The sequence below is a fragment of the Homo sapiens genome, chromosome 1 (genome assembly GCF_000001405.40).
Source record: "Homo sapiens chromosome 1, GRCh38.p14 Primary Assembly".
NCBI classification, from domain to species: Eukaryota; Metazoa; Chordata; class Mammalia; order Primates; family Hominidae; genus Homo; species Homo sapiens.
In genome coordinates, this window is record NC_000001.11 from 101,580,613 (window position 1) to 102,157,328 (window position 576,716).

Sequence of the window (576,716 nt, forward strand, 5' to 3'; positions counted from 1 at the left end):
GTAAAGACTGTGACTTCTGTCTTGCTGGCACTCTTGCTGTTTTGTTTACTTTCTCTGTTGAAGCCAGTTGCCATGTTATGATATGCTAGACTGAGAGGCCTATGTGACAAAGAACTGAAGAAATGAGGCCTTCAGTCCAACAGCCGATGAGAAAGTGAATCCTGCCAACAATCACTAAAGTGAATTTAGAAACAGATCCATCTTCATTTGAGCCTTGTGAGAGACTCAGAGTCAGAGGACCCAGTTAAGTACCTGGACTCCTGACCCATAGGAATAATAAGAGTATGTGAGACAAATAAATGTGCTATTATAAATGCTTGCTATTTTAAGCTACTATATTGGGGTAATTTTTTAAACAGTAATAATTATTTCGCCATTTGGATATACTCTTTTGTGACACGCCTATACACATCGTTTGCCCATTTTTCTGTTGAGTTATATGTTTTCTTGCTTATTTTTTTGCTTGATTATTTGTTTGTAGGAGTCATTTAAACACTCTAAACATGAGTCCCTAACATATTTATTGCATATATCTCCTCCCATTGTTGCTTGCCTTTTCACTCTTCTAATGGCTTATCAATTTTATATAGTCCAATTGATCACATTTTTTGCCCTTTATCATTAATGCTTTTTGTGCCTTAAGAAATTTCTGCCTACTTTGAGGTTATGAAGCTTTATTGTTTTACCTTTCACAGTTATATCTATAATCCATCTGGAATTGATTATATTTGTGATGTAGGCTAGGTATTAAGATTTATTGTTTCTCACATGAATATCCAACTGATCTAGGAGAATTTATTGAAAATATTATCTTTTCTGCATTGCATCAGAATATTACATTTGTTATAAATCAAGTGACTATATGTGGTAAACTGAGATGTGTTAAATTCGGTTAAACTGAAAACTGCATTTCCAAAATTTTTATTTGAAGAGTTTTCCATTAGAGCTGGCTATGTAAAAGAACTTGAACAGATTTGGAAGGAGAATATGAGAAAATGGCTATTAGTATTGAAGGTCTTCTCTGGTAGATATGGTAATAGATGAACACAGAGATGTAGGTGAGCTCTAGTTTATTCTCACTCTTCTCCATGTCTAGCTTTTCCTTCTGACTGCTGTCTCAGCTGACCAACAGTAGCTCTAGGCCCCCACCAGTGGTTGGCAGTGCACCCACAGGAGTGGTATTGCATGCAGGCAACATTTTGCCATAGATCTTCTGTTTTCTCTTCATGTCTGCAGCTGGACATGCTTGGTTTTTCAGAAAGTCCTGCAATCTTTGACTTTTTCATCCATGCAAGTGCATCAAGAGGACTCATTAGTGACTTCCTCCCTGACCCCTCCAACCAACTCCCCTTTTGACAAAAAGGCATAGATAGTTGGTGCAGGCAATATGAACAATCCTGTCCTGAGTCCAGGCTGATACAATATGTATGTGTAGGTCTGATTCTGGGCTCTTGTGTCCATACCATGTTTAGTTTTTTCTATTCTTGCATCAATACTACAATGTCTTTTTTTTTTTTTTTTGACAGGGTCTTGCTTTGTCACCCAGGCTGGAGTGCAATGGCATGATCTTGGCTCACTGCAGCCTCTGCCTCCTGGGTTCAAGCGACTCTCTGCCTCAGCCTCCCAAGTGGCTGGGACTACAGAGGTGCACCACCACACCTGGCTAATTTTTGTATTTTTAGTAGAGATGGGGTTTCACCATGTTGGCCAGGCTGGTCTCGAACTCCTGATCTCAAGTGATCTGCCCGCCTTGGCCTCCCAAAGTGCTGGGATTACAGGTGTGAGCCACCATGCCAGGTCCCACAATGTCTTATTCATTATTGTTTTATAATAAGTCTTGATATCTGGCAGTAAATTCTTCTAGCTTTGTTCTTCTGTGAGTTGGCCTTGGGTATTTTTGGCCTTTTTTATTTCTATATAAATTTTAGAATCAGCTTGTTAATATTAACCAAAAACATGCTGGATTTTTATTGGGATTGCACTGTATCTATAGAATTATTGAGGCAGAAGAATTGGTACTTTTACAATAATATGTCTTCTGAACAATATATAACTTAGAAAGAACTAAAATCAATTTTCTTCAAATTTGTCCGAAAAAACAGAAAAATACCCACTTTGAAATTGTTTTATGAGACCAGTATAACATTGATACAAGAATCAGTTAAAAGTTGCAGATTCTAATATTGGACAAAAAATGATATTTAACAATATGCTGTCTGGACGCAGACAAACTTTCAGCTCTCTGGCAGCCTAACTAGGGCACTTTCCCTTGCTCCCATAAGGAGATGACATTTATTTGGCTTAGAAATGTAAAGTCCTGCCATGACTCCAGGTTATTATAATTCCTCAGGATCACAAGTTTCTACACATCTTTCTGAACAGGCTCTAGGCATCACCATTCCCTCTGAGATAAATCCTCGGACACAAAAGTGGAACTGAAGCTTCTAGACCTGTAAGAGATGACCCGACCTCTTTAGGTGTCTCTTTTGGAAAAGGAAAGAGTTCAGAGAAGGTAGAGCCAAGGTTTCCATCTTAACCATAATAATTCATTAATGCTGAGTGAACTCACCAAGAATCCCTGGGACATGCCCAGAGGATCTTGAGCCAGAATCATCTCCCACCTCATGCTCTAAGGATCCACTGCAGATACTCTCATATGGGGACTTAACTCTTCAGTTTTTCTTCTTTTACTGTGCTATACTAGATAGATAAAAAACAAATATCCTTTCGGGCTCAGAGTTTAATATGCTATAAAAGAATGTTGTGGAAAAAAGTGAATAGGTTTTGGGAAAACAGGGGCATCTCCTTTTGAGGAACACTGGAAAAAGTTGTAGACAGAAGGATTACCCTGATTAAAAAATGAAGAGACAGGGAGAAAGTGAGAAAGTTACCACAGGGGTGCCAAAAAGCCAGTGGGCTCATCTTGGTAAAGTTGCCCAGAAGGAGAGAGGACCCATGTGAGTGTCCTGGCTAAGATCCTTGGGGTTCTTAGAAAGTTGTACCAAGCAGTCTCTTATATTTTCTGCACCCAATACCTACATCTTCTGCTCTGTCCTTGTTGAGCAACTCTCACAGATCCCCTGTGTGCTCACTGCTCACTGTCTCCTCCCTACTCCATTAGACCAGGACTTTTAAAACTGTAAATAAGTGTTCAATGGGATTGTTGTAGGGAAGTATCCTTGGGCTTGTTCTTAAGGAGTGATGAAATAAAACAGATACTCTCCGATCTGGAAAAGTAGTTGCAGAAAGTCTTATTATCTTCTCATTTTTTTGGTACGCTTACTAAGTAGTTATAATCACTGCATTCATAATGACCTTTACCACTGGAGAATTCCTTTTCATTCTTGAGGACTCAGCTGAAATGTTATCTCCTCTGAGAAGCTTTTCTTAATTCTCTCAGGCAGGATTTTTAACTTACCTCTTAGTGTTCCTGTAGTCCTTTTTGTTTGGCTCCATTACAGATTTTGTCATGTTATTTTGTAATTATTTGTAAATTTTGTTTGGCTATCTGTATCCAACTTGAGAACATCTCTTATTTGTATTTTGTATCCCCATAAATGGTACTTGACATATAATAGAATCTTAAAAACTGTTGTAGAATAAATTCATCCATGAAGAGCAGGGCTGGCTTCACAATTTGAAAATTCCAGTGCAAAATGAAAATGTGGGGCCCTTGTTCAGTAATTGTTAAGGATTTCAAGTTAGCAACCATAGAGCATTAAATTGAGCTTGAGGTCCCCCTAATGCAGGGCTTTGTATGTTCATGAAGCTGGCTCTGATCACAGGTCAGTCTTGGATTCCACAAAATGTGCAGTGTGATGTAAATTCTACCATATTTTACTGGCTGAGCTGTAGAATTGATACTACTCAATAACATTTAATTTGCTATGTAAGTGGTCATTATAGCAGAACATTATAAAGAATGGGTCTGTGAAATTTATTGTATACACATACACACATACATGTTGAATATTTCTTATCTGAAATGCTTGGGACCAGAAGTGTTTTGGATTTCGGATTTTTTTTTTTCAGATTTTGGAATGTTTGAAAATACATGATGAGATATCTTGTGACCAGAACCCAAGTATAAACACAAAATGTATTTGTTTTGTGTATACCTTATACACATAACCTGAAGGTAATTTTATACAATATTATAAATAGTTTCACGTATGAGACGAAGTTTGTGTACATTTAACCATCAATAAGTAAAGATGTCACTATTTCAGCCACCCATGAGGACAATCTGTGGTTGTCTGACATCAACATTATTCCTGACTCTGAATTTATATGGTACAAGTCCTTCAAAATCATCACCTTGTTCATCATTATCACCGAACACAGTCTCAGGCCAGAGGTTGTATCAGACATGCACAAGAGTGTCTTTCGTCACTGTGTTCCAATAATTGGCAATAGCATATAAGACATCCTTCATGACTGGGCATCATGGCCTATGCTTGTAATCCTAGCACTTCGGGAGGCCGAGGTGGGTAGATGGCTTTAGCCCAGGAGTTCTAGACCAGACTGGGAAACATGGTGAAACCCTGTCTCTACAAAAAGAATACAAAAATTAGCCTGGCATGTTGACAATTGCCTTTAGCTCCAACTGCTTGGGAGACTGAGGTTGGAGGATCACCTTAACCCCAGATAAGTTGAGGCTGCAGTGACCCATGATCACACTATTGCACTCCAGCCTGTGCGACAGAGTGAGACCCTGTCTAAAAAGAAAAAAAAAAAAAAAGAAACCTTCCACATCTACGCCTCTGTTCACTGCTGCTAGCATGAACAAGAAAGTGTTCAAGAAAGTGTTTTTATGATTATACTTCACTGATTTAAGGAAACCATGATACATAGATGAATTAATAAAGTCATATTTGAGATAAAATACATGACATAAACATTATATTATTTTCTATTAGAATTTCAGCTGGAGGATGAGCAGAACAGTTGCCAAGCAATAGCAAAATCTTGCAATCATCATGCAGTCCAGCTTCCCTGCAGTAAGCATGAGCCACTGGTACAAAATACTTGTGAATCCAATCAGATAAGATGTTCCTGGTGATCCATACCTTTGTGTTAGAATAATAATGGAATGAAAAGAAATTCACTCCTTGAAAACAGTGGGGACCCAAGCTTTTGTCTATCACAGCAAGTTTACACCTATACATGTCTGCTGCATTAGGACATCCCAGTACAGCCATTCTGTCCTTTTCACCTTTAGTTCCTCTAGGGGCTGTTCCATATGCTGTAGTCAGTGCCCTTCTAGGGCAACAATGACAAAACAGTGATGTTTAATCAGCTTTGTAACTTGTTCTGGTGTCAGATTTTCATCAGCAATGATCTTGGCAAACTCATCAATGAATCTCTCTGCCGCTTCATAATCTGCAGATGCTTTGTTACCACAAATCTTTAAAAACTTAAACCATGCCTTTTCTTAAATTTCTGCAATCAGCCTGTTTAATATTTGTGGTTCCCTTTAATTTTCAGTTTACCATGCTAGATCTTTGCTTGTTTCATGATCAGTGTCACCATTAAGTGGCATGGCATGTATTCACCATGATGCTGATGGATCCACCTTTTAGTACACAATCAAGATCTTCATTTTAGCTTTATGTGGTGTTTTTCTATTTTTAAAAATTAACTTTTGTTTATCACTTTCAGCATAGTGAAACTTTCTCTTTAGTTTAACCTTCTCTTTACTTCAGGTAATATATGGAGGTCATTTCAACACCATGCTCTTCTGTAAGATGTTTCACACTTACACTGCTGTCCGGTTTGTCCAACCGCTTGACTTTCTGTGCTACAGATAAACATAAACATAAATGCTGCTTCTTTTTCTTATCACTATTACTGATAGCTGTATCTGTAGAATGTTTTGACATTTTCCACAATATATTTATACCAGATGGCATACGAATAAGACCTATATACAGTTAGTAATGTTCATAGGTCTTGGTCCATTTGGGAAATCATGGAGAACTTGCAGCATGTCCAGCCTCCATGCATATCATTTTATTACTCTTTGTGTTCCTGCTTGTGTGAGGGATTCTGGGCATGTATGGAAAATATATATAACAGCTGAAGGGGCTGGAAGAGTATATTTTTCCTTGGAGACACAGAATAAACTATGCTGTGTGCTTGTGTTTTGACTATGATCCATCACATGAGGTCAACTATAAAATTTTCCCTTTGTGGCATTATGTTAGTGCTCAGAAAATGTCAGATTTTGGAGTAGCTTGGATTTTTGGATTAGTAATGCTTAACTTTTACAAACACATGCGTACAAATGTTGACTATGTTTTGAATGCAATATATTCCATATATTGTACCAAGGTTGTTGATTATATTAAATGTATATATGTCCTTTATTATTATTAGGAAAATTTTACTTTTAGTATAGGGATAAAGAAGAGTTGCACTTTCTTCTGAGTTACAGGAACTATCAATGAGGCTATATATTTATTCATTCTTTTGTTCAACAACTATTTATTGACTACATACTAGGTGAGAGACACTTGGCTCGATGTTAGGGATACAGTTGTAAACAAGACATGAACCATCCTCTAACAGGGATTGTGTCTAATGGGAAAGACAGACCTTAAAAAGTATTCAGTAAATTGCAACTGCTGCAAAAACTATACAAGATTGTATAACATGTGGTTCTGAGCTTGTCTAGGGTATAAGGAAGTCTTCCCTGAGGAAATAACATTTAAGCTGAGACCTGAGATGAACAAGAGATGAACAAGAGTAGATCAGAGGTGGATAAGAAGCATTGAAGTGGATAAAAGAAGCACAGAAGGAATCAGTGCAGTAGAAATGAAAGGTAAAAAGACCTGAGGTTCACATTAAAGTATGTAGAAAGCAGAAACAACATGGGGACTAGAATCCTTCAGAAGAAAATAGGAGGTGATGTGAAGGAGTAATGATATTAAATGTGATCCTGGAGTCATAATAGAATTTTGGGAAGTAGAGCAGACATAGACATTGAAAGGGTCTATGAGAGGCCTTAGAAGCAGATGCTATGCTTCTTGAATACCAAAATGTCCTAAGAAGAAACTGGAGATGTGGGAAGAACATAAAAACAATATTGGAAAAAGCATTGAGGCTCACCATTGCTGTATTATTTTCCTGTTTTGCTGTAATAAATTACTACCAATGTAATGGCTTAAAAACAAGGTGAATTTATTATCTTACAGTTCTGGAGGTCAGACATCTGAAATGGGTCTTGCAGGGCTAAAGTAAAAATGTTGGCAGGGCTGATTCCTTCTGGAGGCTTTAGAGAAAAATCTGCTTCTTTGTTTTTTTCCAGCTTCTAGAGCTTCCTGCATTTTTTGGCTCCTGGCCCTTGGCCAGCAACTACTGGACTCTGACCTCTGCTTCCGTCGTCATGTCTCTTCTGACTCTCCTGCTTCTTTCACTTACAAGCATCATTATGTGACTACATCAGGTCCGCCTGGCTAATCCAGGTTGATCTCGCATCTCAAGATCCTTAACTTAATCATATTTTCAACGTTCCTTTTGCCATGAAAGGTAACATATTCATGGGTTCTAGGGATTAGGACATTTCTGAGGATAGGGGGAGTGTATTATTCTGCCTTCCAGAATTTCTCAGCAGGATTCAGATGTTTATCTTTTTTTTAAAGTAAAGCCAGTGTAATTGGATTTATATATAGAGTATTCTGCCATATCTCAGAAAGAAGATAGAGCAAGCTTGAAATTATATCACAAAATATTTACTTAAGACAAGAAATAAATACTTCTTCACCTTTAGAGACCAAGAATCTTGGGCTAAAATCCTAGCTGTATCCTTTGTCACCTATATTGCCCCAGCATATTATTAAATCTCCCTGAATTTCAGTTTCTGGATATGATAATGAGAATAATACTATGATGTAATGCCTAAAATTAAGATTTAACATTATGCGATGCCTTGACATCTGGTGAAATTAGAAGGGCCTCAAATATATTAATTCCAAGTTCCCCTCCCCACTCTGCTCCATGGATAAGGCCCTCTAGCCAAACAACTTTCCTTATCAAATAGATATTTGAGATCTCATTTCTGCTACCTTTGTGGGTTGCAGTTCCTTGCCAGCTTGCATAATTATTCAAAGAAGTCAATCGCATCCTTCATAGGAACCAGGGGTACCTCATCCTCTTGTTACTCCAAAGCTTGCCTGCCATAGCACTTGGCTGTTCACTCTGTTCCTGAGTGCAACCCCCATGTAATCCTGTACAGCATGTGACTCCCTTCTCCACTGGGCTGAGGGTATGTGTGACTAATAACCTGCTGTCTCTCTGTCTCATCTTTTCAGTTTCTGGTTTTGTGTGTTCAGCCATCCTCATAACCCTAGGGTGGGAATCTCTTCCTCACCAAAAGAGTAAATAAGATGCTTAAAATAAATATCAATTTCATAGCATTTTTATGGGATTAATTTTTTTTAAATGTTATGCTCTCAGAAAACTTGCAAAGTCCTGCTATGTAGGAAACTCTCAACAATTGGGAGCCATTGTTGGGGTTCAGAAAATGATACTCCCAAAGTCAAGGGCTCGGAAGCAGCCTCAGAAGCAAAGTTTTTCTCTGATCTTCTCCTGACCTCCTGTTTCTCACTCCTCATTCTCCCCAGTGGCAAAATAGAAACTAGAATCCCTCTTCCCCAAAGTGGGTCAAAGAAACAGAAATCTCTTTCCTCAAAGCCAGCCATAAAACCTAAAATTACCACTCTAACTTTCCCTTGCCTTTCTGAGTAGAACTGGCCATAAAGAAATTCTCTAACCTACCTTGTTTGATTGTAGGTCATAAGACCCTCATTCCAGAAAGGATCCTGCACTATACCCAGAAGGAAGGAATGCTGCACAGAGAGGCCAAGAAGAATCTTAACAGACAGCCTTTGCTAAGGGAAATACAGGCTGGTTCTGAATCTAAGTGCTGCTCATGGACTAAAACTCAGAAAGTGAATTTCAAAGCATTCATTAAACCCAAAAGGACATGGCAAACATTGAAGGAAAATCTGTTACTAGGATGTTTATGAAAACATTTTCTTAAGCACCTGACGCAACTGGCAAAGAAATTGTTCATGGTTATAGAGTACCTGGCAGAGCCTTCCAGAGTGAAAAATGAATAAGGATAGCTCTAGTTTCTGCTTGCAATTGTGTGCTGATCAGCACACTCTCTTTTACGTTCTGTTTCATTTATGCAGGAGCTCTCGGCAGAATATTTCCATCAAGTTTTCTGTGCTGCAAACCTGCTTTCCTTTTAGAGTACAGAGAGAATCCAGCTTGTTCTTTAAGTTTCTCAGCATAGATAGTCTCCAGTTTTCATTTTTTTCTCCTCAGACCACATTTGACAAAAGCCAAATGTGAGCTGAGGTAATCTGTGGTGGCGGCCTTTTCAGATTTATTTAGATGGAGAAATGCGACCAAATGGCAGATGTACAGAGCGTATATTGAACAAAATCTGCTTTTTCTACAACAAATGTAGTTGGCTATCTTTGCATATTGAGATAAGGAAAACCGTTCCTCAGAAAAATTTTAGGGGTCCTGGGACCAGAGTCAGCAAACACTTAGATGCTTTTCTCATTACCCTTTATAGCAGTATTTTGCCATTTTTTGAACTCCAATAACCGAAGAAGGTATGACGTGAACTGCTAGGCTCAGAAGATCACCTTAAACAAAGACCCAGCATGAGTTAATGAATGAAACAGATTAAAATAACAATAATATTGACACTGTCCCAAAGTTTCTACTAAACTCTGCTCCCATATATCCAACTGCCAACCAACTGCCAGTGGGTTATCTCCTCATGGAGTATTCATCTGCCTCCTGAGAGGCATTTTAATGATTCTGGGAACTTCAAGAATATATAAAACTGAACTCCTCCAGACTGCTTTTCCGTTGAAGCCTGACTCCTGGACTTCTCAATTTACATCATGTTTCTGCCCCCTCTCTACCCCTTTCTACCCCGACACATTTAAAAAAATCATAATTATCTATTTTGTTCTACCCTCAATCATTTTTACACATCCATCTCCATCTATTTACACTTGTTCTACCCCAGACCATGTCTCCATTCATCCATTCACTCTTTTCTGGAATAACATAAGTGTCTTCCAGCTGAAATCCCTCCCTTCAGGCTTGCTCGTTTATGATCTATATTTGAAACTAAAGCAAGAGTGATTGTTCTAGAATTTGATTCATGCTCCTCTTTGATTTAAAATCTTCTTTTTTTTGTTTCCCACTTGTAATAGTCTGCTTTTGCATTGCTATAAAGGAATACCTGAGACTGGGTAATTTATGAAGAAAAGCGGTTTAAGTACCTCACAGTTCCACAGGCTATACAGAAGGCATGGTGTCAGCATCTGGTTGGCTTTTGTTGAGACCTCAGGAAGCTTTCAGTGATGGTGGAAGGCAAAAGAGGAGCCAATATGTCATACGGTGAGAGTGGGAGCAAGAGAGAAGAGGGGAAGGTGCCACACTCTTTTAAACAATCAGATCTTGCATGAACTTAGAGCGAGAACTCACGTATTATCATCAGGATGGCACCAAGCCATTCAAGAGGGATCTACCTCTGGGATCCAAACACCTCCCACCAGGACCCACTTTCAACATTGGAGATTACAATTCAACATTAGATATGGAGGGGACAAATATCCAAACCATATTATCATTGCTTTACAACAAAGTCTGAATTCTTTAAGAAATTCGTATTTTCTATTTTAGCCTGTTTTTTTCACATATTGTGTTGAAGCTGCCAATCCCTTATAAACACAACTTCTTTCACATTCTGAAATAAGCATTACCTTCATTCAACTGTTTTCTCTGCCTGGAACAATTTTTCCTGCCCTAGCAGGCCAGGCCAACTTTACTTGTATTTTAGGTAACTTATCTTGCCTCTTGCTAGACCAATGCAGGGACCTCACAAAGCTCACTGTAATCTTGTTATTAGAGCATGAACGTGATTTATTAGAATTGTTTGTTTACTTGTCCCACATTAGACCCTAAGGTCTAAAAAGGTCTAACAGGGTATCCACAAGGGTAGGTGCCAAATATGTTTGGTTCCCTATTTCATCTTTAGCTCACCTACATTCTAACCCAGTTTGAGTGTCGAAGAATAGGCTCTTAAAAAATACTTGATGGATGAGTTTCAGTCTATGTGTTGGCATGGTGCTAATTATTCACATACATTATCTTACTTAATGTTTATAACAAATTTGTGAAGTAGGTATTATGCAGATCAGAAATATGAGCCTCAGAGAAGGAAGAACTTGCCTAAATTCACAGAATAAGATCAGTGGTGAGGCTGGAATAAAAAATCAGATTTCAAGCTTTCCTCTTAAGCCTACACAATAAGAGAAGGAGATTGGTTTCATGAGTGAAGAATACTGGTTGGAGATAACAGAGAGGCTGGTAAATAAAGAGTAAAGTTCAGTACCATGGGCTACTGAACTAGTGAGGAGACAACAGTGGAGAGTAAGAGGGAGAAGAGTCTTTCATGTTCTCTCCTTAGTTCCTTGAATGCTCAGTCAGGCCATTAGCTGGGAAGGCAGGCATCCTCTTAGTATCCAAATGTTAGCACTATCCCTGCTGCCTCTTCACTTCCCCAGTTATTTAAGAAGAAAGGTGGATAGGGAGACCAAGATCTTAATCCTTGTCCACTAGAGCTGATTCAAGTGAACTTTAAAAGATGAGTTACCTGTTATTTCCTTAATACCATATTTCTATCTCCTTGTTGGGCCAGTAGAGTAAAAACTAGTTTAATTAATTACTGTCTTTGCCCTCATGTGCTTTAAAAGTGTAATTGAGGAAATTATTTATATTAAAAGAGTTTATTTACTAGTGTGCTATGTAGGCCTGTAAGATGTTTTATTCACACAATGTTTCTTTTGTGTTGCAATATTGATAATTACCAGGGTAGTACTATGTGTTTGGCCAATGTGGCCCAGAATTTACTGCTTCAATTCTGTGCCACATATAAGGTTCCAGGGGGGCTTTATACAGCAAATTTTCTTACTTTTCATTTTTCTAACATCGGCTTCTATTTCATGATATTTTTAAATTTCTGCAAATTTCACAGACAGAAAATGATTAAAAGAGAGAACATTGTCAAAATTAAAGCTGTCTTTTAGTGATTTGACTCATTGAAAATGGAGAACAAAGCAGTTTAAATGAAGAATTTTAGAATAAATCACCGTTAACCATACATGACATGTTGTACACCAACTAAGTTCTGATGCACAGTTAGTTACCTAATTAGGTTTAAAATTCATTTAAATAGATGGCTTCTATCCCTGGCCCACCCACTTATGTTTATTATTCCCATTTAAACACTGAGTACAAGTTAAGGCTCATATTACAGAGCTCTGTGGCCTGAAAAAATGCATGCTGAATGGAGAGACAAGTGCTCCATTTGGATAATCAATGAGTCAGTGTCTGTTGAGACCCATATTTTCTGGTAAATTGTATTTACTTTGGCTAGTGTTGAATGGGAAAATATCTTTCACTAGAAAATCTCAGACTATGGTTCTTGAAGACATATCAACCCTACTTTCTTTACATGGTAATTTGGTGAAACAGGAATGAATAGACAATACAGTCAAGAAAACCATTTCCTGTTGACGTATGTTTACTCCTTATGCCTATCAGGGTGCCATACACTATGTAACGTATTTCATTAACAGTAAGACACACTTTTTCACATTTTTATTATCCTTGAAAGTGGAGTGTATCTTACAATCAACAGTGGTGTCATATTTACTTTCCTGAGTTTTTCTTTATAGTAGTACATAGAATAATGGTGTGTTTTACAATCAGTGGCAAGTTAGATTCAATGAAATGTAATGTATTGCTCTTCTGGCAACTTTAAATGGAGTTTCTCAAGTTAACTCTTATATCTCAATAAGTTTACTTACTAGACAAATATTTATTCTTTCATTTCAGTATATATAATTGACACTATTTTTTGATACTAAGAAAATAATGGAAGACACTGTTACTTCTCCCTAATAGCTAATAGTCAAGGAGGGAAAATAAATATATCAAATATATGATGAGGCAAAACATTGTGGTGAGTGCTGCACTCAAGAGTAAATACAAGGTGCAGCATGGAGTAATAGGAACTCAGCATATTTTGTCCAGTTGGCCTCTTTTGTACATTTATAATTCTATGAAATGTAATTGTCTATAATTTCCTTATTTGTGGTGACACTTCATAGAGTGTTTCTCTTCTTCTTTTTTTTTTTTTTTAAGGGGTGTAAGCATTCATTTACTAGACTGAAACTCAAATTTTCGTGCATAAAGATCATTGGGACTGTTTATTAACAATGGAGGTTACTATTGTCCTTGCCAAGAGATTCTGATTCAGTAGGTAGGGAACCAGGAATCTGCATTTCTAATAAGCTTCTCCTTACTCCAAACAATTCTGATGTTTAATATGGTCTTAGGTCTACACTTTGGGATACACTGTGCTGAACAGAGAAAGTTAACATGAGAACCAGTTATAATAATGAGAATTAATATAAAATTTTACTTGTTATTATTTGTTTAAATATTCAAAATCTGATACATTTAAATGAGATGTTCCAATGACAATAAAAATTGTTCAGGAAAGGAAGCCTGTACTAAACAGATAAAAGATTTATCCTATTTGCTTACAGCAGTTTCTATCTGGCAACTAGGACATTGATCAATTACAGGCATGCCTTGGAGGTATTTTGAGTTCAGTTCTAGACCACTGCAAGAAAGTTAATATTACAATAAAATGAGTCACACGATTCTTTTGGCTTCCTAGTGCATATAAAAGTTATATTTATATTATGTTGTAGTCTACCATGTGTGCAATAGCATTATGTCTAAAGAAAACAATGTACGTACCTTAATTAAAAAATTCTTTGTTGCTAAAATATGCTAAACATCATTGGAGCCTTCAGAGAGTCATAATCTTTTTGTTGGTGGAGGGTCTTACCTTGATGTTGATGGCTACTGACTGATCATGGTGGTGATTGCTAAAGGTTGGGGTGGCTGTGGCAATTTCTTAAAGTAAGACAACAATGAAATTTGCCACATCAATTGACTTCTCCTTTCATAAAATATTTCTCTGTCATGTACAATATTGTTTAGTATCATTTTACCCACAGTAGAACTTCTTTCAAAATTGAAGTTAGTGCTAGTGCTCTCAAACTCTGACACTGTTGCATCGACTAAGTTTATATAATATTCTAAATCCTTTGTTGTCATTTTAACAATGTTTTACTGGAGTTCTTCTTTACCGGGAGTAGATTTCATCTCAAGAAACAACTTTCTCTGCTCATCTGTAAGAAGCAAATTCTCATCTTGTTCAAGTTTTATCAGGAGATTGCAGCAATCCAGTCACATCTTGAGACTCCACTTATAATTTTATTTCTCGATATTTCTACCACATCTGCAGTTACTTCCTCCACTAAAGTCTTAATCCTCTTAAAGTCATCCATGAGGGTTGGAATCTACTACCAAACTCCTGTTAATGTTGATAATTTGACCTCCTCCCATGAATCATGAATGTTCTTAATGGCACCTAGAATGGGGAAGCCTTTCCAGAAGATTTTCAATTTACTGGGCCCAGATTCATCAGAGAAATCATAATCTATGGCAGGTATAGCTCCATAAAATATATTTCTTAAATAATAAGATTTGCAAGTCAAAATTACTCCTTGATTCATGGGCTGCAGACTTGATATATTAGCAGGCATGAAAACAACATTAATTTCCTTGTACATCTCCATTCGAGCTCTTGGATAACGGTGCATTGTCAGTGACCAGTAATATTTTGAAAGGGACTTTTTTTCTGAGCAGTAGTTCTTAACAGTGGGCTTAAAATATTCAGTAAATCATAATGTAAACAGATGTGCTGTCATCCAGGCTTTGCTATTCCATGTATACAGCACAGGTAGAGTAGATTTAGCAGGATTATTGAGGGTCCTCGATTTTGGAATGGTAGCTGAAAATTGGCTTTCACTTAGAGTCACCAGGTGCACTAGCTTCTACACTGAGAGTCAGCCTCTCCTTTAAAGATTGGAAGTCAGGCATTGACTTCTCTGTAGCTATGAAAGACCTCGATGGCATCTTCCACCAATATAAGGTTGTTTTGTCTACATTAAATTTTTTTTTTGTTTAGTGTAGCCACCATCATAAAATTATCCTTGCTAGATCTTCTGGATAAATTGATGCAGCTTCTACATCAGCACTTGCAGCTTCACTTTGCACATGTAATAGAGACAGTTTCTTCCCTTAAACCTCATGAACAAAACCTCAAATAGCTTCAAACTTTTCTTCTGCAGTTTGCTTACTGCTTCATAGAATTGAGGAAAATTAGAGCGTTGTTCTGGATTAGTGTTTGGTTTAAAGGAATATTGTGGCTGGTTTGATATTCTATCCAGACCACTAAACCTTTCTCCATATCAGCAATAAGGCTGTTTCACTTTCTTATCATTTGTGTGTTCCCTGGAGTAGAACTTTTGATTTCTTTCAAGACGTTTCCTTTTTATTCACAACTTGGCTAAGTATTTGATGCAAGAGGCCAAGTCCTTGATCTATCTTGGCTTTCAACATGCCTTCTGTACTAAGCTTAATCATTTTAAAAGTTCAACTTAAGCTTTTGATTTAAAGTGAAAGACATGAGACTTTTCCTTTTATTTGAACACTTAGAGGTCTTGCACAGTTGTTAATTGGCCTAATTTCAATGCTGTTGTGTTTCAGGGAAAAGGGAGACCTGAGTAGAGGAAGAGAAATAGGGGAACGGATGGTTGCTGGAACCACAGAACACACACAACATTTACTGATTAAATTTGCCACCTTATATGGGAGTGGTTTATAGCACCCTCAAAAAATAACAATATTAACATTAAAGACCACTGATTACAGTTCACCATAACAGCTATAATAATAATGAAAAAGCTTAAAATGTTGCAAGAATTACTAAAATGTGACACAGAGACATGAAGTGAGCACATACTGCTGAAAAAATGCCACCAATAGACTTGCTCAACACGGGGTTGGCACAAACCTTCAATTTGTGCAAAAAAGCACAATAAAGTGAAGTGCAGTAAAATCAGGCATGCCTGTATTTTAAAAAGTCTCTGTAAGTGTTTATGGTGAAGCCAATGTTTTGTCAGCTTCTTTCTGGTTTTGGATGTGAGGAGGTGGCATGAAGGGAAATACCAGCAGATGGATCTAATATTTAGGAGTAAAGACGGAAGAGAACAAAGGGTAGATATTATAGGTAGTATGTACAGGAGGCATATAATTTCATGGTTTTCTCATCTCCCTCATGTGACTCCAGTTCTGCAGCAGTTATAGAAATTGCCATTGCAATGCCAGCCAGACTGCAATGGGAGGCCATTTGGATAATGAGGGGGAAGTTCACTATCCAGTCCAGGCACTCTAGATGAGCACCTGCCTTTTAATTTTAGTGGCTGGGTCACTCAGTGAATTTCATTAACTTTAAATGGGAATATTTTGCTTTCTTTTTCTGTCCAGATTTGATAATTACATCTCATGTAGATATGAAATAGCCAGGGTATGCTTTTGACTTCAGTATGTTTATTATTTTTTACCTGGCTGGTTGCAAAAAACCTTTTATGCTAACTTTCACTCACGTCCCGGTGAAGAGACCACCAAACAGGCTTTGTGTGAGCAATAAAGCTTTTTAATCACCTGGGTGCAGGTGGGCTGAGTCCGAAAAGAGAGTCAGCGAAGGGAGATAGGGGTGGGGCTGTTTTATAAGATTTGGGTAGGTAAAGGAAAAAGGGGGGTTCTCTGGTGGACAGGGGTGGGGGTCACAAGGTGCTCAGCAGAGGAGCTTTTGAGACAGGATGAGCCAGGAGAAGGAATTTCACAAGGTAATGTTATTGGTTAAGGCAGGAACAGGCCATTTTCACTTCTTTTGTGGTAGAATGTCATCAGTTAAGGCAGGAACCAGCCATCTGGTTGTGTATGTGCAGGTCACAGGGGATATGATGGCTTAGCTTGGGCTCAGAGGCCTGATATTCCTGTCTTCTTATATTAATAAGAAAAATAAAACAAAATAGTGGTAAAGTGTTGGGGCGGCAAACATTTTTGGGGGTGGTATGGAGAGATAATGGGCGATGTTTCTCAGGGCTGCTTCCAGCGGGACTAGGGGCAGCGTGGGAACCTAGAGTGGGAGAGATTAAGCTGAAGGAAGATTTTGTGGTAAGGGGTGATATTGTGGGGTTGTTAGAGGAAACATTTATCATGTAGAATTATAGGTGATGGCCTGGATAGGGTTTTGTATGAATTGAAATACTAAATTGAATAAGAGAAGAGAAAAACAAGTATTAAAGGACTAAGAATTGGGAGGACCAAGGACATCTAATTAGAGAGTGCCTAAGGGGGTTCAGCGTAGTTACTTGCTTGGTTGGCAAGTTTTTGGGCTCTATCCTTGAGTTTTTTTATGTTGTCATACACCAGACCAGATTGATTTAGGTAAAAACTATACTCTTCATTTAAGAATATACAGAGTCCTCCTTTTTCAGCAGTAAGTAAGTCAAGGCCTCAGCGGTTTTGGAGGACAACTGCAGCTAAAGAGTCAACTTGGGCCTGGAGGACTGATAAAGTTTGTGATATGTCTGTGATGCTAGCAGAGAAGTCATTAGACAGGCTACGGAAGGTCGTGACAGAGGTTAAAATGCCTCCTATTCCAGTACCGAGAGCAATAATGGAGGCAGAAAGTCCTAAACCGACAAGCAAGGGAATTAGTGGAATAACTCTTTTTTGTCATGTCAGTGTCATGAGGGGAACAGGGAGCTCTTCGGTCCCACTTGCAAATTGAATTTTAGGAGTAATGAAAACTAGTGTGCATGTGCCTGTCCAATTAGCAGATAGATACATGTAGGTAGAGGATCCACAGAGGAAGAAGAGACCTTGTGCGAGGCAAAACTTGAGATGCAAAGTAAAAAGATGAGAAGGAGTGCTGAAAGGGGTGTCTTGTACCCAGACTCCTAGGGATCCAGCTAGGGCGGCAGCCATCAGAGGTTGTAATGGGGACTGATGAGGTAACTGCATAGAGGGGGAGGCTCGATTTTCATGGTATATGAGAAAATGTCGAGTGTCTATGAGCAACCTTTCACTGTTATTTTTAGGGCTGGGTATAAGTAAACAAGAAGAGGTCTGGGAGGAGAGTCTGATGAGCAAGGGGAAGGTAGCCAAGGATGGCATGGAATACAGGGTAAGTGTCTTCCTAAGCAATAATTACTGCTAATGTTTTTATGTTTGCCAGTATTGATAGAGGGCTTGTCTGTAATACGGAGCTGGAAGGCTCCAATTGTTTCAGTGATGTGTGTAGTTGGGCTTTGGAGATGAGGAGTAAAGGAACATTGAGAAGGTGAAAGATTACCTAGGGGAATTCCAGTGGGTCTTTGCTGAGAGATACATAAAGCAGCAGCCACAGGAATAGCAGTTTGTGTTGTGAGAGGTCCAAATATGGGGGGTAGTAGAGTTGATATAAGGAGAAAGGTTTTTTCAGTAAGTGTGGAGGAGGGTGGCAGCGTGCTGATGTGACATGTCTGGGGAGGTCTTGCTGGACCTGTCTAGAAAGTAAATGAGTTCTTCAGGAGGGTAAAGGTGAGGGCTGTTAAAGGAAGTTTGGAGGTGTAGGGAGACAGGAGATGTTGCCCAGTCTGCATGTAAGGTGGGGACAGCTGTGTAGGCACTGGAAGAAAGGGAAATGCAAAGCCAGTGGTTGTTCGCTAAGGAGGGATTAGAAATGTCTAGCAGAGAATGAGTAAGGTTGATAGTGTGGTGGAGATAGCTGGGGAGAGGTAGAGGGTGGCATAAGAATGGGAATGAGAATAAGACTGAGTGTAAAAGTAAAGAATAGAACTTCATCAGGGCGAAAGTATTGAAAGGTCCCCTGCCAGCAAAGATCATCTATCCACTCTAAGAGGCAGTTAAGAGTTGCCAGTCCTGGGAAGGGGCAATCCCCGAGCTTGATGTGTAGGGAAGGGAGGGGGCCTGAATAATCCCTGAGGAGTAGTAGAATAGCAGATGGAACACTGAGAAGTGATTTCCTTGAGGATAGATTTCCACGATGGAAAGGAAATGAGAGGTTCTAAGAGGTGGGCTGGTGGCTTGTACTGCAGCATAGCCTGCCTTTGCTGGTGTGTGGTGATTAGGCCTGGTGGAACTGCCATCAATAAACTAAATGTGATCAAGGTGAGGAACAGGGAAGAAGGAAATATGGGGAAATGGGGTGAATGTCAGGTGGAACAGAGAGATACAGTCATGAGGGTCAGGTGTGGTATCCGGAATAATGTGGGAGGCCAGATTGAAGTCCGGGCCAGGAACAATGGTAATTGTGGGAGACTCAACAAACAGTGAGTATAGCTGGAGAAGCTGAGAGGCAGAAAGTATATGCATCAGGTATGAGGAAGAAAATTGATTTTGCAAGTTATGAGAACTGTAAAGAGTGAGTTGAGCATAGTCTGTGATTTTGAGGGCCTCTAAAAGTATTAAGGCAGCGGCAGCCACCGCACACAGACAAGAGGGCTAGGCTGAAACAGTAAGGTCAAGTTGTTTGGACAGAAAGGCTACAGGGCATCATCCTGGCTCTTATGTAAGAATTCTGACCGCACTAACCATGCCTAGGAAGGAAAGGAGTTGTTGTTTTGTAGAAGGGATTGGGGTTTGGGAGATTAGTCAGACACGATCAGCAGGGAGAGCACGTGTGAGAATTATGCTGAGATAGGTAACAGATGAGGAAGAAATCTGGGCTTGACTGAAGTAATGGGAGCTGTCTGTGAAGCCTTGCAGCAGTACTGCTCAGGTAATTTGCTGAGCCTCATGGTGTCAGGGTCAGTCCAAGTGAAAGTGAAGAGAGGCTGGGATGAAGGGTGCAAAGGAATAGTAAAGAAAGCATGTTTGAGATCCAGAACACAATAATGGGTTGTAGAGGGAGGTATTGAGGATGGGAAAGAATATGGGTTTGGAACCACAGGGTGGATAGGCAAAACAATTTGGTTGATAAGGCGCAGATCCTGAACCAACCTGTAAGGCTTGTCTGGTTTTAGGACAGGTAAAACGGGGGAATTGTAAGGAGCGTTTATAGGCTTTAAAAGGCCTTGCTGTAGCAGGCGAGTGATAACAGGCCTTAATCCTTTTAAAGTGTGCTGTGGGATGGGATATTGGCATTGAGCTGGGTGAGGGTGATTAGGTTTTAATGAGATGATAAGAGGTGCATGATCGGTTGCCAAGGAGGGAGTAGAGGTGTCCTATACTTGTGGGCTAAGGTGGGGAGATACAAGGGGTGGTTGTGAAGGAGGCTTTGAACTGGGGGAAAAGGTGGCAATGAGGTGTGGCTGTAGCCCAGGAATAGTCAGGGAAGTAGATAATTTAGTTAAAATATCTCAGCCTGATAAGAGAACTGGGTAGGTGGGGATAGCTAAAAGGAATGCTTAAAAGAGTATTGCCTAAGTTGGCACCAGAGTTGGGGAGTTTTAAGGGGTTTAGAAGCCTGGTCGTCAATACCCACAACAGTTACGGAGGCAAGGGAAACAGGCCCTTGAAAAGAAGGTAATGTGGAATGGGTAGCCTCCATATTGATTAAGAAGGGGATGGATTTACCCTCCACTGTGAGAGTTACCCAAAGATCGGCATCCGTGATAGGCTAGGGGGCTTCCAAAGCGATCGGGCAGCATCAGTCTTCAAGTGCTAAGCCGAGAAGATGTGGGAAGGAGTCAGAGAGCCATGGGCCAGGGTTCCAGGGGCTCTGGGAGTGGCTGCCAGGTGAGTTGAACAGTCCGATTTTCAGTGGGGTCCCGCACAGATGGGACATGGCTTAGGAGGAATCCGGGGCTGTGGGCATTCCTTGGTCCAGTGTCCAGATTTCCGGCACTTGTAGCAAGCTCCTGGGGGAGGTGGGCCTGGAGGAACCCCTGGCAGCTGCGGTTCAGTGTTTGGAGTTCTTGTGTGCTGGAGATATGGCTAGGGTTTGTCTCACAGTGGAGGCAAGGAATTGCAACTCAGAAATAAATTGCTACTTGGCTGCCTCCACTTTATTATTGTACACCTTGAAGGTGAGGTTAATTAAATCCTGTTGTGGGGTTTGAGGGCTGGAATTTAATTTTTGGAGTTTTATTTAATGTCGGGAGTGGATTGGGTAATAAAATGTATATTGAGAATAAGACGGCCTTTTGACCTTTTAGGGTCTAGGGCTGTAAAGCTTCTCAGGGTTGCTGCCAAATGAGCCATGAACTGGGCTGGGTTTTTATATTTGATGAAAGAGGCTAAACGCTAACTGATTTAAGAGAGGTTGGATAAAGAAAAAAGAGCATTAACCTTGACTATGCCTTTATCTCCAGCCACATTTTTAAGAGGAAATTGCTGGGCAGGTGGGGGAAGGCTAGTCTTGGAACGAAACTGTAAGCTGGACCGGGTGTGAGGAGGGGAGGTGATAAAAGGATTATAGGGTAGAGGAGCGGAGGCTGAGGAAGAATTGGGACTTAGCTCGGCCTGGCGAGGAGCAGCCTGGGTAGGAGGGGAGAGGTCAGATGGGTCTGTAGAAAAGGAAGATTGGAAAGAGGAAAGACTCAGCGATGCTTGGGGTTGGGACTGAGGGGACAGGCAGGAGGGAAAGAAGGAAGATTTGGGACAAGTTGCTTTGGGAACAGAGACTAGGGTGGGACCAATGTGTAAAAGAATGCCTGGATGTCAGGCACCTCAGACCGTTTGCCTATTTTATGACAAGAATTATTTAGATCTTGTAGGATGGAACAATCAAAAGTGCTGTTTTCTGGCTATTTGGAACTACTGTCAAGTTTGTATTGGGGTCAGGTGGCATTGCACAAGAAAATAAGGCATTTAGGTTTTAGGTCAGGTGTGAGTTGAAGAGGTTTTAAGTCTTTGAGAACACAAGCTAAGGGAGAAGGAGAAATGGAGGGTGGAAGGTTGCCTATAGTGAAGGAGGCAAGTCCAGAGAAAAGAGAGGGTAGAGACATGGAGAGAAGGGGTGGGGGGTGCTTGCCCCCCAGGAAAGTGGTACTGGCTGCTAAGGGTGAAGGATCAAGGCAGGCATTCCTGTGTGGTCAGATACCTCTGAAATGTGGGTGAATAATCAGGCAGGCATCCCTGCGCAACTAAACACCAAGGGAAGACTATCTTCCCAAGTCTGTGACTGGCGCCGGAGTTTTGGGTTCATGGATAAAACGCATCTCCTTTGTCTCTACCAGAAAAGGAAAGGAACTGAAATTAAGAGAAGGGAGAGATTGAAGTGTGGCACCAAGACTGAAAGGAGAAAGAGGTTGAGGGATAGTGAAAGAGGTTGGAGAAGAGAATAAAGAGGGGCCGCTTACCGGATTTAAAATTGGTGAGACGTTCCTTGGGCTGGTCGGTCTGAGGACCAGAGGTCATAGGTGGATCTTTCTCATGGAGCAAAGAGCAGAATGACAGGGGATTGATCTCCCAAGGAGGTCCCCTGATCTGAGTCACCGCACCAAAATTTCACTCGCGTCCTTGTGAAGAGACCACCAAACAGGCTTTGTGTGAGCAATAGAGCTTTTTAATCACCTGGGTGCAGGCCGGCTGAGTCCGAAAAGAGAGTCAGCGAAGGGAGATAGGGGTGGGGCCATTTTATAAGATTTGGGTAGATAAAGGAAAAAGGGGGGTTGTTCTCTGGTGGGCAGGGGCGGGGGTCACAAGGTGCTCAGCAGGGGAGCTTTTGAGCCAGGATGAGCCAGGAGAAGGAATTTCACAAGGTAATGTCATCAGTTAAGGCAGGAACCGGCCATCTAGATGTGTACGTGCAGGTCACAGGGGATATGATGGCTTAGCTTGGGCTCAGAGGCCTGAAACTAACTTCAAGGTTAGTCATGAGATGTGGAGGATTCGATTTAATTAATGCGTTTGTTGAATATTTTACTTGAATATATAAAATTACTGTCACTGATCATTCACTTTTATGTCCTGGTTTAAGCACCATAAAACAAACAAACAAAAATATACTATTTATAACAGCCAACTCTAGTTAAAAATGATGCTTATGTTCATTGACCACTTACACCCTTAAATGAACACAATTCAAAGGTACCTCTTTCACCTGCAACCATTGACCATCTACTTAATTAAATCCAGAATTTTTTAAGTTAAGGACTTTTAACTGTTTAATAATATGTAAGAACCAAGAAAGGTGATTCTGTATTGAGAAAGACTGTACATATGCATATCCCAAGAACAAATTTGCCTCTGTGTTGCCCTGTTCAGTCAATGAATATATGAGTAAGTGCTTTTGAATCTTCCACATATATCAACACCAGAAACGTGCTGTGAAGTATAGAAGGAAATGCCATGGAGTTTTCTCATCATCCATTGACTACTTGTATCCATTGAAAGGACCCCACAACTCCTACACACATCTGACACTAATCTTTAGATTATTCAGACTCTACTGACTGTGGATGCATTTTGCAAATGAAAGCTTTGAGTCTTTTGTCATTTTCTTGTTTTTAATACTTTGTTTTCTACTGTTGTTCATTACTGAGCTATTTATGTTTAAACAGATGTTTGGTCTTTTCCCACTAGGATCTCTCGTTTGGCTAATTTCACTCACTGAGGTGATTTAAATGGATTGTAATCTCCTGGGTTACCCTACATGTCTTCTATCCAGATCACTTAAGAAGGCTCTATGATGGCCCATTATTACTATGTTGATTTGTGGGAGTTTGCAAGTTTCCTGTGACAGATTGCTTTGGGGGAACTTGGGCTATTACCAAAAATAAGTAAAGGGATCTGGATATTCAATAACTTCAAAATTACTTGTATTTTTCTACATTTCTGAGCTTTCTTTCTAAATCTCCAAACTTCACACTGCTTCTTATACAGATTTAGCTCAATGATGTACTTCTCAATTCTAAGGTAATAGCTGTAGATAATACTCTACACAACAAGGGAGCTCCCAGCTAAGACTTTCAATGATAGTGGACATTTTTTATTGAGGGGTAACTTGTTACTGTGATGCTTTCCTTAATTTGTTGACAAGTCAACAGGATGATTTTCTGAATAAATGAACAAAGTTCACTTATAGAAAATAATCATTATCTTTGAATTAAACTTTCAGAGTTTGCAAGTCTTATTTTCTGCTAAGAGATTTACATCGCTTAAATTCTTCTACACTGATAAATATAATCAATCAACAGAGAACATGCTCTGAGGAATTAATTGTTGTCAGTTGATGTATTTAATGGGACATCACACTTCATTAACCTAGCTAACTCATTAAGCCTAATCAGACATGTAAAAGAAAAAGTTAATGATTGAAGTTAAAAAATAAAGCCTGAATTCTAGGAGAGTCTTCATTTGCAACACAGATCATTCAGTTTCACAGAAATGCCTTGTTTATTCCAGAAGTTTTTTTTGTCAGGTCGCATTCTGTGCCAAGGAATTATATAGAGTTTTTCTTTATTTGGGGTATGTAATGCATGAACTAGTAGAGAAGATAAAAAATAAACCACTATGTTTTATACCAATGATTTATGTTCTATATAATTCATATATTGTGCAGGTGTTTACGATTTAGCAAAGGCAATTTTAAATGTGGAAGTCCATAGAAGGTTGTACATTTCTGTGAATGCAGATATGTGGAATTACTGTGCACCTCCAAGTCAAAAGGTTTATGGAATTCCTTTTGCTTTTTCATGTTCCTTTCAGTTAATACCATTTTGGTTTCATTGCCTATTTTCCTTGACCTTTTCAGTATATTTTAACTTCAGAGAAACTGGCTGTAGCACCCCCTGTAATGACAGGGAATTGCTACCCTGCCTTAGCAGAGCCAATTGTTTCAAACCATAGGTTTCCACTGAGGCTATGCTTTCTGTAAAACAGGGCAGGCTGGAGGTGGGACAGGAAACCAGGAGCAGAGGTTATTGATTGTTCACTTCCAATATGCCTTGCTTTCACTGCCTGTCTGCAATGCCTGTTTGTGAGAGAACAGTCTGATAGGTATTCCATATGTCTGAACTCCATTATTTCCTAATGGGTCTTTTTATGCAGACAATTTGGGAGAAAACAATTTTGCCTCCACCAAGTTCATATGGCTCTGCTGGTGTTTTCAGTACATCATTACCTAGTTAGGAAAGCCCTGCTGTGCTGTTCTGGGAAATTGTATTTCCTGTTTTGTTTTTGTTTTTGAATCACCTGGAGAAGAAAAGCTAACTTAAAGTTCAGTCTAAGGATATCATTGGCTATGCTCTGCTTTTTCAGGGATTCACATCAGAGACTATATGAAATATCTTGAAGGAACCTTAGGGATTATCTACTCCAACAGCCTCATTATCTAAATGGGAAAACCAAAGGCCAGGGAGGTAAAGTGGTTTGTTGAAGATCTCACAACTAAGTGGTCTAAGGTAGTAGTCTGTTATCTGATTCTTTTAGTGAGCAGCTTCTTTTATTATTCCATACTGACTCACTGATAACAAAGCTTTCATTTACTGGGCACGACAAATATTTGCAATACCACATTAGAGAAAGCCATGTCAAGACAGATTTCTCAAAATATAGTGGTGTGGTTAATCCGGTGTTTCCTATTACCTCACTGTCAAAAAATAATTTATTTTGGAGCTTACTTGATTATTAAGATTATTAAGCAAAAAAGACCTCTTCTCTAGTAGGACTGTTTTTTATTTTTTATCATAAATTTATCAAGGACCTATTATGAACAATGTACTATAATAAGTGCTGGGGAGATAAAAATGATAAATCAGACACCCACCCTGCCATCCTGGGGCTTATAGCTCTGTTAATCTTTGAGTGCCAGTGTGCTTCAGGGCTGATGAAATAGTCTCTCAATCTCGATTAGATAGACTCCAAATACTCAAGCATAGAAGAAGGAATAGCAATACATTTAAATGGCATTCTATAAACTTCATGTGTATTTACAAATCCCAATTTTCTGCTGATATGGAGCAGCCTTTCCTTAGAGAAAGAGCATGTACTTTCCTATGGCCATCTTGAAGTATTTGACATTTTCAATGAATCTTTCTGTAATTTTTACACAGAATTTTCTTATCTTCTCATGCATTCTTCCTTTCATTGGATTTGATAGTTTCCATATTTCACTCTCCAACTTCTTTGACATATCAATTTCATTTCTCTTCCTGAATTATACAAGACTCTTGTTTAGTTGAAGATTTTATCTTTCCACTGTGCAAATTCCCTTCCTTAGCTTTCAAAAACACACTTTCTGACTGCTATGCCTTTGAGAATTCAAATGACATCTTTTAGAATTTTGTAGGTTTCAATTGTACTTCAAGTTATTTTGTCTGTTTGTATTGTGGATGTAGCCCTTAAAATGTTTTTATAGTCACTGAATGCTTATAGTTGATATAGTGTCACTGATTTCTAGAAAATAGCTTAGTACTCACATTTCTTCTTTTTACATAGAACATATTTTGCTGCCCACTTTCTGTTAACTTTGTTGTCAGAAAGAGATCCCATGGTATTTAGGTAGTATTGAAGTAATACACAATATAAAGATGTGTTATAGGCTGAAAGTGTTTGTCTGTCTATCACCTCACTCAGCCAAGAGCTAAGTGCTGTTTGTGCTGCATCATGTTACTGCTCACAGTGTATCTCAGAGGATGGAACAGCATATCTAATTGTTACTCTTCACAGTCTTGTTCTATAATCTGTCTGCCTAGAAGTCTGTCTATATCTATGGCATTACGATCCCAGCACAAAGCAGATGGGAATAAAATACTTTATTTTAAAAAGAGTTCAAATAGGGAAAATTACAAGAATAATGTAGCAAAAATCTGTATTTTCCACACCTACAATCAGAATGAATACCTGTGAATATTTTACTTGTTTTGTTATATTTTCTTCCACTTTTGTTAAAGAAATAAATTATTAGGATGAAAGTCCTTTTAAAACATTATTTGCAGTTCTATTTCCCTCCTGCTCCCGTTAAAAGCAGCTACCATCATGATTTTTGTATGCATATTTCTTATCTTTTATTTTCTTCTAAAAATTATAAAATATTTATTAGGAATAAAATTTTTTATTTAAATCAAAAAAGTAAAACTAATATTTACATCTTCTCCACCCATCTGAAGAAAGGGAACATTACCAATACCCTTGATTCTACCTGTGTACCTCTTAATCTCATCTCTCTGTCTACCCCTCAATCAAAGTAACTGGTACACAGAATGTTGTGTTTATCATTTCCTTTTTGTTTTCCTTGTTTAGCCACATACACATGCATGTTAAAACAATATATTGGGCCAGGCATAGTGACTCACACCTGTAATCTCAGTGCTTCAAAAGGCCGAGACAGGAGAATGGCTTGAGCACAGGAGTTCGAGACTAGCCTGAGCCACATAGTGAGACTCCATCTTTATGAAACAAAAACAAAAACAAAAACAATATATTGTTTAGTTTCGCTTTAATTGGTTTTATAAACTGAAATCATCTTATAGGTTGTTTTTTATAACAACTTTAGATTTCAAAATTATGTTATTCCTTCTTGTGACATCAGCAAAATGGTGAAATAGGAGGTATCTGCTTTTGTTGCCCAAGGAAAAGCAAGAAATAGACAGCTACCCATGAATGAAAGTAGCCTAGTGATATGGTTTGGCTCTGTGTCCTCACCCAAACCTCATTTCAAATTGTAATCCCCACGAGTCGAGGGAGAGATCTGGTGGGAGGCAATTGGATCATGGGGGCAGATTTCCCCCTTGCTGGTCTTGTCATAGTGAGTTCTCATGAGATATGGTTGTTTGATAAGCGTCTGGTGCTTCCCCACCCATCCCTCATCTGCTGCCATGTAAGATGTGCCTTGCTTCCCCTTTGCCTTCTGCCATGATTTTAAGTTTTCTGAGGCCTTCCCAGCCATTCAGAACTGAGTCAATTATGCCTCTTTTGTGTATAAATTATCTAGTCTCAAGTGGTATCTTTATAACCGTACGAGAATGGACTAATACACTTAGGGAGGGCTCAAGAGTCCACTTATGAAGGTGCAGCAACACATTGGTGAAAAAAACTCGCAAATAATTGTGCAGAAAGTATCACTGGGTTGTCTGACATAGCTGAGATGTTTGGAAATGGCTAAGAACAAAAAATAAGGATGGAAGGATGGGGGCTATCAGTATCAGCTAAGCAGTGGGTGTCACAGCAGTCCCCAGTGATCTGCTCTGCAGATGACATAAGCACCCTTTGCCACTGAGACACCCTTTGTCAATAGCCATTTCTTCTGCTCATGTCCAGAGAGGGAGATGCTGCTGTGCTCCACCCCCACTCCCAAGTAAGAGCTTCTGTTGTGTTACCACTGGACGACGACTGCTACATTTCTCAACCCTGTGTACCTCCCAGACCCTGGATCTGTGGCCATGTCATATATGCCTACACTCCAGATGCTGCTCCATGGTTGCTTCATGTGTGCCCACATTCCAAAACCCAGTTCTGTGGTGTTCCATGCATGCCCACACTGCAAACACCAGAGCCACTCCCTTGGCCACTGATGACCCCTGCAATCTTTGCCATGCTAATGTTAGATAACAAAGTTGCATGATGACTATGCTGCTGTACCCTCTCCAGAGCCTGGACTGCCATGCCCCACCCAGACAGCACCCTCACACTAGCCCATAAGAAAAGGGCTTTCCCTATTGAGAGTAGTTAGTAACATCTGGAAGAGTACATTTGGAGTAACTCTTCCAGATGTTACTGACTGCTCTCAGTCAGGCAACAAGAAACATGAAAAAACAAAGAAACATAACACCATCAAAGGAACAGGAAAATATTTTTAGTAACTGGCTTCAAACAAATGGAAAGCTATGAATTGGCCAGAAAAGAATTCAAAATGATTGCTTTAAGTACAGTCGTTGAACTACAAGAGAACACAGAGAGACAACTCAGGGAAATCAGGAAAACAGTACATGAAGAAAATGAGAAGTCTAACAGGGAGATTAAAAACATTAAATAGGACTAAATAGGAATTCTAGATCTGAAGTATACAATGAAAGAATAAAAAATGCAATAGAGAAAAAGCCAATAGCAGAATTGATAGAAAAAAAAAACTTTGCACTTAAAGACAATTTATTTAAAAATATCCAGAGAAAACAAAAGAAAAGTGAATGAAAAGGAATAAAGGAAGCCTAACGGATTTATGAGACAGCATCAAGAGAGTTAACATTCACATTATAAGGCAAAGAGATAAAGAGATAGAAAGCTTATTTAAATTAATAATGCCTGAACACTTCCAAAATCTGGAAAATAATCTAAACATGCAAGTACAGGAAAACCAAAAATCTCTAATCATATTCAACTTAAAGAAGACTATACCAAGATATATAATAATCAAACTGTAAAAAATGAAAGATTAAGAGAGAATCTTGAGAGCAGCAAGAGAAAAAATGATCATCAGATCATCACATACAAGGAACATCTCATAAGGTTATCTGTGGATTTCTCAGCAGAAACTGCAGGCCAGGAGAGAGTGAGATGAAAGATCTGAGACTGTAACACATTGATGAAAGAAATTGAAGACACAAATAAATGAAAAGATATTCCATGTTCATGGGTTAGAATAATTAATATTTAAATGTCCAAAGAGATCTACAGATTTAATGCACTCTTAATCAAAAGTCCAATGACGTTTTAATGGAAATAATCTTTAACAAAAAGAATAAAGCTAGAAGAATCACAATACCTCACCTCAGAACATACTGTAAAGCTACAGTAATTAAAACAGCATGGCACTAGCATAAAAACAGACATAGTGACAGATAGAATGGAATAGAGAGCCTGGAAATAAATTTGTGAATTTATAGTTAATTGATATTTGACAAAGTTGCTGAGAAGACACAATGCAGAAAATCCAGTCTTTTCAATAAATGGTATTGGGAAAAGAGGATATCCACATACAGAAGAAAGAAACTGGACCTTTATCTCATACACTATATAAAAACTTAATCAGAAAGGATTGTACTTAATATATGAACCTGTAAAACCACTAGAAGAAAACATGGGGAAAAGCTGTATGATACTGATCTAGACAATAGTTTTTTGGATATGAGCCAAAAAGCATAGACAAAGTACAATGGTAGTTGCTGGGGGCTGGGGGCTGGGTAGGGAAAATGGAATGGTATTGGTCAAAGGATAACAAAGTTATGATTAGTGAATGAATAAGCTCTGAGAGTTATTTTACAGCATGATGGCTATAGTTATAATAATGTTTTATATACTTGAAAATTGCTAAGAGAGTAGATTTTAAGTGTTTTCATCACCAAAAATTAATATGTGAGGTGATGGATATTTTAATTGCTTGATTTAATCATTTTACATTTTTAAAACTTATTTTAGGTTTAGGGGTACATGTGCAGGTTTGTTATACAGGTAAATAGGATGCATGTTGTGGAAGTTTGGTGCACAGATTATTTTGTCACTCAGGTAATAAGCAAAGTACCTGATAGGTAGTTTTTTGATCCTCCTCCTCCTCCCACTCTCCACCCTCAAGTAGGCCCTAGTGTCTGTGGTTTCCCTTTTGTGTCCTATATACACTTGACATTTAGGTTCCATTTATGAGCAAGAACATGGGTATTTGATTTTTGTTCCTGTGTTAGCTCACTTAGGATAATGGCCTCCAGTTCCATCCAGGTTGCTGCAAAGGACACGATCTTGTTATTTTTATGGCTGCATAGTATCCCATGGTGCATATGTACCACATTTTCTTTATCCAGTCTACTGTTGGTGGGCATTTAGATTGATTCCATGCCTTTGCTATTGTAAATAATCCTGTGAGGAACATACATGTGCATGTGTCTTTATGGTAGAATTATTTATATTCCTCTGGGTATAAACTCAATAATAGTATGCCAGTCAGAATGGCTATTATTAAAAGGTCAAAAAATAACAGATGCTGGTGAGGTTGCAGAGAAAGGGAACACTTATACATTGCTGGTAGGAATGTAAATTAGTTCAGCCGTTGTGGAAAAACATTTGGCAATTTCTAAAATAATTTAAAACACATTTTTTACACAGATCAAGACATCACATTGTGAACTATAAATATATATAATTTTTATTTGCCAATTATACCTCACTAATCCTAAAAATAAAATAAAGCAGAAAAAGTTTTGTTTCAAACGTTTGTTCCCATTCTTTTATGTAGCTATAGGTCATCTTTTTCTGTAATGTATAATATTCCATTGGGCAAATACACATAATTTATTTAATATTAACAATGTTATAACATATGATTATTATTTCCAGTGTTTTGCTGTTATAAAGTTTCTTGTATATGTTTCCAGGAACACAGATGCAAAGTTTTTTTTAGAGTATATATTTAGAATTGGAATCCCCAGTTTTCAAGAAATGCGTATGTTCAATCAATTTTGAAATTTGATGTTACATATCTTCACAAAGTGTTCTTGTACTTTAGGAGTATCTTGGCTATTCTTATTCTTTGATCTTCCACATAAATATTAAAGTCAATTTGCTGGCATCACTGTTATTCAATGTAATACTGGAATTTCTAGCTCTAGCCACTGCAAAAAAAGTCAGGAAAGAAGGCCAGGGGTGGGGAAAGACAGGCAGATTCAAAAGGAAGAAATAGAACTGCCCATATTTTCAGATGGTGTTATTGTTTATGTAGAAAATTCCAAGGAATTTATAAACTAAAACTGAAACAAAACTCCTAGAACTAATGAATGCCTTCAGTAAGGTTAGAAGCTAAGAGATCAACACACAAAAAGCAATTGCATTTATATATACTAATAACAAACATGTGAAAATAGAAATAAAAGATAATAACATTAACTTCCACTCCAAAGAAAGTAAAATACCTAGGTATGAATTTAACAAAACATATAAAGAATCTAAATGCTGAAAATTACAAAATGCTGATAAAATAAGTTGAAGATGTAGAGATATAGAAGACTCAACATTGTAAGACATTGTAAAGTCCATAGAAGACACAAAAGACTGGATGTCATAAAGCTGTCAATTCTTCCAAAACTGAATTGCAGTTTTAATGGCATTCCTACCACAATCCCAGCAAGGCATTTTTATAGAGATAGACAGGCTTATTTTAGAATTTATATGAAATAATGCAGGTCTTGGAATACCTAGAGTAATCTTGAAATGAAAGAATAAAATAGGAGAAATCATTCTACCTGATTTTATTTTTTTTAAATGTGGAGACTTAGTCACGTGGATCAGTGGAATGCTGTAGAGAACCCAGAAATAAACTCATACAAATATAACCAACTAATTTTAGACAAAGAAGCAAAAGCAATTCAATGGAAGAAGGATAGCCTTTACAACAAGTCATTCTGGAACAACTGGACATCCATAGGAAAAAAAATGAACATTGACCTAAACCTTTATAAAAAGTGTATACAAAAACCAACTCAAAATAGATCATAGACTTAAATGTAAAAAATAAAACTATAAAGCTTTTAGAAAAAATACAAAAAAAGTCTTTGGCTAGGCAGAGTTCTTAGAATTGATAACAAAGAAATGATCCAAAAAAGGGAAAATTGATAAACTGTATCTCATCAAATTTAACAAGTTTGCCTGCAAAAGACACTCCTAAGTAGATAAAATGATAAACTATATATAGAGAAAAATTGGTAGTATATCATGTATCTAAAACAGTACTAGTATCTTGTAAAACTCAACAGTAAAAATCCCAAATAATCCAAGCAGAAAAATGGGCAAAAGACATGAACAGACATTTCAACAAAGAGGATATACACATGAAAAATAAGCATATGGAACATTTTCAACATCATTAGTCATTAGAGAAATATAAATTAAAATTACAATAACATATCACTACAGACCTATACATATGACTAAAATAAAAATGTAAAATGTGAAATGGCATAGGCACTTGGCAGGATAATTTGGCAGTTTTTTTCAAAACAAAACATACAACTACTATATGATTCCACAAAAGTACCATTACAGATTTATCCCAGAGAAATAAAAACTTTTGTTCATTCAAAACCTCTACAGGAATGTTCATAGAAGCTTTATTTGGAATAGCCCCAAACTGGAAACAACTAGATATCCTTCAGCAGGTGAATGGTTAAACAAGCTGTAGAATATTCATACCATGGGATATGACTCAGCAGTAAGAAGGAAAGGACAACTGATATGTGCAACAATCAGTTGGATCTTGATACAATTATGCTGAGTGAAAAAAAGCCAATCCCAGAAGGTTACATACACTATGATTCTCTTTATATAACATTCTCAAATGACATAAAGAAATTGAGGACAGATTAGTGATTGCCAAATGGTAAGAATAGGGGAGTGAGTGGTGTGGCCATAAAGAGTAAAGCAAGGGATTCTTGTGGCGATTGAATTGTTTTGTGTTTTTACTGTGTTACTGTTAATATCCTGGTTTTGATATTGTGCTAGAGTTTTGTGAGATGTTACTACTAGGGGAAACTAAGTAAAAGGTACATGTGATCACTTCCTACTATTTTTTACAACTGCACAAGATTCTATAACTCTCTCAAAATAAAAAGTTTAAGAAATGAATTTAAGTTCCTTGAATGAAATATATATGTAACATATACACACAAGTATACCTATATACACATAAATAATAAAATCTGTTAGAATATTGTGTGAAATTTTACCAAATATATACATCAATTTAAGGAAAATTGACAACTTTCTGACAGTATTTTTTGTAAAGGCATGCCTATCCTTTTATTAAGTATTCAATAGTATTTTTTCAATATATTTCTAAAATATTTCTATAGAAAACTGTACATTTTTCATTAGATTAATTCCTTGGCACCTCATTATTATTACCACTATTATTTTCCTATTATAATACTAATATAAATACAATTGAAAAGCTTACGTTTTATTTTACTGGATATTAGCCCACTGTAGAAAGTCAATTATATTTTTATATCCATAAACTTGCTAAACTCTTAAAATTCTAAAATCTTATTTGTAAATTATTTTATTTTTCAATGTACATATTTATCTCATTAACAAATAATAACAGCTTTATTTTATTTTTTCCTTATGCACTTTTTCTTTTTCTTTTCTGATGAGACTGGCTAGAACTTCCAGTAAAATGTTGAATAGAAGTGGTGACAGTGGGCATCCATATCTTTACTAGATTTATGCTTATATTTCTATTGTCTTTTTCTCTTTAATTTCTGATGCATCTTTGTTATTTTAGCTTTCAGATTTCCCTTATTGAGCTTTATTTTCCTTTCCCAACTTCTGTTTTAAGGTTGTTATCGTTCTCATTATAATTTGGGCTTATTTAGTAGTATGTTTTAATTAATGAGTTATTTAACAGTATGTTTTAAAATCCGTATATATTTTTAAAAATGTCTTTGAATTTTGATTTCTAATTTATGATAAAATGTAATCTACATGAGCCAGTTCTTTAAAGTTTGTATTATAACCTAGTATGTGGTCAGTTTTTATAAACGATCCACAGGTGATTGAAAAGAATTTATGATATCTAGTTACTGGGTATGGACCAATTGCTCTCTAGGCTTGCTACTCATCTGTCATCCTGGGACTTGTGCTGTGAATTAGCTTTGCCTCTCTCCAGTTTTGTCTCTCTTGCCTCCTGGATATGATTTCTTCTGCTTTTCGGCTTGATTTCCCTGTTATCATAGAGCATAAAGAGCTTTAAGGGAAAGAGTGTGAATCCAAATATACCTTTATTCTATGTCCATATTTGACTGGAAGCAGAATTATATGTTACTAACAGTGGCCTCTCATGTTCTAAAGGCACTGCTCTAGTAGCATTTAGCTTCCGTTGTAGTAGTTAACAAGTCTAAAATAAATGTTAATGCCTGTTTCTCAGTATATGACATTTATTTTCTCTCTGAAAACTTTTAGGATTTTTCTCTTTATTTTTATGGTTCTGAAATTGTGTGATGTTGTGCTTAAAGATATTCTTTTTTTTTCCTTTTAGTCATTGTTCTAGCTCCTTCATGACCCTTTTATTTTGGAAACATGTGTTCCTTAGGCTTGGAGGAAGATTTTTCTTTTATTATTTCTTTGATACTTTCCCTCCTCCATTTCCCTTCTTATCATTTTCTACAGCACTAATTATTTGGATTTTGAATCACTTGGACTGATCCTTTTTTTAGTTAATTTTCTATTTGTTTTTCCTTTTTTTCCTGCATTCTTTGAAATTTTTTCAGCTTAGCAAGAGTGAATAATTTTTTTACTTGAGCTAAAATATTTTTATATTTATTATATATGTGTATACATGTATACATGAGTGTATATGTTACATATATATTTAATTTCTAAGAATTCCTCATTTTTTCTTTTTGTCTTCTAAATAGTATTCTGCTGTTGTTTCCTTTTTAAACAATTTCTTTTTTTCTCTACAGTTATCAATTGTAGATTTAATTTTTTAAAAGTTTTTCTGCTGCTGCATGCATTGCTCCTAAGTACTTTAGAAAATATTTGTTTGTTTTTTTCTCTGTCTTTTATGATAGAGGCTCTCCTCAACTGCTTGGTGATCTTTGGTCAGCCACTCATACTGAAGAGTGAGGCACAACAAATCTGACCGGAGCATGAGAGGGTAGCCTTTATTATCAAGTTATAGGGTGAGGACCTTGCCATTTTATTGCAGGATCATTAAGGTATGTCTATAGACCTCCTCATGCTCACTCCCTATACCTTGGACTGTTCAGTTCCCCTAAAGAATCCTTTAATCACTTACCAGGAATGGGGAAACGGATGGGTATAATAAGCCTGGCTGCTATGATTCTGAGGACTAATCAAGAATGGAAAGGGGCTGAGTATCTCACTGTTTGGTTTGCAGAATTTTGTATATATCCCTTGGTCTTTAATACAATAATTCATTTATTCCTTCAGCAGTGCCTAGTATCCACTGTATCCAGGCTTTCTGTGGTGAAATCTTTCCAGAGAGTATATCATCTAATATCTGCTTGACAGTAGGTGCGGGGTGAGGTTGGGGCTGTTGTTTGACTCATGACAAGAGAGGAACATATGGGGTTGTTGCTCTTTACATAGACTTTCAATCGATTCTCCTATTTTCGGTTCCAAGGCAAAACCTGCCTTACGAGGTACTAGGTGTTTCCATTTCCTGGAATCCTCTAAGATTCTGTGAGGTAATTGATTTGCCTCTTGCTGGTATCTGCACCTCCCTCTATTTACATAGAAGTACTAAGTTTTGGTGAAGTCAAATTCTATTTATCTCTCTTTATTTAGAGTGTGTACTTTTTGTATCTCATTTAAGACAGGTTTCCTATTCTAAGTGATTAAAGTAATTTCCTTCATTTTCTTCTAATAGTTTTATATTTTTTATTCACTTTTATTATTAATGTAGGTCTTTAGCTGGAAATCTTTTTGTTTATGGTATGAATAGAAATCTCATTTTTTCATTATGTAGATCCAATTGTCCTAACTTGAATTGTTTGATAGTCCTTTTCCCCTGCTGATTTGCAATTTGCCGTTTTATTATTCCATGATTCCATAGATAGATAGGTCTGTTTTTTTGTTCTTTATTCACTTTCATTGAGACAAGATACCCTGTGAAATTTTGAAGAACTTGTTTTGAATTTACAGATTACTTTGAAAAAAGGTAATATTGTCTTGATTGAATTTATTAATTAACATGGTCCATTTTTCCATTTATTCAGTTATTCTTTCTTTAGTAATATTTTATTATAACTATAAAGAATAACTGTAATTATAATTATTATAATTTTAGATTATATTTTGCCATTTTATGATTTAACCTTAATATCTTAAACACTTTGTTATATTGATTTTGAAATTTTTTATTATACTTGATGCATGGTGAGTGGTATTTTCCTTCTATTATGTGTTTGATTTTTCCTGTTTTCTTCACTGATGTGTCCCTGGCCTATAATAATGCTTGACACATTGTAGGTTATCAACAAATATTTGTTGACTTAATAAATAAATACGTAGTTACTCCCAATTTAAAGCAATAATAGTGGTTCAGTCTGGCCTCTCTAAATTCCAATTTTTAGATATTGATGTTTTAATCTTTGTTATTTCCTTTTGTCTTTTTATTTTTACCTTCTAAATAGTTTATCTCTTGGGAAGAATATATAGCTGAGTTTTCTAACTAGTGATTTTAGCCAATTATATTTTCTGATAATGAACATATTTGGAATTGTATTTGCCAACTTATTTTGTGTTTTGTACTTTTTATTCTCCCTTATTGTTTTTTCTCCTTTCCAATATTCTGTTGAATTGATTGATTTTTTGAAACTCTTTCTTTTTCTCTTTTGATTTGTATGTTACAATTTTAATTTATATAGCTTTTAACATACATACTTATATTTATGTTTGATTTGGTATCAGATTTTAAAGTTATTTGTGTCTAGTGTCTTTAGTTCTCACTGTACAAAACATAGGTTTCAGTATGCTTTCACTTTCTTTTACTTTTTCCCAGCCTTATCTAATGTCATAGTTATTTTTATGTGTTTAAAGAATGAACTGAAGTTATCAGGGTAACCTGGATGATGATATATACTTGACTTTGTGTCTAAACTACTCTTTCTTTGAGGGGTAGCCTTTTTTCTTTTTTTCTTTTTTCTTGACTGTGTATTCAAGGTTTATTTTTGTGATGCTTTGCTAATGTACTGATTGGTACATATATTCATTTAATATAATGTGGTTAACAGTGCCTAGAACAGAGTACATTGATCAATAAGTCCAGCTCCCTGCCTTTAAAAAATGTTGTCTAACACATTCTTTTAAGTGTGTAAAAAAAATGAACTCAAACATATAAGGATATAATTAAATTTTCAGGAATATATTTCTGAAAGGTTTTACATTTTCTTATCAAAATAAAAATATTTTGATGTTGTTTAGGAATAGCTCGAATAAAATTTAAAACAATAAAAACATAAAGTTGAGTAGTTGTCCTTCCTCAATTGTCTTTGTAAAAGTTTTAAAAATGGCAGATCAATTTGCACATTTGAGAACTTGCTTCATAGCTATTCACTTTTCAGTAGGCATGGCTCCTAATACACAATTTTAGGTCTCAGTGGTTCTGAGACTGTAACTGATTAATTCATGGGTAGGCATCCTGGGTGGGCCAATCTGGGTTTTTCTCCTAAAGAAATGCAGTTTTAGTCAGGAGACAAACAGACTGAGGGTCTTGGGAACAATATTGTTATAGATTCCGGGAGGAAAGATGATGGGAATCCAACTGGTGAGGATGTTTGAGCCCCTCTGACTCTTCCTTTCTGTAGTCTTGGCAGTCTGACTCATTCTTTCAAAACTTTATGCCCCCTCCCCGAAATCAGTGGTTCCCAACCTTTTTGGCACCATGGACCGGTTTCGTGGAAGAAAGATAATTTTTCCACGGATGAGCGTGCAGTGAGGTGGTGGGGGATGGTTTCAGCATGAAACTGTTCCACCTCAGATCACTAGGCATTAGAGTCTTATTAAGGAGAGTGCAACCTAGATGCCTCGCATGCCTGTTCACAATAGGGTTTGTGTTCCTATGAGAATCTAATGCAACTATTGACTAGCAGGAAGCAGAGCTCAGGTGGTAATGCTCTCTCCCCTGCTGCTCACCTCCTGCTGTGCCACCAGGTTCCTGACAGGCCAGGGACCAGTACCTGTCCACAAGCCTGGGGTCTGGGGACCCTGGGGGAACCCTGCCCTAAATCCAATTCTGTTCATACTAACAACACCACCACCACCACAACAATAACAAAAAATACCCCACAAATAAATGGAAAGCAATAAAAAATATAAACTAATCATATGTTAAATCTACTTTTTCCACCTCTGTTTTTTAAGAAAAATAAATATTGGTAGCTGTTACTCTTAATTACATGATTTACTACTATAACAAAAATATTCTATTTATTTATTTAAAAAATTATTTGGGTGCATAGCTCTTGGAATGTATTAGTAATGTAAACAGAAAACATTTTAACTCACAAAATTCACATTCAGGGGTATGTGTGCACATACATACATACAGGGTTAGTTGCAGATACAGATGTCATATGATAACATAATTAAGTTAATGATATTGTATGTGAAGAGGTGATCTTACATGCTATGGAAAAAGATTATATAAAGCAGGGCTAGGAGTATTGGAAATGGAGGGGAATGTGTTGAAATTTACATAGGGTGATCAAGAGTAGGTCTTATTGAGAAGGTGGCATTTGTGACTTAAAGGAAATGAGAGAGCCATGGAGATATGTGAAGGAAAAGCAGCATTTCCAATAGAGGCAACAGCCAGAGCGAAAGACCTCAGGCAGTAATCTTATATATTTGAGGATGGGAAAGAAAGCTGCTGTGCTTGAAACAGATAAAGTGAAGGGAGAGAAGTAAGAGATAATGTCAGAGAGAGAAGAGGAAAGAGGACAAATGATATAGTGGCTGGTGGTCATTGTAGGGACTTTTCCTTTTATTCTGATTGAAACAGGAAGCCAGGGCAGGGTTTTGCACAGAGGAGAGACATGAACTAACTTATGATGTGTGTGTGGGAGAGTTGGGGTAATGGTGTAAGCCGAAGTAGAAACAAGGAGATATTGTGGAGCTCTTGTAATCCAGACATGAAATGATGGTAGCTTTGACCTGGGGGAAGGAGTGAAGATGGTGAGAGGTGACCTGGATAGAGTTTGGATATAGATTCTGAGTATGGAAGTTTGAAAGTAGAGCTAACATGATTAGCTGTAAAGAATCAGAGAAATGAGTCAAGGATAACACCAAAGTTTTGGCCTGAGCAACAGAAAAGATAGAGTCACCTATAATTGACTTGGGAAAGACTGGTGGGGGACGCAGTTTGGGTTTTATAAAGGAGTTTGATTTTAGACATGTTGAGTATGAGATGTGTATTAGACATCTATTAAAATTTGCAATTCCAGAGAGAAGTTTGTATTCAAGATAGAAGTCTAGTATTAGAGATAGATTCTTTGGTATTGACACAGATTTTAAAGCCATGACTGGATTATCCCCAAAAGAGTGAATGCAGATAAGGAAGAGGAGCAGGAGGAGTGGATTCCATTTCCAGGATCTGATTTATAAACAATGTGGGGGACTCTCTGAAATAATTATGAATATAAAATTAGGGCAACAGTAAATAATGGAAAAAAGAAAAAAGCAGGTTGTATATTTTAAAAAGCTGAGAAATATAAAAATATTACCAAGTTTGGAAAAATGACAGTATTTTAATTAATTTACTGACAAAGCACTCTAACATTTTTCCTTACTGTTTTAGGCTGTCTTCTCAACCACTCTCTTTTTTCTTTTTCTGAGACGGAGTCTCATTCTGTAGCCAGACTGGAGTTCAATGGCGTGATCTCAACTCACTTCATCCTCCGCCTCCTGGGTTCAAGCGATTCTCCTCCCTCAGACTCCCTAGTAGCTGGGACTACAGGCACGCACCACCACACCCAGCTAATTTTTGTATTTTTAGTAGAGACGGGGTTTCACCATGTTGGCTAGGATGGTCTCGATCTCTTGACCTTGTGATCCAGCCGCCTCGGCCTCCCAGAGTGCTGGGATTACAGGTGTGAGCCACAATACCGGGCCTACTTATACCACTATGACAATAATTTACAAATGTTTTCATAGAAAATAGAAATAATTTCTCAAAAAACATTTTTTATCACTGATTAGTGGGATGCACAAGATGCAAGATTTTATCCACAGACAAACTCACTGTTAATACTGATACAGGTTTATACCCTACAAACAGAAGTTCTACTACATTTGATTACATTTTATTACCATCAAAAATGAAAGAAATTTTACATTTACAATTGACATACTGCATTACCAAGTGTGTTACTGACAGAAAAAAAATTTCCTTTTTTTTTTTTAGATGGAGTCTCACTCTGTCGGCCAAGCTGGAATGCAGTGGAGTGATCTCGGTTCACTGCAGCCTCTGCCTCCTGGGTCCAAGCAATTCTCGTGCCTCAGCCTCCCAAGTAGCTGGGACTACAGGCATGTACCACCACGCCCAGCTAATTTTTGTATTTTTAGTAGAGACAGGGTTTCACCATGTTCTCCAGGCTGGTCTTGAACTCCTGACCTCAGGTGATCCACCTGCCTCAGCCTCCCAAATTGCTGGGTTACAGGTGTGAGCCACCATGCCCAGCCAAAAATTTTCACTTTGATTAGGTATTAATTTCACATGTTTGAAGATTGGAAGAATTTTTTTTAGATTAGTTTATGGATCCATATATTTTAAATCATTTTTTCCTTCTACTACATATATAGTCTCAGGTGCCTCACAACACATTCACAATGCAACTCAACCTCTGGCACGTGAGTAGTTGGAGTACTGTTTAAAGCCAGCTCTTTTATGAGGTAGCTAGCATTACCTTAATACATGGAAATGACAAAACCACATAAAAATACCCTATAAAACCTTGGTTGCATTTGGCCGCATCCCCAACATGACTGCTGCTACTCTAGTAGCACCTGGATGTAAGGAAATGTGATAGAAAGAAGTGAAAAGGAGGAAAAAGTAGTCTTAACCAATTACAATTTGAAAGCATGAACAGATTTTGGGGGCTTTCCTAGACCCTTGAAATGGGCCCATGCAGTGGAGGATTGCTGAAACTAAAATTAAACATCATTAGCTTCACTGTAAATCCTCCTCTGGGAGGCAATTAAAGACTAAGTCCTGAAGCACTTCAATATAAAGAGTTTGAGAATGAAAAGTGACCACAACAGAGATTGAGAAGGAATGGGAGTGATTTGTGCAGTAGGAGGAAACTCAAGAAAAATACAGGCTTTCAGAAACTGTGAAAAATAATGTATCAAGGAGAATGCTATCAACTATAGGAAAAAGGATGAGGACTGAAAATTGATCATTGGATTTAGCAACATGGAGGTCATTTGTGACAATAGCCAGAGAAGATTTAGTGAATCGATGAAGTCAAAGCCTTAAGGGATGAGTTTAAAGAGAATTAGGGTGAGAACAGAGGTAAGCAAAAAATACAGATAACTATTTCAAAAAATTTTTCTACAAAGGGGATCCAAGATATGGAAATATAAGTAGCAAGGGTAGTGGGGTCAAGAAGAATATATATATGTATGTGTATATATATCCAGGTGGGCATGAATCAGCAGAGGATGAAATGCTGATGATATAGGAGAGAGGCAAGGGAATCTAGTGCAAAAATGGAAGATTTGGCTTTAGGTAGTTTCATCTATAATTCATCTATGGCAACAGAAGAAAGGGCCTAGTATGTGAGTGCAAGTGTTAGCAGACAGTGGAATCCATGGAAGTTCTTTTCTGATTGCTCTAATTTTCTCAGTATGGAGGAAGCAGAGTCATCAGCTTCCTACTGGGAATAGAGATAAAATAGAAGCTGTTTGAGGTGTGAGGAGAAAGGTGTGGATTATCATGTAGGGGAGTGAAAAAGTGGATAGATTAGGGAAGTTCAGTAGAATTTCTGGTAGCATTAGCAGCTCACCCTTATCTGTGTTTATTAATTCAACATATCTTCCCACATGATTGTGAGATTTTCTATAGTCATGGTTACCTGTACAGGTACAGGAGTGAAAAGAGTTGGATTTGTCTGTGCTATCAAGTGCAAAAATAAGCATGCAGATAGTGTGTTCTATAGAAATTCACAGATCCTGGTGGGATGGCCTTTACCGTGTGAGTGAATGCAGTGGTTTGAATGTGCCCTCCAAAGTTTATGGGTTGGAAACTTAACCCACACTACAGCAGTGTTGAAAGGTGGATCTTCAGGAAGTAATTAAGTCATGAGGACTCTGCCCTCATGAATGGACTAATGTTATTGCAGGAATGGGTTCCTGATAGAAGGCGGGGTTCAGTCTACTCCCCCCAGTAACTCCCCACATGCTCTATTGTCCTTCTGCCTTCTGCCGTGAGTGATGCAGCAAGAAGGCCCTTGTCAGATGTGGGCCCCTCAACCTTGGACTTCCCAGACTCCAGAACTGTAAGATAGAAATTTTTGTTCTTTATAAATTGCCCATTCTTTGGTATTATGTTATAGCAGCACAAAGCAGACTAAGTGAATTTTGAATGAACGTTTGAAAGAGAAGAATTGCTGAATCCAGGAGAGACAGATAATCTATCTTTGAAGTGAATTAAGTAATTTAAGTAATTTTCTAGGCAATGACAGACTTATAGTTTTGATGACTCAAACATTTATAAATACCATGAATATGAAATTGTCTGTTCCCAAGAGATCTGGTGAGTTTGTCTTTTGTTACTTACTTACTGGGAAGTATTTTAGTACCTCTTTTCATCTAAATTTCATGTTAACTCTCCTCTGAAGCAAAAACAGTGCTTCCAGAGCTCTCTCTGCCACCATTTATTGTGTATATTTTGTTTCTTGGCTTTTATCCTGTCTTTACAATTTTTTACCCTGAGGGTTGAGAAAATACAGAATCAAGTCCAAAGCAATGTACTGTGCTGAACTACTTTCTACTCTCAACAGCATATAGCCCTTGAAAACACGGTGTAATTTCCGCCCTTATAATGGTCCTCTGAAAAGTAGTGAGGTAACCAGGGTAAAGGGCTCCGTAGACTCTTTGGTCCTTGTTAGCACTTGGGGTTCTCTTGGTTGGAGACTCCTCTACACAGTGAATATAAATCCTCTGTGCTAAATCTTGAGGCTAAAAATGTTGTCTCAAAGGAAGGGTCTTGGTTACCAATCTTGTTAAATGAATGAAGTTTGATGAATTTAGATGAGGAAAATAATTTGGATCTTCTTAAGGTTGTTCCAGGCTCTTTTCTACAATCTTGTGATACATTTGTAAAATCACTTATTTATTTTTATATCCTAGGCATAGAAAAGGAAAACATAGGTAAACTATTAGTTAGAAATCCATATCCTTAATCCAGTATAATTTACAAATTCAGAAAGTAACATATTCTAGAAAAAGACTATAATTTGTTTCCTTGTCAGTATTTAAATACATCTCCTTCTCAACTTCAAGCATCACTTAACCCTCCTTTGACAAATAATATATGTTCCACAGTCAATACTACCTCATTTAGACTGAGGAAACAAGCTCTACCAGTGTCATTTGCTTTAGGATAGAGTCTTACACAAAGCTTTCCAGTATTTGATAAATTGATCCTTTGGATCCAAGGGACAGGAAATCCATGTGGTCATACACTCTCCTGATAGTTGTTAGGCTTGTGAAAACAGCCAGATTCTGAGAGACGGTGTTCTGTTCCTAGTATGAATTTTTGAGCTATATATTCTCTGTGGTGTGTGTGTGTGTGTGTGTGTGTGTGTGTGTGTGTGTAAGGAGCAAGGAGAAGATAGGTTTATCAAAGAACAGTAAACTGACAATAACATTGATTATTTTCAAATTGAAACATAACTTATTAGTTGGTTTATTTGAAAAAATAAAAGCCTAAAATAAACAAAATCAGTGTATCATACATTGGAAAGGTGAGAGTATTTGATATGGCTTGGATCTGTGTCTCCACCAAATTTCATGTTGAATTGTAATGCCCAATGTTAGAAGTAGAGCTTGTTGGGAGGTGTTTGGGTCATGGGAACTGTGATAGTTAATACTGAGTGTCAAGTTGATTGGATTGAAGGATGGAAAGTATTGATCCTGGGTGTGTCTGTAAGGGTGTTGCCAAAGGAGATTAACATTTGAGTCAGTGGGCTGGGAAAGGCATACCCACCCTTAATCTAGGTGGGCACAATCTAATCAGCTGCCAGCATGACCAGAATAAAAGTAGGCAGAAAAATGTGGAGATATTAGACTGTTGTAGCCTCCCAGACTACATCTTTCTCCTGTGCTGGATATTTCCTGCCCTTGAACACTGAACTCCTAATTCTTCAGCTTTGGGACTCAGACTGGCTCCTTTGCTCCTCAGCTTGCAGATGGCTTATTGTGAGATCTTGTGATCCTGTGAGTTAATATTCCTTAATAAACTCCCCTTTAATATACATCTATCCTATTAGTTCTGTCCCTCTAGAGAACCCTGACTAATCTAGGCGCAGATCCCTCATGGCTTGGTGCTGTCTCCATGGTGGTGAGTTCTCAAGAGATCTGCTTGTTGTAAAGTGTAGCACCTCCCCTACCCTCTCTTGCTCGTGCTTTCACCAAGTGAAGTGCCTGCTCCATGAGCAAAAACCCCCTGAGGCCTCTCTAGAGGAGATGCCACTGTGTTTCCTATGCAGCCTGCAGAACCATGAGCCAATGAAACCTCTTTTCTTATAAATTACCCAATCTCAGGTATGTCTTTATAGCAATACAGGAATGGCCAAAAACAGAAAATTGGTACTGAGGAGCGGAGCATTGCTATAAAGGTATCTGAAAATGTAGAAGCAGCTTTTGAACTGGTAACAGGTAGAGGTTGGAAGCATATGGAGGGCTCAGAAGAAGATAGGAAGATGAGGGAAAGTTTGGAACTGCTTAGAGACTGGTTAAATGGTTGTAACCAAAATACTGATAGTGATATGGACACTGAAGTCCAGGCCTCGGAGGCCTCGGATGGAAATGAGGAACTTACTAGGAACTGGAGCGAAGGTCACACATGTTATGCCTTAGTAAAGAGTTAGGCTGCATTCTGTTCATGCCCTAGGGATCTGTTGAAGTTTGAACTAAAGAGTAATGACTTAGGATATCTGGTGGAGGAAGTTTCTACGCAGCAAAGTGTTCAAGATGTGATCTTGCTGTGTCTAATCACCTATGATCAGATATGGGAGTAAAGGAATGGCTTAAAGTTTGAATTTATATTTATTAGAAAGCATAGCATAAAAGTCTGGAAAATTTGCAGCCTGGCCATGTGGCAGAGAAAGAAAATGCTTTTTTTTCCAGAGGCAAATTTAAGCAGGCTGTGGAGCAATCATTTTCTAGAGATATTGTGTAACTAAAAGGGATCCAAGTGCTAATATCCAAGACAATGGGGAAATGAACTTAAAGGCATATGGGAGACCATCACATCAGCCCCTCCCATCACAGGCCCAGAGGTCTAGGAGGGAAGAATGGTTTTATGGGACAAGCCTAGGGCCCCACTGCCCTACACAGCCCAGAGACACTGCTTCCTGCATCCCAGCCACTTCATCTCCAGCCTTGACTCAAAGAGCTTCAGATACTTCTTGTGCTGCCACTCTGGAGAGTACAAGGTGCCCTAAGCCTTGGTGGCTTCCATGTGATGTTAAGCCTGTGTGCACAGAAAGTGCAAGAGTGAATGAGGCCTGGCAACCTCTGCCTAGATTATAGAGGAGGTATGAAAAAGCCTGGGTGCTCAGGAAGAAGCCTGATGCAGGGGTGGAGCCCCCACAGAGAACAGAACCTCTATTAGAGCAGTGACAAGGGGAAATGTGGGGTTGGAATCCCCACACAGAGTCCCCAGTGGAACTCTCAGTGTAGCAAAGACACAGGGTCAGAGATTCCAAAGCCTTGGGAGCCCAAGCCTTGCACTAGTATGTCCTGGATGAAGGCTATGGAGTCAAAGGAGATTATTTTGGAGTTTATGATTTAATGAATGCCCTGCCAGGTTTTGAAATTGTTTGGGGGCTACAGCCCCTTTCTTTGGACTGATTTCTCACCGTTGGAATGACAATATTTTTCCAATGTCTGTACCCCCATTGTATCTCTGAAGTAAATAACCTTTTTTTTTATTTTACAGGCCCATAGGTAGAAGGGACTTGCCTTGTTTAGATGAGACTTTGGACTTTGGGATTTTGAGTTAATGCTGGAATGAGTTAAGTCTTTAGGGGACTGTTGGGAAGGCATGATTGTATTTTGCAGTGTGAGAAGAGCATGAGATTTGGACGGGCTGGGGTGGAGTGATATGGTTTGGATCTTTCTTCTCACCAACTCTCTTGTGGAACTGTAATCCCCAATGTTAAAGATGGGGCCAGGTGGGAGGTGTTTGGGAGATGGTGGTGGATCCCTCATGGCTTAATGTTGTCCTTCTGATAGTGAGTGAGTTCTCATGAGATCTTCCTGTAAAGTATGGCACCTCCTCCCACCCCCTTGCTTCTGCTTTCACCATGTGAAGTACCTGCTCCTGCCTCACTTTCTGTCATGAGTAAAAGCTCCCTGAGGCCTACCCAGAAGCAGACGCTGCTATGCTTCCTGTATACCCGACAAACTCACCAGCCAATTAAAGCTCTTTTCTTATAAAGTACCCAGTCTCAGGTGTTTATTCATAGCAATGCAAGAATGGCCTAATACAGTATTGTTGGAGGAATTTTTGTCTTAGCGCACATGCATTGGGTTGCACCATTATTTGTTTTTCTTACTATAGACTACAGTAAAAAATATTTGAAAATCATTGGCCTAAAGCAACTAAAGTCTCTTACAGAGTTTACCTCAAGGAGTTGTTAGAAGGTTCACATGTAAATGTTTACAATATGACAATAACTTTTTAATATAAAAAATACTTGGTAAGAAACTCAAAGATCAGATAGTTGTAGATATGCGGCAATATTTCTGAGGGCTCTGTTCTGTTCCATTGATCTATATCTCTGTTTTGGTACCATTACCATGTTGTTTTGGGTACTGTAACCTTGTAGTATAGTTTGAAGTCAGGTAGTGTGATGCCTCCAGCTTTGTTCTTTTGGCTTAGGATTGACTTGGTGATACGGGCTCTTTTTTGGTGCCATATGAACTTTAAAGTAGTTTTTTCCAATTCTGTGAAGAAAGTCATTGGTAGCTTGATGGGGATGGCATTGAATCTATAAATTACCTTGGGCAGTACGGCCATTTTCACAATATTGCTTCTTCCTACCCATGAGCATGGAATGTTCTTCCATTTGTTTGTATCCTCTTTTATTTCATTGAGCAGTGGTTTGTAGTTCTCCTTGAAGAGGTCCTTCACATCCCTTGTAAGTTGGATTCCTAGGTATTTTATTCTCTTTGAAGCAATTGTGAATGGGAGTTCACTCATGATTTGGCTCTCTGTTTGTCTGTTATTGGTGTATAAGAATGCTTGTGATTTTTGTACATTGATATTGTATCCTGAGAATTTGCTGAAGTTGTTTATCAGCTTAAGGAGATTTTGGGCTGAGACAATGGGGTTTTCTAGATATACAATCATGTCATCTGCAAACAGGGACAATTTCACTTCCTCTTTCTTTGACAAACCTGAGAAAAACAAGCAATGGGGAAAGGATTCCCTATTTAATAAATGGTGCTGGGAAAACTGGCTAGCCATATGTAGAAAGCTGAAACTGGATCCCTTCCTTACACCTTATACAAAAATTAATTCAAGATGGATTAAAGACTTAAACATTAGACCTAAAACCATAAAAACCCTAGAAGAAAACCTAGGCATTACCATTCAGGACATAGGCATGGGCAAGGACTCCATGTCTAAAACACCAAAAGCAATGGCAACAAAAGCCAAAATTGACAAATGGGATCTAATTAAACTAAAGAGCTTCTGCACAGCAAAAGAAACTACCATCAGAGTGAACAGGCAACCTACAAAATGGGAGAAATTTTTCACAACCTACTCATCTGACAAAGGGCTAATATCCAGAATCTACAATGAACTCAAACAAATTTACAAGAAAAAAACAAACAACCCCATCAACAAGTGGGCGAAGGACATGAACAGACACTTCTCAAAAGAAGACATTTATGCAGCCAAAAAACACGTGAAAAAATGCTCACCATCACTGGCTATCAGAGAAATGCAAATCACAACCACAATGAGATACCATCTCACACCAGTTAGAATGGCAATCATTAAAAAGTCAGGAAACAACAGGTGCTGGAGAGGATGTGGAGAAATAGGAACACTTTTACACTGTTGGTGGGACTGTAAACTAGTTCAACCATTGTGGAAGTCAGTGTGGCGATTCCTCAGGGATCTAGAACTAGAAATACCATTTGACCCAGCCATCCCATTACTGGGTATATACCCAAAGGACTATAAATCATGCTGCTATAAAGACACATGCACATGTATGTTTCTTGCGGCACTATTCACAATAGCAAAGACTTGGAACCAACCCAAATGTCCAACAATGATAGACTGGATTAAGAAAATGTGGCACATATACACCATGGAATACTATGCAGCCATAAAAAAGGATGAGTTCATGTCCTTTGTAGGGACATGGATGAAATTGGAAATCATCATTCTCAGTAAACTATCACAAGAACAAAAAAACCAAACACCGTATATTCTAACTCATAGGTTGGAACTGAACAATGAGAACACATGGACACAGGAAGAGGAACATCACACTCTGAGGACTGTTGTGGGGTGGGGGGAGCGGGGAGGGATAAATTTAGGAGATATACCTAATGCTAAATGATGAGTTAATGGGTGTAGCACACCACCATGGCACATGTATACATATGTAACTAACCTGCACATTGTGCACATGTACCCTAAAACTTAAAGTATAATAAAAAAAAAATGAAAAAAAAATACTTGGTAAGAAACTCAGTGCTTTATTTTCTAATTTACTATAAAAAATCATATTATTTTATAATAAAAGTTAGAAAAATTGAGACATTCCAAGTATTAAGTGTCTAAAATATACAAATGTGAACTTTATTTTGAGAAAAAATGATGTCTTATTTCTAAAAAGCTTTTGAGATCCCTGAGTTCAGGGAATACAGGATGTATTACATTTTCCTGGAGTTCTACCTGGCACCAATCCCTCCTCAAGGGAATCTGGAGCAAGTTCAGCAAGGACAATGGCCAGGAGGCCTCATATGATAGTTAGATATCAGGCATTAGAATTTGGCCAGAAGGATTACCCAGAGAGCTCAAAATGGAAAAAGGATGGAAAGAGGGACTTCTGAGGATGGAAGTTCAAAGAGTGGGTTCTGAGGCTGGAAGTCAGAAAAGCCAAATCTGTCTTAAGGTCTGATCATCAACATTCTTATGCCTTCATTACATCAGTGAAAATGTAAGAACAGGGCAGGGAGCAAAGGGCAAATGTTGGAACAATGTAAGAGGATCTGAACCCATAACGTCTAGATTTTGGAACATAAACTTGGGCCCAGTGTGTTGTAGTTCAAGTAGAGGGAGCTGCAGTGGCTCAGGGCAAGAGGGCAAAAGGAGAAGAGAGCAGCTATGGAACATAATAGAATAATACTCAGCAGATTCATCTCCTCCCATAAGGTGTACATGGCAATAGGCAAAAGGAGAGTCTAAGGAGCCTGATGACCTCACTTTGAATTTAGACGCTGTCACTGATTGACTGTGTGAACTGGAATTAATTTCTGTGCCTTAGTTTCTTCAATGTAAAATGAGGTTAATAAAGAGTTGTTAGGAGGATTAAGTACATTAATATTTTAAAAGTGCTTAGAACAGTGGCCGGTTCATGCTAAGTGCTACATAAGGGCTTGATACATAAATAAGTTGTCACCATAGCTTTTTACTTGCAGCAGGATAATTTTTTGATACATTGTCTTAACCTGTTTTGTGCTGCTATAACAGGATACCTGAGATGGAGTAATTTATGAAGAACAGAAATTTATTTCTCACAGTTCTGGAGGCTGAGAAGTCCAAGATCAAGTTACTAGTATCTGGTGTCTGGTGTGGTCCTTCTTGATGCAGACTCACATGGTGGAAGACAGAAAGGCAAGAGAGAATAAACATTGTATCCTCACATGGCATAAGAGCAAAAGAGTGAATCCACTTCCATAAGCTCTTTGTACTGTGATATTAATCTATTCAGGAAGGTGCAGTCCTCATGACCTAAATACCTCTAGTTAGGCCCCACCTCCCAATACTGTTGCATTGGAAGTTAAGTTTCAAAAGGAGTTTTTTGGGGGAAAGCACTCAAACTACAGCACACATTAATGCATGATTTTCTCTCTCTATATTTTCCACCTTTCCCTTCCTTCCTTTATTCAAGCAGAAGGTCAGGCTCATGGGTTTTTGGATTCTGGATGTTTTTGGCTTGCAGAAAGCAGATATTGCATTAAAATTCACTTTCTGAGTTATTTATTCTAAAGACTTCTGAGGGCACCAAGGGAAAAGAGATATGTTCTCTCTATGGGAAACAGTAGAACGTCTTGTGTGCTTTGATAGTGGAGACCCTTGTCCTGCTCTGTAACGCCACACTGGGGAGGAGTCAAGCTCTCAGGGAAAGTCTGAGTGGGGTCCCCAGGGAGTCTGAGTTCCCAATCTGGAGGCTCCAACTATCTTCAAAGTTTTTCTGACTCAAGACTCAAGGATGGCATGGCAGCAGCAAAGCTGCAGGATCTGAAGAGACTGGATGTGTCTCCAAGGGAAATAATAGGTACTAATGAGTCATGACCAGAAGACACTCCCCAGTGTATCAATTCTTTTGTAAGATTCTCAGCCTTTTCTCAATCCAGGTGGGGAGGAGATGGGATAAGGAGCAGAAGTATGAGAAATTTCCTGAAGGATAAAGTCTGAATTTTTTTTTTCCCCAGCCAGCCTGGTGGGATGGGGGCTCAGAGTGTGAAAACTTTCTTGTTTTAGTTTGAGAAAATTTTAAGAATGGTATTTTTTGTACACTGTAGTTTGGCAACTAAAAATCATACATGATATAGTCATATTTTTGATAACCTCCCTTATTCACCTGCTATTTAAGTTGTTATTCATTTTAAATACATTTCACTTGAGGAATAATGTTAAGAATGGGAAATGAAATTCACTGAGTATGCTCTCTGTGTCCCTGCCCAATCATCTCCTATGTCAAATAGGAGCAAACAAACTTGTTTTCAGCTCAGCTGTCACATCTGAACCTACAAAACCATGATGATCTGGCTTCTGGGAGTTGGAGGAGAGAAGAACCTCTCCTAAATCTGAGCTATTATGCTTCAGTTATCACCAGAAACATCTGTTTACCAACTTGTCAAGCCAAACTCTTTACTCTGAATTTAGACAGCTGCCACAAAAATAATACACTTTGCTGAGAAAGACAATAAACACAACATAACAGAAGCCAGTTGTCTCAGGATTAGCCAGCCAGAGATGAGGAAGGCCTATCAGCATTTATGCTCAATTTATAAGGTCCTCTGGCATAGTTCACTCTACTGAGTTTGGCTGGGCTCACTTCGGAATTATTTTAAACATAGCTTTAAGTCTGCACGTCAAGGTGGATTTCTGTTGCTCTGCGCTGTGTTGCCACCTTGATCACTTCATTTAGGCTCCTTCCATCACCTCAGTGCTTCACCCTGAAGATCTGCTGACCTTGCTGTTTGCAGATCCTGGATTCTGCAGCTGCTATCTTTGACAGCTGAACAGTGCGGCTCTGCCCTCAGCTGTCTTGACCTGCTGAGGATGAGATCTGCTGATTCACCTCACACACTGGTGTCACCCTCCGCCTTATGCTCAGGTCAGGGGCAGGGCACATCCTCAGTATTATTGCTTGGATTCTGAAATACTACAGAGGTTAATAGTGTAACTTTTAATTTTTTTCATTCAGTAATCTTATGCCCTTTGTCTGCTCTCAGCCCACTGGCTGGATCCTTCTTTTTTCAAGTGATTCCATCTCAGGGCTCTTTGTTCTGTATGCAAATTTGAAAGAACCATCCTCTTGTCACCACTACCTATACCCCCTACCCAGGTCCTCACACATTCTTATGCAAGTCTGAACCTTAATTGTGGATGCAGTTCAAATGTTTATCTTAGGATGGTCCTCAGCCTCCAGGAAAATCACATAGGATGCACATAGAAGTTTAGGGAAGGGGCACCACCCAACACACATTGGATATGTGTAAGACTTGTGTCTACTGTCAACTCCCTATTATATAGGCTATGTGGATGTAAGGTCCAGGAATAATAATAATAATAATGGTCAACTTTTCTTGAGTTCTTATCATGTGCCAGGTGTTGTACTGGTTTTGTATTTTCATGATTTTATTTAATCTTTGCAATAATCCCATGAAGTAGCTATTACATCCATCCATGCAGACTTTAGATAAGAACACTGGTGGCACAAAGAGGTTGGGTAATTTACTTGAGGCTCTGCAGTTAGAAAATGGCTGGATCGTGATTCAGTTTGAACTTGAATGGGATACTGAAAAACTATCACTTGTAAGCAGATCCTGGGGCTTGTACTTCTAATCATTGGCTACATGGGAGGACTAGCCTGGGAATGCTTTCTCTGGCTGTTTTTCCCACATGGCTAATGGTATTTTTTACTAATGAACTATATTTTTTTACTGTTATAAACACTGCCTAATCTTTCATTAACAAAAGACTGGAATACGCTACTCAACCCAGGTGATTCATAGGATGGTAGTTTGACTTCAAATACAGAAAGACAATTCTTAACTGTCTTTATGATTAATAATGATAATAAGAAAAACTAGAAAATAGGCCACTGCTACTTGTGTTCAATGTGCATTCAAATTTATGACATGTCTGTCCTTCACAACCCTCATTCATTGTTACTTACATGTCATACTCTTAGTTATTTTTACTTAAAAATATATCAATTGTTTTTTGACATGCTCACTTTTTGGATTTTTACTTTTTTGATAAATGTAGCTCTTGTTCTAAATATTGTGTTCTGCTTGGTTACTTGTGACTACTTGTTATTTATTACAAAATAAATGCATCTCAGACACACACTTTTTCAGATGGCACTTGCATAATATTTAACATTTGGTTAATAGCTCTGAAAACAATAAGGTGCAAGTATTGCCAGTATGTATCACCAGGAAAAGCTGAGGCTGACAACATTTCAAAATGAATGTATCGAAGCATTTGAAGACTTTTCTCCATTTGTATATAGTCAGGGCAAGACAATTGTTTCTCAAATGTTATTTATTTGTTGCTAGTGTTTTTGTGAGCAAATCTTTTTGTGGAGCTGACTTCAGTGTGACCTTCTCTTTCCAAATGCATTCAACCTTTTGAAAAATCTCTGTTTTGGAATGAAACTTTTCAAAGAACATATTTCTCATGTCTTCCCGAGTGTTGTTACTCTTGTCAGAATTTTCCTCTAGTAGGGATATTGTCATTTTTGCTATATCTGCTGGTTAAATTTTTGCACGATGGATAGACTTAGACTAGGCTAAGAGTTTCTCACAGACTAGGGCATTCCTCTATGACATATGATTCCAATTAAAAGGGGTATCGGCCAGGCATGGTGGCTCATGCCTGTAATCCCAGCACATTGGGAGGTCAAGGTGGGTGGATCACCTGAGGTTAGGAGTTCAAGACCAGCCTGGCCAACATGGTGAAACCCAGTCTCAACTAAAAATACAAAAAAATTAGCTGGGTGTGATGGTGGGCGCCTGTAATCCCTGCTACTTTGGAAAGCTGAGCAGGAGAATCGCTTGAACCTGGGAGGCGGAGGTTGCAGTGAGCTGAGATCGCGCCACTGCACTCCAGCCTGGGCAACAAGAGTGAAACTCTGTCTCAAAACAAATAAATAAATAAAAAATAAAAATAAAAATAAAAGGAGTATCATTTCACCCCCAACATGACAGTATTAAATTTACTACAATAATTGCAATGCCAATGATGTCATCCTCTCTTTCTCTTTATGTCTGGCTCAGGGGCTCTTAATCAATGATAATTTGAGAGACATATGCAGGAATATACCTTGAGCTTCTTTAAAGTTTCACTTGTCCTCTCATGAATTGTGTCATGATTAGTGAGCTCCATATGGTTGACTGGGTGACTTTCCGCTGACATTTATTATTGAGCATTTATTTATTAAAAGAAACTTGAGTAGTAACATGCAATATGATGTAAAGTATGATCTAGAGAAACAGAAACAGCTTGAATTAAAGCTGTAGATGGGGCTGCGATTCAATCATAAGATAAGGAATAACATTATAAGGCTACCAGAGGTGCGAGGAATTTACTCAGCAAACACATATTTGGGATGTTCCCTCTGCCAGAAATGATGCTAGTAATAGGAGATGAAGCAAATATGACATAGTCCTCATCCTAGAAATACTTATTCTAGTCTTGGAATGTAAATAAATATATATAGTATATGACATGCAAAAATATCACTGAATTTGGACAATAGGCGTTAAATCAAAAAATTTTTGGTGAGTGAAAAAATACAATTTTGTACAGTGGAATGAGTGGGTCTGAAGGGCTGGTTCTTAGACAAGGAGTAAATTCTCTTCTCACTTTCTGAGATTTCCCTTGGAAAAATAGTTTAAACTTATGTTTTTAGCCACTATCTACGTACCAAGCCAAATATAGACCCTCGGCCCAGACTTCCTGCTGAGCTTCAGAACCATAAAGCCACTACCCACTGAACATTAGCACTTGACATTCCGGTATTTCTAGGATAAGGTCTATGTCATATTTAGTTTATCTCCTATTACTAGCATCATTTCTGGCATATTGCCCAAACTCATGTATCCTAACTTGATTTTCCTTTATCCGCAATTCCTATTTCAGTTAATCACTACTATTCACCCAGTTTCCAAAGCCACCCTAAATTGTTCCCTCTAATTCACATGTCACATTAAATCAGTCCATGTCCCTATTCTCTACCTTCTTAATTGTAAACTTCTCTCCTTGACTTTCCTATTGATGTGATTCATGTATTTGTCACTTATCTCACAGATTATTATGATATACTTATAAATCCTCTCCTGTATCTTAATCATTTACAACTTTTCTCTTCCCTAGTGTCCTAGGTTCTTTTTTGTTTGTTTGTTTGTTTGTTTTAAATAGAGTCTCCCTCTGTTGCCCAGGCTGGGGTGCAGTGGTGAAATCTTGGCACACTGCAACCTTGGCCTCCTGGCTTCAAGTGATTCTCCGGCCTCAGCCTTCTGAGTAGCCTGGGACTACAGGCATGTGCCACCACACCCAGCTAATTTTTTTTTTTTTATTATACTTTAAGTTTTAGGGTACATGTGCACAATGTGCAGGTTTGTTACATATGTATACATGTGCCATGCTGGTGCACTGCACCCATCAACTGGTCATTTAGCATTAGGTATATCTCCTAAATCTATCCCTCCCCCCTCCCCCCACCCCACAACAGTCCCCAGAGTGTGATGTTCCCCTTCCTGTGTCCATGTGTTCTCATTGTTCAATTCCCACCCATGAGTGAGAATATGCGGTGTTTGGTTTTTTGTTCTTGCAATAGTTTACTGAGAATGATGATTTCCAATTTCATCCATGTCCCTACAAAGGATATGAACTCATCCTTTTTTATGGCTGCATAGTATTCCATGGTGTATATGTGCCACATTTTCTTAATCCAGTCTATCATTGTTGGACATTTGGGTTGGTTCCAAGTCTTTGCTATTGTGAATAGTGCCGCAAGAAACATATGTGTGTATGTGTCTTTATAGCAGCATGATTTATAGTCCTTTGGGTATATACCCAGTAATGGGATGGCTGGGTCAAATGGTATTTCTAGTTCTAGATCCCTGAGGAATCGCCACACTGACTTCCACAATGGTTGAACTAGTTTACAGTCCCACCAACAGTGTAGAAGTGTTCCTATTTCTCCACATCCTCTCCAGCACCTGTTGTTTCCTGACTTTTTAATGATTGCCATTCTAACTGGTGTGAGATGGTATCTCATTGTGGTTTTGATTTGCATTTCTCTGATAGCCAGTGATGGTGAGCATTTTTTCATACCCAGCTAATTTTTGTATTATTAGTAGAGATGGGGGTTTTGCCATGTTGGCCAGGCTGGTCTCAACCTGTCCTCAATTGGTCTCCCTGCCTTAGCCTCCCAAAGTGCTGGGATTACAGGCCAGGATTACACTGTGCCTGGCCCCAGTTTGTTTCTATTGTTGTTGACAGGATTGTCTTTCTAAAATTTTTCAGTGGCTGTCTCTAGAGTTGAGCAAATCCAAACTTCTTGTCTAAGACATAAAATATATCATGTTACTTTATATATATATGCTGTTTGCCTATGCTGTTCCCTCTACTTGCAATTTCCTTTCCTTATCTGAAGCTTATTATCTGTCACAATGCAGTTCATATGTCCACGAGTAAATGAAGCCTCCTCTGCCTCCCTCTTCCCATCATATGGCAAACTTCTTGAGGGCAGTCTTGGGAAAATTATTAAACATAATACACTCCCCAAATGTTTATTAAATAAATGAATATTAATAGTGTTAAATGATATCATTATTTTCATTTTTTGAGCGTTTACTTTTATGAAGACACTGGCTAAGCATTTTAAATATGTTTTCTCCAACAATCACAGCACTTCTGAAAGTAGTTATGATTTTTCTTACCTTATAAATAAGAAAATAGAGACTCAAAGAAGTTAAGTGAATTTTTATATCTCACATAGCCAGATTATGACAGAAGAGAGATTTGAGATCTAATCTGTCTGATTCTGAGTTTGTGAAAATATGACCTGAATTTTAACAACCTTTTATTAAAGATCAGTGAAAATAAGGTTAGCTCATAAGGATAATAGCAGGTTAATTTTCCAGCTGGACTACATAACTATGAACATAAATATATAAAATGTGGATATTATATATAGTAAAATATATAATATAAAGTATATATAATTATATTTAATATAAAACATATTGTTAATAATATAGCATATACTATCATGTATGCTATCTATAATTTTATTATATGTAATATAAATTAACATGTAAACATAATATGCTATATTCATATGCTAATGTAACACAAAACTATAAAATTATATATAATCATATATAATCTAAATTTTTATCTATCCAAAGTATAAGGTAATTAAACAGAAAAACTTCAAATAAAATGCAGCAGCTCCTTATTTCATCTTTCACCATTCTAAGTGCCATTTTTAAGATAGTATAATCAAATTTTTTTTATTACAATTTCTTGGGTAATTACTCTAAAGAAAATGAAATGCTTATAATACTGTTTCCTAACTTATGAACTTGATTTCCTATTATAAAAGATGAATATTAAGCTGATTTATAATACCTCATATCACCTCTCCATATTTTCCAATTTTGACAGCTCTAGTATTTCTCCTAATTTTGTATTGGTTAATTGTGTGCCTTTTTTGTTCTTAAACCCCCATTTCTCTCTACCAGTTTTCTATGCATCTTTTGATTTCCCTTAATGTAAAAATGATATTAATGTCCTTCCCTTCCTTACATGTCTCCCTCCCATTCAAATAATCAGCTCTGGCTATGTTTTCCTTTCTTGTTATTTAGGGCGATAACTTTTACTTTCCATTCAGTTAGAATTGTTCATCATCTGTGTGTTTGTGTGTGTGTATACATGTGCGTGTGTGTGCTTGCCTTGGAAATTACAACATGCACTTTTTACTTTCCCTGGACATTGCAAGGACATTACAACATTTCAATTCATTTATACTGACTCGTATGCTATGATTTTCTTACACATACACACATGCTAATATGGGTAAGTCTACATAAACCATGACTGTACAAAACAACAAATGGTAATATGTAAAATGTGTGTTTATACAGTATGTTTTTGAAAAGCATTATTATTGTTGTTTATACAATCACTTCTCATGTAGAGTTTCCCATATATTTATCACTTTCATTGCTCTTCTTTTTTATTTATTTATTTTTTTTTGAGATGGAGCCTCACACTGTCACCCTGGCTGGCGTGCAATAGTGCAATCTTGGCTCACGGAAACCTCCACCTCCTGGGTTCCAGTGATTCTCCTGCCTCAGCCTCCCAAGAAGCTGGGATTACAGGTGCCCACCACCATGCCAGGCTAATTTTTTTGTATTTTATTAGAGACAGGGTTTCACTATGTTGGCCAGACGGGCCTTGAATTCCTGATCTTGTAATCCGCCCACCGTGGCCTCTCAAAGTGCTGGGATTACAGGCGTGAGCCACCACACCTGGCCTTGCTCTTCATTTCTTACCACATCTCTTCTTTATACTTTCTTCTCTCTTTATTTGTATCCATTAAATTCTTAAATTCTATTGTAATATCTTCTATGGTTTAAATGTTTTTTTCCACCCTCCAAAATTCATGCTAAAACTTAATCCCCATAGCAACAGCATTGGGAGGTGTGGCCTTTGGGAAGAGATTGAGTCATGAGGGCTCTGTCCTCATGAATAGGACTAGGTGAGCTAATAAAGGGGCTTGCAGGATGAAGTTTACTTTTTTTTCCCTTTCACCGTCATCCATGAGAAGACACAGTGTTCCATCCAGAGGATGTAGCATCAAGGCGTCATCTTAAAAGCAGAGAAAAGACTCTTACTTGACACCAGATGCCAGTGCATTGATCTTGGACTTCCCAGCCTCTAGAACTGTGAGAACATATATTTCTGTTGTTTATAAATTACCCAGTCTGTGGTATTTTGTTATAACAGCACAAATGGCCTAAGACAATATCCTAAGATTTTGACTCTTTCAAACAGCTATCTATATCATGTTTCATAGTTTCGAGCTCCTTAACAAGATTTTCAAATCAACTTTCAGTTAGTTGTCTGTTATTTGTGCTGGTTCTTTCTTGAAGTTTTTGTCCACACATGTCTCTAGTTATTTTAGCTTGTATGCTGAAAATTGTATTTTGAAAAGCTAATTGCTGAAATAATTCAAGATTGAGCATTATGTTGCTTTCCTCCAAAGATTTTCATTTTTTTGTCAGGTGCATAAGGGCACTAGCAATTAGTGCTTAATTAAGTTCAGGCCTGAAAGTTTCTATGTAACCCAAATGACTTCAAGCCCAGGAAGGCTTTCCCCGGGACAATATCTGACAAAGATACCTTTCTCCATTTGGACAGAATCTGACAGAGATTACAGGTTTCCACATCTCTATAGTCCAGGCAAGTTCAATGTGGATAATTAGAGAGTTGAAAAATATTTCTCCTTGAGGGAGGTTAAAGAAAAAAATGATTCAAAAAACTTATTAAAAACAGTAAGTTCAGACTATGTTTAGGACTGCCACAATAGTATAGGGACTTTTGCAACGGGGTTTTGCAGTAGGGGAGAGAGATTGGGACCAACTCTTGAGTGCAACAAGTAAAAGCTGTTATTTATAGCCAAGGAGAAGGGTAGGGTTGGAGAGGTTAATGGATGGAAAATTACTGTGAGAATGTCAAGGGTAATGGGGGATTAGGGCTAAACTGACCTAACCAGGATTCTTTCTGAAGGCAGATCAGGGTCATCATATTCTAAAAGACGAGTAGAGGATGAGAAACTCTGTCAGATATGGAGGGTGAATACGTATCAAGGGTAAGGAACTCTGGCTAATCAAACTTGACAGGATTCTTGCTAACACCAGGTTCTTGGAGAACATACCTGAGGATGGAGCCTCATTGGGCTCAGAGGAGTCTGACTAAAATTTGGTCAAAGAGACAATCTTTGTCAGGGAGAATGAAAAACATTGGAGTTATTAATGGAGTTATTTTTCCTCAAGATGAAAAATCTAGGTGTTGATTATGGAAAATATGTGAGGAATTACTATTCTATTCTTCATATATACTCAACAAGGAATAAGAGAAAATAAGCTTGAAGCATCCCAAGCAGGGAGGAAATAGTAGATTTAATGAATGAATAATTAAACCAACTAGTGGCATACAAGGGAAATATTCCAATGTTTCTTCCTTTGTTTACCATTCTCAATGGATCTTTTTGGTCCATTCTCATTATACTGCTTTCACTGTCAGTTACTGAGGCACAGACCCTAGTAGTATACTAGACATTTCTTACATTGTCCAGTGCCCCTCTTGAAGGATTGTGGTATCTAGCTATCAATTTGGAGCTGATTGCATTTGGACACAAAATGAGAATAATAACTTTTACATTTGTATAGTGCTTTCTGTTATGTCAAAGAGCTTTCTTTTCCATTGCCTCAAGCAATATGGTGTAGTTTAAAAGCTGTGTGTTGTTGGCAGAGCGGTTTGATTAATTTCCACTGCACAATTGGTAAAACTGAATCCCAGAAAGGTTTTCACTTAAGTTTCAACTGGTGATAAAGTGTATGATAAAAGCAGGGGTTTCTAGTCTTACTTTCATCACACTTTAACATGGATGAAACATACCATGCAAAGGAATTCCAGAATTTAAATACTAAGCTTTTTAGTGAATGCAAATCCATAGTTAAGCTCTCCAAACTGCCTACCTAGTTTGCTTTAATCTTCATGTTTGACGTGAATGTGGTAGATACCCTTCTTTACCCACCTATTAAAGTATTCTCTTTATCTGTCTTCTCTCCAATTAGTAATAGTATAGCTTGATATTGTTATATTTCCTGAAGATTTAGTCTTGTAATATATTTTCATTTTTTATCCCTCTTTCCTTGGATTTCCATTCACTTCTCTTTGCCCAGTTGCAGGTAATCAGGACTTATTCCCCCAAACACACTTCTTTTCTATTTTCCTTCTAGAATGCTGGTAGCTGTGTAATTAGGCAAGTTCTTCTCTGCTATTTTAAGAAAAAGACTTCATAGAAAAGTAGGTCTCCTTTTGAATATTCACTGTATGGGATTCCTAATGTTAAAATTAATGTTTTCCCAAATATTAATTATTAAGCACATAAACAATGTGGAGATATTTAACATGGAGTCTGGTACATGGTAAATACTTAGTAAATGACAACTATTTTTATTACCAACAATAATAATAAATATTAGGCTTCCAACAACAAAGTCTGGATATGTGTTTCCTGGTCTACCAGGTTTGTATAGCATTATGAAAAAATGAAGCAATATGGTGCTGACTTAGAGTGCTCCTCTGGCTCTGGTTTGGTTGTGTACTCAGGGTCAGAGAACCCCTCTCTTAGAACATTGTTTGTGACTATGTATGCATCAGGACTAATAATGTCTTCAGTGTCTAAAAGTTAATTTAGCCACAGCTGTGTCAATATAAGAAGCATTACTTTCTGGTGGGATTAATTTCTGAAATGACATTTTAAGCTAAGGATTTCACCATCTCTATCCCTGAATTATTTTGAGAATGCCTGGAAAATGCCGTGTGGAAAAAGTTTTCTAGATGTGGCTTTTTCAAATGTGAAATTAGGTTTGAAGACAGTTTTTAAATAGATTGTGAAGGAGGTTCCGAAGGAGTGAAGTTGAAACTCACTGAGTTTGGGCATTAGAATTTTTTAAAGCCATAACCAAGATTTAATTTGTTCTGGGGGTAAATTAGCTTTAATTGGGTTGGCTAGGTTGGGAGAATAACCCTCTTCCAAGTAAGAACCCTTGTGTTTTAGCTCTTAAACATTTGATAAATGGTTCCATAACGTGAATTAATTGATGCCAATTGTGACAAAAGTGTGGAAGTTACTGAACCCTATTCAGAGACTACTAAAGCTGCCATTTTAACGTAATGTTTCTACATCAGCCCCAGGCCATCTATAAGTCAGACAAGAAGAAGGCTATACTTTGACACTGTTGATTGTAGAAGGAATTAAGTGATGCATTAATTTGTACGTGATAGAAATTTGAAAAAAGTCATCCCATTACTCATGAGAAAAACTTGTAAATAAAAATGAAGGACCCAGATATTAGCCAATGGGAGACAAGTTAGCCCCGTATTATTGACCAGTTCTATAAATATTTCCAACTCTTGAGTCTATGACAGACTGAAAGTGAAGAGTAATGCATTTTTGCTGACAGAGATACAAGAACTCCACTTAAGTCAAGGAAGGCTTTGAATGAGATCGTGATGCAAATGGTTGACGACATCAGATGAGTTAATTGTTCTGACTGGCTCTGAAGGAGAAGTAGGTGAATTTTTTCTTCTTGATGAAATCTCAGAGCTATTTACCACAAATGGCACAGGACTCAGATTTATGTTATAACAATAAAACCTAGCATCAAATTTGGTATTCTTCCTTAGAAAAATGAGCCACATGTATTTTCTGATTGTCTATGATTTCCTCATACTTGGTGCTCTACCTCAGAAAAATGAGCCATCTGTAATATTTTCCATGATTGCCCAAGATTTCCTCAGATGGCCACATTAGGCAGAAGCTGTCATGGGAGATCTGACAAAAATCACAAATGAAGGTAATGTAGTTGCAGGAGATACTTTAGAACATCCTCAATGTTGTTAGTCTCACAAGATCTGAATCATCTTTTGTTTAGATGAATCAGTTTTACTAAGTTTCTACAACAAAGCTCAATGTATTTGAAGTGTAATTACCAATATTGAGGATTATAGCCACCTAACTTGGCAGACTATTACTCTTTCTTTGGCTGACTCCTTTAATCAAGGGCATTTTCGGGGCCAGATTTGACAGCTGCAGTGCTGGAGACAGATTGCGAAAAAGGTTCTGGGATAAGTTACATTTTCTCTAGCTTTTGTGTCAAAGCAATCGACAATCTATTAGAAAGTTTCATTGTCTACATCAAAGCCAGGAAGGTGTAATGCACCATCTTTCTGGCAGGAGTAACAATGATAAAGTGATTTTGATAAAATCTCATCATAGTCACATCTATGGGATTGTGATAGTGAATATTGAGTGTCAACTTGATTGGACTGAAGGATGCAAAGTATTGTTCCTGGGCATGTCTGTGAGGGTGTTGCCAAAGGAGATTAATGTTTGAGTCAGTGGACTGGGAGAGGCAGACCCACTCTCAATCTGGGTGGGCACTATCTAATCAGCTGCAAGTGCAGCTAGCATAAAGCAGGCAGTAGAAGATGGAAGAACAGACTTGCTGAGTCTTTTGGCCTTCATCTTCCTCCCATGCTGGATGCTTCCTGTCCTGAAATACCAGACTCCAAGTTTTTCAGCTTTTGGACTCTTGGACTTACACCAGTGGTTTGCCAGGGACTCTCAGGTCTTCTGCCGCATACTAAAGGCTGCCCTGTCAGCTTTCCTGCTTTTGAGGTTTTGGAACTCAGACTGGCTTCCCTGCTCCTCAGCTTGCAGATGGCCTATTGTGGGGCTTCACTTTGTGATCGTGCGAGTCAATACTCCTTAATAAACTCCTCTACATATATGCACATCTATGCTATTAGTTCTGCCCCTTTAGAGAACCCTGACTAATACAGGGATCAAAAGGGGAGAAAAACAGCCTGTTTTTATAGGAAATAAAGGTTAGTAGTACATGGTCTTATTCCTCTGGATACTGGAAGTCCCTGAGCAACTCTGCTACATGATAGATTTGGGTTCCAAAGACTATAGGCTCCAAAAACAAACAAACAAACAAACCCAAAGACTACAGGCTCTAAAATGTCCTTCGTCAGAAATATCAGAACCTTTTGAGGAAAAGCAGCTGCAGCAGCAGCAGCAGCAGCCATGCAATAACAGTAACAACAACAACAACATGTTCTGGGTTATTCTGACTAGGTACTGCTACTGTACCAAGTTATTTTGATTTGTAACCAAATTTAAGAATTGCCAGTGAGACTATAACCGTACTGATTTCTCCTCAACTCCTTTTTTACTTCTTTTTCTCTCTATCCACCTCTTTTTCTTTCTCCCCTGAAGGTACCAAATGCAACTCCACACAATTACTTCTTTGTTTTTTATACTCCTTGGGATATATGTGATATAATTGTTATTTAGTTTAGTGCTCCAGTTGTTCATAAGGACCTCAAAGACTAATGTACATGTTTAGATATAGCTACACAAAAGCAAAGTATCCAAAGTTTAAGTCAATTCTCCATCTGAACTGCTAATTGGAATACTTCTCTGGAAAGGGAAAGATTCACATTCTCCTTTGGCTGGCAGTTGGCCAGAGATGAAGATGTGAGCTTTGGACAAAGTCAACATTCTTGGCTCCTATTGCCTAGGTTTTCACTGGACCATAGTTATAATCTCATATGTCAATGGTGTGTGGTCCTATCTCTTCTTTGAGTGTGTTTTTTATATTTTAAAAATATTTTGAGCAGGTGCATGTTGAAAGGACTTTGTGGTTAAAGATTGGAAGTTAAGTTGGTGTTGCTTATAATTAATTGAGCATGTAGTACCAGAAGGTAGATAACAATTGGGCTACAGCAGAGGTTAACTTGCACTTTTTTTTTTTTTTTACAGTTTACAATAGATATAGACATTAAAGCTAAAGGATTATCAGAATTTAACTTCTGTTCAGATAGTTGACAACAGTTCCCTATGATAACTATGCTAATTTATAATTTCTTAAATACATAGTCTTTAGCATTGGCTCACATATGCCTTCTATTTGTGAATGTACTGAAAGCACATCATCTCATAAAACTTTAAAAATAATTGTTTTGACTCTGGAGACTTAGTAAATATAATTCAAACCGAAGGATTTTTAAAAAACTTTTTTCCCTCCTTTCTGGGGATGTTTTCTTGAGTTTGAAGAAGGTTAATTGCTAATTCTTTAGCATCCAAAGTGGCAGCTTCCTTATTATAATGCTATATCATACACTGGAATGCCCCTTATCTGACATGACTGACTAATTATTAAAATACTTAATTTTTTTTCTCCAGCTGTTTGGTTTCTGAGTAAACAAATTGCTAAGTTCGATTGGCTTCCATTTGCACTTCATTGCTTCTTGACAGCAAATACTCCAAAAAATGAGTTGCCTCTGGGTGTTTATAATCTCTAAGGGCAGAAGAAACAAATGTGTGCATGATTTTGCTAATTTGAAAACTAAAAACCACCCTCATTAAAAATCTAACACACTTTAAAACTATTGCACAATATGATTTCTTAAACTTTGTAAAGACAGTGTGTGTTCCTAGAATCCCCAAATTCATTAATTTGATATTGTAAGATGTGATTTTATTAAATGAAAGCAAAGGCGTTATCTTCAAGGAATTGATGTATTGATGGCATACAAATATAGTTGTATGCAGACAATTCAGAATTGCCTTCATTCTGATTAGCCAGAGTTACATGATTAAAAAGTTAACTGGAGTACTGATTTACTTTCTAACAGATTTAGTTCAGCCTGGTGTGGATGCATTTCAGAATCTGTGAAAAATGGAATCACAATGCTGTGACAGCAGCATTTCTGCCTGTGGTATCTGTGAAGCAGGTATTGTAACACACATCAGAATTGTAATTTGGTCACAGATTTGGTGGTTTCTTCAGCTCCCATGACCAGATTTATTTGTAGAGTTTGGACTTTTTTTGTTTCTGTCATGCCTCAGGGAAAGGATGACACACAATGTAGAGTTCAATATATACCTGTCCCTTAGAATCTGTGGAGAATTAGTTCTAGGACCCCTGCAGATACAAAAATCCCCTGTGATTCTCAAGTCCTTTATATAAAATGGTATACTTGCATATAAGCCATGCACATCCTTCTGTATACTTTAAATCATCTCTAGATTATTTATAATACTAGGTAAATAGTTGTTACACTGTGTTTTTATTAGCGTTATTTTTAAATATTGTATTATTATTTTTTATTTTTCCAAATATTTTCCATCTGTGGTTGGTTGAATACACAGATGCAGAACTGGAATATGAAGGGTAGACTGCAGTTTTATGTAAGAACAAGATTGTGAAAAGAAAAAGAAATTGGAAATATACCTTAGACAGAAATGTACTTATTTCATTCTGTAGATGACAAAGTGGTCAGAAGGCTACTCTTTGAAGTTGTATAAACAACTTCAAAGATTGTTGAAACTTTGAAGATTCAAAGATTGGGTTAGAGACCCAGGGCTACCAGTTTTTAGCTCAATGATGTTGAGCAAGTTACTAGCGTGTAATAATAGTATCTACCTCCTTAGGTCACTGTGAAGATAATGTCAAATATTGCATATAAAGTGATTAACCCAGAACCTGACAGAGACTAAGGTTACAGGAATTATTTATTGTTATCATCATCATAATTATTGTTGTTGCTAATAGATGCCATACATTACATGTGAAAAGTCCACTACATGAATGCACATGAGGTTTTTCTTATTCTTTGTTAGGTCTTTAAGTATCTATGAAATGAGTGTCAGGGCTACAAACCACAGTGTCTCCATGAATTAAAGGTTAAGACAGCAGTACCAGAGTGGATTCAGGATAGGCTTTAAACTTTGGGAAGGCAAAGATTCACCTTGATAATAACAATGAAAATTCTTTTAAATTTATATAAATATGTTTTATTTCACCTTTTTTACAGCCATATGAGTTAAGGGTTATCTTGTCAATTTTTAAGTAAACTGAAGTTTTAAGATGCTAAATTACCTGCCTAAGATCATGCAATAGGCAAAGCTAAAATTTGAATTTGGATTTGGTTGACTTCAGTGAAAAGATCCTTTTTTGTTCCTTCCTTTTTTCTTTTCTCCCTATCTTCCTTCCTATCTTCTTTCCTTCTCTGTTTTCTTTTCTTTTTTCATTTTTTTTATTGATATGTAATAATTATATGTATTTATGAAGCACATGTGATATTTTGATCCATATATATAACATGTAATGATCAAATTAGGGTAATTGAGATATCCATCATCTTAAGTATTTATCATTTCCTAGTGTTGGGAATACTCAAAATCTTCTCTTGTAGCTATTTTGAAGTATACTATGCATTCTTGTTAACTACAGTCATCATACTGGGTTATAAAACACAAGAACTTATTCCTTTCATCTGACTATTTCTATACCCATTAGCCAGTCTTTCTTCATCCCTCTCTTCTCCTTCCCCTTCCAAAACTTTGGCAACTACCATTCTACTCACTACCTCCATGATATCAGCTTTTTTAGTTCACATGCATGAGGAAAAACATGCAATAATCTCTTTCTGTGCCTGGTTTATTTCACTTCACCTAATGTTCCCCAGACTCATTTGTGTTACTGCAAATGACAAAATTTCATTCTTTTCTTATGACTGAATAGTATTGCATTATGTATATATACCACATTTTCTTTATCCATTCATTTGTTGGTGGACGCAAGTTGATTCCATATTTTGACTATTGTGAATAGTGTGCTGCAATGAACATGGGAATGCAGGTAATCTTTTGACATACTGATTTTCTTTCCTTTGTATGTATAACTGGCACTGGGATTATTGGATCTTATGGTATTTCTATTATTAGTTTTTTGGGAAATCTTCATACTGTTTTCCATAATGATTATATGAATTCCCACCAACAGTGTGTGAGAGTTCCCTTTTCTCCCCATCCTTACTAACATTTTTTATTTTTTGTCTGTTTGATAATAGCTATTTTAACCTGGGTAAGATAATCTCATTATGGTTTTTATTTCATTTCCCTAATATTTAGTAATGTTGAGTATTTTTTCATATACTTGTTGCCTATTTGTAGGTCTTCTTTTGAAAAATGTCTATTCAGATCATTTGCCCATTTTTAATTGGATTATTTGTCTTTTATGTTGTTTAGTAGTTTGAATTCCTTATATATTCTGCTTATTGAACCTTTGTCAGAGGAACAGTTCAGTTTGTAAACATTTTCTCTCATTCTGTAGCTTGTCCCTTCGCTGTGTTGATTGTTTTGTTTCCTGTACAGAGCTTTTTAGCTTGAAATAATTGAATTTGTCTATTTTTGGTTTGGCTGTCTATGCTTTTGAGGTCTTAATAAAAAAAATCTGCCCAGACCAACATCCTGAAGCACTTACTCAATGTTTTCTTCTAGTAGTTTCATAGTTTCAGGTCTTACATTTAAGCCTTTCATCAATTTTGATGTGATTTCTATATGTGGTGAGATATATGGATCTAGTTTTATTCATCTACATATGAATATAGTTTTCCCAGACCATTTTTTGAAGAGACTGTCCTTTCCTCGGTGTGTGTTCTTGGTCCTTTGTCTAAAGTGAGTTGGATGTATTAATAAATAAATAAATTTATTTATGAGTTCTTTATTCTTTTCCACTGATCTCTGTGTCTGCTTTTATGTATGCCATTACTGTGTTTATTTGGTTACTATAGCTTTGCAGTATATTTTGAAGTCAGGCAGTGTTATGCCTTCAGTTTTATTCTTTTGGCTCAGAATTGCTTTGACTATTTGGGGTCTTTTGTGCTTTCTTACAAATCTTAGAATTGTTTTTTCCTATTTCTGTGAAAAATATCATTGGTATTTTGATAGGGATTACACTGATTCTCTAGACCACCTTAAATAATATGGACCTTTTAACAATATTAATTCTTCCAATCCATGGATATAGAAGGGATTTCCATTTATTTGTGTCCTTTAATTTCTTTCATTATGTTTTGTAGTTTTTATTGTAGAGATCTTTTACCTCCTGATTAAATTTATTACTAGGTATTTTTTTGTAGCTATTGTTAATGGGATTGCTTTCTTGATATTTTCTGATTATTCGCTAACACATATAAATGCTACTTATTTTATGTGTATTTTATATCTGGCAACTTTACTGAATTTGTCTATGTGTTCTAACAGTTTTTTGGCTAAGTCTTGAGGATTTTTTTAAATATAAGATTATGTTTTCTGCAAAAAAAGACAAATTGATGTCTTTCTTTCCAATTTGGATGCCCTTGATTTTTATTCTCTTGGCTAATTTCTCTGGGTAGGACTTCCAGTACTATATTGAGGGAAAGTAGTGAAAATAGAGATTCTTATTGTGTTCCAGACCTTGGAGTAAAGGCTTTCAATTTTTCCCCATTTAGTATGAAGTTAGCTGCGGGTTTGTCATATACGACCTTTATTGTTTCAATCTATGTTTCTCTTATATCCAATTTTTTGAGAGTTTTCCTCATGAAGAGATGTTGAATTTTATAAAATGATTATTCAGCATGGATTGAAATTATTATATTTTTGTTCTTTATTCTGTTAATGTGATATATCATGTTTATTGATTGATGTGTGTATGTTGAACCATGCTTGCATTCCTGGCTGAATCCTATTTGATTATGGGGAATGATCTTTTTGATGTGCTATTGAATTCAGTTTGCTAGTACTGAGAATTTTTACTTTTATGTTTGTTCATCAGGGATATTGGCCTGTAGTTTTCTTTCTCTCTTTTTTTTTTTTATGTTCTTACTTGGTTTTGCTATTAGGGTAATGATGGCTTCAAAGCACAAATGTGAAAGTATTTTCTCCTCTTCAAAGTTTTTGGAGTTTAAGTAGAATTGGTATTAGCTCTTTAAAAGTTTAGTGGAATTCACTAATAAATCCAGCAGGTCCTGGGCTTTTGTTTGGTGAGACAATTTTTATTACAGCTTTGATCTTATTATTTGCTATTAGTATGTTCAGATTTTCTATTTATTCATGGTTCAATCATGGTAGGTTGTATGTGTCCAGAAGTTTATTTGTTTATTCTAGGTTTTCCAATTTATTGGCATATTTATTGTTTCTTTATTGATTTTTTTTTTTTTTTTTTTGCCTGGATGGTATGCCCATTGCTAAAAGTGGGGTGTTGAAGTTCCCTACTGTTATTGTATTGCAGTCTGTCTCTCCCTTTAGATCTATTAATGTTTGATTTACATATTTGGATGATCCAGTGTTGGGTGTATATATACTTACAATTGTTATATTTTTATTATGAATTAACTTTTTTGTCATTATATAATAGTAATCTCTACTGATCATTTTTTATGTCTGTGCTATCAGTTGTAATGTCTCTTTTTCATCTCTGATTTTATTAATTTGGGTCTTCTCTCTTTTTTTCTTAGTGTATGTAAAGTTTTGTTGATTTTGTTTATCTTTTCAAAAAACTAACTTTTTAAAATTTATCTTTTGTATTGTTTTGTAGTCTCGATTTCATTTATTTCTTCTGTGATCTTTATTATTTATTTTCTCCTACTAATTTTGAGTTTGGTTTGTTCTTGATTTTCTGGTTCCTTAAGGTGAATCATTGTCTTGCTTATTTGAACTGTTTCTGCTTTTTTAATGTAGATGTTTATTGCTATAAACTCCTCTAGTACTACTTTTGCTGTATCTTGTAGTTTCTGGTATGTAGTGTTTCAATTTTTCATTTATTTCAAAAACTTTCAAAGTTTCCTTCTTAATTTCTTCTTTGACTCATTGGTAATTCAGGAACATGTTGTTTAATTTCTATGTATTTGTAAGATTCCTAAAGTTTTTCTTGTTATTGAATTCTGTTTTTACTCAATTGTGGTCAGAAAAGATACTTGATATGATTTAAACTTTTTTGAATTTATTGAAACTTGTTTTGTGGCCTAACATATGGTTATTCTGCAGAATGATCCATGTTCTAATGAGAAGAATATGTATTCTGTAAATGTTAGGTCCTTTTGGTTTAGAGAATAGTTGTAACTTAAATGTTTCTTTGTTGATTTTTTTTTTTTGTCTGGATGGTATGTTCATTGCTAAAAGTGGGGTGTTGAAGTTCCCTGCTATTATTGTATTGCAGTATATCTCTCCCTTTAGATCTATTAATATTTGATTTATATATTTGGATGCTCCAGTGTTGGGTGCATATATATTTATAATTTTTATATTTTTATTATGAATTGACTCTTTGTCATTATATAATGACCTTTTCTGCCTTTTTTCATAGTTTTTGAGGTAAAGTATATTTTATCTGATATATGTATAGCTTTTCCTTCTCTTCTTTGGTTTTAATTTATATTGAATATCATTTTCCATCCCCTTACATTCAGTTTATGTGTTTCTGTACAGATGAACTGAGCTTTTTGTGGGCAACATATTATCAAGTCCTTTTTTTTAAATCTATTAATCCACTCTGTGTCATTTAATTGAAGAATTTAGTCAATTTGCATTTAATTTTATTATTGATAGGTAAGTACTTACTACTGCCATTATGTTACTTGTTTTCTGGCTCTTTTGTTACTCCTGTATTCAATTCTTCTTTTCCTACTTTCTTCCTTTGTGGTTAAGTGATTTTCTCTGGTAATATATTTTAATTCACTACTTTTTATTTTTAGTGTATCTCTTAGAGGTTTTTGCTTTGTGGTTACCATGTGGATTACAGAAAAACATCTTTTAGTTATGAAAAGTAAAATAATAATGATGCGTTTGATCTAAAAAAATAAAAACAAATAATAAACTATAATACTACATATTTTATCTCAATTTCCACAACACTTTGACTTTTTGTTGTCTCAATTTATGCATTTTTAACATGGCTTATCTCTTATATTGTGGTAGTTATTATTTCTGATAGATTTGTCTTTTTATCTTAATACTAAATATATGAGTAGTTTACATATCACAATTACAGTATTAAACTATTTTAATGTGTCTATGTACTTACTTTTACCACTGAGTTTTATACCTTCAGATTTTTTCTTGTTGAACATTAGCATCTTTTTCTTTCTAATTGAAAAACTTTAACATTTCTTCTAAGACAGGTCTGATGTTGATTAATTCAGCTTAGTTTTTTCTGAAAGTCTTTATCTCTCCTTCATATGTAAACGATAGTTTTGCTGAATACAGTATTCTTGGTGGACAGTTTTACTGCTTTCACACTTTGAATGTGTCATCCCACTTCCTCCTGGCCTGTAAAGTTTCTGCTGAGAAGTCTATTGCCACATGAATCAGAGCTCCCGAATACGTTATTTGCATCTTTTTCCTTTAGAATCCTCTCTTTGTTCTTAACCTTTCTGAGTTCAATCATTATATGTCCTGAGGTATACTTATTTGGGTTGAATCTCTTTGGTGACCTTTGATTTTCCTATATCTAGATACTTATATCTTTCTGTAGGATTGGAAAGTTTTATTTTATTATTTCTTTGAATAAACTTCTGACTCCTTACAATTTTTCAGTTCCCTTTCAAAGGCCAGTCACTCTTAGATTTGCTCTTTTGAGATTATCCTCTAGCTCTTGTAAGTATTTTTCATTCTTTTTTCCTCTGACTGTGTATTTTCAAATCTCCTGTCTTTGGGCTCACTTATTCTTCTGCTTGATTAATTCTAATATTAAGATCCTTCAATAGATTTTCCAGTTTAACTTGTATTTCTTACCTCCAGTATATCTGTTTCGTTTTTAAAAATTATTTCAACCTCTTTATTAAATGTATTTGATAAATTTCTGAATTGCTTTTCTGTGTTACCTTGGAGTTCACTGAATTTCCTCAAACCTGTTATTTTGAATTATTGATCCAAGAGCTCACACATTGTCATTTCATTGGGATCAGTCACTGCCTTCTTGTTTTTTACATTTAGGGAGTTCATGGTTCCTCATTTGCTCTTATTTCTTATAAACCTCTGTTTATATCATTGCACTGAAGGATTAATCATTTACCTCCGTCTTTACTGTTTGGCTTGATTTATTTTTTCTAGTGCATGTCTCTGCATAGGTATTGTGTTGATTGAGTTCCCCTGGCCCGAGATTGCTGCCTCTTTTATGGCACTAGATGGCTCCCTAAGCCTAGGTTTGCCGTGGCTCTTGCAAAAGTTAGTCTGCCCTTCCTGAATATTGGGGGATCCCAAAGATTACCCCTGGCTTTTCGGGAAGGCTGGCTAGATGTTTGTGGCCAGAGGACCCATGGAGCATGTACCCTACAGTATTATGCTGCTAAACAGCCTCCCTGATTTTGCCAAGTCAGAGAATAGCCACCTTTTTTTTGGCCAAGTCAAACAATAGCCACCACATTTTATGAGCTGAATGTTACTAGCCCCACCCTACTCTTTTTCTCTAGCTGCCCTCAGGAATTTTTGCCCTACAGGCCATTTACAATGCTTCCCATGGGTTGTGGCAGGAATGGTTATCATGCAAAACACAAAAACAAAAACCCCAAGATGATGGGGAACTTGGCTGTCTGCCTTGATTTTACTTTTCCCAGTGTAGAAACTGGAGTGTAGGGTGACTTTTCTGTGTGGTACCTAGCAGCTTCAGGAAGGGGCATTGCAGTTAGAGTGGTCCATTTCTTTTATCATCTGCTGGCAGATTTTCGCTTCTTTGTGATCCCAGTGATTGTCACAGACTTAATTTTGAGTTCTGAGATATTTCTGGTGATCACCTTGGCACTAGGTGGTTGGTTTTGTTTTTGGAGGGGGAGAACAACCAAGAAAGCCAGATCGCTTCTACTCTTTTATTTTGGTGATCTCTCTCTCTCTTTCTCTCCTATGCATCACTGTCACTTTTGATATAGAGTTTTTGAAACTGTCTTCTGACATTGTAATTTTTCTGATTAATAGCATAATTGTTTATGTTTGATAAGTTAAAATATAGAAAAGCACAAAATGATAAAAAGATAATCTGCAATCTTAACATCATGAGTTAGTCACCCAACCATTTTAGCGTTTATCTGCCAATCTCATAATTAACTAGTTGCTCCTTTTTGATGCATTATACTTTTAGCACATAGAGAAACTAGTTTTTGGCCCCTCTGAGCTTTTCCAGACCCCCTTTATGAAACCCTTTGGTCCTCGGCCTTGGTTGTTGGTACTGGTACAAGAAGAGGCATTTTTCCTTTGTTTTCAGTTTGCAGAACATCATGCTGGCAAGTGTCAAAGATAAAGTGGTAAGGACAAATGTTTTTCATCAATAACCTTTGGTAAAGAAGAAAAAATACTGTTTTTCCTCTACCCCTCTTAGGTTCATTGGCTGGAGCCTTGAGAATTAGACTGACAAAAGACAGATAAATAAACAGATTTATCAACAAATGTATGTGCATACCCATGGGAGTACTCAAACATGAGTAATTGAAAGAGGTGGTGCTACGGTTTGAACACTTCTGTTCCCTCTAAAATTAATGTTGAAACTTAATCCCCAAGGAAACTATATTAACAGCGTGGGCCTTTAAAAGGTAATTAGATCATGAAGGCTCCACCTTTATGAATGAGTATAACCTCATAAAGGAGATAAAGATAACTAGCTTTACCATTTTTGCTCTTTGGCCCTTCTCCACATGGGGACATAACATTCACCCCTTCAGAGAATATAGCATTCAAGTTGTTATCAAAAAACATCTTAGACTTCCCAACCTCTGGAGCTGTGAGAAAATAAATTTCTTTTCTCTAGCCAGTCTGTGATATTTCATTATAGCAATATTAATAGACTAAGACAGGAGTTAGAACTTGGGCTTGTGTAGGATCCCAACAAAAGAACAATACACATTTAGGGAATTGAGAAAACAAAAATAAAAGGACATAGAGTTTCTAGAGTGGCAAATCATGAGAAGGTAAATACATGGGGGAAACTAATGGAAGATAGGGCTAGTTAGTAAAGTTTATTGTGGAGTGTCCTCTGTTGACTTCCAGCTGACAAGGGTCTAAAATAGTCTTTGGTGATTTACTTCTGTTCTTCCTGTTACAGAAAAAAGAGGGGACATCTTTATCTTTACAAATTTATATTTTGTCTTTAGGCAAATAGGAAGAAGGCAGAAAATTTTTCTTGTATCTGCTTTTTCTCAGTTGCCTTCAGTTCAAAATAATCCTCATGCTAAAGTAGCATATTTTGAAGTGGGATAGTCTTCTATCCTTCACGTTGCAATGGGGAAGAAGTTCCAGTATTAACTCAGCTTTGATTTGTACAGAGGTACTGGACATTTTTAAGGGAGAATGAGGGAGTGAGGAAGAGGAAAAAGTGGAGGCTTGAGCAGAAATCGTGTATTTAAATTGGTGCTTATCAGGAGGAGATGTGAACTTATATTTATGACAGAAGGTAGTGGTACATGTTGGAGCAAGATGCCCATCAGGCTGGGAGAGAGAGTCAGAGTTATTTCCCTGAAGTTTGCATTTCAAAGAGACAGATCTCAGGTTCTTGAGAAGAAAGTTCTAGATGGTGGGAAACATCAGTCTCAAAAGCAGAAAGAAAGTATTATATTTACAACTTCAAGCTTTCAAGAGTAACTGCCCTAAGAGAGTATTCAGAGACCTGTCTATTACCAGGTTTTGGCTGTAACAAACAATAAATTCCCCTGGAAGCACTGAGCTTTCTGAGGCAGACACCTTAAAGGGGGTTTGGGGATCAGGTCACCCCAGAAACTGTGGTGGTGTTTGTTCAAGCCTCTTAGTGTTGGGGCAGGAAAATAATGGAATCATTTGTGCTGAGAGGCTGCAGTTTTATAGCCGAATATTGAGGTCTGGCCTAGGAGGGGGTTCAGAGGATCTTGACTAGGTTTGAACAAGGAGAGAATCTTTGTCACAAGTAAGGGAATGGTTTGGCTTATAAGTACCTGTCTTTACAGAATATACGTCAATTGACCAAAGGGATGCCAATGAAAAGTTAAAAATTCTGTTAGTTAAAAAAAAAAAAACACATGTGTAGAACTGGGGAAAAGAAGAAAGAACCAGACCAGAAAATATTTCACTAAAGTCTAGATCCAATTAGCTATACTTAATTTGTCTATAGTTGGTATCTGATATAGATGATTAATTACATCATAAATATGAAAAGAGGGAATGCAGCCATGGTTGTATTGAGAATATATAATGGGAAGGGATGGGAAAGGTGAATGGTGCTGAAATGGGAAAATTTCCCTTATCCCCCTTGCAGGGTGTATGATGAAGGTGTGGCTCACTTATTTGATGCCCCGCAGCTCAAACTTCTAGGGGGAGCATGGAGATGGTCAGGTTGTGGGGCTCTGACCTCATAGCAGTGTCTAGGGGTGAATGTTTACGGCTCCTGAAGCCCCAGTGGGTGTGTGTTACAGTGTGCTCTTTTAGTTTTGCCGTGTGTAGGCAACTTGTATTAATCAGCTCAATTAGACCCTTATCACAAGGACAAAGGGCTTTCTGTATCCCAGAGTTCTTGCCTTGGTGTGCTGGAAAAAATCAGATCACACATGGGCTTGGAGAATGAATGCAAGAATTTATTGAATGGTGGAAGTAGCTCTCAGCAGATGGATGGGGAGCCAGAAAGGGGATGGAGTGGGAAGGTGGTTTTCCCCCGGAGTTCAGTCACTCAATGGCTGCACTCTCCTCTGACCACCCTGGGCAAATTCCCCTCAGCATCCACATTGTTCCACTGGTCGATGGCCTGCTGGTGTCTGCTGTTGCCTGTTGGTGTGCTCTTCTGTTCCTCTGCTCCTCTAGACGTCTAACTGCCTGTGTGCTCTTCTGCTGGTGTGTTCCTCTCGATGTCCAGCCACTTGTGTGCATGGCCACTAGAGTCTCAGGGTTTTTATAGGCACAGGATAGGGGGCATGGCAGGTTAGGGTGGTCTTAGAAAATGCAACATTTGGGCACAAAAACAGGAGTGCCTGTCCTCACCTAGGTCCGTGGGTACAAGCTCGAGGGTGGAGCCCTCGCCAGGGACCCTGCCCTTCTTCTCCCAGCATTTTTCTGCCCTTCTCCCATACCAGTGCCACTCTTCTGCAAACTTTGATGAGAGATAATTGTGGAGAATCTGTTTAATTTGGATCTTTATGGTCACCTATCTAAAGTAAGTCTGACCCTTGAAGTTAATCTCATCTCATAGGATTTGATCATTCAACAGAGAGCAAGGATCTCAGGTACGCACATGCATGTATGTGTGTATAGGCAAATGTATTCATAATGCCATTCAGTGTGTAAGTATCTATAGATAAATTATTATTTATATTTGTGTATATTTTTTGGCTCATTAAGGACCTTTTGGGGTTAGGGGACAAACCAGGCACTCTCTCTACTTATGTATATATTAAAAATTTTTTTTGTCACTTTTTTTAAAGTATCAAATATGTTGTTTCCTTTCTTTCTTTACAAAGAGTGTAAAATTCTTCTTCTTCTTCTTCTTCTTCTTCTTCTTCTTCTTCTTCTTCTTCTTCTTCTTCTTCTTCTTCTTCTTCTTCTTCTTCTTCTTCTTCTTCTTCTTCTTCTTCTTCTTCTTCTTCTTCTTCTTCTTCTTCTTCTTCTTCTTCTTCTTCTTCTTCTTCTTCTTCTTCTTCTTCTTCTTCTTTCTTTTTTGACAGAGTTTTGCTCTTGTTGCCCAGGCTGGAGTGCCATGGTGTGATCTTGGCTCACTGCAACCTCCACCTCCCGGGTTCAAGTGATTCTCCTGCCTCAGCCTCCCAAGTAGCTGGGCTTACAGGAATGTGCCACCACGCCTGGCTAATTTTGTATTTTTAGTAGAGATGGGGGCTAATTTTGTATTTTTAGTAGAGACAGGGTTTCTCCACATTGGTCGGCTGGTAGAACTCCTGGCTTCGGGTGATCCACCAGCCTTAGCCTCCCAAAGTGGTGGGATTACAGGCGTGAGCCACTGCGCCTGGCCAAATTATTCTTATTTTTTTTTCAATTTACACATTTCCTTAAAAAATGATCTTAAAGAACTTGTATATGCAGGACTTCATAACACACAGTGCTGACTGTGAGATCTGAGTGTGAAGCTAATTTTTCATCTCTTTACCTCAGCTTTTAGTCTTCTAAATCTATAAATGCTAAATGCTAGAATTTTAGTGTAGAATTGTCCTTGGGCATGGTTTGCAATTGGCTCCTACTTACACAGTGACACCTGAAATAGGGCCCAGGAAGATAGGAACATTGAATGATGGGTTTGGGTGATAAATTAAAAACTGGAGAAAAAAAAAAAAGGAAATGAGTAATGGTGAAAATTTTTTAAAAAGAAAAAATATATTTTATTTTCTTTCATCAGAAAGTATATTACCCTATATTAGGGCCAACATAGGAAGAGGAAATAATGATAACTATATAGATAAATCATGCACATTCCAGTGATATTTGATTAGTCTTAGTGTGTTTTATGGAGGATGCAGTGCTCTAGCCATCCTAGAATACTTACAGGTTCTTGAATGCTGTGTTTTCTGATCTTCAAGCCTCTATTTTCTCTCTTATAACTTCACTCATTCTTCAAAATGTAATTTAACTCCTTTAAAAGAAAAAAAACCTCTCTTCTTCTCTCTCTCTATATTCTCAAAGTTTAGCATCAGGCCAAGTACTTAGGGTCCAATAAATGTTAAAACTGTGGATAAATGATACAGAGATCAGTAGTGGTGGTGAGAAAATTCTCTTCCTTTACATTGAAGAAGGGCTTTGGGAAGAAGCATAGTTTCAGAGATGGGAAGGGGAACATGAATATTACATTCTTAAATATAAATTTATATTTAGAATCACATGAAACTAAAATTCTCATTAAAACAACTAGAATAAGGTGAATACTCAACTACATAACTATAACTATGTCTGCAAGACCAAAAAGTAAATTATTTGCATCAAGAAAAATGCAGATAACTCCTACTTTGTACCCGTTGATTAACTTCTCCCAATTTTTCCCAGTCCCAAGCCCCTGCCAACTGCTAATTCTACTCTGGACTTCTGTAAGTTCTACTTTTTAGATCTATAGATAAGCAAGATTATTTGGTGTTTGTCTTTCTGTGCCTGGCTTACTTCACTAAATGTAACATCCTTCATCTGTGTTATTGCAAATGATGAGATTTCCTTCATTGCTAATACTAAATAATATTTCATTATATATGTGTGTATATACATGTGTGCATGTGTGTGTGTGTGTGTGTGTGTGTGTGTGTGTAGTCCATTCTTCTGTTGACCGGCATTTAGGTTGATTCTATATCTTGACTTTTGTGAATAATATTGTGTTGAACATGGAGGTACTTTGAGATACTGATTTCATTTGCTTTGGATATATATCCAGAAGTGAGATTATTGAATCATATAGTAGTCTATTTTTAATATTTTGAGAAAAATACACGCTGTTTTCCATAATGGCTATAGCAATTTACATTTCTGTCAACAGTATACAAGATTTCCTTTTCTCCACATCCATGCCAATACTTGTGCTTTTGTCTTTATCTTAACCATTTTAATCATTGTGAGGTGATATCTCATGGTTTTGATTTGCATTTCCTGGATGATTAGGTATGTTGAGTATCTTTTCATATACTTATTGGCTATTTGTATGTCTTCCTCTGAGAAAAGTGTGTTCAGGTCATTTGCACACTTTTTAATAGAGTTATTTGTTATCTTGCTATTGAGTTATTTGAGTTTCTATATTTTTGGCTATTAACACATTATCAGATATATGGCTTGCAAAATTTTCTCCCATTTCTTAGGTTGTGTCTTTACTCCTTCAATCATTTTCTTTGTTGTACAGAAGCTTCTTAGTTTGATGCATTCCCATTTGTCTACTATTTTGCTTTTGCTGCCTGTGCCTTGGTGTCATATCAAAAAAGTTATTGCCTATCCTAATGTAAATAAGTTTTCCCCTATATTTTATTCTAGCAATTTTACAGTTAAGTCTTAAATTCATTTTGAGTTTATATTTGCATATGGTATAAGATTCCAATTTCATTCTTTTGACTGTGGATATCCAGTTTTCCCAGCACAGTATATTGAGGAGACTTTCCTTATTTTGTGTTCTTGGCATATTTATTGAAGGTAAATTGGCCATGAATGTGGATTTAATTCTGAGCTCTCCTATTCTGTTCCATTGATGTATATGTCTCTTTTTATGCCTGAACTATTCTGTTTTGGTTGGTATAGCTTCGTAGTACATTTTGAAATCAGATAGTTCGATGCCTCCAGCTTGGTTCCTTTTGTTCAAGATTGCTTTGGCTATTTGAATTCTCTTGTAGTTCCGTATGAATTTTAGGATTTTTTTCTATTTTTATTAAAAATGTCATTGTATTTTTATAGGGATTGCAAGACTCTGTAGCTTACTTTGAGTAGAATTGCCATTTTACAATGTTAATTATTCCAATCCATAAACATGAGAAATCTTTCCAGTTATTTGTGTCTTCAAAATTTATTTCATTAATATCTTGTAGTTTTCAGTGTACAGATCATTCAACTGCTTGGTTAAATTTATTCTTAAGCATTTTATTCTTCCATAATGCCATTGTAAAGGAGATTGTTTTGCTTTTTTATAGAGTCATTTTTAGTGTGTAGAAATGCAACATTGGTTTTTCTTTTTATTCTTCTGACTTGTTACTTTCAAATGACTTATCTTTTTGCTTGCTGATTCTTTCTTCTGCTTAAAGCTCTCTATGGAATTTTTCAGCCCAGTCATTGTGTTCTTCAGCTCCAGAACTATAATTTGGTACTTTTTTTCTAGTTTCTACCTCTTTGTTGAACTTCTCATATTATTCATTATTATTTTCCTTGTTTTGTCTGGTTGCCTCTCCAGGTTCTCTTACAGCTTACTGAGCTACTTTCAAATTATTATTTTTAATTATTTGTTGAGAAGTTTGTAAATCTTCATTTCTTTAGGATAAGTTACTGGTGCTTTATTTTGTTCCTTTAGTGATGTCATTGTTTTCTGATTATTTATGATCCTAGTGGCCTTGATGTCTGTGCATTTGAAGAACTAGGCACTTCTTAGAGTCCTTACTGACTGGCTTCAGTAGTTAGCCTATCCAGAGATTTTATGTGGGCCATTTAGTGGGTTCTACTGATTAGTCTGCTGCTGTTATCCTTAGATGGGGTGGCCTGGGTCCTGGGTCAGTGGGAAGGCAGGCCTAGCACCTGAGTCCACAGCAGCCAGCCTGGAGCCTGGGTCTGCAGAGGCTATACTGAAGCTTAAGTCTGCAGGTATGAACCTGAAGCTTCTGTCTGCATGGATAAACCTGGCGCTTGAGTCTGTGGTATGGGACTGAATTCTAGGTCCACAAGGGCCAGCCTGGTGATGGAGTGTGGCTGGAGCCTGGGTCTGAAGGGGATATCCAGGATTCTGGAGTTGTGGTTGCCTCCCCTTGCACTGGGGAGGCCACAACCCTGGGACCATGGGTGTTGGCCTGGTGCTGGGGTGGGCTTGGAGCCTGAGTCCACAGGGACCAGCCTGGCATTGGTTTACTGTCATGAACCTGGTGCTGGGGTCTGTGGGAAAGCTGACTTTTCACTTTATTCTTCTTTCCCTATGTGGATAGTATTTTTCTTTGCACTGTGCTGCCCATGCTGGGGGGAGTGGTGGTGTGTGTAATGTGAAACTGTCCTTTGTACACTTTTCAATGCATCTTTCCTTATTTCTGTGCTTCCCCTGGGTGCTGTAATCTCTCACCTAGATTTCCTAGCTGGTGTGAAGATAGTTTTATGCATAGGTACTTGTTCAAATTGATGCTTTTATAATGGGATAAGTGCCTCAAAATCTTATTCTGCCATGTTGCTGACATTTTCTATCTTTGCTTGAAAATTTTACTCTGCCACGTTGCTGACATTTTCCATCTCTACTAGTCTTAGGACTCTTAATGAGGACTAGGGACCTAAGAAGGAGGCAAAGTGGTTTAATAAAAAGAGAACAAGTTTGAATGTGTTCAAAATTGAAAACTCTTAAAATTAACTGAAAATGATAAAATGAGGCAATTTGTTGGGATAGAAAATTGTGAAATTAATTGGAACTTGGATCTATCTATAAATCTGAGATGGAAAATTATTAGTAAATATTTTCAGAACTAATTGCAAACATATTTAAAAACAAGAGACTGAAAACTAAGAATGACATATTGGGGAAGTATTTTTACACCTGAGACTGTAAAAGGAATAAATCATGGGACATATTAGTTCTGCCTCAACAATAAAGTTTATCACAGTGAAAAAATCTGTAGTTTAACTCACATAATAGTATTGGATAAGGCCATGAAGTAAGGTCTATTATTTCATGAGAAGTCAGGCATTGCTAAATAATTTAAGAGTTCAGAAGAATCAGAATTTCAGAGCTGAAATAAACCTTATGAATAATCTAATCTGGCTTCTTAATTTTATAGTTAAAGAAATTGAGGTTTAGAGAATAAAAAGAATTACCTAAGGTCACCTAGGGATTTATCAATAGAGTGGAAAGAAAGAGTCAGGACTTCAAGTTTTCAGCCTGGTGCCCATTTCTTGTGACAATATAACATGTTGAGCTATGTGTCAATAATTTCTTTACTAGAAATTATGTATGAAATTCAGCTGCTTCTTGGCTGAATAGATTTCCGTTTTTGGGAATGATGAGATACAATTACATTTAGCAAGTATTTATTCAGTACATCCCTGTGCTTGGCACTCCAAAAATTTGAAATATAGTGGAAGGTTCATTCCCTTCTCTAGTGGCATATGAAATTGCAAGTTCCTCACAAAAGTGTGAAATTTTTAGTATCTGGGTCATCTTACATTCACTGTGTTCTCAGTAATTATCATAGGTCCTGTTATATAATGGGTAGTCAAAAACTGCTCAATAACTCAACCTGGAGAAAGAAAACTGATATCTAGATCACCAAACCATGAGCATTAAATTGTTAACCAGAAAATTCTGAGCAACTGTAGTAAGAATAGGAGACATTAAAATGTGTTGTTCTTGTTTCTAAGCAATGAAAACCTTTTTTAAAAATACTGTACCTGGCTGGGCATGGTGGCTCACGCCTGTAATCTCAGCACTTTGGGAGGCTGAGGCAGGTGGATGGTGAGGTCAGGAGATTGAGACCATCCTGCCTAACACGGTGAAACCCCATTTCTACTAAAAATACAAAAAAATTAGCCGGGCATGGTGGCAGGCGCCTATAGTCCCAGCTACTCAGGAGGCTAAGGTGGGATGAATGGCGTGAACCTGGGAGGCAGAGCTTTCAGTAAGCTGAGATTGTGCCACTGCACTCCAGCCTGGGTGACAGAGCGAGACTCTGTCTCCAAAAAAAAAAAAAAACAAAAACAAAAAACCAACAACAAAGCAAAACAAAAAAACTGTACCCAATTTAGTATTTTCCTTCTCACAGTTTTTTTTTAAAGGAAAAAGATAGTGGCAATGGAAAAAAATTAACCTGGTGACCTCCACAGCATGGCAGGATACTGTGCTATGCTGAATGATAAGTAGAAGACTGAAAAATAAGCTATTTCCCAATAAAAAGTATCTGAAGTATAAAATTATCTATGAAGTATAAATTATCCCTCAGAATTTATTCCAACTTGAGGCAAGGGAGCTATATTCTCACATCATTTAGTTATTGGCTTCGGGTCATACCAGGATGACGGAAATATAAACTCCCAGGTATTTCCAGACCTCTGTGCAGTCAAAGTAGTTGTAATAGCTCAAGGGCAGCCTCTAAAGAGAACCACAATGAAATAATTTGTAGTACAAATAAAAGCCAAGGGAAGGATGCACAGAACTGGTAAAGCAATGGAATCTGAGCAGACCACAGGCAGTAGTATCTGCTATAGCAGGAGTCAGCAAACTTTTCCTGCAAAACCAAGCCATATTATATATTATCTCTGTTGCAATCATTGAACTCTGTTATTGCAGTGCAAAAGCTTCCAGAAACAATAAATGAGCAAATGAGCAGGTACGTATCCTAACAAAACTTTACTATAAATACTGAAATTTTAATTGTATGTAATTTTTACATGTCACAAGATATTATTTTTGCTCTGACTTTAAAAAGATGATTAAAAATACAAAAACCATTCTTAGCTCACAGGTTGTACAAAAACAGGCAATGATTCCAGGCTGTAGTTTGCTGACTGTTGAAACAGTACTATTCAAACTGCTTCATGTTTATTAGCTCATTTTTCTTCATAACAACTTATTGTATTATGACTATTATTTTCCCCATATTACAGACAAAGGGACTGATGCACAGATTGGTAAAATAACTGTAGGATATAATAAATTCCTCTTCAAAGGTTTTAGCCTGTAAATTCTTAAGTACAATGAGTTCTGAGATCCTCTCCAAAGACGCAATGTATCAGTATGTTCAGCTCCCCTCTTCTTTGTTCTTCATTTTAAAGTTTAACTTCCTCATTATCTTTGTCTCCTTGCCCCTAGTTTCAGTAAACAACCTCCTCCTAGCTTCTATCACCTGCTCCATCCTGAGTCACCCCTGGTCACCTGCTCTGACCTGAGTCATCCAGAGTCACCTGTTCTGTAACTGTCCTTCCGGCCAAACTACTCACCCTGCCACTCCAGCTTGTATCCTTGCTCTCTTTAAAATAGCCAATCATAATTAGCTTAGATTGTGCAGTCCAACCCAAACCCAAGCCAATAGGGGAATGACACAGCTGTAGGGGCTACCTGCATCAGGGATAAGAACGCCTTTCCCTCCCTTGTGCAGGTGTGCTCTTGCCATTGCTCCATCTGTGATGTGCACCCTTCTATAGAAGTAAAATTGCCTTGCTGAGAAAATTACATTTATGTTTGAGTGCTATTTCTTTCGTGGCACTGAAAGTTTATTTCTAACCAAGTCAACTTTTACTCAGCTAATAAGTAGCACAGCCAGGATTTGAGTACATGGTCTAGCTAGTCTATGCTCTTAATTGCTATACCACATTGTGCCTGACCTTAACAGAAATAAGCTAAAAAAAAGCAAAAATTCTATTATATAGATAACATAACCAACCTTCCTTTACTGATATTTCTAGAGCTGTATAGGAAGTGAACCTAAGAAAGAACAGAATCACACACCTTCTGGCTGCAATAACTGGCACATGGTATTGCATTAGGTCTTCACCTCAGTGTGCTGGAAGTCAATGATATGTCTTATTTTCAGAAAGCGGTTCATCTTTGGAGTAAAATAGCTTTATTGAAAGTTATGCAGTTCTCTTATTTGGAACAAAAAAAGGTATGTGGGCTATGTATCTGGAAAGGATGGAGTCTTGTCATATAAAGACAAGCTTTACTATACAACCAGCTTTACTTGAACGTATCCTAGCTTATATATTTTTTCCCGGTGCTATCATATATTGTATGGCTATTGCTTTAGGGACCTTGAGAACTGAAACATCTGCACCCATGCAGCTTTCTGTCGACATTAATGTGACTTTACTCTTCCACTGTTTCCAATTTCCAAGAAACTCTTGCCTAGGAAGACAAAAGTTGAAAGTAAATTTATTGTTTATTCCAGGAACATCCAGAAGAATTTATTTAAATGAATATCAAACTATTTAACTCTTCAATAGATAGGTTCTAATGATTGTTTAGTCTCCAAGACTATTTGAACTTGCCTGAAAAGCCTTGTCTTTGGACACATCAATACTAAACTAACACATTGTTACAAAATTTAACTAAGCTCATGAATTGAAAGGCCCACCTTAAACCAGAGTCTAAAACCCCACAAATATCCCAACTTTGTACTCCCTGCTCTGAGATACAACTATGACTTTGCTAAGGTAGTGCCTTCCTTTACCATGGTAAAATTAAACTCAGCCTTATCTTATCAAAAGTTGCTTTGATAATATTTCAGGGAGTCAGCACTTGACAATATCCTAGTTTTCTATATTTTTAATACTTTGAACTGTCTGTAGTTGAAGATAATACAGATGTTAACAGGTTCTCTGAGTTAGGAGCTCCTTCTAGGCAATGTTTTTATGAAGAGAATCTGGGAACTGAAATCTTCTTCCTGGCTGTAATGCAGATCTTCACCACTTCTGAGATTAAATGTACCTTCCATTAATGTGTAAATTACTTGGAAAGTTTTTATTAAGCAAATGGTGGTTTTTTTTTTTTTACAACTGCTGATGTTCTCTAATTGAGGAATTATGTTATTAGATTCAGTTGGTTTATGACAAAGGCCAGTGCATAGAAGAGACCATAAATGAATGTGCCCATCTTTATTTGGTTCCTGGGAAGCTAAAATTGAGGAGTTGAATCTTTCCCTCCCCATAACCTCTATTGAGAGAGATTCTGAGTGAATTCAAAATGCAGGAAGTTCACATTTTTATCAGGAAAAAAATCTGATAGTTTTGGTTAGACAAAAAGCCCTTAAAAATCTAATTAAGTCTTAGTTTTTGAAGAATAACTATGACATTTCTATTGAAGGCAACCCATGAAGCAATGTAATAGCCCAAACAGACAAAGGTTGGGAGCCTAATTTGGGTCAATTCTGGTCACAAATCAATTTTTATTTTAAAGATAGCCTGAAAATAACCTGAAATAAACTTATTTTATAAAGTAACTGTGAAAACTTATTGTTCCTTTTGCTGTATTTTTTATTGTGCTTTGGGACTTGGTTTACTCAGCTATAAAATTTTTAATAGAGTATTTCTTGCTTTTGCTTGGGAAACTAACAAGAATATGACACTTTAGGGGTTATTTGATGGAAAGGAGAAGAAAATCTTTAAAACTTGCTGAAGCAAGCTGTAGCTACTGTAGTCTAAATAAAGCTTCTCTTTGCTTTGGTTGTCTTCTACAAGGCAAGTAAGGCCCCTCTATTATTTATGTGCAAAGATTTGATGGAAGCCAACCTTTAAAATATTTCTACTCTACTAAGCTTAAATACTAACCATATTTGGGATTTGCCTAACACCTCTTCTCCAGAGGGTTTTAAATACATTTTACCGAGGATGTAAGTGATGATATACAAAACATTTTGCCTTTTTAGCCTGTCACACTCTGGGAGATCGGGAACAAACTTTTGAATACTGGAAAAAGCTATGTATGCCCTGAATTTCTAGTTCGTTTTACCTAATCAACCCAGTCAAGGTAGGCATGGGGAGTCAGTTCAAAACTCTCAATATAGTCTGTTGATTTTTTTTCATTCAAATAAGCCATGTTCCTGAAAGTCATAATTTATAATAAAATACACTTTTTGAGACAAAAGACAAACTTTATTAGTATGTCTAATTTTTTAGCATTCTTGAAAGAACTTACACTTTCTACTGCATAATGATGCAAATGTTGTTTTCTTAACGGTGGATAATTATTTGTGTTCTCTGGATAACACAGCACTGGAAAGTGGAGAGATAACTGAGTCAGGGAAGAATTCTGATGCTCCTGGGAACTCAGGGTCCAGATTTACATAAAAGGTTCTGTATTTATAAAAAAATTTATTGTATATCTTCCACATTTTCACAACTGTATGATAGGAAATAATGTTCAGTCAGCCAAGTTTTTATTGGCACGTTTCAGAGTGAAACTCAGACAATTTGCATTCATATTTTATTGACTATTCCGTAATACTCTGTATCTTTGAAATAAATAGGCCTTGGCATTCCATTTCCATCCTTATGCTAAACCTATTATTTTTCTGTTTTATTCCTTTTGGAAAATAGACTGTGACTTTCCAGAATTACTTTCTCAGTTTCTAAGGAAGCAATTTTTAAGGCTTCTTTTACTTTTTATATTTAAAGAAGTTTGTTGATGCCTTTAAACTTAAGTTCTTACAATGATTTACACTCTATACTCACCACATTTCTTGGTGGTATATAATTAACCATTTTGTTGGGCAGAGAAACACAAACTAGTAGAATGAAACTAGCTTGAGTTATAATTGCTGTGCTGTGCTAGTACCATTGGGTTAAGATTTTCTTTTTTTTTTATTTTTTTAAATTTTTAAATTTTATTATTATTATACTTTAAGTTTTAGGGTACATGTGCACAATGTGCAGGTTTGTTACATATGTATACATGTGCAATGCTGGTGTGCTCCACCCATTAACTCGTCATTTAGCATTAGGTATATCTCCTAAAGCTATCCCTCCCCGCTCCCCCCACCCCACAACAGTCCCCAGAGTGTGATGTTCCCCTTCCTGTGTCCATGTGTTCTCATTGTTCAATTCCCACCTATGAGTGAGATTATATGGTGTTTGGTTTTTTGTTCTTGGGATAGTTTACTGAGAATGATGATTTCCAATTTCATCCATGTCCCTACAAAGGACATGAACTCATCCTTTTTTATGGCTGCATAGTATTCCATGGTGCATATGTGCCACATTTTCTTAATCCAGTCTATCATTGTTGGACATTTGGGTTGGTTCCAAGTCTTTGCTATTGTGAATAGTGCCGCAAGAAACATACATGTGCATGTGTCTTTGTAGCAGCATGATTTATAGTCCTTTGGGTATCCAGTAATGGGATGGCTGGGTCAAATGGTATTTCTAGTTCTAGATCCCTGAGGAATCGCCACACTGACTTCCACAATGGTTGAACTAGTTTACAGTCCCACCAACAGTGTAAAAGTGTTCCTATTTCTCCACATCCTCTCCAGCACCTGTTGTTTCCTGACTTTTTAATGATTGCCATTCTAACTGGTGTGAGATGGTATCTCACTGTGGTTGTGATTTGCATTTCTCTGATAGCCAGTGATGGTGAGCATTTTTTCACGTGTTTTTTGGCTGCATAAATGTCTTCTTTTGAGAAGTGTCTGTTCATGTCCTTCGCCCACTTGTTGATGGGGTTGTTTGTTTTTTTCTTGTAAATTTGTTTGAGTTCATTGTAGATTCTGGATATTAGCCCTTTGTCAGATGAGTAGGTTGTGAAAAATTTCTCCCATTTTGTAGGTTGCCTGTTCACTCTGATGGTAGTTTCTTTTGCTGTGCAGAAGCTCTTTAGTTTAATTAGATCCCATTTGTCAATTTTGGCTTTTGTTGCCATTGCTTTTGGTGTTTTAGACATGGAGTCCTTGCCCATGCCTATGTCCTGAATGGTAATGCCTAGGTTTTCTTCTAGGGTTTTTATGGTTTTAGGTCTAATGGTTAAGATTTTCTGTTGCAACAAATATCAAAGCAAATCTCATCTCCTATAGAAAAATAGGCATGCAAGAGAAAAAGGGAAAAACATGGAAGAATTTCAACTTTGTTGAGTAATGTGAAGGGACTAGAGAAGTTTAGGACATGGTAACCACTTCTAAGGACCTTCATGTCTATTTGACTTCACCATGATTCCCCCCTCTATGAGTAAATTCATAATGTAAGAGTTGCATTTTGATTGGATTTGGCTTACACACTTGATTGCTCTTTGTTGACTGTTTCTTAACAGGTCACCTAGATTCAACAAATTTGGATCACATTTACTCTTGAATAAAAATATGTAAATTTCAATAGCGTTCCAGTCAAAGTTCTTTTGGTTGCAAATAGTCACTCTTTTCCACTAGTAAAATAGAGGATTTTATCATGCAATGCAGAGGATATTCATGATCCCAAGGCAAAGTTCACATTTTATATTGTAATGGAATTGGGGGCCAGGAAGTTAATTCATTCCTATTAGCTCTCTAGAGCCATGTGGTCTTTCTTATCTCTGCTTTGCCTAATGTTCTATTCATCTCTCTTTTTGCTTACTCAAAATGTACCTGGTTCAACATGGTCTCCAGACTCTGCCACTACATCATGAATACTTAGCTTCAACAACCAACATTAATTGACAACTGTCTCTGTGCATTTTGTTCAGATTCTCTTGAGGGGATGTGATTGCCTAAGCCCAGCTAACATTTGGAGAACCCTTTGTTCATTCCTAGTCCTCTTAGCTTTGGCTGGAAGACAGGTTCATATGATACAACATAGATGGTTAGTTCTGTCAGAGGCATTTGAACCAGAGCAACTCCATTTTGAGTGAGGGCTAGGAAAATGAGGCTGAGACTTGCCGGGCTGCATTCTCAGGAATTTAGGCATTCCTAGCCTCTAGATGTTTATGGTTAAGGGAATAAATTAATAATGTTTACTAAACAGACCCAGACTTAGGAATGTCCAGATATCCCAATATCTGGAAAGCAAAGGCATTCCTAATATTGCTTTAAAGATAATAATATTGATTCTTGAAAAATACAGTAATTAAGAAAGTTAATCCTTTATCACAAACCTTTGTAGCAGAGCACATCTCCCCATATAAACAAACATTGTACCTAGGGTAGATGCGTTCCTCCTGTTACTTTCAGGAACGTCCCACTCTGCCTATGGAGTAGCTGTCCTTTCACCACTTTACTTTTTAAATAAATTTGCTTTTACTTTGCACTGTGGACTTGCCCTGAATTCCTTCTTGCATGAGATCCAAGAACCCTCTCTTGGGGTCTGGATCCGAACCCCTATATTATAATAGTTCTACTACTTTAGCAGTGGCTGTGAGTGTAAACTATTTCTGTTGAAGGGGCGGCTGGTCTAGGAGGTATTGAATGGTTTGACATGAGTTAGTCTGGGTTAGCCTTTTCACCAGATCTGTCTTGATATATGTGACTTCCACAACATCTGGAAGAATATCCAAGAATAGACATTCAAGTTTGTCAAGACTCCTTCACTGTTAGAGGTGTGCCCCTTATGCTTCATTTAGTAAATATTTTTGCCAGGTGCTGACCCAGGTCCTGGTAATACAGTGGTGAAGAAGACAAGGAAAGGCCCTGTGTTCCTGAAACTTGTATTATATTGAAGGAGGGCAGCAATGCCAAATAAACAAACCAGCTATAAAATTTTATGAGAAAATGTTTAGTGCTATAAAGATGATAATACAGGATGATGTGATACAGAGTGAACGTGGGATTAGATTGGATTCCTAGGTAAGTTATCTCTGAGGCAGTAAACTTTGAGCTAATATCTAAATGATAAAGGTGCTTGCCACATTTCTAAACATTTCATATGTATTAACTCATTTTTTCTCACATTTAGCTTATGAAGTAATTATTCATATTCTCTACAGTTGATAAATGAGGAAACAAAAGCATGGAGACCCAGTCAGAATATGTAGGTTGCCTATGGTTGCATAACTAAGTAATAGAGCTAGAATTCAAACCCTAACAGTACCAATATCGTACAGAGTCTGTACCCACAATCACACCCTATATGGCCTTCTGAGTAATTATACATTACCCAGATTTAAAAGCTACTCAGACTCCCAGTTTCTTAGGTTCTCATTTGTTTTTTCTCTTAGCAATCTGCAACTTACTATTTGTTTTTCTCTCAGTGTTGAAATGTGTTTCTGTTTCTTTCCATTTCTGACCATTTAAACACATAAATAATACTACTTTTAAGCTCTTGTACACAACAAACTGTGATGTATAAAAATATGGTAATTTTATCGTGTGTAAAATAATATAAACATTTGCTACTTTTTATAATAAAATTTAATTTTTTCTACCTTTAGATGTATTAAAATATTTTATTTTGTCTGACATTATGAAATAATTCAAGCTTATTATAAAAGATGTACATATAGTGATGACCCAAATTCCCACCACCTAGCTTTCCTAATTTTTACCATTTTTACTTGGCTTTTAATTTAAAAAATCTAAAGAAAAATAGAAACCACCACAGATGAAGTCTATATATCTCTCCCTGATCTAATCTCTTCCCTTTCCTCCTAGCAGTTTATACTATCTTGAATTTATTATTTATCCTTTCCATGCATTTCTTTCATTGTTACTTTTACTATAAATATAAACATGCATAAAAAATATGTAGCATTCTTTGTGATTGCTATAGACTGAATGTTTAATGTCCCCCTCAAATCCATATGTTGAAGCCCTAATCCCCAGTGTGATGATTTGGAGGTGTGGCCTTTGGGAGGTTATTAGGTTTTGATGAGGTCATGAGATGGAGCCCATGATGGAACTTGTGTCCTTAGAAAGGAATGATAAGACCAGAGCTCTCTCTCAGGCCCATGTGAGGACACTGAGGACAGAACTCTCTCGGGGCCTTGTGAGGACATAGCCTTTGTAGCTGTCCTCAAGTGGGTGGGCCCACACTAGACACCAAATCTTCTGACACCTTTTCTTGGACTTCCCAGTCTAGAGAAATGTGAGAAATAAATGCTTATTGTTTAAGCCACCTAGTCTATGATATTTGTTATAGCAGCAGGAGCTAAGACAGTGATGTTTTATTTTTGTAATTAAAAATTATTGACTGGGTGTGGTGGCTCACGCCTGTAATCACAGCACTTTGGGAGGCCAAGGCAGGTGAATCACAAGTTCAAGAGATCCAGACCATCCTGGGCAACATGGTGAATCCCCGTCTGTACTAAAAATAAAAATAAAAAAAAGAAAATTAACTGGGCATGGTAGTGGGCACCTGTAATACCAGCTACTCAGGAGGCTGAGGCAGGAGAATCACTTGAACCTGGGAGTTGGAGGTTGCAGTGACCTGAGATCGTGCCAGTGCACTCCAGCCTGGTGACAGAGTGAGACTCTGTCTCAAAAAAAAAAAAAATTATTGCAGTAAAGAATTTTTAATTGTCAAGTCTTGTTAACTATAGGCACTACATTGTATAGCAGATCTCTAGAATTTATTCATCTTATATAACTGACCCTTTACAACTGAAGAAGAGTAGCTTCTCATATCTCTTCCCCCAGTCCCTGGCAACTACCATTCCATTCTGTTTCTATGAGTTTGACTATTTTAGACACTTCATATAATTATGCAATATTTGTTTTTCTGTGACTGGCTTACTTCATTTAGCATAATCCTCCAGTTCCGTCCATGCTGTTGCATATTGCAGGATTTCCTTCCTTTTAAGGCTGAATAATATCCCCTTGTATGTATAAATCACATTTTAAAAATCCATTCATCTGTTGATGAACATTCAGGTTGTTTACATATCTTGGGTGTTATGAACAATGCTGCAATAAACATGGGAGTGCAAATATCTCCTTGATATTTAGGTTTCAATTATCTTGTGTATATACTCAGTAGTGGGATTGCTAGATCATATGATAGTTCTATTTTTTAATTTTTCAATGATTGATCCCACATGCTGCTTTCCATAGTGACTGCACTATTTTACATTTCTAACAACAATACACAAGGGTTCCAATTTCTCCACATTCTCACCAACACTTGTTATCTTTGTTTTCTTGATACGAGCCATCCTAACAGGCATGAAGTGGTATCTTATTGTGGTTTTAATTTGCATTTCCCTAATGATTATTGATGCTGAGCATCTTTTCATATATGTTGACTTTTGTATCCCTTCTTTAGGGAAATGTGTATTCAAATCTTTTTCTCTTTTTTAAATTGGGTTATTTGGTTTTTTTGCTATGAAGTTGTACAAGGGATGTGGATATGGTTTGGCTGTGTCACCACCCGAATCTCATCTTGAATTCACATGTGTTTTGGGAAGGACCTGGTGGGAGGTAATTGAATCATGGGGGTAAGTCTTTCCTGTGCTGTTGTAATGATAGTGAATAAGTCTCATGAGATCTGATGGTTTTAAAAAGAGGTGTTCCCCTGCACAAGCTCTCTCTCATTTTTCGCTTGCTGCCAGCCATGTAAGATGTGACTTGCCCCTCCTTGCCTTCTGCCATGATTGTGAGGCTTCCTCAGCCATGTGGAACTGTAAGTCCAATTAAACCTCTTTCTGTTGTAAATTGCTCACTCTCAGTTATGTCTTTATCAGCAGTGTGGAAATGGATTAATACAGATATCTTAAACTTTATTAAAATGTCATACTATATGTACATACTCCAACTTGATCTTTTCTTTTTTGGTCAATGGTATGCTTCTGAGATTTAGCAATGTTGCTACATGCAGTTCCAGTTTATTGAATTTAATGTTGTTTTAAATAAACAAAGTTTGGCTGGGCACGGTGGCTTATGTTTGTAATCCCAGCACTCTGGGAGGCCAGGAGTTTGAGACCAGCCTGGCCAACATGGTGAAAACCCATCTCTACTAAAAATACAAAAATTAGCAGGCATGGTGGTGTGCGCCTGTAGTCCCAGTTATTTGGGAGGCTGAGGCAGGAGAATCACTTGAACCTGGGAGGTGGAGGTTGCAGTGAGCCAAGATTGTGCCACTGCACTCCAGCCTGGGTAACAGAGCGAGACTCTATCTCAAAAAACAAAAACAAAAAAACAAAGATTGTTCTCTGTTCTTTTGCAGTTAGTTAATGCTATAAGGAACCTGCTTGTACTTGTATGCTTGTGTACAGCTGTAAAGATTTCTTTTGGTTATATACCTAGGAATAAACTTACTAGGTATAGGACATGGACGTCTTCACCTTTAACAGATTTTGACAAACTGCTCTTCAAATATGGTTTTACCTGTAGTTTATACTTCTTATTATAAAAAATACTGATGAAAATATACCTGGAAACATTGAAACAAAGACTAAAAATATTAGCATTCCATATAAAACCTTTTCTCTATGCATTTTATCTATATAATATGACCCTATTGTATAAATAATGCTTGGTTTTACTTTTTACATATAAGTATGTCATTGTTGCATTATAAACTTTTATTTATGTCACTTTTAGCAACTATAAAACTCTCATGAGATGAATATACCACATAATTATCTTCTTGTTGGTTATGTTGATTAATTTTAATTTTCACCATTTAAAGTAATTTTTATAAACTTCGTATGGTTTCAAAAATATGTTTATATTATTTTGGCTTCTGTTTTCTTATCTTGATATTATACCATGTATATATTCTATATCTGCCATGGAATGCTTCAAGTCACTACACTATGTGGAATTACACAGGGTTTTTTTTAAACCTTCACAGGTAAAGAGGATTCCATACCAAAACTTAGAATTAACCTGAAAGTTTCAATAATTTGAGTCAAATGGTTAAACATTTTAATAGGCTATATTTTCTGTCAGAAGAGTTGCCATCCTTCCCTGCATTTTAACAGTTACATTTATTTTTGATATCGAAGAGCTACAGACTACTGAAATGGCTGAAAGTAGTCAAGAATGGTTGACTGCTTTGGTTTTCTTCTAGAACTGTAGCTTCCACCATTTCCAAGCTTAGCATATTGAGGGGACCATGTGCGTATGTAACAGACACAATTTCTAAACTTTTCCTGTCCTTTGTCTTTTGTAGTTTTGAAGAAGCTGTCATAATAAGGTCACAGTACAGGCTCAGCCTTATGTTAACAACTTTCTGAAGCTGAAAGAGAATTCCCCTGAGAAGGCTACACAGCAGTGTTTGGCATGTGAACAAAAAAAAAATCAAAAAAAAGAATGGCACAGTTTTCCTGTGATGGCTATACACTCTGCGAAAAAGACTCTAAAATATTAATTATAAGGTAGAGGGAGGCTGAGTTGGAAAGGATGCATAAAACACAAATGCGGATTTCTAATGCAACTGAAACAAATTAATTATCCCACTGGCTCTATTTATTTTATAATAGGCCCCAACTCTATACTTGCCTCAAGAAATACTTCTCTCCTAGGCAATTCTTTGGATAAAATGATGAATAGAGTTCAAGTGAGAGGGTGCAGGATGGATTGGCAAACTCAGTGAATTTTATGCCCTAATCTAAAATGAGATGGTTGAGAGAAAACTGATTGAAGCAGCTAAACCCTGCCAGGAAGAACAGTCTCTGAGTTGCCACCATTGCTGTGTAGCCCTAAGCTTGTTACCATACAAATGTATGACATTATCAGAGTTGGTGACAAATGTATAGTGGAGGAAGAGCAGGGGGTGGTGAATACGATACACAGGTGTAGGTTTTGCTAAGAAAGAAATTTTGCCTGTGAGGGACATAATGTGCATTAGCTCATTAAATCTTAAGTAGAATTGGAAATTTAAAAATTAGATTTTCAGTTCATGTAGTCTCATCAATTATCTCTGATTTGGGGCATAGTGTACAAGGTTCTCCATGACCTGACCGTTACCTGACACTCCAGCCTCATCTTCCCTTATAATCACCACTTCAAACTGTACCTTGGCTATATATCAGGTTGATTCTTGCTGAGATATCTTTGCTTTTTAAAATTATTATTGTTTTACCCTTTTAGCTTAAGATTTGGCTAAATTGTACTGTTTTTTGAGACTCCTTAGTCCTTCTTTCTGAGGATTTCTGAGCTTCTCTCTTGAGGATAGTGTCTATGGTAACAGTGATTTTTATCTGCCCAGTATCCTTTCCCCATATCTCACTTCTGCTACAGCCCTAGACATTCTCACTATAGTAGAAGGGACTTGGCAGAATCTTTACCAAAGTTATTCTAACAAGAACTGAAGACTAAAGATCCTATTGCCTACTGGGTCACTAAGATGAAAAAAGCCTTGCATTAGGAAAAATTAAAGACAATCATCAGAGACAAGAGATGGAGAGATGGAGTTCTAATAATTACCGAGTTCCCTTTTCAGTCCCTAATACACACAGAATGGCTTTGGTTCTTGCGTTTTTTTTCTTCTAATTGTTTGTTTTACTTCAGAATTCTAATACTCTTCCATAACATTTAATTTCCTAATGAATTGGAGATTTAATTTTTTTAATTTGTTACATGTAACCGATGGCCTAATACAATTTTTATTCTTGTGTTCTCCTTTACACCCTGGACTTACCGCTATCTTATTGCTTTCTTCATTTTGATGATGCAATATCACTATATATCTATGATTCCTAAAGACTCTGAGCTCCTCCAGAATAGGACAATATCTTCATCAGCATTTTAAAGTCAGTGTCTTGGACACATTATCATTTAAAAGTACTTAGCGGCCGGGCGCGGTGGCTCACGCCTATAATCCCAGCACTTTGGGAGGCCGAGGCGGGCGGATCACGAGGTCAGGAAATCGAGACCATCCTGGCTAAAACGGTGAAACCCTGTCTCTACTAAAAATACAAAAAATTAGCTGGGCGTGGTGGCGGGCGCCTGTAGTCCCAGCTACTCAGGAGGCTGAGGCAGGAGAATGGCGTGAACCCGGGAGGCGGAGCTTGCAGTGAGCTGAGATTGCGCCACTGCACTCCAGCCTGGGCGACAGAGCGAGACTCTGTCTCAAAAAAAAAAAAAAAAAAAGTACTTAGCAAATGCAAACTTAAATTGGACCAAACAATAATAACCTTGGAAAGTTAGTTCAGTGTTGAGCTCTTTATGGAATTGAATACCACCTTGGAATTTTATTGGCTAAAAACTGTTAAAGTGGTTTATGATTTTGATATGAGTCAACAATGAATTACAAAGAAATCTAATATGCTCACCTTGAATAAATCATAGTCAATCTTGCTGCAATATTGTTTTCTATCCACCAACATTTATCTGTGGTGATTAATATAAGAAAAAATTAATACGTTATGTATTGAAAATGAGATAATTATTTTTTCCTTTGAATGTTAAATTTTTCTTTTTAAATTTCCAGTAGCAGAAAAATTTTCTTGGTAATTCTCAGTGCCTTTGTGTTTTATATCTAAAACATATAAAAATGAAGAATTTCAACTTTGGAGTTTGTGTCTTGATTGGACCTCTTGATATTCCAACTATTGCTTGTGTTGCTGAATTGTGACATGGTGTCACATAACCTTATATAGTCTACCAAAGAGACATTAGATATTTATTCAGGGTCCCAAGGAGCAGCATAAAGAAAATGGATCTAACAATGTTGCTTAATTTCTTTTTTTCCTCATCTGTAAAATGGGTATAGCAATAGCACTGAATACAGTTAGAAGTATGATAAGTTAAAGGACTGAAGTTATTATGAAGATTAAAATAAAAAAAATCAGGCCGAGGCGGGTGGATCATGAGGTCAGGAGATCGAGACCATCCTGGCTAACACGGTGAAACCCCGTCTCTACTAAATAAACAAAAAATTAGCCAGGAGTAGTGGCGGACGCCTGTATTCCCAGCTACTCGGGAGGCTGAGGCAGGAGAATGGCGTGAACCCAGGGGGCGGAGCTTGCATTGAGCCGAGATCGCGCCATTGCACTCCAGCCTGGGCGACAGAGCGAGACTCCGTCTCAAAAAAAAAAAATCAATGGAGAAAATTTGCATTATGACTACCACATAGTAAATACTCAATACATGTTAGCCACTGTTAGAATTATTATGATTTGTTAGATGATGGATTAACAATTTACAAAAATAAGAAATAAATTAAAGCAAAATATACAGTAGTGGTGGGGATCTCAGAACTGATTAATCAAGTCCACACCCTCCCCCTACTCTAAGCGAATATTTCAGAGTATATATGTTTGTTGAATATCCCAGATGATGGGACTGAAAAATAAAACTCATATCTTAAAATAATGGACTTTTAGTTGAAAAGTTCACTGGAGGCCATTTCTTATGAGAGAAAACCCTACTGCTTTTGTTTTATAACCCCCAGTGAATTGAACTTTTTAAAGTGACAGACCATTCAATTTAATAATACATATAATTGTTAAGAAATTATTTTTATTAAATTGAAATGAAATCTAGCTCTCAGAAAAGTATACTAATTGTTATTTGTGCTATTCCTTAGGGCATATAGAAAAATGTCTAATTTCTTTTCAGCATAATATATGAGGTCAATTAAGATGTCTCACACAAGCCATCCCTCTCCTTAGGGATTCTGACTGCAGTTCATTTGCCATTGTATTGAATTCCCCCATCCTCTTACATACTCTTCTCAGCACTTAATCTAGTGTTCCAAAATCTCATTCATTCTGATACCCAAAACTATGTCTAAGTTTATTCTAATTAGCTCAGAATAGCTAAAATAGATTAATCTTCCTTGTTCTGGTACCTTATACTCAGTAATGCAGATTAGGTAGAATAATTTTGGGCCATCTCCATATTTTGAGTATGAATTAAAGTAGTACGTGTGCCTTAACAACATGTTTCTTTTTAGTGTGTATTAAAGTACGGATAGATTGTTGATTCTTATGAGTCTTGTAGAAAATTAAACCCTCAAAAGGCTATGTATGTGCTGCTATATTTTTGAACTTGTGCTCCAGATTTTTGATTTATCTATGTTAAATTCTAGTTTGATTCAGCCCATGATTAGAATTTGATGAAATTTTTTTGGGTTCCTAAATCTAGCATCAGCATGTTCTCTCTAGCTTCATTTTATCCTCCAGTTTAATTCCATGCTATAAGTGTTGGTTTGTATTTTTTTTAAATCCATATTTGTTTAAATATTGTATTTTTTAATTTTTCAAAGAATAGTTTTATTAATTACAAAAGTAATACATGCTTATTACAGAAATCAAAATATTACAGAAATTTATGATAGAGAAAAAGTTAAAGTGCCGCATTATTCCACTTCTGGAGATAATCACTATTAATATTTTGGATTATATTCTTCTCTCTCTTTTTATCTCTCCATATACTAGTAAAAATATATCTTTGTGTCTTTTTCCACACATGGAATAATACATTTAATCTTGAAACTTGATTTTTAAAAATTTCCTGCTAACTTAGCTGATCAAAACAAATTTATTGATGCATAATAATTATACATATTTATAGGATATGTGTGATATTTCTGCAGTGTTTAAAGGTTTGCAGAAAAGAATATTGGCAGAACAGAGCTTTGGACTGAAAACACAAGATATTTATGTTGACTATCCACGAATAAGAAGGTAATTAAGGGAGATGTACTTATGTTTCTGAATATATACATTTTATGTCAGAACTTGTGCTAAGTACCATACATACATTAGCTCATACAAACATTAGCCACACCATAGTCATATAAACTTAGTATTAAGTAATATAATTTTCACATTATAGATGAAGATAGTGAGAGGTGTCTAGTCCATCTTATGCTGGAACAAGAGGTCCTTTTTTTTTTTTTTTACTGAGTTTTGTTCTTGTGCCCAGGCTGAAGTGTAATGGCACGATCTCTGCTCACTGTAACCTCTGCCTCCCAGGTTCAAGTGATTCTACTGCCTCAACCTCCCAAGTAGCTGGGATTACAGGTGCCCGCCACCATGCCCAGCTAATTATTGTATTTTAGTAGAAACGGGGTTTCACCATGTTGGCTAGGCTTGTCTCCAACTCCTGACCTCAGGTGGTCCACCCACCTCAGCCTCCCAGTGTGCTGGGATTAGAGGTGTGAGCCACTGTGCCCAGCCAAGTTCCTATTTTTAAAATGTTTATCTAGGCATACCAGCATCATTTGTTGAAAAGACTCTCTTTTCCTAATTGAATTACCTTGGTGTCTTTGTGAAAAATCAATTAATTCTATTTGCAACAGCCTGTTTTCTGGACTCTGTATTCTATTTCATTGATCTAATCATCTATACTTATGTCAACTCCACAGTCTTAATTATTGTAGTTTTATAGTAAGCCTTGAAATCAGGTAGTGTGAGGCCTCCAACTTAATTTTTCTTTTTAAATATTGTTTTTATTGCTTTAGATTCTTTGAGTTCCATACATATTTTAGAATATATGTTAATTTCAGAAGAAAAGTATGATAGGATTATGATAGAGATGGTGTTAATTCTAGCTGAGGGAGAATACCATGAAGGTTAATTCTATCACCTCTGGATTTGGCCTGAGCTGTTTTGCTAAAGTACCTGCATGAAACTGACTTCTATCAAGGCATGAAACATATTATCATAATGTTTTTGCTTTGTAGTCGTGGGCCCAAGGAATTTTAGGATTGTGTGGACCAGCTTGTTAGCTTTGTTTATTGATAATAATTAGATAATTTACTATCCTCTCTCAGACAAACCCCTGGAGGGCTGTGCTTTTGGGGCTGCTTACATAGCAGAAATGCTTATGCAATCAGCAGAGTATAAGAAATCTCAGCCGAGATTCCTTTTTAGAGTTCTTGGTTCTTTGGTGTTCTCTGCACATTTTGGGGGCTCCTTATCCAAGGAGAAAGTGTGTCTCCCAGTGAACTTTAGAGACGGAGAAAAATTGGTTTGCACCTGGCTTCTCTAGGACATTTAAAGTAGACAAAAGTTCTTGAATGCCTGCTATATTATATTCTTTTTCTGCAATAAACTGTAGATTTTTAAACAGTGCCATTTTGGGTCCTGTGAACCTTGTTTAGCAGCTGCACCCTGCCTGACTGCCACTGGTAGTGCAGAGATAATCAGTATCTTAATAATACTGAGTCTTCCAATCTATGTAGTTTATCTCTTCATTTATTTGTCTTTCTTAATTTCTCTTTGTTCCTTTAAAATGTATTCAGTGTAGAGCTCTCGCACATTAATAACAATTCCAAAGTATGTTTTTTGTTGCTATTGTAAACTTTATTGTTTTGTAAAGTTATTTCTTAATTTTGATTGCCAGTTTATAGAAGGAAATGCAATTGAATTTTTTTATATTTACTAGGTGTTATATTTTTATTTTGATCTGATATCCCACAATCATTTAAATTTAAAAATTAATTACAATTGCTTTGTAGGTTCCTTATGATTTTCTACATAAACAATCATATTGTCTTGGAATGGAGGCAGTTTTACTTCTTTTCTCTCAATCATATGCCTATTTTTTTCTTTCACTTTCTTGCACGGCTAGAACCTCCACTACAATGTTAAAACAAAGAGATAAAAGCAGACATTCTTAACTTCTCTATGATTTTCGTGCAAACAAATTTATTAATTTGCCATTGCAGAAGTTAGTTAAAGCTGTTGTAGGAATACCTTTATCATATTGAGGCAATTCCTTTTGATTCATAGTTTACTGAGACTTTAATTGTTCATATTAAATTTTATCAGTTGCTTTTTCTGTAACTATTGAAAGAATCACAAAATTTTTCTCCTTAATTCTGTAATTTGGTGAGTTGGATTGATTAGTTTTCAAATTTTAACCTAACTGCACTCTTGGACTTAAGCCGTCTAGTTCTTAGAGATAATCTTCTTGTAGAAACTGAACAATTATACTGAGGAAAGAAAGTGAGGTGTGTGTGTGTGTGTGTGTGTGTGTGTGTGTGTGTATACATAGTTTTTAAAAATTAATTGGTTTTAGTTTTTCTTAGGAAAATTAACATTTAATTTGTTGAACTAGTTGTAAGACAAGAGCCTAAGTGTTCACACGGCAGAAAAGTTGAATTTAGCAAAGCATGGCTAAGTCTGCAAATGTCGCAGAATTCAGCCAAGCTGGAACGGTATTGACTTGAGAAACAATGACTAAGCACAGGCCTGTGATCTAAGAAAAATGTAACTTTCAAGCACAAAGTGTTAATAGGCAACTGGTCTACAAAGCGTTCTCCATGGAGTGGGCAAAAAATCTGCCCAGCTGTGCTGCATCAGTGTTGGGAATTGACAGAAAAACGCAAGGGCTGTCTGTAGTAACTTATTCAGATTCCACTTCAAATTTTCTTTGGTTTGAAGTAGAGCTGTCCTCCCTTGGACTCATACAATCTTCTACAATTCCTACAAGTTTTCAAGAGGGAGACTGTACTTTCTGCTAACAGAGAAGTGGTATAATATAGTGATCAGCAGCAGGACTCAGAACCTGACTGTCTAGATTCAAGCCCTTGGTCCACCACTCATTAACTGTCTCACCTTGATGTTTCCAAATTTCTATCTGACTTAGTCATTCGCGATGACGATGATGGTGATGATGATGATGGTGATGATGACAATAGAAAGCACACAATGGAGTTATTTTGAGGACACAATGAGATAATATATTTAAATAATATGATGACAACAATACCCTGGATATAGAAGTATTCAGTGAATATTTGCCATAATTAGAAAATTCTGTTATTAGTATGTAAATACCATGAGGAGAGGCATTTTTATGTTTTGTTCATTGCTGCATCTGCGGTGCCTAGAATAGTACCTGGAACAAAGAGACACTCCATAAAAAATATATTGAATGCATGAATGTAACATTTGCATCTAGAACTGATGAGTTGCATATATTGGTAACAATTAGTCCTATAATCTAGCAATTTAGTGGATTGGCCCTTGCTGAGGCGATAGCCTACTGAACTGGACAGATGGTTGGGGTAAATGCCAGTACTTGCCCTCCTGCAGGCATTTTCTGACCTAAAATTCTCATGCTTTGGTTCAATGTGACTCTGCACAGAGCAGCCATATAATTTGTATACAAACCAAACACTTTTGAGAATAAAAAGGGTTCTATTAATGACACCATGATAATAGATGTAAGCTGGGACAAACTAGGACAAACCAGGACATATGGCCACCTTACTTCAGCACCCTCACTGCCCCTGACTGGATTAAAGATTGGTGGCATTCCTAAAAGAGGTTGTCTATTGAGTAGACAGCAGCCCATGAAGTGGTCCCCAGTACATTAGGTAGGAACTGTCTAAAGCAGTAATATTCTCAATGGGGGCATTTTTAATGCAAAAATAGCCTGAGAGTCAAGTACTGATAAGAGCAGTTCAAAGAGGTAAAACAGAGGATAGCTGAGTCACCTAAGAGCACAGCACGGCTGCAGAGGGCATAAAGCGGACCAGATCTCTGCAGCTGTTGCTGTGCCTGGAGAGTCACCCGTGCTGTTCTATTCTCAGACTCATTCCAGATTTTTTCCATGATTTCAGTTCTCTGCTGACTGGGATTCTTTCTTTTCTGTTCTTGCTTACTTCCCTGATAATCCATAATATAAGCTTTGATTATTTGTGAAGAACTGGTTATATTTTTGTTAATTACAATCTGAAAAACTCTAACTCACATATGTGCAACTAATATCAGTTCTTTGTATTTTTTCCAGCATTATCTGCTGCTCTGCACTGCTTTAGTGTTAACACATTACTCGTGTTAGCCCATGATATTAAGATGCTCTGTAAGCTCTTGTCCACTATGAAATCAGTGTAGGTTTACAGATTAAATGATAAATAATTCACTTGTATTACCTGTATCATATTCAACTATGAGTTAAATGAGCTTTGGGTTTGCCTGGGAGTCTGACCAACGTTTGTAATAACATATCCATGAAAAAAAAATATCAAATTTCAACCAAGAGTGTCAAGACATTATTTGAGAAGCTAAAATCCAGGATACAAGGTTTGATAAGTATGAGTGCATTATGAAGACAATAGGGCAGAATATTTTAACTGCGATTCTTCTGGAAAGGCAGAGCTAAACGAAAACCATAAATATCAGAGACACAGGGTGGTGTTCAGCATCATCATAATAGGGATATTATGGTAGAAATATAATTTAAAAATAACTAAACTACAGTAATGTCAAATGTACCAGAAAAGAAAATATGCGTGTATGGGAGATAAGGGGTGACTGGAGGAGGGAAGGACTGTGAGAGCACAGCCTTTCTAGAATGAATCTTCTGTGAGAATTTTTAGTCTAACTCAGCAATATATGTACACACAGGAGTAAAGAGACTGCTGATGCATGTAATGCCTGTCAACATTGTTTCACATGATTAACTTTTCCTTTTTAAACTCATCTGATGTTATTGTTGTTAAATAAAATTTATAGGTGACTGTTGGTTTGAACTGAGCTCCTACACTAAGCCCAACAGATCAAACTAAAATGAAATCATTTTTGTTGAGTTCCAGCCACCAAGTCAAAACCAAGTTGTTTATCTGACCTTCTGAGAAATCAAGAGAGATAATAGCTAAATTCCCAAACAGGTCAGGTTTAGTCCGTATGATAAGGACATTCCCTCTGCTTTAACCTTTTCAAGGAAAATAACTTTGAAATGACCAATCTGCTTTTTGTTCTTGGTTTCTGCTTTCCTCAGCCCTTTTCTGTCCATAAAGCCAAACTCCTCCACTCAGCTCATTGGAATACTCATTCTATTTTACAGAATGGGGTTTTGCCTGATTCTAGAATTGCAAATAAAAGCCAACTAAGGTCTTTAAATTAAATTTGTTATAATTTTGTCTTTTGACAGCCCGTTAGAGGATCACTACAGAAGTCCCAATCATCCATTTTACGATAGTCTTTGTGTGTGCCTCCCATACAAATAAAATTTTTTTAAAAAAAGCAGAACTTCATCCTACTTTTAGCTCTTCTTTGGAGTTCTGACTAAACCCACATCCATTAGTCCTGAAGCTAATTGAGCTAATCTACCATTTTCATGTTCTTATTTAGGAAAAGAGGTCATTGACGCTTTGATATTTTGGTCAGAATCTATTTTAAAGATTTGTGTCTATTGCAGCCGAATCATTTAAATAGCTGCAAAACTGTAAAAATATTTTAAAGGTTTATTTTTATTTTTTCTGAACAGTCTTTTAAAATAGCAGTCCAACTGAGGTCAAATGAAGCAAGATCTGGAATTTTAAAATTAGAGGGCAGCCATTAGAAAAATTACACTCATTACAGTAAAGGTTAGCTGAGAGTATTTTAGAATCCTATGAGTTTACTTATGATTTAAATAGAGAGACTACCACGTATTATCCTTACACATTTCTCTGATTCTTTGTTTTCTAATTTTTCTTCAATTTGTTAAAAAGATTCAAGGCGAAAAAATGAATCAAACCCTACTTTAGTGTTCAGATTAAGATGGACTTTATAAAAGTCCTTGAGAACATTTATATTTCCCTTCCTTCCTTCCTTTCTTCCTTCCTTTTTCTCTCTTTTTCTTTTCTTTTTTTTCTTCTTTCTTTCTTTCTTTCTTTCTTTCTTTCTTTCTTTCTTTCTTTCCTTCTTTCATTCTTTCCTCTTTCTCTTTCTCTTTCTCTTTCTCTCTTTCTTTCATTCTTTCTTGTCTTGCTCTGTCTCCCAGGCTGCAATGTAGTGACACGACCTCTGCTCGCCCAGGCTGCAATGTAGTGACATGACCTCTGCTCACTGCAACCTCCACCTCCTGGGTTTAAGCAATTCTCCTGACTCAGTCTCCTGAGTATCTTACAGACATGCGCCACCATGCCTACCCCAGCAAATTTTTGGAATTTTAATAGAGATGGGGGTTTCACCATATTGCTCAGGCTGGTCTTGATCTGCTGGCTTCAAGTGATCCACCTGCCTCAGCCTCCCAAAGTTCTGGGATTACAGGTATGAGCCACCATGCCGGGCCGGAAAATTTATATTTTTTTCTGACAAGTTTTATTTGTTTCTTGATATATGTGTAATGTAATATAAAGTATATTTCTATGTTTGCAATATATATTACTGGAGATTTTTGAAACCTATAAGTTTAATTTAATATTAGACCCTAATATAAATATAAACATCCAATTAGTTAATCCAACACTGAGGAAAATATTTGTTCCTCCAAGTCCATAGTATTTAGACCATTTTATAAATATATGAAAATTTTTTCTTAAGCTAGTCATGACTCTGTTGCCCAAAAATAAATTCCTTAATGAAAGGCATCTTTCTTTGGCCTTTAAAGTTACTTTTTTTTTAAATTTCATCAGTAAGGTCTACAAAAAGTTGATTTAGACAAACACTAATTTTTTACGTTTCTGCCCTCAAAATGTTAACAGTCGATATAAATTCAACCATATTATACGTTTTTAAAAGCCAAGGCAATGCTGTCTTTTGTTATTTCTTTGCAGATAATGCAGATGAAAGGAGACATTAAGTACTGTTATTTATCACAAAATAAAAATGCCCATTCATCAAGCAAGGAGGTAAACCAGTATGATTTTTCACCAGTTTACTCATGATCAGAAATCCACAGTGATATGGCTTAGGCTATTTTTTAGAAAATGAAAAATAAAGTGTTGGATAACAAAAAATATGAAATGTGTGGCTAGAAGTAGACCAAATATGCCTTTTGGCCAAAGATGATTCAAAATTGAATCTGAAATGTTATTAAAATGTTTACTATGGTTACAATTTTTTATTAAAACTTTTGCTAGATCTATTTTTAAAGTTTGACATTAAAATGCAAGATTTATAACTTTTCAGCAAAAATACTAACTTTTAACAGAGAAAAGTCAATAATGGGACAAGATCTACTTTTTCTACCTTGTCCAGAGTAGGGTACTCCTGGATTGTGATGTTTCCACCAAGTACTTAGCTTTTCTTCTTCTCTAGCCAGAGCTGAATGTGGTGAAGGGTTAACTACTCTTCGACATTTGGGCTCTCAGATATGATCAGTGCCCTTGTGGCTGTCCTAACAACCCAATCTCACACTTAGAAGCTTCCCGCATTGATGGAAAACCACTTTGTGAATATTTTCAGATGCAGACATATTGTTGCTTTCATTTCAATATTTTTATTCTAATGTATTTGCAAGCATTCACTGCTTTATATTGTCTTATGGGGAAATTTGTTCTTAATCTTGGAGCTAGAAATGTAACAAGGGAGCAATGTGATTGACTTTCAAGTTACTAAACTCTTGTCCGAATTTCTATCTGCACCCAGCTTTTACTGTCTGCACTCCCAGCATCTTTTAATAGAATGATAGGAGGATATTTTTAGCAGAACTTATCAGTAAAGAAATGGTTGTAATCTCAAGGCACATAGTTTGCCTGATTTAGTATATAAATAACTTTCTCTACAAACAACTGTTGTTTGTAGAGAAATACTTTATTATTCAATAATTATTATTGGTTGTTAAGTAAGACTTGCTATGTTGGAGATTTTCCCCCTTGCAACATATGGTATGGTATTAAGGCTTTCTTTTATTTAAGCAGATTTTAATATGTGATGGTTACTTCTCCATCTAGTTTGGTTTGCAGTTCCAAAATCTCCTGTAACTTTTGATTTTTGCCTTTGGCTTAAAAAGAATGAAAATAGTGGCCCAACAATTCTCTGCATACTGCTAGTAATTTAGTTGTATTGTGTTCTATAATAATTTTTAACCATATAAAAATATAAGCTTTTATCACACTGTCAATAAAATTGCATGCAATTTTTGTTAATAATTTATTATTCAATAATTATTATTATTTAGTCAGATACTGTTGGCACATGTGATTGCTAGAAGTCTAAGATAGCCCCGAAGTCTCCTGCTTCCTGATGTACACACACTGTATAACCCCTAAAATTACAAATATGATGTTTATTACTCTCACGATTATGTTACATCTTATGGCCAAAAAGAATTTTGCAGGTGTAGTTGAGTTCCCAAATCAGTTGACCTGAAGATATCAGAGATTATCCATGTGGGCCTTGCCTAATCACATGAGTCCTTTAAATCTGGCTTTAGAAGTGGGAGACAAAGAGGATAAGCAATTTGAATCATGATAAGGATTCAACTTGCTATTGCTAGTTTGGAGATAAAGAGGAAATCATGTGGCAAAGATTATGAGTGGCCTCTAGGAGCTGACAGTAGCTCCCAGCTGACAGCCAGCAAGGAAACAGGGGCTTCTGTCCTATAACTAGAAGGAAATTAATTCTGCTAATGACAAGAATGAGCTTGGAGGAGAAATTTTTCCTAGAATTCAGTCTGGTAGAAAAATTGATTTCAGTCTGGGATACTCTGAACAGAGAACTTAGTTATGCCACACTAGACTGCTGATCTACAAAACTCTTAGCTAATACGTGGAACTTTTTTGAGTTGCTAAATTTGTGGTAATTTGATATGCAGCCATAGAAAATAATACAGCATCAGACCCAGAAATATTTTGCCAAACAGGTACATCAGAAGCACTGTTGAGTTCAGCATGAGTCCACCACATTAGCAAAGTTAAAAAACAATTATCCATATAGGTTTCTTGATTGGATGGTTCTGCCTGCCCATAAATCAGATGTACTAGACATATAAGTATCACATGGTACATTATCAGTAACCTTTCAGTGCTCAGCAGAGTATAAGGAATCTTTTTTTAAACATCATTTTCTATTAAAATTTATCTTATTTATTTATTTTTCAAACTATCCTATTTCAGAAAGTTTCCTGCCCATTTCTAGGTCTCAGTATCCCTATATATGAAATGAGAAAGCAAACTTGAAGAATATAAAGAACTCATTCAGGATTTCTGAGTCATCCTTTTCTCCTCTCTAGAGACTCTCCTGGAAAGAGATAGTTGGGCAGGTCCTTCAGCTAGGACCTCTTGGTCTTCTCCTTCATACCATCTTCTCACCCTTGGTTATTCCTAACCCTCCATGATGCACTCTCTTCATCTTTCTCCCCCAAGCGTTTTGCAACTAAAAGTCGCCAGGATGTAATGTGCATTCTGCAGGACGCATTATCAGAAGCCACCCTACTTTCTCTTCCAACTGAAAGCTTTTAGTTAAGTTCAATTGATATATAGACCTGGCTATTCTATGAACTCAGAGCCATGCCCAGTCTATCTCATATCTGACTACCCGGAAGTTACTTTGGATTGGGGTTCATAAATGCTGTCGTTTCAGATTTCCAGAAAATTATCTCTGATTAAGCAAAGACTAGAAGTTGGAAACCTGACATCTCTACAAAACATTCTGCAGATGAGTGAAAAACACACAGCCCATCACAGAGAACTTGCCATGGTTTACTCAAATTGATTAAGAAGATGTTGCCATAATAATTCACCTGCTGTTATTTAATGAATTCACTTATAAAAACAAAAGAACAACAACTCTTACTGAGGCCTTCTATGTCTGTGTGAATAACAGGAGTCTCATTTTTCAAATTCAGATCGGAATTGATACTGATTAAAACCGGAATGATGCTTGATAATAAATGAGAATGGCTATCATCTGCAAGTGTAAATGATTTAAATGAGTGCACATATTTTGTTGGAGTCAGTAAATGTTTAACATAGGAATCTAAATTTTACCTGATAAAGCTTATGTGATCTATGACTTAAGTCTTTTTATATTACCCCACCATTCTTTCTCTTGGAATAGTTCTCTCTTATTAGGTTGCATATGGAGATAATGTGGATTATTGAGAGCTGATGGTATTTTCCAGCAAAAATACAAAATAGAAAGTCCTGAGAATCGCCCATATTTTGTGAGATAAGGCATAGAAAAATGATCCCATAAGGAATACTAGAAAGGAACGGCCAGAGAGGTGGAGGAAAACTCAACAATATATGGCTTCACAAGACTGGGAGAGCAGAACAGAGAAGGCGGAATAATGCTTATCAGATTTGTCTAATATGTAGCAGTGAGGATAATTTCAGTGATATAGTTGAGGCCGAACCAAGTTGCAGTGTGTGATAGATGGAGTAGGAAGCAAGGAACTAAAGCCAGAGGGTTTCAATGCCTCTGTTGACAGGATTGCCATCTTCATTACACTGTGTGTCCCTCCTAGGCAGGGACCTCTTCCTGATTCTTCTTCATATTCTCAGTATCCACACTATAGGCTCTGGAACAAAGAAGGCCTAAGGATCACTTTGGGGGAATGCTTCTTCCCCATACTCTGTGTTTCCTTCCATGGAGGACATCAATTATTACAACATTCCTGGCTTCGCTCTATCTTTTAAAAAGCTTCATTCCTATGGGGAGAAGGTGGTTTGGAAGGAGAAACTAGACCTTCAGCTTACCCCCTTTTAAAAGCTTCTCTCTCTCTCATCTCCATGCTCTAAGTTTTAGGAGCTAATACTTTTGAGGGGGGCGGGGAGTGGGGGAGCTGCCCTGATACGGTTAACCTGGAAAGTAATATTTTCTAGAATAATTTATAGCTTTAGTATGTCACAAAAAGTATTGTGTTCATCTACTGAAAATAAACAACAATCTATAAATATCTTCCAAAAAGATTTTTGCAAACCGTGGATACAGATTTCCTATACTCACAACTTTCACAAATGTCTTTTTATAGCATTATGGTAATGTCTCTTATTTCAAAGTTTAATTAATGAGGATATTTGGAATGCTTCATTTTTCTCTCTTCATAGTACTTATATCCCTTTTTATGCATGATTTAAGGAATTTTTTATGGTTAATCTTATGGATAACTTTGAAGGTTTTGTCGAAATAAAATTTTGAGGGGGTGAGCAGGTATTGCAACCTGAATTTGTCCTCAGAAGTGAATTATTTTGTAATAAGACTTATTCTCAAAATACTTAGAGCATAAATTGAATTAAACAACTAAATATTAAATCTAGTTCTTATGTTTCATTTTGTCTAATATTAATGATAGCACAATAAACAATTCTACAATAAGAATTAGATATAATCTCTACTTTCTGCTTTGTATTAATATTTAAATTTTCATAATTTTTTTACTCAAATAATAAAATAAGTTTTAAAGTTATCTAGCTAATGACTCTTTGTATTAACTGTCATTCTATTTTACTATTTAGTTATTTGGAATTTTTAAATAATTTTTTTGTATGTAAACATAGCAGCTTTCACAATGAATTAATTATTGACGCAATTCGCTCATGCAAAAATACGCATGGCTGCATTTCAACTGATTTATAGAATTTCAAAAATTTGAGGAATATGAGGAAATTTTTTACTTCAAGTTACATCCAGAATGCTTTCTTATTCAAAAGTGAATATGAAGTGACAACTGGTAAATGTAAATAATGGGCACATTTTGTATTAGTAAAGTTGTTATTTTGATTAGCTATGATGGAAACCTATGGGATGTTTGTTATGTTTTTGTTTAAGTTATGTTTTTATTCTTTTGTCCTTGTTTTTTCTCTTAATTATCCAAAGGGGTTTATCAATTTTGTTGATCTTTTTGAAAAACAAAGTTTTTTTTTTTTTTTTAATACTTTAAGTTCAGGGGTACATGTGCAGAATGTGCAAGTTTGTTACATAGGTACACATGTGCCATGGTGGTTTGCTGCACCCATCAACCCGTCATCCACATTAGGTGTTTCTCCTAATGCTATCCCTCCCCCATCCCCCGACACCCTGACAGGCCCCATTGTGTGATGTTCCCTTCCCTGTGTCCATGTGTTCTCATTGTTCAACTCCCACTTATGAGTGAGAACATGTGGTGTTTGGTTTTCTGTTCTGTTTGCTGAGAATGATGGTTTCCAGCTTATCCATGTCCCTAAGCAAAAGGAACAAAGCTGGAGGTATCATGCTACCTGATTTCAAACTATACTGAAAGGCTACAGTAACCCATACAGCATAGTACTGGTATCAAAACAGACAAATAGACCAATGGAACAGAACAGAGGCCTCAGAAATAACACCACACATCTACAACCATCTGATTTTTGACAAACCTGACAAAAACAAGCAATGGGGAAAGGATTCCCTATTTAATAAATGGTGTTGGGAAAACTGGCTAGCCATATGCAGAAAACTGAAACTGGATCCCTTCCTTATACCTTATAAAAAAGTTAACTCAAGATGAATTAAAGACTTAAATGTAAGACCTAAAACCATAAAAACCCTAGAAGAAAACCTAGGCAATACCATTCAGGACATAGGCATGGGCAACGACTTCATGTCTAAAACACCAAAAGCAATGGCAACAAAAGCCAAAGTTGACAAGTGGGATCTAATTAAACTAAAGAGCTTCTGCACAGCAAAATAAACTATCATCAGAGTGAACAGGCAACCTGAATGGAAGAAAATTTTTGCAATCTATCCAACAGACAAAGGGCTAATATCCAGCATCTACAAAGAACTTAAACAAATTTACAAGAAGAAACAAAGCCCTATCAAAAAGTGGGCAAAGGATATGAACAGACACTTTTCAAAAGAAGACATTTATGCAGCCAACAAACATATGAAAAAAAGCTCATCATCACTGGTCATTAGAGAAATGCAAATCAAACCCACAATGAGATACCATCTCACGCCAGTTAGAATGGCGATCATTAAAAAGTCAGGAAACAACAGATGATGGAGAAGATGTGGACAAATAGGAAAGTTTTACACTGCTGGTGGGAGTGTAAATTAGTTCAACCATTGTGGAAGACAGTGTGGTGATTCCTCAAGGACCTAGAACTAGAAATACCATTTGATCCAGTAATTCCATTACTGGGTATACACCCAAAGGATTATAAATCTTTCTTCTATAAAGACACATGCACACGTATGTTTATTGCGGCACTATTCACAATAGCAAAGACTAGGAACCAATCCAAATGTCCATCAATGATAAAGTGGATAAAGAAAATGTGGCACATATACACCATGGAATATTATGCAGCCATAGAAAAACAAAGTTTCAACTTTGTGAATTCTCTTTATTGTTTTCCTATTTTCTGTTTCATTGTTTTCTCCCTACATTGGATTTTCTTTACATTTCTTTATCAAGCTTCTTAAGGTGGAACTTCAGGCTACTGATTTTACACCTTTGTTTTTTTCTTATATAAACATTAGAAACTATACACTTTTCTGTAAGTTCTACTTTAGTTTCCCCTTAAGTTTTAGTACTAATACTTTTATTATTATAGAACTTGAAATATTTTCTAATTTTTCTTGGATCATTTAAAGTTATGACTCTTGGGTCATCCTTCTTTTACTGGGGGAAAAGAAAAGGCTATCCCCAAAATAATCACCGGGTTATTTAAAATTATATAATTTTTTTTCCAAACTGTGGGATTTTTCTAGATATCTTATTGTTATTTATTTCTATTTAATCCTATTGTCAGAGAACACGTGCTATATGACTTCAGGCTTTTTTTCTTTCTTTGAGATAGATCTCACTTTGTCACTCAGGCTGAAATGCAGTGGTGTGATCTCGAGTCACTGCAGTCCCAACTTCCTGGGCTCAAGCAATCCTCCCATCTCTGCCCCCCACAGGTAGTTGGCACTACCAACTACTTGTTTTCTCCCTACATTGGGTTTTCTTTGCATTTCTTTATCAGGCTTCTTAAGGTGGAACTTTAGGCTATTGATTTAGGCTATTGATTAAAACAGCACGCACCACCATGCCCAGCTAATTTTTGTATTTTTAGTAGAGAGGGGATCTTGCTATGTTGCCTAGACTGGTCTTGAACTCCTGGACTCAAGAGATTTGCCCACCTCGGCTTCCCAAAGTGCTGGGATTACAAGCCTATACCACTGCGCCTAGCCAACTTCATTTTTTTTTTTTTTTTTAGTTTATTGACAATTATTTTTGACCTAGAGTATTTTCTGTCTTGTTGACCATACCATGTGTGCTTGAAAAGAGTGTTTTCTGCAGTTGTTGGGTGTAATGATTTATAAGTATCAATTATGTGGCCAGGTGTGGTGGCTCATGCCTGTAATCCCAGGACTTTGCAAGGCCAAGGCAGGCAGATCACTTGAGGTGAGGAGCTGGAGACCAGCCTGGCCAATGTCGGGAAACCCCATCTCTACTAAAAATATAAAAATTAGCTGGGTGTGGCGGCACACACCTGTAATCCCAGCTACTCAGGAGGCTGAGGCACAAGAATCCTTTGACCTTGGAGGTGGAGGCTCCAGTGAGCAGAGATTAAGCCACTGCACTCCAGCCTGAATGAGAGTGAGACTTTGTCTCAAAACAAATAAAGAAAAAGCAAACAAACAAACACATACACAACTACGTTAAGATGGAAGTGCTGTTCAAAACTTTTATGCCTTCGATGATTTTTAAAATTAATTTTATCATTTCCTGTGAAGGGGTGTTAAACAAATTTACAAGAAATTTCCAAGAAACTTCCAACCACGACTTTGTCTATTTATCTCTTTAATTCTGCTAATTTTTTCTTCATGTATTTTGAAATTATCTTACTAGATGTATATGTATTTCTGATTGTTATGGCTTTGGTATGAATTGACCCCTTTGCCATTGTTATTATCATTAGGAGCACATTATCTCTGTTAATGCTCTTTGTCTTAAAGTTGACTTTCTCAAATATTGGTATTTTATTTTATATGTAACATTAGTATATAATACATTCACTAATTTTTATTTAAAATAATTTTAAAAGTAATATTAAATTCATGTACCTTTAATCTATCTTTGTCTTTATACTTAAAATAAATATAATTGAGTCTTGCTTTAAAATCTAAGCCAACAACCTCTGCCTTTTAATTGGAGAGTTTAATCCATTTATAATATATTTATTATAGTTATTAATATGCTTAGGATTAAGTCTACCATTTCAGTTTTTGTTTTCTCTTTGTCTCATGTAGGTTTTTCCTCTGTCTCTCCTGCCTTTTTTCTTGTTTTAAATTGAATAAACATTTGTATGAATTAAATTTTAATCTATCTATTGACTTTTTAATTTTTTTTTTTTTTGCATTATTTTTAGGAGTTGCCTCCGGAGTTATACTACAAATATTTAGTTTTCACACTCTATCTAATTTGTATTGTGCCATTTGTAAAATGTAAGAGACTTGCAATCTTACAAATCTTTGGTTCTCTTTTTTTTTTTTTTTTCTGGGATTTCCCCCCTCATCAAGCTGCCATTTACTTTGAGCTCTTTCGTCTAGTTCTTCAAGTTGGCAAAACTATGTATTTCTATCCAATATTCAGCCACCTGTGTGGAGTTGAATGGGGTGTTCCGTCAGATAAAGAGCCACACAAATGGGAAACTCAATGCTGTTTCTCTTTTTCCATGTGTTGACTCCTGTTGGATTCCTGTCTTATACCTTTATGAGAGTTATATAGTTTTGTCTGGAAGAATTAGTACAATAGAAGAAATCCCACCATTTCAAAAATCTCTTCAAACCATCTCCTTCAAATTTAAATTAAATTTAAGCGTTCTTTTCCTTACATCCTCTTTATTTTCAGGCATCTAATTTTTTACTTGTATTTGGAAACTCACATTTTCTGTGAATAAATTAAAGATCTCGAATTGCTTACTGATAACTGAGTCAGACAAATCTTGACATTTTCTTGAACATTTAAACAAAATAGAATTCTGCATTCCTCAAGTGTACCGAATCATGGTATTTAGAGTTAGTTTTACGAATCTCTGTTAAAGAAATAAAACTTACCTGGTGATTCTGACTAACCTTTGAGACAGATGTTTGACTTCTAAATTAAACAGAAGTTGTTACTAATTTAAAATATAAATTCTGATATTTTAATTCTGTAGAAGGAAGGCAAAAAAAATTGGAGAAAAGAGGAATCATCAGAGTTACTTTGGGTGCAAAAACTATATTACATGGAATTTATAATAATTGTCTTGTATTTCCCAATTATCCTAAAATTAGAAAATAAGAGTAATATAATTTTGCAAGTAAACTTCTTTGGGGACATTTTGTATGCTCAATGAAAATTTATATTAAATTTTTCTTAGAATTGAGGGTTATTAACAATAATAATTTGCTCAGTTTGTAATCTTATTCTTTGTTAAGCACATACTTATTAATGATGTAAAATATCACTATTCTAAACCATAAAATATGCTATATGATGGAAACTCTTGTTTCAGATAAAGATAATTAAAAATGACCTTCCTAAATTTAGTTTACTTGAGCCTAGGTTTTTCATAGGTTTCCCCACTTAGATTTCTCATGTAGAAATAATTGATGAAAAATGATATTATCAATCTAATTTGAAATAAGAACAGTTCTGGAAGTCATAATTAATAAGCTGTCTTCCACACACACGTGCATGTACACCCACACTTACACACACACACAGTCAACTCACATTTGCAGGCCTTATGAACCTGATCTATTAAAAAATAAACATGTAGGCAATTTCCTTCCGTTAGTTTCTATGTGGGAATCTAACCAAAAGAGTGTCAATTAAAAGAAATTAGTGTAGAGTCAATGATTAGGCATCTGTGTTGTAGTTTTCCAGTTTGCTACTTGGCATTGCTTTTGCAGTGTTATTGCAATGAAAGAACTGAAAACATCAGACTTGAGTATGAGAAAATCAGCAAGAAAATATAGTAAATAAAGAATATGGAGCAAAAGCTGAAATTTTACATAAGTCTATTTTATTAATATCCCATGGGAAAGAACAGCTTTATCTTCACTTACTTAAAAGTGAATGCCTTACCTGGGAAGAAGCAGAAAGTAGGACAGAAACAGGCAAAGAAAAGAAGATTTGGCTTAATGGCAGAGTTCACAAGTTGTTTAGAAATCTCAAGGCATAAAATTTAATAGGTTCTCCTTACACAGGGTTCAGGGAAAAAGCCTAAAGGTGTGTGAAACAATAATTAGTCTTTAGAAAAGAGTAGGCAGTAGAAGACAGTCCTTGAGGCTGTTGCTTTCAGTTTCTCAGTTCCCACTCTGACTGCAGTATTATGGAAGACTCAAAAGCAGTCGTCCCTGACATTTTTCAGTCTGCAAATCACTTTAAAAACCCCAAGAGGGAGATATATGGTAGTGAAATATAGTTAGTACTTGGAGCCAACCATGATTTGAGCTTTTGGCATAGGCACAGCATAAAGTAGCTTTAAAAAATACTGCATTACTTTATAGCCCCTTGTTGATTTATAGATTGCTATGTCTTTCAAATTTTGTGTTCATTTTCATCTCCTATTTGTTTTTGTGTATGCTATGATAAAGCCAGTATCTGGTCTGAGAATAGTTTTATTTTGTGATTTTCTGAGTTCACAAAGTAGAGAATACACACAATTGCCAATAGTTTGCCCCCAAATAAAATATCCCCCTGAAATTTATAATTGATGCCAAAATATTTTCTCTCAATCTATGTATTTCAATTATAAACTGAACTACTTAGGTGTAGGTTGCAAAATGATGGAGAGCTACAGCTACCTAAAATAACCACATAAATTCTAAGGATTCAACAATGCTGCTGGAGAGTACATTTCCAATCAAGTGTGACTTTGCAACTTAACAAGATAGGCTAGGAATTAGATTTTCCATTTCCTGAAGGCAGATCTGGTTTTATATGTGGGCAGAGTAAGTAGCTGCTTCTGTATTGGGATTTGAGGCACACTAAAATTCTTTCCCTATCTCTGATGCTAAAGTATATATTTCATCCATACTCAGAATCTTGAAGGTTTTGTAATCCAACTCTCAAGTTTTAGAATGAGGAAACCGAGATCCAGAGAGGTCAAATAACTTGTTCAATCTTGTCTTTTTTTCCAGAAGTCTAAAATGATACAGAAAACCAACATAACAAGGAGACTATATAGATTGGGGTAAAAAAAAAAAAGCCAGAAATAATGTTAACATGCTTACTGTAATGATTTATTTGTTACCTGTTTAACTGAACACATTTTGGAATTTTTTAACAACTTAAGAAACAAGGAAAATTGAGTCATATCATTCACAATAGTCAGAAGAAAATTATTATTTATTTATTTTGGCAAAGTACAATTAGCAGTGAATTTTATATTTTATATTCTCACTAGAGATATATATTTCCTAAGGAGTACTTCATAAAAAGGACTGCTCGTGAGGCAATAAAGAAACTTCTTTACAAATCCTGAAAATGGGTGTAACTATACATTTCAGAGAACCCTTCCTCATAATCTCCTTCAATATAAATTGCTGGCCACATACCAAAGTGCAATTAAGTGAAAGGAATTCTGTTGGGGACCAGGACAGTGGTATTCTACTCTCAACTTGTCTGTCTGGATTTAGAAATCTAATAAGATATATGCTTAGCATATTTAAAAAATGGTTTTTACTAAAATCAATAAAATATTAACAGTAGTTAGCATGTTTGACAAGCTGTGAACTTCTTACATCTTGGTGTAAGTCAGATGCTTCACTGAAAATGGACAATTTTAAAATTCATTTTAAACAGTTGTATGCATTGTGCACAAAGAAGAATAGGAATTCAACTGCAAGAGCAAAAAGCTCAAGAGAAAATGAAGATCGAATATTTTAATTGGCAAGAATCTTGAGATTAGGTTTTTTGATGAAACCAGTGAAGAATTATGCATTGAGAATCCAATATGTTACCACATATGTTCTGAGAGGTTTGCATTTTCATTTAATGCTGTAGGAGTGAAGCAGATGAAAATGCAAAACTCCCAGAACCTTCCAGTAAATTTCATTTTAGAAGAGATTGAAAGCAAACTCTTAAAGAGGTTAACCTATACTCAGCTCATTTGGAGACCTCTAAGCATATTTTTTTCTTAACTCAGCAATACAAAGCAAAAATAAAGCTCACAACACTATAGTCCATGGTTGCGTAGTTTTTTTATCAATAAAATTTAAGGGTTTTTTTTTTTCACACAGAAATAGCTCAATGACCAATTCAGTGAGCACTTTATATCCTAGAACAGGTGCTAATGCTGTATGATGTAGTTCCTTTAACATCCCGAATATAATTCATCAAGAAGTCTTATTGGCGCTGTCTTGAATGACTACCCAAATCTGATTACTTCTCAACATCTTTACTGCACTCGTGAAGTCAGCATCATCTCTCACTTTTACGACAGCAGAAGTCTCCTAACTGATCTTTCAACTGCCACAACTTGTCCCTATCCTCCAAACCACAAAGCCATTTTCCAATCAGCAGCCAAGGAGATTTCCTTACAATGTATATCAAATCATATTTACTTCTTTTTGTAAAAACCCTCCCAAGATTTTCTATTTTCATTGGAATATAATCTCACAATTTTATCCTGTCCTTCAAAACTGCATGAAGAAAGAGGCATGGTTAATGGTTCTTTCCTTTTTTAAAATGCTGTGCCATTTTACTGCCCTCACTGCTCCTGACAGTCCAAGCATGTACATTTCTGTCTGTGAACTTGCGGTTTGCTATGCCTGGAACCCTCTTCTCTCCGATGTGTTATACTGTTTCACCATTTAGGTCTCAACCTGCCAGCTCTTCAGAAGGACCTCTTTTACAACTTATTCTTTATGAATAAGTTCCTAGGGGAAGGGAAAACGTCTACCAAAATAACTCCAAGGAGATCCTATGCCTAGAATAGCCCCTGATAAAACTGTGATGTCAATGAAGTGTTTACTTGGTACCCCTAGCTTCTTCTTACTGTGTTATTTTCTCCTTTTTATGGTATTTGCTCCTCCTTGTTTCAGCAATTAGTGTCTCCCCCTTCTTCAATAAAACCTCAGAAAAAACTCTCTGTCATTCTTTGCCTCTTATTTTGCATAGTAGTTAAAACGTTAAATTATGAAGAGCATTCAACAGTTTTTCATGACCATATTTTGTTTGCTTCTGAAGTTATATCATTTGCTTGTATATGATTGTTGTCTGCCTCCTCCTAGAATACAACACTGATGAATACAGGGACTTTGTCCTGCTTACTTCTGTATATACCATAGAACAGTGCCTTGCATCAGCTAGATAATGTTGAATGAATGCATGGGTAAAAAATAATGCTCTTGTCATATAACCATAACACTGCTGATTTAGAATTAGTAGGATATGTATAAGATGCAATCATAGGAAACAATCATAACAACTTTTGTCTGTGTTCCATTGTCACCAAACACCGCGTGTTCTCACTCATAGGTGGGAATTGAACAATGAGAACACTTGGACACAGGAAGGGGAACATCACACACCGGGGCCTGTTGTGGGGTGGGGGGAGGGGGGAGGGATAGCATTAGGAGATATACCTAATGTAAATGACGAGTTAATGGGTGCAGCACACCAACATGGCACATGTATACATATGTAACAAACCTGCACATTGTGCACATGTACCCTAGAACTTAAAGTATAATAAAGAAATAAAAAATAAAAAACATATTTCAAAATGATTTGATTAAGGTTTTAGCACAGTGTAAGTTTGGGAAGGCATATAGCTCGTGGCCTTGGCATCCATTTGCCATTCTCTCCTCAGTGGACCCATTACTAGTAAGTGAACCTAAAATTGTTAAGATAAGTAAAACAGTTAGGAGTATATTTTTATATTTCTGGATACCTCATCTGGTTATAGAAAATATTATCAGTGAAGAGTAATAACAAAACTGTCATTAATATTGGATCATATTAGGATTTGAGATCAACGTACTCCGTGTTGATCTTTACTAGGACTGAGCACTGGCCCAGGATGTAGTTAACTCCTGGTCTCCTTCCTGATATTCTTCCTCTCCATTTTCTAAAAAAGGAGGCTCTTGAGTCATGGGATATATAGCCTAGTGAGTTCCTGATGTTGATTTATGAAGCTCTAAGATTTGCAAACCACTTAGGAAAGCTCTTGTTGTTGAAGGGAAAATAGAGTATTCTTTATTTCCGTGAATAGCTTATTTCTAATAAAGCATTTTTAACAATTTGGCATTTACTTTAGAAAAAAAATGGACATTAGGTATCACTTAAAATTTACATGTGTTAGTATGACAGAGTGTAATAGATGTTCATTAGCCCTAACTGCAGTCTTTAACACAGATAACAGACAATTTATAAAAAATGGTTACACTATATTTATTTAGCACTTTCTAAGATGGATTACGTTATAGACCAATAAATTATCAGAAAAGGATGTTACTTAGACTAAAATGCAGTTTTAAGTAAAGTGCTAGCTCAGTGCTGAGGGGGAAGAAATCTTGTGACTAGATGCCAGGTGGTCTCTTTTATACACTCTGTTTTTATGAATAAGTTCCTGGGGGGTGGGGGTAGAAGTCTGACAAAATAACTTCAAGGAAATCCTGTGCCTAGGACAGCCCCTTGATAAAACTGTGAAGTCAATGAGGTGTTTATTTGGTATCTCTAGCCTCTCTTTCTTTTTTTTTTTTTCCCTTCCTCTCCTCTCCCCTCCCCCTCCCCCCCCTCCCCACTCCCCTCCCTCTCCCCCTCCCTTCCCCTCCTTTCCCCTCCCTTCCCTTCCCCTCCCTTCCCCTCCCCTCCCCTCCCTTCCCTTCCCTTTCTTTCTCCTTTTTTTTTCTCTCTCTGTCACCCAGGATGGAGTGCAGTGGTGTGATCTTGGCTCACTGCAACCTCTGTCACCCAGGTTCAAGCAATTCTCCTGCCTCAGCCTCCCAAGTAGCTGGGATTATCGGCGCCCATCACCATGACCTGCTAATTTTTTTTTGTATTTTTAGTAGAGATGGGGTTTCACCATGTTGGCCAGGCTGGTTTTGAACTCCTGACCTCAAGTGATCCACTGGCCTTGGCCTCCCACAGTGCTAGGATTACAGGCGTGAGCCACTGCGCCCGGCCTCTAGCCTCTTCTTATTGTTATTTTCTCCTTTTCATGGTATTTGATACCCCTTGTTTCAGCAATTTGTGTCTCTCACCTCCTTCAATAAAACCTCAGAAAAAACTCTCTTGTCAGTCTTCATCCCTTATTTTGCATAGTAGTTAAAAACAGAGATTTGAGGGCTAGACTATCTGGATTCAAATCCCAGATCTACCACTTATAGTGTTGTAATGTTGTGTTCGTAACTTACGTTTTCCATAACTCAGTTTTCTCTTGTGTAAAATGAAATTATAGTAGTTTTTCCATCAGAGGTTTGTGGTTTTGGTTTAATGAGTTAAAATATGAAATCCATGATAATCTTGCCACGTAGCAGGTACTCAGCAAATGTTAGCTCTTACAAGGTATCTGTTTCATTGCTAATTTTGGGAGAAATAATTTTGTCTTTTCTTGAAGGAATTTTAGGCAATTGTGCACAGAAGCAGTTGACTAGGTAATCTTTGGGGTTGGAACTCTTCTATGTTGGTCCTGAAATAATATAATGAGGTCAGTTCTTACTGTGAAGGTCAGCAGAGCTTCCCTCAAAATTTCAAGGATTAAATGGCCGCTACAGCCAAAACTGTCCAGGCTCCAGGATTTTATGTATGGCTGATGGAATTCTGGAGTTGGAAATAGTTTACAACTTATATATTTCTTATGTAACAAGTGAGATGCTAGTAGTATGCTACTAGATTTCAGAGATCTTTTCTATAAGATGTTTAAGAAAAAGGGATAGAGAGCTGGGAGTGAAGGCTGCTGTGATGTTTCTGTTTACTTTGAAGGTCTTTATAAATTAGCATATATTGTCAATCCACTCAACTGGTGTCATTAAATGATATTTTGTGCTCAATACCATGAGCATAATCTTTTTTCTGCATGAAATATGGAGAAGGAGTAGAGAAACAATATAAAAGATTTATGCCATAACAATATGTGTGAACATTATTTATGGAACACAATTCTATATGCCAGGCAGTGTTCTAGGCACTTCCATGCGTTTTCTCATTGTGTCCTCAAAGCTGGTCTACAAAACAGAGTTTGTTCTTCTCATTTCGCTGTAATAGATGGAAATGGCAGAGATTAAATGTCATGACTGTGGCCTACCTGCTGCCCAGAGGTAGAGCTAGGATTCATTCCAGGCCTGTCTGTGTCTAACTGGAGCTTGTCCTCTTCATCACTGCATTCCATCATGAACTACACATATATCTGCTGTATTTCATAGCAATGAAAGACTTTTGCTCTGAAAGCTAATAAGCAAGGTTTATCATCCTTGGGAATTTCCCAGAGGTCTGATATTGATCCTAAGACTGGTTGAGTCAGAATTGCTGTATTTGTTTGCTCAAAGCTTCAACAATGAAATGAATCTTGTGTTCATAATTGCCTATTATGTTTGGTCTATTTTGCACTGCAAAAACTTAAGAACAAGAGCTCACAAAGATGATTCCAGACCTTTTAGAATACTTTCAACTAAAGCAGTTTCAGTTTAGGTTATATCTCTGTTGAAACCAGCATAGAAAAAAGATTTTGGATCTTGTAGAGAGAGAGAAAAGATCATTCACTCATTTCTTGCTTTATTTGGATTAATGTCTTATATACAAATATAAATGATAAAAACTATTTGCTTCTGAGTCTGCTAAATGGATGGTAAATTCATGGATAATTGAGATTTGGGCATACATAATTCCCAACCCCATATTTATAAGTATTGTTTTAAAGTAAGAAAACTCAGGAAGTATTAAATGAAAATAAAAATAGAGTTCTTTAGATTTCTGAGGAGTGAGGGATGTTAGCAAAAGTCTGCTTCCTTAACAGGGAACTAAAAACCATATGTACATAAATGTTATATCATTTTCCAAAAGATGAAGTGAGTTAAGGCATATAAAACAGTTAGAACAGGGCTTTGCCTAAAGCAAGAATATTACTATTCTTATTCTATCATATGTCCAAGAGAACAAAGATGGGATTATATTCATATATCTATAATAAAAAAACACATCAATAAAAAACTACACGTTTCATATTGCTGAAGGATCATATACTTAATGAAAATACATCAGTTAACTTAGTCTGATATTGATTAAGGGAAATCCAACATCTATTTTAAAATACTAAACATTTTAAAATTCACTTTGAGGTTTTAAATCTCAATTATATACAAAGCAAGCATATGAGGACTTTTGATATGTTTATTATAAAACAACCCCAAGTGATAAATAATTATAAATGTTATATTTTTTACTAAACACTAATAACCTGGATTCTAAAACATTATAATGCTCAAAGTATATGTTTAAACATGCTATTTCGTCATCATTTAGCAAGACTAACCCTATTTTCTTTCCTTAAACTATAAATTTGTGGGTGGGTTCTGACAATAAGGATAAAAAATTCCTACACATGGTAAATCAATCCCTCTTTTGGCCCCATCATATTCAAATTTCATTTATCTGAAATCCAAAAGATTTAAAAGGTCAAAAACACCTAATTTCTACTCTAATGTCTACCACCCCAAATGAGGTAATTAATGTCCAGAGAAGGAAATTGACCGGTTTTTTTGTCTGAGGAATGGTGGAGGAGAGGAGTGACCAGAACTCAGGCTTTTAGCCTCCTTTTTATGAAAAAACATAACATTTAAGTAATGTTATGAAGTTAGTGTAGAGATAGCCTAACTTCTTCCAACTTTTTAATTTACTTTAAAAGAAAATAGATGTTCATAGTACATTCATCAAAATATTATAAACTGTTAAAATCTTTGGAATTATCAAAGATTACATTACATTCAGAATAACTTTAATGATAAGTATTTATTTTAATTTTAGTACACTCTATTTGTTTTCTAAAAGGATTTGCATTGTTGTACAATAATAGGACATACACCTTAAGGTTAATAAAATAAGAATAGGTGGAAGTCAGGGAAACTAGTAAAGGGTAAAATGAAGGCATTTCATATGCTAAATTCTATGCATTAGCATAAGTCTTGTGTTGGAGAGTAAAATTTGACTGTGAACCTCCATGTTGTCAATGCAAAACAGTTATACAACCCTTGTCAAAAGGAGGAAGTCTGTTAATTCTAAAAGGCATAGAAACTGTCACCTGACTCTAAATTAAAGGCATAGAAACTGTCACCTGACTCTAAATTCTTAAAGGAATTCCTAACCTGACCTTTTATATAAATGAGACTAAATGACATTATGGACATTGTGTTAAGTTTTTTTTCATTAAATACGTGAGGATATTTTATATGTAGTGCTAAGTACATTTTTTAGACTTGAATTTTCTAAGAATGTTTAATTGAGACTCAGGTAAATTCAGAACACTGCTACCTACCTATTCATTCAGAACAAATAAGAGTTTAACATATGATGCCCATATTGCCTTCAAAAAGTTTGAAAGGGTTCTTTGTACAGTGGGTATATGTATTTTTTTTACTTTGAAGAGTCTGTTTTAAATTATGAACTTAATGATTTAGATGCTGTTTATAATGGTTTAAAACGTTTCTACAAATTCTTTGACATTTTCTTATGGAGAAGCTGGGCTGGCCTTAGTGACTCATTTGTAGCTAATAGAAATTAATGGAAGTTATGCTGGGTGACTTATGAGGCCCGGTCATAAAAAAAAACGATGCACACATGGAAGAAGTCTGAGTACGCTGAAACTGCCACGTTGTTAGGAAGTCCAGGACAAAAGGAGAGGCTGTGTGTAGGTACTCCCATCAACAGCCCCAAACCAAGCGTCAGATAAGTAAGTGAAGTCACCTCTAGATAGCTCTGCCCAAGTTCTCTACCAAGAGATCTAGTCATTCAATTCTTCTCAGCTTATGTGCCAGATATTGTGATGCCAAGAAGAGCCAGTCACATTGTATACTTCTGAAAGTTTGGACTTACAGAATCCTTGTTAAGTTAAATAAAATGGTTGTTTAAGCTGCTAAATTTTGAAGGGATTTTTTTTTTTAACACAGTAACAGTAACTAATGGATTGTTAAAATAAATTCTGCATTTACCATGGAAAATATCTACTGTGAGAATTTCAAAAATGAGGAACATGAGGAGATCTGAGATTAGATAGTTTCATTTCTGTAAATCTGAATAGTGATTTAGGAAATTTATTCACATTTCTGAATTAAGAAGAAATACAAACAATTTACTTTTCCTGAATGAAAAAATTTATGTAGAGGTGCCAATTTATTTTTTCTGAATGAAATAAAATAAAACTAGCTGATGTTGAAGAGGTTGTTGAGGTTAGAACTACAGCACAATTCCCAGAGTGTGAAGACTCTTAGGCCCTGATATATTAATAAAGGTGGTTCAGAGATCCCTTTCCTTGAGTATTTTACCTCTAGATCTATAACACTAGAGTCCATCCACTGCATTCTTTATGAGCATAGTGTTCTCAGAGAGTTCCTTTTCATTTTATCACTTCAATAATGCATTATGGAAGGAGCACTGTAGACATTGTAGGCATAACAGATTGTTGCACAGACCACTTGCTGCCATCTGGTGTGCCACTGACTGCAAATGAGTCTCTTCTGGGGCAGCATAAATATTTTCCCTTTTGTAGCCAAACAAAATATTTTATTTTCAACTCATGACTCTACAGTGGGTCTTAATTATGATTTCCAAAGAAGAAATTGAAACAGTGAAAGAAGTTTTAGAGACTATATCTATCAATATCTCTATTTGTTTATTTGTATTAGTTATCTAGCATTTATTTTTATCTATCTATTGATATGTAATCCTGAAGTGTTAATTGGCTATATGCAACATAATGGTAGACTGTTTTTCTGCCTTTTCTTTGAATGTGTTCTACAATTGGACTAAAAACTATTTTATTTCATGATTGCAGTGAGTTCTCCTTTCCTATGACTTTTGCAGAATTAAAATTATAAAACGGTTTCTGAAAAACTATAAGAAACAAGAGAAATAATTTATTGTAACTTCTAGTTTTTTCTAGAATAATCTCCAAATTTCCTCCTTCTTACCCCATCACAGAACCAAATAAAACTTGTGCCATATCCTAAAACTGCCAACTCCTTTTATAATTCCATGATTTCTATATGCTGCATCTATAATTAGAAATCTTCCCATCCCGTCCCCTTAAAAAACATTCTCCTTCAAATCCTAAATAAAATGTCATGTCCTCTATGAAGCCTTGTCAAAGTTAGTTGTTCATATACAGCACCTTGGTTTACCACTCTTCTAAAGGATTCATCACATTGAACTGCAATTGTTTATTTATCCATTGTTTCCTGCATCAGAGCAACCTGAACATAAGGAACTGTGTCTAAGTTACTTTTGTACTTGTAGTGCTCAATAAATTTTGCTGCAGAAAATACTGTGTTGATTGGTGGCACTAAGGTTTTAGGGTTTTACTTTCATCTGGGCCCTCAGAACTACTCAGTAGTTCTTTATTCATTCCCAGTTGTACCAGGATGTTCCTGGGCCTTTCTCCTTTCCTCCTCCTCACACCTAGTTGACAATTTATCACCCTCTTCCTAGGAAAAATATACGTGGAATTTATTTAATTTACTCCTCTCTCTCCAAAAATGTATGCATTACAGTTATCATTTCAACTTATTTCATTTGTTCCTTTACATTGCTCCATTCCGAGGCCAAGTCTTTCACTTTGCACTATCCAATATTCTCACAACTGCTCTTATAATCAATCAACTCTTCCACCTGTTTTCTCTCCCTTTCCATTGACAATATACTTTCTACATCCATAAAGCCAAAGAAAGCAAATCTTCACAATGAAAATAAAGGTCTAATTAAAACCCAAACCATTCATTTAACTAAGCACCACCTTCAAAGTTCTTCCCTATCTCCCTCCTTCCTTCCTGCACTCTTTTCCTAAAAATACCACCTGCACCTCCTGTATTCACTTTGTCAGATTCCCCATTCTCTTCTGAATCTGTTGAACCTGGCTCCTGTTCCCATCATTTCCATGAAACTCTTTTGATCAGATCAATTATAGTCTATGCATATCCAGAGTGTATTCTACATGATCTTGCAACTTTTAGATGCTGGTGACCTTGGACTTCTTGCCATCTCTCCTTATCAGTATTCTTTTCTGGTTCTCATCTCTGACAACATCTTTTTTCTTCTATTCTTATCTCCTTCTCTTCTGCTTGCCCCTGAATGCTACAACACTGAGGGTTCTGTCCTCCTTCATCACTTTATCTCACCCACTCCTATGGCTTCAGTTTATCATCACTGTGTTGATAAATTCCAAACTGGATTCTCTGGCCCAGATTTTTCTTCTTAGTTCTAGATCTACATTTCCATTACTTACTGAACTTCTACAAGCAAAAATGTATCCTTTTTTCTATAACCAAACTTACTGTCTAGTAGCAGAAACTTTCAGATTAGTGTCAGTTGATTCATAGTTTATCCCTCAGCCACTTATCTCTGAGGTTGCCTTTAAGTTCCAGGGGCATAAATGGGTATGGTGAGAGGGAGAAAAATATGAGGTTCTCTGTAGTCTATGGCTATTCTTGCTGTTACCTGTCTCGCAGCCTCATAAATGTTGGTTCCTTTTCATCAGAGCATGTCCTAGTGATCTGAGATAGCTATATTTCTATCTAGTCTTCGGCATTCACTTAGACAATTTACTCTCCACTCATTTGTAACATGACACAGCTCTCCTGGCCCTCAGTCATTTGCTTCTGAGACTCCCAGTGTAGACATGAAAATATTCTGATTCTCTTTCATGCCACCCTGGGGACTGGGAGATTGATGCCTTTAATTCTGCTTGCCTTTAATTTAATTTAATTCTGATGCCTTTAGTATTCTGCTAATGCTAAACCAAACATGCAGTGATCTCTAGGTCTATACTGTTCTTGAGTTTCCAGTTGTGTAATTTGTTGTCTTTAATACCATTTCTCCTACCAAAAAATTTTACTTAGATTTGGGGGTCTACCACTCAGAGTCCCATATAGGTGTATAAAAGTTTCTTCTCTGACTTTTTGTCTTCACCAATTCAAGAGAATTTTATCTTTTTTTCTGGTAGGTAGGAAAAAATTAGCTCTGACCAAGCTCAGATATTTCTGTGCTTATTATTTAAGGCTTAAACTTTATGCCCCTTGTTATTTAGAGATCTGGCTTTTAATCATCAAAATTTAGAATTTCACAGTTTAACATTTTTTTCCATTAAAAACCTTTGTACCATACAATGCAAAGTTCTGTTTTGAAACAAAAACCAATTCTCTTTTATTCTCTTTGCATTTTTGCTCTAACAATGCAACTCTGAGTGAAGTAGTGTAGATGCCCTTACTGCATCCTGATTGCAAGAAGAAATGAGTGTGAGATTAAAAGAAGCATGACTACTGTTGCAAAATATCCTCCAACTCCAGTTTCATTCTTGAACATCCAGATTGTTTCATTCTACTGTGTCTTTCAATAATAGCATCATCATTTACCTTGTTTATTGTTTTATTGCCTCCTCTTTCTTGACCTTCCCTTTTGTCCCTTCTCACTCTTACTGGAAATGAATGTGACAATTATATCTAGAAATGTTGCTCCAGTTAGTCCTTTCTTCCACATCCCTTTCACCTCCAATTCAATACAGCTTTCATAAACTCTCCTTTGGACCACTATGGCAGAATCCTGATAAAGTATGTCTGTCACCAATTTCTGTTTACTGCAGCCCATCCTTTAACTTACTGTAAATGATGTTTCTATAAAAGAAAAATAACTATTTTACTCCTGTTTAAACACCTCTGTTACATCCATTTCATATAGAAAAATCCAAATTCAAATTTCTTAGTTTGCATGGAAATTCCTTCATAATATAACTTCACACAACACATGTGTTTATATGCACATTTCTTTGCTCTTGCTGTTACAGCTGTCCCCACATTGAATATCTCTCTGTTCCCCAGAGCACTGGGCTCTTTCACAACTGAGTGCTTTAAGGAGTAGTTGCTGCCTTTATTAGGTATGAATAGTCTCTGCTTCCACCCTCTACCCCTTCTTTTTGTAAAAAAAATAAAATAAAATAGCATTGCAATTCTTCAGAACCACTCACCTACCATAGAACTTATGCTCTGTTTTAACTGGCTCATCATTTGACTTTAAATCTGATTAGACTAATAAAGACCAATAGAGCATGTACTTATGTACTTTTTCTGCTTTTTAAACATTATGCTGCCAATATGAATTACAGTGTCACTCCACAAATATGTATTAAATGAATAAACATAGGCCTTTCATGCTCCTATATCACTCTGTTTTTATTTATTTTATAGCACTGCATTGTATTACTGTTTTCTTCTTTACATATCAATATCTCCTATTGGATTTATAATATTTGCCATCTGCATTGTATTTAGCATAGCTGGTCCCCATGCTTTTTTGAAAGACTCTCTTCTGTTCCTCTCGTGTTTTTGGCCACTGCTTCTTAGTCTTCTTTAAAGGTTCTTTTTCCATTTGTAAAATATCTACCCCCTTATCCCCTACCATCTCTTCTTCTCCCCCTCCCCTCCTTCTCATCTTTGAACACTCAGTGCTAACTTCTGTTACATTATCTCTATCTATCTATCTATCTATCTATCTATCTATCTATCTATCCATCCATCTAATCTATCTATCTATCTGTCTGTCTATCTATCTGGTAATATCATCCAAACTCTGACTTTCTTTACCAGTAAAACACAAATAACATTAATTTATAATTCTGTCCAAGATCTTTCCTTTGAACTCTAGATCTATATATCCTGTTTATATAATATGTTCATGCATTTTCTCACAGTCCTTCCCCAAAAAAGCATGATGTTACAGACTGAATTGATTCCCCCCAGTTTCATAAGTTGAAGTCCTAACACCTAAGATCTCAGAAAGTGCCTGTATTTGGAGACAGGTTCTTTAAAGAAGTAACTAAGTTAAAATGGGATCATCAGAGTTGGCCCTAATCCTATGTGACTGACATCCTATAGAAGAAGAGATAAGGAACATAGACACATAGACTGAGGGGTGTTCGTGTGAGGACACAGTGAAAAGGGGGCCATCTGGCAAGCCAAGGAGAGATACCTGAGAAGAAACTAAATCTGTTGGCACTTCGATCTTCACCCCCTAGTCTCCAGAACTGTGGGAAAATTAATTTCTGTTGTTTTAACCATTCATTCTGTGGTATTTTGTTATGGCAGTCCTAGAGAAATCACATACATGCCTAAATATTGAATTCATTTATTTTTCTTCAAATCTCCCCTTCTCATCTTTCTTATTTTAGTGGATAGCACCATCATCCACCCAGTTATAGAAATTTGAAACCTTAATTAGCACAGTAGTTAATGTAGATTGATACGTATTCAATCTTAAGCTGCACCTTCATTCTAAATATCTCTTCATCTCCACTGGTGCCTCCCAAGTTAAGCCACCATTGCCTTTTACTGATATGGCAGATATAGCCCCTTAAATTCCTTCTTCCATTTTTGCTTCTATTCTACATTATCTGCACTGGAAATTGTTTTACTTAAAGTAAAAATATAACCATGTAATTTTCACAATTAAAACTCTTAATAACATCCAATTGCATTAATGTCTAAAACCCTTCAGGGCTTGCAAGGCCTTTTTAGATGTGGGCACTGCCTACCTCTCCAGGCCAATCTTTCATTATTTTTCTTTTCAGTTTCCTCAAATGTACTGTTTCCTTTCTCAGGACCTTTGCACATGCTCTTCCCTCTTCTTACTTTTCTTATCTTTCTTTCTCCACATCTTTTAATAAATGCAATTACAGCTAGCATTTTTCTGAGCTTCATTTTGTGCCACTCACTGTCCTAAGCACTTTAAATATGTTAGCCTATTTAAATCTTACCATAAACCTACATAAAAAGTTTTATTATTTTTATTTTGCCAGTTAAAAAACTGAGGCACGGATAGTTTATTAAAATTAAGTGACTTATTCGAGATTCCAAAGCTGGAAGTGGAGCTTGGATTTGAAATTGTTTGAGGACAGGGTAGCTCTAAAGCTTAGATTATAATTAAGAGCAAAAGCTTTGATTCTCTAAATTAGGTCATGGCAGTCAGTATGCATGCTGTTAAGTCTCATCAGAGTTGTAATGAATAATTGTGTAATAAATTGCTTAGTGCCTATCTTCTGGATCAGAATGTAGTCTCCATGGGATCAGAGGCAATGTCTATCTTGTTGCCATTATGTCTCTAAGTACCTTGTTTATGCTGCCATGATGACATGATGACATGATGAGGGCATTCACAAATATTTGTTAAATAAATACACTGTAACTTTTCCTAGAACAGGGATGCTGACTGTACAGCTTTGGCTCCCAGAGAGTCCTCGCCTACAGAAAATGCTCAATAGATATATGTTTGATTAACTATCACCAGTTAGTTACAGATCTGCAGTAGAGTTTAATTCCATGTTTTGCTGTCTGCCTGTATTAGTCCATTTTCACACTGCTGATAAAGACATACCCAAGACTAAGCAATTTACAAAAGGAAGAAGTTTAATGCACTTACAGTTCCATGTGGCTAGGGAGGCCTCACCATCATGGTAGAAACCCAAAGGCACTTCTTCCATGGTCGTGTCAAGAGAGAGAATGAGAGTCAAGTGAAACGGGTTTCCCCTTATTCAAACCATCAGATCTTGTGCGACTTTTTCACTCCCAAGAGAACAGTATGGGAGAAACTGCCCCCATAATTCAATTATTGCCCACCCAGTCCCTCCCACAACATGTGGGAATTCAAGATGGGATTTGGGTGAGGACACAGCCAAACCATATCACTACCCTAAACAACTGGAAGCATTTTTATCCTAATAAAGGGATGATGATGCAGATGGTGGGATGTTGGTAAGTGTAGACAGGGGGATTATCTGAGCTATTTATCCCTATTTTTATCCTCCAGACCAATTTTCATTTTAATTTATGTTATAATTTACTGCATTTGAAAATCTTAGGCATATATTAAATACATCTCTCTTTGTCTCTTTGTCTTTCTCTCTGTTTCTGTCTTTCTCTCTGTCTCTGTCTCTCTCTGTTTCTCTCTCTTTGGGTAGGCTGTGATAGTTACTTGTTTTGTGTCTTTTTTTTCTAGCTCTCGTTTTCTTCAAGTTCAGTATTTTTCATTTTAATGCAATGTAAACATTATGGACACTATGCCTGTCTTGGAGTCATTTTTGTTATTGGAAGAGTTTCTGACTCCTCGGAGATGAGTACTAGATAAGCCATAATTGTACTAGTACAGAGTTTAAAGGCATGGCAGTACTATGATTGGGTTAATACTTTACTACCTTCCTCCTGCTTCTAATTCATTTCTCCCAAAACAATTAAGAAATGTCTCAGAAGTCCTATTCATACATCTTCACCATCCTAGTAGAGGGAGAGAGAAACAGTAAAAAATAACTAAAATGGTTCTACCACTCTGCACTTAATGAGCATCTGTAAGAAATATTTAATATTTGAAGAGCTTTTAAATAATTTTTTTGGTAGAAAAATATCCAGAATCTTCTTTTAATAAGCACATCTAGAGAAACAGCTCATTGAATGGTTTTCAACAGTTAAGGTTTTTCTTTCTTAAAAGAGATTTATCATAATTAGTATGTTCAAATTATCATTGCAGTAGAAATTGGCATCTTCACACTGAACAACATTCATATTTCATGTAGATTAGAATTTTTTTTTCTTAAGATCAACGTGAATTAGTGTTAAAATTTGCTGCTTGTATTTTGTAGGTATATAGTCCCAGGGGTAATTAGTAAGGCAATCACAATCTTAACCTCACAGACCATAAACTTGAACCTATTAAATGTGTGTGTGCATGCGTGTGTTGCACCCCTAGTTTCTCTTTCCCCATGGCAGAGGGTGGTGGTGGTGGTGTAAGAGGTTAACATGAAGGGAGGAAGGTGGGACCTCAAATGGATCAGATTGTGGAGGACTCAATCAATAAGTATTATGCACAATTAAAACACTCAGTGGTAACCATTGGGAAAATTTTTGTTTTGCTAATAAAGTTATTGTTAGGATTAGTGCTTAAATTTACAAAATAATTCCCTTAGACCTTGAGTAAAAGGAATAGTGCTGTTCTTTTAAAGTTGTATTATAAAACCACAAGTTGTTTTCTTTTTCCTTCCCAAACTATATTGGCAACTTACAGCAGTAGCATAAACAATATTATTAGCAGGTATAAAGAAAAAAAGGTAGTGATAGAAGACAGTCTGGCAGCATTTAAAAAAAAAAGAAACCAGACAGGAAGAATCCAGTTACGCTTAGCTAAAAGAGAGTGTCCCTGTGGTAAAAATATTTCACAAATTCTGTTCCCATTGCCAGGCTTATCCAGAAAGTGGCAAAGACTCCCAGACTATCTTATTTGGGTATTTTTAATAAGACTGTCTAAATACTTTTAGTACTAATTTAGACCATGTAAATTTAGGATTATCACAGCCTTTTTTAAAAGTTGGATTATAAGAGAAAGAATGCTTTAGATACATTCTCTAAAATTCAGGTCTTACAGCAATTATGTTTCTCATAATTAATAAATTACATTCCCGTGTCTACTTCAATTTTCAATGCATTTTAGTTGGCTTAATGTATGTAATAAAAAATCCCATGAGCCTTTAAAGCATAGACTTAGTTTTTAGAATCCAACAAGCTAACTAATGCGGTTCCTGGTTTGAATCAGCTTTCTCTTGGCTCAATCATTTGTATTGTTTTTGGGGTTAAGGTCTTCACTTTGCCACTCTGAGGAAGACTATGCAATCTCTCACTAAATACACACACACACACACACACACCTCCCATAATTCTATATATTCTTTCTTTGTATACAATTTCAAAGGAATCTTGGGACTCTGAAGCTCACTCATTTGCTTGAGAATTAGGAACTTTCTACCTCACTGTAGTTTGAGTTTAAGCTTCTCTCTTGCTCCATTTTGTGCTACTATACCAAATACCTGGGGTTGAGGAATTTATAAAGAAAAGAGGTTTATTTCTTACAGTTCTGGAGGCTGGAAAGTCTAAGGTTGAGAAACCCAGATCTGGTGAGGGCTTTCTCACGTGTCATCCCATGGTGGAAGACAGAAAACAAGAGAGCTCGCACAATGTTGTGGGGGGATTGGGTGAGGGAAGGGGGATGAATTCAGTCTTTTACTAGAAACCCAGGTAAACCCAGCCCTCATGAATGAATCACCTTTTAAAGAAACCTGTCTACACTGTTGGCTTTAGGGATTAAGCTTCCAATGCATGAATTTGGGGGACACATTCAAACTATAGAAGCTTCTAAATGATGCTCAAAGTTTGATTTTATGCCCAGCCACCCCAAAGAGGAGAAATGTTCATCCTCACTAGCCAATAGTCCCTGGTGATTGGATTTCCAAAATGATTGAAACGTTAAGCACATCCATCCATTGATTGGATTCTTTCTTTAGCCTCTTTGTTGCAAGTAGCTGAAATGGAAAGGGCATCTCTCTTTTTCTTGCCAGAATTCTTCTCTTTTTTCCATGAGGTGGAGAAGGTAAGCACTGCTCCATTCCTCCAGTCATCACATACTCAGTCATTGGGATATATACCTCCAGCTGTTTTTTTCTCTTTTCCTTTGTCTTTTTTTTTTTTAAATCTGTGTGTATTCTTCTCACTCGTCTTTTTATATTTTTATTACAGATATATGTAATCATAAATAATAGCCAACATTTATAGTACTTTTATTATACCAGTCAGTTGTCATTATTCTGATGGCACACACACACACACACACACACACACACCCCACACACAATTTAGTCTTCACAATGATCCTCTGAGGTAGATACTGTCATTATTCCCAAATTAGTTATGAGAAAACTGAAGCCCAAAATGTTTCTTGCCCAAAATCACAGTTAGGAAATGATGGAGTTGTCTCCAGATTTTATATTCTTAATCAATATGTTTTTGTTTTTTCATGAAATATGAAATCATGAATGATATTTATTTATTTATTTATTTATTTTGCCTGAAGTATCTCCTTTAACATGTCTTGTAGTGCAGGTTGCCTGGTGATGAGTTCTTTCATCTTTTGTATGTCTAAAAACACTTTACTTTGTCTTTATTTTCTGCTAGGCATATTCATTGGGTATAGAATTCTAGATTTACAGTGTCCCCTTTCCCAATACTTAAAATATACTGCTCCACTGTCTTCTTACTTGCATTATTTCCAATAAGAAATCTGATATGATTCCTAGGTTTGTTTCTTTCTGCATAACATGTCTTTTTCTCCGGTGCTTTTATGATTTTCTCTCTATCACTGCTTTTAAGCAATTTTGATTAAGCTATACATTGGTATTGTTTTATTCATGTTTCTTGATTTGAGTTTCATTGAGATTCTTGAATATGTGGATCAACATTTTCCATCAGGCCTGGCAGGGCGGCTCATGCCTGTAATCCCAGCACTTTGGGAGGCTAAGGTGGGTGGATCATTTGAGGTCAGGAGTTTGAGACCAGCTTGGCCAACATGGTGAGATCCCATCTCTACTAAAAATACAAAACTTAGCCAGGTGTGGTGGTGGACACCTGTAATTCCAGCTACTTGGGAGGCTGAGGTAGGAGAATCGCTTGAACCTGGGAGGTGGAGGTTGCAGTGAGCCAAGATTGTGCCACTGAACCCCAGCTTGAGAGACATACTGAGACTCTTGTCTCAAAAAAAAAAATTCCATCTCCATCAAGTTCGTAAATATTTTGGTCATTATTTATTCAAATATTATTTTGGTTCTCCAATCCCATCCTTTGAGGACTTCAAATGAAATTGTTCTATAGCTTTGTGATGCTCTTTGTATTTTTAAAAATGTATTTTTAAAAATGTATTTTTCTCTGTATGTTTCATTTTGGATGTCTATATTTATATACCTTCAAGTTCCCCAATCTTTTATTTCACAATGTCTAATCTACCACTAATCCTGGCTAATATACTTTAAATTTCCAGCATGGTCATTTGCATTTTTAGAAACTCAATTGAATTCTTTTTTTAGCATCTGCTACGTCTTCTTTTAACTTCTTTTAACTTTTTGGACATATGGAATGTCATTATCATGAGGGTTTCAATGTCTTTGTTTGCTAATTCTAATGTCTATGTCAATTCTGGGTCAATTTCACCTAATTCATTATTCTCCTTATTATGGCTTATGCTTTCCTAAATTTTTTACATGCCTGGTACTCTAATTAAAAGCTAGATATTGTGAATTTCACCTTGTTTGGTGCTGGATAATTTTGTACTTCTATAAATCTTTTACAATTTGTTTTTAACTACTTGGAAATGGTTTGATCTTTTTGGAACTGGTGCATTATAAAAATAATTTGTCAGTAGCTTAGGAGCACTGTTTAGTCTATAATTAATTTTCAGCTATTGAGGCACTACCTTCCTGGGCACTCTACCCAGTGTCCTGTGAAATCAGAGGTTTTGCAGTCTGGTTGGTCAGAACACAAACATTTCTTGGCCCTATGTGAATGTTGGACCCTACTTATTCTAATTATTTTGGACAGTGTTTTCTAGCCTTGGACAATTTTCTCACACACTTGCTTTGATCTAGTGATCTACTGATCTACTGCTGAATGCCAATAAGGGTGGGATGTGAAGGTGGAATGTGGCCCTCTACAGAGGAGTAGGGGCGTTTCTCTGTACAGCTGTATCTTCCTTGGTTAACTTTTTCTTTGAACACTAGCTGTCTTAATTCTCCAGGAATCTCAGCTCTGTCTCTTCACCTCATGGAGTCTGCCAGGTTTCACCCTCAGTTCCTTCCCTGTCATAGTTTAAAATCTCTTTCAAGGCCAATAAGATGGGGCTCACCTCATTTGTTTTTTTGTTTTTGTTTGCTTGTTTTTTCAATTGTTTAAGGAGGGAGGGTGAGGGGTAAATTTGATCTCTGTTATTCCATCTTGGCTGAAAATGTATGACAATTATATATTTTTTTAATTAAAATATTACCTATATGTTTTCACTTTGTACATACTCTTTTGAAACTTACTTTTTCTACTCAATCATATATGTCAAGATTTATACCTCCAGACTCATTAGTGTATTTCATTTTAACTGTTATTTAGTAGACATATTATGCTAATACTTGTTTTCTTATCAATAACTTTGCATATTTTCAACCAGTTGCCATTATTATAATGGAGCAGTTCACATTACGAATTTTCAGATTTTTTATCTGTAAAATGCTGATAGCAATAGCAGAGTTGTTATCAGAATTATAAAATGTGTCTTATGTTGTTCAAAAGGAGCAAAAGTGCACAACAGATACTCAGTAAGTTTTAAATTATTCTAAGATGGCTTTCTCTCCCTTTTTTTCCTATTAATCTAATTCCTCTTCTCTTTCTTTCTACTTTATCTTGCCTTTTTGGATTGATCAAACAAGGCTAACTAACTCATTAAACCCAGTAAGTAATTACAGGTCAACAGTCATTTTATGAGCTACAGGAATGAGCAAGAGAGGCAATCCAAGTGACACCATGTGAATTGTTTTGACTGAACTTTTTGGTTTTTAAAATCCTGGCCTTCTAGGACTCAACTTTTCTCCTAGTAGCAGGAAATATAAGGAAGACCTTAGGGAAAGGCCACAAATAGTACTTCAAAGCACTGTAGTTCCTTGGAGAGGTAGGAAGCAGGGCACTAAATCGTGTTGCCAAGGTGTACAGAGATTGCCTTTCTCTGTATCTGCCTAATTTGCTCCTGGAGGAGCTAATTCTTTTTACATTTTGGAAATCAAAGCTCCATGGATAAATACTGCTTTTTCTGACCTTATGTTTTTTTTTCTAGACTTCATTTAAAACATCTCAAATCAGATCAAAGGGAACACAAGGCTGTGCATTTAGATATCCAGTTGAAGTCATTTTCTTAGTAGTTTTCCTACCACCTATGTTTTCCTCCTCCCACTATCTGCATTTTGCTGCCAGGCTCATCTTCCATAAGTGAACTTCACAGACATGGATGATTCCCCATCGTCTCCTAAATGGAACACAATAGTCTCAACCAGCTTTCAATCCTCTGCACACTGTGATCTATAAGATATCTTTTCATATTTATGCTCTGGTGATACCCTTCCAGTACCCTGCATTTCAACTCCATAGGACTGTTGACTTATGGCTGCTGTAAGTGGCTGTGCAGTAGTGAACTGCACAAAGGCAGAAGGGTAAGGGGACTGAAACTCAGCGTGCGCTCTGGCCTAGCTACACACTTTCAGAGTTGTGTCCGCGCAAAGGAGGTGCTTTTTTTCTACTCTGAAGGAAAACGAGATAAGGCCGAGTTTGTCCTGTTAACTCATGGTCCTGTTAACTCAATGCTCACCAAACACAACTTAAACTATTTCCTGTATCTGTCTGTGTCTTTGCTCATGCTCATTATTTTCTGTAGATTCCCAACCTCTTTTTTCGTCAATAAATTCTTTTTTCATCCAATCCACTAAAGCTGTCAAAGCGTTACTGCTGATCTGATACTAGTGCTTATGGTTTTAATCTTCTCTTTGGTAATTTTTTGGTTGACTTCCCTCTTAAATCCCTCTTCTTTTGGTTTCTATGTCATGTCACTTTCCTTATTTTCTTTTAAATATCTGACTAGTCGTATTTGGGCTTTCTTGGATTCCTCTCACCCCACCTCATTTCTTGATTCTTAAGTGTTATTATTCTTCAGGTTTTTGGTCTTTATATTTATTGTACCTGGCCTATATGTTCTCCCTGTTTGATCACATTTTCTAGCATGTCTTCAACTCGCATCTATGACTTGACTCTCAAATCTTTCTTGAGCTCCAGACCTACGTCTCCAACTGCCTGCTCAGGCATCTCTTCTTGCATGTATCCCTAAATCAATGTCTAAAACAGTATTGAATGTCCACTTTCAAAGTATCTCATCAACTTGTATTTCTATCCCAGTTCCTGGCAGCACAATATACCAGTTTCCCAAATTATAGTTAGGTAATTCTTTCCCTCCTCTCTACTCCTGACAGTCAACCAATTTTCAAGGCAATTCTACCTTTGAATGTTTCTCATCATCCCTTCTTCTTGTCTATCCCAACTGCTATTGCTTTAGTTCAAACGTTCATCTTCTTAAGGCTAGACTATTACAAAACACTCCTCTTTTACATTTCTTGTGCTTCTTGATATTTCAGCCCATCCTGCACATTGCTGACCTAATTACATTTCTAAAACATTGATTTATCATGTCCTCATCCCATCCCCTGGTTTAGGATCAAAATACAAAGCACCAATTAATTGAAAGCCCATTCTCCTAAACACAGTGCTAAACACTTCACATACGTTTGTTGTCTCATATAAAGTGCACAGTAATCCTGATGCAAAGATAATATTATGTTAGAGATTAAGAAAGCTCACAAGTACAAATAATTTTCTCACACAGAAATGGCAAAGCAGTGTTTCAAAGATAAGTTACTCAGATTACAAAGCCTCAATCTGCCTTCTAACCCTTACTGCCCCTTCCGAGATTTGTACCTTAACGTGACTATTTCATGTTTGGATAGCCTTGTCAAGTTACTTAGTATAATAAGAATAATGACAATATAAAACTCATAGGAATTTTTTTCTTAAGAAAAATGAAATACATATGAAGTACTTGAAAATAATAAGTGCTATGCAGATATAAGTTATTATTACAGACACTTCAAGTTCCTGATGGTAATTTTCTAAAAGTTTCTTGATTTGCCAGGTTGAATTGATTCTTGTTTCTTTCAGTGCACTCATTGCTGTTGGTGCCTAGCTCAGTTTATTTTACTTACTTACAATTTTTTCTCTGCATAACTGAGTTTTTTTAGAACAAAGGCTGTGTCTCCATCATTGCTATATACCCAGGACCTATCAAATTACCTGACAGAGTAGATTGAACACCATCTGCCAGCCAAAATGAAAAACAAAAATCTTAGTTAAAATTCATGCAATAGCTTGAAAAATATTTAAACCCAGAAAGATATCCTGTTCACTTTCAAAGTCAGTAAAGGTTTATAGAGAGCAGAGACTGAATTTCAAAGAGAAGATTTGAGAAAAGAAATAAATAGACAGATTAGATTCTCAATTCAAATATAAAGCCTTTAAAATATTACTGTTGTAGATCTTTTTAAATAGCCCTTTCAAATTGTCAAACAACAACAATTTATTAAAAGTTAAGAAATAGACTCCCTGCTACTTCATCTGAACCTGCGGTAGAAATAATATGCTGTTGGTTCCTAGATTTTTAAGGGTCTATGAATGTGGATGTAAAATTCTAGGGTGTTTTTAATATTTTAATAATCTTCTTGAAATTGCTTAATTCCCTGAATTAGATGGTCTGGCTAACAAAATATGTTTTCTTTTCTGTGGGCTAGAAGTAAAGCAGCACATTTTGAAAGTAATAGGTAATGATTGGCTTCTGATGATATCACAGAAATTATTAGAACAAGTTAGGAGATTAAACACTGTGACTAGAACCCCATGAAATGGTCACTGTAATGAACTGAACATGTCCTATGTGTGATAAACCTTGGATACAAACGCTAAGTGACAGTAAAAATGAGCTACTGGTAGCACTGAAAAATGCTAAGTGTCTGTCAACTTATTTATTACTTCTTAGTATTACAACTAACTTGTTAAATCATAAAAATATTATGAAATCACAAATACAGAATGTAGGGTTAAAATCTGAATAAGTGTAAGAAAAGATAGGGCTAAACATTAATAAATATAGTTTTGTAAGCAGACAAATTCTTTCAGATTATGTTGTCCATAAAGCAATAATAAAAGGAAAATTTAGTGATGAAAACATTGATACATTTCCATGAAAATGCATAAATTTTAATGGTATAGTAAACTTATTCTTACTGAATGAATGTACCAGCATATGCACCTAAATGAAAATATAAAACATTACTTGCATCTCAGGAAACTTTCTCATAGGTGCTCCCAGTACTTACGCACTGAGCCCCTGTCCCAGCTCTGGCAAAAGGTAACCACTATTCTGACTTTAATACCACATATTAGATTTGCCTCTCTATGTACTTTATGAGATCAAATAATTCAGTTTGTATTTTTGTCTTTGACTTTTTACACTCTGTATTATGCCTGTGGTATTCATCTGTGTGATGGTATATTATAGTAGTGTGCTCCTCATCATTGTTATATGGTGCCCCATTGTTTGAAAACACACTGAAAAATGTTCTCCTGTTGATGGACAATTGGGCTTTTTCCAAGTTTTAGCTATTGATGATAATGCCGCTATGAGCATTCTAATATGTATTAATATCTGTATGTATCTGTTGCTGCATATCTGTACACATTTTGGTTGAGTATATAATTAGAGTGGACTTGTTAAACAATATGAATGCACGTGGTCAGAGTTTGTATAATAGATTCTGTAAGTTTTCCAAAGTGGTTTTTCTACTTTTATTTCAACTAGCAGGGAGTGAGAGTTCCTGTTGTTCCATATCTTAACAGTTAGCATTGTCAGATTGATGGATTGATGGATTGATGGATAAAATTTTATTCATTCTAGTGGGTAGGTGGTAATATCTCATTTCAAACTCAGCTATAATTCTTTTATTTATCTCCTCTTTTCACAGATTGTGGTTTAGTATTAATGATGTCTCGTAGTTCTCATAGTGTTATTGTTTGTTTTCTTATTTTTACCAGTTCTATTTTGTTTAGTCCAATTTCTGCTACCAAGTACCACCGAGTATTGTTGTTGTTCCTGAATTTTATGTTTATCATAATAAAGACATCAATTTTCAATTTCTTTGCAAATAATTTGTTCTTACTCATTTGGCATGTTATTGATCTAATGAAAATTTCAGAGTAAAGAATAGGGGGTTGTGGGGTATATGCTAATTTGGAATGAATGCCCTATGCATATTTTCCCAAGATAATTCAAAGATTTGAATTTATTTTCCTCTAGCACTTCTGATTGATGTTGAGTCAGAGAAGGCTAGCGGACACCAGTCAGTGGCTGCAGAACCAGCAATAACCAAGCCCTTTATACAAGCATTTTTATGCTCTCCATGAAATAGAATGGTTAGAATGAATTTTTAAGAAGTAGATGTGGCTTCTTGAATTTATCTTTCCCGTCCACTAACTTAATACAGATCAACATGGTGACCTTGGAAGATGGTGGTGGCATAGGTAGAAGCAACCTACTTTTCTGAGTTACTATTTGGAGGGGAGTCTTCCACAGATTAGGAGCATTAGGACTATGTAGGAGTGAGTAATAAACTTCTAATGTGTTTGGGCCACTTAAAATTTGGGGGTTTGTTTGTTACATCATCTAGCTTTTAATTAATATAAAAATTGGAACTTTGAAAAAGAGTTATTTCTCCAACAAATAATTAAAATATGTGGCATTGGCTTGATAATCACTAGAGGGCAAGAAAATGCATATTAGAGGCTGGAAAAATGACAATCTATATTTTGCAGTGACAAAACATTTGGTAAAACTGCAAATCACCTGGAAGCTAATCAATTGTTTATAGGTCTGTAACTCTAGGAGTACAGACACCTGATTGTGTACTAGTTGCTTCTTATAGCACATGGAAATGTATTATTAAAACAAAACAAAAAGTATAAGAACAACTGGCAGTTTGAAAGCAGAAATGAAACGGTGTAGAACGATTCTGAAAGCTTTAGGGCTTGTAGAGTTGGAAAAATTGTCAGCTTCTACATTCCAAACAGCAAGAAATGAAACTGAAAACAGCGTTGAACAATAAGAAGTTATTAATATTTTTCAGGTAAACAGCCCTGGGACAAAGAACAGACTACGGGTATTGCCTTCTTAATCAACAATAAAGTATTAGTTGGCTTCCAGGCAGACACCACTGACTTTCAAGAGAAAGGCACGGGAGTAAGGAAGTAAAGAATTCAGGTAGGCTTGAAAATTATACTCAAGAAAGAAAATTGGTCCTAGTTACTTGTACATGGAAACAACTGGAAATAAATAAATTAGAATCTACTAAGATTTTGAGGGATTCTAATTGTTAAAATCCTTATGAACTGGCCAAGAAAAAGCCTATGACTATAATACTCTTTTCCAGTCCTCAAACTTGCACCAGCAGGAAAGAGTTTCTGGAAGTTGTATAGGTCCCCAAAACTGGCTCACTCTTCAATATTCACAGAAGATAAGGTACAAGGACAAACTTCTCAGGGCTGGAACCAGAGACAAAAGACAACGACGGGCAAGAGAGTTTTTTTTTTACCAGGCAGCAGGTTTATAGTCTAATCTGTGAATATTCTCTACTGACAAATAGGAGAACGCCTACCCAGCAGGAGTTAGCTATTTCTGTAGAGTTTTACTGTTTTCCCTTTTCTTTTCCAGTTGGGAGTTTTTAATTATAGTCCTCCTATCCCTCCTCCTCTATCATATATTGAGAGAAAGACAGAGAGAAGCGGGGGAAGGGAGGAGGATGTGGAAGTAGAAACTGATTTGTCTGTTAATGTGTAGGAGCCATTAGGACCTGGTGAAGAAGGCTGTATTTCACCAGGACATTCTCAACTTCGATTTGGTAAAAGTTTCTTGATGGGATTTTGGAAGATCTCTCTTGGCCAGGGCTTGACTATGTCCTATGTGTGAGGGAAATAGATGGCCAGAGGGGTGGACTATTTAAAATAAGACTAGTAGAGCCCTTCAAAATTGTGTGTCTCCTTCTATAATGTCCATAATGTGGAGTTGTTGCTAAGATGTGGTTTCCAATCCAGCAAATACTTTCCCCTACTTTGTTTTTTTTTTTTTTTTTTGTTTTTTTTTTGAGACGGAGTCTCGCTTTGTCGCTCAGGCTGGAGTGCAGTGGCGCGATCTCGGCTCACTGCAAGCTCCGCCTCCCGGGTTCACGCCATTCTCCTGCCTCAGTCTCCTGAGTAGCTGGGACTACAGGCGCCCACCACAACGCCCCGCCAATTTTTTGTATTTTTAGTAGAGACGGGGTTTCACTTGTTTAGCCAGGATGGTCTCGATCTCCTGACCTCGTGATCCGCCCGCCTCGGCCTCCCAAAGTGCCTACTTTACGTTTTACTTTTCAGCTAGATTTTTAAAGAAGCAGGTGTGCCTTTTTCACTGGCTTTTTCACCTTCTCTCATCTTGGTTTCAGGGAGCATGACAACCCTGTAAGCCACATATTGAAGATGGCAGAACCATAAGACCGAAGGAGTTTGTGTCCTTGAATTATTACTTTAGGGAAAGCTTCCAGTCAATCAGGAACACCTTTGTTTTTTAGAGGAAGAAATAAAATTTAAATGTGTATGAGCTGTTTTTAGATTGATTTGTTACAATAAGCTAATGTTACTTAAATAATAAGGCATGATTTTGTGTTTATTTTTAATTTTACTATAAGGAAAATGTTACAGATAAGAAGTACTTTAGTGACATTTAGGTGGTTAGGTGCCAGGGTGAAGGGAGGTCTGTAGTGATGTATCCTGAGATCCTGTCCTGTCTGACTTGTATGACATGCTTTGCAATTATGTTGCAATTATTTGACTGGAAACCTATAAAGAAGTCATGTTTGCAAGAGCTATCAACAATGAAAATTAATTGATTACAAATTGATTATAATTTTATTTTTATGTGAGAAGTCAACATACTTAAGTTTCACATAGGAGAAAAGAAAGATAATTGCTGTTTTTATGTTTAACAAGATGAGTAAATACAGGATGAAGAACATGTGACTCAACAGCAGTTCATATAAAATATCCTGAGGTTTTTCATTGGCCACAAATTCAATACAAACAAAAAATACCATTCAGTTGTTAAGAAAAGAAAGTAAACATCCCTTTATATTTTTGATGAAATAGAAATCGAGGATTTAATAGACACATTTTAATAAGGGTCGATACAACCACATCTGCGTATTCAGTTCCAGACCCTGTATTTTAAAAATAAACATTTTGATGTAAGTGGGGTTGTGGCTACATTGTGGAAGTTTCCCTAGCCTTCTCATTTTACAAACATTTGAGAGAACTGAAGATGTATGTCCTGGAGAAGCAATAACTAAAAAAAGACTTAATATCTGCATTCCAAGGTTCAAAGCTATCACATAAAGTTGTATCTACTGTGGCTTCAAATGCCAGAAGTTTCATCAATTCAAAGAAACTGGAGGGGATCTTTTAAACTTTTTTCTCTGACAGATCTTTCAAAGAGAGTTGTTGTTTCATAAAGTACTGAGGAATCTGTCATGGAAAACATACAAATAGAAATCAACCAGCCCTGTGCCAGAATGATTGCAGCAAGCATTTCTTTTTGAGTAAGTTAGACTATGTATCTCCAAGGTAGTGGTTCCCAACATTTTCCAAATCATGGCACAAAAGAAAGAAATATTTGTGTCTCACAGTGTGATTAATTGTGATAGGCCATTTAAAGTGAGACACAATTGGCTGAAGCTCAGCCCATCCCACTCCCTGTTGGTGGCTGGAAAGCTCTCTCCACTCACCTCTAACCTTTTCAGAGTACACCATTGTGTTGTGGCACATGAGTTGGAAGAACTTTACTCAAGTCATATCCAACTCTAAGACTGCATGATTCTCCATTAGAGGATGGAAAGATCCTTTGTTTTCCCAGCAAGAAATGGCTTCCATTTTAGAAACTAAATGGCAGGAAATAGAACAAATGTAGATGAAATGTATTCTTGCTTCTGATTCTTATATCATTGCTACAGGGTTCTGATCCTCAAATCTGAAACTGGGCAAATAATTCTGGATTTTTATTATTCCGGGAACTTGTCTCCAAAACCAGGGTACTACTTCATAATAAGTCAATTACTTATTCTGTGCAAAGAAGTAAGGAGAAACAAATCAGAATATTTGATCTGTAGCAAAGAAATAACAGCTTCTGCAGAAGAAAGCATATTGAGCAGAATGCTAGAATAACAAATGATAATGTCCTTTTCAAAGGGAGCTAACAGAGCTGCAAGATCTTGGACTATGTCCATATTTAGTTTCCCATGTCAGTTCTGAATTTTTAGCTGCTTAGATCTAAGTTTTATTTCAGCTGGAAGGATTGTAACTATTTATGTCATATTGAAGATATCAAGTGGGCAACCAATTTATGACTACATATCAAGGGAAATTATATTATACATTTAGCCATGAGCTCAATTTTTTCCACTAAGAAAGTCTTCCTTGCTAGAGGACTACTTGTCTTTTTCAAAAACACGGCTTCTTGGATCTCAACTCTTTTGTAAAATCTTTAAGATGAGAGAAAGGGATGAAGGATCTTGTCAGAAAGAGAAAACAGATCTCCCATGTCCAATACATGTTTGTTCTGGATTTTCATCATTTAAAAATTTTTGTCATTTTATACAAATAATGCAAATTAGTAATAATTTGCTAACAATGTTATGGTTATTTCTTATTTTCCATTTTTTTGGTAACAACTGCTATAGTTTGGATTTCTGTTGAATTAATATTTATTTATTTCTTATTTCTCACAGATCACCCTCTTAGATTATTTCTAAATGTTAGGACAACTCTGATACCTGCCCTCTGAATCACTCGCCATCATTTCTCTGCCCTTTCAAACAAGAGTAATCAATTTATCCTTGCATTCTGCCAGATCCTGTTTTTCATTCGTATGCTCTTTCACACAAACACCTCCTTTGTTCTGTTTTTCACATTTTCTATGTTCCTACTAATTTATTTTTGTCTGTGTGATCTATGAGTTATTGGAAGATGTATATTAAATCTTTTGATAATGGATGTATTAGTTTATACTTGTGGGCGTTTGTGTTGGTTTTTGCTTTACATACAGTCCATTCTCATTGTTTTTAATAGTTCTGTTTTATAAAGTTGCTGTGAGTACTGAAATAGTGAATGTCGAACCATTATTCTGAGGGGAAATACAGGGTTAGGTTCCTGTGAGTCTCTGGTCAGAATATTTCCATCAACTGACCAACACATAAGTTTGTGTGTGTGTGTGTGGTTTTATTTAAAGGTACTTTATTTAGCATACATTGTTGATTCATTAACACAGAATTTATGGCCAACGGCATCATAAATCATGCTTGAACAAAGCTTATCTAATACAAGTATTTTCTTTATAAGGTACATTATAGCCTGCTTATGAAAACTAGACAGAATTTCAGCATTACACTTAGGGGCCGTTTTAAACTGTGAAATCACCAAGAAAAAGCACAAATGTGAAAGACGCAGAACTACATAGACCGTGAAAAGAACACCTGGTTACAGTGTGAGAGCTGAAACAAGAAAGCAGAACGTCACTTTCTTCAGCCTCAACTGGGAAGGTGCATTTAGGGCAACTCAAATGTTTTGCTACTCTGTACATGTCTGAAAATGACCACAAAAGTCCTATGACTATTGCTTTTGGGGTTAGAAATAAATTTCAGTGAGTGGGAGAATTTGCAAATATGGAAACCCCAAATAGCGAAGATTGCCTGTATTTGAAACTGCTATTAGGTGCATATAAGTTTAGAATTATTATACCTTCCCAGTGAATTCAACCTCTTATAAATAAGGAGTGAATTTCTTATTTCTAGTAATGTTATCTGCCTTAAAGTGTATTATATTTGGTATTAACTCTGTATCAGCTTTCTCTTGATTAACATATGCCAATCTTTTTTACATTCAACTTTCCTGTCCTTGTGTGTTTTTTTTAAAGATGTATCCTCTTAAACATCTTTAATTGTACAGTACATAGACAACACCACTAATTTGCATGTCATCTTTATGCAGGAATCATGCTAATAATTCTGGTTTTTGTATATGTGCTGTCCAAGTGAGCACTGTACTTATGTTTTAAGTCTTCCTTTTAAAAAGAGCTTTTGGATGTACTTAAAAAAAAACAGTCTTTAAAAGTAAAAAACCTTCTGTCTTTCATTGGAAATTTTAGTCCTTTTATAGTTACTGTGATTAACTATTTGGATTCATTTCTATCCTATTATTTTGTGCTTTCTGTTTTTCCCATTTGTACTATATTTTTTCTTTCTTTTTTTGTCTTTATTTGTATTGATGAAACTTTTTCTTGTCTTCTATTTTTTCTTCTAACTGCAGAAAGAATTTTTAGCTATTGACTCAATTTATCTAATATATGTAAGACCGATCTAATTTCTATTTTATCTTGAATCAGTTTAGAGACTATGTTCATTTCTTTTCTTGCAATGGTTATCACAGATATGTTAGCATGTATATTTTATTTAGGGAAAATCGAATGGAACCAGGCACCAACATTTGAACATTACTTATATTAGAATTATTAGCTCTAAGGAAATTTACTTCATTATTTGTGGAGAAGAGTCTAATGATTTTTTTTTTTTTAGGGCAAACGTCGAGCTTTCCTCTGGGCTCCAATGTAAAAGAAGTGGATAGCGGCTGACTAGTGTACATATTATGTATGCAGACTTTGAAGGAATCCCCCTTGTTTTTAGCTGTTCTTCCATTGCTCCTGGAGACTCTGAGCTCAGAGATTTTCTAGGCTCTGATGGGCAGAGTGGCTCGTTTCCTCCCTGAAGTTTCCTTCATGCCACATTCTGGATTACAACCTCCTCCAAAGAGTGTCATCTGTCAATATAATGTCATCTCTTGATTTCTCTGTTTTCTTTTCTTCACTATAATAGGTAATTCTATGTTTTAGCAGAGCTAAATACATCGCCTTCATCTTCAATCCTGGAGACTAATTCCTTATTGAAAACAAACTTTACTATTTTATTATTTATTACTATTATTATTACTAATAATAAATATTACTATTTATTATTAAAAAAGTAATAAGGTACATTTTAGTTACTTGGACTATAGAGAAATTATAGAAAAAATTAAAAATCCACCCACAATCTTGTAATCTAGAGATTACCATTGTCAATATTTCTGTATTTCTCTAGTATTCCTACAACATACATTTCAAGGTGTCTAGGGTGAGCCAGAGCTTAGATTTTAAGAATAGGTTGACATGTGTACTGGAAGGTTTAAAATGTTAGCTTCATCAATAACAAGGTGTATGGCTTAGGGTAAATCTCTTAGTCATTCTGGACTGTTTCCTCTCCTGTACAATGGAAATAATAATATCTAATTGGCTTATTGTAAGCAATACATGAATTAACACATGTAAAATGAGTAGAAGAGTGCCATGCACAAAATAAAGACTATATAAATGTTAGCCATTTTTATCCCTTCTACCCATGCAACTGCAAATGAGAGCTTTGTAAGTGAGGAAATTCATCCATCTTTATATGAATCTTGCCTACCTTGTTATAGCAGCTGGTTTTGGCATGGCCAGTTGAACCTAGTGGGAACCATCACATTAGTTGCTGACTTGGGAGAATAAACTGACTAGATGAAGAGAAGAGAGAGAGTTTTTGTGGTGCTAGCTCCAGTTACCCTGATACTTTTTGCACTCTTTGTGCTTCTGTATCTTATCTTCTTGTGGCTCTGTTAGGTGAGCAAAATCTTCCTTTTGCCTATCCAATTTACAGTATTTTCAGAGTCAAATCAAAGAGTCTTGAAGAATACATTTATTTTCCTGGATATCAATATTTTCCTGGATATCATTTATTAGACAAACATTTCTACTATAAATATTAAAGACTTTGCACACGTATACCCACCTAATGTTTACCACAGTCCTATGTAATATGTATTATAATCGCCACTTAATATTCAAGGTTACTGTGACACAGAGAAGTTAAGAAACATTCTAAAGCAGGGAGTCTAGGTCCAAAATCTATGTTTTTAACTGCTATGCCATGTTGACATGCCCCAGTCACTTGGACTACACTCCAATTTGCAATATGCAAAGAGAATGTAGATTCCTTTGATAGAATTTACACACCAAAGAATCTTATGAACCAACATCAGTCTGCTTACCAACTCTCTCTCACACACGCACTGAGTAGAGATGAATCACTAAATTAGTCTAATCCAGTAAAATTATTCCTTCCTAATATTTTAATTAGTGCCTTTATTTTTTTCCCTTGCCTACCATCTCCTCCAGGTGACATCTGATTGTATAAAGGATATTTATTTATTTGAGATTTTGTCTCAGAAGCGAGTCCAGAAAGAAAGGAGCTCTGCCTGGGGTTTCCTTTTCTGCCTGTGTGGGTGATGGTATGTTTGGGTGATGGTATGTTTGGGTGATGGTAGGGGCAGGACTCCTGCGTACCAGGGTTGTAGTATGGTTCTTAAAGCTGATCAGCGACTTTTTTTTTTTATTATATTATACCTTTCCTCTACTTACTTGAGAAAATAAGCTTCATATGCTAGGGGACATGCTTTATAGAAAAATAATATTTTATAAATTATTTTTATTCTAACTGTAATATGGCCATTCTAGTTTTCTGTGGGTATTCTTTTATCTAAAATGTGTATTTTTTTTTTTTTTAAGACGGAGTCTCTCTCTGTTGCTCAGGTTGGAATGCAGTGGCATGATCTCGGCACACTGCAACCTCCCCTCCTGGGTTTAAGCAATTCTCCTGCCTCAGTCTCCTAAGTAGCTGGGACTACAGGCGCATGCCATCATGCCTGGCTAATTTGTTGTAGTTTAGTAGAGACAGCATTTCACCATGTTGCCCAGGCTGGTCTCAAACTCCTGAGCTCACGCAATCCACCTGCCTCGGCCTCCCAAAGTGCTGGGATTACAGGTGTGAGCCACCGCACCTGGCCATTCTTTATTTATTTATTTTTTCCCATCAGTTTGATTTAGTAAGTTTCTTATAAGAAACCAGCTTTATTTTGTTTAAAACCCCAAGTCATGCTTTTGCTTTTTAATTGATATGTTTAATTGCCAGAGTGTGTACAAGTTCTCCATTAATTTTGCCTGTGATTTGGTGGGATATTTTGATTTTTAACCTTAAGCCAGATCCTTTTGTATCTCTGCTGTCATGGCAGGCCATTCCCTTTTGTCATATACAGATCATGCTCTCTTAAACATCCCCACAAATTTTCTTCTGTCTTTTGAAGAAGACGATTTTCAGTGATATGTTTTTCTTCTCAGACTTCAAAGCAAAGGCTACTTCTCCTTGATTTTAGGTATCTTTTCAGAAACCACATGACATTTTTCTGTTCCCTCCACTCACTCCTGAATAAAAATTTTTCATTATCCAACAAGTGGATGGGTAATGACTGCAGTGTTCCTAGCCTATTTTAATGTCCACTTGCGTGCTGGCATCTAGCTCTGAAAGACACTTTTGTGTTCTTGACCCTTAGCTCTATTTGTTGAGTACCATGGCCATTTGTATACAGAGGCCTGCTAGGGGGGCTTCTCTCTGCTTCAGTTGTGGGTATCTTTTCCTTGTTAAGTGGATCATATGCATTAGCTGTTCTGCTTTATAAGTGAGGAAAATGAAAGACTAAACACAGTAATGATATCAGTGCTTCTATCTCTCCTTTTAATATTCTTCTGTATATAACTCAACAGTCCTGCATGCAGTGTGCACAGCCATGCAGTTCCACTTCCTGTCACATTGTATACTGGGAGTTTCAATCTCTGTCTGACTTTGTAAATAAAGGCTCTGACAGGGGAGCGGCTGAGAGGAGGACAAGGTTCAGAGTTAAGTTGCTCGTAATTCCAGTGCAGTTGAGGTAGGTCTTTTTTAAATGGTTGGTGTATCACTTGCATTCTGGGATTAGTAGTACATGGCTGGAGTTAGTCAAAATGTTATATCTAACAGTCTTAGGGTCTTCTGTATTCTGATGAGGTTTGTGGAATATATCCAGACCTTTCACCCAAGTCCACTAAATATCACCATCAGTAAAATCGTAGTTTAAATAAGAGAATATGGCATTCCCAAAGCTTTGATTTATAATGCCATTAAAAATTTTCATCTTTTGGCCAGGCATGGTGGCTCACGCCTGTAATCCCAGCACTTTGGGAGGCCAAGGCAGGAGGATCACGAGGTCAGGAGATCGAGACCATCCTGGCTAACACGGTGAAACCCCGTCTCTACTAAAAACACAAAAAAATTAGCCAGGTGTGGTGGTGGGCGCCTGTAGTCCCAGCTACTTGGAAGGCTGGGGCAAGAGAATGGCATGAACCTGGGAGGCGGAGCTTGCAGTGAGCCGGGATTGCGCCACTGCACTCCAGCCTGGGCGACAGAGCGAGACTCCGTCTCAAAAAAAAAAAAGTTTTCATCTTTTTATGTCTCTTTGTGGATTGTTAGTGTAGTGCTTTATTGCTATTCTGATAACCTGTTAACATGAGGACTTACCATCTCATCTTTATTCTCAGTCTGATTATATATTTACACCACCTCCTCCTTGAAGGATATAGTACCCAAAGCATGAAAGAATGTATTTGGAGAACAATTGGATATATGGAGTTAACAAATCCTTGTTTGGTAAATTTATCTATCAGTTCATTTGTATATCAATTTATCTACCATCAGATATCAGAAGATTTAATGGTCTTTTAAGTTGAGAGAAAGAGCATGTGCAAAATTGGGAAACCAACCATCACATCACATTCCATCATGTAATAAGAATACCTAGATGTTTGGTGCTGCTTTAAATGTGAACAGAGTAATGGGAACTGAATTTACTAAGGCAGGATGAAACCAGACTTGCTAAGCTGGTGTTTGGACTTTACCCTGTTGGCAGTGTGGAAACAATGAAGGTAATTAAACACCAGAGTGACTTGGTTCAGATTTGTATCTCAGGGATTTAGCAACTGAGGCATCCACTGATCAGCTGGAAAGTGCAGGGACCACAGACAGGACTACCAGCTTGGAAACTGTTATAATAACTTAGGTGAGAGTTTCTAAGGGCCCACATTAAGACAGTGGTCTCATGAAGGTTGGAGAACAGCGGAGGTGAGAGATTTAAGAAATACTTAGCTGATAGACCAATTAGATTATGGATTTGATGCGATGGGGGAGAGAGAAAGAACAGTCAAGGATTATAGTTGAGTACATGTTATTTGGATTAATGGATGCACATTAATTTCTCACACATTAAGGCATGTGGAAGGGGCAGCAAATATCTGGGGTTTGACCTTGTGTTATTTTAAATTTGAGGTATCTGAAAGACAACCAGGTGGAAAGAAATTAATATTTATTAACCACCTACTAAGCACTTGTACAGTGTTGGAAATTACACATGTTGTTTCATTTTATTCTCCCAATAACAACATTAAATTTAATAATTTTATTTTACAGATAAGGTTCCTGCCTTCTGTACAACTTAATTAAGTTGCAAATTCTTGTTGATAGTAGCAAAACTTCCTGATTAATGTAGTGTAGCCCAGAGTTGAACCCAGTTCTAGCTGTGTCTTATTCACACACTTCCAGTGATGAAAGGCTAAAGGGTATGGGGTGGGGTTGGAGAGCAGTCAGTACAAAGACCCTGGAAACAGAGTGCCTGGTTCATATCCCACCTCTGCAAGTTTTAAGTTTTGTGGCCTAAAGTAAGATCTTTAAGCACCCTGTGTCTTATCTTCATCTTTGATTAAATAAAGGACAAAACAATAGTGGTATCTGTTGCATAAGGTTGGTTTTTGAAGTTTAAATGATATGAGTGCATATATGTGTATGTGTATTATGTATATATCATGTGTATATATATATATATATATATACATGAATAAGTGCATATTATATACACACATAGATATCACTCAAAAACAGTTTCTGGTATGTGTTTGCCCTAGGTAAGTGTCGATAATTATTATTACTATTATTAGTGTTATGACATTTGCATTTCATGTGAAATCATCTCTTAGAGAGTTGGAGATATAGGTACAGAGGCCAGGAAGAAAGGTTATGGATCAAATATTTTGATGTAGGTCATAATTAGAGTCAGTGAACTGAAATGATTTTTCTTTTAGTTTTAAAAGTTATTTTGAATATTTAAGAATCTGACTTTCTGGGAGAGAGCTTTCTTTTGTAAAAGGAGACTTATATTTATAATATAACAATAATAATTCAACCAAAGCACATACTTCAAAAATCTTCACCTGTGCTTTTCTTTTAATATGTTAAAATCCCTTTGGTGTGCTTGATAAATTAAATTTATCTAGGTTTTCTAGAAATGCTTTTGGGATTTTAGTAAGGAGGAAAAAAAGCAGTTTTCATATGTAAGTGCAAAGTACAAAGCAATTTTTTCAGAGTAATGTAATAAGAAATCCACAAAAGTCCTGATGGATTCAAACTCCAATTCTTGCACAGTATTTCAAAAGAAAATTATGATAAAGGGAAAGTGTTCCACAGATACATGAAGCTGAGATTTGTTTTCAAAGTAATCTTATTTTGGGTTTGAAACTGGTAACTTTCTCAATTGTTCCAAAAATTCTGAACCTCTGCCCAATCTGTTATTACAGCAGTTTGTAAATGCTTAATTTTGCTAATTTATTCATTGATATGTCAGATATCTTTTGATCTCATATAGGTTCTAAGGACTGTGTTAAGGATTCAGATATATAGGGCTGACTAAGGAACAGTTCTCTATGACAAGGAATTCACAGTCACATGGGAGAGACAGGGAATGGATTATTAAACGCAGGTTATTATGGAACACAAAATAGACAACTAACATTGTTTGGGGGAAGAAAGTTTTTCTGGAGGAAATGACACTGAGCAGAATCTTTAAGGATATGTAGGGTGAACCAGGTAGAAAGGAGGAGAAGGGGGAAAAATGTTCTAGGTAGGGGGAAACAGCAAGAGTAAAGTCGTCCAGGTGAGGTATAGCCTGGTGAAGAAAGAAAACTCCTACTTAGCCCTGCAGTGCTGCTGGAGCATAAAGGGCAAGGCCTGGCTGCATTCTAGGTAAGTGAGTGATGACTTTAATTAGATCAATGGTGAAAAAGATGGAGGCAACAAACATGGTCACATTTTATGACTATTTACTCTTTCAATGAAGAAAACTTTCTCAGCTAGATAGGAAATCCAGAAGACAATAAAAAAAGTTTGGGAAACTTGACCACATGCAAGTGACAGATAAAGATGTAAACTTCTTGATAGGTGAATTACTAAGAAATCAATAAGGCATATCCATATAGAAGACTGTGTTCTTCCTGCAACTGGTAGGATAGAGTCTAGTCCTTTTGAAGATTCAGACTCTGAGAGAAGCTTCTCTGCTTGAGCTGACTCTAACATGTCAACAGCTACCGTATGTCAGCTGGTTAAGATCATAACTTTCAAAACGATCCCCCAAGCCCATTACAGACAGCAGCAAAGAAATAATGGGAGGTATCTATCTCTTAGCTTGTCTGGTCCTCTAAGCTGGGTGATATATATAAGATGATGTGCAGAGTGACTACACATTTAAATATATCAACCGTATAATGTATTAAGTAAAAGACTTGTAAGGTTTTTGAAAAGACTAACTATACATTTAGTCATAGGAACTATTAACTATATCTGTAACCTACAAAGACCCCTTACACACCAATAATAACACTCCTCTCATGGGAGCAGAGTTTTTCTTGTTTAGCAAATATATCTATATTAAAATGACAGAGCAATGTCCTTTTGGGGGAAACTTCTCTTATAAACTGATATCAACTGACTTTTGAAATTTTCAAAATGAAATTTTAGTCTAGAAATTGCAGAGGTGTTTTAACTCTACCTCATCTGACACCTGGGCAAATTGACCCACTCATAGGCATAACTCAGAAGAGAGTAAGTAGGCCCTGTTCTTAAATCTCATACATGGTTTAGCTTGTCCTTTTCTCCAATAGAAGGAATGGGCATCTCCCTCATTCTTCTTCATTCTCTAAATCCTGAGATTAATCTGTTAATCTGAGCTGTCTGTGAAGACGGATCCACAGATAAGGCTACTGCCTTACTGGATTTTCATGGCAGGGAGAATTTGTTGGAACTATATTTACATATATTTACTTGTTTTCCTTTTTATAAGCTATTAGGTGCACTTTAATAAAGGAGATAAATTAGAAAAGGGTATAGAAGAAAACAAAACACCATGTCCTGTTGCACATATTGTATAAATTCTCAATATCTTCTTGTTCCCACAAGGGTATTGAGTCCCTAAATCCTATTAGAGAATACAGATCGAGTTTGTAAACTGAAAGATCTCTGGAAATAAGTTTGGTCATAGTTTATGAGTTTAACTCAGTTATGTATTTCCTAAACTAAAATCAATTTCATTTTTATTCTTAACCACAGAAACAAACATACATATTTGAAGTCTTATTTTAGACATACTTGATTGAAGTGGTCAAATTCTTAAATTTAAAAAAAAAAGGCTTGTATTTGAAAAAGGAAAATAAAACAACAACCACAACAAAAAGACAAGACAGAAATACTAAGCAACTTTATTTCATCCAGGTGCTGCTTGAAAATACAACAAACTGTCTTCAGAATACTTTTATGTGTTGTTGAAAGAAAGCACTGCAGCTAATATAGCTACAAAGGAGAAACAGTTATTCTTAAATGTCATCTATTTGCTGGACCTGAACAGGGTAAGGATTCAGACTTGATTCATTCAATTACTATTCCCAGCAGTGTTCTCACCAGCATATTGCTTTTTTGGCTGCTCAAGAAAGTTGAAATAAGATTGGGTTGTATGCAAGAAAGACCTTAAAGAAACAAAGAGCAGGTTATTGGCTTTAAAAACTAAAGAAAGTACATTTTATATTTTATGTTATTTAAATGAATTGAAATATAATGTATTTTATTTTTTTAACCTCAGAAAATGAAGCTTTTGGAGTGATAAAATAAATATGAAATCCAAAACATGAGTCAAAATGTTGTCTTTCGTGAATTTCAAAACTTAGCACTCTAGTTTTATGATAAATGTATTCTATTTATTGCAGTGTACAAAAATGCATAAGTTAAAAACTAGTAGAATTAGATAAACATATTTTTCATCACTATTATGTCCATTTTCTCTTTACAAATCAAATGTTTGAAAAAGATGCCTTATGCCTCAAAGCTATTTCACTGTATTCAAAATATTTGCTGTTACTAGAAAATGATTTTCTAAAGGAATCCTGTTTATTGATTTTTGTAATAAGCCTAGCCCAGTATAGTTCTTTTTAAGTACATTTTTAAAACTTAAAAATAAAAATTGTATATACTTATAGTTTACAACACAATATTTTGAAATATTCATACATTGTTCAATGGCTAAATCAAGCTCACTAACATATCCATTTCTTCACATACTTATTTTCTTTTGTGGTGAGAACACTAAACATCTTTGAGCAATTTTTATGTATGTAATAAATTGTTATTAACTGTAGTCATCATGCTGTACCACAGATTTTTAAATTTCTTCTATCTAAAATCCTGTATCCTTTGACTATGTCTCCCCACTGACTAGTGTAGTTCTACATATGTAATATGTTCTCATTTTGCACAAATCTGGACAAAATGTAATCTTTATGGCCTTAGACATCTAATCATATATTAAATTTAAAATTAGCACCATAGTAAAAATTTTTTGAACATTATTTGCAAATTTTAAAAAAATTACCTATTAGGAAATTATTGCCTATGGATTCACTAGATACTTTAATGAATAACATGAATAATATTTTTTCATTCATTTAATGAATAATTACTTGACATTTTTCCCTAATGAACTGAAATATTTATTTAAAACAGCTATTTACTTGTAACTTTAATAGTAATTAGAATACTCGTCTTTAAGTAGAGTTCACTGGTAGTACAGTGTTATAGTTGATGGATTTAATAATGTTGAAGTTATTGTACTGGCATCTTATTTTCAAGACTGTACCAACAGAACAGCACATTTTGAAGGAATCTGAGCCATTTTGTAATAGGAAAATACCTCATATGAGTCATTTCCTATTATATTTTGCTGTAGTGAGTTTTAGAATTTCATAATTTTAATGAAGCAGTTTATAGAAGCATGTTTCCTCAGAGGGTTTTTAGTAATACATGAGAATTCTACAGCCTTTGACAAATGAGTTTAAAACATAAATATGAGTAAAATGTGGTATTATTTATAAAGGATTCTTTTCTACCTGGTGATTTTTTTTTTTTGGAATGCCTCTTTTCTAACTCAGCAATACAGAATTTCTTAGTACCTAAAGCATATAGAGTTGAACCTTGTTTTTTTATTCATCTTCTGATGGATTGCAGATAGAATTACATCTATTAAAACAAAACGAGATTTAGTAAAAGCTGCTACAAGTCACAGGTAGACCATGAAATGAATATTAATCTTTCCTCCTCAACAGCCATCTTATCAAAGTATTCCTTAGGTGGGTGGCTAAGGTAGAAAAAGACTGATGTATGGCCTGTGATATTTTCCCCATCGTGCTCTCAGGAAGGACACCTGTTGACCTTCAGGTAGTGCTCATTACCAGCCCTAGTGCATCCCGTTGCTGTCTGATATGCTGCTGCCTTGCCCTGTGGCCCCAAATTAACCAGCCTAGCATAGATTACTTTGATGGGTAATTTCCCGACATTACATTAATTCAGTTCAACAGAGTAGAAGAAGACAGGCTCTATTTATCTGAAACAGTTAATGAGGCTTCATAGTTAGCCGCCATAGCCCTCAAAGTAAGCCAGCGTTAGCAGACTGGACAATTGCTCCAATTCCTTATGAGAACTGACCCAGCATTTGATGTAGTATGATGTCTTCATTCATTCTACAGCTTTCCAGGAACACCAACCGAGCTTACAGAATGACAAAAGTTTATCCATAACCACAGCATATCTATGTTTTTGATTTTATTTATCAATAACCACAGTGACTTTATGTCTGTGATTTTATGTCACAAATGATTGCAATTAATTGATCCTTATTAATATTTTCTAAATGTATTCCATAGAAATAACGTTAAAGCATGTTTCTGTAATCAAATAATTTTGTTTTTTGTGGTGGTTGTTTGAATATTTCATCAGGGATTTGAGAATTTTTATTATGCTCCTATACATTGTGATTCTCCAAGCTTTATTTGGCCATAAATGTTTTTATTTTATTTTAATATTTTAAATTAAGATCATCCTTTTAGTTGAGAATCTTTTCTATAAACAATACTCTTTTCTACTCTTGATGTGGGTAATAGTGTAGTTGTACACATAGCACAATTGCAGATTTCTGAGGCATTGAAAATAAAGAATTCATGATCCCACATATTGACTGAAGTAAAGTTTGTGCATCTGTGGTTTAAGCATTACAAACCACAATGTTAACAATAGATTTTGCATATTAAAGAGCATTCTCGTAATGAACTGTGTGTTACAAAATATTGCCACAAAGCTGTCTTTGTAATTCTCTGTTAGGGATTTGGCTTCATTCTTTCCTTAAGGCCAAACTTCATCTTGAGACTTGGAAAGTGTCCTCATTATGCTAGGATGCAACTGTTCTTATAGTTATACAAAGAGGCAATAAACATTGCCAAGGATCAAGGTAACAATTTTATAGTATTATGCCATCCCAGCAGAGGTCATCTGAAGTTGATAAAATAGCTCCTGTATGATCAGAGACCTTTGACTTAATGAAAATGGTTATAACAGCTCCAGAAAATTGACTCACTCAGTAAAGCTGTCTTTTACATAAAATGACATATTTTTTTTCTGTTTGGAATGATCTTTTCTGCTGAATACTGCCTTAAAGTTTTAAATGAGCTTAGGCCAAAAACCTTACAAAACAAATGAATTTGTAATACTTTTGACTCACTGGCCTATAGTTCACCTTTGCAGAAACTGCTAGTGAAGCACATTTGCTGCATCTTCAACAAGGACAGGGCTGACTCTGCCAAATTGCAAATGAACGTTCTTCTATGCCACTTCCTGGAGTCCTTGCCTTCTCTTGTCCTGTCTTACTTGGAGCGTCCTCTTAAAACCTCTGCTAATGACAGCATTTCAGGCAATGTAATAAAGCGGAGATGGAGATACTTGTGAGATGAAGGCCTGCCTAGAGTTCCAAATAGCACACTGCAGAAGCCAACACTGATTCAATCTGTCATCAGGGTTACCTGAACCGGGAGGCTGGCTAGCTCACTTTATTTTATTATTTTTTTAATTATAAATAAACTTTATTGGTATAGTAGTTTGGAACATGATCTGTGTAGATTATTGACCTCCATCTTGGTAAAATAGGGATAGTAATAGTACCTCATGAGTTTGCAAGAGTAAAACGAGTTTAAAAACAGATAATGCTGTCCGGGCATGGTGGCTCACGCCTGTAATCCCAACACTTTGGGAGGCCGAGGAAGGTGGATCATGAGGTCAGGAGTTCGAGACCAGCCCGATCCACACGCTGAAACCCCATCTCTACTAAAAATACAAAAATTAGCTGGGTGTGGTGGCACATGCCTGTAATCCCAGCTACTCAGGAGGCTGAGGCAGGAGAATCACTTGAACCTAGAAGGTGGAGGTTGCAGTGAGCCAAGATCACGCAACTACACTCCAGCCTGGGTGACAGAGCAAGACTCCATCTCAAAAAAAAAAAAAAAAAAAAAAGATAATGCTTAGAATAATATCTAGCACATAGAAAGTGCTCAATAAATATTCATTATTGGTGTTATCATTGTTTCTACTTCTCACATCCCAGAGCTTTTTACACTTACCTCCCAAGTCATCCACCATTTGGTTCTGTACAATACTGAAGCTCTTCCATTTACAAACTTCCAATTAACATAATTTCAGAGACAGACAAAGCAATCCTCCAGGAAAAAAGAATGCAGAAGCTGCATACACTATAGATGGTGACAGTGGCCAATGACAGACTGTCATTTTGAACTAGTGACAGATTAACTTAGCAACAGTCTTTCTGAGACTAACCTATCCCAGGAAAGATTAGCTTTCTCTGTTTTCTTTTTTCTTTTCTTTTTTTTTTTCACTAGCCAGCACTAGATTTATTTTTAGGAGGCTAGCTCACTTTAAATAGAAGGGCAGACTATTCTCTGCAAGCACCTTTTTAGCAGCAGCCTTAATATTCAAATTACTCTTGTGTTAATGATAGCTAATTCACCTTGGTAGAGTAAAGCACTAATGAAACTGTCTAAGGTGATGCAAATGTATTCTGTGAGTCATGTCAGTTGGTCGGCCAGGTGAAACAAAGGTGAACTGTGAAAGAAGATAAGGAGAACCACAAAATGCAAAGGTAATTTTTTGTCAGAAAACGGACCAACAGAAAAAGTGTTATACTTCCCAATAATGCCCCTTTCATCCCTGTGGTACTCATTTATTCCACTTGTACTTACAGAGGCTCTGGGTCTCCCTGCCCTGTGTATCTCTGCTCCGTATGAGTTTCAGTGGTGTGACCTTAGCACTTCAGAATGTTAAGGTGACCTATAGTACCAGTTTGCCCAGGTTGAGGGGTTTCCTGGGACACAGAAATTTTAGTTCTAAAACCAGGGCAGTCCGAGGCAAGCCAGGATGGCTTGTCACCTTCGTTAACAAGCAGATAAGTGCTTTTCAGGCCACCTTCTCTCTCCCTCCAACTTAGATCTGCAGTAGTTCACAGGAATGAAAAAAGCATGGTTTTAAAATGAAAAGGTCATCGCTTAACTTATTTGTGGCTAGGCAAGATAGTGAACATTTTTCACCCCATGTTTTTACATTTATAAAATGAAGATAATAAAGTTTATCTCACACGATTGCAGGAATATGGAAAAACTTCTTACAAAGAGCACTAAGTCAATGTCAGCCTCCTCTAATTTTCACAGGTGTTTTGGTCCTTGAAGACTGTAAGCCAATACTTTTTACAAAACACAGGTATTCTAAATTTTTGCTGTAAAACTGACCTCCTCAACACTTACATGGAGCCTTGTATTTAAGAACTTTATTTTACAGTCCTTGAATATATCTGAGTATTCCAGATGACTCACATGAATATTCAAGGCCATTGAGGTGTTATGTTACATTAGGTGAATATCTTCTCTAATAAAGTTGTCTACACAACGTCAGGTAACTTTGATTTGGTCAGCTCAGTAGGAAAAACTCAACTACTGCTTAAACTTATGTGTGGTTCCTGATTTAACTTGTAATTTTGGTCAAAGTGGTAGATCTGGTAACTTTAGGCTGACTCCTCATGAACTATAAAGCAGCTCTGAGTTGGATATGGCACATTTCAGCAGAGGCATGTCATTTTACCTCACTTCATCCTTCCCTGCTTTCTGGGACTGGTCTAGACTCACTAAGTCTCAAAATATAGCACTTTCTGGTATTGAAAAAAACAAAAATATATCTGCTTTGTGCTTTTAAATATTTGGTCATATATTTACAGCTCAGAAACTTAGGCATTTTTCTCCCATACTTTGTTGATCATGGACTTCAAGGCAACTTTTGCACATAATTGAAAATCTTAAGCTAAGGAGAGAAGGTAGAGTGTGAGCTTATTTCACTAAAAAGTAGTGGATTTGTCATTTTTTAAACATGTCTCTGTTTCTATTCTATTCAATATTTACTATTATTAACTCAACATAAATGTTACTATTCTCTAAGGTCAGAGATAGGAAAATCTGTGTATTAAGTTGATGCCATTACTCTTAATGGCATAAGCCACAATTACTTTTGCACTAACCTAGTAATATGGAGGGCCATTTGAGGACCACTCACAAACTCTATTGACTCAATAGACATATGTTCTGATCATAAAACTTTAAAAAACACTATGCTCATCACTGCTTCTATACCTTTGCACATGTTGTTCTCCCTTACTAATATGCCCACATTACACCCTCTTAATTATAGTGTGGGGTATAATGGGACACTTATACTCATTAGTTAATACCTAGTTCAAATGAACTTCAATGTATAGCTTTTTGGAAAAATTTATGCTGTAGCTTCCTGTTCACATACCTATCTCCTTAATAAACTGATCTCTATAGCTCACTTAATTCTTCTATCCCCAGCTCCTAGTGTAAGTTCTGGCAGTGCATATTAAAATAAAATAAAATTTTGTTGAAAGAATTAACAAATAGATGAAAGATGAGTTTTTAGGTTAAGTTTGGCCATTAACTTACTGTGTACACTGGAGTAAGTCATTAGCCTGTCTTTGGGACTCAGAAACTGATACCCCCAAATGAAGGCCTTCAAAGCAGCCTCAGAAGCAAGAGTTTTTCTGTGACCTTCTCCTGCCCTCCTGTCTCCCCATCCCATTCTCCCCTGACGTAAGCCTAGAAATGAGAATCCCTCTTCACCGAGGTGGGTCGTAGAAAGCAGAACCCCTTTTCCCCAACGTCAGCCACAAAAACCTAAAAATATTACTCTAACTTTCCCTCTGTCCTATCTGTGTAAAAGCTGGCTACAAAGAAATTATCTGACCTAACTTTCTTGATTATAGATCATAAGACCCTCACTCTGGAGAGGGTCCTGCCTCATACCCAGAAGGAAGGAATACCTGCTCTGAAAAGCCAAGAAGAATCTAGACAGACAGGCCTTACTGGGTTTCCTTACTCAGCCTATTAGCATTAGAACATGCTCTTTTTGTCCAATCATCTTTCTACATGGCAGACCGTACTTTGCTGAACCTAAGTATAAAAATGGACAATTTCCCCTGTATCTTTGGGTCTTCATTTGGTAGGTTCCCATGTATACACGTTAAATACATTTGTATGCCTTTTCTCTACTTAATCTGCCTTTTTTTGAGTCAATTTGTCAACTAACCTTGAGAGAGCAAATCCATTGGCCCCTTCACCATCAAAGTTTCTTTACCTATAAAATAAAAGTACTAGATTTTATGGTATATCACATCATTGTACCCAGTCAATAATGCCCCTTCCCTGTCCCTCAAAGTGGACTATACAGCTCAGCTCAGTGCCAGGCAACTCCCAGTTCTTCCTGTAGGTAAAGTATAATTCCCGCCCATGATCAGAATGCCAAGGGAAGTAACAGTGTTTCAGTTTTGAGGAGAAAGTGTTTCAGTTAAGAGCCTGAATTAGAGTTGTGGCTGATGTGTAGCCTACATATATTATGAATGAGACTTAAACAACTGTTGTAAACTATTTGAATAATTCACTCCTTAAGTTTTCTTTCCTGGTCTGTTTTTCCATAATATTACTAGCATTTAATAAAACTCTCTCTACTACTAATTATTATCACTTGGGATTTTTTTTTTGGAGATGGAGTCTCACTCTGTCGCCCAGGCTGGAGTGCAATGGCACAATCTCAGCTCACTGCAAGCTCCACTTCCCGGGTTCACACCATTCTCCTGCCTCAGCCTCCCGAGTAGCTGGGACTACAGACGCCTGCCACCATGCTCGGCTAATTTTTTGTATTTTTTAGTACAGACCGTGTTTTACCGTGTTAGCCAGGATGGTCTCGATCTCCTGACCTCGTGATCCACCTGCCTCGGCCTCCCAAAGTGCTGGGATTACAGGCGTGAGCCACCACGCCTGGCCTCACTTGGGTATTTTAAATATATTTAGAAAAGATGAGCTTAAGAAGTGTGTGAGGCAACCTTAAATTCATGAAATACATCTTCCGACTAGTTTGTCACTGATCTTTTAGGTTAGCTTGAGCCATCTTCTAACAAGCACTTGAAAACCAACAGAAGTTCATCATAGTTGTTCCAGCACAAGTTCTGGCACCCAACTGTTATGGGAGGCAAAGTCTAAGTTGGTCCCCCAATAATCCCTACATGCTAGTAATCAAGGCCTTTCATTGAGTAACTTACTTATAAGTAATACAGTACCTCAGTGTTGAGGGGATATTGCTTCTATCATTAGATCGCAAAAGATTCTGACTTTTGTGTTGGTAGCAGACTCTCTCCTTTGCTGGCTTTGATGAAGCAAGCTGAAATGTTGAGAGTTACATATGGCAAAGAACTGAGGTTGGTCTCTGTCCAGTAACCAAAAAAAGACTGAGGCTTTCAGTCCAAAAACCTGTGAAAAATGGAATCTTGCCAACAATCACACAATCTTAGAAACAGATCCTTACCATTCTGGCTTACAAATGAGATGACAGCCCTGGGTGACACCTTGATAAGAGGCATGTGAGAGAGAGACTCTGAAGAAGAGGACCCAATGAAGCTGTGCAGGGACTCTTTACCATAGAAGCTATGAGATAATAAATGTGTGTCACTCTGATCCTCTAAGTTTACAGTAATGTTTTACACAGGAATAGATAACTAATATAACTGTGATTTATTAATTCAACCATCTGTTCATTCTACAAATGTTGATGAAGTATTTATTATGTACTAGAACAATGTTGGCACTGGGGATATAACAATGAACAACAAGCAGACATGGCTGTTGTCTTTTTGGAGCTTATTGTTTAGATGGGAAGACATACGGTCAAATTTGCAATTTTAATGAAGTGTGGTACAAGTACAGAATAGGGATCATGAGACACTGGGAGTCTAAATGGCAGAAAAGCCTGACTAGTAACGTTGGTGTTGGGAGGGTTTATTTTAAAAAGTGTTATTTTTGAGTTCTGAAGAATAAGACATTTATTACATGAAAAATGAAGAGAATGCTCCAGGGAGAGAGAACTTATGTACGATGACCTAGAGATGAGAGAGAGTTTGAGAAAAGGGTAGAATTTCTCTATTTTGAATCTGAGACAGAGAAGCCTATTTAGATGTGTTGAGATAACATGAAGGCCTGGTAAATCATTTTCAGATTTAAGACTTCATGCTGAAGAAAATAAGCTACAATTACTGGTACGGAAACAGACACACAGACCAATGGAACAGAATAGAGGATCCAGAAATAAAGCAGCACACCTTCAATCATCTTATCTTTGTCAAAACCATTAGAAAAAAACAAAAAACAAACAAACAAAAAAACAAGTGATGGGGAAAGGACTCCCTACTCAATAAACGATGCTGAGACAACTGGCTAGTCATATAGTCATATGCGGAAGAATGAATTTGGACCCTACTTTTCACCACATACAAAAATTAACTCAAGATGGATTAAAGATTTAAATGAAAGACTTCAAACATTAAAAATCCTAGAAGAGAACCTAGAAAATGACCTCAACATCAGCTTTGGCAAACAATTTATGGCTAAGTCCTCAAAAGCAATTACAATAGAAACAAAAATTGAGAAGTGTAACCTAATTAAATGAAAGAACTTCAGCACAGCAAAAGAAAGTATCAACAGAGTGAACAGACAATCTACAGAATGGGAGAAAATATTCACAAACTATGCATCCAAAAAGTGTCTAATATCCACAATGTATAAGGAACGTAAACAACTCAAAAAGCCAAAAAAGAAAATACAAAAAAAAAAAAACCCTATTAAAAAGTGAGCAGAGGACATGAAGAGATACTTCTCAAAAGAAGACATGCAAGTGACCAATAAACATATGAAAAAAAATGATCCACCTTACTAATCACAGAAATGCAAATCAAAACCACAATAAGATAATGTCTGATACCAGTCAGAGTGGCTGTTATTAAAAAGTCAAAAAATAGCAGATGCTGATGAGGCTGCAGAGAAAAAAAGAATATTTATACACTGTTGGTGGGGATGTAAATTAGTTCAGCCACTGTGGAGAGAGGTATGGAGGTTTCTCAAACAACTTAAAACAGAGTCACCATTCAACCCAGCAATTCTATTATTGTATATATACCCAAAGAAAAATAAATTATTCTTCAAAAAAGACACATGCACTTGTATGTTCATTGCAGCACTATTCACAACAGCAAAGACAAGGAATCACCCTAGATGTCCATCAACAGTGGACTGGATAAAGAAAATGCTGTACATGTATACCACAGAATACTATGCAGCCATAAAAAAGAAAGAAATCATGTCCTTTACAGTAGTGTGAATGCAGCTGGAAGCCATTATCCTAAGCAAATTAATGCAGGAACAGAAAACCAAATACTGCATGTAGTCACTAATAAGTGAGAGCTGAACATTGGGTAGTCATGGACTTTAAGATGACAACAATGACACAGGGGTCTACTAGAGGTGGGAGGGAAGGAGGGACAAGCACCGAAGAACTACCTATTGAATACTATGCTCACTATCTGAGTGATGAGATCATTCATACCTCAAACCCCAGCATCACACAATTAACCCATGTAACAAACCTACACATGAATCTAAAATAGAATCTCAACCCACTGAATCTAAAATAGAAGTTGACATTAGAAAAAAAAATTAAAAAAATAAACTACCACTGATAACTTTTAACAGATGAAGAACATGGTCACATTTTTGTCTTTGGAAAGAACATTCTGCTTGCATTGTGGAGAATGGTTTTTCTATTGGTTACATTCAGCTGAAGCAGAGCTATGGTGACTTTAATATTAGTGATTTACTGTAGGAAATGAGCCTTATAAAATGTAGGAGAATGAGGGATGCAAATGTCTGGAAAAAGAGCATGAAGATCTAAAAGGCCAAGCACATCCAGCCTCTGGAGAAAACCTGAAGGAGTTGTTTGTGGAGAGGTCTCTGACAAGCGGTTGCCTCTGTGTGGCTACTTCCTCTGGAATCCACAGATATGAATCTGATGGTGAGCCAGGGGTTGCTGTTGGCAGACCAGAAGCTGGGAAGATAAGCTGCGCATGCTTCTACTATGCTCTACATTTTCTTTTTTCTGTAGTCTCATCACCTTCCAACTGACTGTAAAATTCTTTCCTTTGTTATATTTATTGTGTCTCCTAATTAGAAATATAAACTCCATGAGTGTGGGAATATCTGAACATTATTTTTATTCCTATCCATTAATATTTATTTCTATTACTAAGTAGCTTAGATCTATCCCGAAACAATGCCTGGTTCATCAGATACATATAAAAAATAGAAAATTTATGTAATTTTGGTTATAAAGGTATATATATTGGCAGGTGTTTTGTGATAATTCTTCAAAGTTATTAATTGGCTCTATTTTGCTTATGTTAAGATAATAAACAGTTTATCTCAAATATAATTACAAATGTTTTAATGTTTCTACACCAGGATTGAGGCGTTTTATTTAATTCTTACTTTACTCCTTACTACAGAGATGGAAATCAACTTAAATGAATTCTAATGATGATGATTGAATAAATTAACATTGGAGGAAATTGTGTTCATAAATGCATAGTCACATGGGGACATAGATCAGTTGTCTTTTTCTGTAATATTTATCTTCAGTTCATATCTGATCAATTTATTTTGATGATTCACTTTCCAAATTATGGAGCTTTCCCTGTGGTTCTGCATTTTTATATTATTGGACTGTTCTAAAAGTGGCAATTTTTCTAATTTCTAATCCTTGTAAAGTCCTTATGCTTGTTCTTCACATTGGGACTTAGATTAGGAAGCAGAAGATTTCTGTTTCCATTAGAGATGATGTCTTGTTAGATAGAATTGATTTCAGTAACTTGTTCTCCTGAGATAAAGTCACTTTCAAGTTTCTTGAATAACTTGCCATCAAATTTCTCATGATTAGTACTCAACAATTTCTCAGCTTAAAAGTCTTCTTGTATATTAATGTTGCAAAACTCTGCCTGGTTTTGATTCATAGATTCAGGTGTGACAGTTCATCCCTTGCCCCCTGGGAAACCCAGTGAAAAGGTCTTTTTGAATATGAGCTTGTTTTCATATATATACAGTGACTTCCTGGGGCTGTTTGTGAAAGTTTGCTGGAAATGAATGCAGGCATCTTGGGGTGAGGGTGGGGTATTGTACAGATTGTGGATTCTACTTCTACTTTGTATCTTTCTTTTTGTTTGCTGTATCTTCTTTACTTCTACCTCTATCCGACTTCATTTAATCCTGGACCACAAATTAGAACACTAGAGGGACATTATAGAAAGTGGCTTTAAAATGTGACAGGGTTTGGATTAAATTATAGCTGTGCTAGCCACGCCATTTACAAACTACATGGCCTTAGGCATTTAACTTAGTTTTGTCAACCCCTGATTTTCTCATCTGTAATATAGATAATTTCTTTATCTCAAAGTTGTATGAGAATTTAAATTGTGTGTGTGTGTGTGTGTGTGTGTGTGTGTGTGTGTCTGCAGTTTCTGGCACCCTATAGGTGCTCAAAAATGTTATTTACTGGTATTAAAATTGAATTAAAAACTTATATGTACATTCAACTAGGTTTTTTAGTAAATGTGGAAAACCAATCCACAAAGGATGGAAATTTAAAATGTAGGTTACATGATCTTAAATAATCAAGAATCACTTTTCTAAATTAATTCGCTTTAGTTTTTTCTTTTTCTTCTCTTCCTTTATGCTATTTTTTTCCAGCTTTTTTAAGTATAATTGACAAATAAAAGCAGTTTATATTCAAGTTGTACAGTGTGATGATTTGATATACCTACACATTGTGAAATTATTACCTCAATCAAATTAATGAACACATCCATCACCACACCAAGTTACCACTGCGTGTGTGTGTGTGCATGTGCATGTGTGTGTGTGGTGAAGACACTATAGCTCTTTCTAGGCACATTTCAAGTAAACATTACAGCATTACTAACTAGAGTCACCATGCTGTTCATTTGTCCCGTGACTGATTCATCGTATGTGTGCTTTTTGAACAGCATCTCCACATTCCTCGCCACTCCCCTCCCAAGCCCCCATCAAACACCATCCTACTTTCTGCTTCCATTAGTCCCACTTTTTTAGATTCCATGTATAAGTGAGATCATACAGTATCTGTCTTCCTGTGCCTGGCTTATTTCACTTAGCATGTGTTCTCTAGGTTTACCTATGTTGTCACAAACAGCAGAATTTTCTTTTTTAAGGCTGAATAGATTTCAATTATGTATCTGTACCACATTTTCTTTATCTATTCATTGACGATGGAAATTTAGGTTGATTCCATAGCTTGGCTATTGTGAACACTGCTGCAATGAAAATGAGAGTGCAGATAACTTTTGGACATAATGAGTTCATGTCCTTTGGATATATACCCTGAAGTAGAATTGCTGGTTCAGAAGGCAGTTCTATTTTTAATTTCTGAGGAACCTCCATACTGTTTTCCATAATGACTGTATCAGTTTACATTCCCATCAACAGTATAAAAAGTTTCCCTTTTCTCTACTCACTGACCTTTATCCTTACCAACATTAAAACCATAATATTTCATTATAGTTTTGATTTGCCTTTCTCTAATTAGTGATATTGGGCATTTTTTCATATACTTTTTGGCCTTTTGTATGTTTTATTTGAAAAATGTCTATTTAGGTTCTTTGCCCATTTCTTAAACTGGGTTATTCATTTTTCTGCTATTGAGTTGCATGAGTTTCTTATATATTCAGGATATTAATTTCTTATTAGATATATGTTTAACAAATACGTTATTTCATTCTGTGGGTTGCCTTTTCTTTTTCTTTTTTCTTTTTTTAATGAAGTCTTGCTCTGTTGCCCAGGCTGGAGTGCAGTGGTGCGATCTCGGCTCACTGCAACCTCCACATTTCAGATTCAAGTGATTCTCCTGTCTCAGCCTTCTAAGTAGCTGGGATTATAGGTGCATGCCGCCATGCCAGGCTAATTTTTTTTGTATTTTAGTTGAGACAGGGTTTCACCATGTTGCCCACGCTGGTCTCAAACTCCTGAGCTCAGGCAATCCACCTGCCTTGGCCTCCCAAAGTGCTAGGATTACACACGTGAGCCACTGCACCTGGCCTTCCTTTTCATTTTGATTGTTTCCATTGCTGTGTAGAAGCTTTTGTTTGATGTAGTTTCATTTGTTTATTTTTGCTTTTTTTGTCTATGTTTTTGGTATAAAAACCATTGCCAAAGCCAATGTTAGACAGTATTTTCCCTGTGTTCTTCTAGGAATTCTATGGTTTTAGGTCTTCAATGTGAGTCTAATCCACTTTGAGTTATTTTTTGAATATTTTGGATTAGCTCAAGTTTATTCTTTTGCATGTGGATATCCACTTTCCCAACCCCATTTATTGAAGAGATAATTTCTCCATGTGTACTGTGTGCTTTTGTCAAAGGTTAATTGACCATATATATGTGGTTTTATTTCTGGGCTCTCTATTCTGTTCCATTGGTCTATGTGTCTCTTTATATGCCAGTACTATACTGTTTTGATAACCATCAATTTGCAATACACTTTGAAATCAGGAAGTATGATACCTCCAGCTTTTTCCTTTTTATTCAAGATTGCTTTGGCTACTCAGGGTGTTTTGTGGTTCCATACCAATTTTGGGATGTGTCCTCTATGTCCATGAAAAATTTCATTGGAATTTTGATAGAGATTACATTGAATCTGTAGATCACTTTTGGCAGCATGGACATTTTAACAATATTAATTCTTCCAATCCATGAACATGGGATATATTTCCATTTATTGGTGTCTTCCTCAATTTCTTTCATCAATGCCTTATAGTTTTTGATGTATAAATATTCCACCTGCTTGGTTAAATTTATTCCTATGTATGTATGTATGCATGTATGTATGTATTTGTTTATTTATTTATTTATTTTGAGATGGAGTCTCACTCTGTCACTCAGGCTGGAGTGCAGTGGTGCAATCTTGGCTTACTTCATCCTCCACCTCCCAGGTTCAAGCGATTCTCCTGCTTCAGCCTCCTGAGTAGCTGGGACTACAGGCATGTGCCACCATGCCCAGCTAATTTTTGTATTTTTAGCAGAGATGGGGTTTCACCATATTGCTCAGGCTGGTCTTGAACTCCTGACCTCATGATCTGCTCACCTCGGCCTCCCAAAGTGCTGGGATTACAGGTGTGAGCCACCATGCCCAGCTGTATTTTATACCCTCTAATAATATTGGAAATGGGTTTGTTTTCTTAATTTATTTTTCAGATTTTTTTATTAGTGTATAGAATTTTTTGCATGCTGAATTCAATTTCTGCAACTTTGCTGAATTCACATATTACTTTTTATTTTTTAATAAAATTTTTAGTGTTTTCTATATATAATATTATGCCTCTTGCAGACAAAAACAATCTAATTTATTTCCTTTTGACTTAGATGCTTTTTAGTTTTTTTTTTCTTGCCTAATTGCTCTGGCTAGAACTTCCAGTTATATGTTGAATAAAAATGATAAGAGTAGGCATTTTTGTCTTGTTCCTAATCTTAGCGGAAAAGTTTTAAGCTTTTCATTTTTAAGTATGATGTTAGATGTGAGCTTGTCATATAGGGCCTTTACTACGTTAAGATATATTATTTCTATTTTAACTTTGTTGAGAGTTTTTATTGTAAAAGGATGTTGAGTTTTGTCAAATACCTTTTCTGCATCTATTGAGATCATTGTGTACTTTTTTTTCTTCATTCTGTTATTGTGGTGATAATATCTATCGATTTACATATGTGGAGCCATCCTTATACATCAGAAATAAATCCCATTTGATCACAGTGCTTATTCCTTTTACTGTATTAATATTTTAAAGGAAGTATCTCTTGTTGGAGTCTATATACTTAAGTTAGTCCAAACCTCAACTCGTTTTATTTTTAAAAATCTATTGTGGGGTGATCTAAACTATTCTCAATTTTTCTGTTAAAAAATATAGTTTCCCTCTTCTCACCTGGCAATCACTTAGTTACTAAGGATTTAATCATTATCTGAAATGTGCTTAGAATTAATTAGCCAGAAAATGCTGCCACTGACTTCCAATCAGATAAACAACTTTATATGTTGGTTAGCACTGAACTAAGGAAGGACTAGGAGGACAGATTAACTCAAAGGTCTAATGGAGCCTACAATACACATTTGTTGTTAATGCACATTCATTTTTAAAAACATACCTAGTATAATTCTCATATTCTCTAAATACTTGCTTGTTGGTTGCTTTCACAGCCAAAGTTTCCAGAAGTGCTTCCTCTGTAGTTCAGTTGAATTTTAAGTAAATTCAAAATTTGTAAATTTAAAATGGTATGGTGTAAGACACATTACGAACATACTTATGTGCACAAAATTTGAAGTCATTCAAATCACTGTAAATGAAATGTTAATCCAGACTCATACTAATACAAAGTTAGTGAGTAGAGTGAGATGTAAGTTCTTATGCTATCATCATGTGGCAGTACTACTTTTTCTATGTACATAAATATTCACCTTATTTTGTCAGAATCTAGAAAGTTTTATTCTCATAATGATCAACCACTCTTTCCTCATTGTCTTTGTGTGTTCACCATCTCTCATCACCTTCTCTCCATATCATGTCACTGAAACAGCTCTTTCTATGACTTCTATATCATTAAAGCTAATGAACATTTTGCATTGTTAAACTTCCTCTCCTTGGAACAGCGTCTTTCCTGGTCATTGTGTACTTTCTTTCTTTCTTTCTTTCTTTTTTAACTTTCCTTATTTTAAGTTCAGGGGTACATGTGCAGGTTTGTTACATAGGTAAACGTGTGTCATGGGGGTTTGTTGTGCAGATTATTTTATCACCCATGTACGAAGCCTAGGACCTATTAGTTATTTTCCATTTCCCTAGCTATATTAGTCTCCTTTACAAGCTCATTCTTCTATAGCCTCTTCTCTTTCCACATTAAATCTTGCCTTGGGCAATCTCATTCATGTGTAGACTTTAGTTATTATAGGTAGGAAGAATTACAAATATGTTCCTCTATTTCTCAGCTGATATGAAGTTTTGTCATCTTCACTCATGATTTTCTCACTTCTTTTCTATTCAGCCTCAGCATACTTGTCCAAGTTACCATGAAGTCTTAACGTGGATCATGTAGTAGTTTTCAGATTGGTTTTCCTATATTTATTCTTGCCTTTTTTCCAATTCAAAACACAGGAGCCACAGCGATGTTTTTGAAATGTAAATCTCATTTCTTCCCATCCATGCCCCATTAAGTAACTTTTTTGGCTTTTCATGATTGTCAGAATGAACAAAAATACTTATTTTCTCTACAACCTTGTATGGTATGTCATGTAAATACCTCTCCAGGCCACTTCGGTATCACACTTTCACCCATTACTTTTGGAACACCTACACTAGCCTTTTAAAATATATATTTTTTGTAGGTTTTCTTCTTCCATAGGCTATTCTTTCCGTCTTCTATACTTGTCCTGCCTTAACACAATGTAGCCTAGCTAACTTACTTTCTTCAACTTCCAACCCAATGTTCACTTATTCAAGAAGTAGTCCCCGTTATCTTAAACCAGATCAGTTGTCCTTACTGAAAATTCTTATAGAACCATGTACATCTCTCTTATAATGTTAATGGCCATTGTAAATTAACATGTATGCAATTTTTAAGTCCTCAACAAATGCTTTTGCTCTGTGAGTTGGCAAGGTTAACCTTGTTTGCTGTTCTTGCTGTTGTTCACCATTTAACTTTAGCACCTAGCACACAGTATCTCGAATAAAATAGCAAAAAATACTTTTTGCATGAGTGCCCGAATGCATTAAGCAAACACATTTAGATTCTACTTCTCAATTTCTAGAATAGTAAGTATAAACTCCAAATCTCCCTTTATGTTCAAAGCAAATGAAATAATAGAAGTGTTGGAAGAAAGTGTTAAAAAGAAAATGATGACTGGGCTAGATGTCAAGTGATAGAAGTTTAGATGTTGAATCTTCAATTTCATACTTGTGCCCCTTTAAGCAAGACTCTGCCTCAATGTCATTTTTAAGATAGAAATAATAATAATAGTAATAACTAGGCTAAACTTTATGATGAATTTGCTATATGCATTAGATAGCTGGCTAAAGCATGTAAAGACATGTCAGTTCATCCTTAGAATTCCTATGAAATACATACTAATATAAAAATTAAAACAATAACATCTAATAATTATATAGTACCATATGCCCAGCACACTTTCAAGCCTTTTACATTCATTATTTCATTTACTCTTATGTAACAATGTTGTCAGGAGGATTAGACAAAATATTCATGAGAAACATTGTGTATAGTGCACATCACAATATACAGGTGTTAATTATTATATCTATACAATCTAATGAAAAGTATACTTCTGTGTAAAATGGGGATTAGTTATGCTATTTTATGGCCAGTACTATGCTTCTTTACTTTCTGCCAGGACTATTTTTCTTTCATGACTCCTTTTGCAGTAATCCATTTTTAGTCAGTTTTCACCTGTGAGAATTTTGTCATATTTGACATTGCATATTTGGTATTTACAATTCTCTAACACTGCATGGCCAGAGGAAAATACTGTTTTGCATTCTTATAGTGTGAGATAACTGCAGAGAGTTGATAAATTATTTTTATATTCTTGAGGCCTATACAATCATATTTTAAATATGTTTACAGGCTTAAAAATCAGAACTATTACATATGATAAACAGGTTTTTCAATGTATTTTTGAGATATTTTCTTAAATTAAAATAATTATTTATTTCACAAAACTGAGATAAATGAGACAAAATATCTAAGGGCATTTCTAACAATTGCAAAAAATAATATAAATACTGGCATCTAATCTTCGAGTATATAGCATATTACATTTAAGTTGAATATACTTTCCTATTATGAACTAAATAAAATTCTGTATAAAATCTTATGGGGAATAAGAATAACGGATAAAAAGTATTCAAATAATGGATAAATTTACTTGAATTTACTTCATCCAAGTAAAATTATTTATTGCATGAAGCCTGCTTTTCTATTTTTTTAACGTTAGAGGTGTACAGATCTTTCTTCAAAACACAGGTTCTTTATTTACTGTACGTGTGTTGGTCAGTCATAGCCCTTGAGATGTTAACTTCAGGCATTTCTGAATCTTTTCTTGTTAAAATAGATTTTTCTAGCTCATTTTTCATACTCCCAAGTAGCCAATAGCAGTAATAATAGCATGTAAAGTTATACAAAGTTGACTTCCCAAATAAAGACAATCCGGATGTGAGAAACCAGATCCTAGTTCAACTTACAATGGGGCTTCTGTTTCATTGTGTGTAATGCAAGAAATTAGGACTAGAATTCCATTCATTCATCATTCAAACACATATTTAAGGTACCAGGCACTGCTCTAGATGCTAGAAGACAGACAAAATTTATTATGAAGCTTATATTCTACTGGAAAGACAGCAAAAAAACGACTTCATGATTAAATAGCATTTTGTTATTAACATTCTTTTGCAGAAATATTTTTAAGCTTCTCTATATAAATAGTACTTTGTTTATAGTTGTAATTTAACTTAATAAATTTTGTCATATTTACTGGCTTATATAGAGAGTTCCTTTGTGGGAATTCCTCAAAAATTGAAATAGCGTTTTAACTTTTTTTAATAGGTTGCAATACTTTCTACAACTCCTGGAACATAATGCCTGCTTAATGATGGTTTGCTAAGCAGATGAAGGAATACATAAATAAATTAATTAAAGGAAGAAGAAAGGAATGAGTAAAATTTTTGGAGCCTAGATTGAAGCTAAGGTGTTCAATAATCTCATTTGGGCCAGAATCTCTGTGTGTGGAAGCCAAAGTTACATTCCCTCACTATACTCTCTTAGGAAAGTGGAATGGTACACTTCAAAGAACTTCTCATCCAAATATGTAACTATCATTCACAGAGAGGTTACAGTATTTAATTATTAAATTAAATTTAAATTTATAGTATTATAATTACAGTATAAGGTTACAGTATTATATATAATAAATACAATTAAGGGACATTTGAAAGCATGTAAATTAGAAGTGGGTTTGAAGAATTTGCTTTGTGAACAATTAAAATCAATATTACAAATAACCATTCTCTTTACTTGGAGCAACAGAAATTGAAATCTGGTGGTATGCATCAACCAGGCAATGGGGCAAAGTCATGCTGATGTTCCCAGGCCAGAAGAAAGAGCTGTAATAAGGAAACATCAAATGACATGCTAGAGGGCCTGGAAATCCTCTGTAATGAACAGTGAAATATTTCAAAAGAACATTATTAGACATTTCCATTCCCTTACATAGAGAGAAACTATACCTCTCACTCTTCACGTAGTAGTCAATGCTGTCTAAGATAAAACGGATTAATGTCTCAGTAGTGTTAAAAGTTGTAAGAAAAGAAAAAACTTAGGTAGTAATTGCCACTAATTTTTTTAAAAAAATAACATTACTTATTTCTCATCTATTAAACGCAATTGGATTAGTAATTTTATGACTTTTATTTTGATATAAAAAATTTTACTCTATCTTTTATATATGTGGATAAGTGTGTGTGACTTTTCATATGTATATAAGACGTATATTTATAATGCCTATATTTACTTCAAAAATATTTAAAAAGATGTACTATAGATGATATGCAGAAATCTTTTTTTATCTGCGGTATAGCCTTCTCTGACTCAGTTACTTGAGATCAATCATGGTCCCAAAATATTAGATGAAAAATTCTAGAAATATACAATTCATAAGTTTTAAATTGTGCACTCGTCTGAGTAGCCTAATGAAATCTCACACCATCAGGAAGGCTCGGTCCTTCCTGAGTCGTGAATCATCCCTTTCTCCAGGTATTCTGCTGTAAACTCTACTCGTTCATTAGTCACTTAGTAGCAGGCTTGGTTGTAGGATTGACTGTTGAGGTATTGTAGTGCTTGTGCTCAAGTAACCTTTGTTTTACTTAATAATTACCCCAGAGTACAAAAATAGTGATGCTGGCAATTTATATATGACAGAGAGAAGCTGTAAAGTGCTTCCTTTAAGTGAAATGTGAAAGTTCTCAACTTAATAAGAAAAGGAGAGAAATCATATCCTGAGATTGCTAAAATCTGTGGTAAGAATGAATCTTTTATCTCTAAAATTCTGATGAAAGAAAAAGAAATCTGCACATACTATACATAAGGTTCGGTACTATCCGTAGTTTCAGACATCCACTTGGGGTCTTGGAATGTATCCCCTGAGGATAAGGGAGAACCACTATATTCCTAAATATTCTGAGTTAAAGATTTTCTTAAGCAGAGAAATTTAAAATATAGATTATTTTAGCCTTTTCGGACTCTTATCATAAACGTGATTAAAAGCAACTAGTAACATAATATTAAATTATTATTGAAAAATACAACTGTACACTTAAATATGAATTCCTCTTAGTAACATTTTAGCTTTTCCGTATTTACAAATCATCTTTTAAAAACAAATTTTCCTGTCTAGTATTTAAATTTTGGCTTGAATATATTTCCTGAAATCTAGACTTTGGTTATAATCTCAAAATGAAATCAGCAAATGATCTGGAATTGGCAGGATCATTTTTCCTAGAACTACGTTAAAATGTCAGATTTGAATGGTATTATTCATGAAGCACAATGGTACATTTGAGCTTTGCTGGTGCCCATGGAATGAGATTTTATCTGAGGGATATATTGTCATTGAACAATTCCAAATGCCAATCAGCAAAATCCAAAGTCCTTTTATAGTGACCTTGAGCTTGCTTCAAAACATGATGAACAACTTGAGAGATTAATCTAGTGAAGCAAAAGCTTCCAGGCAAAGACAATACTCACCTTATCCAATTTGTGGTTCTCATACTGTATAGATTAGGACTTTTATGGGCAGTTAGGGTGGTAGATAATAACTAATTATTTCAGAAATGAGAGCTGTCAACACATGATATCCAGAGCTTCAATCAAGTAATCTATCTTTTTAAAAAGTATTAATTTGTATTATCAATATTAACTTATATTTATTCACATACCCATTCTGCTACTCTTTATTTCTTATAATGTGTCTGGGTTTCCATCTTGGATTATGTTGTTACTGATAGTAAATTCTTAAATATATTCTGTGCTGGTTTACTGGTTCATTATTTGAATTCTTCTTGATTGGTTTATTTGTGAAAATATATTTATTTCGCCTACATTTTTGAAGGCTATTTTATATGAGTATAGGAATGTAAGTTGGCAGTTACTTCTCTTAGTACGTTAAAGATTTTGTTCCATTTTTGGTTGGATTCTGTTATTCTCTTGAGAAATCAGTTGTAAAATTAATTTTTGTTACTTTGAGTAATGTGCCTTTTAAAATTTTATTCCCTGTTTCCAGATTCTCTCCTTTTGTATGAGATTTTCTTCTGTAATGTGATTAGGTGTGTTTTTGTTGTTGTTGTTATTGTTTTTATTGCATTTAAATTTTCCAGTGCCTCTTGAATATGTGGATTGTTGTCTTTCCTGAGTTCTGGATTCTCCCCTGTCTTCTCTTCAGATTTTGCTTCTGCTTCATTTCCTTTCTGATTTGTGTTTGTGTTTGGGGCTATATCTACATTTATGTCAGATATTTGACTGTGTTACACACAGCTCCTTTTTTTTCAACTTTCCACTTTTTTAGATGTGCTTTTGTTTACATATTTTGACTATCTGCTATTAAATTGTTTAAATTCTCAACACTCCTTTTTTTTCATGATATTTTTCTTTTGGGATAATTTTTTCCCTGACAATAAAAATAAAAAGTTTCCTGAAACATTAAAAAATACATTTAGTGAGGGTTTTTTTAAATGATTAAACACTTACAGTTTGTATTTCTACATATTTAAAACTTATCATCATCCTCAAATGATTATTGTGAAAGTTTGTAATTACAGGTTAGTGATTATATTCTCTCAGCACTTTAAAAATATTATTTTACTGTTTTCTGGCTTCTATTCTTGCCATTGCTGAATATCCTTTTAAGTTAATCGTCATTCTTTTAAATACAATCTGTCTTTGTTTCTATCTTCAAGGCATTTTTTAAGATCTTCCTTTTTTTTTTTCTTCTTTGGTTTTCAAATGATGCTTTTAGTTAAATTTTTTTCTTTAACCTGTTTAAGATTTGTTGTACTTACTGGACATGAGGATTTGTGTCTTCAATAATTCTAGAAAATCATAAAAATTTTAAGAACATTTTGTTGAAGTATAATATGCACTCAGAAAAGTGTTCACAAGTGTACAGTTCAATGAATTTTTGCAAACCACACATATAGATCTAACCAGCCCACAAATCCAGAAATACAATATTTGTGGAACTCCAGATGCCTCCTTCATGTTCCCTTTCAGTCATCTTCTACTGCCAAGTGTTACAACTGTCTGGAATTCTGTAACCGAAGATGAGTTTTGCCAGTTGTTGAACTTTCCATAAATGGAATTCCATAGTACATATGATTTTTGTGTTGACTTATTTTGCCCAATGTTTATTTTAATCACTGAGTAGCATTTTATTTTTCAAATCCAGACATTATTTTTTTAATATCTCTTAAAAAATTGTCTTCTCAAAAACCAATTACCCATACGTTAGACTTTCTTATTTTCTTTCATATCTTCTATCTTCCAGCTCATTGTTTTACTGGCTTGTATTATCAGTAATTTCTTTCTTCTTTTTTGAGAAGAAGTCTTGCTCTATCTCCCAGGCTGGAGTGCAGTGGCGCGATCTCGGCTCACTGCAAGCTCTGCCTCCCGGGTTCCCACCATAATCCTGCCCCAGCCTCCCAAGTAGCTGGGACTACAGGTGCCCGCCACCACACCACGCTAATTTCTTTTGTATTTTTAGTAGAGACGGGGTTTCACCATGTTAGCCAGGATGGTCTCAATCTCCTGACGTCGTGATCCACCTGCCTCGGTCTCCCAAAGTGCTGGGATTACAGGCGTGAGCCACTGTGCCCAGCCAGTAATTTCTTAATACACATCTTTCAATTCATAAATTTTCTTTTGAGCTATTCATAACCTGCTGTTTAATCCGAACATTGATTTCAATCTGTGTTTTTAATTTTAGTAATAACTTTTATTTCTAGAAATACTATTCACTTACTTAAAAATATGCCTTATCTTTTAAAAAATATCTTATTGATCTTTTATATTTTTATTCCATTTTAAATGTATTTAAATATTTAAAGATACTTCTGTCATATTCTGAATCTTATGGTTATATTATCTGATGTCATCAGATGCCTAATTATACTATTGGCTGTTTCTGCTCACTCTCCCTAGTGGTATCTTATGTTCCTGAAGTGTTTTGTGATCTTAAGTAATTAGATCATTTGTAACATGAATTTTTTTAGAATCCCAGCAGTTATTGATTTTTTATGCTACTTTTTTGAGAATACAGTATTTGCCTTTGATTCTTCAGGAGGCTACTATTAAGTTAATTTTCTCTTGGACCTTGCAGATAGTATAGATTAGCATTCTCAGCTTTGTGTGACTTGAAATTTCCAGGAGATTTTTTTTCATCTGTATTTCACATAAAAGCTAAAATTTCCTTGTTCTCCCCTTATGCCAACATTATTTTTTCTCATCTGTAATTTTACTAAGGTTATAGACCTCTGAGGCATACACTTTTATGTAGAGAGCTCCTTTCTAACACTCTACCTTATGTGACACTCAAGGTCTTGCCACTTATTCCATAATTGGCATGAAAGACAAAGTCTATTTTACCGAGATTAATACATCATCTTAGATTAGCCATGCCTTTTGAGTAAGCTCACTATTTATGTTTTCAGTTCCTCCTCTATTTTGCCTCTGAGATTTTGTTTTTAGTTCTTATAAATTCAGCTATGTCTTTAAAATGATGTTTGCTATACAGTATAGATCATTTTCAAATGCTTTGTTTTGGGAGTTTTAAAGGCATCTATTCTGCCATATATCTGAGTTAGAGGATTTCCTCTTTTCTTTAAAAAACACTCACTTTATTTTATTGGGTGGCTCCCTCAGTAGTTAACAATGACTTTGGGGAAGTTACTTTAGTTTTTGTGCCTTGTTTTTGTTTGTAAAATAAAGATGATAAAATTATCTATTTCTTGTGATTTTTTTGGATCAAATAGTATAATACATGTAAAGTGCTTTCAATAGTGCCAAACACATACCAAGTTGTCAGTAATTGTTAGTTATTACCACTAGCACTATTGTAACTGTTGATGACCCCTTTGAAGATATCGATTTCTAAGCTTTCAATTATTATATTGACAATAATAATTGATAATTTAATATTTATAGATTTCCCATGCATGTCATATCTTTTATGCAAGCTTCAATGTATGCTGCCAACTTTTCCTTGAATAATAGTTTCTTCAGAGTTTAAAGTAATCCAAGATGTTATCTATTCCAAATTTCAATGTATTTGAATAATGTCAAACAGATTACCATCCAGGCTGTCTTGACTCATACAAGGATGTGGAACTCAAGGAATGTATTTGATTTGTAATTCCCTCTTTCTTATAACTCATCATCAGCTTTCCTTCTTCCTTCTCTGGCTTATATAAATGATATGTACACTGATGTAGGCCATACATAGAGAAAAAGAACATGATTTCTAATGCTAACCATTTGACCCTGACACATCATTTCCTGGGAGAAGGGAGAAGAGAGTTCAGTAAAGAAAAAATAGTGACCTAGTTCAAGATTATATGTTATTTCTTTCATTTATGTTTGGACTTTTTCAGGCAGCAGTTCAGAATGGTTTCTAGATCCAGAGAGACTATATGCCTGAGGCTCTTGTACTTATAAAAGATCAAAAAGAAAAAAAAAAGAATGGTCATGAGTGTTTCTGTTGATTCATTTAAGATTCTTTTTGATTTAATACTGTGGAGACCAGGATTAAATATCCTTTGGGACTATGTTCATATAGATATGGCATGTATTATTGAATTATGCTTCCCAGGCTAACCTAGTGAAAGTGGTGTAGTTTTAAGCCTGATAAGTTTAGGACAGTTATAAAATCTAATATTTTTATTTCTTGTTATGTTATCCTTACAGTGGCATTTTCACTGCTTTGCTTTAAAATATGAGAATGAAAATGATAGATTCTATTTTATTTCTATCCTTCTGGCATAATTTAAAAACCATCATAAAATAATCAGGGAAATTGTCTCGATGAACAATTATGAAAAAAGCTATTCAAACTGAATGCCTCTAAGTGAAGCTTCAAGAATGATGTTAATTTGTTGTAAGATACGTTTCTGATGAGAATTATTATAAAAGGAGGAAAAAAGGCATATCAGAATTCTAGAAGCCCTAAAAACTAGAAGCACACTCATACAACAACTTCTTTTTCCTCCTCTGCCTCCTTTACAAGTTTGAATGAAAAATACATAAAGTGCCTCATTTTCACTTATTATGTTTGCAATGGCATTCTCAGATGAAGGCTGGTTCTTTTAACATCAAATTCTCCCTTTAAATTACAGCAGAGATGAAGCATGTCACCTTTCTTTCAATTCTAGCACATAAAGAAAACCTAAGTTTTTTATCTTAGCACTTCAAAATTTCTATTTCCTGGCACAATATTATAAGATTTTTCAAGAACTAGCAACATTATTGATGGTATCAAAAAAGAGGGAAAGTAATTTTTTTCTTACATAGAGCATATCTCTAGTAGTAGTTATTTTCTTCTTCTTAGGAAATCACATTGATTAGCCCTTATTCACAAACGATTTAAAAATCTTTAATTTTGGAACTGCAGATCTATATGCACAATGAACTAATCAATCATCTGAAAGTTGCACAACCTTTCTAAATTTGAACTCCTTATTTTTCCCCAAACGCTATTCCTCTTATGCTAAATGAATATTCTAAATTAAACATACTTCCCCAAGCCTCACCTACTAAATGGTTCTCTCTGCTTCCTATCTCCAACATAGACTTAACCTTCTCTCTATAGTGACCTACTCAAAGTTTACTATATAGAACATGTGGCTCCAAATGTCACAACTTTCTCACACTCTGCTCCCTTTGCCTGGAGCACAAGTCTGTTGGGCTTCCTTCATGTCTCCACCTCATCCTAACTCTCCTAGGAAGTGATGATACCTTAAGAAGCTCTCAGTTTAGAAGGAGAGATGGGAAGCCAAAAGAATACTTTAATATAAAGAAATGTGATAATAGAAACTTCATTACAATAATTTGTTTATATGTCTTTATGTTGTTAAATTACAATCTTTTTGAGGTCATGGGTTATATCTAATTTATCTTTGTATTGTTAGTGTTTAGCATAATAACCAATAAATATTATTGTATGTTTATTAATGAATAGATGCTTAATAAATATTTACTAACTATATGTAGTTCTCATGACCTACAACTACAAAACCATTATTATACAAGTATCAGTAACTTTTTTCATTCTCAAATAAGCTCTAGTCAACAGCTCACTGACAAGATTCAGATTTACATGAAATCATAAATTCTGAGACAAAATCCCAGGTGTCTTCCAAACTTGGCATAATATAGTTTATACATCATATTGCAGATTGTGCTTTTGAAATGCAAAGGTGCAGCATTAAACCAAGGGAAATATAAGGCCGTTAGAAGAAATTTGTATGAGCAAATTATTTTCTCACCATGCAAGGTGACTTCTTTCTTCAGCAGGATCTATATAGAATTCTAGTCTGCTATTGGTCTAAGGATCAGAAGACCTGGTTTATGAGGCCAGTTCTGGTTCCTCTGTGAGCTAGCTATATAATTTATACATTTTTTGAGGCTTAGTTTTCTTATTTACAAATGTGGGTGATAATACTTGCCATGATTACCTCACATAGATAAAACAAGGCCCAAATGAGCCAATGCACATGAAACTATTTTGAAGCATACAGGTTACTGTGAAGGTGTAAAATATTATGATTAGATAAAATGTATTAGTTTGTTATGATTATATAAATAGAGAGGAATGTTGGAGTGTAAAAAATAAATTTCTGGTCATGAAGTGTTTGCCCATGCCTATATCCTGAATGGTTTTCTTCTAGGGTTTTATGGTTTTAGGTCTTACATTTAAGTCTTTAATCCATCTTGAATTAATTTTTGTATAAGGTGTAAGGAAGGGATCCAGTTTCAGTTTTCTGCATATATCTAGCCAGTTTTCCTAACATCATTTATTAAATAGGGAATCCTTTCCCTATTGCTTGTTTTTGTCAGATTTGTCAAAAATCAGATGGTTGTAGATGTGTGGTGTTATTTCTGAGGCCTCTGTTCTGTTCCATTGGTCTATATATCCGTTTTGGTACCAGTACCATGCTGTTTTGGTTACTGTAGCCTTGTAGTATATATAGTTTGAAGTCAGGTAGCGTGATGCCTCCAGCTTTGTTATTTTTACTTAAGGTTGTCTTGGCTATATGGGCTCTTTTTTGGTTCCATATGAAATTTAAAGTAGTTTTTTCTAATTCTGTGAAGAAAGTCAATGGTAGCTTGATGGGGATAGCATTGAATCTATAAATTACTTTGGGCAGTATGGCCATTTTCACAATATTGATTCTTTGTATCCATGGGCATGGAGTGTTTTTCCATTTGTTTGTGTCCTCTCTTATTTCCTTGAGCAGTGATTGGTAGTTCTCCTTGAAAAGGTCCTTCACATCCCTTGTAAGTTGTATTCCTGGGTATATTATTCTCTTTGTAGTAATTGTGAATGGGAGTTCACTCATGATTTGGCTCTCTGTTTGTCTGTTATGGGTGTATAGGGATGCATGTGATTTTTGCACATTGATTTTGTATCCTGAGACTTTGCTGAAGTTACTCATCAACTTAAGGAGATTTTGGGCTAAGATGATGGGGTTCTCTAAATATACAATCATGTCATCTTCAAATAGAGACAATTTGACTTCCTCTCTTCCTATCTGAATATCCTTCATTTTTTTTCTCTTGCCTGATTGCCCTGGCCAGAACTTCCAATACTATGTTTAATAGGAGTGGTGAGAGAGGGCATCCTTGTCTTGTGCTTGTTTTCAAAGGGAATGCTTCCAGCTTTTGCCCATTCAGTATGATATTGGACAGCAAAAGCAATGGCAACAAAAGCCAAAATTGACAAATGGGAACTAATTAAACTAAAGAGCTTCTGCACAGAAGAAGAAAAAAAAAACTATCATCAGAGTGAACAGGCAACCTACAGAATGGGAGAAAATTTTTGCAATCGATCACAAAGGGCTAATATCCAGAGTCTACAAAGAACTTAAACAAATTTACAAGAAATAAAACAAACAACCCCATCAAAGAGTGGGCAAAGGGTATGAACAGATGCTTCTCAAAAGGAGACATTTATCCGGCCAACAAATATATGAATAAAAGCTCATCATTACTGGTCATTAGAGAAATGCAAATCAAAACCACAGTGAGATACTATCTTATGCTAGTTAGAATGGCAATCATTAAAAAGTCAGGAAACAACAGATGCTGGAGAGGATGTGGAGAAATAGTAATGCTTTTACACTGTTGGTGGGAGTGTAAATTGGTTCAACCATTGTGGAAGACAGTGTGGTGATTCCTCAAGGATCTAGAACCAGAAATACCATTTGACTCAGCAATCCCATTACTGGGCATATGCCCAAAGGATCATAAATCAGTCTACCATACCTAGATACATACACATGCATACATATATTTATTGCAGCACTGTTCACAATAGCAAAGACTTGGAACCAACCCAAATGTCAATCAGTGATAGAGTGGATAAAGAAAATGCAGCACATATACACCATGGAATACTGTGCAGCCATAAAAAGGATGAGTTCATGTCCTTTGCAGGGACATGGATGAAGCTGGAAACCATCATTCTCATCAAACTAACACAAGAACAGAAAACCAAACACCGTATGTTCTCACTCATAAGTGGGAGTTGAACAATGAGAACACATGGATACAGGGTGGGGAACATCACACACTGGGGCCTGTCAGGGAATGGGGGACTAGAGGAAGGATAGCATTAGTAGAAATACCTAATGTAGAGGATGGGTTGTTGGGTGCAGCAAACTACCATAGCACGTGTATACCTAAGCAACAAACCTGCACGTTCTGCACATGTATCCCAGAACTTATAGTTAATAAATAAATAAATAAATAAAGTCCTGAATTTGAAAAAAAATAAATTTATCTTATCTGAATTTATTTGTTAAAAATTTTTCTTATCAATAATTGTATTACTGTAATAATTGCTAATTTGTTGAGTGTTTGCAATGCTCTAGAACCCATGCAGATTATCTCATTTACTTCTAACTACAAATCCATAAAGTAGGATTGATTATGATCATCCTTACAGATAAGGAAGATGAGACTTACAGATACTAAGTTACTAAGTGATAAGGGTATTCTATACTATTGCAGAATTTCAGCATCCAAATTAATTTTACTCCAATTCCTAAAGTGCTCCTTGTAAAGAAAGGGAAAAAAATGTTCTAAAACATGAGTATACTCTTGCTAGTCAGTGAGTTATTTACTTTTCCCATACTTTCCCAAGAATTATTCTAAGATGAACAGTACATGAAATTACTCTTAGCATGTTTACCTAGGTCTATTTTTTTTTAATTTTTATAATGACATTATAATAGCACATGGTATTATACCAGGAGGGTAAAAAGGAATCTGTATGAGATGCTAAGCTTTTTCTGTAAACATGCATTTTCCCCTGAGACATTTCTTTATCTAAGTTCCCTAAATCAGGAGATATCAGTTAATTATCTACCGTTTGCTCAAGCTAGAATCATTGGTATTATATATTTTTTAATTTTAACCTTTATCCTTCATCCCTACTTCCCTATCCTTATTTCATTTAATCAATTGTCATGTCCTGTCTCTTCTACCTTGACTGTATTTCTTGATTCAGTTTTCTTCTCTTCATCTCCTTTCTACCACATTAGTCCAAGCCAAAATGCTTCTTTGCTTAGAATACAGCAAACATCTTTCAACTGGTCTCAATGCATCTATTTTACATTCCTTTTAATTCATTCTCCAATGGCTAGACTGATCTTTTATAATGCCAATTCAATAATGCTATACCTTTGTCTGAAATAGTTTGTGAATTCCAGTTGTTCTTCAAATAAAGTTGAAAAGCCCTGACATGGATTTTGAGTCTCGGTATGATCTGTTTTACCTAATCTCATGTCATACTATTTTCCCCTCCTTTTACACCTAGTAGCCATATGGACCTTATTTCACTTCAGTCAATACCCATGCTTCTTCCAGCCTTGGAAGCCTGTACATATTAGTTCCTCTGCCTGCAAAGCTTGGTCACCCTCACCTGCCACCTGGATACAAATAAGTCATTCTTCAGGCAGCACTTTACATGTCACTTTCTAAAGGAGGCATTCCTCCATCTCCCATAGATTGGATCAGAGTCCCTGTTAATTGCTCTTATGCGTGCTGTTTTTCTTTTTTTAATAACCTGTATCACAGTAATTCTTCATTATGAAAGAAATTATCTTTGTAACTCAAACAAACACAGAGTTTTTGTTTTTCTTATACTTTTGTCCTTATAGCTGAGTAGTGTAAAAATATTTGAGATCCCTCAGAAAGTGAGATGGCAAAAGATCATAAATAGCTATGCTCTAAAATTTCCCCTGTCATACCTGTTTACTGCTTGAGGGCAGGATTTCTATTTTGTTTATTGCTGTACTGTGTGACTCTGGCACAGAGTGGGTGTGCAATGACTATTTGGTAAGTGAGTCAATATATGAAGTTTCTCTATGGATCATCTAGAATAAAATAAAATATAATTCAGTTCTTACTACTCAGATAAATGGAAACTGCCCCCTTATGAATCTCTTCATGGAATCAAGAAACTTTAGCCTAGCTAAATTTTTATATATTTTTTTACTTTGTTATCCTCGATGCCTAATATATTTCTTGATTTTTATTACTTAATCTTAGAGACACCAATCTGAGCTGAATGCCATTATTCTTATTTTTATAAATAAAGAAACTAACTGTGGTAGTCTTCTAGCCACCCTGCAAATCCTTTACCTCCTTCCATAGTAACAGGACTCTGGCTGGCACATAGTTTGACATTTCTCTGACTTTCTTGCATTAAGATATGTCCTTTTGGCGAATTCTCTCCCATCTTGTAAGAGAAACTATGTGTGCCTCTAAGCCTGAGCTTTTCAGAGGATGGATGTGCCTTCTCTTCTTCAAATACTTTCTCTCTTCCTCTAACTAACCCTGGGCATGGCAACTCAGCTGCATCTCTGACTCTCTGTGAGGAGGAGAACATCCTTTGCGCTTGGAACATACATGTAAGCAGCAAACAAATGTCTATTATGTCTGACCTGTTGCAATTTGGGGTCCAGTTTTTAAGCAGTTTGCCTATATAATCAAGGTACACTCAGAAACGTATTATAATATTCTCTATGGCCACCAGGTGGCTTCCAATCTCAGGACTGCTTGGCTCAAAGACCATCCATCGCCTTCAAGGACATCTCTGGGGAACAAAATACAGAAATGTCTCTTTAATTTGTGTACTTATATAACCCTGCTTCATCTATCCTAGTTCTTATGTGATTATTTCCTCCAATTTCTTTTTTAGGTATTAGTGTGTTTCAATCATTCATCCAGTAATTCTTTCAATTAACTTTTAATGAATGCCTACATTTTTGGAGTAGATTCAAAGAACAGTTAAATCTCTACTCCTGAGAAGTCTGTTGGTGGTCAAAAAGACAGGAAAGGAATACTTAATAAATAAAATAGAACACAATTTTAAAAGTGGTGCATGTCATAGAAATGCGAATACAAAATTTGAATGCTACAAGGAGAAAGTGCTTGTCGTGTTTCTGTTAATATGAGCTGACGACTAATTAGCCAATATCCTGCTTAATTTATTTTCTTCCTTACAACCCAGTAAGGTCAGAGCACTTCTGACATCTCTATTTGAACTAGAGTAGACGAGAATGAAAGAGGAGTCCTCTGATGAGATTCTAGCCCTTTATCTCCTTTTAACAGCCCTTATACATTGAGTTGCACAGTTTACTAATAAACTCTAAATTGTGTCATTAGGCAGGTAGTTTGGCTTCATTATCACCAATTCTTTCAAAGTGGCACTGCTAATCTTTCCTATTAGCCAAGGAAAATCACTGCCAACCAATCAGATAACTGGACTGGTGAAAATAGGTTACCTGGAAATGGCTGGCTTGAAACATAATAGTGTGTTCAGAAAATATTTTGGCAGAAATAGTAATTCCAAGGGGCAGGGAACATACCTGGACACAGACTGCTTGAAAATAGTTCTGAGTGTTGGGTTAATCTGTCTTTGAAAATTCACAAAATAGTCCCCGGTGTGTGATGTTCTCCTTCCTGTGTCCATGTGTTCTCATTGTTCAATTCCCACCTATGAGTAAGAACATGCGGTGTTTGGTTTTTTGTCCTTGCGATAATTTGCTGAGAATGATGGTTTCCAGCTTCATCCATGCCCCTACTGGGGGGAGTGGGGAGGGATAGCACTGGGAGATATACCTAATGCTAAATGACGAGTTGATGGGTGCAGCGCACCAACATGGCACGTGTATACATATGTTAACAAACCTGCACTTTGTGCACATGTACACTAAAACTAAAGTATAATAATAATAAAAAAATAAAATAAAATAAAGAAAATTCACAAAATAAAAAAATATTTTCAGAAGTTTCATAAGTTATCTTATTCTTCAAACATTTTAATCTTTTCTGATTACATAGGTATTCTGTACCATAGATTGTTACCCCCCCACATGTTCACTTCACATGCTTACATATACACTTTCATTTTATAATGTCATCTGTATTTTCAAGAGAGCATTGGTTCAGCAAGCCACATTTCAAACACATGTGTTTTCTTTTATCTACATATTTAAAATTAAACTAAATTTTATTTTAATAAAAAAGTAGAGGGAAGAGTTTCATACCAATTGCCTATGGTGCAACTCACAATTTATCCTTTGCTTTTCAAAAGAGAACATAGCAATTTTGAATCAATCAAAATCTTTATAGTGAATTCCAGTTAAAAATACATGTATGGCCCTTGATGTGTCTGGTTGTAATCAGGCTGTAGAACCTTCTAAGTATACTAGTTCTAGGGACAGCTCTTATTTAATGGTCCTAATGTCAATAAGACCAGTGGCTAATTGTTGCAAATAATAGAAGTACAGTTCTTATAATAGACTATGTTAGAGAATAAATTTCTCTTGCTATGAAAATAAATATGTTGAATTTCTTCAGCATTTATATATGGCAGGAGACCATTTGAATAGGTAAAATATTTTATAGCTTTGACATTAGTTTTTGATTTTACTGGATATTTTCCAAATACAAAATAGAATTTTAGATCTTGAGTTTATTGTACATGGAATTTGAAAGAAACAAGCTTTACTATCTGAAAATTAATCTTTTTTTTTTTTTGAGACAGAGTCTTGCTCTGTTGCCTAGGCTGGAGTGCAGTGGCATCACCTCACTATAAACTTTGCCTCCTTGGTTCAAGCGATCTTGTGCCTCAGCCTCCCAAGTAGCTGGGATTATAGGCGCACACCTCCATGACTGGTTCCTTCATATTTTGTTTGTTATAAATTATGAAAAGTTAAAATGATGACAGGTGCTATCACTCACCCCTTGTCATCCCTTTTCCACTTTATTTGGGTTGCTTCCCTTAAATCTTATTATTCTGTTACTATTTTTTAAGTTGTCCCTTACCTAATCCTTGCTTTGTACTATGTGCCCTTCTATTGCAATACAGGCTATCAGAGTTCATTCTAGTAATAGTAGTAAGCTAAATTTCATATGCCTTAATATTATTAAAATTATTTTATTTAGAAAGGGAATCTTTAGAGTATGGTCTTCAATATCACCTTAGACTCATCTTGGATTAACTTTTTGAGAGCCAACAAGTTACTTATTCTTTTGGAGCAGAACAAACTGGGGAGCACAGGTTACTTATCCCTGTAAATATAATCTTTTCTGGTCTTAACTATCTGTTTATGCAAATATCCTATCTGTTCGATATGTTTATTCAGAGAGTTAGAGATGATTGAGAGATAATAGGATTTGATGATATTAAGTGACAACTTTAATGAGAACCCTGAAATCAGACCAAGAGATCCGATGGGAATTTCTTCCAAGAGATATATTTAATTGGGGCTTGAACATGTTTTAAAAGCCTGGATGAATAATTCTATTAAGAAAAATGCATCTAACAAATAGAACTACTAATTGAACTGTAATGCTGACCTTTAAAAATAACAGACATGATTAAATGCATATCATCAGAGTGGTCTTTCTGTCTAGATATAAGGCTTTTAAGTGTTTCTTTCCTCTTTGCTTATTGACTTTGGTTAATATATTCTGTGGATTTACACTTGATGTATTCAAGAAAGTAGAAAATAATTAACCACCACTTAGGTTACTGTCAAGAATGATGAAGTAACAGAGATCCACTAGGCTTTCATGGACTGCTGGACTCACAATATTTTAAATCTTTGGGATCTCATTAGTAGTACTTCCAATACTGTATCTTTGAAAATGAGTTTTATTTCTAGTTTATGAAAGAGACACATGATTATCTGGTAAATTTAACTCAATAGGAACAATCCTATTTTTTTGTCAAAAATAGGATTTGATCAAGAGTTTTCAGCTAAACACTTGAGAGACACAAATGACTGAACTCCATGAAATGAATGATTGCTGTATTAGTCCTTTTTCATACTGCTATTAAGAAGTGCTAGAGACTGGGCAATTTATAAAGAAAAGAGATTTAATTGAATCACAGTTTAGGTGGCTTGGTAGGCCTCAGGAAACTTACAATCATGGCAGAAATCAAAGAGGAAGCAAGGCACCTTCTTCACAAAGTGGCAGGAAAGAGAAATGCTGAGTGAAGGGGGAAGAAACCCTTAAAAAACCATCAGATCTCATGAGAACTCACTCACTGTCACAAGAACAGCATGGGGAAAACTGCCCCCATGATTCAGTTACCTCCACCTGTTCTCTCCCTTGACAGGTGGTGGGTTTTATGGGGGTTATGGAGATTATAATTCAAGATGAGATTTGGGTGGGGACAGAAAGCCTAACCACATCAATTGGTAAGATACTACAATTTTGGAAAACCAATGGATATGGGAGGGGAGAAAGAAAGTCTCATGACTCTTCTTTGGAATATGAGTTGACTAATGATGTCTGTAAGAATAAGATAAACACTAGGGATAAACATTTAGCAAATAGACTTCTCAAAACACACTATGAAGTAGTAGCTATTATTATCTAAATTTAATGTGAAAACCTTGGCTCGAATAACTTTCTTAAAGTCACAATGCTGGAAATCAGCTACAGTCTGTGTGGCTCCAAATGGACTTTAAATTTCATGATTGTTTGGAAAAACAAGGTGATAAATTTTAAGGAGTGAAAAAGAACAGGGTTGTCACTTGGTGAGCAAAAAGATAGAAACTTAAAAAGAAGAATATCCACAAGAAGAACATAAAGCAGGAGAAACTTTGCTACTTGAGATTTTTTGAGGCTCAAATGAAGTGAGAGTATTTTCTAAATAACCAAAAAACATAAATTTCAGTTTTTCCAGCTATGCTCCATTTATAAAATGTAAAAATTCTGAATAGCTGCTTTTATTTTCTACTTAATGTTCTAAGGAGAGACACACTTATAGTCAAGTGTCAAGTCAGACATCAATCAGCCTATAATTATTTTATATGTATTGACTAGCTAATGTTCCTTAAGTCCCTTCTTATTCATTGCATGATTTAACATTGCTCTTTTTTATATAATTAAAATAGAATTCACTATGGAGCTCATACAACTACCACCTTCAGCTATTAATCAAGGAGTCATTCAACTGAGAAAGGGGAGATTGAGATGTTGAATCATTTCTCATTCTGTGAAGTCTACCAGAATAACCCATAAAGCAAATATCAACCTATTTCAAGTGAGTTGTGCAAGAAAATTATTTAGAATAAAATGATAGTTTGTTTTTTCAATTCACACATGTCTTGAAAACTGGCTTGGGTGTGACAACAGCATTTCACATGACACTTTCTATAGGTTAAAACATCAAAACAATTTGCCATAAATTTGTTATTTGTTGCTGTAATACTTATTGTTGAAGAGCAGAAGAAATAATTGTGCACACTGCCTCAGCCAAGACCTTACTCATGGCTTCTCAATTTACTCATATGTAAATTAGCATAAGAAATAAATGAGAAAATGAAAATTTCTGTTGACTTTTACTTAGATCAGGAAATAGTAAAGTTTTTCTCTTACAGAGCCATGTAGAAAATATTCTAGGCTATGATTGGTCTCTGTTACAGTCACTTGGCTCTGCCATGGAAGGGAGGCAGCAACAGATAAAATGTAACAAACGGGTGTGCCTGTTTCGGTGAAACATTATGCATAAAAACAGGTGGTGGGAGGATTTGGCCTCTAGGCTGTAATTTGCTAATCTTTTACTTAATTCAACAACCTACCTCTGGGAAAAGTATGGAAAATAAGAATCAGAGTTTTAGAAACATACGGAATTTTAGAGGTTCTGTGGCATTCCCCCATTCATTTTAAGTGAGAAAACTGAGGCCAAAAATAAATAAGTGAATTGCCTGGAGCATCACAGGTACGCAGTCACGGAAAAAGAATCCTGGTCTCCCAGGTCATTGTTCTGGCAGGATTGTTGCCTTGGTTGCCCAGAGAATTGCAGAGGAAAAATGACCTACCTGGGAGTGTGGAAGGACACTTTTTTGGTAGCCTGGTGGTGCATCTTTCTGTATGTCAATATATGCAAATATATGCTAATTCAAATGGGATATTTGGCAAGCCTTAGGGATCCCCATTTAGCTGCTACTAAGGAAGTTATCCCCAAAGAATACAAACTAGAATAAAATTGTTCCAAAGCCTGATTAACTTTTTGTGGTCTGTGTAGAGCTGCCTGCTCATTTCTCCACTTCCCTGAACTGGGTCTCCTCTGTGGTCATCTCTTCATTTTTTGCAAAGATCACCAGGCAAATATACTCAGACTCCTCCTTTTCATATAAGCAGGAGCCCTGGCTCACTCTGGCTTTGTCGACCATGGTGCCAGACAGATGCTGGAGATCCTTTTAAACTGAAATTTTTCGTGTTTGGTGATAGACTGGAGTTGAGTGATTTTAACTTGGAGTGAGTTCTGGAGATTAAAGCAGGTGGTTGACTTTGGAACCAGACTTCTTTCAGAGTAGGAGACTAAAACTGGGAGCAACTTTCCTGCAATTTGTTTTTGCAAAGAAAGTGCTTTGAAAATACCAAAAGCAAACTCACAGTTTTGTACATTAGAATATGAACATTAGGTAGAAATTCTTTTAAGAGGATTAATAAACATTGCTCTGATGAAGATGATGATAATAATAACAAGAAATTATAGAGGGCTTACTACATGACATAAACAATTCTAAGTCTTTTCACATGTATTAAATAATTTATATTATATTATGTTCTGTATAAAACCCCTCCAGAGCTCTCCATTATATAGAGAATAATTCCAGAATCCTTAGCATCTAGATCAATACTCTCCCACATACTTTTTAGTACTTTCAATATTCTCCTGCATGTATCATATGCCTTAGACATTTGGTGCTACTTGCTATTTTTTAAAAGCTTTTTGTTATCTTCTCTGGACTAGACACTGCTTAGGTGCTGGGAATACAGAAAACAGAATTCCCTTTTTACTTTTGGGAAGCTTACTCCCTAACTGGGGAAATGGCGTTCAGCTAGTTCTAGATTCTATAAACCTAACTGGAAGGAGGGGGCGTTAATAAAGCCTTTGTTGAACCCCCAACTAGTTAACTAGTTAATCACATAACTATGTTTATTGCATATTTTTATCCTCTCATTCAAATATTAGATTCCATTTATTACTTGAGTGCTTTCCAAGGTACTGTTGAATAGAAAAATATACAGTAGAAAAATATCAGTTTCTTTAGCTTATCTACATTTAGAAAAAGGAGAAATAAGTTTCTCTAGAGAAGCTATTATAAATGTAGGGGGAAAAAAAAGCCCAGGGTTGGTTATTTGCATAAAGGAAAAGAGAACAATCAGAATAAAAATACAGTAAAAAAAGAAAAAGGTCAATATCTTGAAGGTCAAGATGTTGAAAAGGGTCAAAGAGAATGAGGACTGAGAAAAGGCCCTTTAATTTGTCAAGAAGGAGATTACCAAGAATGCATATTTAGTAAAGTGGTAGTAATAGAAGCCAAATTTCTAGTGGCTAAAAAGAAAACAAGTAAGCAGGGTCTAAAAAGTAATCAGGTAAATGCTTTGCATTGAATGGAATTACCTCAATCGTAGCTTTAGAAGCAACAGAAGCTTGAGAAGTCTAGATTTTTAGAATATTTAGTTACCTGTGTTATCCATTGGAAGAGATCTATAGGCTTTATTTATATTAATGTTTCTATATGAAGGATTTTTATTTTTAAAATTTCTTACATTGATAATGTTGAAGATATGAGGGTCAACAGAAAGTGTATGTTTAAGAAAATGAATCCTGCTAGACTCTTTGAAATCACCTTGAAACTTTGGCTAGTGATCTAAAACCAGCTGTCTTTAGGGATATGCAAGAGCTGGAAGCAGTTTACAGAAAACATAGAAAAAACGATGGGATTATTTTGAAGGACCACTCTGCCTTCTTTTTTTTAGTGTTAATATACCAATAATTCTTTGGATGAAATTTTGGTTACAAATATAATTGTTTTTAAAAAATTATGTTCTTGCTCTATTTTTAGTTACCCTAACTAAAAAAGGGTTAACCCTAACCCTTTTTTAGTTACCAAACACAGAGAATAGCAAGTTTCAAACAGTACCACCTCTCGAATTAGAGCATTTTTGTCCTATGTAATCATAGTCTGACTTAGAAGGCAGTGCTGGAATTCTGGTTGAATATTTCTTTCTCTTCTATTCTCCCAATTTTGGTAGAAGTAAATTAAAATATAGCTCACAAGCAACAATCTATTTGGTAGCAGGGCTACCCTTGTATTTCAAAACATTGGGAAGGGGAGTTTACTTGACATGTTTGACTAATAGTGAAAAAAAGTTGGCCTTCAGATGTCTGAATAGTTGAGGAAAAAAGCAGCCATTTGGTATATTGTCTTTTTAGCTGCTTAGATGTCCAAAGAATCTTGTGTGACTAATGAATAGGTGCCCTGAAAGTTTACTCATTGTTAGACCCTGTAGTCTACCGCAGTGGTTTCTAGCCTTTCGGATCTGAAGAATTTATAACTTTTTTTAAAAAGTCGGCACAATTATACTGCATGGTCAATATACTGTATTAGCAAGACTTGGGCACAGCTGATGTTTTTGCTTAACTCAAAATTATTCACTTTTTATCTGGTAACAGCACTCTGATTTTTTTAGAGGATCCAGCTCTTCCTCCTTTTTACTCCATGTTGTTCGTAAGGATCTGATTCTATCTCTGGGCTTAGGTATGGACATTTAGACCATTAAACCCTCTGGCTACAATGGTTTGTTCAGGGTTGGTTATATTATCTACCCATATCCAGTAAGAGTTTTGTTGAACTATTAGGAAAAGTTTTCTTTCCACTACTAGGATTAGAAATAAGGATGATGTAAACCTGACTCCTATGAGATCATTATGTCAAATTTGAGGATAAAGCCCTTTAAAAAGCAAAGTAGAGCCAATAAATGGAGAGAGACCAAGTCCTGAAAACGTCAATTGAATCATAGATGTAGACATATTTGCAACTATGACAATGAATTTTTTTCATTACATGAGTCAATAAATTCTCTTTTAGTTTAAGCCAGTTTGGGTTAGGTTTTAAACATGTGCAACTGAGACTAATATACCAAGAAAGACCATTTAGAAATGCAAATAACGGCCATCGTTTATCATAAGCATTTGTTTATTTTTATTTTTAAAAATTGTTAAAATTTTCGTGGGTACAAACTAGCTGTATATATTTATGAGGTACATAAGATGTTTCAATACAAACATGCAATGTGAAATAAGTGCATCATGGGGATTGGGGTATCCCTTCACTCAAGCATTTATCCTTTGAGTTACAAACAATCCAATTACACACTTTAAGTTCTTTTTAAATCAAGTTATTGTTGACTATAGTCACCCTGTTGTGTTATCAAATAGTAGGTCTTATCCATTATTTCTAACCATTTTTTTTTGTACCCATTAACCATCTCCAGCTGTCTCCCAGGCCCCTACTACCCTTCCTGGCCTCTGGTTATGGTCTTTCTACTCTCTGTGTCCATGAGTTCAATTGTTTTGAATTTTAGATCCCACAAATAAGTGAGAACATGTGATGTTTGTCTTTCTATTCCTGGCTTATTTCACTCAGCATAATGATCTCCAGTTCCATATTGTTGCAAATAACTGGATCTCATTTTTTTAATGGATGAATAATATTCCATTGTGTATATGTAACACATTTTCTTTATCCATTCATCTGTTGATGGACACTTAGGTTGCTTCCAAATCTTAGCTCTTGTAAATAGTGTACAAAAAATATAGGAGTGCAGATATTTCTTTGATATACGGATTTCCTTTCTTTAGAGTGTATACCCAGCAGTGGGATTACTGAATCATATAGTAGCTCTATTTTCAGGTTTTTGAGGAACCTCCAAAGAGTTCCCCATAGTGGTTGTACTAATTTATGTTCCCACCAACAGCACACAAGGGTTCCCTTTTCTCCACATTCTCTCCAGCATTTGTTATTGCTGTCTTTTGGATATAAGCCATTTTAACTGGGGTGAGATGATATTTCATTGCAGTTTTGATTTGCATTTCTCTGGTGATTAATGATATTGAGCACTTTTTCATATGCCTGTTTGCCATTTATATGTCTTCTTTTGAGAAATGTCTATTTAAACCATTTGCCCATTATTTGATCAGAGTCTAATAAGATTTTTCCTGTAAACTTGTTTGAGCTCCTTATATATTCTGGTTAACAATCCCTTGTCAGATGGGTAGTTTGCAAATATTTTCTCTTATTCCGTGGATTGTCTCTTCATTTTGTTGATTGTATTCTTTGCTTCACAGAAGCTTTTTAAGTTGGTATAATCTCATTTGTCTATTTTTGGTTTGGTCGCCTGTGCTTGTGGAGCATTACTCAAGAAATCTTTGCCCAGACAAATGTCCTGGAGATTTTCCTCAATGTTTTCTTGGAGTTGTTTCATATCTTGAGGTCTTAGATTTAAGTCTTTAATCCATTTTGATTTGATTTTTGTATATGGTGAGAGATAGGGCTCTAGTATTATTCTTCTGCATATGGATATCCAGTTTTCCCAACACCATTTATTGAATATACTGTCATTTCTTCAGTGTATGTTCTTGGAACCTTTGTCAAAAATGAGTTCACTGTAGGTTTGTGGATTTGTTTATGGGATCTCTATTCTGTTTTATTGGTCCATGTGTCTGTTTTTATGCCAGTACCATGCTGTTTTGGTTTTTATAGCTCTGTAGCATAATTTGAAGTTAGGGAATGTGATACCTCCAGTTTTGTTCTTTTTGCTTAGGATAGCTTTGGATAAGGGTCTTTTGTGATTACATATAAATTTTAGGATTTTTTTTTTATTTCTGTGAAGAATGTCATTGGTATTTTGGTAAGTAGTTCATTGAATCTGTAGATTGCTTTGGGTAATATGGACATTTTAACAATATTGATTCTTTTAATCCATGAACATGAAATACTTTCCCATTTTTTGGTGTTCTCTTCAATGTCTTTCATCAGGGTTTTATAGTTTTCATTACAGAAGTCTTTCGTTTCTTTGGTTAATTTCTAGGTATTATCTAATTTTATGTGTGGCTACTATAAATGGGATTGCTTTTTAATTTCTTTTTCACATTGTTCACTGTTGGCATATAGAAATGCTACTGATTTTTGTATGTTGATTTTGTATCCTGAAAATTTACTAAATTTCTTTATCAGTTCTAATAGTTTTCCTGTAGAGTCTTTAGGTTTTACCAAATATAAGATCATATCATCTGCAAATAAGGATAATTTGACTTTTTTGTTTCCAATTTGGATGCTCTTTATAACTTTCTCTTGTCTGACATCATCATTTAATTTTAAAAAAGAACATCTTCATGAAAAAGAAAGAATAAAAGGCAATCCTTTGAAAAAGAAATAATTTAATTTTATAAAGTCATTGCATTTAACGTTCTTATTTCTTAACAGACAAGTGAAAACCTTATCAAAAGACAACAAGGAATGGCTGGTCCAATAGGACAGTGACTAAACTGAGGCTCAAAAGACAGCAGTTTGAGTTTCACTTCCACCAGTTAGTATTATAGATTATTAGGCAGTTACTTTGGTTCCTTGCATGAGTGACCCTTCAGTTTTTAACTGGAACAAATGATTCTTGCATACTGTCCCATATGCTAGTTATGAGAAGAACAGTACAAGCTAGTTTATATAAAAAGTTCAAAAGTTTAATGTCAATATAGCGCACAATTTATTAATTTCTTACCTGTGATTATGACTTGAGGGCTGGAGAAATTTTAGTTTAATCTCTGAATGACTTTGGTAAATTAAGCTGTATCTCTACATGTATGAGGAATCTTTGAAAGCTTAAAATATTTGTAACAGTCATTACAATATATGGTTTCAAATTTGCTAACATTTTGGGTACGATTTAACTCAAATATTATAAAATGCACACTCATTGAAAATGTTAGAGTTAAATTAAATAAAGTGATATTTTTCAAAAATGCTCACATTATGTGAAGAAATGAACATCCGTTTTATGGGCTAATTATGTGATGTGTAGCAAGCACTTTTTGTTCATAGTTCTGTTTTGAAGGATTGGTCAACGAGCCATATCATAAACACTGTTAAAATGGGACTCTTGTGCATGAATAAATCTGTGTTCTTTTCTGTACTCTCAGCAGATTTTCTTTTTTAAAAGACAGACTTGATTTTTAAATGAATTTTATGGCCAGAATGAAACAACTGACTTTAAATCATTTTAACAGGCAAAAAATCTGATTTAGTGAAGTCCAGGACTTCTTTACCAGGAGACTGTTCTCTTTGGCTTTGTTATTTCTAAAGTTCTGGACATTAAGCTGAGCTTCTGTGAATTAGCAGCCAAAGGAGAGAAGTATGGTTGTTTTTCTATAAAAAGAACCTGCTTCATAGTCAAGGATTTGCATCACATCTAATCACATTTGGCAGGAGAAAGAAGAAAAACCAGAATTCAGATAAAGCAACTGCTGACTGCTCTTGAGGCTACAAAACCCTGTCCTTCCCTAATCCTGCACGGGTGTGTGTCGATTTAAATGGTCTGTTCATTGGCAGCTTGCCATTCAGATGAGTGGTTCTTCTTCTCCTTTCAGTCTGCCTTTGAAGTTTCCTGTTGCAGGGACCAGAGGTAATAGGCCATTTTGCACAATTTATAGGAGCAAAGTGAAAGCAGCAATTTCTCCTTCAGAAAGCTACTGAAATGTCACCTGCAGTGAGCATATGTTTGGCAACAAGGTCAGGTACTTGGCGATTTAAACAGTTTGACCAAAACCAAAAGGCCACAGTGTTTTGAAGTGCTACAATTTCACTGGGGGCATTATGACTTGGCCCAAATATGTCAGCACCTTTTCAGGTTGGCAACTCTCAGTCAGGTTTGCACTATTTCATTTCAATATTGTCCTGAACTGACCTGATTATTAATTTTACCAATGCTGTATGCCTTCCATAGCTGTGGCTTTGCTAGATAAAATGGGTTTTGCTGCTTCTAGGCTTCAATGATAGTGTGATAGATAAAGCACATGGGCTCTGGAGCTAGACTATCTTGAGGTTCAAATCCCAATTCTGTTACTAATTAGCGTATGACTTTGGGAAATTTACCTACACTCTTTGTGCCTCAATTTCCTTCTATGTGAAGTTGGGGTAGCTACCTCAATTGTTTTTTGTGAGGATTAAGTAAACTATTGTAAGTAAAAGTGCCTAGCATATTTTAAGTACTTCATCAACATAAGTTATTATTATTATCATCATGGTTAAATTTTGATACTTTATTGAATCCTCTTATTTTTTGCTGATCCAGAAAAACTAATGATATCGCACAACTGAGTCTGGAATATTTACTGACTATATGTACTTTGTTCATATCACTATCATAAGTGCTGTTGATGAAGGAAAACCAGATGATTAGCTCTTAGATGACTTATGTCAATATCTGACATAGGGATAATTATGACAGAGAATAAAAACTGGTAGTTTTTAAGGGAACTTTGCCATTTATTTCGATTGAATTAGTTAAGTAAGCAAGCAAAGCATCCACAGCCCTTGGTGCTACAGTGAAGATACTGGGCAAAGCATTAGAGGGTCAAATAAATAGATTGGGAGTTCTTTTCCACAAAAGGACTTGAAGCTTGTAGAGATTTTGTGTCTCATCCCTGAGTATTTAGGTTTAAAATGAATACAACACCTGGCTCCAAAGACAGCGCTTGACACACAGTGAATATTTTTTCAAATAACTGTCCTTTCACTTTATGAAGCAATTTCACATACACCTTCTCATCCAGGGTTTCTCAGGCTCAGCACTATTGGCTATTTTAGGCTAGATGGTTCTGTGTTTTAGAAGACTGTTCTCTGCATGTAGAATGTGTAGCAGTATTCCTTGTCTCTACTAACTGGATCCACATTCCTCACTCCCCCCACCCCCAGTTATGGTAACCAAAAATGTCTCCAGACATTGTTAAACTTTATGAGGGTCAAAATTACCTCTACCTGAGATCCATGAATTCTCACTTGATCTTCAAACTTTTTTGTGTGGGGAATGATAGTATTAGGTTTCAAGTATATAGCTGAGAAAACAAAATTTCAAAGCATTTAAGTGACTTATGCAGTGTTCTCTGGCTAGTGACTGACAGAGTCAGCACTTGAACTTGGCAGGTTTTCTTGAATCCTAAGCCCTTCTTCTGACTTACATTACTGTACATGGCATAAAATCCAAGACTGAAGCAGGTGGAATTACAGGGTGAAATAGCATGCAAGGGCAGTTGGCTGATTCAGTTGGGCTGGTTAGAGTAGTGAGGACTCAGCAACTCTTCAGTTATGTTTCTGTTCTCCTGGCCATCTTTGAAATAACAACAAATGGCCACAGTGATAGTTTCTGGGGTTGAGTAAAACTCCCAAAAGGAACGTGCTGTTTACTTTATATTATAGAGCAACAAAGTGTCTATCTTATCTAAAGAAATGGAAAGAATAGCTTGGTCAAATTTTCCTAGCCATGGACACAGCTTATTGATATAGAAGGACATAATGATTTTGTTTATATTTGTGAGGGTCTAATTTAATTTCCTTTTCCTTTTTTTAAAGAATAATATATTCAAATCTTTCTTGAGGGGAAAAGTAGGAAAAAGAGCACCTGATGTCTAGAGTGTGCTTTAAATCATTCATGCAGACTGGCCTGTGAAATATAATTGCTGTTGCTTCCAGGCGGTTTTAGAGACACAAGAGATCTAAATTTTACCTAACTGTGAAAATAAATTAGGGCCTTTTCCAGATGATGCTCCCTGAACTATAAATCTCCTTTGCAGTTTCAAATTCTGTGTAAACAAATTGGCATTAAAATTCATTCAATAAGATAAGCTGGGCTAGCACAGGTGTAAGCAATGATCACTATTAATATGAAGAGGCCAGAGAGAAAGAGATAAAATGGAAGCAACAGAAAATGGAATGAGGGAGCTGGAAAGAATTTAGAGGACAACATGAAAATCAAGACATGAGAATGATTTATATGAAGAATTTAGTGAAAAAAAGAGAGATGAGAACTTTCCATCATAAATCAGATCTCTTTGTATGCATTGCAGTGAACATAAGGACACCCAAGACAGATTTTAGTTAAGAAAGTAGATATTGATGGAAAAGAGTTTGATGGTTTATCATTTCTTTCTAAAGAAAGAGTTTGATGGTTTATCACTTGTTTCTAAAGCTATTATTAATGTGATCAATGAAACATTTATTCCATGCAGGCCAAAATAAATGGATGTGAAGCAGATTGGACTCAAAGCATTGAAATCAAGACTTTGGCATTAACTAACTCTGTGTGTTTAGACAAAATGGAATCATCTTGAAGAACACAGATTATCAGGCCTTACCCTAGAGTTTCTTACTCAGTACCTCTGGTGTGAGAGCACAAAAACTGGCCTTTATAACAAGTCCTCATGTGATGCTGATGCTGTTAGACTGGAAGCCACGCTCGTGAACCATGGGTTTAGATATCACTGGGACCCTCATGGAGCCCATTTTCTCAGGCGTAGAATGTGACTGAAGACCACTTACCACCAAAGAATTTATCTGGGAGAAGTCCTTTTTAAAAGCATATACATATTTTTTTTAATATGTACACATTCTTAAAAGAATTATTTTCAGTTATAATCTAGGACCACTCCACTGATCTGACTACTTTATGAGAAACATAATCAGATTATTATAACATATGAAGACTGTCAGTGGTACATTCTAGTGTCACCCTGGATATTATATTATTGAAAGTAAATGGAATTATGGGATTTTTGGGGGGTGGGGAGTGACAGAATATTTGCTTTCATTACTTTTAGGATGCCCCATCTATAGCTATTCTTTCCTCTTGCTTTCTGGTATTCTTTTGACAGTTAGAAAAATGAAAAATACTGATACAGCAGACGAATTCTGGAACTAACACTTCCACAAATCATTGATAATCCATTTTCCAACTTCTTCAAATTCCAGACCATCAACAAGTAAGTACTATCTGTCTAATAGTGTCATGTTTTCTATTCATATTCTAGTTTATAAATCCAAATCCTTTTCAAATGTCTAATGATGTCCTCTAATTTAAAGAATGACTAAACTGAATTATATGGAGTTCTAAAGAACAAAATATTATTTAAAAAGTAGGGGTCATTTGAATACTTTATTACCCACTCCGTATTTCTGTATGTAGTTCCGTAAAAATGATGGGACACTTTAGACATTTAGGGAAATAAAATTATTATTTGTAATTTTGAAGGAATCTTTACATGTTTAAGCACTTTGAGTCACATCATGTCCTAGGCATTATACTAACTGTTGGAGAAACATTTAAATGAATAATTGATCTTAGTTTTTAAGAAGTTTACAATATATGAGGAAGACAACTTAAAAATAACTAAAATATAATACAATTGAAAGCTGCTGCAATAGGGGTATATACAAAATAGTATGAGATCATATAAAAGAGAGTAGAAAATGCAGTGCATTTAGAAAACTATTTTTAGAAAGAAACATCTCATGAATGACCTAAATTCTTTAAAATTATTTAGGCTATTCAAAACAATAAATGTTAATAGTTTTGGTGGAGTTAAGCAGCAGAAGTTAAAAGCATTGTGGAAGACAGTATGGTGATTCCTCAAGGATCTAGAAGCGGAAATACCATTTGACCCAGCAATCCCATTATTGGGTATGTACCCAAAGGATTATAAATCATTCTACTATAAAGACACATGCACACATATGCTTATTGCAGCACTATTTACAATAGCAAAGACTTGGAACTAACCCAAATGTCCATCAATGATAGACTGGATAAAGAAAATGTGGTACATATACACCATGTAATACTATGCAGCCATAAAAAGGAATGAGATCATTCCCTTTGCAGCGACATGGATGAAGCTGAAAGACATCATCCTCAGCAAACTAACACCAGAACAGAAAACCAAACACCACATATTCTCATTTATAAGTGGGAGTTGAACATTGAGAACACATGGACAAAGGGAGGGGAACAATATACATCAAGGCCTGTTGGGAGGTGGAGGGTGAGGTGGGGGAACTTAGAGGACGGGTCAATAGTTGCAGCAAACCACCATGGCACATGTATACCTATGGAACAAACCTGCACTTTCTGCACATGTATTTCTGCACATGTATCCCGTGTTCTTTTTTTTTTTTTTTTTGAAATACAGAAAAAAAATTGCCAGTAACTTTTTTTTTTTTTAGAAACTGATGTTTATTTTCCATCAACCATTTTTCCATGCTGCTTAAGAGCCTATGCAAGAACAGCTTAAGACCAGTCAGTGGTTGCTCCTACCCATTCAGTGGCCTGAGCAGTGGGAGCTGCAGACCAGTCTTCCGTGGCAGGCTGAGCGCTCCAGTCTTCAGTAGGGAATTGCTGAATAGGCACAGAGGGCACCTGTACACCTTCAGACCAGTCTGCAACCTCAGGCTGAGTAGCAGTGAACTCAGGAGCTGGAGCAGTCCATTCACCCTGAAATTCCTCCTTGGTCACTGCCTTCTCAGCAGCAGCCTGCTCTTCTTTTTCAATCTCTTCAGGATCTCTGTCGAAGTACAGATCAGGCATGACCTCCCATGGGTGTTCACGGGAAATGGTGCCACACATGCGCAGAACTTCCCGAGCCAGCATCCACCACATCAAACCCACTGAGTGAGTTCCCTTGTTGTTGCATGGGATGGCAATGTCCACATAGCACAGAGGAGAATCTGTGTTACACAGCGCAATGGTAGGTAGGTTAACATAAGATGCCTCTGTGAGAGGCTGGTGGTCAGCCCTGGGGTCAGTAACCACAACAAGCCGTGGCTCCCGGAAGGCTGCCTGGATCCGGTTAGTGAAGGTTCCAGGAGTGAAGCGGCCAGCAATTGGAGTGGCTCCAGTGGCAGCAGCAAATTTCAGCACAGCCCTCTGGCCAGTATTCCTGGAGGATATAACACTGACATCAGCAGGGTTTTCAATGGCAACAATAGCACGACCTGCCAGCAGAAGCTTCTCCCAGGTCCTCTTCAGATTTATGATATAGATGCCATCACTTTTCCTTTTATAGATGTACTGTTCCATCTGGAAGTCAAGATTGGTGCCACCTAAGTGGGTTCCTGCTGCAAGGAACTTAAGGACATCCTCCTTCATTTGCAGGACATCAAGGGCTCCGGACATTGTGAAAGTTTCCCTTTAAGTTACGACGGGAATCCAGAACAACGCCGTATGGACCCCTCTGCAGGTAGCAAGGAAAAGCGCCAGTAACTTTTAAAGGCTTGTTTTGCATATTATTCAGGCCTAAATCACGGTTCTCATAAATTGATTATCATGTCCCTTTCATCTGTCCATTTATGCTTCTAAATGGTTCTTAATGGTTCACTATATTTGAAGGCCATAACCATTTGCTGATGAGTTACTAGTTTAATTTGTCACTATTTCTCCAATACATATATGTAAGTGCTTATCGTCTTTTAATCCTAGATATTCTTCTGGAAGTAATAATAAAAGTTGAAAGCTGGAAGGAAAATAAGTTTAAATGGTGTTCTTGAGATTATATAGTGTCACTGAATGTCAGAGCTAGGACTAAATTTCAGATATTTTGATTTATAATATGATTAATAATATGAATAAAATTTTTGCCACATGACATTACTTGCTTTTGAAAGTTGAAATGGAGCTATGTTTTGAACATACTGAAAGAGAAATAGGCTTCAAATGAAGAGTTTCCCAGGCCTGGAGTGGCAGTTGTGTTGATGAACGGGGGTGAGTGGCAGAGCAGATTGAAAAGTGGAACTTGAATTAGCAATTAGCAGAGGACCATGGAATTTGCCTTCTTTTAAAGTAATAAAGACTTCTAAAAATTTTTGAATACATGCCACTTTTAGAGTGTTAAATTATGTCTTTTCTGATCAGGGTCATCCTTGCGTGTGAGAGTCCCTAAACATAGCAATGGGCCGTTTTCTTCTGCTTAATTGACTGAGACAAAAATTAGTTATTATAGACCAAATTGTTACTTCCCAAAATGTAAATGTTGAAGTCTTACTCCCTCCCTATTGTGACTGTATTTGAAGATAGAGATTGTAGGGAGTTAATTAAGGTTAAATAAAGTGAGATTCTAACCCAATGGGATTGGTGTCCTCTTAAGATAAGGAAGAGACAACAAACATCCCTCTCTCTCTGCAAACGTAGAGGGAAGGTCGTGTGAGAACGCAGCAAGTCAGCAGCCATTTGCACGATAGGAAGAGAGGCCTCTCCAGAAAGCAACCTTGCTGGCACCTTGACCTTGGACTTCTAGCCTCTCGAACTGTGAGAAAATAAATTTCCATTCTTTAAGCCACAAAATCTGTGGTATTCTGTTGCAGCCCAAGCTGACTAATACATTACTTAACGTGAAGAAATAGTATATCTTTATTTTATTCATTTGATCTCACTGGTCTCAACATCTCTAGAATATTATGTGATTAGCTGAGACTAGATGGACTTTTCTAAAAATATTATGCTTTGAGAGGGATGCTAGGCTCCTTGGTTGAAAGGTAAGAAAGCAATGGTAAGAAATTGACTTATGACAAAATTAAGATAATTCTATATAGTGATTTAATATAATGATAAACTTTTGCCCTTGACAATGTCTGCATATTCATCCCCTGGATAATGAATACTTCCTGCTATATTTTAACTTTATTTGCTCAATATATTCCTTAAATTCATGTACAGCATGTACTGTGACTAATACAAACAGAGCAGCCATGAGATCCATTTCATTAAGAAAAGATTAGGTAGAGATTTTGAAAATTTCCTATGAAACTTTGAAGCACAATTCACTCCTTAATTAAAAGCAAACAGCTTTGCTTTTTGGGATTAGGCTACCTAATTATACAAAAAAGAGAGAATATGTTGATAGAAAATGTTTGACTGAAAAGGGAAGAAAATATTACCAGAATTTGCTGCAAACGAATACCATTCCAGAAAGTAAGATACAAAAATGAAAATCTAAAACATTTTTGTAAATTCTATGCTTCAGTTTTCCCCAACTAATGAAGAATTAAAATCCTGCACTGCTCCAACCGCAAGCAGAAGTTAAGCCAATGGTACTGAGAGATTGTCAATCTATACTATAGAGAACAATCTTTCTGAGATTGGAGCATTTATTCTGACCTCCCTACTAATTCACAGTGTAACCACAGGCAAGTTAGTTAATCTTTCTGTGACTTCATTTAAACCTTTGTCAAATGGAAATAATAACACTTACTTCATGGGAGTATTTGGAGGTTTAATTAAATTAGTTCTTTGAGCTTCTTAGATGAAAGTGGCTATAGAAATGCAAAGTGCAATTATTAAAGTCATTTTTTCCTTTCCTTATGGAACAGGATGATTGAAACACATTTATTTCAATTAGAAAACTGACTAATTGCCTAATAGAAACCCTTCCTTGTGGCATATAATAGGTCAAATCTCTTTATAATTAATTGTATCATAATCTAATTCTTTATTTAGTAACAACAAAAATATAACTGCGGCAAAAGAGTTTATGTTGAGAATCATGCAATATATAAAAATTCTAATACCTTAAGGTAATAGCAATGGAATTTGGCTTATAGTCTTTTCGTGAAATGTGGTTTCTTCTACACCACCATCTATAGGGTTGATGCAATTCCCCAGCTTCTTTGTGTGATGAATTGATTACTTTTGCTTTTTGGTAAAAACAAAACAAAACAAAAAAACAAAACAAAAAAACAGTGTTATCTAAGTAAGGAGGATGCTAATTCTCTAAAAAGAAAAAGCTTCCACAAGAAAAGCAATCTGTGTATACATACTCTTATCTGGGGGTACGACCACATGATCAGGTAGTTTAGGATTAGGCCACCAGTCGGTAGGTTAAGGAATTGAGAAGTGCCAGTGTTGGAAGATCATCTGCAGTAGTAGTGTTGGAGACAGCAATGATGAGCCAGGATGCAAAATATTGGAAAAAAGCGAGTGAGATCTGAAGGTCTGCAGATGATTCTACAAAGAAATTTAATGAATGCTGAAGCCTGACAACAAGAGACTCAAAATTGAGCAATGGTGCTGTTGGAATGAGTGGACAGTGAGTGGCAATGAAGAGCATAGAGAACCCAAACTCACCTCTAGACCCAGGTGTATGAGGGCCAGTCAGAGAGGAAATAGCCTTCTTTGAAAGAGAAAGTTATGTCCCTTGGGGAGAGCTAGTTTTCCATTAGACTCAGTAGAGGTTCTCAGCATTGATAGCTTACTAGAAACATTAACGTCTCCTCAGAAACGCTAAAAGCAATACTGCTGCTGGGCCCCATCCAAGACCAAGTCAATCAGAATCCATGAGGGGTAGATTCTAGAGAACAGTATAAAAAGGCCAGTGAAACACACAAAGAGAGTCAGCTGATCTTTGACAAGGAAGCAAGGTAATGCAATAGTGAAAATATAATCTTTTCAATGAATGATGCTGGAATAGTTGGGCATCCTTCACAAAAACTAACTCAAAATGGATCAGAGATCTAAATGTAAAACATAAAACTGTAAAATTCCTAGAAGATAACATAGGAGAAAATCTAGATGACCTTTGGTTTGGCAATGATTTTTCAGTTTCAACACCAAAGGCACAATTTATGAAAAAAATTGATAAAAATTTATTAAAATTAAAAATCACTGCTTTGTGAAACACACTGTCAAAAGAATGAAAAGACAATCCACAGGCTGAGAGAAAATATTTGTAAAAGACATATCAGATAAAGGATTATCATCCAAAATATACAAATAATTCTTAACACTCAACAATAAGACCACAAACAATCCAATTAAAAATGCGCCAAAGACCTTCACAAACACCTCACTAAAGAAGATATACAGATGGCAAACAATCATATGAAACAATGCTCCACATCATATGTCATCAGATAAATGTAAATTAGAGCAGCAATGAAGTATTACTATACTATTAGAATGGATAAAATCCAGAACACTAACAACATCAAATGCTGGTGAAGATGTGAAGCAACAGGAATATTTGTTTATTACTGATAAGAATACAAAATGGTATAGTCACTTTAGAATACAGTTTGGCAGTTCCTTATAATACTAAACACACTCTTACCAAAGGACCTAGCAATTTTCCTCCTTGGATTGACCCAAAGAAATGGAAAAGTTTTGTACACCCAAAACCCTATACACAGATGTTTGTATCAGCTTCATTTGTAATTGTTAAAACTTGGAAGCAACCACAGTGCAATTCAGTAGATGAATGGATAAATAAACTGTGGTGCATCCAGAAAATGGTATAGTAGTCAGTGCTAAGAAGGAATGAATTATCAAGCTATGAAAAGACATGTAGAAAATGTAAATGCATATTAATAAGTGAAAGAAGCCAATGTAAAAAGGCAACATATTATATTATTCCAATTACACATTACAACATTCTGAAGAAGACTACATTGTGGAGACAGTAAAAAGATCAGTGGTTGCTAGGAGTTAGGAGGGAGGGAGGGGTGAATAGGTGGAGAACCGGAGATTTATAAGGCGGTAAAATTACTCTGTATAATGCTACAATGGTGGATACATGCTGTTATACATTTGTCCAATCCCATAGAATGTACAACACCAAGAGTGAACCCTGAAGTAAACTATGAACTCTAGGTGATAATGATGTGTCAGTGTAGTTTCCTCAACTGTAACATATGAAGCACTCTGATGCAGGCTATTGACAATGTGGGAAATTTTGCCTGCATAGGGACAGGAGGCATGTGGGAAGTCTCTGTACCTTCTGTGCAGTTTTGCTTGGAACCTGAAACTGCTCTAAAAAAGTCTGTTTTTAAAAAACAAGCAAAAAGCCAACAGACATTTCTCCAGAAAATTGAGGTAAGCTTAAGAACTGTTACTGTAGGCAGGTTTCCATTAGATCAAGATGAAGGGAGCTTTTGGAGCAGAGGTTAGAAAGGTGGGGGATATTGTTTATGACAAATTTTAAGTTCCAGAGGACACACTGGTTGGGAGTCAAAAATCTGAAAGTGGATGTACATGTCATAGGAAAGTAGACTGAACTCTAGTTTTAGGTTTCTTGGACCAAGGGTATTAGACTAGATGATCTCCGTCTGTGAACCTTGGGTAGTGGGATGGGGAAACAGGAAGTTCTTGTCAAGAACCGTCAGAGTTCTCTTGCTTCCCTTTTACTCTTTACCATGAGACACAGGGAAAAGGAGAAGGAAAATTCGATTCTTAACAAGTAAGGTCTTCCTTTGACCTTTGCCATTAGGAGTAGTGATGAATATAAACCACAATCCAGATTACCTTTTTTTTCCCTTCATTTTCCTTTTTTAGTAGCTACCCAAAATATCAGCCTTATTGGATGTCTTTGTTTTTAAAAATAGTTTTGATCAACATACCTTATAACGAATCATGCATTACTATTTCATGGTCATTTCTCATGCTTAGAAAACTTGTATCTCATGCAGATAAGCACTTTAGGCTTTGACAAATGAAGGACTTAGTACTAGCCAGTTAATAGATGGCATTCAATAAAAATGAAATCATCTTAACACAGCCTGACTGTTAATAACAAGAAAGGTAGAAGCAGCTTTCTCTGCTGGGGACTAAAACTCAGCATGATTCTTCTGAGGATTAAAGTCTGCAGTCTGGCCCCTTGACTATCTGAAAGTTGCTGGTAAAATGAGACTTTACAACTCCTGTGGTTCTGAGGGTCTAAGTTATAGAAAATAAAATGTACAACATCAACATGATCTGAAGACTATGTGGTTTGATTTAAGAATTTTGGAAGTCAATAAAGTGAAAACACAGTTGTTAGATGTAGGAGACCACCTGGTGGACTTAACTTTTCTTATTATCTTTTTATACTATGACACTTCTGTGGCATTTGGGGAAAATAGAAATGGGAACATGGGCAAATGGCCCAATACATCTAATTTAATCGGATTCCATTCCTATGTCATATGCAGCACTGCAGTCTTTATGCTTTCTTTACTCAACTGTATTCTGTTTCCTTAGACCATTACATCAGTCTTGCGAAGCATTTATTTTATTTTTCTGGCTGAAGCAGTAAGTGTGGGCAAAGTTCTGTCTGCAGGATGTTCTGGGGAGCCTCGAAAGGCAAGATACTTATGACTGCAACAGATGTCGATGATTTTTAAGAAAATGCTGACTTTATACTGTGGATCTCTACCTCCCTTAGGGAAAAATAAGAAGTTTCCAATTGCCTGCAAGCTATAAGAACAGAAGGGCTAAACGGCCTAGCTATAAAAGTGGAACACTAAAATTCTGATGAGGAACAAAAATAACAGAAGATTTATCTCAGTTATTATTAGAGGGGAAGAAAATTTGTCTCTCAGTGGTTCATTCTTTGGTTATGGTTCCACAGATACGATTAAGAGGTTAAAAAATGTAACCCTACATTCCGAAATACTCATCTCTGTTTCAATATGATTTAAAAAAAATTAAGCTGACCACAGAAGTGCAAATATTCCCTACTGTTAGTTTAGTATTATTATTAGTACGAGTAGTGGTGGAGTAGTAGAAACAATAGTTGTACAAAGTCTTAATCATATTTTTCCACTGTTACCACATTATAGGTAAAAATAACTGAGGCATTTGGTTGGTGTTATTGCAGACTCCAGATTTGAGGTTTCTTTTAACCTGCTACCTAATAACTGTGTTTAGGCAAACATGTATTTGATCCTATTAGGTATATGAACACAAAAAATTCAAAGCAATTAAAAAATGAATAGAGAAATAAACAACTAAACAATATCAGATGTTGAGATATACATGTTGGAATTCTGACTTTGAGATAATGGTTTTTTTTTTTAAAAAACAATTGATTGCTTCATTCTTTCATTTGTTCATTCATTTTTTCAACATTCATTGGGAAACCTCTATATTCCAGGCACTAAGCTAGGCACTGCAACTAAAAAACATGAATAACACAGCGATAGTCTCTGTCATAATGGAATTTACTTGCTGTTTGGCAGTGTACGAGAATTAGAGAAAATAAGCAGGTTCAAAAATATGAAACTGAGTCTTGCAGCATTTAACGAAGTGACCAATAGAGAAAATAAGCCTACAGAGCACGCGGTGAGAAACAGAGATGTTCTCCTAGGTCATCAATGGCTCTTATGAAATTCCTCAAGCACTGTGGACTGCAAAGTTCATAAAAGAAGCCCATAAGTTTGCCTTTAATTAGTTTCTGTGTCCACAGTAACCAACATCTAGTTTATTTAGTAGTTACCCTTGGTATTTTTTGAACACACCATAGATATTTACTGAATGAAGGAGTGAATTGTTTCAACTCAATCAACTTGTATATAACTTAAACTTCTTTTTTTAATTCTTACTAAAAGCTTGACTTTATCTTCTTACATTGCCTTTATCTTTTCTTTATTATTCATTTATGATCTAAACTGATTTTGGGGATCTCCCTGGTTTTGGTGAAAGTCAAACATTAAGGTGTCAAGAAGCTTTCACTGGACCTAAGAAGCCTCAAAATCAGCCTAAAGAAAGTCCCAGAGAGGATAAAGACTCAAGGAGGAATTTCAGTGTAGTACAAACATATTTATATAATACTAAATACTCCAATTCCCTTTGGAGAGTCATTAGAGGAGGCGTTGCTTCTATTTCTTAGAACCACTAGAAATTGAATCATTCCTCCAGAGTAATGAACCTAATATGAGTTGCTGTGGTGAAATCCTTGTTCAAAAACAAGGTTTATTTGAGCAGATTTTATAGCACCATTAGTCAGCTTCTGACAGAAATTGGTCTGACAAACAGCTCACATATATTTGGGAAAGTAATTAATTGTGCTATTATGTCAAGGACAAGGTTTTGTTTGTTTGTATAATAGATATGTGAACTTGCTCTTTCCTGAAAATCATTTCACCAATATCACTGTATACTCCTGCAGAAACCAAAAACACATACTTTCTTGTGAATTTGTGTGACTCTTGTTTTACCTTTCTTTTTAATTTTGATGCTATATACAGAATTATTTGGCCTGAGTAGGCGTTACATTGGTCTGGGAAGCATAAGTGAAAATTTCGACAAGAGAGGAAAGATGACATTCAGAATGTGGATACTAGATAAGCTTAGAGGAAAGAAGTCTGTATTGTGCATTTGTTGACAAGGATGGAGACTGAATGACTGGATGAGTATTTGGAGAATAATGAAAATTAAGTTCTAAATGTCCGGCGGATACTGCCAGTACAGCTTAAAATTGATGTAATGGGAAACAGAAAGCGGTTTGTTGATGAGCAAAGGTGTGTTATAAATGTTTTATGAATATGAACCTGATGGAATAATGCAGGTTCCATTTTGTGTGGAGAGAGAGTGGAAGAAATATCTGTCAGCAGCATATTGTAGTATATTTTCCAGATAGAAGGTGGTGAAACCTTGTGTCACTTGTAGTGCTGGTGTGAGTCAGTAAGATTGAGGAGAAAGTCTTTTGGAAGAAGAAATAACAGATTTGTGTATTTTAGTAAGAATTTGGACATAGGGAATGAAGGTGATGGAAGAGTTAAATGTGTCCAGAAGAATAGTGATATTATTTATCAAATATAATGGTTTAGCTGGTCAAGTTAGCAACATATAGAACCTACTTAGCAGAAATCACTATGTTAATATAAATGTTGTTCTTGACTCCAGGAGATTCATAGTCTAGGGTGGGAAGTGGACAAGTAAATAGATATTTATTTGTAGTTCAATTGCTGTGATAGAGATAAGTACAAGGTAATATATGACAGCACACAAAAAGGAGCAAATCACACACCTAAGGGAATAGTTAGGAAAGCTTCCTAAAAGAACAAAAATTTAAGATCATCTCTGAAACAGGGGCAAGAAGTAACCAATTAAGAAAGATATGACAGACAGTGTTATAGGTAGAAGTGACAGCAGGGAGAAAATGAAGAGGAGTGAAACCTAAATTCTTATTTGTTGAGGATGATGAAGGGTTGTGTATAAGGAGGTGTATAAGGTTGTGTTTAAGGAGATTAGACTTTGTATCCCCTAAGAAGATGGTGTGGGAGAGATTAGTCCATTTATGGAGATATTACCTTGAAATTCATTGAACATTTGCATGCAGATATCATTTAGATAGCTAGAAATGCTAAAATTGCAGATGTGAGATGAATTTGGAAGTAATTCAGTAATAGCTGAAGAAAGTGATAGGAGGAGTTCTTAAAAGTAGTGTAATGAGGAAAGAGCCATAGACTTTTGAACTGAGGTGTGGGAGAGAATATTCCTAGGTAAGTAGCAAGTTTAGTCAAATAATAGCAATATGAAATGTTTGTCTTTGTTTTAACATAATGTAGGTAACTCTCCAGAAACTACTTAAAAACTTTTGGAAACTGAATTGGTAAACTTTTATTTTATTTCTCCTTTCCCTCTGGTATTTTCCCTTTCAATCTGAGCTACAGAACCATGAGTTCCAGTTCATGCACAGTCTTTATTGATCTTTTAGAATCACAGATTAGTAGAAGGTTAGAGAAGGAAGAAAGCTCGGAGACCATCTGGTTAAGTGGTTTTCATACTATTTTTTTTAAACCACAAAATGTTTTCTGACCAAAAAAAAAAAAAAAAAAAACCCAACATAGAAACATTTTTAAAAGTAGATAAAAGTAAGGTTGTCTTTATTGGAGCTGATGAAAGAGTTTGTGATTTATTATATTGTCTCAATTAGGTTCATCTATCCTTTTATGGTAGACTCAGAAGAAAACCTCAAGCTCGAAAGAGCAGCTTTTGAAAACTATGCCCAATATTTTCATTTACAGAAAAAAAACTTTGCTCAGAGACGTATCATTATATTTAACTTTAAAACAAATATTCTGCCTTCTGGAAGAATTGCTTACATTATATAAAGAATTGTTCTTCACTGATGTTACTTAAAAGGCTTTACCAGGTGCCTTTACTTAGAAACTGGACTGATTAATGAACATCAGGCTTCTTGTTGGTGTACCCCTTGAAAACATGGGCTAAGGAAGGAGGGGGTAACTCCTTCATCTTTCCCTGGCCTTGGTAGTACATGTCCCTTTGATAAAACTCTGTCTGTTCTGCCAAAGACAAATCATATTTCTATGAAAAGTTTTTACTTAAAGGAGAAAAGGGAAAGTCGGGAATCAAATGTTGAGTGGGTGAAAGTTAAAATGTTTTTTTTATTTTAAAAACAGGTATTAATGAGAAAAATAACAAAAATAACTATGGGAGCCCTTTTAAGCTTTTTTTCCCTGGAATAAAATGTACTGTATCAGGAAGGGGCCCACTCACCCAAGAGAGCAAATTAAGCCTAGTTTTACCTTCTTGACACTTCTTATGTTTAGAATTTTACCTTAGTAAGATATAGAAATATATTTCCAATAAAATAAATTTGGAAAAGTTAATTTATCATGATGTTTCCAGAATGAAACAAATATTTTAGTGTTTTTATGTATGGTAAAGAGGTTACTTGACCACTTATACTTCTTTGGTTACTAACACTTATTTTGGTTTTACTCTGTCAGACACTTTGCCAGGGGCAGGTATGTAAGGCAAAGATCCATTGACCCCACTCTTGAGGAGTCCACACTAAACATGAAGGAAACAAATCATTGCAATGTGGTGTGATAATTTGATAATACAAAATCAATACAAAGGGAACACAAAATAATGATGTTTCTATATGAAATAAGATGATGTCTTCAGTAAATTCTAAAAGATGAATCAAAATTTAATGAAAGAGAGTTCGCGGTTAACCTTGAAGTGAATTATGAGGGAGAGTATATACCTCACTCTTTCATCTGAGTTGGAAAATAATGGCTTACTTCGTCAGGGAACATTTCATAAAGCAGTAGCTGATGGCAGTACTCCTTGGCCAAAGGAAAAAGTAAAACTGGTTATACAGGAAAGGTAACAGAGGTCAGTAAACAAAAGAATCATTTCGAAACAGGGCACCAAATTCTGGGCATAGAGATGGAGATCGGGAAATTGATTGAATGACAGCTGAAATCACTGAGTGAACAGAAAAAATTGGAAGATACTTGCTGAGAACAAATACTTGGAACAGGCATTTATTTACATGATTAGATTTTATCTTTTCATAAAAATCTGATAATGTAAGAAATTGTTCAACTTCTTTTTCTATGTATACTTCATATTCCAAGAATAGTTTCTAATGAAGTTTAATAAAGATACTAGAGAGAGAATGAAAATACTTATTTTTATTATTTTTGGTTTACATTGAAATGGAAGCTAATGGGTAAGTCTTCTCAAGTCCTTTATAAGAAAAAGTCAAAGTAAACATCACTGATGGAAACAGCCTCAATTCTGTACTCAACATGACTTTATCTGCGTGTGACTGCAGTTTTTTTAATATAAACATTTTTAAAAATCCTGAAGCTATAGATTATGCGCACGTCAACTACCATAGTTTCTAAACCATGGCAAGTGTTAAAAGCTTTCTCTTTGCTGTTTATATGTTGCTGCAGTAGCTAATTTCAGAAAAGGAATTTGCAGTTAAATTTGATGGAGCACACTGCATCTGCTCAATTGCAGTCAGAGTCTAATGGTGCTGCCAAAAGGCTGCATTAGCATTATAAGACAATGTTCTCCAGACTCAGATAGATGTAGGACAGACTTCATAATAGAGACTCTTGGGTCACTGAATCTAACAAGAATGTGCCTGTAAGGCTCTGTCACAGAAAAATAACTGGATTCAGTCATATATCTATATAATCTCCTCAGAGGTTTTACAAGGAACAACTTCATCTTGAGTTCTTATGAAAACAAAACACAAAAAATTACTGATACTAGGATGTTGATTTCTTTTCTTTCTGAATCAAGCTGAAATTCTTGAAGATTGCAAGAAAGATGACAGCCATTCAGTGCTTGTTATAAGGATATTTAATAAATTTGGGATTAAATTAGATTAAATTGACATAGTAGTGGTATTCTGGGATATGGATTTCTTTGGAAATCTGATGAAAACTGGAAATCCTCTACCAGAAAGAGTACACAACCACATCTATATAATAAATTTAGCGTACATTTTCAGGGGGTTCAGCCATTCCCAGAAGGGTATTTTTGGATTTCAATTTAAAAACAAAACAAAACAAAACAAAAAAACTTCTGTAACTGAGAAATGTTGGGAATATTTGGTCCATGGATTTCTAAGAACAGAAATAAAGAGGACAAATTATTTTACATGGAACAAGTCACGATGTTTCATTCTTTGAATGAATTTACCATGGCAGGCTTCTTCTAAGGGAGACCTCCCTTGACTATCTCCTCTAAGCATTATTTCTTATCCCACCTTACCCCTAGCAAAGGCAGTCACTCTTTATCATATATATTTTTTATTTTTTCACAGCAATTGATACAACCAGAACTTACTTTTTATTAATTTTTTGTTGCAGCAGCCTGTTCCCATTAGAATGTAAGCACATGAACACCTTATTTGTCTGTTGACGGCTATAACCCTAGCATCTAGAATGTCGTCTGGGAATACATAATGCAGTAGCATGTGGTTGTAAAGTTGGCTAACTACCCACTGGTAATATATATGAATTCATGTTAAGTCAAGAATGATATGGACAAACAGCCGGCTGGAAATATATTACTGTAGCATGATAAGCTTCCATAACACACTTAAATGGTCAGTGTTTCTTTTATTCAGCTAATTTCTTGCTCCATTTAAACATTTTTTGTCACAAAATATTAATTTTCTTAAAATGCCTATTTATATGCAATGTTTTCAAGTCTTAATTGTGGTAGGGAATATATATTATGGCACTAATAATATAAATGACTCTTAGTCATTTATAAAAATCAGCTGCAAGCTCTTCCGGGCATAATATAACATTGATAGGGATGAAACATGACACTGAACTGCATAGATGTGTATGGTTTACTAGCAGACTTCTCAGGGCACCAAAATATTCCCAAGAACTTTTCCATGTTCACCATATCACTTCATATCTTTAACTACGAATAATTATATTTATATTATTTTTTTAGATTGTCCTAGATATAAAATATAAAAGTTACTATATCCTCTTAGCAACGTATAACTTTATTCCTTTCTTTTATGTCACTTTTAAGTCATGTTTAATAATAATTTATATCTGTAAAACCTATTTGACACTTGATAAACCGAACTTCAAAGGGAGTAAGTTTTATGCCAACCAGTTTGACATTTTGGAGACAAGGCAGGCTCCAAACAGGATTAAAATTCCACTATGCCTGGTAGATCAACCAGAAGAGAAAAACTGCATATCATAATTTTAAGATGTAAGTCAGATAAATCAGTTTGGTAAAATCAGTTGGGGGAAACATTTTTTTTTCTGATTGGCTAACTGCTAGAGCAAATAGTTTTCTATTCTTTATTCAGGAGATTTTCAAGATTTGCATTCATCGTTTCTTAGAAAAATAATGAAAAAATTTTCATGAAGTTGTTTTTTCTTCCATAAGTTAGTGCTGTCATTATTTTATTTTCTAGTATAAGGCCAACAATGCAAAAGAACAGATTTTATTAAGTCCCAGACTTTCTCTGAATCCACTAGTGATGACAAATTGTTAGCTAATAGTTTTATGCTGAGTTTAGTTAACTTTTAGAATGAGAAATGATTCTACAATCTTGATTTCAGTATGGATACTGCTTGCTGAGTGAATATTTATGACTCTGGGCCTTTCTATAAATAACTGTTTAAAGCTATAAACATTAAGTAATGAAGGCTTTGTTTCATCCTATAGAGTCCGCATATAATTCATGCTCCTTTCCTAGAACACTAGGTAGACTATTTCATAGTAGCTTGTCTCATGTTCTACTTATCATCTGATGATGGAGAAAGTGAAGTACACTTTGTTTCTAGATGTCCATTTTTTTTAAGCTTATAAACAACAGAAATGTATTTCGCACAGTTCTGGAGGTTGGGAAGTCCCAGCTCAAGGTGCCAGTACATTCTGTGTCTGGCGAGGGCCCTTTTCCTGCTTCATAGATGATTCCTTCTTGCTGCAGTGAATAGAGTAGCTCTTCTTCCTTCATGAGCATCCAACCTTTGATCATGTCATGGGAACTTTATCACACAGAGTACAACAAAGAATATAATCATAACTACTCTAACAAGTCAACAAGATGACATTTTGGATTCTGTTTTCCAAAGTATTATATTTCTATAAAGCTTGACTTTTAAATACTCTGCAGTGGCTAAAGTGATCAGATAAGTTTTTAAATTTTTTTGTAAATTATTCTTTAAGGAGAATAACACTAAAGAACTATTACATGTAAAACTTACCTTAATAGGGAAATAATTGGTTTTATTTTGAAATGAACATAAGCATAATTTTATATAGTTACATTTTTAAAATAATTTTGCTGGTTGAAAAATTCATACACCTAAATTTGGTAATTATTTTAAGATATAAAAGCTTGTTGTTTCTTATTAAAAGAAGAAACGATAAGAAATTAACATTATTTTCTGAAGAGAAGATCTCATCAGAGAGAATAATACTGACTACAAAGGTGAAATGACTCCATGAGTATGGAGACACGAATCAGAGATTCGGAGTTTGTAATGAATCTTAACTAATCATAGTTCTATTTATATAACACATCTGCTGTTCTTTTTTCTTTTATCTCTACATATTGGAAACATACTGAAATACTATCATTATCTGAACTCGTAGATGTAAGTTTAGGTGCAAATAATAAGCATTGTGATTCAAGCGCCACAAATAACACACAAACACAATCAGACCATGAACATATTATTATTTGAGTGATATGAAAGCTTGTTAATGTTCTGGCCAATTCAGAAAATATCAGTTACGTAGTTCAGTTAGGATTAAGACTTTCTGAGCTTGGATTTCTCCAATGCTTTGATTATGTGCGTGATTTAAAAATACTCATTATTTCCCTCGTAAGATTTATTTTCTTTGTTGGAGATTAAAAAAACAGTGAATAGAGTAGTTCTTATTTATTTCAGGCAAAAAACTGATAATAATTTATTAAGAAAAAATGCTTTTAAACTGTAAATGTTTAATGATTATCACATTTTAAAATTCATGTTTCCCCACTTCTAGTGACAATAATAATATCTGTGCTTGCTCTAGCAGCACATACACTATAAATTGGAAATCATGATAAAATCTTACATAGAAAACAATAAAGTGGTTTGCAAGTTTCATACCTCATGAATAAGCTGTGATCAGCCAAATTGTGAATGTATGTGGTACCATATAACATCATTTTAAACAAGTAATGATGATCCAGATATCTATTAGAGGCTATCTACTTAAAATTTCATTCATTTTTAAAATTAAAGTGACTTTCTTTCCTCATACAAACTCAATATATGGAACACAGACTGGTTGTTTTTGTGGTGTGTGTACAATGACAAGTGAATCTCTTAAATTTTCCAACTCCCAGTAGCAAACCAGAGCTTATGTAAACTCGTTAAAAAAAGAATAAAATATTGCAAAAGGACCCAGAGTAGTCATTCAATCATGTTAACTTTTTGTAGGCAAAAAAAGAAATCATTGTTAAACCTTGACAGTTTCAAGATTGGGTTATTTAATTCTACAATTTTGACAGTGAGATATTTGAGGATGATGCTTTACTTGTGACATTTGAAATGAATTACACTTAAATGTTAGGATTTCTTTACATGATGCTTTATCTAAATCATTACATCCTTATCTTTCAAAGAAAATCATGGTACTATGTATGTGTGAAACTAAACATTTAAAACAATTTGTTTTATTATTTATTATAGAATATACTTTTTAAATTGTAAAACCAACCTATATTAGTTTCCATAAAGCTGCCTTAGGGAACTATTTTTTTAATATGTGGAAAATACATCCAAACTCAATGAAATGTTTGATATATAGTTAGCTTATATGTTTCATAGAGTTATTAACATAAGTATTATTAAAGCTCTTCCCTTTTGGTTACATTATTTTTCCACATACAGTGAATCAAGGTAACAAGGGGTCGTTTTTCCATTTTGTTTTCTGAATTGGTTATTTACACTTTTGAAACCACAAAGACAACTCCCAAGTCTCCCCATATTTTATTTTGCACAAATCTTGCCAATAACTCCTCAGGGCTCATAATCTAAATCTAGAGGACATTACAGAATTTTTTTTTTCTAAGAGTTTTCAAATGTGCTTATTTTCAGGGTCCTGACATAAGGAATTTCATTATTGCAAGTTGTATGTAAAATATAAATTAAATGCTAGTACATTTAACTATGAAGAACAAAATTTCTTTAGTGTATAATAAATGAGTAGAGTCAACTCAAATCCAATATTTGGAATCCAGATGCACCTTGTGCAAGAAACTATATGGGTTGCATTCAGTGGAGTGAACAGAGTAACTCAGTTGTATGAAATCAGTTGTTGCATTCAATGTCAGTGGCCCAAAAAACTTGGGGTAAAATAAAGACTCTATGTCAGGTGTCTGGTTTGGTTTTCATTTTAGTTTATAATGCTTATGTAAAGGGGTAAGCCAAGAAGATTATTCTTGACCACACTTGAAAATGGACTCAATTACTGAGGTTAAATTTCAGTGTATTTTATAAAAAATATTACTTTCACAGAAGTGAAGAGATACAATAGCACAATGGTGGTTACAATGGTAGAAATACATACTGCCAATAAAATGTTAGCAAGAGATTTAAAAATGACTGTACAGCACCGCATCAGAGAATTGTGTTAACAGCAAAATGATTAATATTATTTTTCAATATAAATGAAATCCTTACATTTTTTAAAGAAATAAATGGGATAAAAGTGCTTTTTGTTCTCCTAATTCCTACCAAAATATTTCCTGATATGGAGCAAAAGACAGTAAAAAATGACAGTTTTAAAAAAAAAGACATTCGTGCATTTAAGCCACCATTAGTCTCTGACTCTAATATAAGGCAGATCATTAATCTCTTGCAAAACTATGACTTTAGCCACTTAAACTCTTTTTTTTTTTAGTGCTTTTCATGACAAGGACATGATAGGCCTTGTAAATTTAGAAGTTAAGATGTGTTTCCAACATGGTAAGTTAGACAAGCTCAGCTATGTTTTTGAAACACCAACTTTACAATAAAAATGCTTTGCTTTGGAGAAATGATGAAAAATAATAGTGAAGAAAAAAACGGAAGGGGTCTTATAGAGTTTATCACAAATCACACTGTTTAAATCAATGAAAACATGTCACATTTGCCTATGTGTCATCCTCTGTCTTGATGATATGGAAAAGGGTGACATTGAACAGCACCTGGTGGCCATTGTTCCAGGCATAGAGAGCTCGATCTCTTGCATTGTAGTCAAGCATGGATATGTGAAAGTATTGGTTATGGAAGGGAATGTCTGTGTACTCATATGTGGAGGTTTTGGTGGAATAGGAATAATACACCTTGGCTCCAGTTAAGTGGGAGTTGGTGACATACAGTGTCCCACAGATCATGAAAGATTCCCCTGCACTTCTCTTGGGGTAGCCAGTGCTCCAGCTCTTCATCACCTCCAAGGTATCTTGGTTAAGTTGGCTGATGACAATATTGCCTGCATTCTGGTTAGTTGCATACACAGCCCACAGCCCGATTTCATCAGCCATTAGGTCGATGTCAGAGAATCCACCCCATGTGTAGGGGTAAACATTATGAAAACCAGCATACTCCAGGCTTCGTTGGGCAAGCACTCTCCCCATATCAAAGCTGTATTTGATGATGATATTACTCTGATACTTGTTAAAATAGAGTGAGCCATTGTAGACAACATGGTTAGTTCCTGCCCACTTGAAAGGAAGGTTGTATGTCCTTGATTCAGCCCCACTGACAAAGTCTGCAATTGATTTGTATTCACGAACAATTTTATTGTTAGTATAACTGTCCATGTACCAGACCTGAGAAGAAGGAAAAAAATAAATGGAGTGACTAAATTCTGTACTTTTCTGATAACCCCAAAAGAAAGACAGTGAGAGTCAACACTTATTATAATTCTCAGGCTCTGGAAGCCACACTATCTTACTGCTGACCTGCCGCAATGTATTTCAGGCTTTTGTAAAAATATTGCTATGGTCTGTCCATGTGGAAAAGAAATAACTGAATTTACTACCTTGACATTAATTTGCTTTTTTGCTTTTTCTCTCTTTGTTTTTTAAATTCCTGACCATTTGGTGCATATCACTGAGTGAACCAATCATATGTCAATGCAAATTACACCTGATAAATAATGCCATCAGTGAAAACTACAGCAAATACAACCTTCAGCAAATTACATTTATTCTATCCCTTGCTCTGAAAAAAATGTATAGTCTAGTTTTTCGTATTCAATTGAAATAAGTACCATAGAATCTTCTAGAAACACTTGTTTATTGGGCTAGCCTGTAAGTACAACTACATTTTAAAGAAACCATTTTACTAACTTAATAACTAACCTCATTTAGAAATAACCCTAGAGAATCTTAATTTTTACTGAGTTCTGTAATAGGACATAAATAGAGCTATGGCAAGTTTCTAGTATATTGATTTATATAGCACAGGCATTGTCAACTTATGAAAATACCTCCCAGAAGTTTCAGCGCTATTTCTTTTAAAATTACTTCTAGACTCCAGGGATATTTAAGCTTATTTAGTAAATTGGTTTTGCCCTTGAGTTTTTCACTTATTTAGTCCTATTTTTTCATACTAAAGAACATATTTTAGAAAGAGTAGGCAGGGAAGTTTGCCCTTGAGTTTTTCACTTATTTAGTGCTATGTTTTCATACTAAACATATTTTAGAAAGAGTATACAGGAAATTAGCCCCTTTCAAGCATAAAACATGACTAAAATCAATAAAAATTAGATTTGCTAAAGTGATGAATTGGAAGATGGAACATTTTACTAAAATAGATTTGTCATTCTTTCGTAGATATGTTAATATTATCAAACAGAAAATATTTGCAAATTATGTACCAGTTTTCAAGTACAAACAAATATCCCTGAAGAAAATGAATAGTCCAGAAGAGAAAAAGTGTAAGCAGAACTTAATTCTAAGCAAAGGTGTTTGTGGGAGAAACATACTCTGTTGTTTTTCTCAGATGCTAAAGGGTCTGTCATCCAAGCACCAAATCGGGTTCCAGATGTCTTGACTGTAACTGGGCCTGTGATTTTCATCAGTTTGCCACATGCTGAAATTAGAGAAACACAAACGTGTTAGGTGAACGCAGCCAATGATTCCAATACGCATACTCACACTAAGAGCAAAGAAGGGGATCATAAAACTAAGCCAATCCATGGAATTAATATCACATTTCTGAATAAATGATTATTCACAATGGGTGCTGGGCCTTTAACCAAACATTGAACCATGAGGAGTTGCTTTTTCAATGCTCCAAATTTTAAACATAAAAATTTAAAGTGGGAAATGATTTGTACAATCCGGAAAGAAATAAATGAGGAATATCATTATCATTATACCAGTTCAGTGGCTGCTACTTTTAAGTAAAAAGTTAGACAAATGAAGCAAATTGCCCATAGACCTGTTTAGTTGATGGCCAGAAACTCCTTCCCTTCCCCTGTCCCCATGCTTTGTGACTATGGATAACTTATACCAGCCAGAAAAACACTACCAATTGATTTTCATTCTGTTTGGCAAAGAAGAAGCCCCCAAGAAAGATAACTTTACAGTCTATAAGAATAAAACATTCAATCACAGTCTATAAGAAAGAGGTAGAGATTTTAAAGGTAAATGCCTTATACAGCTAACAGGTCTGACAGGGCAGATATGAACACACAAAGAACAAAACCCCCAAAACTCAAACCTTCAGACCCTGAAGTCACATACAGATGAAAGATGAAGAGATGTAATACGTGACAAAAAGACTTTAATGAAAAAAGTTGTAATATTTTTATCAGCCCAGCCCACCTGTGAATAAGATCTTAGAAATAGCTTGGACTTCATAAATTCCAAAGCCAAAACCAAACAGAAAGCTAGACATTTTTGTGAGATTTTAAAAAAAGATTACTATAAAGTTTTAACTGTATTTTAAAATAATGTTTTTGTCCCTTTACCTGGATTATATTAGTTTGGGTCACTTATTATGCTTATCTTTCTTTTTTATTTATTTTAAGTTCAACTTTTATTTTAGGGATACATGTGCAGGTTTCTTACATGGGTATATTGCACCCAGGTAGTAAGCATAGCACCCAATATATAGTTTTATGAGATTTTTGAACAGCAAAATTTAGAAGTGATTTATTAATCATACACATTGTGAAAGGCAATATGACTGCCTATAAAATGTTGGGTTTTGGTCTAAACAAAAGTCTTCTTTCTTGTCCATTTATATCATGTTATTTTCTTCTATTTCTTTTCTTAAAACTCTTTTGGGTCCTACTTGTTCTACATATCTTCTTTCCTCCTCTGACTATTTAGAATTGATCAATTTCTATTAGTTCCTGTTGGTTCTTGTTTTTTTGGAAAGAAAAGAACACATACCCAAAGCAAATCAAAGACAAACTAACTATAACTTGAAGCTTATTTTGGCTCAGTTTTCTCTATATGTGCTTCTTATAAGAATAATTTATAATTGGCAGAATACTAAGCTTTGCAGTTAGGAAGATGATGAATGGTAACATTATATTTTGCACTACTAGTTTAGTGATAACTACAAATTTAATAATCTCTAGCATTTCATAAAACTTGAATCGAATATATTTTTCCCTTTTTGTAAAAGAAATCAAATGTGATGGCATCATTATATCCATAGTGTGGGTTACTTTATGATTTCCTCAAATCAGTAAAACTGGACCAATAATTCAGAAGACTTTATGACATTATCTATGGAATTGCAAGACCTTGCATTAAGCCTATTTAGAATATATAAGCTCTACTTGGTACAAATACATAAACAATATATGAGTAAAGTAGTATTGGTTTGAACTAGAAAATGTTAATCATATTCTGAATGGTTCTAGTTGAGTATATTTTCTGAATGCAGAATAAGTAGAAGTAGTATTATTTTTAATAATGTCCTATATACATTTTTTAATCAACTGATGATATGAGCATAACAATTTCAAGTGTAAGTAGAGTGTAACAAATAGAAGGGCCTCTCTTTTCCCCTAAAAACGTCATAAAACATGTGATTTTTTTTCTAAGCATGGAAAAGTAATTCTGACTTAAGATGATGGAGTGATACATGATTTTATCTGCTTTCATTTTCTATGATCTCATTAAAATAATAGTAAAGGAGTAAAACATGAGGGGAAAAAAACAAAAGAAAAAAAGCAAAGCAAAGGTACAAGAGCCATTAGTGAAGAAGTTTTAACCAATTTCCAGAAGGCAGGGTTGATGAAAAGTGGTCATTAAAGATGAAGATGGAATAAGATGCATTTGTGTCTATGCAGAGCAAGTGAGACCCGAGGAGGGAGATGATCTGCCTTGAAGAGAAAAAAGAAAGGAGTCAGAAACATAAGTAGAAAGAATGCTAGGAGTGAGATGGGACTCTGAAATCAGGCACACCACTTAAACCATGCCTTAAGAGCAATTGATTACATCTTCATCTGTAGATGCGGGACTGCAGAAGGCAAAGGAAAAAAAATATGAAACTGTGTTGGTGATCTGAGTATACCTAGGGTGATTAATACAGACATTGGAGGGCCAGAAGAAAGCCTCCTACACAATGACGTTGGTGGTTTCCCTGCCTACTCACCACAGAAAGAACTGCCAAGCCCTATCTTAATAACAGGAGTTTCCAAGCACATTTATTGTTCAAAACTTTAAAAATATATGTATAACCGAGGATGGCCAGATATTTTCAAAAAGTTTGTAAGAATGACTGATGTAAATGTTCAGAAAAACCAGGGCTCCCCACAGAAGAGATAACTCAGAGGATAGACAAGATCCTAGTACCTTCTAAGAGATTTGTATAATATATACTGAGTATTGTAAAAGGAAAACACAAAAGAACTATTAGAAAACAAAAATATAATTATATTAAAAAATAGATTGCAAGATAAAAAGAGTTATCTCCAAAATAAAGCAAAAGAGATAAAAATGAAAATAAGAGAAAAAATATGGAGGCATCTAGGATCAATCTAGAAGCTCCAACATCCAGAGAGCAAGGTTTCTAGAATGAAAGGAGAGAGAAAAAGAGGGGAGAAAATTATCAAAGAAATTATACAGGAAATCTCCCCAGTAACAACACCTAAATATTCAGATTAAAAGAACACATGATAATGAATGAAAAAAAGATCTACTAAAAGTAGTTCTAAAAAACTACTGTGAAATGTTAGAAGATTAAGAGTAAATTGAAATGGAAACTTTTTAGAGAAAGAATATGAGCTTGTCACATGCAAACAGGTAGAATTAGACCAGAATTGGGCTTCTCATCACCAATACTGGATGCTAGAAGACAATGATGAGGGCCTTTATATTTAGGAAGAAAATCAGAGGAAAACAGAATAAAGATATTTTTTAACATGTGCACTTTCCAAAAATTTACCTACAATGAACTCTTTCTTCAGAAATTACTTGGGGATATATTGCAGTGAGTACACCAAGACAGGGGAAGACATCAGACAAGAAAATAGTGACTTCCTGTCCCAGAATGACAACTATGCAGTGGGCTTTGAGAATAATCAGCCCAGAATGGAAACACAGTTCCAAGAGGGAGGTCTCAGAAATAAGTGGAATTGATACATAGATAGACTGTATGAGATCCTCTAGAGAAACTGGGTAATGCAGAGGCATTTATTGATGTATACAAAATAATTCACTTGAATTTAACTCTGGTAATAGCCTCCATTGAATGGAACAAATATGACATTGGGCTTAAAGAGGAAGGAAATGTGTCTAAGTCCACCACTTAGCTCCCAAGGAACAATATAAACATTGCTATAATAATGTAAACACTCATGTCTAACTTGTAGAATCAGCCCATAAACTAATTACATAAAACTTCTTACAGATCTCATCTGCTCTGTGATTACAGGAAAGCCAAAATGTTTCCAACCATGACAACATGGAAGAATAGGTAAAGTCCACGTTGTTAGAGAATTAAACATTGGGAGAGGAAATGGAAAGAAAGATGGGGGTGTAACTGTCTTCGTATTTTAAAAATATGGAGGTAAGAGATTTTTCCTATTGTTGAAAAATAATGAAGATTCAAATCTAAGACTTGAAATTACAACATTGATAGGGTTGAACTGTGAATAGTCATGAAATCATATTAGGAGGAAACATGAAAGAAAGCAGAGTTGGAGAAGTTATCTAAATCCTCATCTTGCAGAGCAGGAAGTCAATAAACAATGTCTAAAACTGTAAACCAAAATAATTGAAGAAAAAAAGCATGTTAATATAAATATAGACATAATCACTAATAGCCCTAAAATTAAACTGTTAAATGTGGTTGAAACTGCGGAGCAGAGCTAAAGAAGGAGACTACTGCTTTTTATTCTAAGCATACAATTTTCCAGCTACACGCATACAATATTTAGGTTATAATGTAAAAAGTTGAAATAGCTGCAAAAATTTAGTAGCCTTTAATTTTATAAAGCAAAAATCACATTTATATATTCCCTTTTGAAAAATCATTTCCAGGTTTTACATGCCATGCTTCCTTGGGACCAGGAAGTAGATGAAAATGGAAGATGTGAATAGTTTGCAGAAGTGGAAACTGTGAATATTCTGCATTTTAATTTGGCCTTTATCCTGTAAGGAATAGATTGAAACTCTGTTCTTTAAACTTTTAACTCTTACTATTGACATAGCAATCTCTTGCTCTTTAATTCTTTCAACCTTAAAAAATTAGAATTTATATTATGAATTATAATATTTATCACTTAATATATATATCAAAGCTAATAAATTTACAGTGGTTAGTAAATGTGCAGGAGCTGTAATAAAAGATACTGTACATATGATTCAAGTATGAATGATATGCATTTTCAAAGTAGTTAAATGATTACAATCTTGGAAAAATATACTCCTGTTGAAGATCCACTAGTTAAAGGAGAAAATGTTAGTCTAAAACTTAAAAATATTTTAAAAATGTGAATGATTTTTATTATTATTTGAAAAAATATACATACACAGGATCTCAGAAGTCAGTTGAGTCCAATTTTGTTCTGAATACAGATTAATACAATGTCTCGAATATGAAACAAACATAATGTAATGTGCATTCCCACAAAACTTTATACTCAGAGGAAATTACCAAGCGGAAACACAATCTGTAAAAATTTATGGCAACTTCAAGTTCTTTCTATTGTCCAAGTGAATACAGATTTTGTAGTTATGGAGTTTGACTTAACATTTTAGATGGCCAAACTAATGACAAATGGGATCTAATTAAACTAAAGAGCTTCTGCACAGCAAAAGAAACTACCATCAGAGTGAACAGGCAACCTACAGAATGAGAGAAAATTTTTGCAATCTACTCATCTGAAAAAAGCTAATATCCAGAGCCTAAAGGAACTCAAACAAATTTACAAGAAAAAACAAACAACCCGATCAAAAAGTGGACGAAGGATATGAACAGACACTTCTCAAAAGAAGACATTTATGCAGCCAACAGACATATGAAAAAATGCTCATCATCACTGGCCATCAGAGAAATGCAAATCAAAACCACAATGAGATACTATCTCACAGCAGTTAGAATGGCAATCATTAAAAAGTCAGGAAACAACAGCTGCTGGAGGGGATGTGGAGAAATAGGAACATTTTACACTGTTGGTGGGACTGTAAACTAGTTCAACCATTGTGGAAGACAGTGTGGCGATTCCTCAGGGATCTAGAACTAGAAATACCATTTGACCCAGCCATCCCATTACTGGGTATATACCCAAAGGATTATAAATCATGCTGCTATAAAGACACATGCACACGTATGTTTATTGCGGCACTATTCACAATAGCAAAAACTTGGAACCAACCCAAATGTCCAACAATGATAGACTGGATTAAGCAAATGTGGCACATATACACCATGGAATATATGCAGCCATAAAAAAGGATGAGTTCGTGTCCTTTGTAGGGACATGGATGAAGCTGGAAACCATCATTCTCAGCAAACTATCACAAGGACAAAAAACCAAACACCACATGTTCTCACTCATAGGTGGGAGTTGAACAATGAGAACACTTGGACACAGGAAGGGGAACATCACACACCGGGGCCTTTCATGGGGTGGGGGGAGTGGGGAGGGATATTATTAGGAGATATACCTAATGTAAATGACGAGTTAATGGGTGCAGCATACCAACATGGCACAGGTATACATATGTAACAAACCTGCACATTGTGCACATGTACCTTAGAACTTAAAGTGTAATTTTAAAAATATATAAAATTAAACTTCAAAGTGAAGTTTGATTTACCAGCGAAACTGCCTCCTATGGTATAGGTACCTTATTGCCAGACTGAAGCATGATTTGTACAAAGCAAGAAGACACAATTCTGGTATTTGTCTCAAATGTCTGCATATTTCAGATGTTGAGGTGTGCATAATCCGATGTTGATTAGTTGAAACCTGAACAAGAACTGTCCTTGGAGCTCTGAATCATACCATGAGCCTTATCTAATCGACATTTCCAAACAACCCACAGCACATCACTGGCTTGGGGTGTCTTTGGCTTCGATGGTGCTTGAATCTAATCCAGCCTTGCATCTCTATGGCAAAGGGATACTGCTGAGTCTTAGGTTGTTTCGGCCAAAACTTAGGACAGAATTTGTACCGGAGGTTAAAAGCTTCTGGCTCTTAAACTAAACATTGGGTGACCATGGTAAAGTGGTCTTTTGGCTAGTTGACTCTTTTATTTTGTACCTGGTTTTGTGAGGAAAATTGATTCTTACTCCAGTCAATCATACCTTAGAAAGCAAACTTTACTTTCTTGTAGCACTAAGCATTTCTCTGAAATATGTTAGAGGGTAAAAACAATAGTTACTATTTAAAGATATAATAATTAATTTATTCATTTGACAACCATTTACTGTGAACTTATTTTGTACCAGAACTATTCTAGGTGCTGAGAATACAAAGGTGAACAGGGAGGCAAGTCGCGTGTTATAGCTTCCCAAAATACTATTGCTTATGCTTCTCCTTTCTGTTGCCTTTTTTCTTCTTCTTTTCTCTTTTTTAAATCAACTGGAAAGGAAATTTAAAGAAAGAAGTTATATTGGACCAAATCTGTATTGAGAAGAAAAGGACATAGCAATGAGTGCACTAAATATTTGTCAATATTAAATAAAAATTATTGAAATTCAGTCATGAGTACTGTACCATAACAGCATTCCGTTAAGACAGTCTTCTTAGATAACCTGAAATATATCTTATGTTTAGCCATATTTGCCTCTACTCTTCTTCCACAAAACATACTCATAAGCTGTCAACATAGAAACAAGCAAATTAAACTACTGTTCCATGTTTAGTGTTTATAAAAAATGAATATGTGTGTCTAGTAAAAAAATCAAATATAGTTATATTTCACCATAGCTCACCGATTTGTTCCTGCACACGTGTCTTAAAGGTAGTTGTTCTGTCTGTACGATGGAAACTTATCCCTATAATCAGGAAATCAATATATATCTAGTGTTGGCCAGGGAAGGTCTTATGAACACTTATGAATTTAGTGTTTTGCATTATTTGATTCTCCTCTGTGTAATCTTCTCTCTGTCAGGTTGCTTCATGTCTGTCATCCATTAGCTATCTTCTCTCTGACCAGTGACTCAAAATGCCCAATTGCAGGCTTTGTCTTCCTGCTATTACTCTTTATTTGACCTCAGTCCATCACAACTTTTATTCCTGGAGTCAAATCCTTTGGGTAAACTAATATTTGTAGTGTTAATCTAAGAAACATACTTTAAACGAAGAGTTAATGTCCCAAAGCATTAACAATTTAAAAATAATAACTGCATCTTCGGTTTCTTATTCTGAAATAGTGAATACATTAAAAATATTACACTCCAAAGCAATACACTTGCTTAAAACCCAAGGTAGGTATATGATAATTATGTATGAAAATGTCCTTTACTTTTCACTGAGTAGGGGACAAAGTGCTTTGCATAAAGTTTCTCCACATTTGATGACCATGTAAAGTGGTCTTTTGGCTAGTTGACTCTTATTTTTACCTGGTTTTGTGGGGAAAATAGATTCTTACTCCAGTCAGTCTTACCGTAGAAAGCAAACTTTTAGGTGGTTAAAAGAACAGCTTTTGTATGTGACCTATGTGCTTCATTCATTTATTTATTCATTCACCCAGCTAAGGTTTTTTTTTTTTTTTAGCAGAAAGCACTGTTCCAGATACTAGAGTTAACAATAATGAGAAAGCATGACACCTCTGTTCTGGTGAAGCTTACATTTTGGTGAGAAGACAGAAAGAATAAATTAAAAAACAAATAAACAAACAAACTAAACATATCATACAGAAATAAATTTAATGCCAAGATTTAAGTAGGGCAATTTTATAAAGAGTGACTGGGGAGCTACTTGATATTGGGAGGGTAAGGAAGACCTCTCAGTGTGTGACATTTAATTTGAGATCTTATTGACAAGAGAAGGACATTTAGGCATTTAGTTTATTTACTGGAGCAGTTGTTTAGTGGATTTAGCCATTTAGAGAATAGCTAGGGGAAGGCAGCATCTTAAAGTGGTTGGGGACATGGGTTAAAGAGTCGGCCTGGATTTGAATCCTGATTTTATCCCTTATTCGCTGGAGACCTTGAACAATTTTCTAACCTCTCAGTGTTTCATGGGTAACAATAGAAATAATATCGTATCAAAGTGTTATTGAGAAGATTAAATAAAAAATATGGCTACATGTTTAAAATAGTGCTTGGTACATAGTTAAGTACTTAAGAAATAATAGCTATTATTATTGTTATTGCAAAGGCCTTAATACGCTTGATGAATTAAGAGGAGCAAATAAACAGAAAGAAGATCAATGTATTTAGAATACACTTGGAACAGAAGAAGACGAGATTGGAGAGATGAGTAGTCCAGTAGTCCACATTGTTTGTAAACTTTGTGAAGACAAGATTTGGATTTTATTCTACGAATGATCGAAAGTCATTGGATTATTTTAAAGGGGGAGGGGAATGACAGAATGTAAGCTGCACCTTAGAAAGATCTCTCTAGCTACTGTATAGAATATTAATTGTAGAGTGGATAGAGTGTAAACAGTCTCATTAAAAGGTTATCAGTTTTGGGAGGCTGAGGTGGGCGGATCACAAGGTCAGGAGATCGAGACCATCCTGGCTAACACGGTGAAACCCCGTCTTTATTAAAAATACAAAAAAAATAGCCGGGCGTAGTGGCGGGCACCTGTAGTCCCAGCTACTCAGGAAACTAAGGCAGGACAATGGCATGAACCCGGGAGGTGGAACTTGCAGTGAGCCGAGATCGCGCCACTGCATTCCAGCCTGGGTGACAGAACAAGACTCCGTCTCAAAAAAAGAAAAAAAAAAAAAAAGGTTATCAGGCTGATTTAGGTGAAAGATGATGGAAGCAGTTGTGGAGATGGAGAAAAGTAGATGGACTTGGGGTATGTTTTTAGAATAAAGTGGATAGGACTAGGCTTTGGATTAGATGTGAGGAAAGGGAATTTAAAAACTCAAAAAAAAATAATCAAAGATAACATCTAGATTTTTGGCTTGTCCAGCTAGACAGATTGTAGTGTCATTTACTCGGATGAAATGACTGAGGGAGGAATGGGTTTGGGAGCAAAAATAAAGAATCCAACAGGGATAATTCTAAGTTGTTCATGACTATTACACGTATCAGTAGAAACAGCATATAAATCTAGGGAACAGATACTCCTTTGAGTTTTGACAAAACAGTTTTGATGGTTTTTAGCATAATGATGACAGTGAAAGCCAGGGGCTACATATTGCCTCAGAGGGAAGGCATACACAGAAAAGAGAAAGGTATCTAGCACAGAACTCTGTAAATCACAATATTTATAAGACTCATCAAAGAAGCCCAAGAATAAGCTATAAGTTGGATAGAAAAAATAACGTGGTATTAAGAAATCCAAAAGAAGAAAGTGTTTTAAGAAGGATATAGTACTGACCTGTGAAAAACACCACTAAGATGTCTAGCAGCATAAGATCAAAGAAATAACCATAAAATTTGGCAGCAAGAGTCACTGCTGATTACAAAACTCAGAAAAAGTGTGGTGATCCCAGAAAATGAATCGAAGTTGGTTTGAAAAGAACGTAACCAAAGTAGCAGCTATAAAAGATTCTTTCAAGGGAAAAGAAGCAGGGAGACAGGAGTAGGAAAATATGAGATTACAGGAAGTTTTTATTGTTGTGCTGATGATGGTTAAGAAAGGTTTGTTTATAAAAATAATCTAGTAGGGAGCAATACGCTGATGTTGTGAAAGACAATAATTAAATAAATGAATCCCATGAGCAGATGGTAGTTTAATCTGTTTAGTAACCATGAGTAATCATGTGCCTATCTTTCCTTTTATAATTTTTGTGTGTGAGTGTCTGTCTGTTTTTACTCCCATCAATTTCACAGGAAATGTTCTTAGAGTGGTATATTCCATCCAGGTTTGAACACTGAGGCATGAGTTAGGAAGCCTGGTTTCAAATCTAGGCCACAGCATTCAATCATTGTATGAAGTTGGACAATGCCTTATTCTCTGGAGTGGAATTTCCTCATCTATAAAATGAAAATTCTGAAGCTTGACATTTTTTCATTTTAACTAAGGGAACATTGAATAGATAGTGGATCAATAGCATGTATATGCTGGTGGACAGAAGGTGGTATTTGTGGTTGTGGTCAAATAAACACCATCAGCGTTATGTTTATGATCACCATCATCTACCCTTATTCTCAGGAAGCAAAAAGCTGACAGAGCTCTCGATGTTGATTTCTTCTTAGTAGATGCTTCCCTTACAAATGGTTATTGATTTCCTAAGCTAGAATTCATCTTGCCAAATGAAATTAACAAAATTAAAGTTACAGGAATGTATAAAACTGGCAGTGTCTTTGTTTATAATTTTGTGTACCTTAGTGTTAAGTAACATAGGTATCTCCAGATTCTAATGGAGCATAGATACTGTAAAATGTGGTAAAATAAAATAAACAATAAGAGTCATTTTTTACTTCTCAGCTTCCTCACACTAGCCTTTGTTCAAATAAATCATTATCTTTCTCACTTTACTCTCACTTTTTATGAGGACAAAGGGAGCCAGACAGAGAGGATAATTTTCCCAAATGCCTGGAAGACAAATGTTCCTGCAAAGGTGGATGGCAAAGAAGGAAGTTAGGAGTCTTGCTTCATTGATTTTCTCCTGCTATGCTCTTCTGTCTGCAGTAAGATATGAAAACATTAGCATTTATAAAATATTGTATGTGCACATTGCATATATTCAGAAAATGTACTGAAATATACATCTTACCAAATGCAGTAATTGAAGAAAGTGACCGTGACCATTTTATTTCTATCATGACTTTTGGACTTTAAATTTCTTATAGTCAGTTACAATCCATATTTATCAATCAGTAGCTCAGGAAAAGATATCATTTGGGATTCAGCAGGAAGATCAGTTGTTTGGACTAACGAAGTGTAAAAACCATCTGTCCTCTCTTTTATTTGTTTACATATATATAATTATTTCTTATATAATTGTACTCTGTAATATCCTGCACTAATAGCTCTGGATTTGAATCCTAAGGCTATGCCCTTATAAACAAATTAAATGGATTATTGAATATGTTTATGGACAGAATGTTATTTCTTTTTACTTAAGGCCATTAGAGAACTCATGCATTAAGAAATACTTCTGATTTGATCTTTAAAGTCTACCTATTTAGGTACTTAAAATAAGTTTGTCTGTACCATACATTTGGTAGTAAAATAAATTTATATTATTTAAACTTTTATTTGCATGTCTAGCCTTATGAGTTATATTTGTGAGGTAAAGGTAGGGATAAGAATGGATATTTAAAATGTTGTATTGGATAGAGCACCGGAATGAGTTTCTAATGGTTATCTGGCTAATGGGATCAAGAATAATATGAACATTCTAAATAACCAACATTTTTCAAAGTTAACACAGTTTCACCTTTTAAATTATTTTTGAAACTCCCTTGACTCTTCCTTTTACCTTTTCTGGGATTAAGCCTAATTATGAACATATCTTTAAGGAGAAGCCTGTTCAGCATTCAAACTGAATGACAACTTGTGTTATGAAATCCCAACTAATTTTACAATTCCTACTTGACTTTGGAAATACAGGTTTTATATTATTAAGAGGCTCATAACTTAGTTATAATCTAGAAAAATGTAGGAGATAAGAGGAGGATTAATGATAAATAAATATATGATAAAATTTACCAATTACCAAAAATATGGCTAAAATATAACTAAGGTTCCAGAGTTCCAGAAGAAAGAATAAAATGCATAGCAATGGAGACATTGCCATTCTATTTTACAACCTAGAATTTTGGGAAGAGCAAGACTGTTTTTGGTAAATGACTTATTTGAAGATTCAATTTAATTTAAAGGAATAGTCTTATAAATTTCCTCCATTGCATTTCTGAGTCAAATCTCCCACATCTCTACCTCAGGCACACAGCTTGACTTTTTTGTTAATTCCTGCTTTCACTGAGATCTTTCGTGTCTCTTGCTTTAAGTGCTAATAAAACAAAGTATCAGATGTTTTGGAATGAAATACTGCATTGCCATTGAAGAGAGAACAGTTGGCAATGACAACAAACATGAAAAAAGGCTGTGCTTTTATTTTCCTTCCCCCCAAAAGCTTTTTGGCTTTGTAAAAGATATCGATGTGTTTTATATTTGACACACATTGATTTATTTCTTGAAAGCAACTTAAAGCTTTTGATTTTACAAATCAAATTTGCTCTTGACCATTCTGCAGATACTAATTTTTGTCCACTGTGTTTCAGGTATATTGCAATGGTCTCCAGAAATTCAACTAGAACAAGACATTGATTCTGATCTCTCAGTGCAGGGAGAATTTATCTATAAGGGTGTAAAGATTTAAAACAGAAAAACAAATGGGCATTTTCTGTAAAATATGTTAATGTACTAAGTGTCATGGGAGAGTAGGGGAGGTGGTTGTGGGAGACCATGCCAGGGGACTCCAACCACATTAAGGAAAAATCATGGAATAGTTAAAGTGGGAAGGAAGGGTGTCCCATGACAAGGGAGAGCAAGTTCAATGTCAAGAAGGTAAAGAAAGCATGCGCAATTGAGAAACTGGAAGATTAGAATGGTTAAAGCTTAGAGTAAGTGCATGATGAGAACCTGAGAACTCAAGGCCTGGAGAATCAGGCAGAGCCCATTTCATGAAGACAAAGCATGCAAAGGTGTTTGGATTCCATTTTAAAGGTAAACCACTTGAATACAGGTGTAATATAACAAGATTTGTATTGGGGAAAGATCACACTAAATATTTTTTAGTGATGGAGAGCCAAAACAAATGATCAGGAGGCCATTTGAGTAATTCAGTTGAAAAATCATGAATGACACTCTGAATTCGGCTGGTGGAAGTGAGGATGCAGAAGAGCTGGTTTTGAGAAATTGGTGAGGGGGAGATAAAAGATGTGGCGATTGCATGGCGGTGTGAAGTTCAGAGAAGAATTAAGAATGAATCTAGCCTCTTTTTTTTCTACAACAATTGGGTGGATGGTGGTTCTAGTCATTAAATTAAAGTTATTGAGGTATCTGGGGGGGTCTTTATTATTTTGTACTCCACAAAAGACATTATGTATGGGGAAAGAAATCTCAGTCTTTGAACTCAGAAGGACTTCCATGTAAAGTGATTGCCTCTAACATGAATCTTTGGCAAGTTAATTTAAACTTTCTGAGTATCTGTTTTAGTGAAGTTGATACTAATGCCTAACCCAGAGTTCTTGCATAGATTTGAAATAGCACATGCAAAGCAGCTGGCCTAGCGCTTGTCAAGCAGTAGGCATCCAATATTGCTGGAGTTATTGACTTATGTGTCAGTTGTCCCCACTAAAATATAACCTTGACAGGAAGAGGAAGATGGTCTCCTTCCCATCCTTGTATCCACAAATACCTAGCAAAGTGCCAGCACACATTAGAGAGTCAATAAATAATTGTTAAATTAAAATATTAGCCCATAGATACTTTGGTTCTTGTTTAAAAACTAATTTGGCATAAACGGTAAAGACAGTAACTCAAGTCTCTACTTGTGACCTTAAGTTTCTAATCTTCCTTCTGTTAAACATGAAGTCCCAAAGCTGTGTAATAGAACCTAATGCTTCACTAGATGGCACCAAACCATTGCCCTAAAACAGCACTAACAGGAGGGAGTTGGGGCAGAGGACTGGAAAGCTGGAAAGCCTTATTATAATCTACATTAAATATCTATTTGGTGTTCTTAGGGGTGTGTACAAACTTCAATCATGTTTTTTCAGTCAAATTCTCACATCCATACAATTACATTCTGCATATCTAGAAATGTGACATGATTCAATTAAGAACAGGGGACTTTATCCTATTCCATCTTTCATTGGAGTACATTAAGAACTTAGAAAAGGACATTACTGTACCTCATTCAGGCCAGAGGTCCATCGCTGTTGAGAGATTTTCCTAATTTCTCCAAACCTTTAATTTTCTAGTAGAAATAAGCAAAATGGTGCCCATGGTGCCCCAGTGGTCTTGATGACTTATGATTCCTTCGGGATCTTATTTACTATTTGGGGGTAACCTAGATTTTGCAGGCAATAAGACTAGCTTGGTTTTTAGCATCTTAAAATTCATGTGATGTATGCTGTGACATTTATTTAAAAGCAAATCCACTGAAAAAGTGAGGGAAAACACATTCATCATTGTTGTAATTTTATTGTTTCTCTCTAATCCATTTCTACCCTCTACTAATTGGCTGTGTGGGTTGAGAAGCATTTGTGTAGAGTGAAGATGTCTTTGATGAATAAGCCTTCTTGCTGTTGTTACTATATTGCTGATTCTGTAATTATCCAATGTCCCACTCTAGATCTGAGCAGCATAGCAACTGGATTATAGGCCCTTTTGGAACAACTGAACCCCTGATATGCTTTTCTTTCTCTACCCTTTCTGTTAATGGTCCTGATGTTAACATCAGTTTTCTTCCCCAAGTCTATGCATTCTGATATATGGATAATTGGGTATTTGTTTATGTGATAATATTAGCCTTGGAGTTCAAGGGTTCTCAGAGATGAATTGATCCAAACTGTACCAATTGCCAGGAAATGTAAATACTAAATTGAGTGTTAATCAAACTATAACCTACTGCTATACTAAAAGTTATATATTTGATTTCTTCTGCAATTGTCTATATACATACATATATTTATGCACTATATATAATATAACAACATATATAATATATACTACCACACATCTTCTTTCAAGTAGAGTGGCTCTTTTAAAAATAAAAATATGAAGTTTCATTTATTTATTTTTTCAGTAACCATGTGGCTTTATACTTCACTGTATAATGACTGTATGGCTCTGCCTGGACGTTTTCTACATTGTAATTAAGGGTTGTGGTCCAGCGGATAAAATATCCTCTTTGCTCAGGAGATGCTCAATAAGTGGTTAATTGACCTAAACATGTTGGGATAGTAAAAACTAACCAGTTATTGAGATAAAAAGCATGAAAGAGTTACATTCATTGTTTGTGACAATGGCCCCTCTACTAAGTAAATAAGAAACTGAAGGCTGCTAATAATCTATGAAAGCATTTATGAAATGTGGGAACTATTTTCAGTATTTTATAAAGTCATCTCGATTAACTTATATAGCAACCATCTCATTAAATAAGAAAGTTGAATACCGATTTTATTGCTATTTGATATTTGTATTATACTAGTTGCCAAGTTTTGTTTTAGATTAGCTAAAATAAAAATAAATATTGATTAACTAATGCAGTTTATTTGACAATCAAATTCTTTCTAACATTGTGGCCCACTGGATAAAATTAATTAAAAAGATCTGTGATGTTACAGATATTAAGGATCAAGTCCTAAGCATAAGGATGCTATAGAAATATTATGCAAAGTTCAATAGGAAGAATAAAAAGGATGAATGCGTGCCTACTTAGATTAACTATCTTTGTCCAAAATATCGGAAGAGGCTATATTTGGGGGGTTACATGTGGGTTAGAAAAAACAAACAAATGGGGTTAAAAAAGAGCTGAGGAGAATATAGAACTACCCAACTGCAGTACAAATTATTTCCATCTAGGTAAACCAGACAGAATACCTGTAGAAGGAAAGCTCATTTATAAAATTGAGCAAATCCCAGAAGTTGTTTTTTGTGTTGTTCATTCAAAAACATAACTGACATACGTTAGGTTTCAGGGGGTTTACTAACTAGAATCATCCTATTGCCTGTCCTTGCTTCAGTAGAGTGCATTTGTACTTAGCAGATGCCGGCTCACTACATGCAATGCCTATGTGCTTGGGTTTATTGTGACATGCTAGGAAGAGTGAATTGATTCTCAGGGTCTGGAACGGTTGGTTTCTCTATAACAAATGGACCTCCTCCTCAAAAGCAAGTCAAAGCCCTACACAGACAAATCCTACAGATTGTCACTTGCAGAAAATCTTTAACCAGATATTTTATGAGCTAATAGAAAATGCATCTGGATATTTCTTTGTAAACTTCATATTGTTGAGGACACTGGGTAATTCTTCATTTGAGATTTACTTGTTATCTTATTTTATGGAGACACCATCTGGCAAGCCCTGTCACTAATATGGGCATTAAACTAAAGATATTTCTTAATATAAAAAGAATCAAATATAACAGCAGAATTTCCTTATGTAAGCAATGTTTACCTATTGTATATTAACCATAAACTCCACAACTTGAATTATAAAAGCAGAGCATGTAAAATAATTATTTAAGTGCTATGTTAAATAAATAACTTTTCCCTTGCTTAGTCTTATCATGCCCTGCCATTTTGACTCAAATAGGATGTGGCTAAAAAGATGCATTTCTTGTTATGAGTAAAATAGATCATTCTCTGCTACTTGAAATAGGTAATATGGTTGAAAAGTGTAGAAATTATTCCTATGACTCCTTATAGAGTAAATTTATTCACCAGATATTTATTGAGTGACTTTTCTTTGCCAGGTAGTTTTCTAGGCATTGGAAGATACAACATGTAGAGTGAACATGATAGACATTGTTCTTGTCCTCGGAAAAAAAGTCTAGCAAGACACATTATGCTACACATGCAATGATAATGAAACAAGAGAAGTCCAATCATTAGTGAAATATCAGGATTTGGAAGTGCCTAGCGAGGACACCAGCTTAGTCTGGGAGGGCAATGAATGATTCTAGCAAGACACAACATTTAAACTGAGACCTGACAAATGAATAGTTTATCACATGTGGCAGGTGAAAGTGCGTTGATGGAGGCAGGGTACATAGGGGAAGGAGTGTTTCAGGAGCAGGAACAAACAGCATCTTATAACAACTCCATGGTAAGACATTGTAAGGCACACATGACTGGGACTTAGTGTGTGAGGAGAGAAGTGGCAAAAGCTAAGCCTGGAGAAGCAGAAGGGGCCACACATGAAGGGTCACATAAGCCATGGACTGTATCCTACAACATAAGGAATCCATAGGAGATTTTCAACAGAGCAAAATAATTTCAGATTGATACTTCAGAAAATCCCTTTGGCAATAATGTGTACAATGAGTTAGAGAGGAATGAAAACTGGAGTCACAGAATCTATTATATATAGTTGATTGTTAGAAGACCAACTGTAAATGAGAAAATGTAGACTGTGTTTGAGGAGGAATAAAGAACTGAGGATTCTTGAACATGTGTTTCGGCCTTCAGGTTTACCTTATTTCCTCCTGATTCATTTTGTTGGATTCTCTTAGAAATCCTGGTATGATGACAGTGGAGCCTCCGATGTAGCAATTTCCCACACTATTTTGAGGCTGTGATAACTGAATGCAACATTTTGCATTTTGGATTCCTTTTTATCACTTGAAGCATATTTGTAAAATAGTCTTTACAATGTTCTTGTAAGCCACTCAAATTTTATTTTAAATGTTTACATTTATTCACTGAAGTTTTCTTTACTAGAAATTAATCTTTTGTGTGTGTGTGTGTGTGTGTGCTTTACTTCTCTTCCCAATTTTCCTGATCCACAAAAGAATTTATTTATCTTGAGAGAACACTTTCTATGGGTATTGACTTGCCCTCCCTGTCATATCGCATCATGTCAACAACTAAAATACTGATCCTAAATTAACTTGTAGCTCCTCCTTATTCAATTCATAGCCACTTATTTATTTTAAATTCAAGTTGCAGACTAGTCCCATGTTGACTTCAGTTAAATAATTAGCTCATGGATATCACGAAAGAGTTTGTAACTCAGACCAGATTGGACCACACATTTTAGGAGGTAAGAAGTAGAGTCCATGACCCATGCATGTCACATGCTTGACTCTTTACACAGTGGTGAGTACCTATTTAAGTAGCTGCCACCTTTTCATTTCTTGAGTAGATCAGAGCAGTTGATGGCAATTCTGTAAATTGGAGGAATTATTTCCATTTGCTTTAATAATTGCTGTTTGACATTTGGTCCCAGGGTAACTTTCCTTTCTCTAGTCTCCAAATTTCCCCACTAACCAAACAACAACAACAACAACAACAACAACAACAACAACAACAAAAAACAGTTTCTTTTTCCACTAGCCAAGCAATGACTGATATCACATATTGGAAAATAAAATGTATATCCACTAGTGTAGTCCATAGAGTTGACTGTATTTGCCAGATTACTTATTTGAAGCCACCAAATGGTAACACAGGGCTCTAAAAATCAAGAAACCATTAGTCTAGCACAGAGTACCCAGACATGCTTAAGTCATTAGGGGACACTTCACACTTAGAAAATGGGCTCTGATTTCTTTACAATTAGATATTTTATGACTCTTTATAAAACGTAAGAGCACAATTTTCTTTGAAACTATATAAAAACGTAACTTAGACAAATTAAATTGTCATACTCACTTAGCTTTTTCATGCAGTCACGAAGTCTTGTTTCCAAGCTCAGCACTCTTTGGTGTAGTTCCTCGTAGTCATAGGCACCAATTTCCTCCTGAATACCAGTGAGGACAGCAGACAGATTCCTTATTTCCTCCTTGAACTGGGTGATTAACTTAGCATCTGTTTTGTACTGTTCCAGCACGGGGATCAAAGGCAGGAGCTCGTCCATTTTCTCTTTCAACTCCTGTGAAAAGCAGCCTATTGTTCCTGAGAGTCATTTAAAACAGATCATGCTGCTCTGTTCTTTTTATTATGATACTTAAAGGAAATTATTAAAACAGCTTCAACATTTCTTATTGATTTTTGGTTGAAATTAGGTATTTTGTGAAAATTTAAGCGGTCATGTGATTATTACTAGTAAGTCCATTTATTTCAGCTTTTCCATATGAGAATCTTTCTTTAATGCTTAGTTTTCTATAACAAATATATCCTTATCATAATTAGAAAAACTTCCTATGGTAGAAACTAGGACTATATACTATTTCATTTTCTGGTAACATTTTATATAGTGAACAATGTATTATCTAGTTAGGAAATATAAGCAGAATCCATCTTCTAATTATGAATTAAGTTTGAATAAAGTGATTGAAAATAGGTCAATACCCTATGATTGTTCAGTTGAGTCTAATCATCCACCTACTAAGTATCCATGTTATGGGGCACATACAGAAAATTGTGGACTCTGGATCAGCTTTTTTCTGACACTTAGAATTTTTCCATCATGGCCATCAACCAACTTTGTTTTTCCTTTGTGCTCAGGTATTCCTTGAACTTTTAAATATCAATTTTAGCACAACTTCATTATGAAGGTAAGTTCAGTAAGTGTTATAAATCAGATGAAGTGTCCCAAGGCTCAAATAAAGGTATGTTACTGTTTACTATTTTGAATTATTACCTGTACTTCGACTCCATTTATCTTACCATAGATAATTTAAAGGTCGTTATGTATGGCAGAATTGCTTGCCCATGTGGCGAATTAACTCTTTAAGAAACCAAGGTGTGTAGTTTATGTAATAGATGAGCCAGTTACACAGAGTTGTTTGAAACTGAAGCATTGACTTTCGTCAAACACACACACACACACACACACACACACACACACACACACACACACAGTGTATGTTGTCAAGCAGTATCCCTCACCCCTAGCCGTAACAGGACTGAAGCACGCCTACAGTTTCACCTTGGGTTTCTAGACATGTCACCGTTACTTCTTTCTCTCTAACTTCATAGTAGTGAAAATAGTAGTGAAAATAAATAAATATTTCTTTATTTATTTCAGGAGTTTGATTCAATTGTGAATTTATTGGAAATAATGTCATTTGTGGAAAGAGCAGTCCCTCTTATGATTATTTGAGAATAATACATAGATGCTGTCAGAAATTATACTGTACACTAACTGATTTAAGGAGCTGAAAATTGCATTTTTAAATTACATTCAGGAGATGTTATTACTATAAATGCATTAAAATAGCAGGAGCTCCCATTGCTGCCCTGATTTATGGGTTTGAGTTTCTTGTGGGGAAATTTCCACTTGCTCTGTAAGTTCAGAATCTTTGAATTTGTTCACATGTACATATTGAGTGGGAGGCTAAGGAGAGACTTAATAATGAGAAAGATTCATAAATATCACAGTCAAAGGCAGAATTGCAGTGCTTTGCTCATTTTGTCAGCTCATTTGGAAATAGACTTATTAAAGTATCTTGTGGTATCCCTAAAGGAATACACAATTGTTTCATTAGGATTTTAATGAAAATATTTCTGTGGTTATCATTTTCTGCACATTATAACAACTGTTACAATCAAAGGTTTTACATTCTACTATGGGCATATTTAAAAGAGAGCAATTCAATGTCAAAATGTTGGTAGCTTTTCTTCTCCCTCAATTCAAAACTAGATATTTATATTTTTTAATCTTTTCAACAATTCATAATTTGATTATTAGCGATCAATTGTGAAACTCTGAAAACTTATATGAGAGCATTGGAAAGTCCACCCAATGCTCATATCAAATACTTAAAAGATTACAGTAGAATAGCATAGACCTGTGTTTGCTAATCTCTTCTAGAATCTCACTTTCTACTATGCTGCTTTTACATCCAAGTTCTTAGCTAGAGTAGAGCCAACATCAATCTCTTCATATAAGAATGTCAATCTCAAGTATAGTAGTTGGCATAAGCTTTCTATCTGAAAAAGTGTAGAAGACAAAACCTACTTAACATTCTTGATACGATGGAAATTGTGTAACAGAGGAAGAATTTTTTTTTTTTTTGAGACGGAGTCTCACTCTGTCACCCAGGCTGGAGTGCAGTCAGTGGCGCGATCTCGGCTCACTGCAAACTCCACCTCCCGGGTTCACGCCATTCTCCTGCCTCAGCCTCTCGAGTGGCTGGGACTACAAGCGCCTGCCACCACACGCAGCTAAGTTTTTGTATTTTTAGTAGAGACAGGGTAGGAAGATTTTTTAAAAAGTATTCTTCAATATTGAATTTACTTTGGAACGTTCCATTTCCTCTTTTCAAGTATAGTACTAGCACCTAGAACAAAATCCAACTCATGGTAGGACTCAAGAAATAAATAAACTCCACAAATATATGTTGAGCACCTAATTATTATTATTTGTAATTCAGAGACCTAAAGTCTACTTGGAGAAGCAATGCAGCATTAGTATTAGAAGGTACAAGTTTGGAATTGGACTTTCTGAATTTGAATCTTGGTTCTCATGCATATTAGATATACGACTCTGGATAAATTACTCAACCTCTTTGATATGGTTTGGCTCTGTGTCCCCACCTAAATCTTATCCCAAATTGTAATTCCCATATGTCTGGGAGGGACCAGGTGAAAGGTGATTGTATCATGGGGGTGGTTTCCCCCATGCTGTTCTGATACTGAGTGAGTTCTCATGAGAGCTGATGGTTTTAAAGTGTGGTACTTCTGCATTCATGCTCTCTCTCTCTCTCTCTCTCTCTGTCTGTCTGTCTGTCTGTCTCTCTCTCTCTCTGTCTCTCTCTCTCTCCTCCTGCCTTGTGAAGAAGGTGACTGCTTCCCCTTCCATCATGATTGTAAGTTTCCTGAGGCCTCCCCAGCCATGCAGAACTGTAAGTCAATTAAACCTCTTTCTTTCACACATTACGCAGTCTCAGCACAGATCTTTATAGCAGTGTGAGAATAGACCAATACACTCTTTGTGCTCCAGTTTCCTTATCTTTAAAATGGAAATGAAAATAGTGCCTGAGTTACAAGACTGTTGCGAGCATTATACAGTTAATATACTGAAAGTGCTCAGAACTATACCTTGAATATGTATAATATTCTGAAAAATCATTATTGTTATTATCATTACTGTTATTTGGATTTTGACATATAACTTCAGCGTATACTTGGATTACATGAACTAGGAAAATCCAAGCCATTATGTCACATGGTGCTGCTGCCTGAAAATTGTTTTCTTATTAGTAGCCTGGCTGATTTGCTGCTAGGCAATTTATAGGACTAGGTACATTATTTCTTTGGGGTTTATCTCAATTTTGTATCCTTTTTGTTTCTTAGTTTCCTGTCTTCTCGCAAAAGTTCCCAAAGATGAACATGCTTCATCATGCATTCCCCAGCCCTGTCAACCCTGACACTCTCAAGCTGTCCTTTGGCTTTGCAGAATTCTCATTGCATTGTCCATCTACGCCAAACAGTCTGAACTCCTCTCCTCCTGACTAGTTCCTTCTGGGAATGCTCTTCCCACACCTAAGGTGCCAGCTTACTATTTTCTACTTTGCCGATGACCTCAGCATTGGGTTCCCATTATTATTTTACCATCTACACTCTAACCCTGAGAATTGAAAATTGACATAGTAAATCTTTTGGTTTTCTTGATCCCCCTATAATTTAATAGTGGAGGGGTAGGGTCACTAGTACGAAACCAGCTCTTCTCCTGGTCTTTTTAAATCAAAATTAATTTCTCCTCCCTTTGTGCTCATAAGTAATGTTTATGCCTCTATTCACCATCAATTCACCTGCCTGTTAGTTGTCTTTCATAGAAGACAGATTACGTATAATACATCCAGCAGAGGGGCCAACCGCACCTTGTATATGGTATGTGCTCGATAAATACTGGCTAAAATTAATTCTTTTGCTCTTCATCCTCATATTCTTCTCTGTTTACCATTTATCCATAAGTTTCCTATTTATCCAGTTCACTCACACTCTCATTTTCAATAATCTTTAAATTTAAGTATATTCTAAATCTTGCTCTAATTTGTCCTAATTACTTAACCTGCTGGTTTTGTGTACTTCTCTCTTCAATTTAAACCTCATGATTAATCACTTCAGTCCCCTCTCTTTTCAATACCCTCAACTTTCTTGCCCTCTTTTTCTTCCTTTGTGACCGTCTGGGTAAAACTTTAAAACCAATTCAGGGTGTAATGTTCTTCTATACCTCTCTACTCAGTCTCTGGAGTACCACTGAAGAAAATTACAAAACCATGAAACTTTCTGCCACATTCAAATGTGTTATGCAGAGACTCGGTTACATGTTCCTCACTAGCTCCCCACCAGCCACCACTATGTGTAGGAAGCACTCCTTTCCTTGCCCAAGGGCTTGAGTTCAGATCCACTCCCTCAACATCAGCAGTGAATCTCACTTCCTAACTGACAAGAAAACCAGAGGCTATTAAGTGGGCAACCACAGTGTTTTATGAACTATGTGCTATGCCTAGGTAAGGCAAGTGGTTTACTTTTAATGGGAGCTGAGATTGCATTAGCAGACCAAGAGTTTTTTCTTTTCTTTTTTTTTTTGAGACGGAGTCTCTCTCTGTTGCCCAGGCTGGAGTGCAGTGGCGCTGTCTCGGCTCACTGCAAGCTCCGCCTCCCAGGTTCACGCCATCCTCCTGCCTCAGCCTCCCGAGTAGCTGGGACTACAGGCGCCCACCACCACACCCGGCTAATTTTTTTTTTGTATTTTTAGTAGAGACGGGGTTTCACCTGTTTAGCCAGGATGGTCTCAATCTCCTGACCTTGTGATCTGCCCACCTCGGCCTCCCAAAGTGCTAGGATTACAGGCGTGAGCCACCACGCCCGGCCGAGTTTTTTCTTAAAATTCATAACTCTTTCATATATAGTTAACAAAAGTTGACATAGCATGATTTTTTTCTCCATTTTCAGTATTTGTAAATAATTGCCAATACAACACTTAAAATCTAGAAAAATACTTTATTTGGATAAATTTATGAAACAACTCTCTCCACATGCTCATATTAATGGCATAGTTTTCTCTTTAAATAATTTATATCATCTACATCTTTCTTCATATTAGCAGGGCATAAAACCATTAGAGAAACATTTATAATTTAATTATTAATTTTCCTTGGGGAAATTTCCCTTGTTTCAGAAACTCCACCAAACTCTACAAGAATGAAGCTTTTTCTATAGCAAGACTTCCATGTCTTCCTACCAGCTAATGGTCAGTTTCAGTGGAGAGATGACTGAAATCCCCCATGAGTCTTTTACCTTGCACATATGGGCCAATGCACATTCATTTCTAGCTGAGTGCCCCACTGCTGTCCATCCCACTCCATGTCTGATTTGGATTGACAAGATTGCAGAAGTCAAACCTACCTGAAAATGCTTGGTCATAAGTGTCTTTCGATCATCTTCAATCTGCCGAAATTTTGCCTTCAGCCCTTTCATTTGGGTTTCCATTTTTAAAACATATTGGAAATCTCTCTGAGTTCTCAAGTTTAAGACTTCAATAGACTGGGACATGTTCTGAACCTGTTGAACAAGAATATTGTCTGTACATTATTATCTGTTTGCAGGTTTGTGCAATCACTAAGAAATAGCAAAAATGCCGTTAACATAAAAACTAGAAGTGCCAAATTCATAACTGGGTTCCCATATGACACATTTTCAGAAGAACAATTCTTCATTATAAACATTTAAAGAATTCAGCAAGAGAAAATTATACCTAGACAGGAAATTTAAAAACGGGCATTCTAGCATTAGAACTGACTGAATATAAATGGGCTTAATACATTAGAAAAATAAGCTTTAAAAATAGAATTTTCATTTTAAGGCTTTGTAAGCTAATAACATCCCAACCTGTTAAATGTCAAAATAAGTTGTTTCTGTAAGTACTAATTCTGACTTCTTAAATATTTAGGATGTTTAGCAATTGTGGATGGTAGTGAAGTGTCGAAGAGGCCTAGAATGCATTCATTCTAGCTCAGTAAGTTCTTAATGGGTCTAAAGTACTCCCAGGGGTGAGACTGAATTGACTAAGACAAGTGGTAGCAGTACTAGAACACTCCCTAAATTGGACAGCATAGTGTTTGAGGGACCTGGAAAAGGGTAACTGCATCAAGTGCTTGGTAGACAGGACTTAAACACATTTTAAGCCAATGGCACCATCCCAGGTTCGCTGAACCCTGGGCTATTTGGAAGTAAAAAAGAGGTAACCTATAACGCATGCAGAAATGAGAGGAAAAAATGACTGGTCTAATTTTTGTAGCAACAAAAATCTGAAAACAAAGAGAAAGCATCTAATAACAGGGGATGTGTTAAATAGAGAAATAGAATATGAATGACCCGTTATAAAGATTAAGATAGATCTCTATGCTGTTAGTACTCAAAGCAACAATTTTGGTATCACCTAGGAGTTTGTCAGAAATGCAAAATCTCAGAAATGCTCATCCAGAACTACTGAATCAAAATATACATTTATCAAGATTCCCAAGTGATTCCTATGTCTATTAAAGTTTGAGAAGTACTGCTCAATATAGAAAGATTTCAATGAGAAAAGCAAATGTAAAGATCTTCATAAAATTTGATCTTTTTTGTTGCTTTTGTTGTTGTTGCTGTTTTTTGTGAGACGGAGTCTCGCTCTGTCACCCAGGCTGGAGTGCAGTGGCATGATCTCAGCTCACCACAACCTCCGCCTCCTGGGTTCAAAAAATTCTCCTGTCTCAGTCTCCTGAGTAGCTGGGATTACAGGTGCACGCCACTACGCCTGGCTAATTTTCGTATTTTTATTAGAGTCGGAGTTTCATCACATTGATGACTATCACCTCAAGTAATCCACCCACCTTGACCTCCCAAAGTGCTGGGATTACAGGTGTGAGCCACTGCGTCCAGCCAATCTGTTTATTCTAAATCAAATACAAATACATGCACACACATATAATCAGTAAAAAGTTATTTTCATTGAAAACATGTGATTTACAAAGGGATGACTTGTTCAGACACAAATTTTTGTCATCAGATAAAGTGGCAATGCTAAATGGATCAGCCAGCTGTAAAGTTCCCATAGTTGATACATTCCTTAGAACTATAATATTGGAAAAAGGCAATGAATACTGTCTTGGCCTGCCTCAGTTCTTTGCCTTTTTTTCACCCTTTTCTGTTCCCTCTGCTGTCTTGATCCATCATCTTGCCCTTTTTGGATCCTGTCCTTTTAGGACATATTACAGTCTGGCTTATCTTAAAACTAATTGTGTTATGTGGGTGTGGAGTAGGGGCAGGGAAGTAGCCTTCCCTTTGTGAGCTCCATGAGGTTAGAAGCTGTGTCTTACTCATATCTTCCATTTCCAAGACCTTACACGGAACCAGGCACAGAGTAAGTGTTCAGTGAATATTTATTGAGTAAAATTATCTTGGGTTTGTAATAGTAATAATAAGTATTTAGAATTTTAAGGAGAGTCTTCCTACTCCTGTCTCTGGTTAGGCAACAGCATTATAGGAATGTAAGTATTTCTTAATTTACTAAAAGTTTAATATTCCGAAAGCTTTATTTTTAATTTTCAAAATATTTAATCTAGCACAAAATTACTAAGACAACATTGGAAGCATGGTAACGCCATTGTGGATAAATGCAATGCTTTCAACATAACTTTCTAACTTCATTTGTGGTTAAACATGTATAAGGAAAAGCCATTTGCATTAAAAAAAACTGTCTACGTATTTAAATATGGCATTTGTCTGTGAGGACACCTATCATTAGCATGGCTGATATCCTGGTAATAATTCTATGTACCTGGGCCAAGTCTATACAATTAGAAAATGATGGGCAAGATAAGGTATTCTGGATAAAGTTAAAATAGCCTGTCTTTATTTCTGCCTTTGACTCACCCTATAAGGTTAATTTTCAACTTCATTTGTGTTACAGGAAAATGCACTGAGATAATTTTTGCTAAGGCTTGATGGTGACCTATATTGCAGAATCATGTGTAATTAGAGGAGCTACATTTGGGGTAATGGCTAGAGCTAGAGCTGTCTAATTGGCCAGGATTTGGCTTCAGGTGGTCTTAAGCATCTCTTGCTGGTTATAACTAGGATTGTTTAGTTTCCCACTGGCTATAGAGGCCTACAGAGCATCAGTTTCCTGATGACACGGGAGACTGAATACCCATGACGACATGAGTAAGGAAGGAGAACTGTCTGCTATGTTCCCTCTTTTTGTTGGCTTATCTCTGCGGTTGTTCTATGATTCAGCTTTCCAGAGGTGTTTCTGTGATTAGGATCTCTCAGCATAGTTTGGCAAGCTCATTGTCGCCCTTCCTGGATAATTCTTTTGGAATTTTTATTTATTCTGGTTCTTTGTATAAATAAGATATCTGGGGCTTTTCTGGACTTAAACACAAATTAACTTTGATTTTCACTCTCACTCATAATTAGTGAGGTGGTCACTTGAAAAAAAAGGTCTATTAATTAAATACATTTGGATAGCCTTGAATTTAACACATATAAACCGATTTCTTGACTGTAGGACTTAACAAAAACTTTAGTAGTAAACTGTGTATTAGAAATCTTCAAGAATGAAGTATCATGTACAATGTTTCTTAAACTTATGTCATTGGTGAGGATGATGGCAGTGTCCTATTAAAAAAAATCACACTTTAGGAAATATTGACTTAGATAATACAAGACATCTTTAACTGTACAGGGAAGCTACATAGTTAACAAACAAATAATTTTTTAGGTGAGCAATTTTAGTTTTGGCATACTAAGACCTGAAATACTGTGAAACCAATTATATTTTTTCTAATATTCAATAATATAAATACCTGTTAAATGGCAAACAGAGCATCACTTAAATAAGTATGGATATACCAGTGGGATTTTGTATGACACTGGTACAGCATTGAGAAAATGCAAACGGATCTGTTAGAGCCACAACTTACTGATTGAGTGACAATGGAAAGTTTTCAACCTAAAAACCACCAGTTTTCTTTTACATAAACTTAGAAAGATAACTATCCCTTCTATAAGGATTTAATGAAGTAGATACAAAATATAATACAAAATATACTAATAATGGGAACTATTGTTGTAAATATTGTCTTTATTAACAATATTCCCTTATATGTGACTAAATCAATCTTTTTGGTTAAAAGTGAAGGAGGTGCTTAAAGGTCATGCTCTTGTTTGCCCTTTGGTGCCTTGGATATATGTGAAACTATAGAGAGATAAGCAAGGGACTGGCTCAGTCTGAAATACTGTGATATCTCAGACATCTTTTCTTTGGATCAGTGCAGCAAACCAGTGCTACTTAACCTCCTTCAGGCCACTGTAAAAGAGTGCACACAATTTACGATTCCTCTGTTGCTCTAAAACTACCATATGGTAAGTTTAATACATCTGCCTTGTGGTGACTCCAATTTTGTGAATAAATTTTGTTTTTTGTCATTTATGTATTAATAAATTTTTAAAGGTATTATGTTCTAGAATTTCTTGAAAACATTCAGACAAATTACATGTTGGATGGATGGAGTGGTCATATTAATTTCTATTATTATTTTCAACCAACCAATATAATGCTTTCATACATTTTTGCTTTCTTCATCTTTCACTACTTCCCAGTTTTATCATAGCTATGAAATACATTTTACTTTGAACCTGTAAAGGGAATTATCCACTTTCTGACATTTATACTTTATTTTAATTTTTTCAACTGATTTTTGAAGAAATGTTTGAGTGTATGTGTAGGTGTGAATATGTAATGCTGTACTGAAAAATAGCAACACAGAAGATAAAGTATGGTGTCTAAGAAAATCTCTCACCTTAGTTTATATAGAAAAAAAGATATTTCTGGGTAGAAAAGAAGATTTGGTGAAGAACATTGATTATCTGAAGGGAAATACAATTTAACAGGAAAGCAAAATTGGATGTAAAAGATTAGATCTTTTTACTAATGTAAATAATTTCCCTGGTAAACAAACAAAATATATATTTGAATTTTTATATAAATAAAAAAATCAACTTTGGAAAATAAACTCAAGAATAATCATAATTCTTGCTCTGTCACCCAGGCTGGAGTGCAGTGGTGAGTTCTCAGCTCATTGCAACCTCCGCCTCCCAGGTTCAAGAGATTCTCCTGCTTCAGCCTCCTGAGTAGCTGGTATTACAGGTGCACACCACAATGCCCAGTTAATTTTGGATTTTTAGTAGAGATGGTGTTTTGCCATGTTGGCCAGGCTGTGTTGCCAACTCCTGATCTCAGGTGATCCACCTGCCTTGGCCTCCCAAAGTGTTGGGATTACAGGCGTGAGCCAGCACACCTGGCCTTGTCATGGTTTCTAATAGTTAGATGCATGTTAGCTGAAGTCATTATTCTGAATGAAAATGACATATGCTCTTGTTGGATGACAGATATTGAGGGATCCGAAAGGATGGGATCTTGCCATAAAAGGAGGCTTAAGAAGAAAGGGCCAATAGGTGATGATAACTTCAAGCAGAGGGGAAGGAGAAACAGACTAAGCTTTATATAAGCACATGAAAAAATCCTAAAATCTTAGAGCATCAATATACTTGCAAATAATATATACAGAGGAAACTTATTTTCACTATGTAGCAGTGGAAGAAAGTCACCATGGCAGCCTGAAATTGTGTAAATAATGAGTGTCTCTATTAAAAAACTTGATTTCATTTTTCTAGCTTCTCTTCATTTTTTGTTAAAAAGTTTCTATTCAATGCCATAAATGTGTGGGTGATCATGAAAATGACATCACACAGAGTCAATTGTTAAGCATGATGTCCTCTAGAACACATACTACCTAATTTATCTTATTATTCCTAATGACATTTAGAATCCAAACACGTCATCTTTCCATAATCTGGCCACTCCAGCTGTCTTACTACATTTAGAGCCCAGCACAGTGAAAGTCTGAGTGAGAATATTTGACAGAACGATTCATTGGTTTTCCTCCCTCCCAACTAAACATAAATAACCTTTCATGAGCTCACATTTATGTGTAAAAGAGAATAAATCAAAGACATTCTGCATTTGATTGTTATGAATCCATATTAAGTAAATTATGGAGAGAATGGTATTGAATGAAATTGAAGAGCTTAATGTTAAAAGGAATCACTTAGAGAATGATGATAAACACTTGGAATTATTCATTATCTGTCCAGATAGCTTGCATATCACATGCAATTATTTTAACTTTATTGCAAGGTTGTTATGGGATTCAAAAGTTTGAGCTCCAAGAGTCTAGTGTGATCCTGAGAGTGGAGCTGAATTTTTGGCATCAGAATAAGATGCTTTTTTTTTTTCCTTAATGAGATATCAACTAGAGATTAAGATATATGGTAGAGAGCCAGTCTTAAGGTGGCAAGGTTAGAAAAAGTAAAAAGTCATAGAAATAGGACAAAGACAATAGCAGGAAGCTTGAGGTAACCCTTTCAAGGATCAGAAAAAAAAGCTTATCTGAGAAGGGGGACAAAAATCAAAAGAATCCTCTTCATTATTATCGGCTCTACCATATTTCCTTTTGAAAGAATGGTCGATTTTACTAAAAATATGCATAGGGGACACAGGACACCTACCTTTTCCAGTAGTTGGCGAAGTTGCCTGCTTTTGGCATCCCGGGAACACAGGTTTTGTTCTGGAGCAACAACTGTGCAAATGCACCGCCCATCAGGATCCTGAGCTGAGCTGTACACCTGCCACCCTTCTTTAGGACTAATCTGAGTCTGAGGAAACCAAAGGGAAACATAAAACACAGACTCCTGTTATAGGATAAAAAGAGTGTTGGTTTGTAGCATTTCAAGTAAAACACTTTTTTGATAATTTAACTTTGTGTTTTCAATCTTTAAAGTTAGCAGAGAGATATTAAACAATTTATATAGGCAGTATAGCTTCATTCAGTATACCCTCCTTATCAATGTCCAAAACAAGATCCTTTCTTGTCTTCAGGTGCCATATTAGTAACTGATTTTGATCTCATACTATTTCCCAATGCTTTTTCTATTTTGTGACATTTTAATGCAACTTTAGAAGCATCTAGTAACTACTTAATCACATATGACTCGTCTTTCTACATAAGATCTTCTTAACAGTAAATGACAATTACTAATATTAATATATTATTTTCTAATTATAATTCATGTGTGATATTCTGAAACAAAGTCCTGTTTCAAGGAGGTTTCCCATATATTGAAGCCTTAATTATTAATAAAGTGGAAAAGAGATCATTGACGACATAGGTTAAAAATAATTAGACCAGCACTATTTTGCACGAAATGCAGACTCTTAGAGGACTTAGAGTTTTTGGCAGAGTCTGCCAAATTGATTTTCCCAAAAACTTCTGTACACTTATCACTCTACCTTCTTAGAACTCAAGTGTGAAGGGGTGGTATTCCAGTTCTACTGTAGTTTTTCTGCAATTTATGCTTCTAGATTTATCTTCTGTACCATCCAACAGAAACCTTTAACCAAATCGGTCTGTGTGCGTCGTGCAAGCATGCCATGTTGATTCATGTCTTTTTATGTCGCTCATTTCATTTTTCCTGCTTGGAATGCCTCCTTTATAAACCATGAATTTATTCAGCCCTTGTGATTTCTACCTGTTGTGAAGAAACTGTCTGTACTATTCATTAGGTATTTAATGTATATTTTCTAGAATTGTCATTTGCCTTTCACATATCTCATTTCAACAATTAGCTTATATCCAGCTATTTTTTTTTATATATAGACAAAACCTCACTCTGTCACCCAGGCTGGAGTGCAGGGGTGAGATCACAGCCACTGCAGCCTCCTGGGCTCAAGCAATCCTCCCACCTCAGCCGATATCTCAGCTCACTGCAACCTCTGCTTCTCACGTTCAAGCGATTCACCTGCCTCAGCCTCTTGAGTAGCTGGGATTACAGGCATGTGTCACCATGTCTGGCTAATTTTTGTATTTTCAGTAGAGATGGGGTTTCACTATGTTGGCCAGCCTGGTCTTGAATTCCTAGGCTCATGTGATCCAACCGCCTCGGCCTCCCAAAGTGCCGGGATAACAGGCATGAACCACTGCAACCAGCCCAGCTATTAGAAATGTAAATATTTCCTATTTGACCTATCAAGTAGACTCTATCAAGCACAAAGATAAGCATTATTATTTTTTATGAAATCATTTTTCAGCAAGAACATCAATAGACTTCCAAATAATGTACACCAAATTTATTTTCATAAATAAATTTCAGTGGAAGAAAGTTACCACATGTAGACTTGAAATTCTGTAAACTAGAAGTGTCTGTATTAATAAACTTGATGGTTTTATTTTTCTAGCTTCTCCTGATATTCCATTAAAAAGTTCTTTTCATTATACAGATAGAAGCTATTTTAGTAGAGTTGGATCTCGCCATGCTGGCCAGGCTGGTCTCAGACTCCTGATCTCAGGTGATCCGCCTGCCTCAGCCTCCCAAAGTGCTGCGACTAAAGCTCTAAGCCACCGCGCTGGGCCAGGAGCAAATTCTTAAAGTAACTAAAGCATGAACCAGGTTGACTTCTTTCTCCACAGATTTACCATAGTAGGTGGAGTCTTCTGTCTCTAGAATTCACAGCAGAAGAGACACAATCTCCCGTATACTTTGTCCTAGGTTCTAGCTCATCACATACCATAAACCACCACAAAGGTCTTTTTCTTCTGAAAGCTTTAATGATAACTACTTCTAGGTGCCGATAGGCCTTCCAACAACAATCATGAGCAAATATTGGGGATGCTAAAAATTATAAACTCAAGAAACTCATGATGATACCAAGTCATCATCCTTGATCTATTACGTAAAGGAAATGGTACCAGACATATCTTTTGAATGTCTTATTTTCTAACTCCTTTAAAAAAATTAATTCATAGATGTTTCCAATGCTGCCTTTTATTTTTGGGGGTCAGACTCGTTAACATTCTCCCCATCCCTTCTTTCTAGCTCTTATGCTTGAATATCCAGTTAGGATGGAAAGATGTACTTAGAATTATACATTATTCAAATTAGATAAGATCTTAGAGATTACTGGGTTAGTCTTTTAGTATTATTTTTTAAAATGCAGACTACCCACAGAATGGAAATAGAAACAGCTTACCAGAGTAATTTCAATGATATAATTAGGTTCAAGTTGAGTAACAGTATGCGATTGATGTATCTGGACATAAGCCCTGCAGTTTTAGCTGGGCATCTCCTAACATTGGACGCAAATCTAAAATATGCCAGAAAATTGAGGCTTGTCACTAGGATAAATTAATCTATTGGACAAAGGATGAGAGGCCACCCAATTATAATATTAAAATATTTTAACAGCAGTCCAAACACTGATTATTAAACCTGGCAGCATTAATATTGACGTGCACTTGCCAAGTGTTTGGCTAACTAGTGTGGAGCTCATCATGACAGAACTCCATGTCAGTTGCTCTCTGGAACCAGGGAAGTGGGAAAGGTGAAGAGGGTTTAATGTTCATTTAGCATTTCCCCTGAAGTGTCAGTTCAATAAAACTAAAGACTCCAGACTTGTTTGTACTTCCAATTGTCTTATTGTAAGAATCAGTGAAAAGAGCCATGACCTTCTCTACTACAGAGTTACTTTGAATGATTTAAACTATAAAAAGCCAGCTTTTTGACAAGAAAAAGGTAACTCAAAAGAGGAAAAAACCTAATAGAAAAGATGAGTGCTTGACAGTCCTGTGGGTTTTGATAGAGACCTCTGTGTTGGGGTCAGTGATAAATAGAAGCTTTATGAGTGTTTCTAGTGTTCTCTTTTAGAGAATCCATGCTGGCATTGAAAAGAGAATCAAAATCAAACCAACTAAGATCTCGGATGGAAGGACGTATTTAGAAGTTTTTTGGAAAAGACTTGCTCCAATTTTAACATATAAGAACAATTATTTAGGTGTCAATAAAACATGCAACAGGAATAGCAATCATTAATGGAGTTCTATTCATTACCTGGCAGTTCATATGTGCTATTGCTTTCGAATATTATAATACACCTATGGACTAGGTGGTGGTATTCTGCCCATTATACAGATGAGGAAACAGACTCAGAGACAGGAAGGAACTTGTTCAAAGTCATGCAGGGAGTATCAGCCAGTGAGTAGGGAGATTTGTGTAAATCTGCCTTTTAGGCAGACCTGGGATTTGTACTGAGAGAGTCTTATTTCAGAGATTTTTTTTTTTTTTTGAGACAGGTTCTCGCTCTGTTGTCCAAGCTGAAGTGTAGTGGGGTGATCTCAGCTCACTGCAACCACTGCCTCCTGAGTTCAAGTGATTCTCCCACCACAGTTTCCTGAGTAGCTGAGACTGTAGGCACACACAATCACGCCCAGTTAATTTTTGTATCTTTTTTGGTGATGGGGTTTTACCATGTTGCTCAGGCCTACCTCGCACTCCTGGACTCAGGCAATCTGCCCGCCTCGGCCTCCCAACAGAGAGTGAAATTTAACCACCACACTACACCATCAATTATTTTAATACCCTTTCATACATAATGATTATAACCTTGGTAGCATTTTCTGAACTACTGTGAAGCTCAGTGCTTAGACCTGGAGGGTACATATAGTTTAGTGGTACCCAAAGCATTAATAATCACAGTGATTACTGATGCAGTTCTCTTTGAACCTTTCGTGTTAATTGGAAGAACTAAATGAAGTATTGAGCAGTTTTTAATATTGTAAAACTCATAAAATATTTAAGAATGCTCTAAATAGGAGAATTAAAATTATAGTTTTAACAATTGTATTACAAATCTGGATTATTTGCTTATAACTTAATTACAAAGCTGTGCTTTATAAATATAAAGCTAGTATATGATAGTTCTAAGGCTTCAGGGGCTTTGTAATAGGAAAGAAGGATCTTGAGGCTTGACAAGTAAAAGTAAAAAATAATCAAACTACCTTGCATTTCAATAGATTTTTTGCTTATAAAATCCCTGCTATTGTTTTAGTCTCACTTTTCTTGAACGAACTATCCTTAGAAATAGACAGTATTTAAATTTACTTATGAGGAAACTGGAAACCAATACTCAAAGAACTTAAACATGTTTTATAAGTCATCCATTTTGTTAATGCCATATATAGGACTTATACCAGCTTTCCCCAGTTTTTAGCCCAGAGCTTTTTATGCTCATACTCTTTGGATAAATGTAGATAGATCATCTATGTCCATTCACCAGTAACCATAAACACTGCTATAGAGAAGACAGGCCCCACTGTAGTTGATGAGAAGAGATGCACCCAGGCAGGTAGAGGGCATTATCCAAACAGCATGGAAACAAGTAGCCATTGGTGCCTCAGAGGAACAGATAGCAGTACAGGCTCTGCAATATATAGTCAGATATTCCTGTGGAAGGCACGGCAATCATTTATCAGGGTCTAGATGGAGGGACAGGCAAAGTAAGAGAATTCTGATCCTTTGAACAGAAGAAAATCAACTGATCGAATATTGCTAGATTTTTTGTATTATCCTGATTTTCTGGGTATTTCATAAAAAGGACAAAAAGGGATATAGCTACTGAAAGTGTTGTACAAATGGAGGAAATAAAGCCTAAATAAATCTGTTTATTAAAACTTACTTGATTTAGAGTGGAGATACCTGAGTGATGAAAAATCCCTGATAAATTTTCTGTCTGAAGATAGGCTTGGTCCCAGAGAGTGACATGTGGTTTAGCATGCTAATGGCTTCAGTTGTGGAGACAAGAAAATGTGAGGACAGGAATTAGACAGATGTCGACAGACCACGCCAAAAGAAGCTGTGTTCTGGAGGATGTTAATAAAGATGTCACTGCATAGCTGTTTTCTTGCTATTACTTATAATAATTCTTAGGACTGAATAAGAAACGCGTATTCTTCACTGAAGGAAACCTCCAGGCTTTAAGAAAAAACAACTATAAAAGCAAAAATAATAATAATAATAATGAATAAAAACCAAAAACATTATCAAATTTAGGTTAGGGTGCAGTGGCTCAGGTCTATAATCCCAACACTTTGGGAGGCTGGGGCAGGTGGATGGCTTGAGCCCAGGAGTTTGAGACCAGCCTGGGCAGCATAATGAGACCCCCTCATCTCTAGGAAAAATACAAAAATTAGCTGGACCTGGTAGCCTATAGTCCCAGCTACTCAGTGGGGTGAGATGGGGGGCCGCTGAAGTGGGAAGATGGCTTGAGCCTGGGAAGTCGAGGCTACAGTGAGCCGAGATAGTGCCATGGCACTACAGCCTAGGTGACAGAGTGAGACTGTCTGAAAATAATAATAATAATAAATTTAGGTTGGTCACCTCTGCTTATGCCCTTTGGAAATCACAATGACTTAGACTTGGGGAGGTCCTTAGAAGTCATATTTAGTCCCATGTCTTTCCACACAATGGAACGTCTACAAATTCTCCTTGTGTTTCCATTAGACCTCTGCATGAAAGGGATTTCACTGCTTTACAGGCAGCCCCCTCCACTGAAGAAAAGCAGGGGGCATGAGCCGAACTCCTCTCTCTGCAGTTTTCCTTCTTTGGCCCTACTTTTGCTTCAGGCACTCAAGCTAGAATAAATCTACTCTCTTATTCATGTGAGGATTCTTCTATAAGAAAGCAATGATCATATTCTCTGTCACCATCAAGATTTGCCATTCTGTTCTCTCACCTGGCTTCCCTCCTTAATTTGTTCAGTTGCCCTATCACGAAATGAGCATTACCTAAGAGTTTAGGGAAGGAAAACAGAATTTGGGGGGAAAAACAGTCATATACAAATCAGTTAAATCAGATATCTTCATCCAGGACTAAAACACATTGGTTAATTGAGGTTAAGAAGCTTAGAAGATATTGACAGTTCATTTCAGGGGATTCTACTCATTTTATAGAACTTTAAATTGACTAACTCATCAAAGTAGTTATTCATGAGGAGAAGCCAGCTAGACCTTTGAAAATGTACCAAAACAAATGACATGCCCACAGGTTCCTTCGAGGCCTCTTCCCACCACAGCAGTAGGGCTATTTGAGAACAGCGGGTGTCTGCTGAATGTCCTCAACTTTTTTAATTGCTCTTTCCCAGGGTCTTCCTGGTGTGAAGCCCACAGCGTGAGGGATTTCTCAGAAGCTCAGCCTCTAGGGGAAGTTACTCTGCATTCAAGAGACGCGCCAGAGGGAGCCTGAGCCTTCTGAGAGCTGAGGCTTCCTCTGCTCAGAAACCAATGCCTCCAAAGGCTGATGGGCCCAGTGGATAGATTGGAAGGGGAATAAAAAAGAAAGAAAACAGGGCCAACAAGAAGGATAAAGGAATGTTTCAAGATTCTGAGAAAAACAAGAAGGAGCTTATTCCCCTAATAAGGAGCTGTATTTAACTACTTACTAATAAAAACATCCTGGAAATTTTAAAACCCCTTTCAGCTTTTGAGATAATCAAATGTGTCCTGTTTCAGAGGCACCTGCCATAAATTGATTTAATTGCCATTTAATGATTTAAACTCTATTTTTCCTGGTTTTCTTTTTCCAGGTCATTTGAAACTATCATTCTAAAAAAGGACTATGATCATATTTGTGTAAATCTGCTTTTCTTAAACCATCGTATTTATGTTAATCTGTTTTTTTAACCTCTGCGTATTCCATGAACATTCAGATTTCAAGACCTGCGTGTGCGTGTGCGTGTGGTATATTGCAAACTCATCCCATTCATACTGTTTAAAGTGAGAACATGGAGTGAGAACATTGATGAGAAGAGCTGGTTTACTACTTTACAGCAATACCTAGTGAGCCAGGGAGCTGTCAACCCTTCCATCTAAGGGAAGAGTTTTGCTGGCCCTCCACATGGAAGCAGCAGTAAGGGTCCCTTGGAATTATTTGAGAGGCAGCAGGAAGAATCCCCTAAGCAAAAGAACCTCTTTCACTGCTTTGTCACATGCCTAAAATGCCAAGAAAGGAGGATTTTTTTCTTCTTTATAAATGCAAAACCTTTGGGAATGGTTATGACATAATTGAGAGTATAGCTTTTCTCCAATTCTATGAGGCCAGGGAGATGAGAAAACATACTTTAAAGGATGAAGGTGTTGGTGTGTAGGAGGGAAAGAAGAAGAATCCAGGGACATGGAAACAATCTGAGCAGGGTAGTGAGAACCTAGTGGGGCACCAGGGACCAAGAGGGCCAATGACTGGCAAAGCAATGGTGAAATAGCTTTGTTGAGTAGGGAGGTAGTCATGTAACTTGGTTCCACACTTGCCTCTGCCATTAACCAAATGGGGGAAATCTGATTGGTGGCTTAAATATTTCCAGTTAGTCTCCCCATTTGTAGAATAATGAGGCTGAATTAGATCAGTCATATTTCCAGCTAAAGTCTTGAGAGCCCTAAGATTTCTAAGGAGATATCTTGACTGAGACAAGCAGTTGATTGTGTGGGGAGATAACACATGGTGGAGGCCCAGTAAATGCCTCTCCCAATCATTTATTATCTGACTTAAGACCTCTTTTATGTTTTGAATTTTCATTTTGTTTTATTCAAAAATATTTATTTAGCACATATAAGATTTAATTTGCAAAAAAAAAATCTGCTGCTAAAAATAGTATGAACATAACTGGCTTGATGGTTTCTAAGATCCTTTCCACCTTTCTAGCATTAACATTTTATGTTCCTAGTCTAAGAGATACTGATGCATTCATTCTTCACCCCGGGAATCTTAAAGTATGAGCACTCATTTGGATAATTAGGGAAATGTCATAGACATTGCTCTTCTGGAAAGCATACCTAAAATAAAAAAAAGAAACATCCAAAAAAGGTTTTCTCCATTCCAGTGAATACCATTTACTGGTTTATTTTCAGTAGCCATAGTGAAACCTTTTCTACATTTTCTGCTTTTGTTCTTCTTCTTATTATTATTTTCTTCTTCTTATTATTTTCTTATTATTATTATTTTTTTTGCAAAGGGGGGAATCAAAAGTAAGAATTGTCTGTGTCAAAACATATACAGACATACAGCAATGCTTTATATTTTTCAACTAACAATTTTTCAATCAGTAAGTAAAGATATTTAATTTACTTGTAAGATAACTAGAAATCCTAAGAGAATCATGTATAATTTTGGAAATTTCATTCTCATCAGTCAACAATAAAAAAAAACCAAGCCAATGTCTATATACACAAAAAATATACATGTCAGAATCAAGGTGCAAAGTTTGAAATATAACTCATTCATTAGTACCTCAGTTTACATTCATTATCCTGCAAGAGTTAATTCAACAATGATGTTGTTGAAATCTGGTACTTGGACATTGAAAAAAAAATTGGCTCAGTAAATATTAGATAATATAAGTTTATGTTTTGTAATTGTTTATTGATGTCTATCTCTTGCTTTCTTTATAACTCCAAATCTCTTTTACATCCTTCCTGCCAGGCCACTTCATGCAGGTAGGGAAGAGGATCTCAGCAATGGAGGCTCTGGGGTTCCATAAGTAACCTAAGGGAAATGAAAATGTAAAAGCAGGTCAAAGTGTGGCTTGTATGTGCTCTGCTGGTGCCTTAAGCACTGGGAGAATCTGGAAAATTATTTAACTTTTTGGTCAGACTATACTCAGTTGATTAACATTGGTTGATAGATTATTATTAGTAACAGCAAATAACACTTGGAAATGGAGGGCTACTTTTCTTTCCATATCTGACTTTTTCTGATCCACTGGAGTAACCCACATGAAAGTGAAAACCCCTAGTTTTGCTTCTGTACCTTTTATTTCAGGGCAGAGGAATTATTTTCTAAGAAATTCCTTTTATTTGAATTTGTAAATTTCTATTTCAAAAAACAATAGTTTTCATTTTTCTTTGAAATATCAAACATGTTGCTCACTGAACCTTGCTTCAAACTATCAGGAAATACTTTGTTAGAAAGTAGGGAGGATTAAAAAGCCATTAATTTTAGATGAATGAAGATTATACAAGACAGTCTTGTGATAGGAAGTCTTCATAAAATATTAAAAATACAGGAAGATGTTTTTATCAAGTAAGTTTTCTATTGCTCATGTTTCTTAGCTTTCTTAAAGGAATTTTGGGCAGGCCTTAAATTGGCGAGTTTTTTCATTCATTTATGCTTAAAAGATGTTAGTTTCTTTGAGTGAATTCATTGCAAATAGTCACAGGCATTGCATTCCAAGGAAGAATCTGCTGTAGCAGAACTAGATTTGACAGAATATACTTTGTAGCTTACTTTGTGGGAAAAATTATGAAGATTTTTACAGATATTAAAATAAGTAAAAGAATAAGAAACAAAACATATATATATATATATTTTTAAGAATTGCCCAAGCTTCCAAGTAATATAGTTAAAGCTTTTCACCCTTAAGAATTTAATGACTCTGGTATTCTCTTTCATAGCTCATTTCTCAAGCAGTCCATTTTTGGGGTATAACTATAAAGTGTTTATAAATAAATATGATGAAAGTTACCACATAGTTACTACATTTTTGAAGCTGACCTGTAAAGGCAGAAGCAAAATCTTAGCCTTTGCAATTTACAAAACAAAGCCCACTAAATGCACTTACTTCTCAAGATGGCCAAACCCACCGCAGTAACTTACTAAGGTATCCGGAGTCGACAGCCTCGTGGTGTTCAGTCCCACCAAGGATGGGAGAGTTTGGGACATCCAGTTTGAGATCATTGCCATGGTACTAAGCACAGCGCCAAGCTTCAGCAGTGGAGGACTCATTGCTGTGGAGCTAATGAGTTTTCATAGTGACTGATTAAGATCCCGGTGCCGGGCTGGCAGCGGGAGGCGTGACTGCAGCGCGCCACATCTACAGCATGAAAAGAGATCAACTTCCCCAGCTCTAATCACCCAGGAAAGCTTCGGAACCTCCTTCCCCCATCCTCGTGGGAAGTGCCCTGCCCTTCTTTTTCCTCCCTTACCAGACATTTTGCTGGATCATCAAACAAAATATTCTTGATAGGCTTGGTTGGTAATTATCAGAGAGCAGAGGTTGGAGGGAGGCGGAAACTTGAGCTTTCCCAGCTCCACTTTAGTTAGTTACCATCAACAGAATCCATTTCCTCTGGGGTTTGTGTAAGTATAATCAGCTACTCTTTATCTTTCATTAAAAAAAAAAAATACACCTTTAAATGGAGGTCTGCCAAAGTGCACATTTCAAACACCAAACTTAATATCTACAGATTTCTCTGGGCAAGGACAGAGTGCTTTTAGGAAGAACATGAAAATAAAGTCTGCAAATAATTTTCCAGATGATCATATTGAGAGTAGGAGATAATTTTTTTTTTTAGAAAGTAACCTAAAATTAGCATCATTGCTTTAAAAATATAGTCAAAGATTAATAGCTACTGCTTGTGGCAAACATTACCTTTAGGCATCTTACACCTGAACAGACAGAAAAGAGAAAAGACAGCCTTGCAGAAAAACTTCTGTTACAGAAATTTTATATGTGTTTCCAGTTTTGCTTTTGAGAATGAAGGCTTTGCTTCGTAGGTGTTCAGTCACACAGGAAACTCAGTTAACTCTATTTTCAGTTTGTGAGGAATGACGGACTGATATGGAAAGTCTGTATCTTGAGAGAACATGTGATTTAGTATAAAGGGCACAGGACTTGGACTCAGGAAGTCTGGGATCTAGTATTTGTTCTCCTCTAGTTAGCCATATGACTGGCCGGTGACAAGATTCCTTGGCTTCAGTTTTTTCTACAATATAAGGATGTTGGAAAATATGCTCTCCAAGGTCCCTTCCAGCTCTCAAATTCAATGATCTGTTTATTAGATTACATTAGCAAGTGTGGTATATAGAATCCAGGGTTTATGGGTAACTTTATTATATTGTTTTCATAAATACTATAAATTTTCCACATCCAAATCTCAGGTTCCAAATGAAAGAAATCAGAGGTCTTTGTCTTATCCAATATATGTGTTTTAAAGTAAAAATATAAAGAGAAGACACAAAACAAAATATGGATGAATGAAAATTAAATGAAAAGAAATTGGTTACAAAAAGGAAAAGTATTGTTTTGATTTCTTAGGAGAATTCTGGACTTGTTTGTATTTGGAATCTTCAGCCAAAGATATATATTTTTCTTAAATAGTTTTGGCAGGAGAAATAAATAAAATGTCCTTAATAAAACTGAAAGAGATACATATTTATAGTGTGTGTATATTTTACTTTCAAAAACAGCTTTAAACTGGGGTGGATGCTAAAAGACTCCTCAAATCTTCCTTGCAACTATTAGCTTAGAATCCAGGCCATTTTTTTTTTTCAAAATATATCCAAATGACTTTAATCAACTCTTATTTTTTAACCACAGTGCCCACAAAACCAAATATTATTACTTTTCTATTCTTTCAAAAATCATGCCATATGAAAAACCAATAAAGGCACAATATTTTATGTATTAAACTTAGCAGAAAGCCCTGTGAAATTTTACATTAGTATTACAATGTGTTAATGACAAAAAGCAAAGTGGATTTACAAATCTAATGTTGAAAAATACACCTGGAACTCTATCTTACTTTAATAAAGAAGGGGGGTGTCTTTTCAAGAGCTTAATTTCCAAAATTGAAAGAAAATATACATATAATTACTAGATAATTTAAGAAATGAGGTGGCAGATGGTAATTATACTTATTATTGAGCTATCAGCCTACAAAATAGTAGCATTTTTAGAAGAATATAAGATTGAATGTCAGGGGAAAACAGTGCTCTGATTTGCAAATTATAAAGAAAGGAAGAAATAGAGAAAAACAATACAAATGGAATGCTTCTTGTAATTTTCCAGAGATGCAAATTACTACACTAAAGAATTGAAGTAGAACAATGGTAAAAGTTTATGATTCGGCGATGTTTATGAACAACATAGAAGCTAAACTGTGTTGTTTTTAGAACAGGTTTAAATGATACACATTGAAGTAGAAAAGCTCAAATTACAATAATTATTAGTTGTGGGAAATTAAAACAGCTGCAATTTGCAAAGAGCTAAATAGTTTGCAGTACTCTCATAGTCTACTGAAGTGATATCCATTTGAAAAGTTGAGTCCTAGTTTGTAAGTGGGAGAAAGGATTAGTCTATTGAGAAGTAGCGGACTGTGTTTAGGGCAAGCAACCCAGTAGTTGCAGAAGTTCCACAAGCATAGTGTGAATGGTAATGATATTACCACTGGCAATGAGATGAAGCTGGAAATGCTGGCTGTGACCAGCTCAGGGCTTCAGGGTCACCCAAAAGTGTTTGGACTTTATCTTCTATGTAATTCAAGAGTTTAAAGCAAAGCAGTAAGATCATTAGTTTTATGTTGTGAATCATTGCTTAGTCATTTTTATGATGCAGGATAGGCAGGCAGGGGCTGCAGAGAGTGCAAAGCATATCAGAGACAAGAAGGTCACTTAGAGGTATATTCTCACGGTTTGGGCAAGAGATGATGAGGTCCTGAAATAATAAACTGTCAGTGAGGTTCAAAAGGATGAATTCCATAAAGGTCTGCACAACAATTGGCAGTCCTTAGTGACTGAATAAATGTGACGCAGTGGAAATTACCTGGGAGAACGTTTAGTTTGGGGGTTTGGATGATGAGCGTCAATCATCAGAATAAGATACACAGGTAGAAGCATAACTTTATGAAGAAGATAGAATTTATTGTCAGCTGATATGCATTACCTGTAGTACAGAGGGTCACTGGATGATAATGTGCCCCACACTTAGAGTTCAGAAAAGAATTAATTTCCCTAGGCTGCAACAACTTAATGGACTAGTGAGAATAATGTGTCCTACATGTATGAAAAAAATGGTCAACGTAAAAATGCAGTTTTAAAACTACCACAATTTTCATTTATTCAATTCATGGTAAACTATAAACTTAATTACTTATACAGTCCTTCAAAATAACAAACCAAAATCTATCACTAGTAAATAGTGAAATATTACTAAATCTAATAATCTCACAAAAAATGTGACCTGACTACACACTTATTTTCTTTGTGGAATTTCATAGTGGATCAATAACTATATAACCTACAATTGTGCATTATTGCTCATGGAATGCTGAAAGCTATTGATTAATATATTTATTCATTAGATTTTTTATAGTAGCCTGTCCTTTTTATTACCCAGAGAGTATATTTCATGATAGACTTATATAGTAAATAATAAATAAGCAAATAAATATTGAGTGAGAATGACTCATAGGTAATTTATATAATATTAGCATGTTCTGTCATTAGAATTTTATTTTTTTCTTTTATTTGTAGAACAAAAGTTAAATGTTGTTTTAATGACCCTACACAGACATATAATCATATATATTTCCTAGTTTGGGACTGTATGTATGGTAGATGTGGGAAGGTTTCTAGAAGACACAACCTAGGTAGATATGAAAAATCAAATACATGAAAAAAACCTGATGACCACATAAAATATGGTAGAAAATAAACAGTTAATGAGGTAATTGTGACCTAAAAGTTTGACTTTAGGTAAAATGAGAAGAGACTTAGATTGCTTGCTAAACAGTAGAAGCTTTAAGAAGAAATAGTGTACTCATACTTTATTTTTATTATTTAAAACAAAATTTAAATTTGTAAATGGCTTCAGGCAGAGGGGAAAGTGGCTTATTAGATATAGTTGTAAAGGTACAAATACAGGGCTGAAGAAATTATTGAAGAAGGAGGAGGAGAAGAAAAAAAGAGATAAGAAGGAGGACAGCAATTGGGTAGAACATCGAAAAATGAACTGTATTGACTGATTAAACCAGAGTGACCTCTAGAAAAAAACAGTGGGCTCTTGTTAGCAAGTTAAGTAGGAAAAATAGGAAGAGTAACATAAAATAGAAGAAGGTGGAAGACAGAGTACTTGTGTTGAAATCACTTGGGGAATGCTGGATACCCTGGATGGGGTGTGGTTTGAGAGTGACCAGGTACATAAACCGCTCTCCACCCTCTGTGGCACCTTAAAAGCAGTTTAGTGGATAGTCCTCCAGATTCTTCCACTTACTAGAAAGATACCATTGACTAAGTAAGTCTCTCAGTCTCCATTTTATTATCTGTAAAATGAAGATAGAAGCACCAATGTGAAATGGTTATTTGAGAGACTGAATGAGATGACATATTTTGAAAGTGTCTATAGTATGTCAAATGCAAAATAAATGGCAACCCTATTTTTGACAAGAAATACCACGATTTGAGCCAGCCAAAAGGAACAGACCAGCTGAAGGAACAATCAGGCCTAGAGAAGGTGGAAAGTTTTGCAGCTTTGCAAAGGGGTAGCTGAGTGCAGCTTGGAGTATATGCTGTCTTGCAATTCAGTCACCTTGGGTGAAGAGAATAATACAACTTTGCTGGATGACACCATCAGTCTGTGGCTCTGGGGCTAATAGTCCAATTCAAAGTAGAGGAAAGGGACTGATTGCTATTTTTGCTTCCCTCTTCATTGAAAAGTCGAGGTAACTACTAGAAAACTTCCATAAGGTCCCATTACCATATCTGCTTACTTCCTCACCTGTGCCCACATAGTGTACCTTCCTTTTGGTTGCCATGGATAAATTGATTGTGTTCCTAGATAAGGCAGAGCTCTCCTCTGTGCAATAAATCAGTTGTTTTGGACAATCATGCATAAGAATTACTTGCAAGCCTGTTAAGACCCAAATTTCCAGGTCTCACCTGAGTCTGATTTAGCTTTAGGACAGGACAAAATAGTTTGCTTTTCTAACAAGCTCCCAGATGATGCTGATGCTGCAATTCTTGGCCCACCCTTTGAGTAGACAGCCCTAGGTTATATCTCTCTCACCTACTCAAAGACAACTCTTATTTCCTCTTTTTCCAACGTCGATAAATTTTCCCTCTTTAGCAGATCATTCCCAGCATCATAAATACCACCATACTTTTCCTACTTTAAATGCAAACAAACAAACTTTCTTGATCTTATTTTCTCTCCAGGAATTCCACCATTTCTCACTCTCCCTTTACAGCATACCCTCTGAAAGAATTGTTTATACTTACCATCTTCAATTTCTCTCTTCCTAATTGCATTTTTGTTTACACTTCTCCACTCTGCTGACACTGCTTTCATCAGGCTACCAGTTACCCCTAGATTGCTAATCTAGCAGTCAATTCTCAGTCCCCAACTTTCTTAACCTATGGGCAGCATTCATGTGAATTTACTTTCTCCTTTTTGAAATAGTTTTTTCACTTGGCTTCCAGGATGCCACACTCACTAGTCTTCCTCCAATTTTATGACCTCTCTTTCTTAGTGTCATTTGCTGATTCTTCCTCATCTATATGCTAATGATTCCCAAATTCATTTTTTCCCAGCAGACCTCTCCTATCAATTCAGAACTGCATATCCAATTATCTACTTGACATCTCCACTTCAGTGTTTAACAGACATCTTAAATTGAGCACATTGAAAAAGTGAGATCCTGTTATGGCTCCCCAACCCCAGAAAAGAAAGCAAAACAAAAATACACCAAACAAATAAACAACAACAAAAATACACATGCAGCCATTCCTGCAATCTTCCCATTTCAGTTAACTGGCAACACTCTAGTTAAGTTGCTCAGGCCAAAAAGTCAAGTTTCAATCTTAATGTCTTTTCCTCCACATCTCTTATCAATTCAGTCAGCTAGTGTCTACTCTCAAAATATATCAACATTCAAGTATTTTGTACCATCCCAGCTGCCACTGTGCTGCTTCAAGCCTCCATTGTCTTTTATCTGGATTGTTACAAAAGTCACGAGTTATTGACTTTGTATCACTTGTTACTTTGTACCATTTGTTACTGCTGCACACCAACATTATCTTCTTAAAATATAAATCAAATTATGTTATTCCAGTGCCTAGATTCCCATCTTTCTCATGGTGAAGGTCAAAATATTTAGCTTGCACTATAAAGTTCTACATAATCTGGCCTCCTCTTATCACTCTGATTTCATTTCTTTCAGCTCTCCCCTTTGTTAACTCCTCTGGAGGCACTCTGGCCCCCTGGCTGTTTCTCAGAGATGCAAGGCAATCTTTCACCTTAGGGACTTTGCACTTGCCCTTCTCTTGTGGAAATTACAATCTCTCAATATCTTCTCACTTCTTTTTCTCCTTCCTCCCAAGATCATCTCTCATAAGATCTTTTCTGGCCACACTATCTAAAATGTCTACTCTTGTCACCTGGTTGCTTTATATTGTCTTTTGCTGCTTTACTTTTTTTCTCCTTAGAACTAGGTAGCATGCTATATATTATATTTATACATCTTGCTTATTATGTTTTCTCCACTAGAAATCAAGCTCCATGAGGGAGAAATGATTCCTGGTTTCTTTACTGGGGTATTCTTAGCCTAGAAGAGTGTTTAGCACACAGTAGTTTCACAATAAATATTTATGAGATAAATGGATAAATGAATATGTTACTATTTAATTTCTGGCCTGCTCTCAGATTAAAAAGGAAACCATTTTTAGTGTGAATATACAGTACAGCTTATTCTTGCAAAACAAACCAGTACAATGTATTCCAGTATTGTGTTTTGCATGTATGTTTTTATGTGTGCATGATGGACCTATACGTGGGTAATGGATAGTGAAAAGTATTGAAACATTATGCTTATAGTTACATGTATTTTTTCCTTCCATTTTTCACATGTAGAATGCAAGCACTTTTGGTCTAAGCCAAGAAGTACTAACTCCAACTTTGATTCTGTCTTCTATTGATAAGCTTCACGGGTCACTGGAACCCTACATAAATATGGAAGCAATCTTTTCTTCTTCTTGCCTTTGGCTAGCCAAATTTTTCTCTAATAGCATAGGGGTGGCAGAAGGGACGTATGGTATGTAGAGAATATTTTTAAAAAACCATTTCACTATCTATATGTATATCAAGTATCATGTTGTACACCCTCAATAAATATGATAAAATTTAAAAAGAAAAGACAGATTTAAAAAAAAATGGTTTAGAGAAGATAGAGATCTGAGTCTCCTTTCACCCAAATCTCCTTCAATTTGGCCCTTGGCAACCAATTAGGGACCATTTGTAGGTCCTAGAATCAGTGCTTTGCCATTTTTGCCTTGAGGTTTCAATATTGTCTTAAAAGTACTCACTAATGAAAGAATGAATTTAGAATGAAAAACATTTGCAAAGTTCTTTAAAGGAAGGATTTCTGTCTTCTCATCTTTGCCTTCATCTGTGAAGCTGACTGATGCTCTATAAGCCCGGGGGATCCTCCGTTGGCAGCTGTTGTTGCTACTTCAAAGGAGAAAAAATGGATGTGTGGGAGAGAAATATATTCAGGGCAAACATTTTTTTTTCTCTTTCTACTCAAAATTGAAGAAGTGGGAAAATATAAATCCAGGATTAGTCCAGAAATAAAAACGAAGAATGCAGAGTGGTGTGACAGAAACCTTCAGCTTAGTCACTACCTTGCTTTGGGTCTTAGGTTCTTCAAATAGGAAATAAAGATATTAAACAAAATTTCCTATCTAGCCCCTTTCATGATATAGTGCCACTCTTAAGAGCTCAGTCTTTATCCCTGCAGTCTCACGTGTACCCTTTCACTCCCTGTTCTGGCACTAGTAGATGACTAGCCATGTGACCTCCCAGAGCTGTGGTGTTCTCATGTGTAAATTGGGGATGATAAGAGATACTCTTTGGTATTTGTGAGGATAAAATAAACTGCTACATAGAAAGCCCTGTTATAGGGCCTGGAACATGATCAGTGCTCAATCAATGTTTGCCATCACTATGCAAAAGAAATGTATGCATCTTCTACCCATCTTCATGGAAGAAAGCATAAGCACAAATGTTAGTGACAAGCGAAGTTCATCAAACTTTGGAGTAAATTAACAATATAAAATTTATCTTTAGAGTTTAAATATTCATCTTTCTAATATGGTTTGTTCATATGGATTGACTTCAAACATTCTAGAAAGTATATAAAATGTGCCTGTCCTATGTTTTATTGAGAAGCTTCCTTATTTAAGCCTGTCAGCCAGGCACTATTCTAAGAACTTTACATGTATGAAGTCGTTTAATCCTCAGACAAACCCGATGAGGTAGTATTGCTATCGTAACCAGTTTATAGTTAAGGAACAGAGACACTGAGAGGTGAAATATGTTCGCTGAAGTCACACAGCTAATAAATGACAGGGCCAGTATATGAACCCCCATAGTCAGATCCCAGATAGTGTGTTGTTAGTTATGCTATCTCACTGTGTCTCATACACACACTCACCTCATAGGTATGCAAAAAAATAGCCAATATTGATTTCAAATTTAGTCTTTTTAAAACAATTAGAATTATGTGGGTGAAGCATTATAGGTTAGTTATTTGCATGCTTTATCAGTGAGTGCTAAAAGCTAAGCACAAAAATTAAAAGCAACATGTCTTCACTTATTGAGTTTATCTTTGAATGTGATGGAGCAAAGCTCTCACCAGGGAGGCATTGACACTCAGGTAAGGGCTTGGTCCCCCTGCTTTATTTTCACTGCAATCTATTTTCAGACTTTTCTAATTCACCCAACTCACTAGGGCAGACTGAAGTGTTAAATTATTGCCAAAAGCTTTTCTGGAAGAAATTGTTTAGAAAGATAAATTTTAAGGAGATTGGGAAATTGCCTGGTGATCAGAAAGGAGACTGTTTCAGTGGTTGTGTGAAAGAACAAAATTGGATCTTCAAATGTGCAATTTTCTGAAAAGTTGTTATGAGTTGTTTCATAAAGCTTATCTCCCTCATGGCATATAAAATGTATGTTTAACAGGTACCAAAAATCTGGTGGTAGTAAACAACCCCAAACATCAAAGTATGAAAGAAGATTACATCTGTAGTCTGCTTTTTAACAAATTCATGCAAATAGGAGATCTGCAGAGTAGGGTTTTATGTAGCAGCATAGTTACACTGTTTGTCATCATTGTCCTCTCATCAATATGTGTAGTAAAGGTTATTTTGTGTTTTGAAAGCTCTAGGCAGACAAATACGGTTAAATATAAACCTCTAAAGATCTGGTGTTGAAATAAGTCAGGCACTATTTATCACTGAAAGCATCCTAAGAGTTATACAGTTTTATGAGAGGTTGACGGAAACAGTTAAGTCTGGTTCATTAAAATAACCACCACATAGATGAAGCCATATAAACCCTTTACTTCATTAAATTGCGCTTTTTGGCTTCAATGCAATTAAACACTTTTAACCTTATAAAAACTGTTTCAGGAGGACATAAGTAACTCAATTGAAAAACAACTCCCTTTGCAAATACTCATCTGAAAAGAGACCAGTGACTTACGTCTGAACATAGCAATAGATAAGTAAAGGAAAAAAATGTTGATAAAGGTTGTCTCTTGTTATTGAAATCAAATAGCTGATTTTTTTCTGCTACTTAATATTTTTTTGTTCTCTCCACATTTTCCAGCTTAATTATGTATTATTTTCTGTTGTCAGAAAAACATAAACAGAAGTATGTTATGTCTCTCTCACTGACCTTTAAAGGCACTGGTCTATTAAACATTTATCAAGTGCATTCTTTGGGGCAGGAACTGTACTATTCTGAAAATTTAAGATTAATATGATACAGCCTTCTGAGTATTTCATCAAACTGGGATTGTAACAGAATACAAGTGATTATGTATATTGGATTCAAATAGTTCCACACTTGTAAGTACCTATAGGGATATAATGGAGGAGAAAAAGAAGAGGGAATTAGTACCACATAGTGTAATGGTCAGGAAAGACCACAGTGGAAAAGATAATGCTTGAGTTAGTTTTATAAATTCAGATCTAAATTTCTAGTTCACTCAGAGAAACTGACAGTAAAATTTACTATGGGCCCTGAACACAAGATAAAATGTAAGTCATAGGGATCTTGGTCCTATACTCCAAAAGACATTTATGTATGTTAGCTCTTTCTTTGTCAATGTACATCTGTTTCCCCAGTACTTTACATTTTCATCTCTCTTTTCATTAATAAAATAAAGTAGTGATATTTACCTAGAACATAATATAGGGCTACTGAATGTAAAGAGACTGTGAAAAGGAAGTAACTGTTGTCAGGAAAACAGTATTTTCCTTGGGAAGTATAACAGACACATAGAAATATCTGAGTTCTTGGAGAACCTTGCATTATCAAGAAAATAGATTCAAAATTACAAACAAACATTATTCAACAAGTAATTTGGATTATAAATTTACACATAATGAGTCATAATGTACAGAGCTAAAACTGTAAATCTAGTGTAGAGGCTTCTTATCAGGTCTCTGCAAAGAGACATATATACATTATATAAACATTGTAACGTGAGGAGTGTTAATATATTTACCATACTGAAAATGGATCAGCTTTGCAAAGCATTCCACCCGCTCCCCATGCTCTCCTTTCCCCCCTCTCCTTTCCCCTTCTCTCTTCCTGCCTTCCTTCTCTTACATTCTTACTTTCATCTGTCTTTCCTTCTTTTCTACCTCTTTGTCTCCTTTTCTTCCTTCCATATTTTCTCCTTTCTTCTCTTTCACTTTCACCAAACTTTATTGAGTCCTTTCTAGGTGTTCTGCACTGAAGTAGGATTTAAGTATGGTTTCCAAGAATTCCCCAGGTAATTTTGATGTGCTCTCATTTTTAACCATTGCCTAGGCCGTATGGCTGCAATTTAAGCACAGATCATTGTAATATTTTGCACTTCATATTTGGAACATTTGATTTACCTCTCCACTCATTCAACACTGTTTTAAAACAAAACAAAACAACTTTTTTCTTATCTGAACATTGAAAATGCATGTGTAGGTCACAATTTACATTTTATTGCAATCCATAAGGTTTTAAAGAAGTTATTGATCTTAAAACTGGAAACTCCTCATAACTGGTATTTCATAATCATAGTATATTATTCATGTGAACCTCATTAATAGCTTTTTCTTACAGGACTGGTTAATAAATATGTCAATGATAAAAAATAAATTTTCTCTCATATATTTTCCCTTTCAATAATATGTGTACTAATATCTATTAAAGTATCCATATAAGTGAGTTAATATTTTTCTACCAAAAATATATGTAGAATTATTTGAGGAGCAAGGTCTGTTTCACAGTGAAACATGAAACCTGCATTTATGCATTCAGGAAGGATTTATTGATCATCCTCTATATGCTAGACACTAAATGCTAGAGATCAGGAACTAATGCAATTAACTCTGACTCAAGATCTCCCATTCTAGTGGGATACTGACAGGAACAAGAAAGAAATATAGCTGTAAGTATAATTTCAATATAATGGGACCCATAATGTGTACAATGTGCAATGGGTCATTGATATGGTTTGGATTTGTGTCCCCACCCAAATCTCGTATCAAATTGTAATTCTCAATGTTGGAGGAGGGGCCTGGTGGGAGGTGATTGAATCATGAGGTGAATTTCCCCCTTGCTGTTCTTGTGATTGTGAGTTAGTTCTCACGAGATATGGTTGTTTAAAAGCATGTAGCACCTCCCTCTTCACTCTCTTCCTCCTGTGCCAGCCATGTAAGATGTGCCTGCTTTCCCTCTGCCTTCTACTATAATTGTAAGTTCTCTGAGGCCTCCCCAGCCATGCTTCCTGTACAGCCTGAAGAACTGTGAGTCAATTAAACCTCTTTTCTTTATAAATTACCCAGTCTCAGGTAGTTCTTTATAGCAATGTGGAACAGACTAATACAGTCATTAACTGTTAGTGATTAATTCCATTTGGGTGGGATAGAGGAGGCTTCAGAGGGATAGTGGATTTCCATGGCTTCAATAAATTTCCCAAGAAAATCAGGAAGGAAAGGCCATTTCAACACTGGTGACAGCATGTGAAAACTCATTTCTGAAGTGTGAAAGATCCCATGTTATTTAGGAGATCTGAGTAGCTTGCAGTGGGGGAAGTGAAAAATGCATGATAGGGGGAAGGAAGAGAGGAAATAGAGTTGGAAAGGTAGCAGGAAAAAGAGGTAGCAGAAACATGTAGCTCTCCAAAGAGAAGATTAAACATTGCTACCACTATGTCTTTATGGAGTTTCAGGAAGAAACTGATGATACCAAACCAGTTTGTTATTTAGAGGAATATCATTCAGAAAAGATGCAATAAATATTAGGGAGTGGGCGAGGAGTGAGAATGCCAGCTGAGAGAGTAGTTAGGCGGCCATTTCAGCGTCAGCATAAGAAATAACAGAAAGACTGGGGAAGAATAAGACATGGGCTAGGCACATTACACAGGATTTTGTGAATAATTAGATGCAAAGACAAGAGAGAGAAACAAGACAAAAGCAGCCTCTAGATTTCACAAAATACAATACAAGTTAAATGTCTCTTATTTGAAATGCTTGGGGACAGAAGTGTTTTGGATTTTGAAATATTTGCATTATACTTACTGATTGAGCATTTCTAATCCAAAAATCCAAAATCCAAAATGCTCCAGTGATCATTTCCTTTGAGTGTCATGTTGGTATTCAAAATGTTTTGGATTTTGGAGCATTTCAGATGTAGATTTTCAGATTAGGAAAATTCAACCTATATAACAGAAAGTGTTTAAGAATTGTCTAGGCCAGTGCTTCTTAAATGTTAAGGTGCAAATGAATCACTTGAGGATCTTGTGAAAATGTAGATTTTGATTCAGAAGTTGGGAATAGAGTGCTCGCTTGAACAGCACATATACTAACATGGAAATGATACAGGGAAGGTTAGTGTGGCCCCTGCCCAAGAAATTGGGGATACAGTCTGAGATTTTATATTTTTAACAAGCTCCCAGAAGATGCAGAAGGAGCTGGTAAACAAAACACTTTTTGAGTAGAAGGAGCCATGGAAGCCAGCTCAGAGACTGTGGAATTAAGTGAAGTGCTAATGTGTGTAGACAATAAGGAGGCACAACCAAAGTGGGGTTGCGGGAAAGGCCAGCTATGTAAGAGAAGTGTGAGTGAGGATTGCCCAGAGGCACACATGCTTCTTATCAAGAAAGGGGGTCCAGAGTTCTTGTCATCCAGAGTTAATTGTTAACAGAAAACATTTAAAAGTAATCCACTTTAAATAGGTACCAATATTTCTTAGAAGTAAAGAAAAGCTGTATTTAAAAATTTATCTTGAACTAAAAAAATAAAAATAATCTTATCCTTGTTGTGAGGATGTATTTGCAACTGCGTGTTAACTCAGCATGAATAACAGTCTTAATTCATATATGTGTGTGTTTATGCAATTATTTTAACAATCTCATTATTTAGTTTCATTCCACAATCATGAAGAGATATGTTTTTGCAAAACTCTTCAAGGAATTCCATAATTTTTTCAGACCCTCTTTTATTCTTTTGATATCCATATCATTGTCTTTTGAGGAGTCCGCCCCATAAATTTTCTCTTCAATCGTTAAAGAATGTATACCTTCCAGCTACTGTTTAGTAATCCCTTTGTATTTGGTCAGACCAGTTCTCTCATAACACTTCCATCAACTTCATGAAATCATGTATGTGTCTTTTACATGATATTAACTTCCATCATATTTACAATAAATAGCATTAGGTAGTCTTAATATCCAAAAATCAGTGGCTCAAGAAGGATTCCACTGTTAGGCAATAAGGGATACTTTAGTGGGATTGAGAGGTAATTCATTAAATAAGTGGCTTGGAAAACACATACTTTTGATAACTTTAACTCAGGGTTGTCAAGAGGCTTAAACATAATAGCCAGTCACCCATATGCTCTGACTTTTTGATATAGGTAGAAAAGACAGAGAAGGATCATGCTTTCACATAATTCACTCATTTTAGGGACGGATCCTACTAACTACATGCAGAAGAGTTAATGCATTGTGTTCTCAGCAGCTACAGAAATCTGAAATGAAATAGTTTGATTTGATTATATTTTTTTTTGAGACAAATTCTTGCTGTGTTGCCCAGGCTGGTGTGCAGTGGTGCGATCTCGGCTCACTGCAACCTCTGCTTCCCGGGTTCAAGCGATTCTCCTGCCTTGGCCACCCGAGTAGCTGGGACTACAGGCACCCACCACAGCACCTGGACAATTTTTGTATTTTTAGTAGAGACAGGGTTTCACTATGTTAGCCAGGCTGGTATGGAACTCCTGACCTCAAGTGATTTGGCCGCCCCGGCCTCCCAAAGTGCTGGGATTACAGGCATGAGCCACCGTGCCCGGAGATTTGATTATACTTTTGTCTGTCAGAAAGAAGATGTTCAGAAGATAACTGCATCACTGGCTGCTGCCTAGACATTACCAGTGTTTGTAGTATCTACGTTACTACTGTCTCAGTGAGGCCCAAGTGTCCAGGAAACACCATAGAAGGTTCAGGGAAAGGGGAAAGCCTGAATAGTTGCTGATTGGCAGCTGAACAAAGATAAAGCTATTCCCATATGACAGTGGATTGGAAGGTCACGATAATGGAATTCTAGTCTTACTGTCCATGTGAAGTTAGCAGTATGGCATGCCTTAGTTTCTTTTGAAGCTTCAACATTCTCTGACTCTATGCATTGTGTTAAGAGCATGGGCTTTGTAGTCATGTAGACCTGGGTTGGAATGCCAGGTTTGTCACTTACTGTGTGATCCTGTGTAAATTAATTATTTTTCTGAACTTCATTTTACTAATCTTCAAATTAGAGATTATAATATCTACTGATGAAGCCCACCTGACAAGGTACACCAAAGGCATACTTATAGTTCAACGAAGTTAGATTTATTAACTTGTTGTATGAAGGGAGATTGCACAGCAGAAGCATGGAGCATCCAATCAGGCAAAGGAAGAAACAGGGTTAAAAATAGGATTGGGGGAAAATGGTGTTTAGGCATACTTAAATAAAGAAGAATCGTGATAGTGCTAAAAATGAGCAATGCTCAAAGTAAAGAGATTAACATCAGGCCAGAGTTAAGAAGTGGACTCTGGATTCTGTTTCCTTGGAAACTCCAAAGTTAAGACACATGTTGAATATTGTATCTGAAAAACCCTTATCTGAAATTTTGCACCTGGGTTGAAAATTGAGGCTGTTTCTTGGTGTCAGTGACTCAAATCTTCCAGGCAAGTGTAGGTTGTTCCATTTTTACTGATCTGATTTCAAACGGCAGAGTTTCTAATAGTCTGTGATTTTAGAGAACAAAGTGTCTCAGTGTTACATCCTTTGGTAAAGTAGCAAAAGCAGTATTGAGAGGTTGACCTCATAGGCTTGTACAAATAAAATGAAGCAATGTACATGAAGTACTGAGCACAGTGCTTATCTTATAAGCAATTGTTACTCTTACTATTATTGTTTAGCTGTACTTTCACAAATAAATATACCATAATAAGACAGGATGCTGACTTAAAATGACTAAACTTTAGTTACTGAAAAGCACAATTCTGAAAACTTAGCTAGCCAATAAATGGAGGAATTCATTCTTATGACCTTAGATACCCCATGCTTTCAAGAGGAGTCTAGGTGCAGCACAATCACCTGTTGCCTTTGATAATACTGATTTCCTGATCCCACCTCACCAGAAATGTGATTCAATAAACAGACTTGCAGAGAAATATGTATTTGCACTTTTCAAAAGCTCCTGATTTTGATATGCAACCAAATTTCAGAAACACTCATATAACCAAATGACCATGAGGAAGCATTTCAATACATAAACTATTCCCAAATGATCAGAAGTAAAAGTTTAGAACATTAAAAATAGGCATAAATATGATCTTGTACAGATTTCACTCAGTGTTGTAATGCCCTTTGAAAATCTCTGATACATTGATTTTTCAAGTTGAATACCTTCAGTATTGGTAAAAATAAATCCTATGTAATTAGTTTTTTTTTTTTTTTGAGACGGAGTGTTGCTCTGTCAGCTCATTGTAACCTCCGCCTCCCATGTTGAAGCAATTCTCATGTATCAGCCTCCCAAGTAGCTGAGATTACAGGCATGAGCCATCACACTTGGTTAACTTTTGTATTTTTTAGTAGATACAGGGTTTCACCATGTGGGCCGTGCTGGTCTCGAACTGGACTCAAGCGATCCACCTGCCTTGGATCCGCCTGCCTTCCCCTCCCAAAGTGCTGGGATTATAGGCATAAGCCAGTGTGCCTGGCCAGTAGCTGCTTTTGATATTGGATATTTCCAATCATGAATAAGTCCTTGCTATACTCATACTCCATTCATTGTCTGAGTTCTGCTTTCTGCTGCACCAGCCAAGATTTACTTCTTTCTGCTACATAACAGCCCTTCAAATATCAAGCTACTTCAACTTGTATGTTTTAGAGAAGAATACAGCCCAGATTTTTGACCATTTCTCTTATGATATGCTTTCAGAGCTTCCCCCTTCCTGGTTATTCTCATCTGCACACATTCTTGCTGGTTAATCTTACTAGACTCAGTACAGAATCATATACTCTGAAACATTGTAGGTTTGTGTGATGAGCCTAGATCAGGAAAGTAAGGACGCTTATTCGTAAAAATATCAATATATTTTCCCTTATAGAATTAGGAAAATTATCACAATTTAAATATATTATTTTTTTCATGAAGAATTGTGGTTATATAACTGACACAAAGAAAATATTTTTATTCTAAGCCAACAAACGCTGTCTGCTAAAGTGAAGTTCCATTGCAGAAGACATGGTTATTTTTCAATTATGATAATATATATCTCAGTGATAAATCAAATTAAAATTTCCTCATCACTGCACATAATGATTTAAGATATATTCTTAAATCTCATTAAAGATTCACTATCCCTAACTGCTATTGGCTCCCAGACAATTGTCTCATAGGATGGATCTCTGAGCAACTTGATGCTTCAGAAATGGGCTGAGACCCCATGGGGAAAACAGCTTAGAGGGCGCCAGTGCCTCTTCTCTTCTGCTTCAGGGCTTTGAACTTTAGTTTCGAATTTAGCCCACTCACCCTTCTCCTAACTCTCCTAACAACTTCAGTTGTTACTGAATTAGCTCATATGCAATTGGTTAATTGGGGAGTGATGTCAGTATAATGTGAATTTGTTCTGGTTCATATCCTTTTTTTTTTTCCAAAATCTTTAATATTTTATACAAAAAATAACAAGCAAAGTGTATGATCATAGCTGAAAGCAGCAAGCTGCAGTTACGTAGTCCTTTACACAATGATAATTTGCCTACAGTTATTTTCTTGAATTGATTTGGACATGTGTTGCCTGTGTTACTCCCTAATTGTGCCTTTTCTCTTGTCTCTGTAGCTCAGCTACCTCAATCTATCCTTACATCCATTTTTGTCAAGTAATCTTCAACTTGAAAGTTAAGACCCTAAACAGTATTTACTGAAGTATTTTTATTTATTAGCAATATAAAATTATTTTAGCTGTGTTAGTATGTAACACAATTACTGTTTTTTGTTAATTCTCTAACAAAATTGTATAGGTTTGAGGGGTATGCCATAACCCTTCTTGTTTATAATGCATGATTTTGGAAAGCATGAGGTTTTCTTGAGGAATGTGTATTTTGCATTTTATTAGCACCATGATCAGGAGTCTCCCAACCAGAACAGATCAAGAGACAGTGTGGTTGAGGGGGTTTTGTGAGGCTGGGGTCCTCTGAACTTCACTCATCTCAGTGGCTGTAAATCCTTTACCTCAAACACTTGTGGTCAACTTCAATACCAGTGCCAATATGTCTCACTGAATGTGAAAAGTTAATGGCTGAAAAGATATTTTTATCTCCCTGTTCAAGGCTTTTAAGACATGCCACACTACCACAAACAGAGGCCCATAAAAACAGTTTCTCAGGATTCTCCCATTTCTGCCCTCATCTTAATGACTTCTAGCCCATTCCATTTGGTTTTATCTATTAGGTTGGTGCAAAGGTAATTTGCTTTAGCTTAACTCCTTGGCTTCAATTTCTTGGCTCAGACCTTCAAAGTTGATTAGTATTTCTGCCTCCTCCTTATGTAGAATTCACTTTGGTTTCCCTCAGCCATTTGTACCATGGACTTTCTGAGTGGTTTCTTGCTTATTCTGTCTTCCCTGCTCCAGTTTTGAGCATTATGGAGCCCCCTGCACCAGGGTGATTTCTCAGCAGTGCTCCTAATTGGAACAGCCCTGGCCAATCCTTAAAATGAAGTTGATTTAGTAAGATTGTCATGAGAGAATATAATGGCATTTTTGATCCTGCGGGCTTACTTTCAAAGTCACTTTACCTTCCAATAAGGCTAAGCCTTTTCAATCTTTATAACTGCAAAAGCAATCTAGCTATTAGCACAAACCCAGAGTAGAATTCAATCTACACTGCAGACCCCTAGGCATTTACTTCTCCTTTTATAATGTTTTTAAATGCTGTTTCATATTCTGGTAGCTTCTCCAAGTATGTGACATTACTCCACATGTGGGAGGATATTGGAATAGAAAGTAAAGACACATTGATTCCTTCAAATCAGCAGCAGGTCATTCAGCAGCGCTTTGTGCCAATGTACCATATAACCACTTCCTACTCTACAATCATTAGTATCTATCCTAGCATATCCAATAGCCCCAGAAAGTCACAGCCTGGACAAGTCCTGGGAGACACTGGCTGTAGTGCTATCATTCAAAGTCTGGTAATGCCCACACCGGCTCAGAGTTGGCAAATTCAAGGACTACGAGGTCAAAATTATGTAACTATAAAATTATATAACATTTAACTCTACTAGATTTGCTTTAAAAAGGAAAATAAAGAATTTGTATTAACATCTTAATGAATTTACACAGCATAGCTATTTGGTTGAGTGTTTATTTTATTTGATCAGAATCATTCTTAAGGAGAAAGTTAGGCCAGTGATTTTCATTATATGCAACAAAGCTGTTTGCCTTTCCAAATGCATACAGAAGAGAAAACAGCAATCATATTTCATCAGCTGAAGGAATCTATCAGTATGTAGAGCACTAATGACCATTCATTTGTATATTTAAAATACAGCCAGATGAAATAAAATGTCTCGAATTTCCAGAAAGTTGTTTTCTTCAGTCAAATGTATTTAAGGAAACACTATGTTTAGTAATATAAATAAATATAATTATTTGTACATTAAAATGTAATTGCTGTATTGGAATTAGAAGATCACTACTTTTTTATTTTAGTTGAATCATTTTGAATAAAATGTATTTTTGAGTTGGTATTAAATCAAATAAAACTGCTTTAAATATATCCATTCTATTTTAATTTTACCAAAATAAAATATCTTCAATATTATTGTTCAAACACTGCAATTTATGTATTGAATCAATAGATGATAAAATCCTAAAAATACATAATGCCACATCTTTTTTTAGCTTCAGTGATTAGTACCTTAATTTAAATGCTTGCTTCATAAAAGCGTAAGTAGTTTGTTAAATGTCAAGGTATATTAGGAATGTAATGTGCATTTTAAAATCTGGTTAATGTTAATTTAAAAAATAGCTATGAAAGAACATAGAAAATTAAATAACATTTAATAGTACTTAATATAAACACGATAAATTACTTAAATAAGCATTCATCTGCTCATATTACTGTTTTTACATATGCATTCTACATAAAAATTTTTGCAATTTAGGTAATAATTTAAATGCAATATGTAACATCACTTATCCTTTATTCAAATATTTGCAGGTTTTTAAAATACAGATAGTAAGTATGACTCGGTAATGGAATGTAACATCTCTAATTTCAAGTTTTATGTGTGTGTGATTTAAAATATTTATTGGTTTTACTACATGTTGTGCCTGAGAGAAGAGCAGAAATATTATATTTTAATGGAGTCAGAGGATACAGCCATTATTTAAACCCCAAACACTTGGCTCATTGCTGACATGGACAGTAGTGACTTACTGGTCTGCACCTTTATGATGCAGTCAATGGGGCAGCATTATGATACTACATTTAAACAAGCACATTACTTTACAACCTCTTACAATCAGTTATATTGCCTATACGTTAAATAGGCTTTGGTGGTCAATTTGCATTGCTATACTTATTTTAATGATGAGTAATTGGTGTGGCCAAGGAAGGCTAAAAACATGACCATTGTTGCACAGCAATGTAACAGGAAAAGTTGAACCTCTGATTTACTTATCAAATCTGGAGATAATCTTTACTAGTAATTCTATCCTTTGTGATCTTCTAAGACTGAAGCATTTTGCTATAAGAACCTCATCACTAACATAAATATTATAGACTGCGTTTTCAATATTACAGTGGTGTCATGTTCTTAGTATCTTAATTGTTCTTAATGTTCTTAATATGGAGAACTCCTGAAGGATTGTTACCTTCCTTGTCAGCCACACAATGTTTATAAAGTCAATCTAGACTAGAATACTATTCCAAAGTCAATCTAGACTAGAATACTATACCACAAACCAGTTGTTTTCCTATTAGACAGTTTTCTGTTTTCTGAGGCAGGGTGAATTTCATGATTATTTATCCCATTAGGTCAGAATAACTCAGCGATGAAGACCTTGTACTCCACGATTAGCCATACCTAGATGTGAATTCTGCCTCTACTACCCAACAACTGTTTGACTCAAAGAAAGTTATTTAATTTATAAATATTTCATTTACCTATGTCTATAACAGGAACAAATAATAGTTTTTGCTTCATAAAGTCAGCATGAGGGTTATGCTATGGTTTGGCTATGTCCCCATCCAAATCTCATCTTGAATTGTAATTCCCATAATCCCTATGTGTCGTGGGAGGGACCTGGTGTGAGGAAATTGAATCATGGGGCAGTTCCTCTATGCCATTCTCATACTAGTAAGTTCTCACAAGATCTGATGATTTTATAAGGGGCTCCCAATTTGCCCAGCTCTCATTCTTCTCTCTCCTGACACCTTGTGAAGAAGGATGTGTTTGCTTCCCCTTCCACCACGACTGTAAGTTTCCTGAGGCCTCCCCAGCCCTGCAGAACTGTGAGTCAGTTAAATCTCTTTCCTTTATAAATAATCCAGTCTCGGGTATGTCTTATAGCAGTGTGAGAATGGACTAATACAATAAATTGGTACCACTGAGAGTGGGGTGTTGCTGTAAAGATACTCAAAATGTGGAAGCAACTTTGGAATTGGGTAACAGCCAGAAGTTGGAACAGTTGGAGGGCTCAGAAGAAGATATGAACACGTAGAGAAGTTTGGAACTTTCCAGAGACTTGTTGAATGGCTTTGACCCAAATGCAGATAGTGATATGAACAATGAAGTCCAGGCTGAGGTGGTCTCAGATGGAAATAAGGAACTTGTTAGATACTGTAGTAAAAGTCACTCTTGCTGTGCAAAGAGACTGGTGGCATTTTGCCCCAGCCCTAAAGATCTGTGGAATTTTTAACTTGAGAAAGATAATTTATGGTAGAAAAAATTTCTAAGCAGCAAAGCATTGAAGAGGAAGCAGAACATACAAATTTGGAAAATTTGCAGACTGTCAATGTGATAAAAAAGAAAACCCCATTTTCTAGAGAGAAATTCAAGCCAGCTGCAGAAATTTACATAAGTAATGAGGAACCAGATGTTAATCACCAAGACAATGGGGAAAATGTCTCCAAGGCATGTTATGGTGGCTCTTCCCATCACAAGCCTGGAGGCCTAAGAGAGAAAGGTTTCATGGGCTGGGCCCAGGCTTCCCCTTCTGTATGCAGCCTTGGGACAAGGTTCCCTCTATCCCAGCTGCTTCAGCTCCAACCATGGCTAAAAGGGGCCAATGTGCAGCTCAGGCTGTTGCTTCAGAGGGTGCAAGCCCCAAGCCTTGGTGGTTTACATGTGGTATTGGGCCTGTGTGTGCACAGAAGTCAAGAACTGAGGTTTGGGAACCCCTACCTGGATTTCAGAGGATGTATGGAAACACCTGGATATCCAGGCAGAAGTTTGCTGCAGGGGCGGTACCCTCATGGGGAAACACTGCTGGGACACTGTGGAAGGAAAATGTGGGGTCAGAGCCCCACACAGAGTTCCCACTGGAGCACTACCTGTTGGACCTGTAAGAAGATGGTCACCATCCTCCAGACCCCAGAATGGTAGATCCACCAACAGCTTTTACTGTGCACCTGGGAAAACTGCAGGCACTCATGCCAGCCCATGAAAACAGGCTGAAGTGGGGCTGTACCCTGCAAAGCCACAAGAGCAGAGCTACCCAAGGCTCTGGGAGCCCACCTCTTACATTAGTGTCCCCTGGATGTGAAACATGCAGTCAAAGGTGATCATTTTGGAACTTTCTGGTTTAATGACTGCCTTTTTGGCCAATTTCTCCCTTTTGGAATGAGAGTATTTACCCAATGCCTGTACCTCCATTTTATCTAGGAAGTAACTAATATGCTTTTGATTTTACAGGCTCATGGGTGGAAAGGACTTACCTTGCCTCAGATGAGACTTTAGACTTGGACTTTTGGGTTAATGTTGGAATGAGTTGAGATTTGGGGGAACCATTGGGAAGGCATGATTGTGTTATGAAATGTGAGTACATGAAATTTGGGAGGGAGCAGGGGCAGAACGATATGTTATGGCTGTGTCGTCACCCAAATCTCACCTTGAATTGTAACTTTCATAATCTCCACATGTCATGGGAGGGACCCAGTGGGAGGTAATTGAATCATGGGGGCAGTTTTCCCCATGCTATTCTCATTATAGTGAGTGAGTTCTCACGATATCTGATGGTTTTGTAACCATCTGGTGTTTTCTCTCTCTTGCTGCCGTGTGAAGAAGGACATGTTTGCTTCCCCTTCTGCCATGACTGTAAGTTTCCTGAGGCCTCCCCAGCTTTGCAGAAGTGTGAGTCAATTAAACTTCTTTTCTTTCTAAATTACCCAGTCTCGAGCAGTTCTTTATGGCAGCATGAGAACAGACTAATACAGGTAATTATGAAATAATTGACCAGCTAAAATGCTTAGTGTAATGCCAGAAATATATTAATGCACTATTCAAAAATATTAGCTGTTAACAATATTAACATTCCCATCATATTTATTTGTTAAATAGTCCCAATAGATAGCATGTAGTTGATGGAAAATTGTGAAAATTTACTTGGTAATTACAAAATAATTGCTTCACCTTCCCCCTATAATGTGGATATATCTCTTTGTAGCTGAAAAAAAAATCTCTGAGACATCAGTAGCTCAAGGGATGTTGTTCATTACCTTAAAATTTTTCCATAATTCATCAATAACATCATGCTCACCTTTCTCCCTCATAATGTTCCCAGACAGTTTTAGCTACAGTGCATGGCAATGACTTCTGGTGTCATATTTTTCCCCACAGCTATCACTGGGACTAGTGGATATAAAAGTATCCACCTTGAATTAGCTAAAGACAACACAGTTGCCTTGCAGTACCAGTATTTGAGATTCCTAACTTTTCATAACACCTTTTCAATCTTTGTCTAGCTTTCCAACTGCTTGTTCTACTTCTTCCTCATACATCCCAATTGCTACGTTTCTAATGCCTCTGTACCCTTAGATATTACAGACTGTTAATGGTCTACTAACACATCCAAATTAAACTCAAAATTCATTTCCTCTCAGAAGGTTTCTCCAACTCCTGGCCTCAAGCAAACTTAGGAGATAATGGGGGTCTTTTTTTTTCACAGTGGCTTCCTGTGGGGGTGTAGGCAGAAAGGTCAGAATTATAATACCTAGAGAGCTTTTTTAAAATATCCATATGCTGAGGGCTTTTCTTCCCCACATGCTGTGGGAATGAGTGCAAGAATGTATAATATAAAAATTTTCCAAGCTACCTTTAAAATCCAGTACTTCCTTTTCCTATGACACTACACAGAAACATTGATTCTTGACTTTATAACTCTTTTTTTAAAAAGAAAAAAAAAGAAAAAAAGAAAAGATCCTGTATTTCTAATTCTAGTAAGAAATTTAGACAGAGCAGAGTAATATGTTGACTTTATAACTCTTGTACATACTCAGTCACTGTGCAGTTACCTTATTTTTTAATAGTTTAGTTTTATATTTATCACCCTTACCAAACTCCTTGACAGCAGGAATTTTATTTTTTTAATCCCAAGAAAGTATAATGCTAAATACTTGACAAAAATCAGTAAGTGTACTTTTGTGCTGACACAGGAATGAATATGTTTTAAGACCATTTTACTTATTGTCACTTAACTATAAATCTCAAGTAGAATAACAAAATGCGTGTTGAAAAAAAGTTTTTTTAGATCCCAACAGAGAAAACACAGTCTAAACATTAAAGTTCAAATATTTTGTTTTATAAGAAAGCCCCCAGGTCATCATTCACTTTTACTGTAAACAAAATTATAATAAGGTTAGTTTTACTTTACTAGTTAATTTACTCATAGTAAATTGTGTAAAAATATTGAGTGGTTTAGCTGACATCTTCCACAGAAAGATGCATCATCAGCAGTAAGAATTGATAGCTTGACAGACTATCAATAGACACAAACCCTAAAATAGACACAAATCCTAAAACAGTTGAGAACTTTCATGTATTTTAATTTAACAATAAACATCTCCATAGATAAGTCACTCAGGCACAACAAAATCGAAGCCAAACCAAACAAATCATATTTATAATCTAAATTGTATCAAAAGAGTTAAAATTTTTGATATTTGATACCATATAAATATGATTTATAATATTATTAAATACTTTGAAAATAGAATGCACATAAATATGCATTGATATACTTTGAAAATACACTGAAACTAGAATTTACATTAAAATTATTTAAAACATATGTATTTTAGCTACTTATGTGATAGAACTTAAGTACCACAGAGAGAAGTGGTCACATTATGAGTGCATAATATGATGAACGTTGTCATAGAAAAATGAATTATTACTGTGTGATCACAAAGTCAGCTACTCACTTTGAGTTAAAGATTTATGAAATATGTTAGAGAGGTGTTAACTGAGTTGAGCGTTAAAGAATGGGTGGCAGTTTTGCAGGAGTGAAAGCAGAAGCTCAGAGAACCTGGTGTGTTTGAGAGGAAGGTAAGAAGGTTCATGTCCTTGAAGCATAGGAAGGTGAAGATTACAGATAAGTTCAGAGATGTTGAAAAGAGATGGAAAGCCTCATAGGCTATATGTGCATCAACATATTGGCAACAGGGAGTTAGCAAAGGTGTTTATCAAGGTAGTGGCATGAGAAAATTTATTTGTTTCTTTGATTTAGTCAGAAAACCCAAGTGGTTGAGTGGAGAATAGATCTGGTAAAGTTAGGTGGCTATGGCAAGAGTTCAGAAAATTTATTTTTAAAGGTCTGAAAAAGGCTAAAGATTAATGGTATATTAAAAAGGTATTTAGGATTGATTGGATAGGAGAAAATTAAGAGATGAGTGGAAGCTTTAATACATACATGTCTGATTGAAATAAGTGCTATACTTTTCCTTAGAGGGGATTTGTTTTCAAAATAAAAATTATAGCTTACTTTTCAACTTTTAAAAACAGTGTCTGTAAAAACTATTTATCTAGCTTCCCTGGAAAGATCTCAGTTGTTCTGGTTCAATCTCATTTCCTCAGAAGTTAGACTTTCCAAGTTAAATGATGATGAATGATAATTATTCTGTAATGAAACCTCAACTTGGCATCAACGAACAAGACAACATGAAATGGGGATTAAAATTTTGCATCTAATTACTATATTTTAGTAATGAAGATGAACATTTTGGTAGTTTTTAGATTTCAAAAGGCTTGTTCTATCATTTTTGCTTCTGTAGAAACTCTATTGAAGATTGTCTAGCACTCTATATCTTAATGGGTACAATGCAAAAAATAAGTTAGTTTTAGGAAAAAAAGGTATTAAATTTTAAAATCTTTAAAAACAAATCAACCTAATTTTAATTACATGATTGTAGGACATTTAAAAGCGGACATCAGCTGAAAATTTATGTTTCAGTGAATACTTAAAATTTTGAGAATATACAACTTACATTTTCACAAACTAAGTGAATTGCTAAAATAAGATGAAGTCTATCAAAATGTCACCATAAAATATAGCTACCTTAATATGAATAAACATGAAGAAGAACTGAATGGCTTCATAGAATGTGATAATAAAAACATGAGCATGAGAAGAGTGCCGTGTCCCTTTACATTGCTTCCAAGCTTCCCTTTTGTTGCTCTTCCTTCTGCATATGTATATTCATTTATAAGAACATAAGCAGGAAAGAAGAGCCTCAAGAAAATCCCAAAAATGATTTAACATTGTATTCTTGCTGTTTTATATATCACAATTTATTTTGTATGGTGGAAATTGTCTTCAATATATGAAATTCAGGCTCATAAAATGATGGGCTAATAAAATGCAAGCTTTTATATTAAAAATAGATAAACATATACATTATAATACTATCATGTTAGTCATTTGTGGAAGTTGTACAAAATACAGCAACCCTGTAAGGCCTATAGGACTTTAATTTAAGGAAAATGTAACTGGCTGGGGCCCAGGTGGGGGGTGCAAATATTGCAACTTTTTCATGGTTATGAGTACTATGTGGTAGATCTGAGTTTAATTTTTTTTTTATTTACAATGTATTTGTTCTTCCCTAGTATAAAAGAATAGTTGAGCACAGAGGAGTGTTAACCATATGGCCTGTGTTCAAATTCTATTCACACCATTTTCTAGCTTAGTCAAGTTACTAGATCTTTTTTCAGTTTTCTCTAGTGTAGAATGAAGAAAATAATGGTACTCTGAGAACTGTTTGGTTTAAATGATGCAATACTTCCTCATCATTTAAATTTTGCCGGACCAATTAAACACTAATAAATATTGACTTTTATTGTTATTCTCCAAAAATTTACATTTTATTTATTAAAATAATTAATCTCCAACTTCAAGATCTAGCAGAGAAAATATTTTGACTATTAAAATGTAATATGGCTTCAACATTTAGTTATTAATTTCTTCCTCTTACCTACATGGCTTATTATCAGCAGACTGGCCTAAGAGCAGGAATAATCATCGTAGCTTTGTAGTCCCCTAATTCTATAAGTTGGAAAAATAGTTAGGGAACTTTTTAAAATATATAATACTTTTACGATTAATAGTGATTTTTGAAAAAACCTTTTCTGCCTCTTGACCATGTGGTTTTCAAAGATTGATTATATTTTGGATGATTTCACATTAGATAGTAAATAGACACATGTCAAACTAACCCAGAGGGAAACTGGGAGAAATTCCAATGAGTATTAGTTGAATTGAACATTGTCCCCATCACTAAAATGCTAATTTACATTGGCTGTACAGCTAAAGCTATCCATGTCAAGAATGGAAGATCTAATATGTATCTTGATCATTTTTTGCCTGAACTGCAGTCAGCTGTTGCTATGGTCAATTTCTTTTCTGTATCTTTACAGTATAATAAGAATTCTAATAATATAATAATAATAATAATAGTAACAGCAGTGACAAATATTTATTGAGCATCTGTCAAATGTCTGGTACTATGTATATAATTTTGATATATACTAAATAATTTGATCATTACAGATACTGAGGCAAGTGTCAACTTGTTACTCACATTCAGTATTTTTAAGTAAGGAGTTTGAGGCTCAAAAACATTAAAATTCTTGCCCAGGGTCACACAGAATAACTGGTATTATTTTATCTCAAGTGTTAGATCTGTTGTTCTGTGTTGTGATACTGTTTGAGGTATTGAATGGAAGGAGAAGGCAGATTATCTGCAAATCTAACTTTAAGAAATAGGGGCATGGATCTAGTCTCATCTTCCCCAACTGGCTAGGTAGTTTCCAACTGGCCAGCTGGAATTTTCCCATCCTGATTTAAGTAATGAGCAGACATTACACTGAAAGTCATTGCAGAATTCTAAATCCCAGCTTCTCTTATTTGTGGATTAGACTCTCTGAGTCACAATGACTATGAATCCTCTCATAACTAACAATTTCATTAAGTAGAATTATTTCTGACCTCATAGTCCTGGCTAAAATCCATTGAAAGATATTAGTTTATGAAAAAAGTAATTAAATTCACTGTTAATGAAGAAAAATTAAATGATTCTGTATAAACAGAATTTTAAAATAGATAATCTCCTCTAGATTGGGAGGAAAAATACTGAGATGGCAGTGAGCAATCTGAAAAAACAATTAAAATACATTTCTATTAGAGCAGTGAAGCTATTTTATATGATACTGTGATGGTGGATATATGTCATTATATATTTGCCAAAATCCATAGAATGTACAACATGAATTCTACTGTGAACTGTGGAGTTTAGTTAGTGTTAATTTTTAGTTAGTGTTAATGGGTTAGTATAATGTTAATTAGTATTGGCTAATCAATTTTAATAAAGGTACCATCTTAATGCAAGATGTAAATAATAGGAGAAACTATGTGCATGTCTGTGGAATAGAAGGAAGATATAGGAACACTACTTTCCGCTCTTTTTTTGTAAACCTAAAACTTCTCTAAAAAATAAAGTCTGTTAATTAAAAAAATAAAATGTATATTCTAGGACATAAGATGAGTTAAATAGAAAATAAAATGTGTATACAAGAAGTGGTTATCTACAGTCCCTATGCTGAACTTTATAAAAGTGTCATTTCCAATATTCCATTTTGTCTGTCATCAGACCACTTGTCTCCATTTCAAAGCCATATCAAGAGCTCAAAATATGTATGCATGGAATTGAGTTGGAGAATGTCAATTCTCATACCTAACTTCCAGTAATCTTGCTGGAATGGCCCTGACAGTTTTAAAACAGCTACAAGGAAAGACTTCAACACTGTCATTTAAGTGGATGTCACAAAGTAGATTTCAGTTAAATAACAAAATGATTTAACTTTCCTTGAAGAACAATTTGCACAAAAAATGAGGAAACTATTTACATAAATGACTGGCTTGCTCATGCTAAAAGAGAATTTATCAGAATTCTCTGGCAGATTCAGTTTTGCACTCTTAATTTATTTACAGTACTTCAGATTAAAGAATTTCACAACATAAGAATGTTGTAAATATTTAAGAGATGATGCCTTAGATCAGCAATTCCTAAGGACCTCTCTGTTTAAAATTTATTTTTCCCTTATACTTAAAATGAAGATTGGGATTGTTTATAAATATTCATTTCATGGATATCTTCCCACAACTCTCTTCTTACAGCAGGAGCCACCTGCTCTGAACAGCCTTAGAGTGCAAACCATACTAAAGGGAATTGGTGAATGCCAGAAGACAGTGGTGTTAAGTGTTGGCTGGCTTCTTAAGCTCCCTCCTCCATACGGCAAGTCCAAAAGTGCCTAGGCAACGAGCACTCAGAGAAAAGATGGCTATTGGGCCACTACATACCTATACTCTGTAAAGTGCTTTTACAAAATTACTGTTACTAAGCATTTCTATATCTCTGGGATGAAGAATGTCTAAAAAAATTACTCTTACATTCAGAAATTTAGGGCAGCCAATTTAATAGCTCTAGCTCTGTTTGTATTTGTTTGTTTTAGAATAAAAACAAATTTAAGCCTGACCAAAATAAGAGATAAACAATAGATTTGTAAACAATAAAGTAGTATGCAAATAAGAGATAATTTTAGCATTAAAATTCCAAATTAAATATTGTAATTTATCTAGCTTATTAAGCTTTTTTATACTTCATTTTTTATTTTTTAATAATAATCACCCTACCTGAATTCTATATGTTAAAATCATTTAGAAGACTGCATGGTTTTTCCAGGGTTTTAGTATAGGTTGTAACAAGTCACTGTGTCATGTAATTGTGTTCATATTGTCTTGTAAATGACAGTGTCCTAAAGTGGGATGGACACAAGATTTGCAATCATCATATCTCAATTCCTTATCTAGCTCTGTCACCCTCTTAGGTGTCTGACTTGGGTTATAATTTCAGTTTGTCAACTAGAAGAAGAGAGTCCAACCTACTCACACAATATCTGAAACATACTTGTTGGTGAATGGATCCTTCACTGAGCCATTTTGAAGAACAAATGAGCTTACATATGAAAGTTTCTTTGTAAACAATAAAGTGGTATGTAAATATGCTGTAAAATATTCAGATAGTTGCAATATCTGACTATAAATGATACAAACCATGGTTATTTCTAATTTGCTGATCATTTGAAGAAGTCTGGATTCGCAAGTTGAAACTTTTAACCCAGCTGTTCATTTATGATAAAGCTTTAAGAGTGACACCATCAGTATATATCAGGATAACCAGATTCCTCTCTTTCCATTACTTCCTCCTCATTCCTGAAGGACTTCTTGATACCAGCAAGTTATTGTACCTTGACTACTATTTTAAAAGCTGGAGATCAGGAGATCAAAATCCAGAACATGAATTTCATTTTGATTAAATATGTTCCAATTTTGTTGACACTGATATTACATATTAAAAACCAGTTTTTCAATGAGCTATATTTCCAAAACAACACTATTACATAAAATAAACAGCATCATCAGAAGTTACTTTTGTATATTTTAATTTTTGTGAGACAATGTTGCATAAGAATTTTGGAATAGGAGAAGAAAGAGGGAATGATAAACAGGTAAAACCTACTTTGGGCTTTTAGTGTTTTGAGTTACTTTCATTATCAACCTGTTTTTTTTTTAAATAAATGCAAAAAATAATTTTAGTATGTACGATCTTATTAAAAATGACCTTAGTCTAAGTATTTAAAGTCACTTAGATGTTAACATTGTGTTTAAATATTTGGTCTTTAATGAAGCATTTTTTTTTCAAATTTTATTTATACAACATATTTTTTATTAAATCTTAGTTGTAACTTTAATATCATTGTAATAAAGCCTTAGTACTGTTCAGATTCCCTTAGAGTTTGCTAGATAAGTTTTTTTTCTATTTAATACTTATAAAACTGGCTTAGGATATGTATGGCTGGTGGCATCACCTTAGATACAGCTCACAAAGTGAAAGGACCTCAGGAGCATACTCTTGAGGCACAATGGGGATTTAAGTGCCTTCTCACCCGCATGTCCTAGAGAAGATACACCTGGGCACTAAGACTTTCATTTTAATGCAAGACCTTGAGACTCTGAAAGTGGAAAAATCTTTGGAGAGACCCAAAGCTGGATTTATGTCTTAGAGACATTTATCAGAGAAGTGTGGGTACTATTTTTTTAATTAAAGGGATGGTGGTTAGATTGTTTTATCTCCATTGTTGTGTTAATGGTCATATGCTTCATTTTTGGATATTGAGTGGTAGACAATGATGGTGCAGCACACCTGAATTAACTTCTCCAAACTGCTCTGTGTGGACCCCATCAGTGCCAGAGGAAGCAGATGTAAGCTTACTATGTAGAGTCCACAAAACACATAGGCATTCATATATGTTGGGTCACCCATTAAACTGGTCACATCAGAGGGAAGGTGACTTTCATAAGCTGATAAATTTATATTCTACATCAGCTACAGTGATGAATACTGATGCCATCTGTAGCACGGAGGCTCTAACACTGGCTTGAGATTAGTGGTTATAGGAAGCAGTAGGGGTAGAAATAATGGAGACAAGATTCTAGTATTGACCTGGGCTCATGCGGGAAGCCATTACCTGTGAGCTGGTGGCATCCTTAGTTGCCATGCATCTTCTGGGTCCATCTTTTGAACAATGGCAACAGAGTTCTAGGAAGCAACTCATGATGATGGCAGAAAATCTTACTAGACAGCTTTAGAAAACAGAAGCAACCACAGTCCTTGAAAACTAATGAAGAATTAGCCTTGGTACAAATTTGCGCAGTTCAGATCAGCTATAGTTCAGTTGGCAGAGAGCAGTTATAGAAATAGCTTTTAGGTGTATCTCATCACAGACTACAACCAGTAATCACTGCCCCTTAGAGAAATCATATGAGCTGCAAAATATATGTAACTGAACCACATTTGGTAACATATTGACCACCAATGCTTGTGAAAGTTCTGAGGAATATCAACAAGGGAGGGAAGCAGAGAAGGGATAATTTGGAATGAACTGAATTATCACCTCAGCTTTGAGATTCTAACAAAGTTAAAGAAAAACTATGAAACTTCTTCAGAGGATGCCACAGAGTCTCAGTGGATTGTGGCATCATCCTTTTGTCAAGAGCTAATGAGAATCCATTTTTTTGCTTAAAGCACAGGAAACATGGATTGATTTTACTAAACACTACATTTTTTTCTTTTGATGTCTGTATGGCATTATTTATATGTGCTACTGACTACACAGTATAGTTTGAATGTTGAACTTCCAAATGTATTTATAGTTCTTCTTATTCTTGATCATACCACTATCACATAAATGAGAAATTATTCCTTACAATAATAATTTTCTCTCAATTCAATGTTTCAGCTGCTTTGCTATATCTTAAATTATTTGATGCTGGGCTCTATATCATTTCACCTTCCGTTTGTAAAAGATTTTGATTGATATTGGTTTCATATTTTATATGTCTTACTGTTAATGAGCTGTTTTACTTTTTTGATGCAATACATTGGGTCTGGGTCAAAAATCATGTATTCCTATCTTTTAACATGGCTGGAATATTACTAATTCACTTAATATAAGTGGATTTATATAGAAGCCTAGATTTAGCTATGGATTGATTGAATGCCATTTTGGTAAATGTAATTCTGAATAGCAAATAACCAAATATCTTTTATTCTGTATTCAGTAAATTTTAATTTAAAGAAAAGTGATGCAAGGTTTACTTGGTAAATGCATTTTCTGAATTTCATAAATATTCTGAATCAGTAGTCACTCCTTTATGAATCTGTAAGAGGCCAAATAACACCCTAAAATAAAGTTTCTCTTAAATTGCATTCTTATTGTAAAGAAAAATAGCATATAATTGATGAAAAAGCTCACAACATTCTTTCCTCCATCTCCTAAAATCTGGGATTATAAAAAGAGCAGCTGTACAACAAGCATTCAGGCCTTTTACTATTAGAAAGCCCATCTGTTTTTCTGTACTTTTGCCTAAATTTTTAATAATTATGTCTAGACATGTGACAAAAACACATAGAGATTAACTATTTCTTCACTGATTACAACTTTAGAAATGAACCCCATGAAAATTCACACTACATAATTTAATTAGTTTTATTTTAAATACAGAGAATGAAAATTTCATCATGAACAGGGTTTCACCACGTTGGCCAGGCTGGTCTCAAATGACCCTCCTATTTTTAACTTGGATACCTGCTATTCTGCCAAAAGACAGTTTCTAGAGTAGTTTTGAATGGGTTGATTTCCCCCAGTCCCACAAACTCTGAAGCCAGTGTCTAGCTTACTAAAAAAAGAGTTATACATAATATTTAAGATGCTGAGTATTTCATAGGAAAGCTGACTGCTGCTGTAAAGTGCTCTTTAAATCTTTTTTTTAAATCCCTTTCTAATGAATGAAACTAGGGGAATTTCAGGGGACAGAGATGGGATTTGTTGTATGATAAACTGTATGTAGTTTTCAGTCTTTCTGTATTGAGAAGCCGTGGTTGGGGCATTTTTAAGATGGCTGGCTACTCTTGTTTTCCCTCATGATAATAAATTTGTCATAACTCAGTAACATGGACTTGCCCCTAGAGGTAGTTGTTAATAATTTTGAAATATTAAGGTCTTGCCAAGCTTCTGATGATTCAAACCTGTACTACTGATTATTAAGCAGGACAGACTGAGCTTTCTGCTGCAAATACCTTGGAGGAGAAAGTAATTTCTAAATATACAGAGAGGTAACTTGACTATATATGTTGCATCCTGTGCCTCCCTTCATATTAATATTTGATAAAGATTTTAATTCATATAAAACTTCTAAAGCAGAATCAAAGCTCCTCTTGGGGAAATGGCAAGTCTTTAGGACAGGCGAGACCCTGTATGCATAGTACCAAAGCATTACCACATGGTAGAGAACACACTCGATTAAAAATGTTAAGCTATCTGAAAAATAAAATATGCAAGTCTTCAGGATGGCACAAAACAAAGGTTAATACTTTTTGGGACACATTTCTTAGCGGGCTTGCTGAGTGTGTAAATATAATCAACTTTTGTTTGTGTTACATGACTTTGATGACTTCATTGAAAATCTGCACAATTCAGTTTCAGCTCTGGATAACTTCAGTTGACCTTTGTGAAGGTTTTTATCTGTGTAGAATGGGTGTTTGACTTGTTTTAGCCTATTAAGTTTTTATTTTCTTTCACTCTGTATTAAAAGTAAAATTTACTAAAAGAAAAGAGGTTTGTGTTCACATTAAATGGCTTTGGTTTGGCTTATTTTAGTCAGGCTTTCTGAACATTGAGATATCCTGAACTTAGAGCTCTTCAATCCTAAGATCTTCATGAAAAGCCTCTCACTTGAACCCAAACCAGAGTACTCTTACTGCCTCTTTTCTAAATGTTCAGGAAAAGCATTGCCAGTTCAGTCTTTTCAGAATGAGGGAGAAACATTTGCCTGCCGTATAATAATAAGACTCAGTGCTTATTTTTTAAACTGCATTTTAAAAATTGGATAGTATAATAACAATAAGGAGTAAGCCACCTTTTATAGGCACCCTGTAGTTTTATAGTTCTTAATCTAAATATTTTATATTTCCTTCTTTTGGAAAAAAACCTACATGCTACAAGCCACCATATGCACAGACTATACAGTGAGTTGAGTTGGCTCTCCCACAGTCTTTGAGGCGAATTACAAAAGTCCAGCCACTGTCATCCTCCTGAGTTATTTTGAAGTGATTTTTTTTTTTTACATTTTGGCTGCAGTATTGGTGGTAGAATATACTATAATATGGATCATCTCTACTTCTTTCTTTATTTATTTATTACTAGACCTCAACCACAGTCTTCTTTTTCCTCTTCCACCTCTCTTTGCCTGTAGGGTGTACTGTATGTAGTCATGTACTTTGTATTAATATATTAGAAATCTACAGATCTGTTTTGTACTTTTCATACTGTTGGATGCTTATAATCAAAACTTTTACTAGGGTATTGAATAAATCTAATCTTATTAGAAAAGAAAAAAAAGAAAATTTAGTCATGAAATACACAGACACACACACATACACACACACACACACGACATTCATTTGATTTTAAAATACCATTGAGTATAAGATGCGACATTAAAATGAAGATTAATGGTGTTTTGGAAAACTACATAAGTATTGACTATATAACAATCAAATTTTCAAAAATGTTATATCCAAAAATTTATGTATGTCAAAATCAACAAAACAACACTATGTTATTTCTACCCTTAATATAAGTGCATATATATATATATAATATATATATATATATATAAAGATTAAAAGAATTCTGCCAGTTCTGATATTGTTATATAATCATATATAGAATATCCATATATATTGGATTAGGGTGACTAAAAATTACCAGGCAAATCTTTAACTAAGCCATCTTTCATGTCTATGCAAACCCAACTCAGTATAGGTTGCCAATCCTGCAGCCAGGGCTGCCTATAAGATAGTATTGATCTGGATCCCTGAGAACTCCTGGAATCTGGAGAACTGCTTTTTCTACCGGGACAACACTGATGTAAGCATGACAGGGCATGAGAAGGTAAAGTGAGAGATGGTTGCTATAAGTTTGACATCTGCTTCATTTTGGTGCAGAAGACCACAATCTAGATAGACTCTTGGGCAGTACCAGATGACACTGCCCCAGATGTAATTGCCAGTAGTGAGCAAACCTATGAAGATTTGACCAACCTCAACAAGGCAGGGACAGCTGCCAAGGATGGTGAAGTCCAGGAAATCATCTGGTGTTTTATGAAGTCCGGTCTCCTGAGAAGGAGCCTGATCACCTGTTTTACAGTAACAACAGTAAGGTTAAAGTAGACATGAAAAATAAAATTGTCTCCCATTTGACAATTTTATCTTTCATATCTACTTACCCCAAAGAATCTAGTCAGAATGTCTCTGGGCATAGTTCCTTAGTTCAAGGCTTTGGGTAGTGGTCTCTTTACCAAAGACCTTCTTGAGTGAAGACAGGAAGGAACTAAGACGTGACCAGTGAAGATCAAGTGAGCCTAAGGTTACTTCTATCAGCCAATCTTACTCTGCAAAACTGTCCCAGGTAGCTGTCATCTTTCCAGTGAAATAGAAGATGAAGGTAACCAGTATTACAGTTTTAAAAAAATCAATGTTTTTAGCTTGACTCCTGGAGGATCCTTGTTAAGATCAAACCTGAATATTTGTCTGCTTATATTTACAGTTATATATATACTATATATAATATATATACACACATATATACAATTTATATACTCTATATATACACACACACACACATATATACACATATACAATTCAAAAATGTAGAAATTCAGATTTCTACTTCCAAATAAAATAATATAGTCATAAAATATTTCAAGCCATTTCTTATTCCACTGTGGTATAAGCTCCCCAAGTGGTAGGAGGAGTACCTCCTATTGTATATTTCAGAATCCGTTCCTTCCTTACCAATGTGTGTCTGTGACATACCCTTAATGTCCTTGATAATGTCCAATTATGTCTTTCACTGCATCACCTTCCTAAAGCATGTTCTAGTTACTTGGCTTTTCCACCTGGGAACAATATCAATTTTAGTATAATTACCTGTCTTTCTCTTTTTTTGCCAGAATAATATGAAAAAGAAGTGACACGCAATTAACAATAATTATTATATCTACTTACATACATATAATTGCATTTTTGTATTCTCAAGAACGTATACTTTTAGAGTTACAGGTTACATGTGTAAAAGACAAACAGCTTCAGAGTTAAATACATCCATGACATTCATAATATTTAGATAAGAAACATTAAGAGTAAAGGACAAGACAGCGGGTTCCATCTGGCCTTACAAATGGAAATAAAAAACTTACTATCTTTTTTTTTTAATCCTGGTCTGTATTGATTCTCATCTTTTAAGCCACTATCACCAAGAGTCTTAAAAATAAGAAAGAATGTTTAGGTTTATTTATCAACATTTGTTCACAGCACCATCAATGATCTAGAAGAATCTGCACCTTCCTTGACTTCTTAGATCATCTGTTTTCCAGCCCCTTCTATGGACTTTCTGGAGCCCCAGACCTCTCCCAACATCCTCTCTATTTTCCTGCTCCCCTTGGCATTTCCCTCTTTACTTTTTTCATGTTTAATATGTTTTATAAAAAAGAAAAGTCATTATATGAGAATTTAAAGTAATACGAAGGTGAGGAATCTAAAGCTGGATAATTTAGTGCCAGCAAAGGATGGTTTAATGTTTTCCCAAAGAGATTGACTTTAAAAATGTCAAGATAACAGGAGAAGCAACCTCTGTTAACCAAGAGGCAGCAGATAAGTTCCCAGGCACCATTAAGAAAATTGTTGAGAAAAAAGGACACCTTTCTGAACCTGTTTTTAATGCAGGGATAAGTGCCCTATTCTGAAAAACAAAAACAAAAACAAACAAACAAAAAAAAACAGACAAAAAATGCCACAAGGGACATTTATTAGTAAGGAAGAGAGGCGAGCACCAGGATTTAAGACAGAAAGTAATAGGCTAACTGTAATATTTTGTGCAAATGCAGTCAATTTATAATCAGGACTGCCCTATTAAAGCCTTGAAAGGAAAAGATAAATACCAGCTGCCAGTCTTTTGGTTGTACAATAAGAAGGCCTGGACAATGAGAATCCTTTTTCTGGAATGGTTCCATTGATGCTTTGTCCCTGAAGTCAGGAAGTACATTGTTAGTAAGGGCTTGCCTTTTAAAGTTCTTTTGATATTGCACAATGCCCCTGGCCACCCGCAACCCCATGAGTTCAATACCAAAGACCTCAAAGTGTTCTACTTGCCCTGAAACACACGTTTCTAATTCAGCCTGTAGATGAGAAGGTCATAAGAACCTATAAGGCTCATTACACATGTTACTCTATGGGAAGTATTTTCAATGCTGTGAAAGAGAACCCCAATAGACAGAACACCAGGAAAGTCCATTGAAGATGTCATTGTTCTTATAGAAAAATCCATGAAAGCCACGGAAGCCATCAGATTCCTGCTGGAGAAAACTATCCAGATGTTGCACATGTCTTCACAGGATTTACAACAGAGCCAGCCAAGAAAACTATGAAAGAGATTGTGGATATGGCAAAAAAAGGTGGCGAATAAAGGGTTTTCAGATATAGATTTTGTAGAAATTCAAGAGCTAATAGACACCACACCACAAGAATTAACAGAAGATGACTTTATGGAGATGGGAGCTTCCAAACCAGTGCCAGAAAACAGAAAGTATCTGATTATTCAAGAATTCCTTTGCTTTTTATGACATGGTCCCTTCTATGATACGAGCACTGAAATAAAGCAAATGATGGAAAAAGGATTGGTACCATATGGAAATATTTTTAGATAAATGAAAAAGCAAAAGTTAGAAAGAAATTATGATGTATTTCCATAAAGGTACATGGAGAGTGCCTGCCTCTCCTTTCTCTCCTTCCATCTCCTTCACCTCTTCTGCCTCTGTCATGGAGACAGCAAGAACAGCCCCTTCTCTTCCTTCTTCTCAGCCTAATCAATGTGAAGATAATGAGGATGAAGACTTTTATAACGATTCACTTTCATCTAATGGATAGTAAATAAATTTTCTCTTTTCTATGATTTTCTTAATAACATTTTCTTTTCTCCAGCTTACTTTGTCATACAAATACAGTATATGATACACATAACCACAAAATGTGTGTCAATTAACTCTTTATGCTATTGGTACATCTTCCAGTCAACAACAGGCTAATGTGCCAATCAATGCTTTATGCTATTGGTACATCTTCCAGTCAACAGCAGGCTATTAGTAGTTAAGTTTAGGGGAATCAAAAGTTATACATGGATTTTTGACTGCACAGGGCGTCAGCACCCCTAAGCCTCTCATTGTTCAAGGGTCCAGTGTACATGTATAGATATTAGTGACAAAGGAAGAAGTGTGTAAACACTCAATTAATATCTTATAATAAGTGATATAAAACCTTCAGTTGAATTTTTGAGTATTCAAGCTTGAGCTTAATTTGGAATATGGGCAAGAGGGAGTACATACAAAAACAAAGGTGTTTGTCTTTTAAAAAAATTTTGAGTTTTTCCTTTTGAGTTCATGCAAAAATGAGAAGGTTGCACCCTCTCCCCACAACCACCCAAGATTTGAAATGTGTAAGAAAACAGAGGCAAGGGAGGAGAAAACATACATGGTATGGAAAAAAAAAATAATAGAAAAGTGGAAAGACTTAAGTTAACTAATACTTAATTTTAAGTTGTTCATTTTGTAGAAGTGCAGCACAACTTTTGCTCAGACATTATGCAATGATACATAAAAGTCTTGGGAAGGGAGGAGGCCGGCTGGTAGGTAGGTGGAGGGTGATAATTTTGTATGTACATAAAATAAAGTGGTGATGTTTCTCATATAGTTCAGTCACAAAGCAAAGGAAAAAAGTGAAATGAGACTGGAGGGGGAAGAATCAGGATCCAAGGCATAGCATGTTAGCTTGGGGGAACCAGCCCCTGGCTACTGCAGCCATTCCAGCTAGAACATCAGACACGTGAGTGGGGACACTAGTTAAGACGACTCCAGGTGTTATCTGACTGCGGTTGCATGAAAGACCTCCAAATGAAACCACGTAGCTGAGGCCCACCAACCCACAGAGGTGTGAGACAGACAATTAAAACATCACCATATGAAGACACTAAATTTTGGGTTTGTTGCACAGCAATAGATTATTGGAACACACTCCTTTACCAGATTACTAATGAGACCATATTTTCTCCTTGTTGATTCTTTCCAATTTATTCATTAAACATTTATTAAAAGTCATCTCCTATGACAGGCTCTGGGTATAATAAGGTAAATAAAACATCATACTTTCCTCCTATGGACTACCCTCAGTTATATAATTTCTTCTCTTGAAAAATCTTGAGGGGAATTAATGGATATTTTAGTATTTGCTATTAGAACAATTAGCTAATACTCTGTAATAAGTTAATTTAGACCATTTTTTCAAATTAGCTGGAGAAAATTTTGTTTTTTTAAATAAATTATAATGCATAAAATATAGATACAGGTGAAATATTTGTATAACCTCCTGGTGAGTGAGGTTATACAAATATCAAGAAACAAAAAGCCATGAATCAAAAAATTTAAAGAGTTGACTCCATGAATGGAAAAAAAAACTTTATTGTGGCAGAAAGCATAATAAACAGAATAAAAGAACAAATATTTGAAAGAAAATAATTGTATACCTATGACAGAAAAAATGTTAAGAATGTTTAATATTAAAGAGCTCCTAGATATTTATAATAAAATGGCAAACCAATAAAATATGGAAATGCAATTTATGGAATAAGAAATGAAAATTAGAAATGAACATATAACATATTTAAAATCATTAATAGGAAGAATAAAATTTGAAAGAAATTCTCCTTAAGAGAATTTTTTCCAGTAAGATCTTAAGGTCAATAATGTCTAGGACATCTCTTAATTCAGTTTCATACAGGGAACAGGCAGTCTGTTATGCAACTTGATTGCTAAAATCTTTTCTAAATTCAGTATTATTGTACTTTGTGTCCAAGTAGTAATATAATCATCTTGGAAAATACTTACTTTCCAAAATAAAATCATCTTGGTAAATACTTATTTTCCAAAATAGTTACAATGTAGTATAAAGTGAAAAGAGGATAATCTTTGTGTATAAGTAATATAAACAACCTTAAAATTGTCTGTTAAAATTCTACAAATCCCACAGCTGAGCACATTATACAGAAAAAAAAAAGCATCAGTATATGTGGATATATATCTCATGCTTACATTTGCATTGTTTGAAAAAACATAAATGCCAATCAATAAGAATTGTTAAATAAAAAAGCATATATTCAAATTGTGTAGTATTATAGTATGCAGCTATTAACATGTGTGTTTCATTTATAATTATTGACTTGGAAAAATACTTATATTGTTAAATGGGAAAAATTAAATGTGAAGTAATTATGGCATGATTCATTTTTACTGCCCAAGGTAATTTACAGATTCAATGCCATCCCTATCAAGCTTCCAATGACTTTCTTCACAGAATTGGAAAAAACTACTTTAAAGTTCATATAGAACCAAAAGAGAGCCTGCATTGCCAAGACAATCCTAAGCAAAAAGAACAAAGCTGGAGGCATCACACTACCTGACTTCAAACTATGCTACAAGGCTACAGTATCCAAAACAGCATGGTACTGGTACCAAAAGAGAGATATAGACCAATGGAACAGAACAGAGCCCTCAGAAATAACATCACACATCTACAACCATCTGATCTTTGACAAACTTGACAAAAACAAGAAGTGGGGAAAGGATTCCCTATTTAATAAATGGTGCTGGGAAAACTGGCTAGGCATATGTAGAAAGCTGAAACTGGATCCCTTCCTTACACCTTATACAAAAATTAATTCAAGATGGATTCCAGACTTAAATATTAGATCTAAAACCATAAAAACCCTAGAAGAAAACCTAGGCCATTCCATTCAGGACATAGGCATGGGCAAGGACTTCATGACTAAAACACCAAAAGCAATGGCAACAAAAGCCAAAATTGACAAACGGGATCTAATTAAACTAAAGAGCTTCTGCACAGCAAAAGAAACTACCATCAGAGTGAACAGGCAACCTACAGAATGGGAGAAAATTTTTGCAATCTACCCATCTGACAAAGGGCTAATATCCAGAATCTACAAAGGACTTAAACAAATTTGCAAGAAAAAAATCAAACAACCCCATCAAAAAGTGGGCAAAGGATATGAACAGACACTTCTCAAAAGAAGACATTTATGCAGCCAACAGACACATGAAAAAATGCTCATCATCACTGGCCATCAAAGAAATGCAAATCAAAACCACAATGAGATATCATCTCACACCAGTTAGAATGGCGATCATTAAAAAGTCAGGAAACAACAAGTGCTGGAGAGGATGTGGAGAAATAGGAACACTTTTTCACTGTTGGTGGGACTCTAAACTAGTTCAACCATTGTGGAAGACAGTGTGGCGATTCCTCAAGGATCTAGAACTAGAAATACCATTTGACCCAGCCATCCCATTACTGGGTATACACCCAAAGGATTATAAATCATGCTGCTATAAAGACACATGCACACGTATGTTTATTGCAGCACTATTCACAATAGCAAAGACTTGGAACCAACTCAAATGTCCCTCAATGACAGACTGGATTAAGAAAATGTGGCACATATAAACCATGGAATACTATGCATCCATAAAAAAGGATGAGTTCATGTCCTTTGTAGGGACATGAATGAAGCTGGAAGCCATCATTCTGAGCAAACTATTGAAAGGACAGAAAGCGAAACACCGCATGTTTTCATTTATAGGTGGGAATTGAACAATGAGAACACGTGGACACAGGGTGGGTAACATCACACACCAGGGCCTGTTGTGGAGTGGGTCAAGGGGGGAGGGATAGCCTTAGGAGATGTATCTAATGTAAATGATGAGTCAATGGGTGCAGCACACCAACATAGCACATGTATACATATGTAACAAACCTACACGTTGTGCACATGTACCCTAGAACTTAAAGTATAATAATAAAAATCATAAAATAAAAAAGTGCATGTAATAAATTTGTATATTTGGATATACTGATCTAGCATAGATAACATATATAAAAATGTACATAAAACTTAGCAGTATTTGACTAAGAGGTAAAAGATTAAAAGGAGTTAAAGATGGTTACGTTTATTCTACATATATTTGCCATATTTAAATATATTATTTTTCTACTTTTAAATATCTTATTTCTCATATCATTTGAACCTATAATTCTACTTCTCAGAAGTCGTCTTAAGGAAATGATAAAAAAGTCAGAAAAGAGTGGAGAACAAATATTGTAATCCATATTATATAAATTGACTAAGTTGAAAATACCCAAAAAATTCAGCCACAGGGAACTGATTAAGTAAATCAGGTTGAAGTCTTAAATATGACACTTGTTCACATCAAAAGTATGTCTTTCAAAGACCTTTTAATGATCTTGGAAAATAATAGCTTTTAATGATCTTGGAACATAATGATCTTGGAAAATGATATTGGAAAATAGTTTTAATGATCTTGGAAAATATGATAATTGTTCATGTTAAAATTATGTCTTTCAAAGAGCTTTTAATGATCTTGGAAAATAGCTACTAATCTTGGAAAATACTTGGATGTAGTATAAAATGAAAAAAGGAAGATAATCTTTGTGTACAAGTAATAATACGAACAACCTTAAAACACAATTATGCCTATAGACACACACACACACACACATACACACAGAAAGAGGAAAACAATCTAGAAGAAAACTATTGTGAGGAAATCTTGCCAGGACAAGGAGTGATATTAGTTTCATTTTACTTTTTAGACTTTTCTATAATTTCTGAAATTTTTATAAGTGTCATTGGTTTTCTAATTCTCCCAAAGAATATATCAGAGCCAACATGAAAATATCACAATGAGTCAGGAATTTTGTGAATTCTTTAAAAAGGGATTAGTTGATTATCCTTCTAATTAAGGTAAAACTTTGTTTCTGATATCTGCATAAAATTAATTATTTCACATGCTTATTCACCAAGTTCATTATGCATAAAACAAAATTAAACAAACAAAAACGACTCCATGAAGTAGTACTGAATATAATGAATATCCTGAATTCTAAAACTCAATGAAAAAAGAACTACTTGATTCATTGCTTAAATAATTATAAAAATGAAATTCAAGAAATAATTTGGGAAGATTTGAGTACTAATAAAAAGAGGTAATAGTTCAGCAAATTGAAGACAACAGAATGAATTAACACTGTTGGAAAAAAATTTGCCTTCAGACAGCAAATATTTCCACTTTTCCGCAGAGACCATAGTCTTTCATGCCTTATGCAATATAGCCTAACCAAATATTTAGATAATCTGGGAATTCAATTTAATGAAACAGCCTCTTTTCCAGTACATTATTAGTAATACATTAGTTTTCACAGTGATTTAGCAAATTTATCTTTCTAATTATTTTGGTTGAACTAACGTCAGCACCCTGTAGACTGTTCTTGGTGCAAAAGAATATTTCTTCCACTCAGGTCTCAGAGTTTGGAAGGATTTAGCTAGAGATTTTAAATTTGCACTAGTTAATCCATCCCATGAATCATTAACTTAGTATAAAAAATAAACAGTGGCTTGGGTTAAGCATAGCAATTTAAATATTTTGCAGAGATTCAGGAGGAAATTTAAAATGGTCAGTAGTTTTGAAAGAAATAATAGCGTACTTTGTCAAGTATTCCAGATAAGGGAGGTAGATACTATATGAATAACATGCTAGTTATTACTATATGAATATTAAAATAAAAGCAATAAAAATAAAACGTAAGCACTAGAGGAATAAAAAAATATTGATGAGCTGCTGATCACTATTACTCATAAGAAGCATGGTTTTGTTTGTTTTCTTAAAATTTGGACCATCCTCTCATTTTTGATGGATTTTTTTTTCCCTTAGGTTCAAAAGCCCACTGAATGTTTCATAATGTAATAAACATTAAAAACTAGTAATTATATGCATTAGATTATCTACAGTAATGTCAATTCATTTTTTGTAGACAAGCATGGTGCTTAGCTATTAAAGAAAATAAATGTTAGTGGCCAAATCTCCAATGTGTATATGCAAAGCTATCTACATTTAATATTCACTACTGATGTTTAAAATTTCAGGTTTAACATGGACATTATTTACCATGAAAATCATAAAATGTAGTTATATTTCACTATGTGTTTGTTAGAACCATATGGAATTGCCATTTTTAAAAAATATAAATGTTGAACATGGCCAATTTGATATGCATTTACCTAATACTTAGTTCTCCCCAGATCTTAAATTCGTCTTTAGGTACACTACGGATTGTAGAATTAGGCATACTGAAGACAACATTTTAAATTTTTTAATGTGTAAACTTAATTGTATAAAGCTTGAAGTTCTTTATTAGTTCAAGCTTCATATTTTCTGTGGCCCTGCTAGACAAGAATGAGATGAAACTCTGCCCTGTGTGAGACTCTATCAATTTTGTTAATAAATGATTCTGCAATTTATTTTTCCTGTTAACACTATACAGGTGTGCCAAGCAAGAGATGTATTGTACTGGTTCTAGTCTCAGTTCGGTATCAGAATGACTAGAGCAGCCTGGGGAGATAATAAAGCTTTTGTATTCTCCATAAACCCTTCTAACAACAAGCTGGTGAATATAAGAGACCCCAGCAGACAGCCAGTCAAATTTAAGCTTCTATACAAAGACTTCATCTATAGAAGCTTATGAGCAGCAACAACTGAAGAGCAGTCTTTGAGATTTGCGCATGTATCTAACAAACATACTTTTCCTAATTCCTTTTACAAAAATTAAATCTTAGTAGAAAAATATGGTCACTCTTTAACAAATTTTTAAAAATTAAACAATTTGATTTACAATATGTTTGCTTCTCTTTTCTCCTCCTTCCTCCTCTCCCATTGCCACCCTTTCCCTCCCTTTTCTTTGTCCTTTTCATTTTAATGTCCAAGGCTATTAAAGAAACTACATGATTTTCCTTACTCTTACTTTAAAAATGGTGAAAAATTTGCATTGAATTCAAAGTTTAGCCACCATTGTGGCTGATGCCCAACTCTTCTTTTCTTCTTTACTGTAAGCATTATCGTAGCCTGGGCAAAGAAATCCACAGGGGCTGGCAAACAGGCTCTTTCCAAAAGAGAATGTGTTTATAAACAAGTGTTTGTCCTCTCTATTCAACCTTTACCTATTCAAGGAACAAAAGCTAACTTTATTCATACTTTGCTATAATTTTTCCTCTTACTATTTTTGGTGAAGGGTAACAGGAAAAGTAAGATTTGAATTTTTTCAAGTAGATTGTATGGTAACATTTACATTCATTCATTTATTCATTCTAATCAACCTCAGTTCCTGAATCTTTGATGTCTCTTATAGGTGAAAGGATTTTTAATGCACCTGTGAGCCAATTTTTGGTTTCTGAAGAGGAGGAAGGATGCAGAGTAAAAGGAAATGTAAAAGTGTTGTACACCAGCTCTCAGTAACCTTAGAAGATTTATATGATGCTGCAACAAGAAAACAGGCTCTGCAAAATAATGTGCTTTGTGACAGGTGTGAAGACAGAGGTGGGGAAAAAAAAAAGGAACAGTACAGTGCTGTCATAATTGCCAAGGTATTGGAATGCAAATAAGAATTCATCAGATAGAACCCGGAATAGCTCAGCAAATTCAAGCTGTGTGCATGGAGACCCAGGGCCATGGGGAACAGATCAGTCCTCAAGATAGATGTAAAAGCTGCAACAGAAAGAAGATAGTTTTGGGAGAAGACGATTCTAGAAATTCATATTGACAAAAGCATGAAAGATGGCCAGAAAATAACATCTCATGATGAAAGAGACCAAAAACCAGGACTGGAGCCAGGAGATATTATCATTGCATTAGATCAGAAGGACCATGCTGTTTTTACTTGACAAAGAAAAGACCTTTTCATATGTATGGATATACAGCTGGTTGTAGTATTGCATGGCTTCTGAAAACCAATATCCACTCTTGACAACTGAACCATAGTCATCATCTCTCATCCAGGTCAAACTGTCAAGCATGGAGCCATCAAGCATGTGTTAAATGAAGGCAGGCCAATTTATTGTAGACCACATGAAGAGTCACTTAATCATTGAATTTAAGGTAAACTTTCTTGATAATGGCTTTCCCTTTTTTGACAAACTCCTTGCTGGAAAAACTCCTACAAAAGAGTAAAGAAGTAGAAGAGACTGATGAGATGAATCAAGTAGAATTTGTGGACTTTGATTCAAATCAGGAAAGATGATGCTGATGCCACTACAGTGCAGAAGCAAATGTGGGACCATTACAATGGAAAAGCATGAGGATGATAAACATCATTTCAGAGGTGTTCAGTGTCAAACATCTTAATGGGACCAGTGATAATACTCGCTGCTGGCATTTTATGGGCAGTAGTGAATGAGCAAAGGACTGTAATCCTAATATGCTCACTACTTGCTATTGTTTTGGTTTTACTATTCAACTAGAGTAGTGTTTTAAAAATTAAAGGAAGAATAAATACAATTTTTTTAAAAGTTGACAAGGATGAGCATGGCCAACAAACCTCTCTCCACTTTGGCAACAAATAGTTTTAAATTTGGTTTCCAGAGTAAGTTAATAGAAGGTATAACACAGAGAACCAGAAATACAAAGTGCTCTATTAGTGAGATATCAGAAGTGATTATTGCTGATTATTATCTGATATTTTATAAAACAATCTCTTTTGAGATATTAAATATATACTGAGATTCATAAAACGGTAGATACCTAAATTATCTCATTTAGTAAATCAGTGGGGCTATTTAATCCAGATAATTTAAACCCTAAGAATAATTTTATTTTCCAGTAGATTGACTTTTACTTATTTTATTTATTTTCTTTTACATAAACTCAGAGGGAATTACACTTTTTAAGACCATGTCATTTAATATTTCCAGTTTTAAAGAGAAATAGAGTATTTGGCATAATGAATGCCTATTTTACTATTTGTCTTTATGTCATATGTAATTTTTCCTCTTAAATTTTATTTTAAATGTGTTTCAAAGTCCAATAAAGGGAACACTAATACAGATTGTAATTGTATTTCAGTAATTTAAACAATTCATTCTATAACTGTGTAACTTTAAGCATCTTTACACAAATTATATATATGGAAAGGACAGGTTCCTTCTTTAAGCTTTCCAGTAGCATGTTTGGAAATATTTTCCCTACATGGAGCTTAAACATGTTATTTGTGGCATGGAAACACCTGAGAGATTTCTTTGGTTCACAACACTCAGGATACAGGGGACATGATCCCAGTAATGAGCTGTTTACTTTGTATAAACAGAATGAATACAATACTCATAAATGTAAACACCCTGCTTACTTTCAGGCCAGCTGGAATTGGAGTGACTGAATAAGACAAATGGGCTTAGGTTTAACATCTTTATTTTTAAACCCTTTCTAAGAGTAATTATGCCCTTGTACATGCTGTATAACCTTTATTTCTAACCACAATGGGACTTATTTCTCCATCAGTTTTACCACTGTTTTGGACTAAATTCCTCTATTTGCTTATTTATTTACAATTCATTGTCTTTTTTCTGTTCCACTCTACTAGAATCCCAAACCTCCACTTACCTCTGTTGCTAGAGATAAGTTATGCGTATCAGCACACTCTGACAAAATTACTCTTAAGCTAGGATTTTGACCTTAGACTTATGTGCTATTCTACCTTGGTAAAGCTCAAGAATACACACACACACACACACACACACACACACACACACTCACTCACATTTGATTACATTAAAATACACCTAAATTCCATGCTTCATTAATCATTTTCCATGAATTTTATATTAATCCTGTACATTAATGAGAGCTTTTAACAATTTCCTTTTCTACTGTTGAAACTTCAGTCTTCTATTTAACCCATTTTTGGACCTTTGATCCATGTCAAGATAGCCTGTGAAGACTGTTGAACTGTTTGGCAAGATCTCCCAAGCAGTGGTTTACAAATTGTGTGGCTTCACTACTATTAGGCTGTTCAATTAATTCAATGGGCTATGAACAGATTTATAATTGAAATGGAAGAGAATAAAATACATCAGATTGAACTTTATAATTTTTATGTTACACTGCAAATGAAAAACTTGCAAAATTTTCAGTGTTTGTATGAATGTGTATGTATATGCTTGTGGTAAATATATTACTTTTATTACTTACTCTGGTTTTTATTTGAAAAGTTTTAAAGCCTAGAGCAGGATTTCTCATGCAAGAGTTACCAAATAATCCATTTAAAACATAGGTAATAATAATAATAATAATAATAATAATAATAATAAAAGTATGCATAGTATTTGCTTATATCGATTTATGTAATAAAATATACACGTACAAAGATATGCAACAATAATTTATAAAGATTAGGAATAAATTTATTATTCATTTTACTTTACGTAGTAAAAATGCCAGAAAGTTCCAGTTAAATAATACAATTTAAATAACATTAACATGGCACATGCACCTGCTTTCCTGAATTTAAACTGACCAGGTTGTGTTTAATAATATGAAGCTGTATTAGCACCTTTTAATTTTCAGTTGCTATTGATTTTATCTTTTAATATTAAGAATGTTGTGTCGTCCTTGAATCACTGTGAAAGTCATTCAGTTATTATGCACATTTGCCATGGCACTTGTTACTAAAAACTGCAGTAAGCTGATACGTTCTAAGAGTGGACACAGTTCGTGCACTCACAATTTGAACATGATATTTACTGCAGTTGTGCAGGACGTTTTTATTTTTCAATTTAGCATGCTTACACACTTTTTTTTTTTTTTTTTTTTTTTTGAGACGGAGTCTTGCTCTGTCACCCAGGCTGAAGTGCAGTGGCGCGATCTCGGCTCACTGCAAACTCCGCCTCTCCGGTTCACGCCATTCTCCTGCCTCAGCCTCCCCAGTAGCTGGGACTACAGGCGCCGGCCACCACGCCCGGCTGATTTTTTGTATTTTTTTTTTTTTTTTTTTTTTTAGTAGAGACGGGGTTTCACCGTGGTCTCGATCTCCTGACCTTGTGATCCGCCCGCCTCGGCCTCCTGCTTATACACTCTTAACCCATACAATATTTCCATTCTCTGATCTCTTTTCTATCTGAACTGATGCATAACTTTTGTTTTATATCATTCCTTGGCTTCATTTGACTCTCACTCAGAACAAATGCAGTAGAAAACAACAAGTAATTGCAAACAACAAAATTCTTAGGAGAAAAGATGCTCACAAAATGATCCAGAACACGAGTGGATTAATTCCCTTTGCGCTTATCTTTGAAATACAGAACACAAAACTTAACATCTGTCATAGAACCTTCCAGAATGTATTCATAGAGCTTAGGATGTCCATAAGTGCTAATGTGGAAATCCTGATCTAGATAATTTCTCCACATTTTGTAACTGCAGGTGTGTGTGTGTTTCATATGTACCAACTACCTGTAGAAAAGTAATCTGTGATAAGAAAAATATTGAAAGAAATCAAATGTTTATGCAGGAATTATACATATTCAAAATTAATACTATCTCTATGCTAAAAATAAATAAATGCCTATAAAATATTTTAAAATAGATACCATTACTAACACAAGACAGCAATTATACTGTACTTATAACAAAATATTCTTTCTAAAACTTACTAGAATTCCGACAATTCTAGTATGTATACAATGAGCTTTGTAAAATGGTTAAGTTTTACATGGCAGGAGAACACTAAATTGCAATGCTAAGTGAACGCTACTCCCTAATTTTAGGTTGTGAATGCCAAATTATAATGATCTCTATTTACTCTCTTGAGAAGTTACTAGTATAGCCCTCAAGTGAACATAAGAGTGAAAAACAGTGTAAATTAATGGTACTAGAGTGCATATTTTTTAAAAATCAGTTTGCAACCACAAGAATTCATGTGGGTAATGAACCATACATTATGAAACATGGCACTAAATGTTTAAATATAATATTAGAAACAGCTATGATTTACCAACTTTTAGAAAAGTAAATAACATTGTTCTACATTAAAATATGAAATAAATCTAGGTTTGATTTAATCTGGGATACATTGCTGAGGATATTGATTAACATAATCCAAGTAACTCATGTGATGCAAAGTGGAAAATAATGATTTCTAGAGTAAACAGAACTTTTAAGATTATTATTAGAAATACAGTTTGTAAGATCACAAACAAAAACACTTCCTTTTTCTAAGGCAACTTTCCAAAATTTCTTATAAGTCATATAAACAATTAATATGTTTTGACTGAGGATTGACTCTTAGCTTGAGGTACCATGTGTCTGAAGGCAATTTTTATTATATTCTCCTTCTAGACATTTATTTTATTTATTTGAATTGGGATAAGAAAAATTTTTAAAAGAAATAATTCACCCTTCCTTAATATTTACCTACAATAGAATTATCCATAGCTTACTGAAAAAAAGTGTTTTGGAGAAGTTATCTCATATTTTCAGTTTTAGAAGGATGAGTTTAAAAAACTGATTATTTTTGAGCAATCATTATATAGAATATAATATTGAGTGGAATATCTGAGTTGGGTAATATAATCTCCTTTTGACTGATCAGGAAACTGTGGTTATGTAGTAAGGTTGAGCAACTCACCCAACATCATATAACTAGTAAGTGGCAGATTGAGGATTTAGTTTCTGATGGATTCCAAACGCATACAGCTTTATCGTGAAGTGTATCAAAACTTTGAAATTATAGTGGGTGGTTAAACATAACTGTAAATGGTGTTCAGACCTGACTTCTCCATGTTTAAGGGGTTCTATTTAATCTTGAGCAGTTTGGGGAACTAATTTATATCAGCAAGTATGCATTTCCCATAAAATAAAAAATAGAATTGAGGCCGGGCATGGTCGCTCATGCCTGTAATTCCAGCACTTTGAGAGGCCAAGGTGGGTGGATTACTTGGGGCCAAGAGTTTGAGACCAGCCTGGCCAACATGGTGAAACCCTGTCTCTACTAAAAATACAAAAATTAGTCAGGCATCGTGACATGTGCCTGTAGTCCCAGCTACTCAGGAGGCTGAGGCATGAGAATCACTTGAGTCTGGGAGGCAGAGGCTGCAGTGAGCCAAGATCATGCTACTGCACTCCAGCCTGAGTGACAGAGCAAGACTGTGTCTCAAAAACAAACAAACAAACAAAAAAAACAGAATTGAATGACAGCAGTACAAAATCTTGAACATGTATTTAATTCACTTATTCAGCAATTCATTCATTCATTATGCAGGTGGCATGCAGTACACAGAAAAAAAGCAATTATATGAAGTATTTATTGTTGTGTAACAAAGTACCCCAAAACTTATTTTCTTTAAACAACAAACATTGATTATCTCACAGTTTCCGTGCCAGGAATCTGGGTACAGCTCAGCTGGGAGGCTCTACCTCAAGGTCTCTCACAAGTCCACAGTCAAGACTGGAGTTGTGATCATATCTGAAGGTTCAAATTGGGGACGATCGGCTTTTAAACTCAATCACATGGTTATTGCTAGAATTCAGTTCTCCACTGATTGTTGGACTGAGGTGTCATTTTTTTCACTGGCTATTGGCCAGAGGCTGCCCTTAGTTTCTGGCTATGTAGGCCTCTCCCTAGGGAAGCTCACAACATGATAGCTTGTTTCCCTCCTGGCAAACAAAAGGGAGAATAAGAGCAGATGAAAGAGGGAGAGGAGGGGCAAGACTGTAGCAAAAGTGTCTTTGAAACTAATATTTAAGGCATAATTTTATCACTTTTGCATATTCTATTCATAAAAGGGAGTTACTAGGTGGACCCCCACACTCAAGCAGGTAGGATTCCACAAGGACATAAATACAAGGAATTTGGGAGATAGTGTAGAAATTGCCTACCATAGCAATTAACATGTGTTAGTTGCTGGTAAACGTTTGACATTTGAATTGCATAACTTTTATATCATAAATTCAATCTATAGGAATTTCCTCGCAAAAATAACTAGAAAGACAAAAAATTCTAAACATTCTTATGTAAGAATAATTTGAATTGTAAAAAAATACAAAACTGTTTGAACTTTCAATAAAAATGGAATGAATAAATACATTTAAAAATTTAATATGTAAATAAATAATTTAAACTGGAAAATTTATATTTTTTAATTTAACATTTAACACATAAGTTACTTATTTAGCTTCATTCTTTGTTTTAATGTCAGCTCTTTGTTCTAATGTTAGCTTCTTGTAATGTTATTTCTTTGTTCTAATTTTAACTTCTTAAGGAACCCTTTTCTGTCATATTATTACCCTAGAATTATAGGTAAGGTAGTGGAAGTTGAATTGTCACAAGAAATTACAAGATCTTCACTTGAAATATTATAGGATATTCCCTTATTCTGCCTAATTACTTTTCCTATCACTTATCATAGCCTGACATTATATTAATAGTACTCATGAGTTTATTTATATGTTTGATGTTTCCCACTAGAATGCAAATTCTAGAATGGCAGGAAGTTTGTTTGCTTTGTTCATTTCTGTGGTTCAATCATCCAGACAAGTCCATGAACACAGACTTGAAAAATATTCTGAAATTTTTCTGAAGAAATGAATGAAATCTATGGATAGACTCGTATGAGAACACAGAAGAAAGGTAGTTAATGAGCCTGCAAGCCCTTGGCATGTTTGATTAACAAAGTTTTCCCAGAGGAAGTAATATTTGAGCTAAAATGAGATGGAATAAGGGAAAGGGAAGGCTTCCCTGAAGCAATAGAGATATCAATCTGTACATATATTTGATCTCATATGACAGCTCATGATCTGGCATAGAGAAGGCATTCAGTGGTTTGAAAATTGGCTATTGGAGATAAAGAGAGACAAGCTAATTTAGTGTAAAGGCAAGAAAGTGTTTGGCCTGGACAAATCATGGGGTCAGAGCTAAAAAGTGAAAGAAGTGAATCTAGGAAGGAGCTGATAAAGTAGAAAAAAAATGGTAGAGTTAGTGGATTGGAAAGCTAAATAAAGTAAAGAAAATATATGAAAGAGTTGAATTTGGGATATGATATTATGATTGAGATGTAAAGGATATTTGAGGTGGCAAGGCCAGAATAAGACATGAAAATGGGTGGCTAAAGTGGATTGGGGATAAAGGTTAATGGCATCTATTTTGAGAACATCCTAAAATATTAACTTTACAGATTTACTGCAAATTTAGAAATTCCTTTCAGAAGCGGGTGCCTATATTTAAATAAATTGTTAAACCTGTTCAAAAGTAAAGTGAAATGCAATAATTGGTTATGATATTTTTGGATTCTCTATGACCTTTCTATTTATCTTTAATCATATTCCTAGTAATAAGTCAATTTCAATAATATAATTTATTATTGTTCCTCAGAGCCTACTATATGGTATGAGAGTTACAAAGAAAAATGAGATTTCCTCACTTAACAAACTGGTTAAGACTACTACTGGCTAAGACCAGCACCCCTGCTGGTTTTCTAAGAAGTTTACATTCTAAGAAGTTTACATTGTTTGGGACATGCAAAATAAACAGCTGTCATACTGTTGGAAGAACCAGGGAAGACTTCAGAAAAATTGTATTTGAGTGGGTCTTGAAGAATACATAGAATTTTATCAATCATATAGGACAAAGTAGAATTTCAGATGGAGACAAAAACCTAAGAGAAAATAGTGGAGACAATCAAATGAGACAAGCATTTGAGAAACAATGAGTACTGTACATGGGACATGGAATGTCCTTACATATGGGTATAGAGATTTAGAGCTGGAACGGTGATATAGAGAATAAGGCTACAGGAATAAGAGTCGGGACTTAAATGAGTCTGAAAGTTTTCAAGATGACAGGGGACACTGTCAGCAAAACGTAAAATGGAAAAGGAAGTAGATTAGATGCAGAAATACCAACTAGGAGGCTATCGAAAAAGTCCAGCAAGGACTAATAAGAGCCTGAACTAGAATAAAGGAAGTATGAGTGGGGAAGAATGTGGACATGAGAAATATATGGTGATTTACAGACCTGACAGATAATTGACTATGGGGCAATTGCAAAGGATGGTGTTAAAGATGACGACTAAATTTCAACTGGGAGAACAGTGGTACTTCAATAGAAACAGGAGAGTCAGTGGAAAAGTAATAGGTATAATAAATTGATATTTTCTGATTTGATTTAAATGCTACAGGTAAATCAAAGTGGAGAGGTAAAACATTCAATTTAAATTTTGAGCTACAAATTCAGAAGTGAGGTCATAATAAGAATTTCATATTCAAGAATCATCTGCGTGGAGATGAGATAAAAAAACTTCAGAATGAATGAAATTATTAGAGAGCAACAGGGTTAAAAATAGAACTTGTCTCTGATGAGAGATATTACTATTGAAAGGTGAAAGGAGGAAGGGGAAATAGAACTAGATATAGAAAAGGAATAAATTTCCAAATAGCTATGAAAAAAAGAGAAGTAAATGATGACTGTATGACGTGGAAGCCAAATAGGGAGGGAGTGCAAGAAGGAGGGCATGGTTGGTGAAGGACAACCATAGTTAGGAGAGAATAATTTCAAAACAATATTCAAAAGATCTATTCGATAGAATAAGTCCACACTGAATCCTGATTATAATGGTTAAATTTGAGAAGTAAGTACTTCTGAGAAAGTGGTGACATCAAGATATGATCTATTTCCATAAGCTTGGCAGCAAGACAGGGGGACAGATGGTGTGGAAGCTTGGAATAGTAGCATCACAGAGAGGAAATGAAGAAATTGAGCATGTTTGCCACCCAAAAGGGAAGGAACTAAGTAGTAGAGAGGGAGACATTAAAGATGGAAATGAAACTAAGAGGAACTAGGAAATTTAGAATAATCAAGGGACCAAAACTACACATTAAAAGAGAAATGTTTATAAGAAAGATGGTCTCAGTCAGGTGTACAAAGAAAAGAAGTGGAAGTTCTGTAAATAATTGATATGTTAAACAAACACCACTTGGTTGGTTCTAACTGCAGTAATCAATTTAAAAATAGCTACTATTTGTTTAGGGGTTACTATTTTCCAGGAACTGTGCTTAACAGCGTACGTATACTATCTCATTTAATCTTTCCAACAGCTCCATGGAGTATGTACTATAAATACCCCCATTTTAAATGTAGGAAATTGTATCATTAGAGAATGTAACTTATTCAAGGCTGTCTGTGAGAGTTATATCTGTGAATCAAACTAAGACTGGCTCCCAAGCCCATACTCTTGACCACCTTGCTGGGTGAGTGGATTGAAATATGAAGAATCACCACTGTATGAAGGATAAAAGGGATTTTTCCAGCAGCAGTGGAAATCCACTTGACAGCTTGGCTTTCTAATGTGTTGTATTTAGTGTGGTTTTGTGAGTACTTCCAGAATGTGATAACAAAGATAGTAGATAATTTCATGACTTGGAAACAAGCATTATAGAAGGGCAGGGAAAAGAAAATTTCAAGGTGAGAGTTGTCATATGTTTTAAATGACTGACACTGGAGTCCAGTCTGAATGGAACAGAAGGGAAGCCCAAAGAGAGTGGCTAATTGAAAGCACAGGGCATAAGCAAGGGCCTGGGCAACACAAGAACAAAGACAATTGTTAGGTAGAAGAGAATAAAGAACTGTATTAGAGAGGAGTTTAATTCTTTCAAAAGTATTTATATGTCAAACTGATGACACTAGGATAAGCTTAGGATATTCAAAGGTTAATTAGACATAGTTCTGCCTGAGAGAAAGATTTAATACCAAGGAAAATGAGTGGAAATTGGGGTTGCTGCAGTCATGGAGCTAAGGAACTGAAGCCACAGATAGGCAGAAATTTTAGTCCGTGCATGATGTTAACTGTTGAGTTTGTAAGGCTTATAATATTGACTTTAGTAAGGTTGTATGCTATATAGTTTTTATTGCTTTTGCTATTTTATACTTTGTTTATGATTAGTGACACTTAAGAACTGCTTGTTTACAGATTCTGCTAAAATCTATGTTTCCTGCATGTCCTATCAAAGAAAAACAATCCTTGAAACCATTTTGTAAAAATACAGCTTTATATATTTCAATGCACGTCCTTCTTAAGGAAATTTGGTATCTGAAAAACTGAAACAAAACATTGTGATATTTTAAGCAGAAACAAAGATTTTTTTACCATTATAATACTTATACATGGCAATACATTATTTTTAGTTATTATTTTTAAATGACTGATTACAATAAGGAAATATGATTGTGTTTGATTTATTAATATGATACTGGACACCTCTAAATTTATTAACAAAGTAATTTTTATTACTTTTTTATTCAGAGTGCTTTGGATACAGGAACAAAGTATCCCTTTATTTCAACAAAACCAAACTTTTTCAAACCTTGCCTTTTCCATAACAACTATTATTTACTAGAGAATATGGGCAATTGTAGGGAATTTTTTGTTGACTCAGTCATCCTTATAGTTTGCCAAGTTATAGTTCTTTATATTGAATAGCCCACAATAACGCACTTTCTTGAAGAAACTGTTTAAGATCATCAAAAAATAAATGGAAGAAGTTAAAAGAAAATGTTCTTGAATGATTGAAGATGGGAGAGGATATGGTCAGGGTAAATTGGAACAGAACTCCAAAACTAATCATGTCAGGCAGGAGGAAAAAATATCTTGACTTTATTTTAGGAACGAGTCAGAAGTTATTTGTAACATTTAGTAGGGTGGAGGAAGAGAGAGAAGTTCCATTTTTCATTTCTGAAGATGCAGCTGCTAGTGCTAGCCTGACGCATGGTCCATAATTCTACAGAAAGAGTGGATGAGAATGAGTTTGTCAATACCTAACTTTTAAGTAACTTGGAGTATATTGTTTATCCTTTAATATGTGGAGGGAAGCTAAATCTGTTTCAACACATGAATAAGTGGTTGATAAATACATGAAAACTGCAATACACAAAGCTGTGAACAGAATTGCAAAAAGCTGGTGGCCAGCAATACAATTCAATGATGACAAATGACTGTTTTCCAAAGAGATTTTCTTCCTGGAAGGTGAAAACTGATGGCAAACAAATCAAGGCAATAACTTTCTCCCTATCACTGAGAATAACTCTTACAATTATGAAAAACAGCCATCCAGAAAACATAAAATGCTGAGATGAATTCTCCTCCCACCTGTTTACCTCTACTCCCCACAGTCACAGCAAAACCAATGCCCAGCTAATGTCTCAGATAACTCCCTTTCAGCATGTGGTAGACAGACAAAACTGGTAATCTTTGGGCACAATAGAAGGTAGAAAGTGGTAAGGCCTGAGGAGTTATTTGTCAAAAATTATTGCTCTAGGGTAAGATAAAACGAACCTTTCCAAAATTTCTAAAAGAAGGTTTTGGTAGTGAGGTTGTGGCAACAAAGGATTTGATAGATGTGTACTCATCAGAACATATATTTTGTATATTTTTTAGTTTTTGTTTTTCATTAGTAAGTCTTCAATCAGCTACTCTTACTTCTGTGTACATTCTTGGACAGTCAATACCATGCCTCTTTCCATATTGCAAAACTCTAATGTAACTGTGCAAGAAAACACCTCCCCCAGTTTTGAAGCAGTGAGAGTAATGTGAAGACACGGAAACATTCATTGGATTGCAATTGACTCAATGAAACTTCCTGAAACATCAAAATCTCATTAAAAGCAGCTATTGAATAAAAATATCACTTAAGATACACTCAATGATGGAGTCAGGCCAAATGTAATTTAATACTCTGTATCCAGACTGGGTGTGAGAAACTGTTAACTCATCCTGGTGCTATATTGCCAAAAGAGTTGTTCTACTTTAGATCTATTTACTTCTTGGAGAAAGCCTGCAATTTGCTCTGTAAGGGTTCCACTGTAAATTTAAGGAAGTTGTAAAGTAAATTTCTCAGTGGGGAGTGCTCATCAAGCTAACAGCCAGTTTCCAGGGAATAAATAAAGCCTCTGAAATTGAGATGACATCACAAGGGGAAGGCGCTTTAAACATTGTGAACACTGGCTTTCAGAATTGTGATTGGTCATTAATGCCTGAAATCACAGCTGCAGTCAGTGTTTTCAAGGCAGAGTTACTGGCAGCAGCAAGGATCTATGAAAACACACACCGATTGGCCCAAATTTACCTTTAAAGTTGAAAGAATAACTCAAAACCCAAAAGAATCTGCCTCTGACTTGAAGCAGAGAACCACAATTCTCAGCAATGCAACCAGGAAATGATCTACTCTTATTGTATTAACTTTGTATGGGCTTCTTTTCTCTTTACTATCTGGTTAAATCACTAGCAATCAGTGAAGATGAGGGAAAACTCATTTTCTCACATCTCTTCCCTTTTTTAAGAAAAGCTGTAATAGGGCTGAATTTCGAATGATTTCTTTTTGAGGAGCCAGGAGAGAAATAGCTATCCTTTTCTCCACAAACTGAAGATGTTTCCTTGACTAATAAATCAATTCCATAGAAACCAGAGTCTAGAGTCTTGGAGAAATGCCTTTTATAGCTCCAGTTTTTTTTTTAATGTTTGATGATACTTTACTCTGATTTCTTATATCATCACTAAATTATTGAATTGGAACAAACATCTGTTTACAAATGACACAGACCTAAGTTTAATTTTATGCCTAGACACAGTGAGAAAATTCAAATATCTGAATAAAAATGGTATGTCTCAATATTTTCAGCTGTGCATTGCCTCTTAAGTATTCTCATATTTTATTTCATATCTTTTATGTTACCAAAGAGATTATCTTAGAAATAATTTATTTTAATGCCCTCATTGTACATGTAAGAAAACTATGGCCCAATGAAGTTAAACTGATTTCCATGATTAGAAAGATAAATGGTCAAGGACTTAAGTTCCTTTGATTTTAGCTTAGTAATCTTTTCATAATTATAAGTAAGTTCTGTCATATTTGAAAACAAAACAATAAAACCATGGAAGAACCTAAGATTTTCCAGTGCCCACAAATGTAGAGCAAGTATCACTCTTTTATCCTAAGCAACGGCAGTCTGTAGATGAAGATTACACAGTCTTGACAAAAGCTAAAATGAAATGGAAAACTACTACAATCATTTGGAAATCTGACAGCTAGACTCATTCAGTGGACTATCATCATCAGTGACCAGATTTTATACATACATGTATGAATCATTCACATACAAGCATTTCAAATATGACACACATGAATACATATATGCACACATACACAAACATGCATGCATACATATGTATATGTTACTCTCAAACTAAGCTAGGAGAAGTCTTTGATTAGGATAATAAACCATTATTTGTCGTATTTACATTTTGTATTTTTCATAAGCACTTAATTTTGAAATTAAAATGTTTAATTTTCTAACTGTTCTCTGTGACAATAAAAAAAGATTAAAATTGAGCTACAAGATAAATGTGACTATATGACATGTGCTCTTAGACCAGGTTTCCATTACAATAGCAATGAAAGATTTTAGCATTTTTTTGCCATGGGATTCAAATAAAATCATAAACTTAATGAGATATTTGGATAATCATTTACATGCAGTAAAAGGAATTTTAAGTTTTCATCTCTGTAGAGAATATGTTTAAAATACACAACCCACATATACAAACATCAATCACTCATCAATTATTGGGACTATTTATATACAAAACCATTTTGATGACAATGCCATTCTCTGCTCTGGAAGAGCCAGGTGGTATTAAATGCAGACAATGGGATACTGGTTTCAAAACTCTGCCTCACTCCTGCTGACAGCTTGACCTTACTTGATCTTATCTGTGCAGGCTATAGAGAAAAATAACCAGGACACTCTGACTTTGATAGCTGTTTCTGTGATGCTAATTAGCAGAATTGCAGAAGCGACCCAGGACACCAGGTAGGGATAGCAAAGAGGGGACGGAGATGATGTCAGAGTATGTTCCAAATTGTACATTTGTAAATATTCATTTTAAAGTTTTCAACATTACATGTCATTAGCATTACTGCAATGCCAAAGCTCTTTTGAATACTGTCTGCTCTAAGGCTAACTTGTAATGAAGAGACAAAAGTCGCTAATCAGTCTGGGATATTTCGTGGTTACCTACTTTGAGTTCAGAAGATTCTTTTTTGCAAAAGGCGAAAGGTACTTGGATTATTTAGAAAGCTCTATTTCCCTTAAAATAATCACTCAGACACTTGGAAGTAATAGTAAAAAACGTATAATTTTTTCCAGTTCAAATTAAATTGTCTACATACCTATTAGCCTCTACTCACGTATTATTATCTATATGCATCCCCAAAATATGTTAATTGTGAAAAATGTTAAATGGAGATATAATAGTTAATATTTGTGAATCTATTTAGCATTTTTTCCTCACTAAATATGTAGATACAATTCAAATTGTAACAAATACACTTTATTTTTACATTGTGTTTTATGTGTTACTAATGGATCTGCCTCCATAATTTCGTTTAATGATAGCACATGCCTGAGGAAAAAACTTTTTATCCTTATTTTACAGATGTGAGAAATGAGTCATAGGCAATTTAAGTGATTTGACCAGTAAAATGGGATAACATCTTAGTAAGAGGAATTAAATCCTTTCTCAACAGCCATATTGTTCTTGATTATGCCATATGTCAATAGCAGAAAAAATGTCTATATCTAAAAGAACAAAGGCAAAGCATTATGAGGAACAGTCCAAACCAAATTAGTAAACAGTGAGGGAGAGTAAATTATATGTGCTAAAAGCTCTTGAAATTTCACACCTTTTATTGGAAAGGTGTAGACGGAAAAACTAGGCAGACCAGGTGGTTCTCAATGGAGCAATTCTGCGCACATAGATGCATTTTGAATATTTGTAGGAGTGTTTCTGGTTGTCACAATGAGGCATAACAAAACCACAGCCTGGAATAGAAGTGGGTTAAGTGGTGACCCCCTAAAAGATATGTACATGTCCTAGACCCTGGAACCTTATTTGGAAAAAGGATCTGTGGAGATGTAATTAAGTGAAAGATCTTGAAATGAAATGATCCTGGATTATCCAGATGGGCCCTAAATCCAGTGATAAATGTTCATATAAGAGATATATAGAAGGAGGCAGCCACACAGAGAAGAGGAGGAGCCAGTGTGACCCAAAGCAGAGATTAGAGTGATTCTGCCACAAGCCGAGGAATGCCTGGAGCCACCAGAAAGCTGGAAGAGCCAAAAAATAAAGTTTCCCCTACAGGGTTTAGAGGCCATACTGTCCCCTGGATTGCAGACTTTTGGTTCCAGAACTATAAAAGAATAAATTTCTGTTATTTTAACCCACTAAGCTTGTGATAATTTGTTACAGTAGTCACAGGAAGTGAACATACAGGTATATCCCACCTTCATATTTTTGTGTCCCCCCTTCACTTTGCTTACCTTCTTTCTTTAGCTGTTGCTATGAATTTCCTGTCTCCACTCAGTTATACAATACATTTCTCACTCTGCCCTGGGGCTTCTCTGCTGCCACTTGGACATCTCTGAGAAACCACTCAGCTCAGTCATTCTGATGGCCTTGAGTGGCTAACACACACAGAGGCCACAGGTATTGCAGATCTAAGGACTGCCTCAGATAGAAAAAACAAAAAATCTCCTGAATTCCTCAAGACATTCAAATGCTTTAGGAGACATTCACATGAGCAAAAACTCTATTTGTAATTATTTGATTCTATAAATAACATTTTTTGTACAAATGAAAAGTATTTGGGCAGGCTTATAATAGACACTGAGTTTTCCATGAATATATTCATCATGTAAATTGGGGGAAGATAGATTATATTCTGTTTGGGCTGGAACTTAACTAAGACCAGTTCACTATTTTAAAAACCGTCTATGAACAAATTTAGTGTGTTTTGTTAGCAACAATATGCAAATTACCCATACCACACACTTGATTAATCTTCATTTGAAACTCTCACATTTATGGTCATTCTGCATATAAGTGTGAGCATCTAATTACTTAATTATATCTTTTAAATATTGAAGTGCTTATTATTCCATTATAATTACTTGTCATATGTCTCAATTATATTACAGTTAGATAGTTATACTGAGTTTTTAAATTTTGATGCTGGTAAGTTATGTTATTTTGAGTGTAGGCTGGCAGGTTTATTTATTTATTTTCTGAAATAATTGCTTTTGGGGACATTAAAAATGTTTGTAATTAAAAGGGTGTATACTGGTTTGAAGAATATTAAGATTTCCTGAGCTAAAACGCTATCTTTCAAGGCAGACTTGGTGTCCAGGTAAACTATAGACTCATCCAATAATCTTCAAGGTACCACATAAGCATAGCCAGAACACATCTCATCTTGCTTTATAATATTAAGGTTATTTTTCCTCCTCCTCACCTTTCCCCTCCATTCTCCTCCTCCTGCTTTCCTCCTTCTGCTTCTTCATATCCCTTGTCTCAGAGAAGCTTCAGCTTTACAGTTAAATAATCCTCTTCATCATCACAAGATGTTTATCGAGTATCTATCATGTTAAAAAGCACATTCTCGACCGGGCGCGGTCGCTCACGCCTGTAATCCCAGCACTTTGGGAGGCCGAGGCGGGCGGATCACAAGGTCAGGAGATCGAGACCATTCTGGCTAACACGCTGAAACCCCGTCTCCACTAAAAATACAAAAAATTAGCCGGGCGTGGTAGCGGGCGCCTGTAATCCCAGCTGCTCAGGAGGCTGAGGCCAGAGAATGGCGTGAACCCGGGAGGCGGAGCTTGCAGTGAGCCGAGATCACGCCACTGCACTCCAGCCTGGGCGACAGAGCGAGACTCCGTCTCAACTGAAAAAAAAAAAAAAGAAAGAAGAAAAAAAGTACATTCTAAATAGACTAAAGAGTATAAATTCAGACTTCTGTCCTCAAAAGCTTATCAACATGAACTGAAAAATATATGCGGTATACATAAAATATACTTAAAATCATGATTAGCTGTGTCAATTTCCTGGCTTTCTTCTCCAGTTGATATTTTGCATGTCTTTTTATGTTTTTCCTTGGCAGTACTTGCTTAGATTATAACGTCCTGAGGGGTTGGGATCCTATTTAAATAATTCTCTTTGTACAGATCCTAAAATAGCACAATGAAGAATTAGTACTTTAAAATTCTTTTTGATGAGGGAGTGAAGCTATGCCTAAATCCCTGATAGAAATCACTACTATTTCCAGATTACATAACAGCTATATTTAAAGCTTCTGAAATAGAGCCATTGGTAAGAACTAAGATTCAGTAATTCTTTTGGGAAACTGCATTTTTTTTTAGTCACAATCCAGAGAGGATATTCACTCAATAGAGTTATTAGAGTTATTTAGCATTGTAATGTTAAAATATTTGAAAGGAAAACGGCACAATGGCATAGTGACTCAATGGTAATATTTTATGAATTTCGTTATTATTTCATGCATAGCTACTCTGTGAGTAAAGCCATCATAAATCTAGTCATTGAATTACTAAGGAGCTCAGTGGTACCCTTTGAACAAAATGGAAGCAAATATCTGGTAGGGCAAAGGCATAATCTTCCATAACTTAAGATAAATATGGTTATATTTGGAAAAGGACAATAGAAAATAGGAAGGAAGGGTAGCAGAATATTAAAATGAGATTTTTAACTTACACAGAAAAAGTAATGAGAATTTAAAATGGAGAGTCAATACCAGAAAAGCAACATTCAAATTTAGACTCTGAGTTGAGGCCCCATTGCAAATTCAGTGGTGAGGTAAAATAGATAAATGACTGAAACCTCATGGGCCCCTTACTTGATTTTAGAAAGTAAGAAAGGGACTTACTTTAAAGATTGTGATGACATGGCTACCTATTATAATAATAATACTCTAATACAGTGGAGGAAAATAAGTGAAATTAACATACTCTGGGTCTCTACTTTCACAAGTTACCCAAGTTTAACCTCGCAACAGTCCCCAAGATAGTCAGAAAGACAACAAATACCAGTTGAGACAGCAATGAGCTTTACACATACAGTTAATGTTTTAAGGGGCTAATACATGCACAACAAAAATGTAATTTCCCAATTCTCAGAGAGGAGGAAATCCAGGCTAAACCAGACTAAGAAGCTACCACCAAACCACCAGTTTGTAAATTGAAGAAGGAAGATTATTAATTTGAATACAGGCATTTATATGAGTCTTCACACTACCTTAAACTTACAAGATTGCAAATTACTTCTTTGAACTTTCTCCCATATCTTGAATCTCCAACCTTATTTAAGTAGGTAATTGTGAAAGGAGTTTATTTAATAGTTCAAGTTGCTTTGTTATTTTCATATGGAGTACGTAAGTTATTAATATTAAAAATATCACAAGTAGTGAAGCTTTGGCAGTGAGGCATGACAGGTCCTCAGCCAGGAGAAGAAGGGGGTTTATCGAGCATCTCTGAGCTCTGTCTGACATGCCCTTGGCCCACATGCTTATTCTCGGCAATGAGCTGTGCTGGTATAACCTGACAGCACTTTTTCTTGGCTCTATCAATCACATGCCTTTTCGGGTTTCTGTGCTTAGGCCTTCTCTACTGCTATCTTTTGGAATACCTGTGGGAACCCAAGCAGACATTTGAATTCACGTATGTGCAAAGCTGAAAGTGCAAGGAGTTTAACACTTTAAATCTCAACTAATAGGAGATCTGGGCCAGAGGATAAATACTCCCCTTTTAATCATTTTATGTAAGCAGTCTGAGGTGCATTCAACATGGCTTCTCTGAAGGTCATCAGCAATAACTCCATTTGCCATCCATGGAATCTTTACAACAACCCTATGAGATAAATTCCGTATCTCTGTTTTTAAAATGACAAAACTGAAGTTTAGAGATGTAGAGCAAAATTCCAAAAGTCACGCAATTTTTTAATGAAGAACATGAGGTTTGAACTACACTTATTCACAGCAGAAATGCTAAGGGGATATAAGACAGAGGTTGAGAAAGCTGCAGAGACGCCTACAGGGAGAGAAAGAGAATCATACGATTGAGGTACTTCAAATACGACGTCTTCCAATTTGGAATGATTTGGAGAATATCTAGATGATGCCTTCTACCTACAATCTCTTATGATATTATCTAAATTTCCTCCATTAGATATTTGTTAGGTCTTCAAGATCTGTTCAAATGAAAATACCTTTTGGAAAAATTGCTATAAATTTAATGGTAAAAAGGGCTAGTTGTCAGCTGTTTGAGAGCAATAGCTTTGAAAGAGTATAATCCAGTCCTAGGATATAAAAAACACAGGGAAGGAAGTGAAATTAAAAGAGGTAAAGGAGCTACAAAGTCAAATTTCACTTTTATTTATTTTCTTTAAGGTTTGTCCTACTAGTAACTATAAGGAATATGAAATTTCAAAGCAAAAAAAGATTAATTAGTAGGAAACCCTTTTTATTTAAAAAGTCTTGAAAGTGTGTAAGGAGCAAAGCAATTTCTAAAGCAGTGCTCCATGTTTAGCTTTCTAAGTTTAGTTAGGATATAAAGAAATAATTATACATCTGACTTAGTCATAATTGCACCATCTTCCCTCTCATGAAAGGCTACAGATTATGTAACTGCAGCTATTGATTTTCCACATCAGACATTTTAATTGAAAGGTTAAGATGAAACTGGATCAGCAAAGTTTGAGGTTACTAATTCTGCATTAAATAATTTGGGACTTGAACGCCCTCAACAGACAAGAGGCTAAGAATGTTATAAGAAACATTGCACTTCTTGGAAAAGGAGTATTACTATTACCAGTTAACAGAAAATATTTAAAGCTTGGACTGAAATAAAAGACATGAACTTCAAATAACCTTAGCTTATGAGTGGGAACGTTCTGCCATTATTGGATTTGCTGATTGTGATATAGACTACTACTCAAAGCCTACTTCCACTTTAGAACTGACATCATTTTTATTGACATTGATGTTAACATTTGAGGTATTTAAGTAAAGAAGATAATGTCAGAATGATCATTTAGTAACTATTGCCATCCAGAGGCTGAGTTCAAACCTTAATCCTAAAAGCCCTACAGAAAAAAAAAAAAAATCAACACTCACTATTCAACTGTCAAAAAGACTGATATCCCTGAGGCCATTAAGTGGCAATAGTAAGCAATAACCCCCATCATCATTAAGACTGGAAATCATCTAAAAATTTATCAACAGAAATACAATGATTTAAATGCTTCAGAAGAAGAAATAGATTAGGTAAATTAATATGAAATAAAAGGGACTAGGGAAGATCAATATGTTACTAAATCTAGACCTTGCTCAGAGAACCCATTGTAAAACTCCAAATATATTACCTGTATATTGAGCTAATTAATGCTACACTTGAGGCACAAAACTACAAATTAGACATGTAAAACTAAATATTTACAAGGAGACTTTCATAAAGAATTTTAATTATTTTTGTTAATATTTTCTAAGCATATCCTTCCCTTTTCAGGTATGGGGACATGCATAATTAATTATATAAACCTTAAAATGTTTATTATATGTTGTAGTGAACTAATATCTAACAGTTCTTAGTCATCCTGCAAGTCTGCCCTGACGACCCATCATCATGAAGGCATTCTGGATCCTTCTGGATAAACTGAATTGGGTTCCCATCTCTTTGCTCCTACTGTGTACTGCCCACACCCAATTTCTTAGGGCTTACCACATTGTTTTTGAAATTGTCTACTTAAATATCAGTCTCCGCCAGTAACTGGGAGCATAACTGAGGGTGGTAACCATGTTTTCTACAACTTGCTAATACTCTGTTGCCTCAGCATTGCTTTTTAGATGGCTGTATACAACAGTAGTTCTTAAACAAGTCTGAGTCCCAAATTCAGAGCTTAACCTGACTTATTTCCCACCTAAATTTCTCAGTTTTTAGAATACTATTTCAATATTATTAAATTAGCTCATTGCTTTGGAGTGATATTGCTGTGACCTGTGCCAACATAGATGTTACTTCTAATAGTGCTATAATGCTGGAAATTGTTCAAGAGTGAGAACATGATGAAGTGGGGATAAGTGCCAGAAATTAATGCTGTGTAGGTATAGCCAAAGGTGGCAAAGCCTGCATGCGGCTCTTTCCAGCCTTTAATCTGTTGTAATGGTCAAAACAATAAAAGAGTTTTCAGTGGTCTGAAGGAAAATCATTGAAGTTAAATACATGCATACTCATGGAGTCCATCTATAAAAACATATTTGACAGAAAGAAGAGGTTGGGAAATTTCTTTGTAGAATGGTAATTTAAATGCTTGACAGTTTGGCTAATGTTTGCATTATTCATCACTTAGTACTTGATGAAGATACTTCACTTTTTATCTTGATTTCATTCCTCACTTGCCCTACTAAAGTATGTATATTTCAAGTAAAGTCAGCAAACATTAACAATTTCAAGAGCTCCAAAAATTATATCGGTACCAACACTACATAAAGTAGGTTCATACTAATGCTACATTGCACACATTCAGTGTACGCAATACAACATTGCAGAAAAAGAAAGTCAATTTGATTTTTAAGCTGCAAGATATTACGCTAATATCAAATTTCATGTATAATTGGGCCATTATGCTCTTAAGATACAGAAAATACCTGAAATTTTTTGGAGTGCTTTATTTAACCAGTGGGAATTATTATTTAAATAATATACACTTCTGCTTTTTAAAAACTTGCTATAAATAATTGTACATTTAATCCTCTTGGGATTTAATCTGTTAAAAAAAAAAGCATGTTTAAAACAAGTAAAGGGCACCAATAAATAAAGTTGCATTATTTTAAGCTAAATGAAGTATCGTGCTATTGAAACAATGAAGCACTTTATCTTAAAATTCCTTATTTTTAATAGCTAGATTCTCTGCTCTTGATGAAATTAAACATAATGATAATCATTTGATACAGCTAAAATACAATATCTCTCCTCTCTTAGTAGAAATAGTTCAAAATTTCTAGAAAATAAGTTGGCAAATATTCAAAACACGAAGAAATTGATGAATGTTAAAATAAAGTAATAATCATCTTTGCAAGGTAGAATGGTTTCACGTCCTATCGCTGGAAACCACACACAGCTGAGGATATTCCAACCTTGGCATCCTTTCAGAAGTTATTTCCATATACTTGCCAAATCACTGGGAAGTTTCTATTCTGAAAATAGATCATTGTAATATCCTTAGTAAGAAGGCCCATTGTTGAATTAATGCCAGATTTATCTGTGCTGTTAAAATTATTACCCGTATTAGCACAGCTATTAATAATACTACCCTGTGGTTTTCAAAGAGCTTTCATTTGTACTGCCTCATTTAGTTATTTCAGCAACTCTGCGAGGTAAAAAGGACTAGTATTATTATCCCCATTGTATATATGGGAAATTGACACAAAAAGACCGAATTGACGCTACAAGTTACACAATGGGAAACTGTGACTTACAGATCAGGAATCTTTGTAATTTAAAAAGTAGTGGAAATATTTATTAAACATTTGTTATGGGCAGTCACTTTCATCTCCTAATAATAGTTATTGTGAATTGTGTGTTTTCTTTGTGCCAGATAATTTAACAAACCCTATCTTTAAAAGTTCAAACTTTCAAAGACAGATATTATCATTCCCCTCTTTCAGGTGAGAATGTAGTAGCCCAGTGGTGGCATAATAAATTTTAAATTCAGGTCTGTCTGACTTCCAAGTTCAAGGTCTTCCCTCTGAGATATTACTTCATTTAAATCTTACATTATCACTTTGAAGTAGGTATAATGTCTCTCCTTTTTTTTTAATTTTTATTTTTTAAACAGACCTGGAAATGATCTAAGACAGTTAATGTTACAAGAAAAGACTGGTTGAAGAATCAGCATTCTGGCTGGCTGAATTTTCAATTTTTGTGATTGTTGACAATTTTTAAAAATATATAATTAAATTTCCTGCCTTACTAGGAAGAATACAATTAGAGCAACTGTAGTTTTTGTTGAAGATGGTAGCCTTTCAACTGCTAAGGACAGTATTTTAATCTCACTTTGCAAAACATTTGTGTAAATATTGAAAGCAGCAGATGGGCTTGAATCTGTACTGATTGTCATATATGACTGAATATTCTTTTTAAACATAAATCATTAATGTCAAAGAGTTTTTGTGATTGTGAGATCTGGGTAATTGGTGTATTATTATACCCCTACTGTGAGCCAGATACTAAGCTATAGCAAAGGGGATAGACGTATGAGCGAATTAAGCACATGAATTAGATTTTACAATACTGAGAGCATCAGAGTTCTGAACAGGATAAAATTAGATATTTAATATATTTTAGGCTTAGTATGAGGAAAAATGCTGCACTAAGCTATAAGCAATTTAATATTTAATCATAGCATAAAGAAACCACAAACAGGAAAGCAGTACAACAGATTTACATTATTTGTTAAATATAAAATAATCATCTGGATATTTTTATTTGAGGCTATTTATGTTATTTATGATTTAAGAGTACAATATTCTGTTATGTGTGCCAAGAAGAAGGTCAGAATATTTTAGAGTTAAGTCAAGAGTTAAGATCACAGTGATTATTAATACTGTTCCTAAATTGCAGTATCATCTGTTGTAGTAACAATATTGCAATGAAAGGTTGAAATAAAATACTGCATAGTTTATGTAAATAAGCACAGATTTTGTTTTGTGTAATAAGCAAACTGTTTTCAGAAAACACTATTTTAAATAGACAAATTGTTGTTAGTGTTTCTTTTTGTAAACACTGCACCAAAAATAAAAATAAAAGCCATAAATATATGGCCATATATATATATATTTTGAGACTGAGTCTTGCTCTGTTGCCCAGGCGGAAGTGCAGTGGTGGCATCCCTGCTCACTGCAACCTCTGCCTCTCAGGTTCAAGTCATTCTTCTCCCTCAGCCTCCTGAGTAGCTGAGATAACAGGCATGTGCCACCACACCCAACTAATCTTTATATTTTTAGTAGAGACAGGGTTTCACCATGTTGGCCAGGCTGGTTTCAAACTCCTGACCTCAAGTGATCCACGCATCTCAGCCTCCCAAAATGCTGGGATTATGGGCATGAGCCACAACGTCCAGCCCATAAACACTATATTTTATAAATCACAATCATTATTGTTGAAGTTTTTTAAAATATTGAATTATCTTATTACTTTTCCCATAATTAAAAATATACAAATCCTAGAATGCAATCATAGTACAAACTTGGAGAAATCAAATAATGTACTTTTCTTCTAATGTTCAGCCATTACAGTGGTATTCTCCTGAGCAGAAAAGAGCACGTAATTTATAATTATTGAGGTTTTCTTTTATTTATGTTGATAAATGTATTTATTCTGGAAAGAACATTGATTAAAAAAAACCACATTTTATCGTTCTTCCCTTTGGGAGTTTCTTTCCACAGACATCTTTATAATTACTGTTCTGGTTTTGACATAATACTTCAATACTAATTAAGTCGTCCAAAGAAATTCAACGATCATTTATTGAACAACCACTATAGGCAAGGTGCTGTGGAGATCTGTAAAAAATAAAGAGATGAAGGACATCACAACTTGTCTTCAAGGAGTTAAATTTCCTGAGGAATCTAGAACAAATTCAGCAATTGCCCTAATATATAGTGTGTTAGTTCTCTATCGCTCCTGTAACAAATTACCACAAATTTAGTGACTAAAAAGAACACAAATTAATATCTTAAGTTGTTTTGGTCAGAAGGCTGAAATAGGTATCGTGGGGCTGAAATCAAGCTATTGATGCATGAGTTCCTTCTGGAAGCTCCAGGAAAGAATTCACTTCCTTGTCTTTTCAGCTTCTAGAGGCTGCCTTCATTTCTTGGTTTGTGGCTCCCTTCCATCTTCAAAACCAGCAATTGCATCACTCCAATCTCTGTTTCCACCATATGTCTCTCACTCTGACTCTCCTTCCTCCTTTTTTTTTTTTTAACTTATAAGGTGCTTTTCCATTACATTAATCCCACTCAAATAATGCAGGATAACCTCTCCATCTCAAAATCCTTAACTTAGTCACAGCTGCAAAGTTTTTTTGTCCATGTAAAATAACATATTCACGGGTTCTGGGGATTTGAATGTGTAAATATCTTTTATTAGAGGTGGCATTCTTCTGCCTATCACACTTGTCTAAACTATGGTGAAGCCATAAATACCTTACATTTTAGATGTAAACACTGACATACTCAAAAATCCAATATTTAAGTTGTTTTAACCTATTCATATTAAAACATTTAAATATTAACAGGGAAGATGATAAGGCCAAAAGTTTATCATATGCAATTAAGTAAGCAAGAAAAATTTCCCATTTCAGGTTTCAAAAGAAATAAGCAAATCTATTGATAATGCATAGATTAAGTCTTAGTGAATAAATTTACATTTGTATTTTTAGTTCACTGTTACATATCAACCACCTAACTGTACTTTAATTTTATTTGAAAAATCTTACTATCAGAAAGCAAAAACAACTGGACAGTAGAACTTAATTTGGTTCTACAGAAATTTCTTGCGCTGACTTGTAAAACAATGAAATACTAGTTTTGAAAAAAATAATTATTAAATTATTTCATAAAAATCTTTAAATACTTTATAAAATCTTTTTATTTCACATATCCCTCTATTATCCCATTTCTCTGTTCCTTCTTAAAACAAAATGACTTGAAAAATTTTTTTGAACTTTCTATTTCCAATTTTTTTTCTCATTCTACGTTTAACCTATTTTAGTCATATTTTGCTCCCGTTATACGGAAACGTAATTTTAGTGAAAGTCACCAGTGATCACCACACTGCTAAATCAAAGATCAAATCCCAGTCCTTATTTTACTGGACCTCTCAGTAGCATTCAAAGCAGATGATTATTCTCTTTTTGAACTTCTTTCTTAATTTGACATTCAGAACCTCAACTCTCTTGATTTTCATACTATTTCACCATTCAGTCCTCAGCCACATTTACCTCTCTTCTTTAACCCCTTAACCCGCGATGATGGGGTGCCCCAGGGATCAGCCTTCGGATTTTTACTTTTCTGTGTTTCTTCTACTCATCCTAAGTGAGATTATCTAGTCTTGGGGATTTTACTATTATTTGCATGGTATTTATTCCTAAAATTTTATTTTCAGTCTGTATCTCTTCCTGGAGCTCCACAGTCATTTACCTAAACTCCCTATTTAATATGTCCAGTTGGATCTCCAGGAGACTCATAAACTCAGCATATCCTAAACTGAATTTATTATTTCTGCCCCCTTCTCTTACAGGAACAAAACAAAATTGCACAAGTAATGTTCTCTATCTCAGTAAATGGCAACTCTATTCTGGCAGATGTTCAGGCCTAAAGCATTGTAATTTACCTTGACTCTTTTCTGTCTCTTATATTTCATAACCAACCTGTCAGCAAATCCTGCCGATTGTAAACCTAGTTCCAGAATATGAACCTTCTCACCACATTCATTACCACCATTTATCTCTCACTTAGATTATTTCCCTGATTTCCTAATTGGTCTCTCTGTTTGTGTTGCTTCCCTACATTACATTTTCAAATACAATATGCAGAGTGATTCTTTAAAAATCTAAGTCAAATAATTTACCTGTGCACAACCTTATACAATTTTCCTGACTCAGTCTGAGTAAAATCCAAAGTCAGGATAGTGGCCTATAAACTCCTGCATTCTCTGGTTTTCTGTTACCTACCTGAGCTCAACTCACAGGTTTTCACATGCTCTATCTCCTTCTGGAATGTTCTTCTCTCCCATGAAGGCAGGGTATTTGTCTCCTTTATATTTTCAGTTTCAGAAATAGATGCTGGCACAGTGAAGGCACTCAGTGAATGTTTGTTAAATAGGTGAACATATTTTGTCTAAAACTAAATGTGAAGTAAAATATGTTCACTACTTTTCCTCTTAGAAAATCTGATGACAGCAAAAATGCAGAGGGTTTATTTTTCCTGTTTGTGTTTAGTACCTGATTCCAAAGGAATTTATAGGCTGAACAACAGTATGTAACCAGTGACTTGCCTGTATTTTTCAAATTAAGGATTGACAAGTGATAGAGGTATTGGGGTTAAATAAATTTCTGCTTCTGCCAGAGCTCTTGTATCAGCTGTCCTCAGAGTTGTCTCTGGTGCTTTAGTAAACAATAGAGACCCATTCCCACTGCTTTATTCACTGTCAGTCTGGCTGCTGCTAACAGCAACCAGGCAGGTCCTGCTTTTCGTTTGTTTGTTTTATATGTGTATTGACTTTCTCAAACATCTGAAAGCTATTACAATTTGTCTTTGAATTTTTCTCAAAAGTTTTTTCTTTGTGTTTTTATTACTTCTACTGTTATAAGTACAATATTCTATTAGGTTGTTTGCATCATTCACCTTCTGCTGCCCACCTTCTCCATAAGCCCAAATATAAATGTCTTGACTACTTTTCCTATTTCACTCAGTATTTTAAAGATGCTCAATGGTGAGTGGAAAATGTAATAGTTAATAATAATTACAATAAAATGTCTGGTAATCTCTTAATTAGATATATAACAATTAAATTATTAGATAGTTGACAATCTATTTAAGTTTATACACACACACACACACACACACACACACACACAAATATTCCTTTCTTTCCAACCTCTTATAAGGCTGGTGATTATAATGATCCCTTGATTCAAGCAAGGTTCTTACAGCAGAACAAGAGTAAAAGAGTCAAATCCTTGTCTCTGAGATATAAAATCTAAAGTTCAGCCGCAAAAGAAACATATTTTGAAAAACAGAGGCTGCTGCAAGTATTTTCACCTCCTCCCAACATAAAGCTCTTCTGGGCTAGAAAGAGAGGAACTTCAGTCGGGAGGTATAGTTAAAGCTGGTGTAGGCTCCTTGAGAGGAGGAGTGGTGCTAGAATCCTTGGAGAAGCTTGGCTTGAGTAAAAGGCACTTGGGCTCATTTCCATTTGGGACCAGTGAGTCAGTAAGTCTTAGAGTTCTATCCTCAACTACAGAGGGGTAAATCTTTTACCTAAGAAATTTTTTTTGTTTGTTTACAACAAAATTTTTTGAGCATAATAAATGCATTAAAGGTGCTATCTGATTTATCTCTACAACTCTGTATGAACTGATGAGAAAACTGAAATTCAGAAAGTTTAAGAAACCTGCCAGGCTGGGTGCAGTGGCTCACGCCTGTAATCCCAGCACTTTGGGAGGCCAAGGTGGGCAGATCACTTAAAGTCAGGAGTTCAAGACCAACCTGGCCAACATGATGAAACCCCACCACTACCAAAAATACAAAAAATTAGCCGGGCATGGTGGCGGGTGCCTGTAGTCCCAGCTACTCGGGAGGCTGAGGCAGAAGAATGGCTTGAACCCGGGAGATGGAGGTTGCAGTGAGCAGAGATAGTGACACTGCACTCCAGCCTGGGTAATAGAGCGAGACTCCATCTCAAAAAAAAAAGGGAACCTGCCTAAAATTGTACCACAAGACACAAGAGAGGGTGTGGTCTCCACAGACAGATTGCCTTATGTGAAACCAACTCCATTTCTTGTGAGTTGTGTGCCTTGGGAAAGTTACTTAGTGCTTTTGTGCTTTCTTTCTTCATCTTTAATACTAACAATTATAGCTATTTATATGGTTCTTATTATTACTAAATTAGTTAATACATGTAAAGCGCTTTAGTTTAGTAAGTGCTTAATAAATATTGGCTCTTAATTTATTATGCAGCAGAGTTAGGAGTATAACCAAGACTCATCTGACTCCAACCTGTGCTTTGAACACCGTACATACAGGCCCATACATACAGCTGATCTCATTATTATAAGGACTGGAGAGGAATGGGATGCAGTTGACCTTCAAAAATAGCATCTCCCTGATTCTAGCTAAGCAGGGCTAATTGAGGCCCAAGCTGACAGGTCAGATGTTTCTTTCATAAGGATGTTCCTCTGTTTGACTTTGCCTCCTCATTTCTTCATCCTTCCTATGGATTAAGCCATTTAGAACCAATTATTCCTATGAATACCCGTCAGAAATCTCTTGTATTTGTGTTCTCTGAAGTAAGAATGATTAAAATTATAATAAAAACTCTCCCACTCTACCCTAAAATGTGTTGTAACCTGGAACACCTAAAAATGTGTTGTTAACCAGAATATTTTCCCTCAGAGGTATCACAATGTGCCTATGAATATGTAAACTTGCCTTTTAAATCAATAGCTGTGAAAATGTGAAGAATATCTTGTGAAATTAAATGGAAGTAATTGCTAACATATTTAGAGTTTATGATGAGGGGAGTACTGTACTAAGCAGCTGACATCCAATAATTCATTTAATTCTATGGAAGCTCTATAAAGCAGTTGCTATAATTTCTCCCAATATAAAGATAAAAGAGTGACTCAGTTTTAGCTCAAACAAGCAAAGTCATAGCATCTGAGTGTTATCCAGGCAGTCTGACTACAGGGCCCTATGGCTTAACCATGAACCTCAGAAAATTCTGTTCAGACATTTTCTGGATGCCAGGTGGTCTTATCCAGCAGACAATGCCCTTTATTTCATAGGCATATCTCTGTAGAGTGACTGATTTTAACCTGATTGCCCCAATGCATGTAAATTTTAAAATTTACACAAGGATATATTCCTTCCGGTGTGACTATTCCTTTGCTTTTGAATATTTGCTCCCGAATATAATATAAGATATGGTAGAATTTATAAATATTTTAAGCTTCTCCTGTGGCCTTGTCCTTTTAAATCTGTGTATTTATAATTTCAATCCAATTACTTGTTTTTAACTTACATTTTTGCACTAAATTCTACAGGGGAATCTAAAACACTTCAGCATTTCTGAATTCTGAGCAACCTGAAAATAGGGATGTCTCAAGTTATATTCTTAGCTTCATCTTGCTAGTGGAGTAATTAAAGCACGGGTAAAATCTGTTTAAAGTTTAATGTAATTAGCAAAGCTTTGGGGTAAAGTCTTACTAAATTCTAACAAATAAAATGTATATGGATTTTTTTTTTACTTATTCTTAAAAGGTGACAAGAAAAATTGAGTTATCAGAAAATCTAAGTCTCTAAAACTTCTTTACTTATTTTTATCTTCTCAACTTATAATTCTCTTGACAGTTTCTTCAATTTTCTAATTCAGTTTATGTACATATGTGCAGAACTTAGACAGTTACAGTTACAGTGGTTTCCCTTCAATAGGTTGGGACTGTGTTTTTTTCTAAAATATTCTATATCATTTCTTCCATACATATTTTTTAAAAGTCTCTAATTTACTTTTGTATTTTCTCCACTTAGAAATATAACTGTGATAACAGAAACTTTGAAAAAAATAATAGTTGAGGTTAATGTATTGAGGATTAAAATTTCTGATCCACATTTGAGGCCTGAATATTGCTTTAAGTGCAGTAAACCATTGTTGAGAACTGAAAATTATTCCCATTAGCTAAGAAAAAACAGAGGTAAACCACATTAACTTTCTCTCCACAGTCTTCAGTGAAAATGCTTTCATTGTGCATATTTTGCTTAGAAAATGAACCAGCTTCGTTAAATTTAAACATCAATTGACACGATTCTATCAATTTTGCACTGATTATGAACACTTTTATAGTGAATTATTTGCACAATAGTGGATACAGAGTGCCACTGTGGCCTTTTCAGTACGTTTGCATGGAAGCCAATAAGCTTACTATCAAAACCAGAGTGAAATTCACAGTTCTTATGGATTTTATTTTTATTCTTGATTCTAAGAATTCAAGTATATTACTTTTGTTTCGACATTGAATCTGAACTAACAAAGGATGAAATGAAGCAAAAGTGAAATAGAGTTGAAAATAAATCTAAGCAGAGTAATGTGTGTTCAACCTATCACTACTAAAGTTTGAATTCTGGAAAATTAACCCATTGTATTAGATCCCACTTGCATGATATAATATTGTATATTTTTACAAAGGATGTTTGCTTTCTTCATTAATTCTCATTTGTCTTTCTGACAATTCTATGCAACACTGTCATTCCCAATAAGCCTAGTGAAATATTTCCACTTGCATCCTCCAAGTCACACCTAACTGGCTGCTTCTTGGGTCTCTCAATTTAATTCCCATAATGGTTAATTTTAAATTCTTTTATTTATTTACTTAAACACTACAGTTCTGGAAATGCAGTATCTCCAATCAGATCAAAGCTCTTCAGTAACAGGAGAAAATTATTCAAAATTCAATGAATGTTTATTTAGTTCTTGAGATAGGTCAAACAATGTAGTAAGAAGCTGAAAATTCATAGATGAATAAGCTACCCAAGAATGTTGAAGGCAATTTGTAAGAAGGACTATAGTGTGGATGTGCACAGAGTGTTGTGGATCACAGGGGAATGAATAAAATCTAGGGCTGGAAAGAGGTTAAGAGACATGAAATAAAATACAAAACATTCAATTTATGTTTAAATTAATGAGTAGATGCATTTCTCATGAATAAGGAGGAGGAAGAGACAGAGAATAAGACCAGGTTATGGGTTTTCATAAAACATGGCCTGCTTGGGAAGGAGAATAGAATAGTTGTATATGGTCACAGGGTGCCAGAGAGGGAATAGTGGGAGATAATGTTAGATAGATGGAAGGCAGTCAGACTGGGAAGGGCCTAAATATTTGTCTTTTTTTTTTCTATAATATTTGTATTTTCCTTGTAGGAAATGGAAAGACATTGATCTATATTACATTGGCGTTTTTTTTAATGAAATATCACTGTCTTTAAGAAGCAGTATCATACTCTGCACTTCTAAATTAGATGCCTTCTTATGTATTCCCAGATTTCATAGTATGCTGTACTTAGTTCTACCATAGTACTCATCATAGTTTTGTAATTGTGTATGTGAGTGTGTGTGTGTGTGTGTCTGTAGTCTATTTTAATTTTTTATTTAATTAATTTATTCTTACAGACAGGATCTTGCTCTGTCACCCAGGCTGGAGGGCAGTGGCATCATCACAGCTCACTGTAACTTTGAGCTCCTGGGCTCAAGAAATTCTCCTGCTTCAGCCTCTTGAGTAGCTAGGACTACAGGAACGTGTTACCACTCCCGGCTAATTAATTAATTCTTTTTTTTTTTTGGTAGAGAAGGGGTTTCTGTATGAGTGCCCAGGCTGGTCTCAAACTCCTCGGTTCAAGGCATCCTCCTGTCTCAGCCCCACAAAGTGCTAAGATTACAGGCATGGGTCACTGTGCCTGGCCTATATCTGTAGTCTATACTAAACTGCAGGCTTCTGTAGGACGTTGACATACCTTATTCTCAGTTATATGCTCATTACCTAGCACTTGGCTTAGCCCATGGTGGATTCTTAGTAAATATTTGGTGAATATATTAATCACATTTTTAAGATGAGAACTCTGACATGAGTGTCAAGGATGCAGAGAAGTGAGATGGGATAATCAAGGAAAGTGACAAAGTATGAATTTAACCCTGAGAGATTATTCTGAAGTATATGTAATGAATATGCTATGCTTTGTTCATTATAAATAGTCCAGTGTTTGAAGCCTTAGGTTAATTTAACTAGATCATTAAAATATTAGAATTTTCTAACTATAGGCTTAAGCCAAGTAAGCCGTATTCAACCACATTAAACTATTTTGTCATATAGCTTATCTTCTTTCTTTCTACGGCAACAGAGATGGTACTATGGGGATGATGATATTGAATCTATATCTAATACTGTAGTCTATATCACAGGCAAAATCATATTTACACTATCTTGTCTTAACTTTGACAGTATGATTCAGTATCCAAGCCATTTCTACTTATCTAGGCTGCCATTATATTCACGCAAGCCTTTGATAGATCAATGGAACAGGGCAGCCTGGTGGAGCAAGAAGAACCCTGTTTTAAGACAGAAGTCTTTAGGAAAAGTCTCCATCTTGCAATTAAACTGTCTTGTGACTTTGGACAAGTTATCAGAGCCTGGAGCTAATGCTTCTGGTTTCAAATTTTAGCAGATATAAGTGAAGTAAAGTATACAAAGTCTCTAGTACAATAACTGGCATAGTGGAATTTTTAGGCTCCTCCCTGGTCACCTCCCTGAGTTTCTTCACTTACTAAAGTAGGAGGTTTAGTGGCAGTCATTTCTGATGTCATCATGAGTGTATGATTCTATTACGATGAATTATAAAACTAGTTGTTTACACTTCACAATAGGGTAGACAATTGTCTCTCAAATATGGCAGAACATTTAAAAGGTGAAACTGAACAAAGTTTTCTAACACTGGATTTTTAAAAGGCTTACTATTTTTAATGCATTTCTAAAAAAGAAGTCCCTTACTACTAGCATTACCTTCTGGGAAACAACAGCAATAAAAAAAGAATTGGAAGAATAATACAATCGCTTTTTCCTATCCATAAATGAATGAATGATGCAGCGCTTCTAGAACTGAAAAGCATTTGAGAGCCATGCTTAGCTTGAAATCTTTTTAGAATTATTTAGCCTTATTTCTAAGGAAGAGTCACTTTTATTTTTTACATATGACTACTTCCATCTTTTATAAAAATAGAAGAGACTGAAAATGACTGTCTTCTATAACCCTATGCTGTAAAGGCCTAGAGGGGATTGAGAAAAGAAGTAAAAACTGCTTGAAATGGTTTGATATAAAATGTCATTTTTTTCTAAAATGATTCTGACTTGTCTTTCGAATATTTTGAATGAAACAGAAAAGAACTAGCTTCCTATTAATCTAGAATATAGATTTTTTATCATTCTTAAAAAAATAATCCATTCAAACATTTCTTGGCAATATGGAGGAAGACTTGTCACATCACTCGAAATTTTCTTTAAGAAGCCTTGTCTCATAAAGTCAGTCAATCTCTTAAGATTTGAAGAATAATGATTATCTGGTAAGAAGATAATCAGGTTAAAGCTAGCAGCACTATGGAAAATTTTCTTTCTTGAGTCTGAAAGGACTGTTTGGCTTTTCTAAAGCCTAAGGTCTTGTTCCCAAACCTCCTTACTTTAAAGCCAAGTTAATGAAATATATTAACTACTATCACTTAGTCATTATGCTAAATATTAACATTTTAATAATATACTGTTTTTGCAAAAGCAAGTATATATATATGTATAATTATACAATTTTTCACTTTTATTATATTTATTTTAAATATTTAAAGTTTTAATATAATATTCTAAAAATATTATAAATATTTTTTCTATATATAAGAAAAAGTGGAAAAACACATACCAGACTATTGGTGGTGGTAGATTCACAGAGAATATATGGTACAGGAAGTTTTCTTTCTATGCTATATCTCTTGAATTTTTGATAAAAACATAAATATCTTTGGTAATTAGGAAATATTTCCTAACAAAATTAGTAGATGAACATATGAAGAGAATGATATGTCAAAGAGAAGGTATAAACCCCATTAAGATAGGCTCTGTTTCTGTCTTGTTGAGGATTGTATTTCACAGTGCCTGCCTCACAGAAGGCACTTAATAAATATTTTTTGAATGAATGAATCAAAACATTAAAGAAGCTGCCGCAACTAATTTACAAGCTGTCTTTAGAGACCACATGAAATCTTTCTTCATATGGGAACATTTGCATTGTTAGACTAGGATAATACATCTTTGACCACTGCCGTGGGAATACATGCCTTGGAAATACTTTCAGGTGCAAGTCTTTGGAAATATAGTCATTCAGCGAGAAACAAACAAACAAAAAGTGTGTTCATTATGTTTGCTAGAATGGCTCTTTTTGTAGGATTATAGAGGTTTATTGTGCATGACTTAACACATTTTGAATTTGGCAAGATCTACAAAATGAGAGAAATAGATCCTGACTCCTTCTTATCTACTTGTGTCTTCTTTTACTAAGAGAGTGTTTTACTGGCAGTCTACCCAGTAACACTAGCACAGAATTCATATTTCCTTTTACTTTCATTCATAAGCACTTTTCCACTTTCTAACAGAGAACTTGAGAAAACTCATTAAGTCTTAGAATTTCACTCATTCCTGGTGAACAAAATAAAGTTTCTTCCTTCACAGAGATTCTAAGGGTGTGATAAGGGGTAATATTTTCCTTAGATATGTCTACAACAACTATAGATGCAGCAGCAACTACTATGTCCTGAAGACCTACTATGTGTTTGGCACTACATACACTTTCTAATGTAGTTTTTCTAAAAACCTTTTAAGTTAGGCATTTTTATATTCATTTTTAGAGGGTGAAACTGAGGCTCAGAGATATTAAATGTACTCAAAAGAGGCTTGTATTAAAATGACTTGCCTGAGACTCAATTCTGGTAGGTCTGGATCTAAGGATGTTTGATGCTGTGGCTGTTTTGTTTTGCAACTTTCCTATAATCCATTGTTCTTACGGCTTCACTTGAGAGCTGCCCCTTCTATGTAAAGAGCATGCATAGCCTGGGAAATTCTGATGAAAATTAGAGTACAACCCTGAAATGCCAGAACTTGGATTGCACTCAAACTGTCACATGCTTTCTAGCTATGATAAATGGGACTGAACTCATTAGTGATGGATTTCTAGCAGCAGCAATTGCACAGGTAAAACTTCTTAACTAAGCAGATATTCAATCATTCTGGCACTGTAAAATGTCATAAGTGCTCTCAGTGTAATCATCTTTTTGTTTCTTTGCTACATTTGGATGAGTAAAATCAGGAAGCATTAGAATACTGCTAAGTCCTTCCAAAAGTATAGGCCAAATGCAGAGGTATTTTGGGAAACCCACTTCTTGTGTCATACTAAGCTTTCTTGGATCTTGATTATTTAATGCCAAAAGTGCTAGTTGAATTACAGTCTTGTACACTTGAATGCAGAAGAGTAAGTGGACTCAGCTCTTGGTGGAAGTATACCTTTATTTCCTTTCTCCCCACTCTGGCAGATCCTCATCTATCTCTATCTCTCGGGCTCCAGGAGTTTGGCACTTTGCCACCCAATTAGCTCCTGAGACAGCATAATGAAAGTTAATGGACCTCCAATTCAGGTAATTCACATGAATTAAAAATAACTTAGGAAAGCATTTAGGGCCCTATAAAATCAAATTTAGAATACTACATTTAGAGGTCATAATAGTCCAGTTCAAACTTTCTGCCACACAAAATAAATTAAATTTATTTGAAATATCTAAAAATTATTAAAGTCAGAGAGAATAGAATTTTTCCAAGTCTTTTGCAAAATAAATAATCCCAGTAATGTTTTCTTGCTTGATTAGTTCTAAATGTTTTAAGATCTGATTTAAAGATTGCTTACACATTTTAAAGTACATGTAGAAAAGACTTGTAGCATATAATAAACTTACATAAATTATTTTATAATTTCTAAAATTCTATAAAAATTATGGTCCAATATAGAATATAGACTATAGAGGAAAAGGGTAGTATTTGTGCAGAAACCACATAAATTATATGATAGATGAAAGAGAATGAAAAGGGACCTTGAATTTGCTTTAGAAGAGGCATAATAAACTTACTGCTGGAAACCGTTTAATCCTTTCCTTTGTTACAGATTGAGCTTCACTTAAACCAACCCAGAGGGACTGCTGAAATCTCTTCAGGAGCTAAATTTTTCAATTCCACAAATATTTATTAAACTAGGCATTATGAATTCAAATATAGAGGTCAGTAATGTGCTGTCCTATCCTTAAGTAATCTACAGTTTAGTTATTAGATAAGGCAAGTACTGGCATCTTACAGTGCAAGGAAGAATATAATAGTGGCCATAGGCAAAGCACAAAATACTCTGTGAGTTTTTTTGAAAGGAAACTAAATCATGTTGAAGTCTGCATGGTAGAGTGAGAAAATATAAAACTGAGGTTTAAATATGGTTTTTCCACCTTCTAATTTTGGGTCCTAGGAAATTAAACTTTTGGAGCTTTAGCTTCTTTTGAATAAAATGCACTTCATAAGTGTTTTTTACAAGATTTTCTCATTATATGTTTATTAATTCATGAAGAAGTATGTACTGATTGTTAACTGTTTGCCTGGTTCTATAGCTGTACAGTGTATAGTATAGTTGGGTAGCAAAAGTATGGTAGGTGCTATGATAAAATGGATATGCAGATTATAGCAGGGCTTTAAAGAAAAGTGTAGTCACTACTACTCAAGGGAGATCCAGAATCTCTTGTAGAGGAGCTGCCGTTATGATCTTTCCTTTGCAGATGAGAAATTGAAAGCTAAGAACATTTGAATAATTTTACCCAGGGTGGACAGTTACTAAGTGGCTGAGCCAGGAGCCAGGGCTCCAGCATTTTTACATGAGGCAATCAATTCTGTGTTAGCTTTGAAAAGGATTATCAAAATAATGGGACCTAAAGGAATCATTTACATCAATGGGAATGTGCATACCTCAATATCTCAGAGCATTTTAAAGAAATTGATATTTTGCCTAGCAATTATTTTTAAAATTAATGGTGACATATACTCACTCATATAACTGTTATGCAAAGCAGGCTTTTGAATAGTATGTGGAAATATTTAAGAAGTCTTCTAGTTTCAGGTTACTTTCAAAGAGTTTTTGTTTCCAAGCCATCTCAATGGAAGTAAAATAAACTGTCTCTGTAGTTCAATAATAAGCTCTCATGACCTCACCAAACTCATATTTTTATCCTATGTCAAGGCACTATTCTTTTGTACAAATGCATAAGGCCAAAAAATTGTTTTTTTCTCATTACTTAGGACATTCATATAAATTAATCCTCTCAAAGGGGAGAAATCTATCTTGTACTTTCTCATTCCTCCCTGCTTTCCCATTGCTCTTGTAGAGGGTGGGAAATAAATGCTGGTGACACTTTCCCCTGCCATTTGAAGGCACTGCTATCCCATGGTATAGCTGCTGAGGAATTGCTAGAATTGATCTTATAGTAAGTGACTCTCAGTAAGTGCCTTTGTCATTGTCTTCCTCCCTTTGCCTCCACTGTGGATGCAATAATGGTTCATGTATTACTGCATGAGCAATCACAAAGAGAATATACAGCAAAGTCCAAGTTAGTGTTTACACAGAAAATGAGAATAGGGTGCCCATAGCTATACTGAGCAGATGCCTGATTATTAATGGGAAGTGGGAGAAGATAGAAGGCTCCTCATGCTTTCCAGAATCCACAGGTGTTTTGACTTGTGTCACCAATATAGCTGTGGGGAGCTCATCAATATCATCTCCTAATAATAACTGGCAATCCACTGGGGTAACCTGAATTTTCCATCTTACAGGCACAAGAATCTTTCTGTAGCTTTGTGGGTAGCCAGATAAATGGAATCAAAATACTTATGGCAATTTATCTTTGACAAAAAGGCAACAGGGCAGCACATCACCCGGGACACACTCATCTTGTTCTCACATGATCAACTAAAGGTGACCTACAATAATGAAATAATTGTTTATTATAGGGCATGAATGTATTAAATAAGTTGGAGAATCTCATGGCAAAATATGCATGGCTCTGGATTATTTTACTTAAGATGAAGATAAAAAGTGTAGAGTGTGATTTTTTCCCCCTGCTATACTGTAAGGCTTTATTTTTTCTTTTGTGGAAATACTATATTCTCTGTATTGACTAATTGACTAGTTGCAGTGGTTTTTAAACTTTAGTGTTCCCAAGAACTTTCTGGAATCATGTTTAAATTGAAATTGGTGGGTTCATCTTCAGATATTCTAATTCAGTAAGATTATAGTGAGACCCAGGAGTAAGCATTTTAAAAGTGGATTTAGACTGAGAAAAGTATTACATAAAATGAATGACTGGATGCAGCCAGGAGAAATAGCTCCTACCAATAGACCACGACATTGGGAAGACAGGCACACTATGAGCAGATCTTCGGAGGAAAGGCATTGAGGGTGGATAGAGGGAGGACATAGACACTGGGCTGAAGGGGGAGGAAGCTGGGAACCCTGCACAGGGCTATTGAACACTGGGACTCATTCCTAAACCCTGGTGACACTGTGGGAAGAGAAACAAACCCAGTCAACTGAATCCACCTTATACCACAGTGAAATCCCTAACGGCATGACAGAAGATAAAAGCAAAGCAAAGCAAAACAAAACAAAACAAAAAACATGGAAAGAATAGCAACTCCAGAGACTGAAAGAACATCAACCCACACAGATGACAAAGAACCAGCATAATAACTCTGGTAACTCAAAAATCCAGCGTGTCTTGTTATCTCCAAATGACCACACTAGTTCACCAGCAATGGTTCTTAATATGGCTGAAATGACAGAAATAGAACTCATAATATGGATAGAAACAAAGATCATCAACATTCAAGGGAAAGTCAAAACCCAATCCAAGGAATCTAAAGAATGCAATAAAACAATACAAGAGGCCGGGCATGGTGGCTCACACCTGTAATCCCAGCACTCTGGGAGGCTGAGGTGGGCAGATCACGAGGTCAGGAGATTGAGACCATCCCGGCTAACACGATGAAACCCATCTCTACTAAAAATACAAAAAATTAGCCAGGCATTGTGGCGGGCACCTGTAGTCCCAGCTACTTGGGAGGCTGAGGCAGGAGAATGGCATGAACCCGGGAGGCGGAGCTTGCAGTGAGCTGAGATCACGCCACTGCACTCCAGCCTGGGTGACAGAGTGAGACTCCATCTCAAAAAAAAAAAAAAAAAAAAAAAAAAAAGAGAAAAAAGATGAAATGGGAATTTTGAGAAAGAAACAAACTAGTCTGATAGAGCTGAAAAACTCACATCAATAATTTCAGAATACGATCACAAGTATTAACAGCAGAATCAACCAAACTGACGAAAGAATCTCAGAGCTCAAAAACTGGTTCTCTAAAATAACTCAGTTAGACAAAAATAAAGAAAAATCAAACGAAGAAGAATGAACCAAACCTCCAAGAAATATGGAACTATGTAACGAGACCAAATCAATGATTCATTGGCATCCCTGAAAAAAAGGGAAAGAAAGCAAGCAACTTAGAAAGCATATGATAATATTGTCCATGAAAATGTCCTCGACCTCAATAGAGTAGCTAACATTCAAATTTAGAAAATGCAGAGAACCCTTGTGAGGTGTTATAGAAGACAACCATCTCTAAGGCACATAATCACCAGATTCTCCAAGATCCAAATGAAAGAAAAAATGTTAAAGGCAGCTAGATAGAAGGGGCAGGTCACCTACAAAGGGAACCCCATCAGGCTAACAGTGGAACTTTCAACAGAAACCCTACAAGCAAGAAGAGACTGGGGGCCTATATACAGCATTCTTAAAGAAAAAAAAAATCCGAAGAAGAATTTTGTATCAGGCCAAACTAAGCTTTATAAGCGAAGAAGAAATAAAATCCTTTTCAGACAAGCAAATGCTAAGGGACTTCATTAACACCTGACCTGCCTTGCAGGAGGTCCTTAAGGGAGTATTTAATATGGAAAGGAAAGACCATTACTGACTGTGACAAAAATCACATGTAAATAGATTAACTATTGATACTATAAAGCAATCATACAATCATGTCTGCATAATAACCAGTTAAAAACATAATGTCAGGATCAAATCTGCACATATGAATATTAACCTTGAATGCAAACAGGCTAAATGTTCCAATTGAAAGACATAGAAAGGCTAGTTGTAAAAAGAAGCAAGACCCAATGGTCTGCTGTCTTCAAGAGACACATCTCTCATGTGATGATACTCACAGCCTCAAATAAAGGGTGGAGAAAAATCTACAAAGCTAATTAAAAAAATTAAACAAAACAAAGAACATGGGTTGCTATTCTAACCTCAGAATAGTCTTTAAACCAACAATAATCAGAAAAGGCAAAGAAGGGCATTGCATAATTGTAAGGGGTTCAATTCAACAAGAAGAGTTGGCTATCCTAAATATATGTGCACATATATACACACAGCACCCAGATTCATAAAGCAAGTTCTTAGAGATCTATGAAGAGACTAAGATAACTATAGCATAACAGTGGGAAATTTAAACATCTTACTGACCATGTTAGACAGATCATGAAGTTAAAAAACTAACAAAGATATTCAGAACCTGAACTTGACACTTGACCAAATAGGCTTAACAGACATCTACAGACTCTACCTAAAAACAACAAAATATACAGTCTTCTCATCTGCACATAGCATATATTCTAAAATCAACCATGCATTCAGCCATAAAACAGTCCTCAGTAAATTAAAAAAAAACAAAATCACACCAAAACACTTTTTGACCTCAACACAATAAAAACAGAAATCAATACTAAGAAAACCACTCAAACTCATGCAATTACAGGGAAATTAAACAACATATACCCGAATGACTTTGGGGTAAGGAATAAAATTAAGGCAGAAATCAAGAAATTATTTGAAACTAATGAGACCAAAGATACAACATACCAGAATCTCTGAGACACTGCTAAACTGGTATTAAGAGGGGGAGTTTATGGCATTAAATGCCCACATAAAAAAGTTAGAAAGACCTCAAATTAACGACCTAACATCACACCTAGAGGAACTAGAGAAACAAGAGCAAACCCACCCCAAAGGTAGCAGAAGACAAGAAAAAACCAAAATCAGAGCTGAACTGAAGGAGGTTGATCTTTTGTATAAAAAAAAATACAAGACATCAACGAATCTAGGAGTTTGTTTTTTGAAAGAATAAATAAGATTGATAGACCACTAACTAGACTAATGAAGAAAAAAAAAGAAGATCGAAATAAATGCAAGGAGAAATTACAAAGGGAACATTACTACTGAACCTAGAGAAATAAAAAAAAAAATCATCAGAGACTACTGTGAACACCTCTATGCACACAACTAGAAAACCTAGAAGCAACAGATAAATTTAAGGAAACATACAATCTCCCAAGATTGAATCAGGAAGAAATTGAATCCATGAACTGACCAATAATGAGTTCCAAAATTGAATCAGTAATAAAAAGCCTACCAATCAGAAAAACACGAGAATCAGATGGAATCATAGCTGAATTCCACTAGATGTATAAAGAAGAGCTGCTACCATTCCTACTAAAACTATTCCAAGAAATTGAGGTATAGGGATTCCTCCCTAACTTATTTTACAAGGCCAGCATCATCCTGATACCAAAACCTGGCAGAGATGCAACACAAAAAGAAAACTACAGGGAAGTATTTTTTATGAACATAGATGCAAAATTTCTCAACAAAAATACCAGCAAACTGAATCAAACAGCACATCTAAAAGCAAATCTACCATGATCAGGTAGACTTTAACCCTAGGATACAAGATTAAACATACACAAATCCATAAATGTGATTCATCTCATAAATAGAATTTAAAACAAAAACCACATGATCACCTTAATAGATGGATAAAAGGCTTTCAATAAAATTCAACGTCCCTTTGTGTTAAGAACCCTCAACAAACTAGGCATTAAAAGAACATGCCTCAAAATAATAAGAACCATCTATGACAAACCCATAGCCAATATCATTCTGAATGGGCAAAAGCTGGAACATTCCCCTTAAGAAATGAAATAAGATAAGGAGGCCCACTCTAACCACTCCTATACAGCATAGTACTGGAAGTCCTAGCCAGGGCAATCAGGCAAAAGAAAAATGTGAAGTGCATCAGAGAAATAGAGAAACTCAAACTATCTCAGTTTGCAGATGATGATTCTCTACTTAGTAAACCCTATAGTCTTTGCCAACAAGCTCCTACGTCTGACAAACAACTTCAACAGTTTCAGGATACAAAATCAATGTACAGAAATCAGTAGAATTTCTATACACCAACAATGTCTAAGCTGAGATCCAAACGAAAAATGCAACCCTCTTACAATAGCCACAAAAAGAATAAAACACCTAGGACTACAGCTAACCAGGGAAATGTAAGATCTACACAATGAGAATTACAAAGCCCTGCTCAAAGAAATCAGAGATAACACAAACAAATGGAAAAACATTCCATACTCATGGAACCAATATTGATAGAAAGACCATACTGCCAAAACCTGTTTACAGATTCAATGCTATTCTTATCAAGGTACCAACAACATTCTTCACAGAATTAGAAAAAATGATTTTAAAGTTTATATGAAACCCAAAAAAGACCTTGAATACCCATGGCAATCTTAAGCAAAAGGAACAAATCTGGAGGCATCACGTTACCCAACTTGAAATAATACTGCAATGCTAGAGTAATCAAAACAGCATGGTACTGGTACAAAATCAGACACATAGACCAATGCAACAGAATAGAGACCCCAGAAATAAAGCTGCGCACCTACAACCATCTGATCTTTGACAAAGTCGACAAAAGCAAGCAATGGAGAAATGGCTCCATATTCAATAAATGGTGCTGCTGGTGGTATAAGTGTTTAGCCACATGCCGAAGAGTGAAACTGGACCCCTTCCGTACATCATATATGAAAATCAACTCAAGATGTATTAAAGACATAAATGTAAAACTTAAAAGTATAAAAATTCTGGAAGTTAACCTGGGAAATACCATTTGGGACATAGGCCCTGACAAAGATTTCATGATGAAGGCACCAAAAGCAATTGCAACAAAAACAAAAACTGACAAATGGGACCTAATTAAACTAAAGAGCTTCTGCACAACAAAAGTGTTTACTCTTCCCAATCAGAGTGATCCCCAAAATCCTTAAAGGGCTTGCAAGGGCTACATGCTTTTTACCCCACCCACTCATACATCACTGACTGCATTTCTTACCGGTCTGCTCCTGTATCCGTCTATTCCAGCTGAAGTGACATTTTTGCTGTTCATAAAACAATACAAACATGCTCCAGTGTGAGTCTTTGGCGTTCTCTGTTCTTTCTTCCTGAAATGCTCCAACCCAGATGACATGGTTTGGCTGTGTCCCAACCTAAATCTCGTCTTTAATTCCCACATGTTGTGGGAGGGCCCCGGTGGGAGGTAATTGAATCATGGCGGCCGGTCTTTCTCGTGCTGTACTTATGACAGTGAATAAGTCCCACAAGACCTGATGGTTTTATAAGAAGGAGTTTCTCTGCACAAGCTCTCTATTTGTCTGCTGCCATGCATGTAAGACGTGACTTGCTCCTCCTTGCCTTCTGCCATGCTTTTGAGGCCACCCCAGCCACATGAAACTGTATGTCCATTAAACCTCTTTTTCCTCCCAGTCTCAGGTATGCTTTTAAAAGCAGCATGAAAATAAACTAATACATCAGATATACCAAAGTTCACTTTTACATTTTCTTCATATCTCAAATACTTTCTTATCAAAGGTATCTCCTGACCACCCTATACATATACAACATCTGGTTCTCCTTAATTGCATTATCATTATTCTAATCACTTATTCATCCCTTACATATTATAGATTTTTCTTGTTTACTTCCATATTGGTTGTTTCTGCCCACTAGAATGTAAACACCTCAAGGGCAGGATTTTATGAGCTCTATTTATTGCTTTCCCTTGAGCTTTCTGAACACTTTGGCATTTAGCAATGGCTCAATAAATATTTATTGCATGATGCTCTTCTTGCTTTCTGTTGTGAGATATAGCAAATTTAACGTAGAAATCAAATATTTTTCATTGTAACTTATTAACAAATTACTTCAATACTCTTCAGAACCATGCTTTCTTTCCTCAATATTTGTTTAACATCCTTTATCAGAGATATAATTCCTAAACAAATAGGGCCCACTATTGTGCTTTCTATTTCGCTGAGCCCTCTCTCTATAATCTATTGCTATTTGTGCAATCTTTTACACATAGGCAACCCTAGCACAATCCATGACCTGAAACACCAGTGTAAACTAGAACAGGACTTTACCTCTGAGTTTCTATCCTGGTGAATCTTTGGGGGATACTCCAAGTTTTTCTAGTCCCCTGAAATGCATGCATGAGTCCTTAGGAGACCATGAACACATTCTCCACTTTCGCCTTCTTTAGCTTATCTTTGCTGCCTTCTGATGTTCTACCTTGTGCCCCGTTATTTACCTGGCCACCAGATGGTGACATAATTATTGCTATTCCCACCAAGATCATTAGCACAAATGTCTCTTAAAGTTATGCACATCATAGCACAGGCTGCTTTTGCAAGGAAAGGAGAGAAGCTTTGGCTCACTTGTGTTAAAAGTTATTGGGGTTCCTGCTGAGCTTTCCCATTTGCTCAGTTTTGTGTATTGCTTCCTGGCACATACTAGAGGGATCTGTTAGGCCCACTCCCTCAGTTTCTTACAGCTGCCTCTCTCAAGGTATTTGTAACAAGTCCCCCCGAGGCCTGGGAAAATTGGAGTGTCTCTATCAAGTATTCACCCAAATCATCTTCCCATGCTGAGAATCAACATGTTTGCTAGGATAAATCCCAGATGGTTTGTGTGTCTCTATCTAGGGCAAATTTCCCACCCACCTGGAGTCCTTGTTGAGAGACTGGGACTGAAGAGAGGCAGTGGCTCTTTCTTTCTCTTTTTTGTTCCATAGTCTTAATTTCAGTATCTTTTATAAATTCTCATGCTAATGTGTAATGTAGGTCTCACTTGGTAAAATCCCTGCAATGCTTAAAAAAAAATCCATAAAAAACATTCATTAGAAAATAAGCTATTTCACAACTAGCACAAACACCATCCAGTGCTACAGACAGGTGAAGAGAAAGATTGTAACTCATATACTAAACTTCATAAGTTTTATTCCCCAGAAACTAACGTCGCTTGCGTTTCTACTTGTTGTTTGCTTAAGCACTTCTTTGGTAACTAAACTTGGATGGCAAAATGTTAATGTGTAGGAAAGTAAATGGCTAAACATAATTTATATCAGAATGGTATTTTGAAAGTGGCTTTTTTTTAATTCATGTGTTCATCCAACAAACATGTTCATTGCTCATTAGTGGTCAGATGTGTTGAGCCCACAGAGATGAATATACACAGTGTGTGCCCTCAAGGACTAACAATAGTAGATATAAAAATCTAAATCACTCTCTGTAAGAGGCTTATGGACAAACTTGAGTGTGTCTTCATAAATGTGATGATACTGTTGAGGCTCTTTGGAACACCTGAGAGAGAAGATAACATTCTGGAGGCCCAGGATACTTGTCTTCAAGGAATTGAAAGTCTATCATATGGACAAAGGAGTAGACTCAATGTGTGTGGCTTCAGAAGGGAAAATTAAAGCGATGCAGGATTGAGGACATTGAGGAAAAACATGTACCAAGTAGACTGTTTAGAAAATATGGGCTACCTTCAGAGGAGCAAAGTGGTGGAAGTTTTAAACAATTGTAAGGGAAGTCTTTTGTTTTTGCTTGTTTTTTGTTGGTGAGAGGTTATACTTACATTGTTTTTAGGGTATTTTGAGTGATCAAACTTTATGATATTATCATAGCCTCTACCCACACAGTGCTTATCCTTCCATTATATTATTTTCATCTAGTTCATAAATCAGTAATCAGAAAAGAGCATTAATTCAGAACCTATAAAATTATGGTGAAAAAATATAACAATTTCACATTTTCATCTCAATTTGATTTAAAGTTCATAGTTATTTACTAATGAATGTGGGAATTCATATGGGCCAGTAGGAGTGTAATAGACATAGTCTGAGTGTGTTTGTGATGGGCAAGTGCATGCATTCTCCCTAATATTCTGAAGGGAGAAGTTATAGAGAGATGTTTCCAGCCAGTAATATAGAACAGTGATACTGGGTCAGTAAAAAACTGATGAAAAAAAGTGGAACTTTAGAATATTTTCTTGTTTCTTGAGTTTGACTGATTTTTCAGAACCACAATAGAGCTGTGCTATTCTCAGGATCCATGTGCTATGGAAATGTTTTGGAACATTTTTTTTTTTTTTTGGCTCTGCATTCAGGTTCTTCTCACATCCCTCTCTTTTTGAGCTTTGAAAAAAAATCTAGGCCTTGATTTTTTAAAATTTTTATCTATCTATCTTTCTAATCTATTATCTATCTTTCTAATCTATTATCTATCTTTCAATCATCTATCTCTGTCTACCTAATATATCATCTGTCTATCTATCTATGTATCTATCTATCTATCATCTATCTACATTTGTGCTACAGCAAGTCCCAGCTATGATGGAGGCAAATATGGGTATGTGTGGTGGGTGGAGTCAGGTGTCACACATTCCTTGATATTCCCCAAACTGTAACTACCCAGCTATATATATATATCCAGTTTTATATATATATATATCTTTGTATATATAGCTTTGTATATATATGTATGTATATATATTCATTTGTGTGTATATATATACACACAAATGTATATGTATAGCTTAACTATGTAGCTATATCCAAATACATATTTATGTCTATACCTAATTTATTTAAATCTAACTGAATCCAACTATCTCACTATCCAAGCCTAAGAAATTGGCACTGAAAAGTGATATTTGAGGTTACAACACAGTGTCTTATTTCCTGAATCTGTACTGGTGGATACATTTGTACCCTGGGGAACAATAGGCTGTAGGTAAAATGCAAGGAGTTGCTTCATTAAATTTTGCAGCATTGTGAGGCTAAAGGAACCCTTCTGGACCATCATAAGAGAAGGAAGTGTGTTGTTTCCCATTTTACTTCACAGAAAAGTGCGAAGTGTGATGGCACCAGCAGATTGGAAGCACAGGTCCCCAAGGTTTGACGGAGGTCCATCCGAGAACAGAGCAAATAAAGATCAACCACGGCAGTGGCAGAGTTACTGGCACCTAGGTCCTGTGGATTGTCCAGGCAAGGCCCAAATTGCAGCATTACAGCAGGGAGACTGAAAAGCAGCAGTATAATAATGGCAGTCGTGGCTCAGGGTGTGGCTCAGCAGGGAAGGGTAGAACAGTTGGTTTTCCTGGATGGAATTTCTGAATGTGGGAATCTCCCAGGGGTCTCCTGGCAATATGCCAGCAGAGAGGTCATTTTTAAAGGTAGAACTGAGAGATTATAGTTATATTCTTTGCGGAAAATAAGTTCATGAATGTGACCTCATTCATGTCCATGAATGAAGCTGGTGAGACAGTACAATTTTAAGTTATTTCTGTTACCCTACTTAGTTATGATATTGACTAAAGATGAGGTAATAAAAGGAAGGGAAATCTAGAGACATCACAAAATTAAAATTGTAGAAACATTTTAAAGAATTTTAAAAAGCATATGACATTTCAGAAATTATAATCAGAGGTTGCTTACATTTTAACTCAGGTATCTCTTTATCCTTGCTAAGGGAAGATGTAAGTAGCCTCTGCTAAAACTGAAGCACAGCCTAGGTTCAAACAAGTGGGGCATTGATATTAGCCGCTTCTCAAGGCAGCTGTGTAGTAACTCCAGGCTGTCAGAAAGAGTTATCAGATAGAAGACCATGCTCTTAAAAAGATACCAGTAAAACTAACTTACGTAAAACACTTTGTAATCTACAAACCTCATTTATTCATCATCTCATTTATTATTCATAATAAAGCCTTTTCAAGAAAATGTTTTTATCCCAATTTTGTAAATGAGGAAGCAAGGTTCAGAGATATGAAAACACACCCTAGGACGAAGGGATTTTGAACTTAAGTATTTGGATTCTAATTACAACTGTCTAGCTATAAGTATAAAAGCCCAGAGTGCATCTTAATCATTTTGGGGTAATGGAATATTTGAGAATCAAAAGAAAGTGGTAAACCCTCGCCCCAGAATAGCTACATAGATATACACATATACAAAATTCAAATATTCTTTCAGAAACACTTCTGAAACATATTCAGGGATATGCTACATGTCTAAAGACCACAGAATGAAAAATCTAGGCTGAAAGTGGAATATTGGGGTGCTGTAACAATCAGGTTTAATAACTGAAGAGTTTATGTGAAAAAGCAAACTCAAGAAATTTAATTTTGTAATTGCAGTCTTATGTTTTGGGTCCCATGGTGATATTACTAAGGGTTTTCTCCTAATATAATTCATATATTCATACTGGGGGAAAAGGTTTCTGTAAATGTAGTTCTTATTTCCCTTCTGTATGTTTCTAAGACACCTCTTTGTATTTCTCTATTCCTGTAGCAGTAATTCACATCATTGTTATATAGAACAGTACTTTACAGTTCTATTATTTTATGTACCTGCTAAGGTTTTTTCAATTACTACTAGACAATTGCCTGTCCTAATTGGTAGCCATGAGGTGAACTGATCTTTGATGCATGTGGTATACAATATGAGGGCTGTTCACTTATTTTTCTCCCACAGTTAATGAATAAGTTACTGGAGAGTGACATTTGAATAATAGCATTGCATTAAGAGAAGCCAAATTTCCATTCTTGCTTTGTTCTTACAAAAACAGAGGGAAAATAAATCAAGAATGACCTTTAGCCTTTTAGCAATTAGATCATAATTTTTTCTTTGGTTACTAACGGTGACTCCTGAGAGTCACTATTTACAATTCTATTTATTTCATTTTACCTTAGAGTTGAATGATTTATGAATGTCTGAGCTCAGATGCATACAGGACTAACAAAACTCAGCTTTCTCGTCTCCTGTCTGCTAACAGGATAATGGGGCATCGTGATGGTCTTTTAGATGTGTGAACTTGGCTAGGGTATAGCCTCTAGTTAGTCTTTCAAGCATAAATCTAGGTATTGCTGTGAAAGTTATTTTATAAATTGTATTAATGTTCATAAAAATTGACATTTAGTAAGGCAGACTGTCTTAAATAATCCGGATGAGCCTGAATCAATTGGCTGATGAACCTTAAAATTAGAGATGAGGGTTTCTTGAAAAAGAAGAAATGCCACCTGTGGACAGCGGCTTCAGCCTGGGCTATGAGCTTCAGCATGCCCTTTTTGATAGCTTGTCCTACAGATTTCAAATTTGTCTAGCCAGCCCCACAATTTTGTAAGACAGTTATTTGCAATAAATATCTTACATACCTCCTATCACTTCTGCTTTTTTGGTTGTCCATTTACTGGCACAAACGTATATGCAAATATCAATTGAGTTAAAGCAATAACTTCAGGTACCTCCTTATTTCTCAAAAAATATACAAGTTAAACACAAGGAGTTACCCTGAATTAGAGAGAAACGTGATGATTCTCTTGAAGATTTCAAAACATTGAACTAGTCTAGATCAGAATGTTGCTATTCTAGATGTACTGTTATCTATTATTTTAACTTAATTTGCCAATATATTAATTATCAGCTTTAGCTGGAATGTTTTCTTAAATAAAAATGTATAGATGTATGTATCTATATATTTATAGTTCACCTATTATCTATCCACATCTCTAATACCATTAAGTGTGTATTTGCACAGGTATATCTAAAGGAGGATTACTGCTGTTATTGTATATTGGTATATTTAATAACATCATATCTGATTAAATTCATAAAACTCTAGAAATCCAATAGCCTCTTATTAATATTCTGTTTCTGATTGAAATAAAAATGTTTGCTTCTTGCAACATTGCCTAATAACTTATGATAAAATAACCCCAAAAGAATATTCCGTTGAAAGTTGTATTCCCACTATATATATATCCATATCTAGGTTGTATATATTTTTATATATATATATAGTGGGAATACATATATATACATATATAATATATACACATACATAGCAGTAACTAGATTACTGATGGACCAATGATGTTAAATAATCTGTGCCTACTTCTATGTTATATTTTATTATCACATATAAATTATGTTTAATTATTGCCAATGCCTAGGAAAGTAACCTCTGAAAATTAAGAGCTTACTTTACATTAAGGTCAAGTTACCACAGACCAGAACATACACTAAAATTTACACCTAAAGGCTCTAATCCTGCAAGAATTGCATATGACTTCATTGTAATAATAATCCAGAGGAGGGATGCAGAAAATGAAAAGTGGTAGTTGGTCAGGAAAGATAAAGGAAAGAGCCAGAGACAAATTTCAATAGTGCCTATTCAAGCAGTGCTTAAAGGAGGGGCTTAACTCCTGGAGAAAACCATTCCTAACCTAGATATGGATAAATCTAACTCTCCTCATTTTGATTCCACATGTGCACCTGCCCATCTTCCTTCATTCATCAATCTGAGACATTCAACCTGCCATTAATAGTACCTGGACGCCAGGTGCAGTGGCTCATGCCTGTAATCCCAGCACTTTGGGAGTCCGAGGTGTGCAGATCACCTGAGGGTAAGGAGTTGAAACCAGGCTGGTCAACATGGCGAAACCCCATCTCTACTAAAAATACAAAAATTAGCCGGGCATGGTGGTGGGAGCCTGTAATCCCAGCTACTCAGGAGGCTGAGGCAGGAGAATTGCTTGAACCCAGAAGCCAGAGGTTGCAGTGAGCCAAGATTGCCCCACTGCACTCCAGCCTGGGCGACAGAGTGAGACTCCACCTCAAAAAAAAAAAAAAGTTCCTGGGCATGTGCCATTGTGAGGAAATTACCAGATGCCAGAGAAGATGCTCAGTATTATTTGTCATTGGGAAACAGAAATTGAAACTACAATGATATACCACTACACACATTTAGAATACATAAAATTATAAAGATTGACAATATCAAGTTTTGGCAAGAATGTAGAAAAACTGGAACTCTCATACACTGCTTGGAAACAGTTTGGGAGTTTCTTAAATAAATAAATATACATATACCATATTAGATAGCCATTTCACTTCTAGGTATTTATCCAAGAGAAATGAAAGTCCAATACAAAAGACATGTACATAAATGTTTACATCAGCTTTATTTGTAATGACCAATGATGAAAACAACTCAAATGTCTATCAAAAGGTGAATGAATAAACGAATGTGATACGTTCATACAATGATGTACTATTCAGTAATAAGAAGGAATGAACTATTGATATACACAACAATATGAGTGAATCTGAAAATAATGCTGAGTGAAAAAGCCAGACATAAAGAGTATATATGGTATGATTCCATTTATCTAAGATTCTAGAAAATATAAACTAATTATAGTTGCAGGAAGCAGGTCAGTGGTTTCTGTGGGAGGAGGGTTAGGAAGAAATGGGAGGAAGAGATTACAAAGGGAAAATTGGAGTGGTGATAGATTTTTTTTTTATATTGGTGATAGTTTTATGAGTTAATACATATGTTGAAATTTATAAAACATAAAACTGTACACTTATCTTAATTTTTTTTGAAATAAAAATAAAAATCTGCTGGGCACAGTGGCTCACGCCTATAATCATAGCACTTTGAAAGGCCAAGGTAGGAGGATTGCTTGAGACCAAGAGTTTGAGATCAGCCTAGGCAGCATAGTGAGACACCTTCTATAGTAAAAGAAATGTGTTATCCCAATAAAGTTATTGGGATATAATTGACAAAACAGAAACAACAAACACAACAGCAACAATTAAAATTTTTTTAAAAAGAGCATAAATAAATATTGTTATTATAATGATTATAATGAGGTGAATGTATTTCCTGTTGATAATGTTGAGGCAGGGACATGGCAAGAGTCTGAATGTTTTAAAAATGGAATCATGTGCCAAAAATGTTGTCTTGTGAGAATGCTGTTACTGAGACTATCATTTCAGAAAATGCCTGAGGTTAGCGTGTTCCTAGCACTAGCATCAAACCTCCACTTGGGTGCCTTGGTCAGCAGCATTCTTAAGTTTGCAGATCACTGAGAAATACTGCAGAAGGTAAAAGAGAAAAGCAGTGTAAAAATGACTGCTTAGACATTTCTCTAATCAGAATCCAATTTGATTCAATATCTGTCAAATGATAAATAATGAATTAATTTTCTCTGCAAATGTGAATATGTTAATGACACAAATAACACTTATGTGTTAGACATAATTTATTTGAGTATCACGAGAATCCTTTGAAAATCTAGAGACAAAGATATGTGACTTGAACAACAGAAGTGGTTTTCAAAGTTGTTAAGCAAGTCAGAATGTTAAGACTTTATCTGGTTCCAACCCTTTAAATAAACAGGCAAGCAAGTAAGTACCTAAATTATTTAAAACTTCCTATCAGAATTGCTTGATAGAGTCATTCAACATATATTTTTAGCGTACCTATAATTTGAAATGAAAAGTCAAAAAGACGATAAGTGGCAATCTTTTACTCAATTAATGAATTATGTTCTTAGTCATTCAGTTATTTAGGCATTAATGTAACACTGTTTATACTGAATATTTATATTAAATAGTGTATCAGGCACTGCCAATAATGAAGAATGCAAAGATTAAGGATATAGCTCCCATGGCCCAGGAGGTTCTACTGAACTCTATAAACTTTTTTTAGTAAATAAAATGGAAACTTTAGTAGATAAACCAGCCAATAAAATCTACAATATCATGTTGTAGGATCGTATATTTTAAATAAGTGTATACTTACAATGATTGAACAAGTGAAGCATAAATACATAGTACACAGTGAAATTAAAAATGCAGTTATTCTGTTTTATTGCACATAGTGAAGTAAAAAACAAAATGCCTTTTGGAAGATAAAATTAAGTGCTTTCGTTAATGTGAAAGAAAATGAGAAAATTTTAAGTGAGAAAATCTGGCTGATTGTCTATTCAGCAATCAGACAATTGCATGGTTTCATTTTTCCTTGAGATGCTTTGATAATTATTTGCTATACTTTCCTAAGAGAATTTCTATTTCAGTTTTAAGCATATTCTTAAAGTTTGAAAATTATAATTCTTATGAATTACTTTTTAAAATGTTTAGATCATTCATTTTAATACCACACAATGCTTGGTTTGTTGCAAAAATATAATTTTAAAGTTTCACTCTATGATTTGAATTTTACCAGGAGAAAATCAACTGGAATATCAAAATAATTTCATTTCCTTTTTGCAGTTGGTGTTAACTCTTCATTATAAACACAGTATTCATGTAATTATAGTTGAAGAGTATATACAAGCAAAGTTCAAGTGTGGCATCTAATTTGTAGAAGTTCCTAGTTTGTTTAGGGAGGTAAGACCAAAAAAATAGCCATTTAGAAATAAAATTGTTTCTAGTTTACCAAGTGTGTTGGCTCACACCTGTAATTCCAGCTACTTGGGAGGCTGAGGAGGGAGGATTGGTTGGGGCTGGATTTCAAGTCCAGCCTGGACAACATATTGAGACATAGTAATTTTCTTAAAAAATATTTTTCTAAAAATAAAGATAAAGTGTAGTATAGAATTAAGTTTCAATATGAGTGTTGCAGGTATAGAAATGTTCATAAACTTTTAGTCATTGATAAAAGTGAGATAATGTTCCACAATGGTTCAAGTCCCAATGCCATCACTTAATAGGCATATGATTTTCGGTGAGTTATTTAACTGCTCCACGGCTCTTTATATGGCATATAGATAATAATAGCTGCTAACTTATATGAGCTTTTTCAACAAGACTAAATCAATTTCTGTATTAATTTACTTAGAATGATTCCTGGCACAAGTAAGAGCTCCATGTTGTCAATTAGTGTTATTTAGTGAAAGGGAAGGTGGTTGACCAAGCCAACTTTTGCCACCAGTGTGTTTGGGAAATCTTAGAGGCCTGGAAATTATCACAATAGATCTGAAAATTCAAATGAAAACCAAAAGATAACTGGTCTAAAGATTATAAGCAAATTATTAAAATAGGGAGATGCAAGCCTTTTTAACATTGAAACAAGGTTCTCATACTTGAAAAAAAATACAATTACTGATAAAACAAAAACTAAGTATTTGAAATTAAGTTGATCTAGATTTTAATGTCAGTTCTGTCCCTTATTGTCTGTGATACTGATAATAAATTGTTCAAATCCTGTCAGCCTTTTTTTTAACCTATGAAATTTATTACATTGATTAATTGGAGATAATGAATGAGCAAATTTTCAGAAAATGAGTTTTCTTCCCATTCTTCCTTCATTCCTTTTCTTACCAAATCAATTATCAGAGAAGATTTAAGGAAGTAGATGACACTGTCTTTTTATCCTGAATATTTGTGTTAAGACTTGTATGAGAGAGAGAGAGAGAGAGAGTTTTCGCTTAAGACTTGAGTCAGATTTGTTTAGGTAATTTTTTTTGCCAATTATTTTTTAGTTTAGTGCTAAATAAATGTTATTTGGTTCCTTACATTATTGGTGATTTCTCTAAACATTCAATGTTCACATTTCACTTTTGTTTTCTAAATTTTTGTCTAAATAAGTCTCACTGAAACACATTTGTGAAAACATACCTCCATTCCCTGTTGCATCAAATTGGGTACTAAAAGAACTGGATGTCAAAACACTCAGGGTTTTCTCTTTTTATTCTCCTCTGCGTAAATACTGATTTCATATCTCTAGTTATCTTTAGTAAAATAGAAATGAGTCTTTTCTCTTAGCAATGCTGTGACTATACATAATATTATGTATTTTTATATATTATATATTTATATATTTTTTATTGTTATAGATATATATTTTATGCTTATATATAATAAAATAAAAAACAACAACAAAAAACAAAAGCAAGCCTGCCATTTTCGCACAAACTATGCAGGAAGTTAGGATTGTAAAAAAGTGATTGCTAATTATATCTTTTAATGTCACATATAAAAAAAGTTCTTCCTATGTATTTGGAATGAAATTATATATCTTATATTTTGCCTGTTTTTAATTGTATAATATATAATAACACTATTCCAATCACATCTGAGTTTTACAATAAATATCCAGAACTTATTTCTTCTCAAATACTTTTTTTGCTTGGTTTCCAAAACACCACTGTTTATGTTCCCTCCCTACCTCACTGCAAGCTCCTCTTCAACCTTCTTTGCTGGCTCTTTTTATCTTCTTGACCTCTGAATGCTGGAGTGCTTAGTTCTTAGGCCAAGAAAGACAGAAAGGTATTTTTATTTTCCTGAATTCACTCCCTAAATGAGTTCATGCAATCGTATCATTTAAAATATCACGTACATGCTGAGGTTTCTCAAAATTGTCTCATATACCTTATCTCACGGTAGGTCAGCAAATGATATTGGTGCTACTCTCAAAATCAGAGCCACCCTCACACTTTGACTTCTATTCCATCTGTACAAATATACATTAGTATATATTCCAATTTTTTGGACCCCTACATCTCTATCTTCCTATTGTCTCCAGAGTAGCAAGAGTGACCTTTTTATAACAAAAGATTTGATCAAGCCATTCCTCTATTAAAAAGCCTCTGATACGGCCTGGCGCGGTGGCTCACGCCTGTAATCCTAGCACTTTGGGAGGCTGAGGCGGGTGGATCACGAGGTCAGGAGATCAAGACCATCCTGGCTAACACGGGGAAACCCCGTCTCTACTAAAAATACAAAAAATCAGCCGGGCGTCGTGGTGGGCACCTGTAGTCCCAGCTACTCGGGAGGCTGAGGCACGAGAATGGCGTAAACCCGGGAGGCGGAGCTTGCAGTGAGCCGAGATCGCGCCACTGCACACTCCAGCCTGGGCAACAGAGCAAGACTCCGTCTGAAAAAAAAAAAAAAAAAGCCTCTGATGCGGAGTTTGCAGTGAGCCGAGATCGTGCCACTGCACTCCAGCCTGGGCGACAGAGTGAGACTCCGTCTTAAAAAAAAAAAAAAAAAAAAAGAAAAAGCCTCTGATGGCTGCAGTTTTTACTGAGGATTCAATCTAAAATTTACTTACCATATTTAAGGCCATTTGGGATCTGGTCTCAGCTACTTTCTTAATATCATCTCTGATCACTCTCTAATCGCCTAGAAGTAAGTTGGTCTCTTTGGTGTTCCTTGAACTCACCAACATGGTTCACCACTAAAACCTTTTACTATCTCCATCCTGGAACACCCATCCTCTTGCTTTCTTCACATTTCTGCTCAAATGTCATTTTAACAGAGGCCAACCATGACTTTAGAGTATAAAATACGCAGACCAGCTGAACCCTTTACCCTTTATCCCTTGATGTAGGTGGATTTCTCACCTTACCACACCCATATTACTAGTAATAGATTTATCTGCTTTCTTTCTTTTTTTTTTTTTGAGACGGAGTCTCGCTCTGTCGCCCAGGCTGGAGTGCAGTGGCGCCATCTCGGCTCACTGCAAGCTCCGCCTCCCGGGTTCACGCCATTCTCCTGCCTCAGCCTCCCGAGTAGCTGGGACTACAAGCGCCTGCCACCACTCCCGGCTAATTTTTTTTTTTGGTATTTTTAGTAGAGACGGAGTTTCACCGTGTTAGCCAGGATGGTCTTGATCTCCTGACCTCGTGATCCACCCGCCTCGGCCTCCCAAAGTGCTGGGATTACAGGCGTGAGCCATTGCGCGCGGCCTTGTCTGTATTTTTAAAAATTTACTATCTCTGTCTACTAGTATCCTCTATAAGAACAAGGGCTTTGTCTGCTTTATTCATTGCTATATTCCTTACAAAAGTGCCAAGCTCGGAAAAGGAACTCAATAAATACTTATTGATTGAACAAATAAATGAATTCCACATCTGCCACTTACTGCAAACATGGGCAAGTAATGTAAACTCTCGATGTCCCAGTTTCTCTATTTGCCTAGCAAAAAAAGAAAGAAAATCTAACTTACATGGTCTATTTAAGGTTAAATGGCACTATATGCTATGGGGATACCTGAGCATGTAGTAAATCTTAATGAATGATTTATATTGCTTTGACAGTCTAGCCAGGAACTGTTTGGATTAGCACAGATTTTTAGCACTTGAATTTTCCTATTCTAATTTATTTATGAGTCCGTTTCACCTGACAAAAATTAATGACCATCACAAACATATATTTTGGAAGATCAAATGAGATAAATACACAATATTTGAATTAGTAATTGTGAATGCTGTATGATAATTTATAACATTTTTCACTGAAGTTTGTTTGTTTATGTTGTGGTATACAAAGGAAAATCAAAGTATCAACCTACATTTTTGGCAAAATATGTTAAATGAAACACAATGGTCTCATTCCTATCTCAATATTCCTGGTGTATGTAGCTTAGCCCTCATAATAAACTGAAGACTGACTTAATGAATCATTCATGATTAGTTTGAACTAATCATCGGAATGATCAGATGTTGGCAGGGGTTCCTGTAATGAAAGGAAATGATCTACCATCTGTAAGTGCCTCAGAATTCTGAAGGTTCTTAGGTTCTATTTTTTCCCTAATACTTAGTCATTTTCTGTAGCCATTTATCTTGAATAAGCCAAAAAAAGGAAAGGTCAGCCAGATTCAAGATTTCAAAGGTGTCATTTCTTTAGCAAACATGCACTATTCTTGATAGACTTTGAAATATTTTGCATCTATAAAGGTTTCATTCAGAATCGTAAATTATAAGATATTCCAGTCTTTAAGATAAGGGAGTGTTTTGAGCTTGAATCAGCAAAACCATTCAAACTCAACTTTCTTTGTTTCAAATAATGAAAGGATTGCCACTGCTGAAACAAATATTGAATTTTTTCAATTTTTCTATCTTTATAAAGAAGGTGGATTGTAAATGGAAAGGTGTTGATTGGGATAATTTTTCTTTTAAATAAAACTAAAATATGTAAATATTTAAAGTTTTTCAGATGATCTGAAAAAACATTACCAAATATTTAGCTAGTTAAAAGTTACCTATCTAACTATCTGATTAACTTTCTCACTGGTACTTTTGATCAAAAGTCACTATTTATTAACTGTACCCTGGCTTTGCTATTTACCACCATAAACAACTGATTTGTCTTGGAAACACATACCCAGCCTTCAGGACTTAGTTCAAGAAAGCCTGCCTCTATAAAGAAAGTATAATTTCTTATTTTCTCCTTTTTTGGACTGACTTGTTTACATATAGGTTTTCTTGGCTAGTTTATAGAATCCTTGAGTTATTTAATCTTCTTTTGTTTTAGTTTCCTAGTACTGAATACAATTATATTTTAAAGCTCAGAGTTATTTAATCTTTAGTGTTAGTTACCTAGTACTGAATACAATTTTATTTTAAAGCTCAATTATCTATTTTAAAGCAACAGAAACATTTTTTGTGAGTAGATGGTATATATAATGACTAATAGAATCAATGCTAGTAAATAGATTTTTTGCATCTCTCTGGGATGAAATAAGAAAAAGAGATGTAGTATTATAAATATATGTAAGACATGCATATGTGTATATGTATTGCATATGTTTATAAAGGAGATATAGAGTTATAAACATATCCAAGACAAAATCTTTTTTCTAAAAATATTATCTAAAAATAATGAAACTACTAAGATAAATAAAATATATATAGCAGGAGATGATACAACCACTTACCAATGAGCATTCATTCCATTGTTCATTCATTCATTTATTTATTCACACAAAGGCTTTGGAGCTAACAGTAACAAGATCTTCCTGAGCTATCTTTTTTAAAAAAAAATTGCTGCAATTAAAAATCAAAAGGACTCTGGACATCACAGGAGACTGACTACTCTCATGATCTCATTCATGGTCTGGAGCTGCATATTTCATTATGATAGCCACTAGTCTTCAGTGGCTATTCAGCACTTGAAATGTGTCTAGTCTTAATTGTGGGGTGCTGTAAGTTTTATTCTACCTTTAAGTTTTATTTCAGAAATAACATGAGTAAAAGTACAAAAATGCATGCTAGTTTCCAAGACTTATTAATTTAAAAATGTAAAACTTCTCAATATTTTTATTAATGAAACATTGAAATGATAGCATGTCGGACATACTGGGTTAAATGAAATTTATTAATAAGCTTAATTTCACCTGATTCTCAACTTTTTATTGTGACTACTAGAATATGTCAAATTACATATATGGCTCACATTGTATTTCTACTGGACAGCAGTACTCTAGGACCGAGATGGCAAACTTTGGCTTGTGGGCATTCGTCCCTCCACCTGTTTTTGTAAATAAAATTTTATTGGAATACAGCCCCACTCATTTGTTCACATATTGTTCATGCCTGCTTTTGTGCTACACTGGCAGAGTTGAGTAGTCACAATAGATACTGTATAGTCCACAAAGTCTAAAATATTTATGATTTGGCACTTTACAGCACAATTTTAAAGACTCCTACACTAGATGTTGTTTTCTCTTGATATCTCTGCTTCTCTTTATCTGCCTTTCTGCCCCTTCTTGCTATGAATCAGGCAAGCCCCTTTGTAATAACCATGTTCTAGAAGAAAACAGACTTTTTGGTTTATCCAATTACCATTAATCCTGTTTGTTCAGAGTATTTTTGACCAGGCTGTGTTATCCAACCTATAGATCAAATGTTTAGTTCAGTCCAGTAAGTGACTAGCTTTGGGCAAAAAATAAACCTAATATTTTTACCCTTCACATACTTTTGTGAGCAGGTAGAACAGGATGCTGGGCCCAGCAGGTACTGTGACCCATGTGTCCAACATATTTAGCACGGGCTGTATTAGTCCCTGGGTAAAAAAGATAAGAGAGTGACAAATATAGATTCATGTTAACAAGAGACAACTAGCTCAGATTCTGGGTTATGAGGGAGAGTCTTTAATGGAAAGCTTTGAGGGGAAAGGAAGCATTGGTTGACAGCTAAGAATGTAAGGAAAATTATTCACATTTCTGATTTATTTTCTTGATCTTTATGAATCACGGTGCTAATACTTTATTTTAAATGGAGTTTACTTGTAGTATAGATTCATATCTGAGTATCAATATTGAAATATGTATTCTAACATAAATTTAAAATGACCTTTGTATTATCCATTTAAAATTATTTTAATGATACTACCATATCTTTTATAATTAAGAACTGACCAAATTGCCCAACAATTTAAACAGAATTATAACCCAAAAGCAAATTGCTTTTCTATCTTATGTCACAGAATGAAATAAATTAACTTGTTAACTTTCATTGTAAAAGGATTTACTTCAAATTTACATGTAGGAATGTATAATTTCTTCTACCTATAAGTTTTATTTCAGAAATAACATGAGTAAATGTGCAAAGTTGGCTAGAACAGATGGATATATATGACTATTGTGAAATCAAAGTGGATTTCATTCTATTTCTAGAAACATGACACACTGTTTCTTGCTTGTAATGAACATGTACCCTAGAATGTTTTAATTTAGCTTTAATTTTAGCTTTTGATAATTTCATAGCTCTTCTAAGAGGTGTACTCACCTTGAGTGTCAATAATAACTTTTGGCTAAAAGTAATAACTCTACTTTCAACATTTCAAACTAGATGTGTCACCTAAACCTGAAGATAAAGTAAATTAAAAGGCAAATAACAGTGTTTCTAATGTTTTATCAATAAATTCCTTTCCTCAAGAATGAAGTCCATCCTCTTTTATTCTATCCTAGAGGAGGAGGAGTGGTGATTGGGGTTAGTCAAAATTTAAAACATTTAATTGGCTATTGTGCTAATAAGTGACATTTTCAAGTGATGTTAGATAGCTAAGTATGACTATTTTCAATGTTGTTCCTATGAGAATTGTCTTCCTCCCAATTATGCTTTGGGTCAAAATACACAGAATTTTAAGTGTATGGATATGTGTAACCTTTCTGCACACCAAACTCAGTTTCAACAGTTTTACTGCTGGAGAGGGAAAGGCTGAGCCAATCACACCACCTGGTTCATTATGAGGCTATTTCAGTAGACGAAGTATTATGTAAAATAAATTCTCCATATGGTTCATTTTGGCATGCTAGAATTCTACATTGAAAGTTTGTAAGATAGAATGTTAAACTGTTTTTCTACTATGGTACCTATATCGTCATTGGAGATCCAAAGAGGAAAAAGAAGTAATTGGATTTAAGGAAGGATTTAGGTACCCCCTAGGTTTGCTGAACATTATCATGATGCCAGCTGGAATTGGGAGACAGACATTAATCACATTTTAACAAAATAATCATTCTTATCCAAGGCACTATCACTCTGGGCTATTCTTACTCAAATTATGATATATCTAATTCTTTGTAAAAGTAAGAATTTAATGAATTGTCAAGCCTACTTGACATCTTTAACCTTTCTTGCTTTTTTGTGGACAAAACTTTAGCGTTTTAAACACCCTCATAAACACCATATTCGATAACCTATTTTCAGCACTACTTGACTTCTATGTGAAATTTATACTGCTAATGCCCATCCATCTTCTACTTCTTAAAGTTTTCTTCGCCCCATGATTTCTAAGACAATTCTCACTTCTGTCTATTTTTTCTCATCTCTCTGGCATTAGTGTTCAGTTCCCCTTGCTGAAGTCTTCTTCTAACTTGTTGAAGTTCAACACATTTTGGTTCCTTATTTTCACTTCTAACTATATATATTTTGGAATAATCTCATTTACCCAATGGTTTCAACTATCTGAAATGTGTTGATATCTCTCAGATCAATATCTTCAGTCTTGAATGCTATACATAGTTACATCTAATTGCTTATTGCACATACCACAGGTTCCTCAAATACTATGGGTACCAAGGAGTACTTTCATGCTTTCCCTTTACCACCACCTCCAAAGTCTACTCCTATTCTTGTATTCTTTACCTCAGTTAATGGCATCACCATCCACCATCAAGCTACAAGTCACAGAGTTATTACTTTATTCTATTTCTCAGTTTATACATTACTGGTCACCAAATTCTGTCAGTTTTACTTTATGATTTTTTCTTGCATCTGTCATATCTCAATTCAACACAATAACAGGTTTTTTTTTTTTTTTTTAAAAAAAACCTTTACAGAATTTTCTTGGAATTTTCTCCCTTCACTGTTACCAACATTTTTCTATACCAGTCTAAACTTTACAGTGCTACCATAGCAATCTTACTAAAAACAAAATCTGCTGAAAATCCTCTTCTAGATATTTGATTATAAAATAAAATAAAAAGCCTCTAATGTGCCACATAAAGGCCTTTATAATATGTCCTGATCTACTGAGTTAGTCCAGTCTCATCTCTTATTATTCATTCCCACCCGTCATCATTTGTCTTTGATTCCAGGTATACCATACTTTCCACTGGACCCACAAACATCACCTATTATTTAAAAAAATCCATACCTTTTTCAATTCTGTTTTCTTGCTGGTAATACTCCATCTACCCTCACCTTCTCTTCTTAGGAAATATCTATTTCTCTTCCAATATTCAAATATCCTTTTTGTTCTTTGACACTTTGCCAGAGTTCTACCTTCAATGGGCTAGTGAATACCTTCAACATTAAATATAAATTTGGCTTTAAAAATTTTGAGTCTGTAAGTATAAGCTTATTATAAGCTTATTCATTTTATCTAGACTTACTATAATGTCAATGGAAAGCTTGATATTTTGAATAGCACTTAGTAGTTCTTCAAATGTCTGTTTTGAACATTTAGTAAAAAATAAAAACATGTAACTACAACTGGACAGATTTCCCCAAACATAATCTATAGGGAATGAAAGAAAGAGAGATGGTATCTTTTGCATCTATTTGGTTTTTGACTGTCTTAACTCTGTGTCCATATATTATGACATGATATAATAACTAATGCTTTATTACTCCTCTATCTTCCTAATCAGATCACGAACTCCTCCAAGATAGAGAATGTCCATCCTAGGATCTCTAATAGCAGAAACAATAAAAAAAAAGTGGCTGTAGATCAAACTTTGGATAAGATAACTTGATAATATCAAAGGAGAATCATCAGAGAAAAACTCAGGAATGCTAAAGTCTCAATCTTTCTTTTAGTTCCACAAGACCTCTCTTGGTATTCAATGTTCATTGAGAGGCCAAATAAAACCAATTACATAGCTATGGTTTTAAAGACATCATTTGGGAAGGGCTATGATGAGAGATACACTTTTTGACTTTTGGAGTCAGTCTCATATCTATATGGCTTAATCCCAATGTGTGGGGATTTTGTGATTGTTTGACATTTTGTCCTTTTCTTCCCCTTCTTTCATTAGCCAAAAACTCTACAAGTCAATTTATATTTTACTTACTTTTTAATTATCCACCTTTAGCTCACTATCCCTAAACCAATTTGTGCTGCTGGTGTTTTGGATTAGGATGGGATGGCAAAAATGGGAAAAAGCTGGAAAGACAAAAGATATTTGGAAGGCAAAATCAAGAGAAATGGAAAGGGACACAACACAATTTTCAGTTAAAACATCACCTAAAAATCTAAATGTTGCTAATTTCATAGCCAAATGTGACTGAAATAATAATGTGCATGATTGGTTATTGCACAGGAATTAAATAACTGCTAAGTTACATGTGCTTTCTTTTTCTTCCTTGAAATTTAAGAAAATTATAAAGACTAGATGTTACATAAGTGAGGTCTCTCTGGGAAGAGGCTGAATAATTAGGAAGTAAGAGAGTAACAGTGTGGCTTCTTAAAAGGTTAGAGACTATTAAAATTGACAAATAACCAATTCCAAGCATCAGATATCTAGCAATAATAAGGAAGTGAGAATGGAAATTAGAGAAACTGTAGACAATACTTTCTTCCTAAGTGGATTTAATTCTGAAAATATCCCAAGGGATAGGGAGGGTGATAACATAATGCCTGCATTTAACTGACAATCAGAGCAAAATGTGAGTGCACAGCAGAAAGAGGTGCAGCAACTGTGGATTGTGCTATGATTTATGTGGCTAAATGAATGAGCTGTAGAGTTGCTACTGCATTCTGAAGACATTGGCAAGTGAATGGCTTATATCACCTATTCTGTCTCTAATTACTGAGCCTGTAATAGCTAACCCAATTTCCCTGAAACATTGAAACTTTTAAAGGCATAGCAGGAAAAAAGCCACATTATATGCTTTACTCAGTACTGAAGTTTTGAATTACATATTAATTGTGTCCACTGTTTTTATTAGCTTGAAAGTTTTTATTAAATTTCACATTTAAAAATCTTTGCAATATTAGAATCTTACAGATTCTTCATTATTTAGCCCATCATACCTTTTCAACTAAGTCATTTCAGTTGTTCTTTTCTACACTGTGAGGCAGTAGGTATGACTGATGTTATTGATCCTGTTCTACTAGGAGAAAATAGGCTCAGAAATGTCTAATGCTATTCCCAATTCATATAATTTATTAGTGTTGAAGTCAACATTATTCCACTATTTGAGAGTTCTGTCTACAATACCACATTGTAGATTTGGGGACTAGCAGAGCATACAGATTAGCTGCATCGTAAGTTTCTTCAGAATATGCATGCTTTTTATCATCTTAATTTTAGAATGTAGAGGTGTTTGTGATCTCCAATCAGGCGATGAAAAGCGGATTTGGAGAAGACACAAGAATAATTTCCTGTATAAAATGTATGAACATGAGAGTGGATTCTTGAGTTAAAGTGATTTTTTTTTCCTCTCAAATAGAGTGGGTATAGTCTCTTAAATGACTTTATTTTTAAAAGTTTATTTATTTTCAGTTGACAAATGAAACTTGTATGTTCTTATGGTATACAAAGTGATATTATATATATATATATATATATATGATTAATGTAATTGGCATATCTGTTACCTCACATACTTATATTTTGTGGTGAAAACATTTAAAATCTAGTTTCTTAGCAATTTTCAAGTATACATTATTAACTATAGTCACCATGCTGTACAATAGATTTGCAGAACTTATTCCTCCTAACTAAAACTTTGTACCCTTTGACCAACATCTCCCCATTCCCCGCTTCCCACCCCGGTCTTAGCCCCTGGTGTTAGAAAACAATTTTAGATAAAATAGTTACAAAACTTTTGACCAGGAGGTGTTCTGGACTACCTATAAACTGCATGTGAGGCTGCAATGCATGCAGGCATATCATTTATACTGCATCCTAGTTTTCAATATTACAGAATAATGTTTTATTGTTGAATATGTTAAAGGTGATAAAAATATAAAGCCAAACAAGATAGGTCCTAGACTTTGGAAAAATACATATTTCTAAAATGTCAACAGATTCTTCTTTCCTCCCCTCCTTTTTTTTTTTTTTTAACTTTTTTACTTTCACTTTCTAAAGCTCTGTTGAATTTGGAGGCATAAGGATGAGAAAAGACTGGCCCACAACTTGAGTGCATTGTTCACTGTGAATCTTGATAATAACAGGTATCCCTCATCAAGCACTTCTACATGACATGCACTGTGCTCGGCTTAAAAAACATCTACAACAACCTTATGCAATGGGTATTTGGATATTATCAGTTCTTAATGCAGAAAATTAGTCTTAGAGAGATCTTTAAATTTGAATTTAGATCTGTTGCCGTTGGGTTGCAATACTGAAATTAGACTTTTAAAAAGGCTGCAGGGCAAGACAGAAAGGTGACTCAATCTCCAATGAGGCTAGATAGCTGCTGAGTCAAGACCGTATAAGGCAGCATTAATCTATGTAAGTTCCTTCAAGTTCAGAATCTGTTAGTGATTGGACATGACTTAACTGCAGGTTGCTGATATGTCAACCAAACTCACAAGAAAGTGGCATACATAATAAAAATGCAAATTTATAATTTCCCACGAGAAATATGGCAAATGGATTAAATATTTTCTTTATACTGACCCCTAATTATCAGAAAATAATCTGTGTAAGAATGCCTCATCATATAACACGAATAATACCACTGTCTGTATCCTTAAGTCTCTCTATAGAGGATAAAAGTGTTTCTTTTGCAACACGACACTTGCATTCTTGAAAAACCCTGTATTCTGCAAAACTATGTACTAAAAATAAAATTACGAGGCTTATGGAGGAAACGGGGCTGGGGCAAAACCTATGTAATTGTGTACCAAAAGCACTAGCAAAAACAGTGGTTGGTACCTAGAGAGATTACTTGAATAACTTGGAAAGAGAGGTCAAGATAGCTGGGGTTTGCACCATGAAATATTATAAAGGCTGAAAGCAATTGAGTGGAAATACTGACTTTTAAGCACTGGGACAATGCAGAAGACAGCAGAACTCAGACGCATTGTGACTGCTCTTTAGATGCACTCTGCAGTGACTGCAACATGCCGGGAGCTTAGAGCAAGGCAGGGAGTGAGGAGACCTGCAGAGGGTAATCTAGGTCAAGGGCTCATTATAATTTCACTCTCACTATTCCAGCTCCACTTGCCTAGAAGAAATTATCTATAAAACCATACAACATTTCTGTTCTACTAGCATTATTGCTGTATTTGCCAATCATATGAGCTACCTAGTGTTACAGAAGATATATTGCAACAGAGCAGTCTGGCTATGTTGTCCTAACAGAGTACTCTTAGCCCTGTGTAGTTCTTGGGTGAGTATTGCCAAATTGCCTTATTAATTCTCATTTTATATTTATAGATGACTGACCACTCTCTCTTTTGATTGGCACATTCTTAGGCTTTATAATATCTTCAGTCAGGGTATCTCAACCCCTCTACAGACAGAAAGGATTAGAGTTAACTAGAACTCTAGAGTTCTGCTAGTCCAACTGAGAAAAACCTCACAATAGCATCCATCGTTAACCACTCTGCTTCAATTCTTACAGAGATAGAAAGTTCACTGACTTCTAAGATGGTCCATTTATTCATCTACTTATAAAAAACACATATGATCATAATAGTTCTAACATTTTGAGTGTTTAGTACTTAAATAAGTCTTAAGCTTAAGAATAAGTTGAACAGAAAGAAAATTCTGATTTAGAGACTATGATGAGACTATTTGGATAACATATGTAAATGTTCAATGGCTCTAGGAGATGTCTTTTTAGATATGGCAATTTACCATAGGAATGCTTATCTATAGAACTGGTAAGAAAAGATAATGGGGAAAATAAAAATTTATCAGAAGTATATTTTTAGAGGATTAATGACTTTTGTAAATTTCTCAAGAAGTTAATGATAGATTGTTGCACATAAAAGCTGAAAGAGAAACTAATTTGTAATTATATATAATGTTACATTTAATTTGTAAATGGAAAATTTAAGTTCAGTAAACAAGATGATCAAAGTCATTTGTAAATTATAGTAACATATTTAAAATAGATACTGTATTTAGTAATCTATCAAATTTTGCATTTTATATTTCATTCCTAGAACTTATTATATACCACATTTAAAGCCTTTTTTGTTAGTGAAAAAGAGTAGAGATATTTTTTATTAAAAACTTTTTAAAAATATTTAAGTCTAGTAAATAAAATTAAGTTAGAGATAGAAAACACCTATAGAAATCCCTTTCCTAATGATACAGATCCTTGACAGACTAAAGGACTTATATAATAAAAAGTCATCAATATTGTTCTGATTTCTAATCTTGTAGTATTTCAAAACAGAGGAGATAGCGATTTACTGCAGACAGCGAGGAGAGACTATGCATTAGAAATAAGCAAATTATCAGAATAGGTCGCAAGATAACCAATATGTTTTCATGACTGAAAGATATAACTTATGAAGTTATTCAGGACACTGGACATGAAGTTTTCACAAGAGGTAAGTTACACAGAGCTAGTATGTTAAAAAAATCGAAAGAAAGAAAACCATATAGCAATGTGTACCTTGAAGGGTACAGAGAGTTCTGAGAAGATCTCAGGGTTCAGCTACTTAGCTTCCTTTCCTCTCTTCTAGCTATCTTTTCTACCACCCACAACAGTTTCCTTTTCATCTGTTAACACTTCTGTCAACATTTTTCATTTTATTCACCAAAATCTTCAAATTACTCAATTTTTTTAAGAACAATTTCCGCTTGCCGTGTAATAGGTGTAGAGGTGTTTAGTGAAGCTAAATTAAAAGTTTACTGTTAGTCACTGCTCATTAGTTATCAGCACCTTTTTCTTTTTGGGAGTTCAGTGTTGTAAAAAGAAGGGGTGATGGATAGAACTGTAGGGATTATAAACTTCGTGGAGTTCTGCAATTCAATGCAATAAACCTGTATGGAGTGTTGCCTGAATATTATACATCCCACCCCCTTCAATCTGGAGTACCTAGCAAAACTCCTTCCTTCTAGTGGGGATGTTGATGAGATTAATTAATGTAAGTTATAGTAAAGTGGGCTTTTTGTTCCTTTTCCTTTATAAAATACAGAAACACCAAATAAAAGAAAAAAATCACCTATGATATTTTTTAGAGAATTGAGCTTTATTCTCTAACTGGATTGTTGAGTACAAATGATGCATGGATTATGACCAAATGCAACTTTCTTTTTGATTTTTATTGATCCTTGATAATGTATCCAATGGGGTGAGTTTCTCTGGCTCCCAGTGAAAACTCTAGGAGGTTCCATGGCTTTTTACATTTTGATCAAACTAACAGCTTTAAAATTACTTCAAAAAACAAACATAGTCTTGATTAAGAAATTATCTTGTCCCTTATAATAATCAAAGAACAGAAAATATTCTGTGTTAAATATTCTTCCTCTTTCATCTCAGTCTGGCTTCAAACTGAAAAACCTGGAGCATTACTTGTAGTTTTCTTTATCATTTCAACCTGTTTGTCTCTGCTTTTCCTTAATAGTTAACTCACTGCCAAAGTTGATGGTCCAGGGTGGTGTATAGAGAGGAGCAGACGTGGAAAAGCCAGTTCTTACTTGCTTGAATATTATTATGTTCATTGGGCTGCTAGTTAAATTTGGCAACCCTATGTGGTGTTCAGTTAATTGAAGCTAACCATTTCATTGTGTAACTTTTCGGGATTTTCACGAATTCCCTAGTGGGCTCTCTTTCCTACAGTTCAGTTGATACTAGTAGATGCACCATGTGCAGAATGGAGCTCCTTTCTCGCACTGGACACCTGGCACCACACCTTCAGATTCATTCTGCTGGGGTCTCTTCAATGCTTCTGGGTCGCCCTATTGGGCAGGACTCAGAGCCCTCGTTATGCATTACTCCCCCATTGCCACCCATGGTGTGTGGGAAATTCTTACTTATTTCTTTTCCTGACAAACTCGAGGAGTACAGGCACCTCCATGATCACTCTCCTTGTTCTGCTTCCAAAGCAGAAAATCAGCTTTTCCCTTGACCTCTAAATTCTTTTCAGGTGGGAGGGTAACCCCTGACTGCAGTAAACTTTGACTGGGTCCAGTATAAGTTTTATGTGTCTAATTGCAGAAAATCCACTTCAAAGTTCTGCAAATGGTTCTTTTGAAGCCCTCTTCACTAAGATTTGTATCAGAAGGTAGCACCACAGGCATCTGGGGTGAGGAGGCTGAGACTTACAGAGACTTACAGCCTGGCTTGACTCTTTTAGGAGAAATGTCTCCATCATTTTTGTTTCTTTCTCTTTAAAAAAAAAATCTCTCAGACCACTTGTCTTTGAGTTTAATGAGAGATCCAAGAGATGCAAACAAGTTTCATTTCACCTCTTTGTGAATTCCTTTCTATCCTTTTTATATCATTGGTTTTGATAAGGAGACCAAAAGAGCTGGGGGGACATTTACATTCAACCCTTTAATAAATTCCTCATATGGGACTGGAAATCTACCCCATTATCTGTTCAAAGTGAGGAAAAGAAGAGTTTCATTTTAGGTTTTGTTTTTTTTTCTTTTACACTGTCAACATAACAGTTATTAAATGTATTGTAAATACTGATTTACAAATGAGTCTTTTCCACCAAAGATAACCATGTGCTAGAAGGCATGGACTCTCCTTATTCATGTTAATATCACAGTAACTAGTGCAGTGCCTGGGGCATATGGATATTCAACAAATAGTAGTGAAAATAAACTTTATGCTTATATTGCACAGCTTTCACTTTCATTGATATGTCTGATCATTGATTTTCTTCTCAGTTCAGTTAACACTGAGCAAAGCTTTATAGAAGAGATTCCTAAATTAGTCTTGAAGCAGATTGTAGGTGGTGATGGTGGTTGTATATGTATGTGGAAGAAAGTTTAAGGGAAGCATGGCCAAGAGAACAGCAAGTACTAAAACATGGGGGTGGGAGGAAAAGCATGTTGGGAAACGTTGAATATTGCTGGAGTGTATGGTAGAATGAAAAAGGCAAGAAATGAGATTAGAAAACAGCATACGGGTTTTATATACCACAACAAAGGGTTTGCAGTTTATCTTTTGGATAATGGGATTTTGAAGAATTTTCAGTGGAAAATACATTAATTGAGAATAGAATATGTTTTTGCAAATTTATAAGAGACAGACTGAGAGTAAAAAATTCAATTGAAAGTGCAGTGTGTTTTAAAATATTCAGCAATAAAGCCTCGTGTTTCTGTTGATTAGCTATGTAGGACTTTAAATGGATCTTCACCATTATCAAGCAGTTTTTACTTTCTAAACTTTATTTTTAGGGAAAAAAAAGAAATTATTGTTTAAACTATCAAAGTTATTGCTATTTTCACCTCACAATCATGAAGAAAGGGACCTGGGAATTTTGTTCTTCACTCCTTGCAAGTAGATTCTTTCAACAAGTGTTCATTTAATTCTGAGTTAAAGAAAGTAAAACTCCATACAAGAATATCAGCATGAAAGTATACAGGAGAAATCCATTTTTATTTTAAACAAGTTGGTACAAACCAAGGGAAGAAAGTAGAAACTGGGTTAGATGAAAGGCAGTGCTTCAAGGGAACTGGCATTTTGCCATAACCTCTCTCATTTATTTGAGGGTATGTCCTGTCATGTGGGTAAAGTATAAAGAAGCATTTCTGTGACAGCAAATTAGTCAGTATAAGAAACTCAAGTCTATGTTCTGGCTTAAAGAGGGAAGATCATTCAAACCTCTTTAAACTGTGATGAAGTTTAAAAGCAAAGAAAATAGCACCGACAGCAACTCTTTTAGGAGAGAGCAACATTGTTTAAAGGGTACTAAAGGACCCCAGGAAAATACAGAAGGAGCCACTGGAATTTCCTCAGTAACAGTGCTTTTGTTATTTTTGGCAAAAATTAACTTCAAATAACCTGAATAAATGCACAATAGTATATAAACCCCCAGGCTAACGGGAACTAACCTTCAGGGCAGAAAATAATCAAAAGAAGAATAAAATGTTGTAGAATTAAAATGCGGGCTGCAGAATAGGACAAAGATTTCGAAGGAAGGAAAAAAATGTGATATTTCTGGAGAATTAGCTATTAAGTCATGCACATTTATTGTAGCCAGACTTGGCAGTACAACTGCTGGTAAAAGAATGTCAGAGGTTTCAATATAAAACTCCTATTAGAAGCAGTTATTGTGTAAAATTAGCTATCCAGATCTTTGAACATCCCACACCATCTGGCAGAAACGTACAAGCCCAGATGTCCTATGTCTTTATGTAGAGTTTAGAGTCACTGGGTATCAAACCAAGAACCATAAATATCTCATTCCAGGGAAAAGCTAAGATATTGTTCATAGGTTCAATTTACTCTACTTTGTCATTAGTTCAAATAACACAACACATTTATTTATAGTACCCATTCTACTATAACCAAATGAAGAGGTTATATATTTTCTGAATATATTCTGAAGAGGCATATATTTTATGTACTGAAGAGTCATATATTTTCAATTTGCACCTCCAGATCCATTCTTCACCCTTCACCTCCTGCAATGTGTTTGCAGGGAAAGGGGCTGATCATTGCCTTTTGGTTATATTTGGTAAATGGGAGATACTGGTAGAACATCAAAGACAGGAGGAAAATGAAGTCCATATATTTATTCCCTTCATTCTCGGCCTTTGCCCAAAGTCCTAGTTTATTTCGCATGAGCCTTTCCAAGGTGTGTATGCCTCTCCAGTTTAGATAGCTAACTCCTCTTCTTTCATTAGGCTTGGGATAGCAGTTGTTCTCTTCTGCTATTAGCCCCATGGTACTGTAACATTTCTTGTTGATTTTCTTTAACCTTCTCATATGTTTTTTATTTTTCTTTTTTATTTTTATTTATTACTTTATTCATTTTTGAGCCAGGGTCTTGCCCTGCTGAAGTGAAGTGGTGCAATCATAGCTCACTGCAGCTTTGGTCTCCCAGGCTCAAGGTATCCTTGTGTCTCAGCCTCCTGAGTAGCTGGCACCACACCTGGCTAATTTGTGTGTGTGTGTGTGTGTGTGTGTGTGTGTGTGCGCTACAGATAAGGTCTTACTGTGTTGCTCAGGCTGGTCTCAAATTCCTGCACTCAAGAGAGCCACTTGCCTTGGCCTCCCAAAGGGCTGGGATTACAGGCGTGAGCCACTGTGTCGGGTCCTTCTCATACTTTGGTAAATGAATCCTTTATTAAAGTTCTTTGTTCGAATTTGCCATTTGTTCCCTTCCAGCGCACTGATTGATAAGTATCCACTTACTAAAATGTAAATGGCTTAGCTTGTGGGAAAATGTTTTCATGTTATGTGCTGATCTAGTGTTAGGAAAATGTACGAGATGACAGAAAACCAATCAGTTAGAGCTAGGGAAGAGAAAGTAAGCCCTAACATTCTATTTGACACTTACCAAAGCATCTGGAGGTCTTTACTGAGATCCTGGCTTGGCGTTCTCCTTTTTCTAGTTAATACACTGATATGGTCTTTCTGAATTTTGAAGGGTCTATGTGTATTTAAAATACTTTTCCTTTTTTATTGTTAGCAGTTTGGGTTTGATATATTTCTTATATCTGAGAGTTGGATAAAATTCAGATATAAAAAAATAAGTACAATGTAAGCTTCCTGAAGGGAAATATTCTGAATATCTACTATAGAAATTAGGGCAAATGTGGTTGTTTCATTAGCATTTTATTTCTCTACTTCTCTGATTGTTTCTTTTGTCATGTTTGCTCATTAACCTCCACCAGTTGCTATTTATATTAAACTTCCTCCAGGCTGTATATTGACCTTCACCTTTTTATCTTTTATACTACCTATCTCTTTTAGGATCTAATACACACCAGGATTTCAATATACTATATCTATATTTAAATCACTCAGTAATTTGGGCTTCTTGTTTATATTTCTGAGTTGTAGTCCAACTGCGTACTCATGTCTACCCTTAAATGTCTTCCCTATTCAAAACTCTGACAATTTCTCATTTCATTTTGGCCAAAAAACAAAAAAAACAAATACCATGACCCCTGTGGCTATAAGTGATTTGCCTTCAACTTTACTGTGTTGGAATGCAGTCTAAGCTGCTGTAGCAAAAAAAGAAAAAAAGTAACATAAAAAACAATGGCTTAAGAAAGGCAGAAGTTGATTTTTCCCTTATGTAACAGTCAAAAGATCAATTATTCAGGGCTGGTCACAAAGGGTTCTGCTAACCACTTACATAACACTTTCATTTTGGGATCCAAGGTGACTGCTCGAGGTCCTGCCTTTTTACTTCCATCCTAGTCAGTGAAAAAAAAAAAAAAAAAAAAAAAAGGAATAACTGGAAGACGAAAGGAATGAACACCAATCATTTTAAGGACATGGTCTGAAAGTGGGAAAACTTATCAGCGGAAAAAGAAATTGGTTTGGGAATTGTGTTATACAGTCATACCATGGAGGTGCAGACCACCTCCCGACCCTGGACTGTGTTTCTTTACCCTGACGTATCCTGAGAAACAGGAATGGTACAAACTAACTTTTTTTCCTTTAGAGGAGTTGGGGGAGGTGGTATGTGCAGGCATTCTTCAGAGTATTCTTCCGCCCCCAGCACCCACTCTCATTATTTTCCCTTTTACCACCGACTCTTGTCCTGAAAGGTTGGTTGCCTGTTATTTTTGGATCAAACATACGAAGAAAACCCTTAACTTCTCCTTTTGGAAGTTTCAAGTTTCAGGAAGCCACCTAGCCAGTTGGTTTATTTTCTTGACCTAACAGTAGTTCCATGATGCATTGGTTTTAACAAGGCAGCTGAGGCAACAAAACGAGTGGCTTACCATTCTGCCTAGTCACCCTAAGCCTGAGTACTAGAATGAACAGCACATAACTTTGTGTGAGTCCACATATTTTAAAAATCTCCTAATCCTATGAGTTCATAGCTTCTCTACCTACATGATGCATTTGGCACTAGTTTGAATGGTCCCATCACATCCTTTTTACAATTGCTCTCCTCATCCAGAAGAAAACTTCACACCATAAAGAATTATGTTGCAAGAGATTTCCAAGTCAGAGAAGATAGCTTTCACAGAAATCATTTTCCAAAGTGAGCTTAGGTTTTCCAATTAACCCACAGAATCATGTTTAGTCCATAGTGTAGATGATGTGTAGCACTATTTTCAATTCTGGATCTTAGGAATGGGGTATCATCTAGTAAAGGAAACTTAAATGAAAAAGAACTTCCTCTCTTTTTGTTCTGAAAAAAAAAAAAAAAAAAGGCATTAGTACCCCTTCCTCATGTATCCCACAAGTATTCCATTATACCCTTGCCTTTTCAAGGCCACTTATATGGAAAAGGCAAAAGAAAACCAACTTCTATTCCACTACTGTGTTTTCTCATTACCTTCAAATTAGCTACTCACACTATATAAAATTGTCCCTGTCTCTCAATGACTTCAGTCTGAGAGGAAGAATGTTATACGATTTAACAAATTCCACTAATATGTGAACAAAAAGCAACAGCTCCTTAACATTCTCAGAAATCACTGGAGTTTTTAAAGAATGATGATTTTATTGTGAATTTTTTGATTCATAGAATTTTAGGAAAGATAACAAGGAAGTCAAGTGAAATCAGGAAGTGCAGAGATTAAAAATGGGAACATTCCTGCTTGAGATAGCTCCATAGAGCCTTTCCTGCCTTTTTCTTCCTTCTCCTATCTCTACTTCAATGTTTACAGATTCTGTGAGATTTTCAGTTGCTTTCCTGGTGATGACATTAGTGACCCAGAGTGAACAGCCTTTGCATGGCAGGGCTATTTGTCTTATTATTTTACTTAGCTGGATTACAAACTAACTAAACCATGTCTTACATGTATTTTTACTTTTATTTTTGAGACAAGGTCTCCCTCTGTCACCCAGGCTGGAATGCAATGGCACAATCAGAGCTCACTGCAGCCTTGACGCCCTCCAGGCTCAAGCGATCCTCCTGCCTTAGCCCCTGAGTAGCTGGGGCTACAGGCATGCAACACCACGCCTGGCTATTTTTTTTTTTTTTTGGTATTTTTGTATTTTTAGTAGAGGCAAGGTTTTGCCATGTTGCTCAGGCTGGTCTTGAACTCGTGGACTCAAGTGATCTGCCCACCTCAGCCTCCCAAGAGTGCTGGAATTACAGGTGTAAGCCACCATGCCTGGACACTTGTCTTTTTATTATCGTAAAGAGCCAAAGCATTAGGTACTCAATAAAGATTTAAAGAATGATGGTGTCAAAGTACATAGACTTTTTCCTCTATTTAAATAATCAATTTTCTTCCTGTGTTATTCAGACTTTAATAATATGTAACCAACTCCAACACATTAGGTGAGATTTTCTATTTCTATGTCCAGCAATTCTTAACATTGTCCATGAGCACAAATCTTTTCTAGATTTGCCTTCTTACTGATTTTTTTTCCCTCTTTGGGCTTTTTTTCCCCCGTCCATACCATCACTAAGATGTGTCCGTGTCTATGTCAGGAGAAGGATGTCAATCAGAATGGTGGTGAGGATAAGTGAGTCGGCACTATGAGAAGGTACTGGAACTAGGGTAAAGGAAGAGGTATTTCTAAGTGGAGACTTGATTAAAAAGGGGAGCATCTTATACCAACCAGCAAGTCAGTGGGGGAGGTCTGGAGTGATTAACTGACACAGGAGTTTCCCCTAGGTCCCCTCATGCCCTTCAGGCTACAGGTTGCCATTTTGTAATGACAGATTTTTTTTTTTTTTGAGATGGAATCTTGCTGTGTTGCCCAGGCTGGAGTGCAGTGGCTTGATCTCAGCTCACTGCAACCTCCACCTTCTGGGCTCAAGCAATTCTCTTGCCTCAGCCTCCCTAGTAACTGGGACTACAGGTGTGCACTACCACACCCCGCTAATTTTTTGTATTTTTAGTAGAGTTGGGGTTTCACCATGTTGGCCAGGCTAGTCTTGAACTCCTGACCTCAGGTGATCCACCCGCCTTGGCCTCCCAAAGTGCTGGGATTACAGGCATGAGCCACTGTGCCAGCCTTTTTCTTTTCACTTTAAGATTATTCTTGGCATTTATTTACTTCAGATATAGCTATAAAAATATTTCAAGTAGAGAATGGGGAAAAGTGAGGAGAAGATGAAGACAAAGTAATTTGTCTAAACACTACTCTCTCCTAATGAATTAATTCTTTTCTTTCTCCCTTTCATCTACCCCTCCTTTCTCTAATCTTTTCCCCCTTCTTTCCTGCTTTTCTTTCGTACTCCTTTTACAAATATTTACTGGTACCTACTTCCTGTCAGGCATTCTGCCAGGCTCTGGGGATACAGATAATGAAGACAGGGCTCTGATTCTTGTCTTTTAGATCCTCACCTTCTACTGGGGAGACAAACACAAACATAGTTAGGAAAATCATAATATAATTAGCTTTTGTAATGATTTCCCCAAATACAAAAGGAGAAAAGGACCACCCTCCCCTGACCCGATTTCCTGCTGGAGTACACTTCATACATGAGGAACAATTTGAGTTGAAGCATGGGTGGGAGTTTGCAAGGCAGAATAACATGGAGAGGAGGATATTCTCATCCTGAGGGATAGCGCGTACATAATAGATTGCGGCATGACAAAAATCATGTTTTGAATGTTAAAGCACCTTACTGCTGTGTATAAAATGCACGTAGCTGAGTGATGGCAGATGAGCAATGTACAGCCAGCTTTTGAAAGCCTCTATATGCCATATAAAGGAGTTTAGGTTTTGTTCTGAGATAATGAAACTGTTTTGATGACTTTTGAGTGGGATTCTGAAATAATTACATTTTTAACCATTGTTGGAAAGATTACGCTCACAGCAGTGCTGATGGCCAGGTATTATTAAAAATACAGTATAAGAGAGAAGTGGGCATCAATTGTTCTGGTCTGGTGAGAGATGAGGATCTAAGCCAGAGCAGTAATGAAAGAATTGGAGTAGAAGGGCTGATTTAAATTTGATTATTGGTGCAGACACGGGGATTGGTGATTGCTTGAATGTGGAAGGTGGAAGATACTTGGAATAGTTTTTGCATTGGAATTTGGGGTGGCCCTACGCTTTTCTTTTCAGCTGGTTTCTGCCAAATGTGAAATTGCAATTTACATAGAAAATTTTATGAAGACTTCAGAATGAAGAAGTCTGCATTTTCAAGTCTTCTGGTAAACTCATGTTCTTGTTGCACATCTGAGAACAGCCCCACCTGTTGACAGATCTTTGATGGCAAGGCTACATTTTTGATGGTTTCCAAAGATGGAAAAATTGCAGAATAAAGTTCAGAAAACATGGTGAGCTTAAATGAATAAGTTATATTTAATTGGGTATATGGTATTGTTTTCAATATTAAAGATATTTTGAGGCCCAATTAGACAAGACTTTACTGACCTGAAGATGTCTAAAATTATATTATAGTTCAAGAACAAGAGATGATAGAAATTTGGTCAGATCATTTCTTAATTTCTCTTTGTTCACTTATTATTAATCACGTTGTTAGGAGTATGGGGACTATTCCTATGAGAACTAAAGGAATCTTTTTTTGTTTGTAGTTTATGTCCCAGTAGGTGGATAATACAATTTAGTTTTGCTTTAAGGATTTTAGGATGCATATGTGTTTGTTTTTATGTATTTTATATATAGTGTATATACACATACTTATGTATTATATATAACTATAATATATAAGTATAAACTTGACTTCAAGATAATTTTTTAAAGTAAACTTTTAGTTCAAAATTTATTTCTTTTTAAATCAGATCTTTTCACCTTTGTACATATATATCTGTGGCATAACTAATATTTTTTAAAGTTTATGTTCAATTTCTTTCAAGTCTTTGATGTTTGATTTTACTGCTTTCATCTTCCTTTGTGAAAGTAATGATAATGTGGCACCTACTGCTCCTTGAGCAGATTGAATGTTTCTGTCCCATTAGGGAATAGTCTTGTGATATTTCCAGAAGGATATTAAAAATCTCACTTTATAGTAGAAATTATCCCTTTGTGAATACTGAATGTCTTTATCATAATGCTGTCAGTTCTGCTATTTTTCATACATTTCAGTGGCAAAAACTGAAAATTAGTGCATTGATCATAATATTAAAAATGCATCCCTTTCTACTACTTGATCAATAGTACTTTCCAGTTGATTATCTTGTCTGGCTGAAATGTCTGTTATCTTTCATTGGCTAATTCTCGAGAGTAGACTTTAGGATGTTGGTTTGGAAAACATTTTAAAAATGATTATATCTAACTCCTTCAATTTTCGGATAAGAACATTGAGTCCAGAGAACTCAATGATGATAAATATCTTAGATAACATTATAGACCCAGGGCTAGAACTTACAGTGCTTTGAAGCACAATCTAGCAGTTTTTCAGGTGAAGTCTTGATATAAAAGATTCACAACTATAAGAAACAAGACTTTATTTATTCTCAACAGGTCTCCATTTTGCTTTTTAAATGTAATTATTTTCTAAAACCATCCCTATGCTCAAAAGCTTAGACCCTCCTCTCACTTGTGGAGTAAGCTGCACGGAATATTGAATATAGACTGCATGTACCACAGAAAGTGGGTTTATAGATCTATCAGTCTCAATTCCTTCCACAACCACTTATTGACTAGCTACAGTGTGCCTCCTCTGCGGCAATGGCAAAAATAAAATGGATTGAATTTCTGGCCTTGAGGCGTTCATGAGAGAATTGGATACCTACATAAATGACTCTAAAAAAATAGGCTGTTTAAATGTTTTAGAAAAAATAAAAATATAGTGCTATGGGGCTGTATTAGGGTCTTCAGAAAAACAGAACCAATAGGTATATATAGATATATGAGAAGTGATTGTTTATGGGAACTGGCTCATATAATTATAGAAGCCCAAATCCCCAAGGCATGCCGTCTGCAGTGGAGAAATAGGAAACCCAGTGCTGTAATTTAGTCTGAGACTGATGGCCTGCGAACCAGGTGGGGTGCTGGTGTAACCATGGAGGCCAAAGGCCTGAGAACCAGGAGATTCCATGTCCAATGTCTGAGGCAGGAGAGCATAGATGTTCCAACTGAAGAGAGAGTAAATGCACCCTTCCTCTTTTTTTATTCTTCTGGGGCCTCAAGGGATTGGACGAGGCTCACTCGCGTTGTCCAGGGTAGGTTTTGTCTACTGAGTTTACTGATTTAAATATTAAACTTTTCTGGAAAAATATTCACAAACATACCTAGAAATAATGTTTTGCCAGCTATCTAAGTATCTGTCTGTCCGGTCAAAGTGGTACTTAAAATTAACCTTCATAGAGGCCATGGAAAGAAAAGCCAATTCTGCCTGGGGGAAGAAGAAATAGTTGAGTGAAACCATGAAAAATCAGTAGGCTTTGAGAGTTAAAGAGTAGAACAATTGGTCTTCCAGGCAAAATAAATATTGTAAAGCAAAGGAATGAAGACTCCAAAGGCACAGATGTGGGAATGGTAGTTTTAATAGGCCTATAGTAGAAAGTATCAAGAAGGACAAGAAAGAGAGATGAGGTCACAGACTGAAGGATTTTATGTGGAATTTTTCATTTTTTTCTAAAGCCAATTTCTGATTATTGGCAGTTTTGATAAAAAGAGCAGAGGAAAAATAAACTTGCTTTCTTTCACTGTTTTCCCAAGGATTTTGAAATAATATAGCTTAGACCATCCACCCTTAAAAAAGATTATTACAGTCTGAGGACTTTGGTTCATTTGCCTTTTTTTTTTAATTTGATTAGCTTCAAGACCCCATTTACAATGCATATATACAAGGTTGTTATTGACTCTCCAGTAGTTAGCTTTTCTCATTTCCCTAACTCGTAGATAACACTAACAAAAAATTTAGTGGCTGGATCACGGTGGATGCTAAAAAAAAAAAATGACAAATTTAACAACTATTTTCACCCACTATTGGGTCTATGTTTAATGCTTTGTTTTTTGCCAATGACTAGCACTTTACACATTCGTGTCTGTGGAAGAAATTAGCGCATGAGAGGGTAAATGGATTTTCTAGGGTTTTGAGTATTTCCACACAAAGTATATTGTTTGACATCAACCTGCTGATTGCTAATTATTTTTAGTAGGCTAACTAGGCTGTAAATATCTTTATATCATTCCTCAGATCAATAATTTCATAGTTACTAAAGGAGTGCCTTAAAGATCCTGATACCTTAATTGGACCAGTTTTACCCTCACTTTTTAGTTTTAGACATTGTAACGGTGGCTCTTCTTTCATAATTTTATGTCACTGTGAAGATGCTATAAACTTCCTCTTATCCAGGTTATAAGGACCCATAGTGTCCTCTCAATGTATTGTTGTGCTTCTGCTGGGTTTCTTGAAAAAAGCACTGCTTTAACCTAGTTCTGACAGGGTCTACTAATGCTACATAACCCTACAACCAACTGATGCCTGTGCTCTGAACCGGGCTTGTGGCAGACAGCTTGCAAATACTAGATAGTTTTGACATTTGCTTATCTACTTTTTTGTTTGGTCCTGGGTTCACAACTACAGTATAAGCCCCATGTAGTAGGGATTGTTCCTGATACATTTCTGAGCCATGTTCTCTAGAAAAAGGTGCAGGTTAAATTGGGAATGTGAAACATTTTTTTTGTTGTTGTTCTTCAGGGTTCTTTATTCCATCTTTCATAAAAGAGATGTCAGAAAAACTGTTTCTCAGTCACCTTTACCATGGCATTTGTCTTCTGAGTTGATTACGACTTTAATTCAACAATGAGAAGCCAATATAAACTCATCAGTTCATGGTCTGTGGAGGCATGTGCTTTACAGATGAAAGTAAATCATATAATTATCCCTGCTCCACAGGAAGCAAATTATTTCAATTATCTGAAATTAACTCTATATCTAGATTTCTCCCAGGTAAACAATTGCTGTTTGGGTACAGTGGTGCGGATATTGTCAGAAAACATTTATATTAACACTTAAAGTGACACAGTAACACACCTACATAGTCTCATGGATAGAAAGTAAATATCTGGCTAAATCACACACATGCATTTAGTTTTAGAAATGAAATTAAGTTTATTATCTGTATGCTGATGCTTTTACTTCTATGGAAACGTAACAACATCCTGTGGACATTAGATAATGAATAGTAAAACATTAAAACAAAGGTTTTCAGTTTTTAAAATATATCCTTTTTTTGCGGCGGGTAGAGAAATCTTCAAAACATAAGAAATAGTTGGCTGTATTCTTTTAAAGGAACAGGGTTTTTTGGCAGCTGACTTACAGCCAGTCTTTTCTGCCAAAATATCAATGTTTTCTTGAGGATAAAAATAGTCTTATTGCAGCCAGCAAAATGTCATTTGAAACTACAAGTGACCACTGTCACAGAAAGGTATTATTATTAATGCTTGCAACACAACAAGGAGTACAATGATTTCGGCAGAGATTGCTATTTCCACACAGCTCAGAGTTATCAAAAGAGATAGCAGAAGTAAGGGGAAGGTAGCAGAATGTTAGCCCATTGCACAGAGGCTACTATCTTGAGGAAAGAATATTCAGGAGACACAGGGAGCAACGCAGCGTAATACCCACACACAGAGAGTTGAAAAGATCAGGGAAACAAAGAATATGCAAAAATCAAAGAAAGAGCACGAAAGAAAAGCAAAGTAAGAAAGAAACGATGGAAGAAAAAAACAGCCAACTTTTAAGGATTTTCTGCAAGTTAACAAAAGCCTAGCTATACTTAAGTGGACATTATTAAATTCTAATAGGAGATTTTAAGCTCTTTGAATAATTAATAAGGACAGAATACAAAAGAACCTAAGATTAAGACATGAAAGTCTCCAAAACACTCCAAAACGATACAGTCAATTTGCAATTGGTGATGTGTGGGTATTTTTGTTATTATTTTAGAGTAAATTTACCAAATATATGATTAAATAATTTTTTTTGAGACTGAGCTTCGCTCTGTCTGATTAAATAATTTTAAATTACTCCATTTTGTGTTTAAATCCCATGTAAGGAACTCTGACCTGGTATTATCAGTAGCTGAACTGCATTGTATCCAGGTAGACTGTAGTGACCATCTGGTCCCTGGACAGCTGCCCGAGACTGGACAGACTATTGCTGATTTTTAGCTGCATCCATGCCTTTTTCATCAAATGGAGAGGACTTACATAATTGGTACCCTAAAAAGAGACAATTACACACGGATACAAATACTAATACAATAATAGAATTAGCTATCAGGCTATAATTGGTATTAGTGTTTTTGGTTGTTTCTGTCTTGCTGTGTTTTAGATACCGACAGAAACTATTATGTCATGTACTTCCCACAATAATCTTATAAGTCCGGCTTCATCTTTTCCCTAAATTTGTATATAAGTAAACTGAGGCTTGTAGAAGTTTATAATTTCTCAAGATTCTACTGCTAATAAGTAGATGCTCAAAAAAGTTCATCTCCATATCATGAGTTTTTAACCACTTATGGTATATTCTGTAAATTAGAAAAGTAATTTGAAGTCTTTACCATATGCTGGACTCCAAGAAAGATAACTTTTCTTTTCTTCCCTTCTAAGAATCTAAATTACTCTAAGAATCTCAAAATTCTTAACACATACATTAATAGATGTACTTGGTTTGATAGTAAGGTATATTTTACTAGAAGTGATACAAAGTGGGAAGGTGAGTTATGGGAGTGTATATCCCCCTAGCTCATGGACAACTTCAATATTTAAAACCTTTTCTGAATAATTTGCCCTAAACAATGCTTTCAATAAAAATTAGGTGATAGTAAACTAGAAATTTTACCCTCTGGAAATCTCAGTAGTAGTTATACAAACTATGAGTCTTACCAATTTTTCAAAGGTAGAATTAACATCTTTTATTAAAATGGAAGAGTATAAAAGCATTTGTAATTAAATAAAATGAATTTGGAGATTACAATCAACACTTTCTCATTCAAAACATTTTCCCCATAGCAGTTGGAGAAACTTTTCACATGATTATTAAAATGGTCATTTTAAATTAATTTTTGAGTTTTTGGAGATATTCTACCTTGTTTAAGAGTTAGAACAAAAAGTCAAATTTAGATCTGTTTGTATTTCTCTTTTCCTTCAGTACTAACTGTGATTATGAATAAATACCAAATGGCTCATGAGTACAAAAAGAGCGTAGAGAATTGGAACAAACTAGAATCACAGCATCTGGGAGACCTGAACTGAACATGTGCTCGGCAAAGATTTGTTGGATTAAAATACATTTCAGAACTGGGAGGGACACTAAGGATCACTAGTTAGTTCAATTCTATCCTACTTTATGCAAAAGAATTTTTAATACCAGAAGTGATGTTGAAAAGAACAGAGATGATCTGTAAGTGAGTAAAGACAGAATATTTAAAATGGCGTCCTTTCACCTCTCTTTAGTCAACTCTCATGGCAAATCAATGGTTGCTATTTTTTTTTAATAATTGTGGCCAAGATTTATTCCATCAAATATAGCCTTTTATGTTTAGAAGGGTCTTTGTGGTTTCTTTTTTCTCTTTTTGTCCCATGAACATAAACACTTTAACACCATTGCTTCATAAATTAACCTGAAAACATTAAACTTTATGAAGAGGGATTAGGAACAGGTAGAGAGTTTATGAAAAATAATATGTTTATACTTTGTTTCTTTCTCATAACATATACTGGAATCATGTAAAGTTGAGTAAGATGAACTGAATAAGTAGCATCAGGTTATAGATTAGTACATTAGTTACAAGGTAGAACATATAGCATGAGCAATATTTTTTGAAGACTAATCTACTGAAAAATAAGTTAGTTTATCTAGCATTTACTAAATGCCAGGCAGTGGATTCTGTTCAAAATGTTATGTGATTTCATGTTTATGTAGTCCCTTGAGGGAGGTATTATTTTCCCAATTGTATTATGGAGAAATGTGTGATTTGGAGAGAAGTAACATGCTTCAAGTGAGACAAGTTGTTTATTGCAATTTCAAACAAGAAGTTATTTATTATGATTTTGCATCATTTGAACCATATAATAATTCCCACAAAGATTAAAGATAAGATACGGAAAAGAAAAGGTATGAGCGTTCTTAGAGTAAATGAAATTTTCAGTAGGACTTTAAATTATATGAAAAAATAATTTTAAATTGTTATGTTTATTTAATTGATAGGATAATTTGAAAGTCTTCTCATTCAGTTTTTCAATTAGTTTTAAGAATCTGTTTAAGACAACAGCTCAAATAAAATTTGTAGAATTATCTTAGGTTATTATGTAATTTAGAAATAATAAAGTGCATTTAAAAAATTATGTAATTTATGCCATTCACTTACTTTTTCTAGAATTAATGTAATTAGTTTTGATCATTGAGGTTTCACTCTTTAGTAGTAACCAGATCAAACTCTTGCTCTTTTACACCAAACATATATATGCTCACACAGACAGGCGCTTTAATTTTTTCATTTTCAGATTTGTAGCTCAACAACATTGCAGTACTTTATGCGCTCCTTTCATTCTATTATATCATCCCATAGCAAGGGAAATGGGAAGAATGTCACATAGGTCTTTTTTTTTCTTGCTTTAGTCACATAATACTAAAGTTAACATTTTTCTTCCTCTATGTTTGTTGGATAATTAGACATTGTATAATAGATTAAGAGCCATATGTGATCCCTGTCTCCTTAGGCATATGCTAGAGCAGAAATAAATTGCTAAATATAACAAATAACAAGTTTATTTCCATTAACGTAGTATATTGAAATTAAATTTTATTTTTGGTCTTAGAATTTTTGGAAGGAACAAAAGTGAACCCTATTCTTCTGTATGTCTTGTGGGGGGGCATGCAGAAATAATACATTCTCTTAGACATGGGTTAATTTTTACATTGCTTTAAAGATGTTCCAAGGGAATTTTCAGTGTGGAGTTTTGACTAAATATTGTTAAAACTTACAGTCCCACCTGCTGTCTACTCTGCCCTTCTTTCATAGTTATATCATATCCACCTCTAACACTCAATGGATGAGTTTTCCCTTGAGTAAAATATGACCACCGATATGGTTTGGCTCTGTGTCCCCACCTAAATCTCACCTCGAATTGTAATTCCTATAATCCCCACGTTTCAAGGGTGGGACAAGGTGGAGGTAATTGGATCATGGGGGCGGTTTCTCCCATGCTGTTCTCGTGATAGTGGATGAGTTCTCATGAGATCTGATGGTTTTATAAGCATCTGGTATTTCCCCTGCTTTCACTAACTTCATCCTGCTGCCTTGTGAAAAAGGTGCCTGCTTCTTCTTTGCCTTCCACCATGACTGTAAGTTTCCTGAGGCTTACCCAGCAATGTGGAATGATTTCAGAGAATGTATGGAAATGCCTGGATGTCCAGGCAGAAGTTTGCTGCAGGAGTGGAACCCTCATGGAAAACCTCTGCTAGGGCGGTACAGAAGGGAAATGTGGGGTTGCAGCCCGACACAGAGTCTCTACTGGGGCACTACCTTGTGGAGCTGTGAGAAGAGGGCCACCATCCTCCAGCCCCCAGAATGGTAGATCCCCCAACGGCTTGTACTGTGCACCTGGAAAAGCTGCAGGCACTCAATGCCAGCCCATGAAAGCAGCTGGGAGTGAGGCTGTACCCTGCAAAGCCACAGGGGTGGAGCTTCCCAAGGCCATGGGAGCCCATCTTTTGCATCAGCATGACCTGGATGTGAGACAGGGAGTCAAAGGAGATTATTTTGGAAGCTTAAGGTTTAATGACTGCCCTTTGGATTTCAGAGTTGGGTAGGGCCTGTAGGCCCATTGTTTGGGCCAATTTTTCCCATTTGGAATGGGAGAATTTATCCAATGCCTGTACTCTCATTGTATCTAGTAACTAACTTGCTTTTGATTTTTATTCTCATAGGCAGAAGGGACTTGCCTTGTATCAGATGAGACGTTGGACTGTGGACTTTTGAGTTAATGCCTGAATGAGTTAAGACTTTGGGGGACTGTCGGGAAGGCATGATTGGTTTTGAAATATGAAAAGACATGAGATTTGGGAGGGGCCGGGGTGGAATGATATGGTTTGGCTCTGTCTGCACTAAAATCTCACCTCAAATTGTAATCCCCATAATCTCCATGTGTCAAGGGTGGGACAAAGTGGAGGTGACTGGATCATGGGGGTGGTGTCCTCCATGGTGTTTTCATGATAGTGAGTGAGTTCTCATGAGATTTGATGGTTTTATAAGCATCTGGCATTTCTCCTGCTTGCAGTCATTCTGTCCTGCCACCCTGTGAAAAAGGTGCCCACCTCTCCTTTGCCTTCTGCCATGATTGTAAGTTTTCTGAGGCCTCCCCAGCAATGCGGAACTGTGAGTCAATTCAACCTATTTCCTTTATAAATTATTCAGTCTTGGGTCTTTCTTCATCACAGTGTGAGAATGGACTAACACAACCACCTAGGGTAAATATGGCCCAGAGTGAGAGGGAAGGGAGTGATACATCCTCCCACTTTCTATTATAATTTGTGTCGAATGCCCTCCAACTAGTTTATGGCTTTGTGCATTTTCCACATCAGAAGAGAACTGGGCTAACTAAACCTTTTCATAGGGTCAGTGAAAAAAAATAACTAGTTCCTGGGGAAAACTCAGGCTTGTCTTTCAATGTATATGAAAGATTCATTATCGATTTAGTCCAGACTGCAACAAGTGAGGAACTCACAATCAATCATTAGTGACATTTCCTCATGTCTGCTCATTTCTCTGAAAATGTTTTTCACCTTTTAACTTTTACTGAAATCTGATTCTTCTCTGAACACTCAGCTGCCCCGAAAGAATTCTCAAGCCCTTTGCCACACTTCTCTGTCACTGTGAGCCTGGCAGTGTGAAAAGCTGTCCTCCTTGCTGCTAATTGCAGTTTTCAGGACATTATTCTTTTCTTCTCCCTACACATAAGTCATCCTCCCTCTCAGCTGCTGACCATGCTTCCTATTTCACCGAGAAAATGAAAGCAACTACAAGGAAGCTTCCATGCACTCACACACTCTCTTAGCTGAACTTCCAACAGCATTTGTATCATATACTTTGTCTTCCCACCTGTTCTAAAGGAAGTCTCTGCATTCCCATTTTAAAACAAATCTCTCATGTATCATTCCAATCAGCATCATAGTAGAGTGTTATTTCTTCCATTTTAGACATTAACAAAAACAAACATGTCTGATGCCATATTCTCCTCTAGGTATACTTTATTTCTCATTTCTTTTACAGCAAAACTCCTCAGAATTCTCCAGTTTCATGGGCTTAAATACCGTCTGCACACTAGTGATTCTCAAAATGATATATGCAGTTCAGACATCTCCCCTGAACTTCAAATAACAGCTGCCTACTCTACAATTCCACTTGGATGTCTCATAAACATTTCAAACTTACTTACATGTTCAAAATCAAACTCCTGATCTTCTCTCTCATCTACCAAAATTTCCCATCTTAAGAAACATATTCCCTTCCAGTTGGGAAAATTTTGGGAATTATTTCCCTGTTAGCTAATGTCAACATACCAACCCATTACACATGATTTGAACTTTTGCCTCAATTTTAGCATTAGGATGGAGTTTTATTTTATTTATAGAATGAGTAAAATAATGAAAGAAAGAATATGAAGAAGGAATAAAGGAAGGAAGCAGGAAAGGGAAGAAGGAAGGAAAGAAATGGAAAAATAAGAAAGATATGAATAAAAGAATTACTTTTAGCCCAAGATGAATAAACATTGAAAAAACACTGGTCATTAGAATCTGAAATCAAAATGACTAAAATGTTTTAGGTTATGCTAAATTGAAGGCCAGTTTAATCAAGCCAGAGTCATCTATAGTAGAAGATTCTTTATTTGGGGGAAACCTCCCCAACAACAGACTTATTATAAAAGAATTTATACAAATTTAAATAATTGATTAATATGCATGTGTGGCGATGGTGATGCAATCTACAGTGCAAAGAATCTCCACTTATGATTATCATAGGGTCCAATCAGCATAATTTCAACAAGCAGAGACAATCACAATGAAATCATGGAGACCTTGAGGTAAGATATGAATTGGGATTCTTCTTAGTAATTTTTGTTTAGATGATTAAAATAAATAGATCATCCATAGCTAGCTAGGTAGGTAAACACAGACAGAGATAGGAATATAAAGATAGAGAATATAGAGACACTTAGATTTTTTTAAAATGTATTACTACTGTGATGGTTAATTTTATGTGTTAACTTGACCAGGCTATGGAGTTCCCAGATATTTGAACAACGAATATTTTGCATGCATACGTGAAGTTGCTTCCAAAGGAGATTAAAATTTGAATTGGTAGGCTGAGTAAAGTAACTTCCCTAATGTGTGTGGGCCTCTTCCAATCTGGTGCAGGCCTGCATAGAACAATAAGCCTGAGCAGAAGAGAACTGCACCTTCCTGACTGCTTTTGAGCTTGGCTATCCCTTTTTTCCTGCATTCATACTTGAGCTGGAACATTGGCTCTTCCTGGTTCTTCATCCTCCAGAATACCTGACCAGAACTATACCCTCTCCTTGGTGTCCAGCTTGCTAAATGAAGATCTGGGACTTATCCGCCTACAAAATCATGTGAGCCAATTTCTTATAATGAGTCTCACTCTCTGTCTCTGTCTTTCTTTGTTTTTACACACACACACACACACAATTTATATATTGGTTGTTTCTCAGGAGAACCTCGAATAGTACAACTAAATTGTATGTTTTTTAAATTCGATCTTTCACCTTGTTTGGAGTTAAGATAACTAAATTCCAGAAATATTTTTAATCTGGTACAGGTTAAGTCCTGAAATATTTGGATAATTATATTTTTATCATTTTAATACCACCAGTGGCTCTCTTTCTTTTACATCTTCATCAGCCTCTTTGCATCTCACATAATTAAGGATAAGAAAAACTCAAGTCATGTAAAAAAGCTCTTCAGTAGCTCTTCAGTGCTTCACAGGCTTGTACATCTCTTTGACTTCATACATGCTGTTGCCATTTACTGGAATATCTTTTCATTCTTCATTGTCTAGTTAACCTTTCTTTAAGGATTCCTGTCCCCAGGGAACTCTCTCTTATCCTCCATTCTGCTATAGGTCCCCCACTCTCAACCCTGCCACATTCTCTCCTTGTGTCTTATACAGGTTTCTGCCATGGGACATGTCATCCAGTACTATAATTATTAATAAATATCTTTGGGTCCTCCAGTAAAAAATGTTAAGCACTTTAGAAGGGTAGAAACTGTATCTTTATAAACATGTTTTATGTCCAACTCCTAAACTAGTGCCAGCTGTAAGTATTTATTGAAAAAGTAGTTACCACATAAATGCCAATAGTCCAGCCTATCCCATGTGATAATTTAGAACTCTGAGAATCTTAAATATCTGAACTAATTATATTCTTCTTTAATAATTTTCTTTATACATTTTCTTAAACCTAAAAGCAATTCTCAATTATTTGCAATTAAATAAGCAAACTATACAACACATTTTTTTCTCAATTGCACATGAAAGAGGAAACCCTGTGTCACTAAGCAATCATCATTTATTTGTCTGTTCTATATGAAATATGCATTGGTTTTCTAAACAAAATTGCTTTCATTGGAAGACTTGCCATTGCCTTTGGTAGCTCACGTTTTGACTGATGACAGCGATGGAGAAGGAAAAAATTGAATCATAGTCATCATTGTATTGAATCACGGGTAGCCTGCGGCTCACACCTGTAATCCCAGCACCATGGGAGGCCAAAGTGGGCAGATCACTTGAGGTCAGGAGTTGAGGCCAGCCTGGGCAACATGGCAAAACCGCAGCTCTACAAAAATTAGCTGAGCGTGGTGCCACACACTTGTAATGCCAGCTACTTGGGAGGCTGAGGCCCAGAATCGTCTGAGCCTGGGAGGCAGAGGTTGCAGTGAGCCAAGATGACACCACTGCACTCTAGCCTGGGCAACAAAAGGACAAACGCAAGACTCTGTCTCAAAAAAAAAAAAAAAAAAAAAGTTCTTAAATTGCAGGTGAGATTTTATGGGCAGATTTTTACCTAACAACAAAATGATTTATTTTTTATATTATAAATGTCAACCAGGGAAAACCTAAACTTATCATGTAATTCAGTTAGGGCTGTGTGTAATCCTTTGAAAGCCTTCTTCAATAAGCAGTGCTCTGTCGCCCAGACTAGAGTGCAGAGGCGCCATCTTGGCTCACTGCACCTCCGCATCCCAGGGTTCTAGCAATTCTCCTGCCTCAGCATCCCAAGTAGCTGGAACTACAGGCGTCTGCCGCCATGCCCAGCTAATTTTTTTGTATTTTTAGTAGAGACGGGGTTTCACCATGTTGGCTAGGCTGGTCTCAAACTCCTGACCTCAGGTGATCCACCCACCTAGGCCTCCCAAAGTGCTGGGATTACAGGCTTGAGCCACTGTGGCCGGCTGCAATTTTTCATTTCTATATTATCTATCTTCTTTTATAATATTTAGACCACACTGTAATTTATGTCTATGGTCTTTCTAATTTTCATATTCACAAGCATAGACTTTAGCATTATTTGGCTGATTATGTTTGTTTGTACACATTAATAAGGTAATTACCAATTATTACTAATATATATAAGCCAATGTATTAGTTTCTATTGTTGCTGTAACAAATTACCACAAACCTAATGGTTTAGAACAACACAAATTTATTACAGTTCTGGCAGACAAAAACCTGAAGAGTCTTAGGAGCTTAAAATCAAACTGTCAGCAGGGCTGCATTCCTTTCTAAAGGGTCTCTGGAAGCATCCATTTCTTTTGGCTTTCCAGCTTCTAGAGGCAGCCTGCATATGTTGGCTTGTGCATCCTTTCCCCATTTTAAAAGTGCATCTCCCCAATCTCTGCTTTTGTCATCCTTGCTTCTTTTTCTGATTCTGGGCCTCCAGCCTTCCTCTTAAAAGGACCATTTTGATTATACTGAGCCTACCCAGAACATCCAGGATCATATTCTTATCTCAAGATCCTTACTTTAGTCACATCTACAAATTCCGTTTGGTCATGTAAGTTAACATATGCACAGGTTTTGCGAATTAGAAAGCAGACATCTTTGGAAGGATATTATTTTGTCTACCACAGTCAATATACAATTTTTATTATATTTTGCCAAAAAACCATAACACAGCAGCAGTAAATATCATTAGAAGGTGTAACTCAATATAAAAAGAAACTTTCTCATAATTATTTCTGATTAAAAGTAAACCCAATTTCTTGAATACTGTTCTACTCCCCACTATCGGAAACATATAGACAGAAGCTAGATAACCATCCATCAGCTCTGTTATAGATTTGAAATAGAGGTTCTCTCTATTTTCTTATAATTTTAGCCATCTCTTTTGCTTTAACTTTCATAAGATAAAGACAGTAGAAACAAAAGGTAATTTACTCATTTATCTTTCAATTAAATTTGCAAAAACTAATGGAAGGGAAGATACAGAATAAATCTTAAATAAGCCATAGTGCTTGGGATGTGAAATAAGCTTATATATTTTTGTACTTAATTTTGTGTGTGTGTCACTATATGTATACAATGAATTGCAGTGATTTTTCTCCAAGACTTTAATTCTAATTTTCAGCAAAATGAAAGCAATATACATTTTTACCTTTAACTTAACCAATTTGAGAGGCTATGAGCAGAAGTAAAAAGAATGAAAAAATGATGAACTACATTTTTTTTTTTTTTTTTTGACACAGAGTCTCGCTCTGTCCCCCAGGCTGGAGTGCAGTGGCGCGATCTCGGCTCACTGCAAGCTCCGCCTCCCGGGTTCACGCCATTCTCCTGCCTCAGCCTCCCGAGTAGCTGGGACTACAGGCGCCCGCCACCACGCCCGGCTAATTTTTTGTATTTTTAGTAGAGACGGGGTTTCACAGTGTTAGCCAGGATGGTCTCGATCCCTGACCTCGTGATCCGCCCGCCTCGGCCTCCCAAAGTGCTGGGATTACAGGAGTGAGCCACTGAGCCCGGCCTGAACTACATTTTTGAGAGATTGATGTGCCCCATTTCAGGATGACCTACCAAAAGTATAAGAGCATTTGGTGGTTCAACATACTCATCTTGTACATGAGGAAATGGAAATCACAAAACTTTACTGACTTGCCCAGGGCCATACAACTAGATAATTACAGAGCAGTTGTAAGTTCCCTGCTTTTCTAACTCCTAATTTGGTACTCTGTCCACAATACTATCAACTTTTCAATATCCTATTTAGTATATGATTTTCTCTGATTTGGTATGATTTCTCTTTTCCTTAATCTCCATTTTGTATGCTAAATTAATATTATTTAGGTTGAGTCGCTTGAGAGGGAAATAAGATCTTTTCCAATATCATTATGTACAAATAGACAAAATGCAGTCAAGCTTGTTTCTTCTTTCTCTGCAAAGTTAAGACGTAAGTAGGGAAAGAAAAAGGAGCTTAATGATGTTTTCTTGCCTTTTCCTTTCTTCTATTTATTCTTTCTAAGAAGTATTAAGATTAGTTGAACTAAGAAGATCTTGTTCCAAAGTTGAATACCAGCAGTAATAGAAGGGTAACTAGGTCTCATATTAATTAATATAATCATTCTCTGTGTAGGGGTTGGGGGATGTAGGAAGCAATAAAGTTAACTGAAATATTTAAATACATATTGACAAATGAATCATCATCTGTAACAACTTAAACCATCCCTGATACGTAAACAAATAGCTTTCCTCACTGTTTTTCTTTTAACTGTATTTGAATGTGCTCACCTCCATGCTACATATAAACTCATTTGTAATTTTATCAAAGTCTTATTTTATTTTTGTTTTAGAACAAATATTTAGATATGGAGTCTTACCTTGATTTGACCGACAAAGAGGTCATGAAGCTTTGGCATCAATGAGGGTTGCAATGAATAAACAATGAATTAATTCCATTCACTTGATTCATTACCCTCAAATGTCTTCTGCTCAGTTTGGGGTCATTATATTACAATAGCTATCTCTTCAGCGTAAGCTTCGCATTACTCTTTTTACATTTCCTTCTGCATAGTCCTTGAGTACTTTAAGATCAATCAAATGAAAGTCATTTTATTCTCTGTTTCTAGTACCCAACTTATAAAGAGTAGAATATATCTGTAGCATCTATAAATAATAAGTATAATAAGAGGTCTTTAGAGAGTCTTGAGCCAAATAATATTTCAGTTTGTTTTTACTACAGTGATATGTATGAAGATTTCATTATGACACAAAACTTACGTACATGTAAAAATAATGACTGTTGGTCCTGATTCCAGATAAATAATTCCCGATGCAGCCGTAAATGTAGATCACTCCCAGAAGAGATGGCATCTTTTGTAAGTCATATTTTACCAGTGACATTTTGGTGCTAGTTAATCAACATTTCCAGTACTGATTCTCTATTTGAAGAAATCTTGCCATCTGGAATTGGTCCCTCTAGTAATATTATTTAAATCATCAAGGGGCAATTCTTCTTAATCATCTTCAACTTAGTTGGAAAAATTAATAGGCTTGTCTATTCAATTTATGTCCTCCCTTTGGGGTTATATAGATGTCTGTTTATTTGTAATATTTAAGCAACTTTATTACTGACATTTTTTCCAGAGCATTTTAACCTACAAAGTTAATCATACAAAATATTTAATTTCTGATACTATTTAGAAGTTAAAATCCAATGAATCTGACTCCACTATACTTATATTTGTTTTTAATTATTAAAAATTATTCTTGATGGTGGTGCTATGTTCTTGGAATAATGTAGTAGAAAAATGGAGGCAATATGGCTTTTCTTTATATGGCACAGTACCATTATAAGTGTATATACTAAGATAATAATTTAAACAGAACCTTTAGATACTTAAAAAAAGGTCAGCTTTTAAAAAGAGTTGGAAAAATATAGGTAATATATGAATTTATCAAATAAAGCTAAGACATTACATACAATAAAAGTAGTCAAAACAACATGTACACATTAATGAAATGTTTGGACTTATAAGTCCATGCAAATGAAATGGACACTAAGAGGATATACTAACTTTGCCACCAAGCATCATGAAACACAGATAATTCACAGGAGTATTGAAGTTGCAGCAACCTAGAGAGCTACTACAAGTCAAAAATAGCACTGAGGATAGTGGGGTGTGCAGGAAATTAACAAGAAATTTAAGGAAAGCTGATTTTTGGCGTAAGTCAAGATAAGTAACCTGGCATAAGAGTTCTAAGTCTTTAAAGGTTCTTAAACTCAGTCTTACTTCACTGCCTCAGTATCTTGTCTGATGGAAAAATGGATCAAAAACATAGATTATATTCATGAATCATTTAACCCAGGATTTCAAGTTTATTAGGTGTTCCTTGACTTATGTATTCTTCATATATTCATTTTTTCATGCAAAAAATACTTATTAAATATCTTATATCAATAAGACACTGTGCTAGCTGCTAGATAGGAAAGAATAGGATAGTGCCCAAAGCACTGAACCTGCCCTTATAATTTATTAGAAGGGATAAAATACAATAAATGAATACATTACAATTTAGTAAGAGAGATACAATAAAATAACTACTAATAAAGTAAGAAAAGCATGTGTACACTAAATACTATTTCAAAAAGAAAAGAGTGATTAGGAATTGTTTTGCAAATTTGGGGTAGGGAGGAAATCCAATTCAACTTTTGTTCATGAACAACTATTCTGCATCAGACACAGTACCTGTAGCTAAAGATACAAATATAAATAAAACATCATTATTTTATTCTAGGGGTTCTTAGTTTATCAGGATTATCCACTCTTGGGGTGCAAGGAATGTCAGGGAAGAATTTGTGGAAAAAGTTGTACTTGAGTTGCATCCTAAAATATAGGTAAAATTTTGACATATGGAGAAGAGGGAAAAAAGCTTTCCAGGGAGAGGCAAAACCATGAATACAACAGCATCTGCAATCTTCTCTCTAAACTTATTTTTATACTTCTGAAGGCTTGGTATGAAAATAACAGAAGGCATAGCTCTGTGATACATGCTTTACAACACCTTGTTTTTAAAGCAAAAAAGAATCAATGTTCTTGGAAAAATCAATTTTTTATTATTTCAGCAACATTTTTGAATGTTGCCATTGAAATTACCTGGCACTGTAGATAGAGATGGTCTTATGCTATTTCTGTATTTTAGATTCCCCCAAATAATCTGCAACCTCTTATAGAAAGTAACAGAGATAAATTAAACCTCATTATGGTATGGTGTGTAAGTATTTTTAAACATTTTTAAAATAATAGTTGTTCGTGAGTGGGGTCTATTCTAGATATTACATATTTCCTTTTGTATTTTTTTTTACCCTTCATATTATTTGCATGTTGAGTATAGAAAAGAAAAAAAATTAACTCATGAGCTACTGAGGTGGATTTGCTACTGGATGAGTAACATCAGCAGAAATATTACAATAGCTAATTGAGGGTCAAGGTCTTTTGAAAAACTCTTTAGAAGTCTCTACTGAGAAGAGCAAGAAGATCAATATAAGCAGAGGGACAGAGAGCAATCCAAGGGAAACAGTAGAGAAATTATATTCCTAAATGCGGTCTTTTCTCCATGACCCTCTGCCTTGATTGAGTAACTTGAGAAAATCCCTTTTCTGACCTTCCCTCCTTAATATTATTTTTGAATCTTCAAAAGAATGTAAACTACTTTCTCATTATCATAGTTTGTGAAGACATAAGAAGTCCATACTTTGCACACTGGCCATAAAAAACAGTTTTATCTGTTGGTAGATTCTTTGTTTAAATATATCTTTCCCCTATGTGATCTCTTCTCCATGATTAGTTTAAAAGTTCTTTTCTTGATGCAGTTGGGCTTTGATATTATGAAGCCACTCTTCGTGTTTTACATTTTTTCCTAAGAAACTTGTAAAATATGCCTTTTTGGATATAATTATGATGTAAACTTGTAAGGTGACAAGTTTAAATTGGAGCTTTGACCAAAATGATGGGCTGGTTTTGAGAAGCTATGCTGATAACTTTATACAATATTCATTTTTCACAAAGCTGAGAAGAGGAAACAGCAAGAGTGAAGGAACGTGATAAGCCTTTTTTATTATTAGGAGTCCTTAATATATGGTCCGCAATAGACTTTAGATTTGGTTATAGGTTGATTGATGTAAGTGGAATATTTGCACTAAATTTTATGGTTTAAAATATGTTTTCACATGTATTAATATCATAAATAATTGTATAAGCTCCATTGCTGTTATATTATTTCATTGTTATGAAAACTGAGCTTCAGACATGTTAACTCACTACGGAAAAGTTGTACTGTTAGAGCTGAAAGCCACTTCTTATTTCATGTCCAGCTTCTGTTTTTACACTGATTTGGAAGTACAAAATTTAAAAGTGTATTTAAAATATTGTCATAATAGCATTAGTTTCGTTAAAAATATAGTTCATGGTGGCCGGGCGCGGTGGCTCACGCCTGTAATCCCAGCACTTTGGGAGGCTGAGGCGGCAGATCACGAGGTCAGGAGATCGAGACCATCCTGGCTAACACAGTGAGACCCCGTCTCTACTAAAAATACAAAAAATTAGCCAGGCATGGTAGCAGGCGCCTGTGGTCCCAAGATGCTCAGGAGGCTGAGGCAGGAGAATGGCGTGAACCCAGGAGGCAGAGCTTGCAGTGAGCCGAGATTGTGCCACTGCACTCCAGCCTGGGCGACAGAGCGAGACTCTGTCAAAAAGTAAAAAAAAAAAAAAAAAAAAAAAAAAAATATATATATATATATATATATATACTTCGTGGTTTTTGATTGGTAAGTGGGCATAGACTGAGTAGATTAATGACCAGTGTTAGGTGAACTAAAATGTTCAAGGACCACCATTTCAACATCATATTGTAGATTTAAACCAGGGTAATGAGTGTTTACAGAGCTTTGATGTTGTCCTAATACTTGAATGCTATCAGGAAGTAATATCACTCAGATATATGGAAATGTACAGATAATCCCAGTGATTCACTGTAATTAATTTCACATAACCTACCAAGACAACAGTCTGGTTTTGTATCTTTCCCCAGTTTCACTACTGCCAATTAAGTTGTGTTTTGTGCTTTTAAGTAAATTGATGTTTAATTAATACTTAAGTAAATCAGATGCAAAGTCTTAGTTTCTTAGCTGAAGGTTTATCCAGTCTCGCTTTTTTCTTTATACATTTTCTTAGTACAAAAATTGAAGCTTTAAAAATAATTGCCAGTCTAAAATCCTCAAGGATGTGTCTGCCTAGAAGAGTCAGTAACAGAATATGTGCTACGTTTTATATGTAGCCTTCCCAAATAACCTTTCACATCTCTTTAATACATCCAGTAATTCTTTTCATATGGAAAACAAGTTTTTACTTTACATTTCCCTAGATGACTTTCAGTTAAATAAAATACTTATGGCTGAAGTAGGAAACGTGTTGGTTTTCAGACATACTAGATTAATGAATGATCTCTTCAGGGGAGCAATGTTTGATAGGTGAATGGATTGAAGCCTGAGTATATGGATTGTGTATATGAATACAGGGAGGGAAGCAGAGTGGTGAGGTGGAAAGTAGAAAATTGAAAGCTTTAAAGGCAAAACCGAGAAGATGAAAACTGCATGATACTATCCAAGGAAGCTTGTCCTCAGGTCTCACAAAGTTTATGATATTACTAACTAGACCCTACAAAAGAATTGGTTAATTTTTGATAAATGGTCAAATATTATTAAAAATTCATTCTAGAGTTTAACAAAGTTTTCAGAACATCTAGGCTCCTCATTCTATAGGTATGGGCATGAAAATCACAGCTTCCCCAAAGTCACATCTATGTATATCATCAATAGAAGAGGTAGGGTCTAGAAATGAAGGACCTTGAATCCTCTGTTTCTCCCACTTGTGCTGCTTTCCCTCCCAACAGAGCATCAATCATCACAATTGCCACTTTGTAAAGAGAATAGTTGCAAAGCTATAAGCAGTAAGAATTTTAAAAGAAAAATGAAGAAAGGTGATACCATTTAACTGTTTCTAGTTGCCAAGAGAAAGAGTGAGAAAGAATATTTACTTCTTCCACAATAAAAGTTTAATTAGGTTAAGGAAGATGAGAAAAGATGAGACCAGGAAGCTATTTGCTCCATCAAAACATAGACAGGCTGCCTTGAACTCTTCAGTTTTTGCCACATCAGGGTTTACTGGTGCATAATTACAGGTCCTTGCCAAATGTCATCAATCCATATTTTCTGTTCTAATTTGAGTTGATCCTGTTATGAAGAGGATGTCTCTAGCGCACGAGAGAAACAGGAAAAGACAGATTTTTAAGGCGAATTTTAAAGCAAGTAGTAATCTCAGTTTATTTCTCTTGCTTTTTTTTTTTTGGCTTTTTCTCAGTTTCATTTAAAAATAGTAAGAACAAGAACTTTAATTAGATTTATGTATGAAAGCTACACTTAGGCAGTTTAAGTCTGATTATTTTCTTTAGCAATATCAAAATTGTTATGGTATATTACATTATGAAACATTCAACAATATAATTATTAAAATATTCCTACTGCTTATCATGCCTATAGGGCTTTAAAGCAATTATGTTATTTAGGGCAAGAGATCTAATTGCCTGGGTTGCCTTGGACAGAAACCACAGTTTGGTGATGGAGATTATTGCTGAATCATTGTTATATTTTATGTCTGTAGTGTGAGAAAGTATCATGAAGATAAGTTTAACATATTTCTACATAAGAAGACAGTAAATGTTTCCTCAAACTCAGCACGGTTCCCCTGATAGGGCATTTTCTGATATATTTATGAGACAAGTATGACTCATCTAAAGTTTAGCAGTCACAATGGTGTGCAGATATGGCCATGTCACCTCTTTTTAACTGTTCCCCAAATATGTAGCTGGCTCCAGTGTCAATGTTGTGTTTGAAACCTGCTCAGTCATATTTATATCCTCCTATCTTTATAGTTCAGAGCAGAGAAATTCATGGTTCTGATTCACAGGGATTACTGTTTTGTTACAATGTTCAAATAATGGTCCGCTAAAAATCTTCCTGCAACAGAAAGAAGTCCACTCTTCTACCATCAAGGTCATTACTGAAATCAATGCCTTCAGTTTAAAAGCACAGAGATGCCATCTAGCAGCCGCCCTCAGAAATTCCCTACACAGAAATAGTTCTTTCCCTATAAAATTGAGCAATAATTGAATTCCTACAGGCTTTCGGTGTTTGAAATTTTGCTTACAGAATGATGATTTGGCATGTCGTCTATAATTCAAACACTCCATTACAAATGAAATTAATTGACATCTCTTAAAATAGGCAGTGATATACATCTGAGTTTTTCTAAAAAGAACTGGAAACTTACTAATTATACTTTAATTAATAGAAAGTATTTCAAACAAATTTCCTAAAAGAAAAATTGATCATCTGTCCCTATAAAAATACAAATAATTAATTAGTGTGGATTGCCTTCCTTTGTTGGAAAAGAATACCAATCTTGCCAATTTTTTGATACAGTAAATGAGAGAAAAGAAACTAAGTACATGCTGAAACTAAGCTCAGTCTATGAACAATGAATCTTGGCCATTTTTAAAAACCTGAAAACAATACTGACTTTCAAGTAACTTATCTTACCATAAGATGGCGATACTTAAGCACTTTATAAAATGCCATATAAGACCTGTAAGCTTCAGCGACAGAAAAAAAAAAAAAAGACACACACCGCATTATAAATGTAAACATTATATAGTCTTCCATGAAATAGAATTGGCACTGTTGTTAGAAAACCCAGTTGTCTTCAGGTAAACTAATATATAAGAAGTACTTTCTAAGATGTAGATTTCCAGTATTTGATATATGTAAAATCCTATACCTAAAAAAAATCTATTCAATTTTAAGAGCTTTCCCATTTTGCCAGTTTCTGTTTATCCATGTGAGGTATATATATTATATACATATATAAAATAAACAAAGTATAACAATATAGAATAATACTTAAAATTATTTGAAAATTTGATGATGACCCATATCACTCCAAATGTATTAGTATGCAAAAAGGCAGTTGGTTAGCATTTCTGTTCATTTAAGTGTTATCACAAATTATTTCTTATTTGTCCAAAAACTGTATTTTTTGTAGTACTATATTATTGGATTTTTAATTTTAATTTCACCATATATAATTTGCTTTATGAATCCTGACTTTTAAAATCTAAGCCCTTAAGTAACTAGTAGAATGAAAAATAAAATTTTACAAAATTCTTAGTTTATAACCTAATTGACAATTCTTTTGAGGACACAATGGTGCCATCTGTAATTTTTTGGGGGGGAGCAATATAAATATATATTATATAAATATAAATATATAATATTAATACAAAAGTAGCTTCTCTTCATTTTTTAAAGCAATGTTTTGTCTAAAAGTCCTAAAACTTTTTACAACATTAAAATTACTTGTTTTGAAAGTTTTAATATTCTCTGTAATGTCTATGATATAGAACAAATATCGTCTTTTAAAAAAATCATCTTTTGTTCTTTGCACACTGTATTGCAGTATGTGGAAGCTGAGAAGGACAGTTTGAAAAGTTAATGTATGCCTTCCCTGGATTTTTCAGCTCATTTGTAGCAAATATCCACAGCTCATTCTGAAGAAAGTAAAAAGTTTTGTAGCATTGAATACACACAAATAAACTCACCAAAACTAGAAAAGATTATATTGACCAAAGATGCATTGCTTATTTTAAAAATGTCTTCATATTTAACAGAAAATTATCTACATATTTAATTTTGGAAAGAAAGGGGTGCAAGCAGTGAAGATATTTATGCATCAAAGATAACAGACAAATCAAATCACACACAAAATTGTTAATGAAGCTCTACATTTCTGAATTTATTTTAAAGAAAAACAAATAAAACTCACTTTAAGTCAAGTGACTTTTTCTGCAGTAACTTAGTGATTAACTTTGCTTTTAGAAAATGTTTTACCAAGAATATTCCCAAATCATATGGAATGTATTCAAAAGTTTTAAACAATATCATATAAAAAGAGTGGCAGTGGATAGAATGTGTCACTACAGGGTGCAGAGTCAAGAAGAAAAAAAATTAAATATAAAAACAAAATCAACACTTTTTCCTAAGTGTAAAATGCTTTAAAGCTACACCTTAGTATATAAAATATGCCTTTAAGATTATTAAGATGACATTCACACAGAGTGAAGCGTTTACATCAATAATACCAGTACAATCAAAGCTTTAAAATAAAATGAATTTATTCTCATCAGGTCCTTCTAAATATGAAAGAGTACAGAAATAATTACAAATATATACGACATGATTCTAAGTTTTAACTGTATACTATATTAGGCCTACAAATATCACAACCACAGTATTAAATTATGCTTGGTTACATCTTAGTTCTATTCAGTAATGAAAGGAAACTTAATTTGTCTACACTACACACATGATGTAAAGCTTTAAAAATAACTTTATAATATTCCAAAATATAGCTTGTATTAGTTTTATAGCATGGAATCATTCTTCCTATATTGTCAAATTGCTGTTGGCCAGTTAAATAAGTAAAATAATAAATTGTATCTCTTACTCTTTTTCACCAGGTGGCTTATCTCTTATTCCCTGTCATTATGATTTTCTTAGAAGGCTGAAGCTTTCAAATTATCTCACTTTGTCATCAAGACTTTTCTCAGACATCGTTGAAAATATTTGTCCATATTTTCCTGTCTTTTTATCAAAGGAGTTTAGCGTTCACTTTCATTGCCAGTACTAGATAATTTTCAGAGTTCAACGTCTATGAGTTAACTCATCCTTCCTATTGCCCTCCTTAGTTTGTTAAGGTTCTCACTTCCTGTTTCTTAACACTGATAATCAGAACTTCCTCAGTGCCCCCTAATTTTCTTAATGAAAAGGAAGAAACAAACACAAGCTCCTTTCACCAACGCCTCTCAGCCATGGCAGAGAGTATAGCTCTGCTGCTCTGCCATGTGTTTTACAAGCAGCATCCCAAATGTTTTGGACACAAACCGCAGCACGTCTGCGATGGGAGTATTATTGACCAGGATCAGCTGGAAAACGCTTCCCTGCTTTCAACAAAGAAACGGTTCACCATGTCCTAATACATGTTTATAAATTGCATTGTTTCTACTGCAAACTCCTTTGCATTACCCGTCCGACTTCAAAAGAGAGCATTAAGCAGTTGGACACGGAATAAGCTAAATTCCCCGGAGAGCCGCATTGCCCGCTGCCCATGCACATTATATTTTCTCCTAGTCCCTCCCCCCGCGCAGTAGGACTCTACCTTGAGGAGCTATTCCTCCGGTAGTTCACCTTGTTATGTTCCAAGCAGTGGGGATACGCCAGACACCATAAGGTAGCTGAAAGAGCTGTCTCTCGTCCCGTTTTTGACATATTTATTTGCATTTCTGTTAGGTTTGTTACATATTGCACATTTATTTCAAACAAGACTCAAAATATTGTTCATACCTTGGAAGGATCTAATCCGGCAAACAAAGACAGCAGCAGGAGGTTGAGAAGGTTGGACGTCGCCTGCATTCTGATCTGGGTTTTTGCCCCTCTTTACTCTCTTTTATGTAGGCTCTCCACTCACTGCAGAGACCTTTCCCTCGTCAGTTGCACTTTCTGCCTGCCAGTCAGAGCCGAGTGGAAGCAGAGGCGGCGGCAGCAGCAGTAGCAATAACAGCAGCAGCGGCAGCGGCGGCAGCCGCCCTGGGGGGCGATCATTCCGCAGGCATTCTCAGAGCTAGGAGTCCGGGAGCTCTAGAGAGTGGGTTGGGCTGCAGTGGGCGCTGGCCGCGGTGCTGAAGCGCCTCCAACCCGCGCGCCCCAGTTTACCCTCTCCCCCGCTGCTATATAGCTAGCCCACCTCAAAAGTTTTGACCCAAGGAATAGATAAAGGGATTAACTGCTGAGAGAGGTGTGGAGACCTGGACAACGGATATGACATCACTACAGCTCCTGGGGGTTTCGGGGGGATATTTTGCGGGGAATTTGTTAACCAAACAAGGATTGACTCTCGTGCTCCAGTTCAGCATTTGCCGGCAACTTGAGCTGCAGAGAAGTAAAGAGTCAGCTAAATACAGGATTATGAAACAAATAGTGCACTAGAACCTTCTGCTGTCATTGACAGAGGACTTGATATTGTATTTAGTGCTTTAAACAAAGTTTGCAGTGCAGACTATCAGTGTGTGTCATCCAAGGCACACGATTTTCAGCTGTTATTGATAGATGAATGTGGTAATTTATAGATATGTGCAGTCATTTATGAATAGCTTATTAAAGTTATATGTTTTGGTTAGGTATTAATGTGTATCTATCTATCTAGGGATTTGGTCATCTAAAAACACTATGCATAAATAAATAAAGAGGCTTATATTCTTCTTTTAGTTATAAATGGTATATTCCATTAGTGATCCCCCCAGCTGAAATATCCCCCCCATATGCACAGCCATACCTGGAAATATAGTTTTTCTATCAGTCTGACTTGTGTTTTTACTTGAAGAAGAATTCACTGATAGATGGATAGCGGGATGGGAAGAGTGTTTATTTCTAAGCTTTCAAACACTTCTGTAATCTAGGGCTCAAGAAAAGGCAGAATAGCTGCCTCACAAGAGCAAAGAAAGGGTAAATGGCAAACTCTCTTACCCTGCATCATTCAACCTTACTGGAGCAATTTCATTTCTTTGAATATGGAAAAAGTGTTCTCAATAATATAAAAAGGAAGAAGTTGGTAGCCACCCTGAAACATCCCTCTCGTACAATTATGCCTGTAATATTTCCATCTTCTATTGATTTTTCTAGAAATTATAATTCCTAAGGGTTAAAATATATAGATAGACTGGGTCTGTGGACATTGCTTCCTTTTACTTCGACATTTAAAAGACAATGAATTGAGATATCAGACACATACCGAGTATGAAATCTCCATCAACCTTTCACTGAAAATATATCCTATTTTTTAATATAAGAAATCTCAATTAGGACTCAAATGCATTTGAAAGTTATTGTCCCCAAGAATTTACATCATATTGCATCTGTTTTAATCCTAATATTATAAATGTGTGTATAGTTACTTGAGGTCTTTATTTTCTATAAACATAAATGGCATGAAGTTCACTACATCTGATAATTCTTTTTGAAGGAGTGGATCATACAAAATAGAGATTGCAAAATCATAGAAAGAAAGTGAAATTACTTATAATGGTGTTAATTTAATAATCTTAACAGCCATAACCATATTTAGAAGTTTCCATTATTTTGAGGTAATAGATAAAACTATAGAGTTGTACCACTCTCTGGGGTAACTTCCTAGAACATATTTGTCAGAGTTTTTTTCTTTTTACATTTGCTTCTTAACCTAAACTTTTCTACCTATCAACATCTACATACTTATCTATCTATGTAGGATAAAATCAGCATAATTTTTAAAAAATCACACATAGAAATTGTTGAAAATTCTGCATCCATTTTTAAATATTTCACATGACTGTGCAGATTGAAAATGAATTTGCAGAGGTGTGTTGGCTGAATGATTATAATAATACATTTTTATTATCCATTCTCTAAATACATTTTTTGTTATTTGTATTTACACATGCTTTTCCCTCTTCCCAAGAAGTCTTCTACCATCTTTTTTACATCTCTACCTCTCAATTAGCAGACAGTAGTACATTATACTTGTTTGAGTAGAGGAAGCTGTATTTAACAGACACACACAGTAATATGAAAATATAATAATATCAATTTTATCACTTCAAGATAAACAGATATTCTTATAATGAAAATAATGTTTTTTTTCTGGAAACAGAATTATTCTGATCTCATACATGGTTTACAATATTAGTGACTGTACCAAAACTTTTATGTGGGCACAGTTTTTTTTCTCTTTAACTCTCCTTTTTTATGGCACTGGAATGTCATTTGTAACAAGAAGTTAATAAGAAGGCAAATTCTAATTCTATGAAATCTTGTCAGAAAAAATGTGATGGAAGAAGATGATAATATTTAGAGATCCAAAATAAGTAATATATGGTAATTATGTTACAAATGAAAACAGATGATCTTAGCAAACTTACAACATATTTTCCATAAGAGAAGCTTAGTCATTTGTAGAGAATAATCAAGTTCAGTAATGAATCAAAGCTGTATTAAACATGCCACTGAAAAACACAAGCTGTAATCTAAACAGTATAAATTCACCAATACTCTACTACTTCCTCTATCTCTCTTCTAAAATAAAACAATACAGTTGCATAGCTTCTCTTAAAGATAACTATTGGTTTTAGTTAGTCATTTGCTTAGAAATAAAACCCTCTTATAATATATTTCCATACAGTCAATTTAACAACATTGTAGGTAACATCATATCTTATTCATACATTGCAATCCATGGAGCATTTCTCATTGCAAGAAAGAAATTCCAAGTAGTTCTTTGTATCTTGTGTCTTGCATTAGCTAGTCAAAAGAGTTCTACTAAAAGTAATAAATGGTGCATCTTTTTGCTTTTGTTTTTACTGTCACTTCAGATTTGTAACTGTAGTTAACTGAAAACAAAATTATACATAATTATATATAACATAACAAAATTATACATAACAGATTTAGAAATCTTGCATTTTTGAATGCATGCATAACAAAGTATTTGATAGTTATGTGTCTAGTCAAAGTTGGCCTTCTTAAGCTTATATGAAGTTGTGGTACAATACAACACCTAGAACAAATGATACAAATTTTTAAAATATTTGTGCCTTATGTTACAAAAGTTCTTAATTCTATATTTGATTATAGTGTTAGCTAAATGTTTTATGCATTTAATTTTCTTTTGATAAGAGACTGTATGATATACAGTTGACGTTTGAATAATGTAGGTATTAGCAGTGTTGACCCTCTGCATAGTTGAAAATTTAAAAATAATTTTTGACTCCCCCAAATTTACTACTAATAGCCTAACTCTTGACCCAAAACCTTATGATAACATAAATAGTTAATGCATTTTTTTGTGTTATATGTGTTATATACTGCATTCTTATGATAAAACTAGAGAAAAAATGTGATTAAGAAAATGAGAGAATATATTTACTATTGATTAAGTGAAATTGAATAGTCGTAACCATCCTCATCCTTGTCATCATCATGTTGAGTAGACTGAGGAAGAGGAAGAAAAGGATGGGTTGATCTTGCTGTCTCAGGGGTGGCAGAGGCAGAAAAGATGTAAGAGATGGGAAGGGAGACAGGAGATGCAGGCACTATTAGTGTAAGTTTACAGAAATACATTGTAATTTCTGTTGACTTTTTACTATTTTCTCTAAACATGTTTATTTTTAATAAGTTGACTATGTAGTACTGATCTTTCTTTCATCATTTGCTTTTATTTCAGTGCCCATATCATAGAAGTGTCCATGTCACAAAAGAAGTCAAAAGTAGTCTGGAATAATTGGAATCTTTCCACTAGATTGTCTAATGTCAATTTGTTTTCTGGCACTGTGTCTTCTATGTCTTCCTCCTCATTGTCTTGGCATTGGTTTGGAGGTACTCATCTCCATCAAGTCACCTTCTTTTAATTCCTCTGATGCAGTACCTATTAGCTCTTGAATTTCTTTAAGATTGATACCTTGAAACCTTTCACCCCTTACTTTCTTTTGCTATATCTACAGTATCTTTCACGGTTTCCTTAATTGTCTCTGTCGTAAATCCTGTGAAGTCATGAACAACATCTGGACACAGTTTTCTCCAGCAGGAATTTCTTGTTGTGTGCTTGATGGCCTTCAAAGCTTTTTCTATAACAACAATGGCATCTTTAATGGCATAAGCCTTCTAAACTTTGATCAAGTTCTCTCTATGGAAGTTCTCTTCGATAATGTTGAAAATCCTTTCTATAGAGTACATGTGTAATGGAGACTTAAAGGTCCTTATGATCCCCTAATCTAATGGCTGAAAAAGAGACATGTTTGGGAGCAAGTGGACCACTTGGATGTTTTCAGTGTTAAACTTTTGGGGTTCTGGGTGACCAGAGACATTGTTCGATATCAAGAGAACTTTTTAAAAAGGAGTCCTTACTGACAAGGTACTTCCTGTCTTCAGGGGCAAGGCATCGATGGAACCAGTCCATAAAAGGGATTCTCATTGCCCAGGTCCTCTTGGTGCACAACCAAAAGACTGGCAGCTGGTGTTTATGTTTTCCATTCAAGGCTATGTGGTTAGCAGCTTTATAGATAAAGGCAGACCTGATCATAAACCCGACTGCATTTGCACACAACGGTAGAGTTAGCTTATCCTTTCCTGCCTTAAATCCCAGTGTTCCCTTCCCTTCCTTATTAATAAATGTCCTTTGTGGCATTTTTTCCCCCAGAGCAGGGCATTTCTGTCTGTGTTAAAAACTGGCTCAGGAAGATATCCTTTTCTCTCAATAATTTTCTTAAGGGTGTCTGGAAAGTTGTCTGTTGCTTCTTGGTCAACAGGAGCTGCTTCTCTTCTTATCCTGAATTTTTTTTTCAAGCCAAACCTCTTTCCAACCTTATCAAACCATCTTTTGCTGGCATTATATTGTTTAGCTTTAGATCCTTCACCTTTCTTTTGCTTCAAACTGTTATATAATAACTTCGCTTTTTCTGGAATCACATTAGAGTCTATAGGTATGCCTTTCTTACAGGAAATCTTATATGTACACAAAAGTTATTTGGCAAAATATGTGCATGCTGACGTAGCTGCAATGATGGCTTCAAACATTTCCTTTTCTTGTTTTTATAATCATCCTTACATTGAATTCATTTATGTTAAAATAATGGGCAGCCACTGCTTCAGACCTCAAGCTATGGTACAACGTTTTCTTGTAATGTCATGAATTTTCTTTGCTTCTTGGAAGGACTTCCAGCATTGCTAGTGGCACTTCATACAAATGCCATAATGTTATTCAAGGGTATTGTATAGAGTGTTTTACTAAACATTATGAAAAGTACACGAGAACCACAAGAGTCACTTTTCACTGTGACATGCAATTTACTAGATAGACAAAAGGCTCACTGGAGATTAGTGTCAAGTGGATACTGGAAACTCTTGAGCTCACTGTAATAGCAATAGGAGGTGGCTACAACATTATTACAGTAGTACAATATGTAATACAGTTAAATTAATGCAGTTATGATTTAATACTGCATCTTTATATTGTTTATATTTCTTGGTATTACAAATGGCACCACTTACAGTCTGTTCGTTTGTGCAAGTTTTGATAAATTTTAACTTTTTAATAATTTATTTGTGTATATTTCATCATAGTAAATGATAAAATAGGCTAGTATCTACATATATTTTATGCACTCATGACATAGCTCATTTTTTCTTAACTCTGTCAATTTTTCTAGGCTATGCAGTTGGTCTGAATTTTTTAAATTGTTGCAAATTTACAAAAATGTTTCCAATATATTTATTGAAAAACATCTGTGTATAAATGTACCTGTGTAGTACCAACTTCAGTTGTCCAAGGGCCAACTGTACTTTTTCTCATACATTTTATACTTCCTCAGCTTTTCAGAGATATTCCATTATGTTAAAAAATGCTGTTCCTTATTTTGGTTTCATCTATAATTTATCATGGAGAGACCTAGTTAGTTTAGAATAAAAATAACAATAACTAAGCATGTAATATAAACTCCTTGAGCAACTCTTCATCTTTCATTATGTAGATGAAAATTGCCCTTGATTCATTTCCTAATGTCTGTGACCTGTCAGAGGACTGCCAGGATTTCATTTCCTGCCTGCTGCTCTTCTACTCTCTTTCATGGTGACTTTTCTTCCTGCCTGCTTTTAAGCCATTTTCATCTAGATCCCCTACCTCTCCTAAATACCCTATCAAAAATAATACCCCAATTATTCTCTATTTATGTTTATGTCATTTATTTAATGTCTGTTTCTCTTATTAAAATGTATTCTATGAAGGGTCTTTGTCTGTATGGTGTTCTACCTTAATTCAAGCATCTAGAACAGTGTCCAGCACCTAGCAGTCACTTAATAATGGTTTCATCAATAAATGAATGAATGATTGAATTTTTCAACCTTAATTTCTTCATGAATATTTATATACCCAAGATTTACTAGATGTCACTATGTAATTTCTTCCATCGCAAACTCAGTATTTCAAATGAATATCTTTCCTAAATCGTATTAGTTTGTGACACAATTTTCTCCCCATTGCAAAGCATGAAGCATGGAAATCACACTTAACTTCTCCCTCATTTTATCTCTTCATTCAATGGATCAACAATACTGTTAATTTTATCTCTAGAATATCTCTAAATCTATCCTATTGCTCCACATACACCTAGGTCAGGATCTTATTAATGTCATTTGAAGTATTAAAATGGTTTATTTCCTTGCCTTGCCACCAGTTTTTGTTTTTTTGTTTGTTTGTTTTTACTTCTATTTTCAACTTGCAATTTGTTTGCCACAAAGGACTTAATTGATTTAAAGACTAATTTTATCTTATTGGTCTCAGATTAAAGGCCTTCAATGGCTTCCTAACTTCTGCGTGATCAAGTGTGGAGTCCTTAAAATGGTTCATGCAGACTTTTGCATGATATGGCCCCTGCCTTCCAATCCAGTCTCATTTCTAACCATTGTCAACTAATAATTGGAATCCGGCAAATGTTTGGTAATTGTACGTCTTTTAACTCTGTTTTACTGTGAGATTAATAGTTCTTCTTTTGCCTAAAAAGTTCTTATTCTGCATTTGAATTTCACTTTAAATGCCATCTCTTCTCTTTATTTGACCCTTGGTATCCTCCCTCAAGGTGTCTCTTCTCATCATGTTTTCTAATGTCTTGTGTATGCTTTCATCATTGTATTTACTATGCTTGATTATTAAAATCTACTTTTTTGTCTTTCTTCACTTGATTGTAAAGCTTTTGAGGATATTTAAGTTATCAATTGCTCTATAACTAACCATTCCAAAATTTAATAGTTTAAAATAAAAAATATATTATTAATGGTCATAATTTTGCTACAATTTCTTACTTAGGATTTTGTATACAGTTACAGTCAGATAGAAGGCTATACTTGACTAGATATTCAAGATGGCTCACTCCCATGGCTACGGTTGACACTGGTTGTAAGCTAGGAGCCCAGGTGGCATTATTGAGTGGATCACCTCTGTGTCATCTTTCTGTGTTGCTTGAATGTCTTACAATATGGCAGCTAGGTTTTCAGAGAGCATCTTAAGAGCTAGTATTCTAAAAGACCTAGGCAGAAACTGCGAGAATTCTTATGACTTATACTGAAAAATCACATTATGACCTACATTCAGAATTCATGGCCGGGCATGGTGGCTCACACCTGCAATCCCAGCACTTTAGGAGGCTGAGGTGGACAGATCACTTGAGCCCAGGAGTTCAAGACCAGCTTAATAACAGTGAAACCCCATCTCTACAAAAAATGCAAAAATAAAAAAATTAGCCAGGCATGTTGGCACACGGCTGTAGTCCCAGCTACTCGGGAGGTTCAGGTGGGAGGATCACCTGAGCCCAGGAGGTCCAGGCTGCAGTGAGCTGTGGTCTTACCACTGAACTCTGGCCTAGGCAATAGAGCAACAGAGTGAGTCCCTGTCTCAAAAAAATAAAAATAAAAAATAAGAAGGCAAGTATTTATATCGCTTTTTTTTTTCTTAAGCAAGTAACTAAAACAAGACCAGATGTAAGAGAAAAGTAATTGGACTTTATCTCTCAATGTAAAGCACAGCCATGTGCATACAGGGAGGGAAGAAACTGAGGGCAGCCATATTTGAAATTATATAACAAAAGGGATTATTTCACACACTCATTTAAAAATATCCATGTTTCCCTCACCAATCACTAACCTAGCTGAGTTGTATTTTAAAGGTGGATTTTGATTTGCGTATACTTTGGCAGTATATGCAGCTTTTTTTTACTAAAACAATTTAGTAAAAATTAGTAAGAAATTAAGTTAAATATATATATTTAAATATGTATATTTACAAATATATATTTAAATACATATATATATTTACAAATAAACACCAATATTACAAAGGACTTGTGCTTCTAGTAATGCAAGGCTAAATAATTTGGACCAAGTCTCTTACTGAGAATGACTTTAAGAACCAGAAAAAATATGTAAATACAACTGCTTGAAGGCATTGGATAACAGCAATGTCGGTGATGAAATATGGGATCAAGGTCTGAGAGAGCAGAGAAATAAGAAGACAGCCTGGCTTTTAGGACCTCTTTTCCATTAAGAGTGGCTATCATCTTCAGAAGAAGCTACCTAAAGACTGAGAAACTTATTGGAGCCTCTGACCTCACAGGGCTAGGGGAACACAAATTAGAATTCCAGGTTTTTTGCCTAAGTAAGAGCCCTGTCCCCACTCCCCCTCTTCTTAATTTGAGTAGAGATGTTTAAGTGCTAAACACCTGTAAGTGAGGGTGAAATCAAAATAAAACAGTCTTCACAGGGGCTTTTATGACCAGCTTCTGATCATCTCTTTCCCTGACACTATAGTAAGATGATCTGGAATTCCTAGTAACCCTAGACTTCTGAAAAAGGTGATCTGACAGAGGTTAAGGGAGATGTTATTGCCTGGAAGAGAGCAAAAGTTGGTTTTGGAGGGAAGAAAAAATTTATACTGTATAATATTTTGTGGCCCTTCTGAAGCTTCACATTATACAACAAAATCTTATTTCTTAGTGCTTAATTACAGTTGTTAAGAGGAATTTAAACTTAATTTATTCTTCTCCTGGGCAGAGCAAAAATGAAGTTGAAAACCACTGGTTTATAGTCAGCCCTAAGGGGTCCTGCAGGCTTTTCAGGGATGGAGATGGAAGAAGAGCAAAGTGAATTTTAAAAAGACTAAACTGTATTAAGAAAAAGCTAGCCAAGGAGGCATCCATGGTTCCTGAGTTCTACTTCATATAAACTTGATGAAAAGAATTAAGATATGTTTGTATTATTTTTTGAACCCTGGATAATTCCATAATTATTTAACAGATTTTGTTTCTGGATATGAATTGTACCTGGATGGATTTTTAGACATTGTGGGCATTAATTAAATAAGCAAATCAAATCACTACTTATTTAAGCGTCTGTTCTGTACAGAGCATTATGTTGTGGATGATACAAAGACCTCAACATTTTTTTTATTTTTACCTTTTGTGGGTACATAATAGGTGTACATATTTATGGGGTACATAAGATATTTTGGTATACGCAAGCAATGTATAATAATCATATCATGAAAAATTTGTTATTCATCTCTTCAGGCATTTCTCCTTGTGTTATGAACAATCCAATTATACTCTTATCTGTTTATTAATGTGCAATTAAATTATTATTGGCCACAATCTCCTTGTGCCATCAAATACTAGGTTTTATACATTCTTTTTATTTTTCTTGGTACCCACTAATCAACCCCTCCTCTCCCCTACCCCTCACACTACCCTTCCCAGCCTCTCATAACCATTCTTTTTTCTGTATTTCCATGAGTTCTATTGTCTTGACTTTTAGATTCTACAAATAAGTGAGAATGTGATATGTTTGTCTTTCTGTGCCTGGCTTATTTCACTTAACATAATGACCTCCAGTTCCATCCATATTGTTGCAAATGACAGAATCTCATTATTTTTTATGGCTGAATAGTACTCCATGGTATATATGTACCACATTATCTTTATCCATTTGTCTGTTGATGGACACTTAGGTTGATTCCAAATCTTGACAATAACAAATGCTGGTGAGGTTGTAGAAAAAAGGGAATCCTCCTACACTGTTGGTGGGGATGTAAATTAGCACAACTACTATGGAGAGTAGTTTGGAGGTTCCTCACAAAACTAAAAATAGAGCTACAATGCAATGCAACATTTAAGAATTATAGACTCATGTTAAAAAAAACAGGCATTAATACATAAAAATTAAATATTGTATAAAGAGATATATATTCAGTGCTATACAAGATTAATTATTGAATAAATTATTGACTCATAAAACTCTGAGTTTAGATGAATAAAAAAATTTTAACTTGACTTTAAAAAGACTTAATTTGCCTTTTAAAAGATGTATAGGATATAGATAATAATTTTAAAATGACATAGAGAAGATATTAAATTAAACTACTTCTAAAATATATTTACTTCTCTAAAAATATCTTGACTATTTTAAAGAACTATTTTAATGGGGTATTGGCCATTAAATATTATTTTTAATGTTCAAAATTACAGCTCTCATAGAAAATAAATATTTGTCAAAGATTTTATTTAACTCTTTAGTTAACGAGAGAATCAGAAAAAAAAATGTATAACTAGTAAGAAGAAGAATCCACAGAGCAGACATATGCAGAGGCCATTAGAAATCCTAAAATGAATTTGCTTAATAGATTCAAAACTGGCCTCTCCTATTAGGGAAACAAAATAAATTGAACCTCCACCAGACAGACTGCATTTCTATGAACAGAAATTGCTTGCATAGATATGTATTTTCTACAAATTAATTTCTATCTCTCTAAGGTTGGAAAATAGGCTAGTCAAAACAATGAAAGGCAAAGATAACCTATAAGGTTGACTGGATATATTCACTAATACTTCTTTACAAGATAATTGAGAAGTTGCCTTTTAAATTTTAAAAGTTTATTATAAATACTAAGTGCCTTGCAGCTTTTAAACTGATTATTAATTGTTTTGAATTAAATGTTGAGATACAGTTTAGAATACATACTCCTAGATATGTATGGGAAAATGTCCAGTGGAAGGCAGGACCAAACAAGTCATAGAGAGAACATCTAGCCATCTATTGGATTACTTAGACATGCAATCCCAAACCCAAGAATAATTGAACAATTAAAAACTTCAAAAAACATATTTACATCTTTTAAGTATACAAGAATTTCAATAAGCTGAACTTTTTCTCCTCTTTTGGCAGTATGTGCTTGTACGAAGCTAATATGTAATTTCCTTTCAGCAAAACTATTTGGAGTTCCATTATTTTAATTTTCTGAAAGCACAGGCTAAAACAAAAAATAGATACATTGAACTTCATCAAAATTTTAAATATTTGTCTTTCAAAATACAATGTCAAGAGACTGAAAAGGCAATATTTGCGATCATATGTGTGACAAGAGATTAATATTCAGAATATATAAAAACTACAATTCAACAGTAACAAACAGCTTGATTTTTAAAATGGGCAAGATACTAGAATAACATTTTTCCAAATAAAATATACGAACAGCCAATACACATATGAAAACATACTAAACATCACTAATAATTAGAGACATGAAAGTAAAAACTATGATGAAATACCACTTTACATCCATTACAATGGGCATTATCAAACAAAACAAAAGAGAAAATAAGTGTTTTGAGGATGTGGAGAAATTGGAACCTTGGTGCCTTGCTGATGGAAGTGTAAAATGACACAGCCACTGTAGAAACGGTGTGGCAGCTCCTAAAAATGTTAAACATAGAATTACCATATGATCCAGCAATTCTAGGTATATATCTAAAAGAATTGAAATCAGAGACTGAAAGAGACATTTGCACACAGATGTTTATAGCAACATAATTTACAATAACCAAAAAGAGAAAACAACCCAAATGTTGATAAACAGATGAATGGATAAACACAATGTGGTACATACCTGTAATGGAATAATATTCAGACCTAAAATGGAATAAAATTCTGATACATACTATAACATCTATGAAACTTGAAAACATGCTAAGTGAAATAAGCCAGAAACAAAAGGACAAAGATTATATGAATCCACTTATATAAGGTACCTAGAATAGACAAATTAATAGAAACAGAAATTATGATAAATGTTACTAGGGTTAAGAGAAAGAGGACTTAATGAGTACATGGCTTCTGCTTGGCATGATGAAAAAGTTCTGGAAATAAATAGTGATGATGGTTGAACAACAATTTGAATGTATTTTATGTCAATACATTGTATACTTAAAAATGATTAAAATGATAAATTTTATGTCATGCATATTTTTTGACAATTTAACAAATAAATAATAATTTGGAGAAAACTAACAGCCTGATGAACATTCTTTTATTTGAACATAACATTTGTGAATATTGACATGCCATCAACTATAAATGTTTTCTCAAGAGAGGGTGTATTGACCATTCTTAATGAGGAAAAAAAAAAGGCTATATCATTATACATAGTTAGATAGAGAAATTAATGTTTTTGTTTTCAATGTTCTATGATCTTTTGTAAGTACTGCCTTTAGATTTTGAGAGCAAATCAAATGGACTTTCATATCTGGTGCCACAAACTTATATTTGGAGCCCTCAAAAAAGTAAAGCTGATCTATTCTGTTAATAGTGAGAAAAACATTTCTATAGAGAAGGTAAAATTTGTCTTTTCCTTTTAGGGAATCTACTTGCTGCTTTAGCGGTATTGGCAAATTGGGTTCAATACTTGAGGTTTATAATCTCTTAAGTGAGTTTGAGCTTGGAAAGGAAACAGTAGGGAGGCTGGTCACTGTGCAATGTAGCTTAATGCATTAAATTTAATACAAGTAAACAAAATGAAAAAAATTAAAAGAAGGTAGTTTTTGTATTTTAACCAAATTCTGCTATGTAATGCTAGAAAAAGTTTCAAATACATTTGTTATGGTTATACCTAGCAGGTTTCTAGTACTTTCTAATAGCCTTAGCATTTTGATTTGAGATTATTTTCCATGTTTGACTGTTATAAAATGTGACTTAAGGTTTAGATATGTTATTCAACCTGGAAACTTTCTTAAGAAAAGGACCTTTTAGCAACCAAACAGCTTAAACAAAAATAAATGTACAAAGAAACAAGAGGAGCAAACATTTATTTTTATAAACTTTCCTTTAAAAAGTCCTTTAAAGAAATCAAGAATAAGATAATTTAAGATGTGGGGTGATGGTTGAGGAGAAAACTGATATCAAAGATACTCAGCTATTAATGTTTTATTTATAAATGTTAATTTGAGCAAATAAATTTCAATTGTAATCAAGCAACCAAATCTGAGCTATTCTGTGATTAGAGGCATTTCATTTTAGGGGTGGAAAGAAAACCACCCCTTTCTTCCCCATTATAAAGGTCATGGCTGACACCCCTATAAAAAAAAAGCAGGTTAACAAAAGTAAAGCATTGTAGTTTTAAGTGACTTGAGAATCTTCAGAATGAAGACACAAAGATACAGGGATAACTGTTCATTTTTATACTTAGGTTCAATTAAATATGGACAGCCATGTTGAAATACAGTTGGATAAGAAGGATCTGATCTAACGATAACAGACTGAGTTGGGGAACTCAGCCAGTCCTGTTCCAATTTTTCTTGGACTTTCTGTGAAGCATTCCTTCCTCCTGGGTGTGGTGTAGGACCTTCTGGAAAGAGAGTCTTAATTTCTTTATGGCCAGCTGTTGCACAGAGAAGTGGTGCGGGGGATGTTATTATGTTTTTAGGCTTTATGGCTGGCTTTGGGAAAAAGATATTATGGTTTTTATGACCTACCTTGGGGAAGAGGAAATCTAGTTTCTATGGCTTGCCTAGGGGGAGAATGAAAGGCAAGAGACAGGAGGTAGAATAAGGTCAGAGAGAGACTTTGCTTCTGGGGTTGCTTCTTAGGCTTTTATTTTGGGATATCACTTTCTGAGCCCCAACACATTCTTAATAGATAAATTTCTCCTCTAAAATAACCTAAATCCTTTCATTTATAGGAACGTTAATGTCATGCCTTTCAGTCTTTCAATTCCTTTGCTATTACCTTTGAGAATTGAAGATTATTACAATACTCCCCCACCCTCTAACAAGTAAGAGGCAAAACTAATGCATGTTTTTCCCCTTTTGTAAATGAGCTTCTTAAAACTTTTGAAGTTACAGAACTTACTTCCATTTTTAACTTGATGCCTAGAAAAATATGAGAACAAATCATCAATCAACTTTGAAAAGACCTTGATGACTTCAGGTACCAGATAATAATAAACATTGTGTGCAGAACAAATCTTGTAAAACCAATATAATTTTATCTTGAGAGAGGATACTGGACCTATTAAAGCAAAGAAAAAAATGTTGATTTTGCTAACGTTTTGATTAGGACTCAGATGACAAAGTCATCAACTTAGAAAAGATAGTCTAGGTTAAGCATATTGCAGAAACATAAATCCATAGACCCACCATAAAACTTACTTTTTATCTACCAACTTTGGTTTAGCCAACATTTATGTCCTCTTCCACCCTATGATAGTCCCATAACGTCGATTTTTGTGAAGGGACTCACAGCTTGATATTTTAGAAGTACTGAAAGAAGTTAAAATATGCAGAAGTTTGGTGTAGATCATGTAGCTTACCCTAGGAATCGTATGGAAGTTTACTGATTTTTAATAGTTCTTGGAGCTTAATGTCCAGTCCTTTAGCATTTAGTCAAACATGACAGAAATGTGACAGGTAAATTTTTAGGCTAATGAGGCTATTCCATGGGTCCTTTCTCTAATTAACTTTAATCTTTTGCAAATCCATGAATTTAGGTTCAGCAAAGAGATTATCATTTATATAATCACAACTGAGCGTTTAACAAGAATGTGAAGATCCCTCTAAAATGCAAATCTGATCCTTCTGAAAATCCTTCTGTGGCTCCCCATTGACTTGATGACAAAAGTATAAATCCCTTACCATGGCACGCAAGGATTTTAGCATTTGGACCCAACCCCCTCTAGAATCAACTCTCTAATTTTAGGAGAAAATCATCTAGTTATATTGATTTAATTGTAAGCCTTCCAAAATGCCATGTGCTTTTATACAACAAGACCTCTACACAAACAGCACCTTCTACCTTCAATTTATTTTCCCAACTTTTGTGTTTGATTTCACATCTCAATTTTCTCTGTTATCTCCTTCTGGCTGTTTTAGACAGCCTTTTTCTAGATTTCTATTATATTTTAAGCCCGCTTCTGCTATGGCATTAATCGCATTGAGTTGTAATCATGTGTCTGCATCTCCGTGTCTCTCACTATACACTGAACACCTTCAGACCTGGAACTGTACCTTTTTTTTTTTTTCTTTTGAGACGGAGTCTTGCTCTGTCACCCATGCTGGAGTGCAGTGGCACAATCTCGGCTCACTGCAAGCTCCGCCTCCCAGGTTCACGCCATTCTCCTGCCTCAGCCTCCCGAGTAGCTGGGACTACAGGCGCCCGCCAGCAGGCCTGGCTAATTTTTTGTATTTTTAGTAGAGACGGGGTTTCACCATGTTAACCAGGATGGTCTCGATCTCCTGACCTTGCGACCTGCCTGTCTTGGCCTCCCAAAGTGCTGGGATTACAGGCATAAGCCACCGCGCCCAGCCAAGAGTTGGTAATTTTAATTCTTATTTTACATTTGAGGAAAGAGAGATTCAAAAAGAAGGAGTATTCTTTTTATTACTTAAGGTGACATAGCCAATGAATGGCAGATTCAGGATGCAACACAAACCCTCAGATTTTAAATAATGCTACCCCCCAAATAATCCCTTCCAATATGTGCCCAAGTAAAACTGATCTGTGTAAATTCCTCATTACCCAGTTTTTGCCATCTAAAAAGCATTGATTATTGAAAGAAAATCAATGCAATTGTTTGAATTTGGTAAGTAAAAAACAGTATTTGAAAGCAAAGATGGTTTATCTTTTCTAAATATCAGCAACATTAACCATATCTGAGGCAGAGACTCCATGATTATATATTAATTAGTTTTCTCTGCACTAGTATACAGGTATCTCAAAACACACTATTTTAAGTACTGGCTTCCATTTGAAAAATTGTTCAAGGAAAATAGGGGAACAAACTATTATTTTCTTTGGAATATTATTAGGTCTTTTGATTAAGAAAGGTAGAGGACAAGTTGGATTTTTAAGAGAGAGATGAAGAGTTATATATTCTACATAAAATAAAAAGAGAAATTTTTAGTTTTTATCTAGTGTCTCAGAGGAAGATACTAATCAAAGATGGGAGTGAGGAAGAGGCAAATTTCAAGATGAGAGAAGATTAAAAAAAGCATTTCTTCAGAAAGAGTAAAGGGGATTACAGCAACATGCCATAAGGACAGGTCCCTCCCACCTGTTGTGAGAGGGACCCAGTGGGAGGTAATTGAATCATGGGGATGGGCCTTTCTCATGCTGTTCTCATGACAGTGAATACGTCTCATGAGATCTGACGGTTTTATAAAGGGGAGTTTCCCTACACAAGCTCTCTCATTCTATTGTGCCTGCCGCCATGTAATACGTGCCTTTCACCTTCTGCTATGACTATGAGGCTGCCCCAGCCATGTGGAACTGTGAGTCCATTAAACTTCTTTTCCTGCATAAATTACTCAGTCTAAGGTATGTCTTTATCAACAGTGTGAAAACGGACTAATACAGTAAATTGATACCAGGATTAGGGCACTGCTGTAAAGATACCCAAAAATATGGAAGCGACTTTGGAAGCAGGTAACAGGCAGAGGTTGGAACAGTTTGGAGAGCTCAGAAGAAGACAGGAAAATGTGGGAAAATTTGGAACTTCCTAGAGATTTGTTGAATGGTATTGACCAAAATGCTGACAGTGACCTAAAGAATAATGTCCAGGTTGACATGGTCTCAGATGGAGTTGAGAAACTTGCTAGGGACTGGAGCAAAAGTGACTCTTGCTATGTTTTAGCAAAGAGACTGGTGGCATTTTTGCCCCTGCCCTAGAGATTTGTGGAACTTTAAGCTTGAGGAAGATGATTTAGGGTATCTGGTGGAAGAAATTTCTAAGCAACAAAGCATTTGAAAGGTGAGTTGGGTGCTGTTAAAAGCATTCAGTTTTAAAAGGGAAACAGAGCATAAAAGTTTGGAAAATTTGCAGCCTGATGGTGAGATAGAAAGAAAAACCCATTTTCTGAGGGGAAATTCAAGATGGCTGGTTGCAAAAATTTGCATAAGTAACAAAGAGCCCGACTGTTAATTGCCAAGACAATGGAAAAAATGTCTCCAGGGCATGTCAGAGATCTTTGTGGCAGGCCCTCTCATCACAGCCCCAGAAGCCTAAGAGGAAGGAACACTTTTGTGGGCTGGGCCCATGGCCTCCCTGTTATGTGCAGCCTAAGGACTTGGTAGCCTGTGTCCCAGCCATTCTTGCCATGGCTAAAGAGGCCAAGGTACAGCTTGGGCAGTGGCTTCAAAGGGTGCAAGCCCCACATGGCAGCATAAAAGTTTGGACCACGACGTGGTGTTGAGCCTGTGGGTACACAGAACTCAATTCTTGAGGTTTGGAAATCTTTGCCTGGTTTTCAGAGTATGTATGGAAATGCCCAGATGTCCATGCAGAAGTTTGCTGCAGGGCAGAACCCTCATGAAGAACCTCTGCTAGGACAGTGTGGAAGGAAAATGTGGTGTCAGAGTCCCCACACAGAGTTCTCACTGGGTCACTGCCTAGTGGAGTTGTGAGAAGAGGGCCATTATTCTCCAGACTCCAGAATGGTAGATCCATCGACAGCTTGTACTGTGCACCTAAAAGAGCTGAAGACACTCAAAGCCAGGCTGTGAAAGTAGCCAGGAGGGGAGCTGTACCCTGCAAAGCCAAAGGGGCAGAGCTGCCCAAGGCTGTAGGAAGCCACCTGTTGGATCAGAGTGACCTGCATGTGAGACATGGAGTCAAAGGAGATCATTTTGAAACTTTAAGGTTTAATAACTTCCCTATTGGATTTCAGACTTGCATGGGGCCTGTAGCCCCATTGTTTTGGCCAATTTCTCCCATTTGGAATGGGTGTATTTATCCAATGCCTGTACCCTCATTGTATCTAGGAAGTAACTAACTTGCTTTTGATTTTGCAGGCTCATAGGTGGAAGGGACTTGCCTTGTCTCAGATGAGACTTTGGACTGTGGACTTTTGAGTTATTGCTGAAATTAGTTAAGACTTTGGGAGACTGTTGGGAAGGCATGATTGGTTTTTAAATGTGAGGACATGAGATTCGGGAGGGGCCCAGGGTGGTATAATATGGTTTGGCTGTGTCCCCATGCAAATCTCATCTTAAATTCTAGCTCCTATAATTCCCATGTGTTGTGGGAGGGACCTGGTGGGAGGTAATTGAATCATCAGGGTGGGTCTTTCCCATGCTGTTCTCATGATAGTGAATAAGTCTCATGAAAGCCGATGGTTTTATAAAGGGGAGTTTCCCTACACAAACTCATTCTATCTTGCCTGTCACCATGTAATACGTGACTTTCACCTTCTGCCATGATTGTGAGGCTGCCGCAGGCAAGCGAAACTATGAGTCCATTAAACCTCTTTTTCTTTATAAATTACCCAGTCTTGGGTATGTCTTTATCAGCAGTGTGAAAAGAGACTAATACATCCTTCAGCTTCTTCCCACATTACTACTCACACCTAGTGATCTGTAGAAATATTGAGAAGTGCACTGTACCTACTGGAATTTTGTTGGGGTGGAGTGGAGTTTGAGTGATTCTTTTTTCATACTAAGAAACAGTTTTGACTGGGCACAGTAGCTCATGCCAGTAATCCCAGCACTTTGGGAGGCCACTTGAGTCCAGGTGTTCAAGACCAGCCTGAGCAACATAGTGAGGCCTCGTCTCTACAAAAAGCTAATAATAATAAATAGCCAGATGTGGAGGTGCATGCCTGTAGTCCCTGCTACTTTGTGGGCTGTGGTGGGAGGATCACTTGAGCCTGGGAAGTTGAGGCTGCAATGAGTCATTATTGTGCCACTGTACTCCAGCCTGGGTGACAGAGTGAGACCTTGTCGCAAACAAAACAAAACAAAAAAATGAAACTGTTTTTCGGTAGGATGAAGTTATTTGTAGTAGACAAAAATAACCCCACACACTTAGAAAACTTACAATGGCTTGATAAACTAAAAAAGTCAACTGTTCAAATATAGCTGAGAGTTGCTTTTAAACACTAGTTAATAACCTATAGCTCTTTTTCTCTTAGGGTTATTTGCCAATTGTGAGAGTTAAGAATTTGGGCTTGGACAGATGTGGTAACAGAACGGAGAAGCCAGCAGAGCTTTTGGCAGTCACATGAATTTGAAGTGACAAAATGGATTTGAGTGGAATCAACAAACAACTGTTTTCCCCTGCCAGGCATTTGCCCAATTCAAAAGCTCTGGATAGTCAGATAAACTGAAGATTTCTGAAAAGAATAACAAAATTTATTGTAGTCTGATGGTGCTCAAAAGACCAGGAATCTACTGAAAATACCAGTTGAAAGCAAAAGGAGTGACATTTAAGAACAGGAGAAAATTAGGAGTACTCTTGGTTTTAGCATATTTGCAAACTGGATTCAACTCATCTCAGTCTTTATTTAGACTAAAATGCAACCAGTCCATCAATGCATTTGCTTAGCAGAAGAAAGGGAGAACCCACTTTGATGGATAATATTATATGGAACCTCTAGAATTTGTATATACTATGCCTAGCATTCAGTCAAAACTTATTAGGCATACCAAGAGAAAAATAGATAATAGAAACAGATTCATATGGTTAAAATATTAGAAATAGTAGATACATACTTTAAAATAACTTTTATGAGTATTAAAAATAGAGAAAAATAAGATTAAAAAGAATTAAAAGATACAGAATTTCAACAAAAAATTGAACCTATAATAAAATTAAATGGACATCCTCAAACTTCAAAATTACTATGTCCAAAAAGGGAGAACCCACTTTGATGGATAATATTATACGGAATTTCTAGAATTTGTATATACTATGCCTAGCATTCAGTCAAAACTTATTAGGCATACCAAGAGAAAAATAGATAATAGAAACAGATTCATATGGTTAAAATATTACAAATAGTAGATAGATACTTTAAAATAACTTCTATAAATATTAAAATAGAGGAAAAATAAAATAAAAAAGAATTAAAAGATAGAATTTCAACAAAAAGTGGAATCCATAAAAAAATTAAGTGGGCATTCTCAAACTCCAAAATTACTATGTCCAAAATAACGATCTCATTATGTGAGATTAACAGCAGACTGGAAACAGCAGAAATCATGTTAGTAAATTTAAGGCAGTTTAATGGAAATATGTATTCTGGGGTAGAAAAACAAAAATGAAAAGAATAAAAAAAACAGATGAGATCACAAGATACATGTGGGACACGGTCAACTATACAAGTATTTGAAGATCCTAGCATATATGTTACTGGAGTCCCAGCAGGACAGGAAATAAAAAAAGTGGCAAATGTAATGTTTAAAATAATAACAAAAAATTATATCCAATTGAAAGATGATATCAACCAATAGACTCAAGAAGCTCAGTGAATCTAAAGCGAATCACAGTTGAAATTGCTGACAAAGACAAAGACAAGAATCTTAAAACTAACCAAAGGGAGAAAAAAATACTTTCAAAGCAGCTACAGTATTCATCAACGCTAAAGATAAAAGGCATATGACAATAAAATGACAACTTCAAAATGATGAAACTATAGCATTCAGGTTAAACTATAATTCTAAATGCCCCAAAAAAGACGCATAAAGTTTAGCCAGGTGTAGTGGCTCACACCTGTAATCCCAACACTTTGGGATTATACTAAAAGTCGGGCATGGTGGCGCATGCCTGTAATCCCAGCTACAGCTACTTGGGAGGCTGAGGCACAAGAATCACTTGAACCCTGGGAGGTGGAGGTTGCAGTGAGCCATGATCATACCACTGCATTCCAGCCTGGGTGACAGACCAGACCTGTTTCAAAAAACAAAAAACAAACAAAGAACAAAAAACATACTCAGAAAGTTTGAAAGTAAAATGTTAAAAAAAAAATTGCCAAGCAAACTCTAATCATGAGAAGGTTCATGTAGAAGTACTGCTATAAGGCAAAGCAAAATTTAAGTTAGGTCATACCACTACAAATTTCCAGAACTTTAAAAATTTATTAAACAGTCATTTTGCCAGTTATCTTACTGGCGAAACAATTAAAATCTATATCACCCAGTAACATAGTTAAATAGATAAAACAGCATCTGACAATTAAAAACAAAAACAGATAAGGCCATAATCAGAATGGGAGAATTTAACATATAATTGCTGACAGGATAAAATGGTGAAATCAGTGACTTTTTGAAAATTTGAAAAACACAATTTATAAACTGACCTAATTGATATATTTAGAAACTGAATCCCACAATGACAAAAGTCATATTATTCTCAAATCCTTGTGTAGCTTTTACCAAAATTGATCGTACTTTGAATTATTAAGGGCATCTCAAGAGTTCAGAGTATATTTTCTGACCTTAGTGAAATGAGTTAAAAATCAATAATGAAGTTCTCAACTTCTTGGAAATTAAGGGTTGCACTTCTAAATAACCCATGGGTCAAAGGAATAGAACAATGGAGATTAGAAAATAGTTTGAACCTAACTGTACTGAAGACATTATCAAACTTAGGCACAAAGATAAAACATTTTCAAAAATGAAATGATGCTCAAGTGATGTGTGCACAAAAATATCAGAAATCACCACTAAAGATCTTATTCATGTAACCAAACACCACCTGTTCCCGAAAAAACTATTGAAATAAAAAATAACTGTTGATGGGACTGTAAACTAGTTCAACCATTGTGGAAGTCAGTGTGGTGATTCCTCAGGGATCTAGAACTAGAAATACCATTTGACCCAGCCATCCCATTACTGGGTATATACCCAAAGGATTATAAATCATGCTGCTATAAAGACACATGCACACATATATTTATTGTGGCACTATTCACAGTAGCAAAGACTTGGAACCAACCCAAATGTCCATCAATGACAGACTGGATTAAGAAAATGTGGCACATATACACCATGGAATACTATGCAGCCATAAAAAATGATGAGTTCACGTCCTTTGTAGGGACATGGATGAAGCTGGAAACCATCATTCTCAGCAAACTATCGCAAGGACAAAAAAAACAAACACTGCATGTTCTCACTCATAGGTGAGAATTGAACAATGAGAACACATGGACATAGGAAGGGGAACATCACACACTGGGGCCTGTTGTAGTGTGTGGGGAGGGGGAGGGATAGCATTAGGAGATATACCTAATGTTAAATGACGAGTTAATGGATGCAGCACACCAACATGGCACATGTATACATATGTAACAAACCTGCATGTTGTGCACATGTACCCCAAAACTTAAAGTATAATTTAAAAAAATAAAAAATAAAAAAAAGAATGAAATGAACATATTATTAAAAAGTTAAAACCAATTATTTCAATTTTTATCTCCAGAAGTTAGAAAAAGCATGGTACATAAAGTGCAAAGGCAGTACAATAAAAGAATAATAAGGCATAAAAAGGAATATCTAATAGAGAATATCTCCAAGCCCAAATTATATCCCTTCAAACAATTAATAAATTTATGAATTCCTGCAGGACTAATTTTTAAAAATTAGCAAATTTAAAAATTAGAAATAAAAGGAAAATATATGAATCTAAAACACATCATAGTAAAATTGCTGACAAAGACAATACAGTGTCTACAATTGTTCAAGTGATAATTAAGAGGTAAAATAACTTTACATCAGTAAATTTTACAATTGAAATACATTTCAAAATTCTTTACAATTCAAAGTTTTCCAAAACCAATACAAGAAATAAGAAATATGATTAGTGTCTGATATATTAAAGAAATGGAAAGTCTTATTAAAAACTTTCACACAAAAAGTTCCAGTAAATATTTAAGGAAGAAATAATATCAATCTTACAGAAACTCTTTCTTAAAATATAAAATACAAGAGAAAATTTCTAACTCACTATAAAATCCAACATATACAGAAAGCATAATAATGAACAAGAGGACTTTATTTCAGTAATGCAGGGGTGGCTTTCCATTAAAAGACAGTCAATTCAGAACAATAGTAAATGAAGAGTGCCTTCGAAGACTGGGCATGGTTGCTCACATTTGTAATCTCAATGTGAGATTGGGAGGCCAATGGGGGAGGATTGCTTGAGCCCAGGAGTTTGAGACGAGCCTGGGCAACACAGTGAGACCCTATCTTTACAAAAAATTAAACAATTAGCTAGGCACAATGGCATGGGCGTGTAGTCCTAGCTACATGGTAGGTTGAAGTGGGAGGATCACTTCAGCCTGGAAGGCGGAGGATGCAGTGAGCTATGATCACCTCTGTGCACTCCAGTGTGGTTGACAGAGTGAGACCCTATCTCAAAAAATAAAATAAAAAAAGGTGATTTCAGAAGATCTATAAATTTGAAGATATTTATTCACATTATAGAAAATGTACAAAACTTACTCTCAAGTTAGTCATAGTTATTATTTAAGCAGATATGTTATCATCAATATGATGATAAGGGCCGTAAGGAAGTGACACCAACAAAGAGCTATAGCGCCCATTTTTTTTTTCTGGAAGAAATTAGAGAAGACTTTATCAGAGGACAGCATTTAAGTCATGATTTCCTTTCTTTATTCAGCCAATAATTTTTTTTTTGTTACTGCTCCTTGTGTAGCAGGGCTACCCCATAGGCAGTGTGCCCAGAGTAGCCTTATTCAGCCAATAATCGTTCACTGATCACTTTATGTGATTCAAGCATTGATTAGGCAATGGAGAAGCAGAGATGAAAAAAAACAGATTTAATATAATTCTCTGTAGCTATTATTATCACACATTTAATATTCACCTTTATTCACAGAATATAAGCTTTTTCAGAACAGAAATTCTTTCTAATCTGTTCACTGACTGATATGGTTTGGATGTCCTCTCCAAAACTCTTGTTGAAACTTAACCCCCAATGTGGCAATATTGAGAGGTAGGGTCCTTAAGAGGGCTCTGCTCTTATGAATGGATTAATTTTTTCACATATTCATAAATTAATAGGTTAGTAAATCAATGGGTTATCATGCAAGGGCAACCAGTAGCTTTATAAGAGGAGGAAGAGAGACCTAAGCTAGAATCTTAGCTTACTCAATACCATCACCCTGTCCCAGGCCCTGCTATGACTCAGGCCTCTGAAGAGAGTCCTTACCAGCAAGGAGGCTCTCAGCAGATCACTCCTTGACCTTGGACTTCTCAGCCTCCATAAGTGTAAGAAATAAGTTCATTTTCTTTATAAATTACCCAGTTTCAGGTATTCTGTTATAAGCAACAGAATATGGACTAACACAGTGACACATCTCCAGGACCCACTTTAATATCTAGCTCATTAAAGAAACACATAATAATGTTGTACCACCTAAAACAGGTGTTTGCCCAAAGTATGGTGGGCCACATCACTGGGGATTTGGGGAAATAATATATGACATATTTTATATATGATATAGTGACAAAAATTCCAAGGTAGAAGATTTAACCCTGGTATAGAGAGGGTGAGAAAAAGAGAAAACAGCAGGAAAATTTATTCCAGGCAGAAGGAGCTTAGAAACCAAAATGAGGGGATGAGAAACATCTCCTCTATTGGCTTATTAACTGTATTTGTTTTATGTTTTATGGTTGCTAGACTTACAATATATAACCTTAACTTATGACAATCTACTTGTAAAACATATTATAGAATTATGTATCATTAAAGAATCTTGTAGACTGTATTTCCATTTCCTTTTTGTCCTTTGTACTATTATTATAATACATTTTACATCTGTACAAGTAATAAAGCAGTCAACATATTGCTATTAATTTTGCTTTAGTCTAGTATTATTTAACAATATTAAAAATCAAGAATTATTTCTATCTATATTTACCATTTTTTAAACTTTGCATTCAGCCTGAAAAATGTTTTTTAGCTTTTTATGTAGTGTTGGTCTGCTGGCTCAAAATTCTCTCAGGTTTTGTTATTTAACAATGTGAATATTTTATTTTTATTTTTCTCAAATGCTTTGCTGGATATAGCATCTAGCTTGAAAATTTTTTAATTTTTATTCAGTACTTTAAAATGCTACATTGTCTTTTGAACTGTATTCTGATGAGAAATAGATGTTATTTCGTGGTAGTTTCCCCCATCATATCTCTTTTCTTTTTATATGTCACCTCCAATTATACATATATTAGACTTCTTGATATTACCACAAGGAAACTGAAGAACCGTTTTGTTCCTTTTGACCTACTTTTTTCTGTGCTTCATTCCAGGTAATTCTATTTCCCTGTCTTCAAATTCACTAATCCTTTCTCATCTTTCTCTAATTTTTCCATAAGCCCACCTAGTGATTATTTCATTTTAAGGTTTTTTTTTTCCTTTGGCACTTGAAGTTCAGTATCTTAAATCTCCATGACTCTTTTAATTATGTTTATGCTTTCCCTTAAGTGCTTGAATGTTTTAACATAGTTCTTTTAAAGTTCTTGGATGCTTATTCCATCTTCCTTGACATTTTTTAGTCGGTTTGTATTGACTGATTTTTCTTGTACTTATGGATTACATGTTCCTGCTTCCTCACATGGCTTGTAGTTTGTATCAGCTGTTGGACGTTTTACTGTTATGTTGTTGAGTATCTGAAATTTACAACCTTCCTATTGAGAATGACAAATTTTGTTCAGAGTATTAATTGATTTATTTGTAAATCAGCTTATGCCTTTTGAGGAAAGTTCAAAGACTGTAAAGTTTTAACTATTAGTTATTTTATCTAGATAATTATTTTTTATCTTATCTAAACAGTGACTGTCAAACCCCAAGATGTAACATAATCTCAGTAGAATGCATGTAAATACAGTATTTTCAGGAAAATAATTAACTTCAGATTCCAGATCTTCCTGGTACTGATGCCTGACAATGACGTATCTGTCTGATTGGGTTTGATCTTTCATGGTTCCTTCCTACCTCTCTGTATCTTTGGGTGTCTGCCTTTATTTTCTCTTTGATATTTTAGCATTTCTAGCTTTTGATGGTCTTCAAAATATTCTATTATTTTTACCTGTATAATCTCTATACATTCTAGATTTTGGATTTCTCATTGGCTTCATGATCTAATATCTTTTCTGACTGTAAACTTCCAGGGTTCTGGCAAGAACATAATGACAGATGACTACTGAGTCTTTCACTTATCCTCCTGAGAACTAGGGAGAGCAATGAAAACACTACTCTTTCTACCAATTTCCTTTTCCTAATAGCATTAATACTTTTGGAAAATAAGAAATAGATTTCACATATATATCCACTTAAACAATTTGGGCTCCTTGAAGTAATGACTGATTCTAAGACATGAGCAAAAACTGAAAAAAGAGAACAAAACAAAGAATATCATGTCCCAAGAAGAAGAAACTTTTCAAGGACTAATGTGATCATGTCAGAAGAGCCTAGGAGCCCATATAACTAGAATCTCGCTGGCCAAATTTGGAGCAATAAGAGAAATGTAAATAATTATTGTAAATGAATGACAATTTTGAATTAATAAAAAATAAGTTTGTCTGTGAGACCACTTAGAGAATAAAAAGTCCTTTCCTCTCCCCAAAAAGTAGAGAGAAAGCAAAATACAAAATGGTACAACTAATGCTGTTACAATATTCATAGGTATTGAAATGTTACTAATGCTTTTATTTTATTTTCATAAAAATTTATATTATTAGCAATTCGAAGCTATAATTATTTTAAATTGTATTATCTAATATCTTTGGGGCATAAAGTGAACTCTTTATTATCACCTTTGGTGTGTTTGAAGGTGTGTTTGAACTGAACATGTTATAACAAAAAATTAACACTCAAAGAAAAAAAAATAGCCAACCAGTTTATTGGGGGTAAACTTGCATTCCCTGACAAATAATGTATGTAATCTATTGCCAAAGGATAATAAATCTGCATATAAAACCACTATGATGTTTACTGTACTATATGAAATGTGTTAACATTTTAAAACAGTTATCAGACATAGTAGTAAATGTGTGCTGATATTGCATCAGAAATAATTTTAATCAAGCAGATAGTTTATTCTTTGGTTTGCTTTTTAAGTTAGCATTTATTTTTATAACTGATAAACCCTAGTTGCAAGCAGTATTTATAAGACCCAACAGCTGGCATTATGAGTATTGGTTTATGGAAGCTAAATCTTTTTTAAAAAATCAGTTAGTTTGTTAAATTATAGTTATCAAAAATGACATGATTAGATAACCTTCTCATATTTTGTAACTATTTCTGAAGTTTTGTTCCCAAATAAACAAACTGTATTTAATGACTGTATCAGCTTAATTTCTAGAAGCACCTTGCGCATTCTTGAAAGGAACAAATGGATCAAATCAAAGTTTGTGTCAAACCAAAGTTCCAGAGTAATAAAAAATCCTTACACCTCTCATTTTAAAATTTTTGTTATATTTTCTTAGTTTTTAAGAAATTGTGGATTTACTCTTTTACTTTTTCAATCAAGCTTCTCGTTATGGAACAAGTTAAAGACAGAAAACAATGGCTGCTCTGCAATCTCAGTGGTTACATTTGAAAGTCTGTCTACAAAGAAGAAAAAATATTTCACTTCTTCAATTCTTCAGATATGTTGTAAAGCTAGAATTTTTGAAAGCACCATAGACAACAAACCATTTCCAAAATACACTTTTATTCATTGGAGGACTATTTTAAATTTTTCATTGTACTTTTTATATTTCCAAATTCTAGAATGCATCATGTATTTGCATTTCTCAAATTAAACAAATAACATTAAATCATCTTAAAGTGTCTTTGCCATTATTACATTGAGAACTACTGCTTCTATTTGATAAAAATTGAAAGAATATCACAGAACTACCAATTTCCTATTGTAATCTAATTTAATTTGAAGCATACAATCAAACATAATGATGTTATAATATCAAATTTCAATTAAATTATGTTTGTGTTCATTATATAAGCCAACACAATTTTATTGTAAAGAAGGGTATTGTAGTGAATTTAATAAAGCTAAAAACATTGTCTCCAAGAAGCCACAGCTACAGTGAAGGTATTACAATATACATTTGTCAACACATATACATTTGATAAATAAAAATGTTTTAGCAGCTCAGAGGTAATAAAACCTGTGTTTTTTATATGAATGGGGCCTTGCAGGGTGAGAACAACTAAACAGATAGAAAGACTGAGGGTGGATAATCCATGGTGGTTGTATAGGTAACAAAAAAATAGAACATTACAAAACAAAACCAGATATTTTAAAGGCATTTTGAAATTTAAAAAAAAAAAAAACCTAGTTTGTCACAAAAAGTCATACCGGTAATATGTTTAAGGATAAGTTTGTGAAAAGAGTGGAATATTAGGTCTGAAAACAGGAGGAGATAAAAGTATTGAAAATCACAAATGGCACACTGAGAAATCTGGAACTTATCCTACAGGTAACCAGAAGCCATTGCACATTTCAGAACAGGTAGAAAAGCACTGTTTGAGAGAATGGAGACAATGGACGAAGTGTCAGTGCCAAAATGGTAGTAATATTTGAGGTATGAATTGGAAGCTCTGGACTAGGTTAATAACACCAAAAAAAAAGGACAGTAAAAGACAGGTAGAAGAGAACATATGGATGAGATATCTACTGGTTTTGGGGAAGGATAGATGAGGAAAGAGAAATTAAAATGGCTTTACGTTTTAGCAGGGGTTACTAGGAGACTAGAAATGTAGATGCTTGCCCCACATAGAATCTAAAATCATATAAAGCCACAGTCTTTCATATGCACATAATTCTTCTGTATGTATAAAGTGTAGACACAAACTTGTGTAAAGGAATTATTTCTATTTCTACCAGAATTGACAACTGAGTGGGTTTTTGGACACATCATGGTGCATCACATATATAAACATTTAAAAAGTCTTTGAGTTAAGTGATCCCCCCTCAACCTCCTGTCAAATAAATTATCCCATTAGTATAATACTTCGTTCTGGGATCCAAGAATCTCAAGACAAAAATAACTAATATGTTTTCCTTTTGCTTTGTTACTTTTGAAAATAAGTTAAAAATTAGTTTTTTTTATCCAATTCAGTTTACACTTCCCCAGTACTTAATGTCACTGAGCAACAATAAGAATGTTTTTCTTCAATATCTCCCTCTACAATTAAAGTAGCATTATGAAATTTTTATCAATATTTAAGCAGACGATGGGGTTGTAGTTACTGTGAATATTTCTCTAAATACCTCGCTTCTCTGTCAAAGAAATGTCTATGACAATTACTTGCATCTTCTTCTATTTACACTGAAGCCAGGCGTCACAATGGCTTAAAACAATCAAAGCCTCATTTCACAGCGCTCATGTCTTTAATCCTCTTTGTACTTCTTACCTTACTCCTCTTTTCTCTCTTCTCTTTGCTCTCCACTTCCCTTGTCCTTTGCTACCACTTTTCTCTTTGATTCTCTCTGCCCCATCCTGGTGCTGCTTCTTTTTTTCTCCTTTATCATTCTCAATGACCATTGGCCGCTTGCTTTGAATCTCTGGAGCTACTCTTTTAAGATTCATAAGGTGAAAAAGTGAGCACCATATCTGACTATGGAAATAGATGTCGATGTATCCTCTGCTATTTTGGAGAAGTATTTATATTCAAATATAATGGATATATAAAATGGACATACATGGATGTCTTTCTCTTTGCTCATCCTCCTTTCCTCCTGGATCTGCTCCACCCCTACCTACCCTGACCCTCTCACATGTTTGGCTTTAGGAAAGCAAAGAGTTTGTGTTCTGAAATCCTGTCCCTGGGCCATAGCTGTTTGGCCCATGTTTGGGCAACTGTCCCAAGCTATGTGAATAAAATTGTTTTTCTAATATTTTTACTTTAGGACCTAGAGAATTGAGCCATGCTCTCTTCAGTTGGTTAAAAGAGTCAAGATTTACATTTTGCAAATTCTTATTAACCATATTCCTTTGTCATGTGAAGAAAGCTGGTCTACAGAAAAGGAGAATAAAGACAGGAAGAAGAAAGCAGCAACACCGGAGGGAGTGCATTTGATGTGTTCCAGTCTTTGGTTGGTCATTATTTAGCCCCAACCTAGTCTTTGGGTTCAATGAAACAGCCTAATATTTTTACAATGACTTTTTTGGGTTTCCGTTTTGTATAACCACAAGAGCAGGGGTTTCTATAAAAATCTTAGCAGTTTCTGAAGTATGGCAGACCATTTTATATTTGTCCCCGTTTAATAATTCTCCCTGCTTACAATAACCACTTTTCAAGTAATTGTCTAATTATTTAAATATCAGCTGAAATTTATTCTTATGTAACCTAGTTGTAGAGGTTAGTCTATGTATTAGTAGTCTAACTCTTTACACTAGGACATCTATGAATGGTAAATATAAGATATCACTATAAACTAGATTATTAGAATATACAATACACTTCATTTAATAACCAAGTCTAAATAAATTGGTATATATTAAAGGATTACTGATAACAAACCTTAAGTAAATTTTAAAACAAATGATTTTTAATACTTTTATAATATTTCCTATGTGCCAAGATTTTTTCTAACTGCTTTACATATAGTAGTCATTAAGTTTTTGAAATAACCCTGTGAGGATTTGCTGTAATTTTCTGCATTATGCATATAAAGAAACCGAAACATAGGGAGGCTAATTAACTTGCCCAAAGATAGAGAGCTTGTAAGTGGTAGAGTCAGGATCTGAACCAGTGTGTGGTCCTTCCAGAACTGTTTCTTATAACCAAGATGTTATGTTGCTACCATTAGAACAATTAGCTTCAAATACAAAAACGTAAAGATCTATCACTCAGCAATATTTTGTAAATCAGAAAAAAGGGTAAGCACATGTGGAAAAATAAATGACCTGCCCTTTATGACTCAGATCGTTAGTGCTGGATCTAGGACAGACATGCATTCTGACTTCAGGTTGAACATGTTAGTCAATCATTTATTTAATAGATGGTACTATATTTATATCTGTCTTTTGTTCTCTATTAATAAGGGAGTGGTTTGATAGTGATTTGGTTTATTTGAAAGATATGGACATAAATAATCTGAGATAGGACACAATACAAAAATTTAAATTTATATAAATACTGAAGAGTACATTCAGAATTTCAGCTGTGGAAATATAGATATTCCACTATTGAATCTTTACTCTTGACAGAGGTAAATTTTTATCTGATAAGAGAGGTTTCACAAGGAAGAAAAATAATTGAGTGTCTTAAAATTTTATTTACTTCATTTGGAAGATATTCTTAAGTGTCTATGACTGATTCATGAAAATTATGCATATCTTTTTGTAAGTGTAATCTGGTGTAACAACAAAATCATTTGAAATTTGAAACTGACCAAGTCACCGGCATTTTAATATACTTAACGAGTTAGGATTTGATATTATCATCTTCCCATTGCATCATATGGAACTTGTTCTCCTATGGTATGAAAAAGTAATGAACAGAAGACTCAAAAGAGGAGAAAAGCAGTCTTTCTTCTCTCCTTTGGAAGAAAATTAGTTGGAATATAGATAGCAAAAGAAAATAAGGTCTAAGCCATCATCTTTGAATTCTGCAAGAGTTTGATGTAATTTAATGAGTCAAATCATTGGCAGTAAATAATTCAGAATATAATGAGTTAAAAAGTAGACTACCCAAAAGATTATAAATCAGGCTACTATAAAGACACACGCACGCGGCACTATTCACAACAGCAAAGACTTGGAACCAACCCAAATGTCCATCAATAATAGAATGGATAAAGAAAATGTGGCACATATACACCATGGAATACTATGCAGCCATAAAAATGGATGAATTCATGTCCTTTTCAGGGCCATGGATGAGGCTAGAAACCATCGTTCTTAGCAAAATATCAGAAGGACAGAAAATCAAACACTGCATGTTCTCACCCATAAGTGAGAGTTGAACAATGAGAACACATGGACACAGGGAGGGGAACATCACACACCGGGGCCTGTTGGGGGGTTTGGGGGGCTGGGGGAGGGATAGCATTAGGAGAAATACCTAATGTAAATGACGAGTTGATTGGTGCAGCCAACCTACATGGCACATGTATACCTATGTAACAAACCTGCACATTGTGCATATGTACCCTAGAACTTAAAATATAATAATAATAATAATAATAAAAAGTAGACTACAAAAAGAAGTCTGTATACATGTTAAATGTATACAGTATACATGTATACAGACTGTATAATATATACAGTCTTTATATGTGTTAAATGTATACAGTCTGTATACATGAACATTTTATTTTAATATATCTCAAGACTAACAACATTATATTGGTTGGTCCTTCAAAACTGTCACCTTTCAATTTTTCTTAGGACAAATTGATTCATTAAAACTGGAGTATCTAAAAGTATTCAAGTATGGACACTCTGGCCCATGACTTTAATCCCAGCACTTTGGGAAGTCAAGGCAGGAGGATTGCTTGAGCCTAGGAGCTGTAGACCAGCCTGGGCAACAGAGAAAAACCCCTTCTCTACGAAAAGTACAAAAATTAGCTGGGCATTGTGGCGTGCACCTGTGGTCTCAGCTACTTGGCAGGCTGAGGTGGGAGGATTGCTTGAGCCAGGGAGGTCAAGGCTACAGTGAGTCTTTATTGCACCACTGAACTAAAGCCTGGGTGACAGAGTGAGACCACATTTCAAAAAAAAAAAAGGGTTCATATGAACATTTTAAAGATATTAATTTAAAAAATTTTTTCTATCTTCTAAATGGTTATTTACCTGTTAGGTGCTGTTATCTTATGGCTAACACAAGCCATAATTGTCACCCTCTTGTGCCAAATGCCTGTGGATATGTTATGATATATGGAAACACAATTTTGAAGATGGAATTAAGGTTCTAATAAGTTGATTTTAAAATAGAGGGATTATTCTGGATTAGTATGTGGGCCTTTACAAATAGAAGAAGGAAGAAGAGTCAGTCAGTGAAGACTTGGCAGAGAAGACATGTCAGAATAGATGACAGAAGAGATGAATTATGGAAGGACTTGAATCATGATGGCTGACTTTGAAGATAAAAGGGCCATAAGATAAGGAAAGCAGACAATCTCTAAAGGTAAAAAATGATTCAGACCTTTAGCCAGCAAGAAAACAGGGATTTTAATTCTATAGCTGCATGGAATAGAATTCAGCCAACAATATGCATGAACCTGAAAGTGGATTCTTCCCTAGAACCTTCAGTAAGAAGCACAGGCCTACAGACCCTTGATTTTAGCTCAGGAGCCTATGTTGAACTTTTGATCTAAAGAACTCTGAGATAATAAATTTGTATTGTTTAGAACTACTAAGTCTGTCATACTATGTTATTGTGTCGATAGAAAATGAATGCAATTGCCAACTTCATGTCAGGTATTTTACTTGAACTTCTGCAATTATCTTTAGGAGGGTTTATATAAAAATAAGCTTACAATTTTGAAGGTACTTTTAAAATGCAGAGAATATAAGGAGGACTCAAAGATAAATTAATTTACATAGTTATTTTTTGGTTGTAGTGAGAGATAAGAACTGCTGAGGACGCCAGACAGATACAGAGAAATTGTACAAGAACAGGAGATCAAATATATGTAAAAATTCTGTAGAAATGGAAACATTTAGAGAATTACCAAAAAACAGTATAGCGTATCATTAATTTATTAGTTATCATGCAATTAGGCAACCCTAATACTATACAAACACTCTAGAATTTTCCATTTCATGAACAAGCATTTATCAATGGTGTCTAATTTGATCCTCACAACAAATTAAGTAGATATTGTCATTGTAATACAGCTATAAAAATACTACCAGAACTTGAATTCAGGTTTTATATATCAAAACATACATTTTAATAAATACAATGGCATTGTTCCTATTCTATTGCCACTGCTCCTAAGAAATTTCTGGACTGGGGAATGACCTGTTAGGAACCAAGCTGCACAGCAGATGAGCAGCAGGCAAGCAAGTGATGCTTTATCTGTATTTACAGCTGCTCCCCATTGCTCTCATCACTGCCTGAGCTCTGTCTCCTGTCAGATCATTGGTGACATTAAATCCTCATAGGAGCATGAGCCTTATTGTGAACTGCACACATGAGGGATCTAGGTTGCATGCTCCTTATGAGAATCTAATGCCCAATGATCTGAGGTGGAGCTTAGGCAGTGATGCTGGTACGGGGGAGTGGCTGCAAATACAGATTAACATTAGCAGAGAGGATTGACTACACAGAGACCATAATAAATCAATTGATTGCTGACTCACATCAAAACCCTATCAGTGAGTGGCAAGAGACAATTAGTTGCATAGTGGCAGGCTTTAAGTCAGAATCCAGCACTTATTATAGTCTGCCCATTATTTTATTTACCACTTCAATCCACACCTCTTTCCTGAACTGTGCACTTATTCAGTCATAGTTTTGGTAGGCCCACAAGCTAACCCTAGCCAAAATGAGTAAAAAGCAAACATCACTGGAGAGCTTCTTTGAAAAGGGGGAAAGACCAAATGATGAGACAGCAGAAGACTTGAAGACTGCCAACAAAAAGAAAGTTGCATTTAAAAGAAAATACCAAGAGTCCTACTTAAATTATGGGTTCATTGCAACAGGTGATTCACATTCTCCAAGCCTGCTCTATTTGTTCATTTTCACACTGCTATAGACTGAATAATTTATAAACAAGGGAGGTTTAATTGACTCATAGGTCTGCATGGCCGGGGAGGCCTCAGGAAACTTACAGTCATGGTGGAAGGTGAAGGGGAGGCAGGCACCTTCTTCACAAAGACGCAGGAGAGAGAGGGAGACTGCACAAGAAAGCGCCACACTTTAAAACCACCAATTCTCATGAGAACTCACTCACTATCATAAGAACAACATGGAGGAAACCACCCTCATGAACCAATCACCTCCTCTGAGGTCCCTCCCTTGACAAATGGGGATTACAATTCGAGACAAGATTTCGGTGGGGACACAGAGCCAAACCGTATCACTTGCTTTGTATAATACTTGGCAACCGCCTATTCCATGACACCATGAAACCTTCAAAATGGCTTTGCCACATGGAGACCAAACACCCTGCCTTAAAAGACAGGTCTTTGGAGTTTTTCAAAAGAAACAAATATCAACACAAAGAACAGAAGCAATTATTGAAGGCCACCACTTCATCAAATGTATTTGCACTGAGAGCATCATTCCTAGTGGCTAACTGCACTGCTAAAGCTAAGAAGCCCTTTTCTATAGGTGAAGAGTTGACCCTGACTGCTGCTAAGGACATTTGTCATAAACTTTTAGGAGAGACAGCAATTAAAAAGGCAGCACGTGTTCATCTTTCAGCTAGCACCATAACCAAATGAACTGATAAAATAGCAGAGGATATTGAGGCACAATTGTTAGAGAAAATTGAGTCATTGTGGTACGCAATCCATATTGACAAGTCTACCAATGTCGACAACAAGGCAACAATGCTTGTTTCTGTCTGATATATTTTTCAGGAGGATGTTCCTGAGGATATATTACGTGCATTCTTGTTGCCAACCAACACCACAGCTGCAGAACTATTGAGTCTTTGAATGATTACATATCAGGAAAACGAAACTGGTCATTTTATGCCAGTATTTGCATGAAGTGAGCGGCTGCCATGACTGGATTGCTTTCTGGTTTCACTACTCAGGTCAAAGACATCGCTTCTGGATGTGAGTCTATGCACTGTGTCATTCGTAGTGAAATGCTGGCTAGCCAACAAATGTCACCTGAACTTAGCAACGTTTTGCAGAATGTGATTAAAAGTATTAACACATTAAAGTACATTCCTTTAACTCATATCTGTTTGTGCAGCTGTGTGAGGAGATGGATGCAGGGCACACATGTCGTCTCTTATACACGGAAGTGAGACAGCTTTCTAAAAGTAGATAACTAGCCAGAGTTTTCAAGTTAGGAGAGCCACTCCAGAGATTTCTTTTAGATAAACAGTCATCACTGGCAGCACATTTCAGTCACACAGAATGGGTCGCAAAACTTGTTTATTTGTGTGACATGTTCAACATGCTCAAGAAATTCAAACTGTCAGTTCAGAGAAGAATGACAACTGTGTTTAAGTCAGCAGATAAAGTGGCTGCCTTCAAAGCCAAACTGGAATTATGTGGGAAATGAGTGAACATTGGGATTTTCGATGTGTTTCAAACATTAGCAGAGATTTTGAAAGAGACTAAGCCAGAGCCTTTTTTCTCCCAGATGGTGCATGATCACCCATCTTAACTTTCAAAAGAATTTGAGCATTACTTCCAAACCACAAAAGACCTCCGAACTGGGAAGGAGTGGATACCTGACCCATTTGTTAATAAGCCAGGTGAATCAACTTTGTCCATGCTGAAAGAGGATCAACTGCCTGAGATGGCAAATGACAGTAGCATTGAAAGTATGTTTGAGATAACTTCTAATGTCCATACATTCTGGATTAGAGTCAAGGTGCAATATCCTGAGATTGCCACAAAAGCACTCAAAAGCCTACTTCCATTTCCAACATCCTATCTTTGTGAAGCAGGGTTTTCTGCAGTGACAGCAACCAAAACAAGATTATAGAGTAGACTGGACATAAGCAATACACTTCAGATGTCACTGTTTCCCTTCTAGTTGCAGAAAAACAAGCTCAGGGCTCCCACTGATTGTATATTATGGTGAGTTATATAATTATTTCACTATATATTACAATGTAATAACAATAGAAATAAAGTACACAATAACTGTAATGCACTTGATTCCATCACCTGCAACCTGTTTCGTGGAGAAATTGTCTTCCACCAAACAAGTCCCTTGTGCCAAAAAGTTTGGGGACCACTGTATTTTTGGTTACACAATTGCCAGGGAAATCATTTCACTAGACCCAGATACGAATAACCTTGGTATCAAAGGCCTCAATTTTATTATTTTTTGTTTTATTGTTTGTTTGTTTTCTGGAGACAGGGTCTCTCTCTTTCCTCCAGGCTGGAGTTCAGTGGTGCGATCCTGGCTCACTGCAGCTTCAGTCTCTCGGGCTTATTGTCCTCCCACCTCAGCTTCCAAGTAGCTGGGGCTACAGGCATGCACCACCATGCCCAGCTAATTGTTTTGCATTTTTTTGTAGAGATGGGTTTCACCATGTTGCCCAGACTGGCCTCAAACTCCTGAACTCAAGCCATCTGCCTGCCTCGGCCTCCCAAAGGGCTGGGGTTACTGGTGTGGGTGACCGACCGTACCCAACCAAAGGACTCAGTTTTATACAGGAAAGTTTAAAAAGTTTAAAATATTTTAGAAAGTAAAGAGAAGCATATCCAATTTTAGTGTAGTCTCAATCACAAGTATGTTTACCCTTTTCTCAAGCCACTTAAGCCTTGCTTGGTGTAAGTTATTTTGCTGTGAGATTTATTGAGTGCTCAGATCCAAAGCAACTCAGCTAAAATGTAACTACTTCATTAAAAATGAATATAGATCAATTGTCTTTTTGTCAGCTGGAACCTCTTCTGGTCACTTCTAAATCTTTACTGGATGCTTATGCAAACTTTGTTTATATATTTTCTTACTCTCCGTCAGTTGGTAAAGATCAAGTTTTTCTCACATGCCACCTTTAGTCAGATAGATACTCTTCATATAAAATCAAGAAATATATGATTTGAACTAATGACTTAAGAAACTAGAACAAACTGCTCTTAATTTAGGGTAAGCTATCTCTTATTTTAGGGTAAGCTACACAGGAGAAAGCAAACACTAAAAATTGCGACTTTCTATGGTCAGTTCTTCATTAGTCTGTTAAAGAGTAAAAGATGATTCAAAACAGCTAATTATTCAAAACAGCTAATTATTCAAAACATCATGCCTATTTGGATTTGGTATTTCTTTGTGTGCATGTGTGTGTGTGTGTGTGTGTGTGTGTGTGTGTTTACATTGGAAAATAATGATAGAAATCTAGTTCAAGATGGAAGACTGAACATATGCATTTATAGTTTTTCCCTCTAGTTATACTCCCAAATGTATAGGATATGAATTTTTTAAAGAATGTTGCATACAGAAAAGGAAGCAGAAATTGAGGTCTCAATAAATCTGTGCCTCAATAAAAGACATTGAGGTCTCAATAAATCTGTGCATGATTAGTTATATAAAGGAGTTCTAACAGTGGAAAACAGGAGAAAAAGCACAGCCTAGAAGAGTAGAAACCAGAAACAGTCTCCGGTTGGCCAAGGGAGTTCTTCTGCCTGTTGGAACGCCAACGGTGGTAAAGAAAAGGGATTAATTAAAGATCTGCATAGAGAACATGAAACTTTCTATTTCTCTCATGTATCCCTGGCCCACTGAGCAAAGGAGCCAGATTATTACCCTCAGGACAAAAACAAACAAAAAAAGAAGTTCTCTTAAACATTGAAATGCATCTTGGGAGAAAGAGTGAAGTTAATGTGAGCGTTAGCAGAAGAATTAAAGCCTCCTTAGTTTAGCCCTTCACACCCCTCCATTCCTCCCACCACAAACAACACAAGAACTCAGCTCCCCACACGCTCACTGTAGGGGCTGACACTCATGCATGAAACTCCTCGTTTTCCTATTTCCTTATTATTTTTCAAAATAACTTTGTTTTTGGAATATTTGATATATATATAAAATAATAAACATAATGAAGGTAAATAAGGTACAACAAATAATAAGACAAGCTAAATAGACACAGTTACATAGAATATGATGGTCTGTGCTTTTTGCCACTTCCTACACCTTTCTACTCCAAGAGTAACCACAGTTCTGAATTACAGCTTGTTACGTTTCTGTTTTTCACAAATTGTTTTGCCATTTTAATAGTAAAGCAAATATATCCAGAATTTTCTCTACTTTTATGTCACTGGCATCATACTGCACATATTTGTTATTGTCTTCTTCATTCACAATTATTTTATTTTTGAGATTCAGTCATACTGATGCAAGGTTCTATAATAACCCCTTTTATTTAATTTATAGTATGTCATTGCATAAATATGTCAGAAGTTATCATTCACTTATGATGGAAATTTGTATCACTTGAAGTTTTTGCTATTACATTGTTGCTAGTGAATGATTTGTATATCTCTATTGGGGTATCTGCACAAGTACAAGACATAAAATTATTGGATCACGTGGAATAAGCATTGGCAATTTTATATCCTATAATGTAAAATGTACTGATACATGCTTCATTCTTGTTTATTCATATGTTAAATTAATATTACTCGAGAATAAATGATATGCCTGTCACTGTTCTAGGACATTGGAAAAATTAGTGAACAAAACAAACTAAAAAATGTATGCCCTTGTGGAGCTTTCATTCTATTGATCAACAGCAGTATATAAAAGATTTTATGATTATGGTGTTGCCTGTTTTTATGTTTTGCCAATCTAGTTAGTATAAAATAGAATGCCATTTTGTGTTTTTAAACAGAAGAATATATTGTGTTTTAAAATATTTTATAAAATAGCTTTATTCATAAAAAATTTACATGTATTTAATTGCACATATTGAAAATGTGCAATTTGATAAGCCTTGACAAAATTATACACCCATGACACCACCACAACAAACAAGATAATGAACATATACATCACACTTAACATTTCCTCATGCACCCTTGAAATTCCTTTAGGCCACCACTCTCTACCCTCTCTTGATTCCACTATTGATAAGCTTCACTATATGATAATTTGCACATCCTGGTATGTTATATAAATGGAATCAGATAATGTGTACCTTTTTTGTCTGTATTTTTTCACTCAGCATGTTTTTGAGATTTATCAACATTGTAGCATGTTTCAATAGTTCATTCCTTTTTATTGTTGAATAACATTCTAATGTATGGATATAATACTTTATTTATTTACCCATTGATGGACATTTGAGTTGTTACTAGATTTTGTCCATTACCAACAAAGCTGCTGTTAACATTTTAGGTGTAAGTCTTTGTATAGACATGTGCTTTTATGTCTGTTAGTAAATAAATAGAAGTAGATAATCTGGATAGGTTATACAATATTGCATGTTTATGTTTCCCTTTTAAGAAACTGCCAAATTGTTTTCCAAAATGGTTGTACCATTTTCCATTTCCAACAGTAGAGCACAAAAGTTCAAATTCCTCCACATTCTCACAAACACTTGGTGTTTGTAGTGTGGTCAGATATTTTAAATTTTAGACTTTCTACTAAATGTATAGTGGTGTCTCGTTGTTTTAGTTTGTATTTCCCTAATGACTAATTATGTTCAGAATCTCTTTATGTGCTTGTTTGCAACTATATATCTTTAATGAAGTTTCTGAATCTTTTGCCCTTTTTTTAACTGAGTTGGTTATTATCTTATTATTGAGATTTGAGTATTCTTTGTATTTTCTGAATACATGTTTTTTAAATCAGATATATCCTAGCAAAATTTTCTTCTGTTATTTAGCTTGTCTTTTTATTTTCTTAACAGTGTCCATAACAGGATGTTTAAAATGTTTTAATAAAATTTAACTTACAAATTTCTTCTTTTAAGGATCACACTTTTGGTATTTAAAAACCTTTGCCTAACTTAGGTATTTCTCTATATTTTCTTTTAGGGATTTTATCATTTTATGTTTTACATTTACGTTTGTGAACGACTTGAGTTATTTTTTGAATTAACTGTGTAATATGAATTGGAGTTCCTTTCTTCCTTTCTGCTTTGCTCCCTTTCCCTTCCCTTTCCTTCCCTTCCCTTCCCTTCCCTTCCCTTCCTTTCCCTTCCTTTTTCCTTTCCTTTATTTTTCTTTCCCTTTCTGGGTGTATACTTCTGTCAAGACTTATCAAATTGTACTTTAAAATATGTGGAATGAAATGCATATAAATTGCTTCTGAATAAAGCTATTTTATAAAATATTTTAAAAACACAATATATACTTCTGTTTAGAAACAGAAAATGGCATTCTATTTTATACTATCTAGATTGACAAAAAAATAAAACAGGCAACACTATAATCATAAAAGCTTTACAAGGGCATACATTTTTTAGTTTGTTTTGTTAACTAATTTTTCCAAGGTCCTAGAACACAGACAGACACATTATTTATGCTTGATAAATATTAATTTAACATATGAATAAACAAATTAATGAAGTACATATCAGTACACTTTATTTTATAGGATACAAAGTTGACAATGCTTATTCCATATGATCCAGTAATTTTATATGTCTTATACACCAACAGACATGTACAGAAGCACTCACTAGTAGCATTGTAATAACAAAACTTTAAATGATACAAATGTCTATCATAGATGAATAATAACTCATGACATATTCATGCAGTGAAATATTATCAATCAAATAAAAGGATTTGTTACTGAACCTTGCATTATAGATCACACATTTCTGCTGTGTCCTCACACAGTAAATGGAACAAACAAGCCCTATGGGGGCTCTTTTATATGGGCACTAATCCGATTTGTGAGGGCTCCACTCTCATAATCTAATTGGCTCCAAAGACCCCACCTCTTAATGCTGTCATATTGGAAACTCGGTTTCAACAGATGAATTTTTGATGGACACAAACATTTAGAGCATGGCAGGTAGTTTTTGTCCTTCAAGAAACGTGTTCTTTTGATATAAGTTGTTGTAATAGTCCATTCTTTCATTGCTATAAAGAACTACCTGAGACAGAGTAATTTATAAAGATTAGAAGTTTAATTGGCCCACAGTTCCACAGGCCATACAGGAAGCATGACTGGGGAGCCCTCAGGAAACTTTCAATCATGGCAGAAGGTAAAAGGAAAGCAGGTACATCTTACAGGGCCAGAGAAGAAGGAAGAAAGAGAGAAGTGGGAGGTGCTACACACTTTTAAACAACGAGATCTTGTGAGAATTTACTCACTATCACCAGAACAGCAAGGGAAAAGTCCACCCCCATGATCCAATCACCTCGCACCTGGTCCCTCCTCCAACATTGAAGATTACAATTAGACATGAGATTTGGGTGGGGACGCAAATCCAAACTATATCAATTGTTAAGTGTATTGGCATAGTTTTTCATAATATTCTCTTATTTTATTTCTATAAGAATTGTAGTTTCTCATTTCTAATTGATGATTATGTCTGTCACCTCTCATTTTTCCTGGTCCAGTTAGATGTGGTAGATTGCCTCTAGTGTGGCCTTGGTGATCTGCACCTCCTGGTACATACACCTTTGTGTAGCTTTCTCCCATTGAGTATGGGCTGGGCCTAATGACTTCTTTCTAATGAGTAGAATGTAACAAATGTGATGAAATGTCACTTTGAAGATTAGCTTACAAAAAAGCTATGGTCTCTGGCTCTCATCATTTCTCATCATTTTTCTCTCTCTTACTTTCTCTCTTTCATCATTTCTCACTCTCTGTCACATACATACACACACACACACACACACACACACATACACACTCACTTTTGATTCTGCTCTATCATACCTCATTCTAGAGGAAGCAATATACCATGTTTGGCCCTATGAAGAGGCCTGCCTGGCAAGGAACTGATGTAACTGACCAACAGCCAGTGAGTACCTGCCTGCCAACAGCCATGTTAGTTTTCTTATAAGCACATTCTACACATAAAGTATTGAGAAGATGGCAGTTCCAGCCAACACGTAGATTGTAACTCTGTGAGAAACTCAGAGCCAGAGGCCTTTTGTTATGCCATACCTGAATTCCTGACTCCAAAAACACTATACGATAATGTATATTTGTTGTTTCAAGCCACTATATTTTGGAGAAATTTTTATAGATAATTAATATAGATTTTGGTACATGGGGTGACACTCTAACAAATACCTAAATATACCTAAACCCCATCTAAGTATGTGGGATGGCTTAGGAATCAGGCAGTGGATGGAGGCTGGAAGAAATTTCAAGTGAGTGTTAGATAAATAATAATTGTTTTGAAAAGACTGTTAGTAAAAATATGAAGGTTGAGGAAATTTACCAGGACTCAAAAGGCAATAAGGAACATGCTATTGGAAACTGGAGGAAAGGGCATACTTGTTAGGGAGAGGCAGAAAGCTTAGCAATAATATAATATCTACTTCTGGAAGATAAAATATAGGAAGTGTGCCTAATAAATTGAGTAATATAGCTAAAGAGATTTTCAAGGAAAGTGTTGAAGATAAGTGTTGAGACCACCGTTGGGTTTGCTGTTTTACTAGAAGGACTCAAAGGAATTAGAAAAGGCTGTTACACTCACAGTTACAATTTATTACAGTGAAAGGATGCAGATTAAAATTTAGCAAAAAGAAAAGACATATGGTAAAGTAAAAGCAAGTTCTAAAAGAAACCATGCATAAATTTCCATGCATCCTCACTCCATGGTGTGGTAGGCACATACATAACTATGCCTGAGGGCTTAAGAAGGGCACCTTAGTAGTCTTATCTAGCCTAGAATCTTATTTAGATGATGAGATTCTGGACTTTGAGCTGATGTTGTAGTGACTTAATGAGATAACATTTGGGGGCCTTATGGAGAATTTTTTGTTGTTGTTGTTTCGTTTTTGTTTTTTTTTTTAAGATGCAGTTTCACTCTTGTCGCCCAGGCTTGAGTGCAATGGTGTGATCTTGGCTCACTGCCACCTCTGCCTCCCAGGTTCAAGCGATACTCCTGCCTCAGCCTCCTGAGTAGCTCAGATTACAGGTGCCCACCACCATGCCTGGCTAATTTTTGTATTTTTAGTAGAGACAGGGTTTCACCATGTTGGCCAGGCTGGTCTTGAACTCCTGACCTCAGGTGATCCACTCACCTCAGCCTCCCAAAGCATTGAGATTACTGGTGTGAGTCACCACGCCCAGCTGGAGAGTGTATTTTATATGAGGGAGGGATTGAGTCATTAAAAGACAGAGAGAGGACTGTGGTAGACAACCTACAGCAAGGCCTCCAGTGATCTTAATTTGCTGATATTCACAGCCTTGTGTAATCCCTTTCCCTGATGTATGAGCTGGGATTAGCGACTCAATTCTAGGAAATAGGATATGGTAAAAGTGATGGGGGCATTTCTTTAGAGACCCAGATCCAAAAAAGACTCTGGCTTCCTTTTTTTCTTCTTTTGGTATCATGTTCTTTCTATCTCTGAACCCTTGCTGGAAGAAAGAACAATAAGATAGATATAATTTAGAAGTCCCAGTTGCTAAGGGAGAACAAACTTAGGACCATCAATTTTGCAATATAAGGGTTCCTCAAACTCAGTACTGTTGACATTTGAAGGTGATAATTCTTTGTCATCAGGTACCGTTTCATGCATTGTAGGATGTTTAGCAGCATCCTTGGTCTTTATCTCCTGGGTAAAAGTAGTAACCTCCCAGTCGTGACAACCAAACATGGCTTCAGGTTTAGCCAAATGTCCCCTGGTGGTGTTCCAGCGGTGGGCTGGGGGATGGGGGAGAGATGCAAAATACCCTTGGTTGAAAATCCGCTGATTTATTTGAAAGCCAGAATAGCCAGATTCATCTTAGGAGTGTTATCTTAAATAAGGAGCACCAAGGGTGAGATTTTCTCTATCATATTTTCAGATTATAAAGCAGAAGAAATTAAGGCATTGTGGTATTAACACAGGGATATACACAAACCAATCAATGAAATAAAATGCAGTGCCCATAAACAGACCCATACACACAAAGAAACATCATTTGCGGCGAAAGTGGCTTTGAACATCAGTGAAGAAGTAACTCGTGTAAAAAAAAAGTATAATCAGATCCCTATGAAGTGGCATTCTAAAAAGGTTAATATTAAATAGAAAGTAAAATTTTATCCTTTTCAGAAAGCAACATATTACAGCTTGAATTATTTAGATGAAAATTTTCTCTGACTTGAATACAGAAGTCCTCACTTAAAGTCGTTGATAGGTTCTTGGAATACTTGGCTGTAAGGGAAATGAAGTAGAGCAGGTCCTTAAATAACATCATTTTGCTTAGTGTAGTTTTGTTATAATGTTGATGGAAAAAATTGGCTTTGTTATATGTAGTTTTGCTTAAAGTTACAGTTTGCAAGAACCTATCAATAATGTTGAGTGAGGACTTATTCTATTAATAAAAATAACTATCACTTGTGAAGCATTGGTCATGTACCAAGTATTTCACATATTCTCTCCAGTCTAGCAATAACTACCTGAGGTAGGAATTCTTATCTAAATTTCAAAGTCAGAAAACTGAATTCCAGTGAGGTAAAGTGGCATTCTCATAGTTATCCTCACGGTAAATGATCTAGCACAGATTTAATTTCACTAATATTTGACTTGGAAGAGTCTACTCTTGACTATTTCACATATGGACCAAAATCTCACCAAGCTTAATACTATTTTTTATTTTTACACCAGAGTATCAATTGTCTAAGCTTTGGGATTAATTCTAACTTCAACAGATATTGTATTAGAAAGTTATTGGTTTGGTTAAAAGCTTGACTAACAAATAAATTATTCTTGCCTACTGATATCTACAGTGGTTATTTAGATTACTTTCTTGAGTTCCTTATTCTCTAAAAATCACATTCCTGTTTAAGTCTCTGGCATTATTACCTTACCTTCTTGCTCCTGCTGCTAGGTCTAGTACCACTATCATGTTTTGTCTGTCCTTTAATTTTTAATTCATTAATTTTCTTAGTGTTCCTACAGCCTGTTGTATTCTACCCACCATCCAGCCATGTCTCCTGTGCCCTGTTTACCAAGGAACAACTCCTATGCGTAGTGCTTCTCTTCCATGTTCACCAATGTCAGATTCCATTCTCTCTGTTGACTTCCAGATACCCAATGAATTCAAATTTATTACCCAAGATTTACTTTGACATTTTGTTTGGTTTTGTTTCATAGCTGTCTTGTATCAGAGTCCTCATTGCTGTACTCTTAGAAATATTTCCCTTTTTTATCTAACAGTATGCCCCAAGAATTTACCTTAATCATGGTCGCAGTCATACACAAAAGAGAGGTAAATAAGGATCTTTAGAAACAAAAACAGGCTGACTAAATTTAATCTCAAAACAAGTCCACACTGAGAAGCAGAACACTTAAAATAGTAAACAATATTACTTGTCTACCAAAGTAGTCTTCAATTTTTAAAAATATGTTCTATCAGATAAACAGAGTACTATATATTACACCAGGAGCTGTAGGTTACTTAAAGAGACTGCAGCCCCAAGAGAGTGAATGTGTCTCCTGACATTGGGAAATGTAACTAGCATCATTAGTTATCATTTCTAAGATCTTATGACTTTCACTAATTCTAATTCTTAGCAGCATATTTGGGTGTGTGTGTTTTTTCAGGATAGAATTAGGAATCATTACATCAGTTGAACTGTGTTAATTCCATATAAATTGTGCAAGAATTAAAATAAAAACAAAATAAGGTACCACATGTAATAAATTCTACTGGCATCTCATGGTGAAATCACTTTTTTACAACTCAGCATTCTGAAAATTAAGTACTGTTATAAACCTTTTGCTCCTGCCTATTAAAGTTGCCATTGATGCTGAAATCATGCTTACTTATTAACACTGGATAGGGTAATTGCAGTGAACAATCTTGTCGTGGGCCAACTAAGTTGGAAACCCTGAGGACAGTTGAGGTTAAGACTCTCAAAAATGACATTAGGAATAGACATAAATGACAAAGATTAAGAAGGAAGAAATGCACTACAAAATAGCAAAGTACATGTCAAAATATAGAAATATTCAATGTAACAAGTCATTTTATACTTGAATTCCTCTTCCATTTATGCTGAATAGTTTTAAAATGTATTCTTTGAACAATGGCAAGTTGGATATTGTATGACTAGCCATGTGGACATTACATTTTTCCTCAGATGAGAGAGAGAGAGAATACATGTTCTATTAAACTACTTGAGAAAATCCGAGAGTATTTCTATCATGCTCTTAGCAGTATATTAACATCTTACAAATTATGATTGATATAACCTATATTGTAGTTTGCGATTGAGCAATATAGTTGACATTTTCCTGGTGACATAGTGCTGCTGATTTAGAAGTAGAGGTTGGTTATATAAATTTTCAGAGACATTTTTTTCTTTAATCCTAAATGATATTTAAAATTAACTTATTTTTCTCAGAAAAAAAGCAGCAAATATAAAAAAAAACTAGCAATAGTCATATGAAGACAGAACAAAACGTTACCATCAAATGTTACCATTTTCAACATACCAGTACAATTCATATCTCATTTCTAAGTATTTTCCACATCACACACAGATTTAGGTATCCTTATTTTATACAACTAGTAATAACAGCTAGTATTATTGAATGATTTCTGTGTGGGTCAGACATGCTGCAATCACTTCATATGTTTTACAGCATTCATTTTTCACTACAACCCATTAAGTACATAATGTCATTTTTTTTCATTTTACAAAAAGGAACCTGGGGTACAGAGAAGTTGAATGACCCATTCAAGTAACGTTACCTAGCTAACTAGTGGCTAACTGGGATTGCGATCTGCTCCAGGGCCTCTGTGATGCTGCCATTTCAATTACATTATATTACCTGCTTTTTAAACAACTTTAAAATATGTTTCTAAATATATTTAATGTATTTAGCATAATTTAATATATTAATGCAAATATGCACAGTTTACCTAATCAGAACTTTATTACTGAAGATGTAGTCTATGTTCAATTTGCCACTATTGTAAATAAGATTTCAACAAAAATATTGGGCACAAATATTGTCAGCATTTTATATTATATTTTAGAATAAATTAATAAAAGTAAATTTAATGTATCAAAGGCTATAAACATATTTAACATTTTTTTAAACTCCTGAATTACTTTCCAAATGCTTTCTCTTTCCCTTCTGCTTTACCAATGTTACAGCACAATTTGAAGAAAGCTGGAGATTTTTTTCTGTTTCTGCTTTGCAATAAGAAGGCTTGGGGGCTGGGCGCGGTGGCTCACTCCTGTAATCCCAGCACTTTGGAAGGCCAAGGTGGGCGGATCACGAGGTCAGGAGATCGAGACCATCATGGCTAACACGGTGAAATCCCATCTGTACTAAAAATACAAAAAATTAGCCGGGCGTGGTGGCCGGAGCCTGTAGTCCCAGCTACTTGGGAGGCTGAGGCAGGAGAATGGCGTGAACCCGGGAGGCGGAGCTTGCAGTGAGCTGAGATTGTGCCATTGCACTCCAGCCTGGGCACAGAGCCAGACTCCGTCTCCAAAAAAAAAAAAAAGGCTTGGGTTTCTTTTCTTACATTTTGTTTGCCTGTGAAAACCTCAGAGAAGAAAAAACAAGCAAAACATTAAGGTAGGAGTACTTTCTATTTAGAAGAATGTCAACTAGATGGGGGAAAAACATCTATTTTTAAAAATAAAGTATGATTTGCAGAATATAGAGATTCATGTTAATTGGCACTGACTCCCCAATATTTCTTACTCTTTGAGAGAGATATATATATATATATATATATATATATATATATATACACATATATATATACACACACACACACACACACATATATATATAGTGGGATTGGCAAAGAAAACTAGTGATTGGTAATGAACAGTCATATTTTTTCATAAAGACTACTGTGTTTCTGACACACACTCCCTTGTGGAAATGGTGACAAAATTGTGCAAAAAGCAGTAATGCTGAAAAGACAATGAGAAATGAATCACGGTGAGTAACTTGTGTATTTCTTCATAAGTTAAGATTTGCTTGCCTTCAGTAAGTTTGGATCTTCCACAGCTCCTGAAGAGCATGCACACAACTTCAGCAAACACACTGCACATGTGGCCTATCCCAAGTGCTGGCAGGCAGCAATTGAGCAACAGCTTGCCCCTAGGATGGGATCAAGGGAGGAAAAGGAAAAAGGAAGAGAAAAAGCCTGAACCAAGCCCATCCATAAACATCCCAAGCCAAGGGCTAGGCAGGGCACTTGATTTCTCAAGTTGCCTGCTTGGCCCTCTTCCAAGTGTACTTTGTTTCTTTAAATAAACCTTTGCCTCTCCTTTAAAACTTGCCTACTAATTCCACCCAATGTCTGCAGATAGCCAATTTCTGCTCTACGAAAGAATAGATTCTATTGGACCAAATTCGAACTTCTCTTTATTGAACGAATCGAACCAAGGGAGCTAATCAGGGCCAAACCCCATGCACTCGAATCTTGGCTGGCATAATTATATTTACCAGCTACTTGGACATGTTGGGCAGCCTCAGGATTTTCTAAACCTGACCTCACTCCCTTATTTCGTTTTGACATCTCTATTTATCTTAGACCGGGGAGCCTTCTATATGAGAGCCTCCCCACTAACTGAACTAGAACTTGTACCATAGGCTATGTATCCCTGGACATCTTTATAGCCCCTGGCAATTTCTCCCTTCCAGTATCAATCTACAGGCATTCCATGTTGCCCAGGGTGAAGACGGCTATCCAATTAATTCCCCTTCTTGTGGGACTCTGTATCACAGCCAGTATGGGAGCAGAAATCACTAGTCACACAAGCCTCGTTAACCTATAGCCAACTGTCAGCAGAAACAGCCAACAGCATTGATGCCATGGCTAAAACCTTGACAGCCACAGAAGAACAAATCAACTCTTTGGCAGCCATAGTCCTCTAAAATCGCCGAGGACTATATATGTTAATGACGGCACAGGAAGGGATTTGTTTGGCCCTAGATAAAAGTTACTTTTGGATAAATTAATCAATAAAAAAAGTACAAGACAGCATCAGGCAACTCATAGTTCAAGTCCCCCATCTACTGGAACAAACCTCTCTGGGTTGGTAAGGTTGGGAAGGAAACTGGAAATGATTCTCCTGGACTCTTCCCTTTGTGGGTCCACTTGTTTGTCTCTTAATTTTGCTCCGTTTTGTCCATGTCTTCTGAATCTCATAACCCTATGTGTCTTCTCTTGCATTCAGGTTGTCAAGCTCCAGATGATCCTCAGCGAAGGATACTGTCCTCTCCGTATTCCAGTGTCACCCTTCTACAGGGGACCTCTGGACTGCCCACCAGTGGAACATGACAGAGACAAAATCTTAGCTAGTAAGAGGCTGATACCCATGGGGCAACCACTGCTCCTCTGTCAGCAGCAGTTACAGAAAACTGACCTTCGCTCATTATCTCTAAGAATTGGATCTTGGACATTTGAGTGGGGAAATGTTAGAGTAGTTAGTTAGACAGATATTAGCAGGGCAAGAGAGGGCACCCAGAAATGGTAGGCACTCATTGGGTGATGGTCAGGTGACCATAAAACTATCCCTCTGAAATGGTAAGTGGCCACAATTGGTGCAAAGAGGGAAAGGAGTTTCCCAACAAATAGAAAACACCTGGAGCCAGCAAACCACAATTCCCTGTTAAGTTTCTAAGCATGTGGACTAGGGGGCAAAATGGCAAAGTTTGACTGGTATGTGACCTTTCTCTGGGGGCACTAGACCAGGAAAGGAAAATCACCCCAAGTGAACATGCACACAACTTCAGTAAACACACTGCACATGTGGCCCCTCCCAAGTGCTGGCAGGCCACCGTGCATGTGGCAATTGAACAACAGCTCTCCCCTAGCAGGGGATCAAGGGAAGAGAAGAAAAACCCTGGGAAGCAAGCTAATGTATGAAAATCCCAGGCTTGGCATGGTGGCTGATACTTGTAATCCTAACATTTTGGGAGGCCAAGGCAAGTGGATCATTTGAGCCCAACAGTTCAAGACCAGCCTAGGCAATGTGGCAAAACCCTGTCTAGAAAAAAAAAAAAAAAAAAAGTTAGCCAGGTGTCGTGGCATGTGCTGCAGTCCCAGCTACTCTGCAGACAGGTCAGCGGATCATTTGAGCCTGGGAGGTTGAGGCTGCAGTGAATTGTGATCATGCACTCCACTTCATGATTCACACTCCACTGCACTGCTCTCCACCCTGAGTGACAGAATGAGACTGTCAAAAAAAAAAAAAAATCCCAAGCCAGGAGTTGGAGGAGGCACTAGATGTCTCCAGTCACTCTCTTGACCCTGTTCCATGTGTACTTTGCTTCTTTTAATAAACTTTGGCTCTGCTTTAAAACTTACCTAGGTCTCTCAGTTGAAATCTTTCCTCTGAGAAGACAAGGGTCGGGATTGCTGCAGGCATACCATAGTGTTGCGAACTTGCCATCAGTCACAATACCATAAAAGTCTAATAGTTAAACTTCCAAAGGCTTTAAAGAGAAAGAAAACCAATTATCTTTTTCCGTATATTTCTTCCTTTGTTTAAATAATTTATATGTCTTTTTGACTTTATGTGTAACGTTTTATAACTTAAGGCATCTGATTTTGGCAAATTGTATATTTATTATTTTTTAAATAATCATTTTCAATTCTAAGCAAGCTGTGGTTTGTTCAACATCCATTTTATGCATGGGAGACTTGTGGTCTTACTAATAGTTTTGTTTATTTACACCTCTGTAGGTCAACTATCAAAGGTTGCATGTGCTTCTTAATTTCCTATTGCTCTTCTGCAGAATGATACTTACTTGTCACTTTTTACTAAAAATAGAAAAACATGAAAACATTAACTTTATGTTTTTAATTTTCTGACAATCTCTCTCAGTTGTCTCCTTTCTGTTATGCCAGTCTTTTGTTATAATCACCTTTTCAAACAATTAATCTTTATCTTTGACATTTTTAAGTCATTTAAAATATGGTCTAAATTGAACTATGTATATCAAAGCAATAATGGAAATTAGGGTTTTTTTTTACTGTTTACATTAGTTATTTGAGATTCTATATAGAGTTAAACAAATAAAAATGTGACTATTTTTATAACATATAAACACAAATTTTAATTTTTATTAAAGCCCAATAAAGTTACCTTTTTCTTCTTGAACAGTAATATACAGAAGTAACACTTGTATGTTCAAGATGCTAAGTACTAAGTACTATAAAGTACACAGGAAGTTCCTCTTCTTAGAGTTGGCTTTTATTTTTATTTTTTAATATAGACATTATATTAAGAAATTTATTAGTTAGAATGATTTGTTAAACAAATTGGTAAGTGTTCAATTAAAGTTTTTTGTATTGAATGTAATCAGTGCACAAAACCACATTTGTAACACTCTACTTCTAGCATAGACTTAAAGAGATACTTCGTGGGGTGTGTTTTAAGTAATAGCTGCTAGTTTATATACTTGCCTGACAAATAACAAAATACTATGAAAAAATGAAAAAGAAAATCTTTTGAAACTCTTATGGAATTCGGTTTGTGGCTGGTTAACTCAACTGATCGTCATAACTTAGATCCCTTGGCAAACATCTTGATATCAAATTTTTATGGAGCTACTGATTTTATTCTTTCTCTGTCCATGCACAGTCATTTTACTAATGAGGGGATATTGAAAAAGCAGTGCAAGTAAGTCAACTATAAAATCTAGAAAAATATGTGGGCTTCCTGTGCTACTGATTGAATGGTTTTGTGTAAAAAGTACACAGATTACTTGAAATTCAGGTAAAGCCATACATGAGGTCAATAAATGGAAAAAGGATTAAAACAGATTTTTTGGTTGGTATCTATGTGTTTTCATATGTTTTATAAATATATTAAAATAGTTATATACTATATTTTATGGATTTATATTATATATTATTATATTTACCTTTATAATACATCAAAATTTTTAGACATAAAATCTTTTTTAATTTTACGGCAGCCCTTATAAATGTGTGACCATTTGTCTTTATGCTCTAGTCTAGTTTGAGATTGAACTATATTTAAATGTGGTAATCTATGTCACTGTGTATAATCAATATAGCAGTTTGTGGTACTGTGATGCCATTTCTAAAATGTTCTTTATTCACTCTGCTTTATTTCTATGTCTGTGATGTTCAAGATTTTGAAAGAGAAATAGAATTGTGGTTGGGATTTGGCAAGTTATAAGATTGTAATCTAGAGACTTTAAACAGAAAGAAATATGCTTATAAATTATAAGCTAGAATAGGAAATGCATGGTCCATTACTTCTCTGGATTTGCTTAATTTACCATTAACTTGGCAGATTCATAAGTGTTGTATCTAAGGGTTTTAAGGCCTCAAACCTCAAAAGCCATATGCCCAAACTTTTAATTTTTTATGACAGTCAGCAGCAAAATAAAACTTATTCCAAGTATTCTTTCTTATTTTCAGTAGATCAGGGTTTTTTTTGTTTTCTTACTTCTTTCTTTTAATTTCTGTTTTTTTTTTCCTCTTAAAACACTAATGAGAGTAATGAGGGCATTTCATGAATTGGTAAGCTTTAATATTTAACTGATAGTCGTTCTTTTTTACTCACTTCCAAACATGTTCTCTCTAGCTTCTCCTTCATGTTTTTACTTCCAGTTTTCCTTTCAGGGGGTCTTGTGTCTGTATTTCTCATAGGAAATTCAAGTCAAAGCATTTAGGCTCATAAAGGTAAAATAATGCCAAATCAACAATTAAGATATTCAACTGGTCATGTTTTCACCACCAACTATTTTTAAGTAAAACAGCAATATTTTGCAGTATTACTTTGTGCAAAGCACTGTGATAGGAATTTCTAGTTTAGGCTATGATGGGATTTGAAAAAACTGTTTACTCTTTTACTTATACAAAAAAATAGTTCTCAGATATTGGACAGAAGACACCTCAGGACTATGCTCACTAAGAGAAGGGACACAACCAAGGTAAGCCTATGATTACTTCAGCTTCCTGCCTAGAAGTAGCTTTCAGTTAACAGTGCAGGAAGTGGGGACATAAATAAGTCTTGACAGTCCCTTGAATGACGGAGACAGAATCAGAGTTTGGGGAAATAAATTTGTGGGGCTGAATTAAGGGAGGAAGAAGTTACAGAGAGAGCACTTCAAAGATCTGCAGAATGGGCCACTGGAATCTCAAGCTGAGTACTACCTGTGTGAGTGGATACTAATCAAGAATGGATGAAGAAACACTAGAAAACAACAGGCTGAAAAGTCCCCAAGGATTTCATAAGACTAGAGGAGTTTGCCTTCCCACTAGCCACTGTGTAAACACCTCATAATACCAGGACCTCATGCAGAACCTTCAGAAGGCTATTGCCTGGATATTGGGACACAATAAGCCATAGAATAAAAGTCTTTCTAAATGTACCCTAATAAAACTTAAAATCAAATCTGAAAAGGACCCAAATTGATTTCAAGTAACAAACTATGGTCCAGAAGAAAACTCAGCAATATTTAAAAGAATATAACATTGAGTATCCAATGATATTAAATTTGTAACATCTGGAAACCAAATAAAAATTACCAGGTATGGCGGGATGCAGTGGTTCATGCCTATATTCCCAGCATTTTGAGAGGCCAAAGTGGGGAGATTGCTTGACCTCAAGAGTTTGAGACCAGCCTGGAAACATGGCAAAATCCTGTCTCTACCAAAAAAAAAAAAAAAAAAAAAAAAAATTTAGCCTGATATGGTGGTGTGCTCCTGTGGTCCTACAAACATAAAAAAATTACCAGGCCTTGGAAGAAGCAGCAAAATGTGATCCACACTTAGGGTAAAATAAACAATCAATAGAAACAGACCCACAAGTAAAAGAGATGATGAAATTAGTGATATGGATGTTAAAACAGATATTGTAACTATATTCCATAAGTTCTAGAAGGTTAAGGAACACAAGAATAAAATGAGAAGATAAACAAGAGGCAAATTGTATTTCTAGTGATGAACAAATAAAATAAAGTTGCAAATACACTGGATGAGATTACAGCAGTTAGACATGGCAGAAAACATCAGTAAATCTAAAAATTTAGTAGAAGAAACTAAAGTCAAACATAGACATGAAGAAGACTGAAAAAAGTGAGTATCAGTCAATCTTAGGACAATATGAATCTTAAAAGTAGTCAGAGAAAAGCATCAAGTTAACCATTGATTGGGCTTCTTCTATGTGCTAGATTCTGTGCTAAGCACTTCACATATATTAACTTATTTATCAATAAAGAGGTGGGTACTAGAATTGTCCTAATTTTTATGTAAGGAAAGTATAAAATCATTACAATAACTTTAAACAAATGTTCAATTATAAAGCAGTACCTTTTATTTGTAAAACACTTTAAAACTTTCAAAGGTGTTTGTTTTCATTTAAAAATTAAAAGCTTAGTAAGTCTTTGAAGTTCAAAATAGATCTAGATAGTAAGCTGGGTAAATATTAAATATAAGACACTAAATGTTTTATTTAAGGTCATATAAGTAGAACTAAAGATAGAAATCAAAATTTCTCACTGTCTCTTATTTTATGTTTCATTGTAACGAATCCTGCCATTATCATAGCAGATCAAAAGGGGGAAATAATTCTGGCTAAGGTCAGGAAAGCCTGACTGATGATGTCAGATAACAACTGGGTTTTAAAACAGCAATCAGAATTCCACTAGCAGAACAGGTTGGAAGGCACTGCAAGCAGAGAACACATTGAGGAAAGACATAAGAAAGAAAACTCACCAGGTTCATTTAAGAGGCATCAGAACACCTAAGTTGGCTAAAGCACAGATTTCATAGAGGGACATTTAGAGAAAAGCCAGAAATGTAAGTTGAAAACAAATCACCGGAAATCTTAAATGTCACAAAATATGATATAGATGCATTATGCATTTAAATCTCAACTATCTGAAATCTGTCTAAAGAGCTTTTAGACACCAAGGAAACCCCTAGCCTTAAAAGTCATTCCAACAATAACCTCAAACATTTGGAGATAGTTGGGCTTTGTTAGGAAGATTGTACCTATGTCTGATAGATCCGATGACCACATAAAAAGAAATATCCACTCTATTTTATAAATTTTTTAAAAAATCTGACTATTCTATCTGTAAACCTGAAAGAATGAGAAGTGACACTGGCAGGAGAGACAAGCATGTACAATTGAAGAGCAGAAGGGATATGGGACCAGTAAAGGCATAAATAGAAGCCACATTAACATCACCATTTATTAGAAACTGATGTTTCTCTTTTTGTTTTTCAAAATGGAGGACGAGAGGCATTGCTAGCATATCTCTCCCACTTTGAAGAACAAAATAGTGTGTAGAGATTCACACTGTGAACTTTTTTCTAAGAAGCTATGCAAGAGCTAAACAGGAAAACTGAAGGAATCTACAGACCCTTTTGAAGGAAGCAGGAGGTTGCAGCCTACACTGTGAGTCAGGATTGTGAGAAGGAAAGAGATAGCCTCTGACATATACACCCCCAAACAGGGACCCTGGAAGTCCAGGCCATGGTGGAAGGCCTTAACCCTACCCAGTCCCGGAACTGACTTGGGGAGGGTTGTGGAATATAAAAGTAGAAGCAGTGATGGGAAGACCATTACATGCACTCCCAGATTCCAGTGTGGACTAAGGGAAGTCAATTGTTACTCTTTGTCAGAGGAGACCCTGTGGAAGACAGCCAGAAAATTCAGTCAGTGTTCACAGGTTGAAAGAAGCTCCGACTGGGGTTTCATGATATATCAGTGGGTGGGGATGAACTTCCTTGGCCAGAGCTGGAGCTGGGGAGAGTGAAAAGTGGGCTACAGACAGGAGGGCAGGAGCCACAAGTGCAGAAGCCAAGAGCCCAGCTTTGCAGCCAATGGGGAAGGGAATGGCCTGAAAGACGCAGTTGTTACCGCCATGGGGAAAACTTATGACCCAGGGTAGTTGCAAGTTCTGAGTGCAAGCTGACTGGAACTTAGCTTGCTGCTACCAGTGGAACACTGCAGGAGTGGATCTGCCTTGCCAAGTGAGTGGGATCTGTGTGTGGCTTACTGCTGCCTGAAACTCCCTACTCCCTGCACAAATTCTGTGCATCAGAGGCAGCAATGCTCCTCTTTGGAACATCAACCCAGTGGCCTGAGATCTGCTCCTATCCCTCAAGACCCACAGGGGGGCTGCTGCTTGCACTGTATGTAGAGACTCAGACTGCAAACCCACCTGACCCAGCCCCAACCTGGCTTTGCCATACCACCCACCCTAGCAGCTTAATATAAACAACATCATCTCTTGGGAGCTATATGGTTCTACCCATTGCCTGAGAAACTAGAGTATCCCCACTGGGCAACATAAGGCAAGCAAAAATCCCACTGCTACTACCACAGCTGATGCTCTTTTATACGCACCACCTCCTGGCTGGAGGCCAACCAAGAGTTCATTACAGCATTTATTGGTAGAATCACATTATGCCCAGGAAGAAGATGGCTGTGTGATTTCAGCCATCGCCACTGCCTGCACCACTCTGTCTAACTAGGAGGTCCTGAGTGCGTCCACATGACCAGTTCATTACTACTATAACCAGTGTTCACACTAAGGCTATCAATAACTAAGGAATCTCACAGAGTCTATGTCACTCCCCTGCCACCCCCATTAGAGATGGTGCTGCTGCCCACTGCTGGGAGACTTGGGGACAGGTCACATCACTGGACACCTTGCAGACATTCCCCAACATCAGCCTGGAGTGTGGCAACTTCACTGGGTGGCTAGACCCAGAAAAGCACCAACACTCACAGTTGTCTAGCTCCCAGGTATCCCCACTCCTAGGGGACTGGGAAGGGCATCACATCAAGGGAACACCATGTGGGACAAACGAATCTGGATGGCAGGTCTTAAGCACCAGATCTTTCCACTGGTGGGAAGTTTCTTTTAGCAGAGGCACATTTGCAGTGCAAGACTCAGAAGGAAAGTCTTCAGCTCTAACCCAACAGTCAGATAGTCCCAATGTGCATGAAGTGTCTTGGAGAAGGGAATGTCTTTTCCCTCTTGTCCACAACTGCAGGCACAGTTAGGGCTTCTACCATGGGAACTTGGTGTGGGTACAACTATAATCTTTCTGGAACATGTCAACGTGACTACATCCCCGCAGGAGGAGCACCCTCCATTTTCAGGCTTCCATGAGAGACAGAGTCACAATTCTTCTCTACTTGGAACATCAATACTTCTACAGATGAAAAGAGGTGCCTGTCTGATCTGAATAGCTAAAATACTGGGACAACAGTGTGTCTGAGAGATGGATAACTTTCCTGCTGACCTGGGAAGGGAACTGAGGTGGGTGCAATCCTTTCCCCTGGTAAGACCTCAGTGTGACTCACTGAGAGCTCCTCCAGTCACCTGTCATGGCTAAGACCTCTGCTCACCATTGGGTATTACATTTACTCACATGCTGTAACCACACCTGTTCATACCCAGGGACACTTCTTCTACTGGCCTGAAGTTTGAACCATCAAACCAGTAAATAAAATACTGGGGAAAAATCATTTAAAACGTGAACACCATAGGGGAATGTGATAAGCCTTAAAAGACCTCTACTATTCCAACCCCATAGGAGACAGTGAACTTGTTCACACCCCAAGCATATTGGTACCACAAGCAGCATATAAGAAAGCCACATACAAAAACTATTTCTAACCAAGGAACTCTTACAGAGCCTTCACCCCTGAAAGCATTAAATACCAAATTAGGATGTAGTTGACTTTAAGCATTAAAGTCACATCCTTAAGGGGAAAAAAGAAATTAAAGAACAAACAAACAAACAAACAAAACACAGTCTAGTCAAGTATAAATTCAAGAGTAATTAGAAGAAATAATCTAACTAAATGAAAAGGAACCAGAAAACTAACTCTGGTAATAGGACATAACAGGGTTCTATAACACCCCTGAAAGATAACACTAGCACTCCAGCAATGAATACAAACCAAGATGAAATCTTTGAAATACCAGATAAGGAATACAGAAGGGCTATTATTAAGTTACCCAAGGAGATATCAGAGAAAGGTGAAAACCATAACGAAGAAATTTAAAAAGCAGTTCAGCATATAAATAAAAAATTTTCTAGAAAGTTAGATATCATCAAGAAAAAAATCAGAACTTCTGGAAATAAAAGACACACTTAGGAAATTACAAATTGCAGTGGAAAGTGTTAACAATAGACTAGAAGAAGTAGAAAAAAAAGAATTTCAGAGCTCGAGGCAAAGCTTTTGAATTAACCCAATCAGATAAAAAAAATCAAAAGAAATGAATAAAGTCTTCAAGAAACATGGGATTATGTAAAATGGCCAAACCTAAGGACAATTGGTGTTTCTGAGGGAGAAGAGAAAACAATGAGTCTGGAAAACTTACTTGAGGTGATAAGTTGAGGAAAATTTTCCTGGCCTGGCTAGAGATCTAGATATCCAAATCTAAGAAGCTCAAAAAACTCCTGGGAAATTCATTGCAAATAGATCTTCACCAAAGAATATAGTCATCAGGTTATATAAAGTAAACATGAAGGAAATAATTCTAAGAGCATTAAGACAAAAGCATCAGCTAACCTGCCAAAGAAATCCTATCAGACTAACAGCTGACTTCTCAGTAGGCACTTTATAGGCAGAAGAGATTGAGGTCTTATCTTCAACCTCCTTAAACAAAACAATGGTCAGCCAAGGATTTTGTATCCCATAAAACTAGATTTCATAAATGAAGGAGAAATAAAATCATGTTTAGACAAACAAAAGCTGCGGGAATTTGTCACTACCAAACCAGTACTACAAGAAATGCTAAAAGGAGTTCTAAACCTTGAAACAAAAGCTAGATATACATCAGAATAGAACCTTTTGAAAGCTTAAAACATACAAGGCCCATGAAACAACAACACAATGAAAAAAATCTAGGTGACAATTAACATGATGAAAAGAATAATCCCTGTCACATCTCAATATTAAAGTTGAATGTAAATGTTCTAAATGTTCCACTTATAAGATACAAAATGGCAGAATAGATAAAATCATCACAATCCAAATATCTGCTGTCTTCATTAAAATGGAAACGAAAAGAGAATAGGAGTAGCTATTCTTGTATCAGACAAAACATACTTTAAAGGAACAACAATAAAAGACAAAGATGGTCACTATATAATGATAAAAGGATCAGTCCAACATGAAGATATTACAAATCTAAATGTATATACACCTAACAGTAGAGCTCCCAGATTCATAAAACAATTACTACTAGACCTAAGAAATGAGAGAGGCAGCAACACGATAATAGTGGGAGACTTCAATATGCCACTGACTGCATTAGAAAGATCTTCAAGTCAGGCAGTCAACAGAGAAACAATAGAGTTAAATGACAAACTAGAACAAATGGAATTAATACATTTTTACAGAACATTCTACTCAAGAACTGCAGAATATATATTCTTCTCATCAGCACATGGAACATTCTCCAAGATAGACTATATTATAGACCACAAAATATCTCAAAAAATTTTTAAAAATCAAAATTATATCAAGTATCTTTTCAGACCACAGCAGAATAAAACTAGAAATCAACTCCAAAAGGACCCCCCAAAACTATACAAAATACATAGAAATTAAATAATCTGCTCCTAAATGGTATCTGGGCTAACAATAAAATCAAGATGGAAATTTAAAAATTCTTTGAATTGAATGATAATAACACAAATTATTGAAAGTTCTGAGACAGAGCAAAAGCACTATTAAGAGGAAAGTTTATTGCACTAAAATGACTGTATCAAAAAGTCTGGGCTGTGCACAGTTACTCACATCTGTAATCCCAGCACTTTGGGATGCTGATGTGGGCAGATTGCCCTGAACTCAGGAGTCTGAGACCAGCCTGGGCAACATGACAAAACCCCATCTGTACCAAAAAATAAAAATAAAAAATAAAAAATAAATTATTTGGGCATGGTAGCATGTGCCTGTAGTCCCAGCTACTTGGGTGGCTGAGGTGGCAGAATCTCTTGAACGTGAGAGGTGGAGGTTGCAGTGAACCGAGATTGCACCACTGTATTCTAGTCTGACAACAGAGTGAGAATCTGTCTCAGTAATAAATACATAGATAAAAATAAATTACTCTTTGTTTAAAACTAATGTCTGAGAGAGAATACAATTGACAACCTAATGTCACACCTCAAGGAAGCAGAGCTATCAGAACAAACTAAACCCAAAGCTAGAAGAAGAAGAGCAATAACAAAGATCACTAATGCAGGGAGGGGCCAAGATGGCTGATAGACACAGCTGTGATCTATGGCACTCACAGAGAGGAATAAAAAGGGCAAGTGAATACAGCACCTCCAACTGAAATATGCAAGTTCTCGCATTGAGACTGATTAGGGAAACAACTTGAACCACAGGGAATGAAGAAAAGCAAGGTGGAACGATGACCCACCTGAGAGTGACACACAACAAAGGGAACCTCACTCCCAGCCAAGAAAAGCAGTGAGTAATTGTGGGACCCAAGGAAACCATGCTTCTTTCATAGGTCTTTGGAACTTGCAGATCAGGGGATCCTTCTGTGAACCCGTGTCACCAGGGCCTTAGGTCCAACACACAGAGCTCTGTGGAGTCTTGGCAGAGCAGGTGCTCAGGCATGCACAGACCCAGGAGGTTTACATACTTCAGCCACGGGATTCCCAGCAAATGCATCTGCAACTCAGAAAAGGTGAGAGGTCCACATATTCCCCTAGGAAGGGGGCAGAATACAAAGAGTCAGCAAGCATTGTTCTGTGGGCCCCACTTACACAGCACCTCACAATTTAAGACCCACTGGCTTGGAATTCCAACCAGCCACTGGCCACAGGATGGAGTCTGTCTGAGACAGCACAGAGCCCTTGGGGTAAGGGGCATGTGCCATCTCTGCTGTTTAGTCAACTCAGCCATTCCAGCCTGTGAGCTTTGGAGCATCCAAAGGGTCCAGATGAGTAAGGGTCCCTACAGCACCACAGGACAGTGGCTTTGCCAAATTATGGCCAGACTGCTTCTTTAAGCCAGCCGTCAATCCATTTCTCCTCACTGGGCAGGACCTCCAAGGCAGGTCATCCAGCCATGCCCACCTGCAGAGCTCTGATCTTTGCCTGGGACAGAATGCCTGGGGGAGGAGGGAGCTGCCACCTGGGCTGGTTGGACAACTCTGCTTTTCCAGCCTATGGCCTTTGGAGAGTCCAAGCTGACAGGGGCACAGATGGTTCTCCACCACAACACAGCTGTTTTGTCAAGGCATAGCCAGACTGCTTCTTAAAGCTGGGCCCTGATCCACTCCTCCTCGCAGGGTACATCCTCCCAACTGGGTCTTCCCAGCTGGGGCTTCCAGCCACCCCCACTCATGTTCTATGAAGCTGAAAAAGCTCTAATTTCTCCCTAGGATGTAATGCCTGAGGGGCAGGGTAAGCTGCCACGTTGGCCTTTTTGGGCTTCTCAGCCAGTCCAGCCTATGGGTCTTGGAGAACCCAAACTAATTGGGGACTGAGAGGATCCTCAACACAACATAGCTGCTCTACCAAAAAGCAGCCAGACTGCTTCTTTAAGTGAGTCCCTAAGCCTGTTTCTCCTGACTGGGTGAGACTTCCCAACCTGGGTCTCCAGCCACCTTCTACAGGCACATTCAGGCCAGCAATAGTCAGCTCCCTCCAGAACCAAGCTTCCAGAGGAAGGGGTAAGCTACCACCTTTGTTGTTTTGCAGACTTCATTGGTGATACCTCCAGATATGGGCAAAACTGAGGCAACTAGGGTCTGTAGTGGACCCCTAGCAAACTGCAGCAGTCCTATGGAAGAGAGGCCAGGCTGTTAAAAGAAAAACAAACAGAAAACAACAACAACAAAACCCACAAAAATCCCATCCAAAGGTCAGCAACTTAAAGACTGAAGGTAGATAAGCCCACAAAGATGAGAAAGAATCACCAAAAAAAAGATAAAAACTCTAAAAACCAGAGTGCCCCTTTTCCTCCAAATGACCATAACACATCTACAGCAAGGGCTCAGAAGTGAGCTGGGGTAGAGATGGCTGAAATGACAGAAGTAGGCTTCAGAATGTGGGCAATAATGAAATTCACTGAGCTAAAGGAGCGTGTTGCAACCCAATGCAAAGAAGCTAAGAATCATGATAAAACAATATAGAAGCTGACAGCAAAAATAGCCAGTTTAGAGAAGAATGTAACTGACCTGTTAGAGTTGAAAAACACACTACAAGAACTTCACAATGAAATCACCAGTATTAATAGCAGAAAGGACCAAGTAGAGAAAAGAATCTCGGAGCTTGAAGACTATCTTTCTGAAATAAGACAGGCAGACAAGAATAGAGAAAAATATGAAAATGAAAGAACAAAACCTCTGAGAAATATAAGATTATATAAGGAGACTGAATGTCTGATGGATTGGAGTACCTGAAAGAGATGGGAAGAATGGAACCAAGTTGGAAAATATACTTCAGGATATCATCCAGGAGAACTTACCCAACCTAGCAAATTAGGCCAACATTCAAATTCAGGAAATGCAGAGAATCCCATAAGATACTCCATGAAAGGATCATTCCCAAGACACATCAGCATCAGATTCTCCAAGGTTGAAATGAAAAAAAAAAAAAAAGTTAAAAGCAGCCAGAGAGAAAGGCCAGGTCACCTAAAAAGAGAAGCCCTTAAGATTAACAGTGGATCTCTCAGTGGAAACCCTACAAGCCAAAAGAGACTGGGGGCCAATATTCAACAATGTTAAAGGAAAGAATGTCCAAGCCAGAATTTCATTTCTGGCCAAACTAAACTTCATAAGTGAAGGAGAAATATCCTTTTCATACAAGCAAATGCTGAGGAAATTTGCTACCACCAGACCTGTGTTGCAAGAGCTCCTGAAGGAAGCACTAAATATGAAAAGGAATAACCATTATCAGCCACTCCAAAAACACACTAAAGTACTCAGATCAATGATGCTATAAAGAAACTGCATAACTAGTATGCAAAATAACCAGATGGGATCATGATGACAGGATCAAACCCACACATAATAATGCAATCCTAAATGTAAACAGGCTAAATTTCCCAATTAAAAGACACACAGTGGCAAGCTGGATAAAGAAACAAGACCCATTGGTATGATGTCTTCAAGAAACCCATCTTACATGCAAAGACATACATAGGCTCAAAATAAAGGGATGGAGGAAAATTTACCAAGCAAATAGAAGACAGAAAGAAGCAGAAAGGCAGGGTTGCCATCATAATTTCTGACAAAACAGACTTTAAACCAACAAGGATCAAAAAAGACAAAGAAGGGCACTACATAATAGTAAAGGGTTCAATTCAGCAAGAAGAACTAACTATCCTAAATATATATGCACCCAATAGAGGAGCACCCAGATTCATAAAGCAAGTTCATAAAGACCTACAAAGAGAATTAGCCTCCCATACAATAATAGTGGGAGATTTTAACACCCGATTGATAATGTTATATGTATCATAAAGACAGATAATTAACAAAGATATTAAGGACCTAAACTCAGCTTTGGATCAAGTTGACCTAATAGATACCTACAGAACTCTCCACCCAAAAACAACTAAATATACATTCTTCTAATTGCCATACAGCACTCACTCTAAAATTGATCACATAGTCGAAAGTAAAACACTCCTCAGCAAATGCAAAAGAACTGAAATCATAAAAGTCTCAGACCACAGCAAAATTAAATTAGAACTCAAGATTAAGAAACTAACTGAAAACCACACAACAACGTGAAAATTGAACAACCTGCTCCTGACTGACTCTTGGGTAAATAATGAAACTAAGGCAGAAATTAAGAAGTTCATTGAAACTAATGAGAACACAGATACAATGTCCCAGAATAACTGGGATGCAGCTAAAGCAGTGTTAAGAGAAAAATTTATAGCACTAAATACCCACAATAAACAATAGAATAATTTCAAGTTAAGAACCTAACATCTCAACTAAAAGAACTAAAGAACCAAGAGCAAACAAACCCTAAAGCTAGCAGAAAACAAGAAATATCCAAGATCAGAGCAAACAGAAAAAGACTAAAACACCAAAAAAAACTTCAAAAAAATCAACAAATCCAGAAGGTGGCTTTTGGAAAAAAATAATAAAATAGATAGACCGCTGGCTAGACTAATAAATAAGAAATGGGAGAAGATTCAAATAAACACATTCAGAAATGATAAGGGGACTATTTCCACTGACCCCATAGAAATGCAAGCAACCATCAGAGAATACTAAAAATCCTCTATGCACAAAAACTACAAAATCTGAAAGAAATGGATACATTCCTGAGCACATACACCCTCCTGAGACTGAACCAGAAAGAAATTGAATCCCAAAATAGACCAGGAACAAGTTCAAAAATTGAGGCAGTAATAAACAGCCTACCAAGAAAAAAAAAATACCCAGGACAAGAAGAGACTCCTTTCTAATTCATTTTATGAGGTCAGTATCATCCTGATACCAAAACTTGGCAGAGATACTACAAAAACAGAAAACTTCAGACTAGTATCCTTGATTAACATCGATGCAAAAATCCTCAATAAAATACTGGCAAACCAAATCCAGCAGACATAAAAAAAACTTATCCACCATGATCAAATTGGATTCATTACTAAGATGCAAGTCTGCTTCAACATATGCAAATCAATAAACTTAATTCATCACATAAACAGAACAAAAGACAAAAAAACACATGATTATCTTAACAGATGCAGAAAAGGCCTTTGATAAAATTCAACATCCCTTCATGTTAAAAACTCTCAATAAACTAGGTATTGAAGGAACATACCTCAAAATAATAAGAGCCCTCTATGTGAAACCCACAGCCAATATCATACTGAAAGGGCAAAAGCTGGATGCATTCACCTTGAAAACCGGCATAAGACAAGAATGCCCTCTTTCATTACTCCTATTCAACACAGTATTGGAAGTTCTGGCCAGAGCAATCAGGCAAGAGAAATAAATAAAGCATATTTAAATAAAAAGAGAGGAGGTCAAACTGCATTTTTATTCAAAAACAACAGGCAAGCTGAGAGCCAAATCATGAATGAATTCCCGTTCACAATTGCTACAAAAAGAATTAAATACCAGGGAATATAGCTAACAATAGAATGAAGAACGTCTTCAAGGAGAACTACAAACCACTGCTCACAGAGATCAGAGATGACACAAACAAATGGAAAAACATTCCATGCTCATAGATAAGAATAATCAGTATTGTGAAAATGGCCTTACTGCCCAAGGTAATTTATAGATTCAATGCTACTCCCATTAAACTACCATTCACATTCTTCACAGAATTAGAAAAATCTATTTTAAAATTCATATGGAACCAGAAAAGAGCCCAAATAGCCAAGATGATCCTAAGGAAAAAGAACAAATTTGGATGCATCATGTTACCTGACTTCAAACCATACTACAAGGCTACAGTAACCAAAACAGCATGGTACTGGTACAAGAACAGACACATAGACCAATGGAACAGCATAAAGAACCCAGAAATAAGATGGCACACTTATAACGATCTAATCTTCAACAAACCTGACAAATACAAGCAATGGGAAAAGCAATTCCTTTTTAATAAATGGTGCTAGGAGAACTGGCTAGCCATATGCAGAAAACTGAAACTGGATCCTTTCCTTACACCATATTAAAATAAATGAACTGAAATGAATTAAAGACTTAAATGTAAAAGCCAAAAATATGAAAACTCTAGAAGAAAATCTAGGTAACACCATTCAGGACACAGGCATAGGCAAAGATTTTATGATGGAAGCATCAAAAGCAATTGCAACAAAAGCAAAAATTGACAAATGGGATCTAATTAAACTGAAGAGCTTCTGTACAGCAAAATAAATTATCAGAGCAAACAGACACCTACAAAAGAAAGAGAAAACTTTTGCAATCTATCCATTTAACAAAGGTCTAATATTCCAGAACCTACAAATTTACAAGAAACAAAACAAACAACCCCTTGAAAAGAGGGCAAGTGACATGAATAGAGATTTCTTAAAAGAAGACATTTATGTGCCCCAAAACATATGAAAAAAAATCTCAGCATCATTGATAATTAGAGAAATGTGAATCAAAACCACAATGAGAGACCCTCTCACACCAGTCAGAATGGCCATTACTAAAAAGTCAAAAAACAACAGATGCTGGCAAGGTTGTGGAGAAAAGTGATCACTTATGTTCTATTGGTGAGAGTATAAATTAGTTCAACCATTGTGGAAGACAGTGCGGTGATTCCTCAAAGACCTAGAGGCAGAAATATCATTTGACCCAGCAATCCCATTACTGGGTATATACTCAAACGAATATGAATCATTCTATTATAAAGATGCATGCACATATATGTTCCTTGCATCATGATTCACAATGGCAAAGACACAGAATCAACCTAAATGCCCACCAATCATAGGCTGGATAAAGAAAATGTGGTACATACACACCACGAAATACTATGCAGCCATAAAGTGGAATGAGATTATGTGTTTTGCAGGGACATGGATGGAGCTGGAAGCCATTACCCTCAACAAGCTAAAGCAGGAACAGAAAACCAAATACCGCATGTTCTCACTTATAAGTGGGAGCTGAATGATGAAAACACGTGGACACACTGTGGTGGAACAATACACACTGGGGCCTGATGAAGAGTGGGTGGCGGGAGGAGGGAGAGCATCAGGAAGAATAGCTAATGGATGCTGGGCTTAATACCTAGGTGATGAGATGATCTGTGCAGCAAACCACTATAGCACACATTTACCCAGGTGACAAACCTGCACATCCTGCACATGTACCTCTGAACTTAAAATAAAAGTTGGAAATCATAAAAAAAGGAAAAGACAGGAAATAACAAAGATCAGAGCAGAAATAAGTGAAATTCAGAAAAAAATACAAAAGATCAATGAAACAAAAAAGTTCGTTCTGTGAAAAAATGAACAAAATAGATAAACCATTAGCTAGATTAACCAAGAAGACAGAAGATCCAAAAATCTAAATTAGAAACAAAACTGGAGACATTACAACTAACACCACAGAAATACAAAAGATAATTCAAGACTACTACGAACAACTTTATGTGCACAAACTAGAAAACCCAGAAAAAAAAAGGGTAAATTTCTAGAAACATACAACCTTCCTAGATTAAATAAGGCAGAAATAGAAACCAATATCATCCTGAACCAAGAATGGATTATCCTGATACCAAAACAGTATCATCCTGATATCAAAACCAAGAACAAAAAATACCAAGGACACAATACAAAAAGAAAACTACATGGTACTGTTACCAAAACAGAGATATAGACCAATGGAGCAGAACAGAGGTCTCAGAAATAACACCACACATCTACAACCATCTGATCTTTGAAAAACCTGACAAAAACAAGAAATGGGGAAAGGATTCCGTATTTAATAAATGGTGCTGGGAAAACTGGCTAGCCATATGTAGAAAGCTGAAACTGGATCCCTTCCTTACACCTTATACAAAAATTAATTCAAGGTGGATTAAAGACTTAAATGTTAGACCTGAAACCATAAAAACCCTAGAAGAAAACCTAGGCAATACCATGGAGGACATAGGCATGGGCAAGGACTTCATGATGAAAACACCAAAAGCAATGGCAACAAAAGCCAAAATTGACAAATGGGATCTAATTAAACTAAAGAGCTACTGCACAGCAAAAGAAACTACCATCAGAGTGAACAGGCAACCTACAGAATGGGAGAAAATTGTTGCAATCTACTCATCTGACAAAGGGCTAATACCCAGGATCTACAATGAACTCAAACAAATTTATAAGAAAAAAACAAACAACCCCATCCACAAGTGGGTGAAGGACATGAACAGACACTTCTCAAGAGAAGATATTTATGCAGCCAAAAGACACATGAAAAAATGCTCATCATCACTGGCCATCAGAGAAATGCAAATCAAAACCGTAATGAGATACCATCACACACCAGTTAGAACGGCGATCCTTAAAACGTCAGGAAACAACAGGTGCTGGAGAGGATGTGGAGAAATAGGAACACTTTCACACTGTTGGTGGGACTGTAAACTAGTTCAACCATTGTGGAAGTCAGTGTAGCGATTCCTCAGGGATCTAGAACTAGAAATACCATTTGACCCAGCCATCCCATTACTGGGTATATACCCAAAGGATTATAAAACATGCTGCTATAATGACACATGCACACGTATGTTTATTGTGGCACTATTCACAATAACAAAGACTTGGAACCAACCCAAATGTCCGAGAATGATAGACTGGATTAAGAAAATGTGGCACCTATACACCATGGAATACTATGCAGCCATAAGAAATGATGAGTTCATGTCCCATGTAGGGACATGGATGAAGCTGGAAACCATCATTCTCAGCAAACTATCACAAGGACAAAAAACCAAACACCGCATGTTCTCACTCGTAGGTGGGAATCGAACAATGAGAACACATGGACACAGGAAGGGGAACATCACATACCGGGGCCTGTTGTGGGGTGAGGGGAGTGGGGAGGGATAGCATTAGGAGATATACCTAATGTTAAATGATGAGTTGATGGGTGTAGCACACCAACATGGCACATGTATACATATGTAACAAACCTGCACATTGTGCACATGTACCCTAAAACTTAAAGTATAAAAAAGAAAAAAGAAAACTACAGATCAATTTCCATGATGAACATAGACGCAAAAAAATCCTCAACAATATGTTAGCTAACTAAATCCAACAGCACATCAAAAAAGTTATCATAGTCCAATGGGTTTCATCCCAGGGATGCAGGGATGGTTTAACATATGCAAATCGATAAACGTGACACATTATATAAACAGAATTAAAAACAAAGTCCATATGATGATCTCAATAGATGCAGTAAAAGCATTTGACAAAATCTAGCATTGCTTTATTATAACAACTCTCAACAAACTAGTCATAGAAATGACCTACTTCAAAACAATAAAAGCCCTATATGACAGACCCACAGCCAACATTTTACTGAATGGGGAAAAGTTGAAAGCATTATCTCTGAGAACAGGACCAAGACAAAGACGTCATTTACATCACTCCTATTCAACACAGTTCTGGAAGTCCCAGCCAGAGAAATTAGGCAAGAGAAAAAAATAAAAGGCATCCAAATTGGAAAAGAAGGAGTCAAGCTATTGCTCTTTGCAAATGATATGACTGTATACTGAGAAAATCCTGAAGACTCCTCCAAAAAATTCCTAGATTTCACAAATTCAGTCAAATCTCAGATTAAAAATCAATGTACACAAATCAGTAGCACTGCTATACACTAATAATGACCAAGCTGAGAAACAAATCAAGAACTCAATACCTTTTGCAAAGCTGCAAACAACAACAAGAACAACAACAAAAAATCAAACAAACAAACAAAAAAAAACCTAAGAATATTTTTAACCAAGGAGGTGAAAGATATCTACAAGGAGAACTACAGAACGCTGCTAAAATTATAAATGACACAAACAAATGGAAACACATTCCATGCTCATGGGTTGGAAGACTCAATATTGTGAAAATGACCATACTAACCAAAGCAATCTACAGATTCAATGTCATTTCCATCCAAATAGCAACAGGATTTTTCATAGGATAACGAAAAACCAATCCTAAAGTTCATATGGAACCAAAAAAAGGAGCCTAAATAACCAAAGCAATCCTAAGCAAAAATAACAAATCTGGAGGCATCACATTATCAGACTTCAGATTATACTACAAGGCTATCATTAGCAAAACAGCATAGTACTAGTATAAAAGTAGGCATATAGACCAAAGGAACATCATAGAGAACTCATAAATAAAGCTAAATATGTGCGGCCAACTGATCTACAACAAAGCACACAAAAACATAAATTGGGAAATGGACACCCTATTTAATAAGTAGTGCTTGGAAAACTGGCAAACCACATGCAAAAGAATAAAACTGGATCCCTATCTCTCACTGTATACAAAAATCAACTCAAGATGGATAAAAGACTTAAATATAAGACCTGAAACTATAAAATTTCTAGAAGACAACAAAAATTGGAAAATCTTTTTTAGATATTGGCCTAGACAAAGAATTTATGACTAAAACCCCAAAAAGCAAACACAACAAAAACAAAAATAAATAAATGAGACCTAATTAAACTCGAAAGCTTCTGCACAGCAAAAGAAATAATAATCAAACAGACATCACACAGAATGTGAGAAAATATTTGCAAACTGTGCTTCTGACAAAGGACTAGTATCCAGAATTCATAGAGAACTCAAAGAAATCAGCAAGAAAAAAAAAACAAATAATTTCATCAAAAAGTGAGCAAAACACCTGAACAGACATTTTCCAAAAGAAGATATACAAATTGCCAATAAACATGAAAAAAATGCTCAATATCACTAATTATCATGGAACTGCAAATTAAAACCACAATGAGATACTACCTTCCTGCACAAACAGCCATTACTAAAAAGTCAAAGAAAACAATAGATGATGGCATGGATGTGGGGAAAGGGGAACACTTACACATTGCTGGTGGAAATGTAAATTAGTACCACCTCAATGGAAAAATGTATGGAGATTCTTTAAAGAGCTAAAGGTAGATCTTTCATTTGATCCAGCAATTTCACTACTGGGTATCTACTCAAAGGAAAATAAGTCATTATATGAAAAAGACACGTGTACACGCATGTTTATAACAGCATGATTGCAAATTGTAAAGATGTGGAACCAACTGAAGTGCCTATCAACTAATGAGTGGATAAAGAAAATGTTGTATATATACACCATGGAAAACTACTCAGCTATTAAAAAGGACAAAGTAATATCTTTTTCAGTTACTTGGATGGAGCTGGAGGCCATTAATCCAAGTGAAGTAACACAGGAGAGGAAGATCAAAAACCGTATGTTCTCATTTATAAGTGGGAGCTAATCTATGAGTATGCAAAAACATACAGAGTGATAAATGGACTTTAGAGATTCAGAAGGGGGAGGGTCATGGGGAGAGAGGAATGAAACATTACACATTAGGTAAAACGTACACTACTCAGGTGCACTAAAATCTCAGAATTCACCAGTATATAATTAATATATGTAACAAAAACTACTTGTACCCCAACAGCTGTTGAAATAAAAAATTTAAAAAAAGAAACTGAGACAAGACATAAGCAAAATTATTGCAGGCAGCAGGAAAGAGAACATGTTATAAAGGGACAAAGGATAGAAGAGATATGGTGGTAAGTAGAGAGTCACTATATTTCAGCCATTTAAAAAAATTCTTCATGGGGCTATTAAATAAGAAATATAGAAGTGTCATGGAATGTCAACTGTTTTTTGCCTTCATATAAAAAATAGTTGAAAATTTTTTCTTCCCAAGTTTTTATCCACACTCCAACTGAGAAATGTCATACTTAGAAAATATATTTCAGCTATATGCAATTTAATACTTCCAGGTATTCTTGCATCAACATCATCCCTAGGGGAAATACAGGCACTAACCACAATTCCTTTTTTTTCTAATGCACTTGGGAATTATTTCCTATCGTCATGGCTGTGAGGTGGACCTTTATTATCTTGTCCCCATGTATTCCTTAAGAAAACTTTCATTGCCATTCAATATTGAAGCAACAGGTTAAGTTGAGGTCTCGCTATGTTGTCCAGAATGGTCTCAAACTCCTGGTCTCAAGCAATCATCTCATCTCGCCTTGGCTTCCCAAAGTGCTGGAATTACAGGCATGAGCCACTGTGCCCAGCCATGAAACACCAGTTTTGAAATATCGGTATTAGTCAGTTTGTTCTCTCTCTTTTTACTCACTCCTCCACTTAAGAGTAATTATTAGATTATTAAATTAAAGAGAATCTGAGCTTTTTTGCTGCAAGTTCTTACTTTAGGCAGGGTGTAAAAGAGCAGTTCTCTTATGTAGTCTTTCATTCTTTTTTTCCTTCAAATCAACCTATTGGTCTTCTTTCCTTCAATTGTCATACTCAATGATTCAGCCTACATTCCTACAAGGAACGACTAGAGTAATTGAACTGCCCATGTAATGTCTGTATGTGTAAGAAAATCACTCCAAAATGGTAGTAGAAGATTAGTCAAGGTACCTGATTCCATCTGAAAGTTATCATTCTTCTTAAGCTCCAAGTTAAATCTATATACAATTCACTACTGCATTTGCTTTCAAAGAATTGCCTGGCCCCATGGCATATGCATCTAGTTCCAGCTATTCAGGAGGCAGAGACCAGAGGACCCCTTTAACCCAGGAGTTTTAGGCCAGCCTGGGAAACACAGAAAGATCTTGTGTCTAAGAGAAAAAAAAATGTGGAGGACACTGTTCGTCATGTAATTCAACGAGAATTTCCAATTTTCTCTATCAAGTTCTTCTTGAGAATGGATTAAAATTTCACAGTGAGAAAGTAAATGTTTCTCATGACCAAATGGTATGCTGCTGTTTCCATTGTATAAACAAAACATCATAACAAATTGTTTCTTTTTTCATTCCCCCAAAACAATAAATCCAAATTTGAAACTCACCACAGAAACTAAGTTGATATGTATTTTAATAGTTTAGTGTCCTCCTTTTCCATGATTCTGTTTTAATATTTCTATTTTGTCATTTCATTGTTCATACTTTTGTTGTAAGCCACCTCAATTCCTTTATGGAAAGGCACAGTGGACATAAATGTGATTATAATTCAAGTTATACCAAGTGAGAGCCCAGTTGATGCCAGTCATTGTCCTGGCCATTGGGGAATTGAAATGTAGAAAGTGGCTAGGTGTGGTGGCTCACACCTGCAATCCCAGCACTTTGGGAGGCCAAGGTGGGCAGATCATAAGGTCAGGAGATCAAAACCATCCTGGCTAATATGGTGAAACCCCTTCTCTACTAAAAATACAAAAAATTAGCCAGGCCTGGTGGCACGCACCTGTAATCCCAGCTACTTGGGAGGCTGAGGTAGGGGAATCCCTTGAACCTGGGAGGTGGAGGTTGCAGTGACCCGAGGTGGTGCCACTGCACTCCAGCCTGGTGACAGAGCAAGACTCTGTCTCAAAAAAAAAAAAAAAGTAGAAAGTGTTGACTCTGATTTTATGCAACTTTTAGTTCAATGGATAAGGTAGGCATGGAAAATTAATAATCATAAGGCATTATACTAGGATTATGTACAAAGTTTTATGAGGTGGAACCAAATCTAATTTATTTTCTGGGAAAGTTTTTCTAGGAATAAGGACATTTTATCTGAGTAGTATGAGATAAACAGAAGCTGCATAGGTACAAAAATTTGAGAAATGTATTTCTAAAGAAAGGTATGTATAGAAGAAATAGATTTTAAGTATGTGGAGATTTGAGGGCAATGAATATAATTTTGAGTCTCTATGTTGTAGGATAGGGTAGGATGGGATTGCAAAATACAGCCCACAGACAAAATATGGTCAGTGATCTGTTTTTATAGGGTTATGAGCTAACAATTGTTTTAAGGTTGCACAACAAACAACGAAACAAGAATATGAGCAATCATATATGGCCCACAATGTGTAAAATATTTAATATTTATTTAACATTTACAGATAAAATTTCTGAGCCCCTGATGTAGGATGCAGTTTGGTAGGGGTATAAGAGTGGTAGAAAGACCAGAAAAAAAATTTAAAGCCTCATAAAATGTGCCAAAATGTTTGTACTTTAGCCTAAGATAGTAGTATGTCATATGTAGTGGCTTTGTAATGTCTCAAATTGGCTAGACTAAAATATATAACCCTCAAGTTTTTTCTGCATATGTTTTCATTTAGGGTAGGCTATAATTGAGAATTTCATGCAAGATTTAGATGGGGAAGTGAACAATGAGGCATTTTCTAGCACACACATGTTGTCATCAACCTGCTGGCTTACTTTATCAGTCTGGGGCAGCAGCCAGTTTTTAACTGTTCAGTCTTTCCCTGAAGGATGCCAGCTTCTGTGAGGACATCCATATGAACAAAGTCAGGAGAAGTGAGACCTGACACAGAGTTAACATCCATGTGTTTTCCAGCTCATGCTTATAGGTGCCAAATTGTTCTCACTCTCTCCCACTTTACATCCATCACCATTGTGAGCTTACCTGTCCTGCAGACTTCAAGCTCTAGCATCAGATGCAAAGATTGCAGTCCTCTTACAGGGACTGCTTAACCAGCCCCCACAGTGGTGTGGGAGTGTGTGTGTGTGCATGTGTGTGTGTCCAGTAGTTCTACTTATTCGATTAAACCATGACTGATAAATCATACGAGGATCTCTAAGGAGAATCAAAACCATATTTTAGGACATATGTTTTTCCTGTGTTGCAGAATACATAGTAGATGTAGGAAATATTAGAGATTAGAACAGCAGTTAGCAGAGAATTAAAATAATCCTAGTGAAAATGATGAAAATCTAAATGAAGAGAGTGGCTAAAGTAAGCGAAACGAGGGGGCTACTAGGGAGGAAACTTTATTAGTTTAAATGGGAAGGAGTTGGTGTTTTGTGGGACAAATAAACCATTTACATCTATATATCAAAAAAGAATTTCAATATGTCAGACTTTTTGTTTCTGGACTTACATTAAATGTCAAAACTAAGGAATAAATACTATGGCCCAGTGTTACAGTTTGAATGTGTCCCCTTCAAAATTCAGATGTAGCCAATATAACAGTGTGAGGAAGTGGAAACTTCAAGAAGTAATTAGGCCATGAGGGCTCATCTTTCATAAATGAGATTAAGGACCTTATCAAAGAGCCTTCACAGCATTCAGCAGCTTGCCCTTCTGTCTTCTGCCATGTGAAGACACAGCATTTCTCCCCTCTGGAGGACGCAACATCCAGGTGGCGTCTTGGAAGCAGAGAGCATCCCTCACCAGACAATGGAACCTGCCAGTTCTTTAATTTTGGACTTCTCAGGCCCCAGAACCATGAAAAATAAATTACTATTTTTTATAAATTGCCCAGTCTCAGGTCTTTTTGTTATAGTAGCACAAAATGGACTTAGATATCCAATAAATAATAAATGTATACATAATAACTATATACAAAATGTATAAATAATAAATGTATAAATAATAAATGTATACAAAATGTGCCCTTCTGATGATGAAAATTATGAACATTGAATCATGTTTTTCTTAATAAAATTTTCAAATTCTTGAAATAGTGAAATTACCAGTTCTCATAACCATGGTCAGACACGTTTCATGTAACCTACAATGATGAGTTCAGGCTCTTAAGAAGGAGCTCGCTTTCCATGTGTGTTCTATAAATCAGAAGCTATTAAATGGTGTAAAGAGTTGAACAAAATGACAGATGTTATCAAGCGGAGTCAATAAATACATAAATAATAGCAGATATGCAGGATAAATAAATCTGGAGATCTAATATACAAAATCAGGGCTAAAGTTAGTAAAAGTGAATTGTATTAAAAATTTTTGTTAAATAAGTAGACTTTAGCTGCTCTCATCATGAAAATAGTAAAAAGTAACTGTGTTTCTTCATTGCTTGAACAGATAAAAAAGAAAAGTAACTGTGGGATGATAGATATGTTAATCTGCTTTACTGTTATAACCACTTCACTATCTATATGTATTATATAACATGATGTTGTAAACTTCAAATATACACAATAACATTCATTTTATTTTATTTTTTTTAATTTTTTTATTATTATTATACTTTAAGTTTTAGGGTACATGTGCACAATGTGCAGGTTAGTTACATATGTATACATGTGCCATGCTGGTGCACTGCACCCACTAACTCGTCATCTAGCATTAGGTATATCTCCCAATGCTATCCCTCCCCGCTCCCCCCACCCCACAACAGTCCCCAGAGTGTGATGTTCCCCTTCCTGTGTCCATGTGTTCTCATTGTTCAATTCCCACCTATGAGTGAGAATATGCGGTGTTTGGTTTTTTGTTCTTGCGATAGTTTACTGAGAATGATGATTTCCAATTTCATCCATGTCCCTACAAAGGACATGAACTCATCATTTTTTATGGCTGCATAGTATTCCATGGTGTATATGTGCCACATTTTCTTAATCCAGTCTATCATTGTTGGACATTTGGGTTGGTTCCAAGTCTTTGCTATTGTGAATAATGCCGCAATAAACATATGTGTGCATGTGTCTTTATAGCAGCATGATTTATAGTCCTTTGGGTATATACCCAGTAATGGGATGGCTGGGTCAAATGGTATTTCTAGTTCTAGATCCCTGAGGAATCGCCACATTGACCTCCACAGTGGTTGAACTAGTTTACAGTGCCACCAACAGTGTAAAAGTGTTCCTATTTCTCCACATCCTCTCCAGCACCTGTTGTTTCCTGACTTCTTAATGATTGCCATTCTAACTGATGTGAGATGGTATCTCATTGTGGTTTTGATTTGCATTTCTCTGATGGCTATTTTATTTTTTAAAAAAGAGTTGAATATTTGAAAATAGCCATTGGAGAAAGACGGCTTCAGCCTTTGCTTCTCCAGTTAAAACTATGAGCACAAACACACAAACACAAACATACACACAACGATGTTATAAAACTTAGCAATTAATGCAACTGCACATTCGTCAATCAATACTTTGCAGAAATTACAAAAGAGACAGATTGACTTCTTTTTTTTAAGAAATCAAGTTTTAGTTACCATGATAATTGCTAAACTTTTAACACTATGTATAACACCATTTTTAGCTGAACTATTATATAACACTTCACTGCAGTGCACCAGAATAACTAATAACTTAATGAAGACAATGAATCATAAAGTAAAAGCTATATTATATGGACTCTCTTAAAAATCCTTTACTTGGTTTTCCTTTTAGGAAGGAAATGTGCAGTGGATTTTACCATGATTTCTCCTCCGTGCCTCAGATGAGTCATTAATGAAGGATTTTTGCATTGCCAAGATTTTATTTTACATTTCACTTAATTACTTAATTCACTTTTAGTCACCGGATACCAAGTCATTAGCTTTGTAGATTGGTTCATGTTCTTTTCATAGCTGGAAGTAGAATCTCTGCAGAAATACTTCATCATTTCTTCTACATCTCTTTAATGGCACATGACAATTTATTTCTAGAATTTTAATTTGATGTTAAACCATATTCTATTTTTATATTTACATTCTTGTCCTAGTACCCACTCAACCTGTGAAATTCTTGAAGTGATAGGATCATAAGCCCAAAGCAAAGGAATTTGCCATCCTCCATCTCTACAGATTCTCAGTGTGGAACTAGACAGTTTTTCCTGTAATTCTTCATCCTTAAGGATGTCAATGCAAGGTTAGAGTTCCCTTGGAAATCAGTGGGAGCCCTGTGTTTAGATGAACTTAATGAGAAAAGGCAGACTGTACAGCCTCCAGGGATCTATTTTTCAAACTATGGGATTGCTTTCTTCTTACCCTCTTGCCAAACTAATAAATTAAGTGTTGATACTCCCAGAGTAGTTCTCCTTTCCTTCAAGATCACTGCTCATTAAAATGCTATCTTTCATTAAAGGATAATGTCTATTGGTTAAATTATGAAGCATGAGATATTCCCTTCTTCCATTCGTGGGTCAATGTGACTACCAGCATTACAGACCTGACAACTACAGAGCATCTTCAGGGTTTCAGTAGCTATTGAGCTGAGCATCGGTTTAGACAATTTGGATCATAAAGATGTTGATTTAATTCACAATTCTTAGAGTTTCACACTTTAATTTTTATAACTTCAAAATAATTGTGAGGCATTCCCATCCCCACATCTGAGATTATTAAATCCATACTTTGCAATTGTATACCTTCCTAAATTCCGCAGTGAAGCAAGAAGGATGTAAGAGGCTCTATTTCAAGCTATGACATTCAGAATAGCCATTTTTGTCAAATTTTCAGACTTGACCTTATTATTTTTTTAAGTGTAATGTTAGAGAGAAAAGCATCTGGCTTTTTTCAAATGCCAGCTCTCTTCCTTGTGAATTTATCTTGGATATTTCATTTCGCCCCTTTTGAACCTCAGTTTCATCATCTAGAAAGTGGTGATAATAACAACAATTGTGCAGGGAATACATTAAAAAATAATAAATAATATGTGTCTTTTTTCCATTTCAATTCTTTGAATTATTTAAGTCCATAATATTAGACCTCACATAAAATCAGTAAATGATCCTAGGTTTACCTTCTAAATATATCTATTATTTGACCACCTCTTAGTACCTCTAACACTACCATTTTGGTCTAAAACTTTATATTCTTCCACTAGATTACTATGATAGCCTCAAATATATTTATCAGCTTTAGCTATTTCCCCACACGTAGTATGTTCTGCAGATAGCAGACAAACATAAGTCAGGATACATCATGTCTCCCCTCAATGTCTTCCAAAGACTATCTGTGTTACTTAGAGCAAAATACCTTAAAATGTCCTTCAAAGCCATATGTAACTTCGCCACATTTTATCTCTCCAGCTCTCTCTAATCATCCTATTTAAATTGACTCACCAGTCCCTGATCTTTCCATCCTCTTTTCTTGCTATGTATTTTTCCATATACATGTCATAATTTACCATATTGTACATTTTGTTTATTGTTTATCTTTCCCCTGTAACAACCACCTCTTGTGTGTGTGCTGTTTCAGATTTGCTCAACCTCCCCTGTCTTACATTAGTCACTGCTGGATTGTTAGTTCTGCATGGGCTCCAAACAGCTTCATGTAGGGACCACTCGGAAGTTTCTTATCTCAGGCCTTACCTCCTTAACGTCTAGTTTCCTTTTCCTTGCATTTGCTGGCACAGGCACAAGGCTCTTGGTTCTCACACATATACAGTTGGGAAACGGGAATTTAACACTCTGTGGGATGACCAGTAGAGAACGGGAACCAATAGGGAGATATTCTCTCCTTTCATCATTATGATATACTAGTCTAAGAAACCTTTTCAATATTCTGTGAGGGCCAGGTGTGGTGGCTCATACCTGTAATCCCAGCACTTTGGGAGGCTGAGCCAGGTGGATCACGAGGTCAGGAGATCAAGACCAGCCTGGCCAACATGGTGAAACCCCGTTTCTACTAAAAATACAAAAATTAGCTGGGCGCGGTAGCACTTGCCTGTCATCCAACCTATTTGGGAGGCTGAGGCAGGAGCATTGTTTGAACCTGGGAGGCGGAGGTTGCAGTGAGCTGAGACTGCACCATTGTAGTCCAGCCTGCATGACAGAGTGAGACTCTGTCTCAAAAAAAAAAAAAAAAAAGAAGATTCTGTGAGATTGAGTAACTAGTTGCCCATAGCATGGCCTATTCACTGTGACCTTCTTGTATTGCCTCTCTCTCTGTTTTGCCTTTTCCCCCCATCCCTCACTTCTGCTTCCTGGATTTTCTTCACCTGTAAATTACTTATATTTAACCTTCTATTTTAGGTTTTGCTCTGTTGTAAAGCCCATGTTAAGACAATAGTATCCATAGTTGCTTAGAAAGCTGAAAATTTGGAAGTTGATTATGATCGGTCATATGGCAATAAGAAACTGTTGGTGTTAAGTGGGGAGATGAAAAACCCTGAGATGCATACCCGTTTTACAATTCCTATAATTCTTCCTTGTGCTGGACTGGAATGAAGTATACGCAGAAACCACATTGTGCTATATTGTAGCTGAGACATTTGAGAACTGTGGAGGCAACAAATATTAACATTACAAAGGTTATGGAGAGGCTGGCATTGAGATCCTTGAGAAATAAAAATTACAGGTTAAATTATATAGCCATCAATTGGAGAGTGATGAGTCTCTATGACAATATAAGGAGAACTTCATCTCCTATTGTCTCAAAACAGTGCTGAATGTCAGACCAGAATCTAAGTGTAAGGAAGGCAGAATTGCAAAGAAGATGAATCTATAGCTTGAAAAGGTGTGTTTTTTTTTTCTTTTTCCCTTTCTTTTTGTTTAAGGCCTTGATAGCAAGAGTCTGAGAATGAGATGGGGACATTTTGATGAATGATTCTGTGGAACTTGGACCACTAATTCCCTCAAATTTTTATGTGTTATAAAAAATTTATTTTCCTACTTTTTGACAGAGGACAGATATCTCCCCATTCTTTAAGATTCTGCAAATACCTCAACCAGAAGATGGACTTTCAAATATAATGTTTGAACATCACCTGCACCGATTTTTATAATTTTAATCACCCGAATCATGTTTTAACACAATGGTGTGGAAATATAATCTGTGTTTCAGGATTAAAATGATTACACATCAAATGGATCATAAGGCTTAGCTATCAGGTATCAGAAGGGGAGGAATCCAGAGGAGGCAGTGATTTGTAAAGTGTTAGACCAAAAAGATAGGGTAGAAGATTAACCTCTATCTGAAGTAATTTTCTTAGCTAATGACAGTCACCCATATCTCAAAAAATTCAACGTTCTGGTGAGGACATCCGGAGATGGTGTTAACATGTTGATGGAATAGCTATTTCAAGCTAGAATATGATTGTCTTTGAGTAAACAAAGCAAAGATGTTGGAAATTTTGTAGCACTGAATAAGAGTAAGAAAACATGGAAAAGTAAAAAATTAAATGAGATTTATTATATCACCAGAGTATATTACCTAAGAGGGCCCAGACAATACTACCTCCTTTAAGGCAGAAAATAAAAAATAAATGAGATATGTCACAGCATCTTGAGAAGCTCAGTAATGGCTGCCTTCTATAAGTTGGGAGATGCTATCATGCTACTGAACTCTCTAACATATATGAGATAAATAAAATTAGGGAAAGGCAGAAACTAAATGGCAGCATTTAACTCAGAGGTAAGGTGACCTAATCACTGTAAAAAGTAGCAAGATTGGTATAAAAATCAGGCTAACTTGTCCGACAGGTTTCTGAAATGATAAAAGAATCATGGTCATCTTAATGGATAGATAGAATGCTGCTCAATTTTTATATTAAATATTGACATCTTACATTTAAAACTTTAATCCATCTTGGGCTAATTTTTTATGTAATGAAAGGTAGTGGTCCAGTTTCATTCTTCTGCATAAGATTAGCCAGTTTTCCCAGCACGATTTATTGGATGGGGTGTCCTTTCCCCATTGTTTATTTTTGTTGACTTTGTTGAAGATCAACTGGTTGTAGGTAAATGGCTTCATTTCAGCGGTCTCTATTCTCTTCCAGTGGTTTCTATGTCTATTTTTGTACTACCATGCTGTTTTGGCTACTGTAGCCTTGTAGTACACTTTGAAGTTGGGTAATGGGATGTCCCTGGCTTCGTTGTTTTTGTTTAGGATCACCTTAGCTATTCAGGCTTTTTGTTTGTTTGTTTGTTTGTTCTACATGTATTTTAGAAAAATTTTTTCTAATTCTGTGAAAAATGACATTGATAATTTGGTAAGAATGGTGTTAAATCTGTAGATTACTTTAAGCAGTATAGCTATTTTAATTTTATTGATTCTTCCAATCTGTGATCATGGAATGCTTTTCAACATGTTTGTGTCGTCTATAATTTCTTTCAGCAGTGTTTAGTAGTTCTCCCCATGGTGATCTTACACCTCCTTGGTTAGGTGAATTTCTAGGTATTTAAAATATTTTGTGGCTATTATGAATGGGATTGCATTTTTTTATTTTGCTCTCAACTTGAATGTTACTGGTTTATAGAAATGCTACTGATTTTTCTACATTGATTTTGTATCCTGAGACTCCTGAAGTCATTTATCAAGTCTAGGAGTCTTTCTGTGGAATCTTTAGGGTTTTCTACATTTTCCAGGTATGGATTCATATTGTCAGTGAAGAGAGATAATTTGACTTTCTCTTCTCCTACTTGGATCCCTTTGAAGTCTTTCTCTTTCCTGATTGCTATGGGTAGGACTGCCAGTACCATGTTGAATAGTGAGAGTGGTCATCCCCCAAAGCAAATGCAACACAATCAAATATAGACAAATGGGACTTAATTAAACTAAAGAGCTTCTGCACAGCAAAATAAACTCTCAAAAGAGTAAACAAACAGTTTACAGAATGTGGAAAATGTTTGCAAACTATACATCTAGCAAAGAACTAATACAGAATCTACAAACAATTCAACAGGGAAAAAAAACACATTAAAAAGTGGGCAAATGACAGATACTTCTCAAAAGAAGACATACAAGTGACCAACAAACATGAAAAAAATGCTCAACATCACGAATCATCAGAAAGATATAAATCAAAATCACTATAAGATACCATCTCACACTAGTCAGAATGGTTTTTATTAAAATGTCAAAAGCAACAGATATTGGCAAGAATGCAGAGAAAAGGGAAGGCTTACAGAGTATTAGTGAGAATGCAAATTAGTTCAGCCACTCTGGAAATCAGTTTGGAGATATCTCAAAGAACTAAAATTAGAACAGTCATTTGACCCAGCAATCCCATTAGTGGGTATATAGTCAAAGGAAAATAAATTGTTTTACAAAAAAGACTCATGCACATGTATGTTCATTACAGCACTGTGCACAATTATAAAGATGTGGAATCAACCTAGGTGCCCATCAATGGTGAATGAATAAAGTGTGGTATATATACATCTGAAATACTATGCAACCATAAAAAAATAAAATTATATTATTTGCAGCAACATGATGCAGCTGAATGCTGTTATCCTAAGCAAATCAATACAGAAACAGAAAAACAAATATTGCATATTCTCACTTATATGTGGGAGCTATATCTTGGGTACACACAAATATAATGATGGGAACAATAGACAACGGGGACTCAAACGGAGGTTGGGGAGCAAGAGCTGTAAAACTTCTAATTAGGTACTATGTTCGCTGTCTGGGTGACAGGATCAATAGAAGCCCAAACTTCAACATCACACAATATACCCTTGTAACAAATTTGTACATATACCCGCTGAATCTAAAATAAAAATAAAAATTAAAAAAAAATATGGAGAGTTGGCAAGCAAAAATGTGACATCTGCCATTGAAATGAGAAATCACAGTTGTTTCCTTGGATTTTAAATATGATTAATTTCACAAGCCTAGAGCCAGATGATTGAAGAAGAATGACTCAGAAATAATGCTGTATGTGTGACAAATGTTTCTTCAATCCTTTCCCCCAAAGGAAGTTGCGCATTGGACAATGAGAAATTCTGAAACTTTATTAGAACTGTTGGATATAAGGTCTGAGTTTATCTTAATACCAGGGTGCACAAAAATGCCATCAAAATCTTCTCACTGAAGTAGGAATTCATGGAAGAAAGGTGATAATAAATGTATTTCTGGTCTTAGTCCACCTCATAGTGAATACTGTGGGTGTATAGAACAACTGTATGGTGCCTTTTACAGTTCCCAAACGTATAATTGGGATAAATATGCTTAGCAGTTGGCAGAACTTTTGCATAGGTTTTCTGACCTATTCTAATAAGAAAAATTAAATGGGAAGGTTCAAGTGAAAGTCATTCCAACAAGTCAAGATTATAAAATGGAAGCCATACCACATTATACCTTCCTCAAAGACTTAAAGAAGTTATGGAAAGCGGTCATGATGTTTTCATTTCTACCTGTTTGTCCCTGGTAAAAATAGATGAATTGTGTTGGACTACTGAAAATTTAATTAGATATTCACTTGCATGCTCAGTTCAGTATTTTGACTACAGCAGATCAACACAGTTTCTGGTACTTGTTTTTTGTTTGTTTTTTTGTTTTTTGAGATGGAGTCTCACTCTTGTCACCCAGACTGGAGCTCAATGGCATGATCTCAGCTCACTGCAAACTCTGCCTCCCTGGTTCAAGTGATTCTCCTATCTCAGCTTCCTGAGTTAGCTGGGATTACAGGTTCCCACCATCACACCTGACTAATTTTTGTATTTTTAGTAGAAATGGGTTTTCACCATGTTGGCCAGGCTCAACTTCTGGCTAGGTCCAAACTCCTGACCTCAGGTGGCCCGCCCACCTCAGCCTCCCAATGTGCTGGGATTACAGGCGTAAGCCACCACGCCTGGCTGTCTGGTGCTTGTTTTGCCAATATTTACTTTGTCAAAGCATTTTTACTAATCTCTATCACCAAAGAGAATCAAAAGCTATTCACATTCACTTTGAAAAGATAGTGTATGTTTATTCTCTTGCCTCGGGGTTCTCTGAACAGTACAGTCCACAGGACATTGATCATCTTGCCATTCCACAGATCAAAATGCTGGTGCCACATCTTGCTAATTGGACCTGATGGAAAAAAAATGCCATGTAGCCTGCAAGCCTTAGGAAGACACAGGTACAACAGCATGGGCTCTCCTGTCTGCCACATTTGTGAACTTTATAGAAATCCAATGGTATGGAACATCCCCTAGGATTTTCTGGAATAAAAAAGAATATCGTTGCACCTTGTGAAAAAAAGGTGTAGTACTTAGTGGACATCTTTGGATTTTGGAGACAACATACAACTTATATGCTATTAATCTTCAACCTATTATTAGTGACTCTAAAATCTGTTCATTTTAAATGGATCCAGATAAAGGGAGGACACTGCAGGAGATCCAAGGTACAGTGACAGGCAATATGGCACAGCTAGGGATAATTTTAGTGAATAAAAATATAAGAGTTGTAGCATAGACCTTGAGGATTCTATAGGAAACTACAACTTCTGTGTTAGTATCATTAGAAAAATAAGTTTCTGATATGCTACTGAGTACTATAAAGATTGAATACCTAGCCACCATGTTCGACAAGGTTTAGTATATATATACACACACACACATACACACACACACACACACACACACGTATATATTGAATCGTATCTTGTATTTTATCTCTTACAAATGAAGGCTAATGAAAGGGAAGAATGTTATGGCAGCAGCCTACTATTTTAAAGCAGGAACTACAACTGAAATGCTAACAAACCCACTCCATAAAATAGGAATCCCTTCCTCAGGCCATAATGGACATCTATTTAAGTTTCTGAATACTGAGATTTGCTATATTTAGTTCCACTCTTTCATCAGATCAGGCAGGTATAACAACAATCTATTCTGCACTTGAAATGGTGCATTTCAAGAGTCAATTCAAAAACATCCAGAAGCACCAAGATAATTAAATGATCAGGTAGCCTAGATTCCTACTGAAGCCCTTTTTCAGACCAGATTTAGGGATTCATGGGATCTTGTCTGTGACCAACTGACAGAGAGCTCAGTCTGGTTTCCAAGTGAGAAGGCATAATATATTGATATGTGTCACAGACTGTCTCTTGGGAAGCCCTAAAATACTATGGAAATTCTCCCATTTGGTTTGGGAGATCATATTGAGAGCTTTGGGCATCATATTTTGTCATTCACTTTGTATGAAGACAAAAAAGCGGCCTAAAATATGAACTGATATGCACAGACTACTGGGCAGAGGCAAATGACTTTTCAGATTAGTCAGAGATCTGGAAGGAGTTAGGTTCGAAGATTAGAGAAAAGAAATTCTAGGAAGGAACACAAGCACATACCTATAGGGCTAGGAGCAAATTGCTTATATCTTTGCGTATTAAGTTAATGTCCACAAAAGAGAATCATCTACTACAAAGAAGACCCTTAACAACCAGGTCGAGAGGGTGACCTGTCCTAGGAGTGACAATTAACTTCTTTCCTTTGTCATCACAGTGTTGGTGTGTGTGGCCATGACAGCAGGGTTGTGCAACCGTCTCTCCAAGGCTGATCTATGGCCACACTGAATGTGCACACTGCATTTCTTGAGAGCATTGCTGAGCTCTCATGGCATCAATCCTTAAGGAGACTAGCCTGCCATTGAATGGCAGGTTGATTGCATCAGATGCCTTTTACTCTAGACAGTACAGATTATAACCCTAAAAAACACAATCCAGAACTCCATAATCCTGAATGTTGAAATACCAAAATATGAAAATCCCTGAAGTTTAAAATCCCTAATTTCTAAAATCCTGAAAATCACAATCCTGAGAAAATGAAAGCCTGAATGTCAAAATCCTGAAAGACAAATTCTGAAGAAGGGATTAATGTGTCTTTGGTTATACACAGGACAGTTGTATTAATAGACAGGACTATTACCTTATTATTGTCTTTATTTGCATTTGGCACAAAATTTAGATGAGTGGATTGGCCACAAGATACAGAAATAATGAAAACTTCAATTCAAAAATGCTTCATTTGCCTGCACTGCCATACATTTTACCTGATGAAATTCTAGAAGTATTTAATGAATGAAAGCTGCATTTGCTTGAAGAAGCCAACAAAATTATTACTGGTTTAAAAATAATTGTGTGTACAGCAAGATAAGAAGACACAATGTTGTTTTTTGATCACCAGTATTGTTTCTGCCAAATATGTGGTCTGCATATGAGTGCATGCAGAATGGATTTCAGCATAATTAAAACAACATAGAAACATGAGACAGAAAGTGGAAAAAATAAGGAAAGTGCATGTTAGTGTAAAACAAATCATAGAAGAATTTCAAAAAAACAAGTGCTACATAGAAAATGAATGTGAACATATTCTTTGAGGAGAACCATGCCCTAGGACAAAACAGTGCTATTCATTAAGATGCTGACTTCAATATATAGTCAATGGCTGGGCACGGTGACTCATGCCTGTAATCCCAGCATTTTGGGAGGCCGAGGCAGGCAGGTCACCTGAAGTCAGGAGTTCAAGACCATCCTGGCCAACATGGTGAAACCCCGTCTCTCCCGAAAATACAAAAGTTAGCCAGATGTATGGGTGGCTGCCTGTAATCCCAGCTACTTGGGAGGCTGAGGCAGAAGAATCTCTTGAACCCAGGAAGTAGAGTTTGCAGTGAGCCAAGATTGCACCATTGTGCTCCAGCCTGGGCAACAAGAGCAAGACTCCATCTCTAAAAAAACAAAAACAAAAACAAAACAGAATATAGTTAATGACTGCGAAAATTGGCCATCTTTTAGACACTCTGTGTAATTGCTCCAAATCTATCCCTGTAATATACTTTTTCATATATCAAATTTTCTATTTAGTTTTTCTGATGGGAGGATTGGTTTTTTGTGTGTTCTTTTCCAATGATTTTAAACTTTCAGCAGTACTTTTTACAATTTGCTATGCTATGTGTTTCATCTTTATATCATTTCCAATACTGAAGGTATACATTGTGTAAAGAGTTTGGGAGATTTCTAATGCATTTTACACATTCTCCAAAGTTGACTTCATGGAAGTGCATTATCACAACATTGACTTTGTGTGTAAGCAATGTACACCTATGTAAAAATGTTGAAACTTCCTGACTAAATGAAGAGATGTTCTTCCTGTATATCTGCATTTATGAAAGATAACATTACATATGCAGTGGTGACTCATCACAGTTTTTTATTGATCTCCTCAAAAAATTTTGGTTATACATCACAATATCTCAGATGACAACCATTACAGAGCTGAGTTCATGCAATTACTAACCATAGTGATATGTATTTATATATTTTACTTTTTGACCTTTTTAAAATGAATATGATACATCTGGTTATAACTATTATACCTAAGCAACTGTCATATAACTGAGTGTTTATGCTTGCAAAAACATAAGAAAAAAGGAACTCAGAGGTATCTGAGCTATTTGAGGTATGCAAAATGTATCAGGCCCAAAGAAACATGAGTATAGGACTTTAGTTACACTCCTGCACACACGCCTTGGGGCAAATGTTAAAGGTATTCTTGTTCCTGACTAACATCCTCACCTACTATCTTCATGTTCCAGGAATTTGTAATACAAAATACAATTGATAGCCAATAAATAGCTTATTCTATTTAAATGTAAATTCTTGGTGAACAACTTAGAACTGCCTCTTCTTTTTCCTAAAAACCCACTTATAATGTATATTCAGGGCAATTTGAATCTATGATCCCAGGTGGCCATCCTCAACTTTTGTACTTGAATAAACTCTCTTTAAACTACTCTCTGACCTTTTTGATTATTTTAGGTTGACATTTTGGTAATCAAGTAGGTATCTTAAAGCAAGCCTCCAGAGATCTCCCATTTTTGTGTACATTGAGGGCCTCAGTACCAGCATTGTTAAAAACAAGTGCTCAGTGCCACAAAGAAGAACCAGCACTGAAACAAAGGATTTCTCAGCAAGACAATTTAATTCTGCAGAAGGGTGCTGCCTGCATCAGCCATGATTGCAAGAGTACCCCGAACAAAGGAGAGTAAGGGTTTTTATTCCTAACACAGTCCCTGCGTCTATGTCATTCCCCATTTGGTGGAGTCAGACCACAAAACCTGAACTAGTCTTGATTGGCTAAACACTTAAACCTTCTAGATAAGGTAGGTGTGTGATGGGGGAGATGGAGCAAAGGGAAGAGGACAGCCTATAGAGAATGAGAAGGCTAACTTTTTCCAAATAAGGAAAGGAATGTAGACTGAAGCTGAGACATGTCTGAGCATATTAGCACACAGCAAGAGTGGGAGGGCTGTATGCAGGCTAGAAACAAGAGAGTGCAAGAAGGTTGAGCCTATGAACAAAGAACAAGGACATTACACAATTAAACCCTTTGAAGAGGAATTCATCATCTCTGGCAATTCCCTCCTTTGTTTTATTGATAACTATTTCTCTTCAAATTTTTCTAACATGATTTGGCTTTGCTGTTCTTCTTGATCACCTAGAAGCAAGATTTTATTTGAATATAGAGGAGGAGAGGTAGGGGAAGTTTTTGTGAGAACTGTTTCTATAAGCCTTTGTACTAGGCCTGGGGCACAGGGTATGATACCACATCCTACAAGAATAAGCACACCTATTATAATGGCAAGAGAAGTAAGGATTGAGGACATAAGTTCTTTCCATCTGCCAAACCATTTTTCCATTAAATAAGTGAAAGGATCGTTCATTCCTGAATTCTTAGCTAGTTCATTGGATAAAGCAGTTAAGACCTTGTAATGCTTTTGTTATGGTTCCACTGGGAGACGTATTATTAGTTATAAAAGTACAGCATTGAGTTCCAATCATGACACAGCCTCCACGCTTTTCTGCTAGTATCATGTCTAATGCTATTCTATTTTCCCAAGCCATTTGGCTGGTGGGTCCTAACTGTTTAGCTATCCCTTTAATAGCATATTTAATATAGTTAACAAATCATTACTGATTATAATAGATGTAATTTATCGAATTTACATTTATATTTAGAGTTAACCACAGGAATAGTATGGACTCAAACCCTGCAATTATTTGATTTTGGGCCTTAAATTCATCTGGCACTCCCCTCGGGACTCCAATGGCATCTATATAAACATGAGGATCAAAGGACCCATGAGGGACACCTCTTGTTTTATGACTATTTGTTTTTATCCTTTTTGGTTGATGAAGTGCCAGAGTGAAAGGGATAGACAATTGGATGAGAGTGCAAGTGCCTCTCCAGTTACTTGGCAGAGTGTCCAGTAATGGTCTGCCACAATACTACTATACATCCGCTTGGGGATGGATCAGGACAGACTGATTGGTTAGCTCTCAGAATGACTTAAGCTCATTGCATCCCTTTAGGTCTCCAAGAAAAGCTAAGTTTTCCCCTTGTCTTGAGAGACACGAGATAAAATTGGCATCAGAAGATGGAAGCTGGATGGCTCTCGGGGGCTGACCCACAGGGTGCCAGACTTTGGAGAATAGCAGAGAGAGAGCTTGGGATAATTCATTACTCCAGGCTGTGGGGTGTTGGAAGAGAACTACCAAAAAATTAGTGCCTGGCCTGCTGGAGGACCATCTGAGTGGAAAGGGGACAATTTGGGCCTCTGTCCTGTCATGCACACAAAGTAACAATCGCTTTTGTTTAGAGTACAGATGGAATATTTAATCCATTCCAGCCAGGCATCTTCATCTTTGTACCCCATCTCAAGAGCTATAGTTTGCCTTAAATCCTTTACCTCTACAACTGCTACCTTAGTTGGGTCGTTCTGGAGATGGGAGGAGATTGCTGAGCCTGATATGTTTGGGAGGAACGTTGGGTCCCATACATTCTCTGGACTCTGGATCTGGATTTCTTTATTTTTTTTTAGCTGATGGTTTAGCTAACCTCAGATAGAAGATTTCTATGGGGTCCCATCCTGTAACATCTGCTCCTAACCCATACCATTCGAATATGGAGGGTTCTTGGGTCATTCTTTGGGGATTATCTATAATTAGCAATAAGGGTTTACACTGTAATGACTTACAATTTGGTGGGGTGGGACCACAAATAAGTTAGAGCTTCTGTTTTAGTCCTCGAAACTTGTTACAAGAAGGGGGCCTGATTGTCCACCCTCCATATTGGGTGGTCCACCAAACATCTGTCCAGTCACCGCAGGGACTTTTTAAGGCTCCATACTTATACTTGGTTGACTCACTCTGGTATGGACATATACACTTACCCACATTTGATAGCTGCCTTTGAGCTCATTCATCTTCACATGAGATAACTGAACAAATGTCAGACTGGAGGGTTAAGGGATGATTAGTTTGTATCACATTGATGAACAAGTGATTATTAAGCCCTTTTTAGAGTTAATTTGGTGGGGGTAGGCCCTGGGGTGACGGCTCATTTTTCTCTGGCTGTAGAAGTCACTGCTTTCACTCACATGTGGTGTGTCCCTTCCTTTTCAGCTGTGCGGACAGCGGTTTCTGTAGTCAGGAGCACTAGATGGGGTCCTTCCCTAGCCAGTTCGAGTTTTCCCTCTTTCCCGTTTTGATGTGATCCCCAGGCTGGTGCTGATGTGCTGGGAACTCCAAGGGTGGCGTCTGGGGTGCTAAAAGGCCTTTAGTTCTGAGCAAAGAGGAAGTGGAAGACAGACCAAGTATATAGCTTTTGAGGAATTGATCTTTAGTTTCTAACATAAGAATACCAGCAGTGGAGTGTAAATAAGGTAACCCATATAGCATTTCATAAGAAGATAAGCGAATATCTTTTTGAGGGGCAGTTCAGATTCTTAACAAGGCAATGGGGAAGCATTTAGTCCATGGCAACCGAGTCTCTAGGACTAATTTGGTTAGGTGGTTCCTCAGAGGCCGGTTCATTCTTTCTACTCTTCTTGATGAAGGTGGGTGCCAGGGGGTATGGTATTCCTATTTTATTTCTAATGCTTGGCCTAGCTTTTTTAATAACATGTACAGTGAAATGAGTCCCATTATCTGAATCAACATTTTCTATTAATCCAAACCTGGATATAATACTTTCAATTAATGCCTTAACTACATTATTAGCAGTCACTTTTGTAAAGGGAATAGCTTCTACCCAGTGAGTGAGATGATTCACTATTACTAAATGGGTATTTCAGGTGACCAGTTGGAGGCATTTCTGTGTAATCAACTTGAACACTTTGGAACGGTCTTAGTCCTGGATTTCTTCACTCAAGGGGTGATTTTCTTAAGGTCTGCTTATTAGGTTTTTTTTTTTTTTTTTTTACATATTAGCTATCTGTAACTTGTTAGGCTAGGGTATAAATTTCTGTACACCCATAATCTCTAAGGACTGTGTCACACATAGCTTGGGGCCCCCAGTGGGTCCCTTGATGCAGCTGAGAAAAGACTTCCCTCATGAGGGGTTTGGATAACATTTCTCTTTGATCTGATAATACCCATTTTCCTTCTGGGTTTTCTTTAGCTCCTAATTTTATAAATTTTTCCTTTTCAGTGGGAGAGAAAATGGAGACTGCAGTAGGGGGAGGAAGACAAGGGGTTAAGTGAAAAACAAGCACCTTAGAGGAAATAGCAGCCTGTTTGGCTACCCAATCTGAAAGGTTATTTCCCTGACTTTCAAATGAAAAGCCTTTTTGGTGTCCTGGGACATGGACAATAGCTATCTCTTCTGGTAACTAGAGATTATTTAATACTTGGGTGATTAACTCTTTGTGGACAAAATCTCGGCCTTTGCTGTTAATAAGACCTCGTTCAGTTCAAATTTTCCTGAAAGTATGAGCTACCCTAAAGGCATACTTAGAATCAGTATAAATGGTCCCTTCCTGGTTTTGCAAGTATTTTATAGCCTGGCTCAATGCAAACAGTTCACAAGTTTGAGCAGACCAATTATTAGGCAATCTTTCTATTTCTGCTAAAACTTCTCCATCTGTTATTTAATATCTATTATGTCTTTTTCCCTCAATTACCTGGGAGCAGCAATCTATAAATAAATGCCACTCCTTTTGAAAGGGGTCTCTCCTAAATCTGGTCTGATTTTGTTTGGTAGTCAATTAAATCTCAACATGTGTGATCTCTTTTAGGTTTGGATTCCTTGTTAAGAAACCTGCTCGGTTGAGTGAGTTATCAGTGGTTAGTGTTAAATCATCTCTTTCTAATAGAATAGCTATGTATTTTAAGATCCTTGAGTCAGTGAGCCACCTCCCTGACTTTTGGTTTAAGATAGTTCTAACTTGATGAGGCATGCTTACCATTAACTTTCCCCCAAAAGTTAACTTCCTGCTTTCTTTAGTCAATAACATGGTTGCCACAATGGGTTGAATGCATTTGGGCCATCCACATGTCACTGGGTCTAAAATCTTTGATAGAAAGGCTACAGGCTGCCTGCAGCCTCCATGTTCCTGGGTAAGCACTCCCAAAGCCACCCCATTATTCATGTTAACAAGAGTGGAATGGTTTTTCTAGGGAGGGTAAGGCTAGAACAGGGGCAGATATAAGCATATGTTTTAATTCTTCAAGTTGATGAATTTCTTCAGAAGTCCACAGAAGATAGTCAGGTTTCCACTAGGTAAGTTTTTGGTATAAAAGTTTAGTTTTTAGAGCATATGAGTCAATCTGTAAGTGGCAATATCCAACTAATCCTAAAAATTTTCTGAGCTCCTGATTAGTTTGAGGCAAAGGTAAGGACACGATTCCTTCTACTCATTTGGATACTATCCTTCATTTACCTTTACTTATTAAGTGCCCTAAATATTCAACATCAGGCTCTACAAACTGGAGTTTTTATTCTGAAACTTGTAATCCTTCACTTTGTAAATGGTTAAGAAGGTATGTAGAGAAAGCAGCTACTTTCTCTACATCTTCACCAGATATGAGAAGAGCATCCACATACTGGAGCAGACATATGTGTTTTGGGGTATGAAGTTGTTCTAGAACCTGCTCTAAAATTTGGCCAAAAAGGTTAGGGGAATCTGTGAACCCTTGGGGCGAAAGTGTCCATTGGTACTGTTGCTTCCATCCAAAATGAGGATCTTCTCATTTGAAGGCAAATATGTCCCGACTGTCCTCGGCCAAGGGACATGCCCCAAAGGCACCTTTTTAGTCTATTACTGTAAACCATTGATGGTCATAGGGGATTTTGCTGAGGATGGTGTAAGGGTTAGGGACAATGGGATGAATAATCTGGACTATTTGGCTGACAGATCTGAGGTCTTCTACTAGTCAGTATGACCCGTCTGATTTCTTTACAGGCGGTATTGGGGTTTTATAAGGGGACATGCAGGGTTCAAGGAGCCCATCTTGAATAAGACTTTCAATTATGGGCTTCAAGCCTATTCTGCCTTCTAGGAGAATGGGATATTGTTTTCTTCTTACTACTTCCCCAGGGGTTTTTAGCTTTATGTGTATCAGAGGGACTTAAAGTCGTCGATTTCCTTCTCTTGAGCAGACATCAGGATGGATGTATTTTTCATCCACAGTGGTAAGTAGGTTTAGTGAGATGAGGAATCCATCTGGGCCAACATGTAAACCTATGCCTAGTTCTAGCATTGAGTCCCTTCCTAATAGGTTAATTCCTGACTCAGGGATTAATAGAAGCTTGATATGATTTGACCAGTTTTTATACCACCCTTCTGTTTCTTCTAAGATTTTTGCTTCAAATTCTTCTCCCTTTACCCCTGAGACAGAAAGTAATTCTGAGGAGCAGCTGATATCAGATGGAAGGAAACAAACAGAGGAGTGGGCTGCTCCTGAATCTACTAAAAAGGTTATGAGTTCATATTTGGTTCCCACCTCTAAGTTTATCAAGGGTTCTTGGTGGGACTTGAGATAAAAGAGACAGAGCCCCTGACCCCCCACTATTCTTCCTTGAAAGTCATGAGTGGAAGGACTTCTTTTTCTCTTTCCCATTCAGGACATTCCCTCTTAAAGTGACCTGTTCTTCCACACTTAAAACATCTATCCTGTCTTTCCTCTGTTTGAGGATTCTTGGGCTTTGCTCCCCCATGTTCTTTATAGGGTCTTGTAAACGAGGTCCCGGATCCTTTAATAGGGGCCTTCGATTCTCTAAATGGAAGTTTGGGTCCTTTATAGTTTTTGGCCCCCTGGGGGCTTTGTTTAGATATGTATTGATTTGGAGCCCCCTCTTGACAGGTGGATAGCATGATTTTTGCTTTCTGTTTTTGCTTTTCTTCATCTCTTCTCACATACACCTTTGGAGCTTCTCTGAGAAGTTCACTTCGAGGATAGTCTTTCCAATCCTCTATCTTTTGTAATTTCTTGGAAGTGTCCAGCAAACTGTTAGTAACAAATGAAGCTTTAACATTCCTTGTTCTAGGGGATCTTCTAAATCCAGGCCTGCATATTTTCTCATTTGCCCCTTTAACCTGTTTAAGAGTTCTGCAGGCCCTTCATCCTTCCCCTGTTGTGTGTTAAATGCCCAGGACAGATTCTGAGTCTGGGGTACTGATTCTCAAATTCCTTTTATTATCATCTCCCTAAGGTCTTGCATGTTTTCCCAGTGAGCTATGTCGTTATTGTCCCACTGAGGATCTTGGGCAGGGAATTTTTGGTCCACTGTAGGAACGTTTTGATCGGTGGGGGGTGGGGGGGCGGTGTTCACATTCCCAAACTACCATAGCAGCCCTGTGAATCATGCCCCTTTCTTCCCCTGAAAAGAGGATGCCCAGGATGGACATTAACTTGGCCCAAGTATATAAGTAGTGTCTTAGAAATTAATTGACCTGATCTGCCACTGCATGAGGGTCATCTAACAGTGGCTTGAGTTCTTTTTTAAAGCTTCAAACTTTTGAACTGGTTAGAGGAGTATTTATGAAGCTGATAGCACCCCCTCCCTGGGGCACCTCTTTTAAGGGGAAGAGAATCAGAGCTGATTCCCCAGGGGTAGAGAGGAAAGGGAAGTTTTGAATATTCTTTTTACATTGCTCTCTACCTCACTTTGGAGTCCTTTTAGGGCTGTTTGCAGGCTAGAAAAAAGAGAAGGTTGAGCCTCTGAACAAAGAACAAGGGCATTACACAGTTAAACCCTTTGAAGAGGAATTCATCATCTCAGGCAAGCATGAACAAACCTTTGATCACCCAACCTTGATGAGCTGGAAGGGGTATCTGTTGAGTCTCCTCTTGGATTTCAAATCTCCCTGATTTTTTGGTTTGAGATCCATACTATATTCAAATGACCTGACTTCATGCTCAAGGGGGATTAAAGTTCTACTTTAAACCTTTAAGGTAGGAATTTTGTTTGTTATTCTCTAGAGAATTGGCTTACTGCAGAACTGTGATTTTTACTTTTCTTTGAGGTTAACGTTTTGTTGTTTTCACTTGTTGGAGTTCTCAAGCTTTTCTCTTGTTCAAAATTTGGTCAAAGAGAAAAGAGTTTCTCTTTGATAAGAGAAAGCAAAATTTTTGTAGCTTAAGGAACAAAATATATATTTAGCTTAAATATATAGCTAAATTATAAATATATATTTGCTTAGGCTATACATAGCTCATATATATAGCTGAATTATATATATATAGCTGAATTATATACATATATAATATATACAATATATATTATATATTTATATATGATATATACAATATATATTACATATTATATATACAATATATAATATATAATATATAATATTATATATTATATATTGTATATAATATATATTATATAACATTATATAATATATAATATTATATATTATATATTGTATATAATATATATTATATAACATTATATAATATATACTATTATATATTATAATATATAATATATAATAATATATAATAGTATATATTATATATATTGTATATATTATATATAAATATATAATATATAATATATATTATATAATATATATTATATAATATATATTATTATATATTATATATTTATATATAATATATATTATATATATTATATTTTATATATAAATATATAATATATAATAATATATAATTTAATATATATAATATATACAATATATAATATATAATATATTAATATATATAATATATACAATATATAATATATAATATATAATATATAATATAAATTATTATATATAATATATATTATATATAGCTGAATTATATATATATACATAGCTTATATATATATAGCTGAATTTTATATATATATATATATATTTTTTTTTTACAACTGCCCAGAATCTGAATCTTGGTTCAGTTGACAAATCTAAAACTATTCTTTTTGAGATGCCAAAATAATATATGGCTATTTATGAGGCCCACTAGGATTTTGGCCATTCAGGAAAGAAAATCTAAATTATGGGCAATTGTGCCTCTAAAACCAAATTTTCTTGCTTAAGAAAAAAATCAACCATTATAAACACCAGCTGGATTTATGTTAAAAACTTACAAAATCTCTAAATGCAAATATTTAGGAAACTGGTTATGTACAACTCATAACCTCAGATTACAATGGCTAAAATGTGGTTCCTTTGAAATACCTACGTTAATTTATCTGTGTCCACAATTAGAAAAATCTTGTTTTAGAACAAGACAAATTGAATGGGAGGCTTACTTCCAGTATCACCTAGAAGCTTCTAAAAGAATTCTGAAAGAAAAACATTGCCTTCATTAAAGAAATAAACAAAAGGATATTTGGAGCTATTTATAAATTTAAAAAGACTTTGAAAGCTTTCTGCCTTTGAAGCCCACATTGCAAAATTATTAAATATAACTGAGAAAATTATTACAGTGAAAGAGATCTGATCTAACCAACTCCATCTCTCTTCTAACCTTCAACTTGTCCTTCCTTGTTCATTCCTGAGTATAGGTCAAACTAATTGGGGAAGGATCCTTTGAAACAAAGATTATAATAGCTCTTTCCAAAAACAAACCTCCTTCCTGCTTGAGAACTAGACTGCCTTTGCAGGGCTAACAAATTAGCCACAAGTTTAGAAATTATGGATTAGCGGTCATGCAGCTGAAGGCCACAAGATTTTCTGACCCACCCAAATTGCTCCCGGGGATAACATCACTATTGTAAAACCTAAGATCAGTGCTTGAAATATTTTGCAGACCCTGTACTTGATAGATTAGCTAGCACCAACCAGATTAATAAACTGGCTCACCTAGTCTTGTGCCCCACCCCCGTGCCCCCCGACCCCCGGCCAGGAATTGCCTTAGTTCAGGAGGATGGCTTCCAGTCCCTATGATTTCAGTTCCAACCCAACCAATCATGACTCTTGACTTACTGGCTCCTACCCATCTAATTATCTTTACAAGCTTTGATCCCCAAATTCTCAGGGAGACTGATTTTAGTAATAATAGAACTCTGGTCTCTCATAAAGCCAGCTGTGTGTGAATCAAACCCTTCTTCTATTGCAATTCTTCTGTCTTGATAAATCAGCTCTGTCTAGGCAGTGGGCAAGGAGAACCTACTGGATGGTTACAAATTTGGGTGCTCATCTGGGATGACCCTTGTGGCCAGCTGCCTGTGGTTCAGTAGCCCTCTTCTGGTGATGGATCCAGAAGACAGGCCAAGTGGCCGCCTAGTTCTCTTGGAGTAGGGGCTGTCTCTGGCATCTTCTCTACCAGTGGGCTACTGTGGTGCCAATGTGCATGGATTCAATTTCAATGAAAAAATACTCTTGGGGAGAGTCCCATAACTATAGCCCCATCACCAGGTGTCTGTCTGTAGCCCCGTCATGGGATGTCTCTCTGTCGCCCCGTGACTGGATGTCTGTTCTAATTGGATGGAGAATAGAGGACTTATTTGAAGGAACACTCTTAGTTTGTGATTTGTCTGGAATCTCTGTCTGGAAAGTATTCTTCTTGTCTTTTTCACTGTGTGTGTTTGTGTATGTAGAGGAAATCTCTGAAGAAATCGTGGATGGAAATCCTGGCCAGTTACATTCACTGAACCTTGAAACAATTGTTACAAGAAACTCAACACGCCTGACTCAGGGTTACTGTTCATTCTTCTGGAAGCTGCAGAGAAAGGGAACCTGGAAACCTGGTATGCCATCAAAAAGCATAAACATTTCTTACCAGCCAGGTCTCTGGCCTCTGTGTGTGTGTGTGTGTGTGTGTGTGTGTGTGTGTGTGTGTGTGTGTGTGTGTCATGGTAAACATCACAGTTTGCCTCCTCTGCAAAGGTTTGGTTAATAGAAGAAGGGATTTGTGAGACTGGTCTTAGGTTGTAGAAAATCTTGTGTGCTTTGTTCTATAAATTTGTCTTTCTGTATTGTTCTGTAATAGAGAGATTGGTATCACAGGATAGAATATGGGCTTAGGATCCCTATACACACCTTTTCAAGACAGCCCAGAAGTCTGGGCAGTTATAAAGTTTGATGAGGTTCTCTGAAACCAATACCAGAATAAGTTTCTCTCTTGTCTTGTTTTATGTCCTTGAGAGCTTAATCTTGTGATAATGTAGGGAATATTTTCTTTTAATCTCTGCCATCCAGAGGACAGGAATTTTGGAGGTCATGTCATAGGTAGTCCTAAAAATTATCTTGAGCTGTTAAAAGTATTTGCAAGCTCAAAAATGACTGCCTTAGACTCCTGGGGAGAGCAGCAGTAAACAACCCCGTGTTTTAGCTCAGTAGCTAAAGCTCTGCACCTTCACAATAGTGGCTTGGGTTCAATTCCCAGCTTATGAAACAAATACTTTTTGGTTTATTATTTGTGTAACTTTTGCCAATTATTGATTCTTTTTACCCCATGGACAGCTTCTGATTTGTCTTGAATTTTCTTTCTCTGAACTACCTATGGGGAGATTTTAAATCTTGTAAAAAAAAAAAAAAAGAAAGAAAAAGAAAAAAGAAAAATGAGTATGTGTGTGTGAGAGAAACTGCTTACCATCTCTTTGAGAAAACTTATACATCCATGGTTAAGTTATTATTTTGTGCAAATAATCAGGCCAAGCATAGTAATACTAAAACTTATTTTGCAAGTAAATTCATCCCACTATGATTTGTCTTTAATAAAAATGGGGACTGGAGAGAGAAAAATTATGTTGCAAAAAAATTATAGTACACCTGTTTTTAGTTGTTCTTCTGTTTTTATTATTTTCTGCAATTTTGACTAAATCCTAAATTCTTTGTGGGCATTTGTGTCCCCAAACTAATGCTTTCAAATTTTTACTTTTAAAACTGGGAATTTTTAAATCCTTATCCTAGGCCTCATTATTTTACTTATAGTATGCTGTTTGTGTAAATTCTGTACTAAAACTATAGATGAGAATACTAACGTGTTTGTCATGAAAGTCTTACAATCCCAGCCCAACTCGCATGAGTATAATCAGAGAGCTAGCTGCAAAGAATTTCTGCTCTTCTCACCTTGGGATCAACTTCTATTTCCACTCTGCCCCCTTTCAGCAGGAAGAAACCAGAATGATCATCAGCCTTTTCCCATCTTCATAGTCCACACCTTAAGAATGAGGTGTTATAAAACCCAAAGAGAGGGATTGAAACTGCCATTGAAAAATTATAACTGAGAAAATTATTACAGTGAAAGACATCTGACCTAACCAACTCCATCTTGTTTCTAACCTCCAAGAAGTCCTTGTTCATCCTGTGCATAGGCTGAATTAAATTTGGGAGGAACAGAGTTTATAGTTTAACTTTGAAATAAAAATAATAACGGCCCTTTCCAAAAACATATCCCCCTCCTGCTTGGAAACTAGACTGCCTTTGTAGGACTTACAATTCAGCCACAATATTAAAAATTATGGCTTAGCAGTCATGTAGCTGGAGGCTACAAATTGCTCATGGGAAGAACATCACTGTTGTAAAACCTAAGAAATATTTTGCAGACTCTACACCTTATGAATTAGCTGGCACCACCCATGAGGGTAAACTGGCTCATCTGGTTTTGTGGCTGCCACCCAGGCTCAAATCACTAAGGTTTCATTGTCAACCCAACCAGTCAGCACTCTGGACTCACTGGCTCCTACCCACCAAATTATCTTTACAAACCTCAATCCCTAAACTATCAGGGAGACTTATTTGAGTAATAATAAAACCCTGTCTCCCATATAGCCAGCTGTGCATGAATTAAACTCCTTCTTTACCTCAATTTCCCTGTCTTGATAAATTAGCTCTGTGTAGGCAGTGGGCAAGGAGAACCCATTGGGCAGATACACTTTTTGCCTGCAACTGTCCCCTTTTCTACTTGTTCCTTGGCTTCCACACATCTCTTAGGCAGAGATTTTTGAAATTTCACAATACACATATTTCCTTCTCTCAAAAGGAGGAAAATATATTTAAATTTGGAAGAGAGGGAACACATGGAACAACTACAGAATTAAACTGCTGAGATTATAAATATATAGTTTCAACAATTATTAAACAAACACTAATATAAATAACAATGATTTATTGACCTAATATCAGACAATACGCTTTAAATTCGCCCTGCAGTTCCTTGGAGATACACATCTTGTTTTTGAAATGTGAACATCCAGGAAATTAGCTAAGTAGCATTCCAGCTGAGATCAGATCTGAAACAAGTTAAAATCCTTTAAATGCTCAAACTGCCTACTTGAGATACCCTGCAGAATTTACAAAAAAGTCCTCCACACGGTGGTCTAGTTGCTAAGATTCTGTGCTTTCATGGCTATATCCAGGTTCAATTCATGCTTTGAAATACAGTCTCATTTGTTTTAAATTATTTACTCGACCATTTGGAGTAAATATTTGTTATTGATCCCTTTCCCTTCCAGAAACAGTTTTTGATTTCCTATTTTTTTTCACCTGTGGGGCATACAGGGCTTTTGGGCTTCATGTATAGGCACTCAGATAGGAAGCTGAGATCCTAGAAAACATCGCCAGATGAAAACGTGAGTTGTACTCCATTTACGACTAGCAAAATTATTTTTAGCCTGCTTTTGTGGTGGTTCTGCATCTTGTGAGGACTGTGTTACACCACTTTGGAGATGCCTCATGCATCCCTGGTTAAGTCATAACCTTGGCTAAGGCTTATTGATTTTGGTGAGTCACTTCAAAAGGTACATTTTGTTTAAAAAAAAAAAAAGGTGGAAGGCAGGAATATAAGCTGTTTTTCCAGCAAAAATCTGACAATAAAATATTTGAAATGATTTTTTTAAGAACTCCATGGTCAAAGGTCAGCTTAATTAAAAGCTGATATTCAAGCTGCTTCTTCCTCTTTTCTGTCTACAGTAACACATGAAGAAATTTAGAGATTTCTAAAGACTCAGACCACTTAACACACAAAAATGTACCACTCACCCTCTTTTTGAGGTCTTCTGTTTTCCTGTGGAATCTAAAGAGCCATGGACAGGTTCTTCTCAGGTCTAATACTCTGTTCCCTTTTGCATTATGTTACTTGATCTCTTTGGCTTTTGGGGTGCCAGGGATTAGTCTGAGAGAAAACCACCTATATGTGTTCGATGACTGGTGTGTAACTGGCAAAGGCTGTGAAACCACCTTTGCAAAATTATAACTGAGGAAATTGTGACAGTGAAATATATCAGACCTACCCAAGTCTATCTTGCTTCTAACCTCTAAACTGTCCTTGTCCATTCCTGGGCATAGGCTGAACTAGCCTTGGGACGGAATTTAGCTTACAGTTTAAATAATAGCCCTTCCCAAAAGCTAAACTGTTCTCCTAAAATGAATGAAAGGCCACCAGCCACCAAGTTAGGATGAGAGGGGCTGGAATTCTAAATCTTACCAGCCATTATTCTGGAGGTTATAAGAATTGCAACTTTCCCAATCACTTTTGAAGATAACAATACTATTGTGGACCTAAGATTGGCCTTTTGAGATGTCTTTTCAAGTTTTTGCATTTCTGAAAACTGGATGACCCCACCTGGACCTGCCAACCGGTTCTGTTGGCCCCACCCTAGAAATGACCAAGCGTAAGAGGAGAGCTTCAACTGCCTATGATTTCATCACGAGCCAACCAATCAGCACTCCTGACTCATTGGCCCCCTACCCACCAAATTATCCCTAAAAAGTCTGATCCTCGAATTGACCGATTTGAGTAATAATAAAATTCCAGTCTCCCACACAGTCAGCTCTGTGTGAGTTACTCTTTCTCCGTTGCAGTTCCCCTGTCTTAATAAATTAGTTCTGTCTAGGAAGTGGGCAAGGTGAACCTACGGAGAGTTACAGCTGCAGTTTTAGAGTTGACTGACAGAGATTGCAATGAATGGTTGTTACTTCAAGGGGCTACTCATTTCTTTGCACATTTAGATATAAAGGCAGGTTTGAATACTTGAAGGCCGTGAGATTGTTACCACCAAGGATAAGACTCCTCTTGGCAACAGGTTAATTACAGAGTAGGCTGATTCTCATGGGCGGCCAACCAGCCTTGGAGAAATATCTTCGTAGTGAGGTATACTGTGAAAGCTTGTGTGGCCCAGTCTCATGGTGTTTCCCTATTTGGGGGGACCTGGGATTCATTGTAAAAGTGAGATCCTTGATTTTTAAAGATCTAGTTGTACTGTCTTTCAGTTGTGCCTGGTTTTCTTATATTTAAACACTAGGCTCTGGAAACCGCAAAAACGTTCTTTGCCTTATTCATAATGGCTCTACCCTGAAGTCAGTAATCTAATCAATAAACAAGCTAAGTGGAAAAAACCACCTATTAAGCTAGATTGGTCTCCAATAATATGACATTCTGGCATTTACAAGGCTATCTTGTAAAAGAAACTTACATCTATAAAGAAAATCTCCATTTTTAAGGATATCTTCCTGCAACCAAGCATCTAGAAACTTTTACAATAGAGAAGACATTAGCTTAAAGTTTACATGAAAATCCTTACCTTCTCTTCCTGAAAATCATGGCGTTTTTGTTTTTTTAGAGATAGAATGTCACTTTCCCTTAGGTTGGAGTGCAGTATTGCAGTCATAGGTCACTGCAGCCTTGTCTTGGGCTCAGGGGATTCTCCCACCTGAGCCTCCCAAACAACTAAAACACAGGTGTGTGCCACCACAGTTAGCTAATTTAAAAAGGTTTTTTAACAGATGGGGTCTTACTATGTTGTTTAGGTTGGTCTCAAACTCCAGGGCTCAAGAAAGCTTCCAGCATAGCTCAGGTTACAAGAGTGAGCCACCAATCCCAGCTGGCAACCTTGTGTTAACTGAGCTTTACTTACCCCCCTTTTTTTTTGTCTCAGTAAATAATGAAATTTAGATCCAAATTCTATGCCTTTGAGATGTAAATTTTATCCTAAGAGTCATCCCTTTAGAAGTGCAAATTTAGAGTTGTCTAGCTAACAATTTTCTTAAAATTATATTTATTTTTTGTAGAGACTAGGTCTTGTTATATTGCTCAGGCTGGTCTCAAACTCCTGGGCATAAGTGATCCTCCCACCTCAGTCTGCTAAAGTGCTTGGATTATGGGCATGAGCCACTGCACCTAGCTGGCTAAGAATTGTTTAGAATTTGGTAAAGAGAGAAAGAGCAACTATTTGAAGATTGGCAAATGAAGAACCTTATAAATCCACAAAAATCTCCTTCTGTCTATGCATCTGTATGTTTAGATATGTAACGTATATGTGATATTTCATTGCCAGAATATATCAAAGCATTTTAATTAATTGGCTTACATTAAAAGGAAGCACTTAAATACTTTATCAGAAGAGTAGAAAGTAACTCAAATGCCTTTGAGCTAGTGACTTAGATAAATCTTTGGTAAATAAGACTAGTGGATATTGTCAGTTTAATGAAGATAGCTGTGTCCTCAGAGTAGCAAAATACTCATGTATTTAACTTTAGGGTTCTTGTTTAGGTGGCTCCTTTCTAACATTTACATGCTGCAAAAACAGCCCAGAAATAATTAAAGATAATGGCTAGCTTTATTCAATGTCTCATAAAATTGTAATGAGTAGTTTATATGGTTGTTAAAAATAAGTAAATCAGGCACAAATACATGTAAACAAACTCTTCATAGTTTCAGAAATCTTTTTGGTAATTTGAAACCTTAAAGTGAAATTACATAATGGATACTTATTGAATGTCGAGGTCATTTATAAATAAAACTATTAAAACAAACTATAATAACTATAATACATAACTTTATAATATAAAACATTAAACATACTTTAAAGTTTATATACATCTTTTTTTATGTGGTATTGTTGGGGTACAGAAAATTATTTCCCAAAATATGGTGCTTAAGCATGCAGAGTGCTTTAGAAAATTAAAAGGCCTCAGAAATAAGCCTCAGACTCAAGGTCCCCTTAACCTTGACTTATTCATCTCTGCCCCAAGTACAGGGGATAATTCCTTATAGAATTTTCTAATTTAACCAGGAAAGCTTCTTTCTAAAAGCTACATGATTTCCTCTCCCTGAAATGTCATGATCTATTTAGGAAAGAATACTGAGGAACGCAAGCACACCTGGATGTACTTTTACATAAGATAATGCCTGTCTCCTGTACTCATTTAAATCTTAGAGACGGAATGGGCATGGTGGCTCAAAACTGTTATCTCAGCATTTTGGGAGGCCCAGGTGGAAGGATTGGTTGAGGCCCTGAAGTTCACAACCAGCAAGGACAACAAAGCAAAACTCAATCTCTACCAAAAGAATTAAAAATTAGCCATGCATGGTGTTGTGTGCCTATAGTTCCAGCTACTCAGGAAGCTGAGCGGGGATAGATTGCTTGAGCCTAGGCGTTCGAGGCTGCAATGAGCTATGATTGTGTTATTGTACTCCAGCCTGGGTGAGAGAGTGAGATCCTGTGAGACAAATGGTTGCAATCTTTTGAGTTTCAGATTAGCCTTTCCAAAGGAGGCAATCAGATATGAATGTATCTCATTGAATAGAGGGATGACTTGACTTCTCCCTTTAGCTTAGTGGAGAATGACCCCCTTGTTAGCACTCAGTAGGTTTTATGGCACCTCTACTTGCCAGAGTTTATGTAAAATTGAAGTAATATGGTCTTTGTGCACATTTACATAAAAAAAGCCCTAAGGTCCACATGCAAACTATAGAGTTCCTAAGTTCTCTTTTTCTCTATTTTCCTTTCTATGTGGTTTAAATCTGCTGTTATTTTTCTATTAATGTAAAACTCACTGTTTGGATCCAACAAGTTTTTTTTTGTTTGCAAGCTGGTGAATTTGTATTTATCTCATGGCCAAAGTTGTGACATAAAAGCTATAAGATCTTTGTGTGTGTGTTTATGTGTGTGTATATATATAGATATTTTAAAGGCCTTTATAATTTCTATAATTTATATTTAATTTGGCAATTAAATCCCTTTTAATTTTGCTCTAGCACACTAGACTTTTTCTCTTCATACTTTATGAGGTAAATTTTGCTATTTGATTTTCACCTGAGTTGTTTCTTTTAATAGCAAAATTAAGGCTATTTAGTTGACAACTGCCTAGGGTTATCAAGAATTGATACAGGTTACCTATTGAAACAGGTTATCCAGAAATTGAAAGTTGTAGATGGGAAAAAAAGTTTTTTGTGAATTTATAAGATGTACTTCTATCAGCATACCTAATACATCTACATATTTATGTGTTGTATACACAGTGTTGCATTACTGAAAATATATAGAAGAGCTCTCATTAATTGGCTTAAGAAAATGAAAGTGCTTAAATCAAATATTTTATCAGAAAAAGAGACTAGTCAAATGCTTTTTCAAGTTCATGTAACTTAAGTAAAATCTTTAATAAATAAGCTAGCTTTAAAATTATTGGTAAAGTATAATAATATTAGAAATGTCTTAAGAATTGCCAGCATACATTTTTATTTGCATTTATAAATCAAGCAATTTTATACTTATCTATGCCAAATACTATAAGGTGTCAAAAGTTGGCATAGGGGTTACAAAACTGTAAACCCAGCACCAAACAGTGATCTTTGCTTGTGTAATTTTTAATAAATAAGACATTGATATTGACGTAATGAAAAAAGCTACATCTTGAATTATTTAGTAAAATTACTATAACTTCTAATCTTGTGGCTTTAGGTAGTACAGTCCATAGGCAATAAGGAGGTTTGTTTGGGAAAGGCTGTTATCGTCTTTGTTTCAAAGATAAAATATAAACTAAGTTCCTTCCAAAGTCCAGGAATGAACAAGAACAGCTTGGAGGTTAGAAGCAAGAAGGATTTAGTTAGGTCATGTCTTTTTCACTGTCTCTGAATTTTGCAATGGCAAGTTTTATAACTTTCAATGATGACTATCACAGTTTCCATAAATAATCTAGGTAAACAAGTAAAGTGAAGTAATTCAGTAAATGTAACGCGATAGATAAATACTTGTAGACAAACTTGTCATAATTTAAAATATAAAACTATATTAAATTCAATCATAGATATGTTATTATTTGGGTATTTTCAAATAAAATATTATAGGAAAACATTATTTCTAAAAAAAGTCTTTTTAAAAAGGTGAACAATTTTTGTCTAATTTAAAGCTTATTTCTGGGTCATTTTACCTTGTTTTATACAGGTCTCTGATAACTTTAGAGATCATACCATTGGCCTAAGACTTCCAGAACTCTATTATAAAACTGAAGTGTTCATGAAGATTGCCAACCCGACATCAAACAGTACAAGAATTGATTACCTGAGACTGAGCTGATAGAGGACTAAAGTGATTTCATAATTTTTTTGTTTGGAACATTGTTGATTCTTATTATTTCCAGAGTCAAACAAGTTTTTCGTTTTGAGTTACTTATAGCTTACAGTAATTGAGTAAAGTATACTTTTGTGAGCAAAATTGAAATATTTACCTTTCTCTCTACCTGAGTTATGCAGAATTTGAAAACTATTTATAAGTATTCTTAATTTATGGGAATATAGTTATTTGCAAAAGTTCATTAAAAAATCTGTTTTCATTTGTAAATAGAACTAAATTAGATACGCTGGTTATTTTACCAATGCTTTGGCTGAAGTGGCATATTTTCAGATATAACAAGACTGCTTTAAGTAGTTGAGTTTGACTTTTAGAGCCAATAAAATACTCCTTGAAAAGACTGGCCTGGTGCCTTTTCTACAAAGTTCCCTTACAACATTCCTGACCTTGTTGTAGTAAAGAATGTCACTTTTTGAGAGGACCAACTATTTCAAGGTATTTTAAGTCCTCAAGAGAAAAGGAATTTACCCAATTTGTACAGCTATTACAGCCATATTCTGATGACGAATTCTTGGTTTTGTTTCCTAGTCTCAAGCAGCTTTAAAAGTCTTATCTAAGATTACTTGTAAAAAATTTTTAGCAAAGTAGGGGCTGGGTTAGGTGGCTTATGAGTGTAATCCCAGCAGTTTGGGAGGCAGAAGCAGGTGGATCACTTGTGGTCAGGAGTTTGAGACCAGCCTGGCCAACATCGTGAAACCCCACCTATACCAAAAAATACACACACACACACACACACACACACACACACACACAAAATTAGCTGAGTGTGGTGGCATGCCTATAGTCCCAACTACACAGGGGGCTGAGGTGGCAGAATTGCTTGAACCCAGGAGGCACAGGTTGAAGTGAGCTGAGATTGTGGCACTGCACTCCAGCCTGGGTGACAGAGTAAGACATCGTCTAAAAAAGAAAAAAAAATCAGCAAAGCCAACATAAAAGGGCCTATGTGGCCATTCACTATTCTTGTTGCACTTTATGCAAATAATCAGGCAAAGCATAATAATAAATGTTATTTTGCAAATAAATTTGCCCTACTAACATCTTTCTTTGGGAAACTGGAGAGAGAAAAATTATATTTCAGAAGAAAAATGTAGTACACCAATTATTAGATTCTAACTTTGTCTATCGTTTGAGTTTTTATAATTTTCCTACAATTTGGACTAAATCTTGAATTATTTCTTGGCTACAAGTCTCTGAAGAATGACTTGGTTTTAATTTTTTTGTGTGTGTGATGGTTTTAGGTGATTCTTAGTGGAATAGTGTGTGAGTGTGTTTTGTTTGTTTAGAATGCAAATTGTTTTTGTTGTAATCCTTATGTGCATTATATTTCTACTATGTATCTCTTGTTGTTTTACTTCTTTAGAAAAAAAAAACTATACTCACGGGATCCTGAAGACTAAAGATGATTTGACAAATGACAGCAGTTATTCATCAGTGACTTTACTTATATCTTATTTTTTTTGCCACCCTGTGATGCTATCGCAATTTGGTTTTTGTTGCTCTTACAATTCCTTACTGAAACATATTCTCCCCAGATTACCCATGTGGAATAGGACCATCTGAGAATGAGTTTTTCTAGTGATGTGGGACTAAGCTCCTGAACATAAAAGGAGCCAAAATTGTTTGAGTTCATCTACAATGCTTTCTTTGAAAAACCCTGATGAAAAGTGGGGAGAGGATAAAAGAAAAATCTCTCGGAGCTGTCTGAGGTATTTGAGGTATGCAAAATTTATCAGGTCCAGAGAGACATGAGTATGGGATTTTAATTATATTCCCGTATCCATGCCTGGAGGCAATTGTTTAGAAACATTTTTATTCCTGAATTGCTGCCTCACCCGTTATCTTCATGTTCCTGGAATTTGTAATACAAAGAACATTGTATAGCCAATCAATAGCTTATGTAAATAAATGTAAACTCTTGGTAAACAACTTAGAAACATTCTCTCTTTTTTTCCTCAAAAACCTACTTATCAGGGCTGCTAATTGGAGTGTGTATTCAGGGCAACTTGAATCTATGCTCCCAGGAGGCCATACTTAACCATTTTGCTTGAATAAACTCTCTTTAAACTAGATTCTGAAGTTTTGATTATTTTAGGTTAACAAATATGTATATTACTATTGTCTATCCTACTGTGTGAAGTGGCCTATGAAGTTTTCTCTTGTGTTTTTATGTATTTTATGTTTTTCTCTTGTGTATTTATGTATTTTATGTATTCCCTTTTACTGATAAGAACAGATACTATACTTGATCTTAGCCAAAAGGCTGAGAAGTGATTACATCTCCCTGTAAAAATGTAAATGAAGGTCTTTTAAAACAATTTTTTAAAATAATTTTTTCCATAACTATGTTTTTCAAATTTTGATATTTTGGGGTTGTAATTTTCAGATTTTTAGACTTTAGAAATTTTGATCTTTCAAAATTTCAACATTCAGGGTTATGACATCTTCTGTGATTATGGCCCAAACCCCACCCTAGAAGGGACAGGGATTATACATTTGACATCTACTTTGTATTTGGGTTTACCTTTCTTTACCATAGTACCACTTTTGTCTCTAGCATGTTTGACTCTGCTAGAGTGAACTTCCTGGTTCCTGAGGATGTGGAAAATGCCTCTACTGGGGAAATCACTCTTTGTTATATGGAAAATTAACACTATCACCTGTTCACTTTGGTTTTTTTCATTCTGGTAGACTACCAGTCAAAGAAAGAAATTACTATACTATCAGGGATAATTGACTCTAATTAAAATGAAGAACTAGGATTGTTGTTAAATAATGGAGGAGGAATATGCTGGAATCCAAGATACTCTCTTCAGAGTCTCTTGAGGCTTTTAGGACTAGTGATAAATTTGAATACACATTACAGCAACCATAGGCTGACAATGGTAAAGCCAAGAAGAGCTGATACTGTTTGGAAATTTGGGTCTTGTTACAACTCAGAGCAGCCAAACTGATGACTGAGGGTGAGTGAAAGTTAGAAGGATGTTGAAAATTATATCTAATAAATATTAAATATGACCTAAAGATCAGTGGCTGCAGTGTCGATTGTGGTTTACTTTCTTGCCACAAGACTTTGCAGATAATTTGTTACAGGACCACCAGTTTCATCTGCCCACTGCACAATAACAGACCAATATATTGAATAGCAGGGGTTGCAACAGAAAAAGAGTTTAATAGTCACTGAGCAGCCAAACAAAGAGATGGGAGGAGCCCTACAATCCATCCTCCTCAGGGGTTCTGACCTAGGGTTTTTAAGGTGATTGTTGTAGGCAAGGGGATAAAGAGTTGGGGGTCATAGATCAGTCAGGGTGAGGGGGAAGGGATCATTAGGATGTGAAAACTGCATTCTTCAGTTGCGTTAGTGCCTCAGTGAGGGCCCTCAAACTAGCTGGCATTGGTAGTTTCACGGGAATGAAAGATCTAAAAAATATTTCAAATGGAAAACTTGAGGTTTCTCAACATTAAAGATGTTATCTATAGAAACGATTAAGGGAAATTAGTACCTTGGGACCTTGTCTGTGTGACTTACAGGCAGTAAGAAACTAAGAAAGTAAACTAAAGAGTAAGTTGGTTAATGGTTAATGCTAAGCTGTAACTCTCTTCTAAGTCGATGTTTTTGTCAGAAACTTCTGACAACTGATTTTATTAAATTTGTGAGGATGTATTAATTTTTGTGAATCATGATCTTTACAGTGACTCAGTGTTGGATTTAAGGGAAGAAACATTTGGAAAAGTGTAGTACAAGGGGTTACCTGTATCAGATAATGCTTGTACATGACATCTTTATTTATTTTTTATTATATTTTAACTTCTGGGATACATGTACAGAACATGCAGGTTTGTTACATAGGTATACACATGCCATAGTGGTTTGCTGCACCCATCAACCCATCATCTACATTAGGTATTTCTCCTAATGCTATCCCTCCCCTAGCCCCCCACTCTCTGACAGGCCCCAGTGTATGATGTTCCCCTTCCTGTGTCCATGTGTTCTCATTGATCAACTCCCACTTATGAGTGAGAACATGCGGTGTTTGGTTTTCTGTTCCTGTGTTAGTTTGCTGAGAATGATGGCTTCCAGCTTCATCCATGTCCCTGCAAAGGACATGAACTCATCCTTTTTAATGGCTGCATACTATTCCATGGTGTATAAGTGCCACATTTTTTTATCCAGTCTATCACTGATGGGACTTTGGGTTGGTTCCAACTCTTTGCTATTGTGAACAGTGCTGCAATAAACATACGTGTGCAGGTGTCTTTATAGTAGAATGATTTATAATCCTTTGGGTATATGCCCAGTAATGGGATTGCTGGGTCAAATGGTATTTCTGGTTCTAGATCCTTGAGGAATTGCCACACTGTCTTCCACAATGGTTGAACTAATTTACACTCCCACCAACAGTGTAAAAGCTTTCCTATTTCTCCACATGCTTGCCAGCATCTGTTGTTTCCTGACTTTTTAATGATCGCCATTCTAACTGGTGTGAGATGATATCTCATCGTGGTTTTGATTTGCATTTCTCTAATGACCAGTGATGATGAGCTTATTTTCATATGTTTATTGGCTGCATAAATGTCTTCTTTTGAGAAGTGTCTGTTCATATCCTTTGCCCACTTTTTGATAGGGTTGTTTGTTTTTTTCTTGTGCATGGCATCTTATGTGATTGTTCTCGTTTGTTTTTTACTCTAGTCATGGTTGTTGTGAATCAGCTCTGGATGTGCTTTAAGAGTATCTCACATGAGTCCTTTGTTGTGCTTTCTATTTTTCTGTTCTTTACTGTTGTCCTACTCAAGGATAACACAGTAGTGGTTGCCAAAGTGGGGATGCTACAAGAAACTTCTTGGCATAAACATTCTGGTGGTGCAGCACAGTTTATCCTTGTGGGGTGACTCACAGCTCCCCATGGTTGAAGAGGCCTCACAATCATGGCTGAAGGTGAATGAAAAGCAAAATCACATCTTCCATGGAAGCAGGTGAGAGAGCTTGTTCATGGGAACTACCCTTTAGTAAACCATCAGATCTCATGAGACTTATTTACTATCATGAAAACAGCATGGGAAAGACCCATCCCATGATTCAATTACCTACCACCAGCTCCCTCCCATGAGACGTGGGGATTATTACAATTCAAGGTGAGATTTGTGTGGGGACACAGCTAAACCATGTCATTCTGCTCATGGGCACTCTCAAATCTCATGTCCTCACATTTCAAAACTAATCATGCCTTCCCAATAGTCTCTCAAAACCTTAACTCATTTCAGCATTAACTCAAAAGTCCACAGTCCAAAGTCCCATCTGAGACAAGGCAAGTTCTTTCCACCTATGAGCCTGTAAAATCAAAAGCACGTTAGTTACTTTCTAGATACAATGGGGGTACAGGCATTGGGTAAATACACTCATTTCAACTGGGAGAAATTGTCCAAAACAAACAGGCTACAGGCCCCATGCAATTCTAAATCCAATAAGAGAGTCATTAAACCTTAAAAGTTCCAAAATGATCTCCCTTGACTCCATGTCTCACATCCAGGTAATGCTGATGCAAGAGGTGGCCTCTCATGGCCTTGGGCAGCTCTGCCCCTGTGGCTTTGTGGAGTACAGCTTCCCTCTCAGCTACTTTCATGTACTGGCTTTGTGTGTCTACAGCTTTTTCAGATGCACGGTGCAAGCTGTCAGTGAACCTACTATTCTGGGGTCTGGAGGACAATGGCCCTCTTCTCATGGCTCCACTAGGTAGTGCCCCAGTGGGGACTCTGTGTGGGGATCCATCCCCACATTTCCCTTCTGCACTGCCCTAGCAGAGGTTCTTCATGAGGGTCCCACCCTGCAACTAACTTCTGCCTGGACATATAGGCATTTCCACATATCCCCTAAAATCTAGGAGGAGGTTCCCAAACCTCAATCCTTGAGTTCTGTGCACCCACAGGCTCAACACCATGTGGAAGCTGCCAAGGTTTGGGGCTTGCATCCTTTGGAGCCACAACCGGAGCTGTACCTTATCCCCTTTTCACCATATCTGAAGTAGCTGGGATGCAGTGACTCAAGTCCCTAGGCTGTACACAGTACTGGGGGCCTGGGTCAGGCCCACAAAATCATTTTTTCATCCTAGGCCCCCAGGTCTGTGGTGGGAGGGGGTGCTGTGAAGATTTCTAACATGCCCAGGAGACATTTTCCCCATTGTCTTGGTGATTAACATTGTGCTCCTCATTACTTATGCAAATTTATGCAGCGGGCTTGAATTTTTTTCCCAGAAAATCAGTTTTTCTTTTCTATTGTATTGTCAGGCTGCAAATTTTCCAAACTTTTATGCTGTACTTCCTCTTGAACACTTTGCCGCTTAGAAATTTCTTTTATCAGAAACTGTAAATCATTTATCTCAAGGTCAAAGTTCCACACATCTCTAGGGCAGAGGCAAAATGCCACCAGTCTTTTCGTATAAGAAGAGTAAACTCTACTCCATTTCCCAACATGTTCCTTATCTCCATCTGAGACCACCTTAGCCTGGATTTCATTGTCTATATTACTAGCAGCATTTTGGTCAAAGCCATTCAACAAGTCTCTAGGACATTCCAAACTTTCCCACATTTTGCTATCTTCTGAGTCCTCCAAACTGTTTCAGCCTCTGCCTGTAACCCAGTTCCAAAGTCACTTCCACATTTTTGGTTATCTTTACAGCAGCATCCCAGTACCCAGTATCAATTTACTGTATTAGTCTATTCTCTTGCTGCTAATAAAGACATGCTTGAGACTGGGTAATTTATAAAGGAAAGAAGTTTAATTGACTCACAGTTCCACATGGCTGGGGAGGCCTTGCAATCATGGCTGAAGGTAAATGAGGAGCAAAGTAACGTCTTACGCGATGGCAGGCAAGACAGCATGTGCAGGGGAACTCCCTTTTATGAAAGTATCAGATCTCGTGAGAGTTACTCACTATCATGAAAAAAACCTTTCCCCATGATTTAATTACCTCCCACTGGGTCCCTTGCATGACACATGGGGATTATTATAATTCAAGGTGAGATTTGGGTGGGGACATAGCCAAATCATATCACATTGCTAAAAGAATACCTGAGACTGCATAATTTATAAAGAAAAAAGGTTTGTCTCACAGTTTTGCAGGCTGTATAGGCATGGCTGCAGAGACCTCAAGAATCTTACAATCATGGCAGAAGGCAAAGGTGAAGCAGGCACATCTTACGTGGGCAGAGAAGAAATAAGAGAGAGAGTGAGGAGGTGTTACACACTTTTAAACCACCAGATCTAATGAAAACTCATGTACTATCATGAGAACAGTAAGGGGAAAATCTGTCCCTATGATCAATCACCTCCCACCAAGCCTCTGCTTTAACCAATGAGATTACAATTAGACATGATATTTGGGTGGAGATGCAACTCCAAACCGTATCAACTCATATACTTTATCTGATTCTCATAACAACTAAGAGACTCTTTGAAATAAGCCAAATGTCTTTTTTTAAACTTATTATAGAATGATCATATTTTGTACATGCTTCTAAGTTGATATAATGTTTTCCAAATGTATTCTCTTATTTGATCTTACAATAATCCTAGGGGATTTAATTGAAGAAATATAAGCTCAGAGAAAACTGACTTGAATGGTGTCAGCTGGGAAAAGAATAACAGCTGTGTAGTGTGTTTTTTCTTTAATTTTCAAAGCTTGTACATGTTTACTTTTTTAAACAGTCTTTCTTTGTCCTGATTGTAGTCAATTATTCATTTACAAAATTAAATGTATTTATTATATTTATATGTTCTTCCCAACATTATCAGCTAGGTAGAATGAGCTGGGCCAATAGGACAGAGATATTTATATGCATATGACAAATTTAGCATAATATACTTTAGTTCAGTAACATAGACAAAGTGTTTATCTTCAGGATTATACTACTTTTTATTCTTGTAAAACATGTATTCTTTTTCATTGTCTTATTATGAAACATAAAAATACATAAAAATGAACAGAATTTGAAGTGAATATCTTGATTCTATAATTAACATTTTACTATGTTTATTTATTGCATATCTATTGCATCTCTCCATTTTGCTACAATCTGACTCCATCTTCCTTGAGCAGTTATAATTGTGTTTAAAATTCTGTCTTTGTCATTCCAAAATTTAGTTCATTTTGTTGCTCTTTATTGCATTGATTCTTTATTTCTTTTAAGAATGGGTAATGTTTTCTTGTTTCTTTTTGTGACATGCAACTTTGAATTATTTTTTGGGTGTTGTGAATTTCATGTTGTTGAGAATTTGGATTATGTTAGGTTCTACCAAAGTATAATTGTGTAAACAGCATTTGTCTTTGATAAAATAAATTGCAATTTCTGGCTCCCCTTCTGTGGTTTCAGAATGAACTTTCGTTCAACTTATTAGATTTAGTTGTCTGCTTGGAGTCTGCCCTGCGCATGTGTAGTTCAATGGTCAATCAGATATTTGGCTGTTATCCTAATTTGAATTTCCATCTTCTGGCTTGCTCTTTTCAAAGATTTGTATCTTCTTCATTTTCTAGTGCCTGTGATGCCTTGAACACTGTCCTTTAATTCTGCCAGGTAGCATGACCTTGTGTTTTCCATCAGAGTTTTAGCCAGCCAACTTACGTGGTGCATACTGGAAGGCCTAAAATTTGACTAAATGTGATAAAATAAGAAAACTCTCAAGTTCTATTCTCTTTATCTGAGTCTCAACTTCTCTCTAGTCCTGCCTTTATTAATTTAGTCTCTAGTGGCTTCAGGTACCTCGGAGGATTTTGTTTTCCCTAAGTGTTTTGTCAAGAGTTTATTGTTATTATTTGCTGTATTATTGTTTTGTTAGGAGTTCATGGCAGTGCTGGAAGCAGAACTCTCATGGTCATCTTTTAACTCATTACATTTGTGTAATTGAAATCTTTCTTTGATTTATGTGATTTGTAATACTGGATCTTAAAGATCTATTTAAAGCATGTAGCTTATTATACATAAAAATTTTTAAATGTTTGCAGTTTCACTTAAACTGGGTCTCCTCTAATAAATAAATTTAGCCTAAATTTATGATAACCCAAAGATACAATCAAGAACCATTCCCATATTTTATCTGAAGTCTATGAGAAATGCCAATTACAACATTCATAGAAGTGCAGAGGTACAACAAAGCTTACGTATCACTTGCTAGAGGTGATATGTACAATTGGACTGAATGTTTGAGTATTTGTTTATGGCTGCAGCAAAAATATCAGAAAAAAGCATTCTTGGCTTTAACCTGGTGGCTATTTACCTATTTTACACTCTTTCCTGGTGAAATAAAAGATAACTAGCTTTCCAACATCATCGCATCTTTAAGTACGGTGGTCATTCAAAACATTAAAGTCAATTAGGTCAAAAAGATCATTTATTGATTTGACATCTCATTCAGATAACCTCACTTATTTCCATGATAGATATTAATAGTGTGGTTCTTATTTTGATTATAGCCGACTCTCCTACATTCAAAATACAGCTAAACTATAGACCAAAAAGAATTAATTACGTAGTCTCCATTGGCTAACATTTATGCTAATATTTTCTAGCCAGAATAAGAAAGCTACTTTGGCATGATTCTTTAAAGTTAACCAACTTACTCACTAAATCATATAGAAAAAGAATTTTTTAATCATTTAAATGTAAGTTTATTTACCATATTTTATGTACTTTATTTCATAATAGAAGTCCAATATTTTAACACAATATAGTAGAGGAGATATTAAAAAAAATGAAAAATATCTCTGCTGGCCTATCAGGTGAAAGCATTTACAGAAATTCTGCCTATGAATAACAAAAAGCTTTGCAACAGAACATTTAAGTAATGTGTCTTTATGACTATTTGAAAACTAGTTCGCAGACATGTTTTCTGATGATTATGAATCTTGGGCACAGGTTTATTTCAGCATATTCCAAATGGCAACAGCTATACTGCAAAAAACAATTTTTGTCCTGTCACCAGTTTACTAATCAAATGTCAGTCTCTTCTCAAGATCTCATGTCTTATCAACAAAGGCCTAAATGAATTACTGTTGCAAATGCCCATCATAGTAAGCATCTGCTTGTCTCAGTCCTATGTCTGACGAGCTTAATCTGAAGCATGCCATTTCTGATAGAAATCCAGGTGACATGAAGCTTCTGAAAAAAAATGTACTTACACATAAGACCAAAAATTTATATATTCACATTTTAATAAAAACATACTTGTAGTTGGTTATTCAGATCTCATGATAACGGAATGTTGCCTTATATGGTCATATCCTTTAGGGAAAAAATAGGGATTATGTACAAAAATTCTCTTTCTTAAAAATATGGTTCTCTCCCTAACCTTGGAAATAGAAGTAAACACCTTTAAACTTGGTTCATGCCTTGCATATAGGAATATTATGGCCAGAAGTGAGATTTTATATATGAATGACTTTTAACTCTTTTTCCCACTTACATAGATTTAAAGGTTCAATTTCAATGACAATTGACCATTTTACTATATGCAATAAAACATATATCTAAATTTTTAAAAACACCTTGAATTCTTAGAATGCATTTTTAAACAATGAATTTTTGCATAGACAGATTTTTTGTCTATATCAAGACAATTTCTAGATGAAGCAAGTGAAATAATGATTTTGGAAGATGCTTATATTTGTATCAAACACAAACTTAGATATTTTCTTGAGTTACTTAAAGTGTAAAAATATTCTCCTTGAATATATAGAAAACTTGTAGGCAAGATAAAAATAACACTAAGTATAGAAAATATGTTTTATTTTTTCAATATGATGATTAAAGTGTTACAAAATAGTACCTTGGTCTGTCCTTACTCCTTTCTTATGTAAATTAATTAACCATTTGGAAGTGGGTGCACCTTTTTCTCTCAACTTCTCTGTTGTTACCATGTGAGAAAATACAGAAAATAAATTTCTATTTTGGTAAAAGAAACAGTCATGGAACTCAGAAGCTAGGTCATGCTGTGTTGATGTCAAGCAATGTCAGATGTCTGAATTAATATATATTCTATTTGGAAGCAATGTGGGTATAACAGTATATAATAATAGATCTCTCTACTTTTATATTTCATAGTTGATGTGGAATTTGCTGCAAACCATATTAATTCTGTAGAGAAGGCATTGTGCTCTTAAATCACATAAAATTTTTATTGCCTGTCTTACCTAATATTTCTTTTGCTCTCAAAACACTATTGGCTTTAAAAAAAAAAGAGAGAAAAAGAAAAAAATCTTCTGCACATTTCTGCCACTGTTGAAATTAAACATGGTTTCAACTAAGGGCTATAATCTTCTTTATTCCAGAATAATGCCTTAGGTAACTATAATTGAAAGAAGTGAAATATGCAAAGAAAAATCATTAAAAGGAAGCATCTTTCAGAACTGTAATTAAATAGATTGGCTGTGAGGAATAAATTAAGGGCAAAGAAAATTAAAATCAGTATAGTATAGAGGAGACACAACAGAATGCAAACCATGCAATCAAAAAGATAAATACCCTTGACCCTTTTGTTATATGAATACGCATGTATTTTTTTTCTAGTGATTTGCCCTTGGAGCATTTCTGTACCTTGGTCACATTCTACACAAAATGAGATTGAAATAGATTGAAGTTTTTAAAGAACATACTTAGGCCAGTCTCCTCATTGTAGAATGGCCTCAGAGGTGGCAACACAGGAGCTGAGTTATTGTAAGTGGTTCCTCTAGAGATTGGTTTATTTTTGCTGTGACAAGCTTTATTCTGTATTCAGCACCCTTATCAAGTGGCTAACCTATACTAAGGATGACCATAGAAGCAAAAAACAGTGTCTTAAAGACATTTCTATACCAGCATACTTTTAAAAAACCTCATTCAGTGGTTTTGTGTATAAAAGTATATCATTTTAAATTTAGTCTTTCCAGGCTAGTATTTTATCTTTTTCAATAAATCCAACATAATCTTAATGGGAATATTTGTTGATATTTTCTTCATATTGTCAAACTTAAAAGTGGTAACTGTAAAGTTTCTAATCTCACTTAATAGATGTTTGGACTATAATAGATGCTAGGACTATAATAGATGCTAGGACTATAATAGATGCTAGGACTATATAAGCCCTACTCACTTTTTGTGTAATGCAACAAATCCTGAAGATAGTATTAACTATGTTTATGTATTTTTTGTAGAGACAGGATCTCACATGTTGCCCAGGCTGTTCTCAAACTTTTAGAGTCAAGTTAAACTCTTGCCTTGGCCTCCCAAAGTGCCGGAATTACAGGCATGAGACACTGCACTCAGCCAACTGTTTATTGTAATAAGTCCCTTTATTTAGATAGATCAACAACCATATGACAAGTGTTTGTCTTGTCTTCTAACTAAATTGTTATAAAGGAGCTCTATTTGACTTTCTTACACTATTATAAAGCAACATTGCTGGGCCATTGAATTTTGGAATTGATTTACAAGTTTGTGCTGTCCTTTCCTTTCTATATCATAAATTTATATATAACTCCATGTAACAGAGGTATGTCATAACTGTCTCTGGCATAATTGTAAGTGATATTCTATTTACATTACTTATGTAGAAATGTCATAGACTGGTTCTTAAATCAAATTACATAAAATGCACAAAAATTAGCAATTATGGAACCAATTTCAGCTTCATTATATGGATAGATACGGATTTAAGTAATGGAAAAGCATATTTGGGGAAAGAAGCTCCTCTATTTCCAATAGTATCAAGCCTGTAAATTGTATTTATCAGAGAATATTTATGTACAAAATTCCATAACTCATTATTTCTTATTATCCAGCCAATGCCATTTAGTCTATTGATCAAGGGCACTAATGGCCCTTTAAATGTCCTCTTAAAGGTGTTGATTCTGAACACCTGATATTACAAAGATGATTTTATGTATATCTATGTGCAAAATATTTCTTATTGTGTCAAGTTATGTAAATTTTAGTTCAAAGGAAGAAGACATACCTATCTTTAAAGATGTGTAGAATACACCAAAGTTGTAGATCATGCTGTCATACTACAATAGATCAAATCTTAGCTATATATTAAATTTACACATCTACATTAAGCTGGCTCATTTATTGCAGACAAATAGTCAACATGAATCTGGTTATTTGGCATGTTCATCTACTGCCTCAGAATGACAGAGACTGTTCGAGTGAAATCACTAGTGTTGGCTATAAAACGCTCGATTAATTTATGTCCAAATGATCATTAACAGTCAATACACAACTATGCTACTTATATTAAATATATGTAACTTCAAAAGTTCTAAAACTATTTTGATATTTATTGCTTATCCCTATACTAAAGTACTTTAGTTTTAAAATACTGTGGAGAAATACCTCGAGAGTTCTTACTGCTCTCTTAAAAACATTCAATGAAATACGCCTATGACACACATAATAATACCTGTTCTAAAAGGAAGAGCTCAGTAATACTGTGTTTCAGTTACATTAAAAAGCCCTTTCTCATTAATTCAATTTTCTTTTGTAAAAATGTTCCCACTACTGCTGGAGTAATCAGCCTTTCAGATTTATGAGCGATTTTTATGTGAGTGTTGGCCTAAAAGATAAAACACCTTGATCAATTGCCAGGTAACTCTTCCAGTCTTCCTTCAACACCATGTTAATCCAGCACATTAAATTATTTTTAATTAGGTAATCATATAACCATGAATCTCTTTTTTAGGAAATAAAGAAAAAATTTATAATGTCTTCTAAAAGAACAGAAACGGGAAATTATACATGTAGGAGATACTGCAGAAACTGTTCCCATCACTTTAGAACAGCAACAACAACAACAAAAAGAATTCTGAACTAATCTCTTAGTTTAGCAGTATAGCCTCCGATTCCAGTTTTCTTGGGTTTTCATTGAAGCTTTATGACGTCAGCATTCCTTCCCCCAGGGAGTAGGGTGGGACCCTCTTAAGATCCACTATCAGAAAGGCTGGGGAAGATTGGAACAAGTGAAAGGAGGGTAGGGGAAGGTCAGAGAGATTCTGTTTACTGAGGCCTGTCTCTGAGGTTTAACATACCCAACAGTGTAACAAAAGACTACAACAAGGGCTAGTGGAGTTATAAGCCAGGGGGCTTATATACATTTATATATTTGTAAATATTTATATATACAAAAACAATGTATTTATCTAATATATATTATATATTAGATTATATTATGTAAATTATATATTAGATATATTATTATATATTATATATAAATATGCTTGTTTTTATTTTCTGTGGTATATAAACAACAGAACGTAAGAAGAGCAAGTGACTAAGAGAAAAGCAGAAAAGTAAAGGCATCTTTTTTTCAGTCAAATAGAAAAAATTCTGAATCAAGTTACTGAAGTATTCACTAGAGCCTCATGAAACATCATTTTCCAAACCCAGACTAAATTCATAAGGCTCAACTGATAAACAAAGACTTTTTTAAGAATTAAGAATTAGGTAAATGTTTAATTAAAACAACTTCAATTAAAAATGCTACATGTTTTTATATTTCTCATCTTTTATCCCTGAAAGAAGGTTGTTCTAACTCTTTCAAGAAACATTAGCAAATTTATAAAATAACAAATCTTAAGGAAAGAAATTTTTAGAATCCATAAGAGTACAGGCAAGCAATTCATTGTGCTTAAGAGTATTTGAACTTAAACTAAATCTTAGTATCTACATGGTGGATTATCTTTTTGACTATAAAATGATAATGATGTACATTAATAATTTAATAGCAAAAAAGTTTAAAAATACATTATATGACATGTTGAATTTATAACTTTAAAAATTATTATAGTTGAATTTACTTGATTTCTAATATGTTATCAAATTTGCTTGACTTCAAATATAGTCAAATAAATGAAAGCCTGCTGTATTTTAAGGGGAAACATCTAGAAAACATGATCTGAAACTATGCGTCCAAAAAGCTCACAACTAAAATAATGTTTACAGTAATGAAGGATGCAAAAGTGTTTGTAAGACAGCTTTTCTTTAAAATGAAAAAAAAAAAACATAATTTTTTAAAGCTGGCACTATTATTCCAAAGAGGTGGTTCTGAAAAAACCATTCCTAACACTGCTTTCAACCAAACCAAAAGTGACAGAAACCCTAATTATTGGAGCTTTGCCTGATTATTTCAACAAAATTCATTTTCCACAAAGCAAAACCATTAAAATGCAAAGTACTTTTTCTTTTAGTTAAGTTAGGGTTATATCTGGAAAGAAATATAGTCACTACAATTGTTGTTCTATTTGTAACCTTGAATGGACCAGTGATTTGAAAATAACCTTATTGTTTTCCATCATCAAAAAGAAAAAAGATAGATTATTTTTTAAAAGCAAAAAATATTGAGGTTGTATTTTTCTCGATGAAAGAAAATGCCTTTTAGGAACAAATTATTTTTTTCTCCGGTATTTCTCTAATAAAAGCCTATGTATTATTCTAAGTTCAGATCAAATGCTATTTCTTAGAGACTTCTCTGATTTCTTCTGCCCAAGATTAGAAGGAAGAAATACATTATAGATATGTATATAATGAAATACTGTTTAGCAGGTAAAAATTAATGAGCTGGGGCTATGTGAATGAACATGAGGAAGTTATAAAATCACAATTTAAATTAAATAAAACAGTTTATAAGGCAATATAAATGACATTTATATAAATAATATATATTTAGATATGAATATATTTCTATTTAACCTAATATTTAAAATACGGCTATTGTTTAAAACCTTGAACACATATAGTAAAAGTATAAAATCTGGATGATACTTTTAAACTTCAAAAACAGGATATTGGTTATCTCTGGAGAGAAAGAAATAGAGCTGTAACTGTGGAGTTGAGGCAGGAATTGAGGAATTTCTACTAACCATGCAATTATTTTTACAAACCATTAAACATGATTGGAAGTTAATATGGCATGAAGTTAAGATTTGACAGTTGATTAGTAGATACGTGGACATTTGTAATATTATCCTATATACAATAATTTAACCTGGGAGTATTTCTTTTTTTTTTTTTTTAAGTGTAACATAGTGAATAGGTGTATGCTTCAGGGATATAAAAACGCATCTTGAAAACTAACGGTAAAACAATAATCAACAGATGCAAATAATCCACCAAGGTCAATGTATATGAAGACTTCAAGATGGCTTGCCAAACGTATCCGGTACTCACCTCCCCCATAAAGAAGAACCAAAAGAAATCACACTTCCAATAGAGCACATAAGAGAGAATGCTGAAATTCAGTAGAGAAATCACAGGTAATGCCTTAGGCAAGGGGAGAGCGAAGCAAGGCAGCCTGGTCAGCCAGGATTTACTGGGAGCCTGGGGAGGCTCTATGATATTGGGAAAGGGTAAGTGAGTAACCCCCAGCAGTTCATGTTTCTATCTTGTATTTCTTGTGTGTCTTCTAGCTACAGGAGAGCCCCTCAACCTACATGGGCCCTGAGACTAACGTAGAGAGCTGCCTGGAGACTGTGTGTTGGCAACCCATGTAGCCTCCAGTCCTAAACAGCTATAGCGAGGCACCATTTTGAGAGCCTCACCCTGAGGCTGCATCCTGTTCTGAAGCCCAGCAGACCCTGAATCTCCACAACCCTGTAGTTTCATTGACATGCCCTGCCTGCAGCCACGGCCAAAGCATAAGCCATTGGCAGCAACCCTGCTGCCCCTGGCAACAGGGCCACTGTGCATTTACAAGTGCTCCGAGGAAAGGCTTCCCCACTTGAAGCTGTCACCTGGGACTGAAATGTGTACTCCCCAGCTGCCGGTTTATAACTGTTGCCACTGAAAGCAACCCTGCTCTTCTCTGCAGCAGGGTCACAGCACAGAAGCTTGTACCACACAACCAGTCATGTTGCCAGGAGCACCTGGAGGTCCAGGAATTGGCCCATCTGAAACTGCTAACATTGGTGGCAGTGTACGCTAACTCTGGGGCCCAGGGATAGGCACGCTCAGCCTGCCACTGCCACCTCTGGGCTCTGAGGACTGACCCATCTGATGTCCCTGTCCAGCAAAATTACCACAGCCTCCACTAAAAATTATGCCCTAAACCCCTGAGGATATCACAGACACTATTCATGCTGTTTATAGCCAAATAAATCAAATGAAGATTACTACTGCATGTACCCAGAATCAAAGCCAAATTATGCTGCCCAACCAATACCACAGATGCATCTTCAGGAAAGTCCCCTCCTACAAAAGCAAATTCAAAAAAATGGAAAGACATGACTGTTACACCAGATGTGCAGACATCAGTGTAAAAATACAAAAAAAAAAAAAAAAAAAAAGAGAGAAAGCAAGGAAATGTGACGTCTCCAAAGAATCACAATAATTCTCTAGCAACAGATTCTAAAGAAAAACAAATTATGAAATCCCTGGAAAAGAATGAAACATAATGATATTAAAGAAGTTCAGTGGCATACAAGAAAACTCAGAAAAACAATACAAAGAAAGCAGAAAAAAAAGTCAGGATGTGCATGAGAACTTTACCAGTGATCGGTATCATAAAAATGAAACCAACAGAAATTTTGGAGCTTAAGTAACCATTGAATAAAATACAAGATACATTCAAAAGCTTCAAAAATGGACTAGATGAAGAAGAAATAATTTTAGAACCTGAAGGCAGGTCTTTTGAAATAATCTAGTCAGACTGAAACAAAACAAAACAAAACAAAAAAAGAAATAACAAAGTCTATGTGACATATGGGACACTATAAAGCAACCAAATATCCAAATATTTGGTGTCCCAGAAGGTGAAGAGAATATGAAAACAATAGAAAGCCTATTAAATGAAATAATAGTTGAAAATCTCCCAAGTTTAGCAAGAGGCAGAAGATTGCTTGAGCCCAGGAGGTCAAGGATGCAGTGAGCTATGATCATACAATTGTATTCCATAGCCTAGGTGAGAGAGGGAGATTCTGTCTCAAAAAATAAAAAGAAAAAAACAAAAGAATCAAGCTATGTCCATTAATGGATGAATGGGTAAAGAAAATGTGAGGCCGGGCACAGTGGCTCACACCTGTAATCACAGCACTTTGGGAGGCTGCGGCAGGTGGATCACTTGACCTCAGGAGTTGGAAACCAGCCTGTGCAACGTGATGAAACCACACTTCTACCAAAAGATACCAAAATTAGCTGAGTATGGTGGCATGCACCTGCATTCCCAACTACTCAGAAGGCTGAGGTGGGAGAATCGCTTGAACCCAGGAGGCGGAGTTTGCAGTGAGCCGAGATCGCGCCACTGCACTCCAGCCTGGGCGACAGAGCGAGACTCCATCTCCAAAGGAAAAAAAAAAAAAAAAAAGAAAGAAAATAAAATGTGGTATATATACACAATGGAATACCATTCAGCCACAAAAAAGAATGAAATTCTGTCATTTGCAGCAATAAAGATGAGCTGAAGGTCGTTATGTTAAGTGAAATAAGCCAGGCACAGAAAGACAAATATTGCATGTTTTCACTCATACGCAGGAGCTAATAAGGTTGATCATATGGAAGTAGATAGTAGAATGATAGTTACCAGAGGCTGGGAGGAGTAGGTGGGTGGCTGTGGCGGTGAAGAGAGGATGGTTAATTAGTATAAACATACAGTCAGAAGGAATAAATTCTAATATTTGAATTGTAATATTCTAATACAAGTGTAACATGACTATAGTTAACAAAAACCTATTGTATATTTCAAAACAGAAGAGAGGACTTGAAATGTTCCCTACATACAAAAAAAGATAGCTACTTGAGGTGATGGATACCTTAGATTTGATCATTACACATTCTATGCGTGTAACAAAATATCACATGTAACCTATAAATATGTACAAATATTGTGTTAAAAATACATAATATGTGTATTAAGGAGAAGATAATGTTTAACAATTAATATAATAAGAGGTATACCACAAAGATTAACACAATAAAAATATGTAAGTCAGGAATCAATATTATTCTTAAAAAAAGATAATTAGTAAAAAAAATCTTTGAAAATAGAATAAATGAATATCTTTTTTACTATTATTTAACTTTATAATCAAAATTTTTTGTTTGTTTATTTTATGAGACAGGGTCTCACTCTGTCTCCCATGGCGGAGTGCAGTGGTGCAATCTCAGCCCACTCCAACCTCTGCCTCCCAGGTTCAAGCAATCCTCCCCCACCCTCATCCTCCTGGGTAGCTGGGACTACACGTGTGCACTACCACACCCAGCTAATTTTTGTATTTTTTGTAGAGATGGGGTTTTGCCATGTTGCCCAGTCTGTCTGGTCTTGGACTCCTGAGTTCAAGTGATCCACCCGCCTCAGCCTCCCATAGTGCTGCAATTACAGGTGTGAGCCATTGCACCCAGCCTCAAAGTTTTAATTAACATAATTTTTTGAAACATTTGTAACATTATATTTTCTTTTTCAATTTTTATGTCTTTTTCTTAAAATACATTATCATGCAAATAGTTGCATGTGCATGGGTGCACAGATGTATGTATTATGAGCCAAAAACCAAGTCTCAGTAATTTTAAAAGAAATCAAGTGAAACAATTTATGCTCTCTGATCACAATTGAATTAAATTATAAATTATAAATCAACACTAAGAATAAATGGAGAAATGTTCTCTATTCATGTGTGTGCAGACTCAATAATGTTAAGGTACCAATATCTTCAACTTGATATCTGGATTCCAAGTAATCACGATTATAAGTCACAATGCAGGGTTTTTTTTAAGAAATTAATATAATTTGTATATAAGTATAATGAAATGAGAAGAGCCACAATAACAAATAATAAAAAGATGAAAAAAGATGAACAAAGTTGAAGGACTTACAAGCTCAAGACTTCTTATAAAGCCATATTAAAAAAGACAGTGTGGTATTGGTGTAGACAGACAAATGGTCAAGGAAGAAGAGAACCCACACATGTATAGACAACTAACTAGCAACGAATTTGCAAATGCAATTCAGCAGAGAAATGAGTCTCTTTAACAAATTGTGCTGGAAAAGTTGGATATATGCAATAATGTGAATTTTGATCTATGTTTTGTATCATATAAAAATAATTAAAAATGGATCCTAGACATAACGTAAAACCAAAAACTATAAAACATCTAGAAGTAAACCTTAGTGACCTTGGGTTAGGTAAAGATTTTTTATGTATCACAACAAAGTCACAGTCTACAAAAGAACAGATTGATACTATGAACTTCATCAAAATGAAAATTTCTGTCTTTTAATAGATATTGTTAAAAGAGTTGACAATTAAGTCATGGATTGCGAGAATGTCATCTATGTGATATCATCTATGTGATAAAGGATTTGTTCCTAGAATATATAAGTAACTCTCGGAACTCAATAACATGAAAATAACCCAAGAAAAAACCTGGCAAAATACTGTTATACCAAGGAAGATATATGGAGAGTACATAACCATGTGAACAGAAGCTTAATATCATTCATCATTAGGAAAATGCAAGTCAAAACCAAAATGAGAGATTATGATATCTATTAGAATGGCACAAATTAAAAAGCTGACCATACCAAGTATTCGCAAAGATATGGAAAAAAACTGGAATTGTCTTTTTCTTTTTTGACATAGAGTCTCGCTCTATCACTCAGGCTGAAGTGCAGAGGTGTGACTGTATCTCCCTGCAGCTTCAACTTTCCAGGCTCACAGGATCCTCCTGCCTCAGCTTCCTGAGTAGCTGGGACTATAAGCACATGCCACCATGCCTGGCTACTTTAAAAAATAAAATGTAGGCCGCGTGCAATGGCGCATGCCTGTAATCTCAGCACTTTGGGAGGCTGTGAGTGGATCACCTGAGGTCAGGAGTTCGAGACCAGCCTGACTAATATGATGAAACCCTGTCTCTACTAAATACAAAAAATAAAATTAGCTGGGCGTGGTGGCACATGCCTGTAATCCTAGCTACTCAAGAGGCTGAGGCAGGAGAATTGCTTGAACCTGGGAGGTGGAGGTGCAGTGAGCTGAGATGGTGCCATCGCACTCCAGCCTGGGCAACAAGAGCGAAACTCCGTCTAAAAAAAAAAAAAAAAATTAGTAGAGACAAGGTCTCTCTATGTTGCCTAGAATGATGGAATTTTCATACCTTACTATTGAAAATATAAACTGCTATAACTACTTTGAAAAATAGTTTAGAAGTTTCTTTAAATATTCAATATAAACCTAGCATGATTAATCTGTTTCATTTCTAGCTAATGTCCTTGCAAAGACTTGTACATGAATGTTCATGGCAGCTTTATTTGTATTAGTCATGACTTAGGGTTATCAGACTAAAAAAGTGCATATAGTTAAATATGAATTTCAGATGAACCACAGAAAATTTTCATTGTAAGAATGTTCTGTGCAACATTTGGGAAATAAATATACTAATGGTTTTTTTTTTTTTTTTTTTTTTGACAGAGTTTTGCTCTTGCTGCTTAGACTGGAGTGCAATGGCATGATCTCAGCTCACCGCAACCTCTGCCTCCTGGATTCAAATGATTCTCCCGCCTCAGCCTCCCGAGTAGCTGGAATTGCAGGCATGTACCACCATGCCTGGCTAATTTTGTATTTTTAGTAGAGACAGGGTTTCTCCATGTTGGTCAAGCTGGTCTTCAACTCCCGACCTTAGGTGATCCACCTGCCTCAGCCTCCCAAAGTGCTGGGATTACAGGCGTGAGCCACTGCACCCGGCAATACTAATGGTTTATCCAAGTATCTGCTTATCTGAAATTCAAATATCACTGAGCTTAGCATTTTCAACAATGTAGATGATCATAGAAGACATTATGCTAATTGAAAGAAGCCAGTCACAGAAGGACAAATACTGCATGATTCTACTTACCTGACTTATCTTAAATAGTCGAAATCGTTGAAGCAGAGAATAGACTGGTGGTTGCCAGGGGCTGAAGGGAAGGAGGAAATGTGGAATTGTTGCACAACTGGTATAAAGTTTCAGTTATACAATGTGACTAAGTTTTCAAGCTCTGCTATACAACATTGTACTTATAGTTAACAATATGGTATTATGTACCTTAAAATATAAAGAGAATAGATCTATTGTTGAGTATTCTTACCACAAACAAACCAAAAACTTACAGAAGAACACAAGAACATTTTTGTAGGTGATAAATAGGTTGAGTAGCTTGATTGTGGTGATATAGTGAGTATATGGTATATGCATATGTCCAAACTCTTCAAAATGCATATATTAAATATGTACAATTTTCATATATTAACTATATACTAAAAGCTTATATATATAAATATAGCTTAAGAAAAATATTGCATTTCTAAGTTTTGTTAGAAAAATTTCAATTACTCATAGAGGTACTAGTTTCACTCTTAATTATGTGCAGTGTATTTTATTATCCATAGGATACTATTGGAGGCTCACCAACTCTAAATTGTTCATGCATAGTTCCTATCACTACCATTTTCAAATACCAAGTAGAAAAGACCTACATGAGTGATGTATTAAACAAAGAAATAAACAATCCACAAACATTTCTTGAGTATCTATTATAGAAACAGCATCCAAGGAAATAATTGGATAAAGAATAGGAAAGGTTTTTGTTTGTCGGTTTGTTTTTATCTTCCGGATACATAATAAATTACTTGTCAGTTTTCTGTCAAGAAATCTATTAAGCCAAAAGGTTGTAAGAATGCACTGAGTTGGTTGTGAGGGTGGTAGCAAATAATCTTACAAGAAAAATTTTAAGACAAAATAGAAAGAATGAATGGCAAATTTACAAATTTAGAGATTGCTTAAGATTTGTTCCAATAATGAATAAATAAAAGTAAATTAAAATGAAAGTTTAAAAACAAAACAAATTTAACTGGTTACACTGTTTTATTTTTTTCTCCTAATTCTGGCAACCCTATGCCCATTAATAGGAAAATTTGATATTTTTGTGCATTGTATCACTACAAACGAATAAAAAGAATAAACTATTGATATATTCAATAACACAAATAAATCTCAAAATAATTATTGAGTGAAAAAAGCCAGAGAAAAATCAATGGTAGTATAATTCTATTTACATAAAATTCTATGAAATGAAAAGTAATGGACAGTGACAGAAAGCAGATTAGTGGTTGCCAAGGAATGGGAGAAGGGGCATAGTGCAGGTGCAGATAGTTATTACAAGGAGAAAAAAAATTGGGGGGTTATTGGTATGTTCATTATCTCAATTGTGGTGCTGATTTTCACAGGTGTATACCTATGTTTAAACTCATCAAATTATACATTTTAAATGAATGCACATTATTTTATGGCAATAGTCTCTTAAAGTTAGTTTTAAGTAAATAAAAATTCAAAAAGAAGAAAATAAAAATAAAATTTAAAATTCAATAACATTCTTACTTGTTAAAGGTAGGTAAAGAAAGTTAAAAACTAAATGTATATAAATAAAGAGGTGTGGTTTTTATATAAAAATACACATATTCTCATATAAAATAAATAATTTAAATGAACACATTACTTGTTCATGAAAGGGAAAAGGCATTTTGTAGTTTAATGTAAATTTCAGCAGCCCGGCATAGTGGCTCACGCCTGTAATCCTAGCACTTTGGGAGGCCAAGGCAGGAGGATACCTTGAGCGCAGGAGTTCGAGATTGGCCTGAGTAACATAGGGAGATCCTATCTCTGTTAAAAAGTATATAAATAAATAAATAAATTTTAGCAGAATAATTATGATTTTTTAAAAGTTTAAATTATTCTCAAATCTGTTTATAATACCAAGTGTCTAGAATTCTAAAATATTTGTTCAAAGAAGAAAAATATGAAGTATACAGTTAGAGAAAACAAGATGTTAAATATTTTGCAAGAAACTAAGTAATAATTTTATGTTTTCATTTAACACAAATACATTAGACATATATTATTTGACAGTTATTCTTGGAGTCACTGCTACAAAAATAAAAAATATGTCAAAGTTACTTTCTTGGGCTCATATTCTATAGGTGGTAATAGTAAAAAGTAAATTCAAGAAAACAATATAATTCCTGACAATGTACATTACTATGGCAACAAAAAGGCCAGAAGTAACAGAAGAAAACGGAAGTGAAGTGTATTATTCTTCATAGGATGTCTGGGTAAGGTCTTTTCGAAGAGGCAATGCGTGATTTCAAATTTGAATGGAGGAAAGGAGAAAACCACTCACTCTCTGAAGAACATAATTTCAGTCCTGGGTAAAAAGTTTGGCAAACTTGAAGACAACCATGAAGACTACTGAGTTTGAAGCCCAATCAGTGAGAAAAAGAAAAAAAAAAATCGTGAGAAAGGAGCTCAGAGAGGTAGTCAGAAACTAGATTACAAGATATCCTACAGGCAATGATTGGACTTTGAATTTTATTTATTCTAAGAGTAATAGGGAAGGATGTAATCTGACTTATATTTTCAAAAGATCTGTTTGATTATAAAGCATTTTTGAAATATAAAGCATTAGAGAGACAAGAGTTAGAAAGAAATTACACCAATCAAGCATGAGATTACGGTAGGCTGGAATGAAATAGTGATAACAAATTAATGAGAAGTAGTCCACTTTTCAAATGTGCACAGAAATAACAGGAGTAATTGATTACATTGGGAATCATGAAAGAAAAACGAGTCAATGATAATTCCAAGTATTTTGCTTAAGCACTTTATATTAAAGTTAGGATGATTTACTAAAATTCATGACACACTGAAGTATGACCAGGTTCCTGTAGAATAACTAATATTTTGGTTTTGCACGTCATAAGTATGTGATGCCTAATTGACTCTTAAATGAAGTTTTCATGTAAACTGTCAGACTTGTACAGAAGTCTGGAATTGATGGGGAGGGTCTTCGCAGGATATAAGTCTGGAATCATTATCTCTTAGTTGGTAATTAAAGTCATGAGATGAACCAAGTCACCTAGCAAATGACTGTAGAGGTAGATGAGAAAAATTCAAAGTAGGGAGCAGTAAGATAGTAATAAATGCAGTAAATATCTCAGAAATCAAACGAAAAAATGTTTCCAACAATAGGCAGTGATTATGATTAATTTATTCAAATGCTGCTGAGAGCAAGAATAACTGAATATTCTATTTGGTGGTGTAGGGGTTATTGGTGACATTGAGTGGAGCAGAATAGTATCGACAAAGTCTTGATTGAAGTGGATTTTAAGAGAGAGAGAGAGAATTCATTTCTAAACAACTCTTTCAAGGTCTACAGAGGAATTCTACTTGAGGGTGCTGCCTTGCACCTCTAATCCTAGCTCCTGTCGCCTCTGGAAAACTCTGAATTTTTTTCTTTTTTGGAGAACAATCCTCATAATTTTCAACTAGAAGAAGTCAGTTGGTCTCCTTTGATTTTTTCTTCGTAGGTATCTCTGTGGATTTCCAGGAAAAAAATTTTGCTATCTCCAACACTAGTCTTCCATCTAGATGCTATCTCCAAAGGTTCTTTCACTTTTTATAGATATTATTTGCAGCTTTGTCAGTTTTGGGAAGAAAGCTTCCCCTAGTAGCTCTTTAGTATCATTCTAGGGATCCAAAGGACCTCAAAAGCCCAGCTTATTTGAATATTTTATATTTCTTAACTTCCTTAAACTATATATTATCGTTCTTACAGTTACTTATATATTACGGTTTTTGACTTTCTTACACTAAAAACCTCATGACCTCTTGAGCTCTTTGTATTTGTTGGAACTGAGCTTGTGTTATTTCTGGAACTGTCATCTTTGAAGCCATTTTCTTTCATGGGTATTTTAAGCTGAAGTTTTCTCTACATTTATTCCTTAATCAATCCCATCCATTTTGCTTTCTTTGTTCCTGGAATTTATCAAAATGAACTTAATGAAACCATCCTTCCTTATTATTCTGTGTTATTATTAATTTAATTCTACTTTTATGGTATTTTCTGATATTTTGAGGAATTTTGCTATAGAGGAGAAATACCAAAATTTCCCTTTAAAAATAAGCATTGAATTTATAAAATTTTGACTTAGGAAAACATATATAACACCATTCTTTTAAGTTATAAAAAATTATACCTGAAGCTTTAATCCCAACCAAAAGAAATATAAGTCAAATCGATGAATTCACTTAAGCTGAACAAATATGCTTACTGATGCTAAACCATATATTTTATTTAGATTGTTATTTAGAAGTCAATGGGTTCTGAATATAATTATTTAATTGAATATATGAACCAGTATTATAGGACACAATTCTGATTATATAAATTATAATTACAATTGATAATGAACTAAAGGAAACTTTTGCCAGCACTCTAATCAGGTCAATGTTAAGGCACATGTGCAAAAGGTATGCCACAAACTATTAGAAGAGTGTTTAATTGTCTAGAATTATTTAAAATATTTTAAAATAACATATTTATGTCAACATACAACACAAACATATCATAATATATTTAATATAATTTTTATATACTTTTTCTAAATATGTAAAAGGATTTGAAAAATACTATTCTTAAGTAAAAATTAAATAGAAAATTATGGCTTAGGGTAAAGGTTGTAATAATACAAAATGATAACCGTGCTTCATATGAAGCATTATGTTATGTTCTTCTATTTTAACAATAATTGAGACATATTATACTACTATTTTAATTTTTATAGAGGAGAGAGATGACACATAGGAAGTTAAAGTTACTTGTTCGTGAAATCATAACAGTCTCTCAGACCACAACATAATCAAATTAGGGCTTAAGATTAAGAAACTCATTCAAAACCACACAACTGCACAGAAACTGAACAACCTGCTCCTTAATGATTCCTTGGTAAATAATGAAATTAAGGCAGAAATCAAGAAATTTTTTGAAACTAAGGAGAACAAAGAGATAGCATACCCAGAATTTCTGGGACACAGCTAAAGCAGTATTAAGAGGGAAATTTATCCGCTAAGTGCCCACATCAAAAAGCTAGAAAGATTTCAAATCGGAATGGTGTGGTGGCTCACTCCTGTAATCCCAGCACTTTGGGAGGCTGAGATGGGTGTATCGCTTGAGGTCAGGAGTTTGAGAACAGCCTGGCCAACATGGTGAAATGCTGTCTCTAGTAAAAATACAAAAATTAGCCAGGCATGGTGGAGGGTGTCTGTAATAACAGCTACTCAGGAGGCTGAGGCAGGAGAAGTCTTGAACCCGGGAGGCAGGGTTTGCAGTGAGCCAAGATCACACCACTGCACTCCAGCCTAGGTGACAGAGTGAGACTCCATCTCAAACAAACAAACAAACAAACAAAACCCTCCCCCCATCAAAAAAAAGAAAAAAGCTCTGAAATCAACATCCTAAGATTGCAACTAAAAGAAATAGAGAACCATGAGCAAAGAAACCACAAAGCTAGCAGAAGACAAGAAACAACCCAGATCAGAGCAGAGCTGAATAAGATAGAGACACAAAAAAACCTTCAAAAAAATCAATGAATCCAGGAGCTGTTTCTTTGAAAAAATTAAAATATATTACTAGCTAGATTAACAAAGAAAAAAGAGAAGAATTGAATAGATACAATAAAAAATGATAAAGGGGATATCACCACTGACCCCACAGAAATGCAAACAATCATCAGAGAGTAATATAAATGTCTCTATGCAAATAAACTAGAAAATCTAAAAAAAATTGATAAATTTCTGGACATATACACCCTCCCAAGCCTGAACCAGGAAGAAGTTGAATCCATGAATAGACCAATAGTGAGTTCTGAAATTGAGGGAGTAATAAATAGCCTACCAACTAAAAAAGTCCAGGACCAGGTAGATTTACAGCTGAATTCTTTCAGAGGTACAAGGAAGAGCTGGTACCATTTCTTCTGAAACTATTCCAAACAATTGAAAAGGAGGACTTCCTCCCTAATTCATTTTGTGAGGCCAGCATCACCTTAATACCAAAACCTGGCAACAACAAAAAAAAGAAAACTTCAGGCCAACATTTCTGATGAACACTGATGCAAAATTCCTCAGTAAAATACTGGCAAACCAAAGCCAGCAGCACATCAAAAAGCTTATCCACCATGATAAGGTCAGCTTCATCCCTGGGATGCAAGGCTGGCTCAACATATATAAATCAATAAATGTAATCCATCACATAAACAGAACTAAAGACAAAAACCACATGATTATCTCAATAGACACAGAAAAGTCCTTCAATAAAATTCAACATCCTTCATGTTAAAACCTCTCAGTAAACTAGATATTGAAGGAACATACCACAAAATAATAAAAGCCATTTATTACAAGTTTACAGCCAGTATCATACTGGATGGGCAAAAGCTGGAAGCATTCCCCTTGAAAACGAGCACAAGACAAGGATGCCCTCTCTCACTACTCCTATTCAACACAGCATTGGAAGTTCCGGCCAGGGCAATCAGGCAAGAGAAAGAAATAAAGGGTATTCAAGCAGGAAAAAAGGAAGTCAAATTGTCTCTGTTTGCAGATGACATGATCTTTTATCTAGAAAACCCCATCGTCTCAGCCCAAAAGCTTTTTAAGCTGATAAGCAACTTCAGCTTAATCTCAGCATACAAAATCAAAGTACCCAAAATACAAGCATTCCTATACAGAAACAACAGACAAGCAGAGAGACAAATCATGAATGAACTGTTATTCACAATTGCTACAAAGAGAATAAAATACCTAGGAATGCAGTTAAGCAGGGAAGTGAAGGACCTCTTCAAGGAGAACAACAGACCACTGCTCAAGGAAATCAGAGAGGATAAAAACAAATGGAAAAACATTCCATGCTCATGGACAGAAAGAATCAATATCATGACAATGGCCATACTGCCCAAATTAATTTATAGATTCAGTGCTATTCCCATTAAACCTACCATCAACATTCTTCACATAATTAGAAAAAACTACTTTAAAATTCATATGAAACCAGAAAAGGGCCCACATAGCAAAGCCAATCATAAGCAAAAGGAAGAAAGCTGGAGGTATCATGCTACCTGACATCAAACTATCCTACAAGGCTACAGTAACCAAAACAGCATGGTACTGGTACAAAAACAGACACAAAGACCAATGGATCCCATTTGTCAATTTTGGCTTTGGTTGCCATTGCTTTTGGTGTTTTAGACATGAAGTCCTTGCCCATGCCTATGTCCTGAATGGTAATGCCTAGGTTTTCTTCTAGGGTTTTTATGGTTTTAGGTCTAACGTTTAGGTCTTTAATCCATCTTGAATTGATTTTTGTATAAGATGTAAGGAAGGGATCCAGTTTCAGCTTTCTACATATGGCTAGCCAGTTTTCCCAGCACCATTTATTAAATAGGGAATCCTTTCCCCATTGCTTATTTTTCTCAGGTTTGTCAAAGATCAGATAGTTGTAGATATGCGGCATTATTTCTGAGGGCTCTGTACTGTTCCATTAATCTATATCTCTGTTTTGGTACAAGTACCATGCTGTTTTGGTTACTGTAGCCTTGTAGTATAGTTTGAAGTCAGGTAGTGTGATGCCTCCAGCTTTGTTCTTTTGGCTTAGGATTTACTTGGCGATGCGGGCTCTTTTTTGGTTCCATATGAACTTTCCAAAGCCAAAATTGACAAATGGGATCTAATTAAACTAAAGAGCTTCTGCCCAGCAAAAGAAACTACCATCAGAGTGAACAGGCAACCCACAAAATGCGAGAAAATTTTCGCAACCTACTCATCTGACAAAGGGCTAATATCCAGAATCTACAAAGAACTCAAACAAATTTACAAGAAAATAACAAACAACCCCATCAAAAAGTGGGTGAAGGATATGAACAGACACTTCTCAAAAGAAGACATTTGTGCAGCCAAAAAACACATGAAAAAATGCTCACCATCACTGGCCATCAGAGAAATGCAAATCACAACCACAATGAGATACCACCTCACACCAGTTAGAATGGCAATCATTAAAAAGTCAGGAAACAACAGGTGCTGGAGAGGATGTGGGGAAATTGGAACACTTTTACACTGTTGGTGGGATTGTAAACTAGTTCAACCATTGTGGAAGTCAGTGTGGCGATTCCTCAGCGATCTAGAACTAGAAATACCATTTGACCCAGCCATCCCATTACTGGGTATATACCCAAAGGACTATAAATCATGCTGCTATAAAGACACATGCACACGTATGTTTATTGTGGCATTATTCACAATAGCAAAGACTTGGAACCAACCCAAATGTCCAACAATGATAGACTGGATTAAGAAAATGTGGCACATGTACACCATGGAATACTATGCAGCCATAAAAAATGATGAGTTAATGTCCTTTGTAGGGACATGGATGAAATTGGAAATCATCATTCTCAGTAAACTATCGCAAGAACAAAAAAACAAACACCACATATTCTCACTCATAGGTGGGAATTGAACAATGAGAACACATGGACACAGGAAGGGGAACATCACACTCTGGGGACGGTTGTGGGGTGGGGGGAGGGGGGAGGGATAGCATTGGGAGATATACCTAATGCTAGATGACGAGTTAGTGGGTGCAGTGCAGCAGCATGGCACATGTATACATATGTAACTAACCTACACATTGTGCACATGTACCCTAAAACTTAAAGTATAAAAAAAAAAAAAGACCATTGGAACCGAAAAGAGAACTCAGAAATAAGACCTCATATCTACAACCACCTGACAAAGACAAGCAATGAAGAAAGGATTTCCTATTTAACAAATGGAGCTGGGAGAACTGGCTAGCCATATGCAGGAACTTGAAACTGGACCCCTTCCTTATATTATATACAAAAATTAACTCAAGATGGAATAAAGACTTAAATATAAAACCTAAAACTATAAAAACCCTAGATGAAAATCTAGGCAATACCCTTCAGGACATAGGGATGGACAAAGATTTCATGATGAAAATTTCAAAAGCCAATTGCAACAAAAGCCAAAATTGACAAATGGGATCTAAGTAAACTAAACAGCATCTGCACAGCAAAAGAAACTATCATCAGAGTGAACAGACAAGCTATAGAATGGGAGAAACTTTTTGCAATCTATCCATCTGACAAAGGTCTAATATCCAGAATTTACAAGGAACTTAAACAAATTTACAAGATAAAAACAAACAACCCCGTTAAAAGTGGGCAAAGGACATGAAATGAACAAACACTTCTCAAAAGAAGACATTTATGCAGCCAAAAAACCTGAAAAAAAGCTCAACACCACTGATCATTAGAGAAATGCACATCAAGACCACAATAAGATACCATCTCATGCTGGTTAGAATGGCAATTATTCAAAAGTCAAGAAACAACAGATGCTGGTGAGGCTGCCTAGAAACAGGAACACTTTTACACCATCGGTGGGAATGTAAATTAGTTCAACCATTGTGGAAGACAGTGTGGTGATCCCTCAAAGACCTGGAGGCAGAAATACTATGTGACCCAGCAATCCCATTACTGAGTTCTTACACAAATAAATATAAATCCTTCCATTATAAAGATACATGCACACGTATGTTCCTTGCATCACTATTCACAATGGCAAAGACATGGAATCAACCTAAATCCCTATTAATGAAAGGCCAGATGAAGAAAATGTGGTACATATACATCATGGAATACTATGCAGCCATAAAAAGGAATAAGATCATGTCCCGTACAGGGACATAGATGGAGCAGGAAGCCCTTATCCTCGGCAAACTAACAGAGGAACAGAAAACCAAACATTGCATGTTCTCACCTATAAGTGGGAGCTAATCAATGAGAACACATAGACACAAGGATGGGAACAACACACACTAGGACCTGTCAAGAGTGGTAGGGAGAGAGAGCATTAGGATAACAGCTAATGCATGCTGGGTTGAAGGTGATGTGTTGATAGGTGCAGTAAATCACCATGGTACACATTTACCTATGTAACAAACCTGCACATGTGCTCAGGAACTTAAATAAAATAAAATAAAATAAAATAAAAGGTACTTGTTCAAAGTTAACACAGCTATTGGTAGCAGAAATAGTATCTGAAGCATGGAAATCTGGCTTTAGAGTCCACATTTTTGTATCAGAGAATGTAGAAATATTTAATTATATTTTTTATTTTATCTTTCTAATCAATAATATTTATCTTTAAATAGAATAAAATAGAATATTTATTGCTAAATTAAGTGATAAATAGTAGAGGAAAGCATAGTCACTTATGATTTGTTCATATGTCTAGATCCAGATGAATCAGATACTGAAAGAGCTTTTCATTGTCACTATACAACCACCAGTTATTTATCTTTGGGAAACCATAAAAAATGAGATAACTGTTGTGAGGCTGAAGATGAGTCAATACACATTCCTCCCCCTTTAGGGAAGAAAGAAGAAAATCAAAACCTCTAAACTATGGCATGAGATAAATATATCCAGGCTTGCTATTAAAACTTTTAACACTGAAGAAAGAATGCACCATTCATGAGGTGTCACTTTGTGTGTGTGTGTGTGTGTGTATGTGTGTTTTGGTCATAGCAGGAAATGATTACCTGAATTGAGAGTTGTTCAATATACTTGTATTTGACTGTAAAACATAACCAAAATATGTGATGTGTGGGTAAGGGAAGTTTGTAATGAATCTTCCCTTTTCAGCATTTTAATAAATATCTTTGAGAAAAAAAAAGTATCATGTTTTCTTAATTTGCATTTGGTAAAGTTTGCTTGTTTTTTTGAACCCAAGAATCAATAATTTTAGAGAAGTGTGTGTGAAGGGGGTAGAAGTGGAGTGTCTAAATCTCTCCCAATTTATGATACAATCAGTGCTTATGTCTCTCCTCATCAATAGTATGGGAGAGAAGGCATGGCCGCAAGTGCCTGCTTAAGAATATATGCTACTGGGGAACACCAGTGTATGCAGTGAGAGGAAATGTAGTCAGGCAAGAAAACCTTATTATCCAGGGAGTGGAGTCCAGATGCAGGAGGACATGTCAGAGAAACAAAAAGTGATGGCTTCCAGGTAGTCAAGTAGAAATCACATTGCAGTAGTAGAGAATTTATTAATGGATGGTGATATTAATAGAATTGGCAATAAAATGAAAATAAAGTTGGCAGGTGTTCCTTATCCAACAAGTCTGGAAGCAGGTAGCGAGATCCAGCCCCTGAATTGATTTCTCACACATAGCCTGGTTTCTTCATGTCTCTAGTCACAGAGATTCAATCTGCTGTATTCTCCTTTCTGGGGTAGAAATAAATTTATTTATGTTAAGTGCTTAGAACAATGTATATAAGATGGCCAATACCTTGATTTTAGCTTGATGTGATTTATGTTGAACTTCTGAATTACAGGACTATAATACTAGTAATTTGTTTCAGAAACAATAGAAATCTACTACTGCTATATTCCCTATTATTACTATGGAAAATAAAAATTAGAAAAATTGCAAACATTGGAAGTCTTAAAGATTTTAAAAATTTTACATAATTGTCTCTTTATTACTGTCTCAGAATAATCCTGGAGTAAAGTAAACATGGGATTTGGAGTGAGATCAGGGTTCGAGTTCTGATTGCAGCACTTATACAGTTAGTGGCTCACAGCAAGTTACCATCTCTCTAAGCCTCATTTTCTCTGTCTTTCAAATGGTAATATTTACCTGTACTGAAGAAAATATTTTTTAAAAAGTACTTCATTCACATTTACTAACATCCAATAGGCACACAATAAATTATAGCCACGGTTATCTTTATTTGTTGTATTTATTGCCCCTCAAAGTTCTAGAACAGACCCCTGTCTTTATTTTTATGCTACATATTGTCTTTATTTTTACACTACACATTACACTACCACTGACAGCTAGCACACTCCAAAGTATTTGAGGAAACTTTGGCTGGTATATTCTTAAAACCTTTTCTTTTTTCTTTGCTGACATGAGCTAACATGGGTATCTTCTTGCTATCAATTGTTTATTATTCTCTCTCACTATCAATTGTTTATTCCTCTTTCTCTCTTTGGAAAAGTCCTCGCGTCTGGCTGATATTTTTCTTTCTAACAGACTGACCTAGGAGGAGAGCCGTCTGTGACATGGTGTGCCAAATATGTTTTCTCAGACTAAAAATTGATTTTTAACCCAAAATGACTCCAGATTTGTTTTATGTCTTAAATTATCTTTTTATTACATATAGGGAATTTTCAAAACCATTTTCTTATATGCTACATTTCTATTTACTTTAGATTCTCTATTAAAATGGAAAAAGTGGTATAATAAATTTCCTGAAGCTTCAATAATAAATTTCTCAAAGTTGGGTAGCTCTTGTAAATATACGGCTAAATAATACCATCATCGAACTAGTCATTACCTGATTTGTCATCCTCCTATAGGAACACTTAAAGCTTAAAGTTTAAAATCTTTTAAATTTTTTAATCAGGTAAAATTGGTTCCTTTCTTGTAGATATTCTGGATATAATTAAGATGAAATACTTAAACAATGCAGGATATTATCTTTTTGTGTTTCATTTCAGCCTGATTTGCTTTTGTTCATTTTTAACATTTCAAATAAATTATTCACATTTTTTGTACAGGCAAAGTTTTCTCATTTAATTACAGTGCTTAGTTCCAATATTTCACTTTAATAATTATGTATATCTGCTCAGAAAATTTAGATGCCTCCCTCATTTCAGTTCTTAGTTAATATAGAGATGGTGAGCAGGTAACAGAAAAAAGAATTATTAAGGCAACCAGAAGAAAATTGGAATCAACCCAAAAATTAAAGGCCGTTTTCTACTACTACATATTTCAAGACTTACAAGAATCCATGCATACAAACACACTTACATATGTTTGTGCATATACTGATGCATATACATATATATATATATATATATATATATATATATATATACACACACACACATATACATTCAAGCTGATGTTCTCTATTATTGTTAACCGTCGTAGCGGATCTAATTGCAAAAAGGTTTTGCCACAAATTTAACCCCCAAATTATTGCTTTTATTAATCAGATTTTCCTAAAATCTTTCACTGCCTCCAGCACAAAGTGGCAGACAATTTAACAATTAGAAATAGATTTATATCCTGAAGGAAGCACTACATATGGAAAGGAAAAACCGGTACCAGCCATTGCAAAAACAAACTAAAATGTAAAGATCATCAACACTATGAAGAAACTGCGTCAACTAATGGGCAAAATAACCAGCTAGCATCATAATGACAGGATCAAATTTATACATTATAATATTAATCTTAAATGTAAATGAGCTAAATGCCCCAATTAAAAGGCACAGACTGCAAATTGGACAAATAGTCAAGACCCATCAGTGTACTGTATTCAGGAGACCCATCTCACGTGCAAGGACACACATAGACTCAATATAAACAGATGAATGATCTACCAAGTAAATGGAAAGAAGGAAAAAAAGAAGAAAAAAAAGCAGGGGTTGCAATCCTAGTCTCTGATAAAACAGACTTTAAACCAACAAAGATCAAAAAGACAAAGAAGGGCATTAAATAATGGTAAAGGGATCAATGCAACAATAAGAGCTAACTGTCCTAAATATATATGCACCCAATACAGGAGCACCCAGATTCATAAAGCAAGTTCTTAGAGACCTACGAAGAAACTTTGATTCCCACACAATAATAGTGGGAGACTTTAACACAAAGAGGAGCTGGTACCATTCCTTCTGAAACTATTCCAAACAACAGAAAGAGAGAGACTCCTCCCTAACTCATTTTATGAGGCCAGCATCATCCTGATGCCAACACCTGGCAGAGACACACAAAAAAAGAAAACTTCAGGCAAATATCCCTGATGAACCTCAATGTGAAAATCCTCAATAAAATACTGGCAAACCCAATCCAGCAGCACATTAAAGAGCTTATCCACCACGATCAAGTCAGCTTCATCCCTAGGATGCAAGGCTGGTTCAACATACACAAATCAATAAATGTAATCCATCACATAAACAGAACCAATGACAAAAAACACATGATTATCTCAACAGATGAGGAAAAGGCCTTTGATAAAATTCAATACCCCTTCATGCTAAAAACACTCAATAAACTAGGTATTGATGGAACATCTCTCAAAATAATAAGAGCTATTCATGACAAACCCACAGACAATATGATACTAAATGGACAAAAGCTGGAAGCATTCCCTTTGAAAACCAGCACAAGACAAGGATGCCCTCTCTTGCCACTCCTATTCAACATAGTGTTAGAAGTTCTGGCCATGGCAATCAGGCAAGAGAAAGAAATAAAAGATATTCAAATAGTAAGAGAGGAAGTCAAATTATCTCTGTTTGCAGATTACATGATTGTATATTTACATAACCCCATTGTCTCAGCCCAAAAACTCCTTAAGCTGATGAGCAACTTCAGCAAAGTCTCAGTATACACAATCAACATGCAAACATCACAAGCATTCATATACACCAGTAGTACACAAACAGAGAGCCAAATAATGAGCAAACTCCCATTCATGATTGTTACAAAGAGAATAAAATACCTAGGGATACAGCTTACAAGGGATGTGAAGAGGTCCTTCACATCCGTTCAAGGAGAACTACAAACCACTGCTTGAGGAAATAAGAGAGGAGAGAAACAAACAGAAAAAACATTTCATACTCATGGATAGGAAGAATCAGTATTGTGAAAATGGCCATACTGCCCAAAGTAATTTATAGATTCAATGCTATTCCCATCAAGCTGTCATTGACTTTCTTCACAGAATTAGAAAAAATTACTTTATATTTCATATGGAATTTAAAAAGAGCATGAATAGCCAAGACAATCCTAAGCAAAAAGAATAAAGATGGAGGCATCATGCTACCTGACTTCAAACTATACTATGAGGCTACAGTAACCAAAACAGCATGGCACTGGTACCAAAACAGATATATGGACCAATGGAATAGAACAGAGGCCTCAGAAATAACACCACACATCTACAACCATCTGATCTTTGATGAGCCTGACAAAAACAAGCAATGGGGAAAGGAATTCCTATTTAATAAATGGTGGTGGGAAAACTGGCTAGCCATATGCAGAAAACTGAAACTGGACCTATTCCTTAAACTTTATACAAAAATTAACTCAAGATGGACTAAAGACTTAAGTGTAAGACCTAAAATCATAAAAACCCTAGAAGAAAACCTAGGCAATACCATTCAGGACACAGGCATGGGCAAAGACTTCATGACTAAAACACCAAAAACAATGGCAACAAAAGCCAAAATTGACAAAAGGATCTAATTAAACTAAAGAGCTTCTGCCCAGCAAAAGAAACTATCACCACAGTGATCAGGCAACCTACAGAATGGGAGAAAATTTTTGCAATCTATCCATCTGACAAAGGGCTAATATCCAGAAGCTACAAGGAACTTAAACAAATTTACAAGCAAAAAGCCAACAACCCCATAAAAAAGTGGGCAAAGGATATGAACAGAAAATGTTCAAAAGAAGTCATTTATGTGGCCAACAAACATATGATAAAAGCTCATCATCCTTGGTCATTAGAGAAATGCAAATTAAAACCACAGTGAGTTACCATCTCATGCAGGTTAGAATGGCGATAATTAAAAAGTCAGGAAACAACAGATGCTGGAAAGGGTGTGGAGAAATAGGAATGCTTTTACACTGTTCGTGGGAGTGTAAATTATTTCAACCATTGTGGAAGACAGTGTGGCGATTCCTCAATGATCTAGAACTAGAAATACCATTTGATCCAGCAATCCTATTACTGGGTATATACCCAAAGGATTATAAATCATTCTACTATAAAGACACATGCACACGTATGTGTATTGTGGCACTATTCACAATAGCAAACATTTGGAACCAACACAAATGCCCATCAGTGTTAGATTGGATAAAAAATATATATATGGCACATATACACCATGGAATACTATGCAGCCATAAAAAAGAATAAGTTCACTTCCTTTGCAAGGACATGGATGAAGGTGGAAACCATCCTTCTCAGCAAACTAACACAGAAACAGAAAACCAAACACCACATGTTCTCACTCGTAAGTGGGAGTTGAACAATGAGAACATACGGGCTCAGGGAGGGAAACAACACACAGCAGGGCCTGTCGGGGTGTGGCAGGTAAGGGGAGGGATAGCATTAGGAGAAATACATAATGTAGATAATGGGCTGATGGGTGCAGCAAACCAACATGGCACATGCATACCTATGTAACAAACCTGCACATTCTGCACATCATCCCAGAACTTAACATGTAATAAAAAAAGAAAATATGATAAAAGAAAAGAAAAAAAAGGAATGGATTTATAAAGCAACACAGGAGTAATGATGAGCTTTTCATCAGACATCTAAACTACCAATTGCAAATTTATTTAAATAATGTTGCATACTTAAAGATGCAACATTATTTCCATAAAAAGTCTATAAGGTTGCTTAGATATCAAGTAGAAGGTTGAAACTTCACCTGATATTTATCCATAAAGGTGTGTCATACATTTTGGCAACATCCATTATGCATGCAGCACTGAGGAAAACATTGGGAAAATCTTATTTACAGCATATAGAATTTGTAAGAGTGCTTCATAGTGAATGTAGAGGAGAGTGGTAGAGTTCAGTTGTAAAGTAACAACAACCAGACAAAATTTCAGTAATGAACAAAACAAAAATCAGGCAAAATCTCATAGAACTGGAATGCATTAGACTTGTGTTTCAGTGAAGCATTCTGGCTCCAATAACATGTTTAATCACTGAATTACATTTTAACTCATGTCTATATTACTTCTAGGAATTGAAGGTCTGTCCTAACACCAACAGATATGTAGGTGGTGTCCTAGGATAAAAGGCCAGTGCTTTGAAGCCACATTAACCTTGTTTTAAATAACAGCTAATTCTTTGTTAAGGGAAATACATAATTGATAGCAAGAAGATACCATTTAACTTTGGTGAGATGTTGCATTAGTTACGTATCCTCCCTGGGATAGCATCTTTACTTGAAAATAAGCACAGTAATGGCCATATTATTGTTGCATATTTATGAAAAATAACAGAGTCTCGTATGCAATGTGCATAATATATTTCAGGTCCTTCGTTTTGCTACCTGCTATTTATGGACAGATTTTCAGACATATATATGTGCCTTGAATTCTCAGTATTTCCTCCTCACATTTTTGTCACTGCGCTCTGTCCAGCTACTGCGGTATTTCAATACAGAATTTAAGCATAGCAGCCTGATTTCATCTATTTTTCTTCATTTTGCTATTCTACTTCTTGCTTCCAAGGGGTCTCCAAGTATATTTCCAAGTCCCCTAACAAGAAATAGGTCTGCAAAGTCTCTTCAAATGAAAATAATACATTTTAAAATGGAAAAAGAGATTTTTCAGGCCTGCGGTCCTTTGAATCTTCGGAAAATTATTGAACAATAAAAACTATAAAAGCTCTTGCTGTGATACTGACACGTATAAAAAAGTTGAACAGTTGTATTTTTACTGTTTTCTGGATTAAAAATGCTGTTCAGCTATCTAATTCTAAGCTATTGCACAGATTAGACTTAATTACCTCCTCTGAAAACAGTTATTGACTCTAATCAAGCAGGTCAGAAACCATATTTCAAGCAAGTAATCAACATCAGCTGAAGAAGTATAAAGAGAATCTTGATTTGTGAATTTTTTTTTGAGATTTCCTTCCAGGAACATTAGATCTACATCATATACTGTAAGTTCAGCTAGTGAAAGCATTTGACCTAGGGAGGACAGAATAATGTGTAAAAAGAGAAAACAACTCTAAACAATCATGGATGTGGGACGTGGAAAATACACAATTCAGGGATCTCAAATAATTAAAGTATGCTGTTTAATCTGTTCATTTAAAAATTATAAAAATGTGAGTTTGAAAACATAACATAATTATTATTTCAGAATAAATTTCTGTCATTGCTTCTAGCTCTCACGGACCATTTTAGCATTGTCATGTTGTCAGGATTTTTTTTAAATACTAATAACTATTTGTCATATGCACAAGACCCTGTGAGATACTCTGTTTATTTTAAGAAACATACTACACAGTGTTTTCAAGGAAATAGAAAGTTAAACAATGCAAGGCCAAAAGATAAGAAATATAATAATTTCAATGAAGGCTTTATTAAAGAGATAATGCTCAAATAAATTTGGAAGATAGGCAAGTTTGTATATGGCGCAGGAAGGGCATTCCTGTTGGGGTTTTGGGATGAATAAAAGTAGAAAAGTATATTCCTCTTTCAAGAATTCAGTATTCTTTCCTTAAGTGGAAGATTTTAATGTTGCAGTAATTTTTTTTTAACGTTTATTTTAGATTCAGAAGGTACATGTTCAGGTTTGTTATCTGAGCATATCGAGTGATGCTGAGGTTTGAGGAACAAATAATCCACTCATCCAGGTAGTGAACATAGTACCTAAAGGTAGCTTTTCAACCCTTGCCCTGCTCTTCCCTCTCCACCCTAGTAGTCCCCAGCATCTATTATTCTCATGTTTATGTCCACGAATCCCAATGTTTAGCTCCCTCTTATAAGTGAGAACATGTGGTATTTGGTTTTCTGTTCCTGCTCTTATTTGCTTAGGATAATGGCCTCCAGCTGCATCCATGTTGTTGCAAAGGATGTAATTTCATGTTTAATGGCTGCATAGCATTCCGTGGTGCATAAGTACCACATCTTTTTTACCCAGCCCACCATTGATGGGAACCTAGGTTGATTCTATGTCTTTGCTATGGTGAATAGTGCTGTGATGAACATATGAGTGCATGTGTCTTTTTGTGTATTTTTTGGGATATGTACCTAGTAACGGTATTGCTGGGTCAAATGGTAGTTCTGTTTGTTATTTGAAAAATTTCCGAATTGCTTTGTGCAGTGGCTGAACTAATTTACATTCTCACCAACAGTTTATAATGACTGGTGTGAGATGGTATTTCATTGTGTTTTTGATTTGCATTTCTCTGATTAGTCATTTGAGGCATTTTTGTTTAATGTTTATTGGTCACTTATGTGTCTTCTTTTGAGAAGTGTCTGTCTTTTACCCATTTTTTTTTAATGGGATTGTTTTCTGCTTTTTGAAATAAGTTACTTATAAGTTCTAGATATTAAAGTATTTTCAAATGCATTGTTTTCAAATATTTTCTCCCATTCTTTAGGTCATCTGTTTACTCTGTTTATAGTTTCTTTTGCTGTGCAGAAGCTCTTTAGTTTAATTAGGTCCCTCTTGTCAATTTTTGTTTTGTGATTGCTTTTGAGGACTTGGTCATACATTTTTTCCCAAGGCTGTTGTCCAGAATGGTGTTTCTGAGATTTTCTTCTAGGATTCTTATAGTTTTAGGTCTTTCATTTAAATCTTCAATCCATCTTGAGTTAATGTTTGTATATGGTGATAGGTAGTGGCCTAGTTTCATTCTTCTGCATACAGCTAGCCAGCTATCCTAGCATTGTTTATTGAATAGGGAGCCCCTTTCCATTGCTCGCTTTTGTCAACTTTGTTGAATATCAGATAGCTGTAGGTGTGCAGCTTTATTTCTAGGTTCTCCATTCTGTTCCACTGGTCTATGTGTCCTTTTTTTTTTTTTGTACCAGTACCATGCTATTCTGCTTCCTGTAGCCCTGTAGTATAGTCTGAAGTTGGACAATGTGATGCCTCCAGCTTTGTTCTTTTTGCTTAGGATTTCTTTGGCTATCTGGGCTCTTTTTTAGTTCCATATACAATTAATAATTTTTTTCTAGTTCTGTGAAAAATGATATTGATAGTTTGATAGGAATAGCATTGAATCTGTAGATTGCTTTGGGCAGTATGGCCATTTTGACAATATTTATTATTCAAATGCATAAGCATAGGATGTTTTCCATTTCTTTGTGTCATCTATGATTTTTTAGCAGTGTTTTGTACTTATAGAGATTTTATCTGTCTGGTTAGATGTATTTCTTGTTTTTGTTTTTGTGACTATTGTAAATGGGTTTGCATTCTTGCTTTGGGTTTGAGCTTGAATATTATTGGTTTTAGAAATGCTAATGTCTGTACATTGATTTTATATCCTGAAATTTTACTGATGTCTTTTGTCAGTTCCCGGAGCCTTTTGGCAGAGTCTGTAGGGTCGTCTAGGTATAGAATCATACTGTCTATAAAGAAAGACAGTTTGAATTCTTTTTTTTCCTATTTTGATGACTTTTATTTCTTTCTTTTGCTCTGGCTAGCACTTAGAGTACTATGTTGAATAGAAGTGGTGAGAGTGAGCACCTTTGTCTTCCTCCCGTTTTCAAGGGGAATGGTTCCAGGTTTTGCCCATTCAGTATGATGTTGACTGTGGGTAAGTGACAGGTTTTGAGAATCACAGCTAGTAGTTTCACTTTAAGACATGGAATTATTAGGCAATATATCCAAGGTCATAGGTCTAAAATGATTTATTTTTAAAAGTATTATCTCTCTTCCCCAGTAGAATTAAGTTCCACAGATGAAGGTGTGGGTCTAGTTGATGTGTTTTAAAAATAAATTTGTTGGAAGTACAATAGATTTTCTTTTTCCTTTTCTTTTTCTTTTTTTGATAGGATAATAATTTGAGGCTAGGAGAAAATGTAATAATAGCAATAAGCAAGGTCTGAATTTCAGTGGTAATTACAACTCTTAAAGCAATCTGTTTACTCAGCTACTGATAAAACTGATTTTGCTAAAAATTATGCCCAGACCGAATATATCGTAAGTTGAATGCACTACACTGTTAAAATTAGCCCTTTCTTTTCATCATTTTTATTTGACATGAAGTAAGTTTTTACTTATTTTTGGATAATCAAAATGTATTTATTTTAAGAAGTTTCACATTTTTAAAACTGCACTGGCTTAAGTATTGATACAATAAATGTAATACTTGAATTAACTCTTTAGACTTCTGTGATATCCCAGATTTGGCAGCTAGAAAACATCTGTAGGGGAGAGGGAAATATTTCTCTCTACTCTCTGAAGGTTCAGTAATCGAGGCTGTGAAATAAACTGACAGTAGAAACATTACAGGAGAAAAGACATAAATTTATTATGGGCATACACATCAGCATCTCACAAAATATGAGACTTGAAGAAGAGCCAGATGATTGAGGTGTATATATCTCTGAGCTACAGAGAAACAGGGGCTTGTGACTTCTGTGGGGGAGGTGGCAACAGGTCATGGGAAGGTAAGGGGAGGAAATGTATGGCAAACAAATGCTGTCTTGTTATGCAAATAAAAAGCCTCTCAGGTACTAAAAGTTGTCTCAGAGTAGTCCATCAGAAGAACATGTAATAGCCTGTGACAAAGTCTATCTGAGCTAAGTGTTGCCCTTCAGTAATCTCTCCTATGATAACATCTTCTCTAGTTCATGAGATTTTCATGGCAATTGTTTCCTTTACAGATCTAGCTTTCTTTTATAAAAGGACAGCTTGTCAGAGCCACTCTTGTATCTGCAGTTTCTCAGAATAATCAGCTTAAAATATGACTAAAAGGTATATTCTGGGGTGGTATATTCTTGTTTACTGTAGTTATATTTTGGGGTGGTGTATTCTGAGCCCAAACACATAATATGTAATATTTTTATCTAGATGCCATATCGAAGTCAAGTTGATATGGTTTGGCTGTGTCCCTACCCAAACTCGTCTTAAATTGTAGTTCCCATAATCCCCACATGTCATGGGAGGGACCCAGTGGGAGGTAATTGAATCTTGGTGGCAGTTACCCCCATACTGTTCTTGTGATAGTGAGTGAGTTCTCACGAGATCCAGTGGTTTTGTAAGAAGATTTTCCCTCTTTGCTAGACACTTCTCCTTGCTGCCTCTGTGAAGAACGATGTGTTTTCTTCCCCTTCTGCCGTGATTGTAAGTCTCCTGAGGCCTCCCTAGTCATGCTGAACTGTGAGTCAATTAAACCTCTTTTCTTTATAAATTACCCAGTATCGGGTGTGTCTTTATTAGCAGCATAAAATAGACTAATACACAAGTTTAGACGAAATTGCCTTAATATTTTTAAATATATTAAAAATGTTCTTGAATAAATTAAAATCTTCTATTCACTGTCACTTCCACCCCACATATTGTAATTCAATGTTTAAGGGCTTGAGTCCTCACAGTGCAAATTACTAGCTATGTGATATCAAATCTATTATTTAGCCTCTCTATGCTTCATTTTCTTTTTCTTTTTTCTTTTCTGTCTTTTTTTATTTTTGCAAAATGGGGATAAAAATTATATTTCCATCACTGGAAACATTGAAAGAATAAAGAGAGACAATGTAAGTCATATAGACTATTCAACATAATGTTATTGCTGATAGTAGACCTTAAGAAAATTGAGATTTTTTAATGATTTCTCACAGACACTGGGTAATATTTAGAGAAAATATGTAAACATTCTGTATTTTAAATTAATAAATAAATACATTAAAAAATAAAAATCTAACACAAAATAATAATGATCATACGTAACTCCTTAGCAACTGTAGGATTTGGGAATGCCACTGAGACTCTTACAAACCTTTAAAACATGGGAACGTTGGAAATAATGTAATCTGATGTCTCCATTTTAACACTTGGAAGACAAGAGTCTGAGAAAAGTTACTTGGTTTGTTCAAGCCAGGTAATGTGAATGTATGATGTTCCTTTTTGTAACATCCACTGTTTAAAAATACTGAAATATTGTGATAAGGGAGGCCAGATCAAATATTTAAAGATAAACACACCTGAGATAAATACACCTGGCTGAATAATTGAAGGTTACCAGACTTACAATATATTGCATGTAAACACATGTATTCTATCAAAAAAGTTTGGCCAAAATGTGATATTAAAATAAATATTGTTTAAAGTATTTGAAATATTTCAACCAAAAAATTTGTCAAAATGTGATATTGAAAAAAATATTTGAAGTATAATATAGTTACTATGATATGGGTCATAACTTCAAACAATATACTAAATCTTGGCCCTAAATTTAAATTATAAAAATTAAATTATAATATTAAATATTATAAGATACATGTAACTTGGAATTTCCAGGACATATCAATGTCCATATAACTTTTTTTCTATTTAGTAAAGGTAATATTTATATGTTGAATTAAGCAGCACTTGAAAATTCTAAATCATCTTATCAATAAATTCACAGGAAAGTAAGAGTGCTTTGTCAGGAGATAAAATTTACAAAGGAAAATCTGTTCATATGTCGTTGATTTTGACTTTTGATCCAGTATTTAAAATTTTTACATTTGATTAGAAAGCTCAGAAAGATTGTGTCTCACCTCAAATATATTAAAACATTAGATAGGAAATAAAGACATTCAGATAAACACTCTTTTTTTTTGTTGGTTTGTTTTTCAGGATTTAAGTTAAAATTTAATGTAGGTATCTTGCTTAAATTTGTTATGGGTTGTATACCAATTGCATACAACATTTCTCAACTAGAATATTGATTAGAGTGAATGTTAAGGTATAATTGGGGGTATTTGTGTTAAAAATTCATATTTAGAAACCTGAGATCTGTGGGAAGATTTTTAGTATTTTAATCAATGTTTATCATTTGAGGTAAATGTTGGCAATAATTACAATAAAATTACAAGAGCAGATTCTTATACATAAAAGTAAACCTCTTTCTCCTAAACTTATCGCTTCATTTTTCTCAACAACATAAAAATACCTAAATGTTTTCTAAAAAACATGATTCAGTTCATACACTGGGATATAATTGTGTTTCTGAATTTAGACCTGTCAACAGGGATGATCAGGAAGGTACAAAACTTTTGGCTTTAGATTAGTTCTGTGTATGTGTTTGGTGGCTCTGTCACATAGGGCAGGTCACTGGTGGATATTATAGGTATACTATAAGCTTATTATGCTTATTAATATAAGGTGACTTATACAGAGTCAGGTATACTTTTACCAGTGACTTACACAGAGCTCCTTTTAGTGATAAAAATAAGTTTTGTTTGAGAAGTGATAAAAGATTAATTTTTGTCTATAAAAATTAATATGACCTGCAAAAATGTACAATATACAGAAAATTGTTTTTTACTTTTTCATTAGCATGTTGAATGCTCTTGTAATTGTAGATAGCAATTATAGCATTGCAATGCCAATGCTACTATGTTAAAAATAATATTCCTAGTTTAGCATAGAGACATAAAACTTTTGACACAGAAAGAATAAAGTGGGGCTAGCTATATAATTTATGCCCCAAATCAGTACAATTTTGACAGTGAAAAGGTAGCTAAAAATAACAATACCAGAAAAACAGGAGTTAAATGAGACTGTGACAGAAAAAATGTGTATCAGTTTTTTTTTCATAGACATTTAAGAGTTCAAAGGAATTTATGTGGTTTGTCATATTTAACGTAATGTACTAGTAATAGGGCTAGAAATAAAACCTTGGTTTTCTGACCCACATTGAGTTTCTGGAAACCCATAGTAGCCACATAAAAGTGGTAAGAACTCAAACATGTAATATCAAATAATTTTCAAAATATTTTTATCTAATTAAAAATTACATTATTATCAAAGTAAAGCCATTTCCCTACTAACATCATAAAGGAAAGTAAAGGCGGTGATTGTTTTGTATGGTTCGGATATGCACAAACACAGTTGCCATGTTTTAGTTTAATAACACCAGTCCTCCAACATCAAGGTTCAAATTTCTCAACATCAAGGTTCACAATATAATAAGTAAGTAAATGCATAAAGTACAAACTTCTCTGCTAGCTCTTTAGTCCATGAATTATAACAGATACAAATTGTGATCAGTAGCTAACCACTTTATTCTAGGTCTGCCAGTGATTGTTCATTGCCATTTCTTATTTAGTTCAGGCACAGAGCAATACATGCAATTGTGTTGCCTCCTTGTCTCTTAAAGATAAATCCACTTGACATCAAACAAATAATCAAAATAGAAAATTCACCAGTAAAGAAGAAAGTGTTAGTAAAGAAACAAGATGATGCTGGAAGTAAAATTTGAATAGAATGTGAATATGCTGTCAAAGAAGAGATAAATGGCTCTGGAAATGTTGATTGTTACCATTCAAAAGTCTCTAGATATACAACCAAAGGAACTTAATGAAGTTGAAATTATCAACATAAGTGAGGAAAGTAGTCATGACAAAATGATGAAGATATCCCAGAGGAAAAGATGCCAGCAAAAAATTTTGACATTAATGGAACACTTGGAGATATTTCATGGCATTGAAATTGCATGCAATGGATAAAACGTTAGAAAGTAATCCAAACTTAGAAAAGAAAATTATAACTTGCCAAATCATAAGACAGGCAAACATCTACCCGTCCTCTTTTTCTTTAGAGACGGGGTCTTGCTCTATTACCCAGGCTGGAGAAAACACTTTTTAAAACTACTCTTGCTAAGTTTTTACAAAGTAAACACTTTAGTTCTCAATGTTTCTAATGCTTTAAATTACAGTTAAATTTTATAAATATTTCTGAAGTAAATATGAGTTTAGTTTTTTTATTTGCCTATGTATTTATAACTGGTAGTAAAGTTTTTAATGTTTTGAGAAAAAGGTTTAAGGGTCATGGAACAATCACAATTTTTTTCATTGATTATTGAGAATTTTTTCCATGTCTTTAGCTTGCATGGTTAATTTAAGGTCTTGCAATACTGGGCAAAGTGAAGCTCCCCTGTAATATAGAACATATTTAACCAGATTGGGCTTTTTTTTTTTAAAGTATGGTTTGCTTCTATCACATTGATCATTTTTGTACTTTTAAGTTTTGATTTAATTTTAAATTTACAGAAAACATGCAATAGTAAAAGTAACTGCTAAAAACTTTCCACTCGTATTTGGCCATTGTTTACATTTTTCTCCATTCACTTTATAATCATTTCTCTCTCTCTGTTTCCCTCTATCTGCCTTCCTCCATATTCCTACACTCCCCCTTCCTTTATGTTTCTTGACTTTGCTATTTCTGAACCTTATTAGCTAGTTTGTTGAGAAGAATGTCACTTGATTTGGGTTGATCTGATATTTCTTCATGCTTATATTCAGGTTATGTGGATTACTGATAGGCATAACATGGAATTGAGACTGGGCTTTTTACTGACTCTTAGAGTTTTATCCCATTAATGGTGATATTAACTTCAATTCTTGGTTGGAGTTATATCTGTCAGATTTTTCTTTGTAAAATTACTTTTTTGGCCTAACATATAAATTTGGAGAGGGATATTTTATAAATTTTAAATACCCGATTTCTCGTCAAATGATAACCCACTAGTTTTAGCATCCATTAATGATGCAATTTTCTGTCTTTTAAGTACAGATAAAACTAAGGGATAAAGGTAGTTAGAATGTAAATTGGTGCCATATTTCTGTGGGGTATTTGGCAAAAAATATCAGAAGTTTAAACACTTAAATATCTAGTAATTCCTTCTGTGGAAATTTTTTTCCAAAAAAAATAATCACTGATTTCTTCATCTTAGCTATATTTAAGACAGTGGCATTTTTGAAATAAATTAAATAACCTACAACAGATATATTACATTAAAATAATAGAATATTAAGCAATTACTTTAAATTATGTTTTGAGGTATATTTAATGGTCAAGAAAATTATTTAGCATATAATGTTAAGTAAAATAAATCGAATTATAAAACAGCATTGAATTATCATATTTTTGCATAAGTTAAGGGTTTTTTAGAGTAAAATAGAAGTTTATTTTATGAAAATAATAGTGATTATTACCTCTAGATTAGTAGCATTTAGGTACTATTTTGCTTTGTCTAATATTAATTTTTTGATATTATCTAAGTAAAAAAATTAATATTTTTGTGGCATTTTATATTTGAAGCAAATAAAACATTATAAGCATCTTCAGTAATATTCACATTAACATTTTGCAATATAATTTGAGTTCATGTGATCTGAGCAATCAGTTATTTGCAATGTTTAACTCACTCCTTTGGGATCAGGGGAAATGCTAGCTATTGATTCATAGTGACCAGTTGAAAACGAAGATAAAATAAATTGATCGAAGTGTATTTGCTTATAAATTCATGCATTTGGAAATAAAGCTACAAAAGAAGCATTAATTCAATTTCCTTTCAACTTTTTTTTCAGGAAAAAAGTCTTATTGTCCCCAGATTCTAATTAACACAGATGCTCTTCAGCTTATGATGTGGCTATAGTCTGATAAACACATTGTAAGTTGAAAATATTGCAGGTTGAAAATGCATTTAATACACCTAATCTACTGAACGTCATAGCTTAGCACATCTTACCGTAAACATGATCAGAATACTTACTTTATACATAGCCTTTAGTTGGGCAAAAATCATCTAACACAAAGTGTATTTTATAGTAAAGTGTTGAATAGCTCATGTAATTTATTGAATACTGTACTGAAAGTGAAAAACAATTTTTGTATGGGTACGTGAAGTGTGGTTTCTACTGAATGCGTATTCCTTTCACACCATTTTAAAGCTGAAAAATCAGTAAGTCAAACAATTAAGTCAGGAACTGTATATGTTTTTAGAATTTATCATTAATTATTATTCTTCAAATGGTTTTTTTATTCATCTTTAGTGGAGGCATTTTACATAAAAAACTATTAAAATATTTTTCAGTTGAATGAATTATCATTGTATTATTGTAAAATATCAAATTTATATATTGTATAAGGCCCTTCATAGCATGTGCCCTGCTTTTTCATTAAATTCTCATTTGCATTGCCATTGTTTGTACTTCTTTTACTGAATGTCTTTTCTTTTTATTCTTGGTATTCTTTACTACATGTTCGCTGAACTTGCTGTTTTTTAAAAAACACTGTCACGACCTTACATATACTCATAACTCCTACTACTTCTAATTTCTATTCAAGAGCATCCTCCCCAGGAAATGTTCAGTTGACTGCCTTGGGTTGACTTCATTGTTTCATATCTTCATAGTCTACTATTGTATATGTACACCTTTATACAGAAATGTCCATATTGCATTGTTTGCATGCCTATCTCTAACTATATCTGTAGCCCTGTCCCAAAACAAATACAGTTTGCTTTCTTTTTATTTCCTGCAAATTGTGTAGAGATTTGTATACTATGAATTAAATTCTTGAAATATTAATTGGCAAAATTGTAATGAAAATTATTTACAAAGCTTACTCTTTGACATCACCAAAATTGACTTATCAATTAAAATTAAATATTGTTGTTTTTAAAATTGAAAATTTTTAAATTCAAAATTTAAAATTAAATATGTCTTAATTTCATGAATCATTGCTAATATAATAGATTCACTACTGACAGGTTGCAGGAAGTTTTAAATTTATTTTGTTATACTGATTCTATGCTAGGTTTATATGAAACTATTAAATTACCACTCTTTCCTCAGCCAGAATCTATCAATTTTAAACAAAAATGTACCAAGCACTATTACTCACAATGTGCTTTGGAAAATGATAGAGGTGATATGGTAAAAGAACTTTACCCTAACTTTCAGAACATAACAAATCTCTCAGTATTATCTGCCCCCAAAGCGATGCATAACTACTAATAGGTAGAAAGAAAGGATAATGAGAACTAACCTAGAAAACTTTTAACCTTATATCCATGTACTGTTACTCATATCATCTCTTTGAAAGACGGGATAATAAAAATATTTATCTTGTTCCTGGAGCACAGCCAGAAACCATAATAGGCTTTCACAATGCAAGATAATCCCAGGTCTCAAAAAAGTACAGTAAATGAGTTTTCAGTAATTTAATCAGAGTTTAAAGAAGGCTTTAAATGTCAAGCCTACAGAAAACAGGAAAAATATTAGGGATATTATGCACCTTTAAACTTAGTATCTTTTGTTGTCAAACTAATTTATATTTTAAAGATATATATTCAAAAATATGTAAATAATAATCACTAAACTAAGTGTATACATTGAAGTAACTGAAATTAAAAACCTGGGCTGGGTGCAGTGGCTCACTCTTGTATTCCCAGCGTTTTGGGATGCTGAGGCAGGCGGATCACTTGAGGTCAGGAGTTCAAGACCAGCCTAGCCAACATGGTGAAACCCTGTCTCTACTAAAGATAAAAAATTAGCTGGGCGCTGTGGCGTATCTCTACTGAAAATACAAAAATTAGCCACGCATAGTGGCGTATGCCTGTAATCCCAGCTACTTGGGAGGCTGAGGCACAAAAATTGCTTGAACCCAAGAGGCAGAGGTTGCAGTGAGCTGAGATGGTGCAGTCTCAAAAAACAAAACAAAACATAAAACAACAACATGAAGTTTAGGTCTAGAATGAAAAACCATGTTTCACTTGTCCTACTCTCAGAAAGCTCTGTGTTCTTCAAGTTAGAAAATTTAATTTGCTCTAGGATCTGAGCAGATAGACAAATAAGCTGTATCCTGAATATTCTCCAGTGAATAGTGGCATAGTTTTTCTTGTAAATATTTTTGAAAACTTTCCATTTAAAAAATACACACCTGGGAGTCCTCTGCTTTTGAAGATGATATTATAAAATATTTATCATTATTATTATTGTTACTATTTTCTGCTAAAGGGTGGAGGTGGTTGGAAATACTAATTTAGGACAGGACATCCTGGTGTTCCAACCAGCTTACTTCCTGCAGTAGTCAGTCACTTACTGTAGGTAGCACAGCTCTTTGAAGCCTATTATCTGACCTCACAGGCCATATTTCTCTATGACTTAAAATAGGAAGTGCTTTATAAAATGACTTCACACTGGTTGACCTCCTTCTGCCAAGCCACTGCTACCTCCCAGAATACTTCCATTGAGCTAGTAGGGGCCAACCATAGAAGTGGTTCTGAAGTATCTGAAAGCCTCTTGATTCCATTGTTCAGTGGTTTTGATTTTTTTAAGTAGCAAAGCTCTTTCCACAAAAAAAAAAAAAAAGAATAAAATATCAAATATATAAAAGTGTTAAAAGTGGAGCAGGTCTATTTGAAAAAAAAATAAGTGGGATTTCTACCTTCCCTCCTAGCACCTCCACTATGGCCATTTCTCAGGCAATTTCTCAGCATCGCTTTGTCTCCGTCAAGAACTGTTTGAAAACTATTGAAAAACTTTGGAAAGAATGAAACAGGTACCAGCCAATGGAAGGCAAAATGGCTACAGGTGGACCTGTTTTCTTTACTAATACTAAAAAAAAGTTTGCATTTATGTAGGCTTGCATTTTCCTGGACTATGAAGGAATCTGAATTGGCAACTCTTAACTAAAGCTTTATTGTTTTCTTACAACCACAGGTCAATGTCTCAACTCTCTTTTTTCTTGTAATCTTGTTCTATCCTAGCTAAAGCATTTACCTAGTTACAGTATCATTATCCATGGTAGATTAGTTTCAAATGTACTTTAATTTTAAAGTGATTGTCTTTCTAATTCCAGGTTTACACCTATAAACTGGTGACCAGAAAATATTGTGAACATCTTTGATCCTGAATTCTCTCATGCATAAAATAGGAATTCTAAAAATTTAGTGACTTAAAGTATGTAAAATTTAATCAAGCTTAGAACCTGGCCCACACTTGTTCTCAGTAATATTAATCTTGTCCTATCCTTTCTAGATAGAAAACTGCCTTGTATGATACATTGTCGAATCACTTGTACAAAGAAAGTCATGTATAATCTTAAAAAAAGTATTCTTTTATTTTTGTAGAAGGATATAATAACAGGAACTCAAGTCTCATTTATCTTATAAAAAGAAGTATGCCTAAATTATTTGTCTCATTTCTTACTGAAAAAAAAAACCATGTTAAATTAACCTCTTTTTATACACACAGATCCAATAATTAATTCATGTGTAATCTTTAGAATTAGAAGTCCAGGGTCATTTGCAGATTTTTTTGTGTGTGTGCCATTGTTTCTTACAGTAAAGTGATAAGAATAATTTGTGATTATAAAATAAAAATGATGTATTCTACTTCCAGCCATGACCAGCCCTGACTGGCACCCACACTAGACACCATTAAAAATATTCATAAATCTGGATAAAATAAATGATTCAACTCTTTTTAGGCATTGAACGGGAACTAACACAGGACTAT

At 35.6% G+C, this 576,716-nt stretch overlaps 1 protein-coding gene, 2 long non-coding RNA genes and 5 pseudogenes across 16 annotated transcripts, besides 12 other annotated features; 4 read left to right on the plus strand and 4 right to left on the minus strand.

Moving 5' to 3' along the window:
- Positions 1 to 58,961: 58,961 nt before the first annotated feature.
- LINC01709 (long intergenic non-protein coding RNA 1709) lies at positions 58,962 to 206,957 on the plus strand. 7 transcript variants are annotated; one of them, NR_183474.1, is made up of 8 exons: positions 58,962 to 59,091; positions 65,642 to 65,740; positions 143,130 to 143,263; positions 156,612 to 156,745; positions 193,489 to 193,637; positions 204,312 to 204,419; positions 204,981 to 205,117; positions 206,499 to 206,957. It is a non-coding gene; the product is annotated as a long intergenic non-protein coding RNA 1709 (long non-coding RNA). The 7 variants fall into 7 exon arrangements; NR_183476.1 differs by having other exon boundaries at positions 206,588 to 206,957; NR_183473.1 differs by lacking the exon at positions 65,642 to 65,740 and adding an exon at positions 205,993 to 206,104.
- Positions 83,452 to 84,651: an enhancer, noted in NCBI's record as "CDK7 strongly-dependent group 2 enhancer chr1:102129620-102130819 (GRCh37/hg19 assembly coordinates)". NCBI's record gives its function as "activates an origin of replication core promoter dependent on BRD2, BRD4, P300/CBP, MED14 and CDK7 cofactors, with strong dependence on CDK7, by STARR-seq in HCT116 cells {active_cell/tissue: HCT116}" and the evidence as "EXISTENCE:reporter gene assay evidence [ECO:0000049][PMID:35650434]".
- Positions 148,030 to 148,125, minus strand: RNU6-965P (RNA, U6 small nuclear 965, pseudogene; annotated as a pseudogene).
- On the minus strand, positions 205,654 to 206,686 carry RPSAP19 (ribosomal protein SA pseudogene 19; annotated as a pseudogene).
- Positions 206,958 to 221,947: 14,990 nt separating the features above from the next.
- On the minus strand, positions 221,948 to 416,314 carry OLFM3 (olfactomedin 3). 7 transcript variants are annotated; one of them, NR_110210.2, is made up of 8 exons: positions 416,136 to 416,314; positions 386,908 to 386,968; positions 256,267 to 256,413; positions 250,060 to 250,215; positions 244,414 to 244,633; positions 231,798 to 232,534; positions 225,464 to 225,570; positions 221,948 to 224,303 (listed from the first exon to the last, which is right to left on the minus strand). NR_110210.2 is itself a non-coding variant. In NM_001288823.2 (7 exons), exons 4-7 carry the CDS (start codon positions 250,204 to 250,206, stop codon positions 223,626 to 223,628), a joined length of 1,152 nt encoding a protein of 383 aa, NP_001275752.1. In that variant the 5' UTR covers positions 250,207 to 250,215; positions 256,267 to 256,413; positions 386,908 to 386,968; positions 416,136 to 416,314; the 3' UTR covers positions 221,948 to 223,625. The 7 variants fall into 7 exon arrangements, 4 of the variants coding, with proteins under 4 accessions (NP_001275752.1, NP_477518.2, NP_001275750.1 ...); NR_110211.2 differs by lacking the exon at positions 386,908 to 386,968; NR_110212.2 differs by lacking the exons at positions 386,908 to 386,968; positions 416,136 to 416,314 and adding an exon at positions 266,233 to 266,376.
- Positions 262,164 to 263,067: an enhancer, noted in NCBI's record as "OCT4-NANOG hESC enhancer chr1:102308332-102309235 (GRCh37/hg19 assembly coordinates)". NCBI's record gives its function as "activates a minimal SCP1, AML or CMV promoter by ChIP-STARR-seq in naive H9 embryonic stem cells {active_cell/tissue: H9 hESC(naive)}" and the evidence as "EXISTENCE:reporter gene assay evidence [ECO:0000049][PMID:30033119]".
- Positions 266,160 to 266,664: an enhancer, noted in NCBI's record as "NANOG hESC enhancer chr1:102312328-102312832 (GRCh37/hg19 assembly coordinates)". NCBI's record gives its function as "activates a minimal SCP1, AML or CMV promoter by ChIP-STARR-seq in naive H9 embryonic stem cells {active_cell/tissue: H9 hESC(naive)}" and the evidence as "EXISTENCE:reporter gene assay evidence [ECO:0000049][PMID:30033119]".
- Positions 279,239 to 279,345, plus strand: RNU6-352P (RNA, U6 small nuclear 352, pseudogene; annotated as a pseudogene).
- Positions 287,923 to 288,424: an enhancer, noted in NCBI's record as "H3K27ac hESC enhancer chr1:102334091-102334592 (GRCh37/hg19 assembly coordinates)". NCBI's record gives its function as "activates a minimal SCP1, AML or CMV promoter by ChIP-STARR-seq in primed H9 embryonic stem cells {active_cell/tissue: H9 hESC(primed)}" and the evidence as "EXISTENCE:reporter gene assay evidence [ECO:0000049][PMID:30033119]".
- DNAJA1P5 (DnaJ heat shock protein family (Hsp40) member A1 pseudogene 5) lies at positions 291,400 to 314,131 on the plus strand (annotated as a pseudogene). Its single transcript, NR_033424.2, has 2 exons — positions 291,400 to 291,493; positions 312,445 to 314,131. The product of NR_033424.2 is annotated as a DnaJ heat shock protein family (Hsp40) member A1 pseudogene 5 (transcript).
- Positions 326,550 to 327,216: an enhancer, noted in NCBI's record as "OCT4-NANOG hESC enhancer chr1:102372718-102373384 (GRCh37/hg19 assembly coordinates)". NCBI's record gives its function as "activates a minimal SCP1, AML or CMV promoter by ChIP-STARR-seq in naive H9 embryonic stem cells {active_cell/tissue: H9 hESC(naive)}" and the evidence as "EXISTENCE:reporter gene assay evidence [ECO:0000049][PMID:30033119]".
- Positions 341,577 to 344,104: a meiotic recombination region, noted in NCBI's record as "this region was identified as a recombination hotspot within the HapMap CEU and YRI populations". NCBI's record gives the evidence for it as "EXISTENCE:nucleotide sequencing assay evidence [ECO:0000219][PMID:20981099]".
- Positions 341,577 to 344,745: a biological region, named in NCBI's record as "meiotic recombination hotspot Q".
- Positions 342,792 to 344,745: a meiotic recombination region, noted in NCBI's record as "meiotic double-strand break mapped by DNA meiotic recombinase 1 chromatin immunoprecipitation followed by single-stranded DNA enrichment and sequencing in the germ cells of some male individuals with the PRDM9 A/A, PRDM9 A/B and PRDM9 A/C genotypes". NCBI's record gives the evidence for it as "EXISTENCE:chromatin immunoprecipitation-seq evidence [ECO:0000229][PMID:25395542]".
- Positions 342,972 to 344,271: a meiotic recombination region, noted in NCBI's record as "crossovers mapped in sperm cells of males of European and African ancestries; recombination frequencies vary with PRDM9 genotypes, with higher recombination frequencies in individuals with PRDM9 A alleles, and little recombination in some individuals with other PRDM9 alleles". NCBI's record gives the evidence for it as "EXISTENCE:DNA detection assay evidence [ECO:0005519][PMID:18650392, PMID:20818382]".
- Positions 343,638 to 343,653: a nucleotide motif, noted in NCBI's record as "nucleotide motif; similarity to the predicted 16-mer PRDM9 C-type binding motif, CCNCNNTNNNCNTNNC".
- Positions 344,035 to 344,047: a nucleotide motif, noted in NCBI's record as "nucleotide motif; similarity, but not exact identity (7/8 nucleotides), to the predicted 13-mer PRDM9 A binding motif (LD hotspot motif), CCNCCNTNNCCNC". NCBI's record gives the evidence for it as "COORDINATES:motif similarity evidence [ECO:0000028][PMID:20818382, PMID:19165926]".
- Positions 416,315 to 512,375: 96,061 nt separating the features above from the next.
- LOC107985095 (uncharacterized) lies at positions 512,376 to 515,198 on the plus strand. The gene is made up of 2 exons (XR_001738167.1): positions 512,376 to 512,446; positions 515,049 to 515,198. It is a non-coding gene; the product is annotated as an uncharacterized LOC107985095 (long non-coding RNA).
- Positions 515,199 to 525,978: 10,780 nt separating this feature from the next.
- Positions 525,979 to 526,077, minus strand: LOC124904645 (uncharacterized; annotated as a pseudogene).
- Positions 526,617 to 527,332: an enhancer, noted in NCBI's record as "OCT4-NANOG hESC enhancer chr1:102572785-102573500 (GRCh37/hg19 assembly coordinates)". NCBI's record gives its function as "activates a minimal SCP1, AML or CMV promoter by ChIP-STARR-seq in primed H9 embryonic stem cells {active_cell/tissue: H9 hESC(primed)}" and the evidence as "EXISTENCE:reporter gene assay evidence [ECO:0000049][PMID:30033119]".

What these genes read in the sequence shown, in the direction of transcription:
- OLFM3 (NM_001288821.2), bottom strand. Translation starts at nt 266,361, where the DNA reads ATGAGTCCTCCACTGCTGAAGCTTGGCGCTGTGCTTAGTACCATGGCA. An exon ending in TGTCGACTCCGGATACCTTA is followed by an intron (nt 256,414 to 266,232) that starts GTAAGTTACTGC and finishes TGGTTTCCTCAG; the next exon opens with ACTCAGATTAGTCCTAAAGA. An exon ending in CATCTGAGAAAAACAACAGA is followed by an intron (nt 224,304 to 225,463) that starts GTATGTTTCTCC and finishes CCTTCTTCTCAG; the next exon opens with GTCTGGTACATGGACAGTTA.